This window comes from Oryzias latipes, chromosome 9 (genome assembly GCF_053564925.1).
Source record: "Oryzias latipes strain Hd-rR chromosome 9, Olatipes_Hd-rR_3.1".
NCBI classification, from domain to species: domain Eukaryota; kingdom Metazoa; phylum Chordata; class Actinopteri; order Beloniformes; family Adrianichthyidae; genus Oryzias; species Oryzias latipes.
The window spans coordinates 13588102-14164817 of NC_136245.1; the positions used below are offsets into that span (position 1 = coordinate 13588102).

General features: G+C 40.8%; 14 protein-coding genes and 4 long non-coding RNA genes across 33 annotated transcripts in view; 11 read left to right on the plus strand and 7 right to left on the minus strand.

Annotated features, from left to right (window-relative positions):
* The first annotated feature begins 1218 nt into the window (after positions 1 to 1218).
* Positions 1219 to 7465, plus strand: ggt5a (gamma-glutamyltransferase 5a). 2 transcript variants are annotated; one of them, NM_001252247.1, is given in 13 exon segments: positions 1347 to 1513; positions 1694 to 1821; positions 1920 to 2009; positions 3717 to 3906; positions 4002 to 4162; positions 4272 to 4337; positions 4374 to 4418; positions 4549 to 4679; positions 5839 to 6023; positions 6275 to 6366; positions 6583 to 6689; positions 6852 to 6962; positions 7038 to 7184. In NM_001252247.1, coding segments are annotated over 13 exon segments (1620 nt in total).
* A 5188-nt stretch (positions 7466 to 12653) lies between these two features.
* Positions 12654 to 13779, plus strand: LOC144994559 (uncharacterized). The gene is made up of 2 exons (XR_013658120.1): positions 12654 to 12882; positions 13490 to 13779. It is a non-coding gene; the product is annotated as an uncharacterized LOC144994559 (long non-coding RNA).
* Positions 13780 to 14097: 318 nt separating this feature from the next.
* On the minus strand, positions 14098 to 14944 carry LOC144994560 (uncharacterized). Its single transcript, XR_013658121.1, has 3 exons — positions 14850 to 14944; positions 14323 to 14431; positions 14098 to 14241 (listed from the first exon to the last, which is right to left on the minus strand). It is a non-coding gene; the product is annotated as an uncharacterized LOC144994560 (long non-coding RNA).
* A 2941-nt stretch (positions 14945 to 17885) lies between these two features.
* On the minus strand, positions 17886 to 33017 carry lrrc75ba (leucine rich repeat containing 75Ba). Its single transcript, XM_004072547.5, has 4 exons — positions 32409 to 33017; positions 25392 to 25520; positions 24686 to 24798; positions 17886 to 20048 (listed from the first exon to the last, which is right to left on the minus strand). The coding sequence occupies exons 1-4, from the start codon at positions 32688 to 32690 to the stop codon at positions 19463 to 19465; spliced, it is 1110 nt and encodes a 369-aa protein (XP_004072595.2). The 5' UTR covers positions 32691 to 33017; the 3' UTR covers positions 17886 to 19462.
* Positions 33018 to 42598: 9581 nt separating this feature from the next.
* ggt1a (gamma-glutamyltransferase 1a) lies at positions 42599 to 53990 on the plus strand. Of its 2 annotated transcripts, XM_011479086.4 has the most exons (12): positions 42599 to 42892; positions 42967 to 43097; positions 43173 to 43262; positions 43590 to 43782; positions 47363 to 47523; positions 47685 to 47834; positions 49566 to 49702; positions 49923 to 50110; positions 50216 to 50343; positions 50475 to 50587; positions 50681 to 50794; positions 52193 to 53990. In XM_011479086.4, exons 1-12 carry the CDS (start codon positions 42720 to 42722, stop codon positions 52337 to 52339), a joined length of 1725 nt encoding a protein of 574 aa, XP_011477388.1. In that variant the 5' UTR covers positions 42599 to 42719; the 3' UTR covers positions 52340 to 53990.
* A 4800-nt stretch (positions 53991 to 58790) lies between these two features.
* Positions 58791 to 67356, minus strand: anapc5 (anaphase promoting complex subunit 5). The gene is made up of 17 exons (XM_004072546.5): positions 66866 to 67356; positions 66688 to 66767; positions 65539 to 65648; positions 65230 to 65473; positions 65068 to 65134; positions 64884 to 64985; positions 64602 to 64792; positions 64450 to 64531; positions 64030 to 64122; positions 62741 to 62922; positions 62387 to 62522; positions 62197 to 62271; positions 60330 to 60451; positions 60132 to 60239; positions 59840 to 59987; positions 59531 to 59693; positions 58791 to 59453 (listed from the first exon to the last, which is right to left on the minus strand). The coding sequence occupies exons 1-17, from the start codon at positions 67061 to 67063 to the stop codon at positions 59233 to 59235; spliced, it is 2322 nt and encodes a 773-aa protein (XP_004072594.1). The 5' UTR covers positions 67064 to 67356; the 3' UTR covers positions 58791 to 59232.
* Positions 67357 to 97387: 30031 nt separating this feature from the next.
* On the minus strand, positions 97388 to 366129 carry LOC101169294 (leucine-rich repeat transmembrane neuronal protein 4). 3 transcript variants are annotated; one of them, XM_078952692.1, is made up of 4 exons: positions 365747 to 366129; positions 365489 to 365656; positions 363643 to 365183; positions 209443 to 215934 (listed from the first exon to the last, which is right to left on the minus strand). In XM_078952692.1, exons 2-4 carry the CDS (start codon positions 365532 to 365534, stop codon positions 215782 to 215784), a joined length of 1740 nt encoding a protein of 579 aa, XP_078808818.1. In that variant the 5' UTR covers positions 365535 to 365656; positions 365747 to 366129; the 3' UTR covers positions 209443 to 215781. The 3 variants fall into 3 exon arrangements, with proteins under 3 accessions (XP_078808819.1, XP_078808818.1, XP_023814425.1); XM_078952693.1 differs by lacking the exon at positions 209443 to 215934 and adding an exon at positions 97388 to 97664 and having other exon boundaries at positions 363593 to 365183; positions 365489 to 366128; XM_023958657.2 differs by having other exon boundaries at positions 363593 to 365183; positions 365489 to 366126.
* Positions 266924 to 273159, plus strand: LOC144994418 (uncharacterized). The gene is made up of 3 exons (XR_013657950.1): positions 266924 to 267069; positions 268921 to 269042; positions 269869 to 273159. It is a non-coding gene; the product is annotated as an uncharacterized LOC144994418 (long non-coding RNA).
* Positions 366130 to 373537: 7408 nt separating the features above from the next.
* Positions 373538 to 378136, plus strand: lrrtm4l2 (leucine rich repeat transmembrane neuronal 4 like 2). Its single transcript, XM_011479454.4, has 2 exons — positions 373538 to 373819; positions 374170 to 378136. Exons 1-2 carry the CDS (start codon positions 373816 to 373818, stop codon positions 375783 to 375785), a joined length of 1620 nt encoding a protein of 539 aa, XP_011477756.1. The 5' UTR covers positions 373538 to 373815; the 3' UTR covers positions 375786 to 378136.
* A 12538-nt stretch (positions 378137 to 390674) lies between these two features.
* LOC144994419 (uncharacterized) lies at positions 390675 to 392007 on the plus strand. Its single transcript, XR_013657951.1, has 2 exons — positions 390675 to 391299; positions 391399 to 392007. It is a non-coding gene; the product is annotated as an uncharacterized LOC144994419 (long non-coding RNA).
* A 14497-nt stretch (positions 392008 to 406504) lies between these two features.
* On the plus strand, positions 406505 to 412125 carry vsig8b (V-set and immunoglobulin domain containing 8b). Its single transcript, XM_004072545.5, has 8 exons — positions 406505 to 406638; positions 406894 to 406972; positions 408219 to 408379; positions 408463 to 408658; positions 409914 to 410066; positions 410137 to 410259; positions 410428 to 410566; positions 410658 to 412125. Exons 2-8 carry the CDS (start codon positions 406900 to 406902, stop codon positions 410884 to 410886), a joined length of 1074 nt encoding a protein of 357 aa, XP_004072593.1. The 5' UTR covers positions 406505 to 406638; positions 406894 to 406899; the 3' UTR covers positions 410887 to 412125.
* A 935-nt stretch (positions 412126 to 413060) lies between these two features.
* Positions 413061 to 414175, plus strand: tas2r202 (taste receptor, type 2, member 202). The gene has a single exon (XM_023958656.2). The coding sequence runs from the start codon at positions 413198 to 413200 to the stop codon at positions 414173 to 414175; it is 978 nt and encodes a 325-aa protein (XP_023814424.1). The 5' UTR covers positions 413061 to 413197.
* Positions 414176 to 419832: 5657 nt separating this feature from the next.
* dock5 (dedicator of cytokinesis 5) lies at positions 419833 to 478527 on the minus strand. Of its 5 annotated transcripts, XM_078952197.1 has the most exons (52): positions 478285 to 478527; positions 459032 to 459115; positions 458857 to 458897; positions 458704 to 458759; positions 458359 to 458455; positions 458103 to 458251; positions 457832 to 457967; positions 456438 to 456595; positions 455735 to 455816; positions 455094 to 455223; positions 454403 to 454475; positions 450795 to 450937; positions 450496 to 450621; positions 450249 to 450373; positions 449292 to 449390; positions 449040 to 449112; positions 448844 to 448947; positions 448433 to 448613; positions 448065 to 448162; positions 447887 to 447976; positions 446812 to 446912; positions 446538 to 446672; positions 446316 to 446427; positions 445868 to 445938; positions 445516 to 445622; positions 445219 to 445355; positions 442257 to 442352; positions 442025 to 442123; positions 441584 to 441754; positions 441388 to 441488; positions 441245 to 441303; positions 440836 to 440990; positions 440613 to 440698; positions 440140 to 440296; positions 439978 to 440018; positions 439814 to 439904; positions 439585 to 439704; positions 439317 to 439406; positions 431318 to 431422; positions 430863 to 431004; positions 430214 to 430295; positions 430040 to 430124; positions 429862 to 429948; positions 429573 to 429749; positions 424118 to 424201; positions 423900 to 424037; positions 423483 to 423655; positions 423229 to 423373; positions 421890 to 422043; positions 421574 to 421692; positions 421353 to 421455; positions 421141 to 421279 (listed from the first exon to the last, which is right to left on the minus strand). In XM_078952197.1, the coding sequence occupies exons 1-51, from the start codon at positions 478325 to 478327 to the stop codon at positions 421372 to 421374; spliced, it is 5592 nt and encodes a 1863-aa protein (XP_078808323.1). In that variant the 5' UTR covers positions 478328 to 478527; the 3' UTR covers positions 421141 to 421279; positions 421353 to 421371. The 5 variants fall into 5 exon arrangements, with proteins under 5 accessions (XP_078808324.1, XP_011477754.1, XP_011477753.1 ...); XM_078952198.1 differs by having other exon boundaries at positions 419833 to 421455; positions 423229 to 423352; positions 450795 to 450874; XM_011479452.4 differs by having other exon boundaries at positions 419833 to 421455; positions 450795 to 450874.
* A 5853-nt stretch (positions 478528 to 484380) lies between these two features.
* neflb (neurofilament light chain b) lies at positions 484381 to 486844 on the minus strand. The gene is made up of 4 exons (XM_004072544.5): positions 485706 to 486844; positions 485415 to 485539; positions 484939 to 485336; positions 484381 to 484853 (listed from the first exon to the last, which is right to left on the minus strand). Exons 1-4 carry the CDS (start codon positions 486771 to 486773, stop codon positions 484699 to 484701), a joined length of 1746 nt encoding a protein of 581 aa, XP_004072592.1. The 5' UTR covers positions 486774 to 486844; the 3' UTR covers positions 484381 to 484698.
* Positions 486845 to 489758: 2914 nt separating this feature from the next.
* On the plus strand, positions 489759 to 535826 carry cabin1 (calcineurin binding protein 1). Of its 7 annotated transcripts, none has more exons than XM_011479449.4 (39): positions 489760 to 490005; positions 490450 to 490543; positions 490626 to 490718; positions 490798 to 490911; positions 491009 to 491143; positions 491263 to 491443; positions 491532 to 491661; positions 491755 to 491904; positions 492042 to 492349; positions 492453 to 492630; positions 492716 to 492852; positions 492958 to 493175; positions 493670 to 493742; positions 493976 to 494163; positions 494275 to 494412; positions 497312 to 497500; positions 497829 to 498071; positions 498185 to 498338; positions 498433 to 498548; positions 498650 to 498811; positions 501159 to 501365; positions 503342 to 503487; positions 503687 to 503948; positions 504099 to 504269; positions 504662 to 504751; positions 504903 to 505063; positions 505155 to 505366; positions 508221 to 508286; positions 508847 to 509026; positions 509133 to 509512; positions 510629 to 510742; positions 520100 to 520263; positions 520348 to 520444; positions 520558 to 521241; positions 524574 to 524648; positions 529547 to 529808; positions 532241 to 532399; positions 533041 to 533243; positions 533334 to 535826. In XM_011479449.4, the coding sequence occupies exons 2-39, from the start codon at positions 490541 to 490543 to the stop codon at positions 533475 to 533477; spliced, it is 6687 nt and encodes a 2228-aa protein (XP_011477751.2). In that variant the 5' UTR covers positions 489760 to 490005; positions 490450 to 490540; the 3' UTR covers positions 533478 to 535826. The 7 variants fall into 7 exon arrangements, with proteins under 7 accessions (XP_023814421.1, XP_011477751.2, XP_023814420.1 ...); XM_023958652.2 differs by having other exon boundaries at positions 533355 to 535826; XM_023958654.2 differs by having other exon boundaries at positions 505155 to 505252.
* A 5651-nt stretch (positions 535827 to 541477) lies between these two features.
* On the plus strand, positions 541478 to 544143 carry tbx16 (T-box transcription factor 16). Its single transcript, XM_011479448.4, has 9 exons — positions 541478 to 541668; positions 541762 to 541918; positions 541995 to 542097; positions 542398 to 542562; positions 542648 to 542794; positions 542878 to 542948; positions 543017 to 543105; positions 543175 to 543379; positions 543454 to 544143. The coding sequence occupies exons 1-9, from the start codon at positions 541653 to 541655 to the stop codon at positions 543884 to 543886; spliced, it is 1386 nt and encodes a 461-aa protein (XP_011477750.1). The 5' UTR covers positions 541478 to 541652; the 3' UTR covers positions 543887 to 544143.
* A 4014-nt stretch (positions 544144 to 548157) lies between these two features.
* On the minus strand, positions 548158 to 554792 carry klhl22 (kelch-like family member 22). Of its 2 annotated transcripts, none has more exons than XM_004072542.4 (8): positions 554479 to 554792; positions 554031 to 554320; positions 553108 to 553273; positions 552719 to 553030; positions 552200 to 552609; positions 550732 to 550924; positions 550350 to 550583; positions 548158 to 550273 (listed from the first exon to the last, which is right to left on the minus strand). In XM_004072542.4, the coding sequence occupies exons 1-8, from the start codon at positions 554533 to 554535 to the stop codon at positions 549932 to 549934; spliced, it is 2004 nt and encodes a 667-aa protein (XP_004072590.1). In that variant the 5' UTR covers positions 554536 to 554792; the 3' UTR covers positions 548158 to 549931. The 2 variants fall into 2 exon arrangements, with proteins under 2 accessions (XP_004072590.1, XP_011477747.1); XM_011479445.4 differs by having other exon boundaries at positions 552707 to 553030.
* A 17759-nt stretch (positions 554793 to 572551) lies between these two features.
* Positions 572552 to 576716, plus strand: part of npy8br (neuropeptide Y receptor Y8b) — a 7249-nt gene continuing 3084 nt past the window's right edge. Inside the window, exon 1 of the mRNA XM_004072728.5 lies at positions 572552 to 573351. The gene's annotated coding sequence lies outside the window, so the exon portion shown is untranslated. The remainder of the gene's footprint in view (positions 573352 to 576716) is intronic.

Genomic DNA, 576716 nt, shown 5'->3' on the forward strand with positions numbered 1-576716 from the left:
TGTTTGTCACCACATCTGTTTGCTTCTTCAATGTTCCATCAACAAGTATTTAACCGTAAACCCAGCTTGTTTTCTGTCTTTCAAATTATAGACTTATCTGTCATGAAAAGAGAAGAGGACATTTTCAGGTTGATTTCTTACAGTTTTATGGAAATCAAATATATTTTCATGACCCACACTGTACATACTTTAAACTGGAATTAACCTGAGAATAAAGTTAAAAGTATAAAAAATATGACCGGGGTTTTACACATCTTTGATTTCTAATCATCATATTTCAGATTGCATTTGCGCTCCTAGTATTCCTCCAATCCAGTCTGTACCACAGTTTGTGTGACACTGATGTCCTGCAACCCTTCCTTTAAAGGCTTCCTTGTGGAGTCTGGATTGTCTCTCTTTGACAGCTGCATGGTTTCAGGTCATATTTTTTGTTCCATCCATAGTCAAGCTTCAGCAGTGAACACTTTGGCATCCTCTGCCTTTATTTGGTCTCTCATTGTGACATAGCCAACCAGGAAACGCTTTCTCAAACCATTCATTTATAGTCACTCTTGCTTTGTCATGATATCCAGATAGTTGGTGAACTAGCTGAAAGTTGTGGTCTCAAATAATGCATTTGCTTGTATCGTATCAGTTATTTTTTTGAGTTTCTTAGTTTAACTTGTTTTTGTTTGTTCCCCAGAATTATATCACTAAGAAGTCAAACCATCTAGCAGAATTGAGCTTTATTCAGGAGGAAATGTTCTGCAACACATCAGTCTGAGTTTCCTCTCTGTACTTTTGAACTTAAAAGATTAACAAGTTAAAAAGCGGAAGGACTTATTTAAAGGTTATTAGAAGCACCTTTTCACCACAAAACAAACAAACAAAGTTACCAACATGACTGACATTGAACTATTTTTCAGCAATCCTCACCTTTAATGTGAAGATTACTTTAGAGATTTCTTTAATTTTAAAAACAACTCTCAATCCACTTTCACTGGCAGAAACGATTATAACTTTTAAAATACTGTCACTTGCTACAAATAAGGTGTGATGCAAAAACTCGTTTCTCCGGGTCTTCCACTCCTTCAAGGCATCTGGGCTACAACAACCTGCTGTCTTTCCCTGCAGGCTTAATTTGTTTAGTTAACCAAACATTTCAAGAGTTCATATCTAGTTTCTCCAGTCAGGTTCGTTGGAAAAAAACTGAGCAAGAAGCCACATCCTAACCCCTGGTAATATAACCCTTGAAGTGTTGCTTCATCATGTCTCGTCCTGAGCACTCCTCTCCAGGATTGCTGTAGTACTTTGCAGGGAAGTTCGTGCGCAGAGGAAACGCACACCCATTGCGTTTAGTTCGAGCCATGGCGCGGTCGAAAGCAAAGGTTTATCTCTGTTGCGCGCTGATTCTGATCAGCTTTATATCCATAATTGTGTGTATAGCTGTGTTTGCAAGGCGCAGGTGTCCAAGTGTATCTTTCTTTAAAGCAGCAGTCGCCACAGACTCAAAGATATGCTCGGAAATTGGAAGGTAGGTGCACTCTCGCCCACATCATCATGTTTGCGTATGATTGCGCCTGTTACGCAAAGCTGTCAAAGCAGAGTTTGAGTCTCTGGAGCCATATTCATTAATATTTTTTCTTATTGAAGAAAAATAACAAGTGTAACAACAGTAATAAGTGAGAGTCTGCTCTTGCGTGAATTGTTTCAGGGGCATACTTGAAAAAGGGGGCTCTGCGGTAGATGCCGCTATTGCCGCGCTGCTGTGCACTTTTTTGGCGAATCCGCACAGTGCAGGGATTGGAGGGGGCTCCATATTCACAGTGATGGACAGCTCTGGTAGCAGACACTCACATTTTCTCAGTTGTATTCCTTTTCTCTTTGTCATAATCTTACACACACATGGAATTGAAGTTATTATGTTTGACATTTTAAAGGTGATGTCAAAATCATCAACTCCAGAGAGGTAGCGCCTGCAAAAGGGAAATCTGACTTGCTGAAGTCCTGTCCTGAGAAGAGCATGACAGGTAGTCTGGAATGCCCGGAAAATTCACGTTTTCCTGTAAAGGAGTCTGTCCCATTCTGTATGTTTTTCTTGTTTTCTGTTGTGTCAGCTGACAGACTGCTGTAAAGATTTCACACTGAGGTAAAGTGAGTTGGAAATTAGACATCCGGCAGATATTAGCTCTGTTCAAATTTAGGGACCGTCAACAAATCTTCGCGGTTTTCTTCAATTTCTTTTAAATTATTGGACCAATTACGCCAAATCACCCTAGAATAGTAAAACTAATGAAACGTTATCGGGGACAGCAGTTTGGATTAGCTTTTAAGGCTTTTTCTGTTTTTTTTTCATTTTTGTGTGCATAAAGTTTTACGTTTTTCTTCAGTAGCGTCTAGGGTATTGGACCCAAATTAGCCAAATCACTTTAAAATAGTAAATCTAATCAACCATTATCGGGGACAGCAGTCTAGATTAGATTATATATCTTTTTCTGATTTTTATAATTTTTGTATGTAAAGTTTTGCGTTTTTCTTCAATAGCTTTTAAGGTATAGGACCAAATCAGCCCAAATCGCTCCAAAATAGTAAACCAGAATAACTACTATCAGAAACAGCAGTTTAGATCAGTGTTTAAGGTTTTTGAGGCTTTTTTTATCTTAGTTTATTTTAGTGTAAATTTCAGCCCCAGTCCTATATTCTTCCCAGAGCAAATGTCTGCCGAATGTCCACTATCCAACTAACTTCACCTCGGTAGAATTCACAGATGTGCAGATTTCCTACCAGAAAAAAATTAACAATGTCTTATCATGAAAAATTCGGCAGTGACAATTTGCCCTGACACAGGTTCACTAACTTCTACTGAAATACTGGTGCCTCAAAACAAAATTCTGGTTTCCAAAGTAAGCTGACCTTCTGACCTCACATGGTGACTGGAGAATCCTCTCTTTTATCCAGAGATCTGCAACCTTCAAGACTAAAAGAGCCTTTCTGTTCTAAACCCAGTTGGGGCCACTAATCCTGACTTTACTCTTTAGAAGAATATTGCATTGCTTTGGATTCATGTTATAATTACAAATAAATACCCCCCCCCCCCCCCCCCAAAAAAAAGTCTATTAACCGAAATATTAACTGACTTATTACTTTGTTTAATTTAAATGGTAAGCAATGCTGTTTTCCGGAATATAACATTTGTTTTGACTAATGACAAAAGCGCCTATGACTTCCTGTTAAATACAACTTTGTCCCACATCCTGCTCCAGCATGCAAAGCCCGTGACCTGACATGTAAAAAAATAATCAAATCGGTCCCATGAATTATTATTTTGTTATCACGAAATAATAACTTGTTCCCACTGAATAATTAAATCGTTCCCACGAATTGATTAAATAGTTCCTTTAAAATATTAGTTCGTTTGAACGAAGAAATGTTTAAAATGAAGAAAATCCTAAAAGCGAGTGTTAAATATAAAATAAAACTAAATCTCAAGAAATGCAAATCATGCAATTTATCTATACTGTTCAAATGAACTTAAACTAGTTTTTTTGGATCTCACATATTCTCTTTGCATGTGTGTTGACATTTGGTTTCTTTCTATGAACTAACATGTGCATTAAATATTATGGTCAATCGTCAGAGGAACCTACCTTATTTTAGACTTTAGGAGATTTCTGAAGTGAATGAAGGAAATGTGTGATGAGCTAAAATTAATCTTTTTCCATATTTCCATTTATCAGGTGTAAAATGGATTGGAGTTCCAGGAGAAATTCGTGGATATGAAGCGGCTCACAAGCTGTATGGAAAGTTGCCCTGGGCTGATCTCTTTCAGCCCACCATCAAGCTGGCAAGAAAGGGAATGCCCATCTCTGATATCCTACATTCATACATTAAGCAAATCCCAAATTCAAATGAGACCCAGTCTTTACGGTATGGACAAAAGAATAACAAGATGTTCCAAAAAATGTTACAATAGCATTTTAAACTGATCTTTCGTTCATTTTTATTTCTTTTCTGCTTTGAAGAAAATTATTTACAGACGACAACAATAACTTTCTTAAAGCTGGAGACTTTGTAAAGTTTGAAAAACTGGCAGACACTCTGGAGATGATTGCAAACCAAGGAGCAGATGTCTTTTATACTGGAAAAATAGCAAAAGATTTAGTCCAGGATGTGAAGGCAGCAGGTATGGTCAGACAGTTTTCAGAGAGTTCAATCTTAATTTATGCAGCCATTAATAGGTTTGAGTTTGCTTTTGGTGATCAGACAGCATTTGTTTCATTGGCTTTGCTCAGGAGGAACACTTGAGCTTCAGGACCTGGCATCATACAATGCTACCTTGACTGACGCCTGGAATGTGTCTATGTGGGAGTATCAGATGTACTTCCCCCCACCGCCTGCAGGAGGAAGCCTCCTCACCCTCATCCTCAACATCATGAGAGGTTCCCATTGGCAGAGCTGTCATTTCTCACAGTCACACATGTGAAACAAAATTATGAAGCTTAATTTAAGGAATTGCTTCAACTGATTAGTATTTTCAAGTATTATGCTTCTATGTGTGTTTCTTTGTAGGTTATCAGTTAAATCCAGAAGGTCTGACTGGGGAAAAAAAGACACTATTTTATCATCGTTACATTGAATCTTTCAAGTTTGCAAATGGACTGAAGAAATACATTCGAGATCCAAGGTTCACTTCGGAAAAGGTTAGTTCTGCAAAGCTCTTCTAAAGTATTTTGTTGTCAGCCACAAGATTTTAGCTGAATTTGTTAGTTATTTTTAAAAAAGAGAAGGGAACATTTTGATTTCTTGTGGCTATAAATATTTTTCTGCTCTATCTACAGCACAGGTCTCCTACATACATGCACACATGCATACATGCATTTATCTTTGTAGACCCACACACTTTAATTTTATTTTTGTCGTGTTAGTTAGTATTTCTGTTGATGTTCTAGCGAATTGAGGAAATTTCAACCTTACTTTTGTAACCCTTGTGCTATCCAAGGCACTTTAACATTAGGAGTGGGGTCATCTGGACCCCATAAGATAGCACAAGGGTTAATGGAAGGCGTCACTGTTCTCCATAGCTCAAGAACATAAATGGGAAGCCGGCTGAGTGATCTACAGATGCCAGTTTCCTTTGACTGACAGTGTGGGTCTCTGGGATGATTTAGTTTGCTGGACTAGTAAAGGGGTTTTGGGCCACAACAAATTCTAAAAGTTTTTTGCTGAGGATTTACAGACTGGCAGTTGCGCTTTGACAATACATGTGGTTGCTCTACAACTTTCTTGTTTTGCTTAATTGTTGGGTTATTAGTTTTCTTCTTTGGCCCACTCCACATAAAAAAAACTTGCTTGGAATAGATGACGATTCTGTAGGAGCAGACTAAATTATCCTTTTTGTTTGTTTTCTTATTTTAGCCTTTTTTAAGGTTATGTACCAGAATATTTAAGCCTAATGATTGTAATTTGTGCCATGTTCCCCCTTGCAGTGTCTGCTGTATTGGTGTACCATACTTTCCTTTGTGCCTTGCAACAAGTTTTAAACAAGTCTCAATCATGTGATCTTCCAAGTGGTGTCCCATTTGGCAGACCTGTATTACAATTATGAACAATCCCATAGCATTGTTGCTAATGTCAACTTCTTTGCCACATTTGCACATTTCTATCTCCTGCACTGCGCAACTCTTTATGAAGTATTTATATTTTTTGAGCCACAAAGAATTCAGATTCTTTATTCTCTTTTTTTCTGAAGATTTTCATGGTTTTCATGGGTTTTCAGTTAATATTCCCATTGTACCAAAAACACAATTTTCATCAGAGTGGGTCTTTAAAATTTCTTATTTGTTTCTATATTTCTCACAGAGGGCAAAGCAATTCACAGAAGAAAGCTTTGCTGACCACATACGAAGCTTGATCACAGATGACAAGACGCATGACCTCCAGTTTTACAACGTTACTCCACACCTGGACAGCATTGGCACCACGCATGTGTCGGTGCTACATGAAGATGGATCTGCCGTTGCTGTCACCAGCACCATAAACACCATGTCAGTGACCCAAAAGATCTGCTTCACAGCTGAGAGAATTAAAAAACAATACCAATCGATAACAGATGAAACAAAGAAGTAGTTGTGTTTGTATCAGAATGAAAAGATTGAAGAGGTTTAAAAAGATTATGTTTATAAAGAAGAAAGTCGTTCCAAACAAAACTATTTTATAACAGCATGTGTAGTGAGCTTACATGTGTGAGAAATGACTTTATGTTGAAATGCTTTTTCTTTGTTTTTTCTTCTTAAAGTTTTGGGTCCATGGTTGTGTCTCCAAAAACAGGCATCATCCTGAATAACGAGTTGAAAGACTTTTGCGGGAGAGCGGACAGTATCTTACCTGGTAATCTGATGAGCATCATTTAATTTTTGTCTTAGCTTCTTTAAGAAAAACTAGAATGTAGTTATTTTAGATACTTGATGGTAATAACATAGTTTTTTTTGGTCTCACTGTCCAACTGAAAAAGAGCAGGAAGAAAAGAGGCAACTTTTTAACATTTAAACTCTTCTTATTACTAACCTTGTAACACATAATCACAACTAGAAGTTCTGTTAACAGGAGAGCGTCCCCCCTCATCCATGTCCCCCGTTGTGCTGAGGTCTAAATCAAAGACACTAGTGATTGGAGGATCTGGTGGGAGTATGATTACGACAGCAATGGCATCGGTATGTGTCTATAGTTGTCACTCTAAATGCAGAAAAGATTTAGAGCTTTCAATTCTAATAAAAAAGCTGTCTTTATATCTATATTTTGGATGTTGATTATCAGATTTAAATCACAACAACCATTTATTAATATATGAAAAAAACAATGTTTTTGTTTTCAAGGCTCTCATTAACCATCTATGGTTAGGAAAAAGTCTTGAGGACGCTATTAATACGTCTGTGGTTTTTGTGGATAATACAAATGCAGTGAAGTTTGAACCTGATTTTGACAAGGTAAAAAGCTTTTTTTTGTTAACATAATGTAATGCCTTTGCTCTATCTGAATTATTTCTTCTTTTTGCTCCTCAGGATGTGATTGAGGGTCTTAAAGCACTGGGACACAGCCTTGCAACGACCACAAGATTTTACAACGTTGTTAACGCTGTGGAGAAAGAGGATGGCTGCATCTTGGCTGTGTCTGATGTCAGAAAAAAGGGAGAGCCAGATGGTTACTAAGCTCAAATAAGATGATTGTCACTAAAATAATTTTGGAAATGTGAAAACAAAGAAAAAACTGCAGAATGTGTACAGTACAGACCAAAAGTTTGGACACACCTTCTCATTCAAATGAATGGGAAGGTGTGTCTAAACTTTTTGTCTGTACTGTATATCTGAAAAAAACAGTGCAGAAGGGTTCCACCAACTGAACTCACATTGATAATATCAACAAATAGCTATTTTATACAACCTTTTTTAAAACAGTTTTTGACCTTATACAATAAAGCAATTCCTCTTTATCGAATGTTTTACCTTGTTTGATTTTGTAATGTTTAACATTAATTTCATTACTTCAAACATTCAACATCTCCATCTTTCTGTGTAGGTGATTCTGGTTATAGTAATTGCATCCAGGTCAAAAAGAATGTTTCAAGCTCTATAAATTGGTTTCATTTGGCATCATACATTCTTCCTCTTTGTCGCAAAGTGAGAACTGTTTTGTTATTTATAAAATGGCTGCAAATGAAACATACATCACTTCTTGTCACTAATAAAAAAAATGTCTAAAGGTAAGCATGCCCATAGTTACAGAAACTGAGAATATTGGAACTCTACATTTTTTACTCACATAAACAATAAAAGTATAAAATAAAGAAAAGGTTTTGTGTCCCTCACCCGAAGATGCAGTGACAAACTTGGAGTTTCTCTGGAAGAGATGACAGTAGTAAGTGGACCAAAGGGAAAGCACCCACCTTCAGGCTAGATATCTGCAATTTCTATTTCCAGTGTGCTGGCATGACTGGAAATGGTGAAGATGATGGTATATAAAATGATGCGCCTTCGTCCTGAGTTGCCATTTTTCCCATCTTGATGACAATTAAATCAATCATTTACAAGAACATGAGCCGAAGAAAATATACAGTGGATGTCTTCACACCAGAACGATGTGAAAACTAAAAATGTAAAAAAAAAGGTTTGTTGTTTCTAGGGGAAAATATCCTGGAAATCCAAGTCCTTCATCAAGTATAACAAATGTTTATCATTTCATTTTAAAAGTGATGTTGTCATGGCAATAGTAACAGCCTAAGTGACTAGACATGTTGTAGGCGAGGTAACCTCTGGTACCTGAGAAAAAAACAGAAGTCCACTCTTTGGTGTTCCTTTAAAGTGTCAGATGAGGGCAGTGTTGGCTTTTTGACTAAAATGTCAAAGGCTGGACCTTAAAATCTGAATAGAACAGAAGAATTAAGAACATAAACCAAATCAAAAATTGAACCTAACCAAACACCAAGCCATTTGGCAATAGACTTTCACCATGTGGGACAAAAAAAGAAAGATGTTTAATCCAAATGTTAAGCTCTCTGAGCTGCAGAGTTCTATGAAATTCAGGAAAGCTCATCTCATCCCATTAACTCATAAGAAGACAGACCTTTTTTATCCTTCCATAGAGAAATGACAAACTAAATAGACTTTAAAAACTTTAAAGGACAAAAATCTTAAACATTTGTTTTTTTAAACATCAAAGACAAACAGAAACAAGAAAATACACTAAATGACATTTGACTTCCTTCCAAGTTGAAATTGTCAAAATGTATCACACACATTTGAAATCTGCGTCACAATGGGGTAAAACAGGAAGAAAAGAGATAACAGTTCAGTTCTATTTTCCCCGACCAAAACCAAGGAGAAGTTGCAACGCCTTACTGCACTCTTTCAAACAATCCACCCTGCTTTGTATCTACATGTATTGCTGTTATACAGTGGAGGAAATTGGTATTTGACTCCTTGACAGAATTTTTAGGTTTGTCCACTTATTTGAAACTGACAGTCTGTCATCTTTTTGGAAGGTTCATTAGAGATAAACAATCACAAAGCAAATCAAGATATTCACATCAAAGAATTTATATAAGTCATTCAACTTATTATTATAACCATTTTTGAAACTGGCCCGTCAAATGGGAGATAATCATTTGTTTTCTGGCTTTACTTGTGTTTTTTGTTCAGTCATTTATACATCTTCTAAAACCGTTTTGTCCCTTTCAGGGTCACTGGGCTTCCGGAGCCTATCATGGCCACTTTTGGGCGAAGGCAAGGGACATCCTGGACAGGTCGCCAGTCTTTCACTGGGCTACTTTTGTTTTTGCAATGTAAATTAAAACAAATGAACAAAGTACTTCCCTAACTTATGCATTTAAAAAGGATGGAAATGCTTCCTGACTGAAATATATAACATATATATATATTTTTTGTCATATATTACTCTTAGGTGAAGTCTTCACAGACCTTTGACAGTTAGTTTGACGGCCTACAGCTGAGCTTCTGGGGGGTATTAAAAAACAGGTTATGTGAGTTACCACGGTAAGTTTGAGGCTAAGGAAGCGGATAACCTCAGCTTTCGGTTCCAAAAATGGAGGTATGTTTAAGGGTATGCTTAGTTCCCATAGCACCTTATGCTCTGAACATAACCTGGTCTGGAGCAGGTTTAGTTGAAGGTTAGTGTGTTTTCAGAGAGGTGAAGGAGCATGGCGTGTCCATTTGAAGTTGATTTAGGGGATGAAGAAGCTCAGATAATACTTTTCCCACCATGAGAGGGTAATAAGACATGTATGGATGTTGTAAAGATAAACTTTTTTGCATTGATCTAACTTAATTATTCGCTTCAGTTAAGATAAATAATTATTTTTTAGTTCAGTCCACTTAAAAATAACACGTAGTTTTCAGAAATTTATTTTACTTTTATTCAAATTAATTCAATGAAGTAGGTGTAACTTTGGTGCTGCTGTTAGATCGGCAGCTCAAGAAAATGTGGGATACCATTCCCTTTGCCTCTCTGGACAGATTTGGGTACAAGTGTAGGTTTTTGTCTAAATATGTTTAGTTGTAGCTGTTTTACTGTGTTTTGCCGAGTTTTTTTGCCCTGTTATGTTTAATTCTTTCTGCACCATGAGTGAGAGGGAGGGAGAGGATGATGAGGTTATTTAGCACCCTTAGTGCATAATTCTGGTGTTAGAACTGAAGTTACAGTCAGAGCCATACTAATTAATTTAAATTTATTTATTGTAAATCTGCAAAGTGTCATTTATTTTATTTTTATAAAAATGAGAAAATCTGCAGCCTCTAACTTAAACATATTTGAGTTCAAGAAGTACAATAAATTACAATAAATTACCTCTTTCTCTAGGTAGTGTCCCAGCTGCTTTTAAACATGCTGTGGTGCAACCACTTCTTAAAAAGAACAGCTTGGATCCTACTGTTTTGTCTAACTTCAGGCCAAATATCAAAGCTGCCTTTTCTTTCAAAATCCCAGAGAAGGTGGTATATCTTCAGCTACAGGACCATTTAGAGCTTTGTGGCATTTTTGACAAATTCCAGTCTGGTTTTAGATCATGTCACAGTACGGAAACAGCTCTACTCAGAGTATGTAACGATTTGCTTTTAATTGTTGATTCTGGAGCTTCTGCCGTTTTAATCCTTCTTGATCTCACTGCAGCGTTTGACACAGTGGACCATGATATTTTACTTTCTCGATTAGAGCAGTCTGTTGGCGTGAGAGGCACAGCACGTAACCCTTGTGCTATCCTGGGCACTTTAACATTGGGAATTGGGTCATCTAGACCCACTAGACAGTGCGCTGACCCCTTTTTCTTCAATGATTTGTGATCTTCACTGGTGTCTATGGATTAAATGAAATCTTTCCACCTTTATCCACCTTTGTCATGGTAGGAATAACTCGTCAATGGTCATCTTAACCCCGTAGGATAGCACAAGGGATAATGTGGCCTATCACTGTTATGCAGATGATATCCAGATTTATCTACCATTAAAATCTGGTGGGGCCTAGTGTGTAGAGAACCTACAGAAGTGTTTAGAGGATGTTAAAACTTGGATGAACTCAAATTTCCTCTGCGTAACCCTTGTGCTATCTTAGATGACCCCACACTTACATTGACGTGTTATTCCTACCATGACAAAGGTGGATGAAAGTTGAAAGATTTCATGTAATCCACGGACACCAGTGAAGATCACAAATCATTGAAGAAAAAAGGTTCAGCGCACTATCTAGTGGATCTAGATGACCCAACTCCCAACGTTAAAGTGCCTAGGATAGCACTAGGGTTAAATGAAAAGAAAACCGAATTACCTCTGTTTGGGAAAACTGATCTTCTGACAGAATCCAGCAGCGCCATTGGATCATTGAACTCTAACCTGTCTTCTAGCAGAAATCTTGGGGTCATTTTAGACAGTAGTTTTAAATTTGATCGACAAGTTTGTGCAGTAGACCAGTCTTCTTTTTTTCATCTCCGATTAATTACCACAGTAAAGCCATATCTTCCACATGACACCCTGGAAAGGGTTGTTCATGCCTTAATTCTTTTAGACTGGACTACTGTAATTCCCTTTATTCTGGAATGGAGCAGTCCCTCCTACGCCCTCTTCAGCTGGTCCAAAATTCAGCTGCCCGTGTACTAACGGGGACCAGATGGCGTGATCACATTACTCCAATACTACGCTCTCTACACTGGTTGGTGGTATCTTTTAGAATTGATTTTAAAATGTTACTTCTGACTTTTAAGTGTTTACATGGTTTAGCACCTGTTTATCTCACTGAGCTCCTGCAGCACCATCACCCTTGTAGAGCTTTGCGATCCGCAGATCAGATGCTCCTGGTGGTTCCCAGAACTCGACTTGTGACTAAGGGTGACAGAGCCTTTTCGGTGGCTGCCCCTAAACTCTGGAATTCTCTCCCTGTGTCTGTGAGGTCTTCCAGGTCCTTATATGATTTTAAATCTTTCCTAAAAACTCATCTTTTTTCATTGGCTTTTATACGGTGGCCCTGAAGTGCAAACCATTTAACAAATCACTCGATACAAAAACATTTTTAAGATCACAGCAACTATTTAAAAAGCAGTATTACATTTTAGAAAAACAAAACAAAATTTCAGAAACCAAAACATAAAAAAGAAAAAAGAAAAAAACATTTCAGAAAACAAAATTCATTTCCAGAAAAAAAAAAAAAAAAATTAAAAAATGAAAACATTTCAGAAAACAAAATTAATTTCCCGAAAAAAAAAGAAATATTAAAAAATGAAAAAATTTCAGAAAAAAATGAAATATTAAAAAATGAAAAACATTTCAGAAAAAAATGAAATATTAAAAAATGAAAAAATTTCAGAAAAAAATGAAAAACATTTCAGAACACAGAATGAATTTCCAGAAAACAAAACGAAATCTTCAAAAATGAAAAACATTTCCAAACCGGAAGAAGCAGGTACTATGGGACAACGCTGATTGGATGATGATGTTTGTCAATCATTTGAACTAAAAATCGTCCAAACAACAATGTACCATAATAATCCACGTATTTCCCATTTATATATTAAATCAAAAATGCAGCAAACAGATAATGAAGGTTTAAATTATTTTTTGAATATTTCGTATGAAGCAGAACGGTCACCCGGAAGTAGTTTGTGTGGCTGACGTCCGTTCCGCAGGTAAACAATGAAAGGAAAGGACGATAAAACGTTAACTTAAACTTTAATCTTTGCATATTTAGCGGATGTGATGACAGAACGCACGCAGAAATGTCAACACCAACCAGGTTTACAAATGTTTCGAAATTTCTGTGGGAGGATTCTGTCTGAAGCAGCAGTTGCGAAGAAACGGGTGTTAAAGACGGCGCACATCAGGAAATGCAGTCCCGCCATCCACAGATAAGGTATGGAGGCACATTTGTTTGATCTAATAAATTCAGCGTTAAACGTGATTTCTAGGTGGGTGTTTACAGACAGATCCAAGATCCTTCAGTCATACGTTAATGACAGGTTACCTCATCAGCTGGAGAGGGGGTCACGTGGGCAGGATTCTCAGACAGGTGAACCAGCAAAGCTGTCAGGTAAACTGCAGCAGTTTGTGTCTCAGAATAACATTTATGAATGCTTCTTATTCACACTATTAAGATCTGTGACTTTAGAGTGTGTCAGTGCACAGAAACATGACAGTAAATGACTGGATGTGCACATCATCAGACATGTACAGGTGTGTAACTAAAGGTGGCAAAGTCTGTATGGTAAAAAAAATCTTTAAAAAAAACCATTTTAGTCTTTCAGGCAGAGGAGGAATACCAAATTGTTTTAGAATGTATTTTTATAAGACTGAAATAATGTATTTTATTCTGAGTTTGGTGTTTTGACCCCCTCCCTAATGAATTTCTGGTTTAACCCATTTTCTCCTCATTTTGATGAACTCAACTTTTTCCTGAATGAAAGATGAACGGCAGCTGATGTTTTTCTGTCAGGGATTTTTAATTAATTTATTTCTGTCAGGGATTTCAATGGAGCTGGAGTCCAGTGCAGAGGAAGCTGCAAGCATGTACGAGCAGGAACTGGGGTCCCTTACCTGTGCATCTTCCTCTGGATGTGATGCTGAGCAGCAATGTGGACAAACCTTCCCTGACATGACTCTTTTTGATATAGTTGTTAAGCACAAACAGACTTTCCCAGATGCATTTTTTCCTCTAATAAATGTGACTGACAGGTACGCTGAGTAAATGCTGAATGTAAACGTAACATTTGATTGACTGCATGAAGAAGCCCATAAAGGAAAATCCACAACTGTTTCTTTGTTTCTGTTACTGAATAACGTATTCATGTTAAGTTTTCAATAAATATACTGCATTGCTATTAAACAAATTTGTTTATTTTTATATCCATTATTACAATCCTCACGTCAGCATTCAGTTTTTTCATTGACAAAGAAACATTTATAAACAACAGCTTTGAAAATCAAACATCAACTTTGTTAATAAAGCTTTAAAACCTAAAATGGTAAACATGGAAAAACTCCTAAATGAAGCAAGTCTAATATGAACATTTTAAACTGGAGTTTTGCTTAAAGGAACATTAAGTTGTTTGGAGTTGTACAAGTGTTTGATGCGATTCCTCATAGATGTGATTTCCAGATCATCAGCCCGACGCTAAAGCCAGGAATTGTGCTTCGTTTTTCACTCCCCACTGCATCATTTACAACTAATCAGGCGTATGCAGCAGGTTAAAGACTTTTTTTAAAGGACCTGCAACTTAAAAAAAAAAATTAGATATTAAGGTAAAATAATATTTATTGATTACATTGCACATAAATCATGGTGACTTGCCTGTACACTGCACAATGATATGAATGACTTTAGTCTTCTTGTATTCCCATGTAGAGCTGCCATCTGTTCTTCTGCAGCACAAACCTTTCTGGAACTTCGCTTTGAGTAACTTCACCTGCAGAAATATCACATGTTAATTCAATTAAGTATTTTATAAACTTTTAAAATTTATTTTTAAGTGTCAGTATATGTACATGCATGGTTCAAAAATATACAATGCACTTTAATATTATTTCCCATAAGAACTTGTTTACTGATTTCAGTCTTAAAGTCGATTTTTAGCAACACTGATGCCATATAATTACTGTATAAATCACAGAATCAGGCTGGCTCGGAGCTTTTTCTCTCATGTTGTCACCGAAAACGGGAACGGCTATCATGTGAAAACGGTTCGTCTCATCGGGTTCCTTTTGCGCATGCGCAAGATAAAAATAAATTATCTTTTCAAAGCAGCACTTTAATTAATATCCTAAAATTAACATCCTTAGAGACATGTGACTGACAAAAGAAAAGATCACAGACTTGATTCTTACCTGAAGATGATTGACAGCGTGAACCTCGCAGCCGTAGACATTAGCGCACAGCGTTCAAAGTAAAAGTGCTCACAAACTACTTCCGGGTGATCGTGTGTCAGGCGAAATATTAAAGAAATAATTTAAAAGTTCATTAACAGTTTGCTGCAATTTTTATTTTTTTATATAAATGGGAAATACGTGGATTTTTATAGTACATTGTTGTTTGGACGATAAAATCCAGCATCGCTTCATTTAAAATACTTTTCAGTTCAACTGATTGACAAAAATCATCATCCAATCAGCGTTGTCCCATAGTACCTGCCTCTTCCGGTTTGGAAATGTTTTTCATTTTTGAAGATTTCATTTTTTTTCTGAAATGTTTTTCATTTTTTAATATTTCATTTTTTTTTCTGTAAATTAATTTTGTTTTCTGAAATGTTTTCATTTTTTAATATTTCTTTTTTTTCCTGGAAATTAATTTTGTTTTCTGATTTTTTTTTTCTTTTTTTAATGTTTTTTTTTAAGTTTGGGTTTCTGAATTTTTTTTTTGTTTTCTAAATGTAATACTGCTTTTTAACTTTATTTTTTTTTTTTTTAATTGTTGTTGTGATCTTAAAAATGTTTTTGTATCGAGTGATTTGTTGAATGCTTTGCACTTCAGGGCCACCGTACTTTTAACACCAGAGTAGATGACAATTAGGCCAGCTCTTTTAGTGTTTTTATTAATGTTTATTTTACTGCTACTGTTATATTTTATTTTTTCTGCTTGTAATTGTATTTTATCTTACCTGTGCAGAACTTTGGATCTCTGGTGGATGTTAAACTGCTATACAAATCAAGTTTTGATTGATTGATTGAATATGGAAAAACATTTAATTGAATTGCCGTAATATGACATTTAGTTAGATAAATATGTACATTTGAGTAGTATAAAAAACTATTGAGTTGGATAGACATAAGAAATTAGGTTGAATACATTTAACTCAATCACTTGTTGCCAATTGAATCAATTCATTTGAGTTTTATAAGTTGTATATATATTTACCCAGAGTAAGCAAGTTCAGGCGGGTTTCAGCCAGTTCAGGGTCAAAGTCAGGGCAGTTTAGTCTTGCTTTCTGGAATACCCCCCAGTTCTGCCTCCTTGTGGTCTTTTGTGTATTTTTTGTTTTTTCCTTTCAGGGCCAAGTTGATTTTATGTTACAACACCCGTGCTGATGCTCACCAGCACATACAGTCTACCTGAAAGACTCTATTCCTCCATGCCTGGCATCACCATTTCTTCTTTAGTGTACTATGAACTACTAGTACTGAATACATTGTTCCCTTAAATAAAGTATTTCATGGAAACAAATTGACATTTCTTGCAGATGATGCTGTTTTGTTGGCAACATCAAACCAGGACATTCAGCATGTGAAGTGGGCCATCAGTCCCTTCACATTTAGCTCACAGTTGAACGTGAAGTCTCTCGGATGAGGGACAGTATCGCCTGGTCTGAGGCCATGTTTCTCAATGGGATAAAGAGAGCTCATGTCCAAGGTGGTGCTTAAGGATCTTAGCGTCTTTTTCAAAAGTGAGGGAAAATCAGAGCATGAAATCGAGAAGTTGTTGTGGTGTTTGATGTTATTGTGGCAGGAGAGGGAGAAGAGGGAACTGAGTCAGATAGAGAAGCTCTCAATTTATCTGTCGATCTTGTTCCAATATTCACCTATAGTCATGAGTTCTGGGTCATGACTGAAAGAACAAGGTCTTGGATACATGCAGCTGCTGATATTACACATCAAGACGAGCCAGCTGAGGTGGCTTGTGCATCTGGTCGAGATGCCTCTTGGAAACCTTGCTGGGGAGGTGTTCTAGCAATGTCTCACCGAGTGAAGACCCTGGGGAAGACCCTGGGCACGCTGGACAAGTCTCTTGGCTGGCCTGGAAATGCTTCTGTATTCATCTGGAGGAGCTGGAGGAAATGGCAGCAAAACTCTATGCAAAGCACATTGGGGCAGTCAGTGTAGTAATCGGAAGTGACATAATCTTGTAGAGTTACTGCCAACAATCTTGAATAGATTCAGAGAAGAATGCCAGAAAGAGACCTTTAGCAGAAGTATCATAGAGAGATAAATGGGGACTGATGAACAGCAAACAGTGAAAATGTTGGTGGAGCTACAAACAACATGAAAAACAAGTAAAGTTAATGGGATGCTGTAAAAAGTGCAAGGATATAGGAATGGAGAGATTCTTGGTGAACTTCATAGTTATTTATTAAGACAATTATATTTTAACATAACTAAACACTTCTTTAATTTTGTTTTAGCTTTAGCGACAAAAACAAAATTTCTATCCTAGAATTAAGGTTCCCCAACAGGCTGGGACTTAATCTGAAGACCAGTGCTCTCCAGTGTTGTATGTGACTTCCTAAAAAAATGTTGAGTGATCACAATCAAATATAAATCATATTCTGAGAATTTATATACATTCTTATGACTGGTTTTTGAATGCTGTCAGTTCCAGCAGCGATGTAGAGCAAACTGATATTGTTTGGCAATGTGAAGGATTAAATCAGTTCTGAAAAGAAAAGGTCAGGAGTTGACTTCCTGGTGTTTTTGAGGTGGGCTGCATTGTCCTGTCACGTGGTATTTGGACCACAGGGGTGTGACACTCACACTGTGCCCCGACCTTCTAGGAACCACCTGTTGCAAATGCCATATTACCATGTCTGGCAGCATGAGCAAAAGGTTGCCAGGAGAGGATCAAGGGCAGGGGCTCATGCGACCACTCGACCCTTCCCTGGCAAACTGATGGCAGCTCAGGCTTTTCTCTGATAGCACATTGCAGCATAGATGATCCACCGGTGGTTCATAAACAAGCGCAGCACTCCAACTACTAATCCCAAACAGCACGGTCTGAGCTGGTTTCATTTTATGACTGTCTTTGGAGACAATTTGTGCAAAGAAATACAGCCTTTGTGCCTGTGTGAAGCTGCAGCTCTTCCTGATAACACCGCTATTTCGGCAGATCAGTGGGCTCTTTTTGTCAAAACTGAAATAAAAGCAAAGAGCTCAGGTTGGATCAGTCCTTTTATTGGCAGTCATATTTTGAGACAAGTACACGCAGGGAAAAGTTCAACACTGACACACAAAACAAAAACTTTAAACCCAGTGGACACAAGTGTGCAGAGTTCAAAAAAACATTCATCTAACACATTCCATGTAAATGGTGCTACTTCCGCATGGGAGCAAAATTCATAAACAAATTAGTTTCTTGTGAATTCTCATCCATCACGTCTTCTTTGTCTACCACTCAGGCTTACATGGGCAGGGGGTCCGCTGGATTTCATAGTACTCAAAGTCATTACAATTACAGAAATGACAGACAAAACACGCAGCAATAAGACAATTACAGACGCAATTGGACGGTTACAAACAGGTATAATGCAAGAAAACATTTATTATATATTAGGTAATGTCCATGTTCCTTCTTACATTTAGCAGTCATAACGTCATCATGTCACTTCGAGGAGGTATACTTTCAAAATCTGCTTTTGCAAATCTCAGCCATTTAAATATTTTGAACAAAATAGTGCTTTAAAGTGCATTGGAGTGTTTTGCTACTGCAGACAGACTATAACAGAAAGCCAGCTCTCACAGATGTGTGTCAGGACCACTGCAATAACACATGGAAAGGTCGACAAACGTGTGGAGACAAACAGCAGTAGGATTTTGGGCACAGCTCAGCAGCCCAGATTAACATCTGTCTGTTGTCTCACAAATGCACTGAAACACTGTGGTGATTAGAGCAGCTCAGTAATTACAAAGGTGGATATCAGGCTCTTAGGCCAGTACAAAAACACTGACAGCTATTCATTGATGAGTCCTACCTGTTTTCTTCTAAGATTTCTTTGTTCACCAAAGTTCACAAAATAGCCAATGGAAACACAACAGAGCGGTGTTTTGTGTCCTTGTTTACAACGACACAAGGGGGTGCTGGGGCATTCACAAGTGGACATTTGGAAAGGGGGGGAAAAGGCAAAAAGTCGACCTAGCAGTTTTCCAGGTGTCACGTGATGGGTTGTCGGCTGTATAGTCTGTTGAACTTGTGTCATAGCTTTTGTTGAGAGATTAACAGAGAACACACAATGCAGAGCTAGGCCCTGCCTGCCAGAGACAGCCTCAGCCCTAGTAGAGAACCCAGAAACACGGTTTCCAGACCAACACAAGTCCCACTTCAGCTGCCGCGGGGATGCTGCTGATTCAACTGACCAACTAAATCACATCTGCTTGAGACTGGCTCCTCGGCTGCCACTGTCCCAGAGAAAGAACAACAGAGGGGGAGAAACAGAGGGAGGGAAAGCTTGTTCTCTAACTTCTCCAGCCCACCCTCCAATGAAACCACATCTTGTTTCCAAGAGCACCAACACAGTAAGTCCACCATCCACAGCAATGTAACTATCTTGTGTGGGTAACTCAGAGATGGTTAGGAGTAGCTTGGTAGCTGTGTCAGGACGAGAAGTTTACAATGTGGGCACTGGTCTCCCTCGTGACTGGGCTCGTGGTGTGAGGTCGTAAAGGTGAAGGACATAAGAGAGTGCTGTGAGACATTTTAATCACAGCCGGATAAGCCCAGAGAAAAAAACACTCCATCACCTCTCACAATAGTGGAATGTGAAGTCTTTGGAGAGTTGCTTTTCTCCCAAACCCCACGGCTCCAACTCAAATTTATTCTCTAGCTCATCGTCCTCTTCCTCTTCCTCCTCATAGTGGCTGGGCTCCTCGATAGAAGTCTCCATGTGGTAGCAGTAGGGCTGACCTTCTGTGTACTCATAGATGGTTGGGAGGCTGCTCTTCAGGCTGCAGCGTCGGCGTAGAGCGACCAGAAGCGGTTGAGGCATGGTGAAAATGTCCACATTGTTGCCCAGGTCAATCCACGCCAAACTGGAGAATTTCTGGGGGTCTTTGAGCAACTCCGTCAGATCTTTAAGAATACCCAGCGTGAGGCGGTTACCGTTAAGAGCCAGGGTGCTGAGTTTGGGCAGCGAGGCCAGAAGCGGCAGGAGCAGCCTCAGGCTCTCATCCTGAAGGTCTGTAAAGCTGATGTCCACAGCCATCACACTGTCTCTGTTGTTTTGGAGGTAAAAAGCAACTTGCCGGACATCACGAGGGGACAGAGGGATTCCAGACAAGTCTACAGTGTCACTGGACAGTTTCTTCTGTAGGGTCGTCTTGAGACTGTTGGGAAACATGCAAAGAAAAGTTACTTCAATGACTCCTTTGAACACAACGCAAGTTAACAGAAACTTTATTGTTAGAGTTAGTTTTCATACGCAACATGTGATGCTTCAATCCTAAGAAAATATTTTTATCTTAACTTAATTTATCTGATTGCAAAATATCCTATTTTTACACAAATACAGCATCAGAAAATAACTAAAAAAGAATTTTAAAACAAAAATAAGACATTACTACGATCATCAGTTTAATAATTTACTCTACTGACCGTCATAAAAAAACATTGGCGGAGGGAATGCTACTTTTATATTTTTATTGTAAAGGACCATCCAAGCAAACTACAGCTCAAGATCCAACTGTGGTAAAACTTAACTCCAATTAGAAAGTACTTTATAATGCTGAGAGTCTTCCCGGGTGTAGTAATTCTAGCAAATATGTCCTCGGATTAAAGCAAAAAAGTAAACAACAGCTGGATCTGAGAATTTGTAGATCTTAAACTGTAAGAGAAGAACAAAAGGCAAAACCTGAACATGTACATGTTTGGAAAAAAACAATCTTCCATTTTACCAGACTATGGAAGCAGGACTGAAGTTTGAATATGCATCTGAATAAATATAAATACTTCCTCAACAAGACAGATGAGACCAAAGTGTGGTTGTTTATTATAATGCTCAATGTCACGCTTGGAGAAAACAAAGCATCTTGCAAGGAATATGAACTATTCTGGGTAACACGCAGAATATAAACATCACTCAGAATGGCAGCAAAATGTTTAATTGGGGAAATTAAACATTTTGCAACATTAAAATACATAAGTTTTCTTTTAGTAATGCGGACATCTGAAAGTGTTCGACACTTTGATCCGGTAATCTTCAGTCAGACAAAAATAGCCTGAAGCAGTGACCGTGTAACTCCTCGTCAGCTCTCGCCTTTAGAGATTATATCCTCCTTCAGTGGTTGAATGGGTCATGCAACAACTTTTGTAAGAGTGGGGTAATTTTCAGTTTTAAATTGGGCCATACACTGAGATGCAAAACGGGCAATTACAACAAATTACATAAGAAATGATTAAGAGGGAAATGGTCCAAACAATATCTCATATACAGTGAGTTACACATTCAATTTCTTTAAACAATTGTCATTATTTGTCAGATTTTCAAAAATAAGTTCAAATTGAGGAAAGTAATTTGTACAGAGACGTGTTGTGCTGTTCTAGTTCTACTGTTCTTGGTCTATGTGCATTTTTTTCTCCCTGGGAGTATGCAGTTTAACCCTTGTGCTATCTTAGATGACCCCACGCTTACATTGTCGTGTTCTCCCTACCATGACAAAGGTGGATAAAGGTGGAAAGATTTCATGTAATCCATGGACACCAGTGAAGATCACAAATCATTGAAGAAAAAAGGTTCAGAGCACTGTCTAGTGGGTCTGGATGACCCAACTCCCAATGTTAAAGTGCCTAGGATAGCACAATGGATAAAGTGCAAGTCTGCCATCTGTCTATTATATTGCAAGCCTTTGAATCTCTTTAAAAGTCCTTCAGGAAATATTAAAAGTAGAGTGCACAGAAGGGATCTTTCTCAGAAGCAACAGTTGCTTCACATTTCAGAGGAGAATAAATACATTATTTATACTCTCTGTTGACCCTGTTTTCTCAGTCAGTTCCATTTGCCTGTGCCTATCTCTGCCCACCCATGAGGACGTTGTGCATTTAACTAGGGCTGTTCCTGAAATGACCTGCAATGTTGATGTGGTGTCTCAGTAAATTGAAGCATCCTCTGGTGCTTTATAACTTACAGTGACATCCAATGCAGTACCTGTCACTTGTGATGCTTTGAGGTATACTTTTTGCTAAAAAAAATGATGTGCCGCTTTTTTAATGGCTGGTGCTGAGTTGATGAGCAATCAAGTTTACTAATGCGACTGAGAAAAAACTTTTTATCTAAAAATAATTTGTAAAAAAAATCTGTCCTTTTTAAAAAAAAATGATTATCACTGCTGTTATTATTATCACTTATATTTGACAAAATCGTCATATTCCGTAAAACTTCTTATGACCATGATAGACTGCATTGGTAGTGGCTATCAATGCATAAGTCTCTCATTTTAAATAGTCTGAACCTGTCTGACCTTTAAAATGACAAAAAACTGTTTGTCTGAAACACTATTTAAAACAATTTCCTACCCTCCTTCAAGATTATTCATGCATAAAAAATACAGATCTCTTAAGAAGTAGGGATGTTTGCATGTTTCACTTAAACACAGATAAAGAAGCTTAATTGAAATAAAAAACTCAGGAAGGCAGATTGAATCAGGTGCTTTGATGTCTGCAGTTTGTTAAAGTTTTGTTCGTGGACGCCCAAATTTTACAAGAGTTCATGTTTTGTTAACCTCCTTTTTTGTGAAATTTGATAGCATCTCTTTTGTCTAGTAACAACCGTTTTGATTCTCCTATGATTCAATGAAATTACACAGTGTAATCTTTGCAGCTGAACCAATGGGAGATAAAGACATTTTATTTGCTTGTGATTATTTAAGGACAAAGGGAAAGAAAGTGGAAATTAGGTTAATGGAACAGAGACGACTGTCTGAAAATTAAGAGATGATTATGCCCTCAGGGTTGACCTTGAGCTTTACAAAGGAAACAAGAGCATGTCTGAGTCATGGCTTACACCAGACTCAATGTCAAGCATTTAGGCATGTAAAAATTAAAAAAGAAAGATCAAAATCTAAATTAGATTAGCAGGATAGAAGAGGTTCTCATTTAGAATCAGTGTGGCATTTTGGCCCTACGACAGACTGGCAACCTGTCCAGAGTGTACCCTACGTTTACAAAACAGTAGCTGGGATAGGCTCCAGCAACTCGGTGACTCCAAAAGGCATTGAGCAGGTTCTGTGGATGGATAGTTGAATGTGGCATTTTAAAAAAAGTGTTACATACTGTGTTTACAGAAATCTGTGGGCATAGCCAATGCTAGAGTATGATGGAATAAAAAAAACAATTAAAAACTCAGAGTAGCGGAAAGATTTTACAAAAGTGATAAGAGCAGAATTTAAGACACTTGGTAACAAAGAGAACAAAATCCACAAAAACAACATTAAGATTTGAAGTTGGTTTTGTGTAGGACTGTCACACGGGGAACCTGGGTTCACTTCTCAGGGCATATACATGTGTATAACCACAGCATTTAAGAGTTTAGATAAATTTATTGTGTTTAGCCTAAAGTCAGGGACAGAGCTACAGGTGAGCAAGGGGGGCAGCTGCCCCAGGAAAAGCTCTTCTTTGCAAAAATTGTTAAAAAGCAATGCATTCTGATCTATATTTGCCAATATAGTGAGCATCGATGCACAGTGTTTTTTTGTAGAGACTTCTAGAAAATTTATAGGACACTTGATTTTGGAATTGTAGATTCGGACAGCACTGCAAAATGCCGAACCACTACATAGTGCACTATGTAGTGACTAGTGAATGAATGCGGACATAGCCATAGATTGTTCAAGTTTGCATATGCATATTGAAGTTTATTTATTCTACTAAAATAAAATAGATCTTTTTAGAATGTTATTGATCCCATAATGGGGAAATTATCTTGATAGCCATAGCGCTGTAGAAGATGGAATAAAACAGATCATAATACAGCGATCTCTGGCCGCAGTTTGTCGGTGGGGCGACAGCAGCTGAACATGTAAACAATGCATAAGCAGATAGTTTCAGACCCAGAAGTGGTGGGAAAAAAAGGTGTATGTCTGTCATGATGATATTAAGAGAAGAGGATAACAAAACAAAAACAGCTAAGCTAACTCGGAGATTTTGCATTTACGCATGTTTCTTATTGACAGTTATCTTACTCCATATCACATGGAATGTGCTGTATACAAATGCTGTATATATTTGTATTAATATTCTGTGCTAAAGTGAATTTATGTTGATGATTTATGCTGACTCAGCCAGCAACAAAGCCTCCCTAATTACTTGATTATAGCTAGCGACATGCAGAGTATGTAAAGTCTTCAGGTTTTTTTTAGTCTAATGCACTTTCAGAGTCTCTGAGATGCTGCATGCCTGATGGATTCCATATCCTTTCTCTTCTCTGTCTAATTAACTATAAGCATAACAAAGCCTGATTCATGCAGGTCGACAGCTCAGTGTCTAATTCTGACAGAGCCAAATGTTTCAGCCTTTTCTTTTGTGTGCTGATAGCTCAACTCCCTCATATATCTCCAGAGAAGTGTGCAGAGTTTTTAGCGTCTATTCAACTAAAGAATAACCAGTTAGATAGAACAAGCGTATAATAATTTGTCTGTTAAAAAAGGAGGTGCAGAAAATCTTTTTGTTCCTATAAAAACTGCAAGCATGCCTTGCACAATTCAATTATTTTGTTCTTTCATTTACAAAAAAAGTCAAACTATGTGTTTTCTTTAAAGATTTAGAAGTGAGAAACACACAATCTGGAAATTTATTCACAGTTCGGGCTGCCGTGTCATTCTTGTCAGGCATGCGCCCAGCCAGCTCTGTCCTATTTCAATGTCAGCTACAAAGATGAAAATCTTTCATGCTTGTCAGGGAGCTGAGCACTGCTCTCTGTTGTTCTATGCTGCAAATTTATTACAGAGGATACCTGGAAAGAAGAACTTACCAGGCCTGGGATTTCCGTCTGGACATGCTCTGCCTCAGCCACTTTGAATGAGGGGTCAGGTGGTAGATCAACTGTCTACAAATCTTATCAGCAGACTTTATAATGTCTGCGTCCTGAAGAAGAAAACAGAGAGTATTCACTATAAGTCATAGAGAAGAGCCAATGTCTCTACTCTTCACACAACAGTTTTAAGTGTGAATTTTTCTGCTTGGGTGCTTTACATCAGTGATTAAAAACATTTTTTAATTAATCTCAAACATAACTTTTAATGTGTTTTATATGAACAATAAACATTGTCTCATTGTGCTACTGAAACCCAGATCTGGTCCTGAGCAAAACTCAATTTCGTTTCCTTGTTGGAGCAAGAAAATCTAATCACATGCGAGTACATAATGGGATGTAGGGGGGTGGAGGGCAGGAAGCAGCCAGGGAAGGCGAGATTCAACACAGTCACAAGTAGACACTGCTAAATCACTTTATTAACTATGTTGCTGAAGCTCCGTCACTGCTCTTTTACAAACATCACCACATAAGCTGTTGATACATTCTCATTTTTGCTTTGGAGATATTTTGTTCTTCCATTTTTTGTGAATCATTTTTTTCACAAAATTCTGCAATCTGTACTAGATCCCAAACTAAACATGTTTTAAATGGATCAAATTTAAATAGATTTTTTTTAAACTTTTTTGTGGTTGTCATAACTGACCTTTTTCGGACACTGCATCTCTCGAGCTAAGCCGACCAGAAGTTCGTGTGAGATCGGGTCCACTAGATTTAGGAAGGCAGCGTTTTTGTACAGGATGTCATTCAGGGATGTGCCTTCCAACCCCAGATCCTGTCAAAGCATAAAAAATACAAGGAACTGAACATATATCTCTGAAACAATGTTAAAGATATTGCACATGAAAAAGAAGCATACAAATAGAAGTAAGGGCCAGAAACGCCTTATGTACCTGCTGCATAAGGGTACCCTAACTCTAAATTGGGAAGATGAAAGGAGTGGTTTGCTTCAAATATTCATAAAAAGGAGGCTTTCATCTACAGCTGGACAGGGAAATCTCAGGGAATGGCACAGCATAAAAACTAAGTGTCAAACTGCATTTTCCAAGTCACCACAGCACATTTAATGTTTACATAAAAACATGAAATCACCCGAATCTTTCAGTAGTGAAGTGAAAACTTTGGCTGGGATGTTTTTTTTTCTAATCCAATCACACAACATTGGGTTCTAATCCAAGGAGTTGTCATATTTCTCTTATCATAGATATTTAAAAGTGATACTTAGGTTGTTATTTAAGAAATATGAATAAATCAGAAAAACCAAACAAAAATGCTAAATTATTCTTATTTACTTGTATTGTTTTAATGACATTAGTTTTTTCCATTCTGTTTGATGCTTTTTGTTTACAGTTTTTCAACCTTCAGATTACCTCAATTTGAATTGAAAACGTATGTGTATGTATATAAATATGCAAAATTTAACCTAATTTTAACTGAACTAAAATAGTTTGAAACATATTCAATTCCCATAAACTAAGCTGGTATGAAACAAACTGAATGTAACTGATTTGAGGTCAACTGGGCTAAAAATGGCAACTCTACTGTATGTGCGTTTGATAGAAAAGACAGAAAATATGATACAATCCCAAAAGATTTGCAACAAAAAATACCAAGTGTTGTACAAGAAGACAAGTACTTTTTGAAACAAGAAGTACTCAGCTGTATAGCTGAGAGTACCAAGCTGTACTTATCAATGTGTCCACCTTCAAATTCCTAATGAGGTAAGCTCTTATGCTGTCTTTACAACTTTAATTAGAGAAGAAAAAGCCTAAGAGATGCTCCATACGGTCTGCTCATACAGCCTGGACACACATCTACATACACATTCTTTGTTTTTCTTCAAAATAGTTCAGCATTTATTATTATAGACACTATGAGTGGGAGGCATGCGGCTCCCCATCACCAGCTCCCTTTCTAATGAGTTCAACAAGTTCGAATCTTCAAGTCCTCTGTGATCGCACTGGTCCTCGTCGCAACGCTGAACAACCCAAGACCTGTTGCTCTCACTACTGCAGCAATGAGAGTCTGGCAAGGTTGGAACAGACACACATCAACTCCTGGGTCGGCAAATCAGCAGACCTCTGCCAGTTTCCCTACCGCCCCAACTTATCAGGTACTCCACCCTCCAACATCTGGAAACTAAGAACACCTATGCTCGGTTATTGTTCCCGTTTTCCAGCTCCGCCTTTATTACCATCAGGCCGTGGAAGCTAACTGCCAAACTCACTGAACTGGGAGTACCAACACCCCCCAAAACTGGATCCTGGACTTCCTAATGGACAGACCAAAGGTGGTGAGGATGGGAAAGAAGGTTTCTGCAGAGCTGAGAGTAAGCACAGAAACTCCACAGGGGTGCTGCCTCAGTCCAAAGCTATTTTCACTGTACACCTGCATCTCCCCAGACAACAACAACATCATCATTAAGTATGTAGACGACACAACTGTCCTCGGTTTCATCAGAAGAGGGGACGAGTCTGCATAAAGAGACGCATTCAGAGACGCATAAAGAGACCTGGTGAGCAGGATTACTATCTACGGCGAGGAAAATGACCTTTAAAAAAACAACAGAAATAATCATAGATTAAAGAAGGAAAGCGGACCATCTGCCACAGGTTTCTGGGTCTGAATATCACAGACAGCCTCAGGTGAGAAAGAAACACTGGTGTCACAGTGAAGAAAGAGTGGCCTTCATCAGGATGCTGAATAAGGCTGGACTCAAGTGCTAGACCCTCATCTAAGCCTACAGGGGGCTTGTTGAAAGCATCCTCACCATCAGACAAACAGCTTGGTTTGGAAACACCACCACGAAAGAGAAAAGCTTTGCTGCAAATGATCATCAAAACATAGGTTGTAATCTTCCATCCACCTAGACCAGGAGTGTCAAACTCATTTTGGTTCGGGCCCACATTCAACCCGTCTGATCTCAAGTGGGCAGGACCAGTAAAATAAAAGCAAAATAACCTATGGTCAGCTTGTTTTCTGTAGATTTGTTTTTGTTTTTTAGCAGTTGGAAAAAATGCCTCAACCAACACAGTAGCCTAATAACTTATTATTACACATTCATTCACAGAGGCCAATAGATCTCAAATAAAATGCATTTCACTTTTAAAAAATTGCTTTATTCAATTTTACACAGACTGAATATTTTACATCTGACACTGAAGCAATCCTGATAGTAAACTCAAGAGTAGGCTACATAAAAAAATTAAACACCCTTCCTAAAATCAAAATGGGCAGATCAATGAAAAATTAAACTAAATTAAACTTTCAAACATTTGCGAACATAACAAGAATTTGGAGTTAACCTCCCTTTCTCTCCTGAAACTTCACCCGGCCATCAATGTCAGGATTCAAATCCTGTGCAGCAACACATTTACTGTCATTCAAGTGTGCAAAACACAATGACATGTACAAGAATCTTTTCCTGTTTGGCTGCCTAAATTTTGTGGCAACACCTGCCTTCTTTCTGACATTTGATGGGGCGCCATCAGTGACCAGACTTACATCATGTGACCAGTTCACTCCAACATTTAATTACTATGCACAGTTGTATATATCCGTAGCTGTGTTTACATGGACAAAAGTAATTGGAATGAATGCCTGATTGGAATAAAAATGCGTCATGTAAACACGCCATTTGGAATACTCTGCCCCAATCAGACTCATTCTGATCAAAATTTCTTTCCGATCAAGATAGGTGGGTTATGCCGACTGTTGATCTAACGTGGTCCACATAAACAATTCTTTCCGATCGTGGGTCTCTACTGCTCTGGTTTTACATCATGCATAGATGGTGTTTTGCTCTAGAGAAAGCTTTGGAGCGCAAACAGGACCAACTGGCTGCTCCGTGCGAGCGAACCGTGCCTCTGAGCAGACCAGCTGGACTTGTGGCTTTGTGTTTGCGGACAGGGGAGGGTGCTGCTTTGTTACGTGTGCGATCCGGGGGAGGCTTCGGACCACGGTCACGTCCCGCCACTCTGTGTAAGCAAGCTGCCGGACTCAGGAGAACCATGTCCTCCGGTAGAACTGTGTCCCCAAGGACAAACAATCACGCGGATTTGTGTTACTAGTCGTGTCCAGACAAAATCAAAGCTGATGTTATTCCCATCTATTTACGTGCAGCCAAAATGCAGATTGTGGCATTGACCGCAGGGATTTTATGTTCATTCAAGGCTAATGTTGTTAGCACGTGTTGGCCTAATCCTAACCCTTTTTCCGGCTCTGTTCTGCCACAAAAAAAAGACATAATTTTGAGAAAATCTCAGCTTAGGCTCCCGCAGTGAAAGCTGCGTCTTGATGTTTCAGTGTTTCCATCTCTCTCTGACCGGGTTTGAAAAGTTGCTGTCCCGCGTTGACCCAAGAGGGAAGAAAAAAAACAGGGGGACTGATTTATAATTATTGCCTCGATTCAAATAAAAAAATATTATAAGTTTCAAGAGGCCCAAGGAGGCTGGCTCACCATCCTGCAGCAGGTCTCTGTCAGGCCTAGGAATACGAGTCGATTTCAAGGGATCAGCCAATGTGGGTTTAGATCCGACCCACTTTCACTAATTGACGGACAGACTAATTCTGCTGAAAAAGCTTATCATGAAATAAATAAAAAAATAAGTAATTCTGAAAAAAAGACAACACTTTGGAACAATTGATTTTGAAATCCGAGTTTCTTATAAAAGTCATAGAATTATAATAATAGTCAACATGATTAAAAATGAATATTTTAAATGCTGTTTTAAAATAATGAACAAGTTTTTAAAGCAAAATGAATAAAATGTATCAATGTAATGGCTGTGTGCAGGTTTTTCACAATTTTATTATCTTTTTATATATTTATGAGAAATTTATTGGTTGATTGTGTGACTGCACAAGGTCTTATTTATTTTTTTAATTATGAGCAATTTGGGACTCCATATAAAAGCACTCAAACACACACCACAGCTTCTTCCCAGCTTAAGTCAGAATGTTAGCACAGGACATAAGAGAGGGGAGACTGAACTGAACCACACAACAAAGTAAAGGGAATAATCCTCGCTGCCACACATTTTATTCATTTGGTCTATTTTAAGTTCTTACCAGCTGGGACACTAAGTACAATGAACAATGAACTGTTAACAATTAACAAGCGCAATATGCCCCAAACATGACATAAAGACAACAGTGCAATAATGAAAAGTTGAGACACTGCAATAACATGTGGTTATGACTGCATCCTGTCTCTGCGAGTCACGCATATCTTTTTACTCTTCTCTTTTCTTAAATTTTCTTCCTCATTTTTGTTTATGGTCCTTGTTAGTGTTTGTTGTTTTTTCTGTTGTCCATCTGTAATTCACTCTGGCTTGAGAGCTGCCAAAGAAAACTTCCAATGCTTTACATGAAAAAATGCAATAAACTGTTATTTTATCTTAAAACACAGACTGAACCTAAACCGTAGGAGAAGCAGCTTTTGCTCATCTGATGTGCTAAACATATAAAAATATCCCTTGTCCGTGTTTAGACATGATCAATTGTCATTTGCAAGCATGATATGAAACAAGGCTTCCTTCCAAAATCTGGAGAAGAACATTGATCTGGAGCAGAGCAAATTAGGTGTAAAAGAAAAGGCTTGAATATTCACAGGACATAATCTTATACATCTATTCTACCTGCTTGCAGTGCAAGATATAACAAAGTGGAGCTCATTTAATCAAAGTAGAGCTAACGCAGGGAGATGAAGCCCATGTTCCCTGGGATGTGGCTGTCATGAAGTCTAGCATAATAGTTTATCACCACGTGTTGATAACGCTGGCTCTACTCTCCTGTATCGTGACTTTATAATAATTATCATTAGATTGCTCGACAGCTGAGAGGGCTCTCCCTGAGAGGAGATGTTTGTGGTGGCTATTACACTTTTAATGCGGGCACCTAATCTCTCCATTTTAAAGTTATGCACTAACAGGTGAGAAAAAGGCTTCCAAAACAAGCTGCTAATTAGAACCCAGCATTGTTCACTATGTGTAATTGGATATAACAAGCTCTAGGTCACGTCTAGAATGTCTATGTTCTGTTGTGATGCTGGCAAAGAAAGCTGGGCTTAATGCAATGCAAGAAATATCCAATGTAAAAGAAAAAGCAAAAAATATAAAGGATAGAATAAAGGGAGAGTGCCAATGTGACAATGTTGAAGCACTATGAATACCAATGTTATATACTAATTATGAAAATGAAGTAAAACAAAATGTTATATCCTATAAAAATGTATGTAGGCTTAAAGGGAACTTTAAGTCTCACTCCGTTTATCTACTGTCAAAGTGTTGCCAGTGGTCTTTTTCTAGGAAATAGTTTTTTGCTAAGTGGCAGGAGTTCATCAAGAATTTGCCTCTGAGTTGTTGGCAGGACCACTGGTGTGGAGTAAGCCTGCCACTACTTCCCATCATCTATTTGTTTACACTCTCTCCCGCTAGCTTACAGCCCGTCACACCTCAACCTACATTATCAGTGCAACAAAAATGGCTAGCAATATTGGAGTTATCCAGCTGTACAGTTTTGAGCCAGATGCCAGCTCAGACGAGGAAAACGAAGACATATGTGGATCTATTTGTTTACAGGTCGATGCATTAGAATGGAGCAGAGCAGGGAGCTTTTGGCAGGGCATTGAAGCCTCTATGTCACACCTACAAGCTTTTTCCAACAGCCTTTTTTTTTACAATTTGAATAAAGAAATACCGGTACTCAGAAATGCAGAAATTCAGTGAAATTTGCTTAAGATATGTCCTCCATCATGAGAAAAATTCCAGAACAACATGTTAAAAACACCAAAAACACAATTTCCATAAAAGTGGATCTTTCATCAGCAAGTCACATAAATGGGAAAAATGAGTTTGTTTTGCTGTATTAAGAACAATCTCAAGATAAAAGAAAATGTAGTTTGGATTCAGTTAGTAAATAAATGAAATAGCATAAAGTATGCACAACAGTAAGAGATGGTTTGTTTACAGCTGTGAGGCAACAACAAAAAAAGTCACTGAAAACACTGACAGAGGCCCAATTTCCTTTTTCATCCTTGTAAATAAGAGTGAAAAACACTGTAGAATAATATCTCATTTCACATGGAAAAAACTAAACTCCAGGGCTTATTTTTTACATTGTTGCTGCTTAAAGAGAGGGAAAGGGGGGTTAATGTGGGAGCAGGAGAACAGCCTAAGGAGGGGTGGGACTGGAGAGGGAAGAACAAAGGCAGATGGATGCTGGGGGCTTGAAGGAGAGACTATTTCTGTACACATGCGTGTGGAAATATCCAGATCACATTAGAGTCAGTGAAATGTGGGGTAATGCAGTGACACAGTGTGCAGTTCTGCATTTGGAGAGCAAGCTATCCTTTGGATCCAATGTCAACACTGCGCGTCTACACACAACAGAGTGAACGTGGCTGTGAGTCACATGCTCAGTGAAGCAGTGTCAGGCACACAGCTCCTTAGAGTGGCCTACTTTCCACACAAAGAGGAAATGACTCAAGAGGACAAACCATAATTTTGGAGTCACCCAGTGGGCCAGGGTGGACCCAGGTCAAAGGTCAGAGGATGACATGTTTGCAGGAGACAAATAAACTCTCCATCAACAGTTCCCCCAACTGTGTCTCCTCCACCTGCAACCTGCGCGTGCAGAAGCGCACGTTCATCGCTGACCTTACCTTTCTCAGCAATCTGAGCACGTCGGTCGCCTGCTCCATCCGGCGCTGTCGCAGCAGCTTCTGGATCTCCTTAATCCACGCCACTCGCCTCATGTAGGGGCTGTGGTTCGTCCTCCGCAGCATCCCCGGCAGTTTGTCCGATTTCAGCATCAGTGCAAACAAAAAATCTCCGCCGCTCCGCCTGCCCCTGTCGCTCTCTCCGGCGCCGCGCAGAAGCTTGCGTCGCTTCTTGGAGAAATTCTCGTTGTCCAGGCTGTTCTGCCTGCTCAGTCTGGAGCCCATGCTAGATTGTTGTTGTTGTTGTCGTCGCCGCGCGGATGCAGATGGTGTCAGGGATGCTACTAGAACATTTAACAAAAGGACACGAGCCTGTGTGCTTCCTGTCTGGATGCTCCTCGGTGGGGAGGACAGCGCCGTAGTATTTGCGCTGGAGAACCTTGCAGAGGATTATTCCACAGCGGTCAGATTCATTTGCCCCCTCTCGTGCACCCGAGCACAATTTACACCTCTCCGTCCGTGGAATACGTGTGCCCGACTCGGATGATAATGAAGGCGAACCGGCCACTTCATCCTCTCTGCTTTACGCTGCTGTTTGGGTTTGTGTAACGTGGAGGGTCCGACCTATCACAGCTTCCAGACCCCCACCCACCCACCCACCCGCCTTTCTTGGTTTCACAATCCCTCACGAGTGACTCTACTGCAGAATAAAATGAGTCAGGAAAACCAATGTAACATTTGATGCAGTTGAAAACCACATGAAAGTGCAAACTGGATTGTTTACACACAAGTTTTTCTCCACTTTCTATACTGTTCAAATTCATGTCCTCTATGGAGGCTTCGACTCCCCCTTCAAGAGCTTAAACTTTTTCATCTCCAGCTGCTTAAAAGTGCATCTCTCCCCAGTCTAAGTGAACATGAACCTCTTTTTTTGCTGATTCGTTAAACAGACAGTTCCTAAATAAACTGTCAAACCCTGTTTGCATCTGCCACCCATCATTCTTTGACAGGCCTGTTTTGAATATCTGGGGGCAGCCACTGTGGATCCAGCCCACATCTGTTACTTAAGCTTCTCCACACCTGTTCTATTTATGGATTCAGTCCTTAGGACTTTTATCCTAATCTGACCTTATTCTTTATGGGATTCAGGCTTGAACTTGTGTAGTGCATTCCACATAATCTGCTGGCAGTTATTTCCCCTGGTTGTGCTTGCTCTCTGTAGATTATCCCTGCTGCTCTTTTTTCCCTCCAAAATGTGATTACAGATGCCCCTTGCCCTCCATTTAATGCTTCATCCCCATGAAACAAATTTGTCTTGTCAGACGTTTGGCTCTTCAGGCAATACTGAAGCAATTGATTTTTGGAAGTGGAAAACGTGACTGATTCTAGTGAAACCAGAGTTTTGACCTCAAAATGGGCAGAATCTGGACAGTCTCAGTCAGGCTGGAATGATTGACCTGGCCCTGATTTATTCCGAGTTAGGTTCTGTCCTGGGGGCAGGGTACATCCAGGTCGTGCATTTGTCACAGAGTTGCAGAGATGCAAATAATTTTGTTCACATCTGCTGTCAGTTCATGCTCACCAATAAACTCAACTCTTTGTAATTCTACAGGCACAAAGAGCAACTGTCACAAATGAGCAGCAGTGCAAACATCACTTTTCATCTAAAACTATCAGATTGCTCAAATCTAGTCAGTCCAATTACTCCTCATATGTGGGTCAGTTCAGGACAAATGTGGTTACTTAGAAGATTTAAATAACAACTGTGTAATTATTTTTTCGTATCTTTTTTGCTTCTTGATTACGAAAAGACAGATATGACTTCTGCACAAAATGTTTTTTTGAGAAGCAACAACCACAAAATGTGGGTTTGCTAAAAAAGATTTCAATTCTGACAAATTGTTCTTGTTTTATCAGATACATTTTTTCCCACTTTTAACAGAAAACATTAAAGCTAAATCTATTCACATAAATAAAGGCAGAAAATATCAATCGAAGCAAAATTTGATTTATTCTCAGTTATTCCATTCCAGTTTGTTCCAAAAATTCAAGAATTGCAAGGTCTCCTCTGGTTTCATAGCGGGTTTTTGAAATGTTTAATTTGTAAGGTCACCAATGTATTTGGGAGTTTATCTTTGCAAGGCTCTGAAAACTAGAAGTTAAATTTTAAAATCAATTCTAACTTTAACTGGGAGCCCATGTAAAGAGGTCAGTAATGGAGTTATGTGTGCTTGTTTATTGGCTCCTGTTAAAATCCTTTCCTGCAGAATTTTGAACGTTTTTAAAGAGCTTTTGTTAAAAAAGGGGAAAAAAGTGATATACAGTAATCTAAACATGAAGAAAAAAGCTTGAATAATAATCTTCAGGTCAGATCTGGATGAGATGTGTTTTATTTTTGACAAATTCCTCAGATCATAAATACAATTTTTGACAATTGAGTAGAGTGTCCTTCCAAAGATAGAGATTTAAAAAACAACACCCCAAGCTGACAGTCGATTGGAAGGGGGAACTCAGAGAATCAAGGTGCTGTTTGATGGAAGGGATTGTGTTTTCTGGGGCAAAAAAAAAATCACTGTTTCTGTCTTATGAGCATTTAAGAGTAAATGGTTATTAAATAACGATGACTTAATATCTTGACAAATTTACCGGATTGTTCAAAAGTTTCAGGGAAGAGCAATAAAGTTGTCTGTTAGCATTCTCACCTCACAGCAAGAAGGCTCTTGATTTTATCCAAACTTTCCTTTCTTTCTGTTGACTCTCCAGCTTCCTCCCACAGTTCAAACACACATTTCAAGGGTTGATTGGTGACTGTAAATCGCCCTATAGGTGCAAGTGTGTGTCTCTAATCGTGCAATGAACTGGCAACATAAGATGTGCCCCCAAGTAAACAATTATGCTCCAAAATTAAAGGGTTCACCTTTTTCTCTCCAGTTCACCACTCACACTCCCGTTTAGACTATTTATTAATCAGTAACTCTCTTTTAAAAAATATTCAAAGCTCCAACATCCATCCAATTATTAACAGTGACCATGCTCCAGTCTCTGTAAATATTTCTAGGGAAAAATACACACCCTCTGGTACAACCTGGGACGACCCTGACGAAGGCGGAAGGCATTCCGCCGAAACATGTCAGTAGGTTTTACACAAAACAAACCCAGTGTCTGATAAAAAATAATTTAACTGCTTAATAGAACTTATAGACACAATGAACTTCATTGAATTAACCTGGAGGTTTAATACGTCTCTGTAAAAGGACCAGGAATTTCTTGAATTCTTTAAAAAAGAGTGGGCAACCTTCTTAGACTTCAACAAAACTCCAGACATCTCACCGTGCATTCTCTGGGAAACAGCAAAGGCAGTCATGAGAGGGAAAATCATTTCTTATTCAACGCACAAAAAACGCAAAGAGAAAGCAGATTTATTAGAATTAGAAAATAAAATCAAAACCCTGGAGACTGCTTATGCTGCTTCTGCACAGGAAGACATTCTGGGAGATCTGAAAAAATTTAAAGCTGCATTTAAATGACATCATCAATAAACAAACACAATTTCAAATACAAAGGCTACGACTTGAAAGATTTGAAAACTCTAATAAATCTGGCAAATTTCTGGCTAATCAGCTTAAAATTAATAGAGAAAAATCATCAATCACCTCTATTACGGACCAAACAGGAAACGTCACTTATGACCCGGTCAAAATTAATAACGCATTTGAAAACTTTTATGAAAACTTGTACACACCACAGATCAATCCGTCAGAGCAAAGTATTGACTCATTTCTTAATAATGTAAACCTACCCAGGCTAAACGAGGATCAAATCACAAACTTAGACTCTCCGCTCTCGTTGTCTGAACTTCATGAAGCTCTGTTACTTATGCCCAATGGTAAAGCACCAGGGCCTGACGGCTTTCCTGCTGAGTTTTATAAAGAATTCTGGGAACAACTGGCACCAACATTTTATAAAACGGTCACATCTATTAATGAGAGCCAATCAATGCCACCTAACATGAACTCAGCCAACATAATTCTTCTTCTAAAACCAGACAAAGATCCCACTAGTCCTTCAAGCTATCGCCCTATTTCTTTAATCAATGCAGATGTAAAAATTATCTGCAAAGCACTAGCACAGAGATTAGAAAAAATCACTCCTCACATAATTCACTTCGACCAAACTGGATTCATCAAAGGCAGACACTCGGATGATAATGTCCGTAGACTAGTTAATATAATAGACTTTGCCACCATTGAAAACCAGGAAATGACGGTACTATCGCTGGATGCTGAAAAAGCCTTTGACAGAGTAAATTGGAAGTTCCTTATTGCTGCCCTCCATAAGTTTGGTTTTGGAGAAGCATTCATCAATTGGATCAAAATATTATATCACAACCCCAATGCATCAGTTAGAACTAATAAACAGACTTCAAACAGGTTTTTTTCTTGGAAGAGGAACCAGACAGGGTTGCCCACTCTCTCCTTCTCTTTTTGCTATATTCATTGAGCCTTTAGCTGCAGCAATAAGACAGAATGAAAGCATTATAGGAATAAAAACCAAACACAGCCATCATAAAATTAGTCTTTATGCGGATGACATATTACTGTTTTTAAGGAATTTACATTCTGTAACTGAAACAGCAATGATCATAAATGAATTCTCCTCCATATCAGACTATTCCATTAATTGGAATAAGTCTGTTTTATTACCACTCAACAGGAATATGGAACAAAGACTCACAATTCCAGTTAAAACAGGAAATATCAAATATCTGGGTATCTACTTTTCCCCCAAACTATCAGAACTGGTGCAGCTAAACCACACCCCATTACTGAAAAGCATACACGACGATCTAACACGCTGGACCAACCTGCCTCTGTCCCTTATGGGCAAGGTAGCCACGGTTAAAATGAAAATCTTACCCAAGGTTAATTATCTCTTCTCAATGATTCCCACACAACCACCATTAAAATGGTTCAAAACATTAGACTCATCCATATCAAGCTTTCTATGGAACAATAAACCTGCAAGAATTAGTCTGAAAACTTTAAAATCTGCAAAAAGCTGTGGAGGATTAGAATTACCTAATTTCCACAAATACTTTCTTGCAAATATATTACAATACATCTTAAAATGGTTAAAAAATAATCCAGAAACCAACTCATGGTTAGACTTGGAACAGGCGTTATGTGGAAAGATCAACCTGTCAGAGCTACCATTCATTAGCCAAACAGTTAAAAAAACAGGATTATTTCAAAACTATTAATATAAACGCCACTTTAACAGCCTGGTGGGAATTTCTCAAAATATCAAAATCAACAATTCAACCGTGCAAAATGACACCCATCTGGAAGAACCCGCACATCCTTATAAACAAAAAAATGATTCACTTCCCAGCTTGGCAAGCAGGGGGCATAAAACAACTAGAGCACATAATTATTGATAGAAGATTCATAACTCCCCAGGAACTTCAAAACAAACATGGAATAAATAACTTCTTGGAATATCAGCAACTTAAATCAAGTATTACTAAAAAGTATAAATATAAAGACGACGACTTAAAGCTACCAGATGTAGTTACCACTCTGATTAATTTTTCAATGAATAGAACTCTCTCCAAAATATACAAACTTTTATGTAATTTAGATAACAATATTGCCCTTCCAACAACAAAATGGGATGCAGATTTGAGCATCAGCACAGATGAAAGCTTCTGGTCAGAACTCTGTCTAAACACCTTTAAACTGACAAAAAGTCCAAATCTGCAGCTAATCCATCTCAAAACTCTTCACAGAATTTACTACACTGGACAGAGGATGTTCAAGATGGGTCTCAGTAACTCAGACATTTGCGAGCACTGTGATAGTAATCTACCCGACAGTTACATGCACGCACTGTGGTTCTGCACACCTGTCCAGGCTCTCTGGCAGCAGGTATGTGCCGATTTATCAGTCTGGCTTAAGGTTTCAATCACTGCCTCACCGTCACTTTGTGTGCTTGGTGACATGAGTGCCATCGACATAGAAGAAGGATTAGCATCTATCATTTTCATAACTCTTTGTATTGCCAAAAAAACTATTTTAATAAATTGGAAATACAAGAAAAATATAAAAATAAGTCAACACAGAAATCTGCTGTTTGATCATATCAGCTTGGAAAAAATGTCAGCCCAAAGTTCAAGTAACTTTGAAAGAATTCAGTCTCTCTGGTCTCCTGTGGTTGACTCCATGACTTAGGGGGTGGGGTGCTTGGTCGTCGCTGCTCCTTGCCCTTCTGCCGTGGCTTGGGGTGGGGGTCGGGGCCTCCGGTGCCTGGCGGGGGCGGGCTGGGGCGCTGCGTGGTCCTCTGGGCTTGGGTGTGGGGGTGCGTGGTGGGGGGGTGGGGTGGTGGTCTGGCTTGGCTTGGGGGGGTGGTCCCTTTGCCTGTGCTGGGGGGAATTGGCGGGGGGCCCTGCTCGGGGGGGGGGGGGGGGGGGGGCAGCGGCGCTGGATGGGCTGCCCATCTGCGCCTGGGGCTGGGATCGGCCCTTCCCTGGCTCTGGGACGGGACGGGACAACCCTCTCGGGGCCCCCGGTCGCTCTGGGTGTCATCCGCTTCGGCTGCGGGGTCTGGGGTGGGGGGCTTGTCGGCCCTGTCCTGTGGGGGGGGCGTTTTGGGGGGGAGGGGGGGCCATTATTGGTGCTGGGCGGGGGGGCTGACGGGTCGGGGTCTCCACTGAGGCAATCGGTGGTTGCCTCGGCCGGTTGGCTGCCCGTTTGCTGGGGGGGGGCTGGGGGACAGCTGTTTGACCAGTGGGGGACAGTCTACCAGCTGTCCCCAACTTACCCCCTTCCTCATATAACCTCATATTAGGGTGAGGGGGTGGGGGGTCTAGCCTGCGATGCGCCTTGGGGGGGAGCTACTTGGCAGTGGCCTCCCTCTTATGGTTGCCGTATGGAGTGGGCCCCCCCTTTTTCGGTTTTATTTGTAGGGTCCTTGGTAGGGGGGGTGCTTGGACATCACTGCCAGCAAGCAGCAGATGTCCTCCTAGCACCCTACCCGCCAATTTTAACCGTACTTTAGACATTTAGGGCCCCTTGGTGGGGAGGGTGAGGGGACATCACTGTGAGTAATCAGGAGATGTCCACTTAGTGCCCTACTCGCCAATTTTAACTGCACCCCCCTTAGTACACACACCCCTCCCCCTTCAATATATACATTCCAACATAAACACACACACATGCACACACACACCCTGTCAAACACACATACACGCACACCCATTTTGCAAGGAAGGTGGGACCTGGGCCCATCTGTCCCCTACCCCTTCCCTGGTGGGGGGTGCGGGCCCCTTGGCGACGGCGGCCGTGTCCCCTGGGTGCCGGCTTCCTGGGCCCGGTGGTGCTCTCTCCGCACGGTGGGGGGGCTCACATTACATCTGAGCCGGGGGTGTTTGTGTCCCTGGGGGGTGGGTCCTGGTCCTTGCTCATGAGCGCTGGGCCCCGCCAAACTTCCAACAGTGGCCGAGCCTGGTTGGGCCATATTTACAACACCCCTTATGGGCCCCCTTTTTTCCCCGGGGTTCCCCCCTCCTGGGCGGGGGCGGCTGGCCCCTGCCTTGCTCCTCCCTGGACCAACCGTGGGCCGGGTGGGTGGCTGCCTGGAGTGCGGAGCGGGTCTCCCTTGGGGGGTCCTGCTCGTACCTGGGGTTGGGGCGGGGGGATGCCCGGAACTCCTGGGTGGTGGTGGGGTGCTCGTCTGGGGCTGTGGGCGTCCTTCTCCGGTGGGGCCCTGCGTTGGGCTCTCCTGACGCGGCGGGGGGGCTGCTTTCCTGGTTGGGCTGGAGCGGCGCTCTCTTTCCCTCCGCGCCTCCCTGCTCTCTGGCTCTGGGGGCCTCGCGGCGGTCCTGCTGGCCCTGGCCTGGGTGGCGGTCTTGCTCGCCCGGGGGGCGGTTGTTCCCTGCCTGTTCCCGTGTGGCGTTGGGGGGATTCCGGCTGCCGCTGCTGCTGCGGCGGGGTCTGGGTGTGGGGGTGGCTGGGCGCTCCTCCTCCTTCTTTTCACATTCCACCATCCATTTTAGAAGAACATAAACACTCACCTGAACACAGGTGTTAGCTCACCTTTGCACTAATAGTTTGCATGATTGAATGAATGAAAGATTTCACACTAGTTGGTTGAAAGGCATAGGTATGCGTTTGTGAACACTATCTGTTTTGTGGACATGTTGACATGTGGACATTTTTGCAGCTAGCAGGTGTGTTGATAACATTTGAGTGTGTGTGGACAGGCCCCGCCCTTTTTGTACTACATTTGAACCGTACCGTAATGATAAACAACCAGTAAACCTGTCTGCTCTATGCTGCTTCATGGTCTTACCCCCCCTCTCACTATCACCCTCCCCTCTCTAACATCCCTCTCTCTTCTTCCCTTCTTTCCTTTTCCGTCAGGTCCAACACCAAAGATTTTCAAACATGGTTGAAATTAATAAAGTTTGGCCTCAATTACAAAAGGGGTTTATTCAGTCATACCTTTGGTTTGTCTGAAGATTAATAACCCCTCTTGTTAAAGTAAAGTATGTCCAACACAAGAGGCCCTCAGCTCTCATCTGCCTGCCTAGCTGTTGGACAGGACAAGATAAAAAAAAAACAAAAAAAAAAACAAAACAATTATGCTCCAACAATCCCCCTGACCCTGACAAGGACAAAGCAGGAATAAAAGATGGATTGATAGACATTCTTGGATGACGAGAGATCCTACAAAGATCTGCTTCCATGACCTCTGATGTGCTTTTGATCTAAAAAAAAAAGCTATTCTTCTGATAAAACTGCAACAGAAACACCAGGATTATGAATGTGGCTTTTTAGATCACAAACACAAGTCACATTTTTACTGAAAATAGGTGTGTCACCAGCTTCTAACTGCAGCCCCTGTCATTATAAGACATGTAGCTTCCCATAACAACATGTGACATCACCCTCTTTCCATGCAGTCATCTCTCAGCTGTTTGTGATGCTGCAGACTGCCCTTCTTCTGCTGGTGTGTACTGTTTGTGTGTGGCCTCTAATGTGCTGCCGTACATGCAAGCATGAAAAAGCCATCCAATTCACCGTGCAAAACCAATCAGCACTCCTCAAAGGAAAATTGAACTTCTACGCCTTTAGCCGTGGGACTAATATATGACCAGGCTCTATCTATCTGCCATTAAAAAAAACAACCTCAAGTTAGTAATAGCAGTACTAATAAATTCTGATGGAAAGCATTTGTGACTTGCAACTGTGTGGTTGTCCTCCCCTGCTATACATCAGCTCACAGCAATGAATAAACTATATCTCTGATGCAGCTGTGAATTTGGAAGATCTATGGCTTTATAGCAGTGATTAGATTTGCAATTGTTGCAGCACAGCAGAAGCCTCCATCAGTGCATAAACAGGAGTGCAGAATGGATGCAAGAAGTGCTGCCATCTTGAACCTCTGCTCCTCTGTGAAGTCTCAGGCATCTCAAACTGTCTGAGGATACTTGCAGAATAATCTAGACAGACTTTGACACGGTTACTGAGCACAGCGATGCTGCCAGCTGAGCCAATCACATGTGGCCCTGAGTCAGAGCTGAATGTGGCTTGCATCTGTAAACAGATGGCTCACATTTTCACTTTGGCAATGCTGACAGATTGATATCAAAGCGAAACGAAAGGCTTTAAAGAACCATAGAGACAAACTCAAGAGTATCACCTCAAAGTAATGACAGGGAGGCTTACACTGCTTGCAAAATAGATGCTGAACTTTGAAATGTGATAATATAAACCACATACATTTCAGATTTAGTTGATATTTGAAAAAAGTTTTTTGATCTAATGTTTACATTCTAAATCAAAAGTGAAGTTTTTTATCAAACAAATTTTTCCCCTCTTATTTTATTAGCTCCCTTTAAAGCCAAAAGAAACAGGTAGAGCAGGCAGGTGTGTGCAGGTAGCACGTACTATTATTATCTAAAAGCCATCTAAAAGCCACTAACCATCAGTGCCGCCTTATGACACATGCATGTTACCTAAAAAAAAAAGATGACATGTCAAAGACTTAAGTTGATCATACTTCACCATTCCTGTTTACAGTTGGACAGTCAGCTTACAGGTCAGCTCTTTCTATTTCTCCTCTACATTCTTTAAATATTTTTAATCAATATCTGAAAAGCTAAACACCAAAGGTGAGTGAGCTTTCTCTACAAAGCAGCAGAAACACAACTTGTAGAATTGTGTGGTTGCCATTTTTAATGATAACGATAATGTGTTTGCGCTTGAGGATCTTCTCTGATTCACAGATGTGTTGTACTCCCCGAACAGAAAAATGGTTGGGAAGTCCCTGATTGCTGGCGTGGTGGTCCTTTTAGTGGCTGCAGTGAGCCTTTTTCTCGGGGTATTCATGGCTTTTGGAAAGAAAAACACACCTCCTTCCTCAGACCACTTCTACTCAAAGGCGGCAGTGGCAGCTGATGCTGGAAAGTGTTCAGAAGTAGGGAGGTAAAAGAAGATATGAGGCATTTTTGGATCTGCTTTAGTGTTTTTGGCTGTTAAATGTTTTCTTGTACACTTAGGGACATTTTGAAGAAAAATGGTTCAGCTGTGGATGCCTCCATTGCCGCTTTACTATGTGTTGGCCTTTTGAATGCCCACAGCATGGGCATCGGAGGAGGGCTCTTTTTTGTCATCTACAATGCTTCCACAGGTGAGAGTGGTATAAGTGAGAACACTATTACATCACAAAAAATAAGATGAATTAAATAACTTTTTTTTCCTGCAGGGAAAGTGGAAACAATTGATGCAAGGGAAACAGCACCTATGAATGCCACAGAAGACATGTTTGGCAACAACACAAAGCTTTCTCGCACAGGTAGAAACTGTCAGATGATTTCCTTAATTAACAAAGGCTTTGGTGATGTGAAGGGGTTGCCATAACATGACCATAATATTTTACCGCTAACCTAAAGTACTAACAGGAAAAAAATGGTAACTGGCACTGTTTTGGTTTTGTGCAGTCTGTTAATCCAACAGCATCCCTGACAAAAGTATTGCTAAATCAAACTGAATATGGCTTAAGGCTTAGATTAAAAAGCAAGACTGTTTAAAAATGGTTTCCATCTGAACTCAACTTTGTCTCAAGGTGTAACATTGTACATTTAAGATCTTCTACAAATGATAATTTGTTTCTGTATGACAGGCGGATTGTCTATAGCCATTCCAGGGGAGATCCGGGGCTATGAGATGGCGCACAAAAGACATGGAAGACTTCCATGGAAGGAGTTGTTTGAGCCTAGCATTGCTTTGGCTCGTGATGGTTTTCCTATAGGAAAAGCCTTGGCTCATGCCCTCTTTAAGAGCAAAGATTCTATTCAAAGGAATGCCAACATGTGGTAAGTCTGATTTTAAGTTGTTCTTTAATTTTAAAACATCATCTTAAACTTTTCTCATGTCCGGGACCTGAACCTTTGATCAAACAAATTGACTATGAAACCCAATACTGCTCTCAATATGAGGTAAGTAAGTAAGTAAGTAAATCTTTATTTATATAGCACTTTTGTCAGAGAGCAACTCACAAAGTGCTTCACAATGTTAAAACAATATAAAATCAGTAGCGAGACCCAAATAAACACACACAGGTATATAAATAAAACAAACAAACACGCAGAAGTGAACACAAGTAAAAGTCAGCTAAAAGCTCTCCTAAATAAAACTTCTTAACTTGAGCTTTAAAACAATCGACTGAGTCAATCTGGCGCAGAGACAGGGGGAAGTCGTTCCAAAGTCGGGGAGCTACTGCCTGAAAGGCGACGTCTCCCCCAGTTTTAAAACGAGTTTTTTGGAACACATTAAAGATTTTTATCAGTGGACCAGTGTACGGAGTTAAAAGATCAGAAATATAGTTCTGGGTTTTTCCGTGCAAGGCTCTAAACACTAAAATCAGAATCTTAAAATCTATTCTAAATTTAAGAGGAAGCCAATGTAGAGATAAAAGCAGAGGGATGGCATGAGTGCGCTTATTGGTTACTGTTAAAAGCCTTGCAGCAGAATTCTGGACCAATTGGAGACGTTTAAGAAACTTTTTATTAAAACAAGTAAAAAGAGAATTGCAGTAGTCTAAACAAGAGGGGATAAAAGCATGGATGATCAGCTCAAGGTCAGATCTGGTTAAAATTGTCTTCAGTTTAGCCAGATTCTTCAGGTGATAAAAACAGTTTTTGACCAAGAGCTTCGAGTGACAGGTCAAGAGACATAGCTTTGTCAAGCCAGACACCAAGATTCCTGACACTGGGCTGGACAGAAGAGCTCAGTGAACCAGGGTGTCTTTTGATGGAGGGAATTTTGTCACCAGAAGCAAAAATTATTGTCTCTGTCTTATTTGGGTTCAGGAGTAAATGGATGTCATTTAACCAAACTCTAATGCTGGCCTATGGAAGCGATTCTGTAGCATAATTAGAAATAAAAGTCAAAACCAGAAATGCTGTTTCATTTTCAAAATGAAGCTGCATTTTTTGATTCAAAAATAAAATGAAAAAGCAATCCACCAAAATTCTTTTTCATTTTCTTCTTCCACACCGCTTATTCTGTCACTTAATTAAAATGATAATGAAAATGGTATTTGACATTTCATTTTCAAAACGTTCTCTGGTAAATGTGTAGCAAAATTCATTTAGAAATGTCTAATTTGACCATTAAAATGGATTAACAGACATGCTTTTTAATTTTCAAAATGTAACTGCATCAAATGACTCAAAATTAAAAAGCAATACTTCAAAATGCTTTTTCATTTCTATTAAAAAACTGCTTATTCTGTGTCATAATTAAAACGAAAATGCAAAGAGGGAATTACATTTTCATTTTAACATCCACCCTGCGAACATTGTCACATTATTCAATTCGAATAAGCATTTCCAGCGGGGAGGCGGGGGCGATGAAGTCAGTGCTATCTCTGTGTGTCCGGCTGGTAAGAGACACATGCTTGGAGCAGTGTAGCTTTGTGTTAGCGGCAGAGAAGAGGGCTTCGTGATGGTTGTGAACTTCTGATGATTTCACACAGCTTCTCAGGACTAGCAGGACGTAGCAGCATTTCCGCCTTCTGCGGACGCACCGCGGTTCATCGAAACCCCTCCCCGACAAGCTTTTTATCTTTGGACCGACAGGCGCGAGTGCTGCTACGATCTGAGAAACCATCATATGAATTTGTGTTTCCAGTGGTGTCGAGAAAAAAGAAAGGATGATGTAATTCCCACATATTTACATCCAAGATGCTCATTGCCCGTTCAGAGTTTTAAGTACCTCCACGGCTAATGTTTGAAGCACATATTAGCCTAATGCTAACCCGTCTTTCGGGTCCTCCTTGCAGCGAAGCAAAAACTCACTGACCGCACGGATTTAAAAAAATATGAGCGAGCAGGCCCTTAATAATAATCACAACAGTAATAAAGCACATTTAGAAGATAGTCTCCTGCAGCTTCGCGGTGATTTTGCTGTTCGATGACAGCTGGAGCCCCATCAAGAGATATAGCAGTTTTCGCCATGCTAAACGTTTGCTAGTTGGACCAGCACGCACTCAGCTTTGCGCTGAGTGCGTGCTGGTCCACGCCGTCTTCTAAATGTGCTTTTACTGCTCACATTTTTTTTCATTTGCTGATGAGTCTTCCAATGGGAATCATGTAGAGAGTGAATAGAATGGACCCAATACAGAATCTTGGGGAACACCACTGGACAGGATTTTTGCTTCTGAAGATAGAGAGTCAACACAGACCTTACAAGATCTACCGCTGAAATAGGAGACAAACCAGCTTAGGACGGAACCAGATAAACCGTAGTCGTTATAAAGACGTTCGATCATGATTTCATGGTTTACAGTATCAAATGCAGATTTTAGGTCTAAAAGAATGAAAATAGAGTATTGACCAGAATCTGCTGCCATGAGCACATCGTTGGAAACTTTTAAAGGAGCTGTTTCAGTTGAGTGGATGTTTTTAAAGCCGGATTGGAAAACATCACAAATATTGTTGTGTTCTAAGAATGACCTTCATTGCTCCGATGCAACCTTCTCCAAGATCTTAGCAATAAAAGGAAGTTTCGAAATGGGACAGAAATTATTTGGATCAGAGTGTTCCAAGTTAGGTTTTTTAAGCACAGGATTTATTATAGCGTGCTTCAAAAAGAGGTAACCTCTTGTGATAAAGCATACTTGCTTCTTTTACCTGCACATGAGCACATTGGGACCAGATCTCCATGGTTTCAGACAACATGAAGCGAGGAGCCAAAAACAGAAAATGTCAGAGGCAGAAGCAATCAAATGACCTTCCAATCTTTCATTATAGTTGCTCTCTTTGGCACAATGAAACAGCAGATGCCCAGATAAGATTGAATAAAACAACAAAACAGAAAAAGATACAAAGTTTTACACAACAGTGAATTTATTCAAACAAAATTGTGCAAGCCATTAAAGGACAGGCAGAAAACAGGAATAAAATCACCTTGTAAATAATGGTCTTTCCTATCAGCTCTGTTGAAGTTGCAGCATTTTGCCAATAGTGTTTTTTGTATATATGTATGATCTGAAGTGCTGTTTTTGTACATTTTTTCAGTCATTTGAAAAGCTTTTCTGCTTTACAGCTGTCTTAGTATGTACTTTGATTTTTTTTTCTTAACAGAGCTATTTCTGTCACTGGCAGGTGTATTCATAGGGCAAACCAGTTTATCATCTGGACTGTTTTCCCACAGATCCTGCTGTTCGGTCCAGTCTGTTGAATAAAGCAGATTTTAGGACAATCTGTATAAATCTTTTAAATTTTTGCAGACAGATAGTTCCTCTTGTCTTTAAGAGGATGAAGCACCCATAATAGCTAATTAAGTGTGAATGAACCAAGTGAGACCTTTTTGAATCTATTTCATATGATTTTTGTTTTTTTGTGTTCCAGTTTAAAATTTCTATCTTGTTTTTCTTTCATCGGCTCCCAGTGAGGTGTTTTGTGATTCTGAAAACAACATCTTGAAGGAGAATGATATTATTAGGTTCCCAAAGCTCGCTGACACATATCAGAGAATAGCAGAAGAAGGACCTGATGTGTTTTATAATGGGACAATGGCGAGGAGCATCGTCGAGGACATCCAGGCAGAAGGTGTTGTACTGTCTCCTGTCATAAAAATAAACAAATTAGTTTATGCTGGTAACACTTCACAGAACTCAACAAAGACACGCTCAAGGGACTGATATAAATAGCAGCATGTGATTATTTTTACTCCTCAGTCTACAATCATGACAGCTCTAATCATGTTCCAGGTGGCATTATAACCCTTGATGATTTGCTGGAGTACCAGCCGGTGCTGAATGAGAACCCTCTTAAGCTGAATATTGGGGAGTACACCATACACATCCCGGACGCCCCTTCCAGTGGGCCGGTGTTGGCGCTCATACTCAACATAGTGGACGGTGAGCAACCTGGCAGTGTGCGCAGCCATGCAAAAGAAAGCGCATCAGGCTTCTCCGGGTCATCCCAGGAATGTCCTCCCCCCTCAACTGTTCTGGAACCAGAAAACTCCTATGATGACAAATTAAATTTACATCCATCCTCCGCTGAGGCGCATAAGACCAGTGCTTAAAAACAAGCAGCATCAGAAGTAAAGGGTAGCTTTCTGAACAAGAACTTCTGATCAGGTTTTTGGTTTGAATTAATTTTAAATATAAATACTGAAAAATAAACATTTAAAAAAAGGCACAAATAAATAAACAACATTTAGTTTTGTCAGTTTTGTTGGCAAAGTGGTTTATTTAAGCATGTCCTCTTTTTTACAAACAGTTTGAAAACACCTTGACATTAATTAAGTGTTGAGTTTTCAAGTTTGGATGTTGGAATTTGTACACGTTCTTGCCTTGAATTTCTGGTCATCACTCTAACACACTGGAAAAGCTGAATCTTAAGAAAGCAAAAATGCCCTTGTTTTAAGAAAAGAAAGTCAAATTGTTCAATAGCAAAATAAGCTTAGTTTGAGAAAACATGTCTCAGTGACTAATTTTTTTCCCAAAACTAAAAGTCTCGGTAAAATCATTTTTCTTACCCCATTGGTAGATTTTTTTGCCTATTTAACGAAATTCTGCCACTGGGGTAAAATGTTTTGACTTACTGTATTTCTAAGGGGCCTGCTTTTGCAGCGTTTTTAGAGATGCTGATGTTTGAACTAATCATTTTTAAGAGACCGGAAAAGACTGTCAAAGAACACTGTGTTTTGTCAGTCTGCCCCAGGGCAGCTGTGGCTAAACCGTAGCTTACCATCACCAAGTGTGAATGAATAATGGACACAATGTAAGCGCTTTGAGCGTCTGGAAAAGCGCAGAAAAATCCAATCCATTATTATTATTATTATTATAACAATGTGAAAGTCAGTTTTTGACCGTTCTGAGAACACTTTCTCATGTTGAAACAGTCCATTTTAAACAAGCCTTTGCATGCATAACAGAATGGTGGCCTTTCTTTTTGCATTCAGAGTTTTGGTTAGCATCTCAGTGATTTCAGAAAGTGTTCTTAACTTTGTAATGTCTATGACACAATCATGTTAAGTAAAGCTTTATTATTTTGGGGCTTAAGGCCACAGGGACCCAACAAAAGGTCTTTAGCTTTGTTCCGTTTTGAACCAGAGATGTCTCCAGATTCTCTGAGCAATGATGTTATGCATCTTAAGCGGTGTGATCTGTAAAGTCTTTGCACATTGATGACAATTATTTCATAAGTATTTCAAAAATATTCAATGTTAGGAGGGCCTATGTCTATTTTTACTTATCTTCTTCTGTAAGATAATTATTTAATAGCTAATGGTGTTACTGACCTGATATCAAGTAACCTAAAAAAATATGTGGTTTTCTGGCATGTAAATCTTTTAATTTTTTTTTTTTTTGCTGTTTCAGTTATTTTTTCTCTCTGTGCTGACTCATTTGAGGCTTCGTGTTTTGTAGATGGCATATGATATTTAAGAATTTCAGGCATTTTAGTTTTTGCATTTTTTGTGTTATGTGTTTCTATTGTGAGTAAAATATTGGGTAATAGGATTTAAAAACATTTTGGCTTTCATTCCTTTTAAATATGCCCAAACATTAAAATTTCCAGCAGTAAATATTTGCTTGACTGAACATTTTGAGTGAGTAGAAAGGATTTTCTTGTTTTTTTAGGGTACAATTTCTCAGACACAAGTGTCTCTACAGCAGAAAAAAAGACTCTGACGTACCATCGGATTGTAGAGGCCTTTCGATTTGCATATGCCAAGAGGAGCAGACTGGGGGACCCAAGATATCTCAACATTACTGATGTAAGAGCTCATGCCCCCCCCCACCCCCCCCCCTATTATCTCTAGACCTAGATGGGAAATATGCAACCGATGATGTACTAATTATACAAACAACTTTCTAGGGCAGTTCTGGAGTAACCTGTCTTTCTAAAATTGCTTTAATTATCCCCTTTAAATAAATAATGATGCTAATGCCTTCCTTTTTATTATCTTTGTTTCCTTTTTCTTAACCATCCTTTAGCTGATCCAAAACATGACCTCAGACTACTTTGCTGATGGCATAAGGAATAAAATAACAGATGACACCACTCATCCAGACACCTACTATGAGCCTGACTATTTTGTCCCAGAAAACCATGGCACAGCACATCTGTCTGTTATAGCTGAGGATGGGAGCGCCGTTGCAGCCACCAGTACCATTAATTTATAGTAAGAGTTCAATGTTTTAATCTCAATCTTCCTAATTTTTTAGTTTACTTGAAAAAGCTTCATGTTGCTCCAAATGATTCAAAACAGTTTATTTGACCTCCACAGCTTTGGGTCTAAAGTAATGTCTCGATCTACTGGAATCATTTTTAACGATGAAATGGACGATTTCAGCTCCCCATACATGACCAATGGATTTGGAATCCCACCATCACCCAACAACTTCATCCAACCAGGTTACCTACAATTTTTCCTTGCACAAAATTCTACTTTTGGCTTTTAAAACTCTTTGTGAGGTCACTAAGAGGTGGGACTGTATTTTTAGTTCACCGAGCAGAAATGACCACTGTGTGCTTCCCTTTTGCAGGAAAGAGGCCCCTCTCTTCAATGTGTCCCACCATTATATTTGACAAAGAAAACAGAGTGAAGATGGTTGTAGGAGCCTCAGGAGGCACAAAAATCACCACAGCTACTGCTTTAGTATGTCGTACTCACTCACTCACATCTCTGTGCAGTACTTTTCAACACATGAGAAGATTAAAGTTAAGCTCAGTGTTTTGGAACAAAAAACAGGTCATCCTGAATTCACTCTTCTTCAACTATGACCTGAAGAAAGCTGTGAAGGAGCCACGAGTTCACAACCAGCTTAACCCAAACATGACTGTGGTTGAGCAGGGCTTTGAAAAGGTGGGTAATACATGGACAAAGAGCGCAAAATCCCTCAAACTAACATCATTTAACAGCTGTTCTTCATTCCACCAGGTTTACAGGTGGCATTACATAAATTAATTTATTAATAAAAACACTGAACATGAACAAATTTAATACAGCATGTAAAATTGCATTACGGTACTCACTAAATACAGCCACAAAAAAATTACAATTGTAAAAACAGATGTGAAAATCTTACTGAGGTTTTACAGGACTCCAGGTTTAGAAATACGAGCTGTCATTCTGACAATTCTGAGAAAAGGCCAACATCGTGCTACGGTTAGGCCAAGTCTCAGCTGTAATGACAGTTAACTTCCTAGGAACTTATCTAACACTTTATCAATTTCTGTTTCAAAGTGTAGTTATTAAAGGGCCTATATCATGCTATTCTTAAGCCTTTTATAGTAAACAATATCCATGTATATGATAACATATTAACTCTGGCACACAAAAGAACACATTTTTCATTAAATATTAGTTATTTTCTTGAGTTCTTTTCCAACCCAGAAGTATTTCTTCTGACTTCAGAGGGAAGAGGCTGTTCTGACTGGTCTATGTAAATTTGTGAGATCCTGCTCGTTTTCATGGGTTGTGAAACAATGGAGTACTTAACCCCTTCCTTTCTCGTCTTCCCAAAGAGGAAGTGCCATTGCTTCTTGCTACAGGCGCATGCCATGTTGAAACCAGTCGACAGTGATTGGTCCGAGTTGCTCTGAATCATCTTATCTATGGCAACTACTGTCGCCATTGCCGTAGATACAATAATCACCGTTGACTGGTTTCAGCATGGCGGCACTAATATCAGGAAGAAATGGTGAAGGATTTTGCCTCATTTCGCAAGATCTGGTGGAAAGGCATTTTCTATGGGTGACGTCCCACCTCGATTCGTCCATTGTTTTTACGGTCCATGGTTGGGACGGGCAGGTGCTCAGATAGCAGGAATACACAGAAATGTATGAATGGATGAAAATACCACTTTGCTGAAATTTATAGTGAAGAATGAACAATTATAATACCCCTTGTGCTATCCTATGACCCCACCCTTACATTGACGTGTTATCCCAACCATGACAAAGGTGGATAAAGGTGAAGAGGATTTCATGTAATCCATGGACACCAGTGAAGATCACAAATCATTGAAGAAAAAAGGTTCAGCGCACTGTCTAGTGGGTCTAGATGACCCAACTCCCAATGTTAAAGTGCCTAGGATAGCACAAGGGTTACACTTAAAAGTTAAACAAACGATTTTGCATGTTATTGACCTATAACATATAAATCACACTTCAGAATTAATAATTATTGTATATATTTTAAAATCACCATCTTCAGAAAACTGAATCTTTTTTTACTTTTGTCTGTGTAAATTTTCCACAGAGCGTCTTGGATGGTCTTGCCCAAAAAAATCATGTGACGCAGCTGCTGAGGACTCCAGACTCCGTGGTCCAGGCTGTGGTAAGGCTGGGAGAGCATCTATGTGCAGAGTCTGACCCAAGGAAAGGAGGCTACCCAGCTGGATACTGAACTTCCCTTCATATTCCTTTGTCACCCTCCCTGTGGAAACGATTTCCTCAAAGACATTCAGATAGAAACACGGTTAAAAGGAGTTGACACTGAAGACCCCAGCTATGTTTTAGATACAGAGACACAGCCAACACTCGTTTCTGTTGTCCAAACATGGAAACTATATTTCAGTGCCTCTTTAGCTCAAACTCAATAAGTCAATGTAACATGCTCTTATCTTACAATTTTAGTACGTTAGTGTTAATTTAAAGCAAGAGGTTGCACTTTAACTTTTGCATTATCACTCAGAAAAATAGACTGAGTAGGAAACCTCATTTATCAAAAACATATCCAATTAAGGAATCATAAGCAGTTAATGTTGGACAGCATCCACAATTGGATTAGATTTGCCACAAATCCTGTTATTTGAACATTAATCTAGAGAATCTGGGGTGTTGTCTATGATTGTTGTGAGGAAACTAGTTATTTCTTTGACATTTCGTATAAAAAAGAAAGGTTTGTTTTTGTCAGATAAAGCTACCAATAAAAAGCAGGATGAGAAAGCAGGTATGTCTTATGTTCAAAACAACAAAATTTGAGGTTTTTTGCCTTTTTATTAACAGGAAGTCTGTGTTTTTTCTGATGTTAAGTGGAAACAACATGTTTTTTTCTATCAGGATATTTCCCATTTTTAATGTTTAATATCGAGTTGAGGTCAAGTAAATGTAAGGCGCATTCTGAAAAATGCATTTGCAGATATATTTTTCTAAACATGCATCGTTCTCAGGCCATGTTTGTGGCAAGGCTTTAAATAAACATTTGGAGAAAAAAAACGTCATTTTATCAAAGACATTGTGTCGTTTTGTACAGGAATAATTGACAGAAAATCTCATTTTGGTTGTAATTTGTATTATGCAAAATGAGACATGCTAGAGGCCCCCAGGGTGATTTTTAGACTATATTTTGCCTTAGATTCGTGCAGCACTAGTACAACATCAGTTTTGTGCAACTCCAATAGAACATTGTTAACTATAATCGGTTGCTTATTTTTATTTGAACTTTGTGTCTCAAAAGCGATATAAGCAACTTTTTGTGGGATTCATTTAATTGTGTGAATGCTTTTTAGCATTCACTGCTTTCCTGCTCCAAGCTCGATCGCTGCAGCTCCATGGGTACTGTGACAGGCTGGCGATCTGTCCAAGGTGTTTCCTGCCTTTGCCCAATCGGGACAGTCTCTGGCAACTCAGTGGTGTGTGGTAGCGGAGTCTGGCCAACTCTCTCCATACTGACTCTTTTGAAGTGGTCTTTTGACTGAGGTTTTGTGACTGTAGTAGAAATTTCACCAGTGATGTGTAGTTCAGAAGGACACACTGAAGATGTAACATTTATGTTCTTGATGTGACACAGACGTGTCCGAGCGTCCTGTGTGTGCATGTGCAGGAGCCTTCCATCTCTGACCATCACCTTTTATGTTGTCCAGGTACAGGACAGACCAAAGGTTTGGACACACCTTCCCATTCCTTTGAATGAGAAGGTGTGTTCAAACTTTTGGTCTGTACTGTAGATGTTTTGTTATAAAACTGTTTTGTGAATTGTTCTTTATTAGTTGTAACACAGACGTTTCTGAGAGAATAAAACATGGAATTAAAGACAAACTGGATTAACTTTTCTACCCTTTGATCGAGTCACTGAAAACGTCACATGCCCAAAGATGAGTACGTGCTTGGTTGTGCTGCAGGACCTCAGATTGCGTCTGTACATTGACTGGTCATTGAAACTCGACACCCGTGACACGCAAATCGCATCCGGTGTGAATGCAGAATTGGTTTTCTGATCACATTTACATAAAGACTTATTATTTAAGACTAATAAAATGTATATAAGTGGATTCCTCAACTTGTGAGCTTGTTAAAACTGAAAGAGTTATTTTGACTTGTAGATCTTGTAGTTTAGAAAAATCAGTTACTTCGGGAAAAAGTCAGTCCATCTCAAAGTCTGTTCAATATCTAATTATGTAGATGACATTAAGCTGTGTCGCAGCCCGTCCTGCCTAAACTTTAAACCCGTTACCATGGCAACGGCACTCTCTTTCACACACACAGACACATTAGCTGCGGTTACATGTGCTAAATATCTTTGGTCGGATCAAAGATCGCATTAGAGCTGAACTTTTACATACACCACACTTTCAATCGGAATTATAATTTTGACATGCGCAGAACTACCTAAAATACCGGAAATGGCTGTAGAAGAAGAAACGGTTGTAAACGAAAAAAGCGGCGGCATAGACGAGATGATCTTCTAAACATGCTTTTATTGTTGTTATGATAATTATTAGGTGCTTGTTCGCTCATAATTCTTTTTAATCCGTGCGGCCAGTACTTTATTCTTGGCGGAACGGAGCCGGAAGAATGGTTAGGGTAAGGCTAATATATGCCAACAACATTTATTTATTTATTTATTTATTTCCAACTTGTTCTGTCCAACAGCTGAGCAAACAGATTAGAGCTGAAGGCCTTTTGTGTTGGACAGGTTTTACCATCACAAAAAGAGGTTATATAGCTTCGAGAAACCAGGGTGTAGATTTGTATAAACCCCTTTTTGTTGTATTATTTTTTATTTATTTGTTTCATTTAGTGTGTGTGGCGAGGGAGAGGGGAAGAATGTGAGGGGGTGGGGGAGTAAAAGGAAGAGAGGTCCGGCCCCCAGGCCACAGGACAGGAGCGCTTAGCCGTACCAGGGGGCAGCCATGGGGGCCTACGGGCGCCGGACAACGAGACAAGGGCGAAGGACGAAGCCAGCCCCGGCACCCGACCTGAGCAACCCAGAGATCTCCGCGCACCCACAGCCACCCCCCATAACCCTACCCACTACAACCCTCCTCCCCCGCCATATTATCTGAGCCCCCCTCCCCAACCCCCCCAATGCCCTCCCCCCTCTGTGATGGGTAGGGAAAGCCCCAGAGGATCCCAGCGAGCCAGCCCCCAAGTCCGTCCCACCCATGCACTCTCGCACACATACTCACAATCTTCTGGTTACCCCCCACCCCCCGCCGCCACGCAGTAACCCCGTCCGGCCGACCGACCCCCAGCGCCGCATGCCCGACCATCACCGCAGCCGACAGGACACCCACAAGCCAGCCGCCCTGAGAGGACCAGGCGGGTGAAGACCGGCCGCCCCTCCCCGACCCCACCCATGTATGAAGGTGTGGGTGTGCTGTGTGTGCTTTAGGTAAAATAGGAGGTTTCCAGTGTGGGGGCCCCACCGCTGCCAAGCCACAGAGCCCCCCCACTCCGGGGCCCTTCTGTGAGTGGTGTTTTTTTGCTCTGTGTGTGTCTGCTAACATGCAGTGTGTGTGTCTGAAAGTGGAAGTTAAAATTGTGGGGGGGACCAGTGAAAGATGAGCACGGATGTTTCACGTGCCTCCCTCCACTAGACCCTCCCCACAAAGCCCGAGATGAATCAGGGTGTCTAATTTTTGCTTTGAAAAGCTGCCTCCATTAGCTCACACACCGTCCCAGAGCCGCTCCTGTGCTCGGACACACCGATTGCTTACACGTGCGGAGCAGCCGGTTGGTCCTGTTTGCGATCCAACGCTTACTCTGGAGCGAAATCTGCTATGCATGACATAAAACCAGAGCAGTAGAAACCCATGATCGGAATAAACTGTTCATATGCACCACGATCAGATCAACAATTGGCATAACCCACCTATTTTGATCGGAAAGAAATTTTGATCAGAATGAGTCTGATCTGGGCAGAGTATTCCGAACGGCATGTTTACATGACACATTTTTTTCTGATTAGGCAGGCGTTCATTCCAATTACTTTTGTCCATGTAAACGCAGCTAGTGATACAGGCTTTACAGTATTCCAGTGGACCTTTGAAGCTGTCAATAATGCATGCATATTTTTTATTCACTGTTTTCTGTAGATCCAAAACAGATCAATTTCATCACACATGTTTGAAATAAATTCAGTTGAGAACAGTTTTTTTTCTAACTTGACCTGTCCAACAGCTGAGCAAGCAGATCAGAGCCAAAGAAACAAGAGTGTCATAAGTTAATTGCATGACTTAGCTCTCACATTCACACACCTACACACACCAACAAATAGCCTGCACACAGCTATTTACAGGTTTTAAGTATATTCATACATCAACGATGGAAGATTTATCTCACAAGACTTTTGCACATAGATAGATACATGGAAGCTTTGCATAACCAATACTCTTGAACAGGGGTGTTAAAACAGTACCCATGCCCACGTTGGTGCAGAAGTAAATAAACAGGTGGGTTGAACGAATGTGTGCATCTTAAATTGTACTGTAGCAGACTGAGTTGGACTGGGTGGCTGTTTGGTCGGATTCTAAGTCCCAGAGTTCATTGAACGCATCAAGCAGAGATGCTGGTCTGTCGTTGGAGCAATGGGGTTCAGCTATGGGCCGAATAAGGGAAATAGGAGGGCCGGTGCGGGAGCGGGGGAATTAAAAGTTAGGCGAACGCTCTCTTTACGGGAGAGATGTAAGAGTTTATCCTGCCCCCCCCCCCCCCCGGCTGAGGAGTAGGAGGAACAGAGGGCGCACATCGCCAGAGCCCCCAACAGGGCAGGGACCCTTCCCACCCCAAGGTGCTCTGGGACCGCACGAGACCTCACCTATCCCGGCGCCAAGACGAGAAGAACGCCACCGCCCGGAAGTCCTGAGCCCCAAACCCCCAAGGCAGGCTGGGACCACCCATGGCCAGCCACCACTGCACACTGGGAAGCGGCAGAAACCAACTGCCCGACTGGGAAGGCAGACACAGGCAACCAGCGGAGGCCCCAGACCAGGGCCAGGTGACGGTGAGCCTGAGGACCAGGCTCTAGTTGCTGTATGAAAAAATGATGAAAATTTGGGGTGCCCTGGTGTGCCCAGAAAAGGGGCCCTAACTGCTACTCGGGTGATACGGTTGACCTATCTCAGATGTTGACTCTGTCTCCCCCTCTGGTCACCAGCGGGAACCATCTCCGGAGTTCTAGCAACAGTTCATGGATGCTGCACACCTGACTCGCATTCAAAGATTTCCCTAAAGCCACAGCACCATGGTGCCTACAATTAGTGACTCAATGTATCATTTTGTGCATAAAAGAACTTTCATGCCATTTTGACAACAAAGATAGTATTGAACAATTTTAGTAATCTCTAATGCTTTTTAATTAAACCAAGAAAGACAGGAATAAGTAGACAAATGATTTTTGTTTTAAATTTAAAAATTGATTTAAAATGAAAACGGTTTTAAAAGATCTACATGAAAATAGCAGAAAACAGAACCTAGTTTTTCAAATAATTTTAAGTTAACAAATTTTAACAAAAAACAAGGAAGCTCAATCATTGCAGTACACTGGGAGCCACATCCTCCTCAAACTCTTTCTTGTGAAGGTCATCACTATTCTCTCTGATAGGCAAATTAGGTTTTACTGAATGTGCATACATTCAAGTATGACTTCCGATAAGGCTAACTAAATGCAACATAAAGGACAAATTCCCTTTGTGCAGCCCTCAGGGAGATTAGCTACACTAAAGCACTAGAGCAAACAGGCTGTCTCATGGTCAGACACACTGCAGCAGCTACATGCATTCAGACATGGTCAAGACACTAGTTGGTTTAAAGACATGTTGACATGTGGACATTTTTGCAGCTAGCAGGTGTGTTGATAACATTTCAGTGTGTGTGGACAGGCCCCGCCCTTTTTGTACTACATTTGAACCTTACCGTAATGATAAACAACCAGTAAACCTGTCTGCTCTATGCTGCTTCATGGTCTTACCCCCCCCCCTCTAACATCCCTTTCTCTTCTTCCCTTCTTTCCTTTTCCGTCCAGTCCAACACCAAAGATTTTCAAACATGATTGAAATTAATAAAGTTTGGCCTCAATTACAAAAGGGGTTTATTCAGACATACCTTTGGTTTGTCTGAAGATTAATAACTCCTCTTGTTAAAGTAAAATATGTCCAACACAAGAGGCCCTCAGCTCTCATCTGTCTGCCCAGCTGTTGGACAAAACAAGTTAGAAAAATAAAAAATGGTCAAGATGACATGCTTAAGTCCACGACACCAGAACGGAGAAAAATGGTGAGTTTCAAAATTTGGAACGTGGATATTAATACAAGGCTGGAAGACAGCAGGCTTCTATGTTTACACCAGACTGAGGCTGTCGTCTCAGAGGGTCAACATCAGACCAGACTCTTTTCAGCCAAGCAACAAAAGCCCAGCTGGTCTGGAACCAACATTTGTGCCATTTTCTCCAAGTCTTATGAGCACCACTCTTCCCCATACTGGTGCTCGGCTTGAATTTCAGGTCATTTTGCCCGCGTCGCGCAGGAGCTGCTGCCACCTTATTGGATCATTTGACATTTAGTTGGATAAGATAGAACTAATGTGGTCTTCGAGTGTAATGAATCAAATAGTGATTACAAATAAGACAAGATGAGAATTTTTTTTGTATGTATTGAACGTAAAATTTTAGACAGAACACAACAAAACAAACATCAAAAAGGGAATTCACTTTCCAGCGTGTGCCGTCATCGAGGCTACACAGTTTGATTTTCCACCTCTGGCTTACAGCTTTTTTAGCATTCTATGGGCAATATATACTTCATCCAGACCACTGAAACACATTACTCTTGCAGATAACTGTGATATTACCCTCGTTCATCAAAAAGCAGATGGTAAATTAGCATAAATGTGGCAAATCTCACCTATTCAAACTGAGGTGATGAGGCTTGGAAGACGCTTTTAAAACATCAGTTATAGTCAGCGACAAAAAAACATAAACAAAGCATTTTAGCATAGAGAAATCACAGTGGGGGCTTTTTACCACCTAGTGGTGAGTTGCAGCATGACAGGTCTCATTATTGTGGTAATGGAATGTTATCAGAGACGCATGGAGACAGGTGGAGCTGGTGACTGCAGCTCCTGGTTCAGCAGCCGGAACAGCATGGAGCTTTTGTTGCTCTGCAAGGTCTGTCCGAGGGAACGGTGCAGCTGAGCCTGGAGGTAGCTGACGTCCCGCAGCCGCTCCTTACAGTTCAGTTTAGAGAAGTAGGCTGCAGCCTCGTTCAGTGAGGCAACAGCCAAGCGTATCAAAGGCAGATCTGCCAGGACACAAAAATCAGCAGGATTTAATAGGGAAGAAACCTGTTTAACTGGCATGAAACGAGAGAGAGGTTACCTGGTTGACCTTGTCCATTTGGCTTGAACCCAGCTACAGCCATCTGACAGCGAGCTGCCAGCAACATGGCGCGGCCTTTGTCCAGGACGGCTCCATGTGCCAGAATTGGCTCCATGGCTTCGTGGAGAACGCAAAGAGCCTGCTCAGGGACTCCCAGCATCAGCTGCAAAAGGAGAAAACAGAAACTTCAGACCAAAAGTACTGTGCTTCTTTTCATCTCTTTATCAACACCTGCAACACCGCCCAGCGTGAACTAAACTGGACGAGTTCCAGTGCTTGAATGCAGTCACTGTTCCTGCTGGCTGTGACCTGGGTGAAGGCCAGATGAAGGATGGTTTCTGAGGCCAGGGCCTGCAGGTGGTGCTCTCTGGCCAGAGCCAAGGCCTGCAGGACGAGAGGAAGAGCTGTGGAGAAGCCAGATGACTCCCAGTGATGCTCAGCCATGGACAGCATTGCCCTAGTGTGAGTCAAAACAGTATGCAGATTAAGTTGAAAAAAAAAGAAAAACAAAGACATGTTTCTGAGTTGACAAAAGCAAGTTGATTTTCTTGCTCGTCTCCTCAGTTCTTGTAGAAATGTATGTGAAACGAACAAAAGCTACCTGATAATAATTTCTGTGCATTTGGTTCTCTCACAGTGAACCTGCAGCTGTTGTAAGATTTTGTGAGCTTCGGTGCTGCGGTTCAGAGCCTTCAGAACTTGTGCTTTTCTAAAAAATAAATAAATAAATGGAACAACTCAGCATCACAGAGAACTGACGTGTTGGAAGCCAAACTTCCTGTGGCGTGCAGGAGTTTACCTGTAAAGGCCTTCGGTTTTGTTTAAGGCGGAGATCGCTGCCACTAGCGGCTCTGCCAAAAGATACTTTCCTTTGTTCATGTGTCTGTCAAACTGGATCTTCAGATCACAAAGCATCCAAAGCTGAACAGGAGATCAGAGTAAACAGTGTTAATCAGCTGCAAAAGTTTCCTGCTCATGTAAGAGCAACATCAGATTTAAATGAAAAACTACATGTATTTAATAGATTTTGATTCTTTACAAAATTTTCATTTTAATTAAAGTTTGAGAATTTGTTTTAAGAATTAATTTAACTCTAATTTTATTTGAAATAACCCATAAATACAGTGCTTTCCAAATTACTATGCAAATGATATTTTTCTATGATTTTTCTAAATACTCAATGCAAATGACAGCATAATTTTCAAGTCACCAACCATTAGAGTATATATTAAATGTTATCGAACAAACCTCCTAAATATAGTAATATTTTTATCAAAAATAAAAACCTTAAAATGCACTGTTCCATAATATTATTCACAACAGAGTTCTACAACATTTTATAGTTTCCAAAGAAGCCCCTTCCTGTTCTCAGCAGGATGAAAATGAAAAGAATCATTTGTCGAATTTACTGCGTTTGGAGGTCAAATTTAGTGAAATCAAAAGCTATTCCAATCAAACAGTTCAAGTTACATTATAGGACTGCTTATTTTCTAGCAGCTTCACAATTCTAGCCTCCACTGAACTTGTGAGTTTTTGGAGAGTTTCTGCTTGGATTTCCGTGCAGGAAGTCAGAAAAGCCTCCCAGACGTGCTCTTTGGATGTGATTTGTCTGACTCCGCCACATCTTTGCAGAGGTCACAGAATTGTTGGGACATGATGGCGATCCACCAACCAGCAAATACTCCATCCATCTGGACCATCCAGGGTTGCACGGCACTCATCACTGAACAAGATTATTTGAAACTGAGTCTTTATGTATGTCTGGGCTCACTGCAGCCATTTCTGCTTGTGGGTGTTGTTTAGGGGTGATCGAATAGAAGGTTTAGGTATAACTGCAAGCCTCTGGAGGATCCTACACCTTAATGTTGGTGGGACTCCAGAAACACCAGCACCTTCAAATATGTGCTTGCTGCTTGTAATGATATTTTAGCAGCTGCTCTATTTTTTTGTCAGGCAGAAACCTTCCTTATTCTGTCTTTATCTGCACAAACCCGTGTGAGCTCTGAATCAGCCACAAATCTCTTAAAAGTACGATGATCAAGCCTAAGTTTTTGCGAAATATCCTTCTCCAAAGGCATTTAACTATTTCATGGTTATCAGTATCAGAGAGATCCATTTTCTTTCCCATATTGCTTGAAAGTGATGGTCTGTTTATAATGTGGAACATCCTTTTTTAGCACCGTAGTTTTTCCTTTAGTTGAATTCACCTGGCAAACATCACACGTGTCTTAGATTCAGTGATTCAAAGAGCCCGGAGACAATATCATCCAGAAGTTTAATTGAAAAACAAAGAATTTTATCTTTATCTTTTAAATACATTTTGCATAATAATTTGGTATGTACAGCAGAAAATAGTGTATACTCATTTAACACTTTTCGACGTTCATTAATCCTAAAAGAGCTTTACAGCAATAAATTCAATTCCTCCTTGCACACACAGAGTAACAAACCGATGGTGGCAGAGCTACAATGCAAGACACTAGCAATGCGTCTTGCTCAAGGACACAAGGAAAAGCAGAGCGGGAAGCGAAAAATTCTGGGAAGTTAAACTTTAATTTTGTATTGTAACCAAAAGAATTTAACACATTTAGAGCTTTGACATGATTTTTACCGCTAATAAATGTTCCACCCCTTCCAACTGTTCAGCACCAAACAGAAGAACTTACCTTTGCATGTTGTGTGTGAGGAGGAAACTGTTCTTTCAGATGCTGCAAAATCTCTGAAACAGCCCCATACAGGCCCTGCAACGAAAGCAAAATTGGAGAGCAGACCTAACGCAGCACAGAGAGAATGATAAGCCTGCCCGGTGCGTGGTTGGTGGCGAGGGGGAAAGGGAGGCGAAGTGGAATCTGTTACCTGCTCAGCGTGCAGCTCTGCCAAGTGGCAGAGAGCAATGGCAAAAGCTTCTGTGTTATTCTGCTGGACCCCGAAGTTGACTGGCTCCAGGCTGCTCATGTTGAGAAGCAGCTGGGCCTGCTGCAGAGCCATGGTACTGCAAAGGACACGAGACACCAACTTTTCACTTACTTTTCCGATCAAAGTTCTCAGCGTGCAGGAGATTCAGCTGCCGGAAAGACTTATTGATACACAAGACACTCACTTCATTAGTTTGACCTAATGTAAGTCGGGCAGAGTGTGTGTTTGAGCGAGCAGTCAACAGTGAGCCAAGCTGACACTTGTGCGCAGGGGCAGAACTGCGACGCGACTGACCTCTTCCCGTACATCCTCCATATGGACGTGGTCTGGGCAAGGCTGATCTCGATCAGCTCCGACAGACTGTGCTTCCAGTGCAAGATGTCCGTGTCCTTCAGAGCGTCCATCAGTTTGTGTGCAGTCTTACCCTGTGTCGCCCCCTGCTGAACCAAAGACTGAATGCCCAGAGAAGCCAAGTACTGCAACATAAAAGAACAAAAACAAGCATTATTTCCAAAAAGAGAAAAAAAAAAAAAAATCGTTGAACCTCAATTTAATAGTTATTACAAAAGTCAAAACTAATGTTGAAACAAACCTAATTTCTAAATTTGTAGCCAATAATGTTCAAGAGTGATGCCACATACCTCTGAATTTATTATAGAGTTATTTTCAAACAAAAAAGAAAAATTCTTTTAAATTCTTCAAGAGCTTGAATTTAATTTTAGATGTAAACTAAATTAAAAACGGCATCTGCGAGCTGTAACTGGTGGAGATAAAAAGTAATGCAGACCAGTCACTTTATTACATAAAATAATAAATGCAGTAAATTGTGCAAAGAAATAATTTCCTGATAGCTTAAACAGGAATTTAAGAATTGTTGCATTATAAACATGTGATGTATGGACGTGGGACTTGAGGTGGCCGGATCTGGTGGATGGACTCCTTTTAAAGGAGGTGCCGATTCAGTACACTCTTTCTTTTGATCTGGTTACCAGTAATTTGTTTTGGAAGTCAGTTTTATAGTAACTCGATTTATTTAGCAAAATTAAGAACAAGGTCAGAAATGTTAAAAAGTGAAATACTTTTAATTTATATTATTTAATAGGCAACATTTATATATTATTGGTTATATATAGGATGACTATTTCCATACACAGATTTAAAGTTTATTTGGCATTTTTGGATGAACTGTTCTAATCGTTACGATTCAATGAGGTTCATTGTGTCTATGAATTATACTGCGTACTTAAATTATTTTTTAATCAGAAAAAAAAATAATTTAAGTACGCTGTTCTAATCATTGTTGTATTAATTTGCCTTTTTCCCTGTTGTTACTTTTCTCTGCTTAAAGTGGGAATCCAACTTTATGAACAGTGCAGGCGGAGCCTAATGATGGCAAACTTTTACAAATCAAAGCAGCAGGATGTGGAATTAAGACACAAAAATACACTCACAGCTTTTTTTCCCACCTGTAATTGCTAAACATGACAGGGCTACATTATTCTGGAGTTTTGATTTTTTACAACTATCCACAAAAATTATTCTTAATGTTGACATTCTTATTTGGGAGCTACTGATTCACTCACCGGCAGGCAGAATTGTGCAGCCATTTTCACCGAATCTTCTGTCAGAACTGTGCTGTCAAATCCTTTCATCTGTTCCAACGTGTAGACCCAGCTCTGACAGATAAAACTTCTGTTAGACCAGTCAGGTTCTGATACGGCCCGTCTGCAGCTGCCCATGCTTGTCCAGACTTTATTCTTTCTCTCACATGCAGGCTACCCTCCCCGTTACTTATCTATCCAAACTGAGACACTTACAGATGTGGAAATGAGAAAAAAATAATAAAGAGTGCCACCACCGTTTTTCTAAAATGTATTCCTCTAAAGAAGAAAGACACAGATTCTTTTTGAACTGGAAAGCATCTCTTCTGCTTGTTATTGCTGCAGCTCATTGTCCTGATCTGTGTAACATGGGCAGATGTCAGTATGGTTGACCCGCTTTACCAGACAGTGCTGCAGGCACACGTGGTCGTTAGACTCCTGGGCGATGCGAATGGCCTCCTGTAGCGCCAGATCAGCCTGCTGACTAAAATGAGAAACATTCCTCTAATAAACCATTCTCTCTTCAAAGACAACCTGCGCACACTTGTACTCACTAGTGACCAAAGCGGCAGTGGAGGCTCGCCAGGTTCAGAGCAGCGTAGCGAAGGCTCCGTCCGTAACCTTCATCGCCGTTGCTCTTTCCATCGTTTCCAGACAAAATGAAGCGGTCAAAATAGTGTAGAAGACTGTGGGTGGAGAGGAATATATCTTGGACTCTCATGCTGTTCAAGTAATTCAGGTAGTGCTGTGGACAGACAGAAAGACCACACCAGTGGAGGCAAATCCGTCCCTCTGACAGGGTTGTTAAAGACAAAGGGTCAGCAGATGAGACTCACGGCTTCTGCAAAATCGGGGTTAAACTTGAGCATGTTATTGAGCTCTTCCTGCAGTTCGGCGGGTTTCAGGGCTTTGTTTTCATCGTTCTTCATGAGATACGCCTGTAGAGAGGGGTTTCCAAAAATGCAGAGCTCTTTAGTGCTACGTGTCTCTTCAACTAAATGTTTGTTAGTGTGTGCTCACCTGGCGTGCAAGAAAGTACTCTGCTTGTTTTTGAGACAGGGGCCCTTTGCTCGGAGCGTTATCAATTCTAGAACAAAACAAGGCACACATAAAAATCTTCTGTCATCCTTTATTTTTCCTTTATGAAAGAATCAGTCATTTCAACACAAAGCTGCCACTAACCGAAGTTCTGACAAATGGAGTGGAGTGTCCAGTGCCTTGCTTTCCATCCTGTCACCCACTGTGTCTTCCGTGCTGGTGAGATCCATGTCCGAGTCGTCTGCAGCCAACACCGACAAACTCACCTGACCCTCTGAGGGTTTGCTGCAATGACTGTGATAGTACTCCTGCAGGGACTTATAAAGCTTGTAAACTTGACTGAAAGACAGCTTGTTGTAGGCCAGCAGCATGTGTCTCATGAACAGACCTGTAGAGCCAGAAAATCACAGTTATCTGCATTCTGGGAGCTGCTGTGTGAAGTGAGAAACTCACCAACAACACTGGTTTTATAGGCTTCCGAATCAAAGGCAGTGAACGGGGTTGGAAGGGTGGAAAAGAAGTACTCCATGTCTTTCAGCTCACCCTCTGCCATTTCCTGTAGCCTTTAAAAAGAGAATGACGTATTTTCTAATATGAAGGGTTGCCTGGATATAATCAATGTCCCAAAATGAAAGTAGTGGGGTGATTTTCATCTTTTGTGTATTCTGCATAATTTAAAGACACTGTAAAAACAAGAAAGAAACCCTTTGATTTTTGAGCTTTTAGATCAAACTGCAAATAATTTGAAATATCCTAAAAGTCTTTCCACAAAAGTTTGATTTTTTTCCCCTTTCTTTTTAACAATATATGTTAGTCTTTCCAAAGCTAGACATGTCATCAATTCTTTTGTCCACACCGTCGAGGATGTGTCCATGCGCTTACACAACAGTGGAAGAGATGGGAAAATATTTACTAAATATATTACAACAAGCAACTAACGTACGTAAAATAAATTAAATAGGAAAAATAGGGAATCATTTACTTTAATAAGGAAAACTTTCCACTATTTCCCCAAAATTCAAAGACTGATTATGCAATTTATTGTGGCACATATTGTGTTCCGGCTCAGCTGTCAAATGAGATGCCATCAAATCTATAAAACCTTTGGCGCCTTTTCACAGCTTCAGCATCAATGAAGCTTTAATGACTGTGATGCCAAAACAGAGATTTCAGGACTTCGACATAAACAGAGATCAGCTGACAGATCTGAAACTGCTTTTCAGCGTATTGTGTGGAAATTGAACGTACAGCAAGCTTGAATGGCACTGGGGCAGAGAAATGGTCAAATGTGTAATCACATAGCAGAACATTGTATTACCAAAATATATTGATTTTAAAGATTAGTTTTATACTGCATTTCTATTTGTATTTTGTATATTGATGTTTACATCCGTTTACATTCTTATCTGTGCTGTGTCTTCCTCTTAAAATCTTTTTTATTTCTTCAAAAATATCGTCCTGCCAGTAGACTGCAGATAGAGACTATCTTTTGGCTAAATCCAGCCATTGTTACATTTGTTTTAAATGTGAATTAATATGCATTGTTCCTTTTTTGATGAATAAATGTTTAAAGGGGGTCAGGGTAGAGCTGAAGAAGCAAACCTGAGTTTGATTGCGTATGCAGTCTGCGGACAGCACTCCTCCACAGTCCTCAGAAACTGCCCGAGAGAGAGATCCGGACCCTTTAGAAGACGAGAACAGAAACGCAATCAGACAAACTAAACACATGATCGTGCAGCAAAGTTCTAGATAATGTGTGAAAGGGTAAAAACTCATAGACCTGCTGAAGGGGAAGAATAAGTTTGTTCAGTCGCCTCCTTTCCAGCAGGCTGATCTTTGCAGCGGTCATCTCGTACAGCAGCGCCAACACGGAAATCTTATACGGCGTCACCCAGTCCTTGATGCCGAACACGTTGGCGTGCACCACTCCGTTTGTCATCATCGGATTGAAATACAGACTTTCATGTACACTAGCCATCTTTACCAGCTTTGCCCCATTTAATAGCAAGATACATTACAGATACATCTTAGCCGGACAGACAGGAGCTAGCTAGCTAAAACTACTAGCAGCGGGGAAATCTCTGTAGTTTCAGGAAGTCTCTTAAACCAGCAAAATCATCTGGGTTTATCCTTTGCTAGCTGGGAAACAATTATGATGCAGTGACAGTCCGATCACATAGCTTAATTTGATAGCGATTGTTAACAGAAGCCGCCACGATATTTTCAAACCGCTTTCCGTTTGTCGCATGAAATTTGCGTCATTACGTCAGGACTTGGAAAAAGTTAGCGAAATAGTAATAATTATATTTTTCTATATTTCCATTTTTCTAAAGTACTGAATAGCTATTATATATGAATTTATCAGTGTATGATTGTGTGTATGTACGTTAGGTATATTTTTTGCCTAGTTATTTTCTTGTTCCTTTCACTCATTTTGAACTACAACAGGAAATCTTTGTACTTGTTCACCCTCTAGCGGTAAAAGATCAATAACACAATCTAATGCAACTAGAAGTTAAATCCATATTATTATTTTATACGTAGTTTTGACTAGACGACATAATCCCCCCCCAATTTTCATTTCAGATGTTGCAATATAATCTTTTGAATCCATGTCCCTCCCCAAGGATCATCCTTCATTCACCTGTTCCCTAGTTAAATTTACACGTTTCCTTAATTCAAATCTGTAGAGCGTTTTTTTATAGGCAGTCCATAAAAACTAGAATTTAATGGATACTACTTTTATTCATATATATTCAGTTCTGCAAACTCCCTATTTTGTTCAGTCTTTTCCAGCAGGTTTTCACAACTTTCTCTGTGAATTATCTTTTCAAGAACATATTAATTATGAGATACTTTTATAATTTTATAAAGCTATGTCTGTTGTGCTTTGACTTGAAATGCTCCTTCATGTATGTGTAGGACAGGTGATTCCTGTGACCACAGGGTGGCAGCACTGTCGAGACTAGCCCTTGTGCTCAAATGAGTGGGCCAGATGGGACACCGTAGTTCGGTTGGGGTTTTGCTGGGTTGGCGCCATTTTGTCTTCAGTTTCCTTGTGCATGTTCTGAAGGTAAGATGGGCTGTGCGGCCCCGCAGGTTGTTACAGTTACACATGTTAAAACTGGTAATTTGTAATCTTGTTTCATGACTGTTCATTAAACTGTTTTAAACTTTTAAGTTGAAAAAGAAGTATGAGGCATTTGCACTTAGTTTAGTTTAAATAAAGTTTTGTTAGGAAGCAGCCGTTAGCTAGTTGTCAGGGGGGAGGGGTCCGTGAGCAGGCTGCACGTGACGGCGATGCAGGCAGACATGATTTAATTCCGTGGGATTTAGACGCTGAAAGATATATTATTTTTGTATGATGTCTCTGTAATTATCATTTTGTATTAACCTTTGGTAACCTTATTAATTTATGGTTTTATTCTGATTTATGTTTCTTTTGTTTTAAATTTACAATTTGCAATGTCTAAGTTTACCTGACACGAGTTTCCTTGTGCATGTTCTGAAGCTGCCTGACTGCTGAGTGGATGTCAAGTTCTAATTAAAACAACAGGAGTTTGTGGTTCAGTCACAATCCTGAATCCAGCATCCAGTGTCCTGTGGTTCTCTCTTCGTCACTCCACCACCATACAACATCAATAAAAACACAACGCAGAGGGATGGCGTCGAGGGGCCGGAAGCAGACTTGCTGATGCTGAGGGTTACATCTTTGGTGCCGTGACCCGGATTGTGACAGTCTCTTGGACCCTGCAGACTCTGATTCTAGATAGGCATCCACCTACAAAACGGGTATCCTTTATTCTCAAGAAGTGGAGTGTAAGTGATTGAGTTTTCCTGTTTTTGATATATAGTGAAAAAAAAAAAAAAAAAAAATCAGTGTCATTATTTTAATTCTAAGCTAAATATAACCTGATGTATTTTTTTTCTCTCCCTTTTCTTTAAAAGTGTGCTATTAGTTTTCAAGATTATGTCTTATGCAGCTACTTGGTTTAACTTGGAGACATTTTGAACAAGTGGGTTATTGCTGGACTGTTATATGGTTTTGATTTGAATCGTGACTGAATTTTATTTTTCTTCTGCTGAATTTGACTTTATTTTTACATTGCCTACCCTCATACCTTGGGCTATAAAGTATAACTAGTCCCACGCCCAGTTCCAAATACACTCCTAGCATTCAGAACGGACATTTTTTTTTTTTTTGCATGTGTGCATAATAGCGGCAGGCAGAATAAGATGTTAAGCGAGTACATAGACCCTCCACTAAACCTGGGGATGTCTCCAGGTGCACCTGCACACAGCTGTCCTCCTCAGGGTCCAGCACTAAGCCACTCTCATGAACTTGATGAGATCAAAGTTATTCCCTGCAGTGATGGGAGAATGGCAGAACACAACACAGCAAGCCAACAGCCAGTAGTGAGACCAAAGCAGCTCTATGACACCACCCGTTATACCAGCCCCCACTCGCAGCTCTTGGGTTTTGAGTCCCAGCCTCATAGACACCCCCTGGGGCAAGACCCAGAGTCATGGCTAAGCTTGCAGCCCCCTGTGCTCTCACCATATTACACTACACCAGCCCCTCCGGCCCAAGTCAGCATTCCTCAGCCAATGGCCCCGCTTAGCGACATTCGGCACCCCGTGCCACAACAAGCACCAACTGTGCCAGAGCTCCCCATACATCCCCAAGCTGTCTCCCACCTCAGCCCTCCGCTCACTCCAAGGCAACAGGGGTACATGGGGTACTCCCAATCCTGCACCGTGCCCTATGCTCCTGCACTGAACCACCATCACCCACCAGCTGATGCCACCGCAAATGGCACTCCACCTACAGGATGTGTCTCCCAGATGCCCACACTGCCGTCACCTATTTTTTACTCTCAAGGCCCTTCAACTGCTGCCTTACCTCCAACCATGGGTGCATTGGAATCCAGCCTGACTCTGTCAACCCCTATAAACCTGAAGACCACATCCCATAACCACACTGCTACCGCAATCCATCCCCAACACACTATGCCATCCAAACTACCACCACAGGTGGCTCCCCCATCTCATTCCACCAACCCATTATTGGCCTCATATGCACCTAATCCCCCATTAAGAAACTCCGGGACTACTCCAAACCCAAGCACTGCACATATGACATATGGTGGATTTATGCAGACACACCAGGAGAGAAATGTCCAAGTTTTTACGGGCCATACAGATAGCAAAATGCTGGTTGATGATTGGATACGGGATATGCAGTACCTTCTGGATGCAATTGAATTACCAGCACACCTCCGCTTTTCAACTGTGGTGAGGCACCTGAGTGGAGAAGCTCGGAAACTGGTTTTGAACCTGCCCTCTTCTGAGCAGACACCAGAAAAAGCCTTTGAGGAACTGCGGGCGGAATATGGTGATGCTCAGGGCTCCTTGGATCCATTAGCTGACTTCTATGAGCGCACCCAAAGGCCTGGGGAATCTGCCTGCTCATATGCAATTGCCCTTGAATCCATCCTGCGCTCGGTAGAAGAAAGCCAAAGAAGGAGCAGGCCCTTCCCAGATCGCGACAGCAAGCTCACCCGACAATTTCTGAGGGGACTCTGTGATGAAGAGGTGTTTGTTAGAATTGCCCCCATGAAGCCTAGGCTCTTAAGCTTCTGAGAGTTGCAAGTTGAGCTGCGAGATCTGGCAAGAGAATCCAAAAAGTTCCACTCCCAGCCCAAGTCAAAGAAACCAGGTACACAGGTTCAATTTGCAGCGGAGTATAGCACAAATGTCAAAGCTGAAAGAGCTAAACCATCCTCTGAGCTATCAGCACTGACAGAACTGGTGCAAAAGTTAGCCATTAATCAAGAGGAACATATGGCCAAATTATCAAGACTTGAGGCAAGAATTGCTGGTCCTCCTCTGAGCCGCCCATCATGGCCCCAGTCCCCCCCTGCTCCTTCGCCAAGACCTCGCCCACCCGCCCCTCCTTACTCCACCCCGCCCATGACGAACACTGAAAAAAATCAGAGTTTTGTATGTTATCGATGTGGGAAGCAGGGACATATAGCTCGTGTCTGCAAAGCAGCGTTCCCCAGCCCCTGCCCTAATCCTACCTGGGCTCAGCAGCCGCAGCCATCAACCCTTGCTGAAGAGGCTGCCATGCCACCATCACAGGCTTTAAACTCTTAGAGCCCGTGGGAGTGGGGGTCACCATGGGCAAGCAGCAAAGTTCCCCACAGCAGGAGGGAGAAGCTTATGATGGAGGAAAAGGACCATCTCTGGTGGGCCCACGGAATGAGGGTGAAGTGGAAGTCAGTGGTACGAAGTGTAAAGCGCTCATTGACTCTGGCTCACAAGTGACTAGCATCACGCATACGTTCTGGTGTAGCCATCCTACCCTCAAAGAACAACAGCTGCAAGCTTCCAAGATACCAATTGAAGGTGCTGGAGGCCAGACAGTGCCTTACTATGGCGTGGTGCATATAAACTTGAAACTGTTAGGCCAAGACTACAAGATGGTGCCTGCTTTTGTTGTTCCAGATTCTGTGTACCGTTCAACGGTCCCCCTGCTGATAGGCACAAATGTGCTGCGGGCTGCTAAACATGATCTCCAAGTCACTCATGGGCAGCAGTTCCTCCATCAAATCAAGGAACACTATCCTGAGTGGTATACAGCCCTGTTGCAACTTGGGGATGCCATCCAGGGCAACATGGATGGCCTGGTGGGCCCTGCTGTGTACACAGGCAAGAAGGTTTTAATTCCGGGAGGAAAAGAAGTTGACTTGTGGTGCAAAATTAAATCTGGCCCACAAAGAAAGACATTTACGGCTGTTATTGAAGGCCATCCATTTCTGCATCTCCCCCCAAACCTCCTGGTCGCAAAGGTACTTGCCGATGTTAACAAAGGCTGTGCCCCAGTCCGCGTCATGAACCTTTCTGAGCGAGCTGTGACTATCATGCCTCACACAAAACTGGCCAATGTATTCCTGGTCCGCAATGTGGTGGAGTTTGCAGGTGACGAGCAGGAGGAGGGTGAAGGACAACAGGAAGATGGTGCGTGTCTGAGTTTTGGCCAGGTGGTGAAAGGTGCTGGTGTCAATCTGACTGAAGCAGCTGTGGAGAATGAACAACAGCGCTCCCTTCTGCTGGAGCTTGTGGAGAAGAATGCAGATGTGTTTTCGCAGCACCCAACAGATTTTGGTCACACAAAAACAGTACAGCATGAAATTCCCCTCGTTGATTCTAAACCCTTTCGGCTCCCATACCGTAAGATTCCCCCCTCCCAGTGGCAGGATGTCAGGCGCCTGCTAGGTGAAATGGAGACTGCAGGAGTCATTCGGCCAAGCAAGAGCCCGTATGCTTCGCCAGTGGTGATTGTTACAAAGAAGGATGGGTCATTAAGGCTGTGCATTGATTACAGACGGCTTAACTCCTGCAGTACGAGAGACGCATTTCCCTTGCCAAGGATTGAGGAGGCGCTGGAGTCACTGGGCCAGGCAAAGTATTTCTCCACACTTGATCTGACATCGGGTTACTGGCAGGTGGAGGTGGCAGAGCATGATAGGCACAAAACAGCATTCAGCACTCCTATGGGACTGTTTGAAGCCAACAGGATGCCTTTTGGGCTACAGAATGCACCATCCACTTTTCAGAGGCTCATGACTTGCTGCTTTGGGGACATGAATTTCACTCATCTTCTGATTTATCTGGATGACCTCATAATTTTCTCAAAATCATTTGAGGAACACCTGGAAAGGCTGCAGCTGGTGTTTGACCGACTCCGTGAGCATGGGCTGAAGCTAAAGCCCTCCAAGTGCCTACTGGTGAGGGAAGAGGTGCAATATCTCGGTCATTTGGTGTCTGCTGAAGGAATTAGAACGGATCCAGAAAAGATCAGTAAGGTTAAGAACTGGCCTCAGCCAACCACTAGAAAAGAAGTCCTGCAGTTTCTGGGGTTTGCAGGATATTACAGGCGGTATGTGCAGAACTACTCCACACTGGCAGCTCCTTTGTATCGCCTCACCTCAGGCGATCCCAGAAAGAAGAAAAGAGGGAAGATGCAGTGCACAAACTCTGGCCAACCATTTGTGTGGACGAGCGAATGTGCGGAGGCATTTGACTCCTTGAAGGAAAGACTGGTCACTGCACCTGTGCTTGGTTACCCTGACTACAACAGGCCTTTCATTCTTCAGACTGATGCATCAGGAGAAGGGCTCGGTGCTGTGCTGGCGCAGGTGCAGGATGGAGCAGAGAGGGTCATAGCCTATGGAAGCCGAGGGTTGAGCCCCGCAGAGTCGAGATACCCAGCACATAAACTTGAGTTTCTAGCACTGAAATGGGCAGTCACGGACAAATTTTATGACCACCTCTACGGGCGAGAATTTTCTGTCCAGACTGATAACAACCCCCTCAAGTATGTGATGACTACTGCAAAACTGGATGCAACAGGTCAGCGGTGGGTGTCTCGGCTGTCAGCATTTAATTTCAACATCCAGTACCGCAGAGGCCAGAATAACACCAATGCTGATGCCCTCTCTCGCCTGTCCACCCAGGATGTTTCGGATGTTCTGCAGATGTGCCCACAGCGGGTGCAAACAAGTGTGTTAGCAGAACTTCCTCCTGCTGTTTTAGGAGAGCCTGAGACCAGTGAACCTCCTATGTCAGAGCCTTACGGGGATGTGGGGACTGAGTCGCTCCCTGCCATGACAACACAAGAGATGCGGGCTGCTCAGAGGGGGGACCCCGTTATTGGTTCAGTCCTTCACTTTAAGAGCCGGGGCCACAAACCCTGTCGCGGGGTGAGACTCAGTGGTGACACGCAAGGAAGACTCCTCTTAAAGGAGTGGAGGAGGTTGGTAATAAAAGATGGAATTCTGTACCGGAACATGGAGGACACTCACAGAGGTGCAGTCCACCAGCTCGTTTTGCCTGAGCAACTTCGAAATTCAGTCAAAACTGCTCTTCATGATGACTCGGGGCATCTGGGATTTGAGAGAACGCTGCAGATGATCAGAGAGCGGTTTTACTGGCCAAGAATGTTCCAGGATGTAAAAACATGGTGCGAGCAATGCGAAAGATGCTGCCTCAGGAAAACACCAACCGCAGGTCTCAGAGCTCCTCTGGTCAGTATTCACAGTAGCGCACCCATGGAGCTTGTGTGTGTGGACTTTTTGACCCTGGAAAAGTCCAAAGGTGGAATAGAGAATGTACTTATTGTAACAGACCACTTTTCCCGATATGCACAGGCCTACCCCACTAAAGACCAAAAAGCTCGCACAGTGGCTAAAGTGCTCTGGAAAAACTTCTTTTGCAGATTTGGTTTCCCATCAAAATTGCATGCAGACCAAGGTCGCAATTTTGAGAGTGCTATTGTGAGAGAGCTGTGCAAATGTGTCGGCATCACCAAAACACACACCACGCCTTACCATCCCCAGGGGAATGGAGTGACCGAGAGGTTCAACAGAACTCTGCTCAATATGCTTGGGACACTTGAGCCGCACCTGAAACTCCACTGGCATGAACATTTAGATGCCATGACACATGCTTATAACTGCACACGGCATGATTCCACAGGCTATACACCTTACTTCCTGATGTTTGGGAGACACCCCAGGCTTCCAGTGGACCTTGTTTTTGGACTTTCTATCAGGGCTGAGGAATGTGGGTACAGTGACTATGTGCAGACCCTCTCTGACTGTCTTTCACAGGCCTACGCCCAGGCTAACAAAACATCTCAACATGCCAAAGGACAGCAGAAGAAGTACTATGACCGAACTGCAAAAAGCCACGCCTTCAGCCCAGGGGATCGAGTGCTGGTCAAGGTCTGTCATATAGAGGGGCGACAAAAGCTTGGGGACAAATGGGAGTGTCACCCGTACATTGTGGTGAAAAAACAGAAGGGCATCCCGGTCTATGTGGTGCGTCCAGAGAATGGAGGAGCAGAACGAGTTGTTCATAGAAACCTTCTCACTCAGTGCATGTTCCTCCCAGTGGAGCAGAATGAGGATCCTGTGGAGGAGCTGCTAGAGACTGACGTAACAACTGGAGACAAAGGCACCGAGCCAGGTGTGATGGAGGACAGAGTGCTGGGGGATGTGGAGGACAATGTGGAAAGGGATGTGCAAGACTTGACAGATGGTGAGCATGAACACGACAACATGGTGGACTTCAGCGCAGAACTGATGAACGAGGCAACAGAGACAACAGCAGCTACAAGTGGGGGTCACACTTCTCAAGTTCCTGACTTTCCAAAAAGAAACCCACCTAGGAATAGGCGCCCCCCAAAAAAACTGTGCCTACTACACCAGGCCGCAGGGCCTTTGAAAGACCAAGAAAAGATAAACCGAGGCTGGGAGTTGTGGCAGAGAGTGAAAGCTAGGAGAGAAGCTCTGTCATAATGATCCATTAGAAATAGTTAATTCCTTTGGGTTCAAAATACACAAAATTTTAATGGGACACAATATGGTTTGTTCGGTGGGTGGTCTTTGAAGGGCTAGGGCAGGGGCATTTGTCTGATGGCTGGGACGCCATCAATTAAAGTCGGGGTGGATGTAGGACAGGTGACTCCTGTGACCACAGGGTGGCAGCACTGTCGAGACTAGCCCTTGTGCTCAAATGAGTGGGCCAGATGGGACACCGTAGTTCGGTTGGGGTTTTGCTGGGTTGGCGCCATTTTGTCTTCAGTTTCCTTGTGCATGTTCTGAAGGTAAGATGGGCTGTGCGGCCCCGCAGGTTGTTACAGTTACACATGTTAAAACTGGTAATTTGTAATCTTGTTTCATGACTGTTCATTAAACTGTTTTAAACTTTTAAGTTGAAAAAGAAGTATGAGGCATTTGCACTTAGTTTAGTTTAAATAAAGTTTTGTTAGGAAGCAGCCGTTAGCTAGTTGTCAGGGGGGAGGGGTCCGTGAGCAGGCTGCACGTGACGGCGATGCAGGCAGACATGATTTAATTCCGTGGGATTTAGACGCTGAAAGATATATTATTTTTGTATGATGTCTCTGTAATTATCATTTTGTATTAACCTTTGGTAACCTTATTAATTTATGGTTTTATTCTGATTTATGTTTCTTTTGTTTTAAATTTACAATTTGCAATGTCTAAGTTTACCTGACACGAGTTTCCTTGTGCATGTTCTGAAGCTGCCTGACTGCTGAGTGGATGTCAAGTTCTAATTAAAACAACAGGAGTTTGTGGTTCAGTCACAATCCTGAATCCAGCATCCAGTGTCCTGTGGTTCTCTCTTCGTCACTCCACCACCATACAACATCAATAAAAACACAACGCAGAGGGATGGCGTCGAGGGGCCGGAAGCAGACTTGCTGATGCTGAGGGTTACATATGTAAATACTCCTTTTCGATAAATGAGGTATCCCATCTCCCCCCTTAAGCCTAGAAAAAACTCTTAGCTGTTCTTTGACAGATACAGTGGCGGTTTTTGATATGGGCGATGTGGGCGGTCGCCCGGGCGGCACTTCATAGGGGGCGGCATTTGCCGTGCCCGATGCGTGCGTTGCACATATTGTGCTATGATATTCAAAGAGGAAGCTTGACGCCTTTAATTTGAAATTGCTTCAGCTGCCGACACTTAACACTTTTGTTCGGACACAGAAGACTCTTAAGAATGTCTTCATACTATTTGCTCTTCACACTTATGGTGCAAAAAAAAAAAAAAGATGAAATAACGTAAAACAGGCACATGAAAAGGAATTAGGCAGAACAATCACCCGTGCTCAACCCAATTTCGACAAAAGCAGGCAATGGGGATTATTTCCCACAATTCCTTGCTCTGACACGGCAGACCCGACACGCACGTGACCACCGCCCTCTGCTGCAAGACGCTTGCGGCCACACCTCTTTGCCTTAGTCTTTGGAACACAAGTCAAAAAACTCGAGAGGGGGGCGCAACTCGCCGGTGGCTGGCTGAATCACACTAACAGGTGATTGGGAGTCTCTATCTGACAATCAACTCTGGGCCGCAGCTGCGCCTCCCGTCATTGAGACGGAGCCGCGTGTGTCAGAGGGAGGGGGAGGGGTGGTGGGGGCAGACCATTTTTTATGGATTGAGTTTTTTTGGAGGATTTCTACTGTTAGTGTTGCACAAATTTAGGGAAATGCCAAATATTTTTGGAGTAATCCCACTGATGAGTTCTATGATTTAGTCTTTAATGTTTTATAAGACCTAAACATAGTAATCACAATAAGTTGTTTTTCCTAGATCTAATCCCTCTGATATGTTTCACAAAGACACACACAGGACGTCACACATTAAGAAATTATTGCTAAAAATGAAGCAGGAGTCCAGCTCTAAAAAAATGCTCTAAAAAATGATAAAAGAGCAAAAAAAAACGGAATTTTATTGATTCGTAATTTCTTATTAATATTTCCAGGCTTTCTTTGTTTTGTTCTGCAGCATGTTCATATTGGTATAATTTTGACAGAATATATTTCTATGGAGAGCAAAATATTACGGGGGGGGCGCTGGTGGGGTTACTCGCCCAGGGAGTAAGTCAGTGTAGAACCACCACTGGACAGATAGATCTGTTTGTCTGGGTCCTTCATGATAAATTTATATGTTATTTTTGCAGTCATCCCCCCCCCCCCCCCCTTCTCCTCAAATAAAATTAATTGTGAAAAAAAGAAAAAAAGTGATTTTTTGAATGAATCTTCTTTCAGTCATCGTTTTCCATTATTTATTAATTAAAGGTTAAAATAGTAATGGGCCTTTGTGACTTAGTGTGCCATAAAATGCTTTTCTGACACTTAATTCCCCATTTGAATAAGTGTACCTCTTATTTAAGAACAATCCCATTAGCCACAAGAATCCTCCCTTTGAATATCAATGTGGCGTTACAAGAAGTCTGTTTTTCAAAAGTATATCATAGGTATCTTAAACATCAAAAATACTGTTGGTATCATTTTTTGGTAACCTGCTGTTTTCTGACATCAGCAACCAAATGAAAGGTTCCCCCAAGCCACTTTAACATTCTATGAGAACTCCTAACTCCTGTTTAGGGCTCACATTGAGCTGTTGAGCTATTTAGTTCAAATGCTTAAAACCCCTTGTGCTATCTTAGATGACCCCACCCTTACTTTGACGCGTTCTCCCTACCATGACAAAGGTAGATAAAAGTGGAAAGATTTCATTTAATCCATGGACACCAGTGAAGATCACAAATCATTGAAGAAAATAGGTTCAGAGCACTGTATAGTGGGTCTAGATGACCCAACTCCCAATGTTAAAGTGCCTAGGATAGCACAAGGGTTACCCTAAGCATTTTTTGGACGGTGGGAGGAACAAAACCCACGTATGCACGGGTATGCAAACTCAACACAGAAAGGTCTCCCATTGATGTTCTGGTTCAGGTCCCCTAGCCGGGACTCGAACCAGGGGGCCTTTTTGCTGTGAGGCAATGGCGCTAACTACTGCCATTGTGCAGCCCTTGTGCCATTACTGTAAAGTTCTTATGCAGTGAATTCTTTGTTTTTTTTTTATTTTTTAGAAAGAGCTATTTTCCCTGCATCACATATTCACATAATCCTAAAGGGAAATAGTCTTAGGTCCAGACACGTTTATTTCCTCCAGTCTTACGTAAATGTCTAATGCATCAATTTTTCATCAGTCTACTGTGTCACACTGTTGGATGGGTTTAGCTCGTACAGGCTGCATTATGCTTTGACTTGAATCCTTTTTTCTGAAACTGTTACCTTTCTCATTTTCAATTTACCCAAACTGCATTGGAAATTTCTTAAATGCTAAGTAAAGATTTATGAGCTAGATTTATTTTTCTGACAGGGTGTCTCCAGCTGGATAAAAGTATTTTAATTATTGTCACTGGTAAAACATTTGAGATGAAAATCTTCTATTTATCATGGTCACCTCTAAATATATTCGGATCCGACATCCTACCTTTTTTCTCCTGACATTCTGGCTGCAAGTTGTAAGTCTTTGTAGTTGCTTCTAAACTCCATTCTCATTTAACTTGTCATTGTTTCTGTGTACTTTTCTAGTCTGTTTTTTGTCCCCACAATAGTATTGAAGCTGGTCCATTTAGATGAATGACCTCTTCGTAGCAGCCGACTCCTATTTATTCATCATTCTCATCCTCCTCAATCTGAGTGCCACTTTTGAAAGAATCTCCCATGCAGTCCTGCTCAAATTCTCTTGCATCCAATTCAGTTCATCTCCACTCCTTTAGATCCCAGTTTTCCCCTGTTATGCTGTTCACACTGAAAGCGATTCACGTGGCCGATTCGCGTCGGCTGCATCTCTTTGCCTTGTGGTGAATTGTCTGCTTGCTGCGTGACCCAAAATGTGTTCCTTTAAGCTCGCCGTGTAGGAGGAGCTACCAGCAAATGTTTTTAGCCTGATAGCTACGTACAGCGGTATCTGTGTTTATCTCATTTACAATGCATGAAAGACACGGATGATGTTGAGACATCCGGTTTATTCATTTTGAAGAGCTCTACAGAAACATCAGTACACACGTCACCCTGTTCGGGATTGTTCAGATTCTCCCCGCTCAGTGAGCTTCTCTCCCAGTGCTGGGTCTAAAAGACGGCTGCTTCCATCTCTCTCTGACTGAGTTGGAAGGCTTGCTGTCCAGCACTAACCTGAGAGGGAGGCTAAAAAACAAGAATAAAATCAAGGGACCTTTTTTTTTTAGTATTGCCTTGATGAAAATAAGAAAAATAATATAAAGTTCAGGAGGTCCAAGCATTGACTTAACATTGAAACTGGCCGCCACCGCTGCACGAATTGTGTTCAGTGTGAACAAAGCATTCCATCTGGTGTACCTCAGGACTCTGTCCTAAAGTCTTTGCTCTTTATCTCCTTCCCCTTGTTAATATTTTCCATATAAACAACATACATTTTCATCGTGATATGCCAATGACATCCAACTTTTTTTACGCAGAGCTTTAAGTGGGAAGGTACTCACCGGTACTCAGTACCGGCACCTCTAAAAATAGCTCTTTAGAATAGCGCCACTTCTCCAGAAATACTGCTATTATTCAGTCCCGGCACTTCAAACAGACTTTAGGGGTGGGGGGATCGATCTGAGCATCGATGGTGTCGATGCCAAGGCGAAGTAACAATATCAGCGTGATGACATAGATACTTTTGATACTTTCATTGCAGTTTTCTTTAACCCTTGTGCTATCCTAGGCACTTTAACATTGGGAGTTGGGTCATCTAGACCCACTAGATAGTGCTCTGAACCTTTTTTCTTCAATGATTTGTGATCTTCACTGGTGTCCATGGATTACATGAAATCTTTCCACCTTTATCCACCTTTGTCATGGTAGGGAGAACACGTCAATGTAAGGGTTAATACGTACAGTAACAAGCTTGAATTTACTTACGTAGTTCATTCCAGCGCCAGTCTGTCTGCAGTGTTGCCAAATTGGGCAAAACAAACCCCAATTTGAGCAAAAACTCTCCCGATTTCAAGAAGCCATGGCTGCAGACAACATGGCACCCATCATATGTAGGAATAGGAAGTCCGCAACTGGAAGTTCACTTCTTACCCCCCCTTGCCTCATTTCGGTCAGAAAATACTTTTTTTTTTTTGGTCCAAAAACACAAATTTAAGTGACTACCCGAAGAGTGCCAGGTTCTTTCAGCTTTAAGTGAAGCCTTAAAACTTTTACACCGGAGATGTCTCTGTCATAACCTGCTTTCCTCTGACCATAGCTGCTTATGTAATCAACGTGAATCAGCTGATTGGCAGAGAAAAGCGGCTTTGTGGCAGTAAGGAACACTTCAAAACGCCTTTTCCCCGACACACATATAAAGTGTTACATACCAATGCAAAGCCAATTTTCTCTGCGACAGAATACGCTGATTCACTTTTATCTGTTCCAATTGCAGAAGATTTATTAGCACAGCTAAAAATCTACATATAGAATAGAGTAGAATGCCTTTATAGTCACTATACACATGTACAATTCGCATATCTAAATCAGGGTCAGGCCGACAGGGGTCAATAACAAGCATGGGATCATTGGAGAGGACACTCTCTGTAATAATCATGATCCAGTAATCATGATCGTAATGATGATAGTAATCATGATCCAGGCAAGATTCAGGGCAGGCGACAGACAAACGCAGAGATGAAACGGTCAGAAAATCAGAAGATCGGGTCTGGATATAATGCTAGGTAGCGCAGGCACAGTGGCACAAACAAAACTTCCCGCTGAGCGAGGCTCTGTGCAGTGCTGAAGTGTCATGGCAAATAAGAGTCAGGTGGGCTGCATCCAGAAACTGGTTGGCGCTGGGGTTGCTGGGAGATGTAGTACGTTAAGTAGTCTGGAGACGGCTCCCGCCGGTGACCAGAGGGGCAGACAAAGCTCTGACTGCTGACAAACCTCACCTGATCAGCATGTTTCCATCAATCATCTCTTGCCCCCTCCCCCCAAAATCAAATTAAATCCTATCAATCTTTATTTATATGGCAATTTTTATATATAACATAACATAAAATGCTTTACACCATAACACAACTATAATACCACAACAATATAGACATAAAGCCACTGACCCACACAGAACCCCCTAACCCCATTCACACACCATACCCCCTTAAATAATGGAGATACCATTTGAGAAAGGGGCTCAGCACAGAAAGAGTTTGTTGGTGTAACTGTTAATATATGGAACTTCCCTTTCTGTAGATACTAGCTGCATAGACAGCGAGATGCAGCACCCACAGGGGGGGGGGCAGGGGCCAGACCTGCAGTGGCTGAGCAGCAGCTGACCCATAGGGAGAAGATCCAACTGAGGAAGCTCTGGAAAATAGAAGTGTAAATGAGAATGCTTTGCTGCCAATCATTAGCCAATCATTGGTCTTGTTGTTAGACCTTGGTCACAGGGACACAGTGATTGGCCAATGAACAACAAGACCAATGATTGGCCAATGATTGGCAGCAAAGCATTCTGGGAAACGTGACGTACTGCTATTGTTGTTATGCTACGAGCTAAAGGTAAGTGCTTTAGGCGAAGCAGCCAGCTTAATATGATATTTTTCAGATTTTCATTGAGACAATAACAGATCGACCATTCTTGCTTTTATTTTTACCCCTATTGAATGCTCACAGAGACACGGAAGTAGCGGCAGGAAGCGGCTTTTGCAGCAAGATGACTGAGGGCGTACCACAGATCATCATCATGTGAATGAACGTGAATACGATGGATGTTTTGTGCTTTTTGAAATAAATAAATCTGTTCTCTAAACATCCTCCGTGTCTTCAATGCAATGTAATGAGACACACACAGACAGAAATGTGAAGGTATCTGCTGTAAATCTATGACGTAAATTAATAACAGGATATGATCGGCTAGTCAGTTAGCATGTAGCCTGATAGCCTTCGAATGTAAAGCAACTGACTGCTAAAGTTAATAAAAGACAAGTCCTGAATATTATTATTCCTATTCGACCCTAAACTACAATATCAGCTGTCTGTCTACCGACCAGCCAGTTGCCCAAATGCCGGCATACATCAAAGAGCTCTGCGGCGGCGCTAGTAGTAGCCTGGCAGGAGCTATCGTATGACAAAGCAGCGTAGTTATCATAAATCTTTTGATATTTTTTTATATTCATTGAGACGGTAATAAAGTGATCATTTTTGTTTTTCATGTTCCTTTTTTGAACGAATATGGGTCACAGAGACACGGAAGTTACCGCTGAAAGCGGCTTAGTTTTGCCGGCGTACAGAGAGCATATCCGCGTGAATGACTTATGACGTGAATAATTATTGCGTTCGAACGGATTAATTATTGCGTTCGAACGACATAATTATTGCGTTCGCACGAGTTAATCATTTCGAGGGAACGGAATAGTATTTTGAGGGAACGCAATAGTATCTTGTGGGAACGGAATAGTATTTCGTGCGAACGACATAATAACCTGTGGGAACAAGATATTAATCTGTGGGAACAAGATATATTTTTATATCTTAATGTCAGGACACGGGCTCCGTAAGAATGGGCTAAAAGCCAGGTTAAAGAGATGGGTTTTGAGCCTTTTCTTAAAAGCATCAATGCTCTCTGCGGGTCTCAGGTCCTCTGGCAGACTGTTCCATAAATGAGGGCCATAGTACTGAAAAATGCTTCTCTGTAGGTTTTGGTTTTTACAGCTGGATTCATACTCAACTAAAAGATCTGACAGATCAGAGGGCGCAAGACTATGGAGTCCTATACTGTTCATAATTAAATAAATAAATATTTAATTAAATAAATAAATATGGCCTCATGCAAATACAAAATCAACCAATAAATCTCTCATAAATATATAAAAAGATCATGAAATTGTGAAAAACCTGCACATTGATTTTAAATTAGCCATTATATTATTCAATATATTTCATTTTGCTTTAAAAACCTGTTCATTATTTTAAAACATTCATTTTTAATCATGTGGAATATTATTATAATTCTGTCTTTTTTCAGAAGCTCTTATTTCAAAATCAACATTTTCCAGAGTAGCTTTGTTTTTATTTTATGTTGCTGTATTTCACAATGGCGTATTTATTTCATGAAGAGCTTTTTCAGGAGAATGAGTCTATCTGTCAATCAGTGAAAGTGGGCGGGATCTAAACGCTCATTGGCTCATCCATGGAAATCGACTCATATTCCTCGATACCCGCTCAGCGGTGTGCCAGTCAGAGAGATGTCATATATTTTAGCGATATCCGCTCGGCTTTGCTGACATTAGAGATCAAATAGAGTCAAACAATCTGTCTGCTGTAGAAGATGCAAACATGGACGACTCTGTTTTTGTAGTTTGAGGGTTTGTGTGGACCAAACCACAGAGGAGCTCCGGTCGTCCACGTCTATAAGTCCCCCGTTGAAACATTCCTCATTCTTACGCCATTCACTCATAGCTCACATCGTGCTTTACACTGTGTCGGCTCGCAGGAGGTGAGCGACAGTCAGACCAGGCAGCTGCGCAAAGCGGAACAAGCCTGCTCAGGCCTCCTGAACCTTATGATATTTTTCTATTTTCATTGAGACAATGATTATAATCAGGCCCTCTGATTTTATTTTTCCCTCCCTTCAAAATGTTGAACCTTTCCTGCGATGACGTTTCTGACCGTGGTCGGAAAACGCAGCGGAGATCCGGGATTGATTGAGCAATTCTCCAGCCAGGGTTTACTCCAAGAATCAGGCTCTGTACTTTTAGGAGACCTTTTTTACTATTACTTTTCCGGGGGTCAGGGCAACAGACCCTTAACTTGCGCTCACACACTCACTCTCGCGCTGCCTGGGCGCTCTGATTTACACGTAATTTAAGACGTAGTTTGACTGCAGGACCTGAAGCAGAGACTCTCTGGGATGATCTCATGAACTCAAACATGGAAACATTGTTATCATGTGAAACTATTCAAAATAAATAAACCTGATCTTTTAACACTCCGTGTACATTGTGCATCCATGCATTGTTACTGAGATAAGCACAGGCAACCACTCCATGTGGCCATCAGGCTAAAAACATTAACTGGTAGCCCCTCCCACACGCGGCATGTTGTGTTCATGGAACTCCAGTTCATAGACGTTTTGTGGAACTCCCACAACCACCCAGCCTAACTTAGGCCACTACTAGATGTCAATGAGAAGATGAAAATTGCCGAACCGACCACAAAATCACCCGAATTATGCACACTCGCCCAAAGCCACTTTTATCCGCAAATCTAGAACAAAAACTGCCCAATTTCGTGTAACACTGTGGATGTGTTGAGGTGCATACTCCCCTTAGTGTTGAGGGGTGTGCATTGCGCTGTCACGTTAGCTGAAACATCTTCGATTGATGTAGTCAGGGTGCTGCTGCTCATGTCTGAGTAAAGGAATAGCCAATCACAAAAGTGTCTCCGCCTTGTCTAGTTTGATTGACAGACAGACACAGTCTCCTGAAAAAGCTCTTCATGAAATAAATACGCCATTGTGAAAAACAGCAACATGAAATAAAAACAAAGCTACTTTGGAAAATATTGATTTTGAAATCCAAGGTTCTGAAAAAAGACGTAGAATTATAATAATATTCCACATGATTAAAATTAATATTTTAAAATGCTGTTTTAAAATAATGAACAGGTTTTTAAAGCAAAATGAAATATATTGAATAATATAATGGCTAATTTAAAATCAGTGTGCAGGTTTTTCACAATTTCACGATCTTTTTATATATTTATGAGAGATTTATTGGTTGATTGTGTATTTGCATGAGGCCATATTTATTTATTTAATGAAATATTTATTTATTCAATTATGAACAGTATAGGACTCCATACAATACTGGTAAGACATTAAAAACTATTAAAAGTATCTTCAAATCAAACCTAAAGCATATGGGTGATGTGAGCCCGCCTCCTGGTCTTGGTAAGAACACGTACAGCAGAGTTCTGGAGAAGCTGAAAGTTCTTAATGCTAGTTTTTGGAAGACCAGCTAGCATGGCGTTACAATAATCAATTCTACTGACTATGAAAGCATTCATCAGCATATCCATATTACTTCTTATAAACGAAGATGTTCTACAAATAGATAACATATGCTTTTAAAAGTGTTTTCAAAATTAAGTTATTTAGCTTCTCCTTTTCTCATAGATCTAAGAAATGTTAGCCACATTGTTTTCTTCAAACCTATAACTTTTAGCAGTTTTCCATGATAAAATGAAGTAAATCGGCAGTGGAGTCTTTGCATCTTCTTTTTATAATCCAATTTAAAAAAAACACATTTTACCTTTACTTTATTTAATTTACTTTTTGCTACTGGATTGGGCATTTTTTATAAAATAATGTTTTAACTCATCATTTAGTGTCAAAGCTAGATAACGTTTAACTGTATTCACTTATTTTAATAACTTCAAACTTCAAACGTCTTCAAACTAAAATATTTTTTGTTTTAGAGATGGAACATTGAAATAATTATTGGACTGAAGTTTAACAGATGTTTAAAACTAAGACAGCATCACAAACCTCAAAAAAACTAAAAAACCTCAGGAAAAAGTTCCATATGTGCCCTTGTCTTTATGAAACAACTGTTGCTTCAAAACAAAAACATTTATGAAACAAAGCATCTAAAAGGCAGGGTGAAATAATAGTTTAGTTTTAGAATTCATTTATTTCGAATAACTGTACAATAAATGTCATCTCTTCAAAAATGTGGAACAAGTGGAGCAATGTGAGCAATGTGAAATCAAATAAAGAAAGTTTTCAGGATAAGTTTTATTACACCTACTTAATATTTATTTATTGTTTTACATTCAATTTTTATTCTACAGATTTGACAATATCTTACATTTTCCATGTTTTTATTAAAAGGTAATTAGTTCAATGTCACATTGTTCCTCATTCCACAACCACAGTAAATAAAAGCTTTTCCTTACATATTTACAGACATTTCTATGTTGTTGCTCCACACTTTTTTTTTTCCAGTGTTATGTCACTTAGTGCTAATAATCAGCTGTCAAAAAGATCCACTGAATAGCAAAGAATAAAATAACACTTATCAATATGGAAATGTAAGCATACAGTATGGATGGAAGGCCTCACCTGAAACACATGAAAGAAGTTCAGTGATTTCACCAGAAGATGGCAGTATTGAGCCAACTTTTGATCGAGTGTATATTTCCTCTCTAAAGACTGTGTTCTAGAAGGTTAGGTTTTTTCATCTCTGCTGTTTCTGTTGAAGGTGGAGTCAGCATAGAGTTAATGACGTCCAATCAAATGTATGAGTTTTTTTTTTTTTTTTTTTTTTTTTTTTACTGAAAAGCTTCAGTAAACTAGAAAAATGCTTTTGTCAAGACATGAGTCACCACAGGCTAACATTAGCAGCTGTGTGAGTGTTGAAGAAAGGAGCAAACAGTCTTGGAAGCAACAGATAACAACAAAGTTTTGCCTTGACTTTACAGAAAAGCTCTCTGTCTGCTCAATACACTTTTGGAATTCAATTTGTTTATTAAAGCAATAAAGAAAATTAAATTAGGACAGGTGCTAACCGTAATGGCATTGACCTTGATCAGATACAAAAGGTTATGGTTTCAGTAAACTGTGTTGCCTTAAGTTATTTTTAAAATATACCAATCAATTAATGAATCTTAACATACAACAAAAAGAAGCTGGCATATCAATTGCAAAAACATAAAACATAAACTGATTTAAATATTGAATCTTTGTTGTATTGTCAGGTACCCAAACATCCTCCATGCAGACAAAAAAACCCAGTTCTGTCAAGGTTCTGAACCTTGGGTCCTATATGAGACAGTCATCAGGAGCACTCTTTTCTAGACAAGTGATCGTTTCTCTGATGTATTACACAGAGAGAAGTCTTCCTATAAAGCAAATGTGGGATTTGAGGAATGACTAGAAGACAAAAGCCGTTGATGCAACCAGCTCTGGAGGGTCCTTAACTGTTTTTACATCAGTGCTGCCTAATCCTGGTCCTCAAAATCTGCCCCCTGCCTGTTTTCCAGCTCTCCTTGTACTTCTTGCTGCTGATAACCTGGATCAGGTGTGTTGAGTCAATCAAAATGAAAACAAATCTGAGTCAGCTAATCTGCAGAAAGCAGTGCAGAGAGAGCTGTGAAACTGGCAGGATGGTAGAGGTAGGGTAGGGGGCAAGGACCAGGATTGTGCAGCCCTTAACTTTACAGAACACAATGCAAATCATCATGCTAGATAACAAATAAACATTAAGTAAAATTTGGTTTTAAACTGCCAATGAGCCAAATCTTAGCTTGATACGGTAAATGATGTAAATAGAAAGAACATTTTAGATTACAGACGTCCAGATATCAGTCTGTCTCTTAAACAATGGATTGATCTTCTAAGCACTAACACTTTCAAGAAGGCTAGACATATTTTGCTTTATGCATGTGTTCCCCCTTCTGACATTTTTGTGGCTCTGAAAAGACAAATAAAGAGTTTTTGTTGGAAAATTTGCAGTTAACTAGCTCTTCAAAGAATGGAAAACTGACCATTTGTTATTATTTAACCATGAGTGACACCTCTGTTTGTCTGTTTATTGACTTCCCAGACTCAGAGAATCATTCCTTTTCAATGGTGGTGATCATAGTCCAGTATATATCACTGGACATACTGCCCCTCTCCCTGTTCCAAATAGTACCGGCTGCCTCCAAGAAGCCAAAATCACATCTACTTCTAATGAGCAATGAACAGCTATTTCTCATGATATTTTTCAAAATAACCATTCTTGCTCTGATACTTTCTTCACAACATCTACTAGCTAATCCAAATTTTTTTTAATACTTTTTCTTTATCATGCATTATTCAAGCCATAAACTAGCGAATCAGATGGAAGGGGTATGGACTTCAAACGAGCTTACCTATGATCGCTGACAGCAGTTGCCCTAGAAACGTGACTCAGACCAACTCGGACCTATCAGCATCGACTGGCTCCAAATGGTGGTGCCCGTATCGTGGAGAAATGGCGACAGATGATGATGCTGTATTTAAACTTTGAGCTGAAGGTCCTCATTCAATCAGTTGCTCCGCCTAATTTGGGCACCAATCTGCAAACTAAGATTGTCGATAGCAAAAAATAAAAAAAAAACAGGCAAACCCCCCACTCCAGTGGAAAAACAAAAGAAAACAGAGACAGAAAAATACTCCAAAAGTACAAAAAAAAAACTTTTTACGGAAGTGGTTTTGAAAGCAAATAACATGAAGCAAACACATCTCTTTTATTTTTTCATTTTTTGCCTTTTTCTTTTTCCAAACTGTAGGGGCTTTGTCCTACAGTAAAATCTCAGCAGGGCTGTGGTCTGGACTGTACCACTTACAAAGCTTCCCCCACTTCTGCTCAAAAACCATTAGAAACACCCACCTATTTAACTCAAACCAGTCAAGCACATCAAACATAGTAAGGAACCAACAAAAAAAGATACGTTCAGCTTTTAAGGTACATCACACACTGCACTGGCTTCAGTTGTACACACCAAGAACAGCTGTTGATTAAATTCCAGCTTATATTGTGACATAAAAAATAATGGAAAATAAAAATGTTTAATCACGGCCACTTATTTGAGGACATAAAAGTTAAATTTGAAACGTGACTTAAAATTGGTCGGTATATCTTGGTCTTTCGGTTGGCACAAAAGAACAGCAGTAAAAAGACAGAGTAAATTTGTAAAGATTTTAAAAAAAGAAACACAGTAGGAAATTCAGTGTAAATACTTAGGCAGTTGTGATGAAACCTAGCTTCGTAGTTGCCTCAGATGAGACCAAAAAGAATGTTAGAAGAAAACAATTTTCTTTAACTGTTTTTATTTTTGCACAATAGTGTGGACATGTTTTCAGGAACTGCAGGAGAAAAGGGCTTAGTGGCAGAAATTTCAAACATTTGATAAATAAACTTGGGCATAACAAAGCAAAAAAAATTTGAACAAGCAGATGTCCTAACGATGAACTGAAAACCAGACACTTGTATTCATTGAGGCTTATTACACAAAAATAAAGATATTATTTGCAACCTAAACCTAGTGTAACTGACTGAGGGAAAAATATCAAATAAATCATGACCAAAACTAAGAACACATCTGAAAAAACAAACTAAAGCATTCCATTCTCACACATATGTCAAAGTAATGACTGAAAACGGCTGTCCCTGTCATGACTAGAACGCGGAGGAAGGACCCAGATGCTGAAAACCCAGAAAGGCAGAGGCAGGTAAGTGAAGAGGTAAGTATGAGGTTTAATTTTCTAACAAGACAATAACAAGACAAGGTTAACTTAGTACAGAGGCAAGGGGGGGCAGACGTAGAGCTTCAGGAGACTAGGCACCATCAGGGTTAACGGACTGGCGATGATTGCTGGAGCTGGGTCTCCTTAAGAAGAGCAGAGGCTTGATGAGGTGAGTAGTCACTGCTGAGGGAGATGAGTAGCAGCTGCTGGAGGGGGAGGAGTCTTACAGTCCACCATGACAGTCCCAATTGTTTTCTGTCCAGCAGCATTTTCAATCAGCAGTTAATCTAATTGCCTATATACTGACCAAAAAGGCATACGATCAACACATTTAAAACTTACAATGAATTTTCCTTTCTTTTCCAGCTTGCTGGGGCTTACCAGTGCCTCCTGTATCCTTTGCAGGTGGAGACATGCCCAATAAATGGGGTGGACGTCTTTTGCTGGACTAGTGTGAGTAATTTTAAAGCACAAAAGATTTGCACAAAGGTAAGAGTATCTGCAGAAAACATGTTATCATATAAAATGATGCTTCAGATATGAACATACAATCAAAATGCAGTTCTTTAAATGGTAAATAAACTGTTGTTAAAACACGCTTTGACATTTTCCATGTTACCACACACTGAGACAACCAGCCACAATTACAAAGTCAATTGTATTTTAATTTTGCAAACGGGATGATGACAGTGCAGCAAATGATGCACATAAACATAGCTGCTTTTTTTTTGCTGCTGCACAAAAACCTTAACATGTTTTTTTTTGGTTTATGGTCTCATGTATGTAGTTGTTACAATTTTGAAAGGATTGATACTTTTTTAATCTTTCTTTTGTCTTTTGTCATTTTAAGTGTTCAGTTTTGTTCTGTTTTCACATAGCCAGGTTTAAATGTATAATTTCACAGTTCTACGTGTTTCAGTCCATTAGCCGTCTGTTCATTCAAGGGAATGGTTTCCTTTTGCGAACTGCCAAAATCCTTTTTGTCTTCACTCCTTATACGTCGTGCATAGATTTGTGGTATATCCGCATTTCAGTTCACGATCTGTTTACGTTTTATTATTTAATTAGACTGTGAGTATCATTGCAAACAGATAAATCACATAGAATTTTCACTTTATGATCTTTGTCACTTGGATAGACAATCTGCTCTTTCCTTAGATAAATGTAATTAGCAAAGCAGTGGCTTTGCTCAACCCAAACACCCTCATTACTTCAATTGACGTGGTTCAGTTTACTTTCATACCATGTATCACCCCTGCGATGCCCACAGTCAAAGCATATTCACATCCTTAAATTCACACTATTAAATCTGATTATTCAACATGTTAAACTCATGTTTAGCAAAAATGTTTATACAATTTTATACAACTTGTATAAGTGAGCACCTCTTTTTTTCTTTTGAGTTGTTTCTTCTGCTCCTTGAAATCCTTATTACTCTTCAAAAGCTAGTCTGCCATGTTGTACCATTTCACTCAGTTGTCATAAATGAAACATACAGAGATCAATAAAAATATGACACACTCACCCATTAGAGTTCCTTGTGGATAAATATATATGATGTGATTTATTTAGTTTTCCCTCAGTTTAGTATTTGGGACTCCAGGTGCAGTCTCTGAGTCGGGTGGGTGTGAATCTATTTCCTAATTCATTTACATAAACCTGGCTTTCTTTCAGGTCCAGCAGATGATTTCATTTGTCTAAACAGAGTGGTTAATATAATAGGATTACAATCTGCCTGTTGGAAAATTGTCTGGAGACCTCAATTTCTTTTTAGTATATTATATTAGCCCATGGTGGCATTTTCCTGCATTTCATTCTTTTGAGTTATCTGAGATTGGACTGTCTTATATGTACGTCATTCTGCTTGATGTTTAATTTTTCCTTTAACTGCCAAGAATAGTTGTGATCCCCTTAAAAGCAGAGTAATAATATAACACAGGCAAATAAACCCCCCCCAAAAAACTTCTTAAACCTTTTTTTAATAGCCAGGCTTTCAAGACAGCTCGAGTCTGCTCTGCTAGTGTGTTTTATTTTGTTTTTAACCTTGTTAAAAGGATAATATGTTGTATATTTTTATTTGTTACTACTTACAGAAAATGTATTTCATTCTATTGGTTGCTGTTTTCATGTTTTGAGTTTTAATGTACAATGCCCTGTTTCACTGTGGGTATGTTAAGGTCCCATAGACCAGTGTTTTCCAACCAGTGTGCCGCGGCACACTAGTGTGCCGTGGGAGATGGTCAAGTGTGCCGTGGGAAATTGCCCTCATTAACTGATCTAAAAACATTTCACATCTCCAGGAAATCAGCTCTTTGTTCATCCAAACAGGCCCTGATAAAACACTGAGTAGTTAGGAATGTAAAAGATCATAAAATTATTTTTTCTTTGTGTTTATTTGATTCTATTAAAGACATTGATAAGAATGACGGTACCGCGATTAAGCTGCAACTAAAGCTGTTTGCGGAAAAGTCCCGCCCCTTTAACTGTCTCCACCAATCATTCTTGAAGGCTTAATCACGTCATCAGTCTGACCAATCAGAAGTGGTTAAAGTCTTCACTTCCTTGTTCCAATTTAGCTCAAAAAGTCGCTCAGTTCCAACAAAAATGCCAGCTAAAGCTCGTCTTTAGCTGTGTAGCTTTCCACACCGGGGGGGGGGGGGGGGGGGGGGGGCTATAGATCAATACAGACTATGGGTTTCTGCTTCTTTTTTTTTTTTGGATGCTGGTGTGCCGCAGAATTTTTGTCAAGGTTAAAGTGTGCCATGGCTCAAAAAAGGTTAAAAAACACTGCCACAGACATAAAGTGATTGATTTAAAAATATATAATTACTTTTAGCTAAACTAAACCCCGGTTTTCTGATCAATAAATTTTAACAAACCCCAGGTATGGTAATGATCTTTCTTTAAGTTTGTGGGTATAACGCTGAGCCTCTGTGCTTTGAAATCTATAAACAACCAGTCACTATTTTTCAATTGATTGAAGTCTTTTGGCACTGCTCTTTTTTGTTGTAATAACTGCATGCTGCTCCACAACTAATGAGGCTGTGCGACAAAACAAAATAACCTTTTTCAGTTCCAAAAACACAAAAAAATCAATCCTCATCTTACATGCAGACACTGCAGACTTTATTAGTTATTAATTGCCCTTAAAATCCATTATCCATCTGAAAAAAATCCCATCATGCCACAATGCATGTCTTAGGAGGAAACGCCTCTGCATGTCAGACACCATTCCTAAACTGATACCTCATTTTGCAAAAGATTCTGCTGGATAAAGGAGCGAGAGGAACAGCTGCAATTGTTTCACGCCTCCGGTTTACCCATTGATATATTTTGATAATTAATCCCTCCTTGTCCGTAGTTGTTCTCACATTAATTCCCGCCTCCACCCGAAAAGTGCACCAAAGGTTCCACATGTGCATCACAACAACCATCTGTGTCTCTACCTGCAACTGTTCACTGGTACCAATGAAGTCAACATGGAAATAGCTCCAGCAAGGAAATTCTAATGAGGCAAGAGCTCAGATCTCAGAGGCACATTCCGCTCAATGCTTCCCTTGAGGCTTGTTGCAGATTTTTCTTTCTGAAGAAAGTATTCTCTCACACAGAGGAGACATCCTCAAGTTGCTGTGAAACTAAACGAATATCTTCATTATTCTACTGTGTGCTTATTCATTTTACTTAAAATTTTACTCAGCTACATCTTTTTCAGGATGACAAACCGTGTCTAAATCACCTCAAATCCAGTAAGTCTTTTTTGAAGCATTTGTCTATTCATATATATTTAAAATAACCTTTTAAAAGCATTTCAGTATTGGGTTTCTATTTTTGCCTCCAGTAGATATATAGTGCTTAAAACAAAAGAATCCATGAGCACATAAATAAATCAGTGTCTGGAAGGATGCGACATGCACATTTATGTTACCAATAAAGCACTGATGTCATTTTACATGCAATTGAGTGAACGGAGAACTAAATGAGACAGAGGTAATGATTTTATTCCCTGTACTACTTGCGCCGAAGAACAAGCTGGAATACATGGTTTGGATCCCGATGGAACAATGAGGATGAAGAGCATCTCACAAGCAAAAGATGACTAATGTGCTACAAACAGAAATGAGGTGCAAATCAAGGTAAACTGCTTGAAAGTGCCCATCCCTAAATAGACTTTTTCCCCCTGTTTTTTGGAAGCAGCTTCTTTTCTGCAGAAGCAAAAGGATGAAACAGCATGTGCATCTCATCAGTGATTAGAACCAGTGGTGCTAAGAAACTCCAGTCTGTTCTTTGACTTTGGCCTTAACCACCTACACACAGGGTTGACCTTGCTGCTCCCTGTCCGTGGCTATGGGAGCCCACTGAGAGCTCCCTAAGAACAATTTCATCTAGGAGGATGTCAAGCATAATTTTGACAGTTAATGTGGTCATTTGGTGCATTGCTGGAAGTGATGACAATTCATTTAGTGAAACCTAAATAGCACAAATTGTCAATTAGATTTAACACTAGAAGTCCCAAGGAGAAGCAATTTAGCTTTTCTACCTATAAAACCCACAGGGCAGCCGGAAGGAGTTTTAGCTAATATCCTAAATCAGCTGTGTACAGCTACTTTTAGCTAAATAAGGCAGTTACTGGCACATCATAGGTGGGGCCATGCTAAATCACTTCAATGAAACTTGTTTTTCACTTTGTCATCTTGTAGATGAACACTCATGGTTTTTTTCCTTCACTGAGATTTATCTATACAAATAGTACAAAAAATACATTTTTACACATATTTACAAATAATGATAAAATGCTTTTCTGCATTTGCCACCTGTGTATCTGTAGCAGTTAACACATTGCACACTGGCATGATTGTTTTTGCATTGATGCTTGACCTGAGGCTAGGTATGGAAGATTTTTGCGGAAGAAATTGTTCTTTTTGTGCATTCTTTGGACCCACATGACAGTTAGCCAACTCTCTTGCCATCTGCACAAAAACGTCCACTCGTCTCCCCTGCCTCCTGGTGCATTCTCGATACAGCACATGTGCATTTAGTTCTGCCATATTATTCATGTTATAGAACACAGTCACTGACCAGCGCCATATTCACGTGCGGACAGTGTACTTCTGCACCATCTTGTCCATCACATCTACTCTGCACTTTGTGGTGTTGTAAAGGGTGACATTGTTTGGCTTCCTTTTGGTGGTATTCTCAGTCTGAACCACGCTGTGCATGCTGCTGAGAATGTAGTCAGTCTTCTTCCTTTTGGGCACATACACAGTCAGCGTGGCACCAGGGGTTGAAAACACTGAATAAAAAAGACAAGTTGTTATTTTCATAGCATTTTCACACACAAAGTAGAAACACAAAAACATAGAGCAACAAAAGACCCGCAACATACCTGGGTGGTAATTTTATCGCGGTCTGTCTACCTACCATATTGAGGATTTTCCCTGTGAATCTTATTGACTGTGCCGAGGATGGTGGTTTTCCGGCTAAGCAGTTGTTGCGCAAGTGACAACAATGTGAAGAAATTGTCCATGGTAACATTTCTGCCCTTGTTCAGGAATTTTCAGACAGTCTCTCCCCACTGGGACGACTGGGGTCCTTGCCAAGATATGGGAGGACATTGCAAATGTACCGGTACTTGGATTTTAAGTTGCAAGCCACCCAAAACTTGATCCCAGAATTGTCAGGCTTAGTTGCAATGTATTGCAGGAAACAGCAGCATGTCTTTAATGGGAAAAGATGTTCATCAACAATGATGTGTTGACCAGGGTTGTAGGATGTGATGCAGTTGGTGACGAAGGATCCCCACACAACGGAAATTGCAGCAAACGCAACTGTCTTTTCTTGGTCACTGCGGGTGGACCTTTCATCAAAGCGTAGGTGTCGCATGTCTTGGACACTGTTACGGGACCTACAGTTAGGACTATAAATATTAGACACATTCTTTCTAATTTTGTTTCTGTACATTACCACAGTGAATTTTAAATAAAACAACTCAGATGCCAATAAAGTGCAGACTTTCAGCTTTTATTCCATGGGTTGAACAAAAAGATTGCATACAAATGTGAAAAACTAAAGCATTTTTTAAACACAATCCCTTCATTTGACAAATGAAATAACTGAAAACAAAATGGTCATTACTAAGATTTGGTTGAAAGCCCTTGTTGGCAATGACAGCCTGAAGTCTTGAACTCATGGACATCACCAGATGCTGGGTTTTCTCCTTCTGGATGCTCTGCCAGGCCTTTACTGCAGCGGCTTTCAGTTGCTGTTTGTTTGTGGGCCTTTCTGTCTGAAGTTTAGTCTTCAACAAGTGAGATGCATGCTCAAATGGGTTAAGATCAGGTGACTGACTTGGCCATTCAAGAATATTCCCCTTCTTTGCTTTAACAAACTCCTGAGTTGCTTTGGCTGTATGTTTTGGGATGTTGTCCTTCTATATTATGAAACGCCACCCAATCAGTTTGGCTAGATTCACCTGGATCTGCACAGACAGTATGTCTCTGAACAGCTCAGAAAGCAGCCCTCATTGGGCTGCTTCTGTCCTGTGTCACGTCATCAATAAACACTAGTGTCCCAGTGCCACTAGCAGCCATGCACGCCCAGGCCATCACACTGCCTCCACAGTGTTTTAGTGATAATGTAGTGTGCTTTGGATCATGAGCTTCTCCATAAGTTTCTCTTGCCATCATTCTGGTAGAGGTTGGTTTTGGTTTCATCTGTCCAAAGAATGTTTTTCCAGAACTGTGCTGGCTTTTTTAGCAAAGTCCAATCTAGCTTTCCTATTCTTGAGGCTTATGAGTGGCTTGCATCTTGCAGTGTACCCTCTGTATCTACTTTCTTGCAGTCTTCTTTTTATGGTAGACTTGGATATTGATACGCCTACCTCCTGGAGAGTGTTGTTTACTTGGTTGGCTGTTGTGAATGGGTTCCTCTTCACCATGGAAATGACTCTGCCATCATCCACCACTGTTGTCTTCCGTGGACGTCCAGGTGTTTTTGCGTTGCCGAGTTCACCAGTGCTTTCTTTCTTTCTCAGGATGTACCACACTGTTGATTTTGCCACTCCTAATACTGCAGCAATTTCTCGCACATTTTTTTCTGTTTTCTCAGCTTGATGATGGCTCCTTTCACCTGCATGGAGAGCTTCTTTGACCGCATGTTGTCTGTTCACAGCAAAATCTTCAAAATGCAAGCACAAGTCCTCTAATCAACTCTATTCCTTTTACCTGCTTCACTCATGACATAACAAGGGAATTGCCCACACCTGCCCATGCAATAGCATGGAAGTCAACTGTCCAATTACTTTTTAGCCCATGAAATGAAGGGATTGTGTTTAAAAAATGCTTTAGTTTTTCAAATTTGTATGCAATCTTTTTGTTCAACCCATGGAATAAAAGCTGAAAGTCTGCACTTCAATGGCATCTGAGTTGTTTTATTTAAAATTCACTGTGGTAATGTACAGAAACAAAATTAGAAAGAATGTGTCTGTCCAAATATTTATGGTCCTGACTGTAGTTCCAATGATCTGTGGGTTTCCCAGGCTTTCTGACCAGCAGTCACATAGTGATGAAACTGTCATGGTAAGTTGGACGAGGCAGACCCAGGCGCTGATAACCCGGAAGGAAACTCAGGCGAGTAGCAAAGTGCAAAGAGTCTTTAATTTACCAAGCAGAAAATAAACAGTTAAGTTTGTTTGTTACTTCTAGCTTGGAGCTCAGGAGATGCGTCGGCGTAGCAGCAGCTCGTAGCGTCTTGAGAGCTAGGCGGAGAGCGTGGCGTGGCTGGAGCGGAGTGAGATATGCGGAGAGAATCATCACGGACTGCCTGATGTCTTGGGGCCCGTGGCGAGCGAGGAGCGAGGCGTGACTTGAAGCGTGAGGAAGATCTCCCAGGTGGACACTCGTGGAATGGGAAACCTGGAGGCGTATCAAATAAGCAAGGTAAGTAGAAGGCCAGAACATGAATCAGAACTTTAACTTGAGATTCAACATGCACCGAGGTAGGCAACGGACTGGCGATGAATGCTGGGCTGGATCTCCTTATGAAGGCAGAGAGGTGATGAGCAGTGTCCACAGCTGGTTCCAATCTTCAGGTGCACAGAGAGAGGGGAGGGGAGGAGCACTGATAGAAGCCACCATGACAGAAACCTTGGTAAGCCCCCGCAAGATGACATTTCTCATAAATGCCATTAGTTCAGGGAGGGCCATGAACCAGTCAACATGCTCTGTTTGCTGTGCATGTTGAGTAGTCCATTCTTGAATGCTATGCAGCATGTCAAGAGTGATTTTATTTATCACTGGACAATCAGGACAACGCTTCAGCAGCTGCTTCAACATAAATATGCTAAAGTTAGCATAGGAGCTAAATTTCATTTGTTGTTCTGAGGCAGATTTAAAGGTTTTACAATTACATTTACAACACAAACATAAGCACAATATTAGTGATAAAGATATTTACAATGAAACATGAGTCTAAAATAATCCAAAAAAAACAATAATAACATTATTGTCTGCAGGTCTGGTTTGTTTTCAGCCATTGTTTAATGGCTGTTCTGAAGATAAAATAGTTTTCACAGTTTCTAATGTGCTGTGGCAGTGTGATCCCTAACTGTGTGCCTCTGATTGACACCACAGTTTGGTGTAAACCAGGTACCGTAATTTCCAGATTATAAAACGCTACTTTTTGTCACACGCTTTCAACCCTGCGGCTTATTCAATGATGTGGCTAATTTGTGCATTTTTTTCTTTTTTTTTATTGTATTTTTTCTAATGGCCACTAGGGGCGCTCGAGCAGAAAGGGTAAGAGTGAGACAGGGGGAATACGGTATATGAGTCGAGGAAGACGCAAGTTTAATGTAAATTCCTGCTTTGTGAATGAATAGCACGAACAGCCCCTCATTATGGAAGATGCAAGAAGAAATGCATATGACGTAGCTTTCAAGTTAAAGCAATCGTTAAAAGCAGTGTGAAAAAAATCCACCATCACCAACAGGTTTCGAAAAGCCGGTCTGCTGCGTGACGGAGAGGACAGCGTATCATCTTCCTCCTCTTCCTCACTACTGCTCTGTTGCTCCCCTACCATCTATTTCGCTCCTTCTGCTGTACTTTTCTTCTTAAAATAAGAATATATGTTGAATTTCTCTTCATTCTCTGAAAATTGGCATAACATACATAAGCATCAACTATTGACTTTAGGTAACTCTGTGGAAACAGGACAAAAACACATCAAAATGTTGCGGCAACACAACAACCAATGCTTAAATATTGCCATGAAATGAGAGGGGCGTGTGACAGGGACATCCAGAGAAAAATAGGTAGAACTCTTGTGACAAAACATGAGTAATATTTTGCTTTAAATGGTGTATGCCGTATACTTATATAGCCCGTTTCTACCTACAAGGCCCAAGGCGCTTTACAGTCACAGACCCATTCACACACACGTGGCGGCTCCGCTGCCGAACACTGGTGCCAACCTACCAGCAGAGGCAAGGTGAGGTTCAGCGTTTTTTCTTTTCTTTTTTCTTCTTTCTATTAACTTGTTCTGTCCAACAACTGAGCTAACAGATTAGAGCTGAAGGGCGTTTGTGTTGGACAATTTGTACTATCACAAAAAGAGGTTATATAACTTCGAGAAACCAGAGTGCAGAATTGTATTAACCCGTTCTTGTTTTATTAATTTTTATTTATTTGTTACATTTACTGTGTGGGGGGAGGGAGAGGGGAAGAATGTGAAGGGGGGGGGGGGGGGGGGTGGAAGAGAGTAAAAGGAAGAGAGGTGGAGAAAGTGGGGGATACATGCACTGATTTGAATAACTTATTATTTTAAGCTGTAACGATTATACCAGATCTGCTGGAAAGACAAATATTACATGTGTATCAAAGGTGAAATTCTAACACGAAGATGAGTGGAAGACATCTGTCCATCGATGCACTGTGGGTTAGGAGGGGGGATGAAGCAGACAGGGAGCAGTGTGGCAGTGTGCACGTGCATGTAGGGGTGGAGAGACATGCATGCTGCCGAAGTGAACCGTGTGTTCATAAGGGGAACCAGATCTTCCCCAGCCCGACCAGCCAGACCAGCCAGACCAGGAGAGGGGAGGAGAGATCCCCAGGCCAGGAGTGCCCCTGGCGACGGGACCCAAACAGCCTGGGAGGGAGGGAGGAGGGGATCGCCCACCCACCTAGCCAGGTGCAGAGAAGGCCCCCCTACAGGGGCCCCCCCGGCGCCGAGAGGCATAGGCGAACCCGGCGTCTGGGCCCCCAGGCCACATGACAGGATTGCTTAGCCATACCAGGCGGCAGGCATGGGGGCCACTGGGCGCCGGACACCGAGACAAGGGCCAAGAACGAGGCCAGGGCCCCAAGAACCCATGAGCCGCCCAGCACCCAACCGGCGCCCCGTCTCCGCATGCCAGCCCCGGCACCTGACCCCAGCAACCCAGAGATCACCGCGCAACCACAGCTCCCCCCCCCCCCCCCCCCCCCCCCCATAACCCTAGCCTCTACAACCCTCCTCAACCGCTATATTATCCGACCGCTCCTCCCATACCCCCCCAATGCCCTCGATGTTCGGCGTCTAGCCCCAGGACATCGACACATGGGTGTGCAGGGCGGGAATTGAACCTGCAATATTATGGGTTGACCGCCCCTGCCGCTGCACAACGGCCGCCCCCAACAATATATGTTATAATAATTATAGATAATATTTTGCTTTATGATGACCCTTTTTAAAATTTTACAAAGCGATTCATCATAATTTGCAAATACATTGTAGGGCGGCTGTGGCTCAGATGGGTGAGCAGTGTGGAGGTCAATAGGGGTTCCATAATATTTCTATGATCTTTTCATTTTGCATTGTTTCTCTTTCGGCTTCTCCCATCAGGGGTCGCCACAGCGAACGAGTCACATGGTAAACTTGGCAATGTTTTACGCCGGATGCCCTTCCTGACGCAACCCTCTCAAAGCAACCGGGCTTGGGACCGGCACAGAGGTAGAGAAGGGAACAGGGAGCAGCCCGGAGTCAAACCCTGGTTTCACGGACGGAAGGCGCCGCAAACCAGCACGAGCTAAACCGGCCCCTTTTGCATTACTGATGTTATATTATATTTTCTTTGTTATTTTTATTATGCATTTAATGGATTCTATATATGTATGTATATTGAATTGCAGAAATATGCTTGATTCCTGCCTTCAGTAGCAGATATGTGCTGAGGTCACCAGTAGGCCTGTTTTTGACTATTTGTCTCTGTTTTCTTTCTGTGCTGGAGTGTTTATGGAGCCACGACACCTGCAATGCAGACTAGACAAAAACACACCAGTCTAATGAGGTATTTTTTATGATTTCATCTTCCCTTACAGAATAATAAAAAAGCTTTTTTGCCTTGAGGACAGAGAGAGAGAGAGCGGACAGCCACAAAGCCTTACAGGTTGTGTTTTTCCCGCCTCTCCCCTTTTGCAAAAGGTTTGAAAATTCATGCAGACTCTTGTACGTCTTTTCATTTCCCAAACTGCACATTTCATTTTTGGACGTCCTGAACCATCCGAATCTGCGAAGGCCGGACGAGACGGCAACAGCAGGCTGGCCAACTATCTAAGGATCAGCGGTTCAATCCCCGCTCCCTTGATCCCCTGTTGTTGTGTCCCCCAGCGTGGCCCCACTTGTGTGGGGCGCATTCACACACTCCTGATGATGTCCTGACTTTTTTTTCCCACTTCTGCCACTGTGTTTTTTCTGCTCTCTGCAAACATATGGGTTTTTAACCCTTGTGCTATCTTAGATGACCCCACTCTTACTTTGACGTGTTATTCCTACCATGACAGAGGTGGATAAAGATGGAAAGATTCATGTAATCCATGGACACCAGTGAAGATCACAAATCATTGAAGAAAAATTGTTCAAAGCACTATCTAGTGAGTCTAGATGACCCAAATCCCTACGTTAAAGTGCCTAGGATAGCACAAGGGTTAAAATGGTTTTATTTGTTGATGTTGTTCAACATATTTTAAATGTAGCAGTTTCACTGAATGAATTTAACATAAAAATAATCAATTATTTAGTGCAGTGCAAAAATACATTTAAAAATAATTTCCTTTAGCCCTACCCTTAATTGAATGAAGAAATCCATTAATTAATTGTCTCTAATGTAGAATGTGAAGGAACATACTAACAGTGTAGTTTGACTGTGGTCAAAGTGAACAGTATGACTCCTTGGGTCATAGATATTCAGCAGGTAAAAGTACTTGACAGGTATGAATCTCTGTTTATGAGAGCTGCTATAACTGCACCGATGGAAACCATTACCTGTCCTTAGTGGAAATTATGAAGTCAATGGTCTTGAACTGATGACCAGAACATGGAGCCCAGATTTTAGTAAGCTGCTTAGAGCTTTTCTGCCATAATAAAAATCTGCCTGCAGTGGAGCACCACTGAGCCTTCCCTGCAACACATGCTTCAAAGCAAAAGACGGATACTTAAAATATCAGGATGTGTAAAAAAAACAAAAAAAGGAAACATTATATCTCTGCTTCACTTTTAAAAACTTACATCAAACAAAAAAATAAAAAACAGAACTCAGGATGATGCTGGGCCAACACTATTTGTGTGTCAGCTATGTGAACCAATTTCGGTTGTGATTTTGAGAGGACAACCTACTGGGTGGATGACTGGGTGTGGGTGCTCGATATATATATATATCGATGTGTATTTTACCGGATGATGGATTTTTTTTCTTTTATTATTGTTTGTTCCCACTCATTCACGTACCATTACCTGCTGTCCTTTTACTGTTTTCTACTGCTTCAGTTAGTTCGCTGTTAGGAGTGTGCTGTTTTGGACAGACAGCCAGACTGCTCGTTCCCTGTGCAGCAGGTTTATTGAACAGTCAGAGCAGAAGTCAAACACATAGAGCTAAGGCAGGGTAGGGCAGGCAGAGGTCAAACATGAGCAAAAGGGTTTCAGAGTTCAGGCTTCAATTATTGAGGTTCAGGCATGGGTTGGGGCAGGCCGGTGGCAATCAGCGTTGGAGTTGGAGCAGAATCGGGGTCAGGTAAACAGATCAGGTCTGGAAAGAAACACTCATTAATAGAGACTAAAAGGCACAAACAATATTGCTTAATACTGCTTAATTCTCAGGGTGGATAATTGCCAATGGGATTCAGATGAGCGCCATCCAGGGACTACAAGCTGAGGCAGCTGGGAGATGTAGTGAGATGAGATGTGGTCAGTAGTCCGGGGTTGCCTCCCGCCAGTGACCAGAGAGGGAGACAGAGCTCTGACAACCACTGTTTAAAAACATTTTTTAAGTTTTTTTTTTCTATCCTGTTTATTTATTAGATTAAATTTCTGCCTTTAATTTGATTTCCTGCATAATTGCTTTCCAATAGCGAGAATTTCTGATATTCTTGATAATTAGGGGTGCAACTCCGGCTACGGTTTGGCACACACATGTTCCGCGGATTCCCCTCTAAACTCAGCAGTCCCCCAACCGAGGAGTAGGAGGAACAGTGAGCGCACAGAGCCGGAGCCCCCGCTAGGGTAGGGAGCTGCCCAACCCATGGCGCTCCAGCCCCAAACCCAATCTCCCAACCACATGAGACCTATGCCGCCGCCCAGATGAGGGGCACACCACCAGCCACGAGTCCTGAGGCCCCACCCATCCCTAGAAGCAGGCTGGGACTACCCTCACTGCACGCCAATTCAGCCCGCCTGCTAGCCTCACCTAGATCAAACCGGGGGAAGTGGCAGAGACTGACCACACAATAGGGGAGGCGGACACCAGCAGAACCAGACAGGGCCAGCGTACAGTGAGCCAGAGGATCAGGCTCCTGTTGCTGTGAGCAACAATGAAAAAAGTGGTGTGCCCAGGTGTGCCCAGAAATGGGGCTCCACCCAACTTCTCGGGGGATGTTGTCCACCCAGCTCAGATGTTGTGGACTCCCTTGTGGAAAAAGAACTACAAGGGGCACAGGAACCCCGCAGATGCATGCGATGCCCCAGCAGCAGCCACCAGCCCGCCCCACCCAGACTGGAGATGGGGAGACAGGGAACAATGTGACCATCCCCCCTCACTCTGTATATGTGTACGAAAGGGGTGCAATTAAAATTGGTTGACTGTGCAACTTAGACATGTAGGGCCCTTGGTAGGGGGGGTGCTTGGACATCACTGCCAGCAAGCAGCAGATGTCCTCTTAGCGCCCTACCCGCCAATTTTAACTGCACCTTAGACATTTAGGGCCCCTTGGTGTGGAGGGTGATGGGACATCACTGTGAGTAATCAGGAGATGTCCCCTCAGTGCCCTACCCGCCAATTTTAACTGCACCCCCCTAGTACACACACCCTTTACTCCTCAAAATTCCAACATAAACACACACACATGCACACACACACCCTGACAAACATAAACACACGCATTTCGCAAAGAAGGTGGGACCTTGGACCATCTGTCCCCTACCCCATCCCTGGTAGGGGGTACTGGGCCCTTGGCAACAGCTGCCGTGTCCCCTGGGTGCTGGTCTCCTGGGCCCGGCGGTCCTCTCTCCACACAGTGAGAGGGATACCTTAGCTTTCTGGCCACATACATGAATGAGGATTATGGTGCGTTAGTCTAAGAACAAAATTTAAGTAAATAATCAATTATGTTATCATGAAAGGCACATTTTTTGGTATTTAATTTTTCTGTAAAGTAACTGTTACAATTTTTATTTTACAGAATGAAGACACCATAAACGCTAAAACTGTGGTGCATCCAGAGAGGATCCAGAGAGGATCATCAAATGTTGGAATACTCAGATTTTGGAATCTGTTTTGAAGGCCAAATTGTCATCAGACTTGGACAATGTTGGACATCGTTGCCTTGGTGTTTGGAATATTTTTTGGTCTCTCAAATTGAGCTACCCACAAGGTCAGCGATACACTTAAATTTTTTTTATTTTTAATTGGAATAGAGCTGCACCCAGCTGGACTTTTTGGAAATGCTCAAAATCTCTAAACAAAAAATGGTCATGTGACCGTTTTAAGATGGCTAAAAGGAGACTGCTCTTTAAGTACATGTTAATGTGTTTTTTAAATTCTGTTAGCATTTTTTATTGTAAGTTGCAAAGTGGTTAGCTCTGACTTGCTGTTTTTCTTTCTCAATAGCCTCATAATAAATTGGCGATCTGTTCATGCTGTACCCGCCTTTGTCCAGCAGCCACAACCCCAAAAATCAGCAAAGGGGAGACAATGAATTTTTAAAATGGACTAATTTGACAAACTGCATACATGATGATGTTTAAGTTTTACGCGCCTTAAATAATTGTGCAATGTAATGGTGTGTCCTTTGCATTTTGAATATTTATTTTGGCTTCTTAATGTAAAAAAAATGTTTATCAGATTTGTAAGTTCAACAATGAAATTATTGAAATAACAGTCATGCTGGTGCAAAACATTTTAATAGTATCAGCTTATTAGAAATTGTGTTGACAAAGAAGAATTAATTCCTCTAAAAAAATAAGGTCAGTCTAACTGAAATGATTTGTGTTGGGACAACTCAAAGAAAAAATGCAAATTCAACCCAAAAAAATTGTGTCATGGCTACAGAACACTTTTCGAACCCAGATGCTGGAACCCAGAAGAAACACAGCGGGAGGCGAGCGTGGCAGGTAAGAGATTTAATTCGAGGAGCAGAGAGCAGAGCGTGAGCAGGACTGGATGTCGGTTCCAAACTGGAGACAGAGGTTAGCGGCGTCACTGGTGGATTTCTCCATAGGCAGATGCTGGCGAAGGTTGGGATACTTGAGGTGGCAGAGGCTCGTGGTGGGACCGCAGGGGAGGACAGATTGGCGAGACCGGCTGGAAGCTGATTCTGGCGACCACTCGTGGTACTGGATTCCTGAAGGTGAGTAGAGAGAGACATATTTAGTCATAGACTTGACGTAGCAAACGAACTATAGCTTGACTTGAAGACCAACTATGCACCATCAGGGGCAACGGACTGGCGAAGACTGATGATCCTGTGGCTCCTTATGAAGGCGGATGAGGTGATGAGGTAAGTGGTCGCAGGTGTTGAGAATCAGCAGCCAAGCGGAGAGGAGAGGGGGAGGAGGCCGACAGAGGCACCATATCAAATTGGGTGGCATGAGTTTCCACTATTTAATTATGTAGCTGTAACTGAAATGATTTGTGTTAGGACAACACAACAAATTAATGCAAATTCTACTCAAAAAAATAGTGTAGATCTGACTGACAAAAATTGTGTTGAGACAACACAACAAAGAAATGCATATTCAACTCAAATAAATTGTGTAAGTCTAACTGAAAGGATTTGTGTTGGGACAACACAATAAAAACATGCAAATTCAACTAAAAGAAATTGAGTGGAACGGGTTTCCACTATTTAATTGCGTTGGTTCTACAAATCCTTTTTATCAGTGTAGAAGAACATAAACACTCAATTGAGCACAGGTGTTGGCTCACCTTTGCACTAATATTTTGTGTGATTGAATGAAATATTTCACACTAGTTGGTCTGAAGGCATAAGTATGCATGTGTAAACACTATCTGTATGGTGTACATGTTAACATGTGGACATTTTTGCAGCCAACGGCTATGTTTGTAACATTTGAGTGTGTGTGTGGACAGCCCCCCCCCAATAATCACCTTCCTACCCCCCTTCTCTAATATCCCTCTTTCTTCCTCCCTCCTTTCCTTTTCCGTCCGGTCCAGCACAAAGGATTTTCAAATACGATTATACTGAATAAAGTTTGGCCTCGATTACAAAAGGGGTTTATTCAGACATAAGTCTGGTTTGTCAGAAGATTCATAACCCCTGTTGTTAAAGTAAAATATGTCCAACACAAGAGGCCTTCAACTCTCATCTGTTTGCCCAGCTGTTGGACACGACAAGTTAAAAAAAACCCAAACAACTTAATTCATATTAATTTTTTGCGTAACAGTTTTTTGTTGGACCGCATGGGAATGGAAAGGAGGGAAGAAGAGAGAGGGATGTCATAGAGGGGGGGAATAGGCGGGTGATTATAGAAGGGGGGGTGGTAAAATAAAGCATGATAAAGCAACAAGTTGCTTATAAACATCCAGCAACTTGGATATAAGACAAAATATAATTAACACATTATTCATATTATAAATAATGCGTTAATTATATTTTGTCCATGCATACTCATTAAATCATTCCAAATGGTCTGTCCATTCTCTTTTTTTTGTGTTTATGATGATTATGCTGCTTCCAGACAGAGGTATTTTCATATTGGAGCAATTGACCAATCACATTTCAGCTGTCCTTTGTTGCCAGGCAGAGTAAGGGCCTTCACTCTCCATTCCTAATGTGATGTGATGCGAAATCAATGTCGGCCATTCCTTTCTTTCAACCAATCATATTTTGAAGTGGTGTCAGCAGGGCCTTCTAGCAGACTTAGGCAATGTCACAGTATTCAGACCTTCTGATTGGACAGAAGATTCAGGAAGTCACATGAAGCCTTGCCCAGTTTGACACAGAGCCACGGAGCACTTTTTTATGGAAGCATTTGTGTAGCATAATTAAAAATAAAAGTCAAAAACAGAAATGCTTTTTCATTTTCAAAATGAAGCTGGATTTTTTGACTCAAAATTAAAATGAAAAAGCAATCTGCCAAAATGCTTTTTCCTTTTTTACTTTCTACTTCTTATTCTGTCACTTAATAAAAATGATAATGATAATGGTATTTGACATGTCAGTTTCAAAAAGTTCTCTGGTAAATGTGTAGCAAAATTCATTTGAAATGTTGTTCGTAGCAGCATTTCCGCCTTCCGCGGTCCTTCTTCGGACGCACCATGGTTCGTCGAAACTTTCCCCGGGACTAGCTTTGTCTTTGGACTGGCAGCCGGATTGCCGAAGGTGGAAGTGCTGCCACGCAGATCTGAAAAACTCAAAATCATCATATGAACATGCGTTTCTATTGGTGTCCAGACAAAATAGCATAGCATTAGCATCTTGGATGTTAATATGTGGGAATTACATCAGCCTTTATTTTTTTCTGGACAACACTGGAAACTACGGAGCCCGTGTCCTGACATAGAAAAAATAAAATATATCTCGTTCCCACAAATTAATATCTTGTTCCCACAAACTAATATTCCATGTCCAAGAAATAATATTCTGTGTCTACGAAATAATATTCCGTGTCCACGAAATAATATTCCGTTCCCATAAAATAATTAATTTGTGCGAATGAAATAATTAATTCGTGAGATCGAAATAATTATTCACGTCATAAGTCATTCAAAAACACGGATGTGCTCTCCGTCCTGCCGCAAAAGCCGCTTTCCGTGTCTCTGTGACGTACATTCGTTCAAGAAAGGAAAAAGAAAAACAAGAATGATCAATTTCTTATTGTCTCAATGAACATAAGAAAAATATCATAAGATTTAGGATGCTCAATCTTAGTGCTTCGACATACTGCGCGATTTCCTGGACATTGCTCCTAGCTCTGCCGAGATTAGCACCGCCCACCGCGACCCGAGTAATTGGATTAAACGGGAGGAAATTTAAAATGATCATGAAAAAAATACAAAGTACAGTCGGACAAAATAGTGTCTCAGGTGTATTTCACTGCTCTTCAGACTGAGCCGCTGCATCCTGACTCCGCTCTGCAGTGTTTTCTTCTTTTGAAGCCCGCGGTGCACCTGTGTTTGTTCGGGAGAAGAACATAGTGATAGGCAGTTGCTGTCGCTCTTTTTTCTATGGGTTTTAGAGAAACTCGAAATTGCAAGAGAATTTGCATGCACGTAATGTAAATTTGGCAAGCTGTTTTACGTACGTATACATATTAAACTGCAACGTTATTGACGCACAGGTAGAGAAGAAGCGGAGTGACTTTTTAGCCAATTAGAATGCAGAACACAATGCACAATGCAAAATCATGAAGTAGCGAAACTGTGAAAAGTAAACCGCGTTATAGCGAGGGATAACTGTATAGTAAACCCTTGTTTTTCGTGGGGGTTAGGTTCCAAAAAGAACCCGTGATAGGCAAAATCTGTGAAGTAGGAACCTTTTTTTTTTTGGTTACAATTATTATACAATTAAATACTCTATTTATACATTAAAAAGAAAGAAGAAACCATTTTACAGGCTCAAGCATTTGTTTCACAAATAAAAGTACTTTAGAAACGTTTTTTTCAACAAATAACTTCTGTTCTGTACTGTCAAATAATAATTTTAATCATCAATGTCTACAGAAGGCTTCAAATTGCGGAGATTAGCCCGCCCACCGCGACCCGAATAATTGGATTAAACTGGAGAAAATTTAAAATGATTGTGAAAAAAATCTAAAAGGGGTGGGGCCTGTCCACACAAACTCCAATAATGTTCACATACATACAAGTAAACATAGATATTATACAACTAACGTTCACACACGCATTTTAGTGCATTCAGACTAACACCTATGAAACATTTCATTACGTCACGCAAACTATTTGTGTAATTGTGAGATAGCACCTGTGCTCGAGTGAGAGTTTATGTTCTTCTGAGGGAGATGATGGACTGTAAAAAGATGGAGGGAGAGTGCCCAGTCATCCCCACACCAAGACCTCCGCCGCAGCGGACCCCCCCCCCCAACCCCCCAACACCCGCACCGTGGCAGATAGAGAACAACCGCCCGCCGGGCAGTCACATCCGCTACCCAGGGCAGGGCCAGCAGGACCGCCACAGGGGCACCCAATGCCAGAGAGCAGGGAGGCATAGGGGGACAGAGAGTGCAAGCTCAAGCCCAACCAGAAGAGCAGCCCCCCCGTCGCGCAAGGAGGGCCCAATCGCGGGGGACCAATGCGACGGCCTGCCCGGGAGAGCACCCCAGCCCAAGATGGGAGCCCAACCACCAACCAGGAATTCTGAGCAACCCCCAACCCCAACCCCAGGCATGAGCCAGGGCCCCCCAAGGGAGACCCCCCCCCCCCACGCTCCAGGTAGCCACCCACCCAGCCCATGGTTGGTCCAGGAAAGAGCAAGGCAGGCGCCGGCCACCCCTGCCCAGGCAGAGGATGCCCAAGAGAAGTGGGGGCCCACAAGCAGTGTTGTAAACACGACCCGACCAGGCTTACCCACAGTTGGAATTTTGGTGAAGGTTGGCGCTCGAGGGCAATAACCAGAACCCACACAGGACACGGACACCCCCCTCCTCCAGCCTGCTACCTCTTACCATGTGCAACTCCAGAATGGTAGAGAGTACAATCACACTCAAGGAACTGAGATTCAGAGCCCAGGCTCTCTGTGGAGGTGATCCCAAATATATATAGCTGGTACCTCTCAACCTTTTGCACAAGCCCAGACTCCTTTCCTCCCAGAGAGGTGACATTCCATGTCCCAAAAGCCAAGTTGCATGATCATGATTTAGACTGACGAGGCACCCACCTTCGACTGCCACCCAAACCACATTGGACCAGCCTCTTTTGAGCTCTCCTGCAGATAGTGGGCCCACTGGAGAGTGATCCCACGTCAGCTGTATACTACCGGGGTCCGTGGTAGGAGCCTTGCCAACAGCCTTGCCTATGAGCCCCAAACCCAGGCTCATAGGCAAGGCTGCTGGCTCCATGACGGGGTTCTGAACCGCTCCTTGTCTGGTTATCACCCTGAACCTGTCTGCTATGGGACACCCTACCAGGGACAGAAGCCCCAGACAGCATAGCTGCTGAGATCCCTCGAGCACTCAAACCCCACAAAGGCACCAGGAGAGGAGGAAGTCTGCCCTGGGTATTTCTGGTCTCTGGATGCAGTGGGAATGGTTTGCATAGCCGTCTTTACGGACAAAATTTCTAGGCGCAGCCAGGGCTCGGAGGGGGTCTGGTTTGGGAACCACAGGATTTCCTCTCAGCAGTTTGCAGCTAAGTGTGAAGGTGCTGGAATGAGGGTCAGCACAGCTAAGTCTGAGACCATGTTTCTTGCCTGGAAAAAGGTAGTTTGCCCTCTTTGGGTAGGTGGAGTGCTCCTGCCCCAGGTGGAGGAGTTCAAGTATCTTGGGTATTGTTCATTATTGAGTAAGATCGGAGTTTCAGATCAGCAGGCGGCTTGGAGCGGCGTCCAACGTTATGTGGTCTCTGTAACGATCTGTTGTGCTGAAGAGAGAGCTGATCCAGAAAACAAAGCTCTATATTTACCGGTCGATCTTCGTTCCAGTACTCACTTCTGGTCATGAGCTCTGGGTAATGACAAACAATGAGGTCCCGAATACAAGCGGCCAAAATAAGCATCCTCCGAAGTACGGCTTGATGCTTAAAGTTAGGGTGAGGAGCTCTGTCACCTGAAGAGAGCTCGGAGTAGAGCCACTGCTCCTCCACATCGAGAGGGGCCAGCTGAGGTTGCTAAGGCATCTTGTCCGGATGCCTCCTGGACGCCTTCCTGGGGCAGGGTTTCGGGCATGTCCCACTGGACGGAGGCACCGGGTAAGATCCAGGACACACTGGAGAGACTGTCTCTCGGCTGGCCTGGGAACGCCTTGAGGTACCCCCAGAAGAACTGGGGGGAGGGAAGTCTGTGGATCTTTAAATAGACTGCTGCCCCCTTTTTAAACACTTTTTAAAAAACTTTTTGAAATCATTTTACATGCAGGTTTGTATCAAGTTAAGACTGATCAAAAAGGCCCTCCTATCAGCTACCATGTTTCGAGATAAAGAAGCTTAAATGGGGTCAAAGCAGAAAATAGTTTCAGCATCAGTCAACGCTTTAACAGCCTCACATCTGTTCACCTTGAAACAAGAATAAACCATAATCTCGCACCCATTGTTACCTGTCGCTCAACAGTGCTGACAGCTAAATCTGATGAGCTGGCACACAAATCCAGTCAGGCAGACATTGTGTGTCCTCAAACGCACCCATCTGGATGCAAGCATTTAAGGACAAATTTCTGCATCAAAGGCTGAAAGAGTTTTGTTCAACTCTACTGAATTAGTCATATTCCGAGAAGCTTTTTTGGTAAATAGTGCGAGGTGTGAAGAGAGCCAATCGGGCATCTGCAGTACATCAGCCTGAAGCAGAAGTACATGAAGTGTAGCTGTCCTGTTTATAAGGGCTAAAATTACTGTTAGGTTTCCGAGGCAATCCTTTTACAGCTGTCTAATCCAATTAAGATTGGCAGACTTGAAGCATAGTCTCAGGGTCAAATTGAGGATAACCCAGTTTATACGCATCATACTGGCTGGTTGTTGTGTTTTGACTAAACAGAATTGAGACCAAAGAGTGAAGAACAGCTGCTAAGGACTCAAGCCACCCTGTTCTTGTTTCCTCCATGTTGCTTTGTGAGTTTTTTTTTTGTCAATGTTTTTTTTTTGTATCTCATATATTCATGAAATGTTGTAATTCTAAAGATTTAGAATATTCAAAGATTTTTTTGTTATTGTATTTCTACAACGAAAAATCTGATGGCACTCTGTCGAAAAAGAAACAGTAGACATAAAAAGAATAAAAACCAATATAAAAATAAAAAAGTTAAAAAGTACGTTAAGAAGTTTAAGTAAAATGTCATAATAAATAAACAGTGTTATGCACATTTAGTGGTATGTTTTACTGAGGGAAGTCCGAGATGAGGAAGATTTGAATCAGGGTGAGGTAGAAAGCAAGGGGGTGATGGAGACTCTGGAATGGAGACAGCTCTGGGAAAGAAACTGTTTCTCAGTCTATTTGTCCTTGTTTTCAAAACACAATAACTCTTTGCCGACTGCAGCACCACAAACAGGGATTGCCCAGGGTGGCTGCTGTCCATGCTGATGGCCCGTGCTCTTCTCTGTAGTCGCTCTTTGTACACCGCGTCCAGGTCCGCGAGCTCAGGTCCCACAATCCTCTGCGCTGTCTTCACCATCCGGAACAGGTCTCTCCTCTCCTCTGCTGTGCAGCTGCTGTACCACAATGTACAGACAGGGGCACAACTACCTAATTTCATAGGGGTATGCGGCCACATAACCCCCCCCCCCCCCACACACACACACACACAAGTACACAGACATAAATGCACATAATAAAATGTCCCATACACCCCTCCTAAAGCTATTTAAAGACTGAAGGAATGAAGGAATCTGTCGCTTTGAGATTTCTTCCATGCGTGTTGTTAAGTCGGGAGAATGACCAGAAAATGCGAACCTAATAAAATTAAGAGTTTTTATTGTCCCTAACAAAGAGCTCTAAACAAAATAAAACAGATCATTCGGGCTCCCAAATCCAACGCCTGGAATATGTAAGAAATTACAATCCGTATTTACATGCGGCTTTTCTGGGGGCCACGCTTCTTCCAAAGCATGGCCCTTTTAAGATGTGGTCAGAATCTCCTCCCCCGGAAGCATGCTGGCTGCCAAATCTCCGCCTCTGGCCGCTCGGATTGGCTGACAGAGGAGCCCGCCTACTTCCTTCAGCCCATACTTGGAATCACAGCATCTGTTCTCTGCTCCACCTGTGGTCCTCCATAGGTGTCAGGAACTTTCACCGCAGGGAGTCGATCCTAGGGCTTTGTTCTCCACACGTGAGTTGGCTCCTTCAGAGGTTACCACACATTGAATCAGTCAGAGAAGATTAATTTATGTTAATTTATCTTTGACACCATCACACCCCAGGTCTCCAAATGGCATTAGAAAATCAAAGTGTCCCTGCAGGGGGGTGAGCTTGGAGCTGCAGTCAAAACCTTCTCACATATGCAACTTGAGGAAGCTTCTTCAAAGTTCAAAGAATGCTAAAGCACACACTAAACCTTAAACATAAACTTCAATGAAATAAAAGCAAGACAAAAACCTAATAAAATGAGGACCACAAAGATAAATTCCTTCAACACCCACACAACACCTTTATTGTTTAAATGTATAAATCTCCTTACTTATTATCTGATTGGATATGACCCAGCAGAACATTTTTGTAAAATATGTCCAACCGTGTATTGCCTCAATAATTCCCCAAATGTGTGTGGTGAAGGCCATTCAGAATTTGCCCGGTAGAGGTAAGATCTTAAGCCCGAGCCCGAGTCAGAACCCTAAACCTGCCCACCGGTAGGGCCAAACGCGGGGCCCCGCCCCGGGAGAGCACCCCAGCCCAAGACAATCAACCCAACACCACAGGAATTCTGGGCATCCCCCACCCCGGGCACGGGCCAGGGCCCCCCAAGGGAGACCCGGCCCACACTCCAGACGGCCGCCCACCCAGTCTACGATTGGTCCAGGTGAGAGCAAGGCAGGGGCCAGCCACCCCTACCCAGGAGGAAGACTTCCCGGAGCGGTATCGATCCACAAGGAGTGTTGTTACCATGGCCCAACCAGGCTCACCCAAAGATGGAATTTAGAGAAGGCCAGCGCTCGAGAGCAAGGACCAGAACCCACACCACAGGAACACGGACACCCTCATGCTCATGTGTTATGTGAACCCCGGTCTTGCCAGAGAGCACAGGGATCCCTCTCCCCGTGTGGAGAGAAGACCGCTGGGCCAAGGAAATTAGCACCCAAGGAATACGGCCGCTGTTGCCAAGGGCCTGGTACCCCCTACCAGGGATGGGGTAGGGGACAGATGGTCCGAGGTCCCACCTTCCTTTTTGAGGGGTAAAGGCTGTGTGTACTAAGGGGGTGTAATTAAAATTGGCAGGTAGGGCACTGAGAGGACATCTCTTGATTACTCACAGTGATGTCCAAACACCCTCCTCACCAAGGGGCCCTAAATGTCTAAGGTGCAGTTAAAATTGGCGGGTAGGGCGCTGACAGGACATCTGCTGCTTGCTGGCAGTGATGCCCAAGTGCCCCCCCTACCAAGGGCCCTACATGTCTAAGGTGCAGTTAAAACCGACATGGGGGGGGCGTTCCCATACGACAACCAGGGGAGGGGGACCACTGCCAAGTGACTTCTCCCCCCAAGGTGCATTGCAGGCTGACCTCCCCTATTACCATAATAAGTGATTATATGAGGAGGAGGGTAAATGGGGGACAGCTGGTGGACTGTCCCAGGGTGGTGACCGTCCCCCAGACCCCCCCCAGCATTGGGCCCAGGTCTCCACAGCCCAGGTGCCCCAACCCCTGAAGCGCCAAGCCCCCAGGCCCCACACCCCTCACCCCACACAAGGAGAGAGGAGCCAAGAAAGCGCCGCCCCCCCCACGGAGCAAGCCTCGGCCCTGGGAGAACTCTGGTAATGTCTCGACAAGACTGAGGCAGTCGAACAGCCGGGGCAACCACCGATTGCCTCAGCAGAGACCCCAACCCCAACACCCACTTGTTTTCTGTCTGCGGCCCGGTACCAATTGGCCCACGGACCGGTACCGGGCCGCGGCAAGGAGGTTGAGGACCACTGTATTGTAATGTAAGAACATTGAAACATTGCTCAACACAGTTTGTTTTCTTTATTCAGATACACTATACCGTAGGGTACTTCATTAGGAATGTTACTCTGTCTCTCTGTGCCTTAAAACCAGGAGCCCGTGCTTCCTGCTTCATCAGTTAAGTTCGAGAGCGCATTTTCTTCCAAAAGAGTTCGATTTCATCCATTTTAAACACCTGCTCCGGATGATAATTATTTTTTTTTTTTTTTTTTTTTTTTTTTTTTTTTTTTTTACCTTGTCCTGTCCAACAGCTGGGCAAACAGATGAGAGCTGAGGGCCTCTTGTGTTGGACATATTTTACTTTAACAAGAGGGGTTATTAATCTTCAGACAAACCAAAGGTATGTCTGAATAGACCCCTTTTGTAATTGAGGCCAAACTTTATTAATTTCAAACATGTTTGAAGATCTTTGGTGTTGGACCGGACGGAAAAGGAAAGAGGGGAAGAAGAGAGAGGGACGTTAGAAAGAGGGGGGGAAGGAGGGTGATAGTAGGAGGGGAAGGGGGATAAGACCATGAAGCAGCATAGAGCAACAAGTTTACTGGTTGTTAATCACCATGGTAAGGCTCAAATGCAGTACAAAAAGGGCGGAGCCTGTCCACACACACACCCAAGTGTCAAACACACCTGCTAGTTGCAAAAATGTCCATCTGTCGACATGTACACAAAACAGATAGTGCTCACACGCATACTTATGCCTTAAAACCAACTAGTGTGTAACATTTCAGTCATTCAGTCACGCAAACCGCCAGTGCAAAGGTGAGCCAACACCCGTGCTCAGGTGAGTGCTCATGTTCTTCTAATATGGATGGTGGAATGTGTAAAGAAGGAAGGAGAGCGCCCAGCCATCCCCACCCCAAGACCCCCACCGCAGCAGCAGCGGCAGCCGGAATCCCCCCACGCCACACGGAAACCGGCAGGGAACAACCGCCGCCCGGGCGACCAAGCCCGCCACCCAGGCCAGGGCCAGCAGGACCGCCGCAAGGCCCCCCAGAGCCAGAGAGCAGGGAGGCACAGAGGGAAAGAGAGGGCCGCCCCAGCCCAACCAGGAGAACAGCCCCCCCGCCGCGCCGGGAGAGCCCAACGCAGGGCCCCACCGGAGAGGGACGCCCACAGCCCCAGATGAGCACCCCACCACCACCCAGGAGTTCCGGGCATCCCCCCGCCCCAACCCCAGGTACGAGCCAGGACCCCCCAAGGGAGACCCGCCCCGCACTCCAGGCAGCCATCCGCCCGGCCCACGGTTGGTCCAGGGAGGAGCAAGGCAGGGGCCCGCCGCCCCCGCCCAGGAGGGGGGAACCCCGGGGAAAAAAGAGGGCCCACAAGGGGTGTTGTAAATATGGCCCGACCAGGCTCGGCCACAGTTGGAAGTTAGGCGGGGCCCAGCGCTCAGGAGCAAGGACCAGAACCCACCCCCCAGGGACACCAACACCCCCGGCTCAGATGTAATGTGAACCCCCCCACCGCGCGGAGAGTGCACCGCCGGGCCCAGGAAGCCGGCACCCCGGGGACACGGCCGCCGCTCCAAAGGGGCCCGTACCCCCCACCAGGGAAGAGGCAGGGGACAGATGGTCCTAGGTCCCACCTTCCTTGCAAAATGTGTGTGCGTATATGTGTGTTTAAGAGGGTGTGTGTGTGCATGTGTGTGTGTTTATGTTGGGATGTATATATTGAGGGGGGAGGGGTGTGTGTACTAAGGGGGGTGCAGTTAAAATTGGCGGGTAGGGCACTAAGGGGACATCTCCTGATTACTCACAGTGATGTCCCCTCACCCTCCCCACCAAGGGGCCCTAAATGTCTAAGGTGCGGTTAAAATTGGCGGGTAGGGTGCTAGGAGGACATCTGCTGCTTGCTGGCAGTGATGTCCAAGCACCCCCCCTACCAAGGGCCCTACATGTCTAAGGTGCAAATAAAACCGAAAGAGGGGGGGCCCACTCCATACGGCAGCCATAGGAGGGGGGGCCACTGCCTAGTAAACCCCCCCCCCCAAGGCCCATCGCAGGCCAATCCCCCCACCCCCTCACCCTATTATGAGGTTATATGAGGAAGGGGGTAAGTTGGGGACAGCTGGTAGACTGTCCCCCGGTGGTCAAACAGCTGTCCCCCGCCCCCCCCCCCAGCAAGGGGGCCAGGCCCACCCAGCCCAGGGGCCCCACCCCCGGAGGCGCCGACACCCCAGGCCCAGCACCACCCACCCCACACAGAGGGAGAGGAGCCAGAAAGCGCCGGCCCCCCCCGGAGCAAGCCCAGGCCCCCACCCCCAAACGCCGGCCCTAGAAGAGCTCTGGTCAGGCCTCGACGGGACCGAGGCAGCCAACCGGCCGGGGAAACCGCCGATGGCCTCAGCGGAGACCCCGACCCGTCAACCCCCCCTGCCCCGTACCAATAGTGGCCCCCCCCCTCCCCCAGAATGCCCCCCCACAGGACAGGGCCGACAAGACCCCCCACCCCACCCCTCCCCAGACCCCGCAGCCGAAGCGGATGACACCCAGAGCGCCCGGGGGCCCCAAGAGGGTTGTCCCGTCCCGCCCCAGAGCCAGGGAAGGGCTGATCCCAGCCCCAGGCGTAGATGGGAAGCCCATCCAGTGCCGCTGGGCCCCCCCCCCCCCGAGCAGCGCCCCCCGCCAACCCCCCCCAGCACAGGCAAAGGGACCACCCCCCCAAGCCAAGCCAGAACACCACCACCCCCCCCCCCCCCACCACGCACCCCCACACCCAAGCCCAGAGGACCACGCAGCGCCCCAGCCCGCCCCACCCCGGCGCCGGACCCGACCCCCCGACCAACGGAGCCCCCACCACCCCCCGCCAGGCACCGGAGGCCCCGGCCCCCACCCCAGCCCACGGCAGAAGGGCAAGGAGCAGCGACGACCAGGCCCCCCCATCCCCTAAGTCATGGAGTCAGCTATGGGAGACCAGAGAGACCGAATTCTTTCAAAGTTACTTGAACCTTGGGCTGACATTTTTTCCAAGCTGATCTGATCAAGCAGCAGATTTCTGTGTTGACTTATATTTATATTTTTCTTGCTTTTCCAATTTGTTAAAATAGTTTTTTTAGCAATGCAAAGAGTTATGAAAATGATAGAGCCTAATCCTCCTTCTACATCGATGGCACTCATGTCACCAAGCACACAAAGTGACGGTGAAGCTGTGATTGAAACCTTAAGCCAGACTGATAAATCGGCACATACCTGCTGCCAGAGAGCCTGGACAGGCGTGCAGAACCACAGTGCATGCATGTAATTGTCGGGTAGATTACTGTCACAGTGCTGACAAATGTCTGAGTTGCTGAGACCCATCTTGAACATCCTCTGTCCAGTGTAGTAAATTCTGTGAAGGGTTTTAAAATGGATTAGCTGCAGATTTGGACTTTTTGTCAGTTTAAAGGTGTTTAGACAAAGTTCTGACCAAAAGCTTTCATCTGTGCTGATGCTCAAATCCGCATCCCATTTTGTTGTCGGAAGTGAAATGTTATTATCTAAATTACATAAAAGTTTGTATATTTTGGAGAGAGTTTTATTCATTGAGAAATTGATCAGAGTGGTAACTACATTTGGTAGCTTTAAATCGTTGTCTCTGTATTTAAATTTTTTAGTAATACTTGATTTAAGTTGCTGATATTCCAAGAAGTTATTTATTCCATGTTTGTCTTGAAGTTCCTGGGGAGTTATGAATCTTCTATCAATAATTACGTGCTCTAGTTGTTTTATGCCCCCTGCTTGCCAAGCTGGGAAGTGGATAATTTTTTTGTTTATGAGGATGTCTGGGTTGTTCCAGATGGGTGTCATTTTGCACGGTTGAATTGATGATTTTGATATTTTGAGAAATTCCCACCAGGCTGTTAAAGTGGCGTTTATATTAATAGTTTTGAAACAATCGGATGATAATTATTCTCCGCAATTATCTTCCTAAGTGCTTCAGGATCATTTACGTCCGCTTCTGAATCAGCCAATGAAATTTCTCCAAGTGGGGCACAAGCTTCGGTTATAGCGATTGAGGAACCAGTGAAAATAGCTTTGAAATATTCTTTAGCAACCTTCCCCTGCAGCAGACTTTCCCCGCAAATCTTCTCCCGCAGCCCCTCCTTCAGATGCAAAAGTCTCATATAAGCGTCTTGAGCTGTCTGAGTTATTGTGATGAACTGGAAGAGTATGTGACTGGAAAAAAAATCTGCAAATTTTTGAAAGGCAAATATTGAAATGCGAATAAGTGGGAGAACCCTGTATTGTAGAACATGCAAAACATAGCTAAGATAGCTCCTTTCATGGTGCTAATGGAAGAGTTAAAAAGACTCCGAGCTCAAAACGAGCAAAGAGATAACTGGGTTTACATTCTGGAGAAAAGAGTGGATAACATGGAACAACAAGCAAGGATGAATAATGTCATTCTCACTGGATTACAGATCAAACCTCGGGCAAAGCTAATTACACCTGGAGCTAGCATTGCTAGTGCTAAAAGCGCTAGCATTGCTAGCGGTTCTTCTGAAACTGGGAGCGATGGAGAGACTCTGGAACACCAAGTTAAATCATTTCTCAAGTCTAAAGGGATTTCCCTGAATCTAAATACCATAGAGACCTGCCACCGCTTCCCAGAAGAAAGGAGACGGATAAACCAGCGATCTTCATCAGGTTTGTGAATCAGAAGCTCAAGTTAGCACGGATGAATCAAAGGAGAAATCTGAAAGGATTTACTGTTTATCTAAATGACCATCTGACCAGAAGGAAAGCTGAAATTGCCAAACATGCCAGGTTTCGCAGGAAGCGTAAGCAGATTGAGAACACTTGGGTAAAAGGCTGCAGGATTTAGGTTAAACCACTCTGTCCAAGGTACTGGTTTTCAACAACATGGAGAACTTTAAAAAGTATTTGATTACGGACCTCTGAGCCAACAAATGCAGTTTAAATCAAAGAGGTAAATATAATTTAAAAAAAGAAGGCGCTTGGAACCTGCGCTATCTCCAAAAGTCTGAAGTGACCCTTATTTTCAGCAGAGTTCTGACCTGCAGACAACTTGAGCTCAACTTCCAGCTGCACTGATAACAGCTGTAGAAGGACATGGACCTTAACAATGTCTATCACTGATATCTAATAGATGTGTCCGTGCCTAGTGGGTGTCAAAGGGACTAATGATCAAAGCTACTAAGACAGCTGGATACTCAAGGTGAGGGTTTTATTGGAAGACTGGTTGAGCTCTTAATTGCAAATCCTCAGCATAGTGAAATGTTTGACTGTTCCCAGTAAAAAGGTTTTACACACATGACACTTTTACATGAGGCTGTTTGGCGTGCTTCAGACCAGCCCCAGAAAGTCATCTCCCTTCACCACTCTCTAGTTCTGACCAAAACCTGACTCCCTGAAAATGAAAGTCTTGGTTCACTTGCAGCTGAAGCCAGATTTCATCCACAGAGTGAATGTGGGCCGACAATCTAAACCCAAAAAGCAAAAACCAAGTGATTTAAGCCCAGTTTAGCCTATTTTAGTCAAAGAACATAAACAAAAAAGCTCAAATGCACATCCAAATATGCACTAACCAAGATAAAGTAGAAAAATGTCTCTCAGGGAAACAAAGTTTTCAGATGCCCCAAAATAGAATAGCTAGGAGAATTTATTTTTCTTTCATTTTTCGCCCTGATCAGTGTCAATTTGAATTTTGACACAGATAAAGGATGATACTATGCAAATGAATATACGTTACACCGCTGTTTTGCAATTTGCTTTGAATGTTGACACAAACACATCATGACAAATGACAATGTAATAGATTTTAAGTTAAATTCCAGACTACAAAGCGCACCCGACTACAAGCCGCACCCACCTATTTTCACGTGTTTAACTAAGCCGCGTCGGAGTACAAGCCCCATGAATTAGGCAACATTGTCATCCTGACGGATCACGTCCTGACTTACAGAGCAAGTGTGATTTATTAGCACACAGTGGGTGGAGTCAGCTTCACCTCAGGCTCATGTATTTGAGTATATCTACATCTGCCAAACAGTATGCACCTCTATTCTGTTCACAAGTTCCTTAGTTATGGTTTTTTTTTATTTAATTTTTTTTTACTTATTGACAATCTAGGTATCATACATAAAATTACAAACAGTAACCATATAATCAACATTACATCCCTCAGTTATGATGAGGAAATTTACATCCGCGATTCCCCATTTCCCATGAGTCTTAGGAGCTAAAGGCGGGGCCAACGCCCGGCTCGCCATTCTGTTATACGTGTTTAAGAATGAGCAAGTATCAGCAGTGCATGGAGGGGTGAACGGGTAAAGCTCTCCTTCCGCTTGTGTCGCGGCAGCGTTATGGGAGTAACAGGGCTGGTTAAAAAACACGCTAGTAAAATAAAGCAGCGACGACTGAAAAGCGCGCGCCTCAGCGGGATACGCGCGCCTCCTCGCGGCGCGTGGGTCAGAAGTTTCCTTCCACAACAAACACTGTTGTTCCGCGGACGCCTCGAGTAAGCCCTGGCTGCAGCCTGCAGAATGGCTCGACGCCTCCGCGCTCCCGCGCGCTCCTTGTCTCCCCTTCCTATCTACTCCGACAGCTCTGGCCAGGGCGGCTTCAAGGAGGTGCGCTTCGTCCCCATTGCGCCGGTGAACGGAGCAAATCGTGTCTGTCCGGAGCAATCAGACTTAATACTGTAAGTTTTGTGTATGAGGGGCGGATGCGTTGTTACGTGTGGGAGCCTTCAGACTGCCATCGGCCCCGCAGCTCACACGACACGCAGTCTCCAGCTCACACTGAGGCTGTGAGCATTTCAATGCAAAACTCCGCTCAGTCCTTAATAACCGTTAAAACGATCACGTCAATTTGTGTTTCCAGTCGTGTCCCGACAAAATAAAGGCTGATATTATTCCCACATATTTACGTGCAGCCAGCCGAGTCACTATGACTCAGAGGTAAATTCACTCCATGCGCTGTTCTCTTTGTCACGCAGCTGACCAGCTTTTCCAAACCCGTTGGTGATGGTGGATTTTTTCACGCTGCTTTTAACGATTGCTTTTAACTTGAAAGCTTCATCATATTGTAGCGGCGATCACGTGCACGTTGGGTCTAATGGCACCAAAGGATTCTGGGATGCGGCTGGGCATACGTGTTTCATTTTGTTGAACCATGACTGAAGTGTCTAAGACCTGAAGTGAGGTCCATGCTGTTTGGCTGCTTAGAGGTGTGTTGAAAAATAAATGACTTGTGTTTGGTATTAGAGAATTCAAACCATTCACTGTGTCCGAAAATACGCACACGGCGGCCGCCAATAAAATCCATAAATTAGCCGCGTCACTGAATAAGCCACACGGCTATAGGCGCAGGAAAAAAGTTGCGGCTTATAGTCCGGAAATTACGGTACTTTAAAATGAGTTAAAAGCAAACCATGTATTGAAATGTCATTTTTAATATTATATAGTATATTGCAAAACACATTTCCAAAATGAATGGCCAAATTGCATATTGAATTGTAAATTGCAAAATGCATTGTCTGTTATGATGTGGGATTGAGGAAGCATCCAGGCGCAGAGAAGAGGAGGCAGGAAGTTGCAGGGGAAAAGGAGCTTCAATAACTAACAAAATCTACAAACCAAAATCACTGCTGAGCAGGCTAGAAAACTCGAAATACTCAAAAGGGGAAACATCAAAACTACACTGAGACAGGGGAACAGCATAATAAACTATGGACCGGCACAGGAGGAAGGGAAAGACAGACTTAAATACTTACAGAACTGACGAGGCACAGGTGGAAACAATGAGGGCAGATGGGGACAAAAAGTAAAACTCGAAATAACAACAACACAACAGGAAAACCTACAAAACAAAACAGGAAGTTACCTCCAAACATGAAAAACAAAAGACAACTAAAAAACAGAAGGAAAGAAACTAAAACCGTTACATTGTCATTTGAAATACGGCATCAAGAACTCATCATTTAAAATGTAAGTTGTTTTGTTTTTTATTTTGTTTTTTTCAATTGTCATATTGCTTTGTACTTTTTAATACTGAATTCTAACTTGCAAAATGTATTATCTTGGTTCAAACCTAATTCGCATGTTGAATCGTCAATTGCAAAATATCTTTTCAAATTGCATGATCAAAATGCAAACTAAATTGTCAATTGAGAATGGCATATTACTTTGAAATATGAAACTTTCATCCTCTTTAGTTTGTTGTTGGAGGGGGGGGTTGTTGTTTTAGTCTAAAATATGAAACTTTCATCCTCTTTACTTTGAAATAATTCCATCTACAAAAATTTCATTACAGAGACTTTCAGGACAGTATTGTGACATTTTATGGGTAAGTGTAAGTGTTTTTCTCAAACCACCAAAAGGTCACATCGAGTAAAAAAAAGAAATTGAAACACTGCAAAGCTTTTTTTTGGCTGAAACCCATGAAATAGATCTCTGAGTTAACATCCCTACTCTGTGATTGTAATGATACATTTTAAATGTTGGAAAAAAAATTATTGATTCCTGATAACAAACCAAAAAGAGCTTATTTTGTGAGAATGAACTGTCAGACTTCTAAACAGACAACTCTGCCTGCTTCATTGCCCCACATTTCTCTTCTTTCAAATATAAATGTTTCGTATTTGATAGATCCTGAACCTGATCCATGGTTGCGTCTGTTCTCAAGCACCTCCATCAGCCTGGCAGAAACACAACGAGGGAGCTATTGATTTTTGTTCCCTTGAAATCCCTTGAAAGGAAGATATACCCCCTTGCTTTCACATAACAAAACAATTTTACTTTTTCAAAATGATTTCCAATATTCTTAACTCTAAGATCCCATTTAAGTTTAAAGACTGTTAATGTAAAGGAAATTGAACATGGATTACCTTTGCCTATGTCAATGAATCCTTAAGAAACTGGGCCAGCGTTCATATAGTTTGCGGATGTGTGACCAGCAAAAGTGTAAAATGCAATTGGCAAAATTGATTTCCATGAGCATAAAAACTTAAAACAAATGTGTTTTTAACGTAAAACTACCAACTTTACACCTGAAAAATTAAATATTTCAGCATTGGTTTTGATTATTGAAAAGAGCACCACTTTATAATTCTTTGAAATCGATGTTACAGTATGTGCATGCATTTCTGAGCAAAAAAACGTTTTAGCAGTTTATTTAAACACATTTCCACTAAATTGAGGAGCAAAAGGCTCACTCCATCTTGACAGTGTCATCTTGTAGCTCCACTTTTCATGTCAAAGTCACCTTTTGTGTCACAGCTTTATGGATAGGTACCCAATGATAAACTATCAAGTATTAAGAACATTTAATCTCACTTAATCTACCCTGAGTGTCACAACTATTCACTTTTCTCGAGTTCCTTTTTTATTATCTGTTACATGTTTCCTCTGTGTTTTTACCCCATTCTTGTCCTCAGGTGAAATTGAGCAAGTGATTTTTATTGCATTCGCTTTGGGAAATGGTTTGTCTTAAGTGTAAACAGACACCCCTGTTATTTTTATTAGAGTTGATTAGCAACACTTTCTTAAAGCACATAAAAATGGATTGGAGTAAATTCGATTTAGAATAATACCATTTTAAGCGAAAATAATCCCATCTTTACTTATTACTTAATGTTCTGTGTGATGTTCTGTGACCACATATGTCACCCTTCAAGACAGAACTGTACTCACTGAAGCCAAATTGCACATAAGCAAGCAAGAAATCCAAGCTGTTTAATTTAGCTGAGCTGCATTCATTCCATACCAGACTGAGCCACTTCTCTTTTGCACAAAATGCTGCTGTATATTTAAAGCCATGCACAGCACATCAATTTCACACGCACACACACATGCTCGATAAACCTGAGGAATCTTAACCAACTGGAGACGCCTGAAAATCAAATCATTTGTTTATTTTCAATCCAAACAACATTTCAAGTGGATATAATTAGGTAAATGGATTCTAAAGTAAATTACTTTAGAGTATGTTCAGCGCAAGTTATGACTGTTGCCCTCTTCTCCTCCTGTGCTCTCACCTGGGGGGTATTCCAGAAAGCAAGTTATGGTAGCTCCCACGGTAAGTTTGAGGCTAAGGAAGTTGATAACCTCAGCTTTCGGTTCCAGAAATGGAGGTATGTTTCAGGGTAGGTCAAGTTGCCATGGCAACTCATGCTCTGAACATGGCCTGGTCCGGAGCAGGTTTAGTTGAAGGTTAGATGTTTACAGAGAGGTGAAGCAGCATGCCGTGTCCATTTGAAGATGATTTAGTGGACGAAGAAGCTCAGATAATACTTTTTCCACCGTGAGAGGGTGATAAGACCACGTATGGATGTTGTAAAGATAAACTTTTTACTTTGATCTAACTTAATTATTTGCTTCAGTTAAGATAATTAAAAATCGGTTTTTTTTTGTTAAGTCAGTTTAAAAATAACACATGGTTTTCAGACAGTTATTTTGCTTTCATTCAAATTCATTCAATCAAGTAGGTGTAACTTTGGTGCTGCTGTTAGATCGGCACCGCAAGGGATTGTGGGATACCATTCCCTTTGCCTGTCTGGACGGATTTGGGTTTAAGTGTGGGTTTTTGACCAAATGTGTTTAGTTGTTTAGCTGTTTTACTGTGTTTTACCGTTTTTTGCCGAGTTATTTTGTCCTACTTTGCTCAAGTCTCTGCACCATGAGTGAAAGGGAGGGAGAGGATGATGAGTTTATATAGCACCCCTACATTCTTAGGGTATATTGACAATTGGAAAATTCCTAAATGAATGAATTCACTAACCACATACTGTTTTGTTCCTTTTATTGTTATAAAAATGAGGATCTGCCGGCTCAAACTTAAACATATGAGAGTTCAAGAATTTTAATTCATTATGATGGAAAAAAGATTACTTCAATTGGAGTAATATGACATTTAGTTAAATAAATATATATATATAAATAACTATTGAGTTTTATAGACGTAAGAAATTAGGTTGAATAAATTTAACTCATTTACTTGTTACCAATAGAAGTAATTCATTTAAGTTAGCAAAATTGGATAAGTTTTATATATATAAATATGCGTCACATGAAATGGAAATAAGATCAGAAACTCGTGCGTTTACTTTGTCTGTTCTTCTACTACAAGCAGAAAATCTTTCTTTTGCCGATGATGCAGCAGTATTACTTTATTGATGAACATATAATCTTCATACACCATCATTAAAATCTCAGACTCCGTCTCACTGAAGTATAGCGCTTTCTTTTTTTCTCCATGCGTTTCCATGGTGACTCCGGAAATCGGCGCTCTATTGAAAATGTCTTTATGTACTCGACGCGCACGTGCATTAACCAAGGATTACCAAGTCGAGCGTAATTACGCTAACTCATATCCGGTCTTTTGGAACCGACATACCCCGAGTAAGCAAGTTCAGGCGGATTTCAGCCAGAGTTCAGGGTTAAAGTCAGGCTAGTTTAAACATGCTTCCTGGAATACCCCCCTGGTTGCCACAGCTGCTTACCTTTTGAAATTATTGTTTAGTTATTTAAGGAGTGGCTGTTTGGTTTTTCAGTGTTGCAGTGTCTTGTCTTGTCCTGGAATCTTGTCAATGTCAAAGAGTCATTGTGGCCCAGACTTGTGAGGAATTTTTGTCTTTGTTAAAAACAGAGCTGACTGTCATGTACGCCATGGAGGATTTTGCAACTCGAAGGGTGATCGAACTGTTTTTGAGGAAAGAAAGGAGGATAGATTTTGTTTTCAAATAAATTTTGTTTTCAAATAATCTGATTTTTTGATGAGTGAAATGATAACTATCATAATAAATAATATTCAAAATGTATATGGTTATTTTCAATGTTTTTTGCTGGATGTAGTTGCATAACGAGATTTGTTTACTGTTTTGTTTATTCAGTTTATTTAGAGGCATTTATTATGGCTACAGGAATTATCATTATACAATGCAAAGCTCTTTTTTGCATTGTAAAAGGGAGGGAGGGATTGAGAGATTCAGACGTAGCACTACTGGACGCCCGGGTGTGTAATTCACGGTCCGCCACTGAGTCCAACTGAGTCCATCATCTCCAAATGGAAGTGTTTCCAATTCTTCCGGTTCCGGGTTACAGCACGGGACGCGTGTGGGCTCACGGCAGCTATACAACTATCTTCAAACGACTTAAAAAGTTGATTTTTTCCAAAAAAGAGAGCTGATCATGGCCCCTAAGAAAAGCCAGGAATACGAAGACCTTAAAAAGACTCTTGATGATATCCAAGCTATGTTGTATCCCTTTATGGAACAAGTGAATGCTTAGCTAACTCCGCTCTCAGTGCTATTGGAAGAATTCCTGAGGCTCCGCGTTAAAAAAGAGCAACGAGATAACCGGGTTGACATTCTGGAGAAAAGACTGGACGATGTGGAACAACAAGTAAGGATGAATAATGTCATTCTCACTGGAGTACCGATCAAACCTCGGGCAAAGCTAAATGCAGCTGGAGCTAGCATTGCTAATGCTAAAAGCGCTAGGAGCTCTGAAACGGAGAGCGGTGGAGAGACTCTGGAACACCAAGTGGAATCATTTCTCACATCTAAAAGGATTTCCCTGGATCTCAATACCATCGAGACCTGCCACCCGCTCCCCAGGAAAAAGGAGACGGATAAACCAGCGATCCTCATCAGGTTTGTGAATCAAAAACACAAGCTAGCTCTGATGAATCAAAGGAGGAATCTCAAAGGTTCTGCTGTTTATCTGAACCACCATCTGACCAGAAGGAATGCTGAAATCGCAAAACATGCCAGGCTTCTCAGGAAAAGTAAGCAGATTGAGAACACTTGGGTTAAAGGCTGCAGGATTTACGTCAAACCACTCGGTCCACCGGAACGGTCCAAGGTTCAGGTTGTGAACCTCATGAAGGACTTTGAGACGTGTTTGATCACGGTCGTCTGAACCAACATGCAGGGATAAATCAAAGAGCCAAATAATTTCAAGAAATATTACGCCTGGATACAACACTTTCTCCATAAGTCTGAAGTGACCTGAGAATCAACAAAGATCTGACATGCAGACAACTTGACCTCAACTCTTAGGCCCCGCTGATATCAGCTGAAGAAGGATATGGACCTTAATCTAATGTCTGCAGACATAACAGCGAAGAAAACTATAAGCTTTGTTTCAAACCGAGAAGAACGGCTGTTTATCAGCAAAAGATGAAGAAATACCAGCCTTGGACTTTCGACAAATATGGACCCTTTTTACTTTTTATTTTACTTCAAAGCATTACTTTATCATAAAAAAAAAGAGAAGAAAAAAAAAAGATAAATAAAAATACAAAAAAATAATAAAACAAATGATTAATCAATTATTGAAAATTGTCAAATTGATTGACTTTTAATGATATTATTTCACTTGTTTCAAAAAAATTGATAAGCTGTTTCATGAATTTTTCCTAATGAAACATAACTTTGCACCAGTGACTTGCAGTGAGGTTAATGGCTGGTGAGGCACTGACATCATCAGTCAGATTTACATATGAACCATACTGAGTAACTTATTCACCATTTGATTGACAAGAGTTAACGTGTTTTGTTTAAAATATCATTTCAACATGTTTTTTTCATATACAAACTGCAGCATAGAAAAAAGCACAAACGTTATAATCGTCTTACCTTTACTTGTAAATAAAATCCATACCCCGCTCCTTCTGAAGAAAATGACTTGCCGCTTGCTATCACTTATTCTATTATTTTTCAGCGTCATAATCTCAGGGCTCACCGGCGCCCCCTAACATGAGGCACGAGAACTGCTGGCCTCACCCAGTGGCTTTTTTGCCGGCGTTTAGCGCTCAGCACAAGAAACACGTCCCTCACATACAGTTCTTTATAAAAAAAACACTGTACATCATATACATATGCTAAATTATGTAAACTCAGCTCATATAGTACAAGTGATTGAACCGACATACAGAGAGAAAGCAGTACCGTCTGACTGCATAGGTATTGCACAATCCAAGGTGAGGCTCAGCGGGCTGGTGCCTCATCGCACGTCACTTCTTAGTATCTGAACGGCAAATGCGGAAATTCAGCGATTTTGAAAAGAAAAAACACCCAAAAATGGTACATTTAAATGGAAAATGACTGCAAAGCACAAATTACTGATTAAATATAATAATTGAATTTATTTTTTCTCTTTTCTTCCCATAATGACAGGTGAGGCTGTGCCTCACCTGCCTCTCCTGACTGCACGTCACTGCTTTGCACATATTATTAACGTTTGATACTTGACCAAATTTTTCTATGAAAATTCCTGAAACAGGGTTATGTCTATTTTACTGATATAGTATTATTTTCATCAATGACTTTTATAAGTAACATAATCTGCATATATTTTGGATACTTTATTGCCATACTGATTACTAAAAGTTATTTTTTACAAAATAATTTAAGTAATTCATCTTTGTCATGTGCTTTCTATGAACTGGATAATCATCATGTAATAAAATGGTTACAGTAGAACAGGGGTGGGATTATATAAGTTCGCTTCCTTCCACTCCCTTCCAAGCAATACTTAATTTTATGTCTAATTATTCAAAGTTAGATTAGTCATTGTATGAATGTATAACTGATGATTGCATTGTTTTTGTGTATTATTCCTATTTGATTGCTTGAAATAAACCATTTCAAATCAAAAGTGTTCAAGAAGTTGTCCAGCTCCTCCCACTGCCACCTCTTCAGGAACTCCTGCCTCTGCCCCAGCATCAGGCCTCAGGGAGAACTCAAAAGAATGGAATTACTCAAAACAAAATTAACTAAATGTGTGTACAATTCATTAAGTTAATTTTGTTATGTAGTACCGGTATGTAGAATAAAATAAATGGTTTACTCAGGAACAAATCCGAAGAAACATAAATGAACTTAACTTTTTTTTTTTTTTTTTTTTTTTTAACTTGTCCTGTCCAACAGCTAGGCAAACAGATGAGAGCTGAGGGCCTCTTGTGTTGGACATATTTTATTTTAACAAGAGGGGTTATTCATCTTCAGACAAACCAAAGGTATGTCTGAATAAACCCCTTTTGTAATTGAGGCCAAACTTTATTAATTTCAATCATGTTTGAAAATCTTTGGTGTTGGACCGGACGGAAAAGGAAAGAGGGGAAGAAGAGAGAGGGACGTTAGAGAGGGGGGGGGGGGTAGGAGGGTGATAATAGGAGGGGAAGGGGGGTAAGACCATGAAGCAGCATAGAGCAGACAGGTTTACTGGTCGCCCATCGCCACGGTACGGTTCAAACGTAGTACAAAAAGGGCGGGGCCTGCTCACACACACCCAAACATTACCAACACACCTGCTAGCCGCAAAAATGTCCACACGTCAACATGCACACAAAACAGATAGTGCTCACGAACGCACACCTATGCCTTCAAACCAACCAGTGTGAAATCTTTCATTCATTCAATCATGCAAACTATTAGTGCAAAGGTGAGCTAACACCTGTGCTCAGGTGAGTGTTTATGTTCTTCTAAAATGGATGGTGGAATGTGAAAAGAAGGAGGAGGAGCGCCCAGCCACCCCCACACCCATACCCCCGCCGCAGCAGCAGCGGCAGCCGGAATTCCCCCAACGCCACACGGGAACAGGCAGGGAACAACCGCCCCCCGGGGACCGCCACCCAGGCCAGGGCCAGCAGGACCGCCGCGAGGCCCCCAGAGCCAAAGAGCAGGGAGGCGCAGAGGGAAAGAGAGCGCCGCCCCAGCCCAGCCAGGAAAGCAGCCCCCCGCCGCGCCGGAAGAGCCCAACGCAGGGCCCCACCGGAGAGGGACGCCCACAGCCCCAGACGAGCACCCCACCACCACCCAGGAGTTCCGGGCATCCCCCCGCCCCGACCCCAGGTACGAGCCAGTACCCCCCAAGGGAGACCCGCTCCGCACTCCAGGCAGCCACCCACCCGGCCCACGGTTGGTCCAGGTAGGAGCAAGGCAGGGGCCCGCCGCCCCCGCCCAGGAGGGGGGAACCCCGGGGAAAAAAGGGCGGCCCACAAGGGATGTTATAAATATGGCCCGACCAGGCTCGGCCATGTTGGAAGTTTGGCGGGGGCCAGCGCCCAGGGGCAAGGACCAGGACCCACCCCCCAGGGACACGAACACCCCCGGCTCAGGTGTAATATGAACCCCCCCACCGCGTGGAGAGAGCACCGCCGGGCCCAGGGAGCCGGCACCCAAGGGACACGGCTGCCATCGCCAAGGGGCCCGCACCCCCCACCAGGGAAGGGGTAGGGGACAGATGGACCCAGGTCCCACCTTCCTTGTAAAATGTGTGTGCGTGTATGGGTGTTTGAGAGGGTGTTTGTGTGCATGTGTGTGTGTTTATGTTTGAATGTATATATTGAAGGGGGAGGGGTGTGTGTACTAAGGGGGGTGCAGTTAAAATTGGCGAGTAGGGCACTAAGGGGACATCTCCTGATTACTCACAGTGATGTCCCCTCACCTTCCACACCAAGGGGCCCTAAATGTCTAAGGTGCGGTTAAAATTGGCGGGTAGGGTGCCAGGAGGACATCTGCTGCTTGCTTGCAGTGATGTCCAAGCACCCCCCCTACCAAGGACCCTACATGTCTAAGGTGCAAATAAAACCGAAAGAGGGGGGGCCCACTCCATACGGCAACCATAGGAGGGGGGCCACTCCCAAGTAGCCCCCCCCAAGGCGCATCGCAGGCTAGACCCCCCACCCCCTCACCCTAATATGAGGTTATATAAGGAAGGGGGTAAGTTGGGGACAGCTGGTAGACTGTCCCCCGGTGGTCAAACAGCCGTCCCCCAGCCCACCCCCAGCAAAGGGGCCAGGGCCACCCAGCCCAGGGGCCCACCCCCGGAGGCGCCGACACCCCAGGCCCGGCACCACCCACCCCACACAGAGAGAGAGGAGCCAGAAAGCGTCGCCCCCCCCCGGAGCAAGCCCAGGCCCCCACCCCCAGACGCCGGCCCTAGAAGAGCTCTGGTCAGGCCTCGACGGGACCGAGGAGGCCAACCGGCCGAGGCAACCACTGATTGCCTCAGCGGAGACCCCGACCCGCTAGCCCCCCCGACCCGTACTAATAATGGGCCCCCCCTCCCCCCCAGAACGCCCCCCCACAGGACAGGGCCGACAAGCCCCCCACCCCACCCCACCCCAGACCCCGCAGCCGAAGCGGGTGACACCCAGAGCGACCGGGGGCCCCGAGAGGGTTGTCCCGTCCCGTCCCAGAGCCGGGATTATACTTGTCTGTGGTTTTGTTTTTTGGGAAATTTGCAGAAAAAAGGTCCTTTGTAGCCCTTTGTACTACTCAGACCCTATAAAAGCCCTCATCCTCAAAAAGGCTGGTGATCCCTGCTATAGCCATTCTCTTTTTTTGTATGGATGCTTTTAAAATGGATGAAGATTAAAGCACACAAATGAAGCAAAATAAAATCTCTAAATACCTTTCAAGTGTTACAAATGTGTTTTTGTCTTGCAAAATATAAAAAGACATTGATACAATACATTTTATTCTGATATCAAAAGACTTATTTCCGTGCATATTGATGATGGATGCGTACATGCCTGGCTGGCAGTGGAGGCGGTGAATCTGTGTGTTTGAGGTGCAGTTGTTGTCCACGGAGCCTGGCGGCTGATGAGTTGTTCGCTGCAGAAAGATGAACGCAGAGAATGTGTGGGAGATCTCTGAAGTTGACAGGTGTAAAAGGTTTTGTGCTGCTCGAATAGGAGCAGGTCTAATAGACAATACAATTCAACAGCATTCAGGAACAACCAACAACTTTGATTGTCATCCCCTGACAAGAAACGACGTAGTTTTCTCACCACACATATATTATTAACAAACACATGTAGTGCCGTGTGACATCTTATTTATCCATGGATGTAAAGACATGAAAATACAGGTTTTCCGATTTGTGTTTATATTTGACACATTCTTTGAAATATTTGTAGATCACATTTCAGTGGTAAATTTATGGAAATATTCAAATGGTTATTTTGTTTTCACCCCCAAAAAAGATAAAAAATAAATGTGTTATTTTTCACCACACTATAAAAATGTTGCGAAAATATAGCATATTTATATATTCCAGATTCAAGATTCAAGAAGATTCAAGGACAACTTTATTAATCCTCGAAGGGAAATTTAGTTATATAAAAGAATCTTTAAAATTTTGGACATTCCGAAGCTTTGGCACATAAACATTTCGCACTGTAAACATGTTGACACTTAACCGTGAACCTTTACATAAAAACCTCCTGGTTTAACCATGTGTTTACATTTCTGCTGCAGGATTTTATAGTCTGGGTCAGATTCAGGCCGGAGAAACATTAAAAGCACCCATCCACTCTGTCAGTGTTAGGCAAGCACTGACACACGAACTTGACAGTCCCAGCATAAACCTTCTGTCTTGTTTTTTCAACACCTTTGATAAATTCACACTCTTAAAGAGAAAACCTTTTTGTTTTTTGTAATATTTACTTAATCATTTTGGCTTGTGGTGAAGCCTTGTTTTTTCACATGAACTGACTGTCTGCACATCACATGATAAAAAGTGCATTTTGTAGGTGAGTTAATGTTCAATATAACACGTTCACACTGTGTCTGTGAAACATAATAAATTGCTTCTTGGGTAAAAAGTCCTTTACATATGAAGCTAATCTGCCTTGCTTATGTTTTGATTAAACATTTCTGATGTTTCTGAGCATGTAATTCAATTTCAAATTTTTTTTCGATATCAATTTCTTTATTTCAAACACAAATAAAAATAAACACAATGATTTAAAAAGGGAAGATGAAATTAGATAGTGTGCTTGAAAAGGAGTGGGTTGAAGAGATATCTTGTATGATTCCACCCCTTTTTATAACACCTAATGCTGTGCGTATTTCTATTTGCAGTTTTTTCCCCAAAACATTCACATTTCCACATCTGTCCATCAATACACTGTGGGTTAGGAGGACGGATGAAGCAGACAAAGAGCAGTGTGGCAGTGTGCACGTGCACGTGGGGGTGGAGATACATGCATGCTGCCAAAGTGAACCATGTGTTCATAAGGGGAACCACATCTTACCCAGCCCGACCAGCCAGGAAAAGGGAGGAGAGACCCCCCAGGCCAAGAGCGCCCCCAGGCGCCCCCCCCCCCCCCCCCCGGCGCAGAGAGGCATAGGCGAACCCGGCATCTGGGCGCCCAGGCCACAGGACAGGCCTGCTTGGCCGCACCAGGCGGCAGCCATGGGGGCCACCGGACACCGAGACATGGGCCAATGACGAAGCCAGGGCTCCGAGAACCCATGAGCCGCCCACCACCCAGCCGGAGCCCCGTCTCCGCACGCCAGCCCCCGGCACCCGACCCAAGCAACCCAGAGATCACCTAGCAACCACAGCTCCACCCCCCCTCCACTACTCCACCCTCTACAACCCTCCTCACCTGCCGTATTATCCGGTTATTTGCACTTCAACGGCATCTGAGTTGTTTTATTTAAAATTCACTGTGGTAATGTACAGAAACTATATTAGAAAGAATGTGTCTTTGTCCAAATATTTAGGGCCCTGACTGTAGTTTTCCATGCCTCTCTTTAGTACAGTGCAATTCATGTGGACCTCGCCTCTGGCTCACCTGTGCTCCGCTCCTGTACTTGGCTATGGACCTTGCCTCTGGCTAGTTTTTGCTCCTGTACCTGACCGTGTACCTTGCCTCTGGCTCGTCTCTGCTCCTGCTCCTACACTATGCAGTGGACCCTGCCTCTGGGCCTTCTGTTATGGTGTTCATGTCCTGTCTAGTCCATGGTCCTGTCTCTTGCCTCGTCCACGTTTCATGCCTCGCCAAGTAAGTTTTTGTTTTTGCTTTGTGAACCTGCTCTGCAGCGCCTTTTGTTTGTTTTCTTGTATTAAACCCACTGGTCCCTGATCCTCGTGCCTCCGCCTCTGCTTCTGGGTCCAACCGGCTCTCGAGCCACCCCCCGCACATGACAATTTAGCTAATTTTGGCTTCAAATTTTGTTTCGTTCTTTCCACCCTGTCCTGAGATTGAGGATGGTATACGAGACCTAGGGCTTTCTCAACCACAGTATCTCAAAGTCAGCACCCTTAATGTGAAACCTGTTGTCTGATCTGATCTGTTAAGGGAACCTGTGCTGTGGAAAATAATAATTGATTAGACAATTAATAACACTGATGCTGTGCTCCTGCTTTGTTGGAAAAGCTTATGTCCATCCTGTAAAGAGATCAACAGCAACCAAGAGATACTGAAACCCTTCCATGGCAAATTGTGTTGCCACATGGTTTTCTTGTTTGGTGATATGTCCAGCTGGTCTTTCGTCACCTGTTCCAACGTGATCTGGAGCAAAAGTTCTGTTAAATTCTGTGGTACAGTTAACATCATATGTATGTTACCAGAATACCTGGCTGCTTGTTTTGCTCGATCCGCAGTCTCATTTCCCCGACCAGCCAAAGTATTTTCTCCACTATGATCCCTGATAATTGCCACTAACTGTGGTCCCTACAACACTAGCAACTCTCTCATCTTTCTCTCATGTTTTATACATTTCTCATCCGCTGTGAGGAACCCTTCTCTTTGGGACTAAGGAGGCTCTGTAATCCATTGGTCCGCGGGCCACAGACCAGTCTCTGTCTGTGGACCACCTGGTACCAGGCCGCAGACAGAAAAAAATGCACTAACTTCGATTATTTCAATTTTGTTTATTTTCTGATACTAAAAGGAGTTTTTTTTGTTTGTTTGTGGAAAACTACCAGGTTGTGTTCACCACATCCATCTGTGTTTACACGTCACATGACTACAAGCAGTTGCTCGGACCGATAAGCTAGTAGCTCAATGCTTTAAACTTAATAAAAACCAAACAATAAATGGTATTTGGAGAATTTCTTCCAGGAGAAAAAAATTCAGTGAGGAAACAGAAGAACTTCAAAGACAAATAAAGCTGCTATTTACAGACAAAACCAGGAGTCCTCCTTGAAATTTGGCAGTGATCAAAATATCATCAACATACTCTATCACCATGGTGTTTTCAAGTAAGGGGCACCCCGCAAGCATCACTTCACCCCACAAGCATCACTTTCAGCACACGATTGAAAAGCACAGGGAAAAGACTGAACCCCTGTGGACGTCATATGTAATGAAGTTATTTACCCAGTAAATAAAGGAAAAATTTTAGGATCATGAGCCATCCTAAATTCCCATATTTCTGGACAAGCAAGATAGGCGTGTTACAACAGTTTTGTGAGGGCTCCAAGACTCCCTTTTTGTTGCAAACCGGCTATGGTTTTCGCAATGCTGGCCTCTGCATGTGATTTATGTGGATATTAATTTATCCAAATCAGAGTTTGAGAATTAAATGTGAACAAAAAGTAGTGCACGCACAGCAGGACCCAATGTCAGTCGGGGAGCTTGACCACAGGGGTGAAGAGAGAGATGCCAGCATGTCAGCTGCCTTGTCATGGTCCGTCATCTCTCCCACACCAGAGATTCAGCTGTTCGTGTTCTAAGGCAGAATCATCAACCGTGGATGCAACAACCTGATATACTTTAATGTGGGGGTGTATAAAAGTCCTTCTCACTCTGTACTTTGCAAATCAGTCTGAGCCTCAAATCATTTAACCATAGGACCCAAATCTGTAGCCTGATGTTTTAGATGGATGGCCAAAGACACGTAGGGGAGATTTTCTGGGCCCATGTGAAATCTTGTTCTGAGGTCAATCTGTTCTGGTTTCAGCTGGACCTCGGCAGTCACTCCCTCCTCAGCCACCGAAAATTTGTTTGACCTCTATTTATTTACTTCTAAATGTGTTAAGAAACTGTCAAGATAGAAGTGGTGTTCTTCATGATCATGGAGAAGTGTCACCTGGAGAGGGGCACCCAAGACTTCCACAACTGGAACAGACAAAGGACCCTGCCTACTCCAGGCTTCTCAGGGAGTCCACCCATCAAATTAATTGGGGTCATTACAGATTCAGTGAAAAGCAGAAGAAGAGGTTCCCCAGAGGAGCCAACCAAGGATATTGTTCGTTACAAAAGGCTACCAAGAAAGGCAGATCAAGTCTTCCAACATGTACAGAGAGCTTGGGTTCTGCCAACCCACCACTCTTCTCTGGGTAGCATCATCAACCCCCAGCATACCATCATGAACTGTCCTGGCAGAGGTGGCCCCTGTACCAGACCCCATTATTGTTGCTGTCCTGATGGGGCAACTGACCATTAAGTTTGTGCCCCGCGTCTACTCATAGGGGGCAGGGGCGTCCAGTAAGGATCAGGATACGTGCCAGAAGCCACACTCAGAGCAATTATTGGTGGTGGTAGCTATAAAGGTGAGGCTCAAGCAACAATCTGAGTTGCAGGGATCTCTTAATTATTTTTCCTTCGATCGCTGGCCTCCTTTTGGGCCTATCTGACCTGTAATTTAAACAGCTAGAGCAGGGGTCGGGAACCTTTTTGGCCGAGAGAGCCAGAAACGCCACATATTTTTAAATGTAATTTCGAAAGAGCCATACTTGAAGTGTCCCTTTCCCACACTGAGACTTAACCTCTTTTAAGGTTCTTTATTCTGGTTACTATAGACCGCAACAAACGTCGTACAATTAATTCAGCAACTCCTGAATCTCTCCCGCTGAGACGAGAGCGCTTCACCCAACTTTATATTCCCCTGCTCCCGCTCTAGCCCTCCCATTTCCCTTATTTGGCCCATAGCTGAATCCCATTGGTCCAAACTACCTAACAACAGGCTGAGCGACAGAACTGAGAGCCAATCAGATCTCTGCATGATGCGTTCAATGAACTCCAGAATTTAGAACGCGGCCCAAAAGCCAAGTTAAACTCAGTCCGCTACAATATGTCTAAAACTAAATATACAAGTGAATGTGTGCATTTTAAGTAATTTCAACATTTTTAAAGTACAATACGTCTGTGGATTATTTTTATTAACATTGTTATGTTGTTGCTGATAAATGATGAGTATTTCTCATGGTAGTTTTGCTGATGGTCTTGTCCGGTCAATACGTGGTGAGTTTCAGCTTCATGCAGGCGTTGAGACTTTAAACGTGATCGTAGGTTGCCCTGAATGTTCTTTAGATGTGAGAAAGACTGCTCACATGCAGACGCGGAGCCAAACACACACTCACATGCTGCAGTGAGTGACGGGCAGCGGGTTTTACATTTTTACAATCCCTGCGCGATTCACCTGCTGCCGGTCCCCGCAACCCCACCCCCACCCTCTGCTTTCTTCCTCACACATCCCGTCCCCGCAACTGCACGTAGTTTTAGGCACTGCAATTCACAGGTTTCCGGCTGGTACAAACTCTGTGAAATAATAGATAATAGTAAACTGATAGTGCTGGCGCAGATTTTTCTCTCCAAGCACCGCTACTACTGCGCGCCTCTGGCATCGCCCAGCGCCCGAGAAGGACTGGTCTAAAAAAAAAAAGTATAATTAAAGATTTGTCTGCAAGCCACATGTGACCATCAAAAGAGCCATATATGGCTCGCGAGCCATAGGTTCCCGACCCCTGAGCTACAGCTTCAAGTTATCAACTTCAGAATTGTGTTTATAAAGTTTGGTTTAATGCAAATTCATGAAAGCAGCTCAAGCTTTCCAACCTCCAAATGCCAGCCTATTGCCCTGTGTTAACACATGAAACTAAGTCCTACACAATCCACCCCCCTCTGAAGAGGGAGCATCACTCCAGAGCCATCACATTTCCAATGTCATATTTCACCATCACCCTCCTTCTGCTGGTGTCAAGTGGAGGGAAACAAACCTGCTGCCCCTTTTTGTAGTACCCCTACTTACCACTCGGTATCTGGCTATCCTTATCCCCCATGGCTCAGCCTCTCTGGTAAATGGCTTATACTTGTATAGCGCTTTTCTACCTACAAGGACAAAGCGCTTTACAGTCACAGTCCCATTCACCCAGTCACACACACATTCACACACTGGTGGCCGCTCCGCTGCCAAACACAGGCGCCCGCCTACCACCAGAGGCAAGGTGGGGTTCAGTGTCTTGCCCAAGGACACTTCGACTCATGGGCGTGCAAGGCGGGAATTGAACCTGCAACCTTATGATCATGGGTCGCCCTCTGCAACCCTTCAGCACCCTTCCTCTCAGTGAGTTCTACAAGCCATCTTTTTCTGACAATTAAATGTTTTATATGTGCCCACATTAACTTCTAGCACAGGATACAAACTAGATAGGGGAGGTGTGGGGGAGCAGCAGCAAGTAGAGATGGGGTGTTCTCAAACCCCCCTCTTTCTGCAATTAACCTCAGAACAATACAACTTAATATATCAATTACCGTTTTGCTCCTAAAATTCACCATTCCCTTTCATTGTTTTCATCTGTTCTGCAATTATTTCCCCAGTTAGCCATTTTACTTCTAACCAATTCAACAAAAACACACAATTCACACACACAACCATGGCTTAAAACACAGACAAACACACAGAATGACCCGAGAATAACTTTTAGACTGCAACAGTTTTCTCAAAACTAAACAAAAGCACAAAACATACCACGCTTAGGTACCCTTAAACCAAACAAAATAAACAATTTTACTGAAATAAATCCTTTAATATATGACTTGGCCAATTTTCCCTAATGTTTTCTTTTTTCTTTTCTTCATCTTATGCAACCCAACATCCCTTCTTTCTCATTTTCCTTATGTATGTTCTTTAATTTCCTGCGTGTTCAGTGATGAGTAAGAAAACCTCAGTTGGAATTTAGTCCTTTTAATAAAAAGTTTGATCAGAGTTGCACAGAGTAATCTGGGTCCCCATGGTCTTTAACACCTTAAATGGTCGTCTTCACCAAATCTGTGTTTTTAGTGGTCAGTCTCCCTTCTCCTGCCAGGAAGATAATTTATAGTTTTGTTTTTCAAAAGGAAAAATACTTAAGTCATTGCACGCCCCTATCTGGGTTTAACTAGTCTGGAGCATCATGTGGGTCAATGTAACAATGCTTTCATCAATGGGTCAATAACCAAGAATTAAAGTGTAACATAGTTTAAAGTATATTAAAAAAAACTCAATTTGGTATAAAAACCATTTATCTAGTATAAAACCCCTTTACAACATCACTGAAAACATTTCTTACATAAATAAAATCCAGTTTAGTTGGTTTTACAACACCTCTCCCTGACCTGATCCTGGGGATGGATGTTTGGTCAGATGAGTTCTTGAGATCTTGCTCTGTTTGGGTGAAGTCTTCATGGCAACAAGATAATGCTGATTTCTCCTTAAAGTCCTACGGGGTCCTTCGACCACTTATGAGTGAGCAGTTGTGTGGCTGTTGACTACAGCTCCACTTGATCCTATATCTGGTATCCACACTTCTTGTCCTGGAACGAGTTGGGCAATGGCGCTGGTTGTACTGCTGTGCATCTCTCATCCTCCTCCTTTTTTTCTTTTGAGAAAAAACTTCCATGTAGGGAAGAGCAGGTTTTAGTTGAGCTGGAAATGTTGGCATCAAGGTGTGAAACCCTGTCCCTATGAGAAAATGAGCAGGGTTGTATTCATTCTGTAGTGGAATAGATGTGCGTGCAAGCAGTGCAAGATGGGGATTATCCACTTTCTTCAGGAGATCTTTTATGGTCTTGACTGCTTTTTCAGCCTCACCATGACTTAATGGGTGTTTTGGACTGGTGGTGATGTGATGAAATCCATAGGATTTTGCAAACTCTGCAAAAAAACTCCAATTAAGGTCCATTATCTGTTATCAGCTGCTCCAGAGTGCCGTGGTGTACAAAGATAGATTTTAAGTGGTGGATCACGTTTGATGAATTTGTAGTTGTAAGCAAAGTGATTTCCACAAATTCTGATGCATAATCCACTACTAGCAGGTAAGTTTTAGTTCCCAGGATGAACAAATCTGCTCCCAGATTTTGTCACGGTCTCCCTGGGTACTGTGTTGCAAAAAGTGGCTCTAAAGTAAAGTGCTTCCCTTTACTGCAGATCCGGCAATAGAGAACTAAATTATTTGTCTGCTGGCTTAATCCAGGCCACCATACCAACTGCTGTGAAAGTTCCCTGCATTTTACTACTCCTTGATTACCTTCATGCAGAGTTGTGAGCACACCATTTTTCACTGAAGAAGGGATATAGCAAGCCTGTCACCCTTGAGTGGCAGTCTGTCAGGTACTAAAGGTGATGATCGTTTTACCCAGTAGGGTCTAATTGCTGGCTCATCGTTGTAGTGTGTCCGCCATCCTTGTTCACAGAGTTGTCTTACTCATGCACAAACAATGTCTAGCTTCAGGTCTTGTCTCAGGTGCTCAAAGTATTAAGTCAAGTTTTCTGCTATCCCGTCCACATATATATATATTTTTGTCCTCCAACAACGCTGTCTGGTGTTTCATTATTTATATGGGAGCATGTGATAACATGTCCGCCATCCACGAGCTCTTTTCTGGCACATGCGATATGGCGTAAGAATAACGAATGAGGCGCATCTTGAACAGTTGAATCCGTCAAGGAAGGGTATCCAGTTGTTGCGACCCTAACAAAATTAGGAGAGGTTTATGGTCAGTCTCCATCTGGAGGTGCCTAAAATGAGGATGTTTCTGAACGTTCCACAAGCCCAAGTGAGAGCTAAGGCTTCTTTCTCTATTTGGGCATGTCTCTGCTCTGTTTGTATGAGAGATCGTGAGATATAGGGCACAGATCGCCAATCGCTGTCCCATTTTTGGAGTAAGATGCTCCCGTTTCTATATGATGATGCATCTGCTGAGACTTTACTGTCACAATTTGGATCGTACATGGCCAGAAATGGAGGCGAAGACAAAGAGACTTTTAGGTCATGGATTGTTTGAGCCTGGGGGATCCCCTCATACCCAGTGGTTCTTTTTAGAAAGAAGGTCTCTCAGATGTTTATCTCTTTCTGCTAGCTGAGGGGTGAACTCTCCTAGCTGATTAACTGTTCCAAGGAAACTCCTTAGTTCAGAAACATTTGTTGGTTCTCACATTTTTCACACTGCTTCTGCTTTGCTTGGGTCAGGACTGGTGCCATGGCTGAGATGACATGATCTCGAAGGCCACTTCTCGCTGTGACAGGTCACATTTTTCCACATTCAGTGAAATGCCAGCTTCCTGCAACATGTAGGATCATGATCTTCTTGTGTCCTGCCCCAGACCAATGTCAATGTGGCAAGCCACACCACCCAGACTTTTGACATTCTGCTCTGAAAATGTTCAATTGCAGATGCAGTGCCAACGCATAGCCTCTTAAAATAGTAATGGCCAGAAGGTGTAATGAAGGTGATTTATTTGGCTAACTCTTCTGTAAGCGGTATTTGTCAAAATCCCATATTAACATCTAGCTTGCTGAAAATTCAAGTGTTCAAGTGTTTCTTCCACTTATGGCTGGAATTATTTACAGCATGTACACCTTCACACAGAAAAGTTAAGGTGGGTACCACCACCATGTCAGTTCTGCTAATTACACCTAAGTCATCCATGCGGGACAGTTCTAGCTTAACCTTTTGTACATTAGTGGCAATTGAACTGTGTGAGGTCTTTTAAATGAGAAAGCCTTAGCATCTGGCCTTAATTTGATGTTATATGGCTGCTTCACTTCACCAAGACCACAGCACAGTTTTGGGTAGCTGAGCTTTAGTGTCTCGATAGTGAAGGTATCTATATGAGTAAGTAGCTCCAACTTGTGAATAGCGCATCTTCCCAGCTGTGTGCAGGTGTTTCTAGATGAAGACGTCCTCGCTTGCTTCTTTATCTCCTTTATTTAGTCTCATTTCTGTCACCCCAAGAACTTTCAATGGCTTTCTTCCAGGTCCTAACAGATTCTTGATTGATTTTTGAAGAGTGGGCAGGCTACTGTTTCTAAAAATCTCTTTGAAAATCCGACGTGGCAAAACTGTAATGTCAGCTACTGTATCTATTTTGAATTACAGGTTTTTGTTCATTATTTTGATGTTATTGTTGTTGCTCCATTGCTGGTAAAACTACCAAGAGATAAAGCAATGACATTTTCCACTTCATGCAAAGTCTTTTTACACACTTTCACATAATGTCCTTTTTTCCGTATGCATAACTTACAGTTTCATCAGCTAGAAACTAACGTTTTGGTTAGGATGAAGAGACAAAGAGTCTGGGTATGATTTTGTTTTAATCTTTCTGCTGCTTTTGTGCACCCTGTTGACACATTTAGCATCTCCTGGCTGTGTCCTGATGTCACCTTGCAGTGACGATTGCTGCCTTTTTGTCATGTTAACGGAACGAAACAGATCCAGATGCTTGCAACTCAGAAGGATCACAGACACCAGAATGGAGGATAGCTAGTTTTCTTGTGAGGGGTTATCTATTGCAGTGTTTTTCAACCTTTTTTGAGCCACGGCACACTTTAACCTTGACAAAAATCCCGCGGCACACCAGCATCCAAAAAAAAAGAAGCAGAAATTCATGGTCTGTATTGATCGACAGCCCCCCCCACGCAATCTCACGTGGATTTTTGTGATAATTGTGGCAGAAAAAGCAGGAAGTTGCGGCTGTTTTTTTCTAAGAGATGAACCACCAGCTAAAGACGAGCTTTAGCTAGTATTTTTGTTAGAACTGAGCGACTTTATCAGCAGAATTAAGAACAAAGAAGTGAGGACTTTAACCACTTCTGATTGGTCAGACTGATGACATGTGATTAAGCCTTCAAGAATGATTGGCGCAGACAGTTAAAGGGGCGGGACTTTTCCTTACACAGTTATAGCTGCAGCTAAATCGCAGTACCGTGATTCTTATCAAAATGTCTTTAATAGAATTAAATAAACACAAAGAAAAATTAATTTTAAGATCTTTTATATTCCTAACTACTCAGTGTTTTATCAGGGCCTGTTTGGATGAACAAAGAGTTGATTTCCTGGAGATGGAAAATATTTTTAGATCAGTTAATGAGGGCAATTTCTCCACGGCGCACTTGACCATCTCCCACGGCACACTAGTGTGCCGCGGCACACTGGTTGAAAAACACTGATCTATTGAACTGAAACAGGGATGGATTACTTTGACCGTTGGATTGCAGCAAACTTGAGAGCGGAACTTGTGAATGTTTCTCGGGGTCATGGGAGAGAGAGGGACAGAGGAGAGGGGGCGCAAGAAGCAGGTGGTGAGTAGTGTTTCTCTGCTTCCCTTAGTGGTGTTTTGTCTGTGAAGGGAGTGAGCTGAAGCGGCTTGTGCTGTCAGTTGCGTGTAGACCTGGTGTGGCTGGGGGTTGACTCCAGACTAAGACTGTGAGGTGTGAGCAGATTAGTGGCAGAAGCGAGCGTTCTGTGATGTGTTAAGACAGGGGTGGCAAACAAGTTTGACACCAAGAGCCGAATTTTTTCACTGTGAGAGTCAAAGAGCCACACGAAAAACACTGACCTGCCAAGACGTACACACATAATACACGCACTTAAAACTGTATTATTTTCCATAAAGCACTCCTCTCCCTACAATACAACAGCAAGTGTGGTAGTTGTGTTTATTTCAAGGAAAGTGTCCGCCCTCAATACACACATCAAATGCAGCTTAGCCAGAGTTAACACAGCGAGTACCCTGGAGGTCAGATACCCCCTCCACAGACACAGGCAACGTCTCATCTCATACACACACACACTCTATCGCACTCTTTTCTCTGCCTCTCTCTGACACACACAACTACTCAGTGACGGGTGGTGAGGTTGATGGCTGGTGAGGCACTGACTCCTCTGAAGTCAGATTTACGATTGTTAAAACTGAATATTTCACCATTCACCCAACAGTATTTAACTCGTAAATCTCTGTATCTCAACATTCCTCTTTCAATGACCCTTACACCAACAAATACACAAACATCTGGACAGAGCATCCTTCTGGTGTCTGAGTAATTCATATTCACAATAAACACAAGGGTTAACCCTTGTGCTATCTTAGGTGACCCCACCCTTGCATTGACGTGTTCTCCCTACCATGAAAAAGGTGGATAAAGGTGGAAAGATTTCATGTAATCCATGGACACCAGTGAAGATCACAAATCATTGAAGAAAATCTCCCAATGGTAAAGTGCCTAGGATAGCACAAGGGTTACATACATTGCATTTCAGTTGTGTGTAGCATGAATTAATTTTAACCTTCAGTAATTACTTTTATAATTTTTAAATGTAAAATATAATGATTGACTTTCTGCATGAATAGCTGACAATTTATGGAATATTACTATATCGTAGCAATTCTGAGCTACTGCTTACTGGCTGCGTTGAAGAGCTGTCTGTGCCCTACCTTTCCAGTTTCTGAGCCCATTAATTTGAACACACCCAAACTCAACCAAACAGCATGGACCTCACTTTTGCTCATAGCCCCCTCACTCATGGTTTTACACCCAAGATTCCCCACTTTCCATGAGTTCACAAATCATTGAAGAAAAAAAAAATGCACTGTCTAGTGGGTTTAGATGACCCAACTCTCAATGTCAAAGTGTCTAGGATAGCACAAGGGTTACGTGAGTGTCGGTCAGAATGGACCGATGCCTTGATTTCACATGTTTCAAGGTAAAAAACAGGGACTGGCAGACATATATTGAGAACGTCGACAACAGCTTGAGAGTGGCTCTTTTATGCGCAGGTATTTTTCCTTTCTCCAAAACGTAACAGGGCCGTCTTTCAAAAGCAATTTCAGCCCAATCATCTCCGGTTCGCTCGCTGCCTCATCAGTGGCAAACGGGGATCTCAGGCAGTCGGTGTCTGCTTTGAAAGGGTCGATGAGAAAAGTGATCTGCGGTTGTTTCTGCTGCAGGTCCTCAAACTGCAAAGTAAAGTTCCCGTCCAGTTGCGCAAGCAGTGTCACGTACTGCGCTTTATTCATTTTGATTGCAGCCTTCTGCTGTGAGCTCCTCAAAGGAGGAAAGTGGCATGATGGCCGTTATGAATGTGCACTTTGAAAAGCTTCAACTTGTTAATAAAGGAGACAATTTGTGTTAGATCAGGAAGAGTTTTTAATTTTCTCCTGGATACGTTTTGTTTTTTTCTGCCATGAACAATTTTACTGCTTCCAAAAGCTCATAATAATAAACATAGCGACTTGCCATTCTGTTCAGTAAAAAAGTAAAAATCTTCCCATTCTTCCAGAAACGTCCTGTGTTTATCTTAATACTCTGAATTTCGCCATTTTGACCATGAGGGTAACAGTCTGCAAGCACGTCAAATGTTTAGTTATTTTTTCCAGCATTGGGCTTAACCCACGCAAATGATTGGTGGTCACTTTTGTGTCGGGAGCAGCATCAAAACAACACACTGCCAAATTACTTTTATTATTATTTATTATTTATTTTTAATATCCTCTGATGGATTTGAGTGTGGTTTAAGAGGGAAAAAACTATGAAATACTATATAGAAAATATGGGAAGACGCAAAGAGCCGCATGCTTATTGGCCAGGAGCTGCATGCGGCTCAAGAGCCGCATGTTCGCCAACCGTGTGTTAGGAACCGGTCAGTACATAAGATGAAAAATCCTGGAGACAAAAAGTTAGTAGTGAGCTTCGCAGACAATTAGACATAAGACATTATAAACTTTAAGATTATACAACAAGAGGCCAAGTACTGGCCTTGAGAAGTCAGGCAAGCTGGCTGTGAATGCTGGAGCAGGCACTTTAAATTTACGTGCAGCCAAAACAAAATCCAGCCTTGGACGCTCTAAAAATAAGTGCGGGAACCCTTTAGCTTGTACATACTGGTCGTGGCAGATCAGCGAGCTTGTGCAATTTTGTGACATCACAAAAGCTCAATAATTCAAACCGAGTGTCTTTGCAACAGATTGATTGGCATCGATTTAAAAGGACAAATACTCAGAAATGCAAAAATGAAATGATTTTTTTTAATCACATTTGTTCTCTTTCATAAGAAAAAGTACATGAACACAAGTATATGTCAGAAGCTCAAAAAAACATGATTTTCATCGGAGGGGACTTTAATTCAAAAAATCAGAATAGCAAAAACAAGTTGAAGTTTATTTTAAACGTAGATTTATCATGCTCGGCAGGACACCCTCATGCTTCCATCACTTCCGAAGGGTTAAAACGTAAAAATCTATATATTAACCACATCATTGTTTAAGCTGAAGATTTCAAAGCCTGTAAAAAAAAGAAGCAGCTTATAGTCTGGAAATTACTGTAAAAGCTGTTTATTTCTCACATGTATATGGGTGTATATGGGATTTTGGCTTGTTGGAACTACTTGGTACTTCCTGTTTGGAATGTAAGGGTTACTGATGACTCAGTCGAGTTCTCACACACAGTCAATGGTTTAAACAAGCAAAAATTTAGGATATTTTTGTCATGAATTTTGTATTCGGGAAGCTTGGTAGCTCATCATTTATGAGGTAAGTGCCCCTGGAGAATTTTGATTAAAAAAATCTACAACAGAGAAAGGTATGTCTCTCTTTGAATTACCTTTTGAGGTTCATATGAATTAAGAAATTACGTTTTTTGTAAATTAATTTCTACTGTTTTTTTTTTTTAATTTCTACTGTGGGCTGCACGGTGGCGCAGTGGTTAGCGCTCTTGCCTCACAGCAAGAAGGCCCCCAGTTCAAGTCCCAGCTGGGGGAACTGAACCAGAACACCAATGGGGGATCTTTCTGTGTGTTGTTTGCATGTTCTCCCCATCCATGCATGGGTTCTCTCTGGGGTCTCCAGCTTCCTCCCACTGTCCAAAAACATGCTTTATAGGTTAATTGGTTAATCTAAATTGTCCCTAGGTGTGAGTGAATGGGTGTGTGATTGAGGACATTCTACCCTGCGACAGACTGGCAAACTGTCCAGGGTGTCCCCTGCCTTCGCCCACAAGTGGCCGGGATAGGCTCCAGCAGCCCTGTAACCCCGAAAGGGAAAAACTGAATAGAAAATGAATGAATTAATTTCTACTGTTTTCTGTTTCTTTTTTGACAGTTTCAAATTAGTTTGAATCTTCTCTAGTTTAATAAAATCCTTGGCTTTCAGTGAGGCTGATGCTTGTCATTAGCTTTAGTCTCTTCTTACTGTTATGTTTCATTTAAATCACGGTCTGGTTCATTTTTGTGGCAACAATGAATTTTAATTATTAACCCTCCTATTATCCCTGGGATCAATTTGACCCCAATTCAATGTTTGTCATCAAAAAACAATAGTTAACCTTTTCATTTTACTTCATATTTCATGATTTTTCCTAATTTGATGGGGACAACTGATTAAGCATACAATTATCATGAGGATAGTTTTTTCAATGTCATAACACAAATTGCATACATTGGTGTTCCTCGGGGGTCAATTTGACCCCAGGCTGTTTTAGCTGTGTAAAACTTGTCTGTCTGTGTGTGACCTAACATCCCCACACCTGCAGGTGCAGAGTTGATACTTTTGAGTTGATACATAACGGGGGGGCAACTATTCACAAGAGAATTTTGGATATTTCTTGTGGCGTGGTCGGAAAACCTGCCAAAATGAGGAAGCCAATGTAAGCTTGTGTGATGATCACATCCAAGTCTTTTCAACTAGACATGCCTCCCCTCTAAAATTATCAGCTCAATTAAAATATTTTCAATTGATGGTTGTATATTTTATGTTATATATATTATAATGTTGAACTGTAACACTTGAATGTCACTTTACTTTGCTGAACTTCACTTTGCCGCAGACAACAGAATTTCCCCATCGTGGGATAAATAAAGTTTTATCTCAACTCTCAAATGAAGAGCTCAAATAATGACTTTGTTTTCAACATGACTGACTGTGTGTCTGGTGGGAATCACTCTTAGCATAAATATGTCTGCAAGGAGCATGCACAAACTCTCTGCAAATACTGTGTACAGTAGTGCATACTAAAAGCTCGACTCTGGGCATAAAGAACTGTTCCATGTTCTGACTATCTGACTTATGTACTCGTTATGACTTTTTGTTTCACACAAAAACATCACAAAAAGAAAAAAAAAGGGGGGGGAAAACTCTAACTCTGCCGCCTCCTGTCCCAAGCCCGGATAACAAAAGAGGAGGGGTGAGTGAGACTTTATAGTGGCTAACCACGAATATGTCACAGAAAAAGGAGATAAAAAATAGTAAGTAAGTAAGTATTGTTCCGAAAAGGAAAGGGGGTCACTAACATCAGCCAATATGCTTTTTTCTGTGAGAGTCATGAATGTGCACCCCAAATTAGAAAAGATTTGGATAAATCTTTTTCAAGATTTACTACAGCAAATGTCATATAATCACCAAAACCAATAGGGTTCAAATTTTTGTGGTCAAATAATGTTGTCAGTGAATTTGAGTAAATTTGAATGAAAACTTTTCAAGCTACATTCATTCTAATTTAAAAGTTTGGCCTGATGGTGGCGCTAGAGAACAGATCAACCCACTAATCTGTTTCATTATCAAAGGGCTATTTATGTAGTATTCAACACATAAACTAGGTGCCTGACACTAAAAACTTGGATAACAATTTTATGTAAATCATTTTCTGAAGGCAAATATCCCTGGGGTCAAATTGACCCTAAAAGTGAAATGTGTGAGAAATATTTGAGGATAATACGAGGGTTAAATAAATGAGTTGATATTTTGCCAACTTTGTCTTGTTTCCTCCACTGGATCTCTCACAGCAAGTTTAAGTTTAAAGTCTAACTACCTCAAAATTAGAACTTTTACTTTATTTTCCTAATTGTGACTTAGGCTTACTTCTGGATGAAAAACTAAATAATTAAAAAAACTCAAAACATTTTTAGGAGTGATTAATAGTTTCTCCTAAATAAAAATAATGATTAAAAAAACTTTTTTTCAATAATTAAGCTAAAGAAGATGCAAATTTGTTCTGTCATAAATACCTACTTCTTTGTCAGAGCGAACATAATCCTCAGCAACTAGTCTGCAAGACTGTGCTGGTGTTTTGGCACTGAGATTGTCATACCAGCTCAGTAGTATTTTAATGTCCTCATTTGGAGGCCTTTGGTCTGAATACTCACTGAAAGAAAAAGCATCAGACCATCGGGAGATGTGGGCTTTGAAAGCAATGGACCTTCTAACATGACACCGATCTGAAGCTCACATTCAAAGTAATCAGGCATTATTTATGGGAAACTATGCTGACATTTTGAGATGGGACAATTTTCCAAGCACGACAGCCACTGAGTATTTAGGGTGGGAATTAAAACTCAGAAAGAGATGATAAAAAGAGGTTCTCCAACCTAAACCCCATTTGAAGATTTAATGGAGGATGGTAAATAAGAAGAGCTACAGATGGTACATTGCATATGAACTGCTTTTTAAACAGCACTTGGAAGTCAAAAGTGCTTAAATAACCATCAGACCTTGCCAACACATTAAAAATCCTCTATACACTTAGGCACCTTATTCCTGCCTGTATATGTTTTGTTGACTTATCTATCAGTTACTTTCAGATTATATTTATGTTGTCCTTACTCTTGTGTTTCCTAAAGTCCCTTCTGTCATCACTACACCTCTATCATTCAATATATATATATATATATATATATATATATATATATATATATACATACATACAACTATTAAATGTCCAAAGGACAAAAATACAATAGATCAGAGCAAATTTTTCACAAGTTTTTAATTTATTAGTGTAACTGTAGTTGTTTTTATCACTTTCCTTTTTCTTTTTCTTTTTTTACTGTTTATTGAAACTTGATTTTATCAGTAAATCAGCCTACAGTTTGTATATTTGCCATGAATGTTTATCCTTTCAAAATAAGAGGTTTTGAACAAAATCCAATCATGTAGTCTTTGCATTGGACACAGTTTCTGAAACTGTTTACTGAAGGTTCTGGCCAAAATGTTAGGCTGTCCATCAGACAGAACAGAAAAACTTGTCTTTTATCTAAAGCATTACAATGTATCATGCATTATATCTATTCCTAAGCGCTGGAAGCTTCAGCATGCTGACCCAAAAAAGAATGTGAACAGAATTACATGCACACCAAGTCCCACTGTGTTTGGGCACATGAATACTGAAATTATGTTGGAGCTTTGCTACTGATTAATAAAAAGAGACAAGACTGCTTTAAAGACAGTCTATTGAGAGAAATTATCTTAAAAAGAGAGAGAAAAGATCAAATTAATTATTAACACATCTATCCTCTGATATTACTGTTAGTTGGCAGTTTTACATCCCAGAAAGAGAAAGGGAGAAAGCTGTCGATCATGATTGGATGTGCAATTTTTTAATCAAACTGATTTGTTTTTTTCTTCCACAATGTACCAACATCTTCACATAATCATTTTGTGTTTAAAAGGCTCACCACAAATTTATACACGAATAAACATCAACGAGGGGTAAGGCATGCATCTCAGCCTCATCTACCCTCACCAATTTCTATCTTTCATCTTTATTTTGAAAGAGATATTTTATTTTTATTTTAGATCCACGCCAATAAAAAGGGAAAATTATGTTGGGAAGCATGTTGTTTTCATAGCTGCACGAGTAAACATCAAAGTGTTTCATGGTAACATAATTTGATACAGGCACACAGTTAACCTTGAAGTTAAGCAGCCTTGATCCTGATTCCATGTCTAGGCCTACTGCCTGCTCAGAATGTGTGTTCACTCACCACATTACACTTAAGTGCAGATTAACCAATCAAATTTACATCCAACATAAAATTATTTGTTAAATTATCTTAAGCTGAACACAGGGCTAGGATTTACATTTCAATGTTTGATGGGAAATACTTTCAAGGTCAAATTCCAGTCCAAACCTAAAAGGCCATGTCACACTGTCGCTACGAACAACTTGTGTATTGTCCATGTATGACATTTTGGTCTTCCGTTATACATGCAGGATTCATAAGTGTTTTTTGCATTCATCATTTGTCGATTTGTGCAGATGTTTGTCTAGGGTTTCGGCCGACGGGTCTTTATAGAAATTTTAGAGCTGTTGAAAATGTTTGGTCAGTTGCAGTTCATGGTAAGTCTCTTGTGGGGAAGTCCCACAGAGGGCGGGTTGCAAAAGGGAGCAGATGCAACTCTGCACACGTGCCAGGCCCTTCTCGTGGATATCCCTAGCTGCAGCTCCACCCCCAATTTGCGCATATTGCACGGATAAAAATTGTTTATGGGTGAATAAAATCCGTAAACCCCCGCTTCATTAAATTTCTTCACTTTGATGTTAAGCGCACTGAGCAGTAATCATATGCCATCAAGACCATGGTCAGCGTCTGCTGCGGGCACTCGCAATGCTTTGTTCAAATTAAACAGTCGGATTCCCCTGATCTGCACCAGTTCACCAGTCAGCTGCTAGGCGCCAGCAGAGACAGCCCGCGGGGGTCCAGAGCCGGGCCTACCATACTCTGTCCCCTCCTGGGGCCTGCCCTCCGTGTGGTGCTGGACACTGCCCTGCTAGAGATCTGATCCCCATCCTAAGCTGGACAACGGGGAGAGGAGACCCCACTCGGTATATACTGCCGGAGAGGTGAAAGATCTGCTGTTTTATATTCCCATCACCAGTGACATACAATGAGGTTCACGGCTAATGAGGTACCGATGTCAACAGTAAGATTTACAAACAAATGATCCTAGTAGCTATTCATCATTTCAGTCAGACAATTCATGCAGTAAAGAAGATTTATTTCTATATTTCTTTTAGTTTGGCATAAGGCTCCGTTCAGATACATAAAACTAAGATCTCCATAGAAAAGCCGGGGATGATGATGGGGTGATGAACGCAGAGCTTGCTGAAATGGAAGAAGAGGGATTGGACCGCACACATGTATCTTAAGTAGGACGCTCAACAGGTGAGTTTATTATACTGAACCGCCCGTAACCAGTAAGCAGGTAAACGTACTGCTCGAGTTGCACACCTGAAATACTCCCAGGATCGTTCATTTAATTGGCAACACCTAAAGTGTGTTGTTTAAATTTTAAAAACATTGTTCTTCCATTTACAAACTGTAGCATTGAAAAAAATCACCAAAATTTAATTTTTTAGTCTCTTTTTCTCAATAGAGATAACTGCCATTGAAGTGGTTAAACAAAGTTTAGAGTTTAGACACGTCATCCTCCATTTAAAAAATTATGCTAAACTTGAGTATGTGTGTGGATAGGCCCAGCCCTTTTTTACTAACATTTACCCCCCGTAATCATCCTCCAGATTTCCCTAACTCTCCTTATTCCCCTTTTTTCTGTTCCCTTACCCCCTGTCTCCAAATTTCCTCCCTTCTTTCTTTCTTCTTTTCCGTCCGGTCCAACAATAAAAATGATACAAATGTTATCAATGCAATAAATAAAGTTTAGCCTAAATTACAAATAGGGTTTATACAAATACACACCATGTGTGTCAGAAGATCCACAACCCCCTGTTTTACAGTAAAATATGTCCAACACAAGAGCCCCCCCCCCGCCCCCCCCCCCCCCCGGGCAACCAGAGGCCCAGAACTGGGAAACCGCCAGAAACTGCAGCCCCCCAAACACATCCCAGCCTAACCCCCCAACCAGCCAGGACCCGACCCACCAATCCTCCCCTACTATGTGATGTGACTACTCAAATGGGATTAGGGAAAGTCTGAAGCAGACAGATTATGTTTGGAGGAAGCAGACATAATCTCTAAACTGATGTAATCTGAAAAGAGATTTCTGTACTGATTAATGCTAAGACTATTTTGGGATTTCCAGTTCAGATAGTTTTCTTTGCGATACATAAAGCGGTGAGAACCATGTTAATGTTATTTAGGTCACCTACTACTGTAGCCAAATTTGGTCACTAGAATTCAACGATAGCTCAGACTCCCATTTTGCCATGGGTAGGTAAATTGTGTTGTCTGCATTAGATACCAATTTTTAAAATTTGGAGGTAAGCATTGGGTTGTAAAAAGGTCCATGAATTGTGTTACTGTATGATGGAGTTCTAGGTCTATTATGGTCAAGAAATATTTAGTACTTATTATTGATTGTATTCTAGACATTTGTTCCTGCTAATCCCACACATTCAGGAGACTGTTTGAGGGGTAAAAATGTTCTATTATGAATAATATGTTGAAACTGTTGGATCCCTTCATTCTTTCATGACGTAAAGCAAATAATGTTTTTGTTTAGTAACATGTGAGGGTTGTTCAAAATGGAAGTGAATTTTCATGGAAATATTGTAGAGTTTTTTTTTTTTTTTTAAATTCCCACCAGACTGTTAAGAGATGAACTGATGTTGAAACTTCTGAAGCACTTATGATGTTTAATTTTAAAATTGAAAAAAATGAAACATTAGAAATGTCTGGGTTATCATAGAGAGTGTCCTCTATAACTTTTCCAGATTCATCTAACAAATCAGGTTTAAAGCTGCGCTCTCATCGTTTCTAGCCTGATCGACATGAAGCAGTGTCTGTATTTATCTCATTTACAATGCATGGAAGACACAGATGATGTTGACAGATCAGGTTTATTTATTTTGGAGAGCTCTACAAAAACTTCTGCTGTGTTTCCATCTCTCTCTGACCGAGTTTAAAGGCTTGCTGTCCCGCATTAACCCCAGAGTGGAAAAAAAACAAGAATAAAATCAAGGGACCTTTTTTTGATCATTATCTTGATGAAAAGAATGAAACATATTATAAAGTTCAGAAGGGCCAAGCAGGCTGTCTTTCCATCCAACATCAGCTCTCTGTCTGTCCGCCACCTTGCCTTCTGGGAGCAGCATAGCGAGATCAATCGCTCCAGCTCCATTGGCCCTGCAACAGATTATAGGGCCCGTGTCAAACTCAAGGCCCGCGGGCCAAATATGGCTCATCATGTAATTTTATGTGGCCCGGGAGAGCATAAAAGTTTTTAATTTCTTAAAATAAAAAATAAAAATTGGTGTGTATTTATTCATATTCAGGGGGTATCGGACTTGAAATATCGGATTGGGCTATTATATATTAGGACTTAAACACTGTTTATATAACCTAACCTGACAGAATCAAATTTAAAAGGATTTATGCTAGAGTAACAAGCAAACATGTGTTTTCTATGCAACTAATTGTCACTTTAAAAAGTTCTAATAAATAAACAGACAGAATGCAGCAGACAGAATGAGGAGCGTGCACAGCCTTTTTTTGACCATGTTCATGTTAAAGTTCATATAGAAAATAAGTGGATTTTCTCTTTGTTGTTTTATTTTTATTTTTTGACCGCAAGTGGATGACATCCTTTTTTCCCTCCATTTCTTTAATGCACTTCTATTTTCCCATTTTTTTTCTTGTGGAAAACGTGCGTCAGCCGCATGTTCTTGCCCTGATAGGTTTATTGGAAACCTACAAAAGGATTGGTAAAAGTTTTTAAAAACTGAGTTTATTGCAACTGGATTGTGTGTCGTGGTTCCTGTTGCATCTATAAATGATAAAATTTCCCAGATTTGTTACTGCTATCAAACCTCTCTCAACGTAATCTCTGTATTAAAAACTGTGTTCTTTAATTAACTATTTCACTTAGTTGAAGTTTGGCTTTCTTTATTTGTTGCAGAGTTGGTTCATCCGGTAAGGTCCTGTGGGATTCTTCTAACAATTTAATTGTTTGTTCTAAATCCACTACCTTAGCGTTTTCCTTTTTTTTGGGGATAAGATGGCGATAATTTTGCCCACCTTTCCCAGCTTCCCATAGAAGGCATGGGAAAAATCCCTGGGTGGTCATTATTTTGTAGGTGTAAGGACAATTCTTTAACAAAATACTCAATAAAGTCAGGGTCTCTGAGCAACGCTGTATTTAACCTCAGGCTCCTTGATGAAGGTGAGGATGTTTTGTTTTTTAGAGTCATGGAAACCAGTACGTGATCACTGACAGTAATGGGCTGAACCTGTGCTTCTATAGTTATAGTAAACAAGGAGCTGTTGACCAGGAAATAATCTTGCCTGGAATATGAATGATGAACTGTGGAAACAAAAATGTGAGCGCTCTTTGAAGGGTGGAATGATCGCCTAGTATCACAAAGACCAAAGTCCTCTATGTACTGCTTAACAGTATTTGCGAACTGCCAGGTTCTTCTACAATCACTGATTTAACAGTGTGCACAGATAGTGCTGAGAAGAAGGAATAAACGGATCATCTACATTGGGGGCATAAACATTAGCTAAGCATAGCTTCATGTTTTGAGTAGAAAGAGTGACTATTATAAACCTCCCTTATCGGTCTATGACCATGCTGGCTTCTGTGAATTTAATTTCCCTATTTATCAGGATTGCTACTCCTCTCTGTCTAGATTTATAGCAAGCTGAATTTATGTTAGGAAAATCAGCTGTGGCAAGGACATTCACTTATGAACAAGACATGAGTTTCTTACGGTGGCCCAGAAGGGTCACAACACAACACATTAACTTTATACACAACACATTAACTTAACACACAACACAATAACTCACAACACAACACAATAGCTCACAACACAACACATTAACTCACAACACAACACATTAACTCAACACAACACAATAACTCACAACACAACACATTAACTCACAACACAACACATTTTCTCACAACAACGTCTTCTCACACAGGCACGTGCAGTCCCCAACACACAGGACGGAGTGGAAAAAAGGAGAGGAGAGGAGCGCGCGTGCAGCGACAGAGGGGGGTGTCAGAGCGGAGGGAGGAGTGTGCGTTCATATTGTGTGTGTTTAGAGGAAGGAGAACCGTAGTACAGACAACGTTTCTGGCAACACTGCTGCTAGCTTCTCTTGTAGCAATAACATGCTCCCTCCACAGCTCACTGTGACATTACTTTCTGTTAGGTAGTTAGCTGCTCAGCCCAGTAGAAATTTCAGAATAAAAGCACTTCAATTGCTGCTTTACTTCCGTTGTGAGTTAATGTGTTGTGAGGTAAGTTAATGTGTTGTGTTGTGACCCTTCTGGGCCATGAGTTAATGTGTTGTGTTGTGAGTTAATGTGTTGTGTTGTGAGTTATTGTGTTGTGTTGTGAGTTATTGTGTTGTGAGTTATTGTGTTGTGTTGTGAGTTAATGTGTTGTGTGTTAAGTTAATGTGTTGTGTGTTAAGTTAATGTGTTGTGTGTAAAGTTAATGTGTTGTGTGTAAAGTTAGTGTGTTGTGTGTAAAGTTAGTGTGTTGTGTGTAAAGTTAGTGTGTTGTGTGTAAAGTTAATGTGTTGTGTGTAAAGTTAATGTGTTGTGTGTAAAGTTAGTGTGTTGTGTTGTGACCCTTCTGGGCCACCGTAGTTTCTTGAAGAAACACAGTCAGTTTGAAGATCTTTTAAGTTGTTCATTATTTTCAGTCTCTGAAAAAAAACATTGCACATAAACATCTCTCTGGTCCAGGCTCCGTGCACATTTCATGTAACTAACCTAAGGGTGGACACGCTGTTGTTGAAGTTAATGTTTGATAATGTCAATTAATGATCAGTGCAAAAGTAAGTATACACAAACACATACTAGTGATGTAATAGTTGCTATGTGACATTCTGTGTAACGTGCAGTTTTTGTGACTTAATGTTGGACATGTTAAGTGTCTAAGTGTGTTGTACAGATCAGTACTAATGCAGTTTGGCTGGGTTATGTGGCAGTTTAGGTGAGGGGAAGGTAGTTCATGTGAAAAAAACATAGGGAAAGTGTGTAGAGGGGGAAATGATTAAGCAACAGGGAGGGTAAAAACAGAACAAACCCATTATAAACAGGTCTGGACCTACTTAAAGCGCTGCCCCCCCCATTCGCACATATCCCACCCCACACAAAGAGAGAGGAGCCAAGAAAGCGTCGCCCCCCTCCGGAGCAAGCCCAGGCACGCTCGCCCAAGCGCCGCCCCTGGGAGATCATGAGAAGAAAGGTGTGCAGAGGGGGGAAATGATTAAACAACAGGGAGGGTAAAAACAGAACAAACCCATTATAAACAAGTCTGCAACTATGAAAGAGACTGTGACTGTGATATTACCGTAACTAAAGTAGAAAACCTTTATGCCTTGTGAGTTATGCCCAGTGTGTCAAATATAAACATAAACTATCACCTGTGCAGAGAGTGTGGATATATATCTGGTTAGTTGGTAGATCCAGGATATTTGGGTCTCGGTGAAGCTGTCCATTCAAAAAATACATTAGCTTGTTCACAGAAATGACAGCGATGGCCTTTCAACTCAGAAATTTCCTTCTGATGAGGAACAGGATCTTTTGGGGAACTGATCATCCATTCTGAAGTTGGTCCCCTGTAGCTCCCTGCCACAATGCCTCACCTCCTCTTTCTTTTTATGGAGCACGAACTTGGGCACGATGGTTCTTGGCCTGCTACTCCCTGGTCTTTCTGCTGGACTTAACTTTTTCCTCTGCGAGCTTAAGACAGGTCTGAAGGAAGCTTTCAATTTTTTCCTCTGCATAATTTATGTATTTCTTAAGCTATTTTTCGCTCTGGCAACAGCCAAGGCTGTGCCTCTCCTGCCTCCCCTGACTGCATGTTGCTGCATGTAGTTCATGATTATTGCTCTGTTTAAATGCAATAAATTAGTGATATGTGCCTCAGTTATGTATTTTTAATGTGATCTATGTGCCATATGCAAGATATAAAAGTTATACATTGTGAAAAGTCCACAAAACAAGAGGAGACATACGTGGACCTACATGGAACGGTTGTGGAAAGCCACAAATGAGTGGAAATCAAGCACAATTGCATATGATGCAAATAATAATTGAGTATGAATTAGGTAAACTAGGATATGTAAGTCTCAACCAGCCAAAAATTTTGAACAGCTCAAAACCGATTTCACGTAAAGACATGTCAGCCGAAACCTTTGACAGACATTTTTGCACATCGACGAATGACTAACGCCTGAAACACTTTTAAATTATGTATATCGGGCATGTATCACGGAAGACCGAAATTGTATATTTGGAAAATGCGCAGGTTTTTTGTGGCAGCAGTGTGACACAGCCTTCGCCTAGAATGAAATTTCCAACAAGCTCACTCTTTATTGGCGAGAGTGGTTGTTATAGAAATGGGGACTCACATACTGACCTCAACTGGCTCCAACACTGTGGCGTTCGTATCGGAAAAAAGAAAACAAGTCAGTTTGCTTCATTTGATTGGAGCCAGAAGTAAGCCATTGTCTCACGCTCATTCGGTCCCATTCTCTTATACAGTCAATGTTTTAAACCTATTTGGACCATGTGTAAAAAAAGTCAAAATTACAGTAAGCGTTCATTAGGGTATGTGAACCCATCAATTATTATGTACACTACATGTTGTTTAGATTTGACAAAGTAAAATCAATGAGTTTTAATAGACCTTTAATTTTATTTGTAACTGTTTGTTTTTATGGAATGGCATATTAAGACAACACATCCTTCCTAAAAAGACATATGTCCCTTAAAAATGTAACTAAAGTTATACTTGCTCAGCCAAATCTAGCACATTTACAGACTGAACCATTCACATTTCTCAATATGCAGTCTCCTTTTAAGCTACAATATAAAAAATAAATACAATTTACAAAAAAATAAATTGCTTGTTTTTTGACATAATTCGTTCCTTTGGGGCTCACTTAAAAAAAAAATTCTGATAAATTTGATACTTTGGAGCCCTTCAAGGTAGCAGTTTCAGTGTTTTGCTTGCAGATCCATTATAATTCACCCAGAGCTGTGTTTTCTTTTGGTTTTTCACCATAATATCCATGGGTAAGTTGGATGAAAAAAAGGTCTTCTCCTGTGGAACACTGCTGAACCTTGATCTGGCCAATTACAAAAAACACAACCAAAGAACTCCTCCCTGTCCTCTCCTGGGGTTGTGCAGTTGGCACTAGGCATGATGGGGGCATCACTTCATCTGGCTCTCTTTTTACCCTGATGCTCCCGTAAGACAACATGACCTTTAACAGCTCCAGAGTTCAATCTTGGTGCTTCCTAGCAACCGGAGGAAGGTCTTAACACAGCTGTCCCAATAGCATGAGTTCTCCTCACATTCAGCATAAGGAAATGTCCCCTACTTTCACTATTTCACATAGTCTGCTGTTGTTTTACAATTTATTGTAGATTTCTTCCTTAAAGATGAAGGTTTTCACTTGTTCTAGTTTTTGATAAAGTTTTGGTCTTCATACCAAAAATGTGCACCTTTAGTAATCTTTTACATTTTTTTTACTTGGTGCATGCCAATATTAAGATTTTTGTAAAACTGGAAGATGACTACAGGATGTGTCTTCAGGTCCGGGGGTCTGAATATCAGAAAGCTGCTTAGTGAATCTGCAAGGGTTAATAAAACTGCTGAAGATTAAATGTTATCATCTTACATTAATCATACATAGAATGATCCTTAGTATTATTTTAGTTAAATCCGGGAATATTTTTTTAATGGGCAGCATCTGTAAAATGAATTGTCAACTAACTGCATGGCCTTTTGATGCTTGTCCTGTCTCTTTACCAAGAACAGTCAATATAAAATCCGGTATCTCAGCAACCTTCAACAGCCTGAAGCCTGTAATGTTATTAAGTCAGTGTATTCATACACTGACAAAGAATTCTGGATGACAGAAAATATTTACATAACACCTTTATATTTGTTTTATAGCAGGGGTCGGGAACCTATGGCTCGCGAGCCATATATGGCTCTTTTGATGGTCACATGTGGCTCGCAGACAAATCTTTACTTATACTTTTTTTTTCATTAGACCAGTCCTTCTCGGGCGCGATGCGATGCCAGAGGCGCGCAGTAGTAGCAGTGCTTAGAGAGAGAAATCTGCGCCAGCATTATCAGTTTACTATTATCTATTATTTCACAGAGTTTGTACCAGCTGGAAACCTGTGAATTGACGTGCCTAAAACTGCGCGCTCCCGTCTCTGAGAAAGAGCGCGCAGATGCGGGGACGGGATGTGTGAGGGAGAAAGCAGAGGGTGGGGGGTTGTGGGGACCGGCAGCAGGTGAATCGCGCAGGGATTGTAAAAACGTAAAACCCGCTGTCCGTCACTCACTGCAGCGTGTGAGTATATGTTTGGCTCCCCGTCTGCATGTGATCAGTCTGTCTCACATCTACAGAACATTCAGACCTACGATCACGTTTAAAGTCTCAACGCCTGCATGAAGCAGAAACTCACCACGTATCAACCAGACTAGACCATCAGCAGAACTACCACGAGAAATACTCATCATTTATTAGCAACAGCATAACAATGTTATTAAAAAGAATCCACAGACTTATTGTACTTTAAAAATGTTGAAATTAAATCAAATGCACACATTCACTTGTATATTTAGTTTTAAACAAATTGTCGCGGACTGAGTTGGATGGCTGTTGGGTCGCGTTAAAAGTTCTGGAGTTCATTGAACGCGTCAAGCAGAGATCTGATTGGCTCTCAGTTCTGTCGCTCAGCCTGTTGTTAGGTAGTTTGGACCAATGGGGTTCAGCTATGGGCCGAATAAGGGAAATGGGAGGGCTGGAGCGGTAGGAGCGAATAAAAAGTTGGGAGACGCGCTCTCGTCTCGGCGGGAGAGATTCAGGAGTTGCTGAATTAATTGAACGGCGTTTGTTGCGGTCTGCAGTCACCAGAATAAAGAACTTTAAAAGAGGTTAAGTCTCCGTGCCTCAGTGTGGGGAAGGGACACTACATTATTGTATGGCTCTTTCGAAATTACATTTCAAAATATGTGGCATTTATGGCTCTCTTGGCCAAAAAGGTTCCCGACCCCTGTTTTATAGTAACAAGAATAAGCTTCATCGTTTCACACAGGTGTAGAAAGAAGGCGTATCCTTGTCATATACACAAAAAATGTCACTAGGCTGTGCTAGAAGCCATTTATAATATTTTGGTGCATCAACAGTCCTCAACTTCACAGGAAAGTGGGTTATTTGTGGTCGCTGTGTGGCAAACAATTTAACAAATCAGTTCATTTCAGCTCAGATGACGCCCTCCAGCTTTTACAAGCAACGACTCAGCATCTAGAGAATCCTAAAAGACAGATGAGTAAAACAAGTGAATAGTCTCTTTAAGGCAAGCTGATTTCTGTGGCATTTATGCGTAAGCCTTTGATGGGGATGAAAATGAATAAAGTAATAACTTTAATGGCTAATAGCAATTAAATGAATGATCTTCATCTGCATTTGCTGCTTTACAGCCTTTTCATACATTTACTACATGTGGTTTCTAAATTAATTATGCAGAAAAAAAATGGCAAATTGTGCAGACACAAACACCACTGCACCCTGAAAAAGCAAAGAAAACACATCAGATGTTTCTGTGCTCCACAAACAATTCTCACATTTTGATAGATAGGCTAAAAGCACATTTTTAATTCAGTCAGCTTTGGGTGAAAATGTAGAAATAGTAGCATTTTGATGTCAACTGCTTCAATTCTGCTTCGTGTTTATGAAGGACTGAGGAAAATTGTTAGAGATCAGTTGAAATTCACAATACGCTTAATGATAAATCTGATTTCAAAAAGACTAAAGTCCCAGGTTTCATGTTAAAATGTGCAGATGAGCACTAAGACTCTTTTTGTTCCTGGAAACTGCAAGGATGAGCTTTTGAACAAGATCATATCATGCAAACTTTATCTGCAGCAGAAACCTGATTTACTCTGCAAGACTTATTAATTAAAATTTAAAAACTCCTAGATTGAATGTATTGCAAAAAAATATTTCTGAAGTTTTTTTATGAAAATTAGCAAACAGCTGGAATGACATGATCTTAGCTATTTTGCAAAAATTGCTGGATTCTGCAAGTTGTGAATTACCTTTTGCCAGTGAGATTTAAATTAGGGAAGCATCTTAAAATTGATGGAGCATTCCTTGGTTTTATTCCTGGCTCCTGAGATCAGCCAGAATACCCCACTCAGTGAGTACTGACACTTCAAGATGGATTACAGACTAAAAGGAGAGGTGTGAAGCAAATAATTTCAAGATCAAAGCTATCAATCCCAAACAATGTACCTTTTCCCCTCTCAGTTCATTATATAAACTGAAATTATGGACTCTGCTGAATAGAGGGCCGTATCTGCTTTCATTCTCACTTGACAAAGCTTAAAGAAGTTAATTGAACTCATATCCCAGGATATGTGGTGAGAGGTTGTAACATTAGCTGTTTCTTGCATGCAGCTTATTGGGATGCAAAGCTGGTGCTGGCAGGGTAAACTGTGCCTTGGCAGAGATTTGGAGCAGGGGGATTGGTGCTGCTGCAGGGACATGACAGCAACAGTCTTTTTAGCCATAAGACCCCCTACTACCACCACCCCAGAAGTACACACACACACAAGCCACACCTGTGCCAACACAAATTTTCCTCATAAACGTTCTCATTTCAAGATTTTTTTTTGACTCTGTTTCGTTGGTAGTCAATTTCATTTTCCTCAAAGGGTTTCTTCAAATCTCAAAGGAAACAGTGGATGTGCATAGGGGATGTTACCTAGTCTACACAGACTATCAAAACCTCTACTTGTTGGAACCAAAGTTTAAATTTGCCACAGAAAAAACACAACCTAAGCTTTCTCATTTCATGTTCCTTTAGCATGCAGTATTGAGAACAGGAGGCAGCATAATTACCTAGAGGCTAATTTGTGTCACCAACAAGAGTAAGAGGTAAGCTGTTCCACTTAGCAGCTAGCTCTTCGTACTTAGCTCTCCCACTTTAGTATCACATGACTTTGATTGTCTACTTGCAATTTACTTAGCAACTGCAGACTCTATGTCTTTGCCACGTCTCACAGAGACCTTTTCTTAGATCTCAGTACATTGCCTAGCAACCTATTTTTTTCTTCTTTCTTCTAAAAGCAATCTGTGCTGCATGCAGTGGATGGTGACCGTTATAATTATTGTTTAATGGAGTATAACCAGAAATGTAATGCATCCTGAAACAATACAGTTATAGAAATCAGTTTTAATGAAGCACTAACTAAACATTTACAATCAGGGTTGTACATAGTGGAAGGAAAGACTAATTACACTTGAGACAGGGTGATGTTGTGAAGTGTGACTGCTTCCGATGGTTCAGTTCAGTCTTCGTTTTAGGTTGATATTTAAGATTATTTATAGCCGTCCTCTTTCATAAAAATAGTTATCTAGTGCAGTTTCTTAAAAAGGTATTGGGTTGATAAGCAGTACTTTACAATCACAATATCCTGTTTGTGGTACAGCAGGCAACACTCCCTCATTAATTTTTACCCCTGAAGAGGAGAGTATTTTGAGCACACTGCCAACTCTTGCAAACACTGGCTCAGACAGCGAAATAGCAAGGAATTTAGGAGGATAAAAAGCTGTAACCGACCCTTTACGAGCACAGAAAAAAGGCATTCACTCACTTAAAAACAGTTTGTTCTGTCTGCAAGCCCACAATCCTGTCATAGGTAAAGAAACAAAACAGGATGGAAAGTAAAACCAAACTACCTACAGATATTGGCTTAATGAAAAATGTTCTACAGGTTATAGGCACCGTGACCAAGGCTCTACTTTATAGCAAGCTGGTGCTTGTCAACACAAAACAGGCTTTACATACTTTTCCTTTTTCACTAGCAAAGGCTGAAACTTCTAAATCAAAACACTATATGTAACCCAGTCTTTGTGTAACTAAAACAGCTGCAGCCACAGCTTGAGATTTAAACTTGTTTTTCTTTTGTTTACTCTCTTTTTTTCAAACAGCCAAACACTGAAATGATCAGAACCAACCAAATGTGCTGTCTCTCATCCTCCAACAGCCCTGACTTTAGCCCGTCAACAAAGCTATTCTCACAAGGGTTTATGAAAGCCACATCTTGTGCAGTTCAGGAAATCTGTGGAATTAAGGAAAAGCTGATGTTGGATTTAGATATTAAACCATCCTCCAGTAATTCTGACTTTGTCAGGGGGGGTTGGTTCTGAGTCAGTCAAATGAAGTCTGTTTGAGAAAGGGGTGATATTTCAAAATCCTTATTGATTAAAGTAAAGACTTTTTCTTTAAAAACAGACTCCGATGAAAACCGTGTTTTGGGTGTTGCTTGTTGTGGCCTTTTTCTCATGATAAAGGACATATATATAGAAAATTTAGACTAAAATTGCATTTCTGAGTATTTCTTTATTCAAATCGTTGTGAATCAGGAGCAATAAAAAATGCAGTTGGAAAAAGCTTGGAGCTGTGATGTAGAAGGTACACTGTAAAATATGTTGCTGACGATTTTTCTGTAACTTACTTGCATGAAAAGAATTTTACAGTTTAATTACTGTAAAATGAAATACAGTACACAAATTGTTGTATTTCAGTTTACAGTTGCATTACTGTAAAATGAAAAACATTACATCGAGATTCTACTGTATCTTATTTTACAGTAATTAATCTGTAAAATGCTTTACAATAGTTACTGGCATCCAGCTGCCAGTAATTCATACAGTTATTGTAATATATTTAATTTTACAGCTGCACTATTATAAAATGAAATACAATAGCTACTGGCATCCCACTGCCAGAAGTTATTGTAAATGCTTCTACGGTAATTGTACTGTGACTCTTTTTACGATGTTTTTACCGTATTTTCATTTTCAGTTTATTTACCGTATGATAATAGTAAATAAAAAGTTACTCTGGTTCTATTATGACAACTTCTAGAGCTGTTATTAGGCCATTTTCACCTTTTACTGAGTTCATTACAGTCAGTCTTGCAGTTGTTTTTTGCCAAGGCCACATTGATTGAGCTCTTAGATCAATGCAACACCAGACAGAGATGTACAATTCTTTATTTTACACCACTGAACACTGTTAAGTCTACTTGAATGAAACTGATGAAACAAACTCAACACACAAAGATTGCCACTGGGATTTGAACCGAGGACCTCTTGCTGGATGGTGCAAACCACAGTTTCAATGTATCTATAATAAAAAGGTAAATAAACAATAAATAATAAAGTCAACAGCTAGCGTTTAGTTTTGTTTTAAACTAGCCTTATTCCCAAAAATAAAAGCCTTACAATAACTGTTCATATCTATTTATATCCAAGTTAATTGTTTTGATCATTACAATCATTCAATTTTTATCAAAAAAAAACAACAACTTGTGGAGCGTATTTTAGGCTGAGGAAGAAAAACACAAAGTTCTACAAGGAATTGAATCAGTGGTCTTCTATTATGAAGCCTTAATGTTAGCCACTGCACCACCATGTGTCATCTGCATTATTTCAAATGAAATGATCTTTTTTTCAATATTGCTAATTAGATGTTGACCCAAGTGCCTTTATTGTCAGAAAATCCATAACCGACTGTTTTAACAATAAAATGTGTTAAACACTAGAGGTCTTTAGCTCATTTGCTCGGAACAAGTACCGGTAGTATGTTTATAACCACTATTTGTTTATTCAACAAAAACTGCTGCAGAGAAAATTTAGTTCCAGGCAAGTTGGTTTCAAAGAAACACATTTGCACAATAAGCATATCAATCAGTTTAACCTCTAACATTTACGAAAGCTAAATTTTTGTGAAGCACATGGAAACAAAAGGTCACCTTTCATGTCCAATATTATATACCTGTAAATATTACATTGAATATTACAATAATGACCATGAGTATTTTCAAATTCATTGCTGCTTACAAACATTACAGTAAAATACTTCCCAGTTTACACACTCTAACCCATTGACAGTATTCTACTGTTTTCCTTTTGCAAAGTATCATACTGTACACCACAATGCAAACTGGGAGAAAATCTTACAGAATTCTGCTGTTTTTGTGTTGTACAGTACTATACTGTCAAACAGTGCAAAATTGAAAAATCTATTAGAGTATTCTGCTGTTTTTATGTTGTGTAGTGCCATACTGTAAAGTACAGTGTAATGAGAAAAGCAAAAAGGAAAAATCCTGTAACAAGAGTTGACTGTAACCAACAGAACATTATGGGAAGATAAAGAAGTGCACAATTTCATTAAAAAAAATCTACTGCTCAAGAACATTCTGGAAACATTTTCTCCCAGCCAGTTTACATCAGCTTGGCACCAACAAACTCGTTTTTTTTTGGAAACAGCAGAATGCATCATGGGAGAAGTGTTTTATGCAGAATAAGTTAAAGGTTTTGTCAAAGCTTGAAATCATTTTGCTATTTCAATGAATTTGAATGTTCAGAGTCTAAAAGTCTGTCAGATGTCTCTACAAAGCACTTAAAGCATGTAGACAGAGGGATTACGGAACATGTTTGCAGGCAACGGTCTGGCCCACAATACAGAGGCGAATTTTTTACTGAACTTCTGCCGCTCTGTTGAAACAATGTCCCAGAAATGACGATTTTCTACTTTGATTTATAGGTGGAGCTGTGCTCCTCAGTCTTAATGTCATCTCATTCACGCCTTTAACCCACACCATCCCTTTATTCCCCTATATTTCCCTAAAACCTCCCTTTATTACCGTAAAACCGCAGACAACTGGTTGACTGACAGAACCCAGGGCCAACAAACATCTCTGCGTGGTGTGTACACTGAGCTCCTGACATTAGCAGAACCCAAACAGCCACCCAGTCTAATTTAGTCTACTACAATGCTTTACTTCATTTTTCTACAATCCGCTGCAAAACAAAGTAGTTCGTCAGAAAAAAAGGTCAAACACCAGAAGAACTGATTGATTTCTAATTGTTCAGTTTAATCGAAGTCGAACTCAGGCAGAGATTTTGCTGATGTTGTTGGTTATCTAAAGACGGCCGAATCAGTCATCGTAACTTGTGGAGAAGGTTAGCGCGGATACAGCTGTGCAAGCGGCTGAAGTTTGGTGGTTGTTGTCAATTTCATCAGTGATCAGGTGAGGGGATTAGGCCGTCTACACGGTGACAGAATGATGCATGAGAGGGGCAGGAAAGACTGACGGTGTATCACTCGGGACTTGGGCTTTTATCATTACAAAAACTTGTTATCTCGTTATGAGACAGCATTAAGGTATCCGAGGGGCGCAGCTCAACTTATAAACTAAAAAATAGACTAAAAAAACAACTTTTGTGGAGTGTTTTCTTCTGCTGTTTTTGAAATAAAGAAACTTAATACAGGGAAGCTGCGTCAGCGTCAGAAGCTGCATCAGCGTCAGGAGGAGCACGTGATGCTGTAGTATCGCGAGAGCCGACGAGAGGAGTGTGGTGAGTTTACTTGGCGGCGCGTAAGTTGTGAACAAACATTTTTGATTTATTTAATTACACCGCCATATTTAAATAATCCAGAAAGTTTAAAAAATAAAAATCTGAAAAAGTTTGTCAAGCATTTGCCAGCCTGGATGACCTGGAGGACCTGGAGGATCTGGAGAATTACATCGACGAGTGTTTCAATACCTGCCTCATGAAGAAATCCAACACCGCCACTCCGTCCACCAAACGCAACCGTCCCGAAGACTCCCCGGGGGCTGCCTCCTCCCCAGGCAGCAACATGAGTGATATCCTGGATTCAATTGATAAAAGGCTCTCCAGCCTTGATTGCCGTTTAAATCTGCTGGAGATCCTCCATAAGGAATTCCAAGGTCTGCGAGAGTCTCTGGAGTTCAGCCAACAGCAGGTGCAGGAGCTCGCAGCGGAGAACCAGGCCCTCAGAGAGACCGTCAAGACCTTGGGCCACGACACCGCCCGTCTCTCTGAGGAAAACCGATCCATCAAGGAAACCCTCCTGGATCTTCAGGCGAGGAGCATGAGGGACAATCTAGTGTTCGCAGGGATTCCAGAAGAGGCAGGGGAAGTCCCGGAGAACATTGTTAAGTCCTTTATAGAGGTCCACCTGAAACTCCCCAAGGAAGAAGTCCAGAAGATCTCCTTCCACAGGGTTCACCGGCTCGGAGGAAAAAGGCCGGACAATCAGCGTCCCCGTCCTATTGTTGCTAAATTTGAACATTATAAACAAAAGATGCAGGTAAAAAGCAGAGGGCGAGAGCTGAAAGACACACATTACAGCGTGAATGATCAGTTTCCTGGCGAGATCCTCCGCCGGCGGAAAATCCTCTTCCCGCTGAGGAGGAAGCACCTGTCTGCTGGAGCCCGTGCGGTGGTTGCCGTTGATAAACTTTTTGTGAATGGCAAGCTGTTCCGGGACCCCGAGGTAACACCCTGGCTGTGCTTAAGGCTTTCAGAGGCGCACTGACATCTGCGCTGCCCAGAAGAAACCCGCAAACTTATTTAACTAGGAAATAATCGGATCATCAATAATCCACACCTCTCAGGAAAAGTGTTTTTTCTTTCTCTCACATTCATGTTTCTGTTGTTGTTTCGTTGTTTTTGTTTTTTGTTCTTTCTCTTTCCCTCTCTCTTTTCTCTTGTCCTCCCCCCTTCCCATGTTCTCATATGTGAATCAGGTAAAGTCAACGCAACCACGGTGAGTATTTATTTATGCACGGAACGGGCGCGCGCGCATACTAGCGCGCATAAGGGCATGCACACGCGATCCCGCACACACACGTTGATAAACTGCAAAAACCTCACTTAGGCTCACACAGGACGCACATAACATGCAGCTCATAGCCAAGACACGTTCACCCACAACGCATAGCGCTTGTCAGTGTAGCAGGTACGCACAGCGGGCACGCGCACACGGACGGGCACACGCACTATTTAGCCTTGCACTCTCCCGGTTAGAACAGCTATGAACAGTCTTAACATCGTTAGCTGGAATGTGCACGGACTTGGTTCTGGGCCAAAGAGATTGAAAGTGTTAAATCACCTGAATGATCTTAAAGCAGATATAGCTCTGCTGCAGGAGACCCATTTATCATTATCAGCTGGTCATCTCCTGTGCTGTTCCCAGTATCCAGCTATGTATTCTGCCAGTTTCAACTCCAAACAAAGAGGGGTTGCAGTTTTGATTAATAAAAATGTTACATTTACTCATAAGGATACAGTTACTGACCCAGAAGGCAGATTTGTAATCATTAATATATCCATTCAGAATAAAGACTTTTGCATAGCCAGCATCTATGGTCCTAATGTTGACGACTCTTCCTTCTTTCACAGATTCTTCACCTCACTCTCAGTTCACTCTGACTCCACAATCATTATAGGAGGAGACGTCAACCTTGTTTTGGACCCTGAACTTGACAGACTCAGCACAGCAGCAAACCAGCGTACATGGCAGTCTGCAAGTATTCTAAAGCAGTACATGAATGATCTGGGTCTCTGCGACGCTTGGCGCTCATGTCATCCAAGCACTAAGGGGTTCACCTTTTTTTCTCCAGTTCACCATTCACAATCTCGTTTAGATTATTTATTAGTCAGTAACTCCCTTTTGAAAGAAATTAAAAGTTCCAACATTCATCCAATTATTATCAGTGACCATGCACCAGTTTCTGTTACTATTTCAAGGGAAGTACCCAGACCCTCGGGTTCAACCTGGAGGTTTAATACGTCTCTGTTAAAAGACCAGGAATTTATTGAATTCTTTAAAAAAGAGTGGGCAACCTTCTTAGAATTCAACGATACTTCTGAAATATCACCAAGTATTCTTTGGGAAGCAGCAAAAGCAGTCATGAGAGGGAAAATCATCTCTTATTCAACGCATAAAAAACGCAAGGAGAAAGCAGATTTATTAGAATTAGGAAATAAAATAAAAACTCTGGAGACTGCTTATGCTGCTTCTGCACAGGAACACATACTGGGGGACCTGAAAAATTTAAAGCTGCAGTTAAATGACATCATCAATAAACAAACACAATTCCAGATACAAAGGCTTCGACTGGAAAGATATGAAAACTCAAATAAATCTGGCAAATTTCTAGCTAATCAGCTTAAAATTAATAAAGAAAAATCAACAATCACTTCGATTATGGACCAAACAGGGAATGTCACCCATGACCCGGTAAAAATTAATAATGCGTTTAAAGACTTTTATCAAAACTTATACACTCCACAGATCAATCCATCAGAACAAAGCATCAACTCATTTCTCAACAATATAAACCTGCCCAAGTTAAACGAAGATCAAATCACAAATTTAGACTCTCCGCTCTCGTTGTCTGAGCTTCATGAAGCTCTGTTACTTATGCCTAATGGTAAAGCACCAGGGCCTGACGGCTTTCCTGCAGAGTTTTATAAGGAATTCTGGGAACAACTGGCACCAACGTTTTATAAAACGGTAAAATTTATCAATGAAAGCCAATCTCTACCACCTAACATGAACTCTGCCAACATTATCCTTCTTCTAAAACCAGACAAAGACCCCACGAGTCCTTCAAGCTATCGCCCCATTTCTTTAATTAATGCAGATGTAAAAATTATCTGCAAAGCACTAGCACAGAGAATAGAAAAAGTCACTCCTCACATAATTGACTTTGATCAAACTGGATTCATCAAAGGCAGACACTCGGATGACAATGTCCGCAGACTCGTTAACATAATAGACTTTGCCACCATCAAAAACCAGGAAATGACTATACTATCACTGGATGCTGAAAAAGCCTTTGATAGAGTAAATTGGAAGTTCCTCATTGCTGCCCTCCATAAGTTTGGGTTTGGAGAATCATTCATCAATTGGATCAAAATATTATATCACAACCCCAATGCATCAGTTAGAACTAATAAACAGACTTCCAACAGGTTTTTTCTTGGAAGAGGAACTAGACAGGGTTGCCCACTCTCCCCCTCTCTTTTTGCAATATTTATCGAGCCTCTAGCTGCAGCAATAAGACAGAATGAGAGTATTAAAGGAATTAAAACCAAACACAGCCATCATAAAATTAGTCTCTATGCAGATGACATATTGCTGTTTTTAAGTAATATACATTCTGTAAATGAAACGGCAACAATCATTAATGAATTCTCTTCTATATCAGACTATTCCATTAATTGGAATAAATCTGTTTTATTACCACTGAACAGTAATGCGGAGCAAGGACTCACAATACCAGTTAAATCAGGTAATATAAAATATCTAGGTATTTATTTTTCCCCCAAAATATCAGAACTGGTGCTGCTAAACTACACCCCATTACTGAAAAACATACAGGACGATCTAACACGCTGGACCAACCTGCCTTTGTCCCTTATGGGCAAGGTAGCCACGGTTAAAATGAAAATCTTACCCAAAGTTAATTATCTCTTCTCAATGATTCCCACACAACCGCCATTAAAATGGTTCAAAACATTAGACTCATCCATATCAAGCTTTCTATGGAACAATAAACCTGCAAGAATTAGTCTAAAAACTTTAAAATCTGCAAAAAGCTGTGGAGGATTAGAATTACCTAACTTCCACAATTACTTTCTTGCAAATAGATTACAATACATCTTAAAATGGTTAAAAAATAATCCAGAAACCAACTCATGGTTAGACTTGGAACAGGCGTTATGTGGAAAGATCAACCTGTCAGATCTTCCATTTATTAGTCAAATAGTTAAAAAACAGGATTGTTTCAAAAGTATTAATATAAATGCCACTTTAACAGCCTGGTGGGAATTTCTCAAAATATCAAAATCATCAATTCAACCGTGCAAAATGACACCCATCTGGAACAACCCAGACATCCTCATAAACAAAAAAATTATCCACTTCCCAGCTTGGCAAGCAGGGGGCATAAAACAACTAGAGCACATAATTATTGATAGAAGATTCATAACTCCCCAGGAACTTCAAGACAAACATGGAATATATAACTTCTTGGAATATCAGCAACTTAAATCAATTATTACTAAAAAGTTTAAATACAGAGACAACGATTTAAAGCTACCAGATGTAGTTACCACTCTGATCAATTTCTCAATGAATAAAACTCTCTCCAAAATATACAAACTTTTATGTAATTTAGATAACAATATTTCACTTCCGACAACAAAATGGGATGCGGATTTGAGCATCAGCACAGATGAAAGTTTTTGGTCAGAACTTTGTCTAAACACCTTTAAAATGACAAAAAATCCAAATCTGCAGCTAATCCATTTCAAAACTCTTCACAGAATTTACTACACTGGACAGAGGATGTTCAAGATGGGTCTCAGTAACTCAGACATTTGTCAGCACTGTGACAGTAATCTACCCGACAATTACATGCATGCACTATGGTTCTGCACGCCTGTCCAGGCTCTCTGGCAGCAGGTATGTGCCGATCTATCAGTCTGGCTTAAGGTTTCAATCACAGCTTCACCGTCACTTTGTGTGCTTGGTGACATGAGTGCCATCGATGTAGAAGGAGGATTAGGCTCTATCATTTTCATAACTCTTTGCATTGCCAAAAAAACTATTTTAATAAATTGGAAAAGCAAAAAAAATATAAATATAAGTCAACACAGAAATCTGCTGCTTGATCATATCAGCTTGGAAAAAATGTCAGCCCAAAGTTCAAGTAACTTTGAAAGAATTCGGTCTCTCTGGTCTCCCATAGCTAACTCCGTGACTTAGGGGGTGGGGGGGGCATGGTCGTCGCTGCTCCTTGCCCTTCTGCCGTGGGCCGGGGTGGGGGTCGGGGCCTCCGGTGCCTGGCCGGGGGTGGTGGGGGCTCCGTTGGTCGGGGGGTCGGGTCCGGCGCCTTGGTGGGGCGGCCTGGGGCGCTGCGTGGTCCTCTGGGCTTGGGTGTGGGGGTGCGTGGTGGGGGGGTGGGGTGGTGGTCTGGCTTGGCTTGGGGGGGTGGTCCCTTTGCCTGTGCTGGGGGGGGTTGGCGGGGGGCGCTGCTCGGGGGGGGGGCCCAGCGGCGCTGGATGGGCTTCCCGTCTACACCTGGGGCTGGGATCGGCCCTTCCCTGGCTCTGGGGCGGGACGGGACAACCCTCTTGGGGCCCCCGGTCGCTCTGGGTGTCATCCGCTTCGGCTGCGGGGTCTGGGGGTGGGGTGGGGTGGGGGTCTTGTCGGCCCTGTCCTGTGGGGGGGGCATTCTGGGGGAGGGGGGGGGCACTATTGGTACGGGGCAGGGGGGGTTGACGGGTCGGGGTCTCCGCTGAGGCCATCGGCGGTTTCCCCGGCCGGTTGGCTGCCTCGGTCCCGTCGAGGCCTGACCAGAGCTCTTCTAGGGCCGGCGTTTGGGGGTGGGGGCCTGGGCTTGCTCCGGGGGGGTCGGCGCTTTCTGGCTCCCCTCTCTCTGTGTGGGGGTGCTGGTGCTGGGCCTGGGGTGTCTGCGCCTCCGGGGGTGGGGCCCCGGGGCTGGGTGGGCCTGGCCCCCTTGCTGGGGGGGGGGGGGGGGGGACGGCTGTTTGACCACCGGGGGACAGTCTATCATCTCTCCCCAACTTACCCCCTTCCTCATATAACCTCATAATAGGGTGAGGGGGTGAGGGGCTTAGCCTGCGATGAGCCTTGGGGGGGGGGGTTTACTAGGCAGTGACCCCCCTCCTGTGGTTGCCGTATGGAGTGGGCCCCCCCTCTTTCGGTTTTATTTGCACCTTAGACATGTAGGGCCCTTGGTAGGGGGGGTGCTTGGACATCACTGCCAGCAAGCAGCGGATGTCCTCCTAGCACCCTACCCGCCAATTTTAACCGCACCTTAGACATTTAGGGCCCCTTGGTGGGGAGGGTGAGGGGACGTCACTGTGAGTAATCAGGAGACGTCCCCTTAGTGCCCTACCCGCCAATTTTAACCGCACCCCCCTTAGTACACACACCCCTCCCCCCTCAATATATACATCCCAACATAAACACACACACATGCACACACACACTCTCTCAAACACACATACACGCACACACATTTTGCAAGGAAGGTGGGACCTAGGACCATCTGTCCCCTGCCTCTTCCCTGGTGGGGGGTACGGGCCCCTTTGCAACGGCGGCTGTGTCCCCGGGGTGCTGGCTTCCTGGGCCCGGCGGTGCTCTCTCCGCGCGGTGGGGGGGTTCACATTACATCTGAGCCGGGGGTGTTCGTGTCCCTGGGGGGTGGGTTCTGGTCCTTGCTCCTGAGTGCTGGGCCCCGCCAAATTTCCAACTGTGGCCGAGCCTGGTCGGGCCATATTTACAACACCCCTTGTGGGCCCTCTTTTTTCCCCGGGGTTCCCCCCTTCTGGGCGGGGGCGGCGGGCCCCTGCCTCGCTCCTCCCTGGACCAACCGTGGGCCGGGCGGATGGCTGCCTGGAGTGCGGAGTGGGTCTCCCTTGGGGGGTCCTGGCCCGTACCTGGGGTTGGGGCGGGGGGATGCCCGGAACTCCTGGGTGGTGGTGGGGTGCTCGTCTGGGGCTGTGGGCGTCCTTCTCCGGTGGGGCCCTGCGTTGGGTTCTCCCGGCGCGGCGGGGGGGCTGCTCTCCTGGTTGGGCTGGGGCGGCGCCCTCTTTCCCTCCGTGCCTCCCTGCTCTCTGGCTCTGGGGGCCTTGCGGCGGCCCTGCTGGCCCTGGCCTGGGTGGCGGGCTTGGTCGCCCGGGCGGCGGTTGTTCCCTGCCGGTTCCCGTGTGGCGTTGGGGGGAATCCGGCTGCCGCTGCTGGTGCGGTGGGGGTCTTGGGGTGGGGATGGCTGGGCACTCTCCCTCCTTCTTTTCACGTTCCACCATCCATTTTAGAAGAACATAAACACTCACCTGAGCACAGGTGTTAGCTCAACAGACTGAATGACTGAAATATTTCACACTAGTTGGTTTTAAGGCATAAGTATGCGTGTGAACACTATCTGTTTTGTGTACATGTCGACAGGTGGACATTTTTGCAACTAACAGGTGTGTTTATAACATTTGAGTGTGTGTGTGGACAGGCTCCGCCCTTTTTTTTTGGTTTTTTTTTACATTTGAACCTTACCATAATGATGAACAACCAGTAAAGTTGTTGCTTTATGCTGCTTCATGGTCTTATCCCCCTTCCCCTCCTATTATCACCCCCTACCCCCCTCTCTCTGACGTCCCTCTCTCTTCTTCCCCTCTTTCCTTTTCCGTCCGGTCCAACACCAAAGATTTTCAGACATGTTTGGAATTAATAAAGTTTGGCCTCAATTACAAAAGGGGTTTATTCAGACATACCTTTGGTTTGTCTGAAGATTAATAACCCCTCTTGTTAAAGTAAAATATGTCCAACCCAAGAGGCCCTCAGCTCTCATCTGTCTGCCTAGCTGTTGGACAGGACAAGTTAAAAAAAAAAAAAAAAAAAAAAAAAAAAAAAAAAAAAAAAAAAAAACTTAATACAGGGAAATCAGTGCGGGAAAGGAAGAGAGCCACGCTACAGTATAATCTTCATCATGTGGTTAGCAGGACAAAATGGTACAACAAAAATTGGGCAGGCCATTTTCGGCTTCCATAAGTTTACTTTTCTTTTTTCTTTGGGGGGGGGGGGGGGGGGGGGGTAAACATTCTTTTAAAACAAACTTTTGAACAGTGTCAAGTGTTTTGTTGTGTAGTGTGTTGCGTTTGCTGTGTGTCTGTTAGTTTGGACAGCAGTCTTCATTTTGAACTCAAAGTGAGCTTTTGACTCAAGAGTCAAGTATTTTGTATGTTTAGCATATATTTTGAAACTTTTGTGTGGTTAAATTGGTTGAATTTTTCAGAAAATGTGTTTTAGCAATTAGGAAAACTGTAAAAGGTGACCTCACCTTTGACCCTGAAACATATCAAGAAGTTAATCGATTGCCTTGTGATTTGAGAGACAGATTGAAAATAAACTAGCAGCACCAGTGTCATTTTGGGTGTGTGAGACGGCAAAGCTAATCTCTGAGTGTGGGCAAAGGAGCAGTGGAGCTCTCAGGGGAAATCAGGAGCTTTCACAGCTGCCCTACCCGCCAGCAGGTTACAACACAACTCTGAAATGACAGAGCCATGTGCATGTGGACGAGGAGAGACAGAAAATTTAGTTTGACCTTAAACTGGAATACTTTTGATACACCATGGACTCATGAGAAGGAAGAAGCCACATTTTCAAACCAATGGTTACCAGGACAGCAGCCACATTTGAAACTGCATGCTTCTGACCTCACAAAATTAGCAGAAAACTGCAAAGCTTTTCAGATAATCCATCCTTCAACCTACTTTAATTTTATTTTACCTGTTTTAATTTTACCTAATTTCCTTTCTCCTCTGTAAATATTAGAACTAAAGGAGAAAACATTCAATTATCCATAACATCAGTGTGAACCAGAGCAGCAAAGTATTACCAATATTGTATGCTGATTAAAAACACGTTTTGATCATTTTACCTTTATTACTATCTCTTACATTTTTACATCAACAGAACATGTCTGTTTGTTATTAACGTGTTTTTATCAATGCATTTCTCTTTTTTTAAAAATAATAAACTAGCTGGATGGAAACTCCATTAAAACAAAAAGAAATTAGGTGTTGATATTGAAATTTGGAAAAATAAATTGATATTGAAGCATATGTCAGCTTAAATTATGACCTCGTGAGTTTAAAATAAATTGATTCAGGAAATTGGCAATGACTGTGAACCCCAGAAATCAGAGCCAAAATTATTCTGATTGGAAAAGTAACTAAATATGATCAGAGGACGCTTTAGTGGGAAAAAAGGAAGGAAGAAACTGAACTGTTTACCCTTCCTCCAGCCTCGTCTTGATTCTTTGTGTTTCCTGTAAATGCAAAATGGTCTGTTGATAATGACCTGGATTTCACTGAAAGAGAATCTCTGGACAAAATAAATACAAGCTGAGGAAGGTGAAACGTATAAGCCCACAAGCGTTGATCTGTCCTCAACATGATGGGGAATAGATCTTCTCTACTTTACAGTGGTGCACCCTGTGAGAAGAACCAACATATCGTCCAAATAAACAAAAATGTCAAATTAATAACAATCTGAGAAGCATCTTTTCATTTCTGGAATTTAGGCATACATTGTCTGATAACAGCCAGTTGTCATCAAACTGCCTCAGGAGGAAAAGAAAAGCAGAAAACCGTGACTGTGATTGTGCACCAAAGGAAAAAAAAGTATTTTTTAAAAAGGTCAATTTCAAAACTTAAGCTACTAAACAGTAAAATGTTTACTAATTTTAAGGCCTCACATTAACAGTGCTTTGGCAATAGAAGTTTTAATTGTCATTTGCAGGTTTAGGTTAGATTAGATTTAAGCCTATTTTATAACCATGAATAAATAATTGTAAGAATCCTAGTGTAAAAATGCATAACATAAAGTTTTCCAGCATTTACTGTCACTCGGCACAAATGCTTCTGCTTTGGATCTGCCACACCTCCCTGCTCTGATGCTCTTGCCGCCTTTCTAAGTGATCCAGGTGAGAAGAGTACACAATCCATCAGTGTTGTTAAAATCAGTGACGTGCAGTCAGGAGAGGCAGGTGAGCTGAGTTTACATAATTTAGCAGATGTATATGATGTACAGTGTTTGTTTTTATAAATAACTGTATGTGAGGGACGTGTTTTGTTGTGCTGAGCGCTAAACGCCGGCGAAAAAGCCGCTGGGTGAGGCCAGACATTCTCGTGCCTCATGTTAGGGGGCGCCGGTGAGCCCTGAGATTATGACGCTAAAAAATACTAGAAGAAGTGATAGCAAGCGGCAAGTCATTTTCTTCAGAAGGAGCGGCATATGGACTTTATTTACAAGTAAAGGTAAGACGATAATAACGTTTGTGCTTTTTTCTATGCTGCAGTTTGCATATGAAAAAAAACATTTTGAAATAATATTGTAAACAAAACACGTTAACTGTTCTCAAATGGTGAATAAGTTACTCAGTATGGTTCATATGTTTGTAAATCTGACTGATGACGTCAGTGCCTCACCAGCCATTAACCTCACCGCACGTCACTGGTTAAACTGTTCCACGTGTTCGGTGACACAGCTGTAAATCCTGCTGCAGGAATCTGTCATGTATCAGAATGAGTTGTCAGAACATATATCTGCTGCACTGGCTTTTTCATTAGTTTTTACAAAGAGGAATGGAAAACAGGAAGCTGCATTTGTAGGTGTACGTGTTCAAAAGTGGATTCAATTTTCCATCCATCTTCTTCCATTATATAGATTATTTCTGAATGTTGTGTTGCTGCCACAGAAATGAAATTACCCCATTGTGGGATTAATAAAGTCATCTATCTATCTATCTATCTATCTATCTATCTATCTATCTATCTATCTATCTATCTATCTATCTATCTATCTATCTATCTATCTATCTATCTATCTATCTATCTATCTATCTATCTATCTATCTATCTATCTATCTATCTATCTATCTATCTATCTATCTATCTATCTATCTATCTATCTATTTTAGCTGCTTGTATCCAGGACCTTGTTCTTTTGGCTATGACCCAGAGCTCATGACCATAGGTGAGTACTGGATTGAAGATCAGCCGGTGAGTTAAGAGCTTTGCCTTCTGGCTCAGCTCTCTCTTCACCACAACGGACCGCTACAGCGACCGCACAATGACGGACGCCGCTCCAATTCGCCCTGTCAGTGTCACGCTTCGACACTTCACACGCAATCTCACCCTTCCCTCACTTGTGAATAAGACCCCAAGATATATTAAATTCTCTACCTGGGACAGGAGCACTCCACCCACCCAGAGAGAGCAAACTACCTTTCTCCGGTTGAGAACTATGGCCTAAGACTTAGCGGTGCTGACCCTCATCCCAGCCGCCTCACACTCAGCTGCAAATCGCCCAATGCACGCTGGAGATGAGGTCAACAGGACAACATCATATGCAAAGACCAGAGAGGAGATCCTGCTCCGGTTATACAATGACCGGACAGCACTAAGGCTTCCTGGACCGCATACTCCCAGAGCATCCTCCACAGGACACCACAGGAAATGCGGTCAAACGCCTTTTCCAAATCCACAAAGCATCTGGGCTGGATGAGCGAACTACCACGAACCATCCAGTACCCTAAAGAGGGTGTAGAGCTGATCCACTGTTCCACGATCAGGATGAAAACCACACTGTAGTTCCTGGATCCGAGGTTCGACTGTTGGACGGACTCTCCTCTCCAGTACCCTGGCATAGGCTTTCCCGGGGAGGCTGAGGGAAACCTGAATAGTATTTTCATCCACCAGACACGGGTGGTGGATAAAAATTGTATCAACTAATTTTACTCAGATTCCTTAGAAACATTTAGAATCCCCCTTGTGCATTTGTAGTTTTGTTTTCCTTGTGAGTTTTGATATGGTTTGATTAATGCTTGGTTAGTTATATTTTGCATGGTGCTGAATTTTCAGATTTTCTCTTTGTATCTTTCATGCACACAGCAGGTTTAGGATTTCAAGGATCTGCAGCCAAAACAGTTCAGCTCATTATCCCTTGGAATGTTTAAACAATTCAAACAAAAATAGCGAAAGCGCAGATAACCTGATCATGTGATTCTATGGACAGTCACCGCCTTTATCAAACCGTGACTCCACTGTCTGCATAGTGTTAGCCTCAATGGTTGTCTTGATAAAAAAACAGTGCCTAATATTTCCTCATATGCAGTGTGCCTGAATCTTGTGCCTGTGACATCTGCACCATGAAAGTGTCTTGAAGTCTTTTATCGTAAAGTAACCTTGCTAAATACAAGCTTGTAACAATTGAGATAATTTATCTTGAAGAATTACCTTGAAAAGCATGTTAACATGATAGCAAGTCTACTACTTAAAAACTCCTTACGAAGCGTTAAACGTCGGCGAAAATTGCCGGCGAAATTCGTCCCGGTTTGAACAGGCCTTAAGTCTAAAAGATTAGTTGCACTGCTGCCATTTTATTATTATAGCTGATAAAATGGCCCCAGAATGGCAAAACGGAGAACGATAGCCCTCCATTTGAAATGTCTTGGGATGTTTCACTTTTTCATTAGCATTGTTATTATATTTTAAAGAAAATAACAATCATCATAGGCATGTATGATAATAACAGTCTGTCCAAAACACTTTACTATAACTTTAGCTTCCGTGTTGATTCTTTTTGGCTCTTTACTTCTGTAATGCAGCTGACAACATTTCAAGTCTTGAATTTTAGGAAGATTTGTTCTGTATGGAGAGAAATTAGACTCAGTCGGATTTGAGTGTGCGTAATTCTTGATTTGTGCGTAAATTAGGATTTGTGTATGCATATTCTTGCTTTGTGCGTGCGTAAATTAGAATTTGTGCATAAATTTGGATTTTTGCGTGATTTGTTACTCACATAATACGTTTTGTGTATAAGTTAAAAAAATATAAAATGAAAAAAATACAAAATGCAATTTACGTATGCACAAATTAAGATTACAACAGCTTGAAACTACTTACACACACACATCTTTAAAAAACACGCACGAATCCCTTGTTACGCACACACGAAGCCAAAGTTACGCACGGATCTACCGTGAGACTGTTTTCACGTCTCACAAATTCGTCCGTAAGTGCTGCGTTTAAATACCAGTGGAATGCTCGGTCATTAGAATTTTCCTATCAGCCTTCCCTTCTAAACGTAACCAGACAATGAGTCAATCAATACATGAAGACAGTGGATGTTAGTGTTGAACATAAAGGCTACTTACTTTGGGGCGCTGACCTCCGAGATGGGCCGCCATTCTTCCCGTGACTCTCTCTGTGTGACTGCCTTTGATTTTTCCGGAAGAAAAAAACAGTGCCCCCTACTGGTCGTTCCTCTTACGCATTTTGTATCAATTCGGTGTCTCGGAGAATAATATACTTTTAATATATATATTAGCGTTTAAAAGTGAACGTCATATTCTCAGATAACAATTTTTATTTTCCTTTAAAGTTTTTTTAAGCCCTGCTACACCCACTGAAGGAAATACGTTTAGAAGGGAAGGACCGGAGCAACACGCAGCAGATAACCCATGCCCTTTACTGATTGTTCAGTTTATTTGGTACTTGTGCATCAGCATCCTGCAAATGACATCACAGTCCCATTGCTACACACATCTTACAGTTTTTGTTAACACAGCCATATTTAAGCAGCCAATTTCCCCCACGATTTATAAAAAACAAAAGAACGCTAACTCTTACTCTAGGCATGAGTTTTGCAGTTAAGCACAAATGCAGATATAAACATTAGCTGCACAAGAACATTTCTTTAATTAAAGACACAGCCTTTAATAATCTCAGTCTCCTGCATTTGGGTGGCTACAACTAGAATAAGTGAAAAAATAAAGATAATGCACTTAAAAGATAACAAAATCCAACAAAAAATACATTGTTGTCCAAGGTTTTTAAACTTGTTAATATGTAGTAATGACAATTTTTATTTGCAGATAGGCTTCTTTAAAACAGTAAAGTTTGTCTCACATGTGATTTTGTTGTCTTACCCGATCCATATAACAAACAGCAATTCATTGACCCAGTCCTTATTAGTCACCGCTGCTATCCTCACATGCTTCATCAAATTAACCACCAAAGACCTCCCTCATTCTTTAATCAATGCATTCTGGCCCAGACAAGTTCAGACAAAATGAATTTCTTCCTCATAGTTTATTTTTTCAACAGGTATTTTCTTATTTAATTAGACGCTGTTGTCCAGTTTATTATACTAGATAAATGTAGTACTTGATTTATGATCGCTCAAGCATGGAAATATTAAACAAATGTGGTAAGAATCAGAACCAGATTATTTTATTTTCATTATGCAGTGCACAATGAAATTGTTTCCAGCAGCTCTTTTCTAATAAATATTAAAAATAGATAAAACTGTTCAGTAAAAAAAAGATGCACACATGAAATGAGTTTGAGTACTCTACACATGAAATGAGTATTGCACACATGGAATGAGTATTGCATACTCATGGTTGCATAAAAGTGCAACCAAAGCATAGTCAACTGTCTCAGTCTGTTCGTGTGGGTTCTGATGCTCCTGGATCTCTTTCCAGAGGGAAGAGGTACAAAAAGTTGGTGTCCCAGGTGGGCGGGGTCTGCAGCTATACGACCAGCCTTCCGTCTGACCCGGCTGTCGTACACTGAGTCGATTTGTGGGAGAGGTCCTCCCACAATTTCCTGCACATAGCTTCAGAACCTGACCTGACACCTTATCTGATCCTGCTGCTTTGCTGGTGTCAATTCTCCTCAGAGTAGGGCTCACCTGATGAAGGTGCAGGACGAGAGGCTGGGACTGTTCCTTCGGCTGAAAGAGATGACCAGTGTCTCTGCTGCCAGGATTGTCAAAGGATGCAAAGACGGTGTTTAAGGTGTCAGGCAAGCGGCAAGGTGGGGTCATGGGTTATCTGCTGCGTGTTGCTCCGGTCTGTGATGGTTCTGATGCCTCTCCACATCTCCCGCGGGTTGTTATTAGCAAAATGCTCCCCTACACGTTGTCTGTACCTGCATTTAGCCTGTTTGATTCCCTTCCTTAGCTCTGCCCGGGCCCTGCTGTAGGCCAGCCTGTCACCTGACCTATAGGCTGCATCCCGAGCTTTGAGCAGAGACCGCACTCAACCATCAAACCATGGTTTCTGGTTTGGGTACACTTTGATGGACTTTGAGGGCAGAATAGCATCTGTGCAAAACTGCATCTAGCATAGCACAGATGTGTGGGCCTCAAAGTCTGAGCCATCTTTAAACACCTCCCAGTCAGTAAGTTCAAAACAGTCCTGTAGTGCTGAAGAAGCCTCTTCGGTCCATACCTGAACTGTTTTGGTGGTTGGTTTGGTCCTGCAGATCAGAGGTCTGTATGTGGGGGTTCCCTCCACAGAGATGTGATCCGACATGCCCAGGTGAGGAGCTGCTGCAGCCTTGTATGCACCTGGGATATTGCAGTAGACTTGATCCAGTGTGTTGTTGTCTCTGGTGGGAAAGTGTATAAACTTCTGAAATTTGGGGAGCCCTGCTTTGAGTTCCACGTGATTGAAGTCTCCTGGTTTTCCGGTTCCGGGTTACACGGCAGGACGCGTGGCGTGCCTCTCTGCGAATACAACTATCTTCAAATTACTTAAAAGGTTGATTTTCAAAAAAGAGAGCTGACCATGCCCCCGAAGAAACCCCAGGAATACGAAGACCTCAAAAAGACTCTTGATTCAAGAAACGCTGAAAAGTTTTATGGAACAAGTGTCGGCTAAGCTAACGCCACTCTGGGATATGATGGAAGAGTTCCGAAGATTTCGGGCTCAAAACGAGCAGCGAGAAAACCGGGTCGAGATTCTGGAGAAAAGACTGGACGATCTGGAACAGCAAGTAAGAATGAATAATGTCATTCTCACTGGAGTACCATTCAAGCCTCGAGCGAAGCTGAATGCAGCAGGAGCAAGCACTGCTAATGCTAGCGCTAGCGTAGCTAGCAGTGCCAATACGGAGATCGGTGCAGTGTCTTTGGAACAGCAAATACATTCATTTCTCTTATCTAAAGGGATTTCCCTGGATCTCAATACCATCGAGACCTGCCACCTGCTCCCCAGGAGAAAGGAGACGGATAAACCAGTGATCCTCATCAGGTTTGTGAATCACAAACACAAGCTAGCTTTGATGACCCAAAGGAAACAACTGAAAGGTTCGGCTGCTTATCTGAACGACCCTCTGACCAGAAGGAATGCTGAAATCTCAAAACATGCACGGCTTCTCAGGAAGCAGAAGCAGATTGAGAACACTTGGGTTAAAGGCTGCAGGATTTATGTCAAACCGCTCGGTCCAGAGGACCGGTCAAAGGTTGTGGTTGTGAACACCATGAAAGACTTTGAAAAGTGTTTGATCACGGTCGTCTGAAACAACATGGAGTAATAAACCAAAGAGCCAAATAATTTCAAGAAATATGACACGTGGATTCATCACTTTACGTAACCTGAATAACAGCAGAGTTCTGACCTGCAGACAACTTGACCTCAACTTTTACCGCAGCTGATATCAGCTGAAGAAGGATATGGACCTGAATCTAATGTCTGCAGACATAACATCGAAGAGAACTATAAACTCTGTTTTGAACCCAGGAGATCAGCTGTTATCAGTAAAAGAAGAAATACCAACCTTGGACAATCGACAGTTATGGACCCTTTTTACCCTCCCCTAAAGCATTTCTTTATTATAAATTTTTTTTTAAAAAAATAAAAATACAAAAAAATATTAAAAAAAGTAAAACAAATGATTAATCACTTATTGAAAATTGTTAAATTGATTGACTTTTAATGATTTTACTTCACTTTCTCCAAAACTTGATAAATTGATTCAAAAATCTTTCCTAATGTAGCATAATTTTGCACATGTTTTTAACTTTTGATACTTGATGAAATTTTTGCTATGAAAATTCCTGAAACAGTGTTGTCTGCTTTACTGATATAGTATTATGTTTTATTCATATGAATGGCTTTTATAAGTAACATAATCTGCAAATAGTTCAGATGACTGATCTGCATTTGCCATGTTGATTTCTAAAATAGTTATTTTTGACGTAATACTTAAGTAATTCATCTTTGTCATGTGCTTTATCGATATCTTACGATCTTTAATTCTGTCTGATAAAAACTGGGAACCGGATATTGATAAATTATGTAATAAAATGGTTACAGTATAACGGGGTGGGATTATATAAGTTCGCTTCCTCCCACTCCCTTTCAAGCAATATTTATTAATATGTCTAATTATCCTAAGTTTGATTATTTACTGTATGCATGTATAACTGATGTTTATATTGCTGTTGTGTATTATTTCTACTTAATTGCTTGAAATAAACCATTTCAAATTCAAATTCAAAAAAAACAATCACAGCTGCTTCTGAGTTGGAGTTCATCTGCCTGCTGATCAGAGCGTAGTGCTCCTCAAGCTCTAACTTAGCATTAGCTTGAGGTGGGATATAAACAGCTATGATCAGGATAGAGCAGAACTCCCTCGCTGTTTGAAATGGCCTGCATTTCACCGCCAGGTATTCCAGGTCGGGTGTGCAGCGCGTTCTGATGATGTGTGTGGCTGCACACCAGGAGTTGTGGATGTAGAGCGCCTGTCAGCTACCTTTGACCTTACCGGAGTCTGCAGTCCGATCCGCACGGAACAAAGAGTGGCCCGCTACCTCCACCGCGGCGTTAGGTATGTTTTCGTCCAACCAGGTTTCTGTTATAATAGCGACACAGCTGTCCATCCTCCGCGAGACAATCAGTAAACGAAACCCGTCTAGTTTGTTGGCGAGTGATTTTACGTTAGCGAGGAAGAGACTTGGGAGAGCTGGTTGATGCGGGTTAGCATGTAGCCCAGTGCGTGCTCCGCTTCTCTTGCCTCGCTTTTGTTTACGTCTTCTCCTTTGTGTCCTTGGCCGCAGGGGGGGAATGGCGAAGGCTGTGATAGTCCGTTGGATCTCGATGAAGTCCGGCTCAGGGGAAGCATTAAATTGCCAGTTCCTACCGATTTGAAGTAATTCCGTACTGCTGTACTGAATAAAAAACGAAAAAAACAAACAAAAGCAGAGAGCGCTGAGCCGCTGGGATAACACGCGTCGCCATATTGGAAGAACATTAAGCATTCAAATGCTGACATATCTTAGCAAAAGTTCCAGGGAAAACATTGTCTTTGACTCAATAGCAAATAGTCATTTAGAACAATTGTTTTTATATTTACCTGAGGTTATAATTGCCATTATAATTGCCAATAATTTAAATAATCTGCATATAAAGTTACATGAGACAGAACTGAAGCTTTAATGTTCTGCAGCTTTCATCCAGTGAGGAAACGGTGTGCAAAACAAGGTCTTGGCAAAAAGAAAACATGTTGCTTTATAAAACACTCAAATAAGCAATTATTGTTGTGTGCAAAGCAAGCCTGCATTTTCAACGTGACAACTACACCAGCTGCCACACATACGTGGTGGGTGATGATACCCTACACTAAAAACAATCTTAATCTGTTGAAGCGTTAACTCCACCAGAACCCTGCTGTTTGACTGTGGGATCTGGAACCAAGATGTTGGCATCAGACCCATCTGAGACTCAGAGTAGCAAAATATAATGTGTATTCAAAGTAATATTGCAGTTTGTTTTACGCTAAATTTAATCAGCAACAACACTGAAAACTGAAAATTGTTTTAGAAAAGAAAACCATGACACAAAGTTTGTCTAAGACAGTGTTTTTCAACCTTTTTTTAGCCAAGGCACACCAGCATCCAAAAATTGAAAAAACGAGAAACTCATAGTTTGTATTGATGCATAGTCCCTCTGCAATCTCATGGTCATTTTTGTGATAATTGTGGCAGAAAAAGCTACAAGTTGCAGCTGTTTTTTCTAAAACTTGTAATAAAAGTTAAGTTAGTTTTCAGTAATAATTTTAAGCTAAATTATTTGAAATGTTACCCTGGTAGTTGTTTTTCCCTTCAGTATCTTAACATGCAATTTTATGTAACCTCACAAAAAAACAAATATATTCTTTCTAAATAGTGGTTTTTTTTTTTTTACATTTCAGTCAGACATCTCATGCAGTAAGATATTTATTTTCACATTCTTTTAGCTTGGCATAAGGCTCCGTACAATTACATAAGACAAGATCTCCATAAAAACTTTAGGGTAACAAACTACCCCCAACACCAAAAGATCATCAAGGTTGAAGAGAATGTAAATGTAAAATCAGTTTGTAAAGTCGAATGAAGTGTGTTTCGGAGGTATTCCATTTTCAGACTTACAAGTATGACTGCTATGTGTGACTCGGCACCTTTGACCGTTGGGCCACGAAGGGAACACACTATTTAGTGGATCTGTTATGTGTGACCCGGCACCTTAAACCGTTGGACCGCTCCCGTTTGAGTACAGCGCCACGAAGGGAACATACTATCTAGATAGAAGAGGAAAAAAAAAAAACAATGTTGCAAAGACGCGGTAGGGAACTATAAATTGAACCCGCCATGAACCAAACTGTAAAACGACGCGAATTTAACATCCAAAATTCAATGCTTTCACTGGTATACTATGGTACAAGCTTAAGTAACATCCATAATTTTGACGCTTCCATCTGAAGTACTAGGATAAGAGCTTAATATGGAGTTAATTCAGTCTCAATAATCAGAAATGCACACAACCTGTTTTACAAATATACACGCTCCGATTCACAAATGTCATTTTATGCAAACGTGAAAAATAAATTTGGAAATACACACCCTGTGTTTCACAAATACACACATTGTGTTTCACACATGCACACTAAATGTTTTACAAATGCACAATAAGTGTTTCTCACAAATGTGCACACTGTTTTTCACAAAAACATTTTAGAAATTCACAATAAATGTTTCAGAAATGCACAGTAGGTGCTTTACAAACATGATTTTTAAGTACACATGTGATGTGAACTTACAGATCATACGAATTGCAGAATGTGCATTCAAAAACCCGTTCTCGTTTGTGAATCTCCCCGTGTGTGTGAGAGATTTTTTCCAGTCACCCCTTTGGCAATTAATATTTAAGTTATCTGTGCTCTTGTTGTCCATCTATTTAAGAAACGCTGATAACAAGTTCAAAGCATCAAATCCAGCCAAGCTGCAGTCCATTGCTGCGTGAGATGTCAACCTTCCTCATTTACGAATCTCCTTGGTCCTTGGACACCCTTCCATTCGCTTGCTCCTCCATGGCCTTCTAAAGAGTGCATCCCTCTGGAAATGACAAAAGGTTACTTTTCTCTTACCTTTGGTGTATATAAAATTTTGGTGTTAAGATTACGTGCATGTTCAATTTTTACTGTCGATTCTCTGTTGGAATCTGTGCTTCTGATGGTTTTCTATGGTGCAGTGAAAACAGAAATAGAACCTTCTCTTTAAACTCACTACTTGATTTCACTTTCTCAGATTTGTTATTTAAAAACACCTTTATTCCCTTTATCTCAAGCATTCTAAAACTGATTAGATCTAAGTTATATATATATATTCATTGCCAAGACTAATACTGCTTTTTTCTGTATCTATGCATCGCTTCCTTAGCTTGCGACCCCTACTCCCCGGTCAGCACTTCCGTTTCTGGCGGATAACGCAAAACCCTTGACAAAGTTGGTTGGATTCCATGTTCCACAGTCTCTACTCGTCCTGCAGCTTCCCTGCAGATCGTGCCTCAGCACTCCTTGAATTGGTGCCGCAACGACGACTGCTCTCCACATACCTATTTCTGCACTGAAAGTGATGGGGCGGTGGACCTCCTCCGCATTCCAAAGAGACTTAGACTTAAATCAACCAATATGTTAGCAGCAGAATGGAAAACAAGTTCTCGGATTATGGATGTTTGATTCTATTCCCAGGTGGAAGCCTCAAAATTAGGATGTTCTTAATCTCGTATTTAGTATGCCAATGGAGCTCGAATTTGGATGGTACTTTGGCTCGTATTATTAGTACGAAGATGGAAACATCGAATTTATGGCCTTAAGCTATGAGGTCAGAACAGTCTCATAATTCAGAATTGCACACACTCCGAGTCATAAATAAATTTGGAAATGCACACGTTGTGTTTCACAAATGCACACCCTGTGTTTCACACATGCACACTGAATGTTTTACAAATGTACAATGAGTGTTTCTCACAAATGTGCACACTGTTTTTCACAAAAACATTTTAGAAACTCACAATAAATGTATCAGAAATGCACAGTAGGTGCTTTACAAACATGATTTTTAAGTACACATGTGATGTGAACTTACAGATCATACGAATTGCAGAATGTGCATTCAAAATCCCGTTCTCGTTTGTGAATCTCCCCGTGTGTGTGAGAGATTTTTCTACGGTGAATATTGAGACTCATCTGACGGAGCAGGTCAACTAATGTCACCATTGGCTAGTGAATCTGTCAATCAAACCTATCGGCAAAGCAGGCGGGTTCGCTTTTAGCCAATCGAATGGCCCCTTACACTTTCTCTACGCTTTCTGCATGTGGCAAAAGCCCCGCCCATATTTGATTCTATACCGGTCAGTCGTTAGCGTGTTAGCCTTAGCATGGCTTGTCGGTTTATTGCCTTCGGTTGTCAAAAATTACTGACTTGTGCAACTTTTCAGTGGACCTGGGAGCAAGGCAACAGTGGTTGAATGCAGTGGACATTGAATCCATCGAACTCTGTACTGGTCATGAGATTTACAATGAACGTTTCACTCGGGATTGTTTGTACGTTATTCTCTTAGCTTTCATGCTAGCGTCATTTCAACACTCAGACACGGTTTTGATCATATGAAGGTGGAGGAGAAAAATCTGCAACTTCCACAGAAGGTTTTGTGGAGAAACTGGCATCACTTTGCTCCGTACCACGCATTGGGACTACATTACCTCAAGTTCATCTCACTGTCAATCACAGATACCCAACACACCTCCCCTGCTCAGCCCAAAGTCACTTTGCTGGACCTTAATTTTTTTAATAACTCAAATGTTATTGATTTTAAATTGTAACCATATTTCTGCTAACCTCTTGGCCCGGTCAACCTTGCAAAAAAGATCCTCATCTCTCTGGGTTTTATAACTGGTTAAACACTACACAACAAAAGATGGTCATAGAACAACAAAGTGCAAACATTCACCCTTTATTGCCGAGTAAAATTCAGTGAAAACATGGACAGATTAGAACATCAAAATTTAAGCAGATGCGGGATCTCTACTGATTTGAATTTTATTTAAAGTGGAACTAATTTTCATAACAGCCTTACATACAATTTAGTCCCTTGAACAATACAGCAGTATTGATTTGAACTTTGTCTTGCTCCCCTCAGTCTCTCTTCTTCTGTATGTAATTATGTCGCCTAAATTAAGTTCTAAACACACTGGACAGTAAAGATGTAGATCCAATCCCACACGGTCTGAATTCCACAATGGGTTGATGTCGTCTTGCACTTCCAACATTTGTGGACCCAAAAGAGGACTGTCCCATACCAGGACATTGATCCCAGGATGAGGTTCAGCCATGGATCCACTCTCCTCCCATTCAATCTCTGGAACCAGCATACCCTGACCAAAAAAAAAAAAGATACTGTTTATGAACAGCACTGTTTTTTAATGTTTTAGATTATGTAGGCACAGTGACCCACTAATAATTACTTATATTTTTGCTGGCAGGCAGACCTCATATCTCCATAACTGTTTATAATTTGCAAATAAGTGATCCTTAACAAAGTAGTGAGATTAGTACAGCTGATGGCTCATAATGCCATGCATTGTGATGCATTTTGAACTTGCAGATGTGCTATTCTTCCTACTTGATTAAAAAAAAAAAACAATTTTGGGAAATTGTTTGCACCACACAACAATAATACTTTTCATTCATTTTTGATGAAAATTCAATGTAGTCATTGTGATTTCATTATACTGTTCTTGATACTATCCCGGCCCAAGTGGCCAGGATAGGCTCCGGCAAACCCGTGACCCCGAAAGGGAATAAACGGTAAAGAAGATGAATGTTCTTGATACTTTCCACTTTAGTCAAACTGCACACAAATCAGTTGTCCAGTACAGTGAGATTAAATAAAGCATTTACCCGGGGATCAGAAACAGGGTTCTGGGTCAAGCCCAACTGCCACAGCTGATTTGGTGTCATGCTTTGCTCCGTCCTGATTGGATGGCTGTCCCACGCGTCACTAAAGACATCAAAACTGGCCCGGATGTGTGGTAAGAAAATATAGTGGCAGCAGAATACGTGATGTTACTGATATTGAGCAAGTCTTGGTCCTCAGGAGAGAGCAGGATGTTGTAATAAAAACCCAGTAACACTCATGAAGACATCACACCAGAGGGGCTCAATCCTGTATTTGGAAAAAAAGCAAAAAGAATTAAAGCTACAAGTAGCATTTAGCGGGCCCGAGCACGTGCCACCGCCTGGCACGAGCGACCGCCCCGTGAGCAACGCCCTGCTCGAGCCATTCTCGTTGTTTTTTCTTGTCCATTCTGGAGCTCCAAGATAATGTTAATATGACAGCAGCCTGTGGGGGGGGGGGGGGGGGGGACTGTAATCTGTTTCCTTAAAGGACAAAGACTTATGCATATAGCATGAAAAAAATTCTTAAATCTAAGCCTCGTTTAGACCTGCTCAATTTCTCATCAAGTAGAAGAAGGTTTTTATCAGATTAAGAAACAAGCAATGATGATAATTGCTATCACTGTTCCTAAGAATGAGAACAATAGAACTCATTCAATTTCCACTACAATGTCTAGATGAGTGTCAGCTATGTCTGATAACTTGGCCAATTAGCTGGACCGGGATCTTGCAAAGTGCAGAGGGTTTACGTCCAGTGTGATGAGTCTGTGGACGGCAACAGTACAGCATAGCCTTTGGTTTCCACAAGAGAAGAACTCCTGACACATCTGCCCTAACAGACAACTACAAGAGGAGTTGAAATGTATAACACGGTGAAGGAGTTTTTGTGCAGAAAAAGGTACCATTAGAAAAGCCAGTAGCAGTGACTGCAGACAGGTTTCATCACTCACTGTAAGCTGTAAAGCTGACCCAGACTTTCCAAAATGTCTGCATTACTGCTGCGTCATTCACCAGTAGGCCTTATGTGCAGAAGTGATTGGCTCTGGACACATAATGACTCCTATTGTGAAAATCATAAAAAAAACCTCAGCTGCAAAGCAAAACAGAACAGGATTTTTAAGGTGCTATTGGTGGAGATATCTGCTGAATATGGTGAATATGAATATGGTGAATCTGAACTTGTATTCTTGACTGACATTACTGGAAAACTAAACCACTTGATCTGCGAGCTGCAAGACATTGGTAAAACTATATTTTTTTATTGACCAGCCTGCCTGAGCCAGTGTTTTTCTTGTGGGGATCTTTTCTGCCAGGGCTTGCCGGCTTGGTCAGTGGATGTTGCTGCAGTTGTCTCCCTTGCTGGGACAGCTGGAGTTAAACACAGCAGCTCACGGCTCTGAAGTGGACCCCGTTGCTGTCCCAGTCTGGATGGGCACTGTGGTAATGTTCCAATGTTCAGGCTGGCTCCTGGTATGAAGAGATTCCCAATTACCATTTCCTAACCGCAGAGCCAAGGATGTGTTTACATGTTTAGGTCAAAAATGTGATGAACGGCTTCATGTTGTCTATTGATGTAAGTTTAAACCTAAACATGCCACCCTGTTACTAATCCAGTTGATGTGGTTCTCCACCTGTGTCTAGGTGATAGAAAAGCATTTTTTTATATTTAGAGCTCTAAGCAAACAAACAGTTGTCTATATAAAAGAGCTTTTACAATTGTGCACTTTTAGTAGGTCTCTGAATACATGTGACCAATGTATAATGGATTTTCACAGACTTTGTTTAAAACTGAAGGTGACAGAGACTTTGGAGAAGTGGCTACATTATTCTGGACTTCTTTGTTTCATCCACAGAAGAGTAAAATATGTGATTGATTTTGAAAAGCTGCTGAAAAATGTATCTTTTTAAAATTGCAATTTCTAATTTGGGTTTTACATTTTGTGTTCCATTTTTTGTGATTTTATTAGAAAGATTTGTTATTTATTTGGTGTTTAAAGGTGGTACATATTGTATATACACAATCTTCTTAGAGACATTTGCTATATGTTGTGTTTGTTGTCATTGTAGTTTAATTTTATTGGATGTATTGAAAGGAAATGAAAAGAAGTTGCAGCATTGATTAAAAAAAGCATAAAAGAGACATTTACTGTCTGATGTTACATCTGTAGGAGTGTACTGAGGCTGGGTTTTGTTTTGGAGCACATTCATATGTTTTGTTTGTAAAAAAAAAAAAAAAAGATAAAATATAAAGTTAATTGTATTTTGGATGAATAAAAAAGCAATGATTAGTGCTAAGGATGTATAAAAGACAAACAAAACAAAGGAAAATGCTGTATTTTAGTGTTGAACTAGGCTTTCTAACTGTTCTACTTTCTGTCTGCCACTCCTGGCTAATTTACATGTGAGCACACAGCCGGGGGTTGGGGGGGGGGCTAACTCCACTCCTGCAGCAGGGGAGACTGATGAAAAGCTTGAGGATGTAAGATTGAATAAATAAAATCCTAGAGTTGACCAGTTCATTTTATAAATGTAAATATTTTTTATTTTGGTGCTGATAAACTAAACAGAAGTTATGATAAAAATATTTGCTTGAGTCAAAATGTCCAAAAATTTGCTTTTAGCACAATAGGGTGATTAAGGTGGTTAAATGTTTCTCCTACGTATAGTGCTGCTTTTCAAACGTGGAGCTTTGTAAGACGCATCTAATTCTGAAATCTCAGCTTCCTGAGACAAACGGCTGATTTCCTATAAAGCTTGATTATATGACTGCAACGGAATCGACCACTTCCTGTTTGGCAGTGCCTTACGCAGGCACCGTCAGATGTACAGCCATGAAACTTGAGATGATGAGAGAAGAGCCTTCTGAGTATCTCCAGTTTTAATTTCATGCACATCGGAAAAAGCACATAGAAAATACAGGGCAGAATGTGCCCCATGCAATAACTAGGTGGCGCTATAGAGCTCGTCCAAAGTTGTCATATCCATGGGTTCAGAATGGAAGCTTCATCATATCCATTGAAATTCAGTGAGATTGGACAAGGAATGTGCACATGAGAGCAACATTTGTGTGCATGGCGAGACGCCCAACTTTGCCGCTCTGTCAAGACCACACCCCCGCATTGAAAGTTATGGCTTTTTATCAGAGTAAACTTCAATGGTTTTTCAACAGGTGGACGTCATTTTGAGGTGTGCCGGCTCATCCTACTTGGAGCAGTGATGCTCCAAGTAAAACATGTCATTTCCTGTTGCCAACAGGTGGCGCTACACCTGTTTCGGATTTTTCGACTGCAGATGTGTTCAAAGTCAGACTACAATCATGCACAACAAATTTGGATCAGATTAGATTATTTATGGCTGAGTAATGGCCATTTTTCTTTTCATGGCGTGATTTCGAAACGACCTCAAATTTTGACGCGCCGCCACGGTCACAAACAACCGTAAAAACTTAAAAGCTTCGCAATTTAATATTGGACATGTGTTTAGTTTACAAAACCAAAGTTTGGAGTCATTGTTCAAAAATCTCTAGGAGGAGTTCGTTCTAGAACGAGGCCTGCAAATGACCAAAATACAGCAAAAATGACATATTGACATCAATATAGCAGACTTCCTGTGCAACTGACAGCTTGGTACCAAGAGACTTTTTTGTAGGTCCCCATCTGATGAACATGTCCTGTAAAAATCAAGCTTGTATGTTAAAGAACATGGCGGGGCTCTCAAAAACAAACATGGTAGGTGGCGCTATTGAGCCGTTTTTGTTCACCCATGCAAGTGCTGTATATCTAAGTTGGAGATATTTATGAGGCATCTCATTCTGAAATCTCAGCCTCGTGATACAAACGGCTGATTTTTTATGAATTTTTAATTATCTGACTGCAACGCAATCAACCACTTCCTGTTTGGTGGTGGCTTGCGCAGGCACCGTCAGGTGTACACCCATGAAACTTTAGACGATGAGAGAAGACCCTTATGAGTATCTCCTGCTGTAATTTTTAGAATGTCGGACAAAGCACAGAGAAAAGATAGGTCAGAATGTGACATAAAATGTATTTGTCAATATCTAGGTGGCGCTATGGAGTTCGTCCAAGATTGTCATATCCATTGGTTCAGAATGGAAGCCTCATCACCTCTATTGAATTTCAGTGAGATTGGACAAGGAATGTGCACGTGAGAGCAACTTTTCTGTGCATGGCGAGACGCCCAACTTCACCGCTCTGTCACGACCACACCCCCGCATTGAAAGTTATGGCTTTTTATCAGAGTAAACTTCAATGGCTTTTCAACAGGTGGACATCATTTTGAGGTGTGTCGGCTCATCCTACTCGGAGCAGTGATGCTCCAAGTAAAACATGTCATTTCCTTTTGCCAGCAGGTGGCGCTACACCTGTTCTGGATTTTTCCACCTCTGATGTGTTCAGAGTCAGACTTTTGGATCAGATTGGATTTTGCATGGCTGAGTAATGGCCATTTTTCTTTTCATGGCGTGTTTTCAAAATGACCTCCATTTTCGACGCGCCGCCACGGTCACAAACATCCGTAAAAACTTAAAAGCTTCGCAATTTAACATCGGACATGTGTCTAGTTTACAAAACCAAAGTTTGGAGTCATTACTCCAAAATCTCTAGGAGGAGTTCGCTCTAGAGTGAGGCCTGCAAATGTCCAAAATGAAGCAAAAATGACATATTGACCTCAATATATCAGACTTCCTGTGCGAGTGACAGGTGGGTCCTTTCAGACTTTTTTGTAGGTCTCCATCTGAAGAACATGCCCTGTAAAAATCAAGCTTTGTACGTTAAAGCGTATGCGGGGCGTCGGGACAAAAGTCACTGTAGGTGGCGTTATCGAGCCGTTTTTATGCGCCCATGCCAATTTCCTATAAAATACGAAATTTTTCGCGACTCCTGATGTGTGTGCCAAATTTGGTGAGTTTTGGGGTATGTTAAAGGCCTCAAAAAGGCGACTCTTCCGGTAGAATAATAATAATAATAATAATAATAATAATAATAATAATAATAATAATAATTAAAGCTACAAGTAGCATTTAGCGGGCCCGAGCACGTGCGACCGCATGGCACGAGCGACCGCCCCGTGAGCAACGCCCTGCTCGAGCCATTCTCGTCGTTTTTTCTTGTCCATTCTGGAGCTCCAAGCTATTGTTAATACGACAGCAGCCTGGGGGGGGGGGGGACTGTAATCTGTTTCCTTAAAGGACAAAGACTTTTGCATATAGCATGAAAAAAATTCAAGCAATGATGATAATTGCTATCACTGTACCTAAGGATGAGAACAATAGAACTCATTCAATTTCCACTACAATGTCTAGATGAGTGTCAGCTATGTCTGATAACTTGGCCAATTAGCTGGACCGGGATCTTGCAAAGTGCAGGTGGTTAACGTCCAGTGTGATGAGTCTGTGGACGGCAACAGTACAGCATAGCTTTTGGTTTCCACAAGAGAAGAACTCCTGACACATCTGCCCTAACAGACAACTACAAGAGGAGTTGAAATGTATAACACGGTGAAGGAGTTTTTGTGCAGAAAAAGGTACAATTAGAAAAGCTGGTAGCAGTGACTGCAGATGGGACTCCTGCTATGATCAATAGACAAACAGGTTTCATCACTCACTGTAAAGCTGACCCAGACTTTCCAAAATGTCTGCATTACTGCTGCGTCATTCACCAGCAGGCCTTATGTGCAGAAGTGATTGGCTCTGGTCATATAATGACTCTTATTCTGAAAATCGTAAGCAACCTCAGCTGCAAAGCAAAACAGCACAGGATTTTTAAGGTGCTATTGCAGGAGATGTCTGTTGAATATGGTGAATATGAACATTGTGAATCTGAACTTGCATTCTTGACTGACATTACTGGAAAACTTAACCACTTGATCTGCGAGCTGCAAGACAATGGCAAACTATTTTTTTTTGACCAGCCTGCCTGAGCCAGTGTTTTTCTTGTGGGGATCTTTTCTGCCAGGGCTTGTCAGCTTGGTCAGTGGATGTTGCTGCAGTTGTCTCCCTTGCTGGGACAGCTGGAGTTAAACACAGCAGCTCACGGCTCTGAAGTGGACCCCGTTGCTGTCCCAGTCTGGATGGGCACTGTGGCGATGTTCCAATGGCCAGGCTGGCTCCTGGTATAAAGAGATTCCCAAATACCATTTCCTAACCGCAGAGCCAAGGATGTGTTTACATGTTTAGGTCAAAAATGTGATGGACAGCTTCATGTTGTCTAAACATGCCACCCTGTTATTAATCCAGTTGATATGGTTCTCCATCTGTGTCTAGGTGATAGAAAAGCATTTTTTTTTATATTTAGAGCTCTAAGCAAACAAACAGTTGTCTATATAAAAGAGCTTTTACAATTGTGCACTTTTAGCAGGTCTCTGAGTTCATGTGACCAATGTATGGTGGATTTTCACAGACCTTGTTTAAAACTGAAGGTGAGAGAGACTTAGAGAAATGGCTTCATTGTTCTGGAGTTCTTTGTTTCATCCACAGAAGAGTAGAATTGGTGATTGATTTTGAAAAGCTGCTGAAAAAAGTATCTTTTTCAAATTGCAATTTCTAACTTGGGTTTTACATTTTGTGTTCCATTTTTTGTGCTTTAATTGGGAAGCATTTGTTATTTGTTTGGTGTTTTTAAGGTTCTGCAAATATACACATCATTTTTTAGAGACATTTGTTATCAGTTGTGTTTGTTGATTTGTAGTTTAATTTCATTGGATGTATAGATGTCGTGTGGGGGGGAGGCTCGAGAGCAGGTAGGACCCAGGCGCAGAGACGGGAGGCAAACGGGTTCAGGGCAAGTGGGTTTATTTAACTAACAAAAAGCGCTGCAGAGCAGGATGACAAAACTAAAAACAAAAACTTACTGTGGCATGGCAAGGGACATGGACGCCAGACAAGAAGACCTGATCAACATGAGCAGAAGTTAATGGACCAGCACAGGAGGAAGGCAGAGACAAGACTTATATACAGACAGGGCAGACAAGACACAGGTGAACACGATTAGGGCAGATGGGGACCAAAGGAAGTAAAACTCAAGAAACATGACCAGACAGGAAACCTTTCAAAATAAAACAGAACCAAACAAGACAGAACAAGAACTAAAGCGAAAAAAAAGACAACAAACTGAAACCATGACAATAGAAAGGAAAAGAAGTTCAAACATTGATTATAAAAAAGGATATAAGAGATAAAAAAAAAAAGAAAAAGGAAAAGAAAAAAGATAAAATATTGATTTAATTGCATTTTGAATGAATAAAAAACAATGATTAATAGAATCAGAATCAGAATCAGAAATCAGAAAAAGTTTTATTGCCAGGTTCAGTAGAGCGCACTTTACAAAACGAGGAATTTGACTTGGTGTATAGTGCAATTAAGAATAAGTTAAAAATTAAGTTAACAACAACAACACACTATATACAGTAGAGTAAGGTGAATTAAAGTGGGAGCACAGATGGGCTGGGATGGTGGGGCCTGTAAGTGGCACCGACAGTCCTTTGGTGGGCGGGGGGGGGAGGGGGGGTCACCTGGGGGAGTTGGGGTACTGTTCAGCAGGCTGACTGCAGTGGGGAAGAAGCTGTTCTTGTGGCGCGAGGTCCTGATGGACCGGAGCCTCTTGCCAGAAGGGAGGGGCCGAAAGAGATTATGTCCTGGATGAGAGGGGTTGGCTACAATCCTGGCTGCCCGCCTCCAGGTCCTGGAGATGTGCAGCTCCTGGAGAGACGGGAGGTGGCAGCCGATCACCTTCTCTGCTGAGTGGATGACGCGTTGCAGCTTGGCCTTGTCTCTGGGCGTGGCCAGACTGTGATGGAGGACGTGAGGGTGGATTCGATGATGGCGGTGTAAAAGTCTACCAGCATCTTTTCAGGGAGGTGAAACTTCTTCAGCTGCCTCAGGAAGTACATCCTCTGCTGGACCTTCTTAGTGATGGAGCTGATGTTCTGCTCCCACTTGAGGTCCTGGCTGATGATGGTTCCCAGGAAGCAGAAGGACTCCACAGAGGTCACCGGGGAGTCACAGAGGATGACAGGGGGGAGGGGGGCTGGGGCCTTCCTGAAGTCCACTGTCATCTCCACTGTCTTCAGAGCATTAAGCTCCAGGTTGTTAGCGCTGCACTATGACACCAGCCTGGCTATTTCACTCCTGTAGGCCGACTCATCTCCGTCAGAGATGAGGCCGATGAGTGTGGTGTCGTCAGCAAACTTCAGGAGTTTGACAGACAGGTGACCAGCTGTGCAGCTGTTTGTGTACAGGGAGAGTAACAGGGGTGAAAGGACACAGCCCTCGGGGGATCGGGTGCTTGTGGTCCGAGTATCTGAGACGAGCTTCCCCAGCCTCACATACTGCTGTCTGTCCGTCAGGAAGTCTGTGATCCACCTGCAGGTGGAGTCAGGCACATTCATCTTGGAGAGTTTTTAATACTAAAGATGTATGAAAGACATACCGAAAAAATATGTCTTTCAGTGTTTAACTGGCTGTCTTTGGATTATGCATGCCTGAGTAATGGCCATTCTTACTCCTCATCTCTCTGTTCACTGCTTGCTAATTTACATAGCAGGGGTCCCAGCAGGAGGGGGCGGGGTTGTAACACGACTCCTTCAGCAGAGCCAGGCTGAGAGAGGCTTTGACATGTAAGATGTTAGATGTTAGAATGCCAGATGTTAGAATGACCAGTTCATTTTATATCTATGAAAATATTCAGGGAGCTATGGGACATGTTCAGCTATAGGTCTGTGAAAATTGGTGTCGATTGTTGAAACATAAGTTACCATAAAAAAATGTTTGTTTGGAGTCTAGACAGATTTAACACAGGTTTTTGGATGAAAAAGGATTTTTTATAAATCATCTGTTACACTTTTAAGTCTGAAAAAAATATGGAAGGCAGCAAACACAGATCCCTACCGTTTTTAATTTTTTTGTGCTGATATTTGAAAGATAAGTTATGCAAAAAAATAGGTGTTTGCAGTTTTGCCTAAAAAGACGTTTTCGGACCTTTTTGGATCAAATGTTGTCTAAAAGTTCACCTGTAACTTCAATCATTCTGAATTTTTTTAGGAAAACTAAACCACTTCAACTGTGATCTGCAAGGCAATGGTAAAACTATATTTTTTATGGAACAGCCTGCAGGGTTTCTTGTGGGGATCTTTTCTGCCAGGGCTTGCCGGCTTGGTCGGTGGTTGTTGCTGTTACCAATCCAGTTGATATGGTTCTCCATCTGTGTCTAAGTGATATAATCAGAATCAGAATCGTTTATTGTCATTGTACATGGGGATACAATGAAATTGCAGCAGCCTTGGAGTGAAGGAGTTACATAAAATAAAAATAAAAATAGAATAGAAAAAGAAATACTGTATTTACAACTCTTAACAAAAAATGAACAATATGGACAGAAACTGTTAAATATTAAATATTTGTGAATAAAATAGAATGGAATTACATGAGTTGCTGTGAGCACAGCTTAATAAATATCAAGTTATTGCACAGTGACCCGGTTAGACAGTCAGGATATTGCACGCATTGTAGTAAAATTAGAGTGAGGTGTGGTTGGTGGACGTATGTGCATTCCGTATGATAATTGCCTATGGAAAAAAGCTGTTTCTTAGTCTGTTTGTCCTGGTTCTGATGGACCTGTACCTCCTTCCAGAGGGCAGCAGTTCAAACAGAGGGAAAGCAGAATGGGTGGAGTTAGTGGTGATGCTAGTCACTCTGCTGAGGCAGCGAGACTGGTAAATGTCCTTCAGTGAGGGGAGGGGGCAGCCGATGATCCTCTGCGCTGTCTTTACCACTCTCTGGAGACTCTGCCGTTCTGCTTCAGTGCAGTGGGAAAACCACACTGTGATGCCATAGGACAGAATGCTCTCAATGGTTGAGCGGTAGAACGTTACCAGCAGCTCCTGGCTGACGTCGTTCCTCCTAAGTTTTCTCAGGAAGTGCAGGCGTTGCTGGGCCTTCCTGATGACAGTCATGGTGTTGTTAGACCATGTGAGGTCAGCAGAGATGGTGGTGCCCAGCAGGGTGAAGCTGTGGACCCTCTCCACACAGTTTCCATCGATGTAGAGTGGGGGTGGATCTGTTCTGTTTTTTCTGAAGTCCAGGATGATCTCCTTGGTCTTGGTGGTGTTCAGGATGAGGTTATTAGCCTGACACCACCTTGAGAGTTTCAGGACTTCGTCTCTGTAGGCCGTCTCGTCGTCCCCAGAGATCAGCCCCACCACAGTAGTGTCGTCTGCAAACTTCACCACGGTGTTGCTGGTGTGGGCTGGTCTGCAGTCTGCTGTGTACAGTGTGTACAGCAGAGGACTCAGCACACATCCCTGTGTGGAGCCTGTGCTCAGCGTCCGGGTGGAGGAGAGGTGGGGGTCAAGTTTGACTGTCTGTGGTCTGTTTGTCAGGAAGTCCTTGATCCACGAGCAGGTGAGTGGGTGGAGTCCTAGTTCAGACAGTTTGTTGACCAGAATGTCAGGAATGATTGTGTTAAAGGCTGAGCTATAGTCCACAAAGAGCATCCTGGCGTAGGTGTCTCTGTGTTCCAGGTGGCTCAGCGCAGTGTGGAGGGTGATGGAAATGGCATCATCCGTTGATCTGTTTGCTTTGTAAGCAAACTGGTGGGGGACGAAGATTGGAGGGAGGGAGTCTTTGATGTGTCCCAGGAGCAGCCGCTCCAGACACTTTGTGATGACAGCAGTGAGTGCAACTGGGCGGAAGTCCGTGAGGAAGGCTGTGGATGAGGACTTTTTGGGTATCGGGATGATAGTGGATGACTTCAGGCAAGCAGGGATGAAAGCCTGAGCTAGTGACAGGTTGAAGATTTTTGTGAAGACCTGGGAGAGTTGATCGGCGCAGGCCCGCAGAACCTTTCCGGGAACTCCATCAGGTCCCGCCGCTTTCCTGGGGTTTACCCTGCTGAACATCCGTGCCATCCGTGCCACGTCCATAAAGGCATTGTTTTTATATTTAGAGCTCTAAGCAACCAAACAGTTGTCTATATAAAAGAGCTTTTACAATTGTGCACTTTTAGCAGGCTGAAAAAATTATCTTTTTAAAATTGCCATTTCAAATTTGGGTTTTAAATTTTGTGTTCCATTTTTCTGTGCTTGTATTGGAAGGATTTGTTATTATTTTGTTTAAAAGTGCTACATATTGTATATACACGTAATTTATTTAGAGAAATTTGCTATACGTTGTGTTTTTTGGTTTTGTAGTTTAATTTCATTGGATTTATATTAAGGAAAAGAAGTTGCAGCATTGATTAAAAAAGGATAAAAGAGACATTTACTGTCTAAGTCTTATGTTACATCTGTAGAACTGTACTGAGAGTTGGGTTTTGTTTTGGAGCACATTCATATGTTTTGTTTGTAAAAAAAAAAAGATAAAATATTAAGTTAATTGCATTTTACATGACTAGAAAAGCAATGATTATTCATAAAAATCTATGAAAGACATACAAAACAAATGAAAAAGCAGTCTGCCCTCCCTCTTGTGTCTAAACTCTTGTCACCTCACCTCTGGGTTAGTTAGCATATGAACAGGCAGCTGGTGTGTGTGTGTGTGGGGGGGGGGGGGGGGGGTGAAATTTGACTCCAGCAACAGGGCGGATTGAGGAGCAGGCTGCAGCATGAGGAAAAGACTGAAGCATGTAAGAGGAAATGACATCCTACAGTTGACCAGTTCATTTTATATCTGTAAAGAATATTCAAGAAGCATTTAGACATGTTCAGCTATATGCGTGTGAAACTTGGTGTGGATAATTGAAGCATAAGTAATTTTAAAACACACTTGTTTGGAGTCCAGACGGAAAAAGCACAGGTTTTGGGATGAATCAGGATTTTTTTTAAATCATCTGTTTCACCTGGACTTCTGAAAAAAATATGGAAGGCAGCAAACACAGATCCCTACATTTAAAAAAATAAATGGTGTTGATATATGATGATTAAGTTATGAAAAAAAATAGGTGTTTGTAGTTTTGCCTAAAAAGACGTTTTCGGACCTTTTTGGATGTAATGCTCTCTAAGATGTCACCTGTAACTTCAATCATTCTGAAAAAAATTAGGAAGCAGTAGCACATAAATGCCTATTAAAGTGTAGTCTTTGGTGCTGATAACCTAAACAGAATTTATGCTAAAAATCTTTGTTCAGTCCAAAATTGCATAGGAAAAAAAGAGGTATGAAGTTTCTCATAGACCCTATTGTGTTACATATCAAAGCTGGAGGTTATTAAAGGCATCTAATTCTGAAATCTCAGCTTCCTGAGACAAACGGCTGATTTATAATAAATTTCTATTATTTGGGTGCACATAATCGACCACTTCCTGTTACGCAGGCACCGTCAGGTGTACACCCATGAAACTTCAGATTATGAGAGAGGACCCTTCAGAGTATCTCCAGTTTTAATTTCATGCACATCGGACAAAGCAAAGAGAAAATACAGGGCAGAATGTGCCCAATGCAATAACTAGGTGGCGCTATAGAGCTCGTCCAAGATTGTCATATCCATGGGTTCAGAATAGAAGCTTCATCATATCCATTGAATTTCAGTGAGATTGGACAAGGAATGTGCACGTGAGAGCAACTTTTGTGTGCATGGCGAGACGCCCAACTTTGCCGCTCTGTCACGACCACACCCCCGCATTGAAAGTTATGGTTTTTTGTCAGAGTAAACTTCAATGGCTTTTCAACAGGTGGATGTCATTTTCAGGTGTGTCGGCTCATCCTACTCAGAGCAGTGATGCTCCAAGTAAAACATGTCATTTCATCTTGCCAGCAGGTGGTTCTACACTTTTTCCGGATTCTTCCACTGCAGATGTGTTCAGAGTCAGACTACAATCATGCATATCAATTTTGGATCAGATTGGAATATGCATGGCTGAGTTATGGCCATTTTTCTTTTCATGGCGTGTTTTCGAAACAACGTCAAATTTCTACGCGCCGCCACGGCCACAAACTTCTGTAAAAACTTAAAAGCTTTGCAATTTAACATCGGACATGTGTATAGTTTACAAAACCAAAGTTTGGAGTCATTATTCACAAATCTCTAGGAGGAGTTCGTTCTAGAAGGAGGCCTGCAAATGTCCAAAATAGAGCAAAAATGACATATTGACCTCAATATATCAGACTTCCTGTGCGAGTGACAGGTGGGTCCTTTCAGACTTTTTTGTAGGTCTCCATCTGAAGAACATGCCCTGTAAAAATCAAGCTTGTACGTTAAAGCGTATGCGGGGCGTCGGGACAAAAGTCACTGTAGGTGGCGCTGTCGAGCCATTTTTGCGCACCCATGCCAATTTCTCATAAAATACGAAATTTTTCGCGACCCCTGATGTGTGTGCCAAATTTGGTGAGTTTTGGGGTATGTTAAAGGCCTCAAAAATGCGATTCTTCCGGCGGAAGAAAAATAATAATAATAAACCTAACAGATACAATAGGGTCCTTGCACTCCGTGCTCGGGCCCTAATAATAATAAACATTCGAATTACAATAGGGTCCTTGCACTCCGTGCTCGGGCCCTAAATATTATATTGTCAGATTTATTTTTAATACATCATTCACTTTTATGTATATATTAAAGCTTCTAAAACTAGGTTCAACTCACCGTTGATTGTGTGTACACTTTTCCCACAATGAAGCTGTTTGTGTCAGTTCTACGTACTGTGAGCATTTACTCTGCTATGCCCACATTTTCTCCTCCGGGATCTCCTTTCACCCTGACAATAACATGAAAATCATGTCTCAAACACATAATTACAAATGCATCGCCAATACGGTACACATCAATTTAAAATGCAATGTTCTTATGTACGTTGCCAATAAGTAGAATTTCTAGGTTAGATAAATTGCAGGAGTGGGTTACATGTATCACTGGGGAAAAAATTGAGGTGAGAGAGACTGTTAACGGGGTTAAAATGTTATTCATGAGGGGAAAGAGTTTTAGTTGCCTTTGTTTATGGAGAGGAGTCTAAAAAAGTTATTTTATTTTTGTACAAATAACCAAGTACTTATACTGCCTGATATGTGAATTAAATATTTCTTTATGAATAACATGAATACCTCAGAGGTAAGCCATACACGTTCACAGCGTCACTGAAGAAGGCCAAGTGGGTGTCTGCTATCTTCAGGTACAAGATCTATGGAATACAAGTACAAATACTTTCAACTGACAGATATTTACAGGGGCAAAAATTCTAAATTCACAATTGACAGGTAAAACAGAACAAAATGAAATAAAATAGAATAGAAGGGTATTTAATAATCCCACATAAAAACACACACGCATTAAAAATAAAAATGTCACAAATTAAAAAGATTGATAAAAAAGGTAAACAATTGAAAAATCAGTGGATAAAATTAATTAAAATAAATTACTTGTAAGATGCCCTGCCAGAGAGTTGTATTGCCTGATGGCACGAGGAACAAACGATTGCTTCAGTCTTTCTGTGGAGCAGCGCTGGGACAGCAGACTGTTGCTGAATGTGCAGTCCTTCCACAGCAACAGGTTGCCTCTCCAAGATACTTGACAGTCGATGATGCAGCCTTTGAAGGATGTCACGCTTCAGTAATTCCTAGAGAATAAATAAAAACACGACAAACATGGATTAGATTATTTAGCTGGTTGAGATTAAATAACATAATTTTCAAATATTTGAAAGGGGAATTTTTTTAAAACACTCTAAAGAACAGCTTTAAAGAAAAATCAGAGACAATACACTGATCACAGGAAGCCTGTGTGTAATACTTACAGTAACTTCTACTCTTATCACTGTTGACAGCAGATTTCTACCATCCACCCTTTCTGTGACTACTTATCGACTACAAAACAGCCTAAAAACATAATGTTTGGGATTCTTTTCATTACGTCATTGGAAGTAAAGAAACAGGGATTTTAGTGGCTGTCACTCTGACACAATCTCACAGGGCTGGTCAGCACAATACGGGTTCTAACGTCAGAAACTTAATGAGGCTTCTATTTCTTTCATTCAACAGTGGATTCACGTCTGTTATATTTAAAAAATGCAGTTTTCATGATGAATGTCATACGATTTAACTTTGTTGCACATATCCACCCCGTCTTAAAGTCTGGGTTGTGAAAAGACTGTGTCTAACTTTAACCCGGATCGCGTTTACATAAAGGCAGCACACGGAACAGCTAACTAGCTAGTTAGCATAGCATAGCATCAGTGTTTAACAACATCGCCGTCTCCAAATCAATACTTTTTATTAAACTTTCTTTGCTGCTGTAAATCCGGCATGTTTTTCCCCTTAGTTCCATCTGAATCATGTTAAGAACCTACAGATTGGCTATAGACGCTAGCTTGAACCGACACCGGCTTGAACTTCACTCACAGGCAGACACAACTTGAGTCAAAAGCCGGCTAAGTTTCGAGGCCCCTGGTTGGTTGTAGTTACTCGTGTTGTGTGAAGAGCTGGTATGCCAAGTATAAAACTTGACAAAACCATCATAAGTCCTCCCCCGCTTTCATAAAAAATATGACCGCACAGGCTAAGCTAAGCTAATTTGCGGTGGGGGTACTCTGCAAACGACTCGGCTGAAGTGTTCATAAAGCATTCACACATGCCACTTGGCTAAGGAGAACACATCAACTTAGTATTCAATAACATTACAGGACGTACGACGAGGGAATGATCAAATAAATGCATTACTTACGGGCTGAGACTGATCCCGTTCGGAAGACCTCTCCGCCATGTTTGCCGCCCGCGTCCTTTCAAATGCTGTGCTGAACAGCTCCTTCCCTCGTCAGTTGGAAAGTGAGGAGTGTAAGGGGCCATTCGATTGGCTAAAAGCGAACCCGCCTGCTTTACCGATGAGTTTGATTGACATATTCACTAGCCAATGGTGACATTATTTGACCTGCTCCGTCAGATGAGTCTCAATATTCACCGTAGAAAAATCTCTCACACACACGGGGAGATTCACAAACGAGAACGGGATTTTGAATGCACATTCTGCAATTCGTATGATCTGTAAGTTCACATCACATGTGTACTTAAAAATCATGTTTGTAAAGCACCTACTGTGCATTTCTGATACATTTATTGTGAGTTTCTAAAATGTTTTTGTGAAAAACAGTGTGCACATTTGTGAGAAACACTCATTGTACATTTGTAAAACATTCAGTGTGCATGTGTGAAACACAGGGTGTGCATTTGTGAAACACAACGTGTGCATTTCCAAATTTATTTATGACTCGGAGTGTGTGCAATTCTGAATTATGAGACTGTTCTGACCTCATAGCTTAAGGCCATAAATTCGATGTTTCCATCTTCGTACTAATAATACGAGCCAAAGTACCATCCAAATTCGAGCTCCATTGGCATACTAAATACGAGATTAATAACATCCTAATTTTGAGGCTTCCACCTGGGAATAGAATCAAACATCCATAATCCGAGAACTTGTTTTCCATTCTGCTGCTAACATATTGGTTGATTTAAGTCTAAGTCTCTTTGGAATGCGGAGGAGGTCCACCGCCCCATCACTTTCAGTGCAGAAATAGGTATGTGGAGAGCAGTCGTCGTTGCGGCACCAATTCAAGGAGTGCTGAGGCACGATCTGCAGGGAAGCTGCAGGACGAGTAGAGACTGTGGAACATGGAATCCAACCAACTTTGTCAAGGGTTTTGCGTTATCCGCCAGAAACGGAAGTGCTGACCGGGGAGTAGGGGTCGCAAGCTAAGGAAGCGATGCATAGATACAGAAAAAAGCAGTATTAGTCTTGGCAATGAATATATATATATAACTTAGATCTAATCAGTTTTAGAATGCTTGAGATAAAGGGAATAAAGGTGTTTTTAAATAACAAATCTGAGAAAGTGAAATCAAGTAGTGAGTTTAAAGAGAAGGTTCTATTTCTGTTTTCACTGCACCATAGAAAACCATCAGAAGCACAGATTCCAACAGAGAATCGACAGTAAAAATTGAACATGCACGTAATCTTAACACCAAAATTTTATATGCACCAAAGGTAAGAGAGAAGTAACCTTTTGTCATTTCCAGAGGGATGCACTCTTTAGAAGGCCATGGAGGAGCAAGCGAATGGAAGGGTGTCCAAGGACCAAGGAGATTCGTAAATGAGGAAGGTTGACATCTCACGCAGCAATGGACTGCAGCTTGGCTGGATTTGATGCTTTGAACTTGTTATCAGCGTTTCTTAAAAAGATGGACAACAAGAGCACAGATAACTTAAATATTAATTGCCAAAGGGGTGACTGGATATTTTGCAAAGGGCTTTCCGGGCTCCTGTGACGTCATTTCCGGGTGAGCGTTTTCCATTGCTAGTCGTGTTTGACTGCTGTTCTGTTGTTTGGCATAACCCTGACTACTATTGCTTACTCTAAGGGTTATCTGGTTTAATACTCAAATTCACATCTAGCAACTTTTAGTAGTGAATACACTACTGTTAAACCGCTTGCCGTTCACTTTTCTCATTTTGCTAAATAAACCACTTCTCTTTACCTAAACACTGCTAGCCTTAGCTTAGAACCTAGCATGGCCACCACTCCTTCCATCTTTCCCCCTTTTTCCTGCCCCATGTGCCATATGTTTAGTGAGGATCCTGCCTCCTTTAGTGAAGATAGCGGTAGGTGTGTTAAGTGTAGTTTTGTGTTAGACTTGGAAGCCAGGCTAGAGCAGTTAGAAGCGTGGCTCCGCACAGTGGAAGTTAAGCCGTCTTGCCAGGTCGTTACTCGTGGGCCGCGCTGCCAGGGCTAACCCAGTTAGCACCCCAGCACCACAGGTGTTTGCACCGGTTGGGAGTAAACGTAGTGCTAAACGCAAAAACTTAGAGCACCCGAGACTCCACGTTAGTAATAGGTTCTCCCCCCTCAGCGACACACCCGCTAAACCCTCAACTCTGGTTATCGGCTCTTCTGAAGTTAGAAACGTGGAGCTCCCAGTGGCTACAGTCAGGTGTTATCCGGGGGCCGGAGTTGGTGACCTTAGGATGTTAGCTTAGAGTCAGACCAGGTTCCGTAGAGTCGTGATTCACGCAGGCGGTAATGATGCCCGACAGAGACAATCAGAGGTGGTTAAGTTAAACGTAGCTTCGGTGTGTAAACTGGCTAAGACGATGTCCGACATTGTAATTTTCTCTGGTCCCCTGCCGAACTTAGTCAGTGATGAAATGTACAGTCGTTTTTCATCATTTAACCGCTGGCTTTCTAGATGGTGCCCAGAAAACGGCGTTGGTTTTGTGGATAATTGGAGCGCGTTTTGGGGGAAGCCCGGTCTCATGCGGAGAGATGGTGTCCATCCTACTCTAGGACGGTGCCGCTCTTCTTTCTAGAAACATTTCTGCTAACCTTAGTCTGACAACCTGACAACCCAGAGACTAGACCCGGGCGCAGAGCAGCAGTGTAAAAACGCTCCTCTGAGCCTCCCTTAGGGTTAGTGCTGGTGCAAAACCCATGTAGGGAAAGTCAAGCAGGTCCTAGCTTTAGAATAGAAGAATAGAATAGAATGCCTTTATTGTCACTGTACACATGTACAATTCACATCACACACACATGCAGTGAAATTAAAGCCGCTCACTATTCAGTGCAAACATACAAGAGAGAAAAAAACTCGCAGAATAATATAATAATAAAATAAAATAATTTCTCAAAATGAAGGGCACAATTTACAAATTACAAACTACAAAAGAACAAAATCTACAATAGAAATTTCTGCAGAGAGGTAGTTATGACAGACACAGAAGAAACCTGCTGTGTCCATGAATGCAGAGAAATATTGCACTTAATGTATTGCACATGATGGGATGGTATTGCACATATTGGGATGGTTTTTACATGATGGGATGCGCATAGTGAGAGAGAGAGACATGGAGGTGGAGCTGTCAGTGACCGTGCATGTGGGAGTTCAGGATGGTTATGGCTTTTGGGAAAAAACTGTTTTTAAGGCGGTTTGTCCTTGATCTGATGCACCTGTAGCGCCTTCCTGAGGGCAACAGGTCAAACAGTCCAGAGCCAGGGTGGGAACTGTCTTTTATGATCTTCCCCGCTCTGCCTAGACAACGGGAGGAATAGATGTCCGACAGGGAGGGGAGAGGGGAGCCGATGATCCTCTGAGCTGCTTTGACTACCCTCTGCAGTCTCTCCCTGTCCGCCATGGAGCAGCTGCCGTACCACACTGTAATGCAGTACGTCAGAAGGCTTTCTATGGACGTGCGGTAGAAGGTTGTCAGCAGGCTGGGGTCCAGATTGTGCCTCCTGAGGACCCGCAGAAAGTGGAGTCTCTGCTGAGCCTTCTTGATGACCTCTGTGATGTTCTCTGTCCAGGAGATGTTGTTGGACAATACAACACCCAGAAACCGGAAGGTGTGAACCCTCTCCACACGCTCTCCATTGATGTAGAGGGGAGCTGGGTCGGTGCTGTGCCTCCTGAAGTCCACGATGATCTCTTTGGTTTTCTTGGTGTTCAGAGCTAGGTTGTTGTCTGAACACCAAGCTGCCAACTTCAGGACCTCCTCCCTGTAGGCTGCCTCGTCTCCCTTTGAGATGAGTCCGACAACTGTGGTGTCATCAGCAAACTTCACGATGAGGTTGCTGTCGTGCTGCGGACTGCAGTCGTAGGTGTAGAGGCAGTACAGGAGGGGGCTCAGCACACAGCCCTGTGGAGAGCCAGTGCTCAGCGTGCGTGTGGGGGAGAGGTGGGGGCCCAGCCTCACTGCCTGGGGCCGGTCAGTGAGGAAGTCCTTTATCCAGGCACATGTGAGGGGGGGCAGGCCTATAGTGTCCAGTTTCCTGATGAGAATGTCCGGGATGATTGTATTAAAGGCAGAGCTGTAGTCCACAAAGAGCATCCGAACATAGCTCTGCTGCTCCTCCAGGTGGCTCAGCGCTGCATGCAGGGCTAAGGCGATGGCATCTTCTGTAGACCGGTTTGTGCGGTATGCAAACTGGTGGGGGTCGAGGTCTGGGGGGAGGTGATCGTTGATGTGCTGGAGGACCAGTCTCTCGAAGCACTTCATGATTACTGGAGTGAGTGCCACTGGACGGTAATCGTTGAGGCTGGAGATGGGAGATTTCTTCGGTACTGGGATGATGGTTGCAGATTTTAGGCAGGAGGGTATCACTGCCTGGGCCAGGGAGAGGTTGAAGATTTCTGTGAAGATGGGTGCGAGCTGAGGAGCACATGCTCTAAGCACTTTGCCAGGAACCCCGTCTGGGCCAGCTGCCTTTCTGGGGTTCACTGCTAGGAGCGCCTTCCTGACGTCATCCTCAGTCACAGTTAGTGGCATGACTGGTGAAGGAGAAGAAAGAGGAGTGGAGCAGGATGGGATTGAGGGTGGGGGTGGGGCGGCAGAGTTCTGTTGTTTTGGAGCTTCAAAGCGTGCAAAGTAGTTATTCAGCTCCTCTGCCAGCACTGCACTCAGATGGTCTGTAGTTACTTTAGCTTGTGTGCTGAAAGACAAGTGAAAGGAACGCATCATAGAAACCTTAAAGTGACAGACAGCAGTACTCACAAGCAGAATTATGATGTCATTAAATGTGGTTTATTAAACATTCGATCCATTTCCTCTAAGTCCCTCTTAGTCAACGAGTTAATTACTGATAACAACCTTAGTCTTCTAGCCTTAACAGAAACTTGGCTCCAACAGGATGACTATGTTAGATTGAATGAAGCAACCCCCCCCCACTTATGCTAACTATCAGAAATTCAGGATTTCAGGGAAAGGAGGTGGTTTGGCAGTAATATCACAGTCTAGCTTACTTCTCAGCCCTAAAGTTAAAAATGCTTATAATTCATTTGTCTATAAATCACCCAAACAGGAAGACTCAAAAACCTGTTTTATTCATAATTATTTATCGCCCCCCGGCCCATATTCAGAATTTTTAACTGAGTTTTCCGACTTCCTATCGACTACTAGATTCTAGATTCTGATCAAACTATAATAATAGGGGATTTTAATATTCATGTTGATGACCCCAGTGACTGTCTAGGAAATGCTTTTGCAGCTTTATTAGATTATGTTGGTTTCACCCAAAGTGTGAATGAACCCACTCACTGTCATAAGCACACCCTGGACCTTGTTTTAACCCATGGTATAGATATCAGCCAGCTGAGTGTCCTTCCTCTTAACCCCATCATTTCTGATCACTTTCTGATTACCTTCCAGTTTACATTAGAACATGCTACTGCTCCAGTGAATAAGAAACAGCCTAGAAGAACCTTAACTGACAGTACTTAGTGACATTCTGAGCAAATACGCCAAGTCCAGCTCCCATAGTATCAGTCCTAGAATAAATGACCAGTTTGTTAATGATGCCTTACAAGCCCTCAGGAGTACAGTGATCCCTCGCTATAACACGGTTTACTTTTCACGGTTTCGCTACTTCACGGATTTGCATTGTGTATTGCGTTCTGCATTCTGATTGGCTAAAAAGTCACTCTGCTTCTTCTCTACTTGTGCATCAATAACGTTGCGGTTTAATATTTACACGTACGTAAAACAGCTTGCCAAATTTACTTTACGTACGTGCAAATCATCTTGCAATTATGAGTTTCTCTAAAACCCACAGAAAAAAGAGCGACAACAACTGCCTATCACTATGCTCTTCTCCCGAACAAACACACCTGCACCGCGGGCTTCAAAATAGAAAACACTGCCGAGCGGAGTCAGGATGCAGCGGCTCAGTCTGAAGAGCAGTGAAATACACCTGAGTCACTATTTGTCCGACTGTACTTTGTATTTTTTTCATAATCATTTTAAATTTTCTCCTGTTTAATCCAATTACTCGGGTCGCGGTGGGTGGGGCTAATCTCCGCAATTTGAAGCCTTCTATTCACATTGATGATTAAAGTTATTTTTGTGACAGTTTAGTATAGAAGTTATTTGTTGAAAAAAATCGTTTCTAAAGTACCTTTATTTGTGAAACAAATGCTTGAGCCTGTTTGTTCTTCCTTGTCAATGTATAATTGTATAATAATTGTAAAAAAAAATAGAGGTTTCTACTTCACGGATTTTGCCTATCACGGGTTCTTTTTGGAACGTAACCCCCGCGAAAAACAAGGGTTTACTGTACACTCGATGTTAATGCCGCCCTGAAACCTAAGTTCGTTAGACAAAACCGAGTAGCACCGTGGTTTAACGCTGATACATGTTCTCTTAAACAAGAAACCCGTAAGTTGGAAAGAGAATGGCGCCGCTCCGGTTCAGAGCAGTCTCTGAAAAGCTGGAAACATATTAAATTATAAAAAAGCTCTGCATAGAGCTAGAAGCCAGTACTATTCAACCTTAATATCAGAGAATGGGAATAATCCAAGATTTCTTTTTAGCACTATTGCTAAATTAACTCGCAGTCAGAGCTCAGAGTGGCCTTTTCTTGTGGCCAGTCTAAGGCACACCTGTGCAATAATCATGCTGTCTAATCAGCATCTTGATATGGCACACCTGCGAGGTGGGATGGATTGTCTTCGCATAGGAGAAGGGCTCGCTATCACAGATTTAGACAGATTTGTGAACAATATTTCAGAGAACTGGTTATTTTGTGTATGTGGAAAATGTTTCAGATCTTTGAGTTCATACCATAAAAAATGGGACCAATAACAAAAGTGTTGCGTTTATATTTTTGGTCAGTGTAGATGGTGTGGCGTTCCAGAGAAGGATTTGGAGTGCGAACAGGGCCGTCCGGCTGCTCCGCGCGTGAGAACCATCTTTTTTAGCAAAGCAGCCAGACTCGTAGCTTCATGTTTGCGGGCAGGGGAGGGTGCTTTGTTACAGTGTGTGCTCCGCAGGAGGCTTTGGACCACAGTTCGTCCGGCTCCTCTGCGTGAGTGCGCTGCAGGATGCAGGAGAACCGTATCTTCTGAGAGAACTGTATTTCCGCACAGAGGAGCGACTATGAGACGGTAAGTGAGCTGGCAGAGGCAGCTTTTCAATGCAGAAATGCCACTCCACACAGTCCTTAGAAACTGAGTAAACAATCATGTGAATTTGTCTTACCAGTCGTGTCCAGACAAAATAAAGGCTGATGTTATTCCCAAACATTAACGTGCAGCCAAGATGCACATTGCGGCATTGACCGCACTCATTTTAATTGCATCCAAGGCTAAATGTTTTGGCACGTATTAGCCTAATTCTTACCCTTCTTCTGGGTCCGTTCTGCCAAGAACAAAGCACTGACCGCAAAGATTAAAAATATTATGAGCGAACAAGCACTTAATAAGAACGTATGTAAACATTTGTTATAATCGGAAAAAGGTTTTCTGGGCCAACGTCCACAGTTCAGTTGAAAGAAGGTGAGCTTCCATTGGTCTGTCCCTTTTTGATTTATACTTACAGCTGAGTTTTGGAAATGCTCAGCCACCAGTTTGTCAGACCCTCTCAATCATTCCTTTACTTTTTTTTTTGACATTTTGCAATAGTCCCAAATAACATCAATCCATCAATCTTCTGCTCATCCTGAATTTGACTTTATTTTTTATATCAGTGAGGAATTTTCTGGTTTACACTTTAAAAATGCTAACTTTACTTTTTTTGCTAAAAAAGGTTAAAAAAACAACAACAGCAAACCAAATGAAAAAAAAAATTAAACCGAAAAAATGAATAAAATAACAGCTCAAATTAACTTAACAATGGTTAATTTAATTTTTTCAGAACTACAGTTCTGTTTTTGAACATTGATGGATCCACCTTTTATTTCCCTTAAAAGCTGCCAAAAACATAACACATTACATTTGTTGTTGTGTGTTTAATAGATTATGATAACTCCTGAAAACACAAGGGGAGAACAAAAGTGTTTAAAAAAAAACAATTATCTCATCTGAACAACAATGGCAGTTTCTGTTTTTTTTACCACAGGTTATTGACCATTTATTATAATGTAACATCTTGTAAAAAGCGCACAAGTAGATTTACAAGTGCAAATTCAAGTTATCAATTTATCAACACAACATGAAAAAAAAAGACACAAACAAAGAAACATTAATCACAACAGTGCTTTGAATAAAGGATGGAAAGTTAATATTCAAATGTTCCAGTGAAGCTTCTTGGCGTTTTTTTTTTTTGTAAAGTTTATTCTGCGGCTCAATTAGATGAATTTGATAAACATCACAAATCAAGTCACCATGAAAGCATAACTTAGGGCCATTAAATTTGAATAGGCTGTACATTGTAGATGGAGATCTGTTCTTTCCAGAATGTTTCTCCAGTTTTAGTTCATTTATCCTGAAGCGCACATTGCTTGAGAGTTTTGCGCTGTCAGTCAGAGGTTTCTTTCTGACTGACAGCGCAGATGAAAAAAAAGCAGCAGAAAAGCACATGCTGCACATGTGCTCAGCACGCTGTTTCCCTGCTGCACTTATAGCATTTTGCATTTGATTACCAGAGCAGCAAATAGTTGCTCAGATTATGAGAAGATGAGGAAATGTGTTTTATAAGATTAACAAATCAGTAAAATTATTATCCTTAATACTCCCCAAGAAGTAGACTCCAGGGTTCAGCCACGTTTTGCTAATTAAGGACAGTTAAGGTCAGATAAGTCGGATGCTTACCAATCAATACTCTTGCACCTACTTGCCCTTGTTTTTAAACTGAAAAATAGTTTTATTTTCATTACACAGGTTCCAGTATGCTCTGCTTTTGATTATTTGTTTCCTTTGTTTCTTTACCAGCCCCATTTCCCACCCACACATCACTTTTTTTCATTTGACCAGTCCACTGAGTTTGTGGAGCAGAAATGCAGCAGTTAGGAGACTAGAGCCTCACGGTGTGCTCGGTTCACCGGTGGTAGGAGTGAGTCTGGGGGCAAGGCAGCACAGGCTCAGAGGGAAGGGCAGTCATTAGTCAAGGGTTGCACAAGGTTGGCCCTGGACCTCCTAGCTCTTGAGTGGGCGGCTCAATGTCCACATTGTGTTGCAGCGACAGGTGGACATGGCAGTGATACAGAACTGACTGCTCATGCCTGTACACAGCCAGGGGATTCAGCTGCTGTGGTATCTAGACACAACAGAAAGACAGAAAACAGACAGTGAAAAGAGGAGTTGGATGTGAAGCTTCAGTAACAGTCAAGAAAAAAAATCAGCTCTCAGAATATCTGTAATTGGCTTAATTTACATCATGCTGTCATGGCACAGCTCTGTCATAAATGGAAACTTGGCTGGTGACACAGAGTCATGCCCCAAGACCTGCAGTATGTTTTGCTCAAACACCCACTTTTAGCTGGAGTGATTTATATGCAAGATGAAAGCCTTAAGCAAGAGTGCACACATATTTTCTGTCCTCTTTTAAAGGAAGTCAAGGCTCCATTTGGAAGAGAGGGCTTATGACATTACAAGCACTTTGCTGATTCTGAAGCTGGTGTCCATTTTATGCTCCGGTGTGTTCCAAATTAAGCCAATAATATAGAATAAAGCCTGTGTTATGTGTTGTTATTATGTTCATGATATTTAAGGTTGTTTTAATCATTTTACCTTTTGTATTTTTAATTACAATTATTTTTATATATTATTTTATTTTATTATTCTTATTGTATTATAATTTATATTCTGATGGTTTTTATTACTCCAGTGCTTCCTTTGTGGATCCATTGTTCTGGGAAACTAAAAGCTTCGCCTGTAGGGAGTGCTGATGCTGCGGTGCTCGTTCTCAATGGGCCGGCTGGGGTCCCGCTCTGTGGTCTAATAGCTGCTCTGTGGGCCCTAGGCTGCTCTGTGTTGGGCGGGCACTGTGGCAATGACCCCCATGGTCGGGCTGGGCCTTGGAACATATGGATCCCCATTATATTGTTTCTGCACAGCAGTAGCGAGTCAGACTGTTTCTTTAGCCTGCAGTTCTTACATTTTTGTTCAGGGTTATAATGGGGGAACTGGGTGGGTATAGGGAGGAATTTGATGAGGGAGGAGTCCCATCTGTGTGTGATTGTCCTGTGTTTTCTGTTTTAATTCATTTTCATATTTTATGACTATTTTATTTGCTTTTCTGTGAAGCGCTTTGTGTTTTCAACCGGAATGCACTTATTTGTATGGCACTATACAAATAGATGAAATTTAAGATTTGAGTTTTAGTAGATTTATGTTTTATTTTTTTATTTAAAGCAAAATATAAATACATTAACACACTCAAACTCATGAAATGCTCAGAACAACATGAGGAAAAATGCCAACATTAGTTTATGACACAAACCTTAAGGATCTTAACAACACTATTACATGTTCAGTTTTTCATTTTTCAATGAAAAACAAAATGATTCATTTTCATTAACTTATCCATTATTAGGTAAAACCTGAACAAATAAGTACTTCAAAGTAGTGTATATTGTATTTATTTTTGTGTCTTTGGATCACAGAGGATTTGCATAAAGCTGATTTAAACTGGATTGTAAGGTTGAGTTTTCATGTGGCCTTATGAAGACTTGCTAAGCTGTTGTGATTCACCCCCCCTCCCCCAGTGCTATTTATTGCTCACACTTCCTTTTCTGACATGTTACAACTCACATTTTCATCTTTGATAAGATTAGTTGACATTCTGTTGTCTAACTCAACACCAGAACTTTAAAGGCCACTTCAGAGAACTTCATAAAAAATCATGAATTACAAATGCTCCGCATACACAATGAGCTGAGTGAAGGGGGGGGGTCTACATTGAGCAGTCTCTGTTTAAACCATTGACAAAAAAACTTCATTGTGGACAGACTTTTCCAATTATCACAAACAGAAGTTAGACAAATTAGCAGAAAAAATTACATTATAATTATTTTCAGTACATGTACAATATGAAGCAGAAATAACACAGGTGTACCTTAACAGTAAACATGTTTTCTTGGTAAGCAGTGCTAAGCTCCATAGCACTACGTAGATTAAAACTGATTAAAGTTTAGTATTATTGCAGGTCTAAATTGCAAAAAATTTGAGATGTGTACAATGTGAACTTTAAAGGCCACTTCAGAGAACTTCATAAAAAATCATGAATTACAAATGCTACTATATTTCCCACTATTTGCTTATTTTTCTGGAGTGCTTGAAACAGAGTTTGTCCTCATTTTCTGCATAATGCGAAGGTATTTTTTTCCAATCAGATGCTTGGATTAGGACATTCCTGTCTTATTTCTTTGCACACACACAAAAAAAAAGTTGCAGATGCTTGGTTTCCTTGGACCAGATGCTGCTGATCAAGTACACATTGAGATAAAAACACAAAGTGCATAAAGAGAAAAAAATTCTCTCCTTGATGCCTTTTTCTCCAAAACCTCAGTTAGCTGCCGCCCTCTAAAATCTTGAACTGTCACGTGCAGCGGCTTGCATAAAGCGCTTTCTCATTCAGCAGTTTAGGATGCAATCCTTCCCACAGAGATGTTTAGGAATAAAAGTATAATTTCTATATCACAGGGTCTTTAATTTTTAGTAAGGCTCTCTGTGGTGTATTTGTATTGACAGCTGGGGGAGGATTATCTGCAGCTTTCCTCCCGTAACTGTTGTAAGGCAGAACTGCAACACAAATGTTTTGTCGGGTTTCTCCAGATCTGCCCTCTTAAGCTTCTTTCCATCATTCACTGTATGAAATTGTGGGTGTCCTGCGCAGTTAAAGAACCGTACGCACATTTGTAACTTTCGACACCTATAATCAAGAGTGACTGTGCACTGAAACAATGAACGCAGAAGTGAGATCACATAGAGAGAGGTGGAAACTTGAATTTCACACTTTCGGAATGAGCTGTTCTCATGACCTGTACTGAATGTGTGCTTCAGATTTTTTGCACCCTTTTTCTGCAAACAGCAAAACAATGCATCGGGTGGCCTTTGCACGAACAGCATGTTCCTTCAGACTCCAACGAGACATGAAGCATGGACAAAATTTAAATCCATTTTGGAAAAGACTTTGCAATGGTGAGTGCTCATAAATGTTTTCTGGACTGTGTATCCATCCAATCAATGTTGATTAGAAGTAATTATAACAAGTTTAATGCAAAACCTTTCTGTTATGCAATTTGACTTATGCTTTGTGTGTTTTTTTAAGTAAAATGGTGAAATATCTTTCTGCAGAATTCTTCATCCTCCAAAAGAATTTGCAAAAAAGTCTATCTTGCATACAAATAAATTTGCTCTATTTTAGCTTTTGACTTTGTGTGATGGATGTTTATTTCAAGCACAAAGCAGTCAAAGTTCAAGAAGATTAAAGTAGAACTGCTGTGAGGCCAGAATGCGCTTTCATCAGGGGAGCACAGACTGCAGTCATGATACAGACCAGTAATAATGGGTATTAAAGCAAAGCAGGGCTTTTGGTTGTTTGCAAATATCACAACAGCCCTTTCAGATGCAGTAATTTTCCTCCATCCTGTAGCTGGTTTGAGCATCTGCATGGATGGAACAGATGGTGCGAGAGTATTTCCTTGTAACACAAAATATTCAGACAACAAAATGCAAAGCAAGACGTGATGATAAAAGTAGAATACCTTGTCGTGAAACAAATAAAAGCTTTTGCTTTGCTCAAAACTTGTTTTTGTTGAATGTGTTAAACATTGCATGGTATTTAGGACTCTCAGCTTGGTGGGCACAGGCTCATGAAGTGGCATCCTGTTGTTATTACTCTGTGACACCAAAATCCCTTCAGAGTAAAACAAAACTGCACTTTGATGTAAATCTTTGGGCAATATGGGATTCCTGATTGCACAAATTTTCCATTTGTGAAAACAGATTTTAGAGCATGACTTTCTGCGCAGTGACTAAAAATGCATGTTGACTTGTGTTTGACTTTCAGCTCCACTGTTCTCTGCATTATGACCAGAAATGGTATCTTTAAGTCCCAGTGTTTCCATCAAATGCATTAAAGGTGGAACAAACAAACCTGACTGTTCTAGGATAAGGCCATACATAAGTTAAAAAAACACATCCACCTTTCATTCACAAAACCACACCCGCTGTCCAAAACTATCACAAAGTTTTGGACAGCCTTGTGCTCTCCTAGGCACTTTAACATTGGGAGTTGGGTCATCTAGACCAGGGGTCGGCAACCCAAAATGTTGAAAGAGCCAAATTGGACGATAAAAACAAAAAACAAATATGTCTGGAGCCGCAAAATATTAAAAGCCCTATTTAAGCCTTATGTGATATGTACCTATATTAGCTATATTAGCCTACTATCAAATTGACTAAGTTATTACAAATACATAATGAGCATTATTAACGATTCAATGTTTATTTGCCCTGCAGTGCATTCTGCGGAGAACGACGCGTCACGTGACTGCTCTGTTGTGCAAGCTTAACTTCATTACAATATCAATGAATTATGTTTTATTGCTTTGATAAAATTAAAGAAATGTAATAAAGAAATCTGATTTTTTTATGTCATTTTTATTTTGAGGATTCTAACAAAAAAACAATAAAAAAGAACACGCTCATCGTTTTATTTTTAATCCGCGTGGTCAGTGCTTTTTTTGTGGAAGAACGGAGCTGGAAGAAGCCAGTTAGGAGAGGCTATAAACACGGGCTAACATTAGCCTTGTTTGGTCATGGACACAAAATCCAGGACCAAGCCGCTGTGTGAGCTGGCGGTCCGTGGTCTGCTCGGACACACACGGCTCTCCTGTAGCCGGCAGCCGCTAACCCAAAGCGGCGGGACGGATCGCAGTCCATCCAAGTCTCCCACACATAACAAAACGCACACGTTTCAAAGCATCCTCCTCCCTCCCCTCAAACACACATTAATAAATCCGGCTGCTCTGCTCAGAGAGAGACACGGTCCACTCGGTCCACTGGCACCCGAGCACAAACACAGAGCTAGGGTGCAGGGTCCGGATGTCAGTGGGCACGAAGCGCTCCTCCCCCGGCATCCCCCTCGTGAGGGTGTAAGATAGCGGAGAGGCGAAGAGCCAGCGGGGCGAGAGCGGAGTGGCGCTTTTCACGGGGCGTCCGCAGAGCAGCTGGTCGGTCCCGTATGCGCTGCAAAGCTTTCTCTCAGCAAAACACAGTCTATGCATGAAGTAAACCAGAGCAGTAGTGACACATGATCGGAATGAACCGTTTATATGAACAACGATCAGATAAACAATCGGTATGACCAACCTATCTCGATCGGAAAGAAATTTTGATCCGAACGAGTCAGACCGGGCCAGAGTATTCCGAACGGCGTGTTTACATGACGCATTTTTCTTCCGAACAGGCATTCTTTCCGATTACTTTTGCCCATGTAAACATGGCTATTTACTTGTTTCTGTAATCAAAACAACAATGGTTTATGGTTTTGAATAAGATAACTATTTGTGTCATTATCCTGTTCACATGATTTCAATTTAGAGTTCACAGTGAGTGACTTTTTCTTTATTACATTTCTGGTTTTCACTGTAATTTCAGCATTTAACGCTTTTGGAAGGGTTCCATGCAAACTATGGAAGTATTGGAATATAGCTTTCTTAACATCCACTAACAATAAACACATTATTTTCCAGTGTATCATAACTGGAAAAGTTCTCTGTGAGAGTACAGCTGTCTTTTACATACTGTCTTTATGCATGAAACAAATTCCCCACATCTGAAAACAATGAATTGCATCCTAAATCAGTTTTACCGACAATGCAAACATTCCCGCTAAAGTGGGTGAGATGAAGTCTAAATGGCTTTATTTCAGATGCAGTAAATTAAACTGGAATCAGTTTAATCTTTTAGCATAGAAAAGCCTTTTTGGCCAGCCATGCTGAGAGAGAGAGCTGGTTTAATAAGGACTATTGGGGGAGTGCACTGTTAGGGTTGGAGCTCTTAAGAGGTGAGTCGCTGGCTCCAAGAGCTTGGATGTTCTCCAACATATCATCTTTGAGTCGAAAGCTCCACACAGGCAAGTTGTTCATTTCAACCTAACTTAAAATGTAAATCTTTTAATGACCAAAAACACATTTAAATATCTGTAAAATTTGGATGTTAAATAAATAAACTCCAAATCTCTTGATTTAAAAAAGCTGCTGAAGAATAATCCTGTTTTCCGTTTGACAACTGTGAGTCTTAATTCAGGAAGTCTTGCTAACAGCCATACTTAAACATCTGCAGTAATCCTCTTCTTGTGAGCTCTGAAACTGTTAACCATGGAGTGATTTTTAAAGAGGAAAATACCTGAGAAAACGACTCTTTCAGGCCCTATTTGTGCTTTTGCAGAGTATTTAGGCCACTGTTTTTATCACACCCATTTTCATTTGGTTCCAAGTTTCTTATCCAGTTCCCAGCTACACTCTGACTCATTGTTTCCTCCCTGTAAATCCTTATAGTATTTTTTAATACTAAAAAAATCCTAACTTAAATGTGCACTTGTTTGAATAAATAACATTTAGAAGCAAAGAGAAATTCCAATTACACAAAACCAAAATGTTGCATTCATTGAATAGACAGATGGGATTATTTTCAAGAAAGGCAGTCTCAAACAAATCAACAGAAATATCTGTGTGACCTGTGTTTCAAATAAAACAAGATTTTCACCTTACTTTTTCTCAGCTTTCTTCACCATTTTGACAGAAGACTGCAGCTATCAAGACAACGTAGTAATCATGTTCCAACAATGCATAAAAATGAAAAAATGTTCAAATATCATACCTGGTGTCTAAAACATACACGTGTGATTACAGCAGTTGTGCTCGACAATAAAAAGAGACAGAAGACCCCCTCACAGCCTTGTGATCCTGAGGGGAGAAAGCTTGAAGCAGAATACTTAATATGATGCCTGAAGTGAACATCAAACGAGAAACAGAGGTGGAAACATTCTGCTGATGTGGGTTTGACTCCACCAACAGTTTCTGAACAACCTGCAAGCTCTTACAATTCAAGCAAGAGAGTCACAAGCTCAGATAAATTTCATCACTCACTGAAAAACAAATTTGAAACTGATGATACTGTGGCAAAAAAACTGGAGACTGACTCAGCACATAGAGGGAGGCGTGCAGCAGCAACTGTCTATCAGACGATGTGAGGTGAGAACAACCTACTGGAAATCACAGGTGGCTCATTTGTTTGCAGAAGGATGCAAAATGACTCACAAACCAATGTCTGTATTTCCCCTACATGACCACAGTATAATGTCCAAACCGGGTAATACTTTTTTTTCCAATTTATTTGCGAAGTTTAAACTTTCAAACCTCTTTAAAGTCCCAAATACTTTTGTGCTATTTTTATAGCATTTCAAGTGGTCGTTGAATTAAAATTATGTCATATTAAGCCAAAATCTTAAAAATGTTGTTTCCTAGGAACATGTCTGCAGAGTGGCAGGAGTTCATTAGAAATTCACCTCTGAGGTGTGGGCGAGGCTGTTGCTGTGAAGTAAGCCCACCACCACATTTGTTTACGCTCTCTCTGAAAGTGGATGCAGTAGAATGGAGCGGAGCAGGGAGCTTGTGGCCCGCCGGTTGTATGTCACAGCTACTAGCTTTTTCAAATGGTGTTTTCTTCATCTGTTCCTGATTCATAAGGATTTGAATAAAGAAATACTCAGAAATGCAATCTTAAGGTTATTTTCTTTATACTGTATATGCCCACCATCATTACAAAAATGCCACAAAAACAATGTGAAATCACCAAAAACATGATTTTCATGAGTCTTTACGCTTGCAGCTTCTAAGCTGATTTGTTCTCAAACATGCATTGATGTCTCTACATGTGTACAGGAGAGCTGGTGTGTGTATGAGTTATATTGTAAGATTGTATTTACTTCAACAGTTAGGTTGATGTAGTATAGACAACAGTAGCCTCTAAAGCAGCTCAAAACTGCTCAGAATTAGTGATTACAGTTACATTGTGCTTCACAGCACAGGAATACGCTGCATTCCGAGTTAATTGGTGATTCTGAATTTGTTGTGTGAGGTTAGACGGCTGTTCATCTTGTTTGCCCCTGTGCGGTCCCATGATGGATTGCTGACCTTCATGTACCCCGCCTCCTGCCCTAATACAGCAGGGACAGCCCCTAACTTGCTAAAACCTGAGCAAGACAGAGCGTGTTTTGAGCATTGATTGATGGACATTGTGATTCGGTAGAAAGGTAATTTCTGCAAATTTGACCATGATTCAGTCCTCTCATTCAAAACCATTTATGGCAATATAATCTGTGTAAATTCATTTAGGACGTTGGTTTTATTAAGTTGGTCCAAATCAACATAATCATAATTTATGTTCTATTTTATAGAGTAATTCAGAGTAAAAAAGGTGAGGCTTTCCAAATCGGGTATCAATTACGCATTTTTAAAAAATTAGAAATACGGGGCTAGAAAAAGTTACATTTGCGTTTGATGTATTTATACACATTTTAGTTTGAATAGAAACCATTAACTTTTAAGCCTTTTTAAGTAATTCTTCTCAATTAAGATATGGTTAAAAAGGGAAATCGTAGTTGAAGTTTCCCTTTTTTCCTTCTCGGTGTAATGTACTCTGGTTTTTTATTGTTTTCTTGTAAGATTACATGTAAGTCACCAAGCAGATGCTTTTTTTTCCAAGTGATTTAACCAATGTTGTCATATTGTCTTCCCTTTGGACACAGTGGCTGTCAGAGTTGGAAATCAAACCATCAACTTAACAGCTGGCAGACAGCAGCTTTTCCCCCCTGAGCTACAGGTTCAGCTTCATGTGTTCCCCAACATGTTTATTGATTTATTCATGCCACTAACTTGTAAAGTGCTTTTGTGGCAGTTTTTATATTACTCAGCTTGTGTATTTATGTTTGCATGTGCATAGTTCAGTGACAATAGAGGGTTGTCTGTGCTCTTCAAACCATAGTATTGACCACTGAGTGAATTATCCAGCTGACAGAAGACAACAACCCAGCTCGGACTGAGGATGTTGTTAATATGCCAATGAGAGCTTGTGTCTCCTGTGCTCGTCTGTGGCATGCTGGCGGACTGCAGCTGCCTGTCATCTAATTGGAAATCATTTAGCTGCAGTTTGACCTACATTCGTTGCAGTGCAAAAGGGGACCACCTATGTGAATGTTTTCATTAGCAATCCAAAGATAACCATTTGAGAACTAAAATTAACTGCTGTGTGGTATCTCAGTAGAGTGTGTGTCACTGTCCTCCTCTGCCACTACAGTAAATTTCCTTAACGGGGCTTTTTTTTACTGATTCAGGTCAAGATTTTTTTTTTTTATAATTTGACATGTTTATCATTTGAGGTATAATAACAGTGTCCTTCCAAAGTAAAAACTAGACTGCTCACAACCTGCATCAGTTTTAACAGCAGAGCAAAAACTCGCATCCGCCTGAACAGCAGCAGAAGGTTGTGCAATTTAATCCTGTGTGTGCTGGAATTCCAAAAACCTCATCTTTTGCTGACTTTAATATTTACTATGTAATTACATTTTTATTTGAAAAGCATCTCGCATTTGTCAAAATAACTATAATCCTTCAGATGTGGGGGTTTATCTCCTCCTAATGCTGTTCATCCTATTTTCTGCTCATCAATGTGGGTAATGCAAGCTAGGATTTACTGTTATTTGCTGGATGGACAATCTGAGTCACTGTGTGTGTCAGGATTTGTTTTCAGAGGCCCCAAATATGACAACTCAGGAGTGTAAGAAATCAGATTTATTAACGATGAGCTCGGAGGAACCACAGGAGCAGGAACAACACTGTCCCAATAACTCTGGTGCTAGGAGGACAAGAGAGGGTTAATGATGGAAATATAGCTTGGGGCAGCGAGTGACAAATGCAGAGACGGGGTTTACTTGGATAATGATGCAGAGCTAAAGAGAGTTAAGAGGGGTAGAGCAGTATCCTCAGTGCAGGGAAGAAGGAGGCGTGAACAAACAGAAAGAAACAGCAGGTTGTGCTGGTAGTGCAATGTTCCGGCAGAGAGCAAAGAGCAGAAGGAAAGCTTTATAGGAGGAGGCAAAAGTAGAGGGAATCAGAAGTGATTAACAGCAGCAGGTAGCTGCACCCTTGACAATCCCCCACCCAATCAGGATGGTCCCAGTGGAACTGGGCGATGCGATCCGGATCGAGAACAAAACAGTCAGAGACCCAAGAATGCTCCTCTGGCCTGTAACCCTCCCTGTCCACAAAGCACTGGAGACGCCGTCAACTGCGGCGAGATCTCATCAGGCGCTGCACAGTGTATGCAGGGCCCCCATTGATGTGGCGAAGGTTCGGCAAAAGGCACGAAGGGAGACGTCTGCACCGGCTTGACCTCGGAGAAATGGAACATAGGGTGGATGCGGAGAGGTTTTGGCAGATGAAGGCCTCTGGCCAACCTTGGTGATAGAAAAAGAGCTGACAAACCGAGGTGCTAGTTTTCGGGTCTCCACATCCTGAAGTAAGTTGGCTGTCGAAAACCAGACCCTTGGGCGTGGGCCGTTCGTTGGTGATCTTTTTACTGAGTATAAGCAGAAGATATACCGCTTTTCATTGTAATCCACTGGAAGTTGCTGCGGCACCATATTCCTCGCCTGGATGGAAAGATGACAGCATTTTATAAAACTAAAGCAAAAGCTTCCTTTGAAAGCATTACTGCCCTCAGTAGAATGGTGACTACAGAAAAGATTCTCCAAGATGATTATTAATCCATCACTCGAGTCGCCGTTTTTCCGCAGAAACTCAGCTGCGTCTTCTTGACGTGTCGGAGTTCGTTTTTCAGCTTCTTCCACTTGTGAACCATGGAATAATTCATGTTGAATTCTCTTGCAGCTGTTCCAATGTTCCTCCGCGTAGCTTGCAGTTTAAACTGTGCTTCAGCGATGTTGTAAACATTGTTGCTCTGTTCACGCCCACACTTCCCTCCCCTGTTCTAATGCCTTCTTCTTCTACATCCCACAACAACACATAAGGCTCACCGCCTAATAGGAGGCCCTCTACATTTTAGAGAAAGTTTAAGACTTTTAAGTGCGCCTTCTGGTCTTGAAAATCCGGTACCGTTGCACGCGATGGTCCAAAATCTTAAGATTTAGTCATCAACAGCCTCTTTGCCTTGATTAATTCTGGCCAAGTGTCATGCAGCCTCCCAATGGGGTTTAACAAGGTCAAAGATCTTCTTCTGAAAATGGTTTGTAGGAGGAACAGATACCAGAGCTCCTGGCGCACTCAGCTGTTGCCCACTGAGCAGCTCGACCAACTAGAAACGAAATTACATGGGCAACCTTCACCCTCTCTGAAGGGAATGCAGACTGCTGTAAGGAAAAGTTTTCACATTGGTATTGCAAAGTCCTACAGCGAGTGGGAATACCATCATATTTCTCTGGAGGAGCATTTTTATGATCATTTACTTGCTGCATAGTTATGTTGGGAAGTGTACCTTGAGAAAAACTCAGGGCCTCAAGTCTCATGCCTTCCAAATGATAATACAGCCATCCGAGCATCACAGTTCTTAAAAGTCCCCTCTACCTGTGACTTAAAACATCTTTGGGCTATCTTTGGGTCAATAGGGTCGGAGCGTTCTGTTGGAATTTGTTTATAGGGACCCAAAATATGACAACTCAGGAGTTCAAGAAGTCAAATTTATTAACGTTGAGCTTGGAGGAACAACAGCAGCCAGGAAAACAACGCCCAATAACTCTGGTGGCAGGAAGACAGGAGAGGGTTATGATGACGATGTAACTTGGGGCAGTGAGTGATAAATGCAGAGATGGGGCTTACTTGGATAGTGACAGAGAGGCAGAGAGTTGAAAGGGGTGGAGCAGAATCTTTAGTGCAGCGAAGGGAAGGAGGCGTGAACTCCACACACAGAATTCTGTTGGAGAAACGCTCGATGGAGCACCAGTAAAAACTCAGGTTCCTGGAGCTCAGTCAGAAAACATCAAATTCAATATCCAATAATCCAGAATTCAGTTCCACATAATCTGAGGTGCAGGGGACAATGTTGGCGCGGCAGATAAACAGGAGGCAGTAGCGGCGGCAGCTGGCATCGTGACGTAGAGAGCACAGGTAGCTGAGCAGATGGGGTGGAAGACAGGCAGACTACGAGCAGGCAGAACCAGCAGGGTAGATGAGTTTAGCTGTAGGTTGTGCTGGTAGGACAACATTATGGCAGAGAGTGAAGAGCAGAGGCAGAGCTTTATATGCGGAGGCACAGGTGGAGGGAATCAGTGGTGATTAGCAGCCGCAGGGAGCTGCAGCCATGACAGTGTGGTCTGTTTCGTTACATGTTGATGCATAACTTGAATAATGGAAGCCAAAGGATATAGAATGATAGATTCACTCATTTTCAGCAGGTGTACAGTCAGCAGATGCACAGTTTACTTTTTGCTTCTTTCTCCCTGGTTGACAGTTTTTTTTCTCTTTACACTCCCACACAACTCTCCTAAGCTAACCCTTACCTAATCACACTGAATGTCTTGCTGCTGCCTTTCAGAGCAGCTTCTACAAACCTCAGTTCAAGATGAATGAGGTAATGAAGCCCCTGAGGTGACAGCTGTTTACCTGTGAATCTAATGTTATCACAGCATGAAAACAGTTTTAATACTTAACTTGTAAATGACTTCGAGAATAGACATTGTAGCACACATCATAAAACAGCAGAACATATTTCAATTGATTAGACAGGTTCATGTATTTTAATGTAAAAGACTTTCAATGTTTGTTTATTTTCCTTATTTTTATTTTTTTGTCCTTTACCGCAAATGAACATACAGATTGCAGCTGGGTGCCTATTTGGACATGTTTTGCTTTCCCGGGTTTTTTTGTTACTCTTGCTGTGTGTTAATATAAAGCCCTTTTGTAATTGAAGCTGAACTTTATTGAGTTTTAGCCACTCGAACAGGATGGAAAGAAGGGAGACAGAAAGAGAGAGGAAGGGGGAGGGGTGATAATACAAGGTCATGGGATAAGAAGAGTGTCATACGTAAATTATATGCATTGTTGCTCATACGTACACACACACATACCCCACCATCACATGGCATCCACACAACTGTTTACAAGTCTGAAGCATATCTACACAAATTTACAGTATTAATGCAAGGTTTTTTGTTGAAGATCACTCCGACTGGTGTTTCCTCGTGCACGTAGACATGACTACATGAATTTTCATATTCAGTGAATAAATAAATAAATAAAGAAACGAATAAAACTCTCTCCATGCCTGTGTTCAAAGAAAAGGAATGAGCAGGTAAATTGAATAAATGTGTTTTCCCTGATGTGATTTTAATCACATTGAATGCCGTAGTGAGTGCAGGGAGCACCAACTCCCCCACCCCCATCAGAGAGCCCGTGGCAGATGCCTAGAGCAACCACTGCCAAGTGTACTAGAGCCACCCACAGAGCAGGAGGTCATGTCCCCGCGGCCCACGGGCCAGGTGGCAAAGGAATAGAGAGTGACTTCATGAAGCTCTGTTACTTATGCCTAATGGTAAAGCACCAGGGCCTGACGGCTTTCCAGCTGAGTTTTATGAAGAATTCTGGGAACAGCTGGTACCAACGTTTTATAAAACAGTCACATTTATCAATGAAAGCCAATCACTACCACCTAACACAAACTCAGCCAACATAATCCTTCTTCTAAAACCAGATAAAGATCCCACTAGTCCTTCAAGCTATCGCCCCATTTCTCTAATCAATGCAGATGTAAAAATTATCTGCAAAGCACTAGCACAGAGATTAGAAAAAATCACTCCTCACATAATTCACTTCGACCAAACTGGATTAATCAAAGGCAGACACTCGGATGGCAATCTCCGAAGACTAGTTAATATAATAGACTTTGCCACCATTAAAAACCAGGAAATGACCATACTATCGCTGGATGCTGAAAAAGCTTTTGACATAGTAAATTGGAAGTTCCTGATTGCTGCCCTCCATAAGTTTGGTTTTGGAGAATCATTCATCAATTGGATCAAAATATTGTATCACAACCCTAATGCATCAGTTAGAACTAATAAACAGACTTCCAACAGGTTTTTTCTCGGAAGAGGAACCAGACAGCGTTGCCCACTCTCTCCTTCTCTTTTTGCTATATTTATTGAGCCTCTAGCTGCAGCAATAAGACAGAATGAGAGCATTAAAGGAATTAAAACCAAACACAGCCATCATAAAATTAATCTCTATGCAGATGACATATTACTGTTTTCAAGTAATTTACATTCTGTAAATGAAACAGCAACAATCATTAATGAATTCTCCTCCATATCAGACTACTCCATTAATTGGAATAAGTCTGTTTTATTACCACTGAACAGTAATGCGGAGCAAAGACTCACGATAATAGTTAAATCAGGAAATATCAAATATTTAAGTATTCATTTTCCCCCCAAATTATCAGAACTGGTGCAGCTAAACCACACCCCATTACTGAAAAGCATACAGGACGATCTAACACGCTGGACCAACCTGCCTCTGTCACTTATGAGCAAGGTAGCCATGGTTAAAATGAAAATCTTACCCAAAGTTAATTAACTATTCTCAATGATTCCCACACAACCGCCATTAAAATGCTTCAAAATATTAGACTCATCCATATCAAGCTTTTTATGGAACAATAAACCTGCAAAAATTAGTCTAAAAACTTTAAAATCTGCAAAAAGCTGTGGAGGCTTAGAATTACCTAACTTCCACAAATACTTTCTTGCAAATAGATTACAATACATTTTAAAATGGTTAAAAAATAATCCAGAAACCAACTCATGGTTAGACTTGGAACATGCGTCATGTGAAAAGATCAACCTGTCAGATCTACCATTTATTAGCCAAACAGTTAAAAAACAGGATTGTTTTCAAAGTATTAATATAAACGCCACTTTAACAACCTGGTGGGAATTTCTCAAAATATCAAAATCATCGATTAAACCGTGCAAAATGACACCCATCTGGAACAACCCAGACATCCTTATAAACAAAAAAATGATACACTTCCCAGTTTGGCAAGCAGGGTGCGTAAAACAACTAGAGCACGTAATTATTGATAGAAGATTCATAACTCCCCATGAACTACAAGACAAACATGGAATAAATAACTTCTTGGAATATCAGCAATTTAAATCAATTATTACTAAAAAGTTATAATACAAAAACATTGATTTAAAGCTAACAGAAGCAGTTACCTCTCTGATTAATTTTTGCAATGAATAAAACTCTCTCCAAAATATACAAACTTTTATGTAATTTAGATAATAATATTTCACTTTCGACAACAAAATGGGATGCAGATTTGAGCATCAGCACAGATGAAAGCTTTTGGTCGGAACTTTGTCTAAACACCTTTAAACTGACGAAAAGTCCGAATCTACAGCTAATCCATCTCAAAACTCTACACAGATTTTACTACACTGGACATAGGATGTTCAAGATGGGTCTCAGTAACTCAGACATTTGTGAGCACTGTGACAGTAATCTACCCGACAGTGACATGCATGCACTTTGGTTCTGCACACCTGTCCAGGCTCTCTGGCAGCAGGTATGTGCCGATCTATCAGTCTGGCTTAAGGTTTCAATCACGGCTTCACCGTCACTTTGTGTGCTTGGTGACATGAGTGCCATCGATATAGAAGAAGGTTTAGTATCTATTATTTTCATAAATCTTTGTATTGCTAAAAAAACTATTATAATAAATTGGAAAAACAAGAAAAATATAAATATAAGTCAATACAGAAATCTGCTGCTTGATCATATCAGCTTGGAAAAAATGTCAGCCCAAAGTTCAAGTAATTTTGAAAAAATTCAGTCTCTGGTCTCCCATAGCTAACTCCATGATTTAGGGGGTGGGGGGCCTGGTCGTCACTGCTCCTTGCCTTACTGCCATGGTTTCGTGGTGGGGGTCGGGGCCTCCGGTGCCCGGTGGGGGGCGATGGGGGCTCCGTTGGTCGGGGGGTCGGGTCCGGTGCCTGGGTGGGGCGGGTTGGGGCGCTGCGTGGTCTTCTGGGCTTGGGTGTGGGGGTGTGTGGTGGGGGGTGTGGAGTGGTGGTCTGGCTTGGCTTGGGGGGGTGGTCCCTTTGACTGTGGTGGGGGGGGGGGGTCGGCCCAGTCTCGCTGGATGGGCTGCCCATCTACGCCTGGGGCTGGGATCTACCCTTCCCCGGCTGTGGGACGGTTCTCTTGGGACCCCCGGTCGCTTTGGGTGTCACCCGCTGCGGCTGCGGGGTCTGGGGTGGGGGGGGCTTGTCAGCCCTGTCCTGTGGGGGCGTGTTTTACTACTCAAAACATACATCCAAACATAAACACACACACATGCACACACACACCCTCACAAACACACACACAAGCAAGGAAGGTGGGATCTGGGACCATCTGTCCCCTACCCCGTCCCTGGTGGGGGGTACGGGGCCCTTGGCGACGGCGGCCGTGTCCCCTGGGTGCCGGTTTCCTGGGCCCAGCGGTGCTCTCTCCGCACGGGCGGGGGGTTCACATTACACCTGAGCCGGGGGTGTCCGTGTCCCTGTGGGGTGAGTTCTGGTCCTTGCCCGTGAGCGCTGGGCCCCGCCAAATTTCCAACTGTGGCCGAGCCTGGTCGGGCCATGTTTACAACACCCCTCGTGGGCCCCCCTTTTCCCCGGGGTGCTCCCCTCCTGGGCGGGGGCGGCTGGCCCCTGCCTTGCTCCTCCCTGGACCAACCGTGGGCCGGGTGGGTGGCTGCCTGGAGTGCGGAGCGGGTCTCCCTTGGGGGGCCTGGCTCGTACCTGGGGTTAGGGCAGGGGGATGCCCGGAACTCGTGAGTGGTGATGGGGTGCTCGCCTGGGGCTGTGGGGACCCTTCTCGGTGGGGCCCTGCTTTGGGCTCTCCCGGCGCGGCGGGGGGGCTGCTCTCCTGGTTAGGCTGGGGCAGCACTCTCTTTCCCCTTGTGCCTCCCTGCTCTCTTGCTCTGGCGGCCTCGCGGCGGTCCTGCTGGCCCTGGCCTGGGTGGCGGATGTGGTCGTCCGGGGGGCGGTTGTTCCCTGCCTGCTGCCGTGTGGCGCTGGCGGGGGTCTTGGTGTGGGGATGGCTGGGCACTCTCCCTCCTTCTTTTCACATTCCACCATCCATTTTAGAAGAACATAAACACTCACCGGAGCACAGGTGTTAGCTCACCTTTGCACTAATAGTTTGCATGATTGGATGAATGAAATATTTCACACTAGTTGGTTTGAAGGCATAAGTATGCGTGTGTGAACACTATCTGTTTTGTGTACATGTTGACATGTGGACATTTTTGCAGCTAGCAGGTGTGTTGATAACATTTGAGTGTGTGTGTGGACAGGCCCCCGCCCTTTGAGATTTGTACTACATTTGAACCTTACCGCAATGATAAACACCCAGTAAAGTTGTTGCTTTATGCTGCTTCATCCCTCTCTCTTCTTCCCTCCTTTCCTTTTCCGTCCGGTCCAACACCAAAGATTTTCAAACATGATTGAAATTAATAAAGTTTGGCCTCAATTACAAAAGGGGTTTATTCAGACATACCTCTGGTTTGTCTGAAGATTAATAACCCCTCTAGTTAAAGTAAAATATGTCCATCACAAGAGGCGCTCAGTTCTCATCTGCCTGCCCAGCTGTTGGACAGGACAAGGAAAAAAAACTAAAAAAATAAATGAAAAGGAATAGAGAGTGATGCATGTAGGGACCTGCCCCTCCCCCGGTATCCAAGGCCCAGACCCAGCACTGAGCCCCCAACACCCCACCCTTCAGGCCCACCAAGACTGACAGGGGGAGGTGGCTTAGACCGGCCTCCCAGCAGGTGGCAGATACCAATTGCTGGGGGGGGGGGTCCCTGACAGGTCCCTGACAGGTCCCTGGGAAGGACAGGCCTTCAGTTGCTTTAAGCAACTATGGAAAAATTTTGGGGCAGCTCAGTGCCCAGATGCATCTTTTTTTAAAAGCATCTGTTGTACATAGAGATTTGAACCAGATCTGAATAACTTTTGCCAGTTTAAACTCATTAGCTTTGGAGTCTTCCACTTTTACAAATTGTAGAGAAAAGTCAGTAAGCAGTGATTGACCCAAGTCAGTCTGAGTCAACGTTTCTATGGCAACCACTCTCACCAATCAGAAGTGAGGTAGTTGGAAGTCCATACACTTAGCACTGAAAGCACACTCGGGACACTGTGTCAATCAAACATTTTGAACATGAGACCACCTACTTTATTGAGGCATCTGTTCAGTTGAATAACTTACTCTACAGAAATAATATCATGATAAAAAAAACTATAGAATTAGCAAGAACATGTCAACAAAGTTGAAATCAAGAATGGTTATTCTGACAAATAGAATGAGTGAGTAATAGCTGGCAATTTCTCAATAGAAGTCTGAGGGATTTTGCCTTCATATGACGAGCAGGTACATCCTATTTGGAACATGAGGGAGAAGGAGTAAAAAGTCCAGTTCTCATCCATAGTGAATACGCACAACTTTTGGCTTTGACTGTGCAAGAATGTGGATTTACCATTGGGATAAAGAAAACAGTCTGTGCCTTCTAACTATCTGAGGCCCCCTGTTTGACCAAAAGTATAAGATAATTTATAATTCAACTCCTAATGTAATATTAAAATTATTAAGACAAAATGTAGAATAATCTTGTATTAGTGTAAAAAGGATGTCTGCATAAGCAATCACCATCCGAACCCCTAACGCACCCACCACAATTTTTACATCACTCTGGACTAACCCAAGTCTCATCACATGCAGTGGTTAAAAAGAAAAAAGAAGCATTGACATACTCCTTGTAAAGGTAACATGATTTGTCTTTGAATAACATTTTGAAGTTTAGATGAGAACATCATAAACATAATAAACCTCAAAACAGCAAACCGCCATATACGTCAGTTGCAGCTTTGCGCAGATACACCTCTATGTCTATTAGTATCAACACCGGGAAAAACTAAGAGCAGTAAAAGTAATTTTTTTTTAAAACTCAGTGGATGAAAAATGAATAATAAATTACACAACTGAATAATAAATTATACAGTGAATTTTTTTATTCACTTCACTTGTCATCAGCTGAAAAAACTTGCCTTTTATTGTTTAAAGAGATTTTGAACTTACAATAACAAAAAACACAATTAAATTGTAGTGGTTTATTCTTTGTTATAACTTAAATTGACTTTAAAATTGTGGTAAATTGCTCATAAATAGATAAAAGGAGGAAAAATGTTTACATAAACTAAATTATTATTTCCATGGGTCTTATTTACAAGAGAGAAAAAATAAATGTTGGTCCAGAAAGTATAAAGAAACAGTTTAATTATTAGCTTCCACCAGAGGCTCATCCCAAAGGCAGAACAATCAAGATGTCACATGTTCAGGTTTATGTAAATGAATAGAATATGTTTGGATGAGGTAAGCTTTGTCAGAAGTGAACTAACAAAAAAAGTAAAATGTTGAGTCAAAATACATCCCTTTAACATAAACCACCTGTTTAGAAAAGTTGTCTTTCCAAAGATGATTTTGATGAAAAATGTAAATGCAATACATCTGAAGGTCCCCAGGAATCTTCTTACTTTGAGCCTGCCAATTCCTATACATAGCAGTGCAAGAAATCTTTGAAATTCCAGGTTCTCTAATTTAAAGAAGGGGAGATCTTAAAGAGAAAAATTCCTATACTGCCCAACATGAATGCAGTGACTATAGACTGATTTGAGAAAAATAAATGAATCGATTAGCTGTCAGTGAAGCTAAAAGAAAGATTAAAAGAAGCCAGTACACCCCCGCCAAGCTGTTTAACTGTTTAAAGAATAGCTGGATTTTATCAGGCTTACTTTGTACGCATGAGGAACCAAACTAATGTGGCGAATCAAAGATCATTTGGACAGCTTAGAAAAAGGAAATGAAAGAAAACACAAATCTCCTTGTGCCTAATGAGTAAGGTAATAAAACAATCATGAAGATAAAGATCTAATGCTTATTAACTACATGGACAGCTGCTTAAGAAGAGAAGGCAACACTACGCTTGATGGGAATTTACAGAAACTAATGGTATTTGAAATTGTGTAATATCTAAACTCTGAATCTGCTGATCTGGAAATATTGTGGGACATCCAAGATATAGCATTTAGCTTGAGGCATAATTAGATTAAGATGTTGCGTTTTCTCAGAGCAAGTCTGCAGAGCTCAGCCAGAAGTAAAAGTAACATATAATAAATAAGAAGGGGTCATGACTTTGTGTAAAGAACTGCAGCTTAAATTATTAACGTGAAAAAATCTATTCTGATGTTTATTCTTTAAAAAGGGGGTTGGGATAACCTTTTTAGGATCATGTAGGCATTCTAGCTTTCTATATTTCTACAGTTTGCAAACATTTGGTTCAAATGCAAACATTTGAACCACAGCCAAATCATTTTTTTTAATAAAACACACTCATTAATACCTGGTCTGCACACAATGCAGATAATTCATCTTCAGACTTTTTCCATCCCCCTCCTTCAAAGAGTCAATTTTGTGTTGGAGGCCCTGCATTTTAAAATTGTGCTTGTTTGAAAACATTCCGATTACTTGTGGCAGTGTGGATTTTATGTCTGCCAGAAAACACTGATTGGGGGATTATTTTTTAACCAGGCTTCAAGATTATCCCATTTGTAAAAATGGGAGTTTGACTGAGAATGAAGCATTTCCTGGAATGTTTATGCTTGGACTTCTGTCAGTCATCAAGCATCAAATATCAATCTATTTAATTATGGCCCGCAGCAGCAGTCACTGACTGCAAGGACCATATTGTTTTCGCAGTTGGAACGACGACTTCGGCGAGAATGTGACCCCTGCAGCATGCTCGAAAAGTCACCAAAACGTGCACACACCTGGGATAAATTGCGAATGAATTTTCCACAAAGTCAACGTCACCCCCCGAAGACGATGACATCACGGCCAGCGATCCCGTCAAAAAAATGAATGGGCCGAAAATCGCGTATGGGGCCGAACAAAATGTACTTCAGAATACAGTTGCGAAACCCAAACACAGGTGTTGGGGATATCCCAAAGAAGTTTTGAAATCATTACGGGACGGACAAACGACCTACGGCCTGGCGGCCATTTTGTGGCGAACTCTGAGAATTGGCAATTTTTGTGTTTTCCCACGATATGGGAAAACGACACTTTTGTTTGAGCGATTTTCACGCAATTGCACACACTTGCTGCCAGCTCCAGTCAACAAACAGCACAGAAGTGTCGTTGACCTTTGACCTTGGGAAAAGGCCGCCATCCTGCATTTTTATAAAAAAGTCCCTTTAGCGCCACATACAAACGAAAACTCATCCTAGGGATTTTTTGCCATTGTCTCATAACTTCTTAGGCATCCATAGCAAACCTGCAGAATCATGACAGAATTAACTGGCCTCTCCCCTGACCCAGCTGACCCAGAGGGACTCCGCTCCGTTGTTAACCAACACGGAGTGTATTTAGAACTCCTGATACAGCGCCATCTCCCGTGTCACCACAGTCCAAGAAGACCTTATTTCCCCTATCAAAGGTATCAACACTACTCTCATGGAATTAGCTGGCCAAAAGGCTACTCCCGCATCTCCTCTTCCTGCTTCCGGCATTGCCGCTACTTCCGCCTCCGCTCCGTCACCGGAGAACTTCCGCCTACAACCTGAGCCATATTTCGGCGATGTCAAAGCCTTTGGAGGTTTTCTGCTACAATGTCATTTGCTGTTCCAGCAAGCCCCAAGGTACTACAATTCCGATCTCAGTAAAATTACTTTAATTATAAATTCACTTCGTAATAAAGCCCTGCAGTGGGCCCAGGCTTTTTTGGCTGTCAATCCCGTCACTCACCTGACCTACGAACATTTTATAGAAGAACTCAAGCTGGTGTTTGACCAGCCCAGGAAGCAAGAGGTGGCCGCCCGTAAGCTTCTCGCCCTGAAACAATGTAATCGATCAGTGAGTGACCATGTGATTGATTTTAGGATCCTGGCGGTGGAAGCAGGCTGGACGGATCCTGCTTTAAGTGGGGTCTTCTATCAATCCCTGAGTGAAAACATAAAAGACCACCTGTGTTTTCAGCCTGAAACCAACTCCTTTGAGGAGCTCATCAAGGCTGCTCTCCGCTCCGATACCCGCTTACGCGAGCGGCAGCACGAAAGACTTCCTACACCACGCAAAACTCTGGTTGTTCCACCGCCAGGTACGACACCACACTTTTCCCCTATAACCCAGTCTGAATCTCCCCGCAGTCAACCCGAAGAGCCCATGCAGATCAGGCATTCCAAGCTTTCCACAGAAGAACGGCAGAGATGGCGGGTTGAAGGCTCATGTTTCTACTGTGGGAAACCAGGTCACCAGGTACACCAGTGTCACCTACTCCGAAACCCCCCTCTAGAGGACAGGCCGAGGGCAGGTGATGAAATAACATCAAAGCATTTCCTCCTGATTCCTGTCAAGCTAAGTCATGCTTCAGAGACTCTGGACCTCCAAGCCTTGATCGACTCCGGAGCTGAACAGAACCTTATTGACCACAGTATCGTCATCCGTTTATCCCTGCCCACTGAGGCCCTTCCTTCTCCTGTCAAGGCCGCTGGTTTAGGGGGTCAACAGCTTTCTGTTATTACTCACCGCACTAACCTGGTTCTGTTGGTTTCCTCTGGTAATCATCGTGAATATGCTCAGTTTTTTGTCACGCAAACCCCCCAGAATCCGATAATTTTGGGATTTTCCTGGCTCCGCCGTCACAACCCGCATTTTGATTGTGTCCACTAGCGCATTATTGGTTGGAGCGAATTCTGTCTCGCCAACTGTCTCCAATCTGCTATTCCACCTGTTAGCTCCACTTCTGTCGAAAGTACTGAAGAAATTGACCTGTCTAATGTTCCTAGCTGCTATCACGATCTTCGCTCGGTTTTCAGTAAGACCAAAGCTGCTTCCTTACCTCCCCACCGTCCCTACGACTGCTGTATCACTTTATTAGAGGGTGCGCCACTTCCTAAGGGAAGACTGTTTAACCTCTCGGGTCCCGAGAAAGTAGCGATGGAGAAGTATATTCAGGAGGCGCTCTCCTCGGGGCACATTCGTCCCTCATCTTCTCCTGTCGGCGCTGGGTTCTTCTTCGTCGAGAAGAAAGATAAAACCCTCAGACCCTGCATTGATTATCGTGAGCTCAATCAAATCACTGTAAAAGACAAATACTCTCTTCCCCTCATCTCTTCCGTTTTTGACTCTATCCAGGAAGCACGCATTTTTTCCAAGCTAGACCTACATAACGCTTACCATCTCGTTCGGATCAAAGAGGGTGACGAATGGAAAACCGCATTCAAGACCCCTCTTGGTCATTATGAATACCTCGTCATGCCATTCGGTTTAACCAACGCTCCTGCCATTTTTCAACGCTTAGTTAATGACGTTCTAAGGGATTTCATCAACCATTTCGTTTTTGTTTATCTTGACGACATTCTCATTTACTCTAAACACCCCGATCAACATCAAGCCCATGTTCGTCAAGTACTACACCGGTTATACCAGAATCAGCTTTTCGTTAAGGCAGAGAAATGTCAGTTCCACTCCACCGTAATACCTTTTCTAGGCTACATCTTCAAGCCGGCAGCATCCGTCCCGACCCGGTTAAAATAGAGGCTGTTTCCTGTTGGGAACAACCTACCACTCGTAGGAAGCTACAGCAATTTTTGCCGCTTTATAAGAAACTACAGTGCTATCGCTGCTCCCCTGACTCAGCGCACCTCCACTACCCGGTCCTACCAGTGGACTCCCGCTGCTCAGAAAGCCTTTGACACACTTAAAAACCTCTTTGTCTCCGCTCCCATATTGATCCAACCAGACCCCTCCAGGCAAATCGTAGTCGAAGTGGACGCATCCGACACAGGAGTGGGAGCTGTTCTCTCCCAGCGCGAAGAACACTCTGGCAAGCTAAAGCCCTGCGCCTTTTTCTCAAAGAAACTTTCTCCCGCTGAACGCGATTACGATGTGAGAAATCGTGAACTGCTTCGTGAACAACTATAAAACTTGCTCTCGAAGAATGGCGTCACTGGCTGGAGGGTGCGGTCCATCCTTTTTTAGTGTGGACCGACCACAAAAATCTCTCTTATCTTCGATCCGCCAAAAGACTCAATTCCCGTCAAGCCCGCTGGTGCTTATTCTTTGATCGCTTCAACTTCTCGATAACTTACAGACAAGGAAGCCGGAATATCAAGCAAGACGCTCTTTCACGGAAATACAGCTCCGGTGACCAGGATCAAACCTCAGCTCCCATCATTCCTTCCACCTGCATCATTGGCAGCATCACCTGGGACATTGAAAACAAAGTGCTGCAAGCCCAAGGCGAGGAACCCGACCACCCGGACCCCCCTGACGGCACTCTCTATGTCCCTCAATCCCTCAGGTCTGACGCCATCACATGGGCCCACGCCTCTCGCATTGCATGCCACGGCGGGGTAGCCAGGACCCTCAACCTTCTTCGGCGGAGGTTTTACTGGCCCTTCATGTCCAAGGATGTTAAGGAGTATGTTGCCGCCTGTACCACCTGCACTCGCTCAAAGTCCTCCAACTCACCTCCATCAGGCCTCCTCCAGCCGTTAGCTACCCCCTGCCGCCCGTGGTCTCACGTAGCTGTGGACTTTGTCACTGGACTCCCCCCATCTCAGGGTAACACCGTCATCCTTACTGTCATTGACCGGTTTTCTAAGTTTGTCCACTTCATTCCCCTACCTTAGTTGCCCACCGCCACTGAGACCACGGAAATTCTGGTGCAGCAGGTTGTCCGCCATCATGGGCTCCCCATTGACATCGTCTCTGACCGGGGACCCCAGTTCGTCTCCCAGGTTTGGAAGGCCTTCTGCAGTGCCCTGGTGACCACTGTGAGCCTGACCTCAGGTTATCACCCCCAGTCTAACGGCCAGGCAGAACGTGCCAATCAGGAGCTGGAGACCTCGCTACGCTGTCTTGCCGACCGCAACTCCTCTGACTGGTCAAAGTACCTGGTTTGGGTGGAATACGCCCATAACACGCACCCTTCTTCTGCCACGGGTCTATCCCCTTTTGAGGCCGCACTGGGTTATGCACCCCCCTCTGTTTCCGTCTCATGAGTTGGACCTCGCTGTTCCTTCTGTTCAGGACCACCTTCAACGTTGCCAGGAGATCTGACGTCAGACCAGGGAGGCGTTGCTCCGCACCAGGGAGATCAACTGCCGGGCAGCTAATTGTCACCGGGTGGCGGGTCCCACGTACCTCCCAGGACAGAAGGTCTGGTTATCATCACGCAACATTCCCATTTATGCTACTTCTCGCAAGCTCGCCCCACGTTTCATAGGTCCCTACTCCATTGACAAAGTCATCAGTGCCACCTGCGTCCGTCTCCGGCTTCCTGCGGCACTCAAGATCCACCCATCATTTCATGTCTCCCAGATCAAGCCTGTGGTCGACAGCGAGCTTTGCCCGCCTTCCACTTCCCCTCCACCCGCCCGGGTCATTGATGGCGCCCCTGCGTACACGGTCAGTCGGATTTTGGACATCCGCCGCCGGGGTCGTGGGCACCAGTTTCTTGTGGACTGGGAGGGTTACGGTCCAGAGGAACGCTCATGGGTCTCCCGTTCCCTTATTCTGGACCGTACCCTCATTTCTGACTTCTACCGGGCCCACCCGGATCGGCGTCCCGGACCGCCTGGAGGCGGTCGTTAGGGGGGAGGTACTGTCATGTTGCCTGTCGGACTCCTCCCCCTCCCGGCTCTGCCTGCTTCTCTGCCTGATTGCCACCAACTGACTCCACTCTCATCATCATCTGCTGCTGCTGCTTAAAAGGAGACTCCTCTCCACAGTTCATCGCCAGTTCGTTACCCCTTATGGTGACTAGCCCTGGTCCAAGTCATGCTCAGTAACTTTATGTTATGCTTCGTTCTCGCTCTAAACCTCTGCTCCCTGTCTCAGGATATTCAACCTGCCAAGAGTGAAGTCAGCGTGGATCATCCTCTCAGCTGCACAGAAGCCTACAAGAAACCACAGCCTACGCCAACCGCATTAAGCCCTCCAGCCACGCCATCAGGCTCGTCCACGTCACCACCAGCCACAAACAACTACACATCTGGAGAAACAATAAAACTCTTCTTACCTCAAAACTCACCTGTCTTCGTTCTGGGTTACAGCATCTGGGTTCCACCCCCCCGCAGAATCATGACAAAAGTGGCGCACTGTTATAACTCCCATGCTTTTCTTATTTTTTTTTTTTAACTTGTCCTGTCCAACAGCTAGGCAGGTAGATGAGAGCTGAGGGCCTCTTGTGTTGGACATATTTTACTTTAACAAGAGGGGTTATTAATCTTCAGACAAACCAAAGGTATGACTGAACAAACCCCTTTTGTAATTGAGGCCAAACTTTTATTCATTTCAACCATGATTAAAAATCTTTGGTGTTGGACGGGACGGAAAAGGAAAGAAGGGAAGAAGAGGGAGGGATGTCAGAGGGGGGGGGGGGGGTGATAGTGAGAGGGGGGGGTAAGACCATGAAGCAGCATAAAGCAGACAGGTTTACTGGTTGTTTATCATTACGGTACAGTTCAAATGTAGTACAAAAAGGGCGGGGCCTGTTCACACACACTCAAATATTATCAACACACCTGCTAACTGCAAAAAAATGTTCACATGTCAACATGTACACAAAACAGATAGTGTTCACGAACGCATACCTATGCCTTTAAACCAACTAGTGTGAAATCTTTCATTCATTCAATCATGCAAACTCTAAGTGCAAAGTGAGCTAACACCTGTGCTCAGGTGAGTGTTTATGTTCTTCTAAAATGGATGGTGGAATGTGAAAAGAAGGAGGAGGAGCGCCCAGCCACCCCCACACCCAGACCCCCGCCACAGCAGCAGCGGCAGCCGGAATTCCCCCAACGCCACACGGGAACAGGCAGGGAGCGACCGCCCCCCGGGCGACCAAGACCGCCACCCAGGCCAGGGCCAGCAGGACCGCCGCGAGGCCCCCAGAGCCAGAGAGCAGGGAGGCGCGGAGGGAAAGAGGGCGCCGCCCCAGCCCAGCCAGGAAAGCAGCCCCCCCGCCGCGCCGGAAGAGCCCAACGCAGGGCCCCACCGGAGAAGGACGCCCACAGCCCCAGACGAGCACCCCACCACCACCCAGGAGTTCCGGGCATCCCCCCGCCCCAACCCCAGGTACGAGCCAGGACCCCCCAAGGGAGACCCGCTCCGCACTCCAGGCAGCCACCCACCCGGCCCACGGTTGGTCCAGGGAGGAGCAAGGGAGGGGCCCGCCGCCCCCGCCCAGGAGGGGGGAACCCCGCGGAAAAAAGGGTGGCCCACAAGGGGTGTTATAAATATGGCCCGACCAGCCTCGGCCATGTTGGAAGTTTGGCGGGGCCCAGCGCTCAGGGGCAAGGACCAGGACCCACCCCCCAGGGACACGAACACCCCCGGCTCAGGTGTAATATGAACCCCCCCACCATGCGGAGAGAGCACCGCCGGGCCCAGGGAGCCGGCACCCAAGGGACACGGCCACCATCGCCAAGGGGCCCGCACCCCCCACCAGGGAAGGGGTAGGGGACAGATGGACCCAGGTCCCACCTTCCTTGCAAAATGTGTGTGCGTGTATGTTTGTATGAGAGGGTGTGTGTGTGCATGTGTGTGTGTTTATGTTGGAATGTATATATTGAAGGGGGAGGGGTGTGTGTACTAAGGAGGGTGCAGTTAAAATTGGCGAGTAGGGCACTAAGGGGACATCTCCTGATTACTCACAGTGATGTCCCCTCACCCTCCCCACCAAGGGGCCCTAAATGTCTAAGGTGCGGTTAAAATTTGTGGGTAGGGTGCCAGGAGGACATCTGCTGCTTGCTTGCAGTGATGTCCAAGCACCCCCCCTACCAAGGACCCTTCATGTCTAAGGTGCAAATAAAACCGAAAAAGGGGGGGCCCACTCCATACGGCAACCATAGGAGGGGGGCCACTGCCAAGTAGCCCCCCCCCAAGGCGCATCGCAGGCTAGACCCCCCACCCCCTCACCCTAATATGAGGTTATATGAGGAAGGGGGTAAGTTGGGGACAGCTGGTAGACTGTCCCCCAGTGGTCAAATAGCTGTCCCCCAGCCCCCCCCCAGCAAAGAGGCCAGGGCCACCCAGCCCAGGGGCCCCACCCCCGGAGGCGCCGACACCCCAGGCCCGGCACCACCCACCCCACACAGAGAGAGAGGAGCCAGAGAGCGCCGCCACCCCCCCGAGCAGGGCCCCCCGCCAACCCCCCCCAGCGCAGGCAAAGGGACCACCCCCCCAAACCAAGCCAGACCACCCCCCCACCCCCCCACCATGCACCCCCACACCCAAGCCCAGAGGACCACGCAGCGCCCCAGCCCGCCCCACCCAGGCACCGGACCCGACCCCCCGACCAACGGAGCCCCCACCGCCCCCGCCAGGCACCGGAGGCCCCGACCCCCACCCCAAACCACGGCAGAAGGGCAAGGAGCAGCGACGACCAAGCCCCCCACCCCTTAAGTCATGGAGTCAACCACAGGAGACCAGAGAGACCGAATTCTTTCAAAGTTACTTGAGCTTTGGGCTGACATTTTTTCCAAGCTGATATGATCAAACAGCAGATTTCTATGTTGACTTATGTTTATATTTTTCTTGTTTTTCCAATTTATTAAAATAGTTTTTTTGGCAATACAAAGAGTTGTGAAAATGATAGATGCTAATCCTTTTTTTATATCGATGGCACTCATGTCACCAAGCACACAAAGTGACGGTGAAGCCGTGATTGAAACCTTAAGCCAGACTGATAAATCGGCACATACCTGCTGCCAGAGAGCCTGGACAGGAGTGCAGAACCACAGTGCGTGCATGTAGCTGTCGGATAGATTATTATCACAGTGCTCGCAAATATCTGAGTTACTGAGACCCATCTTGAACATCCTCTGTCCAGTGTAGTAAATTCTGTGAAGAGTTTTGAGATGGATTAGCTGCAAATTTGGACTTTTTGTCAGTTTAAAGGTGTTTAGACAGAGTTCTGACCAGAAGCTTTCATCTGTGCTGATGCTCAAATCTGCATCCCATTTTTTTGTTGGAAGGGCAATATTGTTATCTAAATTACATAAAAGTTTGTATATTTTGGAGAGAGTTCTATTCATTGAAAAATTAATCAGAGTGGTAACTACATCTGGTAGCTTTAAATCGTCGTCTTTAAATTTATACTTTTTAGTAATACTTGATTTAAGTTGCTGATATTCCAAGAAGTTATTTATTCCATGTTTGTCTTGAAGTTCCATGCTTTTCAATGCAAAACAGTGAAATTTGAATGCATGAATCCATGTCAGGAACTGAACATAATGAAAAACACTGGACATGGACTTATAAGGAATGTGGGTGTGGTTGACATAAAACCACTGTTGCTAAGGACAACAAAAAGTTTACTTTTACCGATTCGTCTGAAACTGATGTCAATCTGTTCGTAATCCCAAGGCGATTAAAAAATAAAATGGTTGCTATGGAGATAAAATCAATAGAAAAGCAGCCATTTTGAAAAAAGTGTTTTTTTTTTATATCAACTTATGACATAAAGCTCTCACCAATGGTGCAGTGTGTTTTTCTGTTAGTTGATGATGCTGATCACTATGCTAGCACTTTTAGCTATGTTAGCATAACTAGCATAGATAGCATAATTAGCATCTTAAACAAAGTGTTTTTCTGAGTCAGTTGATGATGCTGATCGCTATGCTAGCACTTTTAGCCACATTAGCATAGCTAGCATAGTTATCATAATTTGCATTTTAGATAATGTGTTTTTCTGAGAGAGTTGATGATGCTGATCGCTATGCTAGCACTTTTAGCCACATTAGCATAGCTAGCATAGTTAGCATAATTAGCAAATTTCGTTTTGACTAACCTTTATCAAAAGTGGGCAGTGAGGGCAGTGAGGGCAGTGAGGGCGGCGGTGGTGCGTAGAGTTGGGCGTGGAAGGCGGGTTGCGTCTGCGGGCTATACAACGCCGCTTCCGGCTTTAATTATTTTTTTATTATCATGGAGTGCCAGTTCTCTCAACATTTTGATTGACTCATTTTTGTATGTTGTTTTTGTCAACCCACTCCCTAAAATAACCAATTTTGTCTGCATTCTGCCATATCTCTTTTTTTTTTCATTTTCAAAAATGTCTCTTTCTAATTTTATACTGTGGCTTTTTCATGAGTGCTAATCCACCATCCAGATTCAATTTCCCAGTTTACATCAGCGTGGCAATAAAAAATACTCAAGTTCTTTAAATGACCACTCGAAGCTGGTTTTAGAGGTAAGCAATTTCTCCTTGACGTTTTTCAGGTGGTTTTAGCAACCTTTGTGCTATCCTAGGCACTTTAACCTACTAGGCAGTGCGCTGAACCTTTTTTCTTCAATGATTTGTGAACCTCACTGGTGTCCATGGATTACATGAAACCTTTCCACCTTTATGCAACTTTGTCATGGTAGGGAGAACATGTCAATGTATGGGTGGGGTCATCTAAGATAGCACAAGGGGTAAACTGCAACTACCGTAGTCTTTACGTCCCACCTAGAACTTCATTTCAAGTTTCCAGCCTTTGAAGACTTTCTGGTCTAATATAGTTTTGCTTATATAATGCATCAATTGTTCTCATTAAGTGAAATTTCTGAACTGCAGCCAGGCAAATTCAACAATTCAATTATGGTATTTGTCAGAATAGCTGCAGTGTGTGGTCTTGCATTGTACCATTGAGATTCACAAGGTCTTCCCTGAAAAAGATGTACCCTTTGACGTTGCTTTCAGCATTTATAACTCCTTTCAAAACAAGCGCTTCCAAACTGGATGCATTTTTGCATCCTGATGCCATCAGAAATTATGTTTTTCTTTATGCTAAAAGCTGAAAGCACACTTTCTGCCAGTCCATTTCAAAAGAGTCCCTTGCTCAAAGATGCAAACATGTATGCATCAGATTTTAAAATATCTATTTTTGTTGACAAATGTGCAAAATGTAGCAAATTTATGTATTTTTCATTATCTTTTTTCTGTTGTTGTTTTTTTTAGCTTAAAAATGTTTTAAGTAAAAAAATTGAAAGAGATAAGCCTGTGTAAAGTGTAATTTTTTTAACCCTTGTGCTATCATAGGCACTTTAACGTTGGGAGTTGGGTCATCTAGACCCACTAGCCAGTGCTCTGAACCTTTTTTCTTCAATGATTTGCGATCTTCACTGGTGTCCATGGATTACATGAAATCTTTACACCTTTATCATGGTGGGGAGAACACATCAATGGAAGGGTGGGATCATCTAAGATAGCACAAGGGTTACAGGTTACACTATCATGTTGGATTCTTAAGCTAGGAACATGTATTTCAACGTAATTTATAAAATGGACACAGCAACTGACAATTTTAAGGTAAGATTCAAGCCCCATGGACATTTTTGGGAACCTTGTAATGTTTTTACTTGGTCAGGTAATCAAATGCAGATGTTTTGACATAGTAAATGCTCTGCATTATAAAAGTTGTAGAAATCTGAATTTCACTGTTCCTCTGTGTTGTTCAGGGTTTTCACTTCAATCCAGTTACCATGGTGATAACTCTAGAGCAGTGTTTTTCAACCAGTGTGCCGCGGCACACTAGTGTGCCGTGAGAGATGGTCAAGTGTGCCGTGGGAAATCACCCTCATTAACTGATATAAAAACATTTCCCATCTCCAGGATTTCAGTTCTCTGTTCATCAAAACAGCCCCTGATAAAACACTGAGTAGTTAGGAATATAAAAGATCGTAAAATACTTTTTCTTTGCGTTTATTTTATTTTATCAAAGACATTTTGATAAGAATGACGTACCGCGATTCAGCTGCAGCTCCGGCTGTATTTTAGAAAAGTCCCGTCCCTTTGACTGTCTCCACCAATCATTCTTAGGGAACTTAATCACATGTCATCAGTCTGACCAATCAGAAGTGGTTAAAGTCTTCACTTCCTTGTCCCGATTTAGCTCGTAAAATTGCTCAGTTCTAACAAAAATACCAGCTAAATCTCGTCTTTATCGGTGTAGCTTTCCACAGAGTCCGGTATCAGACCGTGGAACAAGTGAACAAAACAATGAAGCTCAGAGACGCGATCTCCGCCGGCCGTTTTATGCACTACATCTCCCATGATGCATTGGGTTGTGAGAGTGACAGCGCACAAGGAGATCTGTTGTTAAACGTCTTGAAACCAACGAACACACAAACTGTTTTTAAATCTTCTAACTTAACTTTTATTGCATCTTTTAGGGAAAAAAAAACAGCTGCAGTTTCCAGCTTTTTCTGCAACAATTATCTCAAAAACGCATGTGCAATTGTGGAGGGGCTGTAGATCAATACATACTGAGTTTCTCCGTTTTTTTTTTTTTTTTTTTAATTTTTGGATGCTGGTGTGCCGCGGGATTTTTTTTAAGGTTAAAGTGTGCCGTGGCTCAGAAAAGGTTGAAAAACACTGCTCTAGAGGATGGACGGTAACTCTTTATATAGTGGACGATTGTCTGGGTATGCGCCATTGCACACGTGTCTGTCTACTGAACTTAATAGTTTATGTGCTGCATATATTTGGTTTTTAAAAAAAGTCATTAAAAATGCAAACACAAACAGATGTAAGCACAAAATCAGATTCATTATTTTGCCACTTGATATTTGACAGTTAAGATCAGTACCAGAAAATAATTGAACAACAATAAGAAGCAAGTAAATTTTCCTTACTTGGGTTACAACTGTGTCTGTTATCATTTTCTTGTAGAGGTTTTGAAAACAGCCATTTGTCTCTGAACTTGGACAGACTTGTTCAAAAGTGATGCGACAGAAAATGGCAAGTGACAAGTGATGAACCTCAGCCAGCTGTCGGCCTGCAGCGATGCTCCTGCAGAAGAACAATCTGCTCTGGGAGGATCCTGTTGAGGTTGATAGCCAAGTGGCGATGAGATAAGAAAATTGCAGAAGGGATATCTTGCAAGTCAAGTGAAAAGGCATAAAGCCAGTGCAGTGATACAGTAGCTTCAGCATGGAATCACAGTGTCTATTCATTATGCCCCTGTCAAACAAAGCGGATGTACTGCCCCACTTTTAGCAGTGTGGCACTTTCATTTCCACTGAACTGATCTTGAAGATGAATAGGCTCAGTTTTAATTCGGAATCACTGGTACTGTACCTGCAGAGCCTTGCCGGCCTTACAAGGACCAAGAAGCCATGCTACTGGCTTATAACAGTGATAGCTGTGCTGTCATTAAACAGTCTTCACCTGCTCCATCTGTGTGACTGTGCACTGAAGGAGAGAGAAAACATTGTGGCACATATCTCACACAAACTAGGTGCAATGACCTTTAATCTTTATGACAAGAGTGCCATATGAATTAGTAATTTTATTCATCATTTATATTTCCTAACTTTTTTGTCCTATGAGAGATATCTGAGTCTTTTTCATGGGTTTATCAAGCACTTAGCATGGAGGCACATAAGAAAAGCCTTCTGTGTTTTCAGAGGGATTTAAACAGAATCTAATAAAGCTCCTCAAGATGTGGATTTCATTACTGACAGTTTGGGCTGACTATAATTTTGAATTTTTAAAATTAGCATGTGATATATTTTAATGAATCTGATTCTCTGCGCAAGCATTTTGCAATTATTTGAAATAGTTAACAGGGCATAAGGTTTAAGATAGTGGAATGCACAAAGAGTAGAATAACACGTTCACAATTTTTAAATCTCTGTGAAGTAGAAGTTGGAATATGACTGGAGATACAAATGAAAGTCTAGAAATGCTTTAAATATCTATTTTAAAAGCATTCCCAGTTGTCTTTTAATTATGATGGTGCCATTTCTTAGCCAAAATAGAAAAAAAACTGTATTGTTTTCTCAGAGATAGTTTTTACAACGTGCCAGTACTTCATTAGAAATTTGCCTCTGAGTGTTGGCGTGGAGTAAGCCTGCTCCCACATCCTGTCATCCATTTGTTTACATTGTTTCCTGCTAGCTTACAGCCCCTCACATCCCCAACCTAACATTACTAGTGCAACAAAAATGGTAATAAATACTAGAGGATTACAGCTGTATAGTTTGGAGCCAGATGCCTGCTCTGACGGGAAAAATAAAGACGTATATGGATCTAGTCGACACATGGGGTGGATCAAAATGGAGCGGCTTGCTGCAGCAGCTTCTATGTAACAAGTACAAGCTTTTTCAAACTGCGTTTTTCGTCTGCCCCTTTATTTAACACACAAAAAAAAAATACTCAGAAAAGCATTTTTAAGATGAATTTCAAGTTAATTGTTTTTTAAGAACACGTTAAAACACCAAGAAGATTTTCATTGGAGTGGGTCTTTTAACTGGCTGCACGGTGGCGCAGTGGTTAGCGCTCTTGCCTCACAGCAAGAAGGCCCCCGGTTCAAGTCCCGGCTGGGGGACATGAAAAACAACATCAATGGGGGACCTTTCTGTGTGGAGTTTGCATGTTCTCCCCGTGCATGCGTGGGTTCTCTCCGGGATCTCCGGCTTCCTCCCACCGTCCAAAAACATGCTACATAGGTTGATTGGCAACTCTAAATTGTCCATAGGTGTGAGTGTGAGAGTGAATGGATGTGTGATTGAGGATATTCCACCCTGCGACAGACTGGCGACCAGTCCAGGGTATCCCTTGCCTACGCCCAAGTGGCCGGGATAGGCTCCGGTGACCCCGAAAGGGAATAAACGGTTAAGAAGATGAATGAATGAATGAAAAAAAAAAAAGCGTCTTTAACTGATCATTTTCCAAAAAGATAAGGGAAATTTGTAAATCATTTAAAAAAATCAACTTTGACATATTTTTGCTAACATTGTGCAAATTTTGCTAAACCATTAACAGGTTTTTAATTATATTTGCCCTTCCAGTAAATTTTGTCACACTCTGACATACAGTAAGTGAACTCACTTTGAGTTTCTAATTATCAGAACTGTTTTTGGTAATCACTTTAAGTGTAACTAAGCACATGGTTTCAATTACTGCATTTATACACACATTATATTCTAAATAAAGAAAAACATTGTTGATAAGATTGGATTTAGACTTTTTTTACCCCCTTTTTGTAAGGATTCAGTGGTTTGGTTTTCTTTGTCATATTTTTTGTTTCCTATGTCAGTCACACCAGTTTCTGGTTCATGATCCACAGCTGTCTTCAGTTCAGTTAATTACCCTCAGCCTATTTAAGGGTCTCGGTTTCTGTTCATCCTGGTCAGGTCATCTGCTTTGTTGTGTAACAGTCCTCTCCTCATAGTTTTGTCATGTTTCAGTTAGCTAATTAAATGTTTTATTTCCCGTCACCAATCCTGGTCTCCTGCATTTTGGGTCCTCCACCACCAGTTCTTGACACTTTTTTAAATAATACTTTTGCATTTTTACATTCCACAATGTTTTAATAATGTCGGAACTTTTCCTGATTACGTGTTTCTGTAGATAAAAATTGAAGAAACAAGAAAAAAATGGCATCCATGGATTATGACCATCACTGGGACCATTTGAGGATTATATTGCTGGATTTTATATTTTGGTATTTTAAGTTGCAAAAAAAACATATTTTTAGTCACTCTACAAGTAGAGCAGGGCAGCTTATTTCTCTGCTTTTCATGTACAAATCACCCAGGGGAGTTTGGATAAAAGTTCAGAGTTCAGAAAAGCAGACTGGAAAGATAATTCCATTTAGCAAACTCCATCAGCTGATAGAAAGTCACAAAAATAGCACAAAAAATATGAGTCCTGAATAATCTCTTTTCAATGTTCATTAAAAAAATACGGTGTTTGTATGATAGAATGTTATCTATAAAGTCAGCATATTGTAGCCGTATTATCCAAATTTGGACTGTTCAGAACATAGACTTTTTCCAGCTAGGATGTTCAAATTAGCATATTTATGTTGAAATGTGATTTATTTCGTTCATGGCTACAGTGGTTAGCGCTCTTGCCTCACAGCAAGAAGGCCCCCGGTTCAAGTCCCGGCTGAGGGACCTGAAACAGAACATTCTTCCAACTTCTCCCCATGCATGCGTGGGTTCTTCCTCCCACCGTCCAAAAACATGCTTCATAGGTTAATTGTTTACGCTAAATCAGGGTTCTCATAGGTTTGAACTGTTAGTTTTGTAAATATTATGGACTTTGGCTAATCGGGTTGTTTGTATTTTGAGTGTTGGTCATGGTCATCTTAATTTGTCACAAACATAGAATACATGACTGCACCAAAATGCGGTTACATGAGTTTTTATTATTAATATTAGTGTGCAAATTGTGGCAGCATGCATGTATCTCCACCCCCACGTGCACGTGCAGACTGCCACACTGCTCCCTGTCTGCTTCATCCCTCCTCCTAACCCACAGTGTATTGATGGACAGATACCTTCCACTCATCTTCGTGTCAGGATTTCACCTTTGGAAGTAATATTTGTCATCTCAGCAGATCTGGTATAATTGTTACAGCTTAAAATAATATCTTATCCAAATCAGTGCTTGTATCTCCACCTCTCTTCCTTTTACTCTCTTCCACCCCCCACCCCCCCACACACACACTAAATGTAACAAATAAATAAAAATAATAAAGTAACTAAAAGGGGCTTTAACAAATTTACACTCTGGTTTTTATAAGTTATATCACCTCTTTTTGTGATAGTAAAACCTGTCCAACACAAAAGGCCTTCAGCTCTAATCTGTTTGCTCAGTTGTTGGACAGAACAAGTTAAGAAAAAATAAAAACAACAAAATATTAGTGTGCAAATTGTCTTAATATTTAATGCCCCTGCCGTAGAACGACTTTGTGACGTTCCCCTAACTGAGTGGAGGGCGAATTGTTACAACCCATTCAATGCCAACAACCCCCCCCCCCCCTCCCATTAGCAGCTTAATTTTTCTCTCTATCTTCTGTTGTCATGTTTTGCACTTGCCGGCCGGCTGTTTAACGGAGAGGGAACACCCTTAATACCGTAAGTGACGCGAAAACTTTACCTTGCAAAATATTGTTGTCATTTTTTTGTAGTAATACAACAAAAAAACTGCTTTTGGCTGTTTAATGTTTCATAATGTCCACATAAAGAAAACAGTAATAAATAACTTTCTAAAAAGTCATACACGATAGATTTTATATTACGTCCCTTTCTGTTAGAAGCCGTGTCTCCGCTTTTATTATTGTGTTTCTGGACTCTGTAATTTGTTTCTGTTATTAGGGCCCGAGCATGGAGTGCAAGGACCCTATTGTATCTGTAAGAGTTATTATTATTATTATTATTATTAGGGCCCGAGCACGGAGTGCAAGGACCCTATTGTAATTCGAATGTTTATTAGGGCCCGAGCACGGAGTGCAAGGACCCTATTGTAATTCGAATGTTTATTATTATTAGGGCCCGAGCACGGAGTGCAAGGACCCTATTGTAATTCGAATGTTTATTATTAGGGCCCGAGCACGGAGTGCAAGGACCCTATTGTATCTGTAAGAGTTATTAGGGCCCGAGCACGGAGTGCAAGGACCCTATTGTATCTGTAAGGATTATTATTAGGGCCCGAGCACGGAGTGCAAGGACCCTATTGTATCTGTTAGGTTTATTAGGGCCCGAGCACGGAGTGCAAGGACCCTATTGTATCTGTAAGAGTTATTATTATTATTATTATTATTATTAGGGCCCGAGCACGGAGTGCAAGGACCCTATTGTATCTGTAAGAGTTATTATTATTATTAGGGCCCGAGCACGGAGTGCAAGGACCCTATTGTATCTGTTAGGTTTATTATTAGGGCCCGAGCACGGAGTGCAAGGACCCTATTGTATCTGTAAGAGTTATTATTATTATTATTATTATTAGGGCCCGAGCACGGAGTGCAAGGACCCTATTGTATCTGTTAGGTTTATTATTATTATTTTTCTTCCGCCGGAAGAATCGCATTTTTGAGGCCTTTAACATACCCCAAAACTCACCAAATTTGGCACACACATCAGGAGTCGCGAAAAATTTCGTATTTTATGGGAAATTGGCATGGGTGCGCGAAAAAGGCTCCACAGCGCCACCTACACTGACTTTTGTCCCGACGCCCCGCATATGCTTTAATGTACAAGCTTGATTTTTTCAGGGCATGTTCTTCAGATGGAGACCTACAAAAAAGTCTGAAAGGACCCACCTGTCAGTCGCACAGGAAGTCTGCTATATTGAGGTCAATATGTCATTTTTGCTCTATTTTGGACATTTGCAGGCCTCCTTCTAGAACGAACTCCTCCTAGAGATTTGTGAGTAATGACTCCAAACTTTGGTTTTGTAAACTAAACACATGTCCAATGTTAAATTGCGAAGCTTTTAAGTTTTTACGGTTGTTTGTGACCGTGGCGGCGCGTAGAAATTCGACGTTGTTTCGAAAACACGCCATGAAAAGAAAAATGGCCATAACTCAGCCATGCATAATCCAATCTGATCCAAAATTGATATGCATGATTGTAGTCTGACTCTGAACACATCTGCAGTGAAAGAATCCGGAAAAAGTGTAGCGCCACCTGCTGGCAAGATGAAATGACATGTTTTACATGGAGCATCACTGCTCCAAGTAGGATGAACCGACACACCTGAAAATGACATCCACCTGTTGATAAGCCATTGAAGTTTACTCTGACAAAAAACCATAACTTTCAATGCGGGGGTGTGGTCGTGACAGAGCGGCAAAGTTGGGCATCTCGCCATGCACACAAAAGTTGCTCTCACGTGCACATTCCTTGTCCAATCTCACTGAAATTCAATGGATATGATGAAGCTTCTATTCTGAACCCATGGATATGACAATCTTGGAAGAGCTCTATAGCGCCACCTAGTTATTGCATTGGGCACATTCTGCCCTGTATTTTCTCTTTGCTTTGTCCGATGTGCATGAAATTAAAACTGGAGATACTCAGAAGGGTCCTCTCTCATCATGTAAAGTTTCATGGGTGTACACCTGACGGTGCCTGCGTAACAGGAAGTGGTCGATTATGTGCACCCAAATAATAGAAATTTATTATAAATCAGCCGTTTGTCTCAGGAAGCTGAGATTTCAGAATTAGATGCCTTTAATAACCTCCAGCTTTGATATGTAACACTATAGGGTCTACGAGAAACTTCATCACTTGATTTTTTTAATGAAATTTTGGACTGAACAAAGATTTTTAGCATAAATTCTGTTTAGGTTATCAGCACCAAGAATTCAACTTTCATAGGCATTTATGTGCTACTGCTTCCTAAAAAAATTCAGAATGATTGAAGTTACAGGTGAACTTTTAGACAACATTTCATCCAAAAAGGTCCGAAAACGTCTTTTTACGCAAAACTACAAACACCTATTTTTTTTCATAACTTAATCATCATATATCAACACCATTTATTTTTTTAAATGTAGGGATCTGTGTTTGCTGCCTTCCATATTTTTTTCAGAAGTCCAGGTGAAACAGATGATTTTAAAAAAATCCTGATTCATCCCAAAACCTGTGCTTTTTCCGTCTGGACTCCAAACAAGTGCGTTTTAAAATTACTTATGCTTCAAATATCCACACCAAGTTTCACACGCATATAGCTGAACATGTCTAAATGCTTCTTGAATATTCTTTACAGATATAAAATGAACTGGTCAACTGTAGGATGTCATTTCCTCTTACATGCTTCAGTCTTTTCCTCATGCTGCAGCCTGCTCCTCAATCTGCCCTGTTGCTGGAGTCAAATTTCACCCCCCCCCCCCCCCCCCCCCACACACACACACACCAGCTGCCTGTTCATATGCTAACTAACCCAGAAGTGAGGTGACAATAGTTTAGACACAAGAGGGAGGGCAGACTGCTTTTTCATTTGTTTTGTATGTCTTTCATAGATTTTTATGAATAATCATTGCTTTTCTAGTCATGTAAAATGCAATTAACTTAATATTTTATCTTTTTTTTTTTACAAACAAAACATATGAATGTGCTCCAAAACAAAACCCAACTCTCAGTACAGTTCTACAGATGTAACATAAGACTTAGACAGTAAATGTCTCTTTTATCCTTTTTTAATCAATGCTGCAACTTCTTTTCCTTAATATAAATCCAATGAAATTAAACTACAAAACCAAAAAACACAACCTATAGCAAATTTCTCTAAATAAATTATGTGTATATACAATATGTAGCACTTTTAAACAAAATAATAACAAATCCTTCCAATACAAGCACAGAAAAATGGAACACAAAATTTAAAACCCAAATTTGAAATGGCAATTTTAAAAAGATAATTTTTTCAGCCTGCTAAAAGTGCACAATTGTAAAAGCTCTTTTATATAGACAACTGTTTGGTTGCTTAGAGCTCTAAATATAAAAACAATGCCTTTATGGACGTGGCACGGATGGCACGGATGTTCAGCAGGGTAAACCCCAGGAAAGCGGCGGGACCTGATGGAGTTCCCGGAAAGGTTCTGCGGGCCTGCGCCGATCAACTCTCCCAGGTCTTCACAAAAATCTTCAACCTGTCGCTAGCTCAGGCTTTCATCCCTGCTTGCCTGAAGTCATCCACTATCATCCCGATACCCAAAAAGTCCTCATCCACAGCCTTCCTCACGGACTTCCGCCCAGTTGCACTCACTGCTGTCATCACAAAGTGTCTGGAGCGGCTGCTCCTGGGACACATCAAAGACTCCCCCCCTCCAATCTTCGTCCCCCACCAGTTTGCTTACAAAGCAAACAGATCAACGGATGATGCCATTTCCATCACCCTCCACACTGCGCTGAGCCACCTGGAACACAGAGACACCTACGCCAGGATGCTCTTTGTGGACTATAGCTCAGCCTTTAACACAATCATTAGTGACATTCTGGTCAACAAACTGTCTGAACTAGGACTCCACCCACTCACCTGCACGTGGATCAAGGACTTCCTGACAAACAGACCACAGACAGTCAAACTTGACCCCCACCTCTCCTCCACCCGGACGCTGAGCACAGGCTCCACACAGGGATGTGTGCTGAGTCCTCTGCTGTACACACTGTACACAGCAGACTGCAGACCAGCCCACACCAGCAACACCGTGGTGAAGTTTGCAGACGACACTACTGTGGTGGGGCTGATCTCTGGGGACGACGAGACGGCCTACAGAGACGAAGTCCTGAAACTCTCAAGGTGGTGTCAGGCTAATAACCTCATCCTGAACACCACCAAGACCAAGGAGATCATCCTGGACTTCAGAAAAAACAGAACAGATCCACCCCCACTCTACATCGATGGAAACTGTGTGGAGAGGGTCCACAGCTTCACCCTCCTGGGCACCACCATCTCTGCTGACCTCACATGGTCTAACAACACCATGACTGTCATCAGGAAGGCCCAGCAACGCCTGCACTTCCTGAGAAAACTTAGGAGGAACGACGTCAGCCAGGAGCTGCTGGTAACGTTCTACCGCTCAACCATTGAGAGCATTCTGTCCTATGGCATCACAGTGTGGTTTTCCCACTGCACTGAAGCAGAACGGCAGAGTCTCCAGAGAGTGGTAAAGACAGGGCAGAGGATCATCGGCTGCCCCCTCCCCTCACTGAAGGACATTTACCAGTCTCGCTGCATCAGCAGAGTGACTAGCATCACCACCAACTCCACCCATTCTGCTTTCCCTCTGTTTGAACTGCTGCCCTCTGGAAGGAGGTACAGGTCCATCAGAACCAGGACAAACAGACTAAGAAACAGCTTTTTTCCACAGGCAATTATCATACGGAATGCACATACGTCCACCAACCACACCTCACTCTAATTTTACTACAATGCGTGCAATATCCTGACTGTCTAACCGGGTCACTGTGCAATAACTTGATATTTATTAAGCTGTGCTCACAGCAACTCATGTAATTCCATTCTATTTTATTCACAAATATTTAATATTTAACAGTTTCTGTCCATATTGTTCATTTTTTGTTAAGAGTTGTAAATACAGTATTTCTTTTTCTATTCTATTTTTATTTTTATTTTATGTAACTCCTTCACTCCAAGGCTGCTGCAATTTCATTGTATCCCCATGTACAATGACAATAAACGATTCTGATTCTGATTATATCACTTAGACACAGATGGAGAACCATATCAACTGGATTGGTAACAGCAACAACCACCGACCAAGCCGGCAAGCCCTGGCAGAAAAGATCCCCACAAGAAACACTGCAGGCTGTTCCATAAAAAATATAGTTTTACCATTTTCTTGCAGATCACAGTTGAAGTGGTTTAGTTTTCCTAAAAAAATTCAGAATGATTGAAGTTACAGGTGAACTTTTAGACAACATTTGATCCAAAAAGGTCCGAAAACGTCTTTTTAGGCAAAACTGCAAACACCTATTTTTTTGCATAACTTATCTTTCAAATATCAGCACAAAAAAATTAAAAACGGTAGGGATCTGTGTTTGCTGCCTTCCATATTTTTTTCAGACTTAAAAGTGTAACAGATGATTTATAAAAAATCCTTTTTCATCCAAAAACCTGTGTTAAATCTGTCTAGACTCCAAACAAACATTTTTTTATGGTAACTTATGTTTCAACAATCGACACCAATTTTCACAGACCTATAGCTGAACATGTCCCATAGCTCCCTGAATATTTTCATAGATATAAAATGAACTGGTCATTCTAACATCTGGCATTCTAACATCTAACATCTTACATGTCAAAGCCTCTCTCAGCCTGGCTCTGCTGAAGGAGTCGTGTTACAACCCCGCCCCCTCCTGCTGGGACCCCTGCTATGTAAATTAGCAAGCAGTGAACAGAGAGATGAGGAGTAAGAATGGCCATTACTCAGGCATGCATAATCCAAAGACAGCCAGTTAAACACTGAAAGACATATTTTTTCGGTATGTCTTTCATACATCTTTAGTATTAAAAACTCTCCAAGATGAATGTGCCTGACTCCACCTGCAGGTGGATCACAGACTTCCTGACGGACAGACAGCAGTATGTGAGGCTGGGGAAGCTCGTCTCAGATACTCGGACCACAAGCACCGGATCCCCCCAGGGCTGTGTCCTTTCACCCCTGTTACTCTCCCTGTACACAAACAGCTGCACAGCTGGTCACCTGTCTGTCAAACTCCTGAAGTTTGCTGACGACACCACACTCATCGGCCTCATCTCTGACGGAGATGAGTCGGCCTACAGGAGTGAAATAGCCAGGCTGGTGTCATAGTGCAGCGCTAACAACCTGGAGCTTAATGCTCTGAAGACAGTGGAGATGACAGTGGACTTCAGGAAGGCCCCAGCCCCCCTCCCCCCTGTCATCCTCTGTGACTCCCCGGTGACCTCTGTGGAGTCCTTCTGCTTCCTGGGAACCATCATCAGCCAGGACCTCAAGTGGGAGCAGAACATCAGCTCCATCACTAAGAAGGTCCAGCAGAGGATGTACTTCCTGAGGCAGCTGAAGAAGTTTCACCTCCCTGAAAAGATGCTGGTAGACTTTTACACCGCCATCATCGAATCCACCCTCACGTCCTCCATCACAGTCTGGTTCGCTGCGGCCACGGCCAGAGACAAGGCCAAGCTGCAACGCGTCATCCACTCAGCAGAGAAGGTGATCGGCTGCCACCTCCCGTCTCTCCAGGAGCTGCACATCTCCAGGACCTGGAGGCGGGCAGCCAGGATTGTAGCCAACCCCTCTCATCCAGGACATAATCTCTTTCGGCCCCTCCCTTCTGGCAAGAGGCTCCGGTCCATCAGGACCAGGACCTCGCGCCACAAGAACAGCTTCTTTCCCACTGCAGCCAGCCTGCTGAACAGAACCCCAACTCCCCCAGGTGACCCCCCCTCCCCCCCGCGCCCACCAAAGGACTGTCGGTGCCACTTACAGGCCCCACCATCCCAGCCCATCTGTGCTCCCACTTTAATTCACCTTACTCTACTGTATATAGTGTGTTGTTGTTGTTAACTTAATTTTTAACTTATTCTTAATTGCACTATACACCAAGTCAAATTCCTCGTTTTGTAAAGTGCGCTCTACTGAACCTGGCAATAAAACTTTTTCTGATTTCTGATTCTGATTCTATTAATAATTGTTTTTTTATTCATTCAAAATGCAATTAAATCAATATTTTATCTTTTTTCTTTTCCTTTTTCTTTTTTTTTTATCTCTTATATCCTTTTTTATAATCAATGTTTGAACTTCTTTTCCTTTCTATTGTCATGGTTTCAGTTTGTTGTCTTGTTTTTCGCTTTAGTTCTTGTTCTGTCTTGTTTGGTTCTGTTTCCTGTTTTATTTTGAAAGGTTTCCTGTCTTGTCATGTTTCTTGAGTTTTACTTCCTTTGGTCCCCATCTGCCCTAATCGTGTTCACCTGTGTCTTGTCTGCCCTGTCTGTATATAAGTCTTGTCTCTGCCTTCCTCCTGTGCTGGTCCATTAACTTCTGCTCATGTTGATCACGTCTTCTTGTCTGGCGTCCATGTCCCTTGCCATGCCACAGTAAGTTTTTGTTTTTAGTTTTGTCATCCTGCTCTGCAGCGCTTTTTGTTAGTTAAATAAACCCACTTGCCCTGAACCCGTTTGCCTCCCGTCTCTGCGCCTGGGTCCTACCTGCTCTCGAGCCTCCCCCCCACACGACATCTATACATCCAATGAAATTAAACTACAAATCAACAAACACAACTGATAACAAATGTCTCTAAAAAATGATGTGTATATTTGCAGAACCTTAAAAACACCAAACAAATAACAAATGCTTCCCAATTAAAGCACAAAAAATGGAACACAAAATGTAAAACCCAAGTTAGAAATTGCAATTTGAAAAAGATACTTTTTTCAGCAGCTTTTCAAAATCAATCACCAATTCTACTCTTCTGTGGATGAAACAAAGAACTCCAGAACAATGAAGCCATTTCTCTAAGTCTCTCTCACCTTCAGTTTTAAACAAGGTCTGTGAAAATCCACCATACATTGGTCACATGAACTCAGAGACCTGCTAAAAGTGCACAATTGTAAAAGCTCTTTTATATAGACAACTGTTTGTTTGCTTAGAGCTCTAAATATAAAAAAAAAATGCTTTTCTATCACCTAGACACAGATGGAGAACCATATCAACTGGATTAATAACAGGGTGGCATGTTTAGACAACATGAAGCTGTCCATCACATTTTTGACCTAAACATGTAAACACATCCTTGGCTCTGCGGTTAGGAAATGGTATTTGGGAATCTCTTTATACCAGGAGCCAGCCTGGCCATTGGAACATCGCCACAGTGCCCATCCAGACTGGGACAGCAACGGAGTCCACTTCAGAGCCGTGAGCTGCTGTGTTTAACTCCAGCTGTCCCAGCAAGGGAGACAACTGCAGCAACATCCACTGACCAAGCTGACAAGCCCTGGCAGAAAAGATCCCCACAAGAAAAACACTGGCTCAGGCAGGCTGGTCAAAAAAAAATAGTTTTGCCATTGTCTTGCAGCTCGCAGATCAAGTGGTTTAGTTTTCCAGTAATGTCAGTCAAGAATGCAAGTTCAGATTCACAATGTTCATATTCACCATATTCAACAGACATCTCCTCCAATAGCACCTTAAAAATCCTGTGCTGTTTTGCTTTGCAGCTGAGGTTGTTTACGATTTTCAGAATAAGAGTCATTATATGTCCAGAGCCAATCACTTCTGCACATAAGGCCTGCTGGTGAATGACGCAGCAGTAATGCAGACATTTTGGAAAGTCTGGGTCAGCTTTACAGTGAGTGATGAAACCTGTTTGTCTATTGATCATAGCAGGAGTCCCATCTGCAGTCACTGCTACCAGCTTTTCTAATGGTACCTTTTTCTGCACAAAAACTCCTTCACCGTGTTATACATTTCAACTCCTCTTGTAGTTGTCTGTTAGGGCAGATGTGTCAGGAGTTCTTCTCTTGTGGAAACCAAAAGCTATGCTGTACTGTTGCCGTCCACAGACTCATCACACTGGACGTTAACCACCTGCACTTTGCAAGATCCCGGTCCAGCTAATTGGCCAAGTTATCAGACATAGCTGACACTCATCTAGACATTGTAGTGGAAATTGAATGAGTTCTATTGTTCTCATCCTTAGGGACAGTGATAGCAATTATCATCATTGCTTGAAATTTTTTCATGCTATATGCAAAATTCTTTGTCCCTTAAGGCAACAGATTACAGCCCCCCCCCCCCCCCCCCCCCCCCCAGGCTGCTGTCGTATTAACAATAGCTTGGAGCTCCAGAATGGACAAGAAAAAACGACGAGAATGGCTCGAGCAGGGCGTTGCTCACGGGGCGGTCGCTCGTGCCATGCGGTCGCACGTGCTCGGGCCCGCTAAATGCTACTTGTAGCTTTAGTTATTATTATTCTTTTTCTTCCGACGGAAGAATCGCCTTTTTGAGGCCTTTAACATACCCCAAAACTCACCAAATTTGGCACACACCTCAGGAGTCGCGAAAAATTTCGTATTTTACAGGAGATTGGCATGGGCGCACAAAAATGGCTCGACAGCGCCACCTACAGTGACATTTGTCCCGAGCCCCCGCATATGCTTTAACATACAAGCTTGATTTTTTTCAGGAAATGTTCATCAGATGGAAACCTACAAAAAAGTCTCTTGGTACCAAGCTGTCAGTCGCACAGGAAGTCTGCTATATTGGTGTCAATATGTCATTTTTGCTCTATTTTGGACATTTGTAGGCCTCCTTCTAGAACGAACTCCTCCTAGAGATTTGTGAACAATTACTCCAAACTTTGGTTTTGTAAACTAGACCCATGTCCGATGTTAAATTGCAAAGCTTTTAAGTTTTTACGGATGTTTGTGACCGTGGCGGCGCGTCGAATTTCAAGGTCATTTCGAAAACACGCCATGAAAAGACAAATGGCCATTACTCAGCCATGCATAATCCAATCTGATCCAAAATTGATATGCATGATTGTAGTCTGACTCTGAACACATCTGCAATGAAAGAATCTGGAAAAAGTGTAGCGCCACCTGCTGGCAAAAGGAAATGACATGTTTGACTTGGAGCATCACTGCTCAAAGTAGGATGAGCCGACACACTTGAAAATGACGTCCACCTGTTGAAAAGCCATTGAAGTTTACTCTCATAAAAAACCGTAACTTTCAACGCAGGGGTGTGGTCGTGACAGAGCGGCGAAGTTGGGCGTCTCGCCGTGCACAGAAGAGTTGCTGTCACGTGCACATTCCTTGTCCAATCTCACTGAAATTCGATGGAGGTGATGAGGCTTCCATTCTGAACCAATGGATATGACAATCTTGGACGAGCTCTATAGCGCCACCTAGTTATTGAAAAACACAGTTTTTGTCGCATTCTGACCTATCTTTTCTCTGTGCTTTTTCCGATGTTCATAAAATTACAACAGGAGATACTCAAAAAGGTCTTCTCTCATCGTTTAAAGTTTCATGGGTGTACACCTGATGGTGCCTGCGCAAGCCACCGCCAAACAGGAAGTGGTTGATTGCGTTGCAGTCAGATAATTAAAAATTCATAAAAAATCAGCCGTTTGTATCACGAGGCTGAAATTTCAGAATAAGATGCCTCTTACATATCTCCAACTTATATAGACAGCACTTGCATAAGTGCACAAAAACGGCTCGATAGCGCCACCTACAATGTTTGTTTTCGCGAGCCCCGCCATGTTCTTTAACATACAAGCTTGATATTTACAGGACATGTTCATCAGATGGAGACCTACAAAAAAGTCTCTTGGGACCAAGCTGTCAGTTGCACAGGAAGTCTGCTATATCGGTGTCAATATGTCATTTTTGGTGTATTTTGGTCATTCGCAGGCCTCCTTCTAGAACGAAGTCCTCCTAGAGATTTGTGAATAATTACTCCAAACTTTGGTTTTGTAAACTAAACACATGTCCGATGTTAAATTGCGAAGCTTTTAAGTTTTTACGGTTGTTTGTAACCGTGGCGCGCGTCGAAAATGGAGGTCATTTCGAAAACACGCCATGAAAAGAAAAATGGCCATTATTCAGCCATGCATAATCCAATCTGATCCAAAGTTTATGTGCATGATTGTAGTCTGACTCTGAACACATCAGAGGTGGAAGAATCCGGAAAAGGTGTAGCGCCACCTGTTGGCAACAGGAAATGACATGTTTTACTTGGAGCATCACTGCTCCAAGTAGGATGAGCAAACACACCTCAAAATGACGTCCACCTGTTGAAAAACCATTGAAGTTTACTCTGATAAAAAACCATAACTTTCAAAGCGAGGGTGTGGTCGTGACAGAGCGGCAAAGTTGGGCGTCTCGCCATGCCCAAATGTTGCTCTCACGTGCACATTCCTTGTCCGATCTCACTGAAAATCAATGGATATGATGAAGCTTCCATTCTTAACCCATGGATATGACAACTTTGGACGAGCTCTATAGCGCCACCTAGTTATTGCATGGGGCACATTCTGCCCTGTATTTTCTCTGTGCTTTGTCCGATGTTCACAAAATTACAACAGGAGATCCTCACAAGGGTATTCTCTCATCGTTTAAAGTTTCATGGGTGTACACCTGACAGTGCCTGCGCAAGCCACCACCAAACAGGAAGTGGTTGATTGCGTTGTAGTCAGATAATTAAAAATTCATAAAAAATCAGCCGTTTGTATGACGAGGCTGAGATTTCAGAATGAGATGCCTCTTACATATCTCCAACTTAGATATACAGCACTCGCATGGGTGCACAAAAACGGCTCAATAGCGCCACCTACAATGTTTGTTTTCGCGAGCCCCACCACGTTCTTTAACATACAAGCTTGATATTTACAGGACATGTTCATCAGATGAAAACCTACAAAAAAGTCTCTTGGTACCAAGCTGTCAGTTGCACAGGAAGTCTGCTATATTGGTGTCAATATGTCATTTTTGCTCTATTTTGGTCATTTGGAGGCCTTGTTCTAGAACGAACTCCTCCTAGAAATTTGTGAATAATGACTCCAAACTTTGGTTTTGTAAACTAGACCCATGTTCGATGTTAAATTGCGAAGCTTTTAAGTTTTTACGGTTGTTTGTGACCGTGGCGGCACGTCAAAATTGGAGGTCGTTTCGAAAACACGCCATGAAAAGAAAAATGGCCATTACTCAGCCATGCATAATCCAATTTGATCCAAAATTGGTTTGCATGATTGTAGTCTGACTTTGAACACATCTGCAGTGGAAGAATCTGGAAAAGGTGTAGCGCCACCTACTTGGAGCATCACCTCTCCAAGTAGGATGAGCAGACACACCTAAAAATGATGTCCACCTGTTGAAAAGCCATTGAAGTTTACTCTGATAAAAAACCTTTCAGCTGTTTGTCTCAGGAAGCTGAGATTTCAGAGTTAGATGCATCTAACAAAGCTCCACGTTTGATAAGCAGCACTATAGGGTCTACAAGAAACATTTAACCACCTTAATCACCCTATTCTGTTGGCAAAGCAGTAAAGACGTGGAAGACTCTGTAAAATGGAACATTAATGTATTTCATTGAGGAAATTAAATCTCATTTTTTGAATGTTTCTATTTATTTTTGATGTCTTACATTTTAGTTTATGAAGTATTTTTAAATGCTGAAAAATCTTGTGTTTTTTTTTTACTGGGTGAAAAATGAAAGTATTTAATAAATGAAAGTATTTTTGTTTTCAAACAAGTGATATGGTTTGACTCTGAATAAAAAATACTAAACTTTGAACTCACAATTGTTTCATGTAGTTAGACTATACAACTCAATGTTGAAAAAGAATGTTAAACTCTTACCCAGCAGATTGTGTAACCTTAAGAACAATTAGTGACAAATGCTTTAACTAAAAAAGTTAAACTAAAAAAAAAAAAACTTTAAGTTTGACTCACAGGTTGTTCATGTCTGGCCAGGCCATCCAGAGGAAATCTTCTGAGACGTCAACTTCTCCTCCTTGCTGTCCTGTGATGCTGCATATCTGCTCGTTTTCGGTTTGATCTCACAAGAAATGGTTGAATTATTGCCAACAGGAACAGGGTCAGATTCATATTCAAAGCTATTTTCAGTAAGACGGAAGAGAAAACTACTGAAAAAAAGCCTCCTCGCAAGACCCTGTAAATCGTTCAGCGGCAAAAAAAATAAATATTGCCATAGACTAATGACTTGAGGGTTTATTTCTGAACAAATACATTAAATCGCCACCAAAGTGTTTGTAATTTTATTATTTAGAAAATCGGCCACGTTTTCCATGGTCAAGACATAGCAGATTCATAAATAGTCTTTGTAAAATCTTCATATGTATTATGTTTGTACTTTGACAAATAGGTGTCATTCTCCGTGTTAAATAGTAGTAGTTCCCCTCCAGACCAGGTGGTGGCGGTAATGCGCCACTTTGGTTTCGTGTCAAGCGCTTTATGTAAACACCTGAGATAGAAAAGTAGAAAGCACAGGGTGTCCAAATTGTTATGAAATTCAGGGAACTGCATGATGCCGATCTTTGAAGGCTTTCCAGAAGTTACAGGAGAGAACAGGATTTCTGACAAAGTCTGAGTCTTCTGAGGATCACTTGATGATCAACTATTTTGCAGGAGACTCTATTCAGAATGAACTGACGTTAAGTTGAAACAGCTTGTATCTTGGAACACCTTTGTTGGCAACACCACCCAAAGTTATGGTTTTTAAGTTAAAAAATATTTTGGAACTCTACCCTTCACATCATACAAAGCACATCTCAACAGTACTGTAAAATTATTGCTTATTGGAAACAAACTCTCCAAGGGATTAAAAAGAGAGTTCTTTTGAAACTTCCCCCACCAGCAAAGCATCATGGGAAGTATGACGTCACGACCCCTGAATAGCACACGTTTCTTGTGAGAATTATCTAACAGAATCACCCACAAAACACACAGACATAACACAAAGAAGACAGCACACCACCACTTTGGGATTGGAATGTAATTTTATTAGATTTCAACCCTTGGGAGTCAAACTAAAAACGGAGCTGTCTGATTGGTCCATGGGAGAGCTCATGCAAATGAGAACAAACTCAATAGCTAGAATGTTCAACAACGGATTAATGATCAATACAATAATTACTATAAAATGTTCTACACATACATAAGGAACTAAACTAAGTAGAACTTCTATTATTTCATGAAAAAAATAACATGTAATCAACCTACTTCATCAAATACGAACGAGAAAAGGGAAACCTTGAGTCAAGCAGCTGGTCAAGCCAATCACCCCAGGGGATTTTCATCTCAAACTTCCCTCTACTCGACCCCTGCTGGACGACTGGAGAACCACACCCCACGGAGAATTTCACTCAAGGTTGCCGAACTAGAGCAAAAACAGCTCTTTTAAGAGCTTTCCTCATTTCTACTACACTTCGATCTTCGACGCTCCTGACCAGCAAGGAAGACCACCGGACCCCCAGTGAGAAGGAGGAGGTCTTCAACTTTACTCGAGGTTAGTCACGACCATTATGAATTTTCCCGCGACTTTAAAAGGACCGTTACTGTAAATCAACGACCTTTTTCACACTAAGACAACACTACTCACCCTCTGATAAACAATTTTTTTGAATAAAAACCGTAAAAGTTTAAAATCGATAGGACGAACGTAAATGATTTGAACTTTTCCTTCGTTGAACCGGAAGTGGTCATGGCAATTTGATTCGAACGTAATTTTTAAAATACTTTTTAAAGCAAACCAACCGAATTTTCTTTTTAACGGACACAAATGTACAAAATGACACGTAGAATCGATACTGGTCGACAAACAACAATTTTCTATCCGTTTCAGAGATCGGTTTTTGTAGTCATTCCGCCATCTTTATAGTTCTTGGAATTCGAACGTAGTTTTTACAGTTTTTAAACCACATTAAGTAGTGAAACTCCTTTCTAATTGATCAAATACATAGCAGTTCACATATAATACTTTTTAAACACCGCGGTCGACATCTGTGGAAGTGCGGTCTCGCTAGCCGTCACTGACTTTTTGCATGCGCGTTTAAACTTGCCGTGTAGTTGGTGAACAACACTTCCAACAATATGTTAAATGTTTGGCGTCACCTTTGTACCAAATTTTATTTTGGGTGGTTATACGTAATACTATGAATGAAAAGGCATAACTAACAATAATCCATTGAAATGTTTGTGTAATCTTTTAATAAATTGGCATTTTGGGTGGTTTCCATGTTATATGCTGACTGAATGAGACAGCCTCAGTGAGACTATAATGGCAATATCTCTAATTTTATACAGTAAATCTTCTTAAAACTTGCTGTTATATTAGTGAACATCATTAACAACAATAATCCACTGAAAGTTTTGTGTAATCTTGGACAGAAGCCACTTTAGAATGAATTGACATGACTGGACCAGATGTGTCATTTTACGTGGAGAATCTTTATTTCTGTTTCATTCCATGCCGTGCTCAACAACACACAAAACACTTGTTAGTGTTCAAACTCACCTTTAGAATCTGTCTGATTGCATAATTTCAAACAAACACATTCTTCTTGGTAGTTGATTATAGAATGGTCAGACATGCAATAATGGAATAAATCTGTACATCAAAAGACAATCTAGAGCTGCAATATCTCATTGATTTCTGAGCACAGTACATGTTATTTGATGAGTAACTGTGACATGGGTGATATTAGTGCTTTATACCGTCTTTTCAGCTCGCTGGCGGTGTGCACCGTAAACTATGATGTAAACCCGCATGCAAAAAGTCAGTGACGGCTAGCGAGACCGCATTTCCACAGATGTCGGCTCACCTGACCGCGGTTTATAAACGCCTGCCGACCCGTGGGTATTTCCACTGAAGATCAGTTCCAACGTATTTAGTACTTTTTAGGTTTTATGTTCAATTTTCAGTGTTTAATAATCTAATATAGGACACATGTTAAATTTGTGTATAAATTTCTTCAAATGATCTATAAGTGTGTGGCAGCCAGTATGAATATATTTGCAGGAACACAGATTTTAAAATGGCTGCTTGGCCTCCTGTTCGCTTTAGGATTGATGTTAAAGTTTTTATTAGTTTATAAATGTTTGTATGGTCTTGGGCCTTCATATTTATCTGATATTTTAAAGTATGATCCCCTCTGGACCCTGAGGTCCTCTGATACAGGCCTTTTGGTTATCCCAAAAGTTAAAACACACTGAAAGGCCTCATTCAGTTTTAATGGACCTCCTCTATGGATTAGCCTCCCAGAGAGCATTTACCATTTTATGTCTATTAAAGTTTATGTATTTGTTTTAAATAAATGTTATTTTTTTTATTCCTTTTACATTTTATTTGTAACTCCAGAGTTTTGCTCTGAGGGATCTTCCACACCAGTGGCTGACCATTTCTGGACAACAGAGAGGAGCTGTTTGCTGGTTTTTCCAGAGAGCCTTTTGTTTTGTAAGCCAGTTAAGAGTTTGGTAAAGGTAAGTTAAATTTGCAGTGTTTAATAATCTATAGCAGTGATCCCCAACCTAGTTAGCGCCACGGCCCGGTATGACGTAATTCAAGGTTTTCACGGATCGGGTTTCTTTTTTCAATAAACTTTATTGCACATTTTTTAAGTTAATGGATCGGTCTTTGAGATGTTGGTGGAGGATTACTGTAGCAACGCCACGCAGAAGGAGTAACAGATATGTGACAACACACATCCCGAGCTTTAATTTTGACACCCATGAATGGAACATTGCATGGGTCTCATCATCCTCCCCCCTTCTCATACTCATGGTGCAAAAAAGTACTGTCTGTTAAGTGTAGCTTTCTTTTCTGGAAGTGGAAGGCTCCTCCTGTCTCCTGGCTGGGCCTTTTCCCCTAGGCTCATTTTGCTAGCTCCTGGGTTTTATTTTAGCAGTAACTTATCACGTGGCCGAGAGGAGCACCTTGGTCTGCGTTACTGTTGACAGACGGGTGTGACAGTCACACAGAATCGGGCAACTTTTCTAAATAAAACATCTTTCAGATTCAGATATAAAAAAAACGGAAGTAAGTTATTATTTCTGTGCGGCCCGGTACCAAATGACCCACAGACCGGTACCGGTCCGCGGCCCGGGGGTTGGGGACCACTGTATTATAGGACACATTTATTATTATTTTTACATTTATTTGTGTAGAACTATTTTCCAATAGTCTGAAAATATTGTTTGTTTTTGATTATTGGTCTGTGTGGTATAAATGTATTGCTTTAGGTATACATAATAGAAATGATAATCTTATTTTACTGGTGGTTTCATTTTTATATATTTTTTTTTATAGATGCCACGAAAGAAGGGATTTAATATGCGTCGCACCAAAGTGTGTAAGGTTCAAGAAGAAGGTAAAACTTCTGGTTGTGTGTGTCAGGAGCAAATACAGAAGCCTTTGATTTCTGGAATGAAAGTAAGATTAACACATTCAAGTGATAGTACAACATCTCTTACATGTTGTGTTGTGGCTGCAATCAACCATGTTGTTGCTCCAGTGTGTACATGGAGGGACGCTGATGTTGACAATATTAGAAATGAAGGTGTGCAGTTGGTTTGTTCATTTAATGGAAGTGATGGATGTGTGAACAATTCCGAAAAGTTATTCAAGGTTTCTGAAAAGCTCAGTGTGTTTGGAAGAATTTGGGATGTTGCTATCAATGAGCCTGTGTATTCTGGTGATTCAAAGAGTGAAGATTTTTCACTGTTGTATGAAATGATGCAGGAGCGACTGATGGAGGAAGATCTGTGTTTGTTGGATTTGCAGGGTTTCGTTTGTGCTGTCATTCATCACAAAGAGTATTTTGTTGTGGTCGATTGTGGTGCACGAGATTCATCTGGAATGTTTTCTAATATTGGAACATCTGTGGCTGTTTTCAACAGTTGCTTTAATGACTTGATGTTGCACATTTGGAACTTGAAAAAGTCTTTGAATGCAGAATGGTTTGGCATCAGTTCAATGTTTGTGAAAGAAGCTTCTTGGGATGGGTGTAATAATACATTTGGTTTGGGAGCAGAGGATGCACGTGTGAATCAGTCAGTTTTGGGCAAAAGACAGACTGGTTTTATAAAAGAACATGTTCAGGAGTTAAATGACAAAGTTGTGGTTGGCGAACAACGTAAAGTGTTAATGGAATGCAAAAATTCATTGAAAATTGGAAAAAAGTGCAGTAATTTAAAAAAAAAATCATCTTCAGTGATTTTAAATGAAAACAATTGTAACAGATTTGACACAGAACGTTGTGTAAGGGGATCTTTTCATCAAGGAGATCGGCAGCTTCAAAACAGAGGTGTGCAGTGCATGGCAATAGCCCTGGTGAGTTTGGCTAAACACACGGATCATAGTGTTTTTGAGTGGGAGGCAACAGACTTGGACCATGTTGTGCTTCTTGGTGATCAGCTGTACTCCTCAGTGTGTGAAAACAAAATTATCCCTGGAAATTTGAAGTTTTTGTCAGTACCTGATTTGCCCATGGATTCTGAAATTGATGGTAAATTATTGAAGTTTGAGTATGGTGAATACGTTTCTGGGATTGTTAATGTGAGTAATGGTAAATTTGTTGACAGTGGTGAAGTGATAACTCTTAAAAAGGGACTGGAGCACATGCTTGTCAAGTATAAAACATGTTTTTTGACCATAGGCAGTAGTACTTGTGCTGTTATTTCAGAAAACGGCCATTATGCTGTGGTGGATTCACATGCACGCAGTGGTACTGGAATGGCAGATGTAAATGCAAGAAGTATTATCATGTACCTTCCTAGTCTTAATGATTTATACAATTATATTTGTTGCTTGAGTATTTCACTTGCAGGGAAAGAAATGGCTTTTGAAATTGCATCCGTTGCTGTGAGTGAAAATGATCATAGTGAGAAAAATGAACAAAGTGTGCTTGAGAAGGATTGTAAAACTGGATTAAATACTGAGTCACATTTTGGTTTTGGGTGCAGTTTAGATGTTCAAACTAGTCCCTTACCGTTGCATGAAAGTAACAGAAAGCGTAAGCTTTTAACTGGGCAACGTGAATCAAAGAAGACAAAATGGTATGATGCTAATGAAGCTAGTTTGGGTGTTGAGTTTATTGGTGACGTTTCATCAAAGAAACTTGAGTTTTATCCTGTTGATTTTGATGTTACACAAGCATTGTGTAAACAACTGAATGTGCATTGTGAAAACACTGCATATGCTAACCCTCTAGAGGTTGGCATGTTGGGAATTCCATGTCAAACTGATCATATAGTAGCTGATGGCAATTGCTTTTTTAGGGCTGTGTCCAAAGTTATTAGTGGTACTGAAAAAAATCACTTAAAGTTAAGACGTTCAGTTGTTACACATTTACAAAAAAATGTTGTAAATTATAGTCCTCTTTTGAGATCTGAAAATATGTCTGTGGATGAATATCTCAATGTTTCTAAAATGAGATTTTCTGGTAGTTGGGCTACAGAGGTTGAAATTCAAGCTACAGCTGACTACTTGGGTGTCAGTGTGTATACGTATCACAATGAACGTTGGTTGAAATATGCCTGTCAACGTAAAGCTATATCTAAACAAGGCATATATCTGCAAAATATAAATGAGTGTCATTATGAAGTTGTAACTTGCGTTCAACTTTTTCAGCAGCAGCGTTGTTTTGGGTTGTGTAAATCTATGGAAAAAAACAATTTTGGTCATATGAAGCCACATGGCAGGTCTCAGGTTGGTGATTGTAATGAAGTTTTGTATAGTGCGTTGGTTAACAATGATCACCAAAATAGTGAAATTGTGCAAAGAAATAATGTGGTTGAAAATGTTTTCCGTTTTTATCCATTGTCGTTCGAGAGTGCAGTTTTGTTGTCAAAACATATTGATTTAGATTTTGTGAAGCAGAATGAAGAAATTCCAACTAATAATGTAACACTTGGTTCTATTTGTAAGACAGAGGTCACATTAAATGATGGCAATAGTTTTTTTCGAACTATTTCTCGAGTCATTAGTGGTTCTGAAAAATGTCATAGAAGAGTTCGACTGGCCGTTGTTAAGTTTATGCTAAACAATAGTGACATTCATATGAAGTTGCTGGAGAAAGGCTATGGAACAGTGTCTGAGTACATTCAGAAGTCACGTATGAAATATGTTGGCAGTTTTGTATCTGAGATTGACATTCAAGCTACTTCAAATGTTTTGGGAGTAGAAATTTTTGTACACAATGGTAGCATATGGAGAAAGTATAATCCTGTAAATAGAATATTTGGAAATCAAGGAATTTATTTGCGAGAATGTGATAAGAAATATTATGAGGTTGTTGTCTGTGTTCATTGTAGTGGTGAAGATGGATGTGCCAATTGGTGTAAAAGCAATAGTATTTGTTCTGACACACCACTGCTAAGATGCCGTTCTTTTCAACCACATAATGTTAGTTGTGATTCAGTTGGTGAATCTTCTTTTTCTAAGTATCTAAAAAAAGAGATCCTTTTACCACAAAATGCATTATCAAATAATTGAACAGCATAAACAAAAGAAAAAAGATATGAGTAAAAGGAAATATGAATCTGATTCTTTGCATAGATCCAGAGCATTGGAATTGAGTAAAAATAAGTATAAGAAAAATGCTATCTATAGAACGTGTGTTAAAGAACGTAGTGCTGCAAAATACAGAACTGATCCTTTACACAGAGATAAAAAAAAATGGAAGTAAAAACAAGTATAAATTGGATTTGTTACACAAATGTAATGTTAAGGAAATGAGTAAAAGAAAATATCAGAGTAATGTTACTCACAGAGAAAATGTTAAAGCCCTGAGTTCCAGAAAATATCACAGTAATGTTACTCATAGAGAAAATGTTAAAGCACTGAGTTCTAGAAAATATCACAGTAATGTTACTCATAGAGAAAATGTTAAAGCACTGAGTTCTAGAAAATATCACAGTAATGTTACTCATAGAGAAAATGTTAAAGCACTGAGTTCTAGAAAATATCACAGTAATGTTACTCATAGAGAAAATGTTAAAGCACTGAGTTCTAGAAAATATCACAGTAATGTTACTCATAGAGAAAATGTTAAAGCACTGAGTTCTAGAAAATATCACAGTAATGTTACTCATAGAGAAAATGTTAAAGCACTGAGTTCTAGAAAATATCACAGTAATGTTACTCATAGAGAAAATGTTAAAGCACTGAGTTCTAGAAAATATCACAGTAATGTTACTCATAGAGAAAATGTTAAAGCACTGAGTTCTAGAAAATATCATCAAGATCCTCACTTTAGGAAAAGTGTGTTGGATGGGAATAAATTGAAGCGACAATTGAATAAAGAACGGTTAGAAGAGTTTGATGTTGTGATGAAACAATTTTTGGATAAAGTTAAGGATGGACCCGGGTTTGTTTGTTGTGTATGTCATAGGTTGTTATTTGAACATCAAGTATTACATTGTAGAAAAGAGTCCTACAGTAATGCAGGACTTGAACTTATTGCTGATCAATGTATCACTTCTGATTATTTGCATACCTGTAATGCTAACTGCTCAAAAAATTGTGAATGGATGAAAACACCAAGAAGCAAGTTGTGGATTTGTTACACGTGTCATGCTAAAATAAAAAAAGGTCAAGTACCAGCTGAAAGTGTTAAAAATAACTTAGAACTTGAACCTATACCAGCAGAATTGGCATGTTTAAATCAATTAGAACAACATCTAATAGCGTTACATATTCCATTTATGAAACTGTTAGCATTGCCCAAAGGTGGGCAGAATGGTGTGCATGGACCTATTACATGTGTTCCTGCAAATACTGAACAAACCAGTTTTTTGTTACCACGCATGTCTATTGAGGGTTCTCTTGTGCCTGTGAAATTAAAACGGAAGCTTACTTATAAAGGACATTATGAATATCAGTATGTTGATACGGAACGTGTTAAGCAGGCTTTACAGTTTTTACAAAGCCATAATTCTTATTATAACAACGTGAAATTTAATAATGATTGGATTAATGGTTTTTGTAAAGAAAAATCTGATGTGGTAGAAAAAAATGTTGAATGCACTGCAGATGTTGACGTTTCAAATGTTTTAGGAGATGAACTTCTGCATGATAGACAGCAGCATTGCATGTTTCAGGACACTTGTCTAATGCCAGTAGACATTGGTCAAGAGGCTTTGGATCAATATTTTGATCACATTTTGAATGTAGCTCCCGCTGAAGGCAATAGTCCGGTGAAGTTGTTGTCCGATATTACAAATGAGGCTAAGTGTTTTCCTGTGTTGTTTCCCAAGGGTGGACCAACATATCATGATGGAAGACAACATCCTTTAACTCTATCACGATATTTTAACAACAGGATTCTTAATGCTGATTGTCGTTTTGCACAAAATGTGGAAGATATTTTTTTTGCCCAATATATGACAGAATTAGAAAAGGTCGTTTCAAATGTTTCGATTGCAGTAAGAAAAGGTAAGTATAATTTTAAAAATAAACGAGTAGTTACTGGAGAGTTGTTGAATAGTGATGATTCCATTAAAAGGATGTTGGAATTTGATGATGAGTACCGATTTTTAAAACCAATTAGAGGTACGCCAGCTTTTTGGCAGGCGGCCCAGAAAGACCTCATGGCTTGTGTGAGGCAGCTTGGAATCCCCACATGGTTCTGTTCATTTTCTTCAGCTGATATGCGGTGGAAGAATTTACTTTCCTGCATTCTGAAGCACGAAGGTAGAACTGAAACTGTGGAGCAGTTGGAATGGGCAGACAGATGTGAGCTTTTGCGTCGGAATCCTGTCACTGCTGCTCGGATGTTTGATTTTCGTTGGCATTGTTTTCTGAAAGAGGTTCTTATGTCGCCTGCATGTCCTATAGGAAAAATTAAGGATTATTTTTATAGGGTGGAGTTTCAGCAACGAGGCTCACCACATCTTCATTGCCTGTTTTGGATAGAGGATGCACCTGTAATTGACAGAAATACAGATGCTGAAGTGATTGCTTTTATTGATCGTTATGTGACTTGTGAGTTACCATCAAATATTGACTTACTGGAAATTGTAACATCTGTGCAAAAACACTCTGAAACACATGCGAAAACATGTAAAAAAAAAAGGAACTGTGTGTCGTTTTAATTTTCCTAGACCACCTTCTGCGCGTACATTCATATCACGTAGCACAAGTGCTGAAGAGACACAGTCTTGTCAATGTGTGTTATCACAGAAAGAGTCTTGCAACTGTAAAGAAAATGCACAGACACAGCAATTGAAGAAAAAAGAGGCTTCTGCATTGATTGCACACATTAAAGCTGCTCTCTCAACTGATGGGCCAACTTGTGACAATGTTGAGGATTTGTTTGAATCTGTTGGGTTAAACCAAAGCACATTTGAAACTGCATATAACTGTTGTGCTCGGAAAACCCATGTTGTGCTGAAACGTCAACTTAAAGAAGTTTGGATTAATCAATATAGCAAGCCACTGTTAAAATGCTGGAATGCTAATATGGATATACAGTTTGTTGTCGACGCATACGCATGTGTTGTGTACATCATTTCTTACATCTCTAAATCAGAGAAGGAAATGGGTTTATTATTGCAGTGTGCACAAAAGGAAGCAAGCAGGGATGGAAATGCTTCTGCCAAAGAGAGTCTAAAAACATTAGGCAGTACATATTTGCACAACAGAGATGTATCTGCTCAAGAAAGTGTTTATAGACTGACAAATGCACATTTGACAGAGTGCTCTCGGAAAGTTGTGTTTCTTCCTGTTGGTGAAAATACTGTTAAAATGAGTTTACCGTTAAAAGTACTAAAAGAAAAAGCATCAAAGCATTCTGTTAGTACAGATGATATGTGGATGACAAGCATTGTGGATAGATATAAGAACAGACCTAAGAGTGATGATTTTCCTTCAATGTGTTTAGCAGTATTTGCTTCCGAATTTCGTGTGTTGTCAAAAAATGAAAGTGCTGCTAAGCGAATAAAGTTGAACAACAACACTGGATATGTTGTGAAAAGAACCCGCACACAACCTGCTGTTGTACGTTACGTTAAGTTCTCTGAAACAAAACAGCCTGAACTGTTTTATCAAAGCAATCTGCAGTTGTTTTTGCCATACTACAGCGATAGCCAGCTGAAACCTCAAGGTTTTGAAACGTATCAAGACTTTTTTCATAAGGGCACGATAAGACTTGGTAATTCAGGTCTGCAGTTGGTAAAGTCCGTGGTAACATTAAACAGAAGTAAATTTGAAATTGATGGTGATAAATTGGTTAATGCTCAGCAAGGGATAGATAATGCTGGTGTAGTTGAAGATGGGTGGTGTGAATTATGCCCTGAGCAAGAATTGGAAAGACTTGAGTGTCAAGAGTTGTTGCAGAACCAAAAAAGTGTAGATGATGAACAGGAATTTGATATTCCTGATTTAAGAGTTTCAGCTCAACATAGCCATTTCTTTCAACTGAATAAAACAAAAATGCCTCGTAGTGATGGCTTGGCTTTAATTCGCTCTTTAAATGAAATTCAGATGGATATTTTTTACCAAGTGAGAAAATGGTGTGTGGAAAAGGTTTTGGGAAAAAAGCCAGAACCATTCCACCTGTTCATAACAGGAGGTGCAGGGACTGGTAAAACTCACCTAATTAAAGCAATACAATATGAATCAAATAGACTATTGTCTCCTCTTTGTCGTCATGTAGATGACATCTGTGTTTTGTTGACAGCTCCCACAGGAATTGCTGCGTTTAATGTACAAGCAAGTACTATACACAACACTTTCTGTATTGGTAAAGATGTCCGCTTACCTTACACACCACTGGGTGAGGAAAAATTAAATTCTTTACGTGCCATTTACAGCAGTTTACAGATTTTGATAATTGATGAAATATCCATGGTAGATCATAATTTATTAGCATATATTCATGGGCGTCTGAGGCAAATAAAGCAAACTGGTAACTCTGCATTGTTTGGAAATGTTTGTATTATTGCAGTTGGGGATTTCTTTCAATTACCTCCAGTGAGAGGAAAACCATTGTATGTAGAAAATGTGGGTATGGATCTTTGGTGTGGTGTGTTTAAAATTGTTTGCCTGGAAACCATTGTACGCCAAAAAGATCAGGAATTTGCCAAATTACTCGGCAGAGTTAGGACACGATGCAAAGGTACTGAAATGTTAAAAAGTGATATCCAACAATTGAAGTCACGTGAAACGGGAGAAGGCAGCGCTGCTTTACATATTTTCCCAACTAATGGTCAAGTAAATCAACATAATTTAACCCATCTACATTCATCCTGTCCAGATTATGTAACTATTAAAGCTCAAGATTATGTAAATTGTAAGGAAACAGGTAGACAAGTGTTACTAAGTGGTAATCATTCAAACGCTAACAATACTTGTTTAGCAGGAAGACTTCTTTTGGGGAAGAATGCACGTGTCATGCTTTGTAAAAATGTTGATGTGGCAGATGGTCTTGTCAATGGTGCATGTGGAATTGTGACTGATATTGTCTATAGAAACTCTGACTTTCCACAAATTGTTTTTGTGAATTTTGATAATAAAGACATTGGAAGACAACGGAAGAAACAGTATGAAAATCATCCAGGGCTTGTCTCAGGTTCTGTAGCCATTGTTCCAGAAGAGGAACGACTCACAGGAAGAGGTGGTCTGAGACGTCAGTTTCCTCTAAAACTTGCTTGGGCTTGTACTGTTCATAAAGTTCAGGGTCTTACCATTGATAATGTTGTTGTGTCTTTGAAAAAAACCTTTGCTCCTGGGCAGGCTTATGTTGCATTAAGCCGCGTAACAAGTTTGTCTGGTTTAATTATTCAAGATTTTAAGGAACAGGCCATTTATTGTAACAAAACAGTTTCTGAATATGTGGCAAACATGCCTCAATATCTAATAAATAAAGAAAATCTCACTTCTAGTTCATGTGACTTTAGCATTTTCCTTATGAATGTGCAAAATTTAGAGTGGCATGTAAAGGACTTAGCTTTGTGCACAAAACAGTTACATGCTAACTGCATAGCTGTAACTGAAACATGGCTTCCAAATGCCCCTTTAACTGATGCATTGAACATCAGTGGCTACAATTTTTATAGTATGCCACGCTCACTGTCTTATAGTGGAGTAGATCCTAGACTGAATGTCATTAAAGGCTTAAAACATGGTGGTGTTGGAATGTACACCGTTGAAAATATCCTGTTTGAACATGTAGAGGTACAAAGTGTAGATATTGAATGTTTAGTGCACAGATTTATTAAATCGAACATAGTCGTGGCAGTTCTGTATCGTCCACCATCATATGCCATTTCATTATTTAGAGAGAACCTTAAGAAATTAGTCGATCTGTTGGAGCCCCTGGGTGGTACCATTGCTATAATGGGTGATTTCAATGACAATCTAGTAAACTCGAAGACAATAAATGATTTCATGGCACATAAAGGTTTTATTCAACTGGTTTCTGAAAACACAACGTTAAAAAATACGATAATCGATCATGTGTACTTAAAAACAACAAAATATAAAGTCGAATGTACAGTTGTACAAACATACTTTAGTGATCATGATGGGATTCTTTGTCGTTTTAAACATGTAAGTGACTGTTGATGATTGTGGCGAAGGAGAAAGGGACATCTTTATCTCTTTTAAGTCACAAACGTCTGACTTAATATAAAACGTCAAATGTTGAACTAAATACATGCTGGTGTCAGTTATTGTGGCGAAGGAGGCGGGGAGAAATGACGCATCTGCGACATTTTTATCTCTGTTAAGTCACAAAAATCTGACTTAATGTAAAACGTCAAATGTTGAACTAAATACATGCTGGTGTCAGTTATTGTGGCAAAGGAGGCGGGGAGAAATGACGCATCTGTGACATTTTTATCTCTGTTAAGTCACAAACATCTGACTTAATGTAAAACGTCAAATGTTGAACTAAATACATGCTGGTGTCAGTTATTGTGGCGAAGGAGGCGGGGAGAAATGACGCATCTGCGACATTTTTATCTCTGTTAAGTCACAAACATCTGACTTAATGTAAAACGTCAAATGTTGAACTAAATACATGCTGGTGTCAGTTATTGTGGCGAAGGAGGCGGGGAGAAATGACGCATCTGCGACATTTTTATCTCTGTTAAGTCACAAAAATCTGACTTAATGTAAAACGTCAAATGTTGAACTAAATACATGCTGGTGTCAGTTATTGTGGCGAAGGAGGCGGGGAGAAATGACGCATCTGCGACATTTTTATCTCTGTTAAGTCACAATCCTCTGACTTTATGGAAATGTGGTTTCTTTTCCTGCATCTTGAATACATATTAGGCATTACAAATTTACATTTTTTTCTGTAGTTAGCAATTGAGTAAAGAATCAAAATGCTTTTTTTTTGCATATCTCTAAATTTCAAACCATCTGATGTACAAACATATTCGAAGTACTTAAAAAGTACTTTAGAAAGTAATTGAAATTTATCTATCTATTGCATTCCTATGGCCTAGTTATTCATGATGCAGGTTTTGCTTTCCTTGCCATGTGACCTCAAAAAAAGCAAAAGACATTGGTAATGGTACTCCCAGTTACTGGGATGGGGTTCGATTCCCTACAATGTCCATGTTCTGAGGTCACATAAACACTTTTTTAATGTTAGTGCATATATGTGTCTTCATGAAATAACTCTCGTCTATTTTTAATCATAGAGAAATTTCTATAAATCTCGTCATAGGAACATCCCCACAGTAACCACCCTGACTGGAACATCAACGTGGTCCACTTCACAGCCGTGAGGCTGCAAAGTTAAACTCCAGCTGCCCCAGCAAGTGTGACAACTGCAGCAACAACCACCGACCAAGCCCTGACAGAAAAGATCCCCACAAGGAACACTGCAGGCTGTTCCATGAAAAATATAGTTTTGCCATTGCCTTGCAGATCACAGTTCAAGTGATTTAGTTTTCCAATAATATCAGTCAAACTGCGAGTTCAGATTTACCATATTCATATTAACCATATTCAGCAGACTGCTCCTCCAATAGCACCTTGAAAATCCTGTGCCGTTTTGCTTTGCAGCAGAAGTTGATTTCACAATAGGAGTCATCATGTGTCCAGAGCCAATCACTTCTGCACATAGGGCCTACTGGTGAATGACGCAGCAGTAATGAAGACATTTTGGGAAGTATGGGTCAGCTTTACAGTGAGTGATGAAACCCGTTTTTCTATTGATCATAGCAGGAGCCCTGTCTGCAGTCACTGCTACCAGCTTTTCTAAAGGTACCTTTTTCTGCACAAAAATTCCTTCACCATGTTATACATTTCAACTCTTCTTGTAGTTGTCTGTTAGGGCAGTTGTGTCAAGAGTTCTTCTCTTGTGGACACCAAAAGTTTGTACTGCTGCTGTCCACAGACTCATCACATTGGACATTAAACCACCTGCACTTTGTAAGATCCCAGTCCAGCTAATTAACCAAGTTATCAGACATAGCTGACACTTGTCTAAATATTGTAGTAGAAATTAGAAGAGTTCAATTGTTCTCATCCTTAGGGACAGTGATGGCAATTATCATCATTGATTGTTTCTCAAACTGAAAACAACAAGCAACAGATTACAGTTCCCCCCCCCCCCCCCCCCCATAGGCTGCTGTCATGTTAACATTAGCTTGGAGCTCCAGAAAAGAACAAGGAAGAACAAAAAGAATGGCTCGAACAAGGCGTTGCTCACGGGGCGGTCGCTCGTGCCAGGCGGTCGCACGTGCTCGGGCCCGCTAAATGCTACTTGTAGCTTTAATTTGCTGTTGTGTTTTGTGGTTTCCTGTTGTGCTTCGTGATTTGCTGTTGTGTTTTGTGATTTGCTGTTGTATTTCAGGACTCTGTAATTTGTTCTGTGATTTGCTGTTGTGTTTCAGTATTTGTTAACTTTTGCTGTGATTTGTTGTTGTTTTATCTTAAATGTAAATGTGTCTTGCACCTCTTGGCCACTGTAGAAAAACGTTGAAATGTGACACCAAATATGTGAATCATTTTGTATTAACACAGAGAGTGAACTACAAATGGATTTCAAAAGTAAAAAAGATAGGGTTTTTTTGCCTTTTAATTGTTCTCTTCCAGCTGTAAATGCAGACACGATGGAGACATCACGATGTTTTTGTAGAGCTCTTCATAATAAATAAACCTGATCTCTCAATATCATCCGTGTCTTCCATGCATTGTAAATGGCTTAAACACAGACACCGCTTCATGTAGCAATCAGGCTAAAGACATTACCTGGTTTCTCCTCCCACATGCAGCAGCAGCTTCAAGCTCATTAACGCATTTTTGGACTGGCGGCGAGCAGATAATTCGCTGCATGGCGAAAGAGAACAGTCTGGTGCAAATTTGCCGCATAAATCGAGTTCGGTGTGATTGTAGCTTTACAAAGGCACTTCTAATAAAGTTCCATACAAAGTGCCTTTTATCACATTTATAAAATACAGTTTTTTAAATGTTCTATGCAATATTTTTGTTGCATTTATCTGCCATGTCTTAAAGCCCTCTTAGTGAAAATATAGTCTGACTTTAAACCGGTCCATGATTTCTATGTAGGCGACACACGGAGCAGCCCATTAGCATAGCATGATAGCATTGTAGCATTTAGCTTCGTAGCATCAGTGTCCAACAATACAGCTGTCTCCAAATGATAATTTTTTACTAAACTATCGGTTGCTGCTGTAAGTCCAACAGGTTTTTTTTCCAGTTCTTTCTGAATCCTGTTAAAAATTGTTAAATGTTCCACTGCCTCATCCGCTTAGACTGAAGGCTACTTGGAGGCAACTAGCGGAAGTAGGTCCTCTTTGCTTGCTGATGATGATAATCTAAAAGGTCAAATTCGAAATAGTCGATAAGAAGGATTCGACACCCAGCCCTACTACGTAGTGTACCAAGTAGTGAGTAGCAAGGACATTTGAACACAGCGTAGATTCTGTGACAATTGTGCATTCCAACTTCATTGTAGTTCCAAAAAAAGGTTGTTGTTTCTTTCTCTTTGTCTCTAATTTGCTGCAAACTTTTCCATCTTCAGGAGATTATCCTAAACTCAGGCTTATAATTTCTGATCCTAAGGGGGAAGGCTGTTATTGAACTTTTAAACACTTAAGCGTGTCTAAATTAGGCGTTGGGTGAAGTGCCTCTTCACAAAGAATGAATGGAGTCAGAAATAAGAGGTAAAAAAAAAAAAAATGATGTTGACCTGTTCTGCTGATATGGTAAATTTTGTACACTTGTATAGCGCTTTCTACCTTTCTCGAAGGCCCATTCACACACTGTATGTTGGTTCCGCCACTGGCACCAACCTTACCTTAGAGGTAAGGTGGGGTTCAGTGTCTTTCCCAGGGACACTTTGATATATGGAAAGGCGGGAATCAAGCCTGCAATTTTGTGTTCAGAGGTCGACCGCCCTATCACTGCGCCACGGACAATATAGAAACAAACGTCCTTTTTTTTTTTTTAACTTATCAGTCATTTTTAAGGAATAATTTGAAGACATGTTTTGAAAAATATAGCATTGGGTCCCAGTCAGGTTAAAATGCATTTTAACTTGTTTCTTAAAAAAACACAAACACAATTTTGTTTTTCTTTTATTTTTAAATCTACCTCAAAAAACTTGTTTTTTGGAAGTCCTCAAAGACAAGTTAAAGGTTAGTGATCAATGCTGTAAAGGAAATGAAAGATTTCAACCATAACTCTGCATGTCGTCATTTTATCCATAAAAATGTATAAAGCTTATCTGAATCAAATAAGTGAATCAAAATAAAACTAAATACGGTTAAGCATGCATTTCTGAGTTTATGAGCTACAAATAATTGTAGGCTAATGTTAATTCTATATCAATCAGCATTAAACAATGTTAAACTGTTAGATTAGATGCCAAGACTTTCGATGATTTATTTCCTTGACAGTATTCTCCTTGTACCACATACTTGTTGCAGACAAAATGCATCACTGCCTGTAGGCCAGAAAATATAATAAAGACATCACTGACATGAGTTCACCAGCCTTCGTGATGCAACTGTATTTTTTTTATTTTTGCTGTTGTGAGTGTGTCAGGCACTGATTTTGAGTAGCACAACACATTCATTCAAATGCATCTGTGACAGATTTCACTTAAAAGAATAATTGTTCTGCCAAGCATCTGCATTGTTAAATTAGGCTGAGCTGTGCAGCACAATATGTTGCCCACGGACAGATAGGTGCTGTTCTATTCATGGGGCTGATGGTAAAAAACTACATAGTAATTGCAGGCGAGAAGGCTTTTCTGCAGCCCTGTCTGCTTCTCTCCTCTTCTCTCTTTGTCTCCCTGAATGTCTTCCTGTTTAACCAGCAACTCTGTGGCTACATCTCTCTGATGGTCCACTTTATTAAGACGAATGAATCTCATCCGTGCCATTCCCCCATTCATTTTACTGCATTCATTCCCCACATGTTCTGCACACTTCAGGTGCTCAGCTGTCACCTTGGGTAGCCTGACAAATTTCATTGAAAGTCACCTTGACGATATGAGTTCACAGCCTCATCCTAAGCATCTCTGTTTTCTTGACAAAGTTGCTGCAGAGTGACTCAGTTACACTGGATGCCCACCGAGAAGAGTTTGATCTACACAGCAGAGTATGGAGACAAATCAGAAAAAAGGCAAATCAAGAGATAAAAGCAACACTAGTATAAAGGTCAGTTGTGTTTTCCAAACAGCATATATTCAAAATCACTGCTATATGTTGCTACTTTGGAAAGTTCTATTTAATCCAGGATTCTTATTGGCATCACCTTGAATGGAAAATACAATGAGGAATTGTCAAAATTAACTCTGAAAACACAAGGGACTATATGGAGTAAAAAAGTATTTATTCAGCCAAATGTGCAAGTTCTCTCAGTTAAAAAGAGTGTCGTGATTAGAGGCCTGTAATTTTCATTATAAGTATACATCTACTATGTGAGTAAAAAATCCAGAAAAATCACATTGTGCAATTTAAAAAAAATGTATTTGTTAATTAAGGTGGAAAATATGTATTGCATGCAACGACCATCTCCCTTTATTTAGTTTTTTGGAAACCTTCAAATACAAAAGGGAGGGGTAGGTCTAAGGTCTGCACAATTAATATGGGTTTTGTAATATATTACCAAAAGTATTCGCTCACCCATCCAGATGAGAATCAGGTGTCCTTTTCACTTCGTCTGGCCACAGGTGCAGAAAATCAAGCATTCAGGTATGCAGACTGTTTTTACAAAAACTTGTGAAAGAATGGGGCGCTCTCAGTGAATTCCAGCGTGGAATAGGATACCACTTGTGCAACAAATCCAGTCTTGAAATGTCCTAGCTCCTAAATATTCCCCAGTCAACCATCAGCCCTATCATAACAAAATAGGAGACTTTGGAAACAAAAGCAACTCAGCCACGAAGTGGTAGACGGACCTGACGGAGTGGGGTCAGCAGATTCTGAAGAGCTTAGTGCAAAGAGGTCGCCAACTTTCTGCAAAGTCAATTGCTACACAGCTCCAAACTTCATGTGACCTTCAGATTATTCCGAGTACAGAACGCAGAGAGCTTCATGGACAGGGTTTCCATGACCAAGCAGGTGCATCCTAGCCACATATTACCAAGTGCAATGCAAAGCGTCGGACGCAGTCGCCGCTAGACTCTAGAGCAGTGGAGACACATTCTCTGGAGTGATGAATCACATTTTTTCCAGATGGAGATCTGATGGACGAGTCTGGGCTTGGAGGTTGCTCTGAGAACGATATATTTTGGACTGCACTGTGCCAATTGGGAAACTTGATGGAGGAGGAAATATGGTGTGGAATTGTTTTTCAGGGCTTGGCCCCTTGATTCCAGTTAAAGGAACTACATTCTCCCAATTCCCTGCTCCCAACTTTGTGGGAACAGTTTGGAGTGGGCCCCCTTTCTTTTCCAACATGACTGTGCCCCAGTGCACAAAGCAAGGTCCATAAAGTCCTGGATGACAGAGTCTGGTGCGGATTAACTTGACTTGATTGCACAGAGTTCTGACCTGAACCTGATAGAACACCTTTGGGATGATTTAGAGCGGGGACTGAGCCAGGCCTTCTCAACCAACATCAGTGTGTTACCTCACCAATGCGCTTTTGACAGAATGGTCAAAAATTCCTACAAACTTGACCTTGTGGACAGCCTTCCCAGAAGAGTTGAAGCTGTAGATGCAACAAAAGGTGAGCCGACATCATATTGAACTCTATGGGTTAGGAATAAAATGGGACTTCAGTTCATGTGTGAGTCAAGGCAGGTAAGCGAATATTTTTGGTAATCTAATCTATGTTACTTTTAGCTTGGGCAAGGCAAATGCTGGGGCACCGATAACAATTGTTTGAACAATTGTCAACTTGAGTAAAGGCTGCACTTCATATGTTTTCTGTGCATTTCTTTTCTCAGGACAGTGCTTGGGAAGATCCCAGAGTGGTGTGTGGGAAGTTTTGTGAGCGCAAAGGGGGGAATTCTTCAGTTCAGAGTTGAAACACAGTATAGAAGAAGAAGCAGTTAAAATGATAATGTAGCCTGGAGAAATAATGTTGCCTCACAGAACACAATAACTGGGGTTTTATACAGTGTTTTATTGTTTCTGAAGCGCAATCAAAAATTGTCACAGACTTGCTTCCTGTAGGTAAAACAAACCCATAGGTGGTTCTTTGGCAACTGGTTGATGAATTGGGGAAAAGATAAAGATTTGACCATACAAAATATTGAAAATAGCAAAAATAAAATACGGCAGTGGACTCTGATCACAGAAACATAAACATAAAAATTAAGATTAATTAACCACTAAAAAACTCACAGTATTCAGCTGTATATTCCACTCAGGAACACTGGAAATGGTGTCGTTTTCTTATACGCTGCACAACTGTCATGGCTTCCTCACTACCACGGCTCACATCCTCGTCCTCTGTGCAATCCATGTAAAAAGTCCTCATCATGCTGAAATGTCAACAAATAACTCCAACAAAGTAATAACAAAAAATACATTTTTCATGTTTATTAAATGGTAAATGGCGTATACTTATGTAGTGCCTTTCTTCCTACAAGGACAAAGCGCTTTACAGTCACAGACCCATTCACCCAGTCACACACACACATTCAGTCAGTGGTGGCGGTTTTGCTGCCAAACACAGGCGCCCACCTACCACCAGAGGCAAGGTGGGGTTCAGTGTCTTGCCCAAGGACGCTTTGACTCATGGGCATGCAAGGTGGGAATCGAACCTGCAATCTTATGATCATGGGTTGACCGCCCTACCGCTGCACCACGGCTGCCCCACAAATTAACTTACTACTGGCTAAACACAACATTTAAAGTAGCAGAACATTAATAGTTACATTCATTACAAAAATATCCAATTGTTGCAGGAGAAAACCCAGTAAAATACATTTGAACTATAACAAATAGACCTTAAAATATTTCAGATCAAACTGAGAGGAATTGACTGGCCATTTACCACTCCAATACAATGATAAAGTAAATAAATTCTTCAACAAGAAACTTTTTTGATATAATTAAAAATACATTCCGGCTTATAATCAGGTGCGCTCTTAAGGATGTCAGTGCAGTGTCCAGCACTGTGTAAAATGATTTTCTCATTTTGCTGACAGATACAACTCTTCATCTGTTTCCTCAGCCCTGGAGGATTGGGCACATTAAATAAATTAATTACAGGGCAGTATTGCTCATTCACCAAATGCTCAAGCTCTCAATTTAACATTTTTCTGCTAAACCAACCCAGTAACCTAAAGTCTGATGGAGAATCCATATAAAATTCTTAGCAAACACATTACTGGTGAGTATCTTCGCTTTTATCCAGAATTTACCAAATTTCTGCTTAAATTATTAAAAGAATGCCTTGCACTAATTGACTTCTTTCCTTAAAATACATGTTAAAAATGTGGATATTGTGTGTTCTAACCTTTGACTGCCAGTGTAGCAACTGTCAAAAAATTTGAGGAACACTTTAAAGGTTTATTTTAAAGGTCAATAAAGATCAATCATGTTGTGTTGCTTTTTATTTTACATACTGTATGTTATGTCATACTTATTTCTACCTCAATGAGAGAAGGAGTCTCATTCAGAGTCAGGTTAGAAAAACTAAGTGAGCTCAAGACTTTTGGGATCTACCTTTAAATACATACCATAAATAAGTAACATCCTAGTCCTAATCCATTTGGTTTATAATGAAATCGGTCCACTCTTTACATCTGCAGCAGCTTCAGCTCTTCTGAGACAGCTTTCAAACAGGTTCAGAAGTGGGCTTTTGGGAATGTTGGATTATTCATCCAGAAAGAGCATTTGAGAGGTCACACACTGACGAGAAGAATTGGCTTAAAGTCTTCGCTCTCTTTCGATCCCAAAGGTGATTTACCATGTTGAGGTTGTGACACAGTCCTGTTTGAACAGGTCAGATGTCAGGTTATATGGTTTAGCTTGACCAGCTGTTCACTGTTGAGACAAAATCAAGCACAGATAGAAGTATAGCAGTAGGCGGTCTGGTTGTCTTGTTTATGTCACAGTGGTTGAAAAGGTACAAAAATTTCTTCAGCTTTGATCAACATTGTGTGTCAGAATCCGGCAGCTCGTCCTTTTTCCTCTCCTATCCTCAGTGTGTCTGATTAAAGCATTGAAACAATGTAAGCTGCAGTCACTGTCCTGCATGTTTTTATATTGGATTTAACTTGACGCGAGTGTCCAACATATTACCACATGCCCTAAATAGCTCCTTTTACAGCGGTGGTCTCCAACCTTTTTTAGGCTATGGTCTGCTGTATTGTTCAACAATATTTTCACAGATTGACTCTGTACAAGACTAAAGTTTGCATCTGTTTTTAATGGCTTCCAGTCTTTCTTAACTTGTGAGCAAAAAGTCAATCTTCATTCTTCCTCTGTAAAATACTTGCAGCCGTTTTAAACTGTCTTTCTAAACAGGTTACCGTAAAGAGCCCAATAAAAGGTGTAATACGCAGACCCTTCTAAAAAATTAGAATACCATGAAATAGGTTGCTCATTTCCATAATTCTATTCAAAAAAATAAATTTTCATAGACTTTAGATCAGGGGATCCACTATTTAAGTGATCACAATTGTCTATGTGTTTATTTTTACATACAGATGGGTCTCTAGCTCATGAAACTCACAAAAACAGAATTTCAAAACCTTAGAATTCTTCTCAGCTTTTGCAAAAATATATAGACGCCTTATGATCACATCAAACTATTAGAAATTATTTTCAAAATTGTACATCCATCCACCATTAATAGTTTGGGCAGGAACCAGGCCCTGCTGGAAGAGGAAATCTGCATCTCTATCCAGATCCTCAGCAGAAGGAATCCTGAAGTCTTCTGGAACATTCTGGTAGAGAGTTGCAGTGGTTTTGGATTAACCCTTGTGCTATCCTAGGCACGTTAACATTGGGAGTTGGGTCATCTAGGCCCACTAGACAGTGCGCTGAACCTTTTTTCTTCAATGATTTGTGAACTTCACTGGTGTCCATGGATTACATGACATCCTTCCACCATTATCCACATTTGTCATGGTAGGGAGAACACGTCAATGTAAGGGTGGGGTCATCTAAGATAGCGCAAGGGTTAAAGAAAGCAGAGTATATCAACACCAGTACTGGACATGAAAGCCCAAACCATTACTTTCTGTGGAGATTTCACACTGGACCTTAAACAGCTTGGGTTTTATTCCATGCACCAGTCTTCCTCCAAACCCTTGACCCTCAATTCCCATTAGAAAAGAGGACTTTTTATCACTGTCCAACAATCTAGTTTTCTTCTCCTTGGCCCAGTAGAGACATTTTCTCCATTGGCTCAGACTCAGAAGTGGCTTGACCTTAGAAACCAGAAGGTTGTTGCCCATGTACCAAATGAGTCTCAATGTAATGGTTTTTAAAGCTATTCCTCCACCTCATTCCACTCTTTCTGGATGTCTACCAGATTCTCGAATCTTGTACTTTTGATAATTAGCTGAAGTCCTTGCTTGTGTCTTTTGCTGGTGCATCTTCCGCTGCCACATTTGGTCCTTTCAATAGACCTTCTGTTGAGCTGCTTGGACATAGCAATCTGTGAACAGCCAGCCTCCTTAGCTAGAAACCATTGTGGCTAACCCAAACTATGGAGAGAATCAATGATGGTCTTCTGGCTAGTTGTCAAGTCAAAAGTCTTCCCCATATTGAACCAAACTGAGACAATGAACCAAACTAACCCATCTGATGACATCTGAGGAACCTGTTCAGGTGCTTTAAGTTTAGTAGATATAATATAAGCCGCACATTTTTAAATGATAAACCATTTTGGACATAGATAAGCCACACCTGTCTATAAGCCGCATGTTCCCACATTGAAACGTGTTGTAGAATGAGGATGGGGGGAAGATCCATTGTATTCATTTCAATTACGAGCTGCGTGCTTTCTTGAGTGCGCGACGCGGCTGCCTGCCAGAGGATTTTGTGTTTGGGGGGGGGGGGGTGTCGCAAGAGTCCCGACACCGCGACTCCTGCTGCTTCATCACTGCGGTGATCAAAAATCCCACACAGTCACAGCTCTACTCCAGAGCGGTTTAATAAAGAATCAATCACCATTCTTCTGGGGGAAAACTTTTATTTCTGTTCTTCTTCACTCTTCACTCCTTCACATGCGCTGTCCTCTCCGTCATGCAGCAGACCGGCTTTTCGAAACCCGTTGGTGGTGGATTTTTTCACACTGCTTTTAACGATTGCTTTTAACTTGAAAGCTGCGTCATATACATTTCTTCTTGCATTTTCCATGATGAGGGTCTGTTCGTGCTATTCATTCACAAAGCAGGAATTTACATTAAACTTCTGTCTTCCTCAACAAATTTACCGTGTTCCCCCAGTCTCACTCTTACCCTTTCCACTCAAGCACCCCTATCGGCCATTAGAAACAATGCATAAAAAAAAGGAACAAAATGCATGAATTATCCTCATCATTGAATAAGCCGCAGGGTTGAAAGCGTGTGACAAAAGTAGCGGCCTATAATCCGGAAATTACGGTAATATATGACATATAATAACTTAATGTGACTTTCAGTCTTCAATTTTAAGTCGGACAAATCAAAGTTAAACAAAGAGCTAATGATTAGAACTTCTTTCCCTTTTTGATCTTGACAGTGTAGTGAAAAGTATGCAACAATTTATATCACATAGGTCACAGATAGTCTGGCTTCCACTTTTGGAGCAGTCACAGAATGTTTTAGTCTGTTGCGTCCTGGTCTTTTATTCGGAAGAAGATTGAGCTAAAAAAATTAAGAAATAACAAATTGTAAGATTGATAGATTAAATTAATACATTTTAACATTCAACAATTCAGATTACACAATGAATTAGTTTACCTTAGGGGCGCTGGACCAAACCAACCTCTCTCTTAAGGAACAGACATGGAGTGGACCCAAGTGATACAAATTTCTCCTATTAGTTCTCTCAAGTGGCTAACTATTCCCCCTTAAGACATCCCCCTGTGTGGATTAGTTGTCAATGTGTTTGACCCCGCTTCAAACGTAGGGTCTGACTGTAATTGGTTTATCATAAGGGTAAGGTGAGCTGCAGTGGTGTGTCTGCAGCAGCATGCAGAAAAGCATTTGGGGGGGATCATAATGTCAATGTTTGTTCACAAAAAGTTACAAAATGTATACAAAAAATACATTATTTCAGTCTATTCAACAACAACTCTGGTCCATGCTACCTCATGGCCAGGAAGCAGCAAGACAAAAATAGATAATTCATCAGGTGAATAAATGCTATCTCAATAATCCAATGTCTCTTGTATCTATTCAAAACTGATTAGCATGTATGTTTTTTTCTTTTAATGCTTATTTATTAAGTGTGCAATCCCTCAAATGTATTTCTTTACCTTTTATTAAATCGTCTTTGGTACATGGGACCAGCTCTCCCAATACACTGACTGTCTTATGAGCAAAGAAACTTTCCAACGTCTGGTTTTTGGTAACATTTCTTGCTTGGAACTTACAATTTATACTTGCAGTAGCCACTTTGAGAAAAAGTATTCAAGACACATGACGAAGGCGATCGACTTGACATGCATTAGTCAGAGGCACAGGGGGCGGCTTTTGCTGCCATGCGGGTGTTGGGGGGTTCTGGCTGCCGCTGCTGCTGCGGCGGAGGTCTTGGTGTGGGGATGGCTGTGCACTCTCCCTCCTTCTTTTTACATTCCATCATCCATTTTAGAAGAACATAAACACTCACTTGAGCCTTTGCACAAATAGTTTGCGTGATTGAATGAAATGGTTCACACTAGTTGGTTTGAATGCATAGATATGCGTGTGGGAACATTATTTGTATTGTGTACATGTTGACAGGTGAACGTTTTTGGAGCCAACAGGTATTTTTGTGGTATTTGGGTGTGTGTGTGGACAGGCCCCGCCCTTATAGACCTGTAGTACATCTGAACCTTACTGTAATGAGTATAACCACCCAGCAACTTGTTGCTTTATGCTGCTTTATTGTGTCCCCCCCTCCCCCCCCCCTTGTATAATCACCCTCTCTAACATCCCTCTCTCTTCTTCCCTCCTTTCCTTTTCTGTCCGGTCCAACACAAAGGATTTTCAAATATGATTAAGATTAATAAAGTTTGGCCTATTACAAAAGGGGTCTATTCAGACATACCTCTGGTTTGACAGAAGATTCATAACCCCTGTTGTTAAAATAAAATATGTCCAACACAAGAGGCCTTCAGCTCTCATCTGTTTGCCCAGCTGTTGGACAGGACAAGTTAAAAAAAAAGAGTTAGTCACAGACAGGTGTGGTTGCCTTACAAGTTCCCTTACAAAATATGACTTCCTTCAGAATCAGACAATAAAAAGACAGAAAAAGAGTAAATCATGTGGGGGGGTTCTGCTACCGGTGGATAGGAGAACATTGTTTTATAGGATGAGGAGTCAAACAGAGATGTTGCAGCTCCTTTTATCTCCCATCTCATACAGAAGTCTTCTTTTTTTATCACAATGTAAACTTTTCCGATATTGTTTTGAAAGGCTTGATATTTCCCACATTGGCTTGATGGTGGTCTTGAACAAAAAAAAACATTACTGAATAAGGTATTTTGAATTCAGCTGGTAAAAAGTGTGGCTAGGCCTTTATACTACCGTACTTCCCTTGTTCTTCTCGAATTGTCCGATCACAGCAGGTGGGTGAGTGGGGTGGGGGCAGAGTTTAGTCCCCTGTTGTTCTCAACTCAACAAAGCTCTTCATCTATTTCCCCTCTTTCATCTGGTGAATCATGTCACAGAGTACAAATGTGATTCACCCTCTGCTTCACTTCCACTTAAATTCTATGGAATGCCCAAGTGATTTAGATTAAATCAGAAAAAAATCTTTTCAGTGAGCCCCCCCAAAAAAAAGAATTAACAAAATGGACAGTACATCAAAGCCTTGCGTAGCTTTTAAGGCTTACACAGTTTACACAGCGGGTTTTTAGCAATGAAAACGGGCACTTTCATTTTTATAAATTCAGCATGCTTAAAATGATAGCATGATTTACTTAACTTTACTTGAACGATGTAGCAAAGATCTTCAAAATTAAACAGAGATAACAAAGATGTAGCCCCAAAAAACTAATACCAAAGCTTCAATTTGATGGTCCAGGTAGAAATAACAGGTGTACAGGTTACGAAACATCTCATGCTGCTTTTTGTTCAATAAAAGAATCAAAAGGAAAAAAAATCTTGGAATCAAGGTCAAGAAGTTGAAAATCCACAAAGCTGAAAAACAGCTCTTTGTGTTTCTTTTGCCAACTTGCAGCTTTATCTATCTCTGTACTTAATGCCAGACACAGCTGGCAGTAGTCTTTTGATATAGCTGAGTTCAAGCTATGCTTGGTTCCAGCAACTTAATTTGTCATTTGCTGCTCCATGACAACTGAAGTAATTGAACCTCCAGCCAATGTATGCTGTACTCTGGGGCTGTAACAACATTGAGCAACAGGAACCCCGGTGCAAATAAGAGAACACGTGGCTCTTTACATAACGAAAAGATGGCTATGAGTTGGTACAATGGCAACAAGGTTCTATGAAGTGTTTTGTTCCGTACATTACAAAGTTTAACAAGATCTAATAGGAAAGAGGAAATTGGACAGAAAATGAAGCTACTATTTATGTTTTTCCGAGAATGTTTTTGTTCAAATGAATACTCAGAAATAAATTGTTATAAGGACCACTGCATGATACTGGTGATCAGCTGTGTGTTTCTTCTGAAGATGATCATTTTATAAATGTGATTTATATAAAAAAAACACACTAAAAATCACAAAAGCGATACACTTTTGAAGACCCACTCTGCTCATCTTCTGATCTATTTTAAAAGCGGTCCCATCTGTCTTTTAAGTATGATCGTGTCAGAATATAGCCAAAATGTTAGAAACTTTTGTCATTTTCTAGCACATGGTTTCTGCACAGTGGCAGTAGTTCTTTAGAAATTTACCTTTGAGTTATGGGCAAGACTGTTGGCCCGGAGTAAGCCTGTCCTTACTTCCTGTCATCCATCTGTTTATGTACTCTACTGCTGACTGACAGCCCATCATACCTCAGCAAAAAATAGTAATATTGCAATATTGGAGCAATCTAGCCATACATTGAACCAGATGCCAGCCCGGACCAGGAAACTAAAGACGTACATGAGTCTTGTCATCTACAAACGGATGCAGCAGAAGTAATGGAGCAGAGCAGGGAGTTTTTCTGCCCGCATGTTGTAGCTTCTATGTCTCAACAAAAAATTTTTTAAACAACATATTTTTCACTTTCTTCTGATTCACCACAATTTAAAAAAAACAACCAACTCAGAAATGCAAATTTAAGTGTAATTGTTTTCAGATATGTCCTGTATCATGAGAAAAATGTCACAAGAACATGTTAAAAATACCAAAAGCGTAAGTTTTATCAGTGGATATTTAAAAAAATATTTAAAAAGTATTTTACGTTTGCAATCCTTTTGATATATTGACCCTAAACAATCCATAGATTTATTAAATTTATGAAACCCCAGCTACTATTTAAAAAAGAAAATATCAATAAAAAGGCAGGTAAACACTGAAACTACATGTTTATGTTCTGAGAGTCTGTACTAGTAAATATTAATATGTTTGATAACAAGCATTAATTCATACAGTGGAGTAACTGGGTCAATTTTTCAGTAACAGCAGAAATAATTTTCTCTCTGTTGGCAAATATTTCTCTAATCCTTGTCCTTTCCTGAGCTCCCTAATGTCTTTAAAGTCCAAATTATGGGGCCACAGTCTACCATGTTAGTATTAAGATTTCTGATCTGCTTGTGTGAAAATTTTCATGTAATTTCATGTTTCTTATCCCAAAACCGAAGGCTGATCATGCAACACAAATAGTCAGCCATGTAAAAAAAAAAAAAGTTAGAAGTATTCAGAGTTTTATTAGTTTGTGAGCCAAGATCAGATTCTTGCATGTAACCTCTTTCTGACTCACAAGGTTGCCACCACACTGCCTGTGCATCTGTCTGAACCTGCTCTTTAATTCACACGAGGCAGAGAAACTGTCTGCCAAGCTGAAAACCTGTAATGACCTGTGACCGTCACCCTGCTCTTTCCCAGTCAGGGGTCCCTAGGTAAATGGCTCAAATGTCCAGCAGTGCTGGATCTGACTAAAAGAGGTCGGTTGTTGACACTGAAGTGTGTCACAGAGCACCAGGTAGCAAATAAACACGTTTTCCCTCATAATAAAACATGGAGCAATATTCCTACAAACAACAAATTAAACCCGAATTACTTTTGGGTCTTTTTGCTATTTCTTTTGTGTAAATTGGCTGTTCTTGAACTAGCCAGTCAGATATGTATTGCAATAGAAAAACTGAATAAAACTTGACTTTAGGCCACAGTACTTTACAAGTACTTGCATTCCTGCATTTGCTATATAGTTTGCTCTTTTTTTTTTACCATCTGTGCAGTCTTTCTCTGTGCCCACAGTGCACCAATCCACACTGGACTTGTGAAGCGAGAAAGTGGACGTTGCTACCCATGTGTGGTGTGTTTCTCCTTGTTAGTTGGGTATTAAATGGCTGAGCTTGTTAAAAACTCTCATGTGATATTGTGGTAGGCACAGCTGACCAATATCAGGACATGCACATCAGTAAAGAGCATCTCTGCTGCGGGAGCTACTGTATGTATTATTTGGTGCATGTGCTGTTGCTAATGTATCTTATGGGAACATGATGGCTGGCATGCTGGGATATTCCATTCTCCAAAGTGCTGTTATGGCTTTCTTATACCACCTTTGGCCACGCAGTGTTTTGCTTAGAGGTGAAATGTAATGGAAAAAAAGATACATTTTCTTAGTGCCTCACATACTCATGCGCACAGTAATGTAGGTTAAAGAAAATGAGTCACTTATGAGCTTATATAGATTTAGCCCTTGTGCTATCCTAGGCACTTTGACATTGGGAGTGAGGTCATCTAGACCCCACAAGGCAGTGCGTTGAACTTTTTTCTTCAATGATTTGTGATCTTCACTGGAATCCATGGATTGCATGAAATCTTTCCACCTTTATCCACCTTTTTCATGGTAGGGATAACATGTCAATGGTCATCTTGACCCCATAGGATAGCACAAGGGTTACATATGATGAAAATAAATCTCTTAATGCCCATTTAGTGGGTCAGATCAGATTTTTTCTCAAGTAAAAAAAAATACTTTCCTATTTTACAGCATCTTCATTCATCCATCCATCCGCTTCCATTTTGTCCTTTTCGGGATCACGGGGGTGCCGGAGCCTATCACGGCCACTTGTGGGGGCGAAGGCAGGGGACATCCTGGACCGGTCTGTCACAGGGTCACGAATCACGCACCCATTCAAACTCACATTTACACCTAGGGACAATTTAGCGTGACCGATTAACCAATGAAGCATGAGGAAGCCGGATATCAAGGTAAAAATGTGTCTAAATGGATGAGCTTGTAGATTTGATGTGAGAACTTGTAAAATCGAATGTGAGTACATGCACACCAAAGATCTGCATCTGTGTGTAAAATTCTTCTGCAGTAAAGTCTGAAAAACAAAATCAGAACTGACAAATTCCCATTTGTATGTGTTTATTTAGAGTTACAACGTCAAATCTGTGATTACAACTGCTCAGATCTGCATTTGTAGTGCGCTCGGACTTCTGACACATTCCTTGGGAGAAACTTGTTTCAAAACTGATCTGTGTCTGATATTGGAGCAAGAGGGGGGAGGGGGGTTAGAGAAAGGGGGAGTCAACCAATCAGACTTCCTGCTTCAATAACTCTTCTGATAAACGTTCACACAGAGAGGTCCCCCAGTGATGTTCTTTTTCAAGTCCCCTAGCCAGGACTTGAACTGGGGCCTTCTTGCTGTGAGGCAAGCATCTTTATGCATCTGAGAATAAATTTAAATGCCAATGAAATGTCAAAATTTGTGGTTTGTGAACTATGGCCTTAATAACCTCCAGGACTAGCAAAGTAATAAATTGTATTACTAAATTTGAATATATGTAGTTTACACTCAAACAGGTAACTCCTAGGTCAAATCCTGCAGTTTTTGCAACCCAAGCACGTCATAGGAATGTTTTGTATGTTTCTTGGAGCATTTATTCTTTAAAACGCAATTTACTTTTTGAGCTGAAATGTTAGTTGACAATAAAAATTGAATCCTTCTTGTCCTTTATACTTTTTTACTGAACTCCAGAGAGGTTTTGATCCATGTTTTTCCCCAAACCCCTTTTAGCTTGTCAAGCTTTGTCAACATTTTCAGGAGCTACTCTGTCCAGGTGAGGTTGCAGAGTTTCAAGCTATTGCAATTTATTTTATTTTCCTCGCGTTTATTATCTGATGTACTTGTATTGCCAAGACCTTTCACGCTACTGCCACATTATGTAGCCAAAAGGAGGCCCAAGTCTGGATCTCCCTGTGCCGGACCCCAGCCCAGATAAAATACAAGGTTGTGTCAGGAAGGACATTTGGCATAAAAATCTTTGCCAAAAACACTTGTGCAAATCAGTAAAAGCTGATTTGTTGAAGGTGAACAAATTTTCAGGAGTTGCCACAGTTTGTTAGTTTACCAAAAGGTGAACAAACACACTTGTGGTTCTTGCCCTGTTGCATAACTCGGGTACAGTCAAATCTTAAATGTCAGACTGTTGGAAAACTTCAGTTTTAGAAGTCTTGGAGGATTTTAATTATAAATTAGAGAAGTTGTTTCACTCAGTGAAAGCAGTTCCATTGTTCTAGTGTTGCTCAGATTTACTATCCTGAGTGAAACATTCATTGCAAATCCCATCACCAAAAGGCAGTTCTCTGGATTCAATGCCAACTGCATTCAACCACTGTTGCCTTGCTTCCAAATCCACTGGAAAGTTGCACAAGCCAGTAATTTTTGAAGACCGAAAGCACTTCTTGTCACCTGTGTAAGAGGCCATTCAATTGGCTGAAAGCGAGCACGCCTGTTTTCCTGATGAGTTTGATTGACAGATTCATTAGCCAATGGTAGATTAGTTAACCTGCCCATCTTTGATTCTGTACCAGTCGGTCGTTAGCGTGTTGGCTTCAGCATAGCTCCTGTAGGTTTATTGCCTTTGGTCGTCAAAAATTACAGCTTGTGCAACTTTCCAGTGGATTTGAAAGCAAGGAACAGTGGTTGAATGCAGTTGGCATTGAATCCAGAGAACTGTCTTCTGGTGATGGGATTTGCAATGAATGTTTCACTCAGGATATTTTGCTAATGCTTTATCCTTATTAGCTATGATGCTAGCGTCATCCAACACCGGCCCCTGTTTTTTTTTTGTTTTTGTTTTTTTTGTCTGAAATAAATTATAATATTTCTTTTACAGAAATATTTTTTTTAAGTTTAGTCTGTTTTAATGTTCTTTTTACAAGCTTTATGCTTTGTGGTTGTTTGTGGACTGACCGTCCTCACTTCATATGAGGTGCTGCAAAAAAATTAATAAACTGTTAACAAAGTTTATCAATACATTTGTTAAGCTTGTAAGCAGTTTAGTAATATGGAGTTTGAAGACAATGGTCGGACTTCAGATGTTAATGAATCTTATTAACTGTTGTTTCCCTTTCGGCTTTTCCCATTAGGGGTCGCCACAGCGAACGAGTTGCACGGTAAACTTGGCAATGTTTTACGCCGGATGCCCTTCCTGACGCAACCCTCTCAAAGCAACCGGGCTGACACATTTGTTAGGCATCTATAATGCCAATAAATGTATCATTAGCACCTTAAAAACATCTTAATAATAATCCTTGTAAGTGTGTTAACTAAGTAATCAAATAAACCTTATTAGACTTATTGTGCTAATAAATGTCTTACTAACACCCTAAAAATTCTAATATAATGCTTGTTAATGTGTTAACAAAGCTTGTTAAGGAATATTAATATAAAGTGTTACCCTAAATGCTAACAGAAATTGTTTTATAATGTAGTTGGTTCTTTAAATATGATGAATGCAAAAAACTGTTCTGTTTTTCAAGCTCAGTAAACACTTGAAAAATAATAGCAAACCCAAATTAGAAACGATCAAAAGAAATTCTTTATGCTGTTCGTTTCATTCTGTGCCTATCTGATTGCTTAAACTTGGTCTATCATCAAGAACTGAGTTAAAGCAAACTGTTCTCTCTTTAAAAACCTGAAATATTTGAATCCTGCGAACAATGCAAAACTTCAAGGCTTAATCCTTTCACATGAGTCATCGCAGGCTTTATTCATTTGGCAAGTGCCCACATCCTTGACATCAGTTATTTCAGAAGCACAAATTATCGCTGCGGTCTCGGCTCTCAACGAGCTGCCGTGTAATCAGCAAAGGTGAAAAGCACAAAGGATGCAAAGTTCTTCATCTTTTCTCTAGTCACACAGTGGAAGACAGATCCACATTTTCACTGTAATAAACATAAAAAGATCAAACGGATCATATTTCTTGCTACATTTGTGAAAACAATTATCGCTGTATGGTTGGATGAGAAGGATTTAGAAGTTAACAGCAACTTTATGCCTCAGGAGTATAAAATAATTAAATAATTTACAACCAGCACTGTTGTATGAATCAGACGTTTTCAGTGTTAAGTGCTAACAAGCAAACAGAAGTTCATCCTTCAGTTCCCACAGACCAAACCGGAGACACAATCTCACACTTGCCTCTGACAAATCCACCTACTGGATTCAGACAAAGGTCCCTGTTAATGAAGAGGTATGATTCTTCTTTTTCATCTCTGTGTGTGGTATCTGTATTAAATATTTCTGCATGCGAGCCAATTTCCTGACTGCGCTATGTGACCAAGTGTGGGCGCAACAGGAGGCGGTGGACACAGCACTCCCTTGGGTTCATCTTAGCTTTATTAGAGAGAGAGAACACCTTCAGATCAACCACCACTGCCAATGCTACCAAATCAATCTCATCAAAGTGTTGCATTCTGCGCTCGGGTGAAATCTGTGAACACGCACCCACGTTTCCTCAGGACTGCTCTGACTCGTCTGTGCTTTTCCTTCTAGCATGTAAATGCACTCGGATATCAACACCTCACCACAGCAATATGAAATGTTTTTACCGGTTCATGTAGACTTTTACAGGCACAAAGGAGTGAACGGCTATCACTCTGACACATGCAAATTAGACTCTTTCACTCTGGAGATTTGAAGTACTGCTGTTGCTAACATACACTTTGAACAGTTTTAAAAAGTAATTTTGCAAACAATTAGATTTTATTTAAATCAATTATATAAATACAAGATCCTATGAAACTGCAAATAATGTTCTTGTAATTTGCAAGAAAAACCTATTTAAAGTTCCATGGCTTTACTTTAACAAAGAGCAAGGACATCTTGAACACTGACATTCATTGCGGCCATTAAGGGTGTATTTAGATTGGACACATTGAGTTTGATTAAAGTGAACCAGAATTCGTTTCCCCCGATAATCTGAAACAAATTTCAAGTCTGAATACACCCAAGCAGACCCTGGTCTGGGACCAGGAACCGCTCTCTGACCCATCTTTTGAGGTGGACTCGGTGCATTTCCAACCGGACTGAGCTTCGGTTTGCTCTGAGATTCCTCAGTCTGACAGCAATCTGTACTCGGAGCGGAACAACTGGACCAAAACAGCCACCGTAGTTTGTGGTCACGTGAACTGAACAGAGTCAGAATGTAGCAAAAGTTGAGCTGTGGACAAATGGGCTGCGCAACACAGACTTTTAACACTCTCCTAATATCTTCTATGGGGTTGAGATCTGGAGACTGGCTAGGCCACTCCAGGACCTTGAAATGCTTCTTATGAAGCCACTCCTTTGGCAGTGTGTTTGGGATCGTTGTCATGCTGAAAAAGACCAGCCACGTTTCATCTTCAATGCCCTTGTTGATGAAAGGAGGTTTTTACCCCATTCATTCTTTCCTTTACACGGATCAGTCATCCTGGTGTCTTTGCTGAAAAAACAGCCCCAAAGCATTATGTTTCCACTCCCATGATTTGCAGTAGGTATTGTGTTCTTTGGATACAACTCAGCATTCTTTCTCTTCCAAACAGAACAATTAGAGTTCTGACCAAAAAGTTCTAATTTGGTTTTATCTGACAATAGAACATTCTCCCAATCCTCTTCTGGATCATTCAAATGCCCTCAAGCAAACTTTAGCCAGGCCTGCACATGTACTGGCTTTAGCACAGAGATACGTCTGGTACTGCAGGATTTGAGTTCCTGACAGCGTAGAGTGTTACTGATGGTAGCATTTGTTACTTAGGTCCCACCTCTCAGCGGGTCATTCACTAAGTCCCCCCATGTGGTTCTGGGATTTTCGCTCACTGTTCTTGTGATCATTTTGACCCCATGTGGTGAGATCTTACAGGGAGCCGCAGATTAAAGGAGATTACTAGTGGTCTTGTATGTCTTCCATTTCCTTAAAATTGATCCAACAGTTGATTTCTTCACACCAAGCTGCTTACCAATTGCATATTTAGTCTTCCCAGCCTGTCAACAATTTTGTTTCTGGTGTCTTTAGCTCTTTGGGCTTGGAAATAGTGGAGTTTGGGGCGTGACTGTTTGAGGTTGTGGACAGGTGTCTTTTATATAGATAATGAGTTCAAACAGGTGCCAATGATACAGAGAATCCTCTCACAGAAAAAGTTACAGGTCTGTGAGAGTCAGAAATCTTGCTTGTTTGTAGGTGACCAAATACTTATTTTCCAACATAATTTGCAAATAAATTCTTTAAAAACCAGACAATGTGGTTTTCTGGATTTTTTATTCCTTGTGTCTTTCATTGTGGAGGTATACCCACGATGAAAATACAAGCCTTTCTCAATCAAATAGCAACAAGCAACAAGTTACTGGATATATATATATATATATATATATATATATATATATATATATATATATATATATATATATATATATATATATATATATATATATTTTTTTTTTTTTTTTTTTTTTATTTGTCCTGTCCAACACCTGAGAAAACAGATGAGAGCTGAAGGCCTCTTGTGTTGGACATCTTTTTACTGTTACAACATGGGGTTATGGATTGTCTGACACACCAGATGTATTTTTGATTAAACCCTTTTTGTAAATTTGACTAAACTTTATATATATTAATTAAATTTATAACCGTTTTTGGTTGGACCAGAGGGAAAAGAGGAGGAGGGAAGAAGAGAAAGGGATGTTAGGGAGGGGAGAACAGGAGGGTGATTATAGAGGATCATAAAGGATCATAAAGCATCATAAACAGTGGCGCCTCCAGACGTTTTTCATGGGGGTGGCCGGTAGGGCGCCACTTTAAATATTGGGGTAGCACACAAAAACCATGAGCTACAATTTTAAAATTCATTCTACTAAACGTAGTAAAACAGCCTTTAGAAAACTAACAGAAAGTTAAATGCTACTGATATATTTTGATTCATACTGTTCATATTGAATGCTTAGGTGTGTCTGCTTGGGGTGTTCGGCTCTTGACAGGGAGATATCTATGATGAACAAATCAGATGTTCTAAAATAATAATAATAATAATAATAATAGTAATGCCCTTCCATGGTAATTATTAATTATTTCTGTAGACTCTCTTTCATCGAGGTTGATTCCAATCATAGTAGTAGGATTAGGGGCTGTCATCTGGACTTAGTTTTTAAAGTTAGAAGACGTTTCACCTCTTATCCAAAAGGCTTTTGGATCCACTTGAGTTGGCTCTGCAATGTTGGTAAAGTCGCTTGTGCAGAGGTTGTTTGGTTTCTCCTATATACTGTTCATTGCAGTTCTCTTTATAGTGGATAGAGTACACAACAACTGTTTGTAATTAGGAATTTTCTCCTTTGGATGAACCAGTTTTCGTCTGAGAGTATTAACTGGTTTGAGATGAACTGGGATGTTATGTTGTCTGAAAATCCTTTTTAGTTCTTCACACAGGCCTGAGATGTTAGGAATTGAAAAACTATTCCCTTTTGGCTCTTGTTCCTTCTTGTCTTGTTTTCTTTTATGTTGGGATCTGGTGAAAGCCCAGTTGGGATATCCACAGGTTCGGGGGGCTTGACGGATATGTTGTCTTCTTTCTTCTTTCCGTCAGAGCTTCTGGGCACCTCCTGGGCTCTGTGTTGTAAAGTTCTGATCACGCCTAGTTTGTGCTGTAAAGGGTGGTTTGAATCAAATATCAGGTACTGATCTGTGTGAGTAGGCTTCCTGTACCCCTTAACCTGGAGCTGTCTGTCATCTCCAATGATCACTGCACAGTCTAGAAAGGCTAGGGTGTTCTCCTTTGTGTCTTCCCTGGTGAACTTGATGTTCTTGTCGACTGCGTTGATATGATCCGTAAAAGCCTCCACTTCCTGGATTTTGATTTTGACCCAAGTGTCGTCCACATATCTGAACCAGTGGCTTGGAGTAGTACCTGAGAACGAGTCCAGGGCTTTTCTCTCGACTTCTTCCATGTACAAGTTGGCCACAATGGGCGAGATTGGAGAGCCCATAGCACAGCCATGCATCTGCCTTTAGAAGTGTTGCATTTATCAGAACCACGGACAAACACAAAGAACACAAAGGACAAAAATCTTAGTTACAAACAGAGCAATGTTGTGTACTCTATCCACTGCCAAGAGAACTGCAATGTACAGTACTGTATATGGGAGAAACCAAACAACCTCTACACAAGCGGTTTAACCAACATTGCAGAGCCAACTCAAGTGGACCAGACTCTGCAGTGCACCTCCACCTGAAGGCCACAAACCACTCGTTGAATGATAATGAAGTCCGAATTCTTGCCAGAGAGAAAGGATGGTTTGAGCGAGGAGTGAAAGAAGCCATCTTTGTCAAGGAGGACAAACCTTCTCTTAATAAGAATGGTGGTCTCAGGTTTTTTCTTCCATCCATCTACGGCAGTGTTCTGAAACCCAAACAAACCAAACCAGTTCCACCTGGATCGTTAACAGCTGAAAGAGATGACCAGTTTGGGTAGGGAGTCACTGGCTCCCCAACCCTCAGCTGAGGACAAAGGACTCTTAACGACCTGAGACTATGTAGGCTAAGTTGACAACACCATCCAGTTTCAGGTCAGACTCCTCCCCCAACAGCACATATATACCAGATAATTCAGAATTGACAAAGCCTTTTGGATAAGAGGTGAAATGTCTTCTAACTTTAAAAACTAAGCCCAGATGACAGCCCCTAAACCTACTACTATGATTTCTATTCAGACTAATAAACATGAAACTGTTTTATTATTAGGCCAACATAATTCTAAATTCACCTGTTGGTCAAGGAACAGGTCGAGGACCTTTTGCTGAGTTCAGCCTTGCGTCTCTGACCAAAGATACTGACTGTCCCTCGTCTGATGCCATCTCATGTTTGTCTTCCTCTTTATCTTCGGTTATTAATGCTAGCTGTGGAGCATGCTGCTCTGTCTCATCTTTCTCCTTCTCACTACACCTTTGTTGCTCCCATACCATCTCTTTCGCTCCTTCTGCTGTGCTTTTCTTCTTAAAATAACAATATATGTAGACTTTTCTTCATTCTCTGGAAATTGACACACACAAGCATCAACTAATGACTTTAGATAACTCTGTGGAAATAGGTCAAAAACACATCAAAATGCTGCGGTAATACAACACACCAGTCCTTAAATAGTGCCATGAAATTCGAGGCTCGTCTGACAGGGGGCATCCTTTTTTTCCATACTAATAAAATGTCATTGCATATCCACCACCGCTGATGCTGTAGTGTATTTGCAATTGTATTTGCGCACAATACAGATCAGGTGATCTAAAATACAATAAACAGATTGTTAAAAGACACCACGGAAAATATTTAAAAAGTGTGAAAATAAATGTAGTGTTTTGGGATGTGTGTGTGTGTGTGTCTGTGTGTGTGTGCGTGTGTGTGTGTGTGTGTCTTAGTGAGTGTGTGTGCTGAAACCGGTGCTTGCGCGATGCAGGAAGGGAGGGGGGAGAGCGCGTGTGAGTGTGTGGAGCGCATACATGCGTGGTCAGTCGCTGTTTTGGAGTTAAGGAAAAACATGATAAAGAAGTGTAATGTTGTGAATGTGAATGCGAATTAACCCTTGTGCTATCCTAGGCACTTTACCATTGGGAGTTGGGTCATCTAGACCCACTAAACAGTGCGCTGAACCTTTTTTCTTCAATGATTTGTGATCTTCACTGGTGTCCATGGATTACATGAAATCTTTCCACCTTTATCCACCTTTTGTCATGGTAGGGATAACACGTCAATGTAAGGTTGGGGTCATCTAAGATAGCACAAGGGTTAAGCTATTGCTTTTGTAAATGTCCCTACTGCTATCCGTAGTACTGATTTACAACTGTCAAAAAACATAGTAATAAAGTACGTCATGTTAACTACTCTCCTGCCTCATCAATAGCTCTGATTACCCAATTCTGAAAGTATTTATAAATAAATTACAGAAAGTTCCTCTAAAAGAACTGAGACTGGATCTTTGGTTTTACTTGTTCTGGAGGCTCTGAGGAAGTGAACTCCGAATGAAGATCAGCCTTTCCGTCTTATTCGTGTTCTGCATCCAGCGGCACGTCTTTAGCAATGTCTACGCACGCAAAGCCAGCAGGGAGGGGGTGTGGGCCGGTTTAGGTGATCAGAGCGACTTGCCGCCTGCAGGCTGTGCATTTGGGATGAAATACATAACCGATGTTACCACAGTTCATAGTGGCTAGTGGGGTGGCCACTGGGGTGGCCATGTGTCGGCCAGGGGTGGCTGTGGCCACCCCCTGGTTGCGCCACTGATCATAAAGCAACAAGTTGCTGGAAGTTTATAATCATTACTGTCAGGTGTAGATGTAGAATACATCTAAAAGGGGCAGGACCTGTCCACACACACACTAAAATGTTTCAAACATCTGTTGGCTCCAAAAATCTTCACGTATAAATATGTACACAACGTGTGAATTCAGACTAACAGATGTGAAACATTTAATTCAGTCACGCAAACTATTTGTGCAAAGGTGAGCCAACACCTGTGCTCGAGTGAGTGTTTATATTCTGCTGGGGTGGATGAAGGAATGTAAAAAAAAGAGGGAGGGAACTTAGTCATCCCCACACCTAGACCCCCAGAAGCAGTGATAGCCAAGATCCCCCAACACCCATGCTTTAAAGCAAAAAAAGGAAATCCGCCCGCCAGGCATCATGTCCGCCACCCAGACCAGGGCCAGCAGGTTTATCACAGGGGCCCTCAACACCAGAGACCAGGGAGGCACAGGAGCACAGAGAGTGCAAGCTCCAGGTCAGCCAGAAGAATAGCCCCCCGCCACTCAGCACAGGGCACTGCCCCCCCGAGAGCTCCCCCAGAGAACTCAGGGATCCCTCTCCCTGCGTGGAGAGAGGGCTACTGGGCCCAGGAAGCCAGCACCCAAGGGACATGGCCGCCGTTGCCTAGGGCCTGGCTTCCCCCGCCAGGGATGGGGTAGGGGACAGAGGATTAGAGGTCCCACCTTCTTTGTGTGGTATGTGTGTGTTTGTTTGTGTGTCGGAGTGTATATTGTTGTGGGGTAAAGGGTGTGTGCACCAAGAAGTGCAGCTAAAATTGGCAGGTAGGATACTCAGAGGAAATCTCCTGATTGCTCACAGTGATGTCGAAGCACCCACTAATTGTTGCATCTTTAAGGGATACTCTGTGACAGCATATACATTTGTTGTCACATGTTTGCTCTTTTGCAGTTGCTGCAGCTTATTCCCGGTCCCCCTATGAGCTGAAGATGTTTTATGTCTTTTGTTACAACTGTTGATCAACATTTGATTAGAAAAGGTTCAAAGCAGAGAAGGGAATTTAACAGGTAAGAATGACTGCTTTTACTACAATTAATACTTTGAATCTGCGGGTCATCTGAATATATTTGATTTGTTTAATTCCTCAACAATACTCCTTTTTCCTCTTTAACAAAAGCCCTGGGTCATTTCAAGAAAAAAGATTGATCTAAAAAAAAATCAGTAGTCTGTGGGGTTTTGTGCAGGTCCCACATTCCCATCCTCCTCATTCATTTTTGTCTTTCTCACTCTGGGACAATCTCCTTTACACGTTACCAATTAGTAATCTTTCCCTGTCCTATTTTTAAATTTCTTTTTTGTTTCTCTGTCCCTATGTAGACTCTCCTCGTGCCACATTCGCCACTACAAACTGATTTTCCAAAGCCATCCTCTGTCTGCTCTCACAGATTTTCCAACAGTGTCTTGACTTGATAGGTTATCCTGTCTCATCTGCAGTCATGTTGGAGCGAAGCTCTGAACTGCCCTGCTGTTTCCTGGGTTGAACCGACAGGGGCTTTAATTTTGTGCCAGAGTTCGGTGCAGTTTGAATCAATATTCATTTGTGTTTTAAATTCAACAAAGTATCTGTTTAAAATGTTAAACGCACTTAACACATTGCTTCCGCTCTTGAACTCTCCAGCCAATAATTTATTTATTTGTTTGGTTTATTTTTGGCATAAAAAAGGAACCAATACTGTTGAGTGGGAAACAGAAATGTGAGTTTCACCTTGACATGACAGCATAGCATGTAACCCCCTAAACATCTCCTCATGTGTTTGTCTGCTTGCTCTGAGACATCCTCTCCTGAAAATCTGATCTGGTGTTGTGACACTTATTTGCATAATGAGGTGTAACATTTGTATCACAAGTACACAATTGAGTGTCAAAAGTTAAAGAGGAAAACTACAGGGATGTGACAGCAGTTCCCCTGTTTTGTTCATTCCTGCCTAATCAGAGGTGAGAACAGGTGCAGATTCATAACACTCACAAAAAAACTTAATAGTGACCTTCTTGATAAAGAAAGTAAGACTCAAAAAAGTGAGTAATCCATGCTTATACAATGCTACGTTCACACCAGGCTCGGAAGCATTCAAGTGACCGCTTCCAATGAAAAGTCTGTGTTAAACCCGCGTAAATGCGCATTTCGGGCTTCCGTGTTCAAAACTGTTGTGTTCACACATCACTATGCAGGTTTTATTTTCAGGCTCTTCATGCAAAACACATGGCAATTGAACTCCAGCTGAAAGCTAAACCAGTTGAACTTTGACCAATCAGGGACTTGGATTTGTAGTGATATGTGGTGATAGTGTCCTTTTCAAAATACGGAAGTGCCAGCCGATTGAAAATCAACATGAAGGAGCAAATAATAATTCGGATTTGTGCCCTGCTGGAATTATATGAAACCAAGTCTTTGATGTATTGGAACAAAGCCATGAAAGAAAAAGCCTAGAGCAAGATTCGTGAGATTTGAACTATACTTCTCTATATTGCACCAAGCCTCTTCCAACTGCAGGTACATGTCCTAGTATTGGGTCGCAACAGGCCTGTGTGAATATATGCTGAAAGCACGTTAAAAAAAACCCTAGGCTCAGCGTATTCTTGAATGAGCCACATAGGCCTGGTGTGTTAGTAGCACAGGACACAGTAATGTCCCACTCCAACTATATTTCTTATTTAGTGTAAAAGCATTCCCAGTGGTCTTTTAATTATGACTTTGCAGTTTTTAGACAAAATCGAAAAAGCTAGTTTCTGCAGAGCAGCAGGAATTCATTAAAAATTTCCCTCTGGGCAGTGGGCGTGAAGTAATCCTCTGCGAAAATTCCATGATGCCCGTGCTTACACTCTCTCCCGCTAGCTTAAAGCCCCTCAGAACCCAAAGCTAACATTACCGGTCCAACAAAAACAAAAGACGTGTTGTATGTGGAATGCTTCTTTGCAAATGAATAAGGGACAAGTGCAGGGATAATAGATGGAAGAACAGGCTACGACTTCAAGACAAAAAAAAAAAAACAGTAGGCTATCAGGAGTCCTACTTAAAATATGGACTTATCGCAACAGGTGATTCCCACACATCGTTTGCATAGTATTCATAATATTAATTGGCAGACTATGTTCCCAGAGATTGATGTTCCACTGGTGTCATTGTTTATTGTGATTTAATATTAATATTAAGAAATGTGGGTTTTGCATTCAGGTATACTGTTTGTCTGTCATTGCACACACACCCATCCCCCCCTCCGTTGGGCTGGGGTGACATCTCGAGAGGTTGACCGGTCCGCAGCCAAATAAAGGTTGGGGACCACTGCTTTAGACCATAAATGGATACTTTAAAAAATATCTTTCCTCAAAAGTGTTTGGAAAATTCCTGCCTGTGAGTGTATAAAGCTGTTCATTAGGTTAGCAATGTATGTTTAGCTCAACCAAACATTAGTATTAACCGTTCTATGGGAAATTCCATAACCATGATTTAGCAGACTTTGGCTTTACTGCTGTTATTGTAAAAATTACACTGTAGATGTATCAAAGTATATTAATAATGTTCCATTAACTTTCCCGTATTATTTTATAAACTGTCTTGCAGTTTTACAGTTGTACACCACGATTGTTTCAAAGCTTGATCTCACCAAATCTCACAAAATTTAACAGTAGCTTTAGGTCACCGGACAAGGAAAGGCATAAAAGATCAATCTCTATTTTTATGGATCGATTTTTGATCTATTATGCCTAGATGGATTCAGATTATTTCATCGATTTTATCTACCCAGCCCTAATACATATTACATATTACCTTACTAATTGTAAAAAATATGAACATCATGATACTGAAGACTAAAATGTGCTACTTTTTTCTCTGCTTAAAGTCTGAGTAAGAAATCAAGCAAAAATAATAGATTTTTTCCAAATGTGTAAACCGGGGTTCTGATAAGTAGACACAAGTTTTTGCAACAAGTCCAACTACATCCCAAAGGTTTGGATTTGTTCCCCAGAGCATATTAACAACCCAGCTGACCTCTATAAGCCCTGGGTTGTCACGAATATGTTGTGTAATGAAAAATTAATAATCTTAGAAGCTAACTGAAAGATTTCAGGCAGTTTGTATGAAGAGGGCTTAGTTTTTCTGGAGCTTTGAGGTCACTTAGGAAAATACGAACATTTTTGTATGATCTAGAGTTTAGCTATTGAAGCTAAGAGGGCTAAACTAACAAAATCCATGAATTGCATTTGTTGATTCAGGTATGAGGGTCATGCTCACGCAGTTAGAAGACCGCAGACATGTTGATTACCTCTGCATGTCAAACAAACTCCTGCCTCTCTGTTTGTTCGTAACTCCAGCTCTGCAGCTATAGATCACTTGAATATCTCTTTATTAAAAACAAGCAGACAAACTGTACTTCTCTGTTGAGCGGCTAAACTCACTTTGCAGAACAGGTAGAAACAGTGTGAGCACAGTTCTGTGCATGCCCACCCTTCTATTTAACCCTTGAGCTATCCTATGGGGTCAAGATGACCATTGACGTGTTATCCCTACCATGACAAAGGTGAATAAAGGTGGAGAGGATTTCATGTAATCCATGGAAACCAGTGAAGATCACAAATCATTGAAGAAAAAAGGTTCAGCGCACTGTCTTGTGGAGTCTAGATGACCCAACTCCCAATGGTGAAGTGCCTAGGATTGCACAAGGGTTAAAGGAGCTAGCTGAGTTTTTTCTTTTTCTAGAAACCTAATAAACTGCACTTTAATGTCTCGTAAAGAAAGCCCACAGTTTATGATAAATGGAAGTCATTTTGGAATGACTGAAAGTTCAACTTTAGGATTTTCTTTCCTCTAGTTTTTCTGCCATGTTGGCACTCACTATTTTTTCTTGTTTCCAGAAATTGAGGATGCCGTTAAGTAAGTAAATTATTTAATAAACGTTTTTTCCTCCTTCAGAGTTTCTGCAGAAAACCTGCATACATTTATAATCAAGAGAATTTTAAGACTTTTACCGTTCACCATCTTCAATGCCTATTCGACAGTTTTAAGGAGGGGTATTGAACAGCCTTATGATAGCATTCATTTTGTGCTGCATTAACTGTGGCACAACTGAAACAAGAACCAGCAGCTGTCCTTCCGTGCAAACAGTCCACAATAAAGGGCTTATTCATAAAAACGTAAATGTCCTCACTTGACAGTTGGATGTAAGTGCCACCATGCCCACAACTGTTGTGTGGTGAATGACACAACGTCACTGTGAAGGATGTGGGTGTGTGCGTGTGCCCACGCTTCCACAGAGAACTAAGGGAAAGCATGGCTCCAGCAAATGTAGGTGAGCTTTGCAACCTCCTTGACTTGTGGCTTGTTGTAATACAGATTGAAAAAGCTGCATCTCATAAAGGTTTCCAACATTAGATTTGTACACCGCTTATTCCTTACATCTAAATGCATGAAGCTTCCACCCCCACTCTCCTGCCTGGACTATTTAAATCACTACAATGTCAAGTTAGAGCATGAAGACATGTTATATAGAAAAATGCAATGGTGGATTCCTGTAACAGACTGGCTGTGGCTGAAAAATAAAATGCTTTGCAAAACAGTAGTTTTCATCACTGCGTGATATCTTCAGTGGAAACAGCTTGACTTAATCGCTTGAATATGCAGGGTAACATATTCCACTACATTTTCTACCATTAGGTTTGACAGTATACCACAAAATCAGGTCTGGCTAAAAAGAATAACAAACAAAATAGAAGTTGAAAATTCGCTGCACTTGTATCCGTGCAATACAGTAACACTATTACAAAGAAGAAGCATTGAGTGACTCTCCATTCTACCACTCTGTCAGTCTCCCACTGTGTTCTCTATAGAGATAGAGACTGAACAGCTACAAGTCATCAAATCTCAAAGATGCAGGAACTCAAGGCAATGCGTCAGTATACACTGGATGAATCACATGTAATCAAGATAGCACAAAAAATCTGAGTGATTTAGTATCCTTTAAAAATTAAAATTACCCAACAAGTATTCTTCCAAACACACATTACCTTTGGAGTATTTAATTTAGAGATTTAAAAGGGTTTTGACACCTTAGACACAACAACTACCCTTCAAACTTTTTGCAAGTCCTACAGCCAGATGCTTTGCCGGTCTCTCAAAGAAAATCAATAAGTCACATATGCATTTCGGGAATTTTCACAAATCCTTAATTTTGTGAGGGTTATAAATTCTTTATGAGTTTTTTATATGTGTCATGGCTGACAGAGTTAAGCAAGCTATCAATTTTTTTATCACCTGGAAGAACACATTTAACTGCACTTCTGTAAAAATAAACACACTGCAATTATAAAATGGTAGTGTTAATTTCAAATAAAAAATAGAAAAATGTAAAATGCTAAGACACAACAATTTTTAAAGCTTTTTCAGGTTTGACAGGGAAACTCATCAGTGCTTTTTTTATTTGCATTATTGAAAGTCTTTTTAAAGCATAACAATGTCAATCTTTCAAGATATTTTCTTTTTTTTTTCTTTTCATCTGGTTTTTGTAATTCCAGTACTTTGCTGTTACTTTTGTTGTGCGAAATTTGCAGTGCGTTGGAGATGTGTCTGTGTGATAAATCGACGCATTTCTGGGAATTGAATGCAGCTACATAAAAACAAAAGACCTTATGTCTCAGGTTAACAATTACTGAAATGGATGTTTTGTGCTGGATTCACAATATGGTGGTGTAAATGAGGCTTTAACTATTAACACTAAGTACTAATCTGGTCTCACTGGTCACAGAGTGCATAAACTATGTGCATCATTTAGCAATGCTCCTTCTGTTACAGTTCTACCAAAGTCAAACACGTTTTAAATGGAAGCAAAAGGTCATCTACACAGTATTTTCCCCATATTCCCTAGGTTTAGGGACCAGAGACACCCGCGAATATGCAGTATCTGCGAAAACAGAGAACCACCCCCACGCCCAAAGAATGTCTGTTACCAATCCTTGCTCATCAAAAACCCTGCTGTAACATTTCTGATGCTTTGTAAAACATTTATTAAAGATTATTGGAAAATTGCTCAATGTAGTTTTTTTTTTTTAATCAGAGCAATTGACTGTACCAGGGCGTACTTCATAACGCACATTAGGAGTGTCACTCTGTGCCTTAAATCCAGGAGCCTGTGCTTCTTCCTTCTTCCCTTAAGTGTGAGAGGGCATCTTCTGCCAGAAGAGGGCGGTTTCATCAATTAGTCATTCATCGGGATGATAATTGTTCTCCACGATCATCTTCCTAAGCATATCAGGATATTTTCCGGCCAATACTGAGTCAGCTGATGCCATCTCTCCACCAGAGGACAAACTTTGTTTGGTAGCAATTCAGGAACCGGTGGAAATAGCTGTAAACTATTATTTAGCCCCTGGCAAGAACGCCAATGGGCCAGCATGCTCCTCATCTCTGCTCCTCCTCCCCTGTAGCACTTCCTTCTGACTCAAAGGTCTTGAGTTTCTTGAGATTAACCGGAGGAGTCACGTGACTGGGGAAAACAATCCGCGAATACGTGAAAGGCAAATAAGCGGGGGGACCACTGTACATGTCAAGCTCAGAGTCTAAGAGAATGTTTTTTTTCACTCCCTGTTATGCCCAGATTTTATTTTATTTGGGGTAAATCAGAATGCTTGGATATGTTTTTGTACAAGACTGACATACTGCTTAAATCTTCTCCTATCCTGGGATCCTGGGAGTCTCTCTGACTGACCACATGAGCCTGTTAAATAAAAGTTTGCTGTAGCTCCTCCCACACATGACTTTGCCCGATGCTTGTGGTTTGTGAACACACGTTTGGACTTGCAAATACATGTTTTTACACAGGTGCAGCTGTAACTCTATTTAACTATTAGTTTGAATATTTTCTCATTTTTGGACCAGCTTGTCAGGAACTGGTGGTGGAGGACCCAAAATCCAGGAGACCAGTCTTGGTGACAGGAAATAAAACATTTAATAAACAAACTGAAACATGACAAAACTATGGGGAGAAACAAACCGGTGACACAACAGAGCAGATGACTTGACAAGGATGACAGTACCCCTCCCCAAAAGGGCTGATCCCAGATGCCCAAACAAACCCAGAGAGGGGGACCTGGAGGAACAGGAAAAGAAAAAAGTCCAGAACACAGTTTGGGTTTCTGCAGCCTAGCAGAAGTGAGGGGTGACATGGCAAACCCTTCCTCAGCAACAGGCATGAAGAGGAGCAGTCCCAATTACTCTCCCCAGGGACATGAGCCATGAAGGGGAGCAGAACTGGTGACCCTCCTCTGGACCAGGAGACATAGCTAAGGGACTCAATTCACGCCAAGCCAGATGGTCTTTGTTTTTTAACCATTTCACCTTTTCCCTCTCCTATAGACCTGGTTCTAACACCCTCGTCAGGTCATCTGCTTCCTGACACAGGTATTTGACAAAATTAATCAATTATCACTAGAACGTCCGTAGGGCAGCCATTTGGCTTTTCTACCTACAATGTCCAAGGGACAGCCAAGTGGCTGGATTAGTTGAAATTTACATGCCCAAAGAGCAGCCTTCAACATAGTTTGCACATGAAGAGCGCAGCCATTAGGTTGTTCTTTTGGCATGCAAAAAGGACGAGCCAAGTGGCTGCGCAAGTTTTCACTATTTCCCCTCACCTCTGTCACTTCTAGTAAGAGGTCACCACAGTTTGGTTTTTCTTTTTTGGCTGAGATTTATCGTTCATGCACAGGTTACACTTCTTTACCGGCATAATACTGAAATGTTCAAGCAAAGAAATCATGTGGTCAAAGTCATATCTTCAACCCACTACTGGTCTGTGCATACTTGGTACTGCCCCAAAATCTCCTTTCTGCATTTTCCACATGGTATACTTGTAGCAATCAACAAAGCGCACTCTGTCATTATTGTTCTTGTACTGACTATTCACCTGGCATATTGCCCGTTTCCCTTTGCCAGGTATGGGAGCTTGTCACCAAACACGGTATTCCTTTTTCGCCTTCTCAGCTCCCGCATGTACCTGTGCAAGGTTTTTTACTGATTCTGGAAGCTCCCAGTGAATTTTGCCTGGTTGAAAGTTTGATGCAGTTGGCAACAACAAACCCACAAACATTGGAGATTGCAGGAAACCTGTCAGTCCCAACTTGTTCCATGCGCATGCCCTTGACATCAAAGTGTAAATGCCGCATGATATCTTTGAAGTGGTTTCTGACCATAGTTTTTTTAGATCAGTGGATTTCCCATTTTCGCCAACCATCTTGCATCTTGCGTTTTGCATGGATGGAAGTTTTATCCCCCCCTCACAAGGAGGATGGCAATGAACCCCATTAGTTCAGGGAGGGCTATGAACCAGCTGTCATCTTCTGTCTGACATTCATGCTGAACAACACAGTCCCGAATAGTCTGAATCATGTTCAGAGTGAGGAAACACAGGAAACTCTGTAAGCGAGTCGACACCGTACTTCTGACCAAAGCAGTTGGCTCTTCCTCAGCAGTGTAACATTCAATTGGGCTGTGATGGAGAGGCCTTCCAACCTTTTCTGAATGCCACATTGTGCCATCTTTTGCTTTTTCTGTTGGCACAGTGTGTCTCCTCTCTGTCGTCCTCTCTTTTCTGATGGCAATGAAATCTCCTCATCTGTGATCTGATTTCTGAGATCTGAGCAATGAAAACCTTCAACAATGTAAAGATATGTTGTTTCACTTGTTTATTTTTATTTTTTTTTGTTTTTTGTTGAATTCTAGTTGAAACCATAAATTCCAAAACATGTCAAATAGGCCTCCTTTGCCTCCCCAGTCCAAGAAACATGTGGTTAAATTAAATGACTAAATTTCTCATAGGTGTGTATGTGAGTGTGCCTGGTTATTTATCTATGTGGCCCTGCAATGGACTGGTGACCCATCCAGGATGTACCCCTCCCCAGTTGCTTGTGACTAGCTGGGATGTGCTCCAGCAGACCCCTGTGATCCTGACCAGGATGAGCAGGCACAGAAAATAAATGGATAGACAACTGCTAGAATCAGCAAATGAGAACAAGATGTTCATGAAATCTTATCAAAAGAAATATCCGTCTGAGTCCAGCTAAAGGACTATCTCTTCTCCCTCAGAGTCAAATGGGTTGACTTGCTCCAGGATAATTTTCAATGTCTGCTCATTGTTGTAAAATTAAGGCATCTTGGTTTTTCAGTTGACAAACTGGGAGTCAAAGTTTGTTAGAGCTTGGAGGCTCTTTTGAAGCAGAAAAACCTCCCCCACCCTGATCTGAGTAAAGAATGTGGTTAGCTAGGACATGTCTTCATCCAGATGATCAGGTAGTTGGTGCTGCATTTACAAATGAAAGGTGGCTAATTGAGGGTGTGAAGGCTGTTGAATCAGTCATTTCGAGCCACCCAGCCATTTGGCTGTGCTCTGGACGCTGCAGGGGGAGTGAAAAATCCTGGGCGTTCTAGTGTTAAACATTATTTATAAAGCACGTTTCATATAAAAGCATAACGAAAAGTGCTTCAGTCAGTGAATCTAAGTTAGATATCATCCAAAGTTTTTGTACTTTTTTCTCAGTAGTCATCCTGAATTATCATACTTATCACCTCCATTCAGCTGAAAATTGCTTTAGCTGTGGTACCACAAGGTTCCATTCTGGGTCCTCTTATATTTTATTGTTAAATACCCTATACTTCCACTGGGTTCCATTTTCCGAAAGGGTCTTTTTGTTGGTTTACTGACTTCCTACAGTAATGAACAAAAAAGGTTTAGTTCTAGATTAAAACAATTCCCTTCCTATTCTCAACAGTACAAAAATATAATTATTTAATATGAGCAATCAGACCATCTGAAAGTCAACCACAGTTCTTTTACTGGCTCCTTACTTTCTCTCTATTGTCCAAAACCTGGGAGTGAGTCTAAAATCTGCTTTTAAACTGACCAAGCACATTTCACCAGTGGTCAGGGCAAATTTATTTCAGTTAGGCTTCTCACAAAAGCTGAGCCCTTTCTTCCATTTGAGAGTTTTTTTTAAATCACCCACATATTTACTGCATGATGTTCTCATTACTTCGCATCTCTATATGACGGCGTGAACCAGCTTTGTGTTGTTCAAAAGCCTGCTAAAGCATGTTTAGTATCGATGGCATTTTATCCCAATTGAGCATTACTCTTTAATTTTTAATTTATTAATTAGATTAGTGTTTTTATTTGATTTTGAAGTTATTAAACAACTGTTAGGATTAGCTGATGCTTTTTATAACGTTTTACCTAATATTTAAAGAGGTTTTAATTTTTTGTGGTTGGCATTTAACACTGTTGTAACAATATTAAAGGGCCTTTACCAGGGGTCGGCAACCTGAGGCACAGGTGCTACATTTGGCAAAGGGAAAGACAGTGGCATGCAGGGGTGTGACAAAAATAAGTACTTGATCTGTTGCCAGCCACTGAGTGCTCACTTAAGCCAATGTGGGCAAACACAGGTTGGGCCACTGTAGGTACCAAAACTGTTCAGCCTACAATAAGTGTTCAGGGTTCTGACACTAATGATGACGTCACACTACGGTAACCCCACTTGGACCAACTATGTAGTGGACAAACTGTGGACAAACCCAATTGGGGCCCACATTTTCTGCCAACTTTTAAACCATATGGGGTTTGCTTGGCCTTGCTGGCTGGGAAAGGCTCCATTCAAGCAGCGCTGTTACTGTGACTCCACCACCTAAATAAATACTGCCACTTTGCATTGGGCTTCACAAATGAATGATTTAATTACTGCAATTAATGTGCTTCGTAGGAAAAAAAAAAGTTTGCCACAGTGAAATTAAAATGTCGTAATAATTCCCCTGTGTTTTGAAACCGGTAGTTGACAGGCAGAGCGATATGAGCGTGACTGTGGATGGAACGTGAGCTCATGCGTGAGAGGAAAAATCCCGAAGCTGATCCCTGAGCTGTTGCACACATTTACGACTGCACAGCTGTTTTTTTTTTTTTGTGTCATGTTTTTGGCGTCACAGCGGCCCACCTTTATGAAGTTAAAAGTTCTGTTTGTTGAATAATAACCAAGCAAGGTCAGATTAGACCCGGACTTTCTTTCTGTTCGGCCAAATCTTAATATGAAATGTGAAGAATTTTTACATTTTCGGTTTTTCCCAATTGCTAAAACACTTTTTTTTTTTTTTTTTTTTATACACTGTATTTTATCCCACGAAGGGAAATTCTTTCTCCGCATTTGACCCCATCCCCTTGGGGAGCGGTGAGCTGCAGCCGAAACCACGCTCGGGAGGCAGTAGCGTTAAGGGTCTTGCCTAAGGACCCTCACCGGGTGATGTTAATTGCTCGCCATTGATATGGTAATTGCCCCCAGTACCATTGCTCATTCCCCTCCGGGAATCGAACCCTGGTTTCCTGCATGGTAGCTTCCCACCTTACCAACCGAGCTACCCAGCCATTTTTCTGACACATTAGACCAATTTAACCAAACATAAAACACAACATCAAAATATAGGCCAAATATAAATATATAGGTTGAATATACAAAACTCTTGAGTCATGAGGTCAATTTTAAGGTCAAATAGAAGACACTGTTGTCAAAATGTACATACACACAGCAAAACACCAAACACAATTTTCTTAATATAAGTAAAATGTACAAAATACTTGATTCTTCAGTCAAAAGCTCACTTTAAGGTCACAATGAATACTCTGTCGTGAAAACTAAGGAACACACAGCAAACACAACACAATCCACCACAAAACAATTGACACTGTTCACAAAAGGATTTTAAGAGAAATGCCCCCCCCCCTCATTAAAATAGAATAATATAATAATCAGGATATATATAAATATTTTCAAACTTTTTTCTGTATGCCCAAGCAAAACAATTTAAAACACAATTCTCAATTTGTGAGAAGGTTCCTTTTTTCACAACTGCCAATGCATGTTTTTTTTAGAAACTTTTAGAAACAGAAATGGATGTTCTTAAGTCTCTGCTGAGGATTAGGCATTTAGATGTCTGTCATAAACCTTCTATCTCCACGATGAAAAGAACTCCTCTATAAGGTTCAGGAAAGGGGAGTAGAGTGGTTACTGTTGGTGGTGAACCACTCTCTGATGTGGTTCATTCTGTGGAAGCTTACATCGTCCCAAATGATCACACAAATGTGATGTGCAGGCCCAGGATGGTGTTGTTGGCGGTCCAGGAGGATGTTTTTTAGCTCCTCTAGGAAGGTAAGGAGACGTTGGGTGTTGTAAAACCCAAGGACAGCATGCCAGTAGACAAGCCACTCCAAACCCATAGCCACACAAAAAGTAAAATAACCCCCCCCCCCGTTGGCCAGGAACCTCAGTATGGCTCTATGGCCAATAATGTTACGTCCTCTTTGCCTTCGTTTCTACAGGTTGATCGCCCTGATAATAGTGGCCACGGTGAACCTACTCAGGTGAACGTACTCGGTTTGAGCCGATTTCTTTTGCAACTTGTGTTTTAGCAAAGAAAAATGTTAAGATTTATGAGAACAGAGAATTGTGTTAGGTGAATTGTGTCTTCATGTGAAATGTGTTTATGATGTTGGAAAAAGGTGGCTAGATTTACTAAATGTGTGGTCATTTGGTTTAGGGGATTGACTTTTGTGTTTTAGTATTTGAGAAAAACTGTAATGTAAGAATGTATCGTGTGTTCTGCAATGAGTGGATTAGAGTTTTAGAAATTCTGTGTTAATTAGAAATTGTGTTTTAGGTTTAAAGAGTTCTGTTTTTGAGAAAATAGTTATAGTGATCGATTTGGTGGTTTGGAAAATGGCACTTGTGTGTTTTAGCACTTAGGAAAAACTGTAGTACTACTGTAGTATCAGTCATCCATTTACTGGGGGTGAGAAAAAGAGAAGAATGACACTGTTCAATTGTGAAAAATGTATATTTCTATAGTTAGCAAACTAACAGAAAATAAAAACATTTAAATTTATATGCAATAAAAGCACAATAGCAGAATTAACTTATATTTAGTTACTCAAGCCCTGTCTCATAATCTAACAAAAGATGAATAAACCAAAGTACCCTTTTTTCATGGTTGTGAAGTTTTTAGAAATAGTGATTGTATCAATCCTATTATTGAAGGTATAAAATGCCACAAACGCAGTACTTTTTGTGTCAAAGAAACATTGTTGCAATACTATTTCAACTTTGGCCTATTTTCCTGTTGCAAGATTGTTGTGACAGCATTTTTTTAATTTAATGTCAAAATATGTTAAGAGAAAATTTCAGATTTATTGGAAATGTTTTTGGTATTTCTTTGTATTCGAGTTTCCATTATAGTTGGCGATGAAACAGTTGTTAAGGAGAAAATTTTTAAATGACACTTCATGTCATAAATATTGCTGACTCCTGGCCTGCTAATCTTGAGCCTTTAAAACCGTATATGATACTATAACACCTTTGGCACACTAAAGAACAATTTTTTAATTAAATATTAGTCATTTTCCTAAATTTTTCCAACACAGAAGTAAGACGATGCAATCTCAGAGGCACCGGCTTTCACTCCGTGTGAGTGCCGCCCATTTCATGACATCAACCTCGAGTTGGCCTCTGCAGCAAGTGTGCATTTCACCCACACACAAAAAAAACAACATCTAAACTTTTGCAAAGATAGATGTGCATATTGTGCATATAAAAGGAAAAATTTTTAGCTGATTGCCACTAGCTCTGTGGAGTAAGGGTGTGTATGTGTTAGCCTGGGGGTGGTGCTGGCTTCGCAGACTCTTCCTAGAAGAGCTAGGGAGAACCCGCTTTTCATGGGTTGGGAGGGGCCTGTACTCAGAGTGCAGGTTTTAGAGGAATACTCAGAATTGGGTGAGTGGATCAAAATACGTGCGAAATCGTGCGAAAACGATTTACAATCACAGATTTAAAGGAAAGTCAATCTTTCAGTCTCCTAAAGACACAGGGTGACGTTGCTTTTGTGCTGACATGTCAAAATACAGAAGAGCAGTAACATTATGGTACTGTACATGGCTTATTTGACATAACTGAATTTGATTTAAAGTATCAAAAGATAGTCTCATTTAAAGATTTATTCATTATTACAGACCTGTAGATTATCTGCATAAGCCAACATCAGAGCCAAAATGTAATTGTTGTGTCAAAATGTCACATAGAAATGTAATAACTGAATAAATGTCAAGAGTATAATAGGCCCACTGTTAATGATGCTGTTCTGTTGCTGTCTTCAGTTATCTGATTATGATGAAAATTGCTGTGCACTTTCACTAAAACAGACTAATTTTCCACAGAAACAAGACCAAATTTAAAGGAAAGTATACAGAAGAATGAACACAATCATCCAGTTCTGCTGATAGACTTTTGTCAGTTTGTCAATGCTCTTCACACCTCCTTGGTTTGTTGGTCTGTTTGTGCTTTTACATCTGAGGAGGAATGGCTAAAGAGCATAGCATTGAAAAGCAAACAACATGCGGAACTGTGTAGATGAATGGAAAGTGTATATCAATCATTTTTAAATTCTGTTCAGCTACAGCTAGAATAATTCAATGAAGTAAATTTTCCAAGTTTTTAACTACATAGTGGTGCTTTTGTGCACTGTGAATGAACAGAGTACAATTTATTAAACAAGTTAAAATCAAGTTGCATCTGCCCCCTAAAAAGATAATGTTTTAGCATTGCTTCCAAAAATATCTTAGTGGTCATAGTCAATTTTGTGTTTTTTCAAACTGGACAAGTGAAATTACTTTAGAGCTGTCCCACTGGTTTGATTCAAAAGGATGCATCTGCACCCTGAGTGAAAAAGAAAGGTGATTCCTTTCAACACTCCTGAGCATGTTATATGTCAAAGTAAACTATATAGAAGCAAATGTTAAACATCTCTGCGGAACTTATAATCATTACCACATAGAAATGATGTGCGACAACAGCGACAAAACATTCCTCTGTTACCCTGCACCGATATAAGTCAAACTCTTTTAAGGCTTGGATTAAATGTGTTCAATAAAGCATAGTCCTCCTCAGTGTTTCTTTGTCTATTTGCAACTATTTTGCATCACAGTGTCCACAATTTTCTCTTACAAATAGGTATTTACTCTTTAGTTTTTATTTTTGGCAAATAGAGATACAAAAGCCAATAACTGTTCCACTTGTTTCTCACATAGAACCTACAAGAGCAAGCCAAAGGTTTCCTGCACCAGTCCATTCTGATGCATTCACTTGTAGATGATAAAGAAGAAGACATCATAAAAAATACTGCTGACTGAGTAAATTGAGAATTTGACCAACACCATATGCTCAAAAACTCACCAAAATGTAAACACACCTAGAGCCAGGTGAACTTGAATTCATTTCCAGTTCCAGGTTACACAGCAGGGCGCGTGGCGTGCCTCTCTGCGAATACAACTATCTTCAAATTACTTAAAAGGTTGATTTTCCCCAAAAAAGAGAGCTGACCATGCCCCAGAAGAAGCCCCAGGAATACGAAGACCTCAAAAAGACTCTTGACATTATTCAAGAAACGCTGAAAAGTTTTATGGAACAAGTGTCGGCTAAGCTAACGCCACTTTGGGAAATGATGGAAGAGTTCCGAAGATTTCGGGCTCAAAACGAGCAGCGAGAAAACCGGGTCGAGATTCTGGAGAAAAGACTGGACGATGTGGAACAGCAAGTAAGGATGAATAATGTCATTCTCACTGGAGTACCAATCAAGTCTCGAGCGAAGCTGGATGCAGCAGGAGCCAACACTGCTAATGCTAGCGCTAGCATAGCTAGCAGTGCTAATACGGAGATCGGTGCAGTGTCTTTGGAGCAGCAAATACATTCATTTCTCACATCTAAAGGGATTTCCCTGGATCTCAATACCATCGAGACCTGCCACCTGCTCCCCAGGAGAAAGGAGACGGATAAACCAGCGATCCTCATCAGGTTTGTGAATCACAAACACAAGCTAGCTTTGATGACCCAAAGGAAACACCTGAAAGGTTCGACTGCTTATCTGAACGACCATCTGACCAGAAGGAATGCTGAAATCTCAAAACATGCACGGCTTCTCCGGAAGCGTAAGCAGATTGAGAACACTTGGGTTAAAGGCTGCAGGATTTACGCCAAACCACTCGGTCCAGAGGACCGGTCCAAGGTTCTGGTTGTGAACACCATGAAAGACTTTGAAAAGTGTTTAATCACAGTCGTCTGAAACAACATGGAGTAATAAACCAAAGAGCCAAATAATTTCAAGAAATATGACACGTGGATTCATCACTTTCTCTGTATGTCTGACGTAACCTGAATAACAGCAGAGTTCTGACCTGCGGACAACTTGACCTCAACTTTCACCGTCGCTGATATCAACCGAAGAAGGATATGGACCTGAATCTAATGTCTGCAGTCATAACATCGAAGAGAACAAACTCTGTTCAAACCCAGAAGATCAGCTGTTATCAGTAAAAGAAGAAATACCAACCTTGGACAATCGACAGTTATGGACCCTTTTTACTTTTCTCCTACAGCATTACTTTATTATAAAAATTAAAAATAAAAATACAAAAAAAAATATTAAAAAATGTAAAACAAATGATTAATCACTTATTGAAAATTATTAAATTGATTGACTTTTAATGATATTACTAAAAATTGATATATTGATTCAAAAATCTTTCCTAATGTAGCATAATTTTGCACATGTTTTTAACTTGCTGAAAATTCCTGAAACAGTGTTGTGTCTACTTTACTGATATAGTATTATGTTTTATTCATATGAATGGCTTTTATAAGTAACATAATCTACATATATTTCAGATGACTGATCTGCATTTGCCATGTTGATTTCTAAAATAGTTATTTTTGACGTAATACTTAAGTAATTCATCTTTGTCATGTGCTTTATCAATATCTTGTGATTTTTTATTCTGTCTGATAAAAACTGGGAACCGGATATTGATAAATCATGTAATAAAATGGTTATAGTATAACGGGGTGGGATTATATAAGTTCGCTTCCTTCCACTCCCTTTCAAGCAATATTTATTAATATGTCTAATTATCTTAAGTTTGATTAGTTACTGTATGAATGTATAACTGATGATTATATTGCTGTTGTGTATTATTTCTACTTAATTGCTTGAAATAAACCATTTCAAATCAAATCAAATGGGGATAGTGATCAGCCCCTCCCCCTAAATCACATGTGTGAAACTCAAGGCCCGCTATGTCTTTTTATGTGGCCCGCGAGTAGGGCTGTGATGATGACCTCATCACCGCACTTATTTTTTTTTTCTTTTTGTTGAAAGTTCAGCATATGGTGCATGATTGGAACTATAATAAACACATTAAACACGTTCATCTTTGCTGATAATTTACTTTTTCTGCTAGTCCTGTGTTCAGACTTTCTTTCAGACTGTTCTGTCCTTCTCTCCCACCCGCCCCTTTCACTCGTAGGCGCGGGCGCTCTCACCGGCTTTGCTGCAAGTAGCACGCTGCTCCCTTTCAACACAGGCGCGCGCTTTCAGAAGCACACATCCTATTTCTACAACAGAAAGTCAATGCGTTCTAATTATAAATTTCCATTTGTATTCATTTCCGTTACAAGCTACGTGCGCTCTTAAGTGCGCGACACGGCCGCCCGCCGGAGGATTTTATGTTGGGGCGGTTTATTACTGTTCTCAGTCACTCTGTAACACCAAACATGAGCGCGCACTGTTAGATTTCGATGAATATCACTACACGTTTTGTTTGGGAACTATTTTGTGGAGCGCAACGTTACGTGTCTGTATAAACAAAGGCGGAGCCTCCTGCCCCGCGTTCTTCATGGGTGTTAGGCTTCATGGCTACCAGAAAGGTGAAAAAGTGTCTACAGTCTGTTTATTACTGGGCAATAAATAATATTCTGAGAAGATGTTTGTACCAGAGAGCACAGGTGAAACTCACGTGCAGCTAGAGAGCGGTCCACTGCAGAAGAATCAACACACACCCCCAACACGTGTGCGCGCTCCCTCCTCCCAGTCCTACACACGACGCAGCACGCTCACACAGTCACAGTCAATCTACAACACCTATATAGTTAGTTCATTAATTAGGTAGTAGTTAGTTGTTACTGTTATTTGTTAATAAAGAATACTACGTTGTAATTGTATTTATTTCTGATGCGGCCGCCGGGGGATTTTGTGTTTTATTTTTTTGGGGGGGGGCTGCGGTTAACCGCGACACCGCGCCCCCTGGTGGTTCATCACCGCGGTGATGAAAAATCCGACACGTCACAGCTCTACCGCGAGAGCATGAAAGTTTTTGATTTCTTAAAATAAAAATTGGTGTGTATGTATGCATATCTAGGGGGAATCAGACTTGAAATATCGGATTGTGCAACTAAACATTAGGACTTAAACACTGGACAACACACTGGACTGGCAATAATAGAGCTTCCTTAGTGGCAAAGAACAAGGTTCCTCACAGCTAACAAGAAACCTATTAACACAAGAAAAAGATGAGAAAATTTCTAAAGGTTTTGGAGGGACCATAGGAAGTAGCATTCATCAAAAATAGGAACCATAGTGGAGAAAATACTTTGGTTAGTTAGGAAAATGAGACTGCTGATCGAGCAGCAAAACAAGCTGCCAGGTATTCTGGTAACATACAGAGGATGTTAACTGAACCACAGAATTTAACAGAGCTTTTGTCCCAAATCACATTGGAACAGGTGGCGAGAGACCAGCTGAAGGCATCACCAGAAAAAAGCAGCGTGGCAACAACAATGGGTCACAGGAGTGTGGAGGTCACCAGGTGTTTCAGTATCTGCTGGTTGCTGTTAACTCTTTTACAGGATGGCCAGAAGCTTTGCCAGCAAAACAGGAGGACAATGCTAGCATTATTAAGTGTTTAATCAAATATTATATTCAGCAGCACAGGTTCCCCGAACGGATCAGATTGGACAATGGGTTTCACTTTAAGAGCGCTGACTCTGGGACAGGTGAGAAAGCCCAGAGTCTGAAACGTAAGCATGGAAGGAGAAAGAATTTACCAGATTTTGAAGCAAAATTGGCAAAAATGGGTAATGGCTGTCAGGTGCTCTGTGAATGCTAACACTCAGTTCACTCCCAATAAGCCTCTAACAAGTTGAGAGTTTACAAGACCAGCAGAAGCACTGAACTTGAGCGAAGAACCCACTGGGTATCAGTACGAACAATTTTTTTAACAAACTTAGAGCTTTAGTTACAGCTTCTGCATCACAGGTAAGAGGCCATGCTCCAGACTCTGGCACAGCAGAGCCATACATTGTTGAGTAGGGTCTTTTGAAGATTTCAAGAGAAAGTGGTCTAAGCTTTGCAGTACAGGCCCGTTCTGAGTGGTGGAACACACCTCATATGCAGTGCACCTGAGGAGCAAAGACAACACCAGGTGCCACTGGAATCAGTGCACACTGGCTGAAGAGCCAGGAAGGTCGTGAATGGATATCCACACCCATCTTCATGAGGCGACAGCTGCTAGTCTCGACCAGGGTTGGGAATCTTACTTTCAAAAAGTAATTTTTTATAGTTACTAAAGCCACTGCCCAAAACACAACAGCTGCCCGCAAACATAACAAAGCATTAAAATGCAAAACTTTAATAAAAATGACACTTCTAGCATTCTGGTATAGTTCTACTAATGATATTATGTTGTTTAGTCACAAAAGGAGAGAGAGGATTGAAGTGTAGAAATATAAATATTTATTTATCAGAAATATTACACAACACTACAAAAAGCAATGAATAACTATTGACAATATTAATTTCACGTAAACTGAACCTAAAGGTTTAGTTATCCTAATTTTTGTTAAAATAAACACAATAGTTTTACCCACAGTAACAGAGGGGGAATATGGAAATTCAAAACCATCAACAAGAATAATTAGCAATAATGAAATAATGCAGAGTAGTTCAGGACATGTATGAGAGAAGTATGACGGTGGTGAGATGTGCTGTAGGTCAGACAGAGGAGTTCAAGGTGGAGGTGGGACTACACCAAGGATCAGCTTTGAGTCCTTTTTTGTTTGCTATGCTGATGGACAGGCTGACAGACGAGGTAAGACAGGAATCTCCCTGGACAATGATGTTTGCAGATGACATTGTAATTTGCAGTGAGAGTAGAGAGCAGGTGGAGGAACAGCTAGAGAGGTGGAGGTTTGCTCTGGAAAGAAGAGGCATGAAGGTCAGTCATAGTAAGACAGAATACATGTGTCTGAACGAGAGGGATCAAGGTAGAAGCGTTAGGTTACAGGGGGCTGAGGTGAAGAAGGTGCAGGAGTTTAAGTACTTGGGGTCAACAGTTCAGTGTGATGGGGAGTGTGGAAAAGAGGTGAAGAGGCGAGTGCAGGCAGGTTGGAGCGGGTGGAGGAAAGTGTCAGGAGTGTTGTGTGACAGAAGAGTGCCAGCAAGACTCAAAGGAAAGGTGTACAAGACAGTGGTGAGACCAGCTCTGCTCTATGGGTTAGAGACGGTAGCAGTGAGACAGAGACAAGAGGCTGAGATGGAGGTAGCGGAGATGAAGATGTTGAGGTTCTCCTTAGGAGTGACCAGGTTAGACAGGATAAGGAACGAGTACATCAGAGGGACGGCTCATGTTGCCTGTGTTAGGGACAAAGTCAGAGAAGCCAGACTGAGATGGTTTGGACATGTTCAGAGGAGGGATAGTGGATATATTGGTAGAAGGATGTTGGAGATGGAGCTGCCTGGCAGGAGGGCAAGAGGACGGCCAAAGAGGAGATATATGGATGTCTTAACAGAGGACATGAAGTTGGCTGGTGTTAGGGTAGAAGATGTCCATGATAGAGTGAGGTGGAGGACGATGATTCGCTGTGGCGACCCCTGATGGGAAAAGTCGAAAGAGAAAGAAGAAGAATGAAATAATGAAGTATACATTTTGGCATCTGTACAAAATGCTCATTCTTTGTTCATTGTAAAATAATATATTACTTAGCAGGAATGTAAATCACTTTAAATGCAAATGAGGTAAAAAATGTACTCATTTTACACCATCTAGCTAACCAGCGGATAAATTATGAAAAGCGGTACATTTCACAATGACCAGGTTCAGCAGGGGACCAGAGAAAATTACAATGTCTGACATTGACTTAGCAAGTTTGCACATTGATTCTACATTTAATTTGAGAACCTCTGATTGTCTCGAACGGGCGTCGTTACTGCCTGCGTGAATCACAAATCGACAGTACCTGGACTTACTCTGGGCTAACTAAGGTTACCCTTGTCACCAATTCTGGCCCCCGAATAACACCTAACTATAGCCGCTGGGACCTCCATGTGTCTAACTACATCTAACTAGGAGTCAATGACCAATATGGTTGAGCGGGTGTGTTGCTGAAGTACCTGTTACACATGGGGGGCTTTGGGTGCTTTTGTGTTTTTGTTTTTGTGTTTAGCACTATGCTTCCTTCCCACCGGTACATACCCATCCTGTGTATTCCCCGGCTGACGGGGAGTTTAGATCTGGTAGTGCGGCCCACGCTACAAGGTACTACCAGGCTAGCTGGCTTAGCTTCCAGTGTGCGGAGCCGTGCTTCTAAATGCTCTTGACTGGCCTCCAAGTTTAAGATAAGACTACACTTAACACACCTACCACTATCTTCACTAAAGGAGGCAGAATCCTCACTGAAAATATAGCTCATGGGGCAGGAAAGAGGGGTGTGATGGCAGCATACCCTGCCACACCCACAAACAACATGGCGGTAACCTCCCTTCAGCATTGCACACTTTCTTTTTAATTTTATTATTTCAGATTCTTTATTCTTAAATAAATGCACACATTTCTTTGAGTTAAAATATACATTTATTTATTTTCAATAATTTCTAGCACATGGACACTTGTTTAGTTTACTTATTTTGGTTTGTTTATTTAATGTCACCTGTTTTTGAGTTGCCAGTGCTGAGGGGGCTACTGGTCGCTACGGGTGTGGCTGAGGTTCTGCTCCTGGAGCTGTGCTGTGAGGACTGGCAAAGGAGGAGCTCAAGTCTTCACAGCCTTTAAATACTCCAGCCAGGCAATTAGGAAGGCACCATCTACTGAAGCCTCCAGGGGAGAAACCAATGGACTTATTTAATGTTTATTTGCTTTGCTTCTGTTGTTCATTATTCATTTTGTTCCACTTTTGATGATTTTTCTCTTCCACTAAGAGGCCAAGTTTTGTGTTTAGTCTCGTCTTTATAGTCTTTGTTAAATGTCTTTTGTAGTCATGTTAGTTCCCCCCCATGTTTCTCAAGTGGTCTGATCAGCCACTATATATGTTCCCCTGTTGTGTCTTTGGTGAGGTCAGTTTGTTTCTGTTACTTGGTTTGTTCAGTTGGTTAAGTTAAAGTTATTGCCTGAGTTAATTATGTTTCTGTTGACCTCTTTTACGGGCCCAGTTTGTTCATCTTTTTACATTTTTTGAGAAAATTAAAATTTTCATTTTTGAGAAACTTCTGTTGTCCTCTTTGGCCGCTCGATCCCTCACAAGGGGTGAAAGCAGAAGAGGTAGAAGCCATGCTAAGTGCTAAGATAAGGTTGGCAGTGTTAAGCTGAGGAGAAGCAGATACGTTGCAAGCTTAGAGTAACGTGGACAGCAAGCGGTTAACAAGGTAGTTTATTCACTAGTATACTAAAGGAGCTACACAAAGAAATGGAATGTGAATATTAAACCGGATAACACTGAAGTTGGGTATTAGCAATCAGGCTAATACCAAACAGGAGCAAACAGTCAAATAACGACCAAGCACTGGGTTACGCTCACCCGGAAATGGGGTCACAGAAGGCACAGACAACAATACGGCAGGCGAATTGTTTTTTACGGCATTTGGCTAACATCAATTATCAACGTCCACGTGACATTTTTGCAGTAGAGGGCCGTCAGGGCCTTAAAGGCCTTCTCTGAAAGCCTAAAAAATATCTGAATCATGTGTTAATTGTATTTTGTCCATGCGTACTCATTAAATCATCCAAAATGGTCTGTCCATTCTCTTTATTGTGTTCATGGTGGTCCAGACAGGCGTATTTTCACATTGGAGCATTTAACCAATCACATTTCAGCTGTCCTTTGTTGCCAAGCAGGGTAAGGGTCTCACCATGAGTTGTGAAAGCCTGCTAATGCAAAATCAATGTCGGGCATTCATTTCTTTCAACCAATCAGATTTTGAGTTGGTGCCAGCAGGGCCTTTTTCAGGCTTAGGCAACTTCACAGTATTCAGACCTTCTGATTGGACAGAAGTTTCAGGAAGTTACATGCAGCCTTGTCAAGTTTGACACAGAGCGGAGGAGCACTTTGTGATCTCGGTTAAAAACAGAGCTGACTTTAATGTACTCCATGGATGATTTTGCAGGAAAGTCTCCTAGACTTCCTTCATCAGAAAAATCTGAGTGAGATTGTGAGCAGCTGAACAGATTTGTGTGTTTGGCACTGACCATCCACGCTCGTGTCGACTGCGTCTATTGAGCGGACATTTTCGTCTCTAAACCGAATTAAAGCCTACGCAGAAACACAACAGGACAGACTCGATTCTCAGCACTCTGGCGTTGATGGTAATAGAAAAGGACTTCTTTTTGGAAATGAAGACGATAATCTATGACTGGGTGATCTAACTGTTTTTGAGGATAGAGAAAAGGATGGATTTTGTCTTCAAGCAATCTGATTTTTGATGAGTGAAATGATCATTATCATAATAAATCATATTTCATATTTATTTGGTTGTTTTCAATGTTTTGAATAAGGATCCTGCATCCCCTTTTACAGTAACGCATTCGCCTGTGTACCCAGTCACCTTTGCTGTTATTGGACGAATTTTGCTCTCCACTGTCAGTGATTTGCAATCCTTTTTACACCATGTTTCGGGTGAATACTCGATTCTGATTAGCTGCTGGGTGTGCATTAAAAAGTGATAACCACACTCCCCAAAAGAGAAGTTCCGGTCAAATATCTTAAATCTATCTTAAATCTTCTGTATCACTTAAAAGAACCTTTAGCTTCATCATCTGGACAAAAACAACCAGTAAGAGGTGAACTTTCTCTCTGAACTGATGCTTTATTCAACCCATTGGGACGATCAGCATATGTATCGCTTCATGTCGCTGAATCTTGCCGCACCATGTAACAAATAGTCAGCTTTTCGTGAAAAAAGCGAAGCATTCAGGCTTCCACGGCGTGCGTTAAAAAGTGATAATGCACATCTGCTATTAACCCTTACATAAATAACAAATTTATTTGTGCACATGCAGCAAAATAAATGTGAAATCTTTGCTCAAACCGTTTTCAGTTATTATCAAGATTGCCTATCAACTTAGCTTATCCATGACGAGTCGGTGTATTTGGGCATCTCTGAACCTCTGCAGCTGTGCGTTATCCATGTAATCAGGAAAATACACCTCTTCTGTTTGTACAATCATCTCCAGTCAATCGGCTCCGGCTTTTCTATCACTGATGCTCAAAGCCATCACACAATGTAGCACATTCTGTTAGCATGTTGCCCCAGCATGTTTCAATCACAAGACAGAGATTTCTCCTATTTCTTCTTTTTTATGTCACTGCTCATTTCTGACACCATGTGTTGTCTTGCCTATCTTCAAGTAAGCAAAAGAGGCCTGATGAACTTTATAACGTTAACCAAAGCCACAAACATGTAACAACTCTGTAATGCTTTAGAACAAGATTCTTTAATAAAGTACTTGTAAGACATTAACAAACATTAGTAACATGTTAACATGCTGCTTAATCCCTTACAAGCAATTTATAAATGCCTGTAAAAGACTAACATCTATTTTGTCACGCTTCAGATTAGGGGCTGCAAAAGACTCAATAAGCTGTTAAAAAGGATTCAATTAGTACATTTATTATTAACTTACAAGGCATTTTAAAACATTGCAAATGTTGACACATTTTATAAAGGATTAACAACTGCCAATAAATGTCTTCAGAAGCAGGTCATTTAAACTCGCAAGTCATTTTTAAGACATTTTCAAATGCTAATTATTGTATTTATAAGTAGCTTGATGCCACATTACCAATGCTTATAAGTAGTTTATTACGTTATCTTATTCTAAAGCATTATTAATGATGGGAGTGGGACTTGAAAAAAATAAAAATAAATAAATAATTGTGTGTCTTAAAGAAAAAAGAATTTAAAAAGAGGAACACAAAACCTATCATCCTACATGAGAAGAGCCTATGGGAGCAGGATCAGTAACCCTACATTGTCTCTGCAACAGATGACATCAAAGCCAGTACACAAGGTCATACAGTATTATGTCAAACAGTAAATGACCAGGAGGGAGACACACACGTCCAGACGAAAAACAATAAATTGATCACTGTCTAAAATGGATAAAAATAAAGAGTAATGTTCCAAAGATTCTACTGATCCCCTGCGCTTCCAAGGGGACAGCCTATACGCATGGCTAGACACTTTCCCTCGCAGCTCTTGCACACCCCCGCAAGTCGGCCATGCCTGACATCTTTACAGAAGCTATGTTAGAAGGAAATCTCTGAGTAGTTCCTAAAGACACATTAACAAAGTTTTTATGTGAGAGGATCCTTATTAGGCACAAGAAAACAAGTGAATTGCAATATGTGTTCTTATCAGATCAAAGGCATAGTTCTGTGAAATGAATGATTTTGTTGTGCGAAATCCTGTTTTTCTCCCCTAATCAGGCTTGAGCTGAAAGAACAAAGTGCACATTGACGGTCTTAGAATGCATGAGATGCACATATTCTCATCGCACTATTTTCCTCTATAAATATCAACTGGAGTGCCGAAAAAAGTGTCTGCAGAGTTTTGTGTTGTGTGCTCATCTTTTATGCATATGGTGCCTGGTCTCTGCAACCACACAGAACTCAAAAAGGCAGCAGCAGTGGTGCGGCTTTTGGGACAGGACTGTTCCCATTTCTGTCAGTCCAAGACATCTCCATGATAGTTGTGTGGGAAGCCATAAAACCTCGGACATTAGTTAACCAGTAATTAATACAAATGTGGGTTTAGCATATAAACTAAGGAAGGTCCCACTCCAACCATGATATTGATCTATTTTAAAAGTGTTCCCAGTGGCCTTTTAATTATGATTATGTCATTTTAAACCAAATTTTAAAAATCAGTGTCATTTCCTGGGACATACAGTAGTTTCTGCAGAGGGGCAGGAGTTCATTATTCACCTCTGGAATGTGTGCAGAACTTTTAAATGGCGTATGCTTGTAAGCAAGTATTAGCACAGAGTAAGCCTGCCCCCATTTCCCATAATCCATGCTCTCTCACTAGCTTATTGCTACTCACAACCCCAACTTAACGGTTTCACTACAACAGAAATTGCAAGCAATATTGGAGCTATCCAACCATACAGTTTTGAGCCAGATGTCAGCTCAGATGAGGAAAACGAAGACGTACGTGGATCTCGCCGTTTGCAATTTTATGCATCAGAATGGAGCGGAGCAGGGAGCTTGTTGCTTCCTAATTGTAGCTTCTACATAACAACTACAGGCTTTTTCCTACACCATTTATGTATCTACTCCTGGCTTACGATTTAAATAAAGAAATACTCAGAAATTAGGTTTGAAGCTTAATTTTCCTTGTATAAGTTCTTTTTTCAGTTTGTCAGTTTAGCTTATAAATCATTAGCTGCAAAACTAATTGCAGGCTCAGGACATTGACCTTAGCAACAATTACCCCTTTCCTAATTAGCACGTATCATAGTCAGTTGTACAGTGCAATTTACTAAAGAACAGGAGCACAACTTTTGAAAGTAGAGTTATGACTTTTGGAATTTTTCATTTAATTTTCGGTTTGTGCCTACTAAGTTTTTAGGGGTGAAATGTTCACACTTAGTAATGCCTCTAACCTTCCTGAGGAGCTAAAGGAGCTTAGCGTTTAGCTCAACAGCCAAATGTGGGGGAGGTTATGAAAGTGGTGTATGGGGAAGTTTTAAAATATCTGAAACGTTTGCAAGGGAGCGTTATCCCCTCGTTTACGTTGAAGAAACCTTCCTCAGATGTTGGAGACGGACATTTCCTCCTTCATTTTTGCCAATCATTTGTCCCTCAAATCTTACACAAGTCTTTGTAGGTGTTGTGGAATTTATAAGAAAGATCCATGCAAAAAAATGTTAAATTCTGTTTGGAATTTTGTGTGATTGTAAACACAAAAGAAAATTCTCAAAGGTTCCAAAAAGTGGCAATGCAATCCAAAGCTTTTGCAGGAGGTTGTATCTGGAAGGGCATTGGACACAAAACAAATTATTTTTGTGAATCATACTGGATCAGTCATGGCCCAGTTAACCTTTTACCACCAGATGTGGTGACAGGAAAATTGTTTATGGACATGATGAAAAGAATAAAGATGAAGAACATGTGTGTTCAAGATACCAGATGAAAAGAGAACAATGCTTAAAGGAGCAGATGTCAAGCTGTTTTAATAAGGTGTTAATGGAAAAACAAATTATGTAGGGCTGGTCCTGAAGGAGGAGCTTGCTAAAATGTTCTGACTGTACTTTACATTTGGCATAAGGGAAGCAGATAAGTAGAATAGCTTTGGACATGTCCAGAGGAGAGAGAGTGAATATATTGGTAAAACGATGCTGAGTCTAGAGCTGCCAGGCAAGAGGTCTTTTGGAATACCAAAGTGGAGGTTTATGGATGCAGTCAATGAAGAAATGAAGATAGCTGATGTTAGACTATAGGACGCAGAAAACAGGAATAGATGGAGAAAGCTGATTTTCTGTGGCGACACATTAAGGAAAAGAGTCGAAAGGCAAACATGACATACAATTGACAGGAGAGCTGGCTGTTGTGGTGCAGAAAGTAGCAAAGATTAGTAAGGATAAAATTAGCTTCATTGTGTTTTTAAAGATGTATAGTTTAAGTCTAAAACAGGGTCTAAAGTGAAGGGTTGTTGTCTGTAAGAGCAAGTCTAAGGTCAGAGAAGTACATTGGAGTTTTTCAAGACATGTAAAAGAGCTTTAAGACAGTGATTAGATGTGTTGTATATGTGTTACAGAGTTCAAGATGGAGGTGGGACCAAGGTTCAGCTTTAAGCCCCTTGTTGTTCCTGTAGTGATGGACAGAATGACAGATGAGGTTAGACAGAAATCTCTGTGGATTAATATGTTTGCAAGTGTCATTGTGATCTGAGGTGAGAGCAGGGAACAGCTGAAGGAACATCTAGAGAGGTGGAGATTTGCTCTTGAAAGGAGCAAAAAGAAGGTCAGCCAGAGCAAGACTGATTATTTTTACATGTGGGACTCTATTGTATTTTTTTTTTTTTTAAGGAATAGGTAAGGAGTAACTTTCTAGAATGTTCTAGTAGCCCTGAACTTGTAGGGATTGGGAAGTGGAAAACATTTCTCTTTTACTTATTTTAATTGAACAACTCTTTTTTATGTATTTAGATGTGAAATGACATGGCTCTTGTAAACGTGTTTTATAATTTTACTAATTAGATATTTATCAGAGCCGATAAGTAGCCTGGAGACTCAGCGGGTAGGTGGGAGACTGTCTTCCCTATGTGTGCTTCTGTAAATGCACTTCACCACTGGCCAAGGAGATGGATCAAATGAGGATAGTAAATTTCACGCACCCAGGTGTGGTAGGACCTCTACTGAAACATTATAGACTATTTTATCAATATGATCATGATAATTTGCTGTATCCCTGTCTCTGGGCAGCTGTGACACAAAGGGTCTCGCTTTGCCTGCCAAGGTGTCGAAATATCCTTGGACAAGACACTGAACCCCACATTGCTCATGTTTAGGGCTTCACCTTGACACTCTTGATATGTGTGTCCGAATGACACTGTGACTGCAAAATACTCTGGGCTCTAAAAAAGGTAAAAAAAAGTACTATATCCGCATGTTATATACCTTTTACTAGTTACTATCAACATCAAACTTTGATTGAAATCTTTTCCACTCAGCAAAGCATATGTTCTGATGTTAAATATAGTAAAATTGAAAGACTTTTTTCTGGGCAGTCATCTTCTCTCACGAATTGAAACTTTGCATAAATGATATTCTGACTAGTGGAGATTCCTGTTAAACACCTCTATTCAAGATAGTGAAAATTTCACCAAGGAAACATTAACAGTATCACAGCGATCAAGTTAGTTTTTGTGCTCATCCTTCACAAAGGCCCAAGGATAGGATGGCAGAGGTGCTATATCACTCTCAGTTTCTGCTGACTGGTTCACCATTTCGCCTCTTAAGACTGACTGATGCCGTGAAATAAATGATGAAGATGGTTTACTTTCTGCAGCTAGTCCTTAGCTAGACTTTAGCATTAAATCAAAATATTTTCCAAAAGAAATAGATGTTTAAAAACCACTGTTATATAGAGGAGTGTAAAAAAAAAGATGACAGTTTACCAACTTTGGGGACTTTTTTCACAGTGTTTTAATGCTGTTTCATTCTAGTTTAAAGTATCGCTTTTTGAAAAAAATGAAAGTCACTCAGCAGGCTCTGAAGCCTCAACCCAACTGTCTTAAGAGGTTTAGTTAAATTTGTCATAACCAAATGGATTTTTTAATGTAGGTATATCTGCATAGCTGCAGTGATATTAATAATTCTGTCTGAAGAATTGAGTTGTTCATGGTTATAGATAAGAAGTCAAATCCCATTAAGAGCCAAGTGTTGCTGAATGGAAGCTCACAAAAAAAAAACCTGATCATGTAATAACTAAACAATAGACATTGTATTCTATAGTAATTTAGATTTCTATGAATATGCTAAAATTGCTTTGATGTATAATTTGTTTTTTTTTGTCATTTGTCTGGAAATTCTAAGAAACCAAATGTTTTTTTTTAGCTCTTGCTTGAGAATGAATTAAAAATTCCACCCTAGGATACAGTTACACTGTTATCGGTAATGCTCTTGAGTGTGAGCAGTAATTTATCTGTGATGTGAAAAAGATTATTGTTTCGAATATAACTTCCTCCATTTGCTTCAATGTCAGCCTGTGACTTTCTGCATCTTCCTAAATGCCATTCACCAATCATCACAGACCAAAAATCAGTGCACTCCGCTATCAGCTGCTTGTTGGCAGACGAGGTAAAAACGCCAGTGACAGTGAGCGTGAAAGTCAAAAAAGTCACATCCTTCACTCAAACCGCCACATATCAAGAGGCTGGATTGCATTGTGGCCTATTGAGACGGCTGTCAGAGAAGAAATTGGTTTTTGTGCTTCTTCTGAAATGCATTTCTCCTTTATGATGGATTGTTGAATGCTTGTGTGAAATTGTGGGACAATTCATCAGAGTGTATGACATCGAGACTTGATGCTCATGCCTGGATTTATAACAAGGTAGAAATGTTGCAGAATATTAGTTTTTCAAAATAAAACACCAAATCTAGAAGAATGAAGTGAGGTGCTTTCCACAATGGCAGAGCATTAAAAAATGTTTCATTGTTAGAAGTGTGAAGATAAGTTAAGAGCAAATGACAAATTATAGATTTCATTTAGACCCTGAGCTTTCAGAAATGCTGCAATAAGACAGTGCTTCTCAATTATTTTTTGTCAGGTTAGTATCTAAAAATTTGTTGAAGTATACCTGAATTGTATCTTCTAACATTAACAAAAGAAAAAAAGCAATATAAATCCACTTTCAACAAATATCAGCTTTATTTTGCCACACAGAAACCCTGTTATAGTCTAAAACAGAAAAGAAGTTTAAAGTGCCTGAAACAAAAAATCTGTCATTCCTTATTTAAACTAGAAACATTTTTGACCAACTGAACAATTTGATGCTGAGAAAAATAATTCAATCAATAAATATTATTAAATGTAAATTGATCTGAAACATTAACAGAGCAGCACCAATATATTTAACGTTTTTAGTCTGAAGAAATAGGTAAAAAACATTGTGCTGATTTATTTTTCTATATGATGGATTGTTTATCCATGATCTTATAAAGTGCAGCTGTTTTACTGCATTGCCTTCTGTCTTTATGTCAAATACTGACATCAACTAAACGACAGTTTTTTTCCAAGCACTGAGCTGCTGTCACCATTGTCCCCCGTTAAATTTCCGCCCCCCCCCAATACCCGCCAATTTTAACCGCACCCTAGACATTTAGGGCCCCTTGGTGGGGAGGGTGAGGGGACATCACTGTGAGTAATCAGGAGATGTCCCCTTAGTGCCCTACTCGCCAATTTTAATTGCACCCCCCTTAGTACACCCCCCCCTCCCCCTTCAATATATACATTCCAACATAAACGCACACACATGCACACACACACCCTCTCAAACACACATACACGCACACACATTTTGCAAGGAAGGTGGGACCTGGGTCCATCTGTCCCTTACCCCTTCCCTGGTGGGGGGTGCGGGCCCCTTGTCCCTTGGGTGCCGGCTCCCTGGGCCCAGCGGTGCTCTCTCCGCACGGTGGGGGGGTTCATATTATACCTGAGCCGGGGGTGTTCGTGTCCCTGGGGGGTGGGTCCTGGTCCTTGCCCCTGAGCGCTGGGCCCCGCCAAACTTCCAACATGGCCGAGCCTGGTCGGGCCATATTTATAACACCCCTTGTGGGCCACCCTTTTTTCCCCGGGGGTTCCCCCCTCCTGGGCGGGGGCGGCGGGCCCCTGCCTTGCTCCTCCCTGGACCAACCGTGGGCCGGGTGGGTGGCTGCCTGGAGTGCGTAGCGGGTCTCCCTTGGGAGGTCCTGGCTCGTACCTGGGGTTGGGGCGGGGGGATGCCCGGAACTCCTGGGTGATGGTGGGGTGCTCGTCTGGGGCTGTGGGCGTTCTTCTCCGGTGGGGCCCTGCGTTGGGCTCTTCCGGCGCGGGGGGCTGCTTTCCTGGCTGGGCTGGGGCGGCGCTCTTCCGGCGCGGGGGGCTGCTTTCCTGGCTGGGCTGGGGCGGCGCTCTCTTTCCCTCCGCGCCTCCCTGCTCTCTGGCTCTGGGGGCCTCGCGGCAGTCCTGCTGGCCCTGGCCTGGGTGGCGGTCTTGGTCGCCCGGGGGGGGGTTGTTCCCTGCCTGTTCCCGTGTGGCGTTGGGGGAATTCCGGCTGCCGCTGCTGCTGCGGCGGGGGTCTGGGTGTGGGGGTGGCTGGGCGCTCCTCCTCCTTCTTTTCACATTCCACCATCCATTTTAGAAGAACATAAACACTCACCTGAGCACAGGTGTTAGCTCACCTTTGCACTTATACTTTGCATGATTGAATGAATGAAAGATTTCACACCAGTTGGTTTAAAGGCATAGGTATGCGTTCGTGAACACTATCTGTTTTATGTACATGTTGACATGTGAACATTTTTTGCAGCTAGCAGGTGTGTTGATAATATTTGAGTGTGTGTGGACAGGCCCCGCCCTTTTTGTACTACATTTGAACTGTACCGTAACGATAAACAACCAGTAAACCTGTCTGCTCTATGCTGCTTCATGGTCTTACCCCCCCCTCTCACTATAACACCCCCCCGCCCTCTGACATCCCTCCCTCTTCTTCCCTTCTTTCCTTTTCCGTCCGGTCCAACACCAAAGATTTTCAATCATGGTTGAAATGAATAAAGTTTGACCTCAATTACAAAAGGGGTTTGTTCAGTCACACCTTTGGTTTGTCTGAAGATTAATAACCCCTCTTGTTAAAGTAAAATATGTCCAACACAAGAGGCCCTCAGCTCTCATCTGCCTGCCTAGCTGTTGGACAGGACAAGTAAAAAAAATAAAAAAATAAAAAATAAAATCCGCCCCCCCCAATTGCCCGTATTACCTTTGCCTAAAACCGCCACCACTGCACCGCCCCTGGAATCGCATCGGGAGCACGCCCCGTAATCTGAGAAGCACTGCATTAACGTAATCCTAATCCTAACCATAAGAATGAGAATGAGGTTTACAGCACAGAGACTCCCTGAATTCTGGCCTGGTGTGGAGGGAGCATCCACTCATAGGGCAGAAGGCTGTGGGCATTCTGCTTCCATTCTACGTCCTATCTTTGTGAGATCGGCTTTTCTGCTGTTGCCACTTTGAAAACAAAGAACAGAGCTGGGCTGCAGTAACAAACCTTCAACCTCGTTTTGAAAAGATGTGTAGCACAAAGCAGGCACATTGCAGTCATTAACACAACTTTTTGTTTCTTTTTGCACATAGGTTCAATTTTATTGTTCTTTCAAAGTGAATGATCCTTTATTTAATCTTTTCTAGTCTCTAGCAGCATGAATGTTTAAGATTTTGATATGGTATTAAAGTTTAGCATATCATAAGTATATCTCTCATCCGTTTTCTCAGTTGTTGGACAGGACAAGTGAAGAAAAAAAAAAGAAAATATACTTTATTTGGATGTAATTATAATCTGTCTTTATCTTTCTGTTAAAACAGAGGATAGGTGATTATACTAGAGTTTTCTAAATATCTGAAAATCCTATTTTTGTGGGTTTTATGAGCTAGACCCTGAACTTATGTAAAATAAAATAAAAAATACTTGTAATCAATTAAACAGTGGGCCCTAAATGTATATTCTATAAAACTTTAATTTTTTTAATGGAATTACAGAAAGGAATACACTTTTCCTTGATATTCTAATTTTTTTGGATGTATCTGTTTTTAACAAACAATTTTTATGCTCATCTGTTTTCTCTTTTCTTATTGATGCAATGAATAAATAATTTTCCGCTCTTCAACAGATGTTCCAGGGTTTTTGTGCAAGTCTGTCTCTTTTCTGTTCTCTAAGGGCCCAGCTGGTCACGGAAAATGGTTGCCAGGGTACAGGATGCTGCCACCCCAGCAAAAAGCTTTGCCATCCCCCCACATGCCACCCCAATTTTTGACCCCTTGATGCCAACAGAGGCGTTCTCCCCCCCTTAAACTGGTTTTGCTCAAAACGCATTCAAAATACATACCGGTATTTATTTCACCACTCTAGGTCAATTTAATTTTAATATAGACCTAGGAACCGTTTTCAAGCATTACTTTGTCGTAGCAAGGGTCAGAGGTAGCGCATCCCATTCATTTTTACAAAAAGCAACTTGTCATGATGCCCCTTGCATTCTCTCCTACCCCTCCCCTCTTTGCTCTGCCTTCTGATTGAGACCAGCTGTGGACACTCACCTCATCTAGCCTTCTTAAGGAGATCCAGTTCCAGCATTCATCGCCAGTTCGTTGCCTCTTATGGTGCTTAGCCTGGTCTACTAGTGAGGTCTCTATGCTCTTGTGCTCTCGCTCCTCACTAATCTTGTTTCTCCGCCTCGCCCACAGGACCATAGACCACGAGTGTTCACCTGAGTCTCAGTTTTCCAAGAGCAGCCTGATCCACGCTTCACCAAGCCACGATTCCCAGCCACGCCACCACCCCAGCCAAGCCACGATTCCCAGCCACGCCAAGACCTCCAACCACGCTACTCCTTCAAGCCATAGCTCCCGCTAACCAAACCAATATCGGCGCATCGCCAGCACTTCTTCAACAAACTCATCTTCGGATCCTCGTCCAGGAAAATAAACTCATTACTCAACATCTAAATCTCCTGTGTTTCCTTCCGGGTATAAATATATATATATATATATATATATATATATATATATATATATATTGAGATGTCTATTGTCATATTGTCTATTGTCATATTATTGGGCTATATATATATATATATATATATATATATATATATATATATATATATATATATATATATATATAGCCCAATAATATGACAATAGACATCTCAATAGACGTCATATCAGTAATTGTATAAGAACATGAAATCAGTCATAAAATTCAATACCATCATAATTTATGTTTTGTGTTTCAACATTATTTAATTATGTTCATGTAACAACGTAACCACCAACTAATAGAGCTTTTGCTAACTTTTCTTAATTATAATGGGTTGAGATGGCAAATCTAATACATTCCAGGAAAGAAGGTGGCAGTAAGGTACAAAACCCAACTCATCCATCCAAAGTGGCTCATTACCCGGATGGATGTCTTGAACCGGAACGCCCCCCTTTTTTTTTCCATTTTGAGAAAGATTTTCTTTCTACATTTTCCTGTTGCTTTCTCAGTATGGGACTTATGTGGAAAACACTTTTAAGCCCTTTCAATTTAATTTTAACAATCATATATAATAAAGCTTGGTTTGATCTTTCTTGCCTTGTGCAAGTTGTGAACTGGCACTTCATAAATAAACGGAATTTATTGACTTGATTCTTTTCACTGTTCTGTACCAACACAAACAGATGATGAAAAAGCGGTGCTCATTTTCATTTATAATTATGTCAGTTACTGTTCAAAGCTGTATCCACACATTTACGATTTTAGGAAAGTGTCAGCTGTAATAAGACTGCATATAGAATTCAATTTAGCTTTAACTGCAAATATGCTCATTGTTAATAAGGGTTGAAATACAGGCTACACAGTTGTTCTATTATTAAAAATGAACAGCAAAAGCTGTTGTGGTTCTGTTGAGCATGCCTCCTCCTTGGAGCCCAACACCTGCTGCTCATCTCTACAATCAGCACCTCCCCACCTGCAGGCCATCACAGACTCTATTTATTCCTGAGGAGGATCTCCAGCCAGCGCCAGATTATTGTTCACCCTGTGTCTGCCTGCCTGCCTGCCTGCCTTCCTTCCAGTCTGCCTGCCTGCCTGCCTGCCTGCCTTCCAGCCTGCCTTCCAGTCTGCCTGCCAGTCTGCCTGCCTGCCTGCCTTCCAGTCTGCCTGCCTGCCTGCCTTCCAGTCTGCCTGCCTTCCAGCCTGCCTTCCAGTCTGCCTGCCTGCCTGCCTTCCAGTCTGCCTGCCTGCCTGCCTTCCAGTCTGCCTGCCAGCCTATCAGTCTGCCTGCCAAGTCAAATTGAATAACCTAACTTCTATCAGTTTGTGTCTGCACTTGGATTCAGTTATCCACTCCCCTCTCCCAACAGAATAATCTGGCCATTTAATATGGATCCAGCGGACATGTCTGCTTCCCAGGACCCTGCTCAGCATCCCCTTCCTCACTCTGATGTGAACTTTCTACGCCACGAACAGATGATCCTTAACCTGGATCACAAGTTCAATGCAGTTCTGGCTCAGTTGGATCGACTCACTCAGTCTTTGTCCACTCACACCGCCCCTGCAGCACAACCTACACCAGCTCCGCTTCAATCTGTTTTTCCAGGAAACCCGCCCGCAGCTGTGAGAGAGACCCACATCCCGGATCCCAAACCATATCCCGGAGACCTGGGTAAGTGCAGGGGTTTTCTGTTACAGTGTTCTTTAATTTTTGAACAGAAGCCTCTCTCTTACGCCAGTGACCAAGCAAAGGTGTCATATGTTGTTGGTCTCCTGGATGGCAAGGCATTGCAGTGGGCAGAAGCCTCTTTCGACCGGCATGGCTTTGGGCAGCTGTCCTACTCTGACTTTGTAGAGAACTTAAAACGTGTTTTTGACCACCCAGTGAGAGGAGGGGATTCCACAAGGCAGTTGATCTCCATGAGACAAGGAGCCCGGAGCGCTGCAGAGTATTCTGTGGATTTCCAGACTGTGGCTGCAGATGTGGGCTTTAATGACGAGGCACTGCAAGCTTTGTTCACAAATGGTCTCAACGGGCAGCTGAAAGATGAGTTGGCCTCAAGAGATCCACCCTCAACCTTAGGTGACCTCATCTCCCTGACAATCAGGCTGGACAACAGGCGGCGGGATCGAGCAAGGGAACAGGGACCTAGTCCACGTTCATTAATCTCCTCATGTCCACCTTCTCACCCGCTCCATGCTGCAAGCCCTCCACCTGAGGAACCTATGCAACTGGGTCGAGCCCGCCTCTCCACTGAGGAACGCCAGCGACGAATATCTAGTGGGGCCTGTCTGTACTGTGGAACTCCTGGACATGTTGTCATTTCCTGTCCGATCCGGCCAAAAGACAGTGGTCGTCAGTAGCAGTGGGGGTATTGACGACCACGACTACCTCCACTAACATCACCCACACAAAGACCCTGCTCTCGGCTACGCTGTGCATTAATCAGTCGTCCCATCCAGTTCTGGCATTGGTGGACTCAGGAGCAGAGGCTAACTTCCTTGACCAGACCTTGGCGTCCCAGATCAGTCTTCCTCTAGAGAACCTCCCTTCACCCACTGTTGCACGAGCTTTAGATGGCCGGGAGCTTTACCGGATCACTCAACGCTCAGCCCCAATTAAGCTTATATCCTCTGGTAATCACCACGAACAGCTCCAATTTCTCATAGTTGCCTCTCCAGAAAACCCAGTGGTCCTTGGACATCCTTGGTTGGTCTCACACAATCCTCATGTGGATTGGAGGACGGGGACCATCCTGAACTGGAGTGACACATGTCACACATCCTGTCTTCTCTCTGCTGTGCCTTCAGGTCCTTCCACTACATACCCACCTGACCTGTCCACCATTCCAGAAGTCTATCATGACCTTAAGGAAGTTTTCTGCAAGGATCGTGCCCTTGTCCTTCCACCACACCGTCCTTATGATTGTGCTATCGACCTGCTCCCAGGGGCCCCTCTACCAACCAGCCGTCTGTATAACCTGTCTAGGCCACAAATGGAAACCATGGAAAACTACATTACAACTTCTCTAGCTGCAGGAATCATCAGACCCTCTTCTTCTCCAGTAGCAGCTGGGTTTTTCTTTGTCACGAAGAAAGAGGGTACTCTCCGTCCCTGCATCGATTTCCGGGGGTTGAACAACATCACTGTGAAGAACAAATATCCCCTGCCACTCATTGATTCAGCTTTTAACTCTCTCCAGGATGCCACAATCTTCTCCAAACTAGACCTTCGAAATGCCTACCATCTGGTAAGGATGAAGGAGGGAGATGAATGGAAGACAGCTTTCAACACTCCACTAGGCCAATTTGAATACCTGGTTATGCCTTTTGGTCTTTGTAATGCCCCTGCAGTTTTCCAAGCACTTGTAAATGACGTTCTAAGAGATTTCTTGAACCGGTTTGTGTTTGTCTATCTAGATGACATCCTTATTTTCTCCCCCTCAGTCACAGAGCACATCCAACATGTGCAACAAGTGCTACAGAGACTATTGGAAAACCGGTTATTCGTGAAAGCTGAGAAGTGTCAGTTCCACACCACCTCCATATCCTTCCTCGGCTACATCTTTGAGAACAAGCAGGTCAAAGCTGACCCTGAAAAGATACGAGCTGTAGCAAACTGGCCTACCCCCACCACTGTAAAACAACTACAACGTTTCCTGGGGTTCGCCAATTTCTACCGCAGGTTCATCCGAAATTACAGTCAGATAGCTGCTCCCCTGACAAGATTAACTTCTCCATCTGTCTCTTTCCACTGGTCAGAGGAGGCAGCCAAGGCCTTCTCCACGCTGAAAGAGAGGTTCACATAGGCTCCTGTTCTTCGTCATCCTGATCCAACCCTGCAATTTATCGTGGAGGTAGACGCATCTGACACTGGGGTAGGAGCCGTTCTGTCACAACGATCCATGGACACACAAAAATTGCACCCTTGCGCGTTTTTCTCCCGACGCCTGACCCCAGCTGAGAGAAATTACCATGTGGGAGATCGAGAGTTGTTGGCTGTTAAGCTAGCTTTGGAACATTGGAGACACTGGTTGGAAGGAACCAAGAATCCCTTTATCATTTGGACTGACCATAAAAACCTCTCCTACCTACAATCAGCAAAACAACTCAATCCCCGTCAGGCGCGGTGGTCTTTGTTTTTCACTCGTTTTAACTTTCTTTTGTCCTACAGGCCAGGTTCCAAGAACCAGAAACCTGATGCCTTGTCTCGCCAGTTTACTTTAGATGCACCAACACTGCCGCAACCCATCCTTCCTTCATCATGTACACTTGCTGCTGTCTCTTGGGAGATCGAGGACAAAGTTTTAGAGGCCCAGCAACAACAACCAGATCCAGGTACAGGCCCTGCTAATCGCCTTTTTGTGCCAGACTCTGTTCGCTCACAGGTCATCCAGTGGGGTCACACCTCTCGCCGTACCTGTCATCCTGGTGGGGCCCGCACCTGCTCGCTGCTGAGACTCAGATTCTGGTGGCCGACCTTGGAGAAGGACGTACGGCAGTATGTTGCTGCCTGCCCAACGTGTGCTCGTAATAAGGCCTCGCATCAACCCCCTGCTGGTCTCCTCCATCCTCTACCCGTTCCTGGCCGCCCTTGGTCTCATATAGCTTTGGATTTTGTCACCGGTTTGCCCTTGTCTCGAGGTAACACCACCATACTTACCATTGTGGATCGTTTCTCCAAAGCTGTCCATTATGTGGCCCTTCCCAAACTACCCTCTGCTACTGACACTGCCAACCTCCTTGTCCATCACATTTTCCGTCTTCACGGGCTTCCTGCTGACATTGTGTCGGATAGAGGCCCTCAATTCACATCCCAAGTTTGGAAGGCTTTTTGTCGGTCCATCGGTGCTACCGTCAGTTTGTCCTCAGGTTTTCACCCTCAGACCAACGGACAGGCCGAACGCGCCAACCAGGATCTGGAGACAGCCCTGCGGTGTGTGACTGAGGCAAACCCCTCCTCCTGGAGCGATTACTTGGACTGGGTTGAGTATGCCCATAATTCCATCACCTGCTCTGCTACAGGTCTGTCACCATTTGAATGCTCTCTGGGGTTTCAGCCACCCCTGTTTCCAGCCCAGGAGGAGGAGGTTTCTGTGCCATCTGTCCAGCTGCACGTCCGCAGGTGCCGTCGAGTGTGGAGATTGGCTCATCGGGCACTCCTGCGTGCTCGGGAACGTAGCTGCCGCGTGGCTGATGCCCGGAGGTCTTCTGCTCCCTGCTATAGCCCTGGTCAGAAGGTGTGGCTGTCTTCCAAGAATATCCAACTCCGTACTGACTCAAGGAAGCTATCTCCCCGTTACTTGGGCCCCTTTGAGGTTTTGGCTGTCATCAACCCGTCTGCGGTCAAGCTCCGGCTCCCTGCCTCCATGAAGGTTCATCCCGTTTTCCATGTCTCACACCTCAAGCCGGTCTGTTCCAGTGCCTTGGTCCCTCCTTCCAAGCCCCCTCCTCCCGACCGGTTGGTTTGTGGCCGGCCCGCCTACTCTGTCCGACGTCTTCTGGATGTTCGTCGACGTGGTCGAGGGTTCCAGTACCTCGTTGACTGGGTGGGGTATGGCCCGGAAGAGCGTGCCTGGGTTCCTCGGTCCTTTATCCTGGATGACTCCCTGATCCGGGATCTTCGCAGGCGTCGTCCAGACCGTTTTCCATCGCCTGGTGGCTCCCGTTGAGGGGGGGTACTGTTGTGGTTCTGTTGAGCATGCCTCCTCCTTGGAGCCCAACACCTGCTGCTCATCTCTACAATCAGCACCTCCCCACCTGCAGGCCATCACAGACTCTATTTATTCCTGAGGAGGATCTCCAGCCAGCGCCAGATTATTGTTCACCCTGTGTCTGCCTGCCTGCCTGCCTTCAAGTCTGCCTGCCTGCCTGCCTGCCTGCCTTCCAGCCTGCCTTCCTGCCTGCCTGCCAGCCTATCAGTCTGCCTGCCAAGTCAAATTAAATAACCTAACTTCTATCAGTTTGTGTCTGCACTTGGATTCAGTTATCCACTCCCCTCTCCCAACAAAAGCATTATTTTAGCTGAGAAAAATACAGTTTATATTGTGTTTGATGTGGGATTTAAGTTCAGAGTTTCTTCTTCAGTTTCAAAATCAAACTCACAGAAGTGTTGGAAATATAAGATGTTTAATGAGAAAAATGTCACATTCAAGTGAAGAAACTAACTAAATAATAAATACTAAATGCAATGGAGTGAATTGAATATTCTATCCAAAGTCTTTTTTTTGTCAAGAACCTACAGAACCCTTTTCAAGGCTACAACTTTCTGAAGTTGACAACACATTGACTTTGAGTCTGGGTCTGGGATAACACTTAAGAATTCTGTAATGTGTCACATAAGCAGTTAATGGCTCATGTGTGCTCTTGTCATCACAAGCTTTTGCAGATGATACTGCTCTGATCAAAAACCGTTTATTCGTTTTCATTACTTTCTCCTTCCAGTGATACGGCCTGAGTTCGTCTTACTTTTCCTTTCAAACATCAGATTGGACTTCTCAAATGCTTTTTCAGGAAAGCATAGCAAAATATTAATCTCTGATATCTTTCATGTGAATTTCTTTTCTCTTCAAAGCCAAGCATGGCTTGCTCCCCTTAAGAACTCCTTTCACTGCATCCTGTGGGGTCACAATTGCATTTTTCAAATGCAAATGCAAAACTCAATCAGCTCCAGACCCTTTGCTTGGTTAACCGATGACTAAATAAGGAAGTTGCAGCCTAAATATAAAACAACTTCCTGTCAAATATCAACATCAGTCAGAAAAAATTCGAATCCGAAAAAAAGTGTCAAGATTGTCAGCATTTTGATCTTGTTGATGAAATAACAAATATGTCAACAGCTTTTGGGAGGGATTATAAATTAAATATTTATCAACCAAACCCAACCCTATAATCACTACTGATCAAGAATAGAGTGATAAGGGGAGTATGCATCAAAGAAAAACAAGGCACAATGTAGTCCAAAATGCATTATTAGTTAGGAGTCGTCTGTAGCCGCAACTCCCAGCCACATTACACCTATGTGGTGGTGTCCTGTACCAACAGACCAACCGAGCTAGGTATTTCTTACCAAACCCCTCACCTGGTGGAGGAATAGTTTTATGGAAAGCACATCCAACTCACCAGCTGCAGCATTAGTAGAGTAACCAAGCTGTGACCAGGCCGTCATCTAGCAACAGCAAGCAGTACCAGAGGCAGTGGAATGACCAGGCTGTCATTCAGCAGCACTACTAGCAACTAAAGGTATTGAGATGCCTCCAAAAAGCACAAAATCAGGAGAGGACTTAATGACCACCTCACAAGTCAGAGACTTCTTAGATCAGCAAATGTCTTCATTCAGAGACTTCTTTCAGAGCTAAGAAACAACCTACAAGGGCTTTATTCAACTCATTATGGACTATTTAAATAAGAGGTTGGATTGACTTGTGTAAGAGGTTTGTGAATTTAAATCAAGTCTGCAGTATTCACATAAAGACATTGACGGAATAAGATTGCAAACTGATGATTTATCATGCAAGTCTAAGGAGATTAACAAAGATTAATGATTTTGGCTGCTCGGTCAAAAATGTGGTTGGAAAAATTGATTACATTAAAAACCAATGACGTAGCAACAATCAGAGTCTGATCATGAAACGTGGTTGGAATCTGAGGCTGAGGTTAGAAAAATCATCTCAGACAATTTGAAACTGGACACCAATCAGATTGAGGAGCGCTTCGCTCCTCAATCTGATTGGTATGATTTGCTTTGGTAATTCACAGGTTCAAGGGGGAAAACCTAGACAAATAGTGGTGACGTTTCTGAGATTAAAAGATTGTTTGGCTGTGATGGAAAAGGCAAGGCTCCTTAAAGGAACAAATATTCATGTAAATAAGGACTATTCCGAATTGGTTCTACAAAAATGTAAAGAACATGTCCTAGCAATGAAAAAGGCAAGACAGAGAGGGGACATTGCTTATCTCAAATATGACAAACTCATCACTGCCGTGGGAGATGGGGGCTGTTTTTCAGCAAAGGGACCAGGATGACTGATCCCTGTAAAGAAAAAAAAAATGAATGGGACCATGTATCGTTAGATTTCGAGTGAAAGCCTTCTTCTGTCAGCAAGGCCATTGAAGAAGAAATGTGGCTGGGTCTTTCAGCATGACAACAATCCAAAACACACCGCCCGGGTAATGAAGAAGTGGCCTAGCCAGTCTATAGGTCTCAACTCCATAAAAAATCTTTGTAGAGAGTGGACAGTCCGTGTTGCCTAGCGGCATCCCCAAAACATCACTGCTCTAGAGGAGATTTGCATGGAAGAATAGACCAAAACAGAAGCAAGAGTTTGTGAAAACATTGTGAAGACTTACAGAACAAGTTTTACTGCTGTCATTGCCAACAAAGGGTATATAACAAAGTATTGAGTTGAACTTTAGTTATTGACTAAATATTTATTTTCCACTATAATTTTGCTAATAAATTTTAATATCAGACAATGTCATTTTTGTTTTTTTCTTCTCTTTTTTTTCCTCATTTTGTTTCTAGTTGAGTTATACCTATGATGAAAATTACATCTTTTTAAGTGGGAGAACTTGTACAAATGATGGGTGTCTAAATACTTTTTCCCCACTGTATATCAGGCATTGTATAATAAATTCTTATAAAATCAACTTGGACTGTCTTCTGAGTATTAGCAGTGGTATTAGAATGTTCTACCAATTTAATCCCAGTATGATCTTGAGCTGAAAATTCATGCTTTTTTGTCTTCTTGTTTAGACGACCGCAATTCTCTTTTTACTTGTTTAACAAAAAGTCTCTGAAACGTCCCCAATTTGTCCAAAACTCTGCAGCAAGGCTTTTGATTGGGAACGAATAAGCGCACGACTTAAAATATATTTTAAGATTTTAATTTTTGTTTTTAGAGTCTTGCACGGAAAACCCAGAACTATATTTTAACTCTCTCCTCTCCTGCACTTTCCTGGCGACCTGTCCAGTGTGTCCCCTGCCTTCGCCCATAAGTGGCCTGGACAGGCTCCGGCAACTCCATCACCCCGAAAGGGACAAAACTGAAGAAGATGAATGAATGAGTTAAGAGTTCAAGATTCAACACAATCTCTCTGTACTTTTCAATGAGTATGATATTTTATCCGTTTTAACGGAAATTGAAAGTACAGCAACAGTCTTCTTCCAATTTTGGCTTTTCCCATCAGGGGTTGCCACAGCGAAACAACCCCTCTCTCTAGTCGCATGGTTACCTTGGCAATGTTTTACTCTGGATGCCCTTCCTTACGCAACCCTGTCAAGTTTAGCTGAGCTTGGGTCCGGCACAGAAGCAGAGCAGGGAATAGGGAGCAACCCGGATTCGAACCCTGGTTTCGCGGACAGAAGGCGCCGCAAACCAGCACGAGCTAAACCGACTCCCTGAAAGTACGGCAACATTAATAGATGAAATTTTATTTAATTCCTTAAATTATGAAACAAAGTCAGTTATATTGTACACATATATATCCGATCACTTTCTTATATTTCAAATTGTTCAACTTTGTCAATAAAAGATTGAATATCACATTTCAAAATTATAATAATTATATTAAACTTGAATTAAACAATTATTAGAACACATCTTTTTTTTAAATTCTTTAGAGAAGAAGATCCTGATAGAACATATCATGGATTTCACTATTAATCAATGTAGCCTCTGAGAGATCCTTTCCAATTGTGAAAAATGGTTGGGAAGAAAAAAGAAAACTAAGTAAATCATGGTTTACTCATGGTCTGAAAAGGTAATTGTTAAGTATAAACAACTTATACAAGAAGTATTTAAGCTCATCTTCTCCCTTTAATATATAAACTTTTAGGTCATATAGAAAAAAACTAGTAAAAGTTTTCAAGGAAAAAACTTGTACCAGTTGACCTAAAGATTACAAAAGTTATTCCCATATTTAAAAAGGGTTATAAAAACAATGTATTTTACTCTTGACCTATAGCCTGCTTATCCTTTATTTTCTTGTTGTAACATTGTTTGGAGGTGTACCTACAGAACTCACATAAAATTTCTTATGTTATTACAAATCTTGTTTTTTTTTATTCCTTTTGTTGATCTAGGGGTAGCTTTCATATAAGCCTTTAGGCGTCTTCCACTTACCTGCACATTAGCTTGTTTTTTTACGTAAACATTTGTATAATTTTATGATTTGTTTTCTTTGTATACTATGTCACGATTAGCATTTATGTTTCTTTTATTTTTATTCATACATCTTCTAAACCCATTTTGTCCCTTTCAGGGTCAAGAGGCTGCCAAAACCTATCCCGGCCACTCGTAGGTGAAGGCAGGGGACATCCTGGACAGGTCTCTAGTCTATCCCGGGGCCACAAATCACACACCCATGTACACTCACATTCACACCAAGGGATAATTTAGATTAACCAATTAAAACCTATGAGCATGTTTTTTGTTTGTTTTTTTGTTTTTTGGGACGGTGGCAATACTTTTTGTAATATAGTGTATGTCACTAGGGAGACAAGGATCTGACATGGGTAAAAAAATATATCGGACTATTCCGGACTGCGGACTGCCAGCTCACACAGCGGCTTTGTGGCAGTGTATGAGCTTTTCAAAGCAGAAATGCTGCTCAGTCCTTGCAAACCTTTCAAACAATCACCTGGATTTGTGTTTCCAGTCGTGTCCCGACAAAATAAAGGCTGATGTTATTCCCACATATTTACGTGCAGTCAAGATGCAGATTACAGCCTTTCCTGCATAGATTTTATGTTCATCCAAGGCTAATGTTGTTAACGCGTGTTAGCCTTCAATCATGGAAATGTGATAGTTGTTCAGAGAAAAATCATTCAAACTGTGCATAGGAAGAGTAGGACACAAAAGGTCAATGCTTAGGGTGGATTCAGACTGAGAAAACCGTTTGGTCCACACCAAGTCCACTTAATTTGGTCCGAAAATGAAAAATAAAAAAAATTTGGTCCGAATCGAGTCCCGAACCTTGCGAATGGTGTGTATTCAGACTGCCGTCAAGTAGGCCTTCTTGTTCCGGACTAAAGCTTGTACACAAATTCAGCAAAACCTGACTAAAGATCTCTTCACTCATTAGTCAGGAATTACGAGGGCGGGAGAAAAGCAACTAGAGGCAGAAACTATGGAAGTCCTGTGCTTTTAGTTCTTTCAAACTTAATACTTTGCTCACAAATTTTGTACATCTGTATCAACATCAGGGTCAACACTTTTTACTTGCTTTTTTGGTCTGGTGGAGGCAGGCTGCAGGGCGGTTACTGGCAAGAAGACAGCTAAGAAGGTATACTAATAAGTGTTTATGACATATAAATCGTCGGGAAAATGGTGAGAAGCAATTTGTATCACGGTAAAATTGTTTAAATGAGTCTGAATTCATCCGTTTACATTTGAATGAGTTGCTGCGTCTCATCGTTGTTGTGCTTTAAAACCGTATAAAACAGATCTGTTAAGGAACTACAAGGCAGCTTTTAGGGTGACATCACAGCAGCGCCTCTCTGCGCGTGACGCGCAACAAGACACAGAACAGCTTGTAAGAAACGTTTTCAGTGGTGTTAAAATAAAACGTTCTAACAAATAACCATGGACCCTTTTTCTGTTTGATAAACGATAATCATTGCTTTAAATTGTTGCTTTATTTTCCCAAGGCTCATTTGTTGCTACATTTCTACTCTGTGTACGTCGGCTACGGAGGTTGTTTTGGTCCAGTGGTTCCACTCCGAGGATGGATTGTGTTCAGACTGAGGAATCTCAGAGCAAAACGAATCTCAGTCCAATTGGAAACGAATCTAGACCACCTCGGAAGATGGGTCCAAGAGCGGTTCATGGTCCTGAACCAGGGTCTGCTTGGGTTTCAGGCTGAAAATTTGTTCGGGATTATCAGGGAAAAGAAACTCTGGTTCACTTTAAGCAAACCAAATGTGTCTAGTCTGAATACACAAAAAATAAGCAGGCTGTGTATCTGGGCATGTGAAAGGGCAAATGCATAAGAAAGTGATGGACAAGCAGTCGTAAAAGAGTTTGGAAATAAACCCCTTCAAGAATTTTGAGCAGATTCAAAAGAAATTGACTGATGCTGGAGATTTATTATAATTTCCTTTCAAACATCTGCAGTTTTGGTCATTCAGAAACTGGAATTTTCCCCTTTCATCATCTTTCATGTTTTACACACTCTAGTTCAAAAGTGAAAATATTCAGTTCAACAATGTGTTGGTGTTGAAGGTCAAGGGAAACTGATAAATTTAAAAAAGCAACTCAAATAATATATAATAAAGCTCAAATAAATTCTTTGTGTGGGTGCTTACCAAAATGAGATAATACAATAAAAACCTGACCCTGTGTAAGAAGTAGTATTTAAATTGGCATAAAGTTCAAATGATCCCTAACCAAAACATTTATTTTAACAATATTTTGGATTCTAAAGCTACATAATATCAGTCCACTTGAGCATCTCTGACATGCTAAAGGTCCAGAGACTGGTAGGTTGGGAGCTTCATGTTATGATGGGAATCTGCAGCAAGAGCGTGATGCTATCATTTCATCATGGGTCAAAATGTCTGAGAAATTATTACAAAACATTGACTTTCTGCCAAAAATGACTTCTGTTACCGATGGGGCTGAGATTAAAAAATTGATTAATCTAATCCAATCAATCTTGACTTTGAAAATATCAATTCATCTAATTTGCGGATTGATTTTCCTAAAAACAAATTTTGTTGCCTCTTTTATTTTGGCCAAAAAACTGTTTTTTGGCCATTTTTTCATTTAATATTTCATTGTTGTATCAATGTAAGATATTCAATTGTCAAGTAAAAACAAAAGTGAAAACTATTTTTTATAACCATACTTAATTAGATTTGGGATGGAAATTTGAAAAATAATGAACATTTGAGCAAATCTTGTTGAATTAGAAAATAAATTGATTTATTAGTTTGTCAGTGATGTATTGACTGATATTTACCCAAATACACTTAATTCATTACAACAAGCTTTTGTTAAAAGTGCTTCTAAAAAAAATGTTATATTGCAAAACTTGGTTTGACTCAAAGATTTCTACATTTTTGCAAAATCTTTATGAAATAACTACAGTATGTTGTACATCTTGTTGTATAGCCTTATTGATCACTTTTGGAAAAAGTGTTAGATTTTACAAACACTTCATACTTTCCCCAATTTTATTATTCACTGCTTAATCAAAAATGGCTCTTTCACTTGGAACGTAATTATTAATTTAACTTCTAAAAGGCATTTACATGATTTCTATGAACACATATTCAGCAAATTACCAGAATATTGCTTTTAGCTAATTCACATTGCCTTTGAAACAGAACAGAGAAGTTTAATGTTGCATTATATATTCATCATAGTTTGTGTGTGGGCAGATTGAGGGTACGGTTCATGAAATAAATTAGCCTGACTTATCTGTGTGCTCTCTTCATTTGCCCACAAATTAGTTTGCACGAAAACATTTTTTTTCCTTATATAAATATAATTTTGAGCGTATTTCATGAATGTTAGTGGGTTTAAAGGTTTGTTAATTTTTGTATTTTGCGTTATCTTAAATGGGAGAAAGCAGTGTGGCCTGACTTTTCATGTAGTTTGTTTAGCCTGGAGTCTAGGTGAAGGACTACATTATTGTGCAACATGAAGTGCATTCGGAAGTTAATGATGCTGTCAATCAATGCTGGCCTCAATTTAAATCTGAGGTTTGAAGGTCGAAAAAGCCCTGACTTTTATTGCTTTTTTTTCTCAGCAGCGCAGTGCTTCCACAGTGAGCTACCTCAAAAACTGGAATGATCAGTGATCAGGGACCCAATCAGTGTTTTGTCGCACTTTTTCTGTAAATAAGGACTTCTAACTTGGAGTGGAATTCAATATTTTCTGTGTTGAAGCATGGAAAAGCAGCATCATTTCCTTTTCTGCCTACACCAGAATGAGCTTTTATCTGACTGACAGATTTGCTATTAGCACATCATAAGGACAATAATGAAATCATGAGAACATCCTTCAGATGAAGAGCAGATGTCAAGATTAATCACTGTGAAACAAAAGAACTATCAGATTCTACAAGCCATTTTTACACAAATCTATCGCCACTTCTTTTGGTTCAGTCCTTTTATGCATTCCGCTCCTCTCCAGAGTAGACATGACACCGCCGAGAGGAACCTCTGGCAAAAGTCGGAATTATGAGCAGCGCTGAGGATGTTTATTTGGAGGAGATCTCACCCCACGCACACAGCAGCATGAAAGGTGCTTAACCAAAGATAGGTTTCTGCTCTGATTATGAATTAAATCCCGCTGGTTCATTTATACTCAACTTGCAGACCCAGAGCCCTCAGTAGAGTGCATGAAACTGTCCTGTTTAACTGCCACTGTGAGCGTTTCAAGAGATCCTGAATACCTAAAGGTGTGTATAGTCACAACGTGTTTTTTTCTCCCCTTTTTTTGTCAGATAACATTGACATATCAGGACATATCACTTCAATCCTTGCAATCTGCAGATGAATGTTTGTTTTGCTTGGCAATGAATACCAAGAAACAGTTTTTTATACTTTTGTATTTTGTTACTTCTCACCTTGAATTCCTGTTTTTTTAATTCCTATTAAGGGAGGTTTTTTGGTTTGTTTTGTTTTGAAAGTTTTTACCAACTTGATTTTGTTGGTTGCGTTTTCTTCTTTTTAGTTGTAGGAATTTATATAAATAAGGAGTTTTGCTGCGTCGTTCAGTTTTGCATGCTGCATGTAAGGCCTTCAATCACTTTGTCCACGTTAAAAGGAGATGCCACTTTAACTGCTTGGAAAAGATAGACCCAATAGAAGCTAACACAAGGCTCAAATATGCAGACATGCATTTAAATTTAACCATTTCAATCAACATATAAATGATTTATTCAGCAGAAGAATAGAAATCTATTTTGAAGAAAGACAAGCCTGGGTCAAAGCACAGGACATTTCAACATTTCTAGAATTTCTATAATGTTTTGCACATATGTGAGATGGAAACACAGCTATTGTTTATCTAACAAGTCTTTTTAACAGGTTTTTGTTGGTGTAGTTCTGATACCAAGCAGTTCACTATGTCAATCACTTCAAACAATGTTTAACTAAAGTATAATAATAAAGTATAATATAAAACCTTGTAACTTAAGAAATGAAAGAAATGTAAATATACTTTCATCCTGAAGGTGAGCAAAGGGCCTTTTAGTAATATCAGCAGCATATGCAAACCATCGAGAACTGTTGATGCCAGCTGCAAAGTCTTACAGGTGAAGGTAGAAAGGTAGACTTGTTAAACAAGATTCTACATAGCAACAAGCACAAACAAAGCAAGGGGAATATCTTAAGTACAAAGAAGGCAGGATGTTCAGACTTTCTGGAAATGGATATATGGGTTTATGGCAGACGAAGTGTGCATTATCAGACATTGACATGGAAGCCTGAATCGAGGTGTGTTAAATTCTGATAATGCACACTTCGAACGCCATTAACCCGCTGATACCATGGTCACTTACAAAAGAAAGAAATATTTAATCAGTTTTTAGTCATTCGTTCTTGTTATTTGTTCGGTTTAGATTGCTTTTTTCTCAAAAAAGCGGACTATTTGTTAAATGGTGCTGCGCGTTGTCACAGTAACATGTCACACTTAGCTGGGTGAGCCAGCACCGACCTCAACCACAGCAGCAAAGCGATATATATGCCAATTGCATGATAGGTTAAATAAAGCATCAGTTCATAGAGAAAGTTCACCTCTTACTGCTTGATTTTTTCCAGATGATGAAGCTAAAGTTTGTTTTAAAGAAGCCGGCGCAGTGAAGTAGAACATTTAGGTTCTGTGACTGGGATGTCTTTTTTTGGGCGTATACAATCAGTGTTGATTATCAATTTTTAATCCACACTCAGCAGCCAATCAGAATCGAGTATTCACCCGGACCATGGTATAACACACAATTATATATGAACGTGGAAAAACAATGCATGTTACCTCACTTTTTTAGGGACCTGCTGAGAGTTCCTCTACCTTTTTACAATAGTTTGTCAATAAACACAAACTCAAAATAAATGTGTGGCTTATGAATTCTTCCCCTCACAGAAGATGATTTTCACAGCTCACATACTTTATTGAAGTAAACATAGTTGGGTGTCACATGAGAAACCCCAGGTGTGCCAAACCATGCAGCATGCACCAAGGAGACCCTGGTACTTCTTTTTAGAAAAATCTGAAAAGGCTACCTAACAAGAGAACCACTTTTAATGCAGAAAATAATAAGATTTCAAACAAATGTAAAATAATTGCATGATCTTGCAGTATTTTAAAGCGATATTTTCCTTATTTCTTTTTTTCACTCTGTTTCTTTTTTAAATGAAAAATACTTATGCTTACTCACACAGTGCTGTTGCAATCAGGTTATACTGTTTACACCTGATCTATTCAATTACTCTCTGTAGTTTATTTGAAAATGCTTGTTTTAACTTTTGAAGGCAATTTTTTAACAGGAAGAGGTTAATGCAGGGTTTAAGCAAAAATGAGTAATTGTGCATAATTTCTGTACATACTTCATGCCCTTCAAGCTTCAGCTCCAGCTGGTATTTAATATGCTTTTAGAAAAAAAAACACAAATAACTTTGCAGAAATCTGGCAATAACATAAATCTTTAAACTTCTTTTAAAACCCTGTGTTTTAATTGGGGCAAATTCCATTTTATTTTATATTACTAATAGTTAAAAAAAAAGCGTGGAAAAACCTTTTGTAGAATTTTAACTCATCCTTTATGTAGAAAACATTTGGACAATTTAATGAATTACTCAGTTTTGAAAGCACTTCGAGTCAGTTAAGATTATGTGATGATTCACATGTAAGAATTATTAATTTTTCCTATATAAATCCCCATCTACTGAACAGCACGTGACGGAGAGTCATAAAAATGATATTACATAACAGCCATTACAGGCAATTCAGTTAATAGGCTATTTTCTTGCTGCGTTTTGCTGCAGTTGAGTTTGAATGGAACTTGCCGGAGCCCATTTTTCACAAAATCATCAGGTATGATAAAAGCTAAGTAGTCTGCTGGTGCGGATCCATGAATCATCCCCCCTCCAAGCCATGTGGTCAGAGTGATTGTCAATTCCACAACACAATAAAATGGCAAACCAAAATGAAAAGCAAAAACACAAAATCTAGATTTGTGATATATTGATATTTAATTATTCAAGTCTTAGTAGTTTATTCCTCATAGCACTGTTTAAAATGTAATTGTTGAATTGCACTGCGCTTAGTTAGACTCTCTAATGACTTGTTATTGGGCTCAGAAAAGAGACTGTTCTCTATTCTGGATCTGTTAGACCTCAGTCTAGCCTTTGACACTATCAACCACAGCATTTTACTCCAAAGATTAGAGCATGACATAAGGATCAGAGGATCTGCCCTCCGGTGGTTTGAATTGTTTTTATCTGATAGGTACCAGTTTGCTAATGTAAATGGACCGTTTTCTCATTGCACTCAAGTTAGCTATGGAGTCACACAGGGCTCAGTTCTAGGACCCATCCTGTTTATGCTTTATATGCTGCCCTTTGGAAACATAATTAGGAAACACAGAATTAATTTTCACTGTTACACAGTTGTATGTATCCATTAAACCTGACTAGAATGACCATATAGAGAAACTTAATGCCTGCATCTGAGACATCAAAACCTGGATAACAATGCTTACCTCCTCTTAAACCCAGAGAATACTACAGTCATTATACCAGGTCCTAAATACCTGAGGGATGCTCTCTCTGATCAGATAGTCTCCCTGGATGGTGTAAGTATAGCCTCCAATTTCACAGTTAAAAAAAAGAAGTTTTAATTGACCAGGATTTATCATTTAAGGCTTACATATCACAGGCTTGTAAAACACACAAAACATCACACATTTTTTCACCTGCACAACATAGCTAAGATCAGAAATATATTATCTAAGTGATGCTGAAACTTATTCATGCATTTGTTACGTGTAGGTTGGATTACTGTAACTCTTTTTTAGCAGCGTGCCCTTAAAGTTCTTTAAAAAGTCTTCAGCTTGTTTAGAACGCAGCAGCAAGATTGTTAACAGGAACTAGCAGAAAAGAAAACATTACCCCTTCGTTAGCTTCACTTCACAGGCTCCCAGTTGAGTCTAGAATCAAGTTCAAAATCCTCCTGCTAACCTATAAGGCCTTAAATGGTATGACCCCATCCTATATTAAAGATCTCATAGTGCCTTACCAACCAAACAAAACACTTCGCTCACAAAATGCAGGACTGCTTGTGGTTTCTAGAATTTGTCAAAGCACAGTTGGAAGTAGAGCCTTTAGTAGCTTATGGAATGAGCTCCCAGCTCATGTCAGCGAGGCTGACACAGTTCCTACATTCAAAGTTAGACTTAAAACATTCCTCTTTGGACAGGCTTATTGCAGACTAGCTAGTAATCAGAGAATATTTACCTTATTGCTCCCCCTACCTCACCTACTGTAATGAATTTTGGGGGAATAATTACAATTTTCATCACATTTATTATACATATTTCTCCGCAGAGGGAAGAATGTTTAATAAACAGTTCCCCCTGCTTAGATTAACACTATATTGCATTACTACTAATATCCCAAACACGTATATTTTCCAGTATTATTATTAATATCCACTATAAGTACCATAGTGCATGCAACTTACTATAAACATGTTTGAATTAAATTTCAATAAGAATTAGTTGCTAGTGAGCTGCTGGAAGTTAGAAGCTGGGGAAAGTATGGTGCACTGGGGTTCTGTCCTCCACTCTCATCTACATGTCCTCTCCTCTATTCTTGATAATTTATTTATCATTTAGTTATCCATGTCTTTGTTTGGTGCAGTACAATTCATGTGTTGTCCCTCTTTCCCACTCCCCTCCAGGGGAGCAGGAGTGATTCAAATTGGCCTGTCCATGCTCGTGTACTTAGCCATGAACCTAGCCTCTGGCTCGTCTCGCACCCCTAGCCGTCCCCCAACTCCATTTGGATGAAGTCCATCTGCTGGACTATTTAAACGTGTAGTCGTAGAGTTAGATAAGCTAATTCTTCTAAGCTAAGAGTTGTGGTACAGCGCCTGTCCTTCCTGGGAGAGGATCCCTCCTTCATGTGGACACCCCTGAGGATTTTTCACAATTACCAATTGATTTTTATGACAGATATTATGTTCCTATACCATTACCGATATGAAGCCCATTGATACAACTATTGTTGTAATACTGGGCTATATAAATAAAATGTAATTGAATTGAATTAGTAAAATTTTATATAATATTTCCTTATTTAAACTAGTCCCAAAAAATAGCTTCACTTGGTGTGTGTTTACACAAAGATGAAAAAAGCTGTCACAGTGTAAAAGCAAAAAAAAGAAAAAGGAAACTAACCTTCCAGATCTAATTACATTAGACAGCATAATGTCAAGTTAAATGCATCCCACAGTGGCACACCTTTCTACTCACATCATCAGGCTTCACAATGTCCACTTTAATTATCTGTGAGAAGAATCTTCTCATCTCATTACTGCTTGCAGATTCTGTCCAAATAAAAGGAGTGCCTTTGGCTGAAATGGATGAGGTTTTTGCCTTAATATGCTCTAAACCAACTTTGAAGGGAATGATCTGTGGGTGTACAGCAGTCGCAGCTGCTTTGTGAGCTTGTAAGTGGATGGCGTACAAGGGTGCGCTTTTAAATAATGTGCAAGAAGGAGTCTGAAGAAGTTCACGGTTCAAAGTGTTCATCAAAATTCACGCACTGTGAGCTCTCTTTGCTGTGTCGAAACCAACCTGCTGAGCTGTGCTGGAGGAAATCTATAGAAACAAATTAACTCGACGTCTGTTGGTTTGGACATGTGCACAAGATAACAGGCTTCAATTACATAGCTCTTCTCCTAATTGAAAATGCAGCTAATAGCTTAAGAGCTTCCTATCTGGGGAAGCTTGAAAAAACCCATGCAGAAGGCACATTGGATTCCAGGATTTAGTCTGTGCCTCTGAGTCTGGGCTTTAGCCCTGCAGCAATTGCTTCAAAAACAGCATTTCTTTGGCTTTCATCTTCCCTGACACTACACAGTGTCACTGTAAACTGAGAAGGATCTTTACATGCCAAAGGAGACTGTGCTAAATTGATTCTCGTACTTGCATTGGTAAAAAGAAAGTGTAGATTAGATGCATGCCTGTTGCAAGCTGCAGCAGGGTCACCCCGCTCACGTCAGCTCCAGCTAATAGAAATAGAAAGATTTCTTTTTTAAAAAGTATAATCCGTTTTTGTCGTTTTCCACCTTTTGTTGTGGTTCAAGAATGAGGCTAGCAAACCAAATCTTAGAAAGAAACATGCATAAATATCATCTGGTTATGCATGAAAATCACCACAATGAACTCAAAACACTGCTGCCTTAAAGACCCACTCCAGTGAAAATTGTGTTTTGGATGTTTTTAACATTCTTTTGCCATTTATCTCATAATGGAGGACATATATACTGTACAGAGAAAATTAGGAATAAAACTGCATTTCAAATCATTGTGAATCAGTTTTAGATTCAAAAGTAACATTTGTGAAAGATTGTTTTTTTATGTAGAAAATACACTGGAGGGGTCACAAGCTCCCTGCTCTGCTCCATTCGAATGCATTCACCTGTGGACAAATACATCCATGTATGTCTTCATTTTCCATGTCTGAGCTGGCATCTGGCTCCAAACTGTACGACTGGAAAGTTCCAATATTGCTCATCATCCACTGGTAATGTCAGGTTGGAGTTATGAGGGTCTGTAAGCTATAGCGAGAAAGAGTGTAAACTAAGGGTTGATAGGAAATGAGGGCAGGCTTACTCTGCGCCAATAGTCCTGCCCACAACTCAGAGGTGAATTTCTAACAAACTACTGCCGCTCTGCAGGAACTATGTCCTAGAAAACAACACAGTTTTTCTTTTTTTTGGGCAAAAAACGCATAATCAACATTTAAAGACTACTGGGAATTATTTTGTAATAGACCAAAATATGATTGAAGTGGGACTTTAAAGCTATCTTTACACAAAAGCCACAAAAGAAAATACACTTCTTACCCCAAACTTTTATTTTAGAAAAACTCAGCTAATTTAACTGCATGTGCACCAAAATCCTTCAGAAATACAACTGAGACCATCACAAGTGTCTGTGCTGAGTTCCATAATGGTTAAAAATAACAGGAAGAGTTATACACTGCAGTCTGCTGACCTAAAACATATTTTTAAATGATTTGTTGGCCCCACAGAGAATATGGTCAATGGGCTGTGTGGCAGTGAGAGATAAAATGTAGTCTCTGAGCCGCAAAGACAGAAACAATGGAGAAGAAAGATGTCTACTGAACTCCACAGCACCTCTGGTTAATAACACAAAAGGTTCCAGCAGTGTGTTTCAGGTTTTTTTCTCCTCCTAGCAACACATCCTGTTAATCACACTTAACTGTTATGACAAAAAGGAGACAAGTGTTAGTAAAAACAGAACAGATGCTGAGAGTTTGGAGGTAAACATTCACACATTCAACCCACATGATTTTGGTTGTGTTTTTCTTTTGTGTATCAAAAAATTGTCTAAAAGTGGATATTCCCAGTCTTTTTTTTTTAGACAAAAGCTTTGCTTTCATATTTCTGACATTAACCAACGCAGCATAATGCAGTTTCTCACTGCAGCAGCACGCCAGAGCCAAACAGAAATTGAGCCCAAATGCATAATTTATTTTTTATTTGGCCACGGGCCTTTATGGTGTACTCCACCCTGCAGTGACTGTTTGAACTTTGGAAATTAAACTAATGAGAAAAAATGCTAAACACACTGTTACTGCAGGCAGACAGTGAGATATATGACGATCAGCTGGTGTGATTAAGAACATTTACATGCTTTACAGAACAGAAAACAAATATTTCGATTCCAACAAGTTGTGTGTTTGCCACTATGGCTGTTGTAGCAAAAACACAGGATAAGAAAGTACCACCTGCACAGTGACTTGATCTAATGCATTGCTGTTGTTCCATTCGGGCCACCAAGTCATTTGTGTCTGAAGAAGGGGCAGGCTGATGATACAAAAATTAATCAAGGGGCCTGTTCCTGTAGGTAATGAAAGATAAATCTCTTGTGCATATTGCATGGTGGTGTAAGCAAGTAACCCCAGAAAGAGGAGCTGCCATTGCAGTTTCAGCAAATGGGAATAATATTTAAAGCAGCAGCTTGGCAGTCATATGGAATTGAACAAACTGCTATTTTGCAAAACGAGTCACCATGCACTGATATTTGCTTCCTTATCCCACAGCAAAGGAGAAACTAACATTCTTTCTCATGGAGTGTCAGAAAATTTACCTCTTACGCCTTTGCAGTGGAAATTGGTTTTTGGAGGGCAACAGTCATACCTCACATTCCCTCGAGCCTGAGATCGTGTATGTATAAGGTCCTGTTCCATTAACCAGAACATCCATAGTCTCTGAGTGGGAAGGTTTGTAGTCCACGTAATATTCTTGCAGTGGAGAATTAAAAGAGCGCTCGATCTCCCGAGCCTTTTTCTGGCGCTTTTTGACTGCTGAGCGCAGCTGAAGCTGTTTGAGACTGTTGGGATAGTGTTTCCACGACACGTAGATCACTAGCAGAATTATGGTCACGAATAGGGAAAGGGCCACGCTGCCGGCTATGATTTTGTGGAAGGATACAAGCTCACTGTCAGGCAGGGGGGAGGTGGGGGAGGCCTGGGAAGGTGAAGGGGAAGAAGAATCCGTCCTGTTCCAGATCAGCTTTTGATCCACAGAGGACTGCGTGGGAAAAGACGGCAGCTCCGTCTGAAACACAGAAGTGAGGGGCAAGGTCGTGGAGGTGAGTGGAGTTGGCGTTGCTGTACAGACATTGTAAGTGTCCACCACATCTGTTACTTTCTCTCCTTGGGCCTCCTTAGGAGTGGCGCAAATCATAGTTGTCCCCTTGTTACCCTTAAAGGCTTTGAGCCAAGATATCAGAGGACATATGTTGGGGTTACAGTGCCACAAATTGCCAGCCAGGCTGATGGTTGTGAGGGAGATCCAGGTGTCCACCGTCTGCTGAGAAATGTTGGTGAGTTTGTTGGAGTCCAGATTAAGAGTCTGAAGGTTAGGCAGGCACTGAAATGTGTTTGAATCCAGAATGTCCAACTCATTTCCTGTGAGGTCCAACTTTTGTAAGGAAGTCCACATCCACGGCAGACCCTGGTTAAGCAATTTTATCCTGTTCCACTGCAGGTAAAGCGCCCGTAGGTTAGTCAAGCGGGGGAAATGAGCAAAGTTTATCTTTGAAAACTGATTGTGCTCCAAATGAAGCTCAATCAACTTTAGGAGTCCTGCAAAGGCATTTCGTGTAAGGCTCCTCAGCCTGTTGTAGCCAACATCAAGAAACTCCAGGTTGCGACAATCAAGAAAAACACGCATGGGGATGGTTTTTAAGGAGTTTGACCTCAAGTGCAGGCTGAGCAGCTTTCGTAAACCAAAAAACTGGTTTGGCTGGAGAACCTGCAGCTTGTTGTAGGACAGATCAAGGTTTCGTAAATTGGGGACATCGTGAAACGTGTTGTTTTTTAACTTTGTGAGCTTATTTGAGCTGAGAATCAGTTCCTTGAGCCTCCGTATCCCGTGGAAGGCCTGGCCATCCACAGCATTGATGTAATTATGGTCCAGGTAGAGCCAAACGAGTTGACTCAGTGCTGCAAACTGGTGGGCTCTTAGGCTTACCAGGCTGTTGTAGCGAAGGGACAGACCCTGTGTGCCCACAGACACATTGTTTGGCATGTCGTGAAAGGCATTCGATTCACAGTATATTATTTTCCCATCACACCTGCAGCTATGGGGACAGGGGCGCTCCCGGTTCGGAGCCGCAAACAACCATGTGGGTACCACCACTATGAAGATAAGCCACTGGAAAAGCACGGGGAGTCCTGGAGGTACAAAAAAGTGACAGATGTGAGAGTATACCGAATACCACCTATGCACAATTTCAATTAAACATCAAAAACCTAATGAAGAGGGTTGGTCAGTGCAACCCATACAATCACAGTCATGCCTTTGGGGCTCTTGTAAGGTGAGTGACAGCTGCATGTATCCTGTCCTTTTTCTTTTTAAAACATGCAACTACTGGTAAGCTGCAGGGTTTAGATGCACCTGCAGCATCAGCCTTGACTGACTGACCTGCACTTAGACACACGTCAAGAGACAGCGCAGAAACAAACGCTTCCAAACATACCCATCCTGGCGCGGTGTATCCTCGTGTCCGCGGCTCTCAGCTGCATGCCTCCCAGCTCTACATGTCACCCGCCAGCTCGCCAAAACAGTGGCACGCTCAACCAGCCGTCTGCGCGGAGGAGTCGCGCGCTCTGCGCCGCAGCAGTCAGACCCGCTCACGGCCGCACACCTGTCGGAAACGACAGAAGGTGCGCATCAGCCTGCAGTCTGTAGTTTGCCCCGGTGCCGCACAGCGTGAGCCGGATAACGCATTTCTCACACAGGACGGAGAGCTCTCGCAGCTCGTGATCCAGTCACTCTTCCACGCAGGTGGTGGGAGGCTTAAGAATCCAATCCAAGCAACGGCTCGCCAATTGTTGATTAAAATAATAAATAAAAAGTGTGAGGAAGTGTGTCAGTCTGGAAGTAACAAACTGGTAGCATCCTGCGGCAGGTGAGAGGAGGAAAGGGGCAGACTGCAGCGGGTTGACCGAAGCATCAAGAATAAATCAGTTGTTAAGCAACAGGAACGACATTTGTGAGGAGAAGAGGACCGAGCTGAGACTCTGTTTCAGGACTCGAGACGCCCCCTGGCGGCCGCAACAGGAAGCTTCGCAGCCCTCTCCAAAATGGTCCTCGTTGTTCTCCAGGAGGACAGCCTGCATATCAAGTAGAGTTGGGGACTGGGAACACTGTTTGCTCTGCCTTCAGATATTTGCGAAGCTCCACTGCCAGTCAAAACCCTCCGAGCAGCCAAATGTCTCACATTCTCAGATGATGCTCAGGCGGCTTTCACAGAGACTCACAGTAAACCCAGCAAAGCAGAAAAGGACAAATATTTCATGTAATTTAAGAAAGCATTCCCACTATACCGCCTGAGAATATAATCTGTCAATAAATAAAGTCATTTAGTCATTTAAAACTTGCCTTACTTCTTTGTGATAACCATTTGTAAGGCTATGATCCACAAATGTATTTTTGGTGAATATTCTATTCTAAATAAGTATTCAATAAAATACATTCACATTGTAGGTGTAGAATCAAAATGAGCTAAATTTTATGAAAATACTGCAAAACGGCCTAAATGATTAAGGATAAATTTGGGGGGATGCATGTAATTTTTAAATTATCTTAAATCATTTTAGGTCACTGTTTCTAAATCTGTTACTTAAAAATCCCAAGTTAATTTGGTTCTCATGTAGGTTTCAGGCAAATTAGCTTTCCACAGTCAGACTTTGATTTGATTTGATTTGATATGATTTCTTAGTCTTTTTACCATTAATTGTAGACATCCAACAAGAAATCACACAAATATAAATATACAAAACTAAATATAAATATATCAAACTCATTTTAAAAATAAAGAAATGGATTGGTTGAAACAACTGAAAAAAATTACAAAAATGTAAGATGATGCCATCAGTATAACTGTGTAGTTACTCTTAATCCTAAACAGATATTTTTGCAGTAATGCTTCTAAGACACACGAAAGGTCACATTAGATTTATAAAATATAATGATTATCAACTTAAGTCAGGTGGAGTGTGATCTATTGCTTGAAAAAGAGCGAGAAGAAGCAATAAGTAATCACACCCCTACTTACTGAGTTATTTCATGTTAAATTTTTTGCATGGTTGTCATAACCCTGTTCTTATCAGATCAAGTGTATTTTTTGGGTAACAAAGTACTCCTTTTTGACAAAATTCTTTAGAAAATAGTTTTTCATAATTTTGGTAAACAGTAACATGTTTCACACATCATGTAAAAGACAGGTAATACTTATTGAGTATCATCAGAATACATTATCACATTAATCCAGTAATCATCAATACACAATGCAGACCAAGTAACAATATTGACTTTAACCTCTACAAGTTAACAATACGTTTGTTTTATTGTAATACAAATGTTTTACTGCATCAGTTTCTATGTGCTTGTATTTTCTTTTTACTCACTGAAATTAGCATATTGACATTGAAATATACTTTGTGTAAAAATGGGTGCTAAATGTTTTATATAGAGACCAAGAGGCAGGGTTGGAGTCATCCATTTCTGTCTGCCCCTGTTCTTAATGACTGTCATAATTACCAGTAATGAACATTAATGAACATTTCAGTTGAAAGCTCAAAGAGTTTGGGACAAAGAAACTGCCAGAAACATGAATGCAGTGGCTTCATTCAGCAGCAATCACTGATTTAATTTCCACTGTTAGATCAGTCAGCTAACAAGGGTTGAAGGGCAGAGGGGAAATGTGCACACACACTCACACTTCTCTGTGAGTCACACACATCAAGGTGACTGCAAGCACGGCAGTGACAATTACACGGCTCTGAATGCAGAGGTGATCCACAGTGTGCGTCATCTGTCTGAGTGCAGAACTTCATTCTCAGATGATTTAATAGGCTTTTACTATCAGGCATTCCAACATTCAATAAATACAAATTAGATAAATGTTTTAAAGAAAATGTTAAACGAAATATTTTAAAATGACAGTTTTTCTTTTCTTTTTCTTCTTGTTTTTTTTTCCAGATTTTTGGGATCAATTTTTAAATGGCAGTGTAGTAATTTAGAAAATAAGGGCAGAGATTGTTCCCAAAACGTGTAATTTAGTTCTTGTCAGATTATTGAATTGGACACCGTCTGTGAATAAGATTTAAAAAATTGAAGGGAAAAACAAACCTTTTATATCTCAGTAAAAAAGTTCTCTATGGTTCCCTTTAGACGGCCATGAGTCTGATGGTCTTGGTTTCACCTCTGTTTGTTAACAAACAGGTCAAAGCTCCCGACATGCTGATAAATGGATGGAAGGGGAATGAACAGCCACAGATTCCCACAAATAGGAGAGTTATCTCAGTTTGTATTGACACCGTTATAAATCAGAGTGAGTCACTGCGGTGCATTCATGGCACGATAAGTCTCCTGTAGTTTCTGCATTAATTCTCATTTGTATTGTTGAATAAGTCTGACGTGACCCAGTTTTCTTTTTTTTTCTTTTGGTTTCGCTAGCTTTTCTGATTATCTGGTATGTGCAACTGTGCAAAAGTGCATCAGTCAATAATCAAGTTTCACGGTGTATTTATTATCAATCTGACACAGGCAAAAGTAGGAGCAATTTAATTATTTTACCTTAAAATCTGAGTTCAATCCAAAAAGTCAGAATTGAGCAGAAAATGGTAAATAAAGCTGTGATTACACCATTTGTTGCTACACTTCAGCCTTCACCTGCAACCCAAAAGGTGGAAAAAGAAGCAATTTAGAGGCAATAAGGTACATTTAAAGACTGATGGTGGACCCACATGCGGGGTGAACTAAAAATAATCTGCCAAATGGAAAATAAACTAGTATTTTGTCAAATAAATTGGAAAAAATTAGAATTTTTACAGTTCAGATGCAAATTTAACCTAAAGAGGCCCTTACATTACACAAGGAGACCAGAAAATGCCAGAAAAACCTGAATATTTCAAGCAGAAGTTGGAACCAAGGATTCCAGGAAAACGATTTATTCACAGTTGCCAGTAAAAACTTTACTGTGAATCATGTTAACCTTGTGGAAACAGAGTTTCAGCTATAATGGAAACATCTGTTCAGGATTGTCAAAGAACATACATTTTTTTATCTACAATAATTCATTTGTTTGCTATTGCTAGTTTTTAAAAACGGATGATGAGGATTGTCTCAGTGCCCTTGAATTAGGCAGTTTTCTTGTCTGTGATGACATCATTTATTTAGAAAAGCACGCTGAGATTTTAGATCGGTACATGCTGTCTTTGTCTGGGATGTCCTTGCATTTTTCATCAGGACAATGGAAAACGGCCTTCTGCAAATTTTACAAAGGCTGCAGCAAGAACAGGTAGGCCTCCTTGCAGTCCTAAATGGAGCATGTGCGGAAAATTTTAAGATGACAACTCAAACAACAGCTGACCTCTAATTCTGTAAATGCTGAAACCTGTTCCTGTGATCAGTGAGGCTCAATCAACTCTGAAATGTTTAGTCATTTTCAGATTTCATTCGTTTTTGTATTGGTTTTCTTAAGAAAAATGACAACGTGAGGTGCATTTATGCATTATTTTCAGAAAATCAAAATTTCTTAATAATTCCACAACTATTTTTTTATACATTTTATGAATTAACCATGTTTTTACCTTTGCTCTTGTTTTTAAAATCATACATTTTGTGTCTTGCTGCGCCCAGGAGCTGCTTAACAAAGCTACCACAGATGTAATCAAGAAGTTAACCCCATGAGAGCCCTGAATGACTTAAGAGAGCTCCGCCACAAAACACAAAGGTATAATATTGCTGTGTGCACTCACCTCACTTTGCAAATAACTCAGGCACCAAATTGCTTACAATGAAACTTTAATGACTGTCTGTAACTGACAGAGCCTTGAATAATAGAGCAAGGGTGGGACCTAACCTAAAGCCTAATGAATCCCTTTGAAACAAATTTAGTAAAAGGTATAAAAGGTGAAATAATCAATAAAAAGACGAACTTCAATGGGTTTGACTGCTGTCTGAATCTTTGGCTTTTCTTTGCATCAGAGAAGACAAAATATTCCCATAGCAGGTAAAGGTATTTGGAGAAAATTCATTCCAAATCATTTGGAACACATCACCCTTTTGAGTAAATGAATTTCATTTAATATTGTCTTAATCTGTACGTGAACATTTTAACAAAGCTCCAGTGTGGATGCAGTTGAACTTTTAAAATGACCTTACTGAGGAAATGTGGGGAGATCTCCTGTTTAAGTATCTCTAACTAAAGACACTTGGAGGACAGTTAGAACTTTTAAAGTGTTCTGATCAGCAGCAGGAGCATGTCTCTTCTTCTGATGGGAATGTAAGCGAAAATGTAAGTGGAAAAAAACTACAAAACAGATTCCAAAACAACATCAAACCCCCATTAAAACATTGTGTCTGTGCAGGGGCCACAGCCGTTTTCAGTCTTCTCCCAGGTGCCTTTCAGCAGAATACTGTATGTGGACACCTTGGCTTCATGTTGTAGTCTACCTTCTGCATTATGCTCATGCATAAGAAAACATGTCTGCTGGGAAAGCTGTGTGAAAGAGCAGATAATGCATAATAGAAATGACGACGATAACTGAGTTTTGTGCCTAAATTCTGAGTAGAAATGCTGCAGTATTTCACAGATTAGTATTTCTTCATGCTTTTTCCATTGCACTTACGCTGAAAGTGTTTACTCTTCTCTTTTTTTGAGTTTCTTTGCACACCACAGTGAGATAGGAAAACAGTATCTGTTTGGACCACAAGAAGATTTCTTTGATGCTGGAGATGTAATGCATCAAAGTTCCATTTTCTTTGAGAAGTTTTAGTAAATATGGGTGCATGAGTCAGATTTACAATACTTGGTTTCAAGCAGCTTTACTGTGTAAGAAATGGCAGAATTGGTCTTCTAAATATGAATTATAATCAATTGAAAATATCAGTAATGATTTTGCAAATATCAATCGAAAATACCCCACATGAAACAGTTCACTTTTCCTGGGATGGACATCATTCTTTTCAGAGCTCTGCACTGCCCACAGGCATCAAAAAGCCTAAAATCCCATTGCACATGCAAAAACAGTACAGAGAACAGTGAACAGTTATGTTCTCACAGTGTGTGTCTTTCACTAGCAAAGCAGTGACCTTCTCCTGCCTATCATGTTATTAGTCATTTAAAAGTGCTGCGTTCCACGACAATCAAGTCGACAATTCAGAGAATTCGAGTGCATTTACTAACACGGCTTCTGAGAACTACTAAAACTGATGCACTTCCACCTCAGTCAAACCGGAGGTGAAAATTACCAAGAAACCAAGCCGGGGGGGGGGGCTTATTTGATGTGTTTTTTGTAAAATTAAAAATCAACTAATTTATTTGGAGATAAATGTTTTCCCACATCAAGAAAAGAGTTTAAGGGATTTTGATCATGTGAGGGATCTGTCTCTTCATAAGTAATCTGAGATTCAATGAAATGTGTTGTTTGAAAATTCCAATAGAAGTCTATGTCTTAAAGGAACAGTTTGGGAAATTAGCTGCCAAAATGTTTGCTGTTTTTTTCATTGTGTTGCAAAAGTTTTGATTTTACTGCTTGACTGTCATGAAACTTGCACATGGCGTGCTTGTATTTCAGATGCGAATCAAATTTGAATGAAACTTGGCATATGGAGAGTCTTGTGTTTGCATAAGTAATGAGATGCTAAATTGCATAAATAAAATACACAATTTCCCATTATAGTGAGAAGTGGTTCAAGACCACAAAAAAGTGTGAAGAGGCACACCAGCCTGTGCTTTTTTTTTAAACATAGACACTAGTTTTAATGGGACTCAACTATCCCATGTTAGACTCACTTACCCTCATACATGCATGAAAAGATACAGGATGTAACATTTTCTGGTGAATTGATGCCGTTTTCCCATACAAATGCTGCTGAGGGGCTTGGCTTCCAGCCTAAATAATGAAACTCCATTACAATAACACACTGTTTGGGTTGGAATATGCACTTTTCATTAGCAGTGAGGCAGGCAGTATCAATCTGACACTTTCATTTGAAGTATTTGAATCTCACAACACACATTTTGTGGTATTTTAATGGAAAGGGCTTAAGAACATTGATGAAAGAAAAACAATAGTTTTTTTCCCCAATCAGACAGATTTGGACCATTCAAAGATGTGCAGCCAAATACACACATTTAAAAAATAAACTTACATTTTGATCCTTCATAATTTTATTTGCCTTTAATCTGTGCTCCAAAGCTGGATGCTATCACCACTGAAACTGACATACAATCACCCCTTTACTTTTAATCTCCAGCATGAGATCAAGACCATAACCTGTTTATGAAGCTGACACATGATCGGTGACAGTGCATTCCCACCCCCACCTGCAGTAGGTTTTCCATGCAGCCTCTCCGAGCAGCATCACTGTCTTTCAGGACGTGCATGGATGTAACTTGAGTAATATGTGGGCTCCTCAGACACCATGTGACGATGCTTTGAAGAGCAGGTTTTCTTTGCAATTCAATTACACAGAGTGCAACTAGGTTTGCGAAGTAATTTCTGAAGGAAACGGCCCATTTTTACATTTGAGGTTCTGCCCTGCTGAGGCGCTCCCTTTTTATAATGCAGCCCACAGGCAGCCGTGGAGCTTTTGTTTGACTAGGGAGAACACTGCACCTCATTGCCAAATATTGATGCAGGTTCATTAGCCCAATATTCCCTCAACCCATAGACCAGCTCTCACCCTTGACTTTGAGATCAAACATTTGCAGATCAGTATCGTCAGATCTCAGGATTTTTCTCTTTGTGTGCACAAGGGGTTGCTGTAAGCACATGTTTCATTTTAGGCTATCTGAAGCTGTGCAGGCTACAACCTTCTCTTTCCCAGTGTGAGCGCTTTTTCAAATCATGGAGCGTGTAAACAATGAGAAGAAAACAAGCAGATAATGAGAGGTATCTCCGTCTTAGCATGATTCTTTCCGCTGCTACCTGCTGACTGCCAAGTTTGTTTGAAAACCCATTCATCCAAATGTTGACGCCTTTTTGGCTTACAAGATCTCAGTCACATTTGTCCACATGAACTGTCAACATCACAATCAGGCTGGTGGAATGATGAAGCTATCAGGATGGCACAGAAATCGCTTCCAGAAGTCCCAATTATCCATGTCACTGTTGATTCGTGTCACGCAGAATGGCTGGTAACTAATGAAGTAGTGGATCTTGTCACCTTTTTACTTCTAAGGGATCTTCTTTTCCTGGTGTTTCAGCACTGCAGTTCTCACCAGAACCCATCTGACTTACACATGCAAAGTTTGGGAGTGCACATGTAAAAAAAAATACGTGAAAGAAAATTAGAAAAATACGGGATCAGTTATTATTCATACTTAATTCTGAAAACATCATTCATATTTTACACAGAGTGCATTCAAAAACAGACAGTACTCTGAAATCATTTCTTAGTTTGCTTAAAAGGCAGAGTTAGCGTGATTACATATTTTTGCAAGCTTATGTTCTTAAAAACGCCCACGCCTTTGAGCAAGGCGTGAGGTAAGGAGAGTGGAGATGCAGACGGAGAGGGGGGAGGGATGGAGGAGGGGGGGCTGCGCGAGGAGCAGAGCTGTGCATCAGCGCACTGGCGCCCAAATGGGTAATTGCGCACACGGCGGACTGAACTGTTGCGGTGACTCCAACTGCGACCCAACTCTGAAGGTGCACCTTCGCCGACATGTCGAGACAGTTTTGCAGAAAACTTGGGTTTGGAAGTGAGCTCAGGATGCGGACTGAAGCTGCGTGAACTGGGAGCAGTTTAACGCGCTCTTCATCCATTTCGGATTGCTCCTTCTGCTCCACGATGGGTAAGTCTCTTTCACTCCTCTGTCCCTATTGAAAGCCGGAGTGACACGATGAGCTTTCACTGACAAAATATTTAAAATCCTTGTATGGTTGTATCCTAATTTATTACATTAGGAATTTAAAATCAATATTTTTTATGTATTTACTCAATCGGAAATGATAGATATCCAAACATTAATTATTGTTAATATTTTTACAGACTGCTATCAATCCTCCATGAAACAGGTTGGAAAATGTCTAAAAGATTAGACCTCAAACATGATTTCCAGTCCTACTTGTGATTCCTAAAATGTCTTTAAGGAAACTGTTCCTCAAACCAAGTGCTTTGATTGCTCCCCTCTACCCCCAACAGGTTCTGTGATGTTGGACTGGAGGTTATTCTGCCTTCTTCTGCATGCAGCTGCCTTGCTGCTGCTCAGCAAGGGGGAGAAGATGTGCCCTGCAAGCTGTCGCTGCGAAAGGAAGATTGTTTACTGCGAGTCTCGAAACTTGCTAGAAATTCCAGTAAACATCTCCACAGGATGCCAAGGACTTTCCCTGCGTAATAACAACCTGATGGCTCTTTTGCCGTACCAGTTTGCACATCTCAATCAGCTGGTTTGGCTTTACCTGGACCACAACTCCATCAGTTCTATGGATGCTTTGGCCTTTCATGGAGTGCGTCGACTCAAGGAGCTGATTCTCAATTCAAATGAAATTACCCATCTGCACAATAAAACATTCAGTGCCATTCCAAACTTGAGGAATCTGGATTTAAATCACAACCAGCTGCAGTCTCTGCAGCCAGGCCATTTCCACGGTCTACGAAAGCTTCAGAACCTCCACCTTCGCTCTAATGGACTGAGACAGATCCTGATTCGAACATTTCTGGAGTGCCGCAGCTTGGAGTTTCTTGACTTGGGTTATAATCACCTGCGCAGCCTTACCCGCACAACCTTTTTAGGGCTGTTCAGGTTGAGGGAGCTTCACCTGGAGCACAATCAGTTCTCCAAGATTAATTTTTATGTTTTCCCTCGCCTCACCAACCTGCGGGCTCTTTATTTGCAATGGAATCGCATACGATCTGTCAGTCAAGGTGAACCATGGATTTGGCAGAAGCTTCAGAAACTGGACCTGTCCGGGAATGAGATCCAGATGTTGGACCCAGCCGTTTTCCAGTGCATGCCAAACTTGCAAACACTAAATCTTGAAACAAACAAGTTGAGCAGCGTATCTGCAGAAACTGTGGCAGCATGGACTTCCCTGACCACCATCAGCCTGGCAGGTAACGCCTGGGACTGCAGTCCCAGCATCTGCCCTCTGATGGGATGGCTCAGAACTTTCAGGGACTCAAAAGACATCAGCATGATCTGCAGCAGTCCCAAGTCTGTGCAGGGTGAGAAGGTGGTGGATGTAGTAAGGAATTACTCTGTGTGTCTGTTTGAGGAGCTCTCCACTGCAACCATCATCATTCTGAGCACAACCCAAACTGAAGATGTTACAACTTTTCCAGTTCAGTTTGGAGTTACACACCTGACGCATACTGTGTCACCCTCAAAGAAATTTACCCTTTCTCCGGTCCGTCCCACCGAGGCTGACAGAAAGACCTCAGAATCCACAACTATGACCTTTCCATCCGACATCTCCCTTGAAACCCCCACACTGTTCATTCCAGAGCTGCAGTTTGAACATATGACTTTCCATAAAATCATTGCAGGCAGTGTAGCCCTGTTCCTGTCAGTCTCATTGATTCTGCTGGTTATTTATGTGTCGTGGAGGCGCTACCCCAACACCATGAGGCAGCTGCAGCAGCACTCAGTCAACCATAAACGAAGAAAAAAGGTCCACAAGCAGGAGCAGGACCTTAACTCTCAGCTGCAAGAGTACTATCTGAGCTACCATTCAAACTCAGAAGCAATGGACTCATTGGTGAATGAAACCAGGCCATGCACGTGCACTATTTCAGGATCCATAGAGTGTGAGGTATAAGCTCAGCTGGCAGAGTCATAAAGGTTCACTCGCTAAATGGACACAAATGTTTTCTCTCTGATGTTAGATGACAGATCGGGTTGAATTTGTGGAAGTAATAAAGAAGAACACGATGACGTGTATGGAGTGATATATTTGGAGAGAACTAATTATGACTGACACGAAGGACTGGGTCAGCAGGGTTCAGCCAATGCTTCATCCAAAAACGTCTCCGCTTCAGGATGTACGTCCGCTCTGTGGAGAGATGGAAACACAGCCTTTGTCAGGGTGCATCACCGTGAGACGAAAGGAAAGAGTCTGTTGTTTGACTTCTTTTTTTAATTTCTTGAGTAAAGCATTTAAATGTACATCTTTTAAATTAATGTGTGTGTGTGTCATCGGGATGAGTTCATAATCCTCTGGTTAAACTAACGTCTGCTTGGAGGAGGGCTGCACCTCCTTCTTTGTCCAGTTGAGTCATTTTGCATTTGGCAGACAAGTGCAGCTGCAGCAGCGCCGCTGAAACATGGAGTCACAAAGTGAGCATGGTTTGCATGAAGCCATCCTTCTTTTGTACTATCAAATACAGAAAATTCTTCATTCTTCGGATGAGACAACTTGTGTCCAACAAAAGAAAAACAAATGATATATATATATATATATATATATATATATATATATATATATATATATATATATAACATTAAAACAGAGTTGGTACAGGGCAATCTGTGTAATTATGGCTATTGTTAAAAAAGGAACACTGCAGGGGGAGTGAAAGCGTGTATCTATTGGGACCAATGCTAGCTGGAGCAAAGCGTGGAGAGAGAAGTATTTCTTTAAAGCCACGCACTGTGCCGTGGATGTCACACATTTCATTGGATTTGCTGCTGCATGCAGAGGGAGCTGACATGTATTCACATGCCGCTTTTCTGGATCCCTTCCATTCTCGTCTGGAAGTATTGACAACAGCAGCTTTGATTGCATCTGGACTGCAACCTAGGATACAGGCTGGGCAATGGTGCAAGCTGGGTTTTAAATGATGTTTTTTCATGCTTTTGATCTAACCTGGTTTTCTTTTTTACATTTTGGCCTCAAGTAGGCAATGCCATCTTAGTTTATTAAACTGAAAAATTAAAGTCCTAAAAAATCAAAAGCAGATTAAGGAACTCAGATTTATGTAGTTATCTGCCACTGCTGTATAATTTAAGATAGTAAACTGCTTCACCATCTAAGATAAGTGTGTATACTTTTATGGCATGTATGCTGTAAAGGCATAAAAAATTAACCTGCACCAGGTGATAATTGTGTTTTAGGTTAGGCACGAAAAGCTAGCCCCTAGCTGTCCAAAATTTCCCTTCTTTTTGAGATTTTTTTGGGGGAAAAAAACATTTCACGTCTTATTTTAATATCTTCCATGCAGCTGTCTTTTTCCCAAACACTTGTATCTAAACATAAATACCTTTCCTCTGCATGTTGTCAGCTTTCTCCCGCAGTGTCTCTTTTGTCAAAGGCTGTTGAGGTAACATTTTATGATCTTCACTGTCTATGTTTTCAGATTTAGATTTTTTCATATTTATGTTCCTGTCAAGCAGAGAATGACTGCTTATAGAATTTGTATCCATATTTTAGTCCCCAGCTCTTGCATGAATGATGAATTTCCCGTACAGGGCCAGTAAACCTGCAGGCCAAAGAAAAAGTGCAACATGAGCCACACAAATGATTTGTTGATCCAAGCCTTGAAGATATGGTAATTAGTGTTTGATTTGACACATCATGACTGATTCAAAGTAATTCGCTGGGTTTTGAAACTTTTGGTGAAAGGGGAAAATAGGTTGATTAGGAGGAGGCGGTGGTCTGCATCCTGCTGATCGTTACCGAAGACATTTGTTCCAATGAAAAATTGTGGGACCATCAAGTATTGACCGAACACAGCAATGCACAGAAGAGGAACTCTTGCTGGGGGAAAAAATAATAAAAATAAACGCACTGCAAGTCCAGAGAAAAGTCTTTAATTAAGGTACATAGCATAAAATAAAGTAAGCCACAGAATAGATGAGAGGAGCAAAGACTTAAGCATGAAGCGCTCACATTCACAGCCTGTGTTCCCACTGAAGCTCTCACTGGGGATCTTTTCTGATGTTTAGTGTATCTTTGCCAAAGGTTAAATTAGTTATTTACAGGGGAGAGCATGATCATCCTAAAGCAACAGTCCTGATGTGTCATTACACCCTAAAAACCTCCTGCCTGTCTGACTGCCTGCTTTTCAAAGTAAAATCTGTTATTTCATACTTCACAAAAAAATAATGTGGTGGAACTCTGTTTAATGTAATGCTAAGTAAAATTTGAAAAGGGACATAGAACTGTCCCTTTGTGCTTCTCTAAAATATAATGTGTGAGTGAGACAGATTTCAAAAAGGTTTGCAGCCATCTTATCGGAGAGCTGCTAGATGCAAGGCTACAATTGCCTTCTGTCACCAACACTTAAGCTCTGGTTTATGAGAGGATTAAACACAGAAGATCGCTTTGAGTCACAGCTGGTAAGATTTAGATGAAGTTTCATAGTAAAAGAGATGTTTATTTTTCCAAACTGTTAAACACCCATCTAAACAAAACAAACACAAGTGAATCAATAATTGTGAATGATTGTTAAACTGTATGGAAATTCACAGATAGTGTCTTTGAGCATATTCCTTCCTCTGTCTCTCCTTTTTAGGACGTGTACCCTTTTGTAGAAGGAGTCTCTCACTGTTTTTGAACCAATGACTAGCTTTCCCTCAGCTTTCTTTCTCCTACATGATGAATATAAGGTGTGTAACCTTTAAGCTACCAAGTCAAAATAATGAGTTCCAGGCTGTTAAATCCAAACGATTAACGTCGGATGAAAATTGACTCAGTGAAGTATGAAAAATTTCAGAGGCACTCGTCACAGTTTGGGTTAAGAAAACTTTATCCTGTCTTTTTTGTGTGCAGTATGTCACCTGTAAAATTCATTTGAATAGAAACGCTTTGCAGCCTTTTGTCATGTGTCCCAGTGGGCGCTCTGTGCAGGAAAATGTACTTTTTGTTCACGGAAACAAACCCAGGCAGCAGTCTGCAAGAGGTTTTTTTTCATTTGAGCAAAAATACTATAATCTTTGAGCAGGAGGAGCTTTACATTTTGACTCAAATTTGAAGAAAAATGTTTTTGAAATCTATCATGTGCTCTTATACTTTCAGCTTTCCTTTATAACACTCAAACATTTCGGTAGCAAAAACTCTTCAAGCAAAATGTCTCATTTATTGTTATTAATAGAAACTTTCTTTATTGAGCACATATATTCATTGTCAAATATTCTTGTCTGTTTGTGTCGCTATCTGCAAAGTGTTTTGTGTATTTAATTTCTCTGATTATTCACAATAAAAACATTTTTGTGTTACAGGCTATCCTGTCAGCCCCTTTTTCTACCTGACATCTGATATGAAGACATTGTTTTTTTGTCCACGATGACTGATAGCCTAGCCAATTCAGTCTGTTTAACATCAGAAAATCATTTCAAGCAGAAGCATTTCTGACAACTTGACCTTTATAACAGTATTTCCGCTTGCTTTTAAGAAAATGCTACCATATGTAGTGCCTTAAGTGATATTTAAATTTAACCCACATGAAGTTACCTCACACATGCTGCACATGCAGACACAGGGAGGCCTCTGCATTGTTGCAAATTCTTTTGAGATATTGTTATGGAAAATTTATTGTCCTCCACTGTTGGCCAACAGATCTGCTTCCCACAAATGGGACATCAGCCACAAAGTGAACACAAATAACTGTATGAAATTTAAAAATAGCATATTACGCCCATCGTGTTTCGGAAAAGAAACAGACACCAAAAGCTTTCATGGCAAATTTGCTTAAGAGGTGAAGAAATGTTTAAAATGTGTTGAAAAACTAAACAAAAGTAAAACGTCGTATTTAATAAAATAATATACAATTTAATCTAGTTTCTCTGCTTTTGTCAGAGAGTTTGAAAGGAGCTAAAATAAAATGTAATTTCAGGTTAACTTTGATGAATACAGGCAGTTTTACCTATTGTTACTATTCTGATTCTGGCTTCCAACAGAAGGCTATAAAATATTACTAACATTATGGTTTTTCTGTGCCGGTAGCCCCCTTTGAACAGAGGTCCCCTTCAGCTTCAGCATAAAAAATGGAAACATTAATCCAGCAAAGCTGCACAGGACCATGGCCCTCTGTACCATTTCCAAGATGAAAAGTATCCAACCCATCTTCATGCAAACAGAGAAGTTTCAGAAAAGGTTGTTGGACAACAATTGAAAGAGCCGACTTTTGGAGAATGGATTAAGTTGGATTAGTTACTTTTGATTGATTCTAAGAGTCTGGATTTTTAAAGCCATTTTTCTTCTGATTGCTCTGAAACAGATTAAAGTCTAATCAAGTAATTTGTTAAATCTTTTTTTTTTTGTTCCTGGAATTTCGACTTGGCAAACAAAAGGCTCAATTTCACAAGAATTTCTTGCAAAAGCATAAATCCATCAGCTGAAGCAGATAATGGGGATAAGATGCAGCATAATCCTGATTTGCTGTTACTGATTTTGGCTGGAAAACAAGCCTCTTGGTCAGAAATCAATTTTTCATCAATTTGACAACAACATAACATTGCGGCCAATGGAGCGATGAAAACTCTCAGTTATTGACTCAATTTTTTAGTCTGCAAGCAGTTTGGTCTATTATATCCCTGTCAGTGAAAGCCCTGATGTGACAATCCAATCAAGGACTTTCAATCATCCTTCATCTCACCTGCTGTTGTCTGGTTTTTCAGACAACTTTACAAACATATTTAAACATGCGTGTAAAATTTAAAGCAACAAACTGAAGTCAGGTTATTTTTTGAAAAGTTTATTTATTTACAAACAGTCAAAAAACAGAACATACACTGTATATGATGTCAGTTTTACCTCTAGAGTACAAAGCTTCTATTTTCTATCATACTCTAAGTGATACATGAATTGAGGGCAGTTTATGGTGCCCAAAGATCCAATAACTTAGATTATAATTGGATTGAGGCAGCTCAGAATGAATTGGAATATAATTTGATTAAAGTAGAGGTAAAGTATCTTATGCTATAATGAACGTTGATTGAATTAAATTCAATAAATTGAAAACTTTTATATATTCCTTTGCTTTTACATTTGATGAATGGCTGCATCACCAAGACATTTTTTTTCAGTCTTGGAGAAAAATAATGGGCCGTTTCAGCTGCTTCTGCTCTTTCTCTGACCACAATCAACCACCTACTAAGGCACTTCTGATAACAATAAGGCCCTCTCCAATTTCTAAGGTTTTAACAGTTATTCTGTTATTGATGTGCAGTAAAGTCCTGCACTATCAATTTCTAAAAGTTTAATGAGATTTAAAGCTAGTGCTAAACGTGTGGAATTTTACACAAGCAATCAAACCAAACCAAAAAAAAAAGGTTTATACATCCTGACATCCTGATAAATAAGAAAAAGGCTAATTTCTCAACCTGGCAGGCTAACGGTATTTCACATATTAAACATATGATTCAAGAAAACTTGAAGGAAATAAATTGAATAAGAAATAACAATTACTTTAAATACGAACAGTTGACGTCAGTAATAAGTACAAGGTATAACTTGAATCACATTTATTTGATCCCACAAGAATCAGTGAATATGGTTTGGAAATTATCATCATATAAACTTTTGTTCAAATTATATGTACTTTTAAGTAACATTGGAGACAAAGTTACAATGCCAACTGGAAAATGGGACTTTGGACCTGGGTATTAGGTCAGATGGCGCTTTTTGGTCACAAATTTGCTAAAACGTGCCACTCTGCAGCTCATACAGTATAATACTCTTCACAGGACTCCATACACAGGACCAGCGTCCCCATTGTGGACCTGGCTGCTTGGCGTGGGGGCTCCTGGCTCTGCGCCATTAGTGTCCACCCTCCCACTGGGTGGATGGTCTCGGCCTCTTCCCCCAATCGGTCTTGGTGGGGCTGATAAGCGGGCTGTCGAGGGTGCAGTGTGGGCTGGTCGTGGGTGGCTCCGTTTCTAGGGGTGGGAACGGGGGCTCAGGACCGCCTGGTGGTGGCGTGCCTCTCGTCTGGGTGCTGGCATATGTCTCGGATGGTCTGGGCTTGGGACGCCTGGGGGAGTGTCAAGTTCCTGCATGGTTGTGGCCCCATTCCCTGTGCTTTTTCTGCCTCTAGGCTGGGGGGCTACGGGGGCGTGACTCCCGCTCCGTTCTTCTGGTGGGGGTCTAGTACGTTTGTGGATGGCTTTCCCTAGGGATCTGTCTGCCGGGTTTGTCTGCTGCGCTCTCACTGGAGCATTCAGTGTGATTGAGCAGACACCAGGAAACGTACAGTCATTCAATTTACCCGCTCATTTCTTCTGTTTGAACATAAGAATGGTGGATGTTTTATTTGTTTATTTGTTGGACGTGAAACAGTATTCTATAGATACCATGAATTTAAATAGATATGCTTATGACTGTAAACAGTTGTGTGGACACCGTGTGATGGTGTGTGTGTGGGTATGTACGTACTTGTGTGAATGAGCATCAACGCATGTAATGTAATTTACGTATGACCCTCATCTTATTCCATGACCTTGTATTATCCCCCCCCTTCCCCCCGTCCTGTCCAAGGTGCAAAACTCAATAAAGTTTGGCTTACATTGCAAAATGGGTTTATATTAGTGCACTCGGAGAGTAACCAACAACCCTGATTGTAAAAAGCTTTTAAAGTATATCTGTAGTTTAACAAGCTTTCTGAAAAAAGGTCAACATTTAGTATTTTTATTGTTAATCTATTCAAACCCCCTGATAAACAGAAGTTATAGGTTGTTTGGCAGCTTTCAGTGAAACTATACCCAATTTTTAAACCCTGCAAGCTTATTTAAATGAACACAGTCAGCTCACTGAAGAACATTGTTATTAAGCTACATATACACCGGGCATGTGAAACACGTTCAAGAACATGCTAAACGCAGATTCTTGAACATGGATTTAGTCCATTGTGTTCCCACTGAACAAGCAGGTATAGAGGCTTGTTCTTCATTTGCTACTGTTTCCTGCTGCATTTCCGTCACCTACTGTTGGGAGAGGCTTGGTGCGAAATGTTGAAGTGGTGAAAATCTTGTAAATCTTGCTCCAGGCTTTTTCTTTCAAAGCATCATTTCATACATGAAAGACTTGGGCTGTGTGCTAATTCCTTCCCTACTTTCTAACTACAAAAAATATATATAGTTCGGGGCTATTTAATACCCTGGATTTTAAAAGCAATTCGAAAGCCGTGCTGAATACTTTTGTTTTCAAACAGCCAATATGACGTCACAGATTTTGCGAAGTGAAAACCTAATCTAATTTATTAAAACATTTTATTGAAACACTTTTTTCACAAACGTTGTTCAAACGCAATGCACTGTGGTCTATATTCCCCAGTTTAGTGAGCCTCAATGCAACAATGCAACTCCACTGCATGCCTATTTGACCCTTACTGTGACTTGTCACAGTGTGAAGTTCCTGTTACACTGAGTCCAGGGGCAACCCACTGCTTTAAAATTATGCCCAGAAATGCCACAATCTCAAATTTTGATTGTAAGGCCCCATTTAATGTATAGTATACATAGAACATTACAGATAAACTTGCAAAACACAAAAATGGACTATAAAAATGTACTATAAAAATGTACCATATAAACATTTGTCAACATTTGTTAGCATAGCAACATACTTTGTGCAAATGCAGCAAAAAGGAAAGAAACCTTTATTATTTTGCTCTTCCAGTGCTGCAATCCCTCTCTAATGAGTTTTTTTATTTGTGTAGTCAGACACAGTCAAACAGCTTCTGTAAACATGCTTTGCAGATCTTCACTCTTCATGTGGGGTGCAGCATCTTGCCAAAGGGCTTTTCCACATGTGGCAGAGCTAGGCATTGAACAAACAACCTTTTTAATAAAACACAGCATTTGTACTATCTGCCACAGCCAACAATGGAAAGATGTGAAAACTGCCTGCATGGGAACATCTTCCCAGTGTACTCCGGACTTCATTTAGGTGAAGCTGACAGATGTCTTTGTCCTAGAGATGATTTTTAGATACCGTAATTAAAAACGTTCAAATAGCAGTGTATTTCCTTTATACTACTTCACCCCAGTTAGTGAGGGGTTTTTCTTGAGAGAGTGGCTTTTTTAGGCTTTTTGGACGCTACACAGCAAATCAATTTAACAACAGGTCTCCTGACAACAGAGACTCTCGTCAGTCCGAAGAAACAAAATTTCCGACTGTGGTTATGGAATAAGAAGACGAACAGTTACAGTGCCCAGAAATTTATCTCTCTACTATTTTCAAGGCCAGGCTTATATTTTGTTGCTTAGTTACAAATGCTGCTAATGGACCCTTAGAGTGCAGCAAATTTATTATGAATATAGATATTGATGTGACTGTATTGCCTCTGATAACTCTTTGCTGTTGTTGATATCTGTTCATCATAAGGTAGACGTCCTTTTCTGGCATGTTTCGAGTTCATTAGTGAACAGGAGGTGTGCTCGAATCACACAAAAGGTGAAAGTGGTACATCACAGTCCACAAGTCTGCTGCAGCTCTGTATTTTTATTTTGCGGTTTGAAGGTTGAATGTTTAACAGCAGCAGCTTTGTTCTAATAATGAATTGCATTCATTCTTTTACAATTCTTGCCTATTTTCTTGTTTCTTCTGCAGAAACCACATCGAGTGGAAAGCAAATGGGACAATAACTTGACACTGCCTCATTTAACAAGCAGACACAGTCTTGTGTTCTCACTCAGCACACTGTTGGTTGAAAAAAAATACTGGATAACGCTTCAGAAGTTTCTATATTGTTTGTTGACTGTAATTTTGCATTATTTTAGCTGATTTTGGAACTAGAAAAACAAACTACGTGAGTATGAATATTGTAATTTTGGTTACTATTCAAAAAGTAGACATTGCTAAGTAGTAATTAAAACAACTTACCCTGTTATTGTTTGTTTTTATTTTTTTGGAAGGGTTCATATTTTTGTCATTGGTATCAAACATCTCTACCCATCAAACTCGTTCAAATAAAATTTTTGTTACTGGCACAGATACGCTCAGTGTCTTTGTATTATTTTTTTTTTTTAAATAGTGACCCAGCAAAAAAGTGAATGTAGATTAGGAAGAATTCAGAATTCTGAAATAACCAGAATAATCTTTATTCATTACTGTAAATGATTTACTAGTCAGCTTGATATTTTTTGCAGTTGTTTTGCCAATATGAAATTTAATTTTGCACTTTTCATTTAAAAAACTTTTAAGAAAGACATTAAATAAAAACCTAATCATTTTGTAGCTGTGCCCTAAAAATCTTTAACGTCTTCATGCCGCTAATTTGCAGCCACTGACTGTATATGAGAACTGGACTGTGTGACCCCTTCCACTTCGCGTTCCAAATAAGAAGTAACCACTGGTCCCAAAACGCTGAAATTAACTTCTATTGAGAAATAAACAGCTATTACTCAGTCATTGTAATTGTCAGAACAACCAATCTTTCTCTGCTAAATCTTTTCAACATGTTCTTGCTAATCCAAAATTTTTTTAATGAAATTTTTGCTCTAGCATTTGAACCGTTTGACAGATTATTCTGAGCTAGCTTTCAGTGGAAGGGGTGTGGCCTTCTAAAATGCTCACTACTGACTGGAGAGAGTGGTTGCCATGGAAGACAGACACAGACCTATCACGGGTTACTGGTTCCAAGTTCCACTATGGAGACAGACATAACGCAGAAAAATGGCGACTGTATTGACTTATTTTGGTTGTAAAGGTTTTTCTATGGGTGACGGTGTAGGTACCAAAATGGTTTGGCGTGCAATAAGTGTTTGGGGTCCTGCGACTAATGATGACGTCACACTAGTTGATTGGCTGTACGTTGGTCCGATGACATGTCAGATAGTGTTTAGTCAGGACAAATTACAGTACAACCATAGAAGAAGAAGTTATGAGTTCTGTTGTAAACAAACAAAGCACCGACATAGAGCGAGATGATCTTCTAAACGGACTTTTATTATTGCTATAGATATTATTAAGTGCATGTTCACTTCTAGTTTTTTCTAAATCTGTGCGGCCAGTGCTTTATTCTTGGCAGAACTGACCCGGAAGAAGGGTTAGGATTAAGTTAATACGTGCTAACAACATTTAGCCGTGCTAATCACATTTAGAAAGGGATGAACTTAAACTGGAATAACATCAGCCTTCATTTTGTCTGGACCCGATTGGAAAACACAAAATTAAATGAGTGTTTGCACGGTTTCTCAGGACTCTTCATTCTAAAGCCTACCCAGTCATTGCACACACCGTCCCAAAGCTGCTTCTCTGCTTGGAGACGCAAATCTCCCGGGAGACACGGTTCTCCTGAATCCGGCAGCTCGCCCACGCAGAGCAGCCGAACGGACTGCGGTTCGAACCCTTCTCCGGACTGGACACCTGCTTGCGAACACAAAGCTACAAGACTCCAGCTGTTCTGCTCGGAGACACGGTTAACTTGCATGGAGCTGCTGATTCATTCTAACAGCCACAGATCTTTCTACAAAGTGGGTCTATAAACATTACAAAGACTAATGTCAGATACAAATTATGAAGGAAAGGTTACAAAAGGAAACGTAAAATGAAAATATGTAGAGCCCGAGCAGATCTCCACGCTACGCAGTTTGTCCAAGTGGGGTTACCCTAGTGTGACGTCATCATTGGTGTCAGGTTCCGCGAACATTTACTGCCCCCCCAACACTTTTTGTACCTACAACGGCTCACTCCCTCAGTCTAGTTTCTACATAAATTCAGTGTTTGCAACGTAATATTTCAACCAGGACTCCACTTAATGTAGCATCAACTGGAACACAAAACTCCTTGTCCTAATCACAGAGGTTTTCTTTTCTGGAAAAAAAAGGTTCAAAATTTGTTCAAGAAATTATTAAATCCCCAAATTCTTGATGCACAAAGTTGTTATTTAAATGCTGAATTATTTACCCATGAAGGCTTCAACAGATCATCAACCTCTTCCCATATTTACCTTTAAAAATGTTTATACCAACTATACATCAAATGTTCATGACCTTTTCTAATTAATTTGACCAGTCGTGCGATGTTCCAACTGCTAAAATGCATTAACATCCCAGTCATTTTGTTTGCATTTCCCACATTTTATAGCAGTCCAAGTTTGAAAGCTCATCAGAAATTCACAAATTGTAAGATTTAAACATTTATTAACATGTTTTTGTCTCTGTACTTCTCCCAGCTAAATGTCAGGAATAAATTATTTACAAAGCTCTCTATTTTTATTTGCATTCAACATCCTAGCAAGAAGGAACATTGTAGATCTCATCCAATAAGACCAGCACTTAAAAGCTGATAATAATAATTTCTGTCTGAAAGCTGCGTGCCACTCAAGTGGCATACAGGACATAACTATATAGCTCTGTGTTTCTATACAGTATTTGCTTCAGCTTCAATAACGCACCAATCATTTTAAGTGATGATGGCTCCATAACTCATAATATTTACGAACGAGCCTCTGAATGCAAAACACATCTGACATGGTGCTTTTTAGAAACAAAGGGGTACTCTGAGTGTGAAGTGATTACTGCAGCTACAAATAACTGGTGAGATTTCTTTTTCTTCTTCTGTCAGCTTTAGTGTCTAAATGCATACAGAATAATATAGTTATTCTCACTAAGTGTCGAAAGACTCAACAACTATGACAGGGATTTGTGATATCAATATCAGCATTATGAAAAGATCATTTTAAACGATGCTAGCAACAATAACCGAGACATTTATTCACAAAATGATTCTTGATAAATGTAACTAATACATTAGGAGATTTTTTATTATTTAAAGATCTTTTAAAGTTAGACAGGTAAAATAGTTTACTGTAATTAGCACCACATCTTTCTTTTTAATTGTTCAGATTATGAATTCTATTATTAAATTAAAACACATTCTCATCTTTTTATTATTTACTTACAGGGCAACAAAATTTGTTCCATTTGTAGTGAAAGTTCATATGTTAAGATGCTTCATCAACCAGAATTAAATTTTCATAATTTAGACCAACTTTGTACATTCATTAATTTTCAGTCATGCATGTAAAAAAAGGGCTTTATGTCAAATAAACTGATAGTGAAAGTTTACTGTGATACTAAAGGCCTTCAGTGAGATCTTCAGAAATTTAGTGGCACCTTTTAACAGTTTTGTCATCTTGAAGGAAATCATATCAGTGCACATGAACATATGAATTACTTTTGTGGATATGCTGTGAATCCGAGTGGCCATATCCTCTTTGATTATAAACTTTGCAATTTGCTAGGAGCTGTCAAGTCATCCGACATCTCCTGTATAAATCTAAATTGTAAAGTGAAAACATAAATATTACATTTAATAAATGAATACATAACACTTATTTACATATTTACAAGCAATTAGATCTCTAACTGTTGTCTCATACCAGAGTCAGAGTTCATGATAAATTATAATTTATTTTTTTAGTAACAGCTTAAGCTGGCTTGTGCTTGCATCCGTTCAATATTTCATCATGCAGAAGTTATAATTGAAGAAAACACAAAAATATAAACAAAACAGACCACAACAGTGTTTTTGGAGAGACCTGAAACAATTTTGCTAACAATAAACTAAGGATTACTGAGCCCGTGTCCTGACATTAAAAAACTAAAATATATCTCGTTCCCACAGATTAATATCTTGTTCCCACAAATTCATATCTTGTTCACACGAAATAATATTTCGTTCCCACAAGATAATACTCCGTTCCCACGAAATACTATTTCATTCCCTCGAAATAATTAATTTGTGCGAACGAAATAACTGTTCACGTCATAAGTCATTCATAAACACGCATGTGCTCTCCATCCGGCCGCAAAAGCCGCTTTCAGCGGTAACATCCAAGTCTCTGTGACCCACAAACGTTCAAGAAAGGAAAAAGAAAAACAAGAATGATCAATTTATTATTGTCTCAATGAATATAAGAAAAATATCATAAGATTTAGGATGCCAAAGCTTGCTGTTTCGCCACATCGCAGCGATTCTCCGGACATAGCACCTAGCTCCGCCGCAGAGCTTTTTAGCTTGTCTTGCTGGCATTTGGGCACCTGGCTGGCTGTCTACCAGCCAGCCAGGTGCGGTGTGGGATATTGTAGTTTAGGGTCGAATAAGAAGAATAATATTCAGGACTTGTCTTTTATTAACATACTCTTTTGCAGTCACTTTACATCCGAAGGCTAGTTGGCTACATGCTACCTAGCCCATCATTAACCTGTTATTCACGCCATGAGGCATTCATAAACACGGATGTGAGCAATGTTTGGATTTACAGCAGATGCCTTCACATTTCTGTCTCTGTGTGTCTCATTACATTGCATTGAAGACATGGAGGATGTTTAGAGATCAAATTTATTTATTTTAAAAAGCACAAAAGCAAAGGAAAAGACTAAAAGGAAAAGATTCTCTCAGTTCTCAGGTGCAGGTTAGTTGTTGAGCAGGTTAGTTCTAGATAGAATTGTTTTCTTGCAGACTCTAAATTCTCTTTTCGCAAGATCAATCAAAGTGAAGTGGTTCTGGATTTTGCTTCTATACCATGTACCATCAGCATCTGTAACAAGCTTTCGCTACCCCTCCTCTGCTCAGCGCAAAAATGTATTGACCACTTATGAGCGGCTTGAAAAAGAAGTAAGAAAGAGTGAAGGGCAGTTAAGAAAAAACGGTTCCAAGGAGGAAGCCAGTGTTGCCCTTCGCTTAACCCTTGTGCTAACTTAGATGACCCCACCCTTACATTGACGTGTTATCCCTACCATGACAAAGGTGGATAAAGGTGAAAGGATTTCATATAATCCATGGACACCAGTGATGTTCACAAATTGAAGGAAAAAGCTTCAGAGCACTGTCTAGTGGGTCTAGATGACCCAACTCCCAATGTTAAAGTGCCTAGGATGGCACAAGGGTAACAGAGCCAAGCGATCGGACAGCGCACCAGCTTGTCCACAATTGCGCGTTTAGCTCGTTTAGCTTGTTTTGATTTGTCTGCGATTGTCCGCCAGAACTGCGATGAACTTCGGAGTTTATACTTTTCAAACATTGCGATCGTCTCTAGCACTCTAGAACCCTTTGTTAGTCAGACTGTTAGTGATATGTCTAGTCAAGATTTTTCCGTCATAATTGCAATATTTTCTTTAAACTTTTTTACTAAACTAATTTAAAACATGGTGCACGGTGGCGCAGTGGTTAGCGCTCTTGCCTCACAGCAAGAAGGCCCCCGGTTCAAGTCCCGGCTGGGGGATCTGAAAAACACATCAACAGGGGACCTTTCTGTGTGGAGTTTGCATGTTCTCCCCGTGCATGCGTGGGTTTTCTCCGGGATCTCCGGCTTCCTCCCACCGTCCAAAAACATGCTTCATAGGTTGATTGGCAACTCTAAATTGTCCCTAGGTGTGAGTGTGAGATTGAATGGGTGTGAATGGAATAAACGGAGAAGAAGAAGATGAATGTATTTTATTTTTACCTAAAACCAACAAAAAATAGTTACAAATTTTTTCTAATTTTGTCTTATGTTTTGACAGTGAGAGAAAAACAAAAAATTGACATTACAAAAGTCTTTGACAGGCCCAAAATCATGGTTAAAGCAAGAGAGATAGTTTGGAGTGATGAAGAAGATAAGTAATAGACAGATAATCACACGAAACTGAGACCAGACAGCACAAAGAGTATGGTTAGTTTATTTGAATGTAACGTGCTGAAAATTGAGTTTAATTGGATTTCATGGTTGTTTAAGTGACCAACCCCCCACCCCCATGCACAGTCGTGCAGATTCCAGGTGTCTATGGTGTTTGTATTGTGAGTCAGTGTAGTGATGGCCAAGAAACGCTCGATTTAAACTTTGTGTGGTGGTGTATGCTAAAGGACATTGTCAAGAGGAAACTGCACAACATTTTGGGGTAGATCCTAAAGGTTTTCGAGAATGGCGCAAGCAGAAGGATGATCTGGAGGAGACAGCTGCAGAAAAAGGAGCAAACGATTTCCTGGTGGAGGTGGAAAGAAAATGAGCGACAAATTAGTAGAATTGGTTTAAACATGGATTATTGAGCATAGATGGAAAGGTGGACGTCTCCAGGAAAATGATTTGCATGAAAGCGCAGAGGATTTTTGACACCGATATTAATGATTTTTCAAAGAGATAAGAAACATTTTCGGCCTACGACGGAGTATTAGGGCCACCAAAAAAAAAAAAAAAAAAATTAGAGCCACCAAAAAAAAAGAAGTAAAATTACGAGATTTTATCTCGTAAATTTAGGAGATAAAAACTCGTAAATTTAGGAGATAAAAACTCGTAAATTTAGGAGAAAAAAAGTCGTAATTTTAGGAGATTACAGTGGAAGTGAGCATGCAGAGCAGCAGGTGAACGCCGTGCAGCCGCAGAGAAGACCGACTAAACTTTGTTGAACAGGTGAGCTGAATGTTTATTGATAACGTTCCAAATGTCTGGAAGGTCATTTGTTTGATTTACAATTCATTAAAGTTTTATTTATTGATGGTTGGTTTGCAGGATCTCTGCAGCCCGATGAAGCCGTCGTCGGTGTCCCTGCAGCTGTTCGCTTGAATCCTTTCTTCACCAAAGACAAGACTCTACGTCTGTGTGACGCTTCCGTCACACAAAAGGAGGAGCACTTTTTTGGCATTTTCAACGTTCCAAAGCTAATATAAAAGACTATTTTCATTCCTCTTTATTGTTTTATGCTGAAACGGGACATTTCATCTGCAGGAGGGGGCGTTTGTAACACTGTTTACTTCCGCATTGGTGTTGGGATGACAGGTTCATGACGTAATGAGACAAATGAACTTCAGAAAATGTGAATGAAAAGGAGAATAAAGGCTGCAGCGATTGTCTACACCCAAACGTGTCTCTGAGCTCCTTATTTTACATATTAAACTCCACTTTACTGACACTGAACCCCGGAAAGACTGCTACACGGAAACTAATCTGATTTTGAGTCGCCAAAAGGTTCAGAATCTCTTTGTTTTAAACCTATAATAATCCGGAAATGAAGCTTCACAAAAGGCTCCACATACTTCATCTTCAAGCTAGGTTCCGATAAACGGACAACTTCGGTGTTTTTTCCTTAATCTACGACTTTTTTCTCGTAAATTTATGAGATTTTAAGTCGTAAATGTATGAGATAAAAAGTCGTAAATTTACGAGTTTTTATCTCCTAAATTTACGAGATAAAATCTCGTAATTTTACTTTTTTTTTTTTGGTGGCTCTAATTTTTTTTTTTTTTTGGTGGCCCTAATACTCCGTCGTATCGGCCAGTGCTAACAACATAAAAAATGTTCTTATCATTTCAATAAATCCTGACATTTTCATCGTTATTGTTGGCATTTCTTGACCGAATATAACCCCAAAATGAACCCATTATCCATTACCATACTGTCTGTGATGGAATAAACACATGTCTCCAATAGATGCCTGAATCTAATAAACTTGGGCTGCCAGATCTTCTCGGGGTCGTTCGGGGTTCTTCGACCAATGATGACGTTACACTATTTGATTGGCTGTAAGTTGGCACGATGACGTATACAATAGTGATTGGTCAGTTACAGTTACGGTGAACGATAATACTATAATTTTACGTTATTCGTGAGAAACATGGATGACTATTACATCAAAATGTTTTTTGTTTTTTTTGTTTTGGTAAAACATGAAGAACAAATAATAATTGAGCAAAAAAAAGTGTGCTGTTTTTTTTTAAAATAGTTTTTTAATGCTTTCAACAAGTTTTAAACAGGAAATATATACTTTGCAATCATAACTGTTAAATCCAATGAAGTTCTGTAATTCCATAGTGTGGAATTCGATTAATGCTTAGGACTGTAGGTTTCTCCTTTTGATTATAGTTATCAATATGACAATGTTTTTTCTGAGATAAAAAAAGAAAGGAAAACTGACATTTGGGAGAATTAAACCAGACTGCACACCATAAATGTCATGTTTCGTCAAGTTCCTGTCTGACATTTGTGTCCTCGTGTGTCGCTTCCTGTTTTCTTTTGAAAGTTCTTCCCTTTCCTGTTCATGTCTGTTTTCCCCACAGCTGTTGTCCTAATCATCCCTGATCGTTCCCACCTGTGCTGTCCCTCCTCATATGTATTTATGGTCTGTGTCTCCCTCTGTCCTGTGCCTGATTATCATGTGTAGATGTTTAACAAACCCTACGCCTATTTCAGGTTCTCAGGAATAAAAGTTTTCCAAGAACTCTGCATCTGAGTCCTCGCCATTCTGTGGTCCTTGTCAGTATAATCAGGCCAGAATGGACTCAGAAGAGAGCAGCACTCTAGCTGCCGTTCTACAACGCCTGGAGGCTCGCCTTTCCCAGCAGGAGGACTTCCAGAAGTCCCTGGCCGCCCACATAGTTCAGGTCACCTCCCAAGTCCAGGAACTTCGTATAAGGCAGCCCTTGACCAACCCGCCCCCGGGAGCCTCTTCAGCCGTCCCGGCTTCTGCCCCGCCCGCGCCTGCCCGGTGTTCGGAAATCAGGATCGCCCCTCCCGAGCGTTACTCAGGAGAGTCAGGATTATGCAGGCACTTCCTCACAGACTGTTCGATTCATTTTGAACATTCCCCCCATGCTTTTGGATCGGACCGGGCGAGGATTGCCTTCATGATCTCCCACCTTTCGGGGAGGGCTCGAGCTTGGGCCATGGCCGAGTGGGCTCGCGACTCCCCTCTCTGCATGTCACTCCTCGCCTTCCAAGAGGCTCTTCAGTGCACGTTCGACCCCGTATCTACCAGCAGGGATAAGGCGCGGGAGCTTACCTGCATACGCCAAGGAGGGGATTCTGTCTGTGAGTACGCCGTCCGTTTTCGCACCTTGGCGGCTGAGAGCGGATGGAACTCGGTGGCGCTGTACGACGTCTTTCTGAAGGGGTTGGCGCCGCGCATCCAGGAGCAGCTCATACCCCTGGATTTACCGTCAGATCTGGACTCCCTCATAGCTCTCGCCGTTCGCACGGACAATAGGATCCGTGAACTGGCCTCCCGGCGTAGCCGCGGTCCCATGGGGGAAGCGCCGTCTGGAGGAACTGAGGCCGCGGAGAGGCGGATCTTCCGCCAGGTTCCGGCCGACCCGCCTCGCTCGCCCCCTAGGGGAGGGGAGGGGGAACCCATGCAGGTGAACCGAGCACGGCTCTCAGCGGCGGAACGACAGCGACGTCAGCGAGAGGGGCGGTGCTTCTTCTGTGGAGAGCTCGGTCATCTGGTTCCTTTCTGTCCTATGAAGAACTCGGCAAGGGTGAGTCACATAGCAACCGATTGCAGACCCACACGAAGCCTCACACACCTAGAGGTAACACACCGTGGTGTCACCACATCCCTCACAGCTCTTGTAGACTCAGGGGCCGATGTCAGCTTAATGGACTGGATGCTGGCAGAAGACCTGGGACTGGAGCCTCGTCCCCTGCCCAGTCCCGTCCGGGTCTGTGGCCTTCATGGAAGGGGTCTTTTTCAAATCACGCACGCCACAGAACCTCTTCAAGTGTCCATCCAAGACCATTCAGAAGTCATGCCGTTCTACCTGTTTAAGGGCTCTTCTAGGAACCTGGTCTTGGGGTACCCCTGGCTGTGTCAGCACGGACCCCAGGTCGACTGGTCATCAGGGAAAATCCTGGGATGGGGGTCGGGCTGTGAAGAACACCGGAGTCCTGGGTCCGCAGGTAAACGAACATCTGTGAACATTAACCCACTTCCCGTTCGTCCTGCTTTAGGGACCGGGACCCCGGAGCTGAGTACAGTTCCCGCCTGTTACCACCATCTGGGTGAGGTCTTCAGCAAATCCAGAGCTTCGAGTCTTCCTCCCCATCGCCCGTATGACTGCGCCATAGACCTGGTTCCAGGGTCCACCATTCCCAAAGGGCGTCTGTACCCCGTTTCAGCGGCAGAACGCCAGGCCCTGAATGACTACATCGACAACTCTCTGGCGGCAGGCCTAATCCGTCCTTCCTCCTCTGCAGCCGGGGCTGGGTTCTTCTTCGTTGGGAAGAAGGATGGGTCCCTTAGGCCCTGCATTGACTACAGCGCCCTCAATGACATTACAATTAAAAATCGTTACCCATTGCCGCTCATGTCCTCTGTCTTTGACCAGCTCCAGCAGGCCAAAGTCTTCACTAAACTCGACCTCCGGAACGCATACCATCTGGTCAGGATCAGGGAGGGGGATGAGTGGAAGACGGGGTTCAACACACCCAGGGGCCATTACGAGTATCTGGTAATGCCCTTTGGACTAACCAATGCTCCTGCCGTGTTCCAGGCCATGATCAACGACGTCCTCAGAGACTTCCTGGACCACTTTGTATACGTATATTTGGAAGACATTCTAATTTACTCCCCTGATCCGGACACTCATGTCACCCATGTCTCTGCGGTCCTTAAGCGCCTTCTGGACAATCATCTGTATGTCAAGGCAGAAAAAAGCGAGTTCCATGTCTCAACCGTCGCCTTTCTGGGATTCATTGTGTCCGCAGGGACGGTTGAGATGGACCCGGCGAAGGTCAGCGCTGTGACGGACTGGCCGTCACCTGACAGCCGCAAGAAACTCCAGCAGTTCCTGGGGTTCGCGAACTTTTATAGACGCTTCATTCGGGGTTTCAGCTCCATTGCAGCACCCCTCCATGTACTCACGTCTCCACGTGTGCAGTTCCGGTGGACTCCTGCAGCAGAGGCTGCCTTCCGGACCCTGAAACGCCGCTTCACGTCGGCTCCGCTGCTCACTCTGCCGGACCCGCGTCGCCAGTTCGTTGTGGAGGTGGATGCCTCCAATGAGGGGATTGGGGCCGTCCTGTCCCAGCGGTCGGAGCAGGATGGAAAGCTGCATCCCTGTGCGTTCCTGTCCAGGCGTCTCTCCGCTTCCGAACGCAACTACGACATCGGCAACCGTGAGCTGCTGGCGGTCAAGGTGGCCCTGGAGGAGTGGAGGCACTGGTTGGAGGGGGCCGAACACCCCTTTGTGGTCTGGACGGACCACAAAAACCTGGAGTACATCCGGAACGCCAAAAGACTTAATTCTCGCCAGGCCCGTTGGCGACTGTTTTTTGACCGTTTCTCTTTTGTTCTCTCTTACAGGCCGGGGTCCAAGAACATCAAGCCGGATGCTTTGTCCCGTCGATTTGACCCCGCGCCTGTTGCCAAAGCACCTGAGTCTATCCTTCCACTGTCATGTGTGGTTGGAGCGGTGTCCTGGCAAATAGAATCTGAGGTGAAGCAGGCTAACAGCGGGGTGCAGATGCCCAGTGGATGCCCGAAGTCGCTACGCTCTAGGGTGATACACTGGGCCCACGCCTCGCTGCTTTCCTGTCATCCGGGAGTTCGGCGGACGATGCACGCCATCTCTCGGAGGTTCTGGTGGCCAAGCATGGGGTCGGAGGTCCGGGAGTACGTTGCGGCGTGTTCGGTCTGTGCCCGGAATAAATCTTCCACCGGACGTCGCATGGGACTCCTTCAGCCCCTTCCCATCCCTTCCAGACCATGGGCTGACATCTCTATGGACTTTGTCACTGGTCTTCCCCCCTCACGGGGTCACACCACCGTCTTAACTGTCGTGGACCGGTTCTCCAAGATGGTCCGGTTCATCGCCCTGCCAAGATTGCCATCGGCCAAGGCCACGGCTGAGATCGTCATGCACCAAATCGTGTGATACCATGGGTTCCCGAGGGATGTTGTGTCGGATCGGGGACCGCAGTTCGTGTCCCGGTTCTGGAAGGAGTTCTGCCGGCTCATTGGCGCCACGGTCAGCCTGTCCTCGGGACATCACCCTGAATCCAACGGCCAGACTGAGCGCCTCAATCAGCAGCTGGAAACTGGTCTCCGGTGCTTGGTCTCCCAGAACCCCTCGACATGGAGCAGACTCCTGGTGTGGGTGGAGTTCGCCCACAACACTCTACCTACCTCGGCCACTGGCTTCTCACCCTTCAAGTGCGTGCATGGCTACGATCCTCCTCTGTTCGCGGAGGCGGAAACCGAGGTCGCCGTCCCGTCCGCTCACGCCCTGGTTCGTCGCTGCCATCACATCTGGGCGGCTGCACGACAGATCCTGGCTCGACAACAGGATCGGGTCAAGAGGGCTGCTGACCGCAGGAGGCGTCCCGCTCCCATCTACCAACCTGGACAGAAGGTTTTGCTCTCAACCAGGGATCTCAACCTACACGTTCCGTGTAGAAAACTGGCTCCCCGGTTTGTGGGGCCGTTTCCTGTCGCCAAGGTCATAAACCCAGCTGCGGTTCGTCTTCGTCTGCCCCGGTCCCTCCGGGTTCATCCTACGTTCCATGTCAGCAAGGTGAAGCCGGTGGTGGACAGTCCTCTGGTGCCTCCCTCGGAGCCCCCGCCGCCGCCCAGGATGGTGGGGGGTGGACCGGTGTACACGGTGCGGAAGATCCTGGCCGTCAGGAAACGGGGTCGTGGTCGGCAGTTCCTAGTGGACTGGCTGGGCTATGGTCCAGAGGACCGCCAGTGGATTCCGGAGCGTTTCATCGAGGACAGGTCCCTCCTGACGGACTTCTTCAGGTCCGGGGCTCCTGGACCGTCTGGTGTCGGTCCTTAGGGAGGGGGTACTGTCATGTTTCGTCAAGTTCCTGTCTGACATTTGTGTCCTCGTGTGTCGCTTCCTGTTTTCTTTTGAAAGTTCTTCCCTTTCCTGTTCATGTCTGTTTTCCCCACAGCTGTTGTCCTAATCATCCCTGATCGTTCCCACCTGTGCTGTCCCTCCTCATATGTATTTATGGTCTGTGTCTCCCTCTGTCCTGTGCCTGATTATCATGTGTAGATGTTTAACAAACCCTACGCCTATTTCAGGTTCTCAGGAATAAAAGTTTTCCAAGAACTCTGCATCTGAGTCCTCGCCATTCTGTGGTCCTTGTCAATAAATAAATATTGTTTTTATACAGTCATACATTTGCTCAAATTGGAAAAATACGTTTATATTGCCAATGGTTCTCCCTTTAAAACATAAACAGAACATATTTGTTCTGTTTATGTATTAAAGTACAGTTTGCATTTGGTGTAACAAATAATAATGTCAGACATAACAAACAATTATGTCAGACACCTTAAAATTAAAAATGGCATTATTAGTTATGAGTGAGAAAAACTTTACAAAAGGAAACGTAAAATCGCTAAGTAGTTTGTCCAACTGGTGTTACCGTAGGGTAAGGACCCCGAGAAGATGTGGCAGCCCGCGTCGATCCAGTACCCACACCGGGCTGGTTGCCAAATTTTTGGGAATAAACACCAGGGCTACTACAAATTCAGATACAAATTCAGCTTTAAAGAGTAAATCTATGTGTAACAAAGTCACTAAGTCATCCTCCAGCTCTAAAGTTAAAACACTTTTTTTTAACACACTTTCTTCTTTTGGCTACATGATGTGATGGTAAGAGAACCAACAGAAGTAACAAATGCCTGCTGAGCTGAGTGCAGAGCGCGGCAGGTGAGACTGTTTCTATGACTCACTGTAGTTTTTACATATGCTAAACAGCAAAACAGGAAAAGAAAGCGAACAAGATGAGCTAGAAAGCTTATCCGACAGTAGCAGGGAAAAACTGAAACCTCTGCGGTTTTGCAAAAAACAAACAGCAGCTAGATTGTGCTACTGTTACAGATGACAAACAGTTGTAAAAATGTAGCAACTGTAAACAAAGCAGAGGAAAGAGAGATTATTGTGTTGACTTTGTCTTCTGTGTCATTGCAAATACAATTATGCAGTATTGATATGACAGCATACTGTGCATCATCCAAAAAAGGGGAGCAATACAGTGAAAGGAGAAAATAGACTCCAACAGCAACAACATGAGAGAAAAACAAAAGCCCACAAAGACACAAGTCAAACGTCCTTGTTTTTAAACCTTTTTATCTTGTTCTTTTGTTTATTTTCTCTGTATGGTGATAAATGGCTGCCAAAAGTCCTGAAAACCGAAATACAACTTGAGACCCAAAGCTGAAAAACAGGTTTTGGAATAAAAATAAATAAAACCATAAGCAGACTAAAAAAAAGAGATTTGGGATTTCTGAAAAATGAATATAACTTTGTTTTTGTTTTGTTTTTCAGTTTCGAATGATCTGTTTTTAAGTTTTTGAAATTTCACTTTTTTTTTCCTTTTCTAGTCAAAATCTTCAGTTTTGACTTTTAGCCCCTTTCTGGCGCGTGGGGGCGGTGCTTCCGGCACACTGCATTCATTGACAGTGGAAACTTGGATACGTCATTTTAACTGTTTAAACAAAAGAGAACGTGTCAAATATTTGAATAAGCCAACTTAAACATTTGAAGTTAACATTTCCTATTAACTTTTGAATGTGGAATTTCGTACGAACAGCACGCTGCTCTTCCCAAAAGATATAAATTAAATAATCAATATTGAAAGATATAAAAAAGATTAGCTCACTGTAACATTTGCAGACAGTTCTGCCTCCTTTATGATTGTCCGAGCTGTTTAAACAGCAGATAACTACGCAATCACACAAATTTGTGTTTTCCTAAACAACGGAAATCCCATGATTGGATTAAAGTGCCGAAAAATAAATGAACATCGCCTGAATGCAACATTGTATATTGTTGCAGACAATGAAAATCTTGATAATGTGTGATAGACTAAAAACAACACAGCTTGGAGTTGCTCTTTCTGTTTGATCGTTCTTATTTTATTTTTGGTAACAGGAAGAGGGTAGATGTCTCGGGCTGCTAACCGCTTTTGCAAATAATAACGTGTCTGTGTAAATATTGAGCTATATAGATAAAATTAAATTGAATTGAATTGTGTTAAGTTAATAAAGGTTCAGTAAGTGGTGGTATATCCTCATACATTGGGCAGTGAACTGCCGGTAGCCCGCGGTATTCACACCAGACCAGCACCGGACAAACAGGATTGTTTTTCTTCTGATTACTAGTACATGTCTGGCACCCATGGTTGGAAGAGGGTTGGTGCGAAAGATTGAAGCGGTGCAAATCCAACCGTGAATCTCGCTCCAGGCTTTCTCCTTCACAGCTCTATGAAAGACTTAGTGTCATAGAATTCCATCCGGGCACAAACCACAATTATTGACTTCACCTCCTAACAACAATTGTGTTTACAACAGTTAGTAATTCCGTGTTTTGATGCTCTCCATCATTTCCAAACCCGACTCCCTCATTGGTCAAAGTTTAACTGGGTGAACTTTCAGGGTATGCTGCTAAGTTTTTATGAGATATAGGTGGCCGGTCTCTGCTTCTTTCCCCTATCGGTGTTGGTGAGGCTGGCCGACGGGCGGGCTGTCAGGGAAGAAGCAATGTGTATCACGTTAAGAGTTGTTTTAATGAAATGTGGTCAGCAACTCACTGACCACATTTCAGTGAGTTGCTGTGTCTCATCGTTGTGGTGTTATAGCGTTGTTTTTAGGATAATTCCATTAAAGAACTTCAAGGTAGCTTTTAGGGTGACATCACAGCAGTGTGTGCTGCGTAACGAGACACAGAAAAGCATATAAGCATTCAGCAATGTTAAAATAAACGTTTTAACCGGTAAGGAGTTGGATCCATTTTTCTGTTTGATAACACAAAAAAAGTTTTTGTTTTATACTGTATCTGTCCTCGGGTCATCTGTTGCTTTAGTAGGAACTCTGCAGGGCAGCAGTTTAGCTCAGGCGGTAGAGCAGGTCGTTCAACAACCTAAGCTTCCCACTTTCCCCAGCTAGCTGTCGCCCCCCGAGTGCAGCTAGTCTGCAATTTCCCCATTGTGGGATAAATAAAGTGTCAATTATTATTATTACTCTGTTTACGTCAGCTACAGTGGCCATTTTGATTCAGTTGGTTCAGTTGCAAAGTGTGATTGGAAACAAACCAAGACCACCTCGAAAGATGGGTCTGAGAGCGGTTCCTGGTCCCGGACCAGGGTTTGCTCGGGTGTATTCAGACTAGTCATTTGTACCAGATTATTAGGGGAAATGGACTCTGGTGACAAAGGTGTATTCAGACTGGACACATTTCTGTCTCTAGTTGTTTTGCTCTGCCTTCGTAATCCCTGACCAATGAGTGAAGAAATTTTCATTGACATGGTTTTGTTTACTACCTGTGGTTCAAATCAAGAGAGGCTGCTTCCCTGCACTTTGAATACAGACCAAGTGCAAGGTTCAGAGCTCAATGCAGACCAAATTATGCCGACTTGGTCCGGAACAAACGCTTTTCCCAGTCTGAATACACCCTTAAACATTAGGGCTATCAACGATTAGTCGATGACATTGACTTATCAACTAAAAGAAATCGTCAAAGCTGGTATTGCAGACGTATTGTTTTTTTTGTCAATTTGAATGATTATAGTAACAAACCAGCCACAAAGTCATCAGGATCGCAAAGCACAACAGGAACTTTAGGAGGCGGTATTGCCTTTCCTCAAGCACAGAAGAAGACATACATTTACACTATCCATGTGTGGTTTGTTCAAGAACACGCTCCACACGGTTTTTATGAATGTGCATACAGCTGGTGCTGGACACACTGGATCAGTGCCACAAATGCAGGTAGCGACAGGGAGAAGATTTGTCTTCTTTTGCGTATTAACTGTTTAATAGCGTTTCTTCCGCCATCTACAATAGGAAGAGGCTCGGTGTGCAAAGTCAAAGCGGTGCAAATCCTGCAAATCTGGCTCCAGACCTTTTGTTTTCACAGCTCTGTTACTATAAATGTCCGTCTTGGGGTCATATTAATCCGACCAGGCACAAACTGCAATTATTAATATCTCCTCCGTGATCATGTTTACAATGGTTATTTTGAAGCGGACGCCACCCACACTTCACCATCAGATCTGAGTCCCTGACTGGTCACAATGTCACTGCGTTGCTGCGATTTAGCGTGAAAAAGTTCAACCGGTTGTACTGTCAGCGCGCAATCAATGCACACCTGATTTGTAAGGAGAGCTCGTGACCGGACTTAAAAACCTGCGTAGCAACGCACGATCATAGGTGTTCCGGATGCAGATGCCCAAAATTCTGGTCTGAACCATTGACTGTAAACTGGGAGGAGCCAGCGCACACCAGAGATGGCTGCAACACTGAATGCGCATACACACCAGCTGCGTCGACTCGTGTTCAAGCTGCCACTTTCAATGAAAAGTCTATGCAAATCCGCAAACACTAGAATTTTGGGCTGCCGCGTCTGGAACGCATGTGATTGTGCGTCGCTACGCGCTGAAAGTTCAACGGGTCATAACACATAATCGCAACAATGTGGCACTGTGACCTATAGGGGACTACCACCTCAGTCACTTTTGCAAACTAATGGAAGTAAAATTATTGCAGAACATTTTATTGTAAGTAAAACCCATGTTCATAAAATTATCTTTTGCTTACTTTTTCTATGGGAATTTTAGACAATGATTTTGTGCAGGGATCAGGAACTCTGTCGCTTACGAGCCAATTATAGCTTTTTGCGTGCTAGCATAGAGCGTACATGGGACCTTACATTTTTTATCTTTCGTCTTTTAAGGTGAAATTTAAATTTATGAACTATACATGTAAAATCTCATTTCTGTTAACGCATTATGCGCTGAGCATTAGCAGTACCATACATGACTCAAACCTCCACGGACTGAGTGCCAGCTCTATCACCTTTTGTGAAATAAAATTTCCCATCGCTTTAGATAAAAAATAATCATTGACTAATTGAAAAACAATCGTTGACTAATCATCTACTGAAACAATCATTAGTGACAGCCCTATTGTAAAAGTTTGAGAGTAATTTCTGAATGACAATAACTAATAAAAATCGACTAACAGGATTGTGCAATTGCTGAATTAGGTTTTCTGCTTTGTTCAGGTTGTGTTTGTTTTGACATTAAAGACCCATTCCAATAAAAATTGTGTTTTTGTTGTTTTTAACATGTTCTTGGGCTTTTTTTTTCTCATGATGGAGGACATGTAAAAAGAAAAGATTACCATTGCATTTTAGAGTATTTCTTTATTCCAATTGCTGTGAATTAGGAGCAAATGAAAAAATGATGTTTGAAAAAGCTGTAGCTGTGACATACATGTGCTTCAGCTCCTTGCTCCACTCTATTCTGATGCATCTGATTGTAGATGACTAGATCAACGAACGTCTTCATTTTCCTGGTCCAAGCTGGCTAAAACTGTACGACGGGATAGCTCCAATACTGCTTGCCATTTTCTTTTCTTTTTTGCCCTGGTTAGGTTAGTTTGGGATTGTGAGGAGCTGTAAGCTAGTAGGAGACAATGTTTACTTAGGGATAAGTAGGGATGTGGCTTACTCTGCGCCAAAAGTACTGTCCTAATTTAACTTTCTAATAAACTACTGCCACTCTGTAGAAACTTAAAAAAACAACAGGTTTTAATTTTGGCTAAAAACCGCATGATCATAATCAAAAAACCATGGGGACGCTTTTACAATATAAAAAAAACTTTATTGAAGTTGGACTTTTAACTATTATAGAATAGTTTTACCTAATAAATTAGAAGTGATTTTTTTAATTCCCTTTGTTAAATCCTTTTGTCACACTTGCAGGAATGCCATTCATCTTGGCTTCAATTCTGCAAGCCATCATTTCCTCACAAAATGAGTGTCTCATCTTCCTCAACACAGTTGGTAAAGTCAATTTTTCTGCCTTTTATTACAGAAAATTATATATTAAAAAAACAAGTAAATGAGAAACTACAGACATGTGGAAGAGTGGAGCTTTTGATGCAGGAGTGTGTGAGAGAGATTTTGGATGTTTGTTTGTTTTTTTTTCTTGTTTCTATCCCAGTCCAACAAGCCAGGCTTCTGTGGACTCCCTCTGTGTGCCCGACTTCACTGGATTTAGCAGAAGAAGCACAACTTATTGGATTATGGAGTCCACCGTCAATGCTCATATCGCTGAGGGCTGTGTGTGTGTCTGTGTGTGGGTGGATGGGTAGCCTTTAAATCAAAGTGTAGATGTTCAACTCTGATGTATCTACCTTTTTCCTGTGTAGCATTCCTTTATGGAGGCCCACTTTTTATGTCCTGAAGTTGGAAGTTCAAGGCTTCCAGGCTTCTCATGTTGGATTTAAAGCGTGTTTATTGTGTCAGTGTGTGTCGGAAGACATGTTTGCACGCACTGTTTGCTGATGTTCTCCCAGTTAATGATACAATGATACAATAAGTGTACACGTGTAGACACATTTTTCAGATCTGCATTGTACTGAGACACAGTTTTTTTGTGTGTGTTTGTCCCTAATCTTTGTAGTAAAATCCAATTAAACTGATGATTCTCCCCATTTTTGACCTCCCTCTGTCCTTTCTGTCTCCTTTTCTATTTATGCCATCTTTCAGTGTTGATGTATGTTTTAAATCATCATGGTAGCTGAAGGATATTGAGTAACAGTGCTTTTTGTGGTGAGTCATTTATTAAAGTAAAACATTTAGGAATTCTGGAGGAAGCTTTGCATGCTGTTTAACGTGCAGCACAGAGAAGGGATGCAGGTCAGGAGCCTCTGAAAATGTGCCGTCCTTGGAGAGAGGTCTCAAAGTAGGACACGAGTACTTTCCAGTTGGATTGAAAGGGATGCACAGACTATTATCCTCCAGGCCACTGAGAAAAGGGGGGGGTCAGGTATTGGTACCAAATGTTCTATCATGCCGGGCGTTCTAATGCTACTCCTCAAGGTTTCCTTCTTTAAATAACACGTGGATGTCTGACAGGCTCTTTGGCATTGAACCTCCATGAGTCATATTGTGTTATTTTTCAAGGGTTTTGCTGCTGACAAGTCCAGACTTTCTCTCACCTCTCCCCTCCCTGCTTTGGCCACTTGCTCACAGCCCCCGCTCTGCTGTATGCGTGCAATTTGGACATCTGTCAGGGTGGTTTGTTTTCAGTCCCATGGAGTGATTAAGCCACCTTTGCCAGATTTGGGAAGACATAAGCGGACTGGGGCAAATCTTGGAGGTGCCTAAAGCCATCAACAGTTTCATCTAGCAGGCTTAGAAGGATAATTAAGGCCGCATTAAGTGAGGAAAGGGGTGCTCAGATGCAACAAGTTTTGAGCATTTAGGTCATTTGTCACGCATGTAGGCAGCACTCTTGTTCTAATCTCTCCTGCTCTGCCAATGCTGGTCTTATTGAGTGTCCCAGTGATGTCTATTTGATCCCACCCTGTCTTGTCACAGTCTGTTCAGCTCTGCGCCCTCTGCCAGAAACACCTCCTGCACCAGAGGGGAGTGAGGGAAGCGGCACAATTAACCACCTGCTGGGAAAGCAACCACCTTGCAACCTGACACACTAATTAAACCCTGAGATCTGCAGGGTTGTTCATGAACATCTTTGCAATGCAGGTTTTTGGGTGTGGTGCTGGTCAGGCGGATCCGGTGCACAGCTTGCAAAAGCACAGCATACATCACAGGAGGGCAGGGGAGCAGCTCTGATTTGTAATTTGCTTTCTGAACATGCACCATACTGAGCACTACTAATTTGTTCATACTCTTAATGAACATTATTGGCGAGATCCCATTAACCCAGCACTTAAGTTTTTTAATGGCTAACGTCACGCTCAGCGCTCACATCACACTGCACAGGCTGCTGTAATCAATACTGTAGAATTCCATCTGACTTCATTCACTCTCCCTTTTCATTTCTGGATCATCACAGACAAATTCTGTACTTTTAAACTGATTGCACAAACAACCGCTCACTTGAGAAAATTAGACTCCAAATCAAAACTATTCCTTTTCGTAAATCATAAATGAACATTGTAAGATATTTCAGAATCGGAAGTTCAAGGCTTTTGAGACTCATCTGACAGGTTTAATCACCGAAATCAAAACAAAGGCTGGGAGTAGCACTAGCATTTTTTTGCATTTGTTGAAAACAAATCTACATAGTTCTCTTTGGTGTGTCCTCTGGCCCTGATCAACAACAATAGGTGAGCATTTCTTTGTTAGGAAAACATGTCAAAAAGGGGATGGGGCAAACAGCTTGAAGGCTCTTTCAGACACATAGGAAAGATATTCATCCATTTTCCTAACCTGCTATATCCCTTTTGGGGTCACAGGGTTGCTAGAGCCTGTCCCAGCTGCTTTTTGGCAAAGGTGGAGTATACCCTGGACTGGAATTCTTTCACAAGGCACATAATCACTCCCACACGCACACCTTAGCACACTTGAGGAACCAATTAACCATGTTTTTGGACTGTGGGAGGAAGCCTGAGTGCCCCTAAGAAAACATGCAAACTCTACACAGAAAGGTCACAGCAGGGATTCAGACTAGGGCTTTCTCACTGTTAGGCTAGAGCGCTAACCACTGCCCCACCATAAATATATATTTAATGAAATAAAATAAAATAAAATAAAATAAATCTTAATAATCTTAAAGGTTTTATTCATAGTTTTGTAGAGGAGATCTCAGAAAACAACCATCTATTATGTGGAGCCGGAACAACACACACCAAAGTGGGGCATGCGTTGTCATTGATTCACTCCAGGTAAAACATCAATAAAGTTGCTGAACAATTCAATGTTTCATTATTTCTGCTTTACAGCTGATTTTATCATTAAAAACTGCCCAAAAATGACCCTTCTATTAGCTGAATTCAAGTTTTTTTTATCATCACTTTAATTAATTGGGGATAAAAATGAAAATGTAAATATTTTCTTGATGGTAAAAAAAGGTCGACGACACATTCTAGAGGCGTGGCCACAAACTGAACTCTGATCAGAGAAGGTGTGGCCATAGTTCCTTCTGCTTACTTACAAACCAGAACAGTGACCGGCCACCCAGGAAACACAGTTGCTTGGAATTGTTTTTCCGGTAAGTTTAATTTATCTATTTTTTTCTTTAAAGTAAACTTAGTGGTGGGCTGATTTTCTTGGTAGTTCTTTTTTTTTCCTTGATGGACATTTTGTTTTTCTTCTGTGAGTCATTTTAGGCCTCAGTAGATCAGACAAAATAACAAATGAAAAGCTGTTTTATTCTGAATTGTGTGCTAAAGTGAGAGATTTCACTCTGACAAAAACCCAATAGACATTCTGTAATTTTTTTAAATGAACACATTGTGCTCTCAAGGTTGTGATGAAGCTTTCATCGACAAGCCTGCGGCCGAAGGTGGCTGTGTTGTTCCTGGTCTTAATCCAGCAGAGGACAGGTGAGTGTCGTCTCTGTGAATGTTGTTTATGAAATAGGGGAAACAAAATGTTTTGTTCTCTTCCTTTTTCCAACGGGCAATGACATCACTGACCAGGCCAAGGGAATAGTGAACTCTCTGTCAAAGAACAGGGGTTTTATGGGGGATTTGTTTATGAGTTGCATCAAAGTCAACACAGACAATCAGACAGGTGAATCGCATTTCAGACATGTGGTAAAACCTGTACGGACGAGCTGTGTGGGTGTCATACTTTGCATGTCATTCTTTTACGATACCTGAGTACTAAGTTGTTATGTTTAACTCCAAGAGTCTCCAAACTGTCTATTTTCATCTACAAACACCATAAATCAGAAATCAAAAGCTCAAAGCTAGCAAAGAGAACAACAGCTCATTTTGGTGTTTCTAAAATGTTTCCCAGCAGCAAAACCCACATGTTTTTTTTTTTAATGAAAGAATCAGCTGTTAATTCCTGGCTGTTGTGAAACTTGATTGATTCCTAAAGTTGTAATTTAGGCCCCTCCTTTTCCAGTATTACAGGACAATGACGTCCTGACTGAGCTTCTAAAAGTGGGTGCAGGATTTAAATATTTTCAGCTCTTTGTATGAAGCTTAGCGAGGGAGCTCATTGTGAAGCATGGAAAAAACATCTTCATGACAGCAGTGTTCTGCCCAGGGGGGTTTTCACAGTGTAAGCATTAGACTGACTAATTTCAGATTTATTTATTTATTTACCTTTTCATCATCTCTGCCTTATACACAATTTTATTTGAAAAAGAAGCTGTTTGTTGCTGTGTTACTGAGTTTTAAAGCTGATCTGAAGATGCTGTCAGAAAAGCTGTCTGCATGTGTGTCACAGCCAACTACTTCTTTCATGTTTGCTCATCTGCTTTGGTCTTTTTATTTATTTTTTACTCCAGAATAAAATTAAGATGTTACCCACAATTTTTTTTTTTTTTTTTTTAAGAAACATCTCTTTTATTTTTTGTATTTAGTCTAAAAACACTTTCAATCTCCAGTTTAACTTGAGAAGCCAATTAGTATCACATCAGCTCTTTGCCTGACTCTACTTTGGAGCACAGGCCCAAAGCCTCCATGCCATTAAGTGGAAAGAAATATTAATGAAATTCAGAGAAAAATTAGTTTCCTTCTGTCTTTCTTTTTGTCTCTTGAATACATGGTAGGCTCAGTTGCTATCAAAATCTGTAAAAGATGCATTTTTCTGACTGAATTTTTCTTAAAATAACAGAAGCAATGACGATAACTTCATCTGGACCACAAACTATTCAAAAGCCAGCGGGTGACACGGTCCAACTGGGTTGCACCTACACTCCTGCTGCACAAGACGTGGGAGAGCTGGATATTGAGTGGAGTAATGTTAGCCCGGATATGACACAGAAGGACAAACTGGTTAGTTATTTTGTACATTTTGTTAACAACAATAAGATTTTTCCTTTTGTCTTTGTCAATAATTACTTTGATTTGCACAACAGATTTTGTCATACTCAACGGGCGAGATTCACTACCATGACATCAACTCGGACAGAATCAAATTCACTGCAACTCCAACGCAGGGGGACGCTTCCATCTCCATCTCCCGTGTCACGGACTCAGACACAGGAACCTACCAGTGCAAAGTCAAAAAGGCACCTGGCGTGGACATGAGAAAAGTAACCCTGGTGGTGATGGGTGAGGACAAATCTCCTTTTCACAGGTTTTACCTGTTTCTTGCCTCAACTCTCTGGTTCCACTTTTAAAAGTTGCCCTCATTTAGGAAATGAATGTGAAACATTCCTGGCTAATGAGCCAGTGTGTGAATGTGTGTGTGCATGGGTGAATGGGACTGTGACTGTAAAGCGCTTTGGGCCTTCGCAAGAAGGTAGAAAAGCGATAAATAAGTATACACCATTTACCATTTAACATGCGCTCACACTTTATTGAGACACGCCAACAACAAATCTTTCAAAACAGCTGCAGATAAAACAAAACAGGGTTAGACTATCGACTTTAAAAAAAGACCTATTTTGTGGAATCTGTAAAGAAAATATTTGCTTAAAAAATAATTTAGGAGGCCAAAGATATTATTTATCTCAGCTGTGTGTTCATGCCATATGCCAAGAGGGCAGGCATCTGCTCTGTTCTTACAGAATGAACAAATGCCATAGTTGTTTTGCAGCACAAACTTCCTGAAACCAGTTTCATTTTGCACAACACTCATTCCAAACATACCAGTGACTCAACAACAAAGTATCTCAGACAAAAATAAAGATTATATGGGTGTGTTGAACTGCACTGGTTTCTGGTGACAATCAGAAGAAAACCAGTTGGATCATTCACAAAACGGTCCAGTTTCCACACTTCAAACACATTACATTTTACATTTCAATAATCCAATATTTAAATAAGCTGCCCCTCATGATGACTCAGTGCTGAGTGTCTGCAATCTTTGTCACACAAATTCACTTTTTAAAAATCTGATGGGCAACTTAATGTTGAGACTAACAAAGATGAGACCTGAGGACTTTCCAGTTTATGTGACATTTAAGAAACCAGATGATTAGGTTGTAACCTGGTTACTTGAGTGCGAGTACAAAGAAGCTCAGCCTTCAACTGAAATGAGTGCTGAGACCTTGAGAATGCTGTGCAAGAAACAAAGACCTGCAGGTAGCAATAAGTTGAAAAGGTAGGAAGGAAAAGCTAGAATTCTTTCAGAACTATGTAAGCCTGACATAGTTTCACTGGAATCAAAGTTAGCCAAAACAGGCTCTGGCTTCTCATCAATAAGGCGTGTTTGTGTTTCCTCACGCATGAAGAGATTTTATCTGGTTTTTTTTCCCCCATTATTGGTTGCATTTACCATTTTTTTCTTCTATCATATATGATGAGTCAAGTTATTGAAATGGAAGTTATGGTTTCTTTCTTAACCAAAAATCCAATGTCTTAGTTCCCCCATCAGTACCAAAGTGTTGGGTTGAAGGCAGTGAGGAAAAGGGTGGAACTGTTTCTCTGCGCTGTAAATCTATGAAGGGATCCAATCCTCTCAGTTACACGTGGAAACGAGAGACCGGAGGTGCAATGCCAACCACAGCAACCCAAGGTACGTGCTTCATTCAACCTGTGCTCATCTGAGCTTTCGTCTCTGAGGTGTTCTCAGTCATCTTCTCCAGACCCACAGACAGGAGAGCTTCTGTTTAAGAACCACACCGACGGCAACACAGGGAGATATGTGTGTGAGGCAAAGAATGCAGTCGGTCAACAGCAGTGCACCTACTCACTGAAGGCATACAACCGTAAGTCTGACATGTTACTATTGGAAAAACAAACAGACAAGTTTTTTTAGTTTGTTTCTGTGTGTGATGTTTTGTTTATGCTATTTTACAAAACCCGCCAGAGACTTGCTGAAGCAGGGTGTAGGTACACATGTTTGATGGTCACATGCGCCATGTCCTGTCTTTCAGCTACCGATAAAGTGGGTGTCATAGTGGGTGCGGTGTTCGGTGCTCTGCTGCTGCTGCTTCTCCTGCTGTTTCTCATCTGGGTCCTGATCTGCTGCTGCCAAAAGAAGCGCTACCAGAAAGAGGCTGCAAATGAAATTAGGTATTGCATCAGAGTCGGAGACTATTTCATGCCCGGAGGGAGGGGAATCTCAGGATGTCCAACTAAAACTTTTTTTTTTCATTCATTTTAGGGAGGATGTCCCAGCCCCAGAGAGCAGACCCACCAGCAGACACTCCAGCTTCCACTCGGTGATGGGATACCGCAGTCATCCTGGGTTGCAATACAGCCTCGTGGCAAGCCCCCAGCCCCCTGGCAGTGAACTTGGCATCCCCTCCAGAGGAAACAGTGATGGGCCAGCTGATACGAGCAACAGGCCTGCTCACCTTCACTACGACCCTCAATATGGATACGCTGTGTGAACCCAGACATTAAACTCCACCTGTCAAGTGTAGGAAGAGTGACTCAAAGTGCAATACTAAATTTAACTGCAGAACAATGGAATGCTGGTGTTGCTATGGCTCTCACAGGGTTGTCTCACTTTTGTAAACGCTACAATCGTCTCACATCATTTATGTTAAAACTGTGTGTAATTTGTAGATAAAAAAAAAAACATTTTTTAAATCCTTTTTCTTTTTCTATTTTTTTCCAAAATGAGAATGTAGCATTTTATTCTTTTTAATATAAATATCTACAGGTATGCAAGAAAATTAAAAAACATTTGATCAGGTATGAAAAGTTATTGGATTTTTTGAAGTCTGAACAGACAAATCACAAGAAAATAATAGTCTGAAACACATCTACTTTTGAAAGTAGAATGAGCTTGCACAACGCATTGGTTTTGTGTTGACACAGAAAGTTAAGTGCTCGTACCGTCGGCACGGTCAAAAGGTTCTAAACTACCTAATTAGAAATGGTAATTTATGGGGAAATGATAGAGACGTGCAAAGCACTTATTTTGGTGTGTGGATGCTGTTTCTAACCGTGAGCTATGAAGAAAAAAAATTTAGCATCGTCTTTGTCCATCTGTTCCTGACTCCCATTTCTTTTGGAGAACAAAAAAAAACAAGTTAGCCTTTTTGTGCATTCCTCTTGTTTTTTGCAACTGTTAAGTAAAACAAATTTCAAGCTGAACAAAAAGAGTGCCTGCAGCCTCATCTCTCCAAAAAAAAAAAAAAAATCCACTGCAAAGCCTTGATTCTACCTTCAGCCTCAATGTGTTGAATTAATAAGAGGAGCCAAGAATGGTGTGTGTTAGTGGGCTGTCAGCAAAAAGATCTTCCCCGGGTCCCCTTAAGAACACGAGCCATCTCTACTCCAATATGTAGAACCAGTTTCTTTTTTTTCTTTTTGTGCCATTTGTACCCTCACCCCGTTTCCGCCCACACAGATGACTTTGTCACTTCTTTGCTTCACATTTAGACATAGTGACCCAGGGCATGTACATTTTAAACATCTATCTGTTTGCTCAAATTAAATGTTTCATCAAGTGCACATCCTCTAGGCCTTTTTATTTGCACAAATTAGTGCGTCCTGTGATAGAGATGCATAACCCAGGGAAAGAGATGAAGCAACCTACTGCAAATATTATTCTTGCAGCCTTGTTCTAAAACCACATAATCTTTTTTGCTATTAAAAAACAAATTGAAGAGCAAAGATCTTGACAAGTTGTCAGAGTAATTTTTTTACATCGAGACACAATGGGTGTAAAAGGGGCTATTTCTTTTAGGTAAAACTATTTTAATCTGGCCTTTAAAAGATGCACAAAGTGATATTCTGGAGAAAGGTTGTCAACAAAAGATAAGATTAAAAAATAGAGCAGATTGCAATGTTTTGCAAAAAAAAAAAAAGATTTAAAAAATGAAATGGCAGCTGCATTGTATCTACTTTTTAAACTTCAAAGTGATGCTGCAGCCCAGAATGCAAGAGGGGTTTAAGAATAAAGATGTGTTTAAAGTCTGTCCAAAAAGTTTGCCCTACCTCTTGCAAAAACTGCAGAAACAAGCCTTTGTATGACCTCAGTTCTTGAAGGTGAGCTTGAGCGGATTTACTTTGCTTATCAGGTAAATAGGTGGTCTGGTGTTTGCAAATTTTGTGGTGCTGCTGGCGGAAAAGTGATTTGCAAGCAGCTTGGAATGGCTGAGCTGTCACGCTGCCCTGAGAGACGAACAGTAAAGTCTCATCCTGCCCGACCTGTGTCAATGCAAATACTGTTCTACCACTACCTGTGGTTTGGTTTGATGCAAATTGAATGCTAACATATAAATCCCTGTGAGAGACCTCTTGAACGCAAGGGTTTCCCTCATCTTGTGCATAATGCACACAGCTCCATGTCGTGATTAATTGTTAACAGAGCAAAAAAACTTGTGAATTGAGCACATCGGAGGAGCCAGGAGCCAGAGAGGATAAGCAGAGACCTTGTGTTGGATTCAGAGGGATAAAAAGCTTCATCAGATGGGAAAGAGGCTTCATTTGAGGTATAAATGGAAGCCTGCACAGATCATTGGAATCTTATTTAAGTTTGGTTTTGCATCTGCTTTATGTTGCTCAAACGCTAAATGTGTGACTCTTTCCTGCAGGCTCCTCTGACAGTGTGACGGATTCTCTCATCTGGTTTGGAGCGCATGCAGAACATTTTACCTGCTTGTCATCTCTGAACAGAAAAAAACGACAGATGCATTAAACCCAGCAGTTCCGATTGCACATCTGCAGAGGGTTAGGATTATTACAAACATGTTCGGATTGAGCAAATTGACAGTTTGGGTTTTTACAGGTTTGGTGGCTGTGCTAACCATCTTCTTCAACTCTTACATCTTTCTCGTGAGTCTGTGGCGTCAAAAAGACAAAAAGCAGAGAAGCCCAAGTGATGTCATCATCATAGCTCTGTCAGTATCTAATACAATTTATCAGCTGGTGTCCTACATCTGGATGACCATGGATATAATAGATGTTAGGTGCCGTATTGACCAGATGTTCTACACCATTCTGCTGCTGGTCATCATGAGTTTAAAGTTCACCATCTTATGGGACACCAGCTTCCTTGCCTTCTACTATAGCACCAAATTGGTCAGCACGCCAAATCACTGCTACACACAGATCAACACTGCCATCCTCAAGCATGTGACTCTAGTAGTTTGTCTCATCGCTCTGACGGGCCTGGCCACCTGCATCCCAGTGCTCTTCGTGTTCCACCCCAACAACCAAACCGCTGTGAATAAGGATTGTGGGATTTTAATGCCCGATTCCACAGCTGGAGAAATTTACAACATCACTTTTTTGCTCCTTTCGGATGTCCTGCCGGGGCTGATCATGCTGAAGTGCTGCGTCTCAATCTCCTTCCATCTGGGCATGCATCTCCACCGCATGAAAGCCAGCACCAATGGCGCACACCCCCCAAAGCTTGACAGTCAAATGAGGGTAATCCAGATGGCTCTGTCTCTGGTCATCAACTTCCTCATCTTTCTCATGGCTGATCTGTACGTGAACTACCAGATCGTTGTGAACAATGACAGCTTAGTAGGGATCGCAATTTTGGACATGTCAACTTTTGCTGCTGTTACAGCTGCAGTGCTCATCTATGGAAAGAAGACTCTTTGGAAAGCTCTGATCCATGAGATTAACAGCTGTTTGGATGAGTATCCATGTTTGTTCTTCCTAAAATTGCGAGAAAAAAAGGCAGAGGCACCCAAAACTCCTGAAAAAGACATGTGAAAAGTTCTTTGATTGTCTGGAGAGGGTTTTTCTTTTGCAATCAGCTATTTGAAAGCTATTCAAAAATTTGAATAACTTTTTCCTTCATCTTTCCTGTAAAAGCAAAAAAAAACATAGTAATGTTGTCTTCAAGAATAGCTTTAGTTTGCTGGACCTGTGAGGTATTCAGGCTGCAAGCTTGCTAATGGCAGAAAAGGTAGATGCTCAAAGCAGCGAGGTGACTGGCGTGTAATGCAAATCACAGCCATATCAAACCGCACCTGATGAATATTAATATTTTAGCGGTACAAATAATAGACAGGCCCACAAAATGTATCTCCAAGCATGGTTGCATGGACATGATGTAAGTCAGTGCCCATCTAAAATGTTAAAAAATACATGCAACTGCAGTGAGAGCCCAGGGTTTATTAATAAAACAAGATGCCACACGCAACCTGACTTCTTCTTTTCTCTCATGCCTGAGCGGTTGAGGCTTTTCTTCAGCCAGGTCTGACACATGCTAAACTAAGGACCACATTGACTCGCTCCTGGTTGGGGCGATGCCAAACACTTGTACTTTCTGAGCAACCTCAGTAGAGGACAGCGTTCCTGCACTCCACACCTCAAAGGTGTCGTTGTGGGGGTGTCCAACAGTGCATGTCATTGTGAAACTGGGCATCCCTTTAGAAAGCACTCGTGCTCTTCTCTGAGAAAATGAAAAGAAATAAATAAACAAAATGAATTACAGCAGACTTCTTTCTGACACTACATTAAGTTCACACCCTCTGGCACCACCTAGTGAGGTTCAAAGCAGACACAATAATGCAGCTAATTCCAATGCATACAGACACTTGGGATCCCTCCAGCGCTTAAGTGGAAAGGGCACTTTTTTTTCTCCTTTGATGCAGGGGAAATTAAGTCGTGCCAGGCCCTGGACCTCCATCACTGCCATCTTCCTCAGACTACTGGAGGGAATTCAACATGATGGGGCAACCATGTCTCTGTGTGATAAAATGTCGGCAAATATGAATGACATGAGCATTATTCATTTACAATTTAGTTTAAAATGTGTTAGGCAACAGAGCAAGTTTTACAGCGCAAACACTATAAAGTTTGTTTTAATTTCACCTACACAAATTTACTCCAAAAATGGAACTACAACCTCTTTAAATATCCACTCTGAAAATTGTGTTTTGATATGTTCTTATGGCATCTTTCTAATTATGGAGGAAATACAGTATGTAAAGAAAAACTCAGCTTAAAATTGCATTTGTGAGTATTTCTTTATTGAAGTTTTATTTGTGACTTAGAAAATAATGGCTGGATAAACTACAGGAAACCTGGGTTCAATACCCAGGGCTTGCACAAAGCTGATGCCTATCTGGGTCTCCCTGTGCCCTAAAAATACAGGGTGGTGCCAGGAAGGGCATCCAGCGTAAAAACTCTCTGCCAAACCTCCTGTGCCAATCGGTAAAAGCGGATTTGCTTTGGCAACCCCTAACAGAATAAACCGAAAGGTGAACATTTGTGACCTAGAAAATACTCCGGGAGGGCCACAAGCTTCCTGTTCCAAGCTCTCAGGAACCGAAGGGGAAGGGGGGAGGGGGTTGCTCTGTTCCAATGGTCCAACTTTTTTTTTGTTTAAATACTTCTTAAAAAGCTAACCTTTAGATGAGAAACTAACAAAAAGCCTTTTTTTGTTAGAAATGGCATTATCAATTCATTTCAGAAAATTCTTCGAAGATAGATTCAAACTGAAAATTTTTTATAAATCACAGCTGCATTGTTTTTACATCCAGTAACAAAAATGATTATTTTTTTGTATTTGATCTTGCAGATATAACTTCTCGTTGTAATGTTTTTAAAGTTGTTTTTTCAAAGATTTCTGTTTGTTTCATAAGGTTATTGATCTTTAAAGCCACAAAGCAAACGACAAGTAAACCTATCTGCTGGTTTAATTGTAAAGTTAGTGTGACTTTTTTTATTAAAATGATTTTGCAAGTGGCTTACTTTGATGCATTGATGGTAACAAGATGCAAACTTACTTAATCTAGAAACAAGATGTATTTTTCAAAAATGTAACAGAAATTAAACAGTTTTGATTATTTTGTGAATTTCATCAGTCCTTTGATAGAAAAAAAACGTATTCAGGTAGATTTGAACTTCTCTTTCAGAACTTGTTTTAAGTTCATCTGATGCAGGTTGCTTTGAAAAAGTCTATTCTGCTGTGGAGAAGCAGCTTTGTGGGCTGCAGGGAGGGCAACACTTTCCACAGACCACAGAATATGAGTGCAGAGACTCACACAGCTCAAAAATGGTCGATGTTTCTGTGAGAGCAGTGCCTATAAGGGACTGGTGCCTCTTTTCTTTAATTTTCATGGATTGCTTGGTGTTGAATAAAGGTCTTCCACCCTCCTCACAGTCAAATCCACAACATGTTTCATTTGCTAACAATCCACAGCTGTTTCTGCTTCAGTCAATGAACCCACATGGTTTTGTTAGGTCATTGTGATTGTTATTATTATTATTATTGTTATTAGTAGTAGTAGTAGTATTTAAAATTTATTTATTATGAATCTAATTTGATAATAATTTCAATAACAATTGTAATTATAATTTTTAATAATTTAATATTCTTAATAATTTAATATGAATGTCATTTGTTATGTCCTTTTTTGATGTTATATAGATTATTTCTGAATGTCGTTTTTTGCTGCCACAGATATATGAAATTTCCCCATTGTGGGATTAATAGAGTCATCATCTATCTATCTATATGTGACATCATCTTGCTGACATCTAATGCTTCACCGTTAGGCATTAGTTGGTTTTTGTCATGGTGATTATTATTCAAAAGTGTTTGAGTTTCAGTGACCAGTCCTTGTTCTGCATTTGGGTCCTTTTTCTGACATTTAAAAATTAACTCTGGATTTAGAAATACTTAATTTTTATTATTTTATGGTTCATCATTTGTACATTTTTACTCAACAGTGTTCTGCAATGCAGACTTTCAACTCCCTCCAAAGATTTTCTATTTTCTACTGATTTTCTACTGGCTAGGCCACTTCAGGACCTTGAAATGCTTCTTACGAAGCCACTCCTTTGTTACCCGAGCTGTGTGTTTGGGATCGTTGACATGTTGAAAAAGCCAGACATGTTTCATCTTCAATGCCCTCCCTTGCTGATGGAAGGATGTTTTCTCTCAGAATCTGATGATACATGCTCCCATTCATTCTTTCCTTTACACAGATCAGTCATCCTGGTCCCTTTGCTGAAAAAAAGCCTCAAAGCATGATGTTTCCACCCCCATGCTTTGCAGTAGGTATGGTGTTCTTTGGATGTAACTCAGCCTTCTTTCTCCTCCAAACAGAACAATTAAAGTTTTTACCAAAAAGTTATGTCTTGGTTTCATCTAACCATAGGGCATTCTCACAATCCTATTCTGAATCATCCAAATGTTCTTTACCAAACTTTAGACAAGCCTGCACATGTACTGGCTTTAGCAGGGGAAATTGAGTCCCTGGCAGCGTTGTGCTGGTACTGATAGCACCCTTTGTTATTTTGGTCCCAGCTCTTCGCAGGTCATTCACTAGGTTTCCCCGTGTGGTTCTGAGATTTTTACTCAACGTTCCTGGGATCATTTTGACCCCACGAGGTGAGATCTTGCGAGGAGCCCCAGATGGACGGAGATTATCAGGTGTCTTGTATGTCTTCCACTTCCTAATCATTGTTCCCACAGATTCCTTTACACCAAGCTGTTATACGTATTGCAGATTCAGTCTTCCCAGCCTGGCGCAGGTCAACAATTTTGTTTCTGGTGTCCTTAGACAGCTCTTTGGGCTTGGCCACAGTGGAGTTGGGAGTGTGACTGAGGTTGTGGACAGGTGTCTTTTATATAGATAATGAGTTCAAACAGGTGCCACGAGTGGAGGACAGAGGATCCTCTCACAGAATAAGTTACAGGTCTGTGAGAGCCAGAAATCTTGCTTGTTTGTAGGTGACCAAATACTTATTTTCCATCATAAGTTGCATTTAAATTCTTAAAAAATCCGATGATTTGATTTTCTAGATTTTTTTTCTCATTTTGCCCCCTACAGTTGAGGTATACCAACGATGATAATTACAGGCCTCTCATCTTTTTTCATGGGAGAGCTTGCACAATTGGTTGCTAAATAAAAACATTTTTGCCCCACTGTAAGTCATTTATGTCAAGCACTTGTGTTCTACACAGAGATATATCACTGGACAAAGGGAGTGTGACATCATCCGTAGAAAATTCCTTACCATGGGCTCCTGCGAAATGAAGCCAATTCAGTTGCAATATTTGCCATTTGCCATTGGGAACCAGTCAACAGTGGTTGGTCCAAGTTGGACTAAGTCATGTTTCTAGGGTAACTACTATAACCAATCATGAGTGAGCTTGTTTGAAGTTTACATCCCTTCCACTGAAGCAGCTCAGGAGAATCTGTCAAATGTTCGGGGTGGCAGGCCAGCAGGCACCACATGCTTTACTGAGGCATCTGAGTGGTCAGTTTATAACCTGAATAACTTGGAATTTAAAATAAATATCATCAAAAAATTAGAATTAGCAAGATGGGAAAACGGTATCAGAACAACAATGGTTATTCAGACCAATAGAATGACTGAGTAATAGCTGTTTATTTCTCTATAGAATTTTACTTCTTGGAGCCAGCAGGTACTTCCTGTTTGGAACGTGAGGGGGGAGAGGTCAGTATGTCCAGTGATAAACACTGTAAATGGTTCAACAGCATGTTAATAAAAGGTGCTCTTCAAATAAAGTGACTGATAGTCTCAGTTATCTGTCAGGATCACAATAGGAATCTTTAGTGCAATTGTGGGTATAAAAAGAATGCCTTAATCATTTTGACTACTATTATAAATAGATTAAATTTAATCATTTTTATGGAATATAAGTACAAGTCTGAAAGTATGACTCTTGATAGATGTGTAAAAAACTGAATGTAAAGTCTTGTTTCGGAAAACACTGCAAAGTGCAGCTTAGCTGTACTGTAACTTTTGGATGTGCGAGTTGAGAAGCTAAAGGTTAGTCAGTTGAAACAAGGCTGGAAAGACATCTCTGATGCAAATGCGGTGAACAATACCGTAAAGATTTAACGTTCTCTCCAAGTCAGGATGAAGTCGTAAAGACAGTACATTGTAGAAACGGTTTCCATGGAGATGTTCCTGAGGATCTAGCTACATTTGGCAGTTACAACACCCCTGTCCTCGGATGAGTGAGCATCACTACAATTGTTAACCGCTCCAAGACTTTTATGCAAAGTGACGTCCCACAGTTCCAGACTGGACTGGAGCGAACAGGCCGTTAACGACCCAGGTTATCCTAGCCAACCAGACTCCATCGCACAGCCACCGGAGACATGTTTTGAAGACCTCCCTGCTGATGGCCTCCACACATAAGGAGTCCATCAGCTTGTGAGCTGCAGCTTGAACATTATCTAATATTTATCTAAATAAAATTTGAAGTGAATTTCCAGCTTAAGATGCTTTGAGCTTGAATGTGTGATTTTTCACGCTGGAAGCATCATAATGAATAGCCTGTGTGTGCACAGAGGGAAATGTATGTTATTAAGATCACAGATGAGTAATGGAGAAGACACCTTACAAAAACAGTCAGCCATCAAGAGATGAGACTTGGCTGGCATTTCAAATATGCTTTTATTTTGATTCAGTCAAGAAGAATTTGTTCATTACAAGAAGATACATCTCTTGAGGCAAAGACTATTTTACACATTTTGTACAATGATGTGTAAAACACTTCACATAAAAAAATATAGCATAAAACCGGGCATCTCAATATTGGCAATGCTAATCATGTTTAAAAACACTATGCATGTGCAGATGAAGCTCTGTTAAGATAGTTCATTGTTTCTTTAAAGAGATAATCAGTGGTGCGAGTGCAGCAAAATCGCTTTGTATTAAAAATGTCTGTAAAATATCTGCTAAAAAAGGCTCAGATATCAAACAGAATTAAAGAAAAGAAGAAAAACAGCTTTAAAAAAAACAGATTATTAAAAGATCTGAACTTTTCAAAGATCAGAGAAGTGTTTTTGCCGTTACAGAGGTCCAGCCTAACATGTACAAAAAACTATCCTTTTTTATGGTCTTGAAACCAAACTCCTGTGCTTTTGCATCGGATTTTTTTCTGGATCCCAAAGCAGCAATTTGGCAAAAAGGCTGTTCTAGTTAATATAACAGACATCTTAGATCATTTTAAATTTGGTATGTAGGAAGCAAAGGGTTCCTGACAATAAGCAATGTTGTTCCAACATTTATCAACAGCTTAGCTATAAATTAACCTTCTCTAACTTGATTTTGCACAGATTACACAAGATGCAAATAATACAGGGTTTACAACTAATAATGGCAGATTAAAGCAAACCTGTTGGGCTGATGTGGTGGTTGTTGGCCACATCTACTAAAGACCATCCATACTTCCACTAGGAAATAGGATGTAGTGTATTTTTTGGAGCGTTATGGGATAAAAAAAAATAGGACAAATGCAGAAAAATGCATCACATTCAAAATGCCATCCAGTGTCTCTGCAAACCTCACGGCTTAGGAAAACTGCTTTGGTCATCTCACTGCAAAACACAGTCGGTGTGCACGAACTAAACATTTACATTCTGTACATTGTATTCCCTGCTCTTAATCAAGTTTTTGAACGGCAGCTTTTTCTGATCATACATACCAGCAATGAGGAAGAACAAGTTTTCCAGTGTCATTCCAATCCACGCACACATAAAAAGAAAATATCATTTCGCACAACTCTTTCATGTCTTTTCCCTGGCACTTAATATAAATAAACCATACAGACTTATCATGAAGCAACAGCTGCTTGGCTTCCCTAAAAAGCGCATGCACCACATCCAAGACTGTACCGAAAATGTGCCCCAAATCATACACCTATTTCTCCTAAACAATACAGTAACCATGCAAATGTTTTTGCTTTTTTTAACAGCTCAAAATTTGAGAAAGAGGAGACTGCCAGGAACGACATGACCTGCATCAGATTGTAGCAGCAGAAAACGTTGAATCCGCCCCACGTTCCCAATATTAGCACCCTACTGTGGCGTTTCCACAAAGCCGAAAAAATATGAAACAGCCAAATCAGAGCGCTGCTGAAATTTTTATAGGCCTTTAAAGGTTTAGGTGTCACCTTGCTGTGAAGGGCTCTCCTATGAGGGGAGCATTGACTTTCTAGTCTTGGGAGGCGGCGGTGGAGGTTTGCTCTCAGTTTTCGTTGGTAAAGGAGGTGTGAACTGCAGGAAAGGAGAGAGTTTGTGTCAGGACTTGGAATATAAAAAGAGAATATTTTACATTTATTTGCTATTAAATATGCATTAGTGAGGGGCTGATATTTTATCTGCGCAGATGTACCTCTGAAGACAATCCTGGGTTGTCAATCTCATGCGGGTGTTTCTTGGGAGGCATTGGTGGGGGGGTCCCTGGGGCGTCAATAGTATTGGCATTGTTGTCACTGAGAAGTGATGAGTAACCTAGCACAGGAGCAAGGAAAGAAAGGCCTTTCAGACCACATGCATTTGTGGATTATTGCAGGAGCTGATTAAGAATGTTCTTACACAAGTACAAAGACATTCCCTCATTTTATGTGTAAAAGACAGAAAAGTTAAAGGAAAAAAAGTAGAAGAAAAGAGAACATGAGTGGATGCAGGTTGGAGTTTGTGATGCATACTGGAGCTGCGCGGCGTGTGTGGAGTGTTAGGAGAGGCGGGGAGTGGGCTCAGTGGGTTAGAAAGGCTGAGCTGCGAGCCCTGGAACAAGGAGAGGGTGAGGCGTCTGTCTCCAAACTGTAAACTTTTGGGCCTCTGTTGCTTCTCTGGAGGAGTCTGCAGCAAAAGCAGAAAACAGATTGCCTGTACTTTCAAAAGAAATGGCACAAAGCATCCACTATCTTCACAAAAGCTAACCTGATACAGAAATAAAAGGTTCCATGAGGAGATGCAGCATGGCTTATTCAAACTAAATCCCCTTCATGATGCATCCCTAAGCACACTATAGTTAATTACTTTTTAAAATGTATTTACACAAAGTGAATTTTAATCACATACAACCCTTTTGATTGTAACTCTAAGAACACAACCTTTGTCAGTCACAGACTATTCCTAAAATAGCTTTAGTGAACCTGCAGGGAAATTTCATGGTTATCAGACGCAAAGACAAAAATAATGACGATAAATACCTGGAAGCAGCAAGAAAGAATTTTTGATTTGTATTTATTCTGCAGGTTCATGGTAACTGTAAAGTTAAATTTGCTTTCTTGTCTGGTTAGTGCATTAATTCATTATCGAAGCTTAGAGACGGTTTTATTTGTTGTTGTTTTTCCTGCGCAACAAAAGAAAGCTACATGTTTAGAACATTCTGCTTCATGATATCATGTATTAGGCTTTGATTTTTGCTCATGTTCAGGAACAGGTACTATTCAATAATGTATAAATCTGCAGTCTGATCGGGAAGACATTCACAGTATTAAACCTTTTCATGACAATTTGTTAGGTAGGAGCAAGAGAACATTTCTGTGTTATTTGTGAAAAAAGATTTTAATGCTTTAATCTTTTGTATATTTTTTTATTCTGTCATCTCCTCATTTTTTTTAATAACTGAGATCAGCATTATTGTCCAAAAGCGGTTTCGCTTTTGATTTGTAAATAAGATAAATAATGTTAATGTTTCTTAGAATGTGTTTAAGATTTACAGCAATTTTCTGAGTGAAATTGGCTACAGCGAAAAATGAAAAAGACTCTGCTAGTTCTAGTCTTGACAAAAAATGTGATCCTTGCTTCCTCCAACAGAAAAGAACTCTTAAGCATTTTCAATTTTCATTTCTCTTCCTAAAGTTGAGTCCCAGCTTTCTAATTGCGATAAAAAACAAATAAAAAATATATTCTCTTTCTGTAAAATTTAAGCAATAGAGTACCCTAAAAAGGGACTTTCAAGGACTGAGGGATCTGAACCCAAACAGAACTCATCATGCACAAACAAAAAATAAATAAATTGTTTGCATAAGGCCATACCTCGTCTGTGTCTGACTTTCTCTCTACTATGACCTGGGATTTGCTCACGCTCCACTCCTTCCTGTTCTTTCTAGCAATTCTGTTGTCGTCCTCAGTGCGGGACAGAACGGACGCCCTTCGATCGCTGGGATGGGACAACAAGGAACTGTGTGTGAATATTAAGAGTCAGTTTGCATTAAGAAGACACAGTGTTCTGTCTGGTTTCACAATGGATGAGAGAAGAAGGAACCAGGGAGATGATGCAGGGGACTAACTCTTGAGAGGAAATGCAGGAGGGTCCATCTGATGATGCAGAGCCGCTGGAGAGGCCTGAAGAGGCACTGGAGAGGGTTGAGACATTGGACATGCGCCGCAGGGTGGAGGACAGGATGTAGGGCATCACCACAGAGCCCACGCGACTCTTCTTACTCTCAGTAAGAGAGCAGGGCTAGGACACAAATAGAATTAAGCATCATCAGGGATATTGGCAGGAAAGGAGCAGAATGACAGGCAAGGGGCAGGACGGAGCAGTCTGGCTAAAGGAAGATCTATGGCAATGCTCGAATATAAAGCATGCTCTGCTATGAAGGAAAAGCATTTGATAGGACGGTAATAGGTAATAGTAATAGGTAATAGTTAATAGAAGGTAATAGTTACAGCTAGCAAAATCAAGTTCACAGTTGGCAACACACCAAGGTTATGACGCCGTAATGCTTCTCCACTTTCTCCCGAAGGTCTTGGAAGCATGTAACCAGACGATTGTGGAAGGGCTTCAGCTGCTCCGTTGCTTTCTCCCCATGGATGCGGATTCCATCTGCCAACAGAGGGATCTGGTGGGGGTGGGGTGTTTGTCAGAATGAGAGTCCCACAAAAATGTGATCCTGATTCATGACTGTCATAAGGAATTTACCTGTAGTGCAATGAGATGTTTAAGGACCTCAATACGATCGTGGTCATCAGGGTGGTTTTGCATGTATGTGTCCGTAAAGAAGGCCTGCAGCAGATAATAAAACTGTATGACAATTGGGAAACATGTTGATCACGCTCGCTTAAATATCATAGCCAGCAGCAGCGAACAGTTTCCCAGCATAAGAGGAAAAAAAAACACACCACAGTGATTCCCTAATGAATAAAAAAAACTATAGCATATAACAAGCTTGAGGCCAGCCATAAAGTTAAACAGACAAAGCTGTAGGTTGTAGTTGTACAACTCTCCTTTTAGCAGTGTAGTTTAGAATTGTAATGCAAGTTTAACCAGATTCAGTGAAAGAACATAAAGGCTGCACCGATTAAGAAAATCTGTGTCATCTGCCTGCATGGCAAGCCCCACTCATTTTTCTGATGTCATATTCTTCACCTTTTGGCTTATCCCGTTTAGGGGTCGCCACAGCAAATCAGCTTTCACTAGCTGCGGTTACATGTGCAAAATATCTTTGATCGGATTAGAATTGAATTGTGTAAATGGGCCCCGAAAAACTTTATTCAATTACAAACGTTTACATACGCTACACGCACTTTCAGTAGGAATAAATCTTTGACATTTTGACAAGCGCAGAAAGATCTAAATACCGGAAAGTGCCGTAGAAAAATAAATAATGAGTTCCGTTGTAAACAAACAAAGCTGCGACATAGAGCGAGATGATCTTCTAAACGTGCTGTTATTATTGTTATGATTATTATTAAGTGCCTGTTCACTTATAATTGTTTAAATCCAAGCGGCCAGTGCTTTATTCTTGGCCAAACAGACCCAGAAGAAGGGTTAAGATAAGGCTAATACGTGCTAACAACATTTAGATTCGAATATAGTTCAAATCAATGCGGTCAATCCCGCAATGCGCATCTTGGCTGCACGTAGATATGTGGGAGTAACATCAGCCTGTATTTTGTCTGGACACGACTGGTAACAGACTGGAATTTCTCCATTCCATAGCCGCCTCCGCCAGCTCACACACCGTCCCAAAGCCGCTCCTCTGATCGGAGACACAGTTCTCCCGGGAGACACGGCTCTCCTGAGTGTGGCAGCTCGCCTACGCAGGGCAGCCGGACGGACTGCGGTCCGAAGCCTCCTCTGGAGCGCACACCAAAGCACCCTCCACTGCCCGCAAGCTACGAGTCCGGCTGCACTGCTCAGAGACATGCTTTGCTTGCAACATGTTCACACTCCAAAGCCTCCTCTGGAGCACCACACCGTCTAAGCATGATGCAAAGCCAGCGAATTATTTATCTGAACCACGATCGGAAATATATATATAGTACAGACCAAAAGTATGGACACACCTTCTCATTCAGAGTTTTCTTTATTTTCATGACTATGAAAATTGTGGATTCTCACTGAAGGCATCAAAACTATGAATTAAAACGTGGAATTATATACATAACAAAAAAGTGTAAAACAACTGAAAATATGTCGTAGGTTCTTCATAGTAGCCACCTTTTGATTTGATTACTGCTTTGTACGCTCTTGGCATTCTCTTGATGAGGTTCAAGAGGTGGTCACCTGAAATGTTTTTCACTTCACAGGTGTGCCCTGTCAGGTGGTATTTCTTGCCTTATAAATGGGGTTGGGACCATCAGTTGTGTTGTGCAGAAGTCCTGTGGATACACAGCTGATAGTCCTACTGAATAGACTGTTACAATTTGTGTTATGGCAAGAAAAAAGCAGCCAAGTACAGAAAAACGACTGGCCATCATTACTTTAAGAAATGAAGGTCAGTCAGTCCGAAAAATTGGGAAAACTTTGAAAGTGTCCCCAATTGCAGTCACAAAAACCATCAAGCGCTACAAAGAAACTGGCTCACATGCGGGCCGCCCCAGGAAAGGAAGACCAAGAGTCACCTCTGCTGTGGAGGATAAGTTCATCCGAGTCACCAGCCTCAGAAATCGCAGGTTAACAGCAGCTCAGATTAGAGACCAGGTCAATGGCACACAGAGTTCTAGCAGCAGACACATCTCTGCAACAACTGTTAAAAGGAGACTGTGTGAATCAGGCCTTCGTGGTAGAATATCTGCTAGGAAACCACTGCTAAAGAAGGGCAACAAGCAGAAGAGACTTGTTTGGGCTGAAGAACACAAGGAATGAACATTAGACCACTGGAAATCTGTGCCACCGTGTCTTTGTGCGATGCAGAAAAGGTAAACGGATGGACTCTGCATGCCTGGTTCCCACAGTGAAGCATGGAGGAGGAGGTGTTATGGTGTGGGGGTGCTTTGCTGGTGACACTGTTGGGAATTTATTCAAAATTGAAGGCATATTGAACCAGCATGGCTACCACAGCATCTTGCAGAGGCATGCTATTCCATCAGGTTTGCATTTAGTTGGACCATTACTTATTTTTCAACAGGACAATGACTCCAAACACACCTCCAGGCTGTGTAAGGACTATTTGACCAAGAAGGAGAGTGATGGGGTGCTGCGCCAGATGACCTGGCCTTCACGGTCATCGGACCTGAACCCAATTGAGATGGTTTGACGTGAGCTGGACCGCAAAGTGAAGGCAAAAAGGCCAACAAGTGCTAAGCATCTCTGGGAACTCCTGCAAGACTGTTGGAAGACCATTTCAGGTGACTACCTCTTGAAGCTCATCAAGAGAATGCCAGGAGTGTACAAAGCAGTAATCAAAGCAAAAGGTGGCTACTATGAAGAACCTACAATATGACATATTTTCAGTTGTTTCACACTTTTTTGTTATGTATATAATTCCACATGGGTTAATTCATAGTTTTGATGCCTTCAGAATTTCTCGCGCGATTTTCGCCGACGTTTAACGCCTCGTGACTAAACAAAGGGCACCAATGTGAGTGTGCACACCAACGCAAAAAACGCCACGCTTAAAAGCGTCCTTTTTTAAAAAACGCCCCGGGTTCGTTTTTTTTGGTTTGACGCGCCGCGTCAAAAACTATACGACCAATGAGAATGGCGCTTTTGCACACGTGTCTGGAGCTTCTGAAGTTACAGTAAAACACAACTTGGGGGCGCTCAAACACAAAACTGTCTTGCTGAGCACACACACGTCACGGCGAAGAAGATACACGCCGAGTAGCGTCTACACTGCCGCGAAGAAATAAGACGAAGAAGATGCACTCACTGACGGACATTCTAAAATATCCCAGAAAACACTCATGATACATTTTCAGCTCTTGTACCAGTCAATAAAACTCCCCATGTTCTTCTCTTCACGTAACTATGGGATGTATCCAAAATCGACGTCTTTTCCGGCGTCTTTCATCATTCAACAGAACAATAACTTCTTCATTGCTGGAACTGGAGCTAGAGCTACTGGTGCTGGAAATATCCATGTTTTTTCTTTGTATGATTCTGACAAGTGCGTAAATACTTGCTCTCTTCTTCTGAGTGAAAAGCGACTTTAAAAAGCGTAAAGTTGCGCAGCGCCACCTTGTATACAGGGGGTATTTCTGTTTTACATTAAGCGCCATCTTATGTCAGGGAATGAAATTGCATGTTCGCTCGGCTCATCGTCAGCAAAAAACGCTGGGGTGTGAACACAAAAAACGTGTCGAAAAACGCTGGCGAATAACGGCTGGCGAATATTCGTACCGGTGTGTACGGGCCTTTAGTCTACAATTTTTATAGCTGTGAAAATAAAGAAAACTCTTTGAATGAGGTGCGTTCAAACCTGTTGTCTGTACTGTATATAGATAGATATACAGTAAACCCTTGTTTTTCGCGGGAGTTCTGTTCCAAAATGAACCCGTGATAGGCAAAATTCTTGAAGTAGAAACCTCTATTTTTTTTTTTTACAATTATTATACAATTCAATACTCTATTATACATTGAAAGAAAGAACAAACCATTTTACAGGCTCAAGCATTTGTTTCACAAACAAAAGAAACGTTTTTTTCAACAAATAACTTCTGTACTGTACTGTCAAATAATAATTTTAATCATCAATGTGAACAGAAGGCTTCAAATTGCGGCGATTAGCCCCGCCCACTGCGACCCGAGTCATTGGATTAAATGGGAGAAAATTTAAAATGATTATGGAAAAAATACAAAGTACAGTCAGACAAATAGTGACTCAGATGTATTTCACGGCTCTTCAGACTGAGCCGCTGCATCCTGACCCCGCTCTGCAGTGTTTTCTTCTTTGGAAGCAGGTGTGTTTGTTCAGGAGAAGAACATAGTGATAGGCAGTTGTTGTCGCTCTTTTTTCTATGGGTTTTTGAGAAACTCGAAATTGCAAGAGAATTTGCATGTACATAATGTAAAGCTGTTTTACGTACCTGTACATTTTTAACTGCAACGTTATTGACGCACAGGTAGAGAAGAAGCGGAGTGACTTTTTAGCCAATCAGAATGCAAAACACAATGCACAATGCAAATCCGTGAAGTAGCGAAACCGTGAAAAGTAAACAGCGTTATAGCGAGGGATCACTGTATAGATTTATATAGATATCGTTTTCTACGGTGAGTTCCCTCCATGTAGTCGGCAAGTCCAAATAAAGGAGCTGCAAGGTCTGCCACAGATCCAGATCAAAATCTCGTGTCCTATCTTACGGAGCTCTCCCCCACACTCACAAACGGTATGTGCGAAAAATGGAGCTACAGTTACAAAAACCAGGTTCAGATAACATATATGGAAACCTGCTAACTTCAGAAAGGGGATGGCGACCTGTTTATCTTAGCTTATTTAAACACACAAAAACAGGTGAGCTGAGACATCCATGAATGAAACTGTTCATGTCAGGAAACACTCATTTAAAAAAAACGAAAATTATTTTGCAATTTCCACATTTTGAATTTTAAAAATGAATGATATAATATAAATATTTCCACATGACTACTTCAGAACAATCTCTTTTGTGTGCATTCACATGTATTTCAAAGATCCAGCTTAATATATGGGAGTTTTTCTAAAAAGATCCGAAGAGCCTGCAAGGAAATAGCACCCTTCTTATTGTGCAAACAGAAGTTAAATACATAAACCTCAGTGAATACGTCTAAAGAAGAAATAAAAGCAAAAAAGAAACCTTTTTTTTCGCTTTTAAAAATTAATACTGACATGTCAAACTTTCAATTTGTATTAAAAGCTAGTCATGTTAAAGTGGAACGTATGTCTCTCAGACTAATCCATTTGCCTGCCAGTCATACTGTAGTTCACATTCAGTGTCGGTCCGCCTGACCTTTACCAAACAAAATGTCATCTCGACATTTTATCCTGTTAGACAATGGCTCCTGATTGTGTCATAATTAGCTTATGATTAGTAACTAAAACTGAGTATGGGGACTTCAAAGGGATGTTGAACTTAATGTTCAAAAGTACAACTGTAAAGATTATTCCGAAATGAAATTTTTAGCAGAGATTATATTGTACCTAGAAAGCACAGAACTGGTATAAAACTGGAACCTTTTCATAGTTGGAGAAGCCTCCCATGACAGCAGGGTCAACAATGCCGCTGAGCATCATGGACAGCGGGTTGATGGACAGAGAGCGATCAAAAGCTTGTTGCTGTACGAGGTTGCCCAGCTTTTCATTGGTCATCTCCATGGCCTCTATGGCGTTCTCCAGTGGGCTAAGCTCCTCCTGGCCATCAGACAAAAATGGAAAAATTTGTAACTAAAATTCAATGGAGGATTTTTTCAACAGAAACTTGGGAAGAACGATAACAAGTAAAAGCATTAAAGCTGTTCCTTACCACTGAGCTAATTTTGACTTCAAACCATTTGAGAATCCCTGGGAAGCGATAGGCAGTGATGAAGGTCGTTCTCTCAATCCACATAGTCTGTTTTACAGATTGAAATATTTATATTGCAATACTTCCGCACTTGTATTCATGTAGAGTGCACAAAAAATTAAATTTAAGGAGAGCTCACAGCAAATTCATTGTCTGGGTCCTTTTCACCTTTCCTAAATGGCCTGGAGTACTGGAACTGATCTACTTCATTGGTTCTGTAATAGCTGAAAGACAAAGAGGAAGGACAGCAAGAAGTTAGAGAAAAAAATTGGCTGGAAATTTACTGAAATGAAAAAGAAATTTTGTAACCGACTTTAATATTTGTTCAGGAACTCCCTTCTCTTTGAAATGCTGTGGGACTGTGAAAACAGGCTTGACAGTGAAACATTGGATGTCTGTCAAGTTCAGCTGAGGATGAAAACAAGGAAGAGAAAGAAACAGAGACGAAGAGAAACTGGCCGGGGTTATTATCCAATCTCTTCTAATGTCATGTTGTGAGGCTATACTTTGGTAAACATTTCCATTATTGTGCTTACAAAAGAAAGGCCAAAAGTTCTGCATCTACATCAACTACTCTTCCATTGTTCAATGACAACAACAAGCAATTGCAGATAATTATTGGTATTAGAAAATAATTCATGCCGAATTTTTGACTTTTCATTGTTTGAATTAATCCTCATGAGGCTTTTTTTATCCGTCCAGTCCAACAAAAAAAGGGTATACAAACATAATCGATATAAATAAAGTTTAGCCTCAAATATATACCTTGTGTGTCAGAAGATTCATAACCCCCTATGTCAACAGTAAAATCTGTACATCACAAGAGGCCTTCAGCTTTTATCAGCTGTTGGACACGACAAATAAAAAAAAAGAGAAAATAATTTTTGCTGAATTTTGGACTTGTCTTTTATTGAAGTAATCCTCATGAGGCAGCTGCCTTTCTGCAGCTTTTGGAAGGATACATTGGGCTGGTGAGTTGCAGATGTCGTCTGCAGGAGGCGCTGTGCTAGTCATCCGCACTGCATTTGGGAACTGAGAGAGGAGCTTTAAACTGAAGTCTTCAAGAAACGAGTACTCTTTGCCTCTATAGATGAACATCTTGTTCTGTAGCAAAAAATTAAAGTACCCACTTTTATTTTTATTTTTTTTCATTAATGATAAATACAGTTTTTTATTTTAAATTTTGAAAAAGAGGTGTTGCTTCATTTTCAAACTTCATGTAAGCCACGATTATTGCACTGGGAGGACGGCATTCATTCTGGCATTCTGTTGTGACATCAGAAAGCTAATAACCTTTACAAGGATTATTGCACACTGCCTCAAGACATATTACAAAATGCCAGCTTCGTGCATAAGGAGGGCAACAAGAGGGCTTCTCCAAGTCTCCATTTATTGAAATAGGTAATCATTTTCTTACCCTGAGGAAAGACGGAAATCCAAGGCCGTAATATCCAACTGCAAAGTACTCTGGCTGTGGCCGCATCTCATGCATTATCTTTTCGAAGAACTCTGCTTGTTTTTTCTGCAACAGAGGACAAAAAATATACAGTACATCCTTTTTATAATTACAGTGAGCCAGAATAACACTTTAAACCAAAATAACGTTGTGCTGCTTTAACCCTTTACACCTGGATCATAATTCTACCCAAAAACCCAATCCAGGGTGAAAACAACTAAAACTTCAAACAGTTGAAGCCAGTGACGTGTGGTGAGGTTCACAGCTGGTGAGGCACTCACATCAGTCAGCCTTACAAACACCCCACACAGAAGCTTAATTACCATTTCATAGGCAACAGTTTAAGTTTGTTGATTAAAATTTCATTTCACAATTTTTTCTTCCGTTTAGAAACTGTAGCATAGAAAAAAAGCACCAAAATTGTTATTGGTTGAATGCTGTATAGCTGAATGCTGTATAGCATTCAACCCTTTGTTTTCCTCTTACGCTATCTTCCGCCGTTTTTCGGCACTTAACTCCTTCTACAATTTTCAACCTATTTTAACCATTCAACTATTAAACTGTTCAGCTCTTTCAGCTTATTACTGCTATGACTTTTGGTTTTTCAAATCCTTGAACTTTTTAAGATATTCCAGGATTTTCCATGATTTTTTCTCCATTGAAATACATGGAGAATTTTTCGTGCAGAAGTTCACAGTTAAACTTCTTCTACAATTTTTCACCTATTTTAACCATTCAACTATTAAAATGTTCAGCTCTTTCATCTTATTCCAGCTATGACATTTTGTCCTTCAAATCCTTGAACTTTTCCAGATAGTCCCGGTTATTCCCGGATTTTCCAATATTTTTGCTCCATTGGCCACACCTTTGCTTCTTTAAACAATTGTAACTTTAACATTCTTTTGGCTAGAGACACCGTTCAAACATTGAAATGTTCACAAGATTTTGGACTTCAATATAAGGCTCAAAATTATTATGGGATGGCAACACCACCTACAGTTTGGCGGCCATTTTTTGCCAAAATGTGAGGCAATTTTAAACTTCTTCAAACTTTCACCTATTTCAATCATTCTACTATTTCAATGTTCAACTCCTTCAGCTTATTCCTTTCAGCTATTACTTTTGGTCCTTCAAATCTTTGAACTTTTCAAGATATTACAGGATTTTCCAAGATTTTCGCTCCATTTAAATACATTGAGAATCCTTGAAAACCTTTGGTTCTTTCAACCATTGTAACTTCAACATGCCTTTAGCTAGAGATACCGTTCAAACGTTAAATTAATCACAAGGCTTTGGACTATAAAATAGGTTTAGAAATCATTATGGGATGTCGACACAACCTACTGTTTGGTGGCCATTTTTTGACCAAATCTGAAGCAAATATTGCATTTAACTTCATCCATGGCTGGAACTGAACATATTGAAATTCACTGGATCTGGACATATAAGGAATGTGGGCGTGGTTAGCAAACAAACTTCGTTGCTATGGACGTCCAAAGGTTTACTTTTTCTGATTTGTCTGAAACTGACGTCGATTGGTTCGTCATCCCCAGGCGACCCAAACATAAAATGGTTGCTATGGAGATAGAATTAATAGAAAAGCCGCCATTTTGAAAAAAGTGGATTTTCTATCAACTTAGACATGTAGCTTTTACCAATATGATACTCTCAAACAATGTGTTTTTTTGAGTCGGTTGATGATGCTGATTCCAATGCTAGCACTTTTAGCCATTTTAGCAACATCTTCAAATTTTCAACAGTTCAGCCATTTTTTCAACAATTTCAGCTTTCATGCTTAACTCCTTCTACAAATTTTGACCTATTTTAGACATTCTACTATTACAATGTTCACCTTTTTCAGTTTATTCCTACTAAGACTTTTGATCATTTAACTTTTCAAGGTTTTTTCAGTACAGTTCAGACATTTCTTCAGCAAATTTAGCTTTCATTCAGCAGTACAGCATTCAACCCTGCATTTTATTCTGGAAATGCAGCTCCTTCTAGTTACTGACTTATTTTAATATTTAATCTTAGATGAAGTCATTGTGCCGGTCCTTCTGAAATAACACATGGCTAACCTGTCTGTCGAAGTGTTCCTTTTAAAAGTGTTACTTTCTTCAGTTTGAAAATTCTCTGCCTCCGTGGAGATCACTGCTAGTGACGTGTATAAACAAATTCCTGAGTTTAGATACATAATCTTCCATTTTGAAAATGATGCTAAACGATATTAAACAATAACTGGAGAGCTGAAATTGAACTTCTTTAGCAGTGGGGTCATTCTCTGGGATCGTCAGCGCCCTCTGCCTAGAGGCACAAAGTACCTAGTGTATTTCTAATTCGCAATTTAATGGATAAAAAAAAAGACTAAATGGGTCAGAAACTGCCCCAAATGTAATCAGACAGTTGGCGAGAACTAAGCAAATGAAGTCTTTCAATATAAAGCGTCTTTTATGACAATTAAAAGACCGAAACAGTAAAGCGCATGCGTTCGCTGCAGCTCAGTCAGTGTGTGCTGAGCTGGGTGATTGGAAGGAACAAGCGGTATTTTGACAGGAAATTCGTAATTCACTACTTTTTTTAACCAAAGAAAACTTAAAAACCTACACAGAAAAAATAAATAATCATAGAAAAGCCATGTCTAAAAAATAATATTTGATTTTTATTTGTAACTTAATAAAGTATATTCATTTAATTCAATTTGTGTATTTTCAATTTATATTACGTCTCCTCTGACTGCACATGACTGGTTAAAACTTTGAAAATGTTTTCATTTTATTTAGCAAAAGTTAGCTAAACCTGCCTGACCCTTTGCAAAAAGAAAATGGCATCCTACCTTTTTTAATAAATAATGATTACCCCATACAAATTAACTGTTGATTTTGTTAATTTATTTTTCAAACCAGGCCAGAAAGCATCTGACTATAGAAACTAATACACGACCACAAAAAAAAAAAAATGAAAATCTGAATTTAGTATAATATTAACTTATGGCATCCAACCTTTTTTTTTATAAATAATAATTATTACCCCATAAAAATTAACTGTTGATTTTGTTAATTTATTTTTCAAACCAGGCCAGAAAACATACATAAACTACCACAACAACAAAAAATGAAAATATGAATTCAGTACAATATTAACTTAGAGCTTGGGAACTGAAGAAAACCTTGGTGAAACTATTTTCTACAAACAAGACAAACTTGGAACTTGAACTTCCCCAAGGACTTAAAGTACACAATGAGGACTTGTGCAAATGTTACAAATAAATTACCATAATTGCAGGTAATACATGAATTCATGATTCAAACAGGCAGGACAGAGTGCCAAAGTAAAAGCTTCTGTTCACCGAAATGGCTGCCAATGATGATCTCCACAACTTTTGGCAAACTCGATACACTCAGGAGGAAAAATTACAACTGTCTTGGAAGTATTGGTCCGATTAACATTTTAGAGATGTCAACACACTAATTTTATGACAAAACATTTTTTTTAGCAATAATCAGACATAGGGGTGGTAGCATCATGCTTTGGGTCTCATTAAAGCTCTGGATGACTGAATTCAAGGAAAAAAATCCTGAATTCAGTGCTTTTTCAGAAAATCCTCACAGCAAATGTCAGATCAACAGTTTGTAGTGTCAACATAAGAACAAAGATCCAATCTGTACAACAAGTCCATCCGTGAATGGCTTTAATTTGAAAGATTGGGGAATTTCCTAGACAAAGTCCAGACTTTAAAGCATTTACCATATTTTCTGGACTATAAGCCGCTACTTTTTTCCTAAGTTTGGAACCATGCGGCTTGTACAAAGGTGCGGCTATCCTGTGGATTTTTCTACCACCGGTAGGGGCGCTCTGATCGGCATTAGAATGAAAAAATAAGAGAGGAAAAATTAAAACAAAGAATAGACTAGGCTACTTTTTCTTTAGCAGATAGAACACGCACGACAAATCACTAACGGGTAATTAGTTTCAAATCCTCGCCCCTTCATCATGGAGTTCATTTGATGCAAGTTTTTAGTTGAAAGCCATCGTGTGACGGTGAGATAATGTGCAATGCCACAAGTCAAGAAAAGCTTTCAGAGGACAGAAGCAAGAGGCCTGAACTTGAAATCTCCTAAAGGACTGGGTGAACACACAGAGAGAAGGTGGCTGAGGTGAATCCCCTGTACAGATCCGACTGAAAGCCAAAACAATCACGCGCAAAATGAATATTGAAGATTTCAAAGCTAGGCTGTCACAGTGTTTCCGATTTATGAGGAGTAAAAACCTGTCGATTAGGGCACGGACAACTCTCTGTCAACAACTCCCCCCTGACTATCAAGAAAAAGTTGAAAACTTCCACAAATTTGTTGAAACAAAGATACAAGAGAACTCCATCGGACCAGACAACATCATAAATATGGATGACGCACCTTTGATGTTTGATCTGCCTCTGACCAAGACTGTTAACAAGACAGATGCATCATCCGTGTCGTTGAAAACAATAGGCCACAACAAGACGTACTTCACCTGCATTCTGGCATGCACTGCATCTGGACAAAAACCTCCACCGATGGTGATTTTTAAGCTCATAACTATCCCGAAAGAACAATTCCTGAAAGGCATAGTGGTCAAAATAAACATCAAAAGGGTCGATGAAGGAAGGCCTAATGCAGGAATGGTTAACGGATTTCTACAGTAAGCACCCGGGAGGATTTTTTCACCGGAAAAAAGCACCACTTGTTTTGGATAGCATGAAGGCCCACATCACAGATTCTGTGAAAGCAGCGATCAAGAAAACAAACTCCATTCCAGCTGTGATTCCTGGAGGTACAACAAAGTATTTGCAGCCACTTGACATCAGTGTGAATCGTTTAAAGCTGCACTCTGGGTAGAGTCAGAGACTTGGATGATAAGAGGGGAGAAGTCTTTCACAAAAACTGGTCGCATGCAAAAAGCATCCTTTTTTAATGTCTGTCAGTGGATCCTAACAGCATGGAGTACTGTGAAAAAATCCACCATCAACAATGGGTTCCAAAAGGCTGGACTGCTAAGCAAAGAGAGCGGCGCATCTTCAGAGCCAACTTTACCGGAGGATGACATTGACACTGATGGAGACCGATGTGACGAAGCGCTTCTGAGGCTATTGAACTCCGACACTGAAGAAGATGACTTCATGGGTTTCAACGAAAATGATTAAGGTGACTTGTGGTTTCAAACACAGGAGAAATTAAGGTAAAGAAATACCGGTTATTTTCTCATGATTCTGTTCCGTTTTAATCAGCAAAGTTGCTGCCGTGTTAAAAGGCACTATTTGGAAATTACCGTAATTTCCAGATTATGAGCTGCTTCTTTTGTCACACGCTTTCGACCATGCGGCTTATTCAATGATGCGGCTCATATATGCACTTTTTAACAGCCGCTAGGGGCGCTCGAACAACAAGGTAAGTGTGGGACAGGGGAAAGAGGGTAGGCGTGTCGATGAAGACGCCCCGCTGATTCAATCAGTCTCAGAGAGGAGGCTGAATGCATAATCCAATTTCTGACAACAAGCCCATTTATTTTGACACACCCACAAGCAGCCAAACAGCATGGACTTGACTTTTGCACTCGCGCTCTCCTCTCCTTCCGCTGCTGCTCCCTGCTCCTTAGACACGCGCACAGTTTCAGCACATATACATCCTCAATCTACAACACAGTGTGGGGACCTGGGGGTTAGCCCCGCCTTAAGCCCCTAAGACTCATGGGAAGTGTGGAATTGTGGGTGTAAAGTTCCGTAAAGTTCCTCACCATGAGTGAGGGGGCTATGAGCAGAAGTGAGATCCACGCTGTTTGGGGGGGGGGGGGGGGGTTAAATAAATAGGCTAAAATGCCATATGCTTCTCCCTAAGCAACATGGTAATTGGTGACATACCAGTCGGGTCGTTACAACCTGTTTCAATGTGGACACATGCGGCTTGTGTGTGAACAAAATGGCTTATCCTACAAAGATTAGGTGGGTGCAGCTTGTAATCAGGTGCGCTCAATAACCCAGAAATTACGGTACCTGTTCAGGTACATACATGAACATTTACAGTAAAAAATCGTTCTGAACATGCAGTAAATATCTAATTTTTCAACATAGATATCTGCAGCTTATAGCCCAGTAGAGCTTGTAAATCGTTTTTTTTTTTTTGTTTTTTTTTTTAATACAGTGGATGCAGCTTACATACTGATGCGCTCTATAGTCCAGAAAATATGGTTAGGACAATCAGTTATGGTTAGGTTGCAATTACTCTTCCACATTTGTTTGGATATTTTTGTCTTCAATAAAAAGCCTATTTAAGAATCTGTATTTTTACCCAGATTTCGTCGCCCAATATCATATTTGCTTGAGAATTTAATTGTTTAAAATGTGATAAATAAAAACAAAAGGAGTAATCAGAAATGTTTTTTCTCACCACTGCATGGTTATTAGGTCAAACTTGAGGAAACTGATGTTTCAAGTAATTTTATTTTAAAAGTAAATTAAAAAAAAAAATCAAATAAAAATTCTAAAGTAAAAATGCATTAAAGTACATTCTAATAATAATAATAATAATAATCCATTTTATTTAAAGCGCCTTTCAAGAAACCCAAGGACACTTTACAAAACAAAGGTTAAAAATAGACATTAAAAGCACAATTCTGTTAAATTTGAGAGAAAATAAATTTAAGTAATTAAAAAATTAAAGAGAGGAAAAGGAAAGTTTAAGTCTGTAGTGGGCGCGGTGTCAATTAAGGTCCCAGCTGTGCGCACCGGAGACGTTTTTTGGATGAGGTGCGTGCGTAGCGCCAGATCAGGCAGAGCTCAAGAGCGATCGCAAACTTTGTTTAGTCCATCATTGAATGTCATTTATAAAAGCACTGCTATTTATGAAATATATTTATTGCTGTATTTTCAATGAATACCCATAATTATGAAGTTACATTTTTAACAAATTAATTGTGTAAGTTGAATTAATCATGGAATCATGAATTTAACTGTTGATTAATGTTATATATTTATTGTTGTATTTATTGTGGTAAATTAATAAGATATGTCTTGTTTAGGTTTTTCACCATACATGCATAACCAGCACCTCGCCATTGCTGTTGAAACCTCTCAAAGAATTGAATAAAACAGAACAAACGGAAAAGTGTGTCTGCATTAGGCCTGCACAATATACCGCAAATTTATCGTTATCGCAATATCCAGCTCTGCAATATGCATATCGCAAAAGACAGTGAAAATCGCAATAAATCGTAAACCTTAAATGTGTTAATACAACCTTAAGGCAGCTTGAAGCATTTAACGAATCATATAAATCCCTCGGATGGACGCCTTCACCTTGTTGACCAATTGGATGGAGGCCTATTATGCTAGATGTTTGTCTCCTATGTCAACGAGGGTCATTTGGAGTATAATTTTTAAACTGTTGCAATGAAATGGGAATGATGTTTTTGTTTATTTTGTTATTTGTTTGTATACCGCAAATTATACCGTTATCGCAATATTAATCTTAAATATCGCATATCGCGAGTTTTCCTCATATCGTGCAGCCCTAGTCTGCATGGTGTGTGAAGTCCTGCTCGTAAAACTCCGTGGATGCTTTCCATTTTCAAGTGAGGCATAATAACTTGACAATGGTATTATTATGAGCAAGTAACCATTGTTACCTAACATTTTCCTTAAACTCTTTTGTAGATTGTAGGAAAACATAACATCTGGAGTGTAGTTGGTAGAAACACTTAAAAAGCTCAAACTTTGCCTGGCATATTTGAACTCTATATCGACTGCAAAGATCAAACCTCGCAGCTCCAACAGATTGATGAAGTCAAGTATCTAAACAGTGAGGAGATGCAGAAATAGCACAAAGATCCAAATTATTCTCCAGCTATTTTCACAGTAGTTCATGGTCCACCCGCTTTCTGATATTTTATGAGCAATGATGTCTGAATCCCTCAGCTTGTGTTCTCTTACCAGCAGCTGGCTCAGCTCCATGAAGTCAAACATGTGGTTCTCGTGCATCTTAGCCAGCTGTTTGCACAGCTCAATGGCCTTCTCCCACATCTGAGAGGACGTGAGAAGCACTTAGTTAAAAGATAACCATAAAACATTAACATAGAAACAGAAGCACATGCTAGACTTTGCCATCTGGTTTAATGAACTCCCCTCCGGTTGTGGCCTAAAATGACTTCCTGGCAAGAATCAAAGTACCAAGTATGAGTTCAAAATAGTTCAAATTCACCTTTCCCTTATCCAGGTAACAAATTATTTCCTGGAAGAGCCTTTCTTTTAGCTCCTGCTGGGTCCACGCATGCTCCCTGTCTCGAGGTATAAGATGAGGTGCACAGGGCTTGTCTGACCACTGGGGTGGAAAATGGTCATAAATAACAGTTTCAAAGGTTAAAAAAAATATCATAACGAAGATCAAAAATTTGGATCTCGTTAAGGCTAAGCTTATATGTATTAAAGACCTGCAGTAATTCGGCATGTAGCAGGAGAGTGTACGCAGCTTCTGTGTAGTTCTCACAGTCCAGGTGCAAATCTCGCAGCTTATACAAGTACCTTGGAACAAGAACAAAAAAGTCTGAGAACACATTTAACTTGTTAAAAAACATTATTTCCCTAACTGACTCACCGGATATAAATGTCCTCCCTTTTCTTTTCTTTGTAGAAATTCTGGACAAAAAAATTACAAATAATCACACCACACAATTCCTCACTAATCAGAAATGACTTTAAGGATTTGTAAACTTGGGGTTAAGACGGGTAAAGACAGGCTCCTGGCGTGAAGACGTACCAGCACATTGACGGTGCAGCTCATGCGGTGCTCGGGACTCTCATCATGGGTGATGGTCCGGTACGCCAGCAGATTCTCCAGCAGAGTGCTGAGCAGCAGTGCCAGCTCCTCCCCCGACTGAGAGAGGTATCTGTGGCGTCTGCAGTGCTCCAGTAATCTGCATGTAGGAACAGGCATCTCCTCACAAACTTAAAAAAACCTTTTCAGCTTAGTTCATTGGTAAACAGGTCACTTCTGGGAATCATTTGATATTAGAAAGTGAGTGGTTGAGGGTTTTACATTGATTTGATTTTAAATCTAAATGTCTTGTCACTAATGTCTCCTGAAGACTTGATTAAAACACAATGAGAAGAGCCTCTGAGGTACTGTAGAACTGAATACCCAACTAGAATGCTCTAAAGTTCTCCCTGGAGTGTTACTGGAGCAGTTTTCAAAAAACATAAACAAATGTGTGATCCACTTTTCTGCCTTACGTTTTCTCCAGCAGGACTTTGTACTGCTCATCTCCTCGGCCTCCTTCCACCTCTTGATCTAATTTCATGATTAATTCATTCTCAAACTGCAACAAAGCAACAAAAAAAAACAAGTGAACATGGCATCTCAGTTAGCTAAACAAGTTAACTTAAAAGGTTAGGACACAAACAAAATCATGAACAAAACCCTAAAGTTTTTGGATTATTTGGGGCAGGGTTGTACCGTTTGAAAAGTGCGTCCGGGGTTGAAGTTGTGCTCACACTGCATCATATCAAAGAAAATGGGGATGGTGGCCTTTCGTAGCTCTGGCTCAGGCACGAGCGTGACCTCCAGGATGGGCCCGACCATGGCTGGAATGAACTTCATTTTGTGGGGGCCTGGGAGGCAGCATATATTGTAATGCGGAGATATCTTGTAATGATTTGGAGGGGCAATATGCTGCATCTTTACTTTTCAACAAACAGAGGCTAAATCTAATAATGTGGCACGGAAAACAACAACACACTGTGAAACTGGACAATAAAAACATATTGCCTTCTTATTTCCCCTTGCATTATTTGCGGGCACTGAATAATCAGTTCCAGCATCTCTTTGATAACAGTGGCATTGTCAGATTGTGGAAAACACTCACCAAGGTTGTACCACATGTCCCTGATCTTAAATCCCATGGTCTTCCTCATGTCTCCATATCTGAGAAAAGAATTCAATCAACTAGCTGAAGAAGTGAGTTCTCACTTTTTGAAAGGATTTCCACTGGTAACCTGAAAATCTCACTTATTAAGTATCTTATTCCGTCTCTCTTGGGAGAAGGATTCAAGCTGCAGGGTCTTGTGAGTAAGGAACGCCACGCACAAATTAAAGTAGTTATTCCACAGCTGGAAGGGAAAGAAGGCTATTTAAATATTGATGCTGCAGTTTCAATCCTGCAATGCTTCAACTTTGATTGTGTGATCGGCGAGACACAACACACCTGCAGTTCAAAATGCGCCGGGTCCAGGAAGTACATGTTGAGCACATTGGAGTACTGGTTGATGGCCCTCAGGAACACCTGCATTTGCACCATGTTCATGATCACCCAGTCGGCAGGGAAGACATTTCCCATGAGGTCTTTAAACATAATGAATGTCTCCATGAGGAAGTCCTAAAGCGAGAGGAAGAAGAAAGTAAAATCCGGATGAATAAAGCGAGGCTGGTAAAGCAGCAGCAGGTACACGTCAGTCACACACCATGCCCCCACAGCTTTGCGGAAACTCACGACAACCTCATCATGTCAGTGCAATCAACCGCATGAAATGTCTGTAATCAATACTCCCTTAAGGAGCAGTAAGTGGCCAGGGTGGTTTAATGCCGATAATTGATGAGATGCTTCAGGACAAGATGTAGCCAACAAGGGAGGAACCGAGACACTTACAATGATATCTTGTCTTGTTTTGAAGGTGCTGATGTAGTGGGTGTAATGCATGTCATCCATCTGCTTCAGGATGGCAGTCATGCAGGCGAGATAGTGGCCCTGCCAAAGACATGACAGCTATTAACTCAAGGCATTTCACAGAAAATCATCCTTAAAAAAAAAAAAGCATACAAAACACATTCAATAATTTTGCCAAAATCTGAATGAGTGCACTTTTCAGCGGAAACATTACAATGAGAGGTGAATCTCGGTCCATGCTGATGACGGTGCGATTAACCCTGCGGAGAAGCCGCTCCATTATCAGCTGGATGTGCCCTCTGGTGGGACCCTGCACACACAGAAGAGCCTCAGGCACAAACACGGAGACGCCGACTTATCGGGAGAGAGCGCTCCATTTGGGGAAAAGGTCAATTGTGTAAACTTCATTACACTTTCATAACAGGTTTTTTTTTCTCACACAAATCTTCATATTTCAACAGACACGATTGAAGTCTCAGCTTTTTCAAGATGTTGCTGAACAGTCACTAATTTACCACATATACAGATAGATAATCTAATATGTGAAAAAGTACCAATTTATTAAGATTAAATTAAATTAATTATTGTGTTGAGTTAGGAAAGAAAAGCTATTTTGAAGAGTGTTTTTGTACAATAGATGTTTGAACAAAGACTTGTTTCTGTAAAAGCCACAAACTTATCTTTTAAATTTAAATATATTAGAAGTCTTTTTTCTTTTCTAATATAAGTTTTAATAATATTTGTTACCTGTTTAAATAGGAACTTTTTTTAACCACTTACACATCTGGATGTTTGGTCTTCTGGGCAGCTTCTTGTATTTTCTTTCAGTTTTTATTTAATTTTCTAATTTTAACTAAGTATTATAACCAAGCACACTAAAACATTGGAATTTTGTTGCCATGTTAATCAGCCTCAATCAATGAAATTACTTGTAAGTTGTTGTAATATTATGAAAAATTGCCCACCGGTTCCAATTTAAATATTGTGTTGAGCTACCAGTAAAATCCCCTTATGTTTTGATCTTCCACACATCAAACCTGACACTTTAAATTGATGGGCGTATCTTGACAGTTTTGGATGAAAAACATTTGTGTGGTTTGTCAACATGCTGGACCTTTTCCTTCCATATTTCTGGAGAAAATCCCAGCAATGACTTTTATGAACACATCATCCTAAACTGTATGGACAATTTCAAAGTTTACATTTTTTCTTAGTTTCCACATAAATTAAAAAGGATCTTCTCCTTAATTTGAAACATCAGATTTCTTTTGGTGAAAGCAACATTAAACCTTGTAAGTTCTTAAGTTTCTTCATAGATTTCAGAAGAAAGCAGGAGGTCTAGAAGAACTTCAATGGAGAAAGTGACAGGTATGGGCGAAACAAAATCATTCTGCACTTCAGGTTACCTCGAAATGGAGGCTGTTGTTAATGTGGACTTACTCACATTACAATGCTCAAATTACAACATTTCAAACTTAATTGGAATTACGGTAATATTCTCCTTCAAAAATGCAAGTGTATGTGAATTACAAAAAAAAGGTGGGATATACATAAATGTATGTGTTCTCTGTTGATTTTCCTTTTTTTGCATTTTAACCAAAAAAGAATCTTCTTAAAAAATATGCAAACTGCATCTCTTTGGCATTTAGAGGCTTTGACTAGCTCGCATTCTGACTGCCGCTTGGGATACTTCTGGGTCGTTTCACTCCAAAACAAAACAGCGTAAAATGAATGGAAAAATGCAACATAAATATGCAATCCCTCCAGCAAGCCCTGGGTTGGCCCAAGGGCTTCCCACCCCACTGAACTTCCTGCATAACCCTCACAAAAGCTTCCACAGGTTTCACAAAACAGCAGTTAAACTGTGAGGAACCCATGGGAGGTTGAGCTCTGAACCTCGCCTTCTGGAGCAAAAGAAAATTAAAATAGCTCAGTGGTCTACACCAGCTACAGTTTTCTGGGCTAAATAACAAATACATTTTGAATAGAGTTCACTTAAATGCATACAGTTACAGTATGACAAGCTGAGTATCTTGGACAAAAACTATTTTACTGTAACAAACTTTTCCTTAGACACTCAAGAACTTCCATTTGTGATCTTCTAAAGAAGCACAAGTAATCAAGTAAAACTATTTTTTCACTTGAAAAGGGAATTCAAACTAAGCTACAATAAATTATAATAAACGTCCCATAAATATTACATAAAACATAAAACTAGAAAGACTGGTAAAGTCTTTCTGAACTCTAGTTTGAAAAACATTTTGGAAAAAAAAAGGATTACCATAAAAGGATTTCTGTGGAACTATTCCAACCTATCAGCATCTCATGTGACAAAAATCTCAATTGGTCTATCTGCTGATGACAACAGTTTTCTACTACTCACATTTCCCTGATATTGTATTAGTAATTGACATCAAATGACATCGTAGAACAGTTTTTTTTTTTTTTTTTTTTTTACTAAATATAATCCTAAACAATAAATCCACCATGTCTGCAACTTCATTATATACAATTGTGAAACATTCTAGAGTCAATTGCTGCATATTAGGCAGAGCGGCTACTGATACGTCAGAACAACTGTCTCAATAAATCTGTATCTTGAGGAAGACTCCTGGTTTTGTCTGTAAATAGCAGCTTTATTTTTCTTTGAAGTCAAAGGCTTTTCTTCAGTTTCCTCCCTGGCTCCCAAAAGAAACTTCCCATAAACGTTTCATTGCTTGGCCTTTATTAGCTTTTTAGCTTAGAGCTGCTAACGGTCCGAGCAGACGCTCAAGGTCACGTGATGCGTCAGGACAGATGGACATGGTGAACAGAATCCAGTGGTTTTCCAAAATAAAACTTTTCTCAGTATCAGAAAATGAACTAAATGGAAATAATCTTAATAAGCGTATGCATTTTTTTCAGTCTGCGGCCCGGTACCAGCTGATTTTATAAATATTGTTAAAAAAAAATCATAATCATAATTAAAAAGACCACTGGAAAGACTTTAAATAAATAAAAAAAATAAAAAATAAAACTTAGTTTAAATTTCGCATTCAAGTTTGAACAGTTTTTGTGCTGATGTGCTAGTGTATTCTAAAAAGCCCAAAGTCACTGAATATATTTGGAAAATTGGTACACAGCCTCTCTAACATTGTAAATGTTTTAATAACCCTTACTGTGTTTTATCTTCTTACCACATCTTTGCGATCCAGGTTGTCCAGCAATGTGCTGAGCACCTGGACACAAGCCTCATAGTCCGGTTTACAGGAGTGGTCATCCAGCTGGCCACTTAGCTGGTCGGTGACCAGTGGCAGCAGCACGTTCCGGCATTCTGTGTGATCAGACAGGAGAGAAACTGAGTCCATAGCAGGTTTCTACCACATGATAACAGAGTGTGGCAGTGCCCGCCATTCAGCTCACTTATACTTTTAATTTTTTTTCAGCTCGTTTGAAATGTCATTAGATGGTTTCAGCGCTGCGAGAACTCTCACCTGGCTGCTTGAAAAGGTCACTCTCCACCATTTTACACATGCAGCCCAGCTTCTGACGCACAAGCTGCAAGTCTGGAATGCTCTCAATGAACTTTGTTAGGAGAACACTGAAAAGAGATCAATCAAGGAAGAAAAAGGGAAAAAAAATAACACTTAAAGAGCAGCTAAGACAATTCGGGTGCAAATATATTTCACATCTTTCAATTAGAGAAGCAATAAGAAGGGCAGATGACTAGCTAGTTTTACAGCAGCGGGAATGGAAAACAACACCTTAACTCAGAAGTACAGAAGGTAATTTGCACCGAGACAGGCTATTTTCATGTCCCGTTGTGCGAACTCTCTTGCGAGTTACCTGAGCTCCACAGGATCAAACACGGTCTGAACGTCATTAATGATGCTGGGGAGATATTTCAATATTGCACCCTGTAGAAGCAAAGAATCGGGTTGCATCAGAATACAGATCAGGGATCTTTTTTAACACAGCAAAACAGCTTTTCATTTGTAACTCTTTTTCTTATTAATGACATCGCCTGCAGAGAATTCAAATTGTTTTGCAATCAGTTTGTATTATAATTCAATAATTTGTCATTAGGGGTAAAGCGCTTTTTTTTTCTCAGCTGGATTATTACTCACTCATGCAAAAATAACAACAATAACAACATGAAATAAAGAAATACAAACTCAAGACACATTGTTCTTAGACAAAAAAAACAAACAAAAAATCTAGAAATAATGTTGTAATCTTTACAAAACAAGAACTAACGTTGAAGGCAGGAAAAGGAAAACCAAACATGTTGTACCTTTATCTTCACTCCCTCATCCAGAGGTCTGTCCATGAGAGAGTTAAAGGAGAGAAAAAGCGAACGGATGGAGTTCAGGAAATCATCGCCGTCCTCACTGTTTCCGCTGAACCTGAGCAAAAAGAAAAAAAAGAACAGAAAAAAAAACGCTTGCATTGCAAGACGTCATCTTTGAAATATTTAAATGCTTAATGGATTTATGTGTGGCAGGGGTCCTCATACCTGAGATAGAGGACTCTGGATTGTACTATAAACCTGAAAAGATACTTGAGAGCTTTGAGTGCTGAGAAGAGTTTCTCTGTCAGACTGGGATCCTCAGCATGGCCCACGTAATAGTTAAGCACCCCGGTTAGCTTCCTGAGAAGGCAGATGAGGCATTAAAGTCTCCTGGTAATTTGGGCGTGGGTGGGATAGAAGTGCATTGGTGCAAAACGTACTAAAAATAAAAAGCATCCATAAGCCTTTAAAGGTGGGGGAATCTAGAGCGGGTACTCACAAGTAAGCCAAAGTGGCACTGAAGTGCTTGCTAATGTAGGTTTCCAAGACGGGGTTAAAATGCTGAAATTTGATGTCACCAATAAGTGTGATTATAAACACCTGTTAATAAACAAAAGAAGAAAACACAAATCAGAGCATTAAAAAGACCAATGTGAGGTTTGTCAGGGCCTCGCAGCACAGCAAGGCTTCTGCAATTTTGTTCATCGTTTAAAGCAAAAGACGTCAAATTTCATGTTATAAATGCCGCAAGAGATCTGCATTAAGGTGCTATTCTTGCAAACTACAAACTCCTATTTGTGCTGCGTTACATTAGAAGGTTGGTTTTGCTGGAGAATAATTTATATGACATGTTGTCAGCTGACATCAAGATGCAAACATGTTTAAGAGCTACTTGAATGGCTGGATTTGAAGCTGCAGGCATCCAGCATGGGGGATGGGCTGGGCAAGGCATGACGCTGCTTAAATATGGAGCCGACCACATGCTTACTGACTGCTTCTCTGATGGAAAAGTTGTCTGACATAAAAAAAGAAAAGAAAACTGAAAGTCTGAAGTAAAAGTTTGATTACCAAGTTATTAAACTATGGACATCAAACCCATTTCATCCAATATTGGCCATTTTTAGTTTTTCATCATCATCCAGGCTGCTCTGATTCTACCAGCTGGCTTTCCACTGCATTAAAAACCTGCTCCGAGCACTCAGCAAAAGGGGGGGTGGGGGGATGCTCCACGCCAACAGTCCTGCCCACACTCAGAGGTGTATTTCTCATGAACTACTGCTGTTTAGCAGAAATTGTTTCGTAGAAAATGACGCAGGTTTAGTCATTTTGCCTAAAAACGGCAAATTTTTAAAAGACCACAGCGAACGCCTTTAATGAGATATGTAGCATTTGGTGTGTTTACCAGAATTAAAATCTATCCAAAGTGTTTTAAAATCTGAAATCTGTTATTTTTTGATTGTTTTTTTTAAGAACAGAGCCTTTAATTAAAAGGCCTCGAAGGTAAAACTTAAAGTTCTGACAACTAAGCTTTAACAGTCTCCAGCAGATCCAGCAATATTTCAATGAAAACCAACCAGAGCGTCAAACACCAAGGTGTCGTACGTGTCCTTTTGGCAGGTTTCCATCATGATGTTGAACAGAGCATCAAGTGTGTCTTGGAGAAACTGGGAACGCAATGAGAGAGAAAGAAAAATGAACTTTGCAAAGTAACTGCATTCACTGTAAAACAAGCAAATCCATGCAAGGTTCTACCTTTACAATTTCCCCTCCTTCCACCTCCATGAGTCTTCGCAAGATCTTGTCAAGATCTTCGGAGTTAGACCTCCAGTTCAGAAGGCCTAGCAGGTCCACTATTTAAAAAACAAGATTTAAGAAATTCTTAAGCAACAAACTCTTCCTCTGAGGTAGATGTGCTAAAAAAAATTGTATACAAACACAATCAAAAACAGAACCACTCAAATACAAAGCAGTTATTTTGTTGAGGTAACAGCAATGGCACTGCTGTGCTTATCTATCACAAATTCAGGCCCATTTCTTTGAAATGACTTGTGACACAACATCTATTATTTATCAAAGTCTCAGACTAGAGTAGTGGGAAAATTTGATGAGCCCCGGGGTACCATTCTGAGTGAGTTTAGTGGAGCAGGTGAGAGTGGTGATCTGGAAGCTGTCTTTAGTCACAGGAATAGCTCCTGAATGCTGAAACTGCTTCCCCGTTTGCTTCTCCTTCTCCTCCACTTCAGACCAGGTTGCCGGCAATGTGAGATAAACCTTTGCATCCTCTGATTTTTTCACATCCGCCTGAAAAGTTCACAACACAGGGAATGAGCTGTGCATATTGATTGATGGACACGTAATCTTATATTTATTGATCAAGGAGAGATTCATGCATAATCCATCTACCCACCGGCAGATTTTCATGACATACTTTTGCATAATTAGTTTCGATAGTCTGGTGAGTTTGTCTTTTAAACTAGGACGTCAAATTTACTCGGAAAAACAAAAACAAAGATTGAAATATTACCCTCTACCTTATACACGATAAGGTCATGCCTGCCGTCTCTCAGTGTGGTCCCATCTTTTCTCATGAGCCTGACAAAGGCCATGCCAAAGGGCTTCTCTGATTTGTCCCTGGCTGAAGGATACACGGACGCAGAGAGTGCAGGACTATTTAAAAAAGCTGTATTCAACACAGGGTCAGGATCTAACAGACAACAGATTACTCACAGTCTTGGGAGGATCTGTGTCGAAACGTCATAATCAGGTGACAATGGCAGACATCCTCTATGGGAATTGTCACCTTGAAGAGAAGAGAGAAAGGTCAAGGGAAGTAACTGCGGTGTGAATCAGCTGTTTTATGCATGAGAAAAATATTCTATTAACTTTCCAGGGAAGGCATAAGGAAGTCTAAAAAAAGCTCCAGAGAAAACCCTAAATAAATGCAAACACTGGAAACAGGGATTGTTAAAGTGATCCTACCTTCACCGTTTCATTCCAACAAGGCTGCTTCACCTGGTAGTATATGACAGACTTGTACTCTGTCATGCCCTTACAACCCGCCCCAGGAAAAATCGCTTTCTATGGAAAATAAATGAGTGAAGTTACTAACAAGACAGGAAAGTTGTGACTCCAACTAAAATCTTAATGTTGTCACAGAGCTTTCCAGTGTGTTCCTCAGTGCAAGATAGAGTTCTGCACTAAGTCAAAAGCATAAACCTTTTGAAGACCCACTCCGATGTTCTTTTGATCTATTGCAAATGCGTTCCCCCACCCCCCTTCCCATCCATATTGCTGAAAGCTCTGAGCAGAAAACTTGTGGCCCACCCAGCATGTTTTCTACATCATAAATATAATCTTTTTCAAACAGCATTTTTTCATCTGCTTCTGATTCACAACAATTTGAATAAAGAAATCTATTTGAATCGTCAGAAATACAATTTTAAGCTTAATTTTCTCATATATGTCCAACATAATCAGAAAAATGTCACAAGAGCATGTTAAGACCACAATTGCCCCTTTCTTTGAAAAAAGACACAAAACCATGATGGCTTAGCAAACAACTTAGCACAAAACTTCCACAAAAAAGAGGAGCTGTGAGGCAGAAGTGAAACATGCCAACATCTTAGAGGATTTACTTAATTTTCCGTCATGGCATGAGAGCATTCTGCGTTTCACCCGAGAGCATTAAAGTAACTAAGAATATTTATTAATTATGCAGTTATTGGTAATAAATAAATAAATAGAAATGACACATCTCACAATCTGATGATCCTATATAAAGGGTGGCCCACAGGACATGCATTCCATTAGGACCATGCCTCATAAACTATGAATTATAAGGATGACTACAAAAAGATGCAACCTTACATTAAGCACCAAAAGCCTACTAATAAACATTAAAGTGACATAAAAAGGTGTGGTTTTGTTTTTTGTTACCTCCACAGGCCTGCCCTCTTCATCGTGCACACTTATTGTGACCTCGACATTTTTGGGGGTCTTCTTTTTCCCTCGGTCAAATTCTCCCTGAAGTAAGGTTACATAAATATCATTTCTGACATTTCCTGGAAAGAGACAAAATAACAGGCTATTTGTCGAATGTCCAGAGAAAAAAAAAACCTTCTTACAACTCAAAGTACAATTAACATAGCCATGATTGAGCAATGCAAAGCAACAAATGGGTCACCTGGGAGGATTATCTCTGGAAAGCCCATTTTCCTGACAATAGCAACGTTGCGATCTACAAAGTGTGGGTAGTCCTTCCTGACTTGAGCAAGATCCCCTGGGAGCAGCTTCAGGGTCACAAACAGTCCTGGCGAGCCGATATGTAAAGAAATTCAATGAGACAGACACTAAAAGGACACATCTTTATATCCCTCACACATCCCCCCCCCCACACCTCCCCTCCCCTAAACACAAAGGTTAATTTAGAGTGACCCTCTGAAATCACAAGGGAGAGCACCGTCTGTGAGCACTTCATTTTACCCTGGCCTTTGTGATTGACCTCCCGCGTGGCGATGACTTTGTTGAAGACAGCCGTGAGCGGCTCGTTCTCTCCTATGACTCTGGAGGGGATAAGCGGAGACATGATGAGCTGCCTCTGGCGGATGTAGGTTTCCATAGCTATCCTGGGGGAGAGATGGTGGGATAAGAAGAAGAAAAATTAGCTGCCAGCGTCGCTGACAGGTGACAAATAAATGGACAGAAGAGCCGCAGAGGAAACGTGAGGCAGTCTGGATTTATTGACGAGATGCACCATTATCCTTCCAGACATGTCACATACCTCAAGTGGCCAAAACAGGAAAATGGTAAGCAGTTGTGTAGTACTGCTGAGCTACACCGCAGGACTTTTTTGAAATTACAATTTAATTCATCGATTTTTGTTTTTTAATCAAAGGTTCATTTAAATACCAAATACTGGCTGCACATGTTTGGAAAATTACATGCGAATAGTCACTTTCTTTATGGCATTTCCTATTATGTGCTGTGCAAGTTAATTCAGCAATCTGCATGTGCCACAGTCAGTGCAATATAATGCAACTCAAAGCATGTTTATCAAAGTTCTTTTTTGTATATAATTTTATTAGCTGCTCAGCACCAATGGCCACGCCCATGTAGAAGAGACTTTGGAAACATAAAATATTGCTTTTTCAGACATTTAGGTTGTGGGATTTTGGTTAAAAACTTCATAATCACAATTAAAATACCTCTGAGAAACTTTCACTAAAACATATTGTCATGGGGGGAGTTTAAACTATATTTTTGAACTTTTTGAAAGTTATAAATGAAGCAGAGCAAGTCTATGTAATGAATCTGGTATTTGTAAGACTTGCAGAGGAAATGTAATTACCAAATCATACTATTTACAAGACATAAGAAGTGCAGCGCACTGTCTGCAAGTGCTGAAGATGAGAAAATTGTCTGAACATTATCTAATAAAAGTACTTATGTGGCTTTAGTCTGTGAATCTTAAACAAAATCTAAGGCCTCTTTACATCACATCTAATATCCAGCCAATTTTTCATCTGATTAGTTATGAACTACAGATTGTGTAAAGTAAGCAAAGGTCCTCTTGCTTGTTTTATTTTCCTCTTTCACACTTTAGGATCAAAGGTACAGATTAAGTTTGAGTATGTTGGACAGGTGACAGGTCAGGTGAAAGCTGTAGATGTGCATTCTCACTTCAGTAAAAGAAAAAACAATAACAAAGGTTATTATAGTAACACACTACATTATCACATTACATGAATTCAAGTCCTGCAGAGCTCCAAAGGTCCCCCTGCTTAAAACAGCACATGTCCAGGCCAAACTAAAGTTTTACAGAAGCCATCTGGATGATCAAGAGGAGGTAACATGAGACAAAAATTGGACTCTTTGGTATAAATGCCACTCGCCGTGTTTGGAGGGAGACAAATACTTAGCTGCCGCCCAAGAATTTATTTATTTATTTTATTTTATTTATTTTTAAATCGTCAATGCTTATTTTTATATTTTGTTGTGTTTTAATGTAAAGCACTTTGTGTTATATTTTTATATGAAAAGTGCTTTATAAATAAAGTTTGATTTAAATTGATTTGATTTGAAGAAAAGCATACCCACTGTAAAGCATGGGGGTGGAAACATCATGCTTCAGGCTGCTTTTCAGAAAAAGACACAGGACGACTGATTTATATTTAGGAAAGGATGTATGGGGCTATGTATGGTGAGACTTGAACAAAGAATCTCCTTCCACCAGTGAGAGCATTGGGGATGAACCGAAGCTGGATCTTCCAGTACGGCTGAGGTCTCTGGACCTCAATCCGAAAGAGAATCTGTAGAGAGAGTTAAAAGTCTGTATTCCCCAGCAACAGTTCCAAATAATCACAGCCCTTGAGAAGATCTGCATCGAAGAATTTTTCAAAACAGCAGCTACCAGTGTGTGCAAACCTGATGAAGAGTTTCAGAAAACGTTTGACCTTTGAGGGAAACTTGTTATTGAGCAAATACTTATTTTCTACACCGTTTGCAAATAAATTCATTCAAAATCTTTTCCATAATTTCATGGATTTATTTTTCTCTCTGCCTGCTGAAGAGTTTCTATAATGAACATTACAATGTGGTACAATCTGCAGAATAGTTGACAACTAAATCCAACAACACAACTAAAAAATATTTTGAGCCAAGTCCTTTGACAAAATGGCCCATCTTTAGAAAATGACTGATATTAGACAGTATTGATCTCTGTGTCAACATCCTGAGTATTATGGCTTTTGTAATAAATATGAATGACTGCACATCACCGTTTGCTTTAGAAGTAGTTTACAGTTAAAAGAATCACTCCCAAAAAAATAATGACAAGAAAAATAAAGACGGCGATTAAAAATGCCAATTGCATATCTTCAACAAAAACGAGAAACCATGAATTATGATGGTGATTAGAATTCAGGAATGTTAATTTATTTAAACTACAACTTGTCAAAAATGTCGATTGGATTTCAATGCTAAAGCCTCAGTCATATGCATCCGTAGGGAGGGGTTAACCCCTACGGCTGTTGTGGGTTTTCCGTGCCAATGGGGGGTTTTGGGGAGGTGTGGCTGCATCTTAAAGGGGAGTACAGATGGGCCTTACAGTGTCCCTCAAGGGACGTCATGAAAATGGAACATACGATCGTCATGTGTAGCAAGTGTATTGGTAAGTGAGCGTAAAGAAAATGTAAACTGCATGCACTTATGACATAAAGGCTATGCTGTCAAACTGTGCCGTAGAAGTTCCCGTAGAAGAAAACGTGCATGGACATTCTGGCTCTACAGGCTCACTGAGCAGGCTACCACCTTTGCTATTCCGTGTGGGTCACTCGTGTGCCCCATACGGGTTTGCCCATTTTTCACCCGCAGACACTCCCTTATCAACCCATAAGGGCAGTTGTGACTAAAGCTTAATAAGCCATGAGAGTCCCTTTATCCAGGAACAATAACACCTAAAATTAAAGCACATAATAAACAAAACTAATTCTTAAAATGATACTCTCGATGAAAACAGCAGTACAACTTTGGGATTTAATAGTCTGCTGCTCTAATTTAAATGTTTTTTATTTTTTCGTACTGAATAGAGAAGTAAAATGCAGAAGTATCAACGCCAGGTTTCTACTCTTATCAAATGTTTTAAGTGTGACCTAGTAAAGCTCTGGAATTGTGAAACACTTTTTGGAGAGTCAAATACCACATAATCCATTGGTTGCCATAGAAACACAAAAGCAGACTAAAATATATATAAATGAATTCATGAATATATGTAGCACAATTCCATCCAAAGATTTTTTTTAAGAGAAAAGTTAAATTCTTAGAAATGTTTGTCCTTCAAACAGTCAACATGTCAGAAATGATTTCCTGTGTGATTAGGCCATGTGTTTATGCTCCCTGAAACCAGACAAAAGGGTAAAAGGAAGCAAAATGGAGATGTTAAAACTCAATTACATGTCCGATGTACAAGAGGCAAGGAAGCAAAACATGCTTTTTAGCTAATAATTTCCCTATCAGCCCTCCCTCACCTTTGTTGCAAAAAAAGCTAACTTTAGGCTGTAACGGCTCAAGTGTTTTGGCATCAAAATACTCACTGCTGAAAGGGGATGAAATGCTGTTTGTCTTCATCGTCAACTGTGCCGTGGGCAATGTCTGTTATGTCCATCACTGCAGTGATAAATAAGCACATTAATAGAAGTGAGACATTAAACAGTTTTAGTATTTACTGAACAAGCAACAGCAAGCTGTATTTACCTTGCTTGTTTCTAAAAGCAACACTGCAAAATTCCCTACTTTCACAATGAGTAAAGCCAGGTGGTAAATTTCACTCCTTTGTTCCCTGATGCAGCAGTAAGTCAATATGGTAAATCAGATGAATGGTTCTTGACCTCTACCTTAATAAAGCCTCTGAGTTTCTTTTCTTAGAAAGATGATTTTTTTTTCCTGGCTAACAACATTATTTTGAAGTTAAATGTTATTTAAGAATTTGGTTTCAGTCAATTTGCTGAAACACCAGTGAGGACCATTTATCTTCTTTAACACCCAATCAGAAATAAAAAAGTAGTAACTGAGCATTGCAGGAAAAATCTCTAGTTGAAAGCTTTTATTTGGGAAGGCTCAGAAAAAAAAGTTGCAATTTTGCTTGACGAATAGCTCCATCATTGGTAAACAATTCGTTCAGGCACACTACTGCAAGGGAGGAGCGTTTTTTTTCATAAACTCAATAACGTAAACTGGAGCAAACTGACAAAAGACATAATTTAAAAACTAAATAAAACAGCTCACCAGCCACACCAAACGGTCTCCTCAGACCGCCAGTTTGTTTCTTGCCCTCTTTGAGCTCCATGCTGCCCACCCTGATGATCTGACACACCAGGAAGAGTCGCTGCCTCATCAAGTCACTGCTGCTCAGGTCCTGAACACAAACATAATTTGTTATGGCACATGACATGAATTAGATACAACAGGCAGTGACCTTCTCTTTTCATCAGCAGGTGATTTTGTGTCATATGGCACCAGCCCAGATGGCGAGTATAACAGGATGAAAGCGTGCCGTAGAACAGTAAACAAAACCACTGCTCTCCACATTTTTCATTTCCATATTCTTCTTTATTTTTTATGTGGAAGGGGCATTAATTTGCAGTCTCTAGGGCAGAAAATCATGCCTAATACATCTCTTTTTCCTGACTGATGGGGTTTTATTACATTTCAACCACCTCCTGGTAGCACATATGCAGGACACTGTTGAATGTGCCATAAAACAATCGACAACTAAGCCCCCTATGAGCCTATGTTGAATATTAAGTGTAAGTTTGGAGCATAAATTGAGCGATACTCTGCAAAAACTTTGCCTCCTTTCCTGCATTGATTTCAGACCTTTGCTTTGAAATGGAAAAAACATTGTCAGTTGGAGGGAATTCACTTACCGTGAATAGGGCTGGCAGGTTGTTGAGTTTTGTCATTTCTTTAGGCATCCCCTTACTGTCCCAGTCTGCCAGGAAGTTCTCGCTGCATGATTTCAAATTAAAAAATTAAAAAAAAAAAAATCACATAAAAAAAAAAACAGATTGTCTCAGGAAAAAAGGGGAAAATTAAACTTGCAGTGCTGCATTTGTTTTGCTGTCAGCTTTATGAACCCTTCATCAAAACCCTGTAGTTGGATCTTTTATTTAGCATTAATGAAAGTTGAATCAGTGAAACTCTTCAGGAAAGCACCAAGTTTCACTTTCCCTACGTGTATTTTCAAAGCATTCTTTTCATCCATACTTTAAGCTTCATATCATTTGTACAATTTAGTAACATTGTAAGCAGCTAATTGTTTAGAATTGAATGTACTCTACTTAATACAGCTTTAGCGGATTGTTGCTTTCTATTCCCTCGAATAAAAACCCCCTTTATCATTTTGATTGTTCATTTAAAATGCAGCAGAAGTTGCAGCATCTCAGCACTACAGATGTTCTCTGAATTGATCCTCAACTTGGAGCATTTTCTATCAATCACCAGAAGACACGTATTAATCACTTATTTTACCCAGTTTTAGATAATTGTCAATAAGGTTTTAAAATTGACAGCATAAAACTAGAATTATTTTTTAAATTAGTGATTAATTTATTAATGAAGATTGGAGACCTGATGAATTCCGACTGGTCTGGATCGTAGAGGGACATGAGCAGCTCCGAATCTTCCCCGATGTTGCACACAAAGTTTCTCAGATTCATGAGAAGGCTGTAGGTGTGAACCGAACTGAGAAGGGTCTGATAACTCATTTTCCGGTTTTGAAGCTTAGTCTGCATAAAAACAAAGGCAGAGATATGGCAACGTGAAGAACAACTAGGGGATCTGGTAACAGGATGAAATTTAAAAGTCCCCCTCCGGGAAAATCATGTTTTTTGAGTTTTTGACATGTACGTGTGGCATTTTTTTTCTAAAAGAGAACAACTGTAATAAGAAATCATTTCGTTTTTGTTTTCTGAGTATTTTTACTTTTAAATCGCTGCCAATCAAACTGTTGCAAAGTAGCTCTGTTTGAAATAATGAGCCATTGTGATGTCACAACGGCCCAGGAGCACATGTGCAAGCTCCCTGATCTGCCCCATCCAGCATGCACACAAGATGAGGTGCAGGAGAAGAGAAGATGGCACATTGCTGCATTCCAAGCACGTGTTTAAAGTGCGTCCTGTTGGCCGCAAGGATTGAAAATTAAACTTAAAGTTAAAGTCCTTTTAGCTGTCACTCACTAGGTGCATGAAATGTGTTTTCCACATTTGTGTTCTCTCTCTGACCGAGTTTGAAGGCTTGCAGTCCCGCATTAACCAGTGGGTAAAAATAAAAACAAGAATAGAATCAGGGGACCTTTTTCTTTAATACCTCGATGAAAATAAGAAAAATATCATAAAGTTCAGGAGGTCTGAGCAGGCTGGCTCCCCATCCCACAGCAAGTCTCTGTCTAGCCGCCAGATTGCCTCCCGGGAGCCGGCATAGGTATCTGGATAGCCCCAGCCCCATGGCCCCTGCAACAGACTGTCCAGTGTACCGGCCTTCGCCCAAAAGAAGCCAGGATGGGCGTTCAGGAGGAGAACCTTTGGAATCGATCCACCAGATTCGCTGTTACCGAAAACGTCGCGTGTCCAAAGTAGAGTCCTTGATAGGTTGATGCAACGCGGCGACCTTGCCAGAGTTCAGATTTTTTAACTCTGGCCCTCTGCTGTGCGCCGCTAAAAATTGCGCAACTGCGAGACTTTTGTGGTGCGCCTGTCGCTCAAATCGTGTCGCAGGACCTGGGATCCTATCTGTGCCATTGAACATTGAAACTGGCCGCCTCTGCTGCGCAAATTGCATTCGGTCTTTTGTGTCAAGCTCTTCACTCGTGCAGCTGCTATTATCAGAAAAGGGGTGATCAAGGGCGGGGCTACTTATCTTAGCAAACAAAATTACAAAATTCTTATTCATAATTTAAAAAACCATTGGGAATGTTTAAAAAACTTGTCATAGGGGGACTTTAAACAAATGAAAATGAACGGTGCCTTCTCTTCTTGTATTCTTTCATCAATGCTGCGGGAAGCGGTCTCGTGAGCCCGGAACAGGCTGACCGTACTGGTGCGGTCGGGATGAAGCATGTTTCCTGCCTCATCTCGCACAACCAGGTCCAACCCAAGAATCCTATGCAGCAAGAAAAATCAGACAGAATCTCATGACGACTACTATAGGGATGTGACTTAGGCATATAAAACTTTACAGTGACATTTACAAGAGACTTCATTTGATTGTAGTATAAGGAGAAAGCAGGATACATACCGGTTTCCATGATCAATCTTCGCAGTGACTTTCTTCTTTAACTCTACAAGGTCATCTTTGGGCAGCGTTCCTGACACTATCTGAGATCGATACTCAATGAGGCTGTAGGCCATTTGCTGCACACTTCTGAACAAGGTTATCTTGTTTGCCTGTCAGATAAACATGCATATGTCCCATTAAAAATAGGATTGTTTCACAGAACAGAAATGCAACATTTTCACAAAAATGAAACAGGGGGAGAGAAGTCTGCACATACCACATAGAGCTTGTGCCATATCTGCGCCCATTCCCTCAGGGTAGCCCCAAGCTCCTGCACCAGCGGTAAATCTGCTGGAATAATCGTTTCCTGCTGGCTATCAGACGCAAAGAAAGAAACATAAAATACGGCTCACTCCTCTTAAACCATGCCATGTACTTTAAATGACAACATTCAAAACTAGTTCATGTGAATCATCATGAATGAATGATTGCTTATATTTAGGAAAAACTTTAGAGAACCATCAAATGTCATGATTCTACTAACATTTTGTTCTAAAAATAATGATAAACAAAAAAAGGGTATTTGGATCAAAATAAAATGTTTACTGGTGTATGATCTCACCCTGATCCTTCAACCCGAGCCTCCTTTAAGGAGATGTAGGAAGCTGGGAAAATACCCTGAGGAAACAATTAATTAGTATCCGCATAAATACTTGATATATACGATGCGTCAACAATGCTTAAAGTGAAGTTAAAGTAGTAATACAGCTCATACCTTCTGGGATTTATTTCGTAGAGAGTAACCCCTATACCAGCCTAAGGGCATAGATGAACAGAATAAAAAATAAAAACGTAAATGGGGTGGAGCATCTGAATCAGATTCGAGAGAGAACAACGTGGCAGAAAGGCAAAGAGGGATTTGTTGGGGCCTGTTTTGTGCTTGCACTCACCTTCAAATTTCTCAAGTATGTGCACTGGGTCCCCCACCTGAAGACACAGCTCCTGCTCCCCATTGGAATCATAATTGTAGATTGCTGAAAGGACAATTCAGATCATTTCATTGTGAGAACTGTTTACTACCATAAAGTAGATTCAATTATCGCCACCAGTTTGACTGATGTGCCTTTTTTCTCCTATTCAAGGACTGCTGTATTGAGAAAAACACCCAAATCCCTTCTTGATTGCTGTGTGCACAGAGAAGCAAGTCGGTTTTAACAGTTCTGCTTCAAAGCTTGGCATTTTTTGTATTTTTTTTAAAGAAAATAAAGCCAATTCACCCTTGTTGTGGTTGGAGCAGAACTTCTACTTGCAGCACAGAAGATCCAAAGCTTTGATTTATTCCACATCTTGAGCCAATTTCTCGGTTACCATGTCTGCTCATGCACAAGGCCCATCTGATGCAAATAGTGTTATCTGCACCAGTCTGCCAGGGTTCTGTCACTTCCTCTGCAGCCCAAATTATCTCCAACTGCATGGATTTTATGTCCTAACTATATAGGTCCATATTAATCTTTGATTTAAAATACACACATGACAGCAAAAGGCTAAATCAATATGCATTTAAATAAATAAACAGAAGCTTCTTATTTTAAAACTGTGTTGAACCAAATGTGAATATTTGAGTTTTAAAATCTTTCAGCACTCAGAGATGATTACCACAACAGCAATTTAAAAGATTTTAGAAGAAAATTGTGAAAAAAAAGATATAATACAGGCTTTGGTTATGCCACTCTGTGACTTGAACAAAGCTGAAATGGGAAATGAGAGTTTAAATGTGTATACTTTTATTTCATCTTTCTGCTCATTGCCATCTTAGCCATACATGCTGCTATGAAATTCTGACCCTCACAAAAAATTGGCTGGTAAGTTGGATAATGATGATGTTCTAATTATAATAAGGAATGTTCAATATTTATTTTCTAAAATCACTCCAACAGTTTTCCTGAACATAAAATGTCTCCACAGCAGGTCTTTGCAATATGCGTATCACAAAATATGGTGTGAACTCCGATAAATGGTTACTTTAAATGGTTACACAATGTTATAGCTGCTTGAAGTATTTAACAAATCAAATACAACCCTTAAGCTTTTGACCAATCGGATGGACCCTTCATATTGTTGACCAATCCAAAGTGGGAGAACTTGAAAAATTGGTGTTTGACTTAATACTTTTTTGCCCCACTGTATACGCTGTTTACCATTTTCTCAGCTTCGGAATCTGCTGGAATTACATTACTTGCGTTAACTCTTATACTCTTTTGCCCCACTGTACTTGTATAGCGCTTTTCTACCTTTCTAAAAGGCCCATAGCGCTTTACAGTCAAAGTCCTATTCAAACACACACATTCACACACTGATGGCTGATGATCAAACGGGAAGAAAACAATTTGTCAAGATTGATGAATTTACATAACAAACCATTGAGTTAAGTTGTGGTGTCCCACAAGGATCAATTCTGGGCCCGCTGCTATACAATATATATACATAAATGATATATTCAATGTTTCAAAGCTTATGAAACTCATTATTTGCTGATGACACAAACACACTCTATTCTACAGACAATCATAGGGAACGTATCAACTCTTAAACAAAATAAAACCATGGATGGATTATAACAAATTATCTTTGAACCTAGGTAACCAAAGTGATGTTTTCTGGTAACTACGCCAATACCGAGCTCTCAATCTAAATAAATAATGTCCTAATAGAAAGAAATCCAATTCTTAGGGGTTGTTATCGATGACAAACTAAATTGGAAGCAACACATCAGACACAGACAAACTAAAGTCCCAAAAAGTATTTCAATCATAAATAATTATAAAAATATATTAGAATACAACAGACAGTACAGTCAGGACCATAAATATTTGGACAGAGACACATTCTTTCTAATTTTGTTTCTGTACATTACCACAGTGAATTTTAAAACAACTCAGATGCCATTGAAGTGCAGACTTTCAGCTTTTATTCCATGGGATGAACAAAAAGATTGCATACAAATTTGAAAAACTAAAGCACTTTTTTAAACACAATCCCTTCATTTCATGGGCTCGTAAGTAATTGGACAAATGAAATAACTGAAAACAAAATGGTCATTACTAAGATTTGGTTGAAAACCCCTTGTTGGCAATGACAGGCTGAAGTCTTGAACTCATGGACATCACCAGATGCTGGGTTTTCTCCTTCTCAATGCTCTGCCAGGCCTTTTACTGCAGCGGCTTTCAGTTGCTGTTTGGAACTTCGTGGAAGAATATTCCACTTCTTTGCTTTAATAAACTCCTGAGTAGCTTTGGCTGTATGTTTTGGGTTGTTGTCCATCTGTATTATGAAACGGCGCCCAATCAGTTTGGCTGCATTCACCTGGATCTGCGCAGATGGTATGTCTCTGAACACCTCAGAATTCATTCGGCTAGTGTCACTACTGTCCCAGTGCCACTAGCAGCCATGCACGCATAGGCCATCACACTGCCTCCACAGTGTTTTACTGATGATGTAGTGTGCTTTGGATCATGAGCTTCTCCACGCCTTGTCCATACTTTTCCCTTTCCATCATTCTGGTAGAGGTTGATTTTGGTTTCATCTGTCCAAAGAATGTTTTTCCAGAACTGTGCTGGCTTTTTTAGATGCTTCTTAGCAAAGTCCAATCTAGCCTTCCTATTCTTGAGGCTTATGAGTGGCTTGCATCTTGCAGTGTACCCTCTGTATCTACTTTCATGCAGTCTTCTTTTTATGGTAGACTTGGATATTGATACGCCTACCTCCTGGAGAGTGTTGTTCACTTGGTTGGCTGTTGTGAACGGGTTCCTCTTTACTATGGAAATGATTCTGCGATCATTCTGCGATCACCACTGTTGTCTTCCGTGGACGTCCAGGTCTTTTTGCGTTGCCGAGTTCACCAGTGCTTTCTTTCTTTCTCAGGATGGACCACACTGTTGATTTTGCCACTCCTAATACTGCAGCAATTTCTCGCATGTTTTTTTCTGTTTTCTCAGTTTAATGATGGCTTCTTTCACCAGCATGGAGAGCTCCTTTGACCGCATGTTGTCTGTTCACAGCAAAATCTTCAAAATGCAAGCACAAGTCCTCTAATCAACTCCCGGCCTTTTATCTGCTTCACTCATAATGACATAACAAGGGAATTGCCCACACCTGCCCATGCAATAGCATAGAAGTCAATTGTCCAATTACTTATGAGCCCATGAAATGAAGGGATTGTGTTTAAAAAATGCTTAAGTTTTTCACATTTTTATGTTTATCTTTTGGTTCAACCCATGGAATAAAAGCTGAAAGTCTGCACTTCAATGGCATCTGAGTTGTTTTATTTTAAATTCACTGTGGTAATGTACAGAAACAAAATTAGAAAGAATGTGTCTGTCAAAATATTTAAGGTCCTGACTGTAGATATTTATTGTACTGCTCCTTAATATTACCATATTTGACCTACTGTATTGAAATTTGGGGGAATAATTATAAGAGCTCACTACATCCTCTCTTTTTACTTCAAAAACAAGCCATCAGAATTGTACATAAAGCCGGATATCTTGATCATACAAACAATTTATTTTATCAATCTAGGCTTTTAAAACTGTATGACCTTGTGGATGTTTACACCGCACAACTTTTATACAGACTCAGTGGGAAATCGTTACAATTCAATATCCAAAAACAGTTCTTAGAAAATGAAGGAGGCTACAAACTGAGGGGATGTAGGAACTTTAAGATCAAACTGATAAGAATCACAAAGAAAAGTTTCTCTGTGTCAGTGTGTGGCACTAAACTTTGGAAAGGGTTAAGTAATGAGCTAAAAAAAAAAAAATTCAAATATCCAAATAGTCAAGAAAAGGTATAAAGAAACTCTGATTTCACAATATGACGATAAGAGGAGTTACAGATCAATAGGTGTTTGAATAATTCCAAATTACTTCCAAAAATTTGCAAACTTGATTGTGGTGAAATAATCAAAGCTCTTTTAATTACATTAAATGAGTATTACATTGTAATGTGCAATAATGATTACTGAATGTTTAAATTACAATCAATAAGCTATTGATTTTCTTTACTTGATCTCCAATGTTTAGCAATAATTACTGGTTTATTGTGATAATGTGTTCTAATAATAATCAATGATTATTACATATTGGTTACTGATACTGTATACTGAAATCATGAATGAATGTTTTCTGAAGATAATCAATTATTTTGTTACTTGAAAAGTAATCGGATCAGAACCGGATTTCAAAAACTGTAAAACTATAAAATGAATTAACTCAGAAGGGGTGGGATTGTACAAGGTCGCTTCTTCCCACTCCTATTCAAGCAATAAATCAAGCTCTACTTGACTTTAGTTAATGATCACTGTATTTAATTAAGCAAAATGTGATTTAAGTGACTTTTTTGTTTTGTTTTATTTTCTGTCTTTTTAAACTATGCATTTCATCATTTCTGCAATGAGTTTAATAAATATGTGTAAATTCTTTATTGCTTTGACTACAATGCTTGAAATCAATCAATCAAATAAATCAAAAATGGCGGCTCCGCTGCTGAACACTGGCGCCAACCTTCCACCAGAGGCAAGATGGGGTTCAGTGTCTTGCTCAAAGAGACTTCAACATATGAACGGGCAAGGCGGGAATCAAATATGCAATCTTCCAATCAGAGGTCAATCACCCTACCACTGCACCATGGCCATCCCAAAATCACGCTTTGCGCTGGTGTGCAACACTGTACTATTGTAATATTGTACAGTTCTTAAGCAAATAACATAAATATGCTGCATGTTGATCGCGTAAGCGGTCAAAGATTTACGGCACGTGCCAACTGTGGCACACATGTAGGGAGAGACAGTGGCATGTGGGGGTGTGACAATACACACCTGATCTGTCGTCTGTATCTTTCGGATTTAAAAACAAAAAAAATCTTGTTTGAGTGACAATATCTTCTAACAATAAGCTTTTTTCCCCATGGTGTCATAAGGAAACATTCCAATTTTGCAGCATTATTACTTAGGGGTGTGACGATAACCGCATCACGGTGATGACATCATCGCATCACCGCACTTTTTTTAACGTTTTTTTTTTTTTAAAGTTCTGCATATGGTGCGTGATTGGAACTATAAACACATTAAACACATTGATCTTTGCTGTGAATTTACTTTTTCTGCTAGTCCTGTGTTCAGACTTCAAGGGTTTCTGGGGGAAACCTTTTATTAGTGTTCTCCTTCACTCCCTGCGCCGCGCCTCTCACTCCCTTTTGCTGGCTCGCGCCTGTCACCCCCTCTACGCTGCACGCGGCGCGCTCCCTCAACTCACACACACGTGGTTACAAAAGCACAAACACATCCTCATTCTACAACAGAAGTTTCTGTCTCGCGAGGAAATACGACAAATTTACTGCGTTCTAATTATTAATTTCCATTGTATTCATTTCCATTACAAGCTGCGTGCGTTCTTGAGTGCGCAACATGGCCGCCCGCCGGAGGATTTTGTGTTGGGGGGGGGTTAATTACCCTTCTCCTTCACTCTGTAACACCAAAAATCAAAGCCCACTGTTAGAGTGCGATGAATATCACTACATGTTTTGTTTGCGACACCGCACCCCCTTTTGGTACATCACAGCGGTGATCAAAAATCCCGCACTGTCACAGCTCTACTATTACTGTAATCCCGCCCACCTATATAAATGCTGCCACTTTTCCACATCAATCTTCATGAACGGGCGATTTGAATTCACGGGCACCGTAACAAAAAGAAAAACAAATTTGCCACTGTGAAATTAAACCGCTGTAATAATGATCCTGTGTTTTGAAACTGTTGTCAGTGGGGTGACATGAGCGTGTGTCTGAGCACATTTGAGCGGACGTGAGCGAGTGCGTACGTGGTAAAAGCGCAAACCTGATCGGTGAGCTGTTGCACACGTTTATGACTGCATAGCTATTTGTTTGGTTTTTATCATGTTTTTGGCCTTGCAGCACCTGACATTTTTGAAGTTAATAGTTCTTTCTGTTCTGCCAAATGTCAAAAATAAATGTGAATTGGTTCTAAAATGAATACTACAACTGACTGCCTCCACATTTACTGGAGGCGAAAAAAATGAATAATGATGCCGTCAAATTCTGGAAAACGTATATTACTATAGTTAAAATACTTACAAAAACGTAAAAAAAAAATGTAATTGTACATGCATGTAAGGCACCATCACAGAGCTAACTTACATTAAGTGAAGCAGGCCCTGTCTCATATTGAAACAAATGATGAATTAGCATACGCTTATTTTTTTCATGTTAATGGTTGTCAAGTTCTTAGAAATATTGATGGTATTTCGTTGTAATGTATCCAATCCTCTTGCTGTAGGTATGGCATACAACAAATGCAGAAATTTTTGATTTAAACAAATATAGGTGCAATACTATTACAACTTTGGCCTACTTTCCTTTCGTAATATTGTTATAAAAGCACGTTTTGAGTTCATGTTAAAATATGTTCACAAATGAAAATGTGCTCTGTATGTTAATCTGTTTTCAAAAATTCAAAAAAAATTTGGAATAAAATATATTCACAAAGCTATTTGACCTCCTGTTTGTGAATGAAATAAAATTTCAGATATAATGGAAATGTTTTAGTATTTCATGTATTAGAGTTTGTAGTTTATAGTTGGTGATGGCACGGTTGTTAAGGAGAAATTTTCAAATTGGCACTTCATGTCATAAATGTTGCTGATTCCTGATAAACAGCATGTCAAAGAACATGTGTTATTTAGGTGTCACAGGGTACATCTCCAGGGTTAAGTTATGTTGACTTCTATTTAAAATAAAACAGAAGTGATTTATAAGCTGTTATTTGTTTTACTATTTGTACATGTTCAATTCCATTCAATTTTATTTGTTTAGCCCAAATTCACAACAACAGATGTCTCGATGGGCTTTGTATCGGTAAAAAAGTAAAACATTCAATCAATAGGATCATGAATACATAGAATTCAATAGGAAAATACTAATTGAACTAAAAAAATGACTAAACTAAACTGGCATCACTGCCATTAGAGCCTCCTTTGTGGTAAGCAAAAACTCCTCAAAAAAAGACGGATTCCGGAAACAACGAAGAAACTTCAGGGGTGCCCACATGAAGGAGGGATCCTTGTATCGCAAGTCATATTGTCTTCGCAGTATTGTCGCAAGTTTTCCTCATATCACGCAGTCCTAATCCACAGCAGCAAAATCCTGGCTGTGCGCATTTTGGTTTTGTGGTAAAATTAAGACAAATTTGTTTATGTAAGAACCCCCTAATGGTTAATTGCTTAACTTCACCAAACTCAAGTTTAGTAGATTTGTAGAGCAGTTGGAAAACAAATACTCAGTTACAAAATAATTTTGACTAAATTACATAGTTTTATAGCTTAAGGCCATGTTATGTGCCCATACAAGCCATGGCTGCAGTAAATCATTTGTCTCATCATATAACTAATCTTCCTGTGGTTATGTCTCTTTCCTTTCAGTTCTGACCAGTTCTACCAGTCATAGCAAACAGTTGCCTTCAAGTTTTTGGAGTGTCCCCCTCAGGCACTGTTTTACACCAATTGTATCCCTAAACTCTGTTACTGTGTTACCAAAAATGATGCTTGCACGGAAGACACAAAATAATAAACAGCGCTGACTAAAAAGATGTTGTAAAAAGGAAACCACTGAAAAACAACGCTGAAGCTAATTTCTTTGTCATGACTTTAGAGTGATCTCAAAGTTAGAGAAAATAGCAGAGCTCTGCCCCGGCTTGTGTGGTGTAAATACTTCTGACTTGAGGCCAGATTTCACAGCACGCTTCAACTGGTTTGCTCATCACACCAAGACTCGACAAACAACTGAAAGAGAATCCATGACTGTCTTCATAGTTTTTCCATCACGCATGTATGACTTTGGCTGTATATTAAAAAAAAAAAAAACACTAAAATATACACTTCACAAGGATAAAGTTTTGTTCTAACCCAGTTTGTAATTACATAGTTGGTGCAATTTTCCAACTGAGCTTTCATATTATGTAAACTTAATTATTTTCATTAGTTTGTTTCTCCTCCCAATAGCTTACAAATGTGTCCCCACTGACTTTAAATACACAACAATTATTAGGCCTATTAGTAAGACCACAAATCAAAAATAAATGCCACAAATAAACCATTTTGCCTTCTGGTTCAAAGACAGGAGTGTCATTAATAATTTTCATGAGGGCAGACGGTCACATGAATCACCAGAAAATTACATTGAAAAAAAATGACAACTGCCTCTAGTCATGCCAGGAGTGACAATAGTCCATTCAGCAACTTGACAAGAGTGTTGAGGCCTCACAACAACATGGCAGGGTGCCAGCCGTGGGAGCCCCATGGAGCATGTTGTGATGCCACACTTTTGTAAACTAAAGGCTTTGGTCCAGGCTCTCACAGCACTTATGTGCGCAAAAAACAAAAAAACAAACAAAAAAAAAAACCTTGTTTCCCAGTTTCAGACACAAAGCCTTTAAATTCCAATAAAGTTTTATTGCCAAGAGTTCACGTTGGTGCACATGCTCGTTTAAGTAAGTCACTCCGAAAGTGGATTAGAGAACAATTAAAAAAGCACACCACGCTTGAATAGTTTGAGCGACTGCTGGTAACTCATCAAAGCTAACACAGTACAAAATGAATCTATTGTTCTCATCAGCAACTTAGCGAGGAGGCAAACCACACAATAAATATCCCATTATGCCGGTGCTTTAAACGCATGAACAAAGAAACTTACATAAAAAGAAACCCACAAGAAACTATCAACTAACTCTTAAGAATACAATTTTTCCAGTTATTAAAAAAATGTTAATCCAAGATAAAACCAAAAATAAAAATTAAAGCTGGTAATTGTGTAAGCTATTGTAATGGTGCATCTGAACTGTAAAATGACACGTTTACTTTATGGCTGATGGTATTCACACGTATTTTACTAAGGGTGTTAGAAAATAACCTTTTGGCGATATATCAGGATAGTTCATTTGCCGATACTTGTATCAATTCAAAATGCCGTCAGGACGATATCTATGGAAGCGATTCTGTAGCATAATTAAAAATAAAAGTCAATACCAGAAATGCTTTTTCATTTACAAAATGAAGCTGCATTTTTTTACTCAAAATTAAAATGAAAAAGCAATCCGCCAAAATGCTTTTTCAGTTTCTTCTTCAACACTGCTTACTCTGTCACTTATGGAAATGGTATTTGACATTTCATTTTCAAAACGTTCTCTGGTAAATGTGTAGCAAAATTCATTTAGAAATGTCTACTTTGACATTTCTGCTCACTCATATTTTTTTTAAATCCATGCGGTCAGGGCTTATTTCTTCGCAGCAAGGACCCAAAAGACGGGTTAGCATTTAGGATAATATGTGCTATTAGCCGTGGAGGTACTTAAAACTTCGTGCAGGCAATGCTGCAATAAGCATCTTGGATGTAAATATGTGGGAATTACATCATCCTTTATTTTGTATGGACACCACTGGAAACACAAATTCATATGATGGTTTCTCAGATCGTAGCAGCACTTCCCCCTTCGGCAATCTAGAGCTTCGGATCGGGGGCTTCGCGCTCCGCTATGCAAAGGCGGCTGCCGGTCCGAAGACAAAGCTAGTCACGGGGAAAGTTTCGGCGAACCGCGGAGCTTCCGAAGGAGGACCGTGGAAGGCGGAAATGCTGCTACGTAGTCCTGAGAAGCTGTGTACAATCATCAGGAGTGCACAGCCGTCACAAAGCCCTCTCCTCTGCCGCTAACACAAAGCTACACTGCTCCTAGCATGAATCTCTTAGCAGCCGGACACATGGAGAAAGCACTGACGTCATCGCCCCGCCTCCCCTCTGGAAATCCTAAGTCAAATTGAATTATGCGACACTATTCGCAGGGTGAATGTGATAATGAAAATGCAATCCCCTTTGCATTTTCATTTTAATTATGACACAGAATAAGGGGTTTTTAACTAGAAAATGAAAAAGCATTTTGAAGTATTGATGTTTTATTTTAATTTTGAGTCATTTGCTGCAGTTACATTTTGAAAATGAAAAAGCTGTTTCTGTTTCTGCTTTCTGTTAATTCATTTTAATTGTCAAATTACACATTCCTAAATGAATTTTGCTACAGATTTTCCAGAGATCTTTTTGAAAATGAAATGTCAAATACCATTTTCATTATCGTTTTAATTAAGTGACAGAATAAGAAGTGTTGTAGAAGAGAATGAAAAAGTATTTTGACGGATTGCTTTTTCATTTTTTAATTTTGATTTAAAAAAAATGCAGCTTCATTTTGAAAATGAAAAAGCATTTCTGGTTTTGAATTTTATTTTTCATCATGCTACAAAATCGCGTCCATATATATTTATTTATTTATGAGCGTTTTGACTTCAGCGTTTTCCACTTCAACCTCCAACCGCTAGTTGGCAGCAGAGCACACAGAGCCTCTTTGAGCACCTCTACCGGCACAAAACAACAAACTTTTGTTACCATCTTTTGTTAACATTCCAAGTTTTTACTTGGGATGGTAACAAACCGAAACTCTGTGCCATCTTGCTGACAGTATCATATAAAACTGCGGATTGCTGTGATTTTTTTGCACTGCAGTGGTGCAGTGCAGACTGTGATGTAAACAAAGTATCTTAGCAACATTAAAGCAACTTTCCTTCAACTGGTCACGTTGCCCCGTCAAACTTTATTGTTTCTGGAAAGAATTGTTTTTTTTCCCCTTTATTATTAGAAGCACCTTTCAGGCTCCTGAACCGTTTAAGGGTACTGGAGAAGCTACATTTAGCAATATTAAAAAAATAAACAGGACTTTTTCCTCAATCAAAGGTTTAGACCCTTATTGGTTTTAGGCCCATTTATTCCATTTTTTTTTTCTACTGAAAAATCTTTGTTGTGGAAATCAGACAATGCTGACTGTTCCCTTTATATATTTTTAGTTGCAAAAATAAAAGCACTATGAATTTGCTTGCGTAAAAACAACTTATATGTGAGATATAATTGCAGTGCTTAACATTGTGATTATGGAATAAACTGAATTTTACAATTTTATTAAAAGAAGACATATTGAAATTCAGGTAGAGTTTTTTCTAAGTCATATTTAAAAAAGAAAATGTGTTCCGTTAGAATATCGGGATACATATCATATCAAGGGGCGTGTATCGGAATACTTATCGTATCGCCAGGCTCTTGCCAATACACACCTGCATTTACATGCTTCCAGAACAAAAAGTTATGGAAAAACATGTTGGCCAAACGTAATATGTGGAGGCAAGATGCACACTGCTGCAATGCCCACACATATTTTGAGTTAAAGTTAAAGGTCAATTAGTTGTCTCGCTCCTAAGTGTGTGAAATGTGTTCTCCACATTTGAGCCATCTCCTGGAGGAATGGTGAGCAGCAGAAACAGTCACAATCCAAAACCACCTACCGGTAACTTTAATCCTAAACTTAACCCTTCCTCTGGGTCCGTGCGGTCAAGAAAAAAGTTCAGCAATGGCAGCACGTATTTTGAAAATGACATGCCAATAGATTCTTTCTTACTTTATGTAGCGTCACTTTTTTTTTAAAATTTATTTTATTTTCAAGTTTATGTGAACATATGATATAAAACACAACGACGAACAAAGACAAGGGGAGAAAAGAACAACAAGACAACCCCCCAAAAACAAGACACCTGCCAAAGACGAGAGGCAAATATCAAAAAGAAAAATTAAAAAAGAGCTTGCCAGATTACCACACTGATCCATAAACAAATAGACAAATAAATGTTGCAGTCAGACATAACTTGTACGAGAGAGAGAGAGAGATGGAAAATTACATTTGTGACCCAGATCCAGCACCTCTCCAATTGGACACCCGTTGTTCAGTGTTGTAGTTCAAGTTATATTGTAGTGAGCCAGAAAGGGTTTCCAAACAGTGTTGAATCAATATACTCTGAGCCAAATCTGCAGAACCTCAATCTGTCTAGCCTGATGGCATATATGATCTCAGCCAGCCAATGTTCAAAGGAGGGAGGAGTTGTTGATTGGCCACCACCATTCCCAACTGTAGCGCTGTCTGTGGCAATTGGCAAGTTTGTAAAGAACATCCGCGCCACATTTTTTTTTAACTTTAAAAAATGTTCCTAGGAAAAAGGACATGAGTACAACCAAAATAAAGGACAGAAATCTTAGTAGTTGTTGTATTCTGGTAGATTTCTACAAAATTTTAAAAGAAATATGTCATAATCAGCTTCTGCCAAAGCAAGGAAAAGGTACCTTTTACTACGATTAGATAAATGTAAGTATGTTTGTTTTTAGGCCAATTTTCCTCAGACACTGTCTTCAAAAACAGGCTCAACAGAGAAGCCCTGTGCTTCCTACTTACTGTCTAGACAGTCAAAAAATGATATGTGGCTCTTAAAACTGACCACCTATTAAGTTCTTATAGGCGACCCACATGCCAGAAATTTGACTTGAACCTCAAAGCTAATAGTGTAAAAAGGGACAAAATTAAATCAGCATGAAGCTTTGTCTTTTAATTCAGGTTTAAAAACCCGGCATCAACTCTTAGCTATGACAAGAATACAAATGAATGATAGAGATAAAGGGGAGGGGAAAAAGGAAACTTCTCCAGATGGACAAATGATTAAAATTTAAGTTGTAAAAGTCTCGATTTTTCTTCTCTATGGTCAAGTCCATTAAAACTGAGAAAGGTCAGCTCTCACCTCCAATCATCCCCGAGAATCTGGGCTGACGTTGCGAGATGAGCAATCAGAAATGTGATGATTGCAATCTTTGTATGAGACAAAACTCTAAAGCCCACTGCCCTCCTTTTTAATAAAAAAAAGATGAAAATTAAATAAAGATGAAAATGTAGCATTTGTGGGGTCAGTTATGCTGGACAGTGTCATTTTATTTATTAAGAAACTAAATAAAATTTTTATACGCTTTTAGTGTCTGAATTTATCATCTTGAAAAGGTTTTCCATAAATAATATTTAGGGAAAAATAAGACCGTAGTGCTGCTTAAACTTAAAGTCCCACTCCAACTATATTTAATCGTTCTCAGTGATCTTTTAATTATGATAAAACAGTTTTTAGCTCATATCAGAAAGGGTGTGTTGTTTTTAAGACATATTTCCTGCAGAGCTGCAGGAGCTCATTATAAACTCGCTTTTGGGTTGTGGGTGGGACTGTTAGCGCTGAAGTTAGCCTAGCTAAATTCCCAGCATGCCTTTGTTTACACTCTCTCCTGTTAGCGACAAGTGCCTCACAAGCCCAAGCTAAATTTAGTGCAGCAAAAGAATGGTGAGCAATATCGGAGGCATCAAGCCACAGTTTAGAGCCAGGTAGCAGCACAGATGAGAAAAATTAAGACTTTTTTTTTGTTTTTGTCTGCAAGTGGAGCATTGCGGAGAAAGCGAGATTATGGCCCCCCTTCGGCAGTAGCTCAGCATGAACCGAACTTTTTTCAAACATCTAGTTTTCATCTGCTCCCAATCCAACCTGATTTGAATAAAGAAATACTAAGAAATGCAGTTTTAGTCTTACGTTTTTATACATGTCCTCTATTATGAGAAAATGCTACAAAAACATGTCAAAACAACAAAAATATTAATTTTCATTGGAGCGGGTCTTTCAGTATTATTATTTTATGTCCGTTTGCCAACGTTATTACAGCTCTAGAAATTACACGACATGGCTTTTGAGGCCATCTTATAGATCAAACCTGTATCACATTGATCTATCACAGGGCTTCCTCCCAACAGGACACATCAACAACACCTCACCAGTAGACATCCTGACTCAAAGCCCAAAGCAGCCCAGCTTGATGTGGAGGAGCTGCACCTTGATTCCGTGCCTCTCCTGGATCACTGAGCTTCTCACACTATTTTAACGAAGTTATCCAGCTGCCTGTATCCAATATATCATCGTTCGGTTCAGCTGCTCTGCTAGTGACCCTAGGTGAGGGTGGGAATGTAAATCAACCAGTAAATTCAGACTCCCATCTTCTGGTTCAAGTCTTTCTTCAGTGCCCAGTCTGCTGTCCAAATCATGCTCCATTTCTCCCAATGCTTTTCATTGATATGCTTTTGTACTTATTCTAATCTTCAGTTTAAAAAAACAGTTCAAAGATGCAATATTGATAATCAAATTCCAAAAAAAAAATTTCATTAGAAGTCTATTCTTGTGTTTTTTTCCAGGAAATAAAAAATCTTTGATGTTAGTTTATGATGTCGAAAAATACAATTAAATCATTGTTCACTATAAAGCAACCAAAAAAAACTGTTCTAAAAAGAAAAATTGACACAAAAACTGAGGTTTGGGTTGAATTAAATTGCTTTGTGAAAATGTGAATCAAAATTAAATTGTTTCAGCAGTGACATTGGGTGGCCGTGGTGCAGTGGTAGGTGGTCAACCTCTGACTGGAATATTGCAGATTCGATGCCCGCCCATGTGTCGAAGTTTCCCTGGGCAGAACACTGAACCCCCCCTTGCCTCTGGCGGAAGGCTGGTGCCAGTGTACGGCAGCAGAGCTGCCAGCAGTGGGTGAATATGTGTGTGAATGGGTTTGTGACTGTAAAGCGCTTTGGGCCTTCAGGGAAGGTAGAAAGCGCTTTACAAGTATACGCCATTTACCATTTACATCCACCTCAGTATATTTTAAAAGTATTTTTTTTTTAGTTGAAAACACTTCAAAAAGTACTTTTAGGGTAACAAGCACACTGATCAAATAAAGTAAATCTAGGTCAGGGGTGGGCAATTCCAGGCCTCGAGGGCCGGTGTGTCTGCATGATTTCCAGATACTCTTGCCCTACTCATGGCTGATTACCTGGTTCAGGTGTGTCCAGCCAATCAGAACATGCCAGAGCAGGGTATGCTGGAAAACATGCAGGACTGCGGCCCTCAGTGCCCACCTCTGATCTAGGTTATGGTTACATGGGCCTTTCATGGCTGCTACTTACAATATTTCAATTTAGAAGTAAACAATGCCACAAGAGATCTTTTCCATATAAATAAGGAATGAAAATCGGATAAAAAATTCCACAAAAAAAGTTATTATAAGAATCAGGTTTGTGGGAAAGTAATTTATGAGCTCTACTTATTAACAAGGAAAACTTTTATCTTTTACTAAACAAATATATTAGAATGAGATGCAAATATATTTATACACATATTTAACAACAGCAGTTTAGTTTCATTCCATCGGGGGGGTTGGGGTTAGGATTAGGTTTAACCATACCTCTAACCCATTAGTCAGGGTTGAGAAAGAGAAATAATTGCAGTTTAATATGGAGTGATATTTCTGCCATTACGTTGAACACAAAACTTTCTAAGTTGCAAATGAAAATATTAAATAATTGCTTTCAAATCATTTTTTGCGTTTGCAAAACACGTTTTTGCATACGTTGTGTCAAATCTCGCTTTTTTCCTATCTTTGATTTTGCTGACTACTCTGAGCGCGATTTGGCGTGATAAAAACTGCCACTATTGCCACCGCCAAAAAAGTTTTCGCATGCGTTGTGTGTCATCTCACTTCTACTTATCTTTGATTTTGCTGAGTTAAGTTTCTGTTTGACGTGACAAAGCTGCCATCAAACAGCTGCTGATTGGTCTAGATTCTAACCAATCAGGTTTCTCCGTCTCATATTGACGTTGCTTGGAGGCAGACATGGACTTTGGACTTTGCGTCGGTTCTGTTTGAACGGAATTCTGCAGTTTTCAACCATCCTGACCCGTTTCTCTCATAGTTAAACCCAGATGGAGCAGCAAAGCAGCTAAAATAAAACCAAGTTTTGTATTTATTTATGTCAGTATAGTGACCAATGTGTTTAAAATGTCTGCAGCAGAAGAACAATAAAATGTCAGAGCGCCGACTCCGTCCAGCAGGAAGTAACACTTTTTAAGATTTGTATCTGAACTATTGTTTTATTTTATTCAATAAATGTTGAAATATTAAGAGAAAATAGTATTTTTTCATGAGAACTTTTTTTTTATTTGGACAAAACGCTCACGATTTCTAAACATAAGACACTGTGAAAATTAACAAAATTAAAAAATGCTTCTTCTGCTACATACATTGAGTCTACTGTGGTGAACCATCATTCTTTTGCTTATTATTGCTGTTCATCTAATCCCAAACACTTGTGCAGCATAAAATAATATGTGCTTGAAATCTTAAAGAAAATCAAACTTTTTACCAACATTTTGCTCCAGAAGATTCACAGATCACACACGGGCCTGTTGATATGTCAGATAAACTCTACACTACTGACATAGTGATTATCAGGAGATCCTCGGCCATAAATTCACAGATATGACCAAATAAAAATTAATCAATGCTAGAAAAGAAAGAAAGTATGAATTATTGTTAAAATGATTTTAAAAAATGAAAACGTCTTCATCCAAGAGACAACATTGAGGGGAAGAAGAACTGGTTCAGTTTCTCTGCCTCGGTAGCAAACACCATGTTAGATAAATACGGCGATTTGATTGGTTAGAATCTGGACCAATCAGCAGCTGTTTGATGGCAGCTTTGTCACGCTAAACAGAAACTTAACTCAACAGAATCAAAGATAGGTAAAAAGCGAGATGACACACAAAGCATGCGAAAACCTTTTTGGCGGTGGCAATAGTAGTTTTTATCACGCTAAGTTGCACTCAGAGTAGTCAGCAAAATCAAAGATAGGAAAAAAGCTAGATTTGAAACAACCCATGCAAAAACGTGTTTTGCAAGCCCAAAATAAATTTTTTAATTCAAAAGAAAATTGAAAGCAAAATAACTTTCAAGGCTAAATAAAGAAATTATTGAAAAGCAAATATTTAATATTTTCATTTGCAACTTAGAAAGTTTTGTGTGAATTGTAGTGGCAGAAATATCACTCCATAGTTTAAAAGAATTCAAGACAAGACGTTCGAAGTGAGGCCACCTAATTTTATTGAGGCATCTGATTGGTCAGTTTATAACTTGAATAACTTGCACTACAGCAAAAATATCATGAAAAAAATAGGATTAGCAAGTGTTAATAAAAAGTAGTACACCAAGAATGGTTATTCTGGCAAAAACAATGACTGAGTAATAGCAGCTTGTTTCACTATAGATATCTATGGGCTTTTGGCTTTTTGGGACCAGCAGGTACTTCCTATTTGGAACGCGAGGGGGGAGGGATTGCTCAGTTCTCATATAATGTCAATGTGTAGTAATGATGATTTTTTGTCTGAGTTGGCATCCACAAAGCCTAATCGCCTAACATTTACTAAATCCACCTCAAAATCCCCTGGAACACCGATCTTGAGTAAAATGTGACGCCATCGGACAGGCTGTGCTTTGCTGAGGTGGGATCATGTAACAGAAAGTAGGTCAACCATACTACCTACTCTGAAGCAACACCTTAAAAGGTCCAAATGAATCTGAAAGGATGGCACCAAAAATGTTCACAAAGCTCAACAAGGAAATATGCAGAAAAGTTGGAATAATCTCACCAGTGAGGAACTGGTGGCATCAATCGTTATTGAAGGTTCTCCTTCCTTGTAAATCGATGACACAATCTCTTTAGCTATATATGAGTGGATGCACTAAGATACAGATTTCATGTAAACTGTGAAGAACCAGATGCTTTTTTTTTCCCACACATGGAAGACCTTTAAATTAACGTTAAAAGTGTTTTCATTTTTCACGCGCCTATTGTTTGTAAACTCAGGTTTTCAACTCTTTTCACTGCACCTGATTGTTATTTCCCAAAGACACTGCCTTATTGACACCACCTGAAGCGATTTGTTAGTATTAACAGCAGCCTTGCTTTAGGCTACATGTAGATCACTTCCTTCTTTCCAAGTATAGGGCACCTTTGGTGCAGTGCTCACTTTTCAGAATGAAGAAGTTATGCTACTAATGAGCAATATGTTAATCCCTTTATTATCTACATTTCCTTGTTAGGAAGCATGACATTGCTGATGTTATCGAAAACCTAACAAACTCTTCCTCCGTCCCAAGCGTAGCTTCTTGTATTTAAGCGTAGTATGGTTAACTAATCGGATTAAAAATGTAAGCCCTTATACGGGATCTGACATAATTTTACAGATTAAGTAGTGGTGACTACTGTGTTTCAGAGGGCTAAAAAGCCTGTGAGTGACAGCTAAGTGGGGCAATAACACACAGCAAAGTACTATCATGAAGATCTCAGCATCAGCTAGTAAAGCAAAGGTCTTGTGGGCACAGGGAGGAGCACTGCTGTACAGCCACACTTGAAACAGTGGGTGCACATAATTTCAGTCAGCACACCAAGATGCACTTAGAAAAATTGTAAAAAGAAAAAAAAAAATCACGGCTAGTCACATTTTAGAGTAACAAAACCTTTTTGTGTTGTGCTTCCTCTGTTCTACATTTGCACAGTAAACAATAAGTACCTGTGTGTGTGCGCGTGGGTGTGTGTGTGTGTTGGATATTTTGTTTATAAAGAACCAAGTTATGCTGTGCTGACTGTAAAACCATTACAATAGAAAGAACATTACTAAAGAATTTGCCCAGAGGGTGTGTAGAGCTTCCGGATTAGGATACCTGCAGATTGCAAACACACGCACACGCACGCACACACACACACGAGTGTGTGTGTGTGGGGGGGGGGGGGGGGGGTACACCATGTTGCAACATGTGTTGCTTATTTTTTGGGTACTGAAAAAAATGCTGTGATGGTTCATTCCACTGGTAAAACCGGTGTAAATGTGTCTAAACACCGCTTGTACGCTCAGTCTTTTTATCTGTTGTACAGTGCGGCCCCAGCGGTGGCTCCCTTATGGAGTCTAGAGCTCCTTATGGTTCTGTAAAAAATAAACTTTTAATCAAAAAAGGAGGATTTGTTTACTTCCAAGTCTTCTTAGGGGGATTGGGCAGAAAAATGGTTGGTATGCATGCTCACTGAACTCTAAAACTCATTTTTCCCTAATGACAGAGCACTTATTTTCAAGCAGTTTCTTCAAAATGTGTATCCGCGCAGGAAACCTGGAGGTAAAAGGAGTCAAAAATGAACTTTTAGAAGTTGAAAAAACTGAACTGTGCTGTGCAGAGTCAGCTCCGGTGGTTACAACAAAGTTGTTTCCCAACTTGGTCCCGTTTCTTTTGAAGTTAAGTGTTGTTGCTGGGAGTTTACTCCCGACAAGCTGCCCCCCCCAAAAGTAAGATACGTAATTAAATAGGACCACTTACCGACTCCATACTTCTGTCTTTTAGTGGGAATCCAGCGGGTCATAGCGGGGAGGAGGCAGGAAAGTTGGTTGAATAAATAAATAACTATGTACACTTGCTCACGGAGGACGGGCGGTGCACTCCTGCTCGTCCGACGCTTACAGTTCCGCCATCATGACTTGGGTTGGGGAGGGGGGGAGGGGGAGGAGGGCGGCGGGAGCGGGAAGGGGGGAGAAAAGGCAGGATCACGCCGCCCCGTTCCGTACACGCCGCGCGCGGGGCGAGGATTCTTAACGGAGTTGTTACGTCCGCGAGCCTCGTTCTGCGGCAAACACTCAGATACATCCGCAACTGTTTGCAATAAATTCGCAAATCAGCTCTAATTAATTTCACCCAAACTCTACAGGGCTTAAGAGTCACTCGTTGGGCTTCAAGGACTCTTCCTGGTGGTTTCCCTTCAAAGTGGGACTACACACAATTTGACATTCTTGTAAATAATTAATCTCGCCAGAGTTATAAATCACTGATGTGTCATGAATAAATGATTAGCCGGTTATTGTTTTTAATTAAACCGAGATGAATTGCGATGCAGCGACTCAAAGTGACTGCTTTAAATGAGGCCTCCTCCAATAAACAAGACGCATTCACAAAGCATTGGGTTTAAATAGACTGAATATTCCTTACAAGCCCCGCAATTAATTAAAGCATCTGTTGGCTTGTCCATCAAGATGAGAATCGCAAATTGAATTTCTTGCCCAGTAAATTTCTGCTCTGCAGAGACACAGCCTAAAATAAATTATAGACCCAATCCTATGAAAACGTGTTTTGGGTGTTTTTAACATGTTCATGTGGCGTTTTTTTCATGATGGAGGACGTATATAAAGAAAATTAAGCTTAAAATTGCATTTTTCGTGTGTGTATTTATTCAAGTCAGTGTGAATTAGAAGCAGACGAAAGAAATACCATGAGAAAAAGCTTGTAGCTGTGATGAAGAAGCTATGGCAGCCTCATGCTCTTCATTCCAATGCATCCTCTTGCAGACAAATAGATCCATGTGCATCGTCAATCTTATTCATCTGAGCAGGTTCCAAACTGACTGGCTAACTCGAATATTGCTTGCCATTTATGTTGCTCCGGTAATATTAGGTTGGGGATGTGAGGGGCTGTAAGATGGTGGGAAAGTGTGTTGGGATCATGGGAAATCGTAATCAAAGTCCCTCTCCAATCATCTTTTAATCTATTGTATTGGTAAATGGCGTATACTTGTATAGCTCGATCCACCTTCCTCAAAGGCCCAAGTTGCTTTATAGTTACAAACCCATACACACACAAATTCACAAACTGATGGCGGCTCCGCTGCCGTACACTGGCGCCAACCTTCCACCAGGTGCAAAGTGGGGTTCAGTGTCTTGCCCAAGGACACTTCGACACATGGGCGGGCAAGGCAGGAATCGAGCCTTTAATTATGAATAAGACATTTTTAGGTATAATTAAAAAAAAAAAACCTGTGTCCTTTTCTAGGGCAAAGTTTGTGCAGCACAGTAGGAGTTGATCAGAAATAAGCCTCTGAGTTGTTGGTGGGACTGTTGGCAAGGAAATGAGCCTCCGCTGATCGCCCATGATTCCTTTGTTTACACTCTAGCTTGCAGTCCCTTACAAACCCAAGCTAACATTAACAGTGCAACAAAAATGGCAAGCAATATCTGAACTATTCAAGACAAGACAAGAAAAATTAAGACGTGAAGGATCTATAAGTTTGCAAGTGGATGCATCAGAATGGAGCAGAGCAGTGAGACTTTGGGCCCTTCAATTTCACTTGCTGCATCATAAAAAAAGATCCTTTTCCTCTGCTTTTTGATGATTTGAGGATTTTTCATTCGTCCCGATTTGAATAAAGAAATACTCAGAAATGTAGTATTAATCTTAAATTATTTGATATATGTCCTCCACCATGAGAAAAATGCTACAAGGAAAACTTTAAAAAAAACATGATTGGAATGGGTCTCTTTTAGAACAGATCAAATGATGATCAGAGTGGGAATTTAATGAGTTATTTCAATTAGATGTGTTTTAGACAAAAGGGAAACACTAAAACATTCAGTACAGAGTTACTTTAGCAGGCTTCAAAATAAGTGATTTATATTGGCAGTTCGCACTGCGATTTCTCTTTTGTTTGCCCATTATGTGTGCTATTGCTGTGGTGTGGCCAGTCAAACCAAATGGTGCTGTCAGTAATGTTTGCCCGTTTAAAGCTTTTGTTGCTTCTTCTGACAAGGCCCTGTCAATCACATTCACACAAATAAACCATCATCGGCAGCAATTTGACTGCTTTTCCACAACTAATTTGAAACCAACATGACATCCATATTACCTAAATTGCACAATTTTTCATGTTAAGAGTAACATCCCTGTCCTTTGTTTTCTCTAATGCAAAAGTGATGTCTTTAACCATTTCTGTTCCATTTGACTTCATTAACAGAGATGCATTTTTGCAGCTTTATGTAGAGTTTCTATCTGGGTTATAACTCGAAGCCTTATTCAAGATTATTGTGACCTATTTCTGGCTCAGCTGTGGGTGCTTGCTGAGTCTTTTTTGATTTAGTGTAAAGGAGGGAGGGGTGGGGAGGCCACACACATCTGCTCATGCCAATTTCACCTTTGATTCTCTCTATGCTTTTGGCAAAAATCTCCCACAGTGAAAGAAAAAAAAATTGCTGTTTTTACCCAATCAAGGCTAAAAGAAAAAAGGAAGGAGTGAGGCAGAGAAAATTACCTGTGAGCCAAAAAGGAATGCAATGTTGCCATCACCTGACTGCTTTGTGCTATTACATACAATAAGTCATTAACCAACAACCTCTTCACACATCAAATTTTATTATTTTTATCTACTTACTGTATAGCTACAACTGAGCCTAAAGAAAAAAATGACTATATAATAAATAAAAAAACACGCTGCACTTTTACTGACACTATCTTTAAAGAGAAACCTATTTCAGAATGAACTTTAAGAGTATAATGAAGTGTAAACAGGTAAGCACGAGTTTAGAGAGCACTGTTGGGTACAGTAATAAGTACAGTAGTAGGTGCAGTATGACATTTAGGGTCAAACTTGACCTGAATTAACTCCATCACTTGCTTGAGTTGCCAAATTCAGCAAACTGAGTTTTCTTTTGTGGTTTACAGAGAAAGAACAATCCTTCAAAGACTGCATGAAAGACAAAACGTATTAAAGAGATAGGCATGCAGGCCCCACTTAAGGCATCTATTCCTGAGACTCAAGCATATAAAAAAGCCCTAATGGATTTATGGGTCTACAGCCAGAACAGCACAATGCCAGAAGCAAATAGGGGTCAAGCTTCTCCTCGGCTCTGACTGCAGAATCAGATACAATAATTGCTCAGTCCAGCAGCGCTGTGAAGATAGGTTAGTGCTCTATCTGTTAGCTTTAGCATTACCTCTTACTGCCATATTCATACTTTTCAAAGCTCAGATTGTCTGTTGTCGTTTTCACACATCTGTAATAGGCACATCAGATTTAGTCTCTGTGTCGTTATGTAAAGACTGCTATTAGAAAAAACAGTAACGTTCTTTACCTACAGATTTACTGGAGGAAAGATATGTTTTATTACAGGTCATTACAGCACCTGATTGTATGCGTCAGTCGGCCTCTACACACTTTTATTCATGTCTTTAACCCAGGTTGCATTCCACTAGAAAGAACTGAACCTTGAAGCCTTGTGTCTCACTCAAGCGTTGTATCCATTCATAAAATAATCTAAAAACGAAAGTGGTAAATTTATTTACAACAGAGAAAAGCAAGTATTTACATTTAGAATGCAAGTGCGGTGTTACTCCAAGGCAGGAAATCATGATGGGTTTTTCTACTGATCCTCCTAATGAGGTGATTGTGTCATATCAGCAGAGGGAGCCCCAACACTTAACAGCGTTCTATATATTTGCGTAGACAGAGTGTGGCCGTGTAATACTTAAAAAGGCTGTCTGGGCAGATCACAGTGCTCATCTACTGACAATCTAAAAACATTAAAAGAAGCGTCTTTCTGTGAATGAAAAACATAACAATCTATAGGATCAATTCTCTATTCAAGCCTCTTGTTTTTATTAAATGAGTAATTTTTTTCCCTTTTTTATGAAGATTTGTGCTCACATGCATTCTAGTGCCATGCACCTTTTAACATCAGTTTAATAAACCTGTTTTGAAAGTTGAATGCTTGATTAACCAAAACTGCTTTACTTCAGGATTTTGGTGGAGGAGATCTCATCGATATATATATTTTTCATTATTGTAAAGAAGTTTGGACTGAAGCATTTAAAGGCAATATATAAACAACAGAATGTCCCACTAATTTTTCCTACTTTGATATTTTGCTCAATAAAATACAGGAAATTAAAGCAGGAACTTTGATAACCATCCTGTTTTTCTCTTTCTTAACATTACAAAAGCTCTGACATTTTTTTGGTCCATGTTTTACAGGACACTTATTTGCAGTTTCCCGCAGTGCTTCAGCACTTTATGTCTGAAAGGTCTCCTAGCAAAGGCCCCCCTGACAAGTGGGGTGTGTGTGAGGTCCTGAGATTTATGCAGCTGTCAGTTTTCTGCCAAAATGTAACAAATGAAACACAGGTGTAAAGTCAATTTCAGATAAATAATGGAGTTTAAAAAAAGGTTAATAGAACAGGACACGAATAATTCCCATTAACCATTACCCATAGGGTCTTCTGATGCACCAGCACACACACACACAGAGTGCTGAATGTGCTTTTAACTGCAGCTTGTGTTCTGTCATTTGTGAGGAGCTTATTCACCAACATCACTGCTGTTTTTGTCCAATAAAATAACATTTGCAGCATAGCTTTAAGTGTGTAATTTAACTGAAGCAAAAGGCAAATTTGCTGTAAGTACAGTGTCGGACAATTAAAGTGAGTGCTTTGTTGGACTGAGTTTAGTCCTGTGACAGCAGCGCAGCAGAAGGTGGAGAACAGAGCAGTGTGGTTAGCGTGGGGTAAACTGAGGATGGGGGGTAAAAACATGAAAACGGAGGCGAAATCGTCTTAGGATGTTGCATTTACACATGCATCATTTAGAAGAACATTAGTCACCTAGGTTGAAGAGCCCATTTCTGATTATACTGATAAGATAATGCAGAACGTCTGTTCAGATGTGTTTATCCCAAACAGGGAAGATGGAAAGAAAAGATGTATTTCCCTAAGTGAAGCTCTTTTGTGTATTTACCTCTCTGCAAATGCTTAGGAACTCCCTGACTCTTCCACCATGTTACCTTATAATAAAGAGCCTGTCCTCCGTCAAGGTTTAGTGCAGTGATATGTTTCTGCTGGTCGCTCTGTGTCTCACTCTAGGTTCCTAATGAAATAATGAAATTGCTCCCCTCTTTTATCTCCTCTCTGCTTGATTTGACACATGGCCAGATTCGTGGTGCAGCAGAAGCTGAGTCATAAAGGTTTCAGTGAGTCTTGATTTATGGACATTGATGTGTGCGTATGTGTGTGTGTGGGTGGATAGGTGGGGGTTAAGTTAAGCAATGGAGAAAACGCTGGTGTCAGCTCACTGATCTCAAAGACACCACTCTGTTCAGAGACAATCTGCTGACTTTAGATAAAGAATCAAATTTTACCATAACTCAAATCACTCTGGACTCCGCCAATCATTAGATGTCTATGGTTGTGAGGGTTTTTTCATGTTAAAGCTGGCATTTCCTTATCAATCTCCTCCTTTAATGCATTTTCATTGATTAGCTGACTGCGCTGGTTGGCTAAACTATTCTCTTCCTGTCAAGTACGGACCAGTTGATCAATGTGAATGAAACTAAAGGTCTTTGCTTGCCATTCATGTATTTTTCCAATACCCCCATTAGAATCCTGCAGAGGAAGTGCCAGGTTTTCTTTTAGCCCAGAATGACAAAAAGAGGCTTCAGGCAAAGAACCATAAAGATCTCTTGCCTTGTTTATGATCCACCAAGCTCAGACAGTGAAGATAATTTTCTGCTTAGGCACTTTCTTCTGGGTTAAATTGAATTTGATCTGACTCCTCACTACAGCTGCTTGTTTATTTAGCAGAAATAAAAAGCTGGGAGCTGTTGCTTTATGCAGACAAAGCTTCAAGGCTTTATTGGAGTTTCCGTGCAGCACATCAAGGACTTACAGGACTCAGTGGGGACTTGATAAGGCAGACACAGTATTGCACGTAAGGGCAGTTGTACAACCACATTTCAGTGACAGTTGAGCACCTGCAAACAAATCTTTGCAAATTACTTTTTTTTCTTATTCAATAACCATTCGTCATTACAGTCAAACTTTTTTGCTGTTACAGTAGATGCACTCAGAGGATAAGCTTGAGAGACAATAATTGCTGTGAATGGGAGTTTTTTAGGTACCAAGAACCAAAGAATCATATCAAATCTATACTTTTTTGTCTAACTTTTCATTCTTTTCTTCAGGTTCCTCATCTTTCTCTGTTTGTCCCTTCTTTTTCACATCACCTTCATCTTCTTCTTTCTGCTGTTCAGGTTGGCTCTCTTCTTCTTCTTCATCTTCCTTGTCTCCCCCCTCCCCTTCTTTTTTTGCAATAAGGAAGGAAAATCAACATAAATTGTTTACTACTTCATGGATCCATACATTAGGCACAGTAATAATACTAACCTTCACTTGGATCCTTGTCTTCTTCCTCTTGTCCCTCCTCCTCTTTTTCTACACACTCCACCTCCTCTTCGCCCTGTTCTCCCTCTTCCTCTCCCTCTTTCTCATCCTCCAGCTCTTCCTCTTGCTCCTTCTCCTTCTGCTCCACCTGCTCTTCCTCCCCTTTCGGAGGGCTAGCCTCTGCCTCCTGCATCAGACTCGCAGATATTTCTTCCTTCGTGGAACGCAGTGGTGAATACATTCGGGTGCTCATCAGGTACGGAGCAGCAGAGCTCAGCTGGGACTGAGTGGAGACCTGCACTCTTCCAAAGCATGGACTGGTGTACATGTTTTGAGGGCAAAGGGAAACCAATCCTGATCCGGCCACACTTAATCGATTTTCCTCTCCTTCCAGAAGCTTCCTAATGGAATTAGAAATGCAGAAAAAATCTTTACTTAAACCATACAATCACAACACAGTGCAAGCAGTTCAAACTTACCTGTATGCTGCAATTTCAATATCTAGAGCCATCTTCACATTCAAAAGGTCCTGATAGTCTTTCAAATAGCGAGCCATGTCATTCTTGTTGGCCCTCAGTTCCTCCTCCAGCTCCTCTATAGCATCCTGTTTAAAACAGACAAAAAATATTTGAAAAGAACATGAGATAAAATGACTCATAAAATATTAGGCAGAAGAAATTAAGACTAAATTACTGACCAATTTATCAGTAGCAATTATCTTCCTGTCTTCATTCGCTTCTGCTCATCACAGAAACAGTGTCTTAGTTTACCTGCAGTGCAGAGATCTCAGCACTCTGGTTCTCCTCCACCTCCTGCAGCTGTTTTTCCAGGGCTTGGTTCATCTCACGACAGGCATCAATCTCCAGAGTTCTTGCTTTGAGCAGCCGGCGGTACTCTTCAGCTTCATCCTTGCACCTTGCCCCCTTAGTGTTCCGAGTGGAACCTACAGTCATCACACTCATCTTGTTGCAGAACCACTCTTCAGCCGATTGCAGGTTGCATTGAGCCAACTTCTCATACTGAGCTCGAATGTCACGGAGAGCAGTGGACAGGTCTGGTTTGGAGACCTCCATGTCCACTGACATCTCTGCGCTGAACTGAATTTGCACCTGCAGCTCTGCAACCTCACTCTCACAAAGATTTTTCAAGAAGGCCAACTCATCTAGCAGGGTCTCCGTTCTTTTCTCCAGCTCAACCTGGCACAGTGCGGCTTTATCTGCCCCCTTCCTGGCATCCACGAACCGACTCTCTGCTTCTTCTCGTCCGAGAACTTCTTTCTCATGGCGTTTTTGGAAGTTCTTCAGCATATCCTTCATCTCGTCCCTGTGGTTCTGGGCCGCTTCCTTCTCATGGCGGGCCTCTTCAACAGCAGCACGGAGCTGGCGGATTTCATGCTCGTACAGGCCCTGAAGATTGGATGGTTCAGTCTGCCTTTGCCTGAGTAACAAGAGCTCAGTCTCCAGCAACTTATTCTGCTGCTCCAATTCATGGACTTTCTCTATAAAGCTTGCAAAGCGGTCATTAAGCCCCTGGAGCTCAGCTTTCTCCTGGGTCCTCAGTACTTTAAACTCAGAGCTGACCTGTGCTGCTTGGTCAAGGCGCAGCTCAGTGGCAGCTGAGATCACTGGAGCAGAAAGTAAGGTGGAGTGGCTTGAAGAACCCCTGGTGTAGGTTGGATAACTTCTACGTGAAGATGCATAGGATGTTACCGGGGCCGAGTGGGTGAAGTATGTGGATCGAGGTCCTGTTCCTCCTGTAGCTCCATAACCTGCAGTGCGCCCCACTACCCTCCTCTTATAAGTCGATGGGAGGTAAGGGTCAAAGCCGGTCGAAGTCATGACTTGAAAAATGGGCAGCTCAGTGTCAAGGAAGGTAGCTGGGTTGACTGCACAGGACTCTGCATTACGCTGACTTTTATAGAGCCAGTAATGACTATGACGTCAGCTTTTTTTTTGCAAGCCTGCTGACAGAAAGAACTGATTATGCCGCCTGCCAGCCAGCCATTCTCAGCCAAGGCGGAGATGGGGAGGGGTGAGGACAAACGCAGGGTGGATGGAGGAGGCAGAGATTAGCAACTCTGGGACAAAAAGGAGCTGCACCAGCTTGGGGTCAGCGAGGACGAAGGCAGTTCTCCCACAACTGCAGAAAATGTTGCACCGTCCCACCATCAATATCAGCAATACTACTTTCATGTGTTTATTAGAGCTTCACGACAGAACAATGATAAAAAACAGTCCCATTTACTGCAACATAGCTTTGCACCATTCAGCATCATTTGTCTGTGGTTCTGTAAAAAATTGATGCAAACTCCCAAAAATGTTTGCGTCAGCAAAAAATAATTCTGAAATAATGCAATAATGGTGGTGTGAAATAAAGAATACATAAATTAGGGAAAAAACTGAGCTGTAGTAAAGTCAAAATAAAATATGACACAATTTAAAACAAGAGCTTGCCCTCTAGTGGTTGCCTGTTTGTCATGCAAGTCACATATATCTATTATTGCAACAACACAAGAAGCCACAAGTCAGAAGTCAGAAACCCTGGGAAGGCTGTTCCACAAACTGAGTGACACTGGTTCTTACTTTTTAATCACACTTTGTCTGATTTTAAGTTTTTTTTTTTGACACAACGATGAAAAAAAAAAGAATACTTCATATGTAAACACATAAAAAAAATAAAACAAAACATACATTAGTAACAGAAATTATTGTTTGAAACATGATAACGTCATAAAAAGTTAGTGAAACGACCTGTATGCTCATTAAATCTCACCACCCACTTACAAAACTTCTGAAACAACCAACTGATAGTGCTTCTTTTGTGCATGTTCACCTTTAATTTGATGTGAGTAATATTATTTAAAAATGATGATCATCGTCATCCACCTAAAGCAAAAGCAGACACATAAGAAAATAATGAAGTGGATAGAACTCAAAACAAACTTTATGATAGCATATTACAGACTTTATCAAGCTTTTCAATGCATTCCTGTATTTTTGGAAAGCAACATTTTATCTTCTTTTACATTTGGAAATTGCACACACTTAAAAATTACATATTGCATTTTTAAATTTTTTTCTTCTTCCCCCATTTAGCAGCTTTTGCATTTTTTTTTTTTGCAGAGTTTGAGCTGTGTGTCTACAACCTTTATTATTCTTGACTTCAAGAGAAGTGAATGCATAAACTCCAGGTACTTAACTCTGTGAATAACCTAAGGTAGTCCATTTTGAAACATAGACCAATCAAATATATTGATTCCACCTAAATATTTATTTTTAACAGCTCTTTAAGGCTGTATGTACATTTTGCACATCTTGCATGGATGAAAATTGGTCATATGTGAATATATGTAAAAAAAAAAAAAAGAGTGAGAACAGTTGTGGTCTTTACGTGAGATTTTCACAGATGTATCACGACTGAACCGCGTTAAAACCACGGAAGAAGTCAGCCGAAATCATTGACGGACATATGCACACATCAACAAAGGACGACCCATATGAATTTTGTATATCACTATTTATTCATACATGGAAATTGCGCAAAATGTACATATGGTGGCTGACATGGCCTTTAAAGTAATGGAAATGTGGCTCAGAACACAATCATTGTGCTGCACTGCTTTGTAGAGTATGATATCATTTTAAAATATTGCATCAGCTGTTATACAGGAGTATCTTAATGCATAACAATTCTGATTATGTTCATGTCAACATCAAATACATGTTTTGTCATGTCTTGTCAATGTAAGTAAAGGATGAATATGAATTATGAGTAATAAAATCTGTTTATAAGCTTTCCTTTTTGTGGAGTACAGTAACCAATAAAACGTGCAAGATCAGACTTTAGCTTTCTTTTCTCACATACAGCAGATTTGCTGTAAAGAACAAGCAGCAGAATGTAAAATATTTTTTGCTGCAGCAGGGCAATGCTGCCACCCCGTGGCCAAATTTGGCAACTGACAAAAACTTGAGGGAAATTAGCACAGTGATCTAGGCACCTTCATTTTCTGCTGTTCTTATTTGTTGGCTGAATGAACAGCTCCAACGCCCACGGACTATTTAATTTAATCTTTTTTTAGGGGGAGGGGGCACTTTTTAAATATATTTGATCATATTCACAAATGTTTCCAGTCAAAATTGAAATCTATAGTTTATTTATAGTAATAATCTAAAAAAAACAACAACAATAAATTGCTGAAAAAAGTAAACTTTAAAAATGTAACTTTTCATCATTTATTTCAGTGTTGCTCCTGCTCTTGTGCTCTTTTCATAAGAAGCAGACATAGCTTCACTAGATCTTAACTGAAAATCTGTCACCTTTGTGAAACTGCTCCCATGTGTTGGCATTATTTGGCTGCGATAAACAGACTTTTAAAAGTTAAACAATTCAGTTTATTAGCAAAGTCTAACCCTTTGTTAGTCAGACTGTTAGTGATATGTCTAGTCAAGATTTTTCCGTCATAATTGCAATATTTTCTTTAAACTTTTTCACTAAACTAATTTAAAACAAAACCCTAAATTAATATTTTTCCTTTCAAAACCAAATAGATATTAGGCGGAGAGAATATCAAATATTTATTTGGTTTGCTTGATAACTTGAAGGGAGTATTATCTGTCACTGTTTTCACCTCATGACAGAAATGCGTCATATTCCCGATACTGAGGGAGTTTAGATTAATATTTTCACAATAATACCCAATAATACTACTAAATAATAATACAGTAATACTACTGAAACATTTACAAAGAAAAGATGGCCCGTGCAAACTTTCTGGGTTGTGCTTTGGCGGTAAATTAAACATCAAACCTGTCTGCGATGACGTTACAGCGCATTGCAATATCGAATGATTACATTGGTCGAGCAGATTCGTTGAGAAAATATTGACCAATCAGCACCGTCTTAGCGGTTAGCAATTGCGCTGTGAAATTCACGTCTTCCAACAACAAAGGATAGAGAAGAAATTGTTTTTTTTTGTTCGGCTCTTTGACTTATTATTATGCCCGTGTGAGATTTACATGCGTGGTTCAAATTCTCTTGACTTGATAGTTATACGTTTACTGAAAATGAGCGGTAAGTCGCTTACTTTTATAGAGATGGATCCTGGTAAACACATGCTAACGTTAGCATACATTTTTATTTTCCTTCAAACCCTGCTTTACTCTTTACGTTACCAACTTTAAGGATTTATAATCGTCTTGGAACGAGTGTCTATATTTATATCAAGTGGTTTTAGAGTTTGTTTATTTTTACTGGTGTTGACGTATAGTTGCACAAAAAACTCTCAGGTCTGTAGTTAAGCTAACTAAGCTAGATTTAGGTCAGATAGAGGTTAGCTTACTCCCAGAACACTCTAAATATAAAGATACTTAAATGCAATTTATTTTTTTCAATTTTATACACTCAGAATCCTTATTAAACACCCATACATCCATAAACAGCAGACAGATGACATGATCGTTTGATTTGTTTGCAACCTTTCAAGCTGCTGACTTTTCTTTTGTATTTTTTTTTCAGAAGTGATGTGTTGTTGCTTAATTCAAAGCCTGCAGAACTAGTCAAAAATCCCAAGCTAGTTTGAGGGCAGAAAACCAGCCTTTAGATCATAATGGTAAGAAATTACAGTAGTGGTTGAACTTTAACCCAGTCTGTTGTAGAGCTGTGTTCAAATGTCCCAGTTTTATGTTCCACAGATTCGCATTGCTGCGCTGAATGCTGCTTCCACAGCTGCAGATGAGTCTCATGACCCTTTGAGAAGCAGCAAGAGTCAAACAAAAGAGGCTCAAGTAAATATCACATAAAACTAGTCATATTGAGTCATTCTGTACTGTCCAGTACAATATTTTGCTTTATTTCCCTGATCAGGAAGCTGAGGCGTTTGCTTTGTATCACAAAGCCTTGGATTTGCAAAAACATGATAAGTTTGAAGAGTCCGCCAAAGCCTACCATGAGCTTCTCAAAACTCCTCTGCTCAAGGAGGTAAAGGGGGAATACATCTCTTTGCAAAATATGATCTTCCAATTATTCTCTTCTGTAAACTCCCAGTACAAATGGATTGTTTTCTTGCTGGTTTTAGGCAACACCCTCAGAAGATCAGAGAGTGGGCCTCAAGCATCCTGGATTGATGCTAAAATATTCCACTTTTAAAAACCTGGCAAGCATGGCTGCATTTCGTGATGACCTTGAAAAGGCAATGGAATTTTACTTGGAGGTAATAAATATTTGTATTTTTATGATTTGAAATATACTCTTGACTGTTTCCACTACTACATCATTTTAAAGTGAATAACACCATTGGTTAAAACTTTTTTCTGCTTTATCTTTTCCCAGGCAGTGATGTTGGATTCCACTGATGTGAACATGTGGTATAAAATTGGGCTGGTGGCCGTGCGACTGGTGCGCATCCCCCTGGCTCGTCATGCATTTGAGGAGGGATTGCATTGTAACCCGGACCACTGGCCTTGTCTAGACAACCTTATTACCGTTCTGTACACACTCAGCGACTATACTTGTATGTAAATCATCAATATGAGCTCATTAAAATCAAAGCAATCTAAAGATGACAAAAATAAATGTTTTGTTTGCTTTGTTTTTTGCAGACTGTTTATACTTTATTGCTAAAGCATTGGAGAAAGATCATTGCTACACAAAAGGCCTGGTGTTGAAGGAAAAAATATTTCAGGAACAACCTTGTTTAAAGAGGGATACCCAGCAGATGTTCATGAAATGGTAAACTAACTCACCTTTTACTGCTGTGATCATGTGGTCTAATTGCAACTTCATTCTTTCACATTACTGCAATTATTTTTGTGTGGGTTACAGTAATACATCTATTCACCATGTGGAAGTGGAGGAGGAGGAGCACAGATCCATTGTGCAGGAGGCACTGGAGATGAGGAGGCGCAGGCAGGCTCTTTCTCACTGTGCCCCCAAACCCGACCTTGTTCTTATTCAGCCAATCCACTGCTTGTCGTGAGTTTGACTTTAAATTTAAACTCTTCTGCTGTACGAGTTTGCGTTGAGAGCTTTTTATTTATAGAAGTTCCATTCAGCTTTACGTTTTCTTAAACCTTTCGTGAATCTCAAGTGTCTCCTCTGCTTAACCTCAGGTGGAGGCATGTTGGTGAAAGCCTTCTTGCAATGTACAAGCATCAGACCACATGTGAGCATCCTCGTCCAAGTCTCGGTCGCAGAATAGACTTGTCAGAGTACCGGGACATGAGTTTATTCCAGAGCATCCCACAGCCAATGAGTCCTGTCAGTGTGGGGCAGACAGCAGTGCTGAGCAGCAGCCCCAGTTCATCCCTACCACCTGTAACCTTCCTGGAACCCGCCGTGCTGTCCCAGCCGGGCTCTCAACCTCAAATTACTCTGAGTCATGCTGCCGTAGAGGTTAATACCTCTGCTCCCCCAGCTGGTTAGTAGTCTACGTCAACAGTATTTGTGTATTCCATTCCCATACGGCATCTTCAGGAAGCTGTTATATGAAACATGTTTTTACATTTCAAATAATGTCATAGCTGCAGGTATGGAAGTTTCTCTGTCAGATGGAATGAAGAAGCAGCCAAAAAGGAAACGTGGGATTGAGGATAGCGGGGAAACGGCCAAACGTCGCTCTGCACGCGTTCGAAACACAAAATGCAAGAAGGAGGAGAAGGTTGATTTTCAAGAACTGCTATTTAAATACTTACCTTCAAGGTACCTCATCCAGAGAATTAACTTCAAGGTTTCTGAGTTCATATGAGATTACATGACTTAAAATCTGATTAATCATTTTTGTTAGGCTTAAGAAATTTGACCCTGACAACGACGATGAGAGCTTAAGTAATCTTGACAGTCGGTGCGATGGGAGGGTGGAGGATATTCAGCCTGTGCATGGAAGTTGTTTGCCAGTTGACTCAGTGGAATACATGGAATCTGGTGGGTTCTGCTTGGAAAATGAATGAATTTGCCAAACAGCGTTTTTATGTGTGGAGATTTCTATTCAACCAATCAAAAAAACTCTTTTTTGATTTTTATCTATAGAGCAACAGGATGTCCATAACTTTTTTGTCAATAATATGAGCAATGGTGGTATTCTGGATCTGATGATGCATTACCTAAAAGCGGTTGGTCAGAAGTTCATGGAGGAGTGGCCTCAGGGGCTGACTGCTGTGGTGCTGGAGGTCCATCAGACCTGGAGGAAACACAGCAGTGGCCTCCCCAACCCTTTGTTGCGAGACTGCAGCAACAAACATCTCCAGGTAACGTCAGAAAAACTTTTTTACCTGATTTAATGCCGCCACATGGTTATTGTTTGTCATTTAAACAGAGAAATGCCTGTTTTCCAAATGGGTGACTAGTATAACTAAAGGAAAGGGTTTTATTTCTGAATGTTCTACCTTTTTCTATGCACAACAAGTAAACAAAAAATCCTCTGCAGTAATAGGTCTTTGGTTTCCCAATAATGAGAGTTTTTAGGCATTTTTGAAATAAGTGTAAACTTCTAAATGTTAAAATGTCAGCAAGTTACTTTTTTAATTTGAAATTTTTGTCCTTTTTTTCTTCACAATCAAATCAAATTTACTTCAGCGATTCCCATTATATCAAAGATAAGTTTGCGATGAGGTTTTTAATATTCAAAGCAGTGTCCAAACCAATTCGGGGGTTCATTTTGAATTTACGCATCTCAGTTTGCCTTTCATCTTGCTGCCAAACTGACCCTTTATGTCGGATCTCATATGTCTTACATTTATAGGAAATGTTGACAATGAGTCTGGTCTGTATGGAGTTGCAGTTGGAACAGTGGTTACTCAACAAAGGAAAAGCCGGTAAGTCGGTGACCTCCCTGTCATCATGTCTAAAGTGGCATATTGTGTTATTTTACATTAGCATTTAAGTCATGCATTTTTGCAGTACAATTGGGTTCTTATCAAGTAGTTTCCCTTCTGTCCGTGTTTTCTCCAAGACCAAACTTAAAATAGTTTTTTTGTTTTAGTTGTTGTTGAAACTGAACTTAATGAAATACGTTAGTACATTAGTCACATCTTTATTTCTTACCCAGGTACCCCAAGAAAAAGCTCATGCGATTCCAAAAAAGATGGATCGGATGCAGAATTCCCTGGGCAGCACTTCCAGGGAGACTTGTTGATGCTCGCTCTGGGTTGTTCTCAAAGAGATCTGTTTGGGGATGATTGGTTAGATCTCATGGTGCGTGTCTACTGGCTAAAGGCTCGATTCTTGGCTTTGCAGGTAAAGTTTGCTTTGTGTGTGTTGGGGGTGGTACTTAATTGAATTTAAGCACTTTCCACAGCTCTACTTGGTCAGCTATATCCTGTTAATCTGCGTTTTATTTTTTTTTAGGGAGACATGGATTCTGCCCTTGAGAGTTATGATGTATGCACAGGTCTGTTGCAGAGCAAACCAAAAACACCTAATGAGAAACATTACACAGTGAGCTTGCCTAATCTGCATGCAGATGCGTCTATATCTTTGGAAGAGGTCAGTAAAAAAGTGCTTTTTTTTTTTTTTACGTTGCTAACTGATCTGCAACAGTGCAACTACATAATACGGAGGATTGTGTCAGGAAGGGCATCAAATGTTAAACCAAAGCCAAATCGGTCATGGAAATCACAAAAGAAAATATTCTAGTAGGTTAGTTCCACGTTTAGAACAATCGCCATCAGGGACAGTGGAAACTGGACTGTTGCTGGTGGAAGGAGATGGAGTATTCATGGGACTTTGACAGACAAACTACAGTGTTGGCTGACATCATGAAAGAAGAAAGGCAGAAATAGTGTGTGTTCAAGACACAAGATAGAAAGAAACCAAGGCTTATTGACTGAGTTCAGATTCCATGTTTCATTATGATGTGGATGAAAAGAGGGACGGAGCAGGAGTGATCCTGAAGGAGGAGTTTTCTAAAAGGATTCTGTAGGTGAAGGCAAAGAAAATGTTGTTAGTGGTTATGGCCCCCAGGTAGGATGTGAGCTTGAGAAAGGGACATTCTGAAAGGAGATAGATGAGGTGATTCATGGTATTCCTAGAAGGAAGAGTGGTGATTGGGGCAGATTTGATCTGACGTGAGGGAGGGAAACTGAAGTGATGAGAAAGTGGTGGGTAAGTTTTGTGTTGAGGACAGAAAAGTAGCAGGGAGGTTGTTGGTGGACTTTGCTGAAAGGATGGAAATTACAGTGGTGAAGACATTTTTACAGTAAAGAGAAGAGCATAGGTCAACATGATAGTGTAGGGAGAAGCATATAAATTGAATACATTTTGTGCAGATGATTCAATCTGAAAGAGTTTTTGTGAAGTTGTGGCTGGGGAGAGTGCAGTCAGACAACATTGGAGAATAGACTGAGGGGAATGAAAAAGACAAGGGAAGAGCAGGGGGCCAAGCGATGGGAGCTGAAAAGAAAGAGTATTGTTTGGTTTTTAGGGAGGAAAAAACACAGTCATGTGGGACAGCTACAGTTTAGTGACTCCATGGACTGAGAGGAAAGTTCCGAGTGTGTCATCTGGAAAGAAGAAGGCAGACAGGGAGATTCGGTGGCAAAATGAAGAGGTTCAAGAGGTGGTCCTGACAACATACCCGTGGAGGTAAAGAGGGATTTAGAAGAGAAGATGGTAGTAGAGTTTCTGACTTGGCCGTTTAACAAGATCTTGGAGATTGCATAGCAGGAGAGAGAAGTGTGAAAAGGTTTGTCTGAGAATATCGTGTAAAGTGTGTAGTGAGGAGTTTAACAGCCTTACAACATCTATAATCCTACTTCGCGGATTTCACCGTCATCAGTTATTTTTAGAAGGTAACTCTAGCGAGACATTAGGGAACACTGTACTGGTGAAAAGGAAATGCATATATTTACCCAGCTACAGCAGAAGACAAAAGAGTTTAGGCTCCTTTTTTCCATTAGCATTGGATGAGAGCATAGAAGCGTAGGCCAAAGCGCAGCTGCTCATTTTTATTTGTGAAGTTCAGCACAAACTAGGAGATGGCAGCACTCCGAAGTCTCAATGGGACTATGACAAGAGAGGACAGTCTATTTATTGGCTACATTTTTGGAATTGTTTGTATTATTTTTTTTAATGAATAATTGGAGAATAATTTGTCAAAAAAGTTTTTTTTTTTTAATGGGTGTCTTGGATTTTTTTAAAGAGATTTTGCCTGTTTATATGTGTTCTGTCAGGTGACGGCTAAGAACAGTCCAAACACAGATTTATCATTTACTTCACTCCACTCATCGATGAATTAGACGCTGTGAAGTTTTTCTTAAAATAAAAAAGTAATTCTCCAAATCAGTATACTATTTACATTTCAAAAACATCAAGATTTTCTGAAAATAGTGAAAGATAAATGGCATTTCTTTGTAAAAATGTGTTTCTTTTCTCCACCTTCATGAACATGCTTTTAGAAATAGAGATAAAAGCTGATAAATTAACATTTTCTTCTTAATGGACTTTTACTAAAAGGTAACATGAAAATAGGAGAATATGAAGTTCAACACAAAACCTGTGAAAATGACGCTTATTAGATAAATGAAGAATGTCTCAGTTGTTTGTTCTCTTCTTTATCTTTCTGATGCTAAAAATATATAAAAAAAAACATTTTATTGAATAGTCACCCTAATTAATAAGGGACTATACCCCGCAAAATCAATTTTTGAGCTTTTTAGTGTGTTATAATGTTCATTTCTTACGAAAAGGACCCGTGGTATTTTGATCCGTTTCTGAGTATTCCTCTAAAAACCTGTGCTCTGAGCACCAGCCCTTCCCAAGCTACAAAATCGGCCGGGTTCTCACGAACTGATGTAGACCAGTGAGAACAGCCCCTTCCAGGAAGAGTCTGCACTGCCAGCACCGACACCAGGCTGACACACACACACACTTTTTCCACAGAGCTAATGGTGTTTGGCAAAGACGCTTTCCATTAGATTTCCAATGGAAAGCGTCTTTGCAAATGTTTGGAATTTTTATTTAATAAATAGTGTTATTTTTTTCATTAAAAAAGCATACTATTTATTTTCCTGATTTTTCTTTGATTTTTTTCTTCTTTCTGTGAAGATCCCAGAAAGGGTTATTAATATTTGGTTATGTGTGGCTTTCTTTTGGCCCTCTCAAGAAAACATTTGGGGACCCCTGGTTTAGTAGAAAGACTAAAGGGGAAGTAGTGAAGGAGGACATGAGTGTGGTTGGTGTGAGAGAGGAGGATGGCGCCTCATGATTTGCCGTGGAGACCTCTAAAGGGAGCAGTTGAAAGAAGAAGAAAAACTAAATTCTATGCATTCTTCTTTTTTTTAAGGCCCACTAACATTTTAAACCAATTTGATTACAATTTGATAGTGCTTAAAAGAAAACCTTCTGTGATGTATTTTGATAAAGTTTCTCTTGTTGCCATGGACAGGTTGACAAAAGGTTGAAATCACTTGAGCGCTGTCAGTCTTTGGAGGAGATCCAGCGTCTCTTTGAGTCGTCAGACTTCAAGTCAGTTGTTCGTCTGCTTCAGCCTACTCTTAATTATGGAAACAGGAGCAAATCTCTGGAATTTGTGAGCTCAGCACCGGAGCGTCCAGCTCAGCTTATGCTTCTTCAGGTCAGCCACACTGCAAAAAAGCCTCTTTCCAGTCCAAAAACATGAGTGGGTTTCTTTTCATTTTCTGCAGTTGAGTGCAACAAATAGCAACGCATCATTATTTTAGCTTTTGAAAACTTTATTTTTTCTTCCTCAGGCTTTGGAGTAACATCAGCATAGCATTGAATCGAGTAGATCAACTGTATTAAATGAGAAAAGCTAATTTATTCAAGCCACTTCTCTCCCCCTTCTCATCTGCCTGTGATGAGAAGAATATATGTTGAATCTAGAGTTTTGTTGTGTGGTTAAAAGGTTTTATGTCCTAAGTGTTCCTTGTCCTTTGCTCCAGAACTCCCTGTTGAAGCTGCAGGACTATCAGCAGTGTTTGGAATGCAGCGAAATGGCACTGAATGAGTCTTTGCAGCAGCTCCACTCTGCTCCAAACGCCTCCGCCCCCAGCAAGGAAGAATGGGTCAGAACTATTGGAAAGTTGCTGGATAGCATTGAAGTCTGCCTCACCAAAAACACTGAACTTCTAAGCAACATATCTCACTTTTCCAGCGTGGCTCGACTCGCAAACAATTTAATTCAGGTCTGAAAGTGATGAAAGAGACGTGCATTAAAAAGAAACTGTCAAGAAAATGCAACACTGTTATCTTTTATTTAAATTTTTGGTTTATTTTGTCTTTTCTTCTTTCTTTCCAGTTAATTGATCTCAGCATGACCACCTCAGATGACCCCAAGGAGCCGTATTTCTTTTCAGTTCTTCCTTGGATCATTTTGTATCGCATCATTAGACATGAAGAGGCTGCTTTTGACTGCATGCTCCGACAGCACGTGTCTATAGATGATGATGAAGGTTTGTTGCCTTCATAACCACACATTTTCCTTTCATATTAGCACACTGAGCAAAACTTTCAAGTTTAATGACACCTTCATCTTTAATTTTTTAGATGAGTCAGACGTGCCCATGCTGCCCTCCTCTTTAATGCTTTTAAGTACAGCTCATGAATATCTTGGCCGCCGCTCTTTATGCTGCAGCTCAGATGGTGCACTCCTCAAGTTTTTTGTAAGTTTCTTAACAAACTTTCTCCACAAACTCTTTATTAGTCAAGCTCTTTAAATCAATGTTTACTCATTTTGCTGGGCATTTATTCTTGTTTGTTAAAGGTTGAAGTGCTGAAAAATGAGTTTCAACCCGCTGCCAGATTTGAGACTCACCCATTTAAAGAGGAGCTGGAAATGGCCTTGGAACAATGCTTCTTCTGCTTGTATGCATACCCCAGTAAGAAAAGCAAGGCGCGGTATCTTGAGGATCACTCATCTCCACAGGTTACAATTTTGATTTAATATTTTCAATTTGTTAGGCGTGTTAAAAAAGACTGTTTTAATCATCAAAGTGGTGTTTAATTGTGTAATCAGACAATTATGTGGTAGTCAGGTATATTCACAGAGACAATAAAAAGAAACGCAGTACAAGACCACAACAACAAGCAAAGTTTCAATTCCTGAGCACAAGGGAGAAACAAATATGGTGAAGATAAGCTCCTTGAGATGCAACATCTCGTTTTCAAGGGGGTCCTCTATAGCAGACTTTTACCAAAGTAGATGTGAGTAAAAACAAAGAAAAAAGAACAAGAAAAAACAAATCAAAAAGGCAATACAATTAATTTTACAGTATGCACAGACTCCCACACAAACACAGATATCTGTATTCACCACTCTGTTAAATTAAATTGCACAAAATAAATATGATTTAAAGTTTAAAGGAAATAATAATAATAATAAATGAATAAAATAAAAATAGAACTCATTATCCCTGGGGATAAAAGAATAATAGCAAAAATTAAAAGCAAGTATTATACAACAAAAGTAAAATTGGAAACTCCAAATAATTTTTTTTTTAATTAAAATAAAATCTCAAAAACAATGTGAAGAGTATTCCAGTCACTAAGTGACCTATAACGAATAGCTTTTTTTCCAGACTGCTTTTTATATCCAGGAGCAGAAAACTAAACTTGGTCAAGATGCCGTACATCATGTTGTGAACTATAAGGAACTAAGTAAAAGGGAGGTTGAAGTAAAAACATTTAAAAATAAATTGCAGTCAATGAGCTTGTCTTCTGTGTGATGGTGGGAGCCAACCAAGGTGTTCATATAATGAGCAGTGGTGAGTCAGAGCAGCGAAGAACAAAACGACATTGTAGATAAAAATCCAGATAATGCGAACGAGCTGACATAGCATTAAAATAGATAGAGTCTGCATAATTTAAAAAAGGGAGCAATAATTGAGAAACTAATATTTTCCTTACATGTAAGTTAAAGCAATTAGCTGATTGATAGAGTTTTTAAATGTTGGTTTAACTTGATGGAAAGATAAATTTGGTTTTAACCAGACACCAAGATATTTAAAAGATTTTGTTGACTCTGGAGGAAAGGGAATTCAAAAAGTGTAAATTAAGGTTTACTCCTTATTTGTTTGTAGAATGTTTTTGAAAGATCCTAGAGTATGATTTACTATTATTCAGAAGGTTATTATCCATCAGCCATTGTTATATGGAATCGAAATCTTGCTACAAAAGGTCATTAATGTCTGAGTTGATTCCTTTGGAACAGTAAATAATTGTATCATCAGCATAGAGATGGATTTTACATTTTGTACAAAAAATTGGTAAGTCGTTAATAAAGATAGAGAACAGTATTTCTCTATCTAGAGAAGAACCTTTATTTATTCCAATAAAATAAGACTGGTTACCCCTAAATGTTGCACGTTGTCAGTGTAAATTGAAGTAAGCATTAAACCAAAGAAGAGAAGTATTATTAGTAATATTAAAGGAGATAATGATCAAGTAAATTAAATTGCTTTAGTTAAGTCAAAAAAATGGCACCCGTACACATATTATCAAAATTAGAGAAAATATCATTTGTATATTGAAATACTGCCATCCTTTTTCTCAAAGGACTGCTTCTCGCCTTGCTCCTTTTAATGGAGAATCCAATTGGGAAGCTACAATATACCAGCAGAGAAACAGAGTTGAAAAGTTAATTAGGGATGTAGTGTTAGTGCAAGTGCAAATTTATGACTTAATTTAATTGACAATTGGACTCCATATCCATTTTATTTTAAAATTTCCATTCTAAATCTGTTTTAACTAAAAAACTGTTTTCGCAGAGCCAGTGAAATGTACCGAACAAATTCAGTTTTAAAATTTAGATTTTGTGTATTACAAATGCATTTTGAGAAATTTGCTAATGAATTTGATTCATTTATCACTTTCAAAGTAAAGATTAAATTATTATTTTTTTCACTCAAACCAATCAGCTATTATGAAACCCTGCCAACCAAATTTTGTGTTTGACAGCCTGTGGATTTTAATTAAACTGGAAAACAGTCTTTCTTAAAAACAGCGATATTTGATTTAAAGACATGAAGTAAATAAAACATTGTTGAAGTCAGCAATTCTTTCTGAACTATTTTGTTTAGCTTGGTAAGCGCTAAAAAAATTATATAAAATGTTTGCGTTCAACCAGTGTCAGTGCACTTAAACAAAGGGATGCTGATTGTAATAATAGAGCTAAAGTACAAGAACAAAGTCTCCTCACTATCACCAATGCTCTTCATTAAACCCAGTGAACTTCAGCTTTTTCTTTTTCTTTGGAACTTTTCAATTTTTTGCAGATTGAACTCCTGTGGGGTGACGCCCTCTTCATGTTCCAGTACTTCAAACCCAAATCACTGCCTGAGTTTGACAGTTATAAAACAAGTACAGTGTCTGCTGAACTGGCCAATCTTCTCAAAAGATTTGCAAGTATCTCTCCCCAATCTGAAATCCCCATCCTACCCATGGAGGATGTGGCAGCTTACATCGAAGGCATTATAGAAAAGGTCAGTGGGAAACAGGAGCCTGATTATGATTCAAAGCCACTCTTCCTATTGTTTTGAATGTTGGTCTCAGAGATGGAGATTTGGACTTGAGTCACACGAGTTTCACAAGATGATATTTGACTTGGGGCGGCCTGGGTGCAGCGATAGGGCGGTCGATCCATGATCGTAAGATTGCAGGTTCGATTCCCGCCTTGCACGCCCATGTGTCGAAGTGTCCTTGGGCAAGACACTGAACCCCACCTTGCCTCTGGTGGGAGGTTGGCGCCAGTGTTCGGCAGCGGAGCCGCCATCAGTGTGTGAATGTGTGTGTGCATGGGTGAATGGGACTGTGACTGTAAAGCGCTTTGGGCCTTCATAAGAAGGTAGAAAGCGCTATATAAGTATACGCCATTTACCATTTACCATTTGGGATTTCACTTGAAGGGCTTGAGATTTGAGGTTTATGTATTGGTTTTGGACATCGCTGTCAGGTATATGTACTAAAAATATCTTGGCTGTGCTTTTGCATTAGGATTGTAGTAGGGGTGTAACGATACACGTAGTTGAACCGAACCATTTGGGTATGGCAGTTTCGGTTCGGTTCACTTCTGTACCGTTTCGGTACGTTTTTTTCTTTTTTTCCCCGCATATACATTGTAACGACCCAGCTGCTTTGTCACTCATTGACTACCAGGGAAACGAAAGCCGAGCTGCTAATTAACTAGCTGCGTTGACTGTCCTTGCCCCATACTCCTCACACCCTCAAACAGTCTCTGAGAGAGAGTAGACAGAGAAATAGATTGGTCCATCTCCTTTCCGGCATTAAAACCAATTTATTATAAATATACACGAACAGCGTAACAACATGAACCTCACTTCACTTCATAGCTCTCTCAGTGATTGTGAAGGATTCAACACACAAGATTTCACACTTCCCATGAGTCTTAGTGGCTATAGGCGGGGCTAACCCCCAGGTCGCCTCTGTATTAACTTTGCGCCGAGGCGGAAGTAATGTTAGCCGTGAGTTTCCTTCGAGACGCTATTAGGTGACGGACAGTAAGCATGTCAGCATATGGCTAATGCAGACGCGAGGGCAGAGATGAGGACACCCCCCCCCCCTTCTCCTTACGCTCTCCTGTGTGGGAATACTTTGTCAGCATCCACGAAGGGAAAAGACAATTGGATAAGTCGAATGCTGTGTGTTGACATTGTTACACAAAGATAGCATATGCCACAAGTAACGCATTCAATCTGTTAATGAACTTAAAACGGGTCTACAAGAAAACAAAAGTGCAAGTTAAAATGTTTTTCTGCAGGCCAGTGTTAAGTATCTAAAGTTTTTGGTTCCTGGCAGCTAATAGTTTTTCTTATTTTATCAAGCAGATTACCTACAGAGGTCAATTTTATTTATTGTTATGTAAAACCAATAAATGCTTTTTGTAAGCAATTTCTTTCTGCCTTTAGTTTTTGTACCGAAAAAATACAGAAGATGGATAAATGGATTAATGAGATAGATAAAAGCTTTAGTAATCTCCCAAGAGACAAATTCAGGTGTCTGGCAGCAAAACACACACAAAAACACACAATAAATAACAATAAAATATTAGTTCATAAAATAGTAGTTCATATCAGGTAGATTTGTTAATCAGCAGTACTGAACCGAAATGTACTGAACCGAGCCCTATGAAATTCTGAATTGAACCGAATTGAGATTTTAGCATATCGTTGCACCCCTAGAATGCAGTAACACTGTTATTGTGTCCCCACAATTTTTTTAAAAGTAGTTTGTCAATTCGCAACAACAAAAAGTTCATTTTAGGTCCAGGGTTTGAGACTTAATTTTGGAGTACAGGTAACGACTTAAACATGCAAAAAGGGACTTGTAAGCACCTCTGGTTTTGGGAATGCCCCAGAAATGTATAAAAATGAAATGAATAACCTCTGGCCTGTTGTTGTGAGTCATGACTCCTAAAGTGCTTAATTTTGATTTCTTTTAGGCCCCCTCTCTTCCTGCAGACACTGCCCCTGCACCACCAATCATCAATGAGATTTACTACCTGCTGGCTGACTATCATTTCAAAAACAAGGAACAGACCAAAGCCATTAAGTTCTACATGCATGACATATGTGTATCTCCCAACAGGTAGAGGATTTCTCTGCACAGTTATTGTGTTCAAGTTTTGAACATCATGCCACTTCACTTTTTTTGTTTTGAAGGAATAAATTGTTTGCTAATCTAAATCAAAATTTAACAAATAATCTGTAGGCTTGAGGTGTTTCTTTTTATCAATACTGTGTATACTGTAACGTTTTAGCAATTGACAGAAAGTGTCTTTCTGCAGGTTTGACTCATGGGCAGGTATGGCGTTGGCTAGGGCTAGTCGCATACAGGAAAAGCTCAATTCCAATGAGCTGAAAAGTGATGTACCCATATGGAAGCACTCCGAGGCAGTACTGAACTGCTTCAAGAGGGCCCTGGAGATAAACAGCTCCAACTTGTCCCTGTGGATTGAATATGGTACCATCTCATATGCGCTGCACTCATTTGCTTCTCGCCAGCTGAAACAGTGGCGAAACGAGCTTCCCCCAGAAGTTGTTAAGCAGGTGAGGCATCTGTAAGCTGTCTGTGAACCCCAATGTCTGATTTGTGAAATTTACTGTCACATTTACATTTTTTTATTTATGATTTAGTTTTTTGCCCACTTAAAATGATTTATTCCAAGTTCCAGTTGTGTGTGTTTGTGTTTGTGTCAGATGGAGGAAAGGAAAGACTCCATGTTGGAGACGGCGTTTCTCTGTTTCCAAGGCGCTTCTAGCTGTGAGGGTGATAGTGATGAAGAGGAATGGCTCATACACTACATGCTCGGGAAGATAGCAGAGAAACGCAAAAAGCCTTCAGCGGAGTATCTGCAGCTCTACAAAAAGGTTAGGAAAACCTTTTACAATTTGCTCCCAAATTGCAGATTTTCACAGAACAGCAAAACACACAAAGTTGTATGAATGTGTGGGTGGGTCTCGTTTTGTGAAGCCATCTTCCCTGTGCTCATCTTGGAGCTGTTTCATAATGCACCCACAGAGTCGAACATAACTTCCTTATAGGGGGTTTTCCTTTCTAAATTGATCAATGTATAGAGCAAGACATAGCTCTGTGATTACAAGACTTTATGCAGGTAAGGCATGCGTAGCAAACCTTCTTAAAGGCCTGCAGTGCAACCTGCTCACATTTGTCCATTTGAAACTCTGTGTTTTGGTAGTGTACATGTGTATAGTTAACTTACTGAGTTTGGCTGTTGACTCTCATCAAACTTGTCTTTCAGGCAGCACATTATCTGCATGAAGAAGCTGCCAGGTACCCTCGCAAAATTCATTACCATAATCCCCCTGATTTGGCCATGGAGGCCTTAGAGGTAATCTACCTGCCAGTGGTTTGTAGTTGAAACTCAATCTACTTATTAAATCAATTCAGTATTATGGAAGGCCCACTGGGGAATCTTTCACATCAGACCAATTATCCATGCAGATGCAAATAATTTAATATCTTCTTTTTCTTTTTTCCAGTTGCATTTCCGACTGAGCACCAGCATACTGAAGTTATTGGAAGCTAACAAGCCTGATCTGGACCATGAATTCCTGTTCACTTTGCTAGTTGAAGCAGCTACAGGACCGTTTGCCAGAGGGGAAGAGAAAAGTATGCCAAGCATACCAAGGACAAATGAAAAGTAAACGAGAGGGTGGCTCATGAGAGGAAAAAAAAACATTTAAAGTCACAGTAGAATGTATGCTCTTATTTCTTTTTCTTTTCTTTTTCAGAGAAAAGCCTCCTTCGATGATGGATGAAGACTTTAATTGTTCCCCAGTTTGCATAGGGAATGCCTTGAGTTCCTCTGTTCCAGCAGTAACCACTCCAGGTCTGACATCTCCTCCTTATGTGGCCACGCCATGTGACCATGATTACGCCAAACGCAAAACACTCCGAAGGCAGCAGTGGCAGCAGCAACGGCATGAGGAGCAGCAGGCTGATGGTACAGTCCCAGTCCTAGGGGTCGTAGGGGTCGGGCTTTTGCCCATTCTGCACTGGGAAAGGAGGCACTCTGAGGGAGCGCTCAGACTGCTAATCACCATGCTCAGTGGCTTTGTTTTCACTGCTTTGGTCCTCATGCACAGGCTGATTGGGATGTGGTGCAATGGGCAATATGGCTAGTGATTATTTGACCGATTTGCTAAACAAAAAGATAATTTGAATGACCTCCAGGGAAATGAGGCTAAACGTGTTGGCAGCTGCAAATTAGTAGGATTATTTTCATTATCATTTTCACAAAGTAAAACAGTTCTCTTTGGCATTAATGTGATTTGTTTTTTGTGCTTTGGTAAAAACCAAGTGGTTTTTAAGAAAAATAATGTATATTCACACAACGCACAATTGTTTAAAAAATGACAGACCTGGTGCTAAGATAACAATACAGAACAACAGCATGATAGTGGTTTTATGAAGTTCTTGTGCTTTTGAGTATGTTTTTTGCAGGAAATGTTACATTTATCACAGATTTTATTTTGTTTTAAACAGAAGAAAAACACGTTTTAAATCCTGCAGTTACTTGAACATTAGAATAAGAAAATGTGGTCATTTGGTCAGAAACTATACATTTATTTATTAAATTTTTATACATTTCTGGGGCATTCCCAAATGCTGTCTAGAGAAAACACTTCTGATCAATTTGTCCTGTGTGATTTTATTTTTTATTTTTTTAATGAGATAAAGTGTGTCCCGCCACCCAATGCATGTATGAAGTTTTGTTTGAATGTGCAAGTAATGCAGCCATATTGCCCATGTTGCCAGTGTTGTCATCCTTTCCAGATTCTTTCCTACCTACCTACCCACCTGCCTACCTGCCTGCTACCTCTTTGCCTGCTTGCTTTTACCACCTGCTTTGCCATTTAAATGCATGGAGTTCTAATGGGGTGATTGTTTTTGCAGCCAAACAGTCTTTCCTTTATTACAATCCCCTAAATTGTCTGAATCTAATTGTCACATGTTTTTTTGTTTGTTTTTTTGATGTGGGAGTACTTTCAAAGGGATTTATTTTTTCAAACTCTGCTTTTTTTTTTTAAATTTAATTTGTAATCAATCCAATTATTTTGAAAATGCCAAGATGGAAAGAATGTTCTGTTCCTGTGTGTAATCACAGAACTTTGAGGCCAGGGTCAGGAAGTATCCCATCAAGCATAGTTTTAGGGGTTGAGGGTTGCCAGTCTCTTGACAGTACTGAATAGTGATTCTAACAGTAGAACCATTGACTGTATATGAAAGCTGGACTCAGTGACTCATTCCCTATTGTGTTCCAAATAGGAAGTACCCGCTGGTCCAAAAAAGCAATAATCCTAGAGCAGTGTTTTTCAACCTTTTCTGAGCCACGGCACACTTTAACCTTAAAAAAAATCCCGCGGCACACCAGCATCCAAAAATTAAAAAAAAGGAGAAACTCATAGTCTGTATTGATCTACAGCCCCTGCACAATCTCACATGCATTTTTGAGATAATTGTTGCAGAAAAAGCTGGAAACTGCAGCTGTTTTTTTCTAAAAGATGCAATAAAAGTTAAGTTAAAAGATTTAAAAACAGTTTGTGTGTTCGTTAGTTTCAAGACGTTTAACAACAGATCTCCTTTTGCGCTGTCACTCTCACAACCCAATGCATCATGGGAAATGTAGTGCATAAAACGGCCGAAGATCGGTTTTCGGAGCTTCATTGTTTTGTTCACTTGTTCCACGGTCTGATACCGGATTCTGTGGGAAGCTACACCGATAAAGACGAGCTTTAGCTGGTATTTCTGTTAGAAATGAGCGACTTTACGAGCTAAATCGGGACAAGGAAGTGAAGACTTTAAGCACTTCTGATTGGTCAGACCGATGACATGTGATTAACCCCCCCAACACGGGACTTTTCCAACATACAGCCGAAGGTGCAGCTGAATCGCGGTACGTCATTCTTATCAAAATGTCTTTAATAAAATAAAATAAACGCAAAGAAAAGGTATTTTACGATCTTTTATATTCCTAACTCCTCAGTGTTTTATCAGGGCCTGTTTGGATGAACACAGAGCTGAAATCCTGGAGATGGGAAATGTTTTTAGATCAGTTAATGAGGGCAATCTCCCACGGCACACTTGGCCATCTCCCACGGCACACTAGTGTGCCGCGGCACACTGGTTGAAAAACACTGTCCTAGAGTGTAATCTAACAAGCTCACTCCTGATAGGTGAGAGTGGTTACCATAGAAATGTTGACTCAGACCAACTTCGACCAATCACTGCTTACTAACAATTTTTGGTTCCAACACGGCGACATCTGTATTGGGAAAATAAGGCGACTGAATTGACTTCATTTTTGTTGGAACCAGAAGTCAGAAGTCATTTTTATGGGTGACGTCACTCTCACTCGGTCCAATTCTTATATACAGTCAATGGCTAGAGCCAGTTTCAGACCTCAATCTTTCAAAACATAATCAAGGAAATAGCCATTTTTATCCGTAATGTTTATTCTCCATTCAAATGTAACATTTGAATTCAATTGTTAGTGGGATGATCGTCTTAATGAAGCATACAAGCATAAATATTTGTGACACATTACCAATTGATCAGCTTCTGTTTTTTATTAATTTCACTGAATCTTTTTGTCATTGGGTTTGGTGCAGTCCTGTACAGCATCCTCTGTCAGAATAAGGTTCTACTCTTTCAAAGGGGAGTGGCTTCATATCTTCTCATTTGTTAAGGAAATCTTAATGACTACACTGTGGGCTTTCATGGATAACACTTTAAATACATTTAGAGGTGAAGTTGTGCTTAATTTTTTTTTTAAAGCTTCCCCATATCTTCTACAGCCTCATCGAGGTTTGACCATGATTACTGCCTACCCAGGTCTGCAGTATGGCTGCCTTCCCTCAATGGTACTGCTCTTCCAACCCACCAAAATAAAAGTGCTCTCTAGTAGAAAGCACTAAATGCACAACTGTCAAACTATACGGTACCATAGGATCTCTCTTGTTGATTAATGACTATTAAGAATTTAAAAGCCCATTGAGCGTTAGTTTCCAAATATTATGATTGAACATTTTACTTTTGTTTTTTTCCCCTTAAGGCTGCAGAATGTGACAGTTGAGAGGAATATTTGGATTTTGTTTTGTTTTTATATTTTCTGAACTAAACCATCTTCATCTAAAGTTTGTCATTAACGTTGTAATAATGAGAATTTGTGACTCATTGTTATTTGGGTAAATACTTTTGTGTCTCTACATGTTTCAACAGAAAATGTGAGGGACTTCAAATTAAATCAGCAACGACCACTTAAAAAAACAGCCATTGTTACATTTAATGCAACATGAATAGTTGATTTAAATCTTTTTTACCTTTTCAGTAGCATTAACGTCACAAATGTCTCTTTTATTCAATTTTAGTGCCTATAGTTTTGTGTTAGTGGTGCATGAATTTTTTTTTCTTTGTTTGGCAGAGCGCAGTCAAGACAGTGAGGTAGTATTGCTTTCTGACTCCAACTCAACCCAAGATGCCTTCACCGATCCCACCAGTTCACAAGATAGCAGTCACAAACCAGTGTCTGTCAAGGCTGGTTCATCGTCGTCAGAAAGTACAACTCCTGTGAAAGACACACAGCCCACCCACGATGAAGCAGGTATTCAGGGTTCAGAAAATTCCCGGTTCAATCTTGAAGCTACATTTTATTTATTTGAGAATTAGTGACGGATTCCTAAATCAAAGTTTCATTTTATGTGTTTAAGTCTTGCATAAAGACTTTACAGGCATCCAGACAGAAGATACATTTATCCAGGAGGAAACAGAGGCCATAGTGGTGATAGGAGCTGAAACTTCAGCCACTGCAGTCTCGGCAAATCCTTGTCCTCATCCTCTTCCTGGTCCAACCACCCCCCAAAAGACAATGCCTTCTCAGACACAAACCAGTGAAGGCAAGAGAAAACAAGAGCCCACAGCTGAGGTGATCGAGGTGCCCAAAGCCCTGCCAGCGGAACGGGCTGATCAGAGGAAGATGCTGGTGGAAATGTGTGTCCGCGCTCTGTTTCTCTGCCTCAGCCGCTTCCCTCAGCACTATAAAAGTCTATACCGTCTGGCCTACTTCTACACCAACAGCAAATTCCATCAGGTTCGTCCTTCATTGTTTACTGACGGCACCGATTTTTCATTACATTCAAAACACCATATATAAACTGCATGTATATCTAAGCTTTGATGGTCATCAATAGGATGTTCTTGGGTTTAAAAGTACCACCCAAAAGAGATGAGTGGCTGAAACTGCCTGTGTTTAGGTCTCTGTGGGCAGAGGGTGGGTGGCAGCACAGTGCACTCAGCCAGTTTGGCACAAGGAGACAGTGCTGAGCTTTACTGTGATGACAACCTTCTGTCAGCTCAGGCAAATTTAATACATGGCCTTTTCCCATAGTCAGCCAGGGGAGATTTGGGTAAATAAAGAATGGAGATCTTCATTATTCTGGACTTATTGATCTGGTTTTAGTTCTGATTAAAAGATTGTAGGTGGGTAAAGAGCCACACAGTTTGATAATACAGTTTAATTTCACATGCATCCACCTTGCAGGACCAGGGAACTGGTTACATTTAACAAGCCAATAAAATGTATTTCCAGGTTTTTGTGGATGTAAGCTTTCCAATAAAGCCCTGTGAAGATTGGTTTTCTCACGTTTCACAAAAAAGTTTGGTTCGAGGTTCTGGGAAGTTCCCTGCTTTCAAATTTTCCTTTTCCTACTCTTAGATGTCTTGAATGACAGCCAGTGCTAGCAGGCAGTGATTTGACGACAGTCACTTGATGTGATGCTGTTGACACAGGTTGCTAAGCTGCCTTTAAAACTCTGGCACCTACAATGTTGAAAGCCTCTGTGCTCAGAAAAAGCCATGCCACCCTTGTTGACTGTCCATTTTCATCCTTATTCCCAAGCCAGAAGGAAACGGAGCCTTTGATCTGTGCTGTATGACAGGAGTTTTGATGAAAGATAACTTGAAGTGGCATCCACTTGCTATCTTTCTCAAGCAGGGCGTTGGTATTGAGACTGATTTATGAGTCACCGGGGTGTGAGGAGGCCTGCATTTTTGTGATTGTAAGGAGTAGGGTTTTTTTCTGCATTTAGACTTATTGTCCGTGTCTGTTTTATTTGTGAAATTTGATCATATACATGCAAATGCATATTTGATTGTGGGTTTTTTTGCATCATGTTTTTTTTTTTTATTCCAACTTATTCTTCATCAGAATCTACAGTGGGCCCGAGATGTGTTGCTAGGAAGCAGTGTCCAATGGCAACAGTTGAAGCACATGCCAGCACAAGGACTGTTCTGTGAACGAAACAAGACCAACCTATTTAATGTAAGTCTGATTTCACATGCACCCACCTCAGTCATCAAAACCCTAATTATCCATTTTTAATCTATTAATATAACTAAGATGTACTTCTAAACTTGCAGGTTATGTAAAAGCCCTTGATTGTATATGAAAACTGGACCAAGTGAGAGTGACCGTCAAATGACATACCTCCAACTCCAACAAAATTAAGTTAATTCGATTACACTTTTTGCAATACGGGTGTTGCATTTTGGAACCACAAACTGTCAGTAAGCAGTGATTGGTCCAAGTTGGTCTGAGTCAACAATTCTATGATGACCACTTTCGCCAATCAGGAGTGAGCTTGTTGGAAGTCCACACCCCGACCACTTCAAATTGGGCTACACGAAATCTGTTAAATGTTTTGAACATTCGACTTGGGGGCTAGCAGGCACCATATACTTTTATTGAAGCTTTTGATTGGCCAGTTTATAACTTGGAAAAACCTGCTCTATATAAAAAGAAATGCCATGAAAAAAAATATTATCACAAACATGTTAACAAAACGTAGCAGGGCAAGATGGGTTGCTCTGCCAATGTAGTGACTGAGTAATAGCTGTTTATTAATTACTTAATAGAAATCTATGGGATTTTGGTTTATTGGATCCAGCGGCCACTTCCCTCTAGGAAACGCAAGGGGAGAACTCAATCCAGTTTTTGTATATAGTCGGTGGTCTTCATATGACAGTGCTCTAGGTATCTGCATAATTGTTTCCAAATGCAGTTATTTATATAAGGAGGAATTCCCTTTGTATGAAAAATTATTCTGTGGATTTGGTCAGAAGGATCTTATATTTTAAAGACCTGTATCTTATGGAACGCAACTAAAAGAAGGAAATAGGAAGTGCTGCAATGATTTGTCATTTCAGGAAGATTATTGGACTGTTGCCTGTGACCGTCTGCTTTGCCTTTTCACTCATACTATTAATTTCATCCAGCTGGATGCACAAAACTCTGTAAAGATCACTGGATACAGATTCTTCTATAATTGGAATTACCCAGTGGGAAATTCTTGTGTTGTTTGCCCCTGAGAACCGCAAAGTCACTTCTGGTTTACAGAGGAACAGTTACTGTCTAAACCAAATCTTGGTTCTGCATTTAGCTTCCTCATTGCTATGAGTGGGTACTATAATTCTATTTCCAAAAAATCACTACTTGTTCCTTATTTATTTTTCAAAGTCAAAAGTTTATAATCTTGGTTAAAGATGAGTTAATATATTCTAGATATGTAGTCAATCAAATTAGTTTTTTTTTTTTTAATTGACACTTTTTTCTCAGATTGTAGAGTCAAATACCGATTTCAGAAGATGGTTTGGCATTAACCTGATGATGTGACGTGAGCCAGGTTTGAGCTGGAGAAGAGCTCTGCTTTGCTTTGGCTCCCACAGGGTTCTCAGAGAGCCCCTTCTGGAAGCAAACCTGCTGTCCTGCCGTTCCAACTGTTGGAGCTTTACTGTTCCCTGAACCGCCCCCTGCCTTCACCATACGACAATGTAAACATTTCTAATCTGGAATCAAGCATGCCTGTTTTTTAGGAATTTTTGAAAGTAGTGCATATATATATATCAATCAAACATCCCTCACCTCCCCTAAGTCTACAGTGGCTGCAGGAAAAGAAAAGATTCCCTCTTAAAACATTTTTTTCTTTTTTTTCCCCTCTTCTTGTCTGCCTTAAAGTACTTCCACAGTGAAGTGTTTGGCCATTAATACGTCATGTGTGAAGGTTCACCTAGTTTCTGGTGTCAACCAGACAAGTGAACTCTCTTCCACCTGAAAACAAAAGTCTCTGCTCACATTCTAGTGAACACTGGCATGGGTTGCTACAGTTTAACCCACACAGCCTGTTCAGCAAACTGAGCGGTGAGACGGAATTCGAATAAGTGACATGAGATGTGTGCGTTTTGAGTAGGGATAATAGAAGCTCTTTTCTCAACATTGAAGAAGCAGTATACAGGAAAAGGCTGGAAAATACCTTGTTGGTAAACAGAATAGTTTGGAGTTGGGCCCTATCTGTATCATAGCCAGTGGATTAGAGGAGGAAACAGTTTTCCTCTGTTGATGCTTTTGTTTCTATATTTTATCTGTTGGTCCGCACTTGTTTTGGCCGGTACTATCCCAGAAATGCAGCTGTTTCAACTTTGAGATGTTTGGAGGTGGTTTGGTTTGCTCCAGAGGGTGCAGTTTGAAACCTAAATGAAATAAAAGATACCACTTTTCTTAATGGTCTTCTCATTCCAAAATGACCTTAGACCTCCAGACTTTTATTGTGAAGGTCTTTTGTAGACATGTTTAGGAGAGTAACCTTGGTATGAATAAAAACGGATACTTCTAGTTAGGCCTGCACAATATACCGCAAATTTATCGTTATCGCGACATCAAGCTGTGCAATATGCATACCGCAAAAGACGGCGAAAATCGCAATAAATGGTTACCTTGACCCTTGTGCTATCCTAGGCCATTTAACATTGGGAGTGGGGTCATCTAGACCCACTAGACAGTGCACTGAACCTTTTTTCTTCAATGATTTGTGATCTTCACTGGTGTCCATGGATTACATGAAATCTTTACACCTTTATCCACCTTTGTCATGGTAGGGATAACACGTCAAAGTAAGGGGGGGGGGTCATCTAAGATAGCACAAGGGTTAAATGTGCTAAAACAAACTCATGGCAGCTTGAAATATTGAATAAATGAAATAAATCCCTTTATGCATTTAACCAATCGGAAGGACCAGTTTACGCTGTTGATCAATCAGATGAGCCCTTTTATGTTTGATGTTTGCCTCCTATGTCGAAAAGGGTCATTTGGAGTATAATTTTTATACTGTTGCATTGAAATGGAAATGATGTTTTTGGTTGGTTCGATATTTGTTTATATATATATACCGCAAATTATATCGTTATCGCAATATTAATCACCAATATCGCATATCGCGAGTTTTCCTCATATCGCGCAGCCCTACTTCTAGTTAATTATTCACATATTAAAAGCATTGTTTTTTATTGTTTTATTTCTGCAAGCCAATAATTCTAAATGGTTAACACTAAAACTTGAATGTCAAGTTGCCAATGTAGGACACGATGCCCTACTTTTCCTTCTTGCTTTGGCAGCACTGAATGAACAGAGGCCTCTATAAAGTAGCCTACATACGGCTGTAAAGAAATGATCCACGAGTTTCTGTTGCATAATTTATCAAAAGGCTGTCAAAGCAACTGATTTCAAGGAACAACTCATTTACAGGAAAAAAGCCTGCAACAATTCAGTATCTTTTCACCATTTTTTAGTATTATGAAAATGTTGTTTTGATGAAATTCATGACTTTAGTAAACATCTGGATAATGGTGTGCTTGAATGCGAACTGTAATTAATATTTTATTCCTTAAAAGACTTTCTCGTTTTATGGGCTTGACCTTATGTCTATAACTAAAAGCATCCAGCACATCATTTAATTCACCTAAAGAAATGTATTCCCAAAAACCAAAGAGGAAAGTTGAGGGATGCTGTAAAGAGTAAAGCAGGTCCTCCTGCTGCTTAGTATTTCTGTTGAGTATCTGTGAGTAGTCTCTGCACATGTACGTAGGCGCTGTGTTGCCGCCTGCTTCCTCCATGCTGTTCGGTACACCACACATTCATACTCACGTCTTGCTTACATATTCTTCCGCCCACTCGCACACTTACTCTCAAGGCTCCACGGGAAAGTGGATGTTCACCACTTTCGGGTCCGTTTAAATCCAGTGTGTCATTTTTCACAAGTTTTCTCACCTCTGAAGTGTTGTTTTTTTATTATTTTTGTTTTTATAGATCAGGTGAGCATGTTTGTTGGCTGATTAGAGAGAAAAACATTTGCATTTCTTGTAAGGGTTGCATGTTCAGTTATGCAACGTAAGGGTAGAAGAACTCCACTCAGGAAAACCTTATGTTTTTATTTGACTTTTTTTTCCCTCTTCTGTTTTGTTAAAGGGAGGTTTTTGGTCCATTCACGTTTGCTTTGTGGAAGCTTACTTTTAGATTTGCATTAGGGCTGTTACTGTGCTGTGCTGGAAATGACCTATTTTGCCTTCTGTTCTGTAACTGGTCGAGCTCACAGGTTTACAAGTGTTTTTTGTTAGCACAACAGGAAGCGGGAAAGACGAGGTGTGTGTTTGATCTGGAGCCAGCGGTGGTGGTATAAACAGAGCTGAAAGGCGGGACCAGAGGACAGTCAGGGCTGCCCTCAGTGCCTCACTGAGGAATTGTGGGAACACAACACATCTGTTCTCATCTAAACTTCTTTATAGGCCTTATTTATCGAGACCAAAAGCATTCTAATACCCGGATGAAGCTGCTCTTTCTTGTTTATGTTCTCTGGGTGATCATGCACCACCCCTCTCTGGGCCTTTTTTTCACTCTACTCATCTGTGTTTCACTTTTTTTTCCTTTCATCACTCCCTCTTTCTGTCACTCCCTTGCTTGTACATGTATCTTGTGAGTGAACACAAAAGGGCGGGATTTTCTCTGCCGCAGGGCGATTGGTTGTAGGAAGTCGTCACTGATTGGCTGTGGACTGTAAGTAGTGGGACAGAAAGGACGAGAGGAGGGGGCGCGGGGGACTCCAGTAATCTGGGGTTAGGGGAGAGAGAGCGGTGCCCCAGTGCGTGGGTGTTTTTGTTTTGAGATGGCACCTTTTTTAACCCAAGAGAAGAACGAGTCAGCTTGTCTGTCAGCTGCGTATTGAGAATTTTGGCGCCGACTCCAGTGTCGTGTCTCGTCTTTTCTATACCGCCCCATTTTTTTCTTGTTCCAGTTCTGCCATGTGCAGCTGCGCTTCCCTCCCTTCCTCTTGAGCGGCTCTCGCTGCCCTGACACCCAAATGCAGCACGGTGCGCGCGCGCTCACAGCGCGAGCCTCTTCTAGGGGCGGAGTAGCTTTCAGGGCTGCTGCTCCTGTTTGTAAACGGCAGAAAACTCTGCGAGCAAACTAGCGCAGGCTCTGTGGAGTAGCTTTCTTTGGTGATGGTGAGTTTTTTCTGTTTTTCGGACATATATGAGATTTTAAAAAAAGCTTTACGAGCGTAAAAACGAAGAGTTTCATATTGGGTTCAGGATGTTTCCTTCTTTCTTTGACTCTCATTTCCGTTGGGTAGGAGGAAATCTAGTTACAACAAATGTACACATTTCACTTATATCTTTTTAAACGCACAATGTTCGGTCGGTGCGGTTATTTGTCAGTTCAGCAAAATGTGAGTTGCTGCACTTCACGTTCATCAACCAATGGCTGCAACTTTTTTTTCTTGTTTTTGGCTTTTGGCCCTCCTGTCGTCATTGGCATGTTCGAACATGTTAGTGGAAGAGATGAGGCAAAAGGTCCTTTTTTAATTTCTCCTCATTAGCCAGCATTGGGACTTGGCTTTTCTCAAACCCATGTTAACCCTAAAACATTATTTCTACTTATTTTTTAAATGTTCTCTATTTTTTTATTGTATCGACGTCTTTGCCTTGTACCATTTTGTGCAGAGGTTTTAACATTATCTAAATTTCTTTTGTTTGTGAGGTATCTTTATCTGAGTCATCTTGGCTGGATGATGCATTGGTCACATCTTTGCCAAAGCTATGATTTCAGATATCATATTTCCTATCACCACAAAGAAATGAGAGAAGAAAAAAAGATGCTTTAAAAATTTATTATTTCAGCTAAAGCCTCATAAATCTGCTTAGTTGGTATGGCACTCTATAATCTGAATAAATCTATTGCTCTGCTTGCCCTAAAGAGATTTGCAGCCATTGATGGTTGTCCGAAGAACATCTCCGCTGTAAAAATGTTGTTTTTCCAAGTGAGCAGTGCAGCCTGCCCCTCATCAAACAGGCCCCTCTCTCATTTGGAGATTTTTCATAATCTGTACATTGAAAGGTTTAAACCCTCTCAAGCTGTTTGATTCCAGAACGATCTGCCTTTAGAGTAAGATTTACTGACCCACATGAATCTGGTTGTTGTGGATGGGAAGCTTAAAAACAGAAAATTAATATTTTTTTCTTTTAGAGGAGGTTTAGATGACCAGATCTGAAGCCATTTTGGTTAAAAAGCTTCAACTCTGTCCTCAGGAATGTGGTGTGTGTTTTTTTCTTGTTTCTTCCCATTGGCTTTAAAATGTCATTTGACAATCTGTAACTGTGTGGCAGGAACACTCTGTCTGGTCTTTATGCCTCAGCAGAAGATAAAACCATGCCATTTGTTCTGATTGTTCTGATATCTTGGTCTTTTTTGGTCACAAACACAGTTGGAGTTTGTGGCAGAGCTCTGTGTCACATGCTTTCGCAGTGCACCTGAATTCTGCCTCGTCCACCATCTACACTCACAGTAGAACCTCACAGGGCTGAACCTCGCCTCGGTTTACCTGCTGAGTGAGCATGTGCTTCTTCAAAAGGTAGACTCCTCTGTCCAAAAAGAAAAAAGTCATCAGGCCTTTTTGCAGAGAAAGATGGTTTCATTGGCAGCTAGTCTGCTGGCCTGTAATATGGACAGAACTAAACACTAATGAGGTTGCTCATCAGGTTCACCCAGAAAGTTCAGACTCCCTCACTTCCTCCTTCACACCTGCTACATGGCTCCTTGCAGCATTTCCGTCCTCTTATTAGGGCCCTTCATCTTTGTGCGGTTTCACTCATTATTTTCCTACACATTGATACAGTAAAATAGGACAACAGTTAAGCTTTTCCTGCATAAAAAAAGCTGAAAGTCACCCTATGACAAGTTTCTACAATACAAACGTTCCCAGGGGTGTTTTAATTAAGTTTATGAAAATTTTAACCAAAATCCCACAACCTATAGGTTTAAAAAAAGCCATATTTCATGTTTATCTGAAGCTGTTGTTTCCAAAATCTTCTCCACATGGATGTTGCCGTTGGTGTTGAGCCTGTGACCCCCCCCCCCCCCCCCCCCCCCTCTGCTAGCTGTGTCTTGCATGAGTGAATAGTATAAACACATCTTTAATGTCGTCTAACTGCAAACTAAAATTAAAACTGCTGAAAAAAAACAAGGACAGATTTACTAGAGGACTGCAGGTTGACAGAAAATGCACCTTGTTTTCCTAAGTCTGCCTTCAGGTGATTCATTTTTGTATGAAATCGGAACAAAACCGGTTTGTGGTCGCAAACTGGCAACATGCAGAACAGCTCGTTAGCATAGCATTATAGCGTCAGTGTTTAGCCCCCTACACTATCACTGCTGTCTCCAAATCAACACTTTTTATATAACTCTCTGCTGTGAGTCCAGCTACCGTAGTTCTTTCTGGATCCCTTTAAAACCGCTACAAGTCCTGCTGTTCCTCAGCCTATACTAAACGCTATACAGGAAGTGTACAGAAGTTACTGGGGGGTGGAGGTGGGGTACACTTTATGCGTCATGTGTTTTTCTTTCTCGGCCCTGAGGAAGAAGCCCCTCTTTGCTTGCTGCTGTTTTCATGTCTGCTTGCTGTATTAGACGGACGGCCTGACCTTACTGCATACAGCAGAAGCAAAAGAAAGCGGAGTGCTGGGAAAGTAAATCTTGATTTTCCAAAAAATAGTCTAGAACAACAAATTTTAATTAATCGATAAAAATCGATTTATCGTCCAGACCTACTTATTACTTTAACATTTAGGCTAAATCGCACCAGCAAGCAGCACTGGCTGTGACCCATAACTGATTTGATGCTAGCACAGGCAGATTGTGGAATTTACTTGCACAGCAAATAAAATGAAATGCCAAAAAGAAAGTGACTATTCACGTGTAAATTTCAAAATATGTGTGGAGAGTGCTGAGCTTTTTCCTTGGCTGCACGGACCCAGAGGAAGAGTTAAGTTTAGAATTGGGGGTTATGGTTAAGCTGCGTTAACATCGGACGCAATTCACATGGGCACTTTCAATGTTAAGTCAATGATCTGAGGTCCTGTGGCGCGATTTGAGCGGCGGGTGTAATGCGAAAGTCTGGCATCAGCACAATTTCAGTGGCACGGTGCAATTTGATACCCGGGTACACCCTGGACAGTGTGTCGCAGGGCCCTGGAGCGATGGCGATCACTACGCTGGCTTCTGGGAGGCGAGCTGGTGGCTAGACAGAGATCTACTGCGGGATGGGGAGCCAGCCTGCTCGGGTCTCTGAACTGCATGAGATTTTTCTTATTTTCATCGAGGCAATAATAACAAAGGTCTCCTGATTTATTCTTGTTTGTATTTTTACCCTCTCTGGTTAATGCGGGACAATAAGCCTTCAAACTCGATCAGAGAGAAAACACAAATGCGGAAAACAGATCTGGGACTTTAACTTTAAGTTTAATTTTAAAAATGTGTGACCAACAACAAAAATCAGCCTTGGATGCACTTAAAATACGTGCAGGCAATGCAGGAATGTGCCATTTTCTCTTCTCCTGCACCTGAGCTTGAGTGCACCCTGGATGGGGCAGATTAGGGACCTTCGCATGCACCCCTGGGCCTTTGTGACATCACAATGGCTCATTAATTCAAACCAAGCGTTTTTGCGACACTGTGATAGGCAGCGATTTAAAAGGAGAAATACTCAGAAATGCAAAAAAGAAATGATTTCTTATTACTTTTATTGTCTTTCACAAGAAAAACGCCACTAAAAAACTTTTTAAAAAAAACGTGATTTTCATTGGAGGGGACTTTAAAGACAAAAAAACACCAACAACAAACAATTCCAAGCATTTTGGTATCTCCTTTTTCAAACCATTTGGACTTCCTATGTTATTTAGAATAATTTGAGGAAACTGAAATACATCTCTCAATAGTGAAGCACGGAAATATAATTTATCTCATTGCTAATTCAGCTTGTCATTAAAAACCAACGCAAAATGTTTATAAAAAAAAGGATCAAGATTTAGTTTGAAATAAATAAAACAACTCTTTGGTTTGTTATAGCATTTATCACTAATGCAATCAGGATTGATACATGTGTGCAAGCTTATGTATGGATTTTCAATGGGCTGCTTACATAACGTGATTCACTGAGCTCATTTTTAATATTCAAATATGCCAATGGATTTAATGATTTAATGACCAGCATCTCTACATCCAGGACCTGGCTTGATCATTTTAGTCTCATCTGCCTTGAAATCTTGCTAACCGACCAAATGTTGTTCTATCAGGGTTTCGAAATTTATGGTTGTACTTCCCGTGTGTTTATCCTTAGTTTTAAGTATTATCTCAACCATAAATAGATTATGTGTTGCTGTTTTTTTCCCACTAATTTCCGCTGTTTGAGAACTGTGCAGGATTGCATTTTTGTAGAAAATGGATTGTCGTTCAAACTTGGCTCACATGCGTTTTGTGCATCTCGTCCTTACAACACTTTCTCCTTGTTCCCTCCAGGGCATCTGGCGTATTCCAGTAGATGAAATTGATCGCCCGGGAAGTTTTGCATCACATATGAACCGATCTATCGTGCTCTTGCTGGAGGTGCTGTCTCTCCTTAAAGACCACGATACCCTGCTGAAAATCTCTTTCATGCTGCACAGAACCCCCGACCAAGGAAAGTAAGAGTTGGAGTTTTCACACTTTTTTTCCCCAGTATGTGTTCTGCATTTGTTCCATGACACTTTCCTTTCTGTTCTCTTAAGGAAGTATTTGCGGGATGTTGATCGTCAGGTTTTGGCCAAAAGAGCATTTTTCCTAACTGTAAAAGTCCTGGAAGACAATCTGAATACTCTGACAGGGGTAAGGGGGAGCACAATTTACTCTGTTTGCAGTTGTGAGCACTTTGCTTTTGTAGATGTCTGGGATGAGTTCATTTGATCTTTTTTATGGGATATATTTTATTTCTTTTTCAGCTGACTGAACAGCATCACAAAGCTCCTGTGCTTTCAATGGGGGAGATGACCACAACTGATACATCTAACAGGCCTAATTCAGAGGACAGCAAGTATGCACTGCCTAAAAAGCCTGGGCTCTCAGACGGAGCATGTGCTTCCAACATCGACCCCAGAGAAGCTTCTCAGGCACGGCTTGCTACACCACCGCTGTCGACAGACAAAGGGGCCAATGTTCAGGAGGGCTTTCCTGGGAATGTGGAGACTATTGGGAATGAGAGGCGCAAAGCAGGACAGGAGGAACCCATGGAGCTGCCTGCTGGTCCCTGGAGAAAGCCCATAACTACCACCAATTCTCAGGTTAACCAAATGGAAGCTGAGAGCTCCACAAGTTGCTTAGAACTCGTGCAGAAAACGACTGAAAACTCTCGGACACCAGACTTGTCTCTAGAAGAGCTTACCATCAGTTCCAGACAGCAGCAGCTTCTAGGCTCAGGACCAAAGATTACAGTTGCAAGCAGTGGAACAGATCAGAACTTACTAAGAAAGCAAAATCGGAAAAGAAAACTTATAGATGATGTGGAGTCTGGAAAAACCCTGTTACTTGATGCGTATAGAGTATGGCAGCAAGGCCAGAAAATCATGACCTATGACCTGGGCCGCATTGAGAAGATCATGTCGGAGACATACATGCTCATAAAACAGGTAGGCTTCCTTCAGATTTGTTGTGCATACTGGAACAGAATTACTGTTTGAACCAAAGGCATTGTTTTTTTGTTTTTTGTTTGCTTGCAAAGTCATGTGTGCTTTTAATAGTGTGTTCTGAAATGGTTTTGGTTTTGGGAAACCCCTTTAACACCCACATTAGTAAAACCAGAAAAAGGGAATTCCCCTCCTTTAATTTTTAAGAAAGCCTTTGTTTTTACTCACAATACCTAAAATACAACTATGAGTGTTTTTTGTTGTTGTGGAAACACAGGCCTTTGATTTTAAATGAACCCCTGCTGAGTTTTTTAAGAGACTTACGGCTCACACTTTTTCTGCTTTTTCTGCACTTTTGAGACAACAAGCTCCACACACACACACACACACACACACACACACGCACACACAAACACCCAATTTAATATATAAATATATATATTTATATATATATAACACCGAAGGTTTGGACACACCTTCTCATTCAAAGATATTTCTTTTTTTTCATGACTATGAAAATTGTAGAGTCACAAAAGGTGGCTACTATGAAGAACCAACAATGACATATTTTCATTTGTTTCACACTTTTTAGTTATGTATATAATTCCACATGTTTTCATTCATAGTTTGATGCCTTCAGTGTGATTCTACAATTTTCATAGTCATGAAAATAAAGAAAACTCTTTGAATGAGAAGGTGTGACAGTGTGTGTGTCTCTGTGTGTGTTTTCGGGCGGTACGTGCATGTGTGTGCGCGCTCTGATGTCCCTTTTCCTGGATGATGTCTTTTGGCTTTAAGCTGTAGTAGTTCGTGTCCACAAGGGGAGCCCGTTTAGCTCGTGCTGGTTTGCGGCACCTTCCGTCCACCCTGAAGGCAGATCTACATTTCACAGACCTTAACCTACTAGTTTGTTTTAAGGAACAGCTCCCCTTTATTCTCTAACTCTTCCTATGTTAATAAATGACGGTCTGTCAAAGGGGTTTCCTAAACTTTTCTGGCATTAAATGGTTGCATTCATACGGCTTTGTAACGTTTCCTCTGTTCCTAATCGAGCTTTTCAGCTTGTTTATCAATCAGTCCTTTAGGACAGGGGTGCTCACACTTTTTTGGCGTGTGAGCTACTTTTGAATCGACAATGTCTTGAAGATCTACCTATATATATATATATATATATATATAAGTACTATTAGTAAATGTTTGTTCGTTGTGTTTATTAGTAACATTATTGTTTATGTACCGATGATTAAAAACTACACAGTGAGATTACACAAAGATACTTTAGTATTAACAGATGAGGCGTTTTATTACAGAGACAGAAAGCAGCAACCATCGTATTTCCTGCTCTGCTGTAAACTGTGCAATGGGGGAAGCATCATGGCTTTTCAAAGGCGCTGCTGGCTCCGTGCGAAGCGCGCGCCACGTAAAAAACAGCTTCCTAAATGAGCTCGCATTTATCAGGCGAGAACTGCAGAGCTGATAGCAGGAGGAGACACGCGGGGCGGCTTCAATAAACGCTCCGCGGTCTTCTGCTGGGAACTTGACGTGACGCGGGGCAGAGAGCAACTCTCTTATGACAGAAAGTTCGCGCTCAGTGTTTTTAAACACGCGTCTGCAGCGACGTATGCATCAGAGGATGTCCGATTGGCCGTTCTGCATGTCAATCAAGTCCCGTACTTCTCGATGAGGATTTTGATTGGCTGGTGGATTTTTAAGAAGTACTTTCTTTTTTTTATCCTCTGTCCTCTGATCTACCCTCATGTCCTTGACGATCGACTGGTCGATCGCGATCGACGTAATGAGCACCCCTGCTTTAGGATATCTTTTATGTCAAAACATATATTGTATGTATTGGGTTTTGAACATTTCACTTCTAGATATTTTAACCCTTTACAATGGAAAAAATGCATTCATAGTTTGCATTAAATTAGAATTAAGAATAAATTAAGAATTATGTTTGTAAACATCTACAAAGACTTTGTCATAGACATGTCCTTGAGTGTGGTCCCCATAGCTCAACACATGGAATGATTGTGGATTAAAATTAGGCCTGCACAATATACCGCAAATTTATCGTTATCGCAAGATCAAGCTGTGCAATATGCATATCGCAAAACACAGCAAAAATTGCAATAAATGGTTACCTTAAATGTGCTAAAACAATCTTTTGGCAGCTTAAATTATTTAACGAATCAAATAAATCCCTTTATGCATTTGACCAATCGGATAGACTCTTTAGCATTGTTGACCAATCAGATGGAGCCCTTTTATGTTAGATGTTCCCTCCTATGTCAACAAGGGTCCTTTGGAGTACAATTCTTAAACTGTTGCAATAAAATGGGAATGATGTTTTTGGTTGTTTCGCTATTTGTTTATATACCGCAAATGATATCGTTATCGCAATATTAATCCCTCATATCGCATATCGCAAGTTTTCTTCATATCGTGCAGCCCTAATTAAAATTGGTAGTTATTATTAGTTCATGATTTAGCTGAAAGCAACCAGACAGCTTTTGCCTTATGTGATACTCAGTCCTTCATCAAACGTAGCAAAGACAGATCAGTTTGTTTTTTAACACAAGGAAGTGTAAAAACTGGATGCAAATATAAAACTGAGAGAATTTATTTCATAGTAGCAGTTTGTGCTTTTGGCTGAAATGTCTTTTATCATTGAATTAGTTGAGGTCTTTATTTATACTTGTTTCTATATGCAGTTTGAGTAAAGGGTTACCTAAAGCCTATGGAGGAAAGAAATGCTGCATAAGCATCCTCTACAAGCAGCCAGTAACACATTCTTTGACAGCAGTTGTAGCACCAGGAACGCTTTGAAAAGTCAAACGGGGATGCTGCCAAATCCATCCCTTTAGGGGTCCCTGAGGTGTTTGCAAACAAGCTGCTGGATTGAACATGGTATAAATCTTGTTCACACAGCTGTTAGGGCTGCACTGCATCCAAGCTTGCCAACTCCCACACAAGCGCTCGCTGACTTGGACTGCAAAGTGTTCTTACTTTTACTAATTATGAGAGACGGACCCTCATAGGACATCCAGCTGGTTACATAAAGGCGGTCGATCTCTGATCGGAAAATTGCAGGTTCGATTCCTGCCTTGCCCACCCCATATGTCAAAGTGTTCTTGGTAAGACGCTGTGCCCCAACTTTCCTCTGGTGAAAGGTTGGGGCCATTGTTCGGCAACGGAGCCACCATCAGTGTGTGAATGTGTGTGTAAAAGGCTGAATGGGACTGTAACTGTAAAGCGCCATTTACATTCTTTTGGGGAAAAATAGTTCTAAAAAACATAACTTTGTGCCTTCACTGATCGCTTGTTTTTCATTTTAGGTGGATGAAGATGTAGCCCTGGACCAAGCTGTAAAATTCTGCCAGATACAGTTGGCAACCTCTGCACAAAGACAGGTACCTTTTCTCTTTCTCTTTGTTATTTTACCGTTTTTTGCCCTCCATTATTTTATCCTGCACAGTTTTTACTAAAAGGCGCATGCTCAGTGGTTAAGGTCAAGTCTCACCAATTATGAATGTGAAGCCAGGACCAAGTTCCTCACATCTTCACCCACTGTTTGCATTTTGGGAGCAACTAAATCTGCAGAACTATGTGCATGACCAACAAACCAACAAATTTGTCCAGAATAAACTTTAAGCATTGTGCAACTTTTATTCTTCTACAGGTTTAATAATCATGCTTTTTTTTAATATGATCATTTTATTTTAAATTACTTCTAAAAATGCTTAATTTCAAAATTATTTTTCGGCCATCAGCTTAAGTGGTTCTATGTAATATAATATTTCAGCTGGGGCTCTCTGAAAAAAAAACGAGGTGGGATGATTTGCCCACCTCTAGATAAAAAGCAGCAGCTGAAGTAAAACATTTTTTTGCTGCTCATATTTGCACTATAAGCAGACGGCTTCCTAAAGACCCAAGATTGTGTTTTAACAGATCTGCCATGATAATGCTTCTTTTCTCTTCAAAAGAGCTAACGGGAAAGAGCCCGTAAGTGTAACTGTAATATAGAAAATAGTAATCTTACGTTGCTGGTACAGTGATGGATAAATGAGTAATACTTTCACAGTTGTAGATGAAAACATTTAGCACCATTATGCTGCTTTTATTGCATTTAACCCTGTAGCTATAGCCATATGCATAAATGATGTGTCAGTACTATTCCCAGAGTTATTCACTGATTCTAGTAAAGCCCTTAGATTAATTTACAATTTGTTTAATTATTTTAAGGCTGTTGGCAATTTAATACATGGAAATCATTCGTATCAGAGCTCAGATCAAAACTGAACTCATCTGCATGGAAACCTTTGGATTTGGAGTCAGTCACATGGGTTTCTGCAGACGTAAAAAAATGTCTAAATCCCATTAACATGTTTACTTTAAACAGCTTATGTAATTAGGCAGAGTTCCTTGAAGACACTACATACTGTTTCACTATCATCTCTCTGATTATCATAAATTAAACAATTTTGTAGTATTGCTTTCAACAAACAAAAACCCTAACAAAATTGTTTCAAATGGTCCAGAGACCGAACAGTTTCAGCCTTTATGTTTTTTTAAACTGAGCCATTAATACTCATTTTGACATTTTGAATGCTTTGGCCACTTTTTTCTGAACACTCATCTGTTTCACTTCTCTGCTAACCAAAGAAAATCTCACCTATGATTCCTAAAGCAACCTGAACGTGACAAAAAAGACTAATTAAGTTGACTGAAAATCAGAGATTGGCTTTACATTTATGTTGACCAGAATCATACTTGGACAGGCGTGGATTATGATCATTTCCATCCATTCATCTTCAGAACCTGCTGAATCCCTTTCAGGGTCACTAGGATGGTGGAACCAACTCAGCTACTGTTGGGCCAAGTACATGCTGAGCAGGTCACCAGTGTGTTGTAGGGCCACCCCATCACTCACATTCACACCAAGGGACAATTTAGAACCATCAGTGAACCTAATAAGCATGCTTTCAGGCTGTGACACTATACACAACTTTCGAAATATAAGAAATAGTCTGAGACTAACATCAAAACACTGTCCTTCAGTGAACCCTGATCTAGATCCAGGAGCTGAAGCTTTCTGGAAAATTCCTTCCACAAAGCATTATTATTTTTTTGTGTTGCAAGTATTGTTAGTTTGCAAAGAGCTTATGTTCCAATTAACTGCATTAAACTGTTGCAAGTGACATTGTTTTTTCAAGCATTAGTTTTGTTTTATTGATTCTGTTAAACAAAAATTCAAAAAACTGTCTTGATTCTATATGGTTAATTTTGAGTAAATCTTGATTTATCAGTTCTTTTGCCACTTAAGTTAATACAGAAACCGTCTTTTCAGTAGCAGATGGCTATGGACCAGTTTGTCCATTTTTATGAAATCTCCCCAGATCTAGTAGAAGGGTAGCAGAAGTTCTATATCTATGTTCTTCGTCAAACCATCAGGGTTTTTTTTTTCCTGGTTCTGTGTCGGTGTCTCCCTCTTCCTCTCATCCCTCCTCCTGCCCACACAGTCATCAAGGGTCTCTCTGCCCACATCCTGTTGTCACGGTGATGTTCCCTCTACCTCAGACTCATGAGAAGTAGATGTTGGCGAAATAAACCTGTTCTCTTGTTTTGAGTGATCACGCCACGCTTTTCTCTGCATTACAGTTTTTCAGAGTTGATGTTTTTAGGGATTGTGTCGTTTTAGCATCTTCACATTTGATAAAGTTATTTTTTAATCTCTTTTTGCTAAATGGCTCCATGGATTTTTCTGAAATGTTTTTTCTTTTTAATTTACACAAACCTTAAAATCAGCTGTGTGCTGTTAAACTTTGAACAGATCTTAATAAAAGATTGCTGAAAGCTTTTGCAAAATTACAGTGATGTCCTAATGAGAGAAATTCATTCCTTCTGTCTGCCAGAAAAAACCTCTTTTGTCGGGTAGAACACATAATGGTCATCAGTAGTCGTGCTAATTAGGCTGTATGATGTAGTAGTTGGAGTTCTTGTGTGTTCTATTGGTGAATAAGATGAGTGCTTTCTCCTCCTGTTGTTTCATACAAGCTCTGCTAATATGCTATTTTTGGGTTAGCAGCCTCAATACTTGTTTGGGTTTAGCAACACTTTTATGTAATGTAGAGATCGCAGCAGAAAGATGAGGAAACACATTTTGTCTTTCTTATGGGTTTCTAATTATTAGGACAAAGTCATTATCATTTGTTCTCTCTTTAATGAAGACAGTTGTCTTACTTTCACAGTTCCACAACTTTTATTCTTTTATTATATTGATTATAACTATTATCTGAAAATGAGAACTGGACTGAGTGACTCCTCCCCCCTCGCATCCAAACAGGATGGCTCTTAGAAGCCAAAATCCCATAGACTTCTTTTGAGAAATAAACATCTATTCATCACTCAGTCATTATATTTGTCAGACTAACTATTCTTGCTCTATTACCTTTAACATGTTCTTGCTAATTCTTTTTTTTCCCATATTTCTTCTGTAGTGCAAGTTATAAACTGCCCAATCAGATCCCTCAATAAAAGTATGTGGTCTCACATTGAACTTTCAAGACGATTGCACACATTTTCCCACAACACAGCATGGTGTCGGATGCATAACCCAGTGGGTAATTAAATGTTTTGGCTAAAGTTGGTCTAAAGCAGGGGTGCCCAAATCCAGGCCTACATGTTTTCCAACCAACCTGCCATTGAAGCTCCTTATTTGCTGAACTGACCTGATCTAGGTTCAGTAGCAGATGAGGCAGGATCTCTGGAAAACCAGCAGGAGGCCGGCCCTCAAGGCCTGGAGTTTGATACCCCTGGGCGAAAACCTTTTGAAAGACACCAAAGCTGAGGTCCCATGGTCCTGGGGTGGCCTTTTCAGAGCTCAGATCTCAATTTAGAAACTGTAAAGAAGCAATCAAGATAAATGTTCATGCTTTAGCTTGATTTAAATGAGTGGCTCAAAGACATGTGCCCACTGACACCATGTATGCTTCCATGAATGGTTGTTGTTGTTCAGCTAACAGTTAATGAGGTTAAGCTAATAATTAAAGTCAGACAGATACATTCTAAGTAATGGAATTTCTGTTTTAAATGATCAAATCTGCAATATATTATAGTTGAGCATAACTGAACCAAATAAACTAAAGCTGCTTGATCTGATGGGGTCTCTAGAAGCCTCTTTTTGTGTTTGTGTTGTTTTGTTATGGTTTTGACCCTGGGTATGGAGCTAAGTAATTGCTGCACGCTTAAATTTTCTCAGGCGCAGTGTTTCCCTCATGCATGCAGTCCAGCTGACTTGTTGGTTCTTGGCTGGCGATGTTTAATTCATGAGATGTGAATCATCAAAGCTGGCTTCGTGCTTGAAGCTGCTGCTCTACTTTGTGCTGAAGGATCTGCTCCTGCCTCAGACTGCTCTTTTTACCTGACCTGCACAGGCACCTCTGTTCCAGTCCTTTGGGTGCTTCCATCATATCCATCTCTGATTCTGACCACCGTTTGATTTTTAACTACCAGCCAAACGCTCTGAAAACATTAGATTGTTGTGATGGATCTATTCTTTCTTAGCTTGTCAGTGGGCGATGTGGCTGTGAGCAGAGCTCCTAGCTTTTTATAGTTTCAACAAATCTTGGAAACGGTAAACTCATTAGTTAATGCCACAGCCTTACTTCTTAACCATGTCTGTTAAATAAGTCTTGCTCAGTCGTATGTAAATTTTAAATGTAATTTTACCACAAAACTGGTGGTCTTGCCATGTTCAGTTTTAAATAGATTTAGTTGTTCTCGTCCAACTTTTCAGAAATCCATTTTAAATGAAAAACTGAGAAGCTTTGTTCATTTCTTTTTAACTGGGCTCCTCTGCGTTACCATGACAGCGACTGCAGAAGCAAGGCTGGCTGTTTTCAGAGGCTGTTTGTGCAGCTCTTGTGTTTATAAGTGGTCCTCCAAAAAACCCAGGAAAGTGGCTCAGAGGGATGTTGTGTAGTGTGGAGCTGAGTCCACCAGCACCCAGCACAATGTCCAGCACCAAGACTTTATTGCTCTGCACACGCGGAGGACTACATCGCTTCTGAAGGATGTCATTACCTCTCGTAGAGAGCCTGGACTAATACTGCAGATGTATGTTTGAAAGTACTCTGCTATTGACTGTATCCACAGCACCAAGATTCAAGGCAAAAAGAGGCGTTGTTCTCAGAAACCTGCCAGAGTTTTGGACGATTGGCATTTCCTAAAAAACCCCTGTGGTCAGCGACTTGGATTTTTTTTTTTTTTGACAACTGTGGTTTCCCTTTCCTTTTTTTTTTTCTTATAGCAGTCCTCTGGCGATGCCCCATCAACACCTAAATACACCAAGGAGCACAGAGAGATCTTCTTCCCCACGTCTTTGCCCACTCCTGTCCTGCTCAGCCACTCCACCATCCACCCACTGTCCACCAAGGACGCTCAAGCCAAAGCGGTGTGTGAGCCTCTGAGCAAGATGTCCAGACCTCCCGTCTCAAGCTTTCACGATCAGCTTCAGCACAGGAGAGCAGCCGGCCAGTCTGCTGCTGTCATGGCCTTTTCACCATACACAGGTGAAGCTCTCTTTGTTTTCGAGGTGTTTCATTTTCTTTTAGTGTTTCATTTTTAGTTCAGATCTCTGCTCTATTTGAAGTGACTGTTTTCTGCAACTTTGTTGCCTTGTTGATATGAATGTGAAATCAAATTCAGCATGTCTTGAAACTTTTCTATATTAGAGAATGCAACAATGACTAATTAAAGCTGAACTAATGAGACTATTAGAGATGATTTGGCCCAACCTGCACTTTTTACAGCATTATACATGATCATTATAGCATATTTTGGTTTTTCTCTCTATATTTCCATCATGTATTTCCTTTTTATATTAATTGCATTACTGTCTTAGACTCAAATACATGGAGGTGATCTGTGGCATTTACAACCTGAATGCTCTAGGAAACAGACACAGATGAACCTTGTACAGTCTCCAGGCTTCCACAGACTTTCTGCCAATAAAATCCCTGGAAAATCACTGTCATGGTAACCAAAGTGATTGACAAATTCCCCAAACAAGCTGGTAAAAATGTAAATAACAGAACATTATAAGGTCATTACTGCACTTTCTAGCATTTACATGGTATAACAGCTTTCAGTGATATCTAGGTAACTCAGTCAGCTGATGAATGTGGAACCTAACCTAACAAAACAAGCTGCTGGTCTGAAGGGTAGAAGATGCTGAACATCTTCTTGAACATGTTCATGATACCTGGCTTGTCTTTGTGGCACATTCTTAAAGTTGGTGGGGCAAACATGCAGCTAAAAAAGGATTATTGATCAAGATTATGATGATACTATTGTAATGCCATTCCACGTAGGTAATGGAATTTTTATTTTTAATCCTTAGATGCAAACTTTTATAGAATGAAAAATACAAGATTTTGTTCAAATAAACTTTAGAAGGTTTTTTTTTTTTTTGCTCCACTTGGCTTCTGGTGGGATTATTACTGAACATTTGTGACACTCCATCATATGAAAACATTCAAAAGTGTAAATGCATTGTTTACAGAACTCTAATTTTCTAAGATCATGCTTTTAAAACGGATTTGAGTTTATAGATTCACTGTATAATCCATACTTTGATATTATGCTTTTCAACAGCTCAGTGTTGTGGGTAACATAAGACTCATACAGGTTTGTTCAAAAGCCCACAGATTACCATACTTTCCGGACTATAAGTCGCTCCGGAGTATAAGTCGCACCAGCCCAAAAATGCATTATAAAGTAGAAAAAAACAGATAAGTCGCACTGGACTATAAGTCGCATTTTGACGGGAAATTTATTTGACAAAATCTGAGACCAACATATAATAACTTGCATAACCTCATATGACACAATCATAGCAGACTGTTTATCTCATAATTTCACAGTAATTCTTTCTCATACTTATTTATTTATTCCTTTCATGAAGCATCATTAGCCAACTAATACTCTGTTTTCATCCTGTATTTGTAGAAACAGTTGTCATTTTTATTGCATTTCTGAATCTATGAAATCATTGGAAAATAGAATATTGTGTTTTTAGCCTTCAAGATCTTACTGTAAAGAAAAGTTTGCTGATTCTCTGAGTCACTTAACATACTCTTAACACTTAACATACCTCATACATCAAATTGACCCAGGAACATCATCTCTGTTCCTCACAAATGAACATAACAGGAGGGTTAACAATGTGTTTATTTCAATTTATTTCTAATATAAGTCGCTGCGGAGTATAAGTCGCACCCCTTGCCAAACTATGAAAAAAAGGGCGACTTATAGTCCGGAAAATACGGTAGTGAAATGTAACAGTTGATTCTTCTTTGATTGCCAGACGCTGGGCCATGGTCCCACTTCCAAATTGTCTTGGTATTTTCCCAATTTGCAGATTGGTTAAGATCGTTTACATGTTTGCAGCTGGTTGCTTCATGTTAGGTTCATGGAGCTGGATGACCTTTGAAGTCTGTGTACATTCATGGAAAAAGCTTGTTTGCATGGAGGTGGGTGTTTACCTGCAAACATGCACGTGTTTGCATAAAGCAACACCTCGTCTAACACCCATCAATGTGTGTTACGCAATGGTTTCCTAGGCAACGTTATGGGAGAAGCCTGAAAAGTATCAGAGCAATTGTTTTCATGTGTGAGTGCAGCAGGGCTGCAGAGACATTTTTTTTGCAGACGCAGCAAACACTCATCTAATGAGCAAAACAAAAAATCATTTTCTAGATTTCTGTTATTTTCTGACACAAAAAGGCTAAAATGGAGTTGTTGCGATCTCAGGGGTGAAGGGAAATTTTTTTTCTTTGGAGTTTGTTGTGTAAATGTAGCTGTGTTTTAGTCAACAGTATTTGGATTTAAACTTTTTTTTTTAAATGTTTTTTTTAACCTTTTTTTCTTTAACCTTTAACCTTTTAACCATTATAGTTATGTGACCCGTGGAGCTACTAAAATCTTGTGCTTCACCTCACAGAGGAGCGGGAGGACCCCACAGAGGGGCTCTTGTATCGTCAGCAGGAGTCGCATCTTTGTCAGCAGATGAAACTGGCGTCGGTGTCCCCGGGCCAACAACCTGCTGCCAGCTGGCTCCAGGAGGAAACTGCAACATGTAGCACCACACAACCCTGCCCAGGTCAGTGTTTCAATTTAGAACGTGGCAAGGTTTTTGGAATTAAAGACCCACTCCAATTACATTTCTCTTGGTCTTTTTAGCATGTTCTTGTGGCATTTTTCTGATGATGGAGGACATATATAAAGAAAAATAGGCTTAAAATTGTGTTTTGGGGTATTTCTTATTGAAATCAGTTAATCGGAAGGAAAAATGCTGTCTGGAGGGAATGAAAACCAGTGTAAAAAAAAAAAGCTTGTAGCAGTGATGTAGAAGCTACAACCTGCGGGCAACAAGCTCCCTGCTCTATTGTGCTGCATACACTTGTAAACAACTACATCCATCTGACTGTACAGCTGTAACAAAACAAAACAATAAAACTGTACAGCTGGATAGCTGTTGCATCGGTAATGTTAGTATGGGGATGTGATGGACTGTAAGCTAGTGGGGATTGGATTTACTCCATACCAACAGTCCTGCCTACAACTCAAAAGCGAATTTCTAATGAACTCCTGCCGCTCTGCAGAAACTATGTTCTAGAAAACGACACAGGCTTTTTGATTTTGGCAAAAAAAAAAACTGCATCATCAGAAATAAAAGGCCCCGGGAACTTTAAACCGCTATAAAAAAGTTTTAGGATTCTGAAAATTCTCTCTGGGTTCCAGACAAGCTGCCGTATGCCAGCAGCGAGCAGTCAAAGCTTCCAGATCCCAGCCGAATCCGCTCCAAAATCCCAGCAAATATGCCAAAGCTTTTCATCCCCTCCCTTGTGACCAAGTTTCCCCCAGAAATCACGGTGACACCTCCGACTCCCACACTCCTCTCACCGAAAGGCAGCATTTCAGAGGAAACCAAACAAAGGCTGAAGGTACGCTCTAAATATGAGCAGCATTTGCACATGCTGAGCCTGTTCTAGTCCTGTTCTCAACGGAGACCTCTGCTGTTTGCTCTCACACAGAACGTTATCTTGTCCTCCCAGTCGGCCGCCACAGTCAAGAAAGACTGCCTGAGCCAGCCTGCATTAGAGGTGCAGGAGACGTCCAGCCAGGAGTCGTCTCTGGAGAGCGAGTCGGACGAAGAGGATGACTACATGGACGTTTGAGCCTGTGAAGGCCTCGTGTGCACGCTAAAACTGAAACCTTGTCACAACCCAGTCTGTCTCTGCCAAACCCCCGTGTATGCCAGTTTTTGAAAAAAAAAAAAGAAAAGGAATGATCTATGCCTCTGCTGCTGTTGATGCTTATGCCCCCAGAAACAACCTGACAGTGGTGACAGTGATGGTGCATGACAGACTGAGACGGCTTTGGTGTCTCAAATGTACCATTTATGCATATCACCTTGTGGAACTCTCCTGCTCTTTACTGGACGTGGATTTTTTTTTAAAAGAGCCTTAAAGCCTACAAGAATAAGTTTGATGCATCTTTTGTATACTATGTGCTTACTGTATCTCCAAGCTGCAGCTAAATCCTGGCTTCGGCGGCTCACCAACCAGAGGTTCCAGTTTAAGTGAGCGCTCAGCAGCATGCTCCTGCTGTCCTTTTCTTTGGTTGTTTACTGTGGCATGACGTTGAATTGCTACACGTTATATTTGTCTTTGAAGTGAAAGGCGGCGGGCGACTACACTCGAGGTTCATGGGTGAGATAACCAGCCACAAAGCCTCACAACATGTAGCAGATTGAGAAATGTTTACACTAAACATTTTGGATGTTTTTTCTTTTCTGTTTAAACTGAACTTTGTGCTATTTTTGTACTGACTTGTATTGTATTTTTGTATATATTTATATATACATATATATATATATTTTTTCTTTAGTGTGCATTTGTAGCTGAGAAGACTGGTTCTTACCAGAGAGGCATCTCGTCACCAGCACTAATATTCAGAGGGGCTTTCACTTTCGAGAAGCTTTTGTCCATATTGTGTTCCAAAAATCGTTTTGGCTTTAAAGAGTTTTCACACGAGGATCATTTCAGTTCCAGTAAAAGTCAGACACGGACCGGCCCGGCTCACAGGTGCCAGACGAATCCTTCCTGATCTCAAGAATGTTTGAAGGCTCCAGAAGGACTGACGATGCCTTTCCATGGAAGCCGTTTGTCCCAGTTCCTGTTAAACTCAGTGGAAGACAACAGAATGTTTTTAAAAGATTTTCTATGAAAAGAAAGAATTATTCTTTTTCTTGGAAGCCGTTTCCTTTTTTTTGTCCTTCATGTTTCAGGGAGGTCCATTAGCACCCTGGGCTGTGGAACAGTGGGCGTCAGGAAGGGCTTCGGCGTAAAACCTCTACCAAATCCTCCTGTAAAGCACTTTACTCTCATTTTCCTCCACTCATCCCCATCCTTTTCATTCTCCTTAACTTCCACTCCAAAATATATCTTTGTGCTTCCTCTACACCCTACAGTCTCTAACCTCTGAACACATTTGAATCATCTCAATGATCTCAATATTTGACATTCATATTTTCAGTTCTCACATGTCCAACTCTTCTTTCTGTCTCTTCTTCACTTTAAATCTCATCACTCTGTTCAAGTCTGGTCTGTTTCATTCTTTTTTACCGCTATAGTCAGCTTTCAAACCAAAGTCCGGTGCTGTGTGCTTTGTTCCCTTTCTCTCCCTGATCAATGAACAGAAGTTCACCTGTGCTCCTTCTTTTACAGGAACTCAATTTTTCTGGCTCTCTTTAGGTAAAAACGGCTTACTCTCCATTTTTATCCTTTGTAAAAAATCGCCCACCCACTGCCCTGTACTACTGAACACCGAGCCTATCCATCACGTCTCTACTGCTCCTGAAGTCTGTTTCACTCTCATTCACATCAGGCTCCAGAGTTTTTTATGTCAGTTTGATCTGAAACCATTTTTATGCCGGATGTCCTTCCAGACACAACCCACTGCTTTTAATCAGACTGTAGGCCAACACAGAAAAAAAATGGATCCAAGTTTGTTTTTAATCCTATATGGTACTGATGATCACTTTGGGTGAATAATGCAAAAAAAATCATCCATATATGATCCAAATTGAAACTAGGTGAAGACCTATTAGAATGTTACTTTAACATGATAGCAAAATTTTTTAATCATTAAAAAGGCAACCGGGAACATTTTCATTCCGGGTGATGGGTTTCATATCAAGAAGTGAATTTTCATAGAAATTCTTTGGATTTCTAAACTTCAGGTACTTGGATTGATAAATGTAATTGTTTCAGTTTTCCACAGGGGGGCAGTATCACACTTGTCATTTGTGGTGCTGATTCCAAGAAACAGTGAAAGAAGGAAGGATTAAAAGTTCAGTGTAAAACCTCAACTGGCAAAAAATCATTTCAGAGAATTCTTGGAGTTCATGGAAGGATGTAGGTGTGTTGATTCGGTCATGTTTCTGATTAAGAAAGCGTTGAAGCTGAATGTTTGACAGGATTTTGCTTCTCTTAAATGGGACATTAAACCATTCCTTTGCTGTCTCTTGTCTCATGTATACTGTGTAGAACTGCAGTGGAGGTCACGGTGGTATTGCTTAAGCAGAGGGTGTGGGTCACCCAGAGAGCTGGGAAACATCAACTAAAGAGACCATTCCTCAAAGCAGCCCTAAAGATTAAAAATACACAAGCACTAAGGGGTCAATTGTACAAAAAACGTTAATAGTTTGAACCCAACAACAAAAAGGTTATGTCTTACATATTTTCATTTAATAAGGGGTTGGTTTGGAGTTAAAGTTTGTGAAGGAAAAAAGAAATAGTTGCCTTTTTTGTGATTTTCTTAAGCTTGTCATTTTTAAATGTTGACACAATTCCTGACATTTTCAAAGAATTTCGGTTTAGCTTTAACCAAATTCTTGATATTCATGTTTGAGTGAGAAGGAACGTCAAACAGCTATCATGGCTGAGCTTTCGCCTTTAATGAGAATGTTTTTTAACACATTAAAGTTCCTTTTTTAGCCCAGATGATGATCTGTGCTGGTGGATACCTGATAACTGATGTGAACATAAAAAGATTCAAATTTTTGGAATCCTTGTATTTCACAGTCCCTATACGGTCTTAACGACAAAATATTTACATTTAATTTTTAAAATACTACAACTAAAACTTGTAGAAATTGTTTAAATTTTTTTAACTTAAGTTTCAAGACAAAAAGTGTTAGAACAGTAGAAAAGGTGGCTGCAGTTCGTATTATTGCATTTGGAGCCCCTGACTAAAGGTTCTTGAGTCTAATATCACCATCAGCTGCATATCTAGCCTATAAAATAATTTCAACACACAGGGTTCGAGCAGATCTTAGTCAGTGGCCTTGTGGTATGTGAGTGTCCGCCCTGACATTGGAGGGTTGTGAGTTCAAATTCAGGCCGAGTCATACTAAAGACTAAAAAATGGGACCCAGTGCCTCTCTGCTTGACACTCAGCATTAAGGGGTTGGATTGGGGGGTTAAACCACCAAATGGTTCCCGAGCGCGGCTGTGTCTGCAGCTCGCCACTCCACCAGGGGATGGGTCAAATGCGGAGAGCAAATTCTACAGACCTAGGTGTGTGACAAATAATGGGACTTTAACTTTTTAGTCAGATATATTTCTGGCCTTTAACCAAGCAATCCAACTCGTTATTTGTATGGTGTGTCCGGGTCTTTGTGCTGCACCACAACTGAGATTGTTCGGTACTTTACTGAAGGATCTCTTCTTGAAGTTCTTTTAAAAAAAAAACAACCAAAACAAAGTGAGAGTGCTGAACCTTCTTGCTTTAAAATGAACAGGTAGATTTAAGGCCCTGGAAAAATCAAGAGGAATTCCTAATCATAAAAATGTAAAACACTTTTAGAGAAAAATTGTGTTTATTCAATAAACAACTTACTTTTGTCCTTTTTTTATTCTCAGGCAGGTATTAATGTCATTTTATTCTTATTTTGACATTACATTTTTTTTAATGCCAAATCATTTTAATTAAAAATTATTTATGATACTAATCACACTTCCTATTGCAGAAATTTCAACATTTTTGTCTATACTTTTTTTGATACAATTATATAATTGCTGAACTATTCCAAAACTTTATTACATATTTAAGTAAAAATTTTTTTTGGCCCTGCCTTTACCCTGGGATTGGCATCTCCAAGAGCCCAGAAGGGATTAAGCAGGTTTGGAAGTTGGATGGATGGATTTTTTTTTTCCTCAGTTATTATGAATTGAACACAGATGAGAAAAGCTTACGTGGGCTCACCTTAACAGTGCTGAAGTCTGCATTGTTTAAGTCTGAAACAAATGACGGAACCTGCTGTCACTTGGTTAGATGTGGATTTTACTTGTTTCAGATTCTAATTTTATAAAAGGTCATTTAAATTATTTTTTTCTGGTGAAAAAGTACTTTTTATCATTTTAAACTTGTGTTTAGTTGCTTTTCGAAGTCAATTATAATGAAATCTGCCATACCTTTTGCAACTTTGTGAAATATTTTCAAATCAAAATAAGAAACTTGACTTCTTCAGCATTCTTTTCACTATTATCTAAATTGAATTTTACTGTTCCACTTAAAGAAGAAAAAAAACGGCTCGCACAACCTAATTAGTTTTTATGTCGTGGAATAATTATCTTATTGGGCCTTTTCCAATTCATGGCAACCTCTGTAACTAACTTTTTTTTCTACTTCCCATTTCAGGGTTTAGAATGGAAGTATTTAGCTTTAAAGAGCAATTGAGAAAATCAATCAAGATCAGGAAAACAGTGAAATATGACACACACAACTGCCACTGTTAAAAGCACAAAGTCAATTTTACTGCTATGGTCATTCGAGGATGCTCAGATCTCAGGTTTTGAAATTGTAATGAAAATGTTAGAATGAAATAGACACACATCGGAAAAGTCAGGGTCCTATTGAGCTCAGTAACCTGAATCAGTATCCTGATCCAGGTTACTGAGAATTGCTTTACTGAGCATTGTTACATCTTAGCAAGTATTTGTTCAATTAGACTGATAATTACAAAGCTGTGTTTAAAAAGGCAGTTTAAAAATCCTACAAATGACCAGTGCATCATAGTAAGTGTGGCTTTCAAGATCAGGTTTACCACAGATATCACAGGTGTTCACAGTCCTAATAACTGTACAGTGAACCTGTCATCTTGGGAGCATTGTTATATATTTATTTGAGCTTTTTATTAAGTGAAAAAAGTCACATGTTTCCCCTCAGTTGCATGTATACCTAAAACAAATGACCTGACATCTTCCTTGCATGGGCTTCCTAATCTGGAGCCTCTCAGCTGGCAGACCTCCCTACTGACCCGTTAGTGGACAAAGGGCTTGTACACGGCGGTGTGAATTCTCCAACGCCAGGGAAGTCATTAGTCTTCATTAGCAACTTCCAGGGGTTTCTTATGAAGTGCTGTGAAGTTGTCATTTGTCCCCTTTGCCAGGAAAACTACATCTGTGGTTTGTTTTCTTATGTGGCGGGCCAAATGTGAAGTCACATCGCCCCCAGTACTTTTATCCATATATCAAATGATCTATGGGACTCAATACATAAATGCAAGTAGATATTTTATAATTACGTTTTACTGGAAGTTGTAATATGGTTTGATATTTGAGAAAAAGGTTTTGAAAAAAGATAACACGACCATTGGTCATTGAAATCTGGCTCATCCATTTCATTCTCTGTCAGCCAAATGTTGTGCAATAAATTTGTAGGCACGCTGAAACTCCTCCGAATCATCCTGCAGCACCTGCATACATAAAAAGATGAAGCCGGTCTCCCTGACATTGCCATTGAAGCATCAAAAGAGAGTGCAGCATGGCTAATGTGAGCAAAAGGTGTGAGATTTCTCGTCATTCCGCTGCAGGGGCTCTTTATGGGCCCGCTGAAGAGCCGTCTGATCCCCGGGCTCTGGCTGTATATTGGCAGCTGTTAACTGCTGAGCACTTACGCCCGGGAAGTGCAGCCTTGCTGCTGAAGGTTGATTTCTATTTAAGATAATTCAAACTACAATACAATAACCAAAATGTGATGTACATATGTCTTCAAGTACAACAACAAAAATATAATAAAGTCAAACAATATCTTCTTATTCTGTTGTCAACCCAAACATTCATCATGTTAACCTGTTTTGTCCCCTTCAGAGTCACGGGGCCGCAGGAGCCCATCCCGGCCACTCGTGGGTGAAGGCAGAGGACATCCTGGACCGGTCGCCAGTCTGTCACAGGGCTCAACCCAACATAAAATAACAAAAAGCTAAAATAGCGTTAAAATTTAAGATTTAAGATAGGGGTCTTCTAATCAGAAATGAAGGTGATGTAGTAATATGCTCAGTAAGTGCGTTACAGATTGGGGTGCCACAGTAAGAAAGGCTGTCGCAGCAACAGATGAGTCAAAAGAAAGAATGGAGGCTTAATGACATAATTAATGACATAATTTTCTCACGTTCAATGTTTGTGCGATGTTTAAAAGAGACAAAAAATCATTTTTTATGTTTAGCAACAAATGTAACTGACTATACCGGTAATCACATCTTTGTTTCATAGAAGCTGATCTCAGAGGTGAGGATTCAACTTGCTTCCCGTTCCTTCCTCTGGATTAAAATAATGGAGAAGCAGGAAAAACCTTCCCTGCTTTAAATCTGTGATGTGTCTTTACTCTGCAAATTTCAACATGCTCAGATCTTCTGTTCATCACTCAAACTCACCAAATGAAGTCGGAAATTTGGGGTTTGGTCAACCGAATCAACCTCCAGATCCTGTCTGGGACTTCTCCATGTGCACACCACCCTTGGAGCAAGGCCTTCTCCTGTCCCAACTGTCACATTCAAATTGTACATGGCACTTTCTGACATGTGTGGGACAAATATCTTCAAACACATTAGATCAATTTGAGACAAAAGTGAGGGGAATGACACTATACCTGTGAGCAACAACTCCCCAGAAGCATCTGGTTACACACGTGAACAACGACAACACACCACACTTCCAGGCCTTTGTTGGGCCGCCATTCTACAGCAGGAGGAGCTCAGGGCCCTTCCCCTACACAGGGGTTTATGTGCATCTTTTAAGTGCATCATTACAAGCTGAACATCACCTTTTCTTTCGATTTTGACTGTCTTGTCAATAAATTCTCTGGGGAGTCTTTTTGTTGCTCTTTAAGTGCATTTAATTCTGCTGAGAAGTTTGTAACGACCTCTTCTCTTTCTGCTTTTGAAAGTGCTGTTTTGCATACTCGTTGATGTGTCCATGGTAGAAAGGAAGATGAAGGAGATGTGACCGGTATCTGAATTTATAATAAACAGAAAAATATTTATTCTTTTCTGGAGATCTGTCCTCTTAAGTTTCTTAGGCACTGGCAGTGTGACAGCCGTGGATTTTTCTCTGAATGTCAACAGCAAGGAGGACGGTCTGCTTGTCCTCTTGTCCCATTCATGACTGACTTGGGCTTTTGGTGCTAATTGGTTGTTAATTGCCTGCCTATAGACGAGGACTTTCTCCACATAGAGAAACTGGCCTCTTCAAGGGGAAACAAGCCTAATGAGATTAACTGTCAGAGTGGGTTTGTCTAGACACTCTAATACACAACACTCCCTGCAGGCCTCAGAACCATGCCCTCAGGTGAAAAGTTAGCCACACAAGACTTGATATGATCAAACCATTATGGGTTTACACAAAGTTTCTCACCCATTTGACAGAAAAAGCTGAACATTTTAGAAAGCTGAACCAGTTTATAGTGAAAGGATGCTACTTTTAACAAAATAAGAGTTTTTTTAAACTACATTTCCACATCATTTACTCTCAGATGTATCGAAGCAGTCATTTCAGGGTTTACCACATTGCACAAACACACTGAGTGATGTTTTTGCACATGCTTATGCGTGTGTCAAGGATATTTGGCTTGTGGTGCCACAAGACTTGATCTGCAGAAGGGAGTGCATCCATATTTGTTTTAAAGTCTCTTAGCAGTTAATAAAGATGCATTTCCTTAGTCCCCCTTCCTGTGGGGACGGTATCAAGACTCTGTTAAGTCTCTTTGATTTTAGCACCCTCCAATCACAGAGGGCCACTGGCTCATCACCGTGTCACTTCAAAGTGTGGGAATGGCCCCCATGGCCCGCCCAACTCAAAGGTTCCCCTTAAAAGTCGTCGTCCACCTCTTCTACAGCTTCATTTCTGAATGATCAAGACCAGCAGGACTGACCTCAGGGGTTTGCAGGATTTTTCTTTCACACTTGAGGCAGGCCTCTGTCACATTTTGGAATTTGTCTGGCCCACGGATTACACATTGAGTTTTCATGAGAGAGCTTTCTCAGCCAGAGCTGCTGCTGCAAGTGAAGAATGCAGTCCATCAGAGGTGAGAACCAGCAGAAGAGGATTAAAGATTGAATCACTTAAATGCTTCATTCTTTTACATTAACATTTGACCCTTTTTTTTATTCTCCCCCAGAGCTGAAGTCCAACTTCAGTGGCCCTCCTCCCACTGCCATCACTGGAGCCCCTGATGCTTATCTTCAGGGTAACATCAGGATGACTCTGGAGGATCCCAACCTCTGGAGAACATTCCATGAAATTGGAACTGAAATGATTATCACAAAGCCAGGCAGGTGAGACAAAACATTGCAGCTCCAATCATTTGCAGGTGATCCCTTCTGTGTCCGACATGTTTGTTTCTGTTTCCAGGAGGATGTTTCCACACTGTAAAGTTAGCCTTTCAGGCCTCATTCCATGCGCCAAGTACATCTTGCTGGTTGATATGGTCCCTGAGGATGGCTTTCGCTACAAAGTAAGTCTTATCAGCTGCATCTGAGCCTCTTCTCTGACTTGCAGAATGTAAAGCATAGATAGATGTTCTTCAGTAAGTATCCTCCTCCTTCCCCTCTTCCCTGACGTCGTACTTCAAAGGCTGTTATCTCATCCTGTTTTTCTGTTCCCTGCTGAGAGCCCACAGCACTGCCCCCCTGTCTCTGTGGGTGGTAAGGGTCAGCCATCGCTTCCCACTCTGTCGTGGGAAATAAAGAAAGATCAGCTTTCTTGTGTGGATTATATGTTTTTTTGAGGTCCACTATCTGCATCATCCCTACAGTGGAACAAAGATAAATGGGAGGTGGCAGGAAAAGCAGAGCCTCAACCTCCCTGCAGGACCTACGTCCACCCAGACTCCCCAGCTCCTGGGAGCCACTGGATGAAGCAGAGCATCTCCTTTCTTAAGCTGAAGCTCACCAATAACACGCTCGACCAGCACGGTCATGTAAGTATTGATGAGAAATTATGGTGGTGCTTTCTGCAGAAACGGGCGTGTGAGATGGAAGCCTCTGTGCCTTCAATATCTGCAGATCATTTTGCACTCGATGCATCGATACCATCCACGCTTCCACGTCGTCCAGGCAGATGACCTGTTCAGTGTCCGCTGGAGTGTCTTCCAAATGTTCACCTTCCCAGAGACGTCCTTCACTGCAGTTACCGCCTACCAGAACACCAAAGTAGGGTTCAGCCGCAGCCAGCCCATGCAATCTTTTCATCACACAACCCTTGGGATAAATAAAAGTTTTTCTTCTTCTTTCAGATTACCAAACTGAAGATTGATCATAACCCCTTTGCAAAGGGTTTCAGAGATGAGGGAACCAACAAAAAGAGGTTTGTTTTTAAACCAGTTATAATAAAGGCAATGCTGAATTTGGAGATTAAAAGTGTTGCCTTTGCAGACGTGCAAACAAACATCTCACCTGTTCGGATAAAAGAGAAAAGAGGACAGAGATTTCAAACAATGATTCCAAGCAGGACAGCTCACCAGGTGACTGCTTCTCGTTTCTATGTCATTTTGCCCGTTCTTGAGCTTATCTAATCATTTGAGCTCTTTCAGATTTCTGTACGTCGTCCTATGACAGTTATGATGGAGAAGATCAGTCCAAAAGGAAGGAGGAGGATGTTAAGGAGGAGCGTTACTCACCATGGGGGGCTGAGAGGGAGCAGATTATGAGGACAGACTCTCCCGTGTGTGTGGATGCAAGAGACATGTACAGCAATGAGCAGCTTGTTCCTGCTCCAGCTTCCTTCCAGGCCTGCAGGTGAGTCCTGCTGAATGGAATGAAGTAGTGTTGTGTTGAATCAAAGGGGGCTAAATCCTCTTCTCGCTCCCTAGGGTGCATGAGTATGGGAAATCTCCATCCTCCTCCCCCAGCTCAGGCAGCAGATCAGGAAGAAACAGCTTTGGACCCAGGGCTCCTGACGTCGCCACTGTCCCTGACCACCAGTCCTCAAAGTCTCGCGTGCATGAAGCCGGTCCCTCTCACTGCGCCCCTCAACACCACCTCCCAGGCCCTCAGGATTATACTGGGGTGCTCAACATGACTGTGGGCCAGGCCAGCAAGCCAGGGGTGATTGGACACCACATTTACAGCCCCTACGGTTCAGAGCAGCCGCTCGGCCAGTGGGGCGGCCCCGGACCAGCTCAGTATCCCCCTCCTCCCCATCTGACTGCTGACTACAGCTCACAAGCTGTGCACCACGGCTATCACCATGGCAATGTAGCAGAGTGGAGTCAATACCCACTGTTCTCTTATTCCTGCTGGTGAAGTTAACAGTGTTGAGACTCTGGATGAAGCAGTGCTCTCATGTCTGGGAGTGCATGTCCAAACACGACTGAGAGCAGGATGATTTCCTTTATGCTGATTTAAGATAACCTGTGCAAAACTCATTGTTTTATAATTGTCTATTTATTTTTTATTTCGTCTTACCTCTCAGCAAAAAAAAATATTTTTGTAAAGAGAAAAAAGGTGCAATGTATGTCTGTGTGAATTGTGATGTGAAAATAATAAAAACATGAAGGTTATTTTCTGCTTACATGGGAGTATTTATTATGTTACCCTCTCAGGAATATGGTTCACACATTTTCTCTGTTATTTGGACCACACGTATTTAATTTTTCAAGTGAAGAATATTATATTTTATTATATACATTTTGTTGTAGTGAGACGCAGACTGGCATGACAATCACGACTCCTGAAGAGTTTTGTTTGTATTTCCACAAATTGGGGGCCACTCGGGTCTTAACAAGCCCAGCATGCATTAAAGACGGTGTGTTACTGTGACTCCGGCTCACATGCTGGGGTTTACCTACAGGCACATAAAGAGCTGGACAGCCCTCATTCTCCATGTCAATAGGCCTTAAGCAGCATGAAAATGGGGGCTGTTGGTTTCTTTTGACATCTAAAAACACAGGCAGACAGACCTGTCGCCCTGAGTGGATATGAGCTGCTAATGACTGTTGCAACACTGGGGGAGGCGCTTCCTCGAGGAGCAATCTAGTTTTATTGTGGGTTTTTACTCAGTGCTATTCATTATCTTGCCAAAACATCAACCTTCCAACTTCCTCAGTTTACAAGCATTAGCTATTATTGCAGCTTAGAAAGAATTATTCACTTGAGTAAATCTTGGCTCACAGTATATGGAAACTGGGGAAGCACAGTAACATTTGTAAAACAAATAAGAAATAAATCAATATTTTTTTCAACTTTTTATGTTGAAAAGATGTTTTTCCCTTTATTTCTTTTCATTTTCATAAAAACGATCTTATACCTGGGAAATGAAAGGGAACAGAAGAATAAAACTGGTTTTCTGCCCCTTTTACATTCTTGGAAAAAAAAAAGAGTGACAAATATATTTAAAAAGGTATGTATCTAAACATACACACGCCTGCTTGTGGTTTACAAAGAAGAATTACATGTAATAGTACACAGACACTGGCAGGTTTGGATCTTATTTGTAAATTTGGGTACCTGGAATTAATCAACAAGGTTGATTGATTGTATTTTAGTTGCAATTATTTTCCAGCAATTTAGTTTCTTGTATTGTTTTTAGATTGTTTTATATCTTGACTTCTTGAATTGAAACATATTTTTTTATCTGAACTTTGGCAATGTTAAAGTCTAATATCCTTTTAAATCTTCTTTGTATGTGGCAGATTATTCTGATGTGCTTCATGCATTACTCCTAAAATACCTTGATCAACTACATCTTTAAATGTTAATATTTTTTATTTGCTGAATGATGGATTAAATGATGTAAACACTGCCAGAGATAATCTTTCATCTTTGTCACCTTTTTTGTTTCTAGTTTAACGTCTTATATTGCCATTTGATGGTCTTTGCACAAATCCTGACAGTTTTGAGGTCGTCTGTGGTTTTTCTTCTGAATCCTTACAGCCTATTAGAAAACACCCGGCAGAAACAGAACCATCTCAGAGGACAGATCTCCATCCACCACTTGTTTGTTCCCTATTGATTTTTATTGAGCTCTTCCTCTTCAGCACAGCAGGAGAAATGAGGATAAAAGCAGGTACTTTGACTCAAACCCATCTCCAGCTCCCCTGGGTTTAATTTGCATAGCTCCACATCACCAGCCAATTTCATTGCTTTGATAATTGTCCAGGAAAGAGCAGCAGATCGACCCGCACTCAGAAGTCTGCCAAGAGCACTGAGGTTGTTAAGTGGTGGTCTTGATTGTCCCTCAGGTGGTGGCAGTGGTGCATCTTAGGAGTAAAACGGCTGATGCATAAACACACAACGAGGATCTGTGAATCAGTGGTGTCAGCAGAAAACTTACTGGGGGCTGACACAAAAGTGTGAAACAGAAGGAAGGGGGCGGTGGGAGGGCAACAGATGTAGATGAAACAGCCTCAGAGAGGAAAGCAGCAGTCAGCCTTCATAAAGCTGAGAGAGTTTAGAGCCAAATGGAGAGGAATTGGTGGAGACTGGGTGGAATAAAAAAAGGCCCCAAAACAAGCACGGCTGTCAGACGAGGAAGAAAACCATCTCAGGAGATTTTACATTTCAATTGTGTTGAATTAAATCAAATGGGCAGCGAGAAATGAAGCACACTCAGATTGAGATCAAACACATCTGAAGCCCAAAGAAACAAAACATTCTGATTTATTAAAAGTGTTCAACTTACAGGAATGAATTTTAACCAAATATCAGCCCAAAATAATACCGGTGGTGCTGCAGTGCACTTGCAAAGCAACTCTGACCAAGTCGATGCCTAACAAGAAGTCTGCAACTGACAAAACCTGACTTCTTTTAAAAGTGATAGTCTGACCCTCCCTGCTTGTTTGCCCCTTAAATGTAAATTATACAAGATAAAAATGATGTTTCAAATAGAAATTAGGAACAACTATTTTTGCTTTACGTGTGCATTTACTCTGATGAAAAGCGTGTTTTTAACATGTTTTTGTAGCATTTTTCTCATGATAGGGGACATATTAGGGCGGGGCATCACCATTGATTTCCAAAATGGATTCGATCCGATCCACCAGAGCCTTGATCGATTCGATTCTTTCAATCAACTCAATTTGATTCAATTTCATTTTGAATTTACACGGTTTACAAATTTAGACATATTTGTATAGAAATACATTAATAACCTATGTATGTTTTGAAGATATTCATATTAATCTGAGAGTTACATCATTTCTCAAAAGGAGAAGCTCCAACAAAAAAAGTGCAGATCATTATGTTCTGCCTCTCCTGGAGGAAATTGCAGTTTAGCCACTAGCATTACACTTTATTCCAGGAGACTTTAGTTTGGAGTTTGGAAAATTCCTGCCTGTGAATATAAAGCTGTTCATTTAATCAGCAATCTATTCTTAGCTCGACGGAACATTAGCAATAGCTGTCCTATGGGAATTCTATAATACGGACTTTGGCCTTAGCTGTTGTTACACGGAAGGTCACCGGGAAAAGGACAGTCATTTATGATTGATCTCCACTTTTATGTATCGATTACTTATTAATTAAGCTTGGATCAATTTAGATCAATGAATCCATTTTACCAACCCAGCCTTGGGACATATATAAAGAAAAAAAAGCTTCAAATTGCATTTATTGTTATGTAGAGGCTACTATGGCAAGCCACAATACCCTGCTCTGTTCAATTCTGACGACTAGATCCATGTACGTCTTTGTTTCCCTTGTCTGAGCTGGCATCTGGCTCAAAACTGTACGGCTGGATAGCTCCAGTGTTGCTCCTTATTTGTAATGTTAGGTCTGAGGTTTGAGGGGCTGTAGGCATGCAGGACAGAGTGTAAACAGATGGATGATGGGAAGGGGATGGGTTTACTCCACACCAGCCACAAATCAAGAGGTGAATTTTTACGGAACTCCTGCTGCTCTGCGATGAAAGTAGTAGGGCCACCAAAAAAACAAAAAGAAAATGTACTCAATTTTTTATGGAATTAAAGTTGCAAATGTACAAGCTTACAGTTGAAGTAAGCATACAGTCCAGCAAGTGAACGTCAGCAGAGCAGACCAACTAAACTCAATTTGGTCAAACTGTCTTGGATTTGAACAGGTGAGCTGAATGTTTATTGATAATTTTAGTAATGTTTGAAAGATCCTCTGTTTAAATGAACTTTTCATTAATGTTTTATTCATTGATTGGTGGCTTGCAGGATCTCTGCAGCCCATTGATGAAACCATTGGTGTCCCTGCAGCTGTCCCCTTTTAATCCCTTCTTCCTCCACGAAAGACAAGATCTCTAAGTTTTCCATTTTTTAGCGTTCTTATGCTAATGTGACAGACTATTTTTGTTCATCTTTGTAGTTTTGTATTGAAATGAGACGTTTCATTTGGAGGATGGGACATGTGTAACACTATTTTCATTGCCCGGTGTTCCTTGTGTGCATGACAGATTCATGACGTAAGGTGACATGTGAATGAAAAGGGCAGAATTAAGTAGAGGTCCTCTACACCCAAAGGTGTCTCTGAGCTCCTTATATGAAACTCCGCTTTACCGACCCCGAACCCAGGAAAGCCGGCTACACTGACAATAATTTGATTTTGAGTCGCCAAAAGGTCCAGAATTTCTTTATTTTTAAAACCTATCTAGAAATAAAGCTTCACAAAATGCTCCACATGTTTCATCTTCAAGCAAGGCTCCGATAAACCGACAACTTTGGTGTTTTTCTCGTAAATTTACCGTATTTTCCGGACTATAAGTCGCACTTTTTTTCATAGTTTGGCAAGGGGTGCGACTTATACTCCGCAGCGAGTTATATTAGAAATAAATTGAAATAAACACATTGTTAACCCTCCTGTTATGTTCATTTGTGAGGAACAGAGATGATGTTCCTGGGTCAATTTGATGTATGAGGTATGTTAGGTGTTAAGAGTATGTTAAGTGACTCAGAGAATCAGCAAACTTTTTTATACAGTAAGATCTTGAAGGCTAAAAACATAATATTCTATTTTCCAATGATTTCATAGATTCAGAAATGCAATAAAAGTGAAAACTGTTTCTACAAATACAGGATGAAAACAGAGTATTAGTTGGCTAATGATGCTTCATGAAAAGAATCAATAAATACGTTTGAGAAAAAATTACTGTGAAATTATTAGATAAACAGTCTGCTATGATTGTGTCATATGAGGTTGTGAAAGTTAAAATGCGACTTATAGTCCAGTGCGACTTATCTGTGTTTTTTTCTACTTTATAATGCATTTTTGGGCTGGTGCGACTTATACTCCGGTGCGACTTATAGTCCGGAAAATACGGTACATGTTTTAAAGACATAAACGTACAACTGTAAAACATGTAATTTAATGTAAAAAGTAACCAATTTAGCCTATAAATTTTAAAGCCATTAATCTACACGACTGTATTCTTGTAAATTTAGGACTTCATTGTTGTAACTTATAAAAAAAATGTTGTTTATAAACTGGCCCTAATACTATAACTATGGTATGTCCTAAAACATGACGCATAATCATAATTAAAAGAAACACTTTTACAATGGATCAAGTGGGGCTCAATCTATAAATACATAAAAACATAACCTCAATCATAAACTCATTCATTTAAGACTTTTTTTTAAAAGATTTTTATGAAAAGGAAAGAATGAGGAGCTGCAGAGTCATCGTTGGTCATGAAATGGTAACCGGTTAGCGCTGTCAAGGTAAACAGATTCTCATTTACAAACAACATCAATAAAATGTATGTTTGTCACTTGGAAAAACTGCACCATCCTGACACCTACGACCTGCAAAAACACTCTGTCATTCCAACTCCAACCTTCACAAACAACACTGATTAAAGAAAATGGCAACAACAGAAAGGCACAGATTTCCCTGTTAGACAAACGATGGTTCAAAATCATGAATCTGCTGCGTAGTTCCTAGAAGTGCTGCACTCAGGAGTCCAGACTAATGTGATTGGACAGCTAGAAAACATCTGTACCCACAGTCCCATGCAGAAGAAAATAAAGAAAAAGATAAACCCCGAAACTTTAGCATTTGAGAGGATCTTGATTCTGATTTGTAACAAAAAAATATGAACTTGAACTAAAGTTCCAAAACACTCTTTCAAGTGTTTTTGATCTTCAATCAACTGAGAGGAGGATCTAAGCTGAAATAATCTGAGCACAAGCAGGCACCTTTTGAGTATAAAGCAGAAATGTTAGTGTAACCAGCATTTAGCATATGAAAAAAAGAAAGAATCTGCTGTAAAGCTAAAAGAGAGTCCTTAAGGCCATAAACTCATTCAGTTAATTTAATGATCCACAGACATTATCAGTGTGCTGAAGAAGTTAAGTTCAATATGGTTTGATTCAGGTTTGTGTGGATGCTTCAGTCCTCACTGGAGTCCTCTGATGTATACACATCCACAACTTCCCATGATGCCTTGATGCGCTGCTCCGAACTACTGGCCTGTGTGATGACAGCAGGGGGCATGAGGGCCACACAGGCTGCCAGGCCAGAGACGCGCTCTTTGAACTCAGTCTCACCGTCCCACTCATCTGCATCCGTGTTGTACACATGCACATATTTCATCCTCCTGCCTTTGTCGTGCGAACGGCCTCCCAGGACATAGATGCGGCAGTCGAGCACGGCGATGCCTGGCTCTCCATGTCCAGAGGGGAGAGGGGCAACTAAAGTCCAAGAGTTGGCTGCAGGATCAAAGCACGCCACCTAGAACAAACAAGTCACACTTTATGGGCATTCTATCCCGTATTGACACTACTGCCACTAATATAAGGGTTCATACTTTGTTGACATCCCGGCGATATCCACGCTCATGGTTACTACCCCCAATAACATATATGCGTCCATTGACTGCAGCCATGCCATGCCACGCCCGCTCCACTGGTCCCTCTGCACACACCGCCCAGTGATTGGCTGCAGGGTCAAAGCAGTATGTCTCTCTGAGGTACGCCATTCCTCGACGCCCACATGTTATGTATATTTTCCCATCCACCACTGCTCCTGCGTGGGCATACACCTGGAAGCAAAGCCCAATTGTATTTAATCGGGAGGAAAAAAAGACAGCATCAATCATTAATCTGGATTTTGTCAAGTTACTTAGTGGCTCCACCATGTGGTTTTTCATGGTACTGCACGTACTGCTTTTTCACCCTGACGGGCCTTACCTCTCTCTTCAGAGAAGAGACAAATTGCCACATGTTTGTGCTGGGGTCGTAGCGTTCCACTGAGTCCAGCTCACAGCTGTAGTCACGTCCCCCAATGGCGTAGATGTGACCCCCCACCACGCAAACACAGTGGTCAGCGTGTTGTTGCTGCAGAGGCTGAATGGAGGCCCAGCTGTTGTGACGTGGGTCATACCTGAGTGATGGACCATCAGAAAGAAAACACATTTGAACACCAGCAAAGATCTTTAAACAAACCAGATATGGAATCATCTCAAATCTGGGTTCTACTGAGAAACTCCTAATCAGTAAAGATTTAAGCCCATTTATATGGAAATGCGACATATTGATGTATTTCAGCGTTACAAGATTTTATAACTTTACATTTTAAAATAAAATGAGATTAAATGTTTAACTATAGCAACAAGTCAGACCTAAAATGAAATTACAACAGAGTTCATGGTGAAATATTTTCCAAAAGCTGCCAGCAGAATTAAGAGAAGAACACAGGATGTGCCATAAAATGAGTCCTGCTTTGGAGAAGGACCAAAAAAATTTAATTTAAATCCTGATGCAATGATGGAAGCTAAAAAGCCTCTCAATAAAATCCTGAAATAACAAACCATCCATTAGGAAAGCAGAAAATGTTTATTTGTGGAGTATACAGCTAAGCACTGCTGGTTCAAATAATTAAAAAATATGAGTAAATGACAAGTACATCATCAAAAAAGCTGTGAAAAGCTAAGGAGTTCAGATGACTTTTGCATCCACTGTAGCTTAAAATGTGAGGCAAGGAATGTTCGGTCCATTATAGCTAAAGCAAAAAAAAAAAAGTGTGACTCGATTTCTGCAAATGTTGATATATTATACACTGTTTCTTAAAAACAATTTAAAATACCTTTTTTTTAAACTATGCATATGTATGGAGTTCTCTACGAGGCATCAACAAAGCTTATTTATGCAAGAATACAAAGATACAAAAAATTAATCTTTTCAGTTTAGGAGGTGGATTTATCATTTTTGCATAATAGTTGAAATTATTATGTTCTTCTAATTAAACTGTCCACCAACATTCATTCATTCATCTTCTAAACCCGTTTTGTCCCTTTCGGGTTCACGGGGCTGCTGGAGCCTATCCTGGCCACTCGTGAGCGAAGGCAGGGGACATCCTGGACAGGTCGCCAGTCTGTCGTAGGATGCGTATCAACATTTCCATCTTTATTATATTGTGCATTGGGATATTTATATCATTATAGGGGTATAATTTATAACTGAATTGCCTACATACATGTTCATTTTTTTTGTATTTAACCTCTTGTCAATATTTGGAAATAAACTAAATTAGAAATGAAAATAAAAAATTAAATTCCAATTTTCAATAAGTAGTTGAAAAGATAAAAGGAGCCCCAAAATAATCACATCAAGAAACAACTGGATGGTTATGGCTGTAAATATCCAGACACAATCTCACCTCCAGCAGCAGTTTTCTGCACGAAATCCATTGGTGTTCTTATCTCCTCCAATGAGATAAACAAAATTGTTCAGGACAGCAACCCCCTGGTTAGACATTCGGGGAGACTGAGCTGAAGGCAGAGTCCTCCACTCCCCCCAGCTCGGGTGGAACACCTGAAACAGGTTTTTCTTGTCTGTGAGGGAGGTAGAGCTAAACATCCCCCCAAAACCCAGAATACAGTAGAGGGTGGAGCGGGGCTGCGTGAGAGGACTCTGCAGGACAGGCTGCCACAATTCCTGCTCATGGTACCGCAGCGCAGCTGAGACCGATTGCTTCAGAGGACACTGGTCCAGCCTGCTGTGCAGTCTCTGCAACACTCGTCTCTCAATGAGGCAGAACCGCACAGCTTCAAGCATCTTGAGGTTGTCCTTGAAGACAAAAAAACAGATAAAGGAGTTCAGATTCACTGAGTTCAAGTTAAGCAGATGCTTCACAACAAATAAGAATGAAGAAAAAAAAACACACCTTGAGACTGACCTGCAGATGCACCTTATCAGCTTCCACCTCCTCAGGACTAAAGTGAAAATAAAGAGCCGCCTCGTACACCTCGTTTTCACTGGTCACCTGAAGCTGGTCACTGCTCAGAGCTCTAAAGATCTCCTCTTCAGGGAGCTTTCGGTACACATCCATTCGAGACAAAGTTTGAATGTTGTTGAGGATGTAGGAGCGGACTCGGTCTTTCAACTGCTGCAGCTCAAAGAGATCCGCAAGCTGGAGCACCTCTAAAATGCTGCTGTCATCCAGCCAGGAGTAAAGGAAGTCACAGCAGAAGCCGATGACACTTTCAAGCTGAAACACAGAAAAAGAAAAATACGACTCATAAAAACAAACTGTTTTTTTTGAATGACTGGTTTGGACAAATCTACCTGCACCATGGTGGCAGCTATCAGGACTTCCTGGACACAATCCAGGTCTAATTCAATCTCTGCAGTGTAGATGTAGTCGAGTAGTTTCTTCATGGCCATGTGAGATACTCCGTGAATAAGAATCTCTTTCTGCTGCGTTTCCCGGAGGCCTCCGGCAAACATCCCCCTATAACAAGAGTCGTGGTTTAACCAGGTCACCCAGTCATGAAGGCACAGAGCACGTCGGAATCCTTTTTTCTCTCTTTTCCCTGCACCATTTTAAACTTTGAAATGTCTTTTTAAAAATGTCTGTGCATAAACCGATGGAGTAAAGTACTGTGTCTTGGCCACTTTCACACTGGGATTACACAGCTACTTATGAACAGCAAAGCTTGTGAGTTCACAGACTCAAAGCAAACTCCTGGGGATTTTTCCAAGTCAGAAAACTGCTCCATTAACAAAAACAGACATGTTAGAATAGAGGCTTGCATTCTTAAGGAAGTAACAGCGTACAACAAGGTCATGTGTTACTGTAGAGGGAGATGATTGACACATCATTTATCAGATTATGTTAAGAGTAATTTCAAGAAATATCATTAAACAGAAAAGCTTTTATTCTGACACAAAAATAAAGATGTCATTATTTTAACTTTCTGGTTTGTTGTTGTTTTGGGTGTACAAATAAAGTTATCCTAATTAATAAAGCTTTAAAAATACTTTACTTTAGGTTACTTTAAGTGAATGGTTAAGTGAACTGGCCTGTAATAAATACGAATCAGTCTAAATCTGGTTTATGAAGGAGTAATAGACAATAAAAAAATTATAATGTAGTTTAACATGGATTTAGAGAAAATTTTTGGGAAATATTCGACTAAACATCCCTGAAAAGCTCAAAATAGAAAATAAAAACAAATAAAAACAGGATTGACTGCTGCATCGTTTACCTGAAATAATCGCACGCGGCTGCCAGGAGGATGCGGTGGGCTTGGATGGGTCGACCCTCCACCACCAGGACGACGTCGAACAGGATCCCCATCTGTCTGAGCGACAGCAGGCCGTCCTGCAGGCTGCGAAAGTGGGCTGAACTCCTGAAGATCTGTCGGCCGGGACAGTCTGACGAGCCAGCGCGTCCTCCGACCGCACTCTTTGCTCCGTCCTCAGCCATGACAACACGCTGACCTTCGGGTTTCATCGCTTTTATCTGCCCGGTGCCAACATGACTTAGAGCTGATCCCTTAACGTGGTTTAAACAGAGCGGAACCGATAAACAGGAAGAGAATTAAGCAAAGCAGCTAGCGACCGAGGACGACAGCCTATTCGATTGATGACTGATTTAAAGAGGGCATAAACGTAAAGAATGTATTTAAAGGTTGTATTTTATATACACCTTACCGCCGACCAACTGCACTTGTTTTCCCGGGTGTTGTGCTCTGTTGCGTTAGCCGACATCACAGTTGACGACTAGCATGCTAGTAGTTGATTTAACGTACAACGAAATGATTAAAAAAGATACAGAGTCAGACGTTTTATAACTTTTTAAAATAACTTGAGTACAACGTTCAGAATGCCGTTCAGAGTATTTGAGTTTTGCTATTCAGGTTTGGTTATAATGAGACGAAATCCATTATAGAGTAGAAGTACCGCAGCTGCCTGATTTCCGACATATCAAAATAAGTCTGTTTACTTTTGTTGTCAGGCGGTGATCTGGAATTCTATTGGTCCCTGCATTTTTCTTGTCCCGCCTACTTTCTACGCTTAGCCAATCGTAAAGCAACAACATGGAACATGGATTGTTTCTACGGGATGCCATTTAGAAAGTTACACAGTCAAATATTAACAGCAACATTTTTGTTTTTTTATCCTGTTTTTTGAGAAAAATGTAGGTTTTATTTCTCAAATGCATATATTTACCTCTTAATTAATTTTTTATTAAAACGTGTTACATTTACTAACTAAAAATTTACTTAGGAATATAAATATTTTATCTAAAGCTTAATATATTTTATGATTACTGTATATATCAAATTTGATAAAAGTAAAAATGTATTTTGCAAGGAAATATTTGGATCTGGTCTAAATTCTTTTATCTAAACTATTTATTTAAACTATTTTATTTATTCCTTTAGTTTTTATTTTTTACAAATATTTATGCTTTTTACTAATTATTTAGTTTGGAGCTAAATATTTAACTCCAAACTAAATATTTAGCTAACATGTAATGAACTAGCTGATAAGCGGAAATGAACTGCCAAAATAAAAGTGGAATTTTGCTCTGTCTTTGAACTGACTCTCAGTTAAATTGTCTCCCTGTGCCTCTACTTGTGCTACACTCATTCAAGACATGTCCAACTGCTGGCCGAAAAAACTGGACCAGCCATTTTAAGGGCGAATTTTTTTGTGTAAATAGCCTTCTTCTCAGAGCACCACTGCACTTTTGAGACCTGTCAGTACAGCCACATCTGCTGGAATCCCCCACCACCCCCTTAACTCGAAGGGATCTTTTGCTTTTTAAATGTATTTGTATGATTGACACCAGAGATGGACTGGCAATCTGTTTACTTTTGTAGAGTCCACAATTGTTCCGTTTTGGTCCACAGCCTTCTGTCTGCTTCTTTAATCACAATCATCAAGTGCTTATTTCACATGCCACAGCAGGGGGCACTCATCAAATAATTTGAAATTATTTTAATTGAACAGTCTATGAACAGCCCCCATGTCAACTCCCCGTCGCCTCCTTATCTATCTGCCTTTAAAAGAAATAACAAAATTTTAATGCAGTTGTAAAGCCAGATACAACAGTCACTCTGTAACTTAGAGAAGCGGTATCCTCTCCCCTCATTTCTATGAAATCCTTGATTTCACAGAGAAAAAGCTAAGCAGAGGTTCTGCTCAGCAGAAATACAGTAATTTGTAACTTTGTATTCCGTTACCCCCAATACTGGGGGTACTGTTTGTGAATGAGTTGAATAAAGTTTGAGTTAGTTTATTTTACTTTTTTTGTTATTACTCACTTTCAACTTAATTTGTTAAACGTTCAAACAGAAACTGATAAAAACTAAAGTCTGTCTATTTCTTCTTTACCCAGATAGCCCTATTGTATGGAAGCGATTGTGTAGCATAATTAAAAAAATAAAAGTCAAAACCAGAAATGCTTTTTCATTTTCAAAATGAAGCTGCATTTGTTGACTCAAAATTAAAATGAAAAAGCAATTTGACAAAATGATTTTTCATTTTTTTATTCATCACCGCTTATATTTTGTCACTTAATTAAAATGATATAGAGAATAGTATTTGACATATCATTTTCAAAAAGTTCTTTGGTAAATGTGTTGCAAAGGTCATTTAGAAATGTCTAATTTGACAATTAAAATGGATTAACAGAAATGCTTTTTCATTTTCTAAATGTAACTGCATCAAATGACTCAAAATTAAAATGAAAAATCAACACTTCAAAGTGCTTTTTCCTTTTTTACTTAAAAAACGCTTATTTTGTGTAATAATTAAAACAAAAATTCAAAAAGGGGGATTGCATTTTCATTTTCACATCCACCTTGCGAATAGTATCTCATAATTCAATTCGACTTTGCATTTCCAGAGGGGAGGTGGGGCGATGACGTCAGTGCTTTCTCCGTGTGTCCGGCTGCTAAGAGATTCATGCTAGGAGCAGTGTAGCTTTGTGTTAGTGGCAGAGGAGAGGGCTTTGTGACGGCTGTGCACTCCTGATGATTGTACACAGCTTCTTAGGACTGCTAGCAGCCGGACACACGGAGATAGCAATGATGGTTGCATTGGGATTGGGTCCCACTGGGACCCAACGCAAATCTTGTGGGATTGGGCGGTTTGAATTGTGCTGTGGGCGGGAGCGGGCGGCAAAAAAAAACCCCCGCGGGAACAGTGTTGCCATGAATATCTCATGAATATATAATAGCGGACTACGTTAGGCTGTGCGGCTGTTGGATTCTTATGTACTGAAGCTCCGTGAACGCACCAGGTAGAGACGCCTACTGGCCACTGTCATCTAACCTGTTGTTGGGGGTGTGCAACGCCCCGCCCCGCCTCTTAGAAATTGTCTTCTTTAAAGCCTGATACCGCTGTCGCGTGTGGGCGGAGCTACCAGCTAAAGTTATGGTCTGATCGCTACATGGAGCGTTGTCTGTGTGCATCAATGCATGGTAGACACGAAGAATGTGGAGATATCAGGTTTATTATTTTGAAGAGTTCTACATGGTAATCATGTTTCCATGTTTGCGTTCATGAGATTGTCCCAGAGAAAGTCTCTCTTCAACTCCCGCAGTGAGAGCTGCATCTGAATCTGATGCCCGTGTTTCCATCTCTCTGACAGTTTGAAGCCAAAGCCCCTCCCCCGCCTCTTTACCTGCTTTCCCTTTCTACCTGTTCACCTGTTCATATCCTCTGCAGCTGAGAGTTGTTTTCCCCCGCGCTCATCAGTCTGTTTTACACAGAGAGTGCAAAATACAGTCATCGTAGGTTCGGTTGACACGCTAGTCGGGGCGGTCTAGCACAGCAGAAGGATGAAATAGCTGTGAATCTATCTGGCAACACTGCGCGGCATCAGGAAGGAGCAGGTTGCCTGGCAGGGACATGATGTCAATTGATGAAGCAGAAAAGAACCTTAAACGAGGTTCATCGTGAGACTTGCATGGTGTTCAGATCTGCGTGCCGATGCCCCACTGAGGCGCAAAACAGCAAAAACTGGAAAAGGCTGAAGCTAAAAAAAGTATTTTTCCGTCAGAAAAAAAAATAATTCATAGATTTTCAGCTCTGTTAAACCATTACATTGTTTTTTTTCTTCCATAGATTCAAATGACTTTGACCTGCGTCTTTACCAGCTGGTTCAGCGCGCTTCAGGCCGTCTGTCTGCGCACGGACACACGCAGTCTTTTTAACCAAAGGCAGAACCTCCTCCAAAACCATCAGAACCAGAAAAGCTAAACATCACTCTATCAGAACCTCCCTGAACCGAGGAGCACCCACTTTCCCTAAAAACATCTGGGAACGTGTCACCTTTAGTGAACAACAGGATTAGTGAAAATGTATTTAATGATTAAGTTGCACATTACACAAAAGAGGAATGCATGAAAATATGAGGCTGGAGGAGGGACATGGATCTCTTTAATAATATCAATACTTGTTTTTGTTCCTGTGGGACTGGAGATGATACAAAATCAATGTATCTCTATTACTGTGCGGGAATAAATTCTCAGAGTTTTCGGCGGGCGCGGGAGGGAGCGGGATGAAGAAAATAGTCCCGCGCAGGGCTCTAATATGTGACACTATTCGCAGGGTGGATGTGAAAACGCAAATGCAATCCCCTCTTTGCATTTTTGTTTTAATTATTACACAGAATAAGCGTTTTTTAAGTAGAAATGAAAAAGCATTTGGAAGTATTTCTTTTTCATTTTAATTTTGAGTCATTTGAAGCAGTTACGTTTTGAAGATGAAAAAGGATTTCTGTTAATCCATTTTAATTGTCAAATTAGACATTTCTAAATTACTTTTGCTGCACATTTACTAGAGAACTTTTTGAAAATGAAATGTCAAATACCCTTTTCATTATAATTTTAATTAGGTGACAGAATAAGCAGCAATGAGGAAGAAAAGCATCTTGTCGAATTGCTTTTTCATTTGAATTTTGAGTCAAAAAATGCAGCTTCATTTTGAAAATTGAAGATTTTTATTTTTAATTATGCTACAGAAACGCTTCCATACTCGTGGAGGGGTAAAAGAGCCACATGCAGGTTGCAAACCCCTGTAGCTGCAGTATGGCCAAATACTGAATCACTGTTGTGATTCTGCTTTTAGAACACAAGAGAGCGCTCTATTTTCACAAGAAACTTTCCACTTACTCATACTGTGTCATAGGCAAATGATTTTTTACTACCAGAGGCTGAAAGAAGTTTGTCACATTTGCTTCACCACAAATTTCTCAGTTTTTTTTTTTTTTGTTATTCGTATCTAAGTTGTAGGTCCGGATCAAGACAAAACACATATTGCTTCTTTGCACAAAAATAACAATGACAAATAGGATCATGTTGCAGCAATAACATCAGCAGTGCCCCATCTCAGCTGTTTTTTAAAACCATCCATAGCAGCTGTTTATTGTTGTCATTTGCTCCTTCAGTCTTTGATGAAACATTTTTTAAATTGATTTTCCAGCATGAAATGTGCGTGGTCTTCCACACAGATTACCTGGGGCTTTAAATCACAACAGTAAATGCATAAATATTCACTTCATGTTGCTGGGACTCCACTTGTAAATTCATCTTCATTTAGGCAGCTTCAATTTGCTTGAAAATTTTTTTAAACACACAAAGTTAAATTGTTTTTCTTGCAAAATCACATTTGAAATAAACCAGCTGGGCATTTTTAAGACAGTAATGTTGTGGGTCTTAAAAAGAAATAAAGGAGGAAATGACTGGACCTAAAGGTGCATTGGTGCTTTAAGACAATAATAAAAATCAGACAAAAAATAATAATCTAATATATTTTAATATGATGGAAACTACATAATTCAACAAATGAAAATTGACTAATATGTCAGTTTTTTATGTACCAGCTGGTAACATAGTGGGAGGCAGGCAGAAATGATCTTTTGTTATGTTTGCTCCCCAGTGGGGGAAAAAAAGTAAAACTGGATATTCCCCGGCCCTTACTGGAGACTGCAAAGTCTGACCAATTTGACCACGAGGACAGCATTCCAGAGGGCTGCACTAATAACAAAATTCAAATCAAAGCAGAATTAACAGAATTAACCGTCAAACTGGAACAAAATTAGACTCAGTAAAAGGCGTTCATACAGAGAGACGACTACGGTACAGACCAGTTTTGCAGTTTTGTGACCATAAACAAAAAAATTCTGCCTCATTTAAAGAACAATTGAACAAGAAAAAAGGCACCCTTGTCTATCAACACTGGGGAGTGAAAACCGTTCAGATGTTATGTGTACAGTGGGTTGTCATAAAGAACGACTGTCAGTAAAAGGCGATTGCACCAACAAGGTGACACAGCAAGACTTTTTTTCTTTCTGGAAGTGATAAGAAAAGAAACGGGAAGAGAAAAAGATTGGTTTGGGACAACAGAGCCCTAGGGCCAACAGTCTTTTGACCCGCACACATCCTTCTTCTGTTAAGAAAAGTTTGATGATTTAGCACAGTTTGGAGCTTTTTTCAATGAAACCTTTTACAAACCCACATAGAACCAATCAAAAGAAACACAGGTAAAAGCTTTAAATGCACATGTCAAAACTCAGGTCTGAGTGAAAGGAGAGTGCAATGACCTGTGTCTGCTGTATTATACACACTACTTGCTCTGTGAATTCATTGGCTGAAAGGATGGTTATAAAGTGATTTAGGTGCGGCTGTGGCAGGTGCAATTTTCCCAAGGCTGCTTGGTGATTGTGAAGGAGTGCGATCAATTTCGCTTTACGCCAAAGTCCTTTAGTGCAGCAACTTCCACTGCTGCTGTTTGATGAACCCTGCCAACTATTTTGAGACAACTGCAAGTTGATTCACGGCTCCCAATATGATAAGCATTGTAGGTTCACTCACACTATCATCAGACAGATCTGCACATGTTCCTGTTTGTGTCCTGATTCGTTTTGTTAGATAATTACCCTGGGAAGTCATCCTGGGACCATTTGGAAAAAAATATTTTTGTTGTTTATATTCAGTGAAGAGTCAATGTTTTTCAAATTACATAGGAAAATACTTATAATTATAGTGTAAACTCTCCTAGTGAATCAGAGCAGCGTCTGCTTCTGCCTTGGGGTTGTCTCTGACTCAGGTCAGACTGTTGTTTGTGAAAATCGGAGAGATTTTCCTCCTGATCAGGGAGGAAAATGCAAGAATGCAAACAAACAAAAACAAAACAGTGATGCTAAAATATTTAAACCACACTGGAACATGTGCAGCTCTAAGGGAGGCTGTTGCTGTCTTCTAACATGAAAATACAAAGAAAAAAATGAAAAGGTGGATATTCTCTATGCTGAGGGTACATCATTCCACATAGCCCACACACTAGGGAATCTCCCAGAGGAAAGTATTATGCAAGTCATCTAACAGGGACATTATAACACTACATAGCCTGACAAGAGTCTGCCTTTAACAGCAGAGACATTAGCTCTCTATTCTCCATAATCAAACATTTTAATTTACACTGCGACTGGAATATATGCAAAAAAATCCCTTGTGTTTTGTGTTTTTCATTAAGGATTTATTTACATATTCATTCTTTTTAAAACATGTGGGCTAATCACTTATAGTTTTTTATCTATTACTCTTTGGCTCTGAACGGTGTTATCTAAACAGCAGCCAAGATTCCGTTTAAATCTACTCCAAGTGATATCAGTCATTCAGATTATGAGACTCATAATGAAAGCAGCATTTAGGTATTGAGTGAAGCTTTTTCTATTTGTTCCACTATAACTGTAGTTTTCAGGCTAAGAATTTATTTACATTTTTGTTTAGAGATTTTAGTTGGACAAGAAATGACAGAATTTTATGCAATATTTGCAATTTTTAAAATCTTTTTCTTGGTTTGGTTCATCACTATTAAAATCTGACCGAAGGTTTAGAATTGTTTTTTTCTTTTTGCTGCAAATTTGTGGTAAACATGTAGTAAATTCAAATTACTGCACAGCACAGGTCATTTGCTTCAAGATGATACATTTTTGACAGATGCAAAAGTGGGGACACCTCATTCTTCTATCAAACATTCTTCACATGCATAACATTTATTCTTTTTTTGCAGGACAGACAAGACTTCAACTTGAAGATCAAGGCTTAGCATACTTGAATCCTTGGTTAACAATTTGCTTAATTTCACACTGCTTTTAGATATTTATAAAGTCTAACAGGGCATATCCTGTTTTTAAACAGGCATGCTGGCATTTTTCTTTTTAACGATCTGACACGTTTTTGCTGCAAGATGTCACTCTGTGGAAGCACTCAGCCTGATGATAGTTTATTTTCTTAATGCTGCTTAAAGTCCTTTTTATTTATTTTTCATGGCGCTTCAATGGCCGACTGCAGTGTTTATATGATGTGACACTACATGGTTGTTGTTTGTATCGCATCTGAAGTTAAGCTGTATAGGATTGCAAACATTGTGCCTGCATTTAAACAGCCCTGGTATGCTCCATGCTGCTATTGACAGTAAGTTTGATGCAGTTTTTTACATTTTAATTTACAGTATAGTGGGGGGATAAACATTTGGCATTCACTGATTCTGCAAGCTGTCCTACCTGAGTGTATTTATGTCCATCATAAATAAACTTCAATTGTGAGAGAGAGGAAATTCATAAATCCAGGAATGTATTGTTACAATAATGTAGAAAATAGTTATTCAGGACCTAAAAAATGCAACAATTCTGTCCTTCACAGACCTGTTTTTTCTTTCTTATTTAAGAATCTCTTTTATCCCCCACTTGTTACTTGTATAAATGACTCCTGTTTGAACTGGTTTTCTGTGTAAAAAACACTGTCTAAGGACACCAGGGACAAGATTCTCCCCCTGGTCTAGACTGGGAAGAACCAATCTAAAATAAACAACAGTTTGATGAAAAGAGATCAAGTGTTGGAGCAAATATTGAAAAAATGGAGGAAATATGAGACCCCTGACAATCTCCCTCCTCCTGGAGCTCCATTTAACATCTCATCTGGTGGACAACAAATTATCTTGAGAACAATGAGGAAACAGGCCAAAACTATAAAGGGGGACTGGTCAATGACCTGAAGAGAGCTAGGACCACAGTAAAAAAGGTTATTATCAGTAATACATTACTTCATCATGAATTCAAGTTCCAAATGTCCCCTGCTTAAGTCAGTACATGTCCAGGCTAGTCTAGAGTTTACCAGAGACCAATGTGAAATCCAGAGGATTGGGAGAATGTCATGTGGTCAGATGAGACAAAATGAAACTCTTTGGTATAAATGTCATTGTTTGGAGGAAGAATAATTCTGGGCTGCAGCTCAAGAAGACCATTCCCATTGTGAAACATGGGGGTGGAAACATCATGGTTTGGGGCAGCAGTTCTACAAAGGAGACAGGATGACTGATCTGTATTAAGGAAAGAGTGAATTGAACCATGTATCTGAGATTTTGGGCAAAACCCTTTTTCCATCGGTGAGAGCATTGAGGATTAAACATGGCTGGATCTTCCTGCATGACAGTAATACCAAACACATCACCAGGGCAACAAAGAAGGGCTTGCAAAAAACTCATCAAGGATCTGGAGTGGTCTAGCCAGTCTCTGGACCTCAATCCAGGAGAAAGTTGATAGTTTATGCTGCCCAGCAACAGCCCTTGCCCTTGAGAAGATCTGCATGGAAGAATGGGCCAAAATAGAGGCTACAATAAGTGCAAATCCTGGTTTATAGGAAACCTTTGACCAGGTAAATAAACAAAGTGTTAAGGTGAACTTTTGCCATTGACCAAATACTTCTTTGCTGAATAAAAATAAATTATTTTACAAAAATGAATGTATGAAAATGATTTAAAAACCAGAGAATGTGATTTCCTGGATTCCTTTATTTATGCACCTATTTCTTTTAGATTCTGTCTCTCAAAGTTCATGTGTTCCAATGCTGAACATCACAGACCTCTCTAATCTTTTTAACCCTTGTGCTGTCTTAGATGACCCCACCCTTGCATTGACGTGGTCTCCCTACCATGACAAAGGTGGATAAAGGTGGAAAGATTTCATGTAATCCATGGACACCAGTGAGGTTCACAAATCATTGAAGAAAAAAGGTTCAGCGCACTGTCTAGTGGGTTTAGATGACCTCACCCCCAATGTTAAAGTAGGATAGGGTTACGTGAGAAAATGCATAAAATCTGTGATTGTCAAATAATCTTTGTCCTCTTGTATCTGTATTTGTAACATTTTAACGCATTTATTTTCCAGCACAGATTTTGTGACAAGATGGTAATGCATCTCTAGAATAAACGGAAGAAATGAAACAAAAAAAAAGGAACTAGATATATATGTATCTGAGTAAGAGCATGGTTTTTATTAAATACTGGGTCAAAGTAAAGGTTTGATGCAGTGTAACTACTGTTAGAAGGTCACTGAAGTCACTCAAAGTTAGTGCACCCTAATTAGGTCGATGTAACTTGTTACCATCCACCTCTGGATGTAAGTAAGAGTTGCTGATGCATACATTGCTTTTGCATTCCTTCCAGACCTCTGTTTTGCAACTTTGCACCATCTCCATCTTTGTTCTTTTCCATTTTAGCAAAAAACTTTAACAGCTTAGATAAACAACAACTTTAAAACTTTTAACAACAACGACTTTAAAACTTTTAATATGATTATTCTGTAGTTTAATATATCACAACAGGTGATGGGCACAATCCAACTTTAATAATACTTTTATTACTTTCTGGTTTGTAATAGACCAATTTAACAAGGCAATTTAGCCTTAGGGTTTAATAATATGTGACAGAATGAGTTTCTGACTTTCACATAATAGACGTGATGGCAAAAACTCTAGAAAAATATTAGCATGGAAACACTGATGAGGCTAGATGGAAGGGTTTTTGCATGTGAATGTTGTGTGCAGCCCAATAAAGTAGACTAGTAGAAGTAGAATATTTGCAAACCAGAAAATGCCCCCCAGGAATGCAGGACCTGACACAAAGTTTTGTCAGAAACAGTGTGCTCATGAAATATTGCCTCAATTTCTGAGTAAAAAAGAAAATAAATATTAATTATAAGTAATGCTCTATCCTGAACTCCATTTCCTCTGGTATTTCCTTCACAGATTTTCTTGGAGTCACAGACTCCAAAGGTGCAGATAATGTTGATATTTTCTCAAAACATACAAATGAAAACAGCTGTAAAGAAATTCTGAAAATGACAACATGTCAAAAGCTCAACCCTAGTTAACTTTCTCCATGCTAATAGTTGTTGGAACGTTTATTGTTATTTTAAAAAATCAGCCTTCCTGGCTCAACAGGTAATATTTGCAGTAATTATCTAACCTTTTAGCCCTGCTCTTTTCCTTAAATGCAGTTTGTAGCTGAAAGTCAGTTCTAATAAAACTCAGTGACTGAGCTTCCCTGTAGACAATAGCTGCACATGGCAGAGCACTCCATAGCAACTGTTACATATTCCTATTCATGCAGCACACTTATTTGCTTAATGAAACTTTCTATTAAGCATGACCATGATATCTTAATGTGCATTTAGCTTAATGATTTACTTTTTTTTTAATCCCTGCTATGTTAAGGGGAACACCTTGCAGGTGTGCGAGTCATCATCCTTAAAAAAAGAACAGAAATAACAGGCTGCTAGCCTGTTCATTCATCAAAGTGTCCTTGCTTATATCAGGGTTATGACTTTCCCTAACACAGAGAAGAACCACACAGGAGATGCGAATTTTTGTTAGACTTCTGCAGAAGGAGAATCGGTCTGTCACAGCGCAAAGCTGTCACAGAGGAGTTCTGCCTTCCCAGTGTATCCAGTCTGGTTTTATTGGTGGCCAGGGTTGATAAAATAAAAGTGGGTCATTCAATCAAACAGTACAGGAACATCATATCTTGTATAGTCAGCACTTTTCACGTCATTGTTTTCTTACTGAAACCTAGAACTAAGACAATCCTATTATGGTGATAATAGTGTGTAAGCAAATGACAATTATGTAACCCTTACACTTAACCTAATGCTTTCCCTTATGTAACATTGCTAGAGGTGTGTGGATTACTGGGCAAATAAGAAAATAAAAAGGTAAATGAGAAAAAAATCAAAGTTCTTTAGAGCAAAAATATCCTTTTAAGTCCCACTCCAAACATCTGTTGAACTATTGAAAAAGCGTTCCCAGTGGTCTTTAAATTATGGTTATGTCATTTTTAGGCTAAGTCAAAAAACCTGTGTTCTAGGACATGGTTTGGCATAATGGCAGTAGTTTAATAGAAATTTGCTGAAAATTGATGAGTTGGACTGTTGTGTGGAATAAGCCCGCCAATACTTCCCGTCATCTATCTGTTTACACTCTCTCCCACTAGCCCGTCACAACCTAACATTACTGGTGCAACCAAAACGCTGAGCAATATTGTTGCCATCGAGCCGTACAGGTTTGAGCCAGATGCCAACTCAGACTAGGAAAACGAGGACATATATTGATCTAGTCGTCTACAAGCGGATGCATCACAATAGAATGGAACAGGGAGCTTGTGACTCACCAGTTGTTGTTTGAATGCAACTACAAGCTTTTTTACAAAGCATTTTTTTCATCTGCTCATGATTCACAGCGATTCGATTAAATACTCAGAAATGCAATTTTAAGCTTAATTTTCTTTACGTGTGTTCTTCAATCATCATAAAATTGCCACAAGAACATGTGGGATTGGAGTAAAACCTTTAAAAAATGAATTGCTCATTGTATGAGTTTGACTGCCACTGGAGCTTTGAGGCACACAATCCAAAGTTTCTTTTTTAATTCAATAAAGAGCGAAGGCAAAAAGACTAAACATGGTGTGTTTCTCAGAACAGCAGCTGTTTCATGCCTTTCACTGCTGTTGAATGTAATTGTATCTTCTTGAGGTTAAATTGATGTGAAAATATTCTACTTTTCCTCTCATGTCTGCCAATTATTTGTCCCTCTATCTGAAGATCCAACCAAAATAGCTGAAATAAATGCAGCAATAATAACTCTAGCTGTTTCACAAGCCATCGCTGACAGGGAGAAATCTCATCTCAAATGTTAAATTAGACTGAGACTTGGGGATTTTGGAGTCTAACCAAAAGCAACCCTCATTCAGAAACAAAAAAGTAGCAAGCAACTGCAGTATTTTCACTGACACAAAAAAAAGATAAAGAAACACGTGGTCACAACTAAGATCTATCTCACTGAAGACAATAAGAGCTACATGTTGTTAATTCTCAGTCCTTCATTAACTGATCATCATCAGGGATGCAGATTTCTAAAAGTGCCAGTTTGCTGTAAGTCAGCTGTTGAAAGTGTAAAGCACTCAATAAAGTTTTTATTTTTGTGAACATACCGGTTAATAAATTGAAGCCAAGGCCACAGATTTTTTCCTTTAAGAAAGGGGCATATAGAAAGGGGCAGACATAGCTTGTGTCTTGTGCACACATGTACACTGTATTTATGTATATATATTTATATTTACATGTACTGATTACTATGTATTTGTGCTGAGGAAGCCTCCATTCTGCAGCATATTTTTGTCATCAGGAGCCAAAAGTCATACTTTAAGAGAAGAGCATCAGGGTGTGCTCCGTGTCAGGTTTGATCTGTACAACTCAAGGTTGTTTGTCATTTTGCTCTACCCGAGGCATTGTGGCATTTGTTCTCGGCTGGGGTTATTTAAAGCCTCAGGGACTATAGAATTGTGTTGCTGTGATGCGGTCAAGGATCACTAAAACTTGGTTCATCTGAGAGACTTGTAATACTGCAGGGAAGATTGTGTTACAGTTCAAAGCACGACACCAAATCAAGAAGGCAACATTGGGTTTAGTTGTCTGGGGGTTGAAGAAGTAACAATGCATGCAAATCAACCCAAACAATCAGGGGATGATTGTGTTTCAGATGCAAATTTGAACAAAATGAAAAAAAAGATCAAACATTGAAGGATTTTTTTTTTGCCACTGAGCAGACAGAAGCTGAGGTGATGAACTGCAAATATTGGATGGAGCTGAAAAGCTTATTAGAAACAGGTGAGTGAGAAGGCCAAGATACATGACTTGGCCTGTCATTAATGGGGAGTTAAAGATGGAAAGAAAACATTGACGTGTGGTGAGGTTGATGGCTGGTGAGGCACTGACTCTTCTGGAGTCTGATTTACAATTACTGAATATTTCACCATTCATCCAATAGCAGGTTACAGCATATAAGATACACACAAGAACATATCTGTCCAACAGAGAATTTTTCTTTTACAGTCATGGATAGAACACTCTTCTTGTGTATAAATAATTCATATATACTGTAAACAAATTAAAGAATACAGATGTGTTCAGCACACATTTCATTTTGACCCTCAGTAACTATTTCTGGTATTTTTCCAACTTCAAATTCTGGTGCTTTAATCAGTGTTATCAAATGTTGTCTGTGAAAATGATAATAAAAATAATTCTTGTCTAAAATTTAGTTTTCAAATATTTACATTTTGTTCCACCTACTCCCATGTTATTTTAAACAAAAACTAAAATTGAAAACAATGATAGGCCTTACTTTTTGAGTTACGCCCCGATCCTTCTCCACAAAAACCTCTATGATCCTGTTGTAAAAGTCTTCCTTATTTTCCTTTTGTTTAATGAGTCTCCTCTCTCAATGGAAATTATGGCCAATTAAAAAAGATTCCTTTGGTCTGTTCTGTTTCTACTGTATGTTATTAGTCTTTTTGATGCGGAGAATGACCTCTCCACTGATGCTGTTGTAGTTAATACAGGGAGAGCTGGAGTAACTTTGTTGCCTCTGGAACAGTCTGGATTAGCTTCCAGCAGCTTGAACTGCTTCTGGTAATGCACCAGTATTGCTACACAGCAGCTGTAAGCTCACATCTGCCCCCTAGTGATGCTCACCTAACCGGCAGATTTTTCTTCACACTTACAGTCAGCACTGTGACCGCACGTCATCGTTGAAATTGAGTCCAGCAGTCAGAAATGAGATGAAGCGCTCTGGAGCCTCACCCGGAGTTTCCACTACGTATGTGATTGCTTAACGCTCAAATTCTGCAATTTTATCCCCAGAAACTGTGGAAAATGTGTCGAGTCAACGGAAAATGTATCTTTAACTCGGAGCAGTGTTAAAGAACATTTTAAAGAATATCACTTAATGCACGATACTTTTTTATAGCCGTGCCTAACTTGTCTCATCTGACCGCACGTCACTTAAAAAAAGGACTTTGTCACTTATAAATTCACTAGTGAAAATCATGCAAAATCATTTTTGAGCCTTTAAGTGCATAATAATGTTGATGCCTCACGAAAAGAAACCCCAAAGGGGTATTTTGATCCATTCACACATTTCTGAGTATTATTCGAAAAACCTGTGCTCTGAGCACCAGCCCCTCCCAACCCCAGAAGACGAAGGGTTCGCCCGAGCTGATGGAGACAAGTGAGAACAGCCCCTTCCAGGAAGAGTCTGCACTGCCAGTACCACCCTCAGGCTAGCACACACCCACCTTCCCTACAGAGCAAGCAGTGTTTGGCAAAAAACACTTTCCTTTTATTAGCACAATATGCATATCCATCTTTGCAAAACTTTGGATGTTGTTTGTTGTCTTGGGCAAAATGCAGACACGCTCTAAGCTGACGTCGTAAAATGGGCGGCATCCACACGGAGCGAAAGCCAAGTCGTCTTACTTCTGGGTTGGAAAATAACTAACATTTAATAAAAAACTTGTTTTTTGTGTACCAAAGGTAATACATTACCATATACATATATGGTTTACTATAAAAGGCTTAGGAAGCATAGTATAGGCTCTTTAAAGCAAGAGCAATCCTTAAAACAGCATTAAATCTACACAGTGCAAATGAGATTGTTGTAACCTCACCTGAAGAAACCACAATCAAAAGAAAGTTATGCAATCGTGGAAAAAAAGCCACAACATAAAGTTTTGTTGTTCGAAAGTTGCACAGGATAAATGATGTATATAAAAGGAGTTCATCCATCACTGTTTTCCTCCCCTGCCTTGCAAACTACAGTATAGATTTTATTCATCTGACTTCACAAAGCTCGACCAATGTTTGAGTGTTTGGCTAAGTCGCAAACAGACCTTTAGTCTAAGTTAATATTTACACTATTATTATCAATATACAAAATGTTGATATCTGCATATACAGTTTGTGTTTCTGTTATCTGCTGTGTTTTTTCAGCTCCCAGACAGACCGACTCTTTATGACAAGCGTATCCATTTCCAGAGTTTTGAGCACAAGCAAAAAGGGCAGAGTGAAAGGGCAGTCTTCCTGATTCGTGGAATTCATACTTTAAATCTGAATTTTATTTAAACAAAAATAATCTAGACATTACAAAGGAGAGGAAAAGGAGTCACTCCTAGTGTGAAGCATAAAGCAACAACAGAGGTGGGGACAAGTTAATCTTGATGGAATTTTATTGATTTACACTGCCACACACAAAAAACTATTAACTATTTTTCCGCAAGAACCATTTGTACAGAGGCTTTATGTAACACAAGACTGTCTGAATCCATATAAGGCCATTTTCCATAGAAGACAAAACAGTTGATTGCAGCTGCCAAATAAAAGATAAGATCGAAGAGTGACAAAAAAATGGCACTGGAGAGCAACATAACTCATCAAAAATCTGTTTTGAGCTTTTCAACTGTGTTTTGTTTTTTCCTGCTCTGTTCTGTTTCTGGCCTCCTTGATTGATGTGTAAGTTGAAAATAAAGATGTTCCCAGCCACATGGGACAGGACAAATTTCAGGTTGTCACTCCCCAAGTTGAAGTGGACATTATTGTTTTGCTCTTATAAACCAAGTCCACACATTTGTAATCTTGAAAGACTTGACACCCATGCCTCCGTGTCAAGTAAACACCCACAGAGCTGTTGTTGGTGGTGGCAAGTCATTTCACCGTTCAGCTTCTCAGACAAACAGCTATTACAGCTCTCTCAAGCAGCCTCCACTCAAAGCAGGAGTGTGTGGGGACAGTGTGAAGAAGCAATTAACAATCTGTTGCACAAGCACAGGAGGTGCAAAAATGATTTTAAAATAGTTTAAGGTGCTAACATCAAAGGCTTGTGAAGGGGGGCTTTAATCATGTTGTTTCATGCACTTTAAATGTTAGACAAATACAGAGAAATGCACAGAAAGATGCTAAAGCTGCAGATAACCTTGCACAATCAACACAAAAGTGTTCACATATATTAAATGTGGCCCAACCTTTCTACATAAGACATCTTTATACTGTAAATATAATGACATTTAAAATATTTTGCAGTTTAATCACTAGGAAACATTCAAAGAACACACACTTGTTATATCGAAAGTATAACAGACATGTATAAACTTTGCTTTTTTTAAGGTCAGAGTCTGATGTTGAACGGGAAAGCGGCTCTCAGTCCTCACTTTAATTAATTTTAAAGGTGTTTCACAAGTTTGGAACTTTAAAGGTTATAGGATCTTCCACACCAAACTCATTCTTTGTTTTGTGCAGTGGTATGCAGTCATGTTGGAAATAAATCATATATCTCCAAACCGTTTAACCCTTTTACACCGGAGACGTTGCTGGCGACACTAAAATAACACATGATATTTCACATACTGTAACTCTTGGACGGTTTATGCGATCAGCGGGAATCTGGTGATTCTGATGCAAAAAAAATCTGCTTTTCGTATCGGCTGTGTACTGATATGCAACACATTAAGTTAAGCTTTTTTCTGCGATAGAATCAGTTTATTTATGTGGATTGTGTAGTCCTTTCACTGCTGTGTAGTGTTGCATAGCAGCGCAAAATTGCTTTTCTCTCCTTCAGAGTCTGCTGGAATTATGTTGCCTCAGTGGTTGAAGAGTTACGGTAGTCGAAAGGATTTCAACACTGGAGAAAAAAGGTTAATAAAGCTTTTCAAATTTCTTTTACTTAAACTCAAAAGCAAATCCCACACCATAATACCCTGTCCACCAAATGTCAGACAACTACCAATCTCTTGGCAGATTTGTCCATTAGATTTCCAGGTGAAGAAGTGTGAGTCATCACTCCAAGGACTGCTCTGGTGTCCAGGTGCAGACTGTTTTACATCACTAAATGTGGTAACTGATGGTTTGGATGTAAATGCTCTATTGTGGAACCCCATTCATTGAAGCTCTCTTCAGCTGAAGGCCAAAGGAAAAATGCGGAAGTCTGTAACTTTCCCCCAGCCCCAATTCTTTCTACTTTGTTATACTAATGACAGTTCATTCATTCATTCATCTTCTAATCCGTTTGTTCCCTTTCGGGGTCAAGGGGCTGCCGGAGTCTATCCCGGCCACTTGTGGGCAAAGGCTGGGGACATCCTGGACAGGTCGCCAGCCTGTCGCAGCTATTAACAGTTGACTGTGGAATATTTAGCACAATTTGCATTGTGTCCCAGTTCCCCACTGGAAGTTCCTGAGAGCTGAACATTCTTTCACAAACGTCTGCACTCACCCAAGTCATGCACCTGTGACCACATGGAAGTCATTGCAACACCTGAATTAGATTATTTGGATGGATGAGTTCAAACTTTTGACAATGCAGGGCAGGGTTTTAAAGTCCTCCGTGACATTTTGCTTTAATAAAAACATTCCTATTACCAGTGGTATTTTAATTATGACAATGAAGTTTTTAACCAAAATCCCACAACCTAAATGTCTTAAAAAGTCATATTTCATGTTTATCTGAAGCATCTGTTGACAAAATCTCTTCTGCATGGGCGTGGTAATTGGTGATAAATTGAGTGTCCTGGCTATTGTAGGCCGAACACCCTGGACAGTGTGTCGCGGGGCCCTGGAGCAATCGCCGGCTCCTGGGAGGCAAGCTGTTGGCCAGACAGAGACCCACTCCGGGATGGAGAGCCAGCCTGCTCTGGCCTCCAGAACTTCATGATATTTTTCTTATTTTAATCGAGGCAATAATCAAAAAGGTCTCCTGATTATATTCTCGTTTTTGTTTTTACCCCTTCCTGGTTAATGGGACAGCAAGCCTTAAAAACTTGGTCAGAGAGAGAACACAAATGCGGAGAACACATTTAGGACTTTAAATTCAAGTTTAATTTTAAATCCGTGGAAACCACATTATAGTCTACCCTCAATAGCTTTATGGGAATTAGTTCTGAAAAAAAAAAAAAAAGGAATGGTAGTCTTTGCTGGGGCTCCGGTTCCCCCCATATCAATATAACAGCAGCATCTTCTCCTACTGGATTAAATGATTGAGTTAACCTCCAGGGTTGAAGCCCTCATTTCCTTACTCTGGTACAAGATTAAGGTAGGATCGTGCCCACGATGTCACAGATTTCAAACAAACCAAGTCGAATTTGGCATAAAACCTTTTCGCTATTGGCGCGCCAGCACACGCGTGTTCCCTCCCTTATGCGCGCCACGGAGAAGTTATTATGTAAGATATTTTCAGTCACATCTCCGCAGGAGTCACGGGCATGAAGTGGCTTTGAGAGGCATTGCTGCTTTTTTCACGAATCCTGTCAGGACACACCTTTCTCCTCCTCCTCTATCGCGACCACAAACTCCACCGAGTCTCACCTGATGCGCAATTGAGCCTGGATCCCGGAGGAAACAAGATTTCGGTAAGAAAAGACGAGTCTTTTTCAGTCATCAGTAGTCATATGTGACTGTTATCAACAGCACGGGTCTTCCTGAATGACTCACTTTTCCTGTGAAGTCTGAAGACTTTTTTGTTTGACAATATTCCCCAATTTAAGGTTAATTTTCAGCCTGTGTGGTACATTTTTTAAAAAGCGCAAACGGCTGCTATGCTCATTGTTTTTCCCTTTGTAATAGCCACACCTATCCTCATTAAACACGTGTTTAAAGCGCTCTCAGAGCGTGTTCTTTAAGGCAGATGAGTGAAAATGCTTGGTGTCCCTCGGACAAGAGTGAACCCCTCACACGACACTGGAGTCCCTGGAGCACAAATCTACGCGCACACTGGGATCCACTACCCCACAGAATTGTCATGCATGGTGTTTCTTCATAATTTAAACTTTTATGTATGTGCAAGTGACTAAACACAAATATGTCGAGTGAGCAACATGAAGGCATTCATTTACTTACAAGTCATCAATTGCACTTAGAGGAGGAAATTTCTGTTTTGATGAATCTCCTAGCTCCTATCAAACATATCATCACAATTCCAAATTCTGCTAATATCCAACAGCTGTTCACATGTTCAGATCTAATAATAGGAAATTATTCCACAAAGAAGCTTCTTGAAGATCTTTCTGCAAGGATTTCTTTTGTTAGGAACACTGTGTAATCACCGCACACAAAACTGCACATCCTAATAGGCTATTACAGCTCATAACGGAGACAGCCACAAGCAATTAATGTCCTACCTGTCAACATTTATCATTGTTAAAAAGTCCTTCATTAAAAGATGAATGCTTTAAATCCTAAAGATGGAACTCGGCTCGAATTGCTGCACTGCAAAACTTATTTCCAGGGAAATTATGTGGGCCAGACATCTCATCCAGTCAGGGTTGTGGATGCACATAATTGAACTCACTCACACACGAAATTCCGACATTCTAGCTGAATTGAAATTGTTTTTCTGTAATGTTTTTCCGGAACATTAATTTGTTTTGTTGGAGCTTGTGAGGATTGCATTGATGTTGAGGCTGGAAATCTGCTGCGTATGTTCTGTGGCAAGTAAAGGTGAAGCCAGACACCAACCTCTACAAAGACAATGAGAAAAAATGATGAATAAAGGGCTGCAATGGTCACACAAAGTGCAGTCTTTATCATCTTTATTGTAATGGAAATTTAGATCAGCAGGCTGTTACAAAACACTTTTTTTTCCCCCCATTAAGCTTCATCAGGGAGTTGGTTATTCTTGTTGGGGAGATTAACATTTTTATTTTATTTTGGCTCACAGCTTCATATTTGCATACTTATATGAATTTTTCCCCCTCATTGTTTTACAAAAAATGGAATCTATTGACATTTTGCACCAATTAAAATTTGATCATAGAGAATCAAAAAGGCTCAAAGTGCAGAAAAATTGAGATTTTGTCCTGCAATAACAGAATGATTTGTGCTTCCCATAATGTATCAGCTTTAGGTTCAATTTTTCAAGTTTTAGGCAGCCACTCTTTCATTAAAATTCTTTAAGTTTTAATCTATTCTTAAAAGTGACTTTTAATAATGATTATGCAGTTTTTTGGCAAAATCAAAAAAACCTGTGTTGTTCTCTAGGTAGGACATAGTTTCTGCAGAGTGACAGTATTTTATTAGAAATTGGCCTCTGAGTTGTGGGTGGAACTGTTGGTGCGGAGTAAGGCTGCCTTCATTTCCAATCATCTCTTTCCCATTAAAAATGAGACGTCATATGGACATGCAGATGCAGTCTAATTCAATCAATTCAGTCAAAAAACAAATCTGGACGTCTACATAACCTACAAACTACTATGGGACAAAAAGGTATTTAGTCAGCAACCAATTGTGCAAATTCTCCCACTTAAAAAGATGAGAGAGGCCTTTAATTTTCATCATAGGTATACCACAACTATGACAGACAAAATGAATTTAAAAAAATCTAGAAAATCACATCTGATTTTTAAAGAATTTATTTGTAAATTATGGTGTAAAATCAGTCTTTGGTCACCTTCAAACAAGCAAGATATCTGGCTCTCACAGACCTGTAACTTATTCTGTAAGAGGATCCTCCACTCGTTACATGTATTAATGGCACCTGTTTGAACTTGTAATCTATATAAAAGACACCTGTCCACAACCTCAAACAGTCAAACTCCATACTCCACTGTGGCCAAAACCAAAGAGCTGTCTAAGGACACCAGAAATACAATTGTTGGGGTTGGGAGAATGTCCTATGGTCAGATAAAACCAAAATAAAACGTTTTGGTAAGAACTATACTCGTGTTTGGAGGAAAAATAATGTCGAGTTGCATCCAAAGAACACCATGCCTACTGTAAAGCACGAGGGAGGAAACATCATCCTTTGGGGCTGTTTTTCAGCAAAGGGACTAGGTTGATTGATCCATGTAAATGATCAATGTCAATGTATCATCAGATTTTGAGTGGAAACCTCCTTCCATCAGCAAAAGCCCTGAAGATGAAACGTGGCTGTGGTCTTTCAGCATGTCAACGATCCCAAACACACAGCCCGGGTAATGAAGGAGTGGCTTCATAAGAAGCATTTCAAGGTCCTGGATCGGCCTAGCCAGTCTCCAGATCTCAACCCCAAAACATCACTGCTTTAGAGGAGATCTGCAATGATGAATGGGCCAAAATAGCAACAACAGTTTTTGAAGACTTACAGAAAACGTTTGACTGCTGTCATTGCCAACAAAGGGTATATAACAAAGTATTGAGTTGAACTTTTTTTATTGTCCAAATGCTTATTTTCCACCACAATTTAAAAAAAAATTCTTTAAAAATCTGACAATATTACATTCTGGATTTCTGGACAGACACCCATTGTCGAAGATGGACGGAAAATAAACGTCTACAAAAACCGCATGTGACCTACAATTAGCCCTCATAAAGACGTCCTGTGGATGTTAAATCTCGACATTAGCCAGACATCATAAAAAAACATGTTGCCTGGCATCACGTTCTGCACCCTCAGGGGACTGACACCGAAAGTTGAAGATGGACTTAGAATAAACGTCTATAACAACCACATCCTAACTACAGTTACCCTTATGAAAACGTCATGTGGACGTTAATACTCAACGTTAGCTGGACGTAAAAAAAAACGTCACCCGGTGTAACGTTCTGCACCCTCAGTGGACCGACAACTGACTTTGATGACAATGTGGACATTTATGTCTTTACAAGAAACTTTGCACAAATTGTTTTTTATACACTCTCACTTGCCAACCCATTACAAAACCCTAAACTAACATTACCAGTGCAACAAAAAAGTGGTGAGTGGTGATTCCAGCCTTACAGTTCTGAGCCAGATGCCAGC

Excerpts from the sequence above, each read along its gene's own strand:
- ggt5a (XM_011479087.4), top strand. The coding sequence starts at position 1,347 with ATGGCGCGGTCGAAAGCAAAGGTTTATCTCTGTTGCGCGCTGATTCTG. Across the intron at positions 4,419-4,548 it reads CATCCTCAACATCATGAGAG|GTTATCAGTTAAATCCAGAA; the intron begins GTTCCCATTGGC and ends GTTTCTTTGTAG. Across the intron at positions 6,024-6,274 it reads ACCAGCACCATAAACACCAT|TTTTGGGTCCATGGTTGTGT; the intron begins GTCAGTGACCCA and ends TTCTTCTTAAAG.
- lrrc75ba (XM_004072547.5), bottom strand. The coding sequence starts at position 32,690 with ATGGGCTCCAGACTGAGCAGGCAGAACAGCCTGGACAACGAGAATTTC. Across the intron at positions 25,521-32,408 it reads TGCTCAGATTGCTGAGAAAG|GATCTGGGGTTGGAAGGCAC; the intron begins GTAAGGTCAGCG and ends ATGCTTTGACAG. Across the intron at positions 20,049-24,685 it reads AGACGGAAATCCCAGGCCTG|TCTCAAGACGACCCTACAGA; the intron begins GTAAGTTCTTCT and ends GTTTCCCAACAG.
- ggt1a (XM_011479086.4), top strand. The coding sequence starts at position 42,720 with ATGGTTGGGAAGTCCCTGATTGCTGGCGTGGTGGTCCTTTTAGTGGCT. Across the intron at positions 43,783-47,362 it reads CAAAGGAATGCCAACATGTG|TGAGGTGTTTTGTGATTCTG; the intron begins GTAAGTCTGATT and ends ATCGGCTCCCAG. Across the intron at positions 50,795-52,192 it reads TTGAGCAGGGCTTTGAAAAG|AGCGTCTTGGATGGTCTTGC; the intron begins GTGGGTAATACA and ends AATTTTCCACAG.
- anapc5 (XM_004072546.5), bottom strand. The coding sequence starts at position 67,063 with ATGGCTAGTGTACATGAAAGTCTGTATTTCAATCCGATGATGACAAAC. Across the intron at positions 62,272-62,386 it reads CAGAGCTGCACGCTGAGCAG|GGCCTGTATGGGGCTGTTTC; the intron begins GTAACAGATTCC and ends CTTTCGTTGCAG. Across the intron at positions 59,988-60,131 it reads TGCACAGAAATTATTATCAG|GGCAATGCTGTCCATGGCTG; the intron begins GTAGCTTTTGTT and ends GACTCACACTAG.
- LOC101169294 (XM_078952692.1), bottom strand. The coding sequence starts at position 365,534 with ATGCAGCTGAGAGCCGCGGACACGAGGATACACCGCGCCAGGATGG. Across the intron at positions 365,184-365,488 it reads GATACACCGCGCCAGGATGG|GACTCCCCGTGCTTTTCCAG; the intron begins GTATGTTTGGAA and ends TTGTACCTCCAG. Across the intron at positions 215,935-363,642 it reads CAGGCTCGAGGGAATGTGAG|ATACCACAGCAGCTGAATCC; the intron begins GTATGACTGTTG and ends TGTTGTGTCTAG.
- vsig8b (XM_004072545.5), top strand. The coding sequence starts at position 406,900 with ATGAAGCTTTCATCGACAAGCCTGCGGCCGAAGGTGGCTGTGTTGTTC. Across the intron at positions 408,380-408,462 it reads TGACACAGAAGGACAAACTG|ATTTTGTCATACTCAACGGG; the intron begins GTTAGTTATTTT and ends TTTGCACAACAG. Across the intron at positions 410,067-410,136 it reads GCCAACCACAGCAACCCAAG|ACCCACAGACAGGAGAGCTT; the intron begins GTACGTGCTTCA and ends CATCTTCTCCAG.
- tas2r202 (XM_023958656.2), top strand. The coding sequence starts at position 413,198 with ATGTTCGGATTGAGCAAATTGACAGTTTGGGTTTTTACAGGTTTGGTG.
- dock5 (XM_011479450.4), bottom strand. The coding sequence starts at position 478,327 with ATGACCCGCTGGATTCCCACTAAAAGACAGAAGTATGGAGTCG. Across the intron at positions 429,949-430,039 it reads ACCCAGACAATGAATTTGCT|ACTATGTGGATTGAGAGAAC; the intron begins GTGAGCTCTCCT and ends TCTGTAAAACAG. Across the intron at positions 423,374-423,482 it reads TCCTGCATTTCCTCTCAAGA|TTCCTTGTTGTCCCATCCCA; the intron begins GTTAGTCCCCTG and ends ATTCACACACAG.
- neflb (XM_004072544.5), bottom strand. The coding sequence starts at position 486,773 with ATGACTTCGACCGGCTTTGACCCTTACCTCCCATCGACTTATAAGAGG. Across the intron at positions 485,540-485,705 it reads CTGAGATCTCTGCACTGCAG|GATGCTATAGAGGAGCTGGA; the intron begins GTAAACTAAGAC and ends TGTTTTAAACAG. Across the intron at positions 484,854-484,938 it reads AGACAAGGATCCAAGTGAAG|AAGGGGAGGGGGGAGACAAG; the intron begins GTTAGTATTATT and ends TTGCAAAAAAAG.
- cabin1 (XM_011479449.4), top strand. Across the intron at positions 501,366-503,341 it reads TCGAAGGCATTATAGAAAAG|GCCCCCTCTCTTCCTGCAGA; the intron begins GTCAGTGGGAAA and ends GATTTCTTTTAG. Across the intron at positions 509,513-510,628 it reads CCAACAGCAAATTCCATCAG|AATCTACAGTGGGCCCGAGA; the intron begins GTTCGTCCTTCA and ends ATTCTTCATCAG.
- tbx16 (XM_011479448.4), top strand. Across the intron at positions 542,949-543,016 it reads GAGGGAACCAACAAAAAGAG|ACGTGCAAACAAACATCTCA; the intron begins GTTTGTTTTTAA and ends TTGCCTTTGCAG. Across the intron at positions 543,106-543,174 it reads CAAGCAGGACAGCTCACCAG|ATTTCTGTACGTCGTCCTAT; the intron begins GTGACTGCTTCT and ends GAGCTCTTTCAG.
- klhl22 (XM_011479445.4), bottom strand. The coding sequence starts at position 554,535 with ATGTCGGCTAACGCAACAGAGCACAACACCCGGGAAAACAAGTGCAGT. Across the intron at positions 554,321-554,478 it reads ACAAGTGCAGTTGGTCGGCG|GGATCAGCTCTAAGTCATGT; the intron begins GTAAGGTGTATA and ends AACCACGTTAAG. Across the intron at positions 550,925-552,199 it reads GCAGAAAACTGCTGCTGGAG|GTATGACCCACGTCACAACA; the intron begins GTGAGATTGTGT and ends TCCATCACTCAG.